This window comes from Astyanax mexicanus, chromosome 5 (assembly GCF_023375975.1).
Source record: "Astyanax mexicanus isolate ESR-SI-001 chromosome 5, AstMex3_surface, whole genome shotgun sequence".
Lineage (NCBI taxonomy): Eukaryota > Metazoa > Chordata > Actinopteri > Characiformes > Acestrorhamphidae > Astyanax > Astyanax mexicanus.
In genome coordinates, this window is record NC_064412.1 from 26,521,286 (window position 1) to 27,094,612 (window position 573,327).

A 573,327-nucleotide genomic window follows, 5' to 3' on the forward strand; every position below is an offset into this window, starting at 1 on the left:
AAATACATGTTTCTATCAAACACATGGCAGAAACTTAAGGCTAAACTCCGAGTGCGCCCCTGCTCCAACTTCATAAATGGTATGTCCCACTCCTAAAGGCGGGAAACGCCCCTATATTTGGGCTGATTGGTACATTTGAATCTGTTTGCGAGTGTCCTAAAGCTGTTGTAAGTAAGTGTTTCAATGATTAGCTTTCAAGTTAGAACCGAATAAAATATAAAGTGTGTGTTTTCTGTTTGTTTGTGAGTTGTTGTAATACTAAGGCTTTGGTTAGTGGTTAGTGTATTTTTTTCTTGTACAGTTTAAAGTTGTGGGAGTGCCTGTGCTTACTTACATTTGACTGCAAATACGTTTGTACTTTTGCTTTAGTGGAGGTCTGAAGAAAGGTCTTCTACGTTTACTGCAGTAATATTTTACTTAGGATATCCCCACGTTAACTGTGATGTTTGACCCATCAGACAATTAAAACATTTGGTCTTGGAATCTTTCCAGATGGGGATCAGGCCTAGTCTTGGGTTATAAACTATTCTAAATGTTAGTAAAATCTTGTTTAAGTGTAATACAAGTGAAGTGTGCTGTTCTACCACACAATTCTAGAAGTTTGAAAACCTCTTTAGACTCTAAGTTATTACAACAAATGGTTTTTTATATGCTGCCTGATGGCCAATATTGTTTTACCATACTTCTGAGAAGAGTTTAAGTCTAAAACCTGTTCTTAAAGTCGAATATTTACATAATGGACAAATATGTGCAGGACATAGTGCAACAGTAATAGTCCCTAAGGACAAGGTATGTTTACAAAAGATGACAAATGATCAAAAAAAAAGATTTACTGGCATCCTTGCCATTTCTTCACTTTACGTTTGTTTCTCCGGGTTTATTGCTTTAAATTCTCAAGAGTATACAACTATGTACGTTTCTAGTATTTCCAGGCCCATTGCTACAAGGCAAGCAAACCAATAAATTGCCTAAGGCCTCAAGCTGGTGTGAGGCCCCTCAGACGAGGACTGGTTTTGAATTAAATACAAGGACAAACTGAGAGCACAACTTTATATTCTGTGTTAATCAAAACAGGTCCAATTACACTCCATCTAAGGGGGGCTGCTCCCACTAGTTGCTGACAGTAGCCAGCTAGCAAGCCAGGTTTGTGATTCCTTCAGACCAGAATCAGAAAGCAAATTTATCCATTAAAACCCCAGAAAATAAAGAGAAAGGAATTGAAGAGAAGAAAAAAACAAGACAGTGGTAAGTGCTTATTTAAACTGTATAAATTATGCCAATGTGTACAAATGGTTTAATTTAACAGCATAATCAAAATACGTGAGTAGGCTAATGTTTGTTAGCTACCAGCCTTGCAGTCATAGCTTCTCTACTATGCTAGCTATTCTATGGTCATAGAATCTATCTACCAAATGGTAGAATAACCTTCAATAATTCAGAGCATCATATAACCAGACTGGAACATTCATGTCTAGTATTATACATGCACGTGAAATACAACACACTCTTTTCTCTCCCTCTCAGCTGTATCCTTCTAAAGATATACCCTGCCTCTGCTTAGGTCCAGCTATCAGTACAAGGTCCTCGCTTCAGTAGTTTTTCATTTTGTTTGGTGGCCGACGTGCGCTTTTACGCATTGCGCGTAAACTTGCGCGCTTTTACGCATTGAATGCACGCCTTTTTTACGCAGGCAATGCGTTTTTACGCACGGTACGGGCTTTTATGCAAGGCACGCACTTTTATGCGTCTGATGCGTTAAAATTACAGAAATTTACTGTACATATTTTAACAATGACTTCATGACATCAAATTACGTGTTTTTTGAAGTAAATGAATGTAATTTTACTGTCGTTCCAATCTTGAAATTTATCAATAAGTGGCAGATAAGTTATAGGGTTTTTAAAGTGAAAGAATCTTATTTAATCCTGTTCATGGGGTTCTACTACACTGAAGATTTCAGATTTAACACACCTGAGTTTTATATATGATAAATCACCATTGGTTGGTGATTTACTTACCAATCAACCAGCACATTGTACAGCAGACGACACATTAAACAACACACCTCAAAGCACCAACAACTGGTGAGGCACTATGAAGAGAGACCATTTCTCAGTGTAACCATCTGAAGTTAGCAGCTCAGTGACTGACTGGCTCGGACTGACAGGGCTGAAACAGGGCAATCAGCTGGCTGGCTCGGACTGACGCGATGCAGTTAAACATTTAAATTAAACAGCAACACCGCCTGTGAAAGCAAACTACCTCCCCTCTACCGCCGTTGTCTCAGTCCTCTTTTATGAATTGCATCTTTTTGCCGTGACATAGCACTCTGGCCAGATAACTGAAAGGGATTAAAATTAGTCCTAGACAAGCTTTAAATGAAAAATCTTCAATTACAGTGCAGTATAGTCCAGGACTAGGCTTAATCAACGTGCGGGAGACCAACCCCAGTGCTGCGCTGAGCCTTCATATAAAATTGCACACATTGTATCACCTTTGTGTCATAAATCTGAAACCAACAGTTTTATGTAGCGGAAAATGTCTTTACTTTATGGGTGTGCTGATGATGGGTGTGCTGATGACGCAGTCTAACAGTAGTGTTAGATGAGTGTTTTTATGAGTGATTTAAAAGTCTCACATTAATCTGAACTGACAGGGTCCAGATCAATTATCCATATTAATAACGAGGCTGCGAATATAGAGCCAAACGAATCTGGAGCTGCAAATATCAAACCAACTTCAGCCTTGTATATTAATGTAAATAAATAAACAATAAATATAAAATAAATTAAAACTCACCTGTGAAGTAGCCTCGTATTTGTTTTCCTCCATAGCTTTTGGGGTTTTAGTATAACCATTCTTTGGGCACGTTATACACTTCTACGCACAGCACGCGCTTTTACGCACGGCACATGTTTTTACACATGGCGCGCGTTTTTACGCACGGCGTGCGCTTTTACGCACGAAATGCATTTTTACGCACGGCGTGCGCTTTTACGCACAGAATGCGTTTTTTACGCACGGCAGAAATGCTCTTCCCATCTTTTTATTTTATACCACTTTGTTTAACTTGTGGATACATGCGTTTTCAGCACCAAGCAGCACTTCTAAACAGTCTTGTATTACCTAAGCTCTCCTAAACGCTTACATACATACATTGGTTTGACGGTGGATAATTACATTATTTGTTATATATGATAAAATATAACAAAAGACACATTAAACAACACATCTTACCAACTACTAGGGTGACACATTATGCAGAGAGGCAGTGTAGAAACCCAGCTCCTCCTTCTTCCCTGGCTTTATTAGTCCCAGCAGCTGAAATTAGTTGTAGCTCAGAGACTTAATGGCCCAGACTGAGTGTCGGGAGAAACGGGAGATAAATTGCGTCTATATATATATATATATATATATATATATATATATATATATATATATATATATATATATATATATATATATATAAAGGACACTTGGAGATGCCCAAAAGGACACTTGGAGATGCCTAAAAAGACACTTGGAGATGCCCAAAAGGACACTTGAAAACACCCAAAAGGGCACTAGTAGATGCCCAAAAGGAAACTTGGAGATGCCAAAAAGGACACTTGGGGATGCCTAAAAAGACACTTGGAGATGCCCAAAAGGACACTTGAAAACGCCCAAAAGGGCACTAGTAGATGCCCAAAATGACACTTGGAGATGCCCAAAAGGACACTTGGAGATTCCCAAAAGGACACTTGGAAATGGCCAAAAGGACACTTGGAGATGCCCAAAAGGACACTTGGAGATGCCCAAAGGGACACTTGGAGATGCCCAAAGGGACACTTGGACATGCCCAAAAGGACACTTGGACATGCCCAAAAGGACACTTGCAGATGCCCAAAATGACACTTGGTGATGCCCGAAAGGACACTTGGAGATGCCCAAAAGGAAACTTGGAGATGCCCAAAAGGACACTTGGAGATGCCCAAATTATACAAGGAGATGCCCAAAAGGACACTTGTAGATGCCCAAATTATACATGGAGATGCCCAAAAGGACACTTGGAGATGCCTAAGAAGACACTTAGAGATGCCCAAAAGGAGACTTGGAGATGCCCAAAACGACATGGATATGACTAAATTATACATGGAGATGCCCAAAAGGGCACTTGGAGATGCCCAAAATGGCACTTGGAGATGCCCAAAAGGACACTTGGCGATGCCCAAATAATACATGGAGATGCACAAATTATACATGGAGATGCCCAAAAGGACACTTGGAGATCCACAAAATGACACTTGGATATGCCCAAAAGGACACTTTGAGATCCACAAAATGACACTTGGAGATGCCCAAAAGAGGCTTGTAGATTCCAAAGACACTTGGAGATGCCCAAAAGGACACTTGGAAATCCACCAAAGGACACTTGCAGATGTCCAAAAGGAGACTTAGAGATGTCCAAAATGATACCTGGAGATACACCAAAAAACACTTGTAGATGCCCAAAGTGACACTTGGACATCCGCAAAATGACACCTGGAGATCCAACAAGGGAGATTTGGAGACCCACCAAAGGACACTTGAAAATGCCCAAAAATGACACGTGGAGATGCCCAGAAGGATACTTAGAGACACCCAAAAATAACACTTGGAGATGGCCAGAAGGACACTTGCAGATGCCCAAAGGGACACTTGAAGATCCACCAAAAGACACTTGGGGAGGCCCACAAGGACACGTGGAGATGGCCAAAAAGTTGTAGTTGCAGATCCACAAAATAATAAATATAGATATCAAATAAAGACACCCTAAATCAAGCACTGTGGTTTGTGGTTATTGGCTCATCTAAATATTACTAAAATAAGTCCCAAGGAGATGCCCAACATGGCATTTGGTGATGCCCAAAGGGACACACTACAATCCAGGGACACTGTTCAGAAAGGGTAGTCAGAATCTTGACCAAATCTTTACAGTTAGATCGGAAACAATCTTCGAAGTAGACTTTGGCATAGGCCCTGTCGTCAGCCTAGGTCTTGTAGCATCAGGTACTGTAAACTGCAAGCATAAACAATTATACAGAAATATCACAGTAAATAGCCTAATGGACTGCTTTTAAATCAGAATACTGATATAATCAGGTTATTATACTGCCATATAATACATATTCTGTATGACCCAATATGATACACTCTTATTAATAGTATTATTATTAAGTTGGCTTGGAAAAGCCAACTTCTTGTTCTTCGTAATCTTCTTATTAAGTTGGCTTGGAAAAGCCAACTTATTGTTCTTCGTAATCTTATTCTTATTATTATTATTCTATTCGCAAAATTTAATCACTATCTCCTCCTAGGGCTTTTGACGTAGAACCACGAAACTTTGCAGTATCGTAGGACCTATACCCGAATAGGTTGCTTGTGCTTTTTTAAGCGATACATCGTACGGTTTTCGTAAAAACTTCGTAAACGTACGCTTTTTTTTCCCATAGGAAATGAATGGGGGACAACTTTGAACGTTTGTGTAGGTAACAATTTTTGACATACAAAGACAAAAAACGGACGGTCTATAGAACTTACCGCGTTCTTTCCGAAAATTTTAACGTTTCGACGATACGTCGTACGGTTTTCGTACAAATGTCGTACGAAGTTTTCCCATAGAAATGAATGGGGGGCCCAGAGTTCCATCTCACACACGAGCAGCTCTGCGCACGGAACCCCTTCTCTCCCCTGCTCCTCCAGTACTGTGAGTGTATGGAGGAGCTGCTGTATGGAGCAGCTATCAGTCAAAAGTTTGGACACCCCGGCACCCCAGCCAGGGCTTAGCAACCACCTAATAACTGCTTAGCAACTGCCTTAGCAACCACCTGGAAAACGTTAGCAACTGCCTAGCAACCACTTAGCAACACCTTAGCAACCACCTGGAAAACGTTAGCAGCTGCCTAGCAACCACTTAGCAACTGCCTAGCAACCACTTGGAAAACGTTAGCAACTGCCTAGCAACCACTTAGCAACTGCCTAGCAACCACCTGGAAAACGTTAGCAACTGCCTAGCAACCACTTAGCAACCACCTGGAAAACGTTAGCAACTGCCTAGCAACCACTTAGCAACTGCCTAGCAACCACTTGGAAAACGTTAGCAACTGCCTAGCAACCACTTAGCAACTGCCTAGCAACCACCTGGAATACGTTAGCAACTGCCTAGCAACCACTTAGCAACCACCTGGAAAACGTTAGCAACTGCCTAGCAACCACTGAGCAACCACCTGGAAAATGTTAGCAACTGCCTAGCAACCACTTAGCAACTGCCTAGCAACCACCTGGAAAACGTTAGCAACTGCCTAGCAACCACTTAGCAACCACCTGGAAAACGTTAGCAACTGCCTAGCAACCACTTAGCAACTGCCTAGCAACCACTTGGAAAACGTTAGCAACTGCCTAACAACCACTTAGCAACTGCCTAGCAACCACCTGGAAAACGTTAGCAACTGCCTAGCAACCACTTAGCAACCACTTAGCAACCACCTGGAAAACGTTAGCAACTGCCTAGCAACCACTGAGCAACCACCTGGAAAATGTTAGCAACTGCTTAGCAACCACTTAGCAACTGCCTAGCAACCACCTGGAAAACGTTAGCAACTGCCTAGCAACCACTTAGCAACCACCTGGAAAACATTAGCAACTGCCTAGCAACCACTTAGCAACTGCCTAGCAACCACTTGGAAAACGTTAGCAACTGCCTAGCAACCACTTAGCAACTGCCTAGCAACCACCTGGAAAACGTTAGCAACTGCCTAGCAACCACTTAGCAACCACCTGGAAAACGTTAGCAACTGCCTAGCAACCACTTAGCAGCTGCCTAGCAACCACCTGGAATATGTTAGCAACTACCTAGCAACCACTTAGCAACTGCCTAGCAACCACTTGGAAAACGTTAGCAACTGCCTAGCAACCACTTAGCAACCACTTTAGAAATGATTGCAACTGCCTAGCAACCACTTAGCAACCACATGGAAAACGTTAGCAACTGCCTAGCAACCACTTTAGAAATTATAGCAACTGCCTAGCAACCACTTAGCAACACCTTAACAACCACTAGGAAAACGTTAGCAACTGCCTTGCAACCACTTAGCAACCACTTTAGAAATGATAGCAACTGCCTAGCAACCACATGGAAAACGTTAGCAACTGCCTAGCAACCACTTTAGAAACGATAGCAACTGCCTAGCAACCACTTAGCAACACCTTAGCAACCACCTGGAAAACGTTAGCAACTGCCTAGCAACCACTTAGCAACACCTTAGCAACCACCTGGAAAACGTTAGCAACTGCCTAGCAACCACTTAGCAACCACTTTAGAAATGATAGCAACTGCCTAGCAACCACCTAGCAACACCTTAGCAACCACCTAGCAACACCTTAGCAACCACCTAGCAACACCGTAGAAACCACCCCAGATACCATAGCAACACCTTAGCAACCGCATAGCAACACCTTAGCAACCACCTAGCAACATCTTAGCAACCACCCCGGATACCATAGCAACACCTTAGCAACCACCTAGCAACCACCTAGAAACACCTTAGCAACCACCCCAGATACCATAGCAACACCTTAGCAACCACCTAGCAACATCTTAGCAACCACCCCGGATACCATAGCAACACCTTAGCAACCACCTAGCAACCACCTAGAAACACCTTAGCAACCACCCCAGATACCATAGAAACACCTTAGCAACCACCTAGCAACATCTTAGCAACCACCCCGGATACCATAGCAACACCTTAGCAACCACCTAGCAACACCCTAGCAACCACCTAGCGACACCTTAGCAACCACCCCGGATACCATAGCAACACCCTAGCAACCACGTAGCAACACCCTAGCAACCACCTAGCGACACCTTAGCAACCACCCCAGATACCATAGCAACACCTTAGCAACAACCTAGCAACACCCTAGCAACCACCTAGCAACACCTTAGCAACTACCTGGTATATGTTAGCAATTGCCTAGCAACCAGTTAGCAATAGCTTAACAACCACCTGGAAAACATTAGCAACTGCCTAGCAACAGCTTAGCAACCTTTTCAGAAATGATAGCAACTGCCTAGCAACACATTAGCAATCAAAAGTTTAACCAAAAGTTTTACGATTTCAGCATTTAAACAAGCGTTTTTAGATTTCAGTGTTTAATCAAACGTTTTTAGATTTCAGCGTTTAACCAAACGTTTTTAGATTTCAGCGTTTAATCAAACGTTTTTAGATTTCAGCGTTTAACTAAATGTTTTTAGATTTCAGCGTTTAACCAAACGTTTTTAGATTTCAGCGTTTAATCAAACGTTTTTAGATTTCAGCGTTTAATCAAACGTTTTTAGATTTCAGCGTTTAACCAAATGTTTTTAGATTTCAGCGTTTAACCAAACGTTTTTAGATTTCAGCGTTTTTGGCATTTAGCGTTTCGCCAAAAGTTAACAGCATATCAATGACTCTTCACACTCTTCAGACGGAAAAAGCTTAGCAACCATTTTAACTTTTTAACGTTGTTAGCGTTCTTTTCCAAGCCAACTTAAAGTTCGTTCACGAACTTTACCTTTTCTAGTTATTATTAAGTTGGCTTGGAAAAGCCAACTTCTTGTTCTTCGTAATCTTCTTATTATTATTAAGTTGGCTTGGAAAAGCCAACTTACTGTTCTTCGTAATCTTCTTATTATTATTATTATTATTATTATTATTCCGCGCTCAAATTTCTATACGCATCTCCTCCTAGGGCTTTTGACGTAGAATCACGAAATTTTGCAGTATCGTAGGACCTATACCCGAATAGGTTGCTTGTGCTTTTTTAAGCGATACATCGTACGGTTTTCGTAAAAACTTCGTAAACGTACGCTTTTTTTTCCCATAGGAAATGAATGGGGGACAACTTTGAACGTTTGTGTAGGTAACAATTTTTGACATACAAAGACAAAAATCGGACGGTCTATAGAACTTACCGCGTTCTTTCCGAAAATTTTAACGTTTCGACGATATGTCGTACGGTTTTCGTACAAATGTCGTACGAAGTTTTCCCATTGAAATGAATGGGGGGCCCAGAGTTCCATCTCACACACGAGCAGCTCTGCGCACGGAACCCCTTCTCTCCCCTGCTCCTCCAGTACTGTGAGTGTATGGAGGAGCTGCTGTATGGAGCAGTTATCAGTCAAAAGTTTGGACACCCCGGCACCACAGCCAGGGCTTAGCAACCACCTAATAACTGCTTAGCAACCACCTTAGCAACCACCTGGAAAACCTTAGCAACTGCCTAGCAACCACTTAGCAACACCTTAGCAACCACCTGGAAAACGTTAGCAACTGCCTAGCAACCACTTAGCAACTGCCTAGCAACCACTTGGAAAACGTTAGCAACTGCCTAGCAACCACTTAGCAACTGCCTAGCAACCACCTGGAAAACGTTAGCAACTGCCTAGCAACCACTTAGCAACCACCGGGAAAACGTTAGCAACTGCCTAGCAACCACTTAGCAACTGCCTAGCAACCACTTGGAAAACGTTAGCAACTGCCTAGCAACCACTTAGCAAATGCCTAGCAACCACCTGGAAAACGTTAGCAACTGCCTAGCAACCACTTAGCAACCACCTGGAAAACGTTAGCAACTGCCTAGCAACCACTGAGCAACCACCTGGAAAACATTAGCAACTGCCTAGCAACCACTTAGCAACTGCCTAGCAACCACCTGGAAAACGTTAGCAACTGCCTAGCAACCACTTAGCAACCACCTGGAAAACGTTAGCAACTGCCTAGCAACCACTTAGCAACTGCCTAGCAACCACTTGGAAAACGTTAGCAACTGCCTAGCAACCACTTAGCAACTGCCTAGCAACCACCTGGAAAACGTTAGCAACTGCCTAGCAACCACTTAGCAACCACCTGGATAACGTTAGCAACTGCCTAGCAACCGCTTAGCAACTGCCTAGCAACCACTTGGAAAACGTTAGCAACTGCCTAGCAACCACTTAGCAACTGCCTAGCAACCACCTGGAATACGTTAGCAACTGCCTAGCAACCACTTAGCAACCACCTGGAAATCGTTAGCAACTGCCTAGCAACCACTGAGCAACCACCTGGAAAACGTTAGCAACTGCCTAGCAACCACTTAGCAACTGCCTAGCAACCACCTGGAATACGTTAGCAACTGCCTAGCAACCACTTAGCAACCACCTGGAAAACGTTAGCAACTGCCTAGCAACAACTTAGCAACTGCCTAGCAACCACCTGGAAAATGTTAGCAACTGCCTAGCAACCACTTAGCAACCACCTGGAAAACGTTAGCAACTGCCTAGCAACCACTTAGCAACTGCCTAGCAACCACTTGGAAAACGTTAGCAACTGCCTAGCAACCACTTAGCAACCACCTGGAAAACGTTAGCAACTGCCTAGCAACCACTTAGCAACTGCCTAGCAACCACTTGGAAAACGTTAGCAACTGCCTAGCAACCACTTAGCAACTGCCTAGCAACCACCTGGAATACGTTAGCAATTGCCTAGCAACCACTTAGCAACCACCTGGAAAACGTTAGCAACTGCCTAGCAACCACTGAGCAACCACCTGGAAAACGTTAGCAACTGCCTAGCAACCACTTAGCAACTGCCTAGCAACCACCTGGAATACGTTAGCAACTGCCTAGCAACCACTTAGCAACCACCTGGAAAACGTTAGCAACTGCCTAGCAACAACTTAGCAACTGCCTAGCAACCACCTGGAAAACGTTAGCAACTGCCTAGCAACCACTTAGCAACCACCTGGAAAACGTTAGCAACTGCCTAGCAACCACTTGGCAACTGCCTAGCAACCACTTGGAAAACGTTAGCAACTGCCTAGCAACCACTTAGCAACTGCCTAGCAACCACCTGGAAAACGTTAGCAACTGCATAGCAACCACTTAGCAACCACCTGGGAAACGTTAGCAACTGCCTAGCAACCACTCAGCAACACCTTAACAACCACTAGGAAAACGTTAGCAACTGCCTAGCAACCACTTAGCAACCACTTTAGAAATGATAGCAACTGCCTAGCAACCACCTAGCAACACCTTAGCAACCACCCCGGATACCATAGCAACACCTTAGCAACCACCTAGCAACAAGTTATCAACCACCTAGCAACCACCTAGCAACATCTTAGCAACCACCCCGCATACCATAGCAACAACCTAGCAACCACCTAGCAACACCTTAGCAACCACCTGTAATATGTTAGCAACTGCCTAGCAACCAGTTAGCAACAGCTTAGCAACCACCTGGAAAACATTAGCAACTGCCTAGCAACAGCTTAGCAACCACTTCTGAAATGATAGCAACTGCCTAGCATCAAATTGGCAATCAAAAGATTAACCAAAAGTTTTACGATTTCAGCATTTAAACAAACGTTTTTAGATTTCAGCGTTTAACTAAACGTCTTTAGATTTCAGCGTTTAACCAAACGTTTTTAGATTTCAGCGTTTAACCAAACGTTTTTAGATTTCAGCGTTTAACCAAACGTTTTTAGATTTCAGCGTTTAACCAAACATTTTTAGATTTCGGCGTTTTTGTTATTTAGCGTTTAGCCAAAAGTTAACAGCATATCCACGACTCTTCACACTCTTCAGACAGAAACAGCTTAGCAACCATTTTAACTTTTTAACGTTATTAGTGTTCTTTTCCAAGCCAACTTAAAGTTCGTTCACGAACTTTGCCTTTTCTAGTTATTATTATTATTCCGCGCTCAAAATTTAATCACTATCTCCTCCTAGGGCTTTTGACGTAGAACCACGAAATTTTGCAGTATCGTAGGACCTATACCCGAATAGGTTGCTTGTGCTTTTTTAAGCGATACATCGTACGGTTTTCGTAAAAACTTCGTAAACGTACGCTTTTTTTTCCCATAGGAAATGAATGGGGGACAACTTTGAACGACTGTGTAGGTAACAATTTTTGACATACAAAGACAAAAATCGGACGGTCTATAGAACTTACCGTGTTCTTTCCGAAAATTTTAACGTTTTGACGATATGTCGTACGGTTTTCGTACAAATGTCGTACGAAGTTTTCCCATAGAAATGAATGGGGGGCCCAGAGTTCTAACTCACACACGAGCAGCTCTGCGCACGGAACCCCTTCTCTCCCCTGCTCCTCCAGTACTGTGAGTGTATGGAGGAGCTGCTGTATGGAGCAGCTATCAGTCAAAAGTTTGGACACCCCGGCACCCCAGCCAGGGCTTAGCAACCACCTAATAACTGCTTAGCAACCACCTTAGCAACCATCTGGAAAACGTTAGCAACTGCCTAGCAACCACTTAGCAACACCTTAGCAACCACCTGGAAAACGTTAGCAACTGCCTAGCAACCACTGAGCAACCACCTGGAAAACGTTAGCAACTGCCTAGCAACCACTTAGCAACTGCCTAGCAACCACCTGGAATACGTTAGCAACTGCCTAGCAACCACTTAGCAACCACCTGGAAAACGTTAGCAACTGCCTAGCAACAACTTAGCAACTGCCTAGCAACCACCTGGAAAATGTTAGCAACTGCCTAGCAACCACTTAGCAACCACCTGGAAAACGTTAGCAACTGCCTAGCAACCACTTAGCAACTGCCTAGCAACCACTTGGAAAACGTTAGCAACTGCCTAGCAACCACTTAGCAACTGCCTAGCAACCACCTGGAAAACGTTAGCAACTGCCTAGCAACCACTTAGCAACCACCTGGAAAACGTTAGCAACTGCCTAGCAACCACTTAGCAACTGCCTAGCAACCACTTGGAAAACGTTAGCAACTGCCTAGCAACCACTTAGCAACTGCCTAGCAACCACCTGGAATACGTTAGCAACTGCCTAGCAACCACTTAGCAACCACCTGGAAAACGTTAGCAACTGCCTAGCAACCACTGAGCAACCACCTGGAAAATGTTAGCAACTGCCTAGCAACCACTCAGCAACTGCCTAGCAACCACCTGGAATACGTTAGCAACTGCCTAGCAACCACTTAGCAACCACCTGGAAAACGGTAGCAACTGCCTAGCAACAACTTAGCAACTGCCTAGCAACCACCTGGAAAACGTTAGCAACTGCCTAGCAACCACTTAGCAACCACCTGGAAAACGTTAGCAACTGCCTAGCAACCACTTAGCAACTGCCTAGCAACCACTTGGAAAACGTTAGCAACTGCCTAGCAACCACTTAGCAACTGCCTAGCAACCACCTGGAAAACGTTAGCAACTGCCTAGCAACCACTTAGCAACCACCTCGAAAACGTTAGCAACTGCCTAGCAACCACTTAGCTGCTGCCTAGCAACCACCTGGAATATGTTAGCAACTACCTAGCAACCACTTAGCAACCACCTGGAAAATGTTAGCAACTGCCTAGCAACCACTTAGCAACTGCCTAGCAACCACTTGGAAAACGTTAGCAACTGCATAGCAACCACTTAGCAACTGCCTAGCAACCACCTGGAAAACGTTAGCAACTGCCTAGCAACCACTTAGCAACCACCTGGAAAACGTTAGCAACTGCCTAGCAACCACTTAGCAACCACTTTAGAAACGAAAGCAACTGCCTAGCAACCACTTAGCAACACCTTAACAACCATTGGGAAAACGTTAGCAACTGCCTAGCAACCACTTCAGAAATGATAGCAACTGCCTAGCAACCACTTAGCAACACCTTAACAACCACTAGGAAAACGATAGCAACTGCCTAGCAACCACTTAGCAACCACTTTAGAAATTATAGCAACTGCCTAGCAACCACTTAGCAACACCTTAACAACCACTAGGAAAACGATAGCAACTGCCTAGCAACCACTTAGCAACCACTTTAGAAATGATAGCAACAACCTAGCAACACCCTAGCAACCACCTAGCAACACCTTAGCAACCACCTGTTATATGTTAGCAATTGCCTAGCAACCAGTTAGCAACAGCTTAGCAACCACCTGGAAAACATTAGCAATTGCCTAGCAACAGCTTAGCAACCTTTTCAGAAATGATAGCAACCGCCTAGCAACACATTAGCAATCAAAAGTTTAACCAAAAGTTTTACGATTTCAGCATTTAAACAAGCGTTTTTAGATTTCAGCGTTTAACCAAACGTTTTTAGATGTCAGCGTTTAATCAAACGTTTTTAGATTTCAGCGTTTAACCAAATGTTTTTAGATTTCAGCGTTTAACCAAATGTTTTTAGATGTCAGCGTTTTTAGCATTTAGCGTTAACAGCATATCAATGACTCTTCACACTCTTCAGACGGAAAAAGCTTAGCAACCATTTTAACTTTTTAACGTTATTAGTGTTCTTTTCCAAGCCAAATTAAAGTTCGTTCACGAACTTTACCTTTTCTAGTTATTATTATTAAGTTGGCTTGGAAAAGCCAACTTCTTGTTCTTCGTAATCTTCTTATTATTAAGTTGGCTTGGAAAAGCCAACTTATTGTTCTTCGTAATCTTATTAAGTTGGCTTGGAAAAGCCAACTTATTGTTCTTCGTAATCTTATTCTTATTATTATTATTCTATTCGCAAAATTTAATCACTATCTCCTCCTAGGGCTTTTGACGTAGAACCACGAAACTTTGCAGTATCGTAGGACCTATACCCGAATAGGTTGCTTGTGCTTTTTTAAGCGATACATCGTACGGTTTTCGTAAAAACTTCGTAAACGTACGCATTTTTTTCCCATAGGAATGAATGGGGCCAAATTTTAAATGTCCGTAACCGCCACAATTTTTGAGATACGAACACCAAATTCGGCGAGCTTATAGATCTTATCGAGATCTTTAAATGAATAGCAGGTTGCGAAGTGATACAACGTACGGTTTTCGTACAATTGTCGTACGAAGTTTTCCCATAGAAATGAATGGGGGGCCCAGAGTTCCATCTCACACACGAGCAGCTCTGCGCACGGAACCCCTTCTCTCCCCTGCTCCTCCAGTACTGTGAGTGTATGGAGGAGCTGCTGTATGGAGCAGCTATCAGTCAAAAGTTTGGACACCCCGGCACCCCAGCCAGGTTTTAGCAACCACCTATTAACTGCTTAGCAACCACTTAGCAACACCTTAGCAACCACCTGGAAAACATTAGCAACTGCCTAGCAACCACTTAGCAACAACTTAGCAACCACTTTAGAAATTATAGCAACTGCCTAGCAACCAGTTAGCAACCACTTAGCAAACACCTGGAAAACGTTAGCAACTGCCTAGCAACCACTTAGCAACTGCCTAGCAACCACTTGGAAAACGTTAGCAACTGCCTAGCAACCACTTAGCAACTGCCTAGCAACCACCTGGAATACGTTAGCAACTGCCTAGCAACCACTTAGCAACCACCTGGAAAACATTAGCAACTGCCTAGCAACCACTGAGCAACCACCTGGAAAACGTTAGCAACTGCCTAGCAACCACTTAGCAACTGCCTAGCAACCACCTGGAATACGTTAGCAACTGCCTAGCAACCACTTAGCAACCACCTGGAAAACGTTAGCAACTGCCTAGCAACAACTTAGCAACTGCCTAGCAACCACCTGGAAAACGTTAGCAACTGCCTAGCAACCACTTAGCAACCACCTGGAAAACGTTAGCAACTGCCTAGCAACCACTTAGCAACCACCTGGAAAACGTTAGCAACTGCCTAGCAACCACTTAGCAGCTGCCTAGCAACCACCTGGAATATGTTAGCAACTACCTAGCAACCACTTAGCAACCACCTGGAAAATGTTAGCAACTGCCTAGCAACCACTTAGCAACTGCCTAGCAACCACCTGGAATACGTTAGCAACTGCCTAGCAACCACTTAGCAACCACCTGGAAAACGTTAGCAACTGCCTAGCAACCACTTAGCAACTGCCTAGCAACCACCTGGAAAACGTTAGCAACTGCCTAGCAACCACTTAGCAACCACAAGGAAAACGTTAGCAACTGCCTAGCAACCACTTAGCAGCTGCCTAGCAACCACCTGGAATATGTTAGCAACTACCTAGCAACCACATAGCAACCACCTGGAAAATGTTAGCAACTGCCTAGCAACCACTTAGCAACTGCCTAGCAACCACTTGGAAAACGTTAGCAATGGCCTAGCAACCACTTAGCAACTGCCTAGCAACCACCTGGAAAACGTTAGCAACTGCCTAGCAACCACTTAGCAACCACCTGGAAAACGTTAGCAACTGCCTACCAACCACTTAGCAACCACCTGGAAAACGTTAGCAACTGCCTAGCAACCACTTAGCAACTGCCTAGCAACCACCTGGAATACGTTAGCAACTGCCTAGCAACCACTTAGCAACCACCTGGAAAACGTTAGCAACTGCCTAGCAACCACTTAGCAACTGCCTAGCAACCACCTGGAATATGTTAGCAACTGCCTAGCAACCACTTAGCAACCACCTGGAAAACGTTAGCAACTGCCTAGCAACCACTAAGCAACTGCCTAGCAACCACTTGGAAAACGTTAGCAACTGCCTAGCAACCACTTAGCAACTGCCTAGCAACCACCTGGAAAACATTAGCAATTGCCTAGCAACAGCTTAGCAGCTTTTTCAGAAATAATAGCAACCGCCTAGCAACACATTAGCAATCAAAAGTTTAACCAAAAGTTTTACGATTTCAGCATTTAAACAAGCGTTTTTAGATTTCAGCGTTTAACCAAACGTTTTTAGATTTCAGCGTTTAATCAAACGTTTTTAGATTTCAGCGTTTAACCAAATGTTTTTAGATTTCAGCGTTTAACCAAACGTTTTTAGATTTCAGCGTTTAATCAAACAATTTTAGATTTCAGCGTTTAACCAAATGTTTTTAGATTTCAGCGTTTAAACAAAAGTTTTTAGATTTCAGCGTTTAATCAAACATTTTTAGATTTCAGCGTTTAACCAAATGTTTTTAGATTTCAGCGTTTTTAGCATTTAGCGTTAACAGCAAATCAATGAGTCTTCACACTCTTCAGACGGAAAAAGCTTAGCAACCATTTTAACTTTTTAACGTTATTAGCGTTCTTTTCCAAGCCAACTTAAAGTTCGTTCACGAACTTTACCTTTTCTAGTTCTTATTATTATTATTCTATTCGCAAAATTTAATCACTATCTCCTCCTAGGGCTTTTGACGTAGAACCACGAAACTTTGCAGTATCGTAGGACCTATACCCGAATAGGTTGCTTGTGCTTTTTTAAGCGATACATCGTACGGTTTTCGTAAAAACTTCGTAAACGTACGCATTTTTTTCCCATAGGAATGAATGGGGCCAAATTTTAAATGTCCGTAACCGCCACAATTTTTGAGATACGAACACCAAATTCGGCGAGCTTATAGATCTTATCGAGATCTTTAAATGAATAGCAGGTTGCGAAGTGATACAACGTACGGTTTTCGTACAATTGTCGTACGAAGTTTTCCCATAGAAATGAATGGGGGGCCCAGAGTTCCATCTCACACACGAGCAGCTCTGCGCACGGAACCCCTTCTCTCCCCTGCTCCTCCAGTACTGTGAGTGTATGGAGGAGCTGCTGTATGGAGCAGCTATCAGTCAAAAGTTTGGACACCCCGGCACCCCAGCCAGGTTTTAGCAACCACCTATTAACTGCTTAGCAACCACTTAGCAACACCTTAGCAACCACCTGGAAAACATTAGCAACTGCCTAGCAACCACTTAGCAACAACTTAGCAACCACTTTAGAAATTATAGCAACTGCCTAGCAACCAGTTAGCAACCACTTAGCAAACACCTGGAAAACGTTAGCAACTGCCTAGCAACCACTTAGCAACTGCCTAGCAACCACTTGGAAAACGTTAGCAACTGCCTAGCAACCACTTAGCAACTGCCTAGCAACCACCTGGAATACGTTAGCAACTGCCTAGCAACCACTTAGCAACCACCTGGAAAACATTAGCAACTGCCTAGCAACCACTGAGCAACCACCTGGAAAACGTTAGCAACTGCCTAGCAACCACTTAGCAACTGCCTAGCAACCACCTGGAATACGTTAGCAACTGCCTAGCAACCACTTAGCAACCACCTGGAAAACGTTAGCAACTGCCTAGCAACAACTTAGCAACTGCCTAGCAACCACCTGGAAAACGTTAGCAACTGCCTAGCAACCACTTAGCAACCACCTGGAAAACGTTAGCAACTGCCTAGCAACCACTTAGCAACCACCTGGAAAACGTTAGCAACTGCCTAGCAACCACTTAGCAGCTGCCTAGCAACCACCTGGAATATGTTAGCAACTACCTAGCAACCACTTAGCAACCACCTGGAAAATGTTAGCAACTGCCTAGCAACCACTTAGCAACTGCCTAGCAACCACCTGGAATACGTTAGCAACTGCCTAGCAACCACTTAGCAACCACCTGGAAAACGTTAGCAACTGCCTAGCAACCACTTAGCAACTGCCTAGCAACCACCTGGAAAACGTTAGCAACTGCCTAGCAACCACTTAGCAACCACAAGGAAAACGTTAGCAACTGCCTAGCAACCACTTAGCAGCTGCCTAGCAACCACCTGGAATATGTTAGCAACTACCTAGCAACCACATAGCAACCACCTGGAAAATGTTAGCAACTGCCTAGCAACCACTTAGCAACTGCCTAGCAACCACTTGGAAAACGTTAGCAATGGCCTAGCAACCACTTAGCAACTGCCTAGCAACCACCTGGAAAACGTTAGCAACTGCCTAGCAACCACTTAGCAACCACCTGGAAAACGTTAGCAACTGCCTACCAACCACTTAGCAACCACCTGGAAAACGTTAGCAACTGCCTAGCAACCACTTAGCAACTGCCTAGCAACCACCTGGAATACGTTAGCAACTGCCTAGCAACCACTTAGCAACCACCTGGAAAACGTTAGCAACTGCCTAGCAACCACTTAGCAACTGCCTAGCAACCACCTGGAATATGTTAGCAACTGCCTAGCAACCACTTAGCAACCACCTGGAAAACGTTAGCAACTGCCTAGCAACCACTAAGCAACTGCCTAGCAACCACTTGGAAAACGTTAGCAACTGCCTAGCAACCACTTAGCAACTGCCTAGCAACCACCTGGAAAACATTAGCAATTGCCTAGCAACAGCTTAGCAGCTTTTTCAGAAATAATAGCAACCGCCTAGCAACACATTAGCAATCAAAAGTTTAACCAAAAGTTTTACGATTTCAGCATTTAAACAAGCGTTTTTAGATTTCAGCGTTTAACCAAACGTTTTTAGATTTCAGCGTTTAATCAAACGTTTTTAGATTTCAGCGTTTAACCAAATGTTTTTAGATTTCAGCGTTTAACCAAACGTTTTTAGATTTCAGCGTTTAATCAAACAATTTTAGATTTCAGCGTTTAACCAAATGTTTTTAGATTTCAGCGTTTAAACAAAAGTTTTTAGATTTCAGCGTTTAATCAAACATTTTTAGATTTCAGCGTTTAACCAAATGTTTTTAGATTTCAGCGTTTTTAGCATTTAGCGTTAACAGCAAATCAATGAGTCTTCACACTCTTCAGACGGAAAAAGCTTAGCAACCATTTTAACTTTTTAACGTTATTAGCGTTCTTTTCCAAGCCAACTTAAAGTTCGTTCACGAACTTTACCTTTTCTAGTTATTATTATTATTATTCCGCGCTCAAAATTTAATCACTATCTCCTCCTAGGGCTTTTGACGTAGAACCACGAAACTTTGCAGTATCGTAGTACCTATACCCGAATAGGTTGCTTGTGCTTTTTTAAGCGATACATCGTACGGTTTTCGTAAAAACTTCGTAAACGTACGCTTTTTTTTCCCATAGGAAATGAATGGGGGACAACTTTGAACGTTTGTGTAGGTAACAATTTTTGACATACAAAGACAAAAATCGGACGGTCTATAGAACTTACCGCGTTCTTTCCGAAAATTTTAACGTTTTGACGATACGTCGTACGGTTTTCGTACAAATGTCGTACGAAGTTTTCCCATAGAAATGAATGGGGGGCCCAGAGTTCCATCTCACACACGAGCAGCTCTGCGCACGGAACCCCTTCTCTCCCCTGCTCCTCCAGTACTGTGAGTGTATGGAGGAGCTGCTGTATGGAGCAGCTATCAGTCAAAAGTTTGGACACCCCGGCACCCCAGCCAGGGCTTAGCAACCACCTAATAACTGCTTAGCAACCACCTTAGCAACCACCTGGAAAACGTTAGCAACTGCCTAGCAACCACTTAGCAACACCTTAGCAACCACCTGGAAAACGTTAGCAACTGCCTAGCAACCACTTAGCAACCACTAGGAAAACGTTAGCAACTGCCTAGCAACCACTTAGCAACCACTTTAGAAATGATAGCAACTGCCTAGCAACCAGTTAGCAACCACTTAGCAACCACCTGGAAAACGTTAGCAAATGCCTAGCAACCACTTAGCAACACCTTAACAACCACTAGGAAAACGTTAGCAACTGCCTAGCAACCACTTAGCAACCACCTTAGAATCGATAGCAACTGCCTAGCAAGCACTTAGCAACACCTTAACAACCACTAGGAAAATGTTAGCAACTGCCTAGCAACCACTTTAGAAATGATAGCAACAGCCTAGCAACCACTTAGCAACACCTTAGCAACCACTAGGAAAACGTTAGCAACTGCCTAGCAACCACTTAGCAACACCTTAGCAACCACCTGGAAAACGTTAGCAACTGCCTAGTAACCACTTAGCAACCACTAGGAAAACGTTAGCAACTGCCTAGCAACCACTTAGCAACCACTTTAGAAATGATAGCAACTGCCTAGCAACCAGTTAGCAACCACTTAGCAACCACCTGGAAAATGTTAGCAAATGCCTAGCAACCACTTAGCAACACCTTAACAACCACTAGGAAAACGTTAGCAACTGCCTAGCAACCACTTAGCAACCACCTTAGAATCGATAGCAACTGCCTAGCAAGCACTTAGCAACACCTTAACAACCACTAGGAAAATGTTAGCAACTGCCTAGCAACCACTTTAGAAATGATAGCAACAGCCTAGCAACCACTTAGCAACACCTTAGCAACCACTAGGAAAACGTTAGCAACTGCCTAGCAACCACTTAGCAACCACTTTAGAAATTAAAGCAACTGCCTAGCAACCAGTTAGCAACCACTTAGCAACCACTAGGAAAACGTTAGCAACTGCCTAGCAACCACTTAGCAACCACCTTCGAAACGATAGCAACTGCCTAGCAACCATTTAGCAACACCTTAACAACCACTAGGAAAATGTTAGCAACTGCCTAGCAACCACTTAGCAACCACTTTAGAAATGATAGCAACAGCCTAGCAACCACTTAGCAACACCTTAGCAACCACTAGGAAAATGTTAGCAACTGCCTAGCAACCACTTAGCAACCAATTTAGAAATGATAGCAACTGCCTAGCAACCACTAAGCAACACCTTAGCAACCACTAGGAAAACGTTAGCAACTGCCTACCAACCACTTAGCAACCACTTTAGAAACACCTTAGCAACCGCATAGCAACACCTAAGCAACCACATAGCAACCACCTAGCAACACCTTAGCAACCACCCCAGATACCATAGCAACACCTTAGCAACCACATAGCAACACCTTAGCAACCACCTAGCAACACCTTAGCAACCACCCTGTATATCATAGCAACACCCTAGCAACCACCTAGCAACACCTTAGCAACCACCCCAGGTACCATAGCAACACCATGGCAACCGCATAGCAACACCTTAGCAACCACCTAGCAACCACCTAGCAACACCTTAGCAACCATACCTGATACCATAGCAACACCTTAGCAACCGCATAGCAACACCTTAGCAACCACCTAGCAACACCTTAGCAACCACCCCAGACACCATAGCAACACCTTAGCAACCACCTAGCAACACCCTAGCAACCACCTAGCAACCACCTAGCAACACCTTAGCAACCACCCCGGATACCATAGCAACACCTTAGCAACCACCTAGCAACATCTTAGCAACCACCCCAGATACCATAGCAACACCTTAGCAACAACCTAGCAACACCCTAGCAACCACCTAGCAACCACCTGGTATATGTTAGCAATTGCCTAGCAACAGCTTAGCAACCACTTCAGAAATGATAGCAACTGCCTAGCAACACATTAGCAATCAAAAGTACAACCAAAAGTTTTTCGATTTCAGCATTTAAACAAGCGTTTTTAGATTTCAGCGTTTAACCAAACGTTTTTAGATTTCAGCGTTTAACCAAACGTTTTTTGATTTCAGCGTTTAACCAAACGTTTTTAGATTTCAGTGTTTAATCAAACGTTTTTAGATTTCAGCGTTTAATCAAACGTTTTTAGATTTCAGCGTTTAATCAAATGTTTTTAGATTTCAGCGTTTAACCAAATGTTTTTAGATTTCAGCGTTTAACCAAATGTTTTTAGATTTCAGTGTTTTTGGCATTTAGCGTTTAGCCAAAAGTTAACAGCATATCAACGACTCTTCACACTCTTCAGACAGAAACAGCTTAGCAACCATTTTAACTTTTTAACGTTATTAGTGTTCTTTTCCAAGCCAACTTAAAGTTCGTTCACGAACTTTACCTTTTCTAGTTAAGTTGGCTTGGAAAAGCCAACTTATTGTTCTTCGTAATCTTCTTCTTATTATTATTATTATTATTATTATTCCGCGCTTTTTTTGTTGTACGCATCTCCTCCTACAGCTTTTGACGTAGAATCACGAAATTTTACAGTATCGTAGTACCTATAGCGGTTCAGGTTGCTTGTGCTTTTTGAAGCGATATATCGTACGGTTTTCGTAAAAACTTCGTAAACGTACGCATTTTTTTCCCATAGGAATGAATGGGGCCAAATTTTAAACGTCCGTAACTGCCACAATTTTTGAGATACAAACACCAAATTCGGCGAGCTTATAGATCTTATCGAGATCTTTAAATTAATAGTAGGTTGCGAAATGATACGACGTACGGTTTTCGTACAATTGTCGTACGAAGTTTTCCCATAGAAATGAATGGGGGGCCCAGAGTTCCATCTCACACACGAGCAGCTCTGCGCACGGAACCCCTTCTCTCCCCTGCTCCTCCAGTACTGTGAGTGTATGGAGGAGCTGCTGTATGGAGCAGCTATCAGTCAAAAGTTTGGACACCCCGGCACCCCAGCCAGGGCTTAGCAACCACCTAATAACTGCTTAGCAACCACCTTAGCAACCACCTGGAAAACGTTAGCAACTGCCTAGCAACCACTTAGCAACACCTTAGCAACCACCTGGAAAACGTTAGCAACTGCCTAGCAACCACTGAGCAACCACCTGGAAAACGTTAGCAACTGCCTAGCAACCACTTAGCAACTGCCTAGCAACCACCTGGAATACGTTAGCAACTGCCTAGCAACCACTTAGCAACCACCTGGAAAACGTTAGCAACTGCCTAGCAACAACTTAGCAACTGCCTAGCAACCACCTGGAAAATGTTAGCAACTGCCTAGCAACCACTTAGCAACCACCTGGAAAATGTTAGCAACTGCCTAGCAACCACTTAGCAACTGCCTAGCAACCACTTGGAAAACGTTAGCAACTGCCTAGCAACCACTTAGCAACTGCCTAGCAACCACCTGGAAAACGTTAGCAACTGCCTAGCAACCACTTAGCAACCACCTGGAAAACGTTAGCAACTGCCTAGCAACCACTTAGCAACTGCCTAGCAACCACTTGGAAAACGTTAGCAACTGCCTAGCAACCACTTAGCAACTGCCTAGCAACCACCTGGAATACGTTAGCAACTGCCTAGCAACCACTTAGCAACCACCTGGAAAACATTAGCAACTGCCTAGCAACCACTGAGCAACCACCTGGAAAACGTTAGCAACTGCCTAGCAACCACTTAGCAACTGCCTAGCAACCACCTGGAATACGTTAGCAACTGCCTAGCAACCACTTAGCAACCACCTGGAAAACGTTAGCAACTGCCTAGCAACAACTTAGCAACTGCCTAGCAACCACCTGGAAAACGTTAGCAACTGCCTAGCAACCACTTAGCAACCACCTGGAAAACGTTAGCAACTGCCTAGCAACCACTTAGCAACTGCCTAGCAACCACTTGGAAAACGTTAGCAACTGCCTAGCAACCACTTAGCAACTGCCTAGCAACCACCTGGAAAACGTTAGCAACTGCCTAGCAACCACTTAGCAACCACCTGGAAAACGTTAGCAACTGCCTAGCAACCACTTAGCAGCTGCCTAGCAACCACCTGGAATATGTTAGCAACTACCTAGCAACCACTTAGCAACCACCTGGAAAATGTTAGCAACTGCCTAGCAACCACTTAGCAACTGCCTAGCAACCACTTGGAAAACGTTAGCAACTGCCTAGCAACCACTTAGCAACTGCCTAGCAACCACCTGGAAAACGTTAGCAACTGCCTAGCAACCACTTAGCAACCACCTGGAAAACGTTAGCAACTGCCTAGCAACCACTTAGCAACTACTTTAGAAATGAAAGCAACTGCCTAGCAACCACTTAGCAACACCTTAACAACCATTGGGAAAACGTTAGCAACTGCCTAGCAACCACTTTAGAAATGATAGCAACTGCCTAGCAACCACTTAGCAACACCTTAACAACCACTAGGAAAACGATAGCAACTGCCTAGCAACCACTTAGCAACCACTTTAGAAATGATAGCAACTGCCTAGCAACCACTTAGCAACACCTTAACAACCACTAGGAAAACGATAGCAACTGCATAGCAACCACTTAGCAACCACTTTAGAAATGATAGCAACAACCTAGCAACACCCTAGCAACCACCTAGCAACACCTTAGCAACCACCTGTTATATGTTAGCAATTGCCTAGCAACCAGTTAGCAACAGCTTAGCAACCACCTGGAAAACATTAGCAATTGCCTAGCAACAGCTTAGCAACCTTTTTAGAAATGATAGCAACTGCCTAGCAACACATTAGCAATCAAAAGTTTAACCAAAAGTTTTACGATTTCAGCATTTAAACCAGCGTTTTTAGATTTCAGCGTTTAACCAAACGTTTTTAGATTTCAGCGTTTAACCAAACGTTTTTAGATTTCAGCATTTAATCAAACGTTTTTAGATTTCAGCGTTTAACCAAATGTTTTTAGATTTCATCTTTTAACCAAACGTTTTTAGATTTCAGCGTTTAATCAAACATTTTTAGATTTCAGCGTTTACCAAATGTTTTTAGATTTCAGCGTTTAACCAAATGTTTTTAGATTTCAGCGTTTTTAGCATTTAGCGTTAACAGCATATCAATGACTCTTCACACTCTTCAGACGGAAAAAGTTTAGCAACCATTTTAACTTTTTAACGTTATTAGCGTTCTTTTCCAAGCCAACTTAAAGTTCGTTCACGAACTTTACCTTTTCTAGTTATTATTATTATTCCGCGCTCAAAATTTAATCACTATCTCCTCCTAGGGCTTTTGACGTAGAACCACGAAACTTTGCAGTATCGTAGGACCTATACCCGAATAGGTTGCTTGTGCTTTTTTAAGCGATACATCGTACGGTTTTCGTAAAAACTTCGTAAACGTACGCATTTTTTTCCCATAGGAATGAATGGGGCGAAATTTTAAACGTCCGTAACCGCCACAATTTTTGACATACAAATACAAAAATCGGACGGTCTATAGACCTTACCACGTTCTTTCCGAAAATTTTAACGTTTCGACGATACGTCGTACGGTTTTCGTACAAATGTCGTACGAAGTTTTCCCATTGAAATGAATGGGGGGCCCAGAGTTCCATCTCACACACGAGCAGCTCTGCGCACGGAACCCCTTCTCTCCCCTGCTCCTCCAGTACTGTGAGTGTATGGAGGAGCTGCTGTATGGAGCAGCTATCAGTCAAAAGTTTGGACACCCCGGCACCCCAGCCAGGGCTTAGCAACCACCTAATAACTGCTTAGCAACCACCTTAGCAACCACCTGGAAAACGTTAGCAACTGCCTAGCAACCACTTAGCAACACCTTAGCAACCACCTGGAAAACGTTAGCAACTGCCTAGCAACCACTTAGCAACCACCTGGAAAACGTTAGCAACTGCCTAGCAACCACTTAGCAACTGCCTAGCAACCACCTGGAATACGTTAGCAACTGCCTAGCAACCACTTAGCAACCACCTGGAAAACGTTAGCAACTGCCTAGCAACAACTTAGCAACTGCCTAGCAACCACCTGGAAAATGTTAGCAACTGCCTAGCAACCACTTAGCAACCACCTGGAAAACGTTAGCAACTGCCTAGCAACCACTTAGCAACTGCCTAGCAACCACTTGGAAAACGTTAGCAACTGCCTAGCAACCACTTAGCAACTGCCTAGCAACCACCTGGAAAACGTTAGCAACTGCCTAGCAACCACTAAGCAACCACCTGGAAAACGTTAGCAACTGCCTAGCAACCACTTAGCAACTGCCTAGCAACCACCTGGAAAACGTTAGCAACTGCCTAGCAACCACTAAGCAACCACCTGGAAAACGTTAGCAACTGCCTAGCAACCACTTAGCAACTGCCTAGCAACCACTTGGAAAACGTTAGCAACTGCCTAGCAACCACTTAGCAACTGCCTAGCAACCACCTGGAATACGTTAGCAACTGCCTAGCAACCACTTAGCAACTGCCTAGCAACCACTTGGAAAACGTTAGCAACTGCCTAGCAACCACTTAGCAACTGCCTAGCAACCACCTGGAATACGTTAGCAACTGCCTAGCAACCACTTAGCAACCACCTGGAAAACGTTAGCAACTGCCTAGCAACCACTTAGCAACTGCCTAGCAACCACCTGGAATATGTTAGCAACTGCCTAGCAACCACTTAGCAACCACCTGGAAAATGTTAGCAACTGCCTAGCAACCACTTAGCAACTGCCTAGCAACCACTTGGAAAACGTTAGCAACTGCCTAGCAACCACTTAGCAACTGCCTAGCAACCATCTGGAAAACGTTAGCAACTGCCTAGCAACCACTTAGCAACCACCTGGAAAACGTTAGCAACTGCATACCAACCACTTAGCAACCACCTGGAAAACGTTAGCAACTGCCTAGCAACCACTTAGCAACTGCCTAGCAACCACCTGGAATACGTTAGCAACTGCCTAGCAACCACCTAGCAACTGCCTAGCAACCACCTGGAATATGTTAGCAACTGCCTAGCAACCACTTAGCAACCACCTGGAAAACGTTAGCAACTGCCTAGCAACCACTAAGCAACTGCCTAGCAACCACTTGGAAAACGTTAGCAACTGCCTAGCAACCACTTAGCAACTGCCTAGCAACAACCTGTTATATGTTAGCAATTGCCTAGCAACCAGTTAGCAACAGCTTAGCAACCACCTGTAAAACATTAGCAATTGCCTAGCAACAGCTTAGCAACCTTTTCAGAAATAATAGCAACCGCCTAGCAACACATTAGCAATCAAAAGTTTAACCAAAAGTTTTACGATTTCAGCATTTAAACAAGCGTTTTTAGATTTCAGCGTTTAACCAAACGTTTTTAGATTTCAGCGTTTAATCAAACGTTTTTAGATTTCAGCGTTTAACCAAATGTTTTTAGATTTCAGCGTTTAACCAAACGTTTTTAGATTTCAGCGTTTAATCAAACATTTTTAGATTTCAGCGTTTAACCAAATATTTTTAGATTTCAGCGTTTAACCAAACGTTTTTAGATTTCAGCGTTTAATCAAACATTTTTAGATTTCAGCGTTTAACCAAATGTTTTTAGGTTTCAGCGCTTTTAGCATTTAGCGTTAACAGCAAATCAATGACTCTTCACACTCTTCAGACGGAAAAAGCTTAGCAACCATTTTAACTTTTTAACGTTATTAGCGTTCTTTTCCAAGCCAACTTAAAGTTCGTTCACGAACTTTACCTTTTCTAGTTATTATTATTATTATTATTATACCTACAGTATTTCTTAGTTTGTGTCTCTTTGTCAGCGCGCCTCCCAGAGTCTCCACAGGATGGCGCTGTCCACTGCTGCAGAGGTCCAGTCTGAGTGCTTCCGTGTGCGCGCTTGAGTATATGTATGCGCGCACGCACGTGTGTGTGTGTCTGTATGTGTGTGTGTGCGCGCGTGCGTATGTGTGGATCTGCCTCCCGTCTCCCCAAACTTCCCTCCAGAAGCCCCCTCAGTCCCGCGCTGCTCTCCTTCAGGTCCGGTGCGCGCGAGGAGACTCCAAAAAGACTCCACACACCCTCTGTCACACACAGTCGCTCGCTTGCTCACTCGCCCGCGCGCACGCTCGCTTTCTCTGTCTCTCTTTCTTTCTCTCTCCCTCAGTTGCGCGCGCGCACACACACACACACATACAAACACAGACACACACACACAAACCCTCCGCCCCGCGCGCACTCACTCACACACACACACACACACACACCATTCACACGCCGATGAGGACCGCGTCGCTCGCGCTCCTGGCCCTGGCTGGGCTGTGTTTGGCTGCGGCTGTGGCTCGCGCTGGCGCGCAGGGCTCTAGCCCTGACCCGTGTTATGACGAGCACGGGGCCGCGCGCCGCTGCATCCCGGACTTCGTGAACGCGGCGTTCGGCAAGGAGGTGCGCGCCTCGAGCACGTGCGGTCTGAAGGGTCCCAGCCGCTACTGCGCGCAAGACAAGGGCGAGGAGGGCGCGCGCACCTGCCACACGTGCGACGCCTCGGACCCCAAGCGCGCGCACCCGGGCTCGTACCTGACCGACCTCAACAACCCGCACAACCTGACTTGCTGGCAGTCGGAGACCGGGGTTCAGGCGCTGCAGGGTAACGTCACTCTCACCCTCTCACTGGGCAAGAAATTCGAGGTGACCTACGTCAGTGTCCAGTTCTGCTCCAAGCGGCCCGACTCCATGGCCATCTTCAAGTCCATGGACTACGGCAAGACCTGGGTCCCGTTCCAGTTCTACTCCACGCAGTGCCGCAAGGTGTTCAACAGACCAAACCGGGCAGCCATCACCAAGCAGAACGAGCAGGAGGCCGTGTGCACGGATGCCCACGCAGATGGGCGCCCGCTGTCTGGTGGCTTGGTGGCCTTCAGCACCCTGGACGGACGCCCCTCGGCCCACGACTTCGACAACTCTCCGGTACTGCAGGACTGGGTCACGGCCACTGATGTCAGGGTGACCTTCAGCCGCTTAACTGCCCCCGGAGAGCCGGACGAGGATGAGGACTCCCTTTTCTACGCCGTGTCTGACCTGCAGGTGGGAGGCCGCTGCAAGTGCAACGGGCACGCGTCACGCTGCGTGAAGGAGCGCGACACTGGAGGACTGGTGTGTGACTGCAAGCACAATACAGCCGGACCTGAGTGTGACCGCTGCAAACCCTTCCATTACGACAGGCCGTGGCAGCGGGCCACTGCTAGGGAGGCACACGAGTGTGTGGGTGAGTAACAGAAGCCGAGTAACCGTCACCGTACAGCAGGATACTGGTCAAACACTGAGACACACATAGGCACACAAGTCACTCAGCAGGACACTATACATACCTGTACAAGCTGGTCAACAGTGGGACACACAGAGCCTCACCGTGCACTCAGGATGTTATACATGGTGATCAAGCATAAAGATGTGATAGATGCTGGTCAGGGAGCAGGACACACATAGGCACATCATAGTAATTTGGCAGGACACAGTACATGATAATAGGTTAAGAAACAAAACCTGCTGCTCAATCAGAAATGCATATATATATATATATATATATTACACAATACCCAACTTTACATGCAGGCCAGTGGACAGGACACATGCTCATTGATCACACAGCAGCACTAGTCAATCACCAGGACTCATTCAGCAAATACACATATGCGCACATCTGACATCAGACATCTATACCTGCTGGTCACTCAGCAGAGCTTATTAGTTTGAAGGTAGAAAAGTGCAGGCATTTGTGTGTTTGGTGGTGTGTTATGTTGCATTAGTTAGCTGTCTTGAGAGTGTGTTTAAATGTGTGTGTGTGTGTGTGTGTGTGTAAGCAGTGTGTTTCTTTGCGCTAAATCTTTTGTGACTCAAATAGCTTTAAATATACAACATTTATATTTGTTATTTTCAACTGTGTTTAAAACATTTAGGTGATCAGAATATTTTAAAACTATTCACCATTTATCAAAATCATTTTTAGAATATTAAACCTAAATGAACATATATCATTGTAGTTTATAGTGGAATAAAATCATACCATAAACAATCATTATTAACGGTATTAATAGTAGTAGTAATAATAATAATAATAATAATACAAATAAAATAAAACTTAAAATAGTGAACTTAACCTTGAAAATATGGGTAAATGTAAATAAAAACACAATGAACCTGTGTCTTAAAAAGAATAATAAACCAGACAGTTTACTTTTGCCATGTGGCAAGATAATACACTAGTTCTCCTTTATTAAATTGAATAAAGGTATTTTAGATACTGGTTAATTTTTACCAGTGAGGTTGTAGCCCAATCAGAAAACACGTAGTTCCATAATTATAATGAATTAATTAATTCTTATAATTCTTATTAATAATAATAACAACAATAATACTAATAATTTTACTAATAAAGCAATATGTTCCTCACTCTGGCCAAAATAAGAGTAACATCTGAAATGCTCTTTAGTGTTGCATTTGTTGAAAAAAGTTTTTTTTTTATAAACAATGCATAAATTCTATCCTTTCAGCTGAATAATTTAAGGAACATCAGAGAGATCAGAGAGAGCTAAACCTGTCTGTGCATAATATATAGAGATTATAAAACAGGGGTTTGATTATATTTAATAGACATAATAAAATGTAAATAAACCCTGAAATTAACATGTCTATAAGTTAATGACCAGTTTGATAAAAATCTGTTCAGACTGGACTAAACTGGAGTGTTTTGTGCTGTGAGGACTAACCTCATTAACTTATTTTATATTTTATCTCATTATAGTAGAATGGTAAACCAGACTGAACTACATATACAACAATTAGTGACGTAAATTATAACGTGAATTATGATATTATGATATTATGAATTATGATATAATATACTATAATATACTATATATATATATATGTAATGTAATACATACTGTATGTAGTATTAGTGTAACAAAGAGTGAGGAAGAGGAAGAATGAGAATTAGAGAGATGTTCCATATGATGATTCTGAGCTGTAAATGTAAATGAAGGAGATTTTGCTCTATTTCTCTCTCTTTCTCTCCCTCTCTCACATTGATTTATGCTGAAGTGAAGTGCTTCACACTTTTAAATGTCCAGCCTTAACTCTTGTCACACCGAAAGAGAAAGAAAGACATAGAGTCAAAAAAACAACTAATAAGAAATTAGAAGAATTAAGAAAGGAACGATGAAAAGAGAAGAACAAAGGCAAAATAATGAGACATAGAGGAGAGAGAGAGTGAATGACGTATAATTAGAGAGAGAGAGAGTGGACACTAAGGCTGCTGACCTGCACTTAAGTTGATTGGATGGTGCACTGATATTGATCTCTATAATATCCAGTGTGAACGACACTGAATGCAGCAGGCAGGAGAGTACTGACCACACACACACTCACAAAGCACAAAGAACTGTCCTGTGTGGTGCATAGTGTGTGTGTGAATAAGAATTAATGTGCTGAGTCATTATAAAAAAGATAATTTATTGTTTTAACTTAAAAGGGAGTCGGTGTGAGATGAGCACATTTAGAGCAGGGGTTTGATGAGAAACTGTGCTTCATTATACAGACACTAACTTACTCATATTTCTTTTTAATGGTGCTGAACCAGGCGTCAACATGAATAAAAACAGAAATTAAGCAAATATTTTATTTACTATCCAAACCCATCAGTAACGTACACCTGTCTTCTACATTTTATATACAATACAAAAAAACATGGAAAATAGTCAAATCTGAACGGATATACAGCTCTGGAAAAAAAAAACATTTAATGATTATGTTTTTCCTTGATTTTACCAAATTAAAAAACTCAGGAATTTAATCAAGAGGAAGATGGATGATCACAAGCCATCAAACCAAGCTGAACTGCTTGAATGTTGCACCCTGAGTGGCATAAAGTTATCCAAAAACAGTGTGTAAGACTGGTGGAGGGGAACATGCCAAAATGCATGAAAACTTTGATTAAAAAACAAGGGTTATTTCACCAAATATTGATTTCTGAACTTTTAAAACTTTATGAATATGAACTTGTTTTCTTTGCATTATTTGAGGTTTGAAAGTTTTCTTTTTTTGTTATTTTAGCCTTTTCTTATTTTCTGCAAAAAATGCTCTAAATGACATTTTTTTTATTTGGAAATAGGGAGAAATGTTGTCTGTAGTTTATAGAATAAAACAACAATGTTCATTTTACTCAAACATATACCTATAAATAGCAAAATCAGAGAAACTGATTCGGAAACTGAAGTGGTCTCTTCATTTCATCCAGAGCTGTATTTTTTTTGGAATATATATTTTTTAACAATATGTGATTTTTAAACTTGTTTTATACCTAAAATCTACTTTAAAAGCTGGTAAAACAGTGTGTCAGGCATCAGGCAGTGTATTTGGTGTATTTATGTGAGGTTTAGGTTTAAGCATCTGTTACTGGACACATTTTTTTTCTGAAACCTAAACCCACTCTGAATCATGCACTTCACATCCTAACTGATTAATTAATTGTACAGAAAAATGGATTTCTGACTGCCTTTAAATGTAAAATTTATTATTGGTAAATTAATTAATGCATGCCAGATTATTGTTTTTGCATCTTCAGTGATCTGTAAACATTAAGTTAGGTTACAAATCAGCTTTACTACAGTACTGAAGTGCAGAGGAAGTGTGTTAGACTCTGTTTGGATCTTTTGGTGTAAAATAAAACACTGCAGCTCCAGAGAAGTGATCCACAGTAAAGCAGCCCAGGAGCTGAATTAACCTAGAGCAGGTTTTATGATAATTTTTAAAAAATCATTTTTAAGCATATTAAGAAAGCCATCAGTGCTTAAAGAACACTACCCCTACTGGAAATTTATTTGGTAAAAATGTATTAGTCCAGTTTAACTAGATAAAGGACAGAACAATTTGAATAAAATTCTCATACTCAGTATAGGATAGTATATATATTTTTTAATTGTAGTTTAAAGGATCTATCACTATTGATTCATTTTAAAAGTGATTATATGTAACGAGATACATATTTTACCATATCACCCAGGTCTATATCAGCCTAAACCCAGAAAAGAGAAAAGGGGAGAAATATGTTGTGTTTAAACAGTTCAATCAATAACAAGTGTAAGAACAAGAAACAATGTTTAAACATTAAGGGCGAAGAACATATAGGGGTAATGACACCAAATTCTGGACAGGAGAGTTGGGCTGTCATGTTAGAAGAATAATTTAGATTCAGATCATACTCTCGGACAGATTCCGAGGATATAATCAAGACACACAAACCTTTACACACAGGACGCCAATGTGTTACTTTTATTTTAAACATCATTTCAGCAGATAAGAAGGCAGTTAAACTGTTAGGTACACATCATTTTTTATTATTATATTATTAAACATTATATAATACTTTCTGTGGTTTTAACATATCTTTCAGCTTAGCAGAGACAAACTGAGTGAGACAAACAACAAAAAAAACTTTACCTTATTTTGGGGTGTCGGGGTCAGTTTAGGTAATTAAGCAATTTAGTGCATGAGCTTCCCTATAAAGGGTCTAGACACGCCTGTGGACTACACTAGTGTGCTCAATAAGAGCTGTCAGAAATATTAATATATTGACCCATATTGATTCTGAAATATTTGAAATGATACAAAATATTAATTTCTACACTATTGATTCTGTTTGTCTGCATCAGAGTTGCTTCAGCTGCACGTTAGATTTCCCCGCTTTTATTTTTCTTTAACAGTAGCAGTATTGATAGATCCTGAGCTTTATTTATCCTTTATGGTGCCCAGTTGTGGATGTCTGAGATGATCAGCTAGAAATTATTAATGCAGTTAAATTCTTTTTTAATTTCCTTTTAAATAACAGCTGAAGGTTTATTAAAAAGAATGATGACTGTGCCTATTTATTATACATGTGAAAGAGCGGGCAATTGAGCGAGCGAATGATTCTGTTTCTGAGTCCTTTCTGAACTCTGTGAAGGTCCTAAATGATTATTTTTTTTATTATATATATATATATATATATATATATATATATATATATATATATTATATTTTTTATATAAATAGAAATTTTGTTAAAATATATCTATATATATATATATATATATATATATATATATTAACAAAATTTCTATTTACGTAGTATATATATATATATATATATATATATATATATTATATTTTTTATATAAATAGAAATTTTGTTAATATATATATATATATATATATATATATATATATATATATATATATATTAACAAAATTTCTATTTACGTAGTATATATATATACATATATATATATATATATATATATATATATATATATATATATATGTATATATATATATACTACGTAAATAGAAATTTTGTTAAAAGGTGCAGGAAAGTGCAGTATTTAAGATGTGGATCATTATTCATTATTCATTTTCACTGTACCAACATTTATTTATACAATAGGTGTGCAAACATTTGCACATACCTGTAAATGCACACAGGTGTAGTTTCTATGAAATCTGTTTTTATAGTTTTATTTTGGAATCACGGTCATCATGCAGTGTTTATAATTGACAGTTTTATAAATTGACGTGCTGATTATCACTTACAGCCAGAAACGCCCTAGAACACGAGCCTAGGTATGCTTTCACTCTTAGCCTTTACTAAACACGGCACTTTATTTTTTGTGGATCAGAAGTTCTTATAGCTAAACCTGGCTCTCTGAGTGAGAGGCCCCTACATCTAGACCCATTCCTGTGATTGGGGGACAAGAACTGGCCCTGTGTAAGAAACTATTATAGCTAATTCTTTCCCTGTTAATAAGATGTCTTTATTGTTGGAACTTGGCCTAGGATTTTGTCTTTTAAAGCTAGAACCGACCCTGTGATTGAGGGGCCTGGTAGCCTGATGTGATCCTGTGATCCAGAGGCCCTTTAGAGCTTAAACTCTGTGATTGAGTGTTAAAGTGTGTGAGGTTTCTGCCGCAGGTGAAACCTAACTGATATCTCCTAAATATAAAGTATGAATGATGTAACCAGTAATTGAAGTACATTTCATCGCCCCGCAGGCAGTGTGTGTGTGTGTGTGTATGTTCACACTTTAAACACACTGGTTTGTGCCGCTAAGGGCCGATGTGCTGAATAAAAGAGCTGCTGAGGTAACTGAGGATGAATCTTTCAGCCGTGTTTTTTAGATGGGATCGGCTGTTGATGTTTTGAGTTTTCAGCAGATCAGATCTGACACGCCGTCAGTAATCAGCAATTACCTCTGATTAGGACGAGGTTTAATTACAGGCAGCCAGAAGACTCAGCTCCGTAAATAAACAGCACAAATATTTTATTACTGACAGTACTTCCAGACTGCAGAACTTTATTGGCAATAAATCAGAATGCAATGATGATTTGTATCACTTTAATGTTTAGAGGAACCTGAAGAAGAATGTGTTTAAAGTATTAATACTACTTTTGTCTTGCATTTTAATTCACCTCTGAATCAGTTTGTCTGATTTTGCTATTTATAGGTAAATGTTTGAGTAAAATGAACAGTGTTGTTTTATTCCATAAACTTCGGACAACATTTCTCCCAAATTCCAAATAAAAATATAGTCATATAGTCATTCACCGCATGTGACAAAAACAGTTATAATTCATTTCTACGCCAGTGTTTCCTTGTGCACTGTGCACTTTACACTGATATGTAAATTACCTCTGTTCTGATCAGCTTCCCTCTGTTGTGCCTTATACATTAAAAAGATACACAGCCAATACAGGCTTTTGGACATTTATGTATGTCCATCTGTTAGCCGGTTATTATAATTGGTTCAGCCTACAGGAGTATAGCCCCACCCATTCAGCCTACAGTGGTGTAGTCTCACCCATTCAACCGACACCAGTTTGACCTCATCCTCACGTATTCAATCTATGGCAGTTTAGCCCCACTCATTCTGTCCTTTCAGTTTACAACCATTTAAACCCACTATTTTGATTATATCTCTAGCAGTTTAGCTCCACCTGTTCAGCCTATAGTTTGGACTCTACCTCACCTACTCGGACTACGGCAGTTTAACCCTGTCTATTCTGTTCGTTCATCTTACAGCACTTTAAAACCACCTATGTAAACAACAGTTGTTTAGTCCTGCCCATTCTGACCAGCAGTTTAACTCCACCCATTCAGCCTAGAACAGAATAATCTTATACTGTTATAAGTTATAAGGAGTGTTTTAGCTGTTTTTTAATACAATACAAGTGTAGCCAGTCAGGACAGAGCTTGTTAACATACAGTTCTGGAAAAAAAATAAGAGACCACTTCAGTTTCTGAATCAGTTTGTCTGATTTTGCTATTTATAGGTATATGTTTGAGTAAAATGAACAGTGTTGTTTTATTCCATAAACTACGGACAACATTTCTCCCAAATTAAAAAAATATATATTTTCATTTAGAGCATTTATTTACAGAAAATGAGAAATAACATGCTGAAATAACAAAAAAGGTGCAGAGCTTTCAGACCTCAAATAATGCAGTATTCATAAAGTTGGTTTGATAGCTTGTGATCATCCACCTTCCTCTTGATTATATTGTATATATTATATACAAATTTGGTAAAATCAAAGAAATTCCTATTTTTTAAGTGGTCTCCTATTTTTTTCCAGAGCTGCATATCCATTTTTAAGGCTCAGTGGTTTTTTATAGAATAGATTGGAGCTCTGGATGGTTGAAAAAATGTCTAAAAGGCCCTGTTTGCTGCCTTTTTCAATATTAACTTATGGTGCTTAAAAAATAATATGATAATGTGTGTATGATTATTAGGGGACAATAATTGCTGGTTATCTGGTGCTTTTATATTGTTAACATTTCTAAGAGTCCTAATTTCAGACAGAAAGCTGTGCTTAACATTTACCTAAAGCAGAAGAGCAAGTAGTAATAGTCAAATAAAAGAAAAAATATCATTTAAAAGATTTAATTAATGTATGTAATTACCATTGTCTTTCTAAAACTGATGGGAGAACATTAAGAGTGTTGAACCTTGCACCAGCATCTTCATGAGCAGGTGTGTCCAGACTTCTGACTGGTGCTGTGTGCTCCATACAGACCCTAGTGAGTGGAAACAGGAGCATGGTAGTGATGTTGGAGCTGCTTTGGGTCCAGACTGGGCTGGAAATCTGCAGTCTTTCAGGTTTCTGCTGCTGCTGGTTAATGTTTGATCCGTCATGCTGGGTTTATGGAACATCCTCAAAAGAACCGATGGAGTGATCTTCCCGCCAGGCTAATAAAAGTGAGACAGAGTGAGAGAATGAAAATGGATGTTTTTGCACTTTGCTCTACACAAATGACCCTTACAGGTTCAGCGGTCACTTTACCAATCCAAATGACCACATTTCCCAGCATGCTTCTGGTAATTATTGTGTTTTGATTTGTTTAGTGAACTGCAGAGACCATTATAAATATGTACCTGTAGGTGTCTGTAATGAAGTGGCCATTCACTGGAAACACAAAGAAGGTTTTTTTTTTTATTAAATGTCCATTGAGTTGCAGCACAATGCAGGGTGTTTCTAATGAAACAGAAAGTGAGGGAAATAGAGGTGAGTGTGTCTATTAAAGTGGCAAGTGATTGTAATCACGAGAAAGATGTTCCTGGTAAATAAAATAATTAGTATATGATATAATAATAAGCGTTGATACAGTAAAATATACAAAACGCTGTAGATATAGTTTTCAGCTGGAACATTTTGGAGGTCATATGATTTTGAGCAGGCCCAGACCTCCAGGGGAGATGAGTGCTGGCGGAGGGCCCGTGCTAGGCTTACATTGAATATATGTGAGTTTGTGTGTGTGTGTGTGTGCGCATGTGTGTGTGTGTGTTGGGGGGGGGGGGGTGTTCTAGAATTATCAGAGCTCTCTGCTGCAAACTCAACTTGATGTCTGCCAGACTACAGCACCAACCATCTGCAGCTGGTTTAACACACACACACACACACACACCTTGAGCTGGAATGTGTTGAAATATGATAATGCCTCTCCTCTTTTTGTGCGAATGGTCAGTGTGTTTGTGTTTTAAACGATAGCCGCTCTCTGCCCCGCTGATGGAAGTGTTTGGTGTTTTTTGCAGGCAGATCTGCCACAAGTCACATTCTCCTCCTCGGCTGCTGATCTGAGATCAGATTTCTGTAATAATAATTATTTATGTTATACATGCAATGGCACATCTCAAATCAAGTAGTATTATCATCAGATTAGAATCTGCTTTTCCCATAAACCCCCTCTGCTTTTTTAAATAAAGTACAGAATGAGATGAGACAGAGTTCACTTAGGGAGCTGAGTTGAGATGAAGCTGGATTGAGAAAGAGCTTAAATAAGATTGAGATGAGAAAGATAAGTTGGAAAAATGGGATGGAGATGAGCCAAGTAAAGACAAAGCTGAGTTAAAACGGAACTGAGCTTAGCTAAGGTGCTAAGTTGAAATTTGAGATTAAATTTGAGACAAAGATGCATTGAGAAGAAGCTGAGATGAATTCGCAGCTAATCTGAGACAGAACTAAACTGAGACATAACTCTCAGAAATTTTGGACATAAGTTGACATGGAGTAGAACTGCATACCTGAGCTGAGTTCAGAAAGAGTTCCGACTGAAATGAGTTAAGGCAGAACTGAGTTATGGAGCTAAATTGAGATGGACTTGATTTGAGACAGAACTGAGCTGAGAAGCCACAGCAGTGAGACAGAGCTATGAAGGTGTGAAGTACTTTATAAAGTTGAGTTGAGACGAAGCTTAAAGAGTTTGATGCTTAACTGAAAGGAAGCTGAGTCACAGAATTTAGACAAAGCTGAGCTAAGTTAAGGCTGAGTTGCAGGTGTTGAGATGGAGTTGAGTTGCGGAGCTGAGTTAAGACCGGGCTGTGTTGCGGAGCTGAGCCGTTGAGCCGAGTTGAGAAGTTGCAGCCGCCTGTCTCTGGCTCCCCTGAGCGCTGCTTTCATTTCTGAGGTTCTGATGTTGTAACGCTGGTTTTATTCATAATGTGAGCCAGATTCTTTTTACAAGCCCACAGACCTTGACCTTGGATTTGAAATGGAGAGTTGAGGATGAGTCATTTTGCATGAAAAAGAGGTGGAGAATAATGCTCTTCGTATTTCGTCCTCTCCCTTCTCTCCTCCCTTTGCCTGTTTGGCTTTATTCTTTCCTTGCTGGTTCACGGTCATTGTCTAAAATGTTTAGTGCTTTTTAGTCTTAAATTGAAATCAAATGACTCTTCATGATACATTTTTGGGAAGTTGTTCATAAGTGTAGGTTGAATCTGCGGCTTTAGTTGCTCCTGCTTCGAGAAGACCTTCCGCAGTACGTGTTCAATAACTTAACAATAAATACCAACAGCCAGTAATTGCCTTGTCAGCCATCAGCTTTGATGGGATGAGAGTCTGATCTGTGTTTGGCACTGTAAGCAACTCGGTGTGTAATGGCTTTCCTGTGTTGATACCTGCCTGTGTCTGCTTGTCTGCTGGAGCCTCGGGGCTCAGAAACATAAACAGCAGCGATGAGCCGAGTGAGCTGATGGTGCTCGGAGTGACTCGCTGAAAGCTTGTGCTGCTGGTGCCATGCTGTATTTTGGCACTGCAGTTGGTGAGAGAGAAGGCTGATGTGAGAAATCACTGAGACAAGTTCTTACCTCACCTTCAGGTGAGCTCTGGCTAAGATCTTTATCGTTTCAAATCTAATTTCTTTCTTCTCCTCTTTTGCCAATATTTCCTTGTCATCATGCATGCTTTCTCTTCACTCCTTTTCTGTGTATTTCTCTTGTTTTCTTATCTGTTATTTTTTCTTATCTTTTAAATTTTCTTTTCTCTCATTGTTTTCTCTTGTCTTATCTTATCTTCTCCTTATTTCTCTGTCTTCTTGTCTGTTCCTTCTTTTATCTTATCTGTATGTTTTCTTCTTCTTCTTCTTCTTCTTCTTCTTCTTCTTTTTCTTAGGCAAGTTCTTCCTCCATTTGAATCCTTAATAGGTTCTTCATCTACATTTTCTTTAATATTGATGTCTTTCTTTTTCTTTTACATTTCCCTCTTCTCTTTTCTCATATACCCCCTTTTTTCTTAAAAAAACTCCACTTGTTAGGGACTGCATGCTATCCATCAGCCCATGTTATAATTCTAGTAGAAAGTAGAGTGGGATGAATTCTGGAAAGAGTGGAGTAAGAGGTGTAGAAACCTGCCTGCACTGATATCTCCAACTGACTGAGGATGAATCTCCACTGTATATTTTCCACACACTTCTGCAGAGGAATGAAGTGAATGTAATTAGAGCCAGCAGTCGAACGCTGCTGCAGAACAACTTCAGAGCTGGAAACTAACGCTTGTGGTCTCTGGCTCTAGTTTCTAACATTCAGCGTTTACAGATACACTTACTAATAACCTTCTTATATTTTCTCTTCTTTTCTATCATTCTCTCCATTTTTCTTCTTGTCTTTTTCTTTTCCTATGTCTCTTTTTCTCTAAAGACTTGAGCCAATCTGCGATCTATTATGTAACTAATAGTGAAGTATGTAATCATCTAATTACATGAAAGTAGTTATGTAACAGAAATGTACAGCAGAAATTACAGTAATAATGTTATACCGTATTTTTCGGACTATAAGGCGCACCGTATTATAAGACGCACTATCAAAGAACGCCTATTTTCTGCTATTTTTCCATACATAGGGTGCATCGCATTATAAGGCGCGTTAAGTGACACTAGAAAGGGTGCCTATATCAAAGTGAACAGGGGTGGCGCCATGTTTCCCTTCCCCCACCGGGGGTGGTCGCTTGCCGGTGGAGCGTCTCCGTATACAAATCTAGCTCTTTCAAAGTCAAACGAGTGCTGGATATTAATCTACACAGATTCCTCTCCTGAAAACTGTTTATTTGGGTGAGTAACGTGCTTCAGTTTATTTACAGTAAGCTTAGATTTCCAGATGTCCACTAAGGCTTGCTGCACCAGCGTTAGCATAGCTATTCGCTAGCACGCTAGCTAGTCACCTAAACTAGTAAAGTTAACCCAAACTTAAACGACAGCGTTACACTGAGTAATCCTGCGTGTTCTGGTAAGACAGTGAGATATTAGCTAGCGATTCGTCCCCCGTAGCTTGTTTTAACACGGTAAACAAGCAGATTACAGGCTGATAAAACTCACCTCTGAGAGAGTTAGCGCTTAGCATCTAGCTAATGCTAGCCAGGCAAAGCAGCACAGACTTACAGGCCGATAACTCACCTCTGAACGGTGAACGCTTAGCGATTAGCATCTAACTCTAATAATACTGCTCCAGCAGTATTAAAAGTGCTAAATTTAGAAAATACTGATCTCTGAACAGTGAAAAAGCTAGCTAGCTAAGCGGTTAGCATCTAGCTAATGCTATTGCTGCTCCAGCCTCGGAGCGGCACGGCTCTGCACGGAGTGTGTGTTTACTGCTCCTTACACCTGACGGGTAAAATTTAGATAATACTGATCTCTGAACAGTGAATAAGCTAGCTAATACTATTTGCTGCTCCAGCCTCGGAGCTGCACGGCTCTGGACTCTGTATAGCACTGAAACTCTGTATAACGCTGCACGGAGTGTGTGTTTACTGCTCCTTACAACCTGACGAGTAAAATTTAGATAATACTGATCTCAGTGAATAAGCTAGCTAGCTTAGCGGTTAGCATCTAGCTAATGCTATTGCTGCTCAGCCTCGGAGCTGCACGGCTCTGGACTCTGTATAGCACTGAAACTCTCTATAACGCTGCACGGAGTGTGTGTTTACTGCTCCTTACAACCTGACGAGTAAAATCCATACAAAAGGCGCACCGTATTATAAGACGCACTGTCAATTTTTGTGAAAATTAAAAGTTTTTGAGTGCGCCTTATAGTCCGAAAAATACGGTACATCTAAAAGGGCCTCCTCCAGACCACCAGCATCAAGCATGATCACATCACCCCAGAGACGATATTACCCTGATTATTAACTGATAGAAAATTACATCTGTTTAACAGAACATTACTGTCAACCCTCGACATCTACCCCACGTGCAATATGACCCATATGCAGCTCCCTTTCCTGCTAAAGCTGTGACTTCTGCAGGAAGGGAAATACAACTCTATATAATTGCAATATAGTGAAAAATACACAGACAGAAAGTGACAAAATGCAGATAAGAGAAGATTCAGAAGGATTGTAAGAAGAAAAGTAGAAATAGGTGCAAGACATAAAGAAAAAGTAGAAAAAGGTGAATAGGTAAATAAAGAGACAAGGAAAATGAGAACAAGTTGGATGAGTAAATAAAGAGAGAAGGAAAAGAAGAAAAAGGTGTACGAGTATATGAAGAGGCAGGAGGCAAAGTAGAATTAGAGGCAGCAAAGGTAGCGGAAAGGGCGTAATTGAAGAGGCAGAGGGAAAGGTAGAAAGGGATAAAAGAGAAAATGAAGAGGCAGAAGGAGAATTAGAAGAAAGGTAGAAGAGAAAATGAAGAGCAGAAGAAAAAGTATAAAAAGGTGAAAGAGTAAATAAAGACCTAGACAAATATGCATACAAAAAGATGGGAGGATAAATGAAGAGGTAGGAAGAGAAGTGTAAGTAGAGGCAGATGGAGAAGTAGAAGAAAAGGTGGAAGAATAAATGAAGAGGCAGAAGGAAAAGTAAAAAAGGTGGAGGAGTAAATGAAGAGGAAGAAGAAGTAAAAGTAGGTGCAGAAGGAGAGGTAGAAAAATTGTTAGAACAGTAAATGAAGAGACAGAATGAGAAGTAAAAATAAAGGCAGAAGGAGAAGTTAAAGAAGTTCTATTGACTAGAGAAGGAGAAAAACAGACCAGGTGGAAGAATAAATGAAGAGGCAGATGGAGAAGTAGAACAGCAGGTGAAGGAATAAATAACAAGGTTGAGGGAGAGAGGGAGTAAAAGAAGAAAGCGATGGAGTGAAAGCATGGTTGTGCGAAAGGATCTGAAAGCTGGTTGACGCCCTTTGGTCAGACTCCGTATTTGTGGTGAAAAGCAAACAAGGAGCTTCGTGCCTCATTTAAAGCCAATTTGTCTTCATTTACTGGAGCTTGAACTGCCTCAGCTGCGGTGTTTCAGCTCAGTGGTTTGGAGCTGTGTGGGTGCGTGCAGGAGTCACACCAACACACTTCACTCAATTCAGCCACTCTATCACAATAAAGTAGAAGAACCCGACTCCATCTGCTGCAGCGCCGGGCCTGCTTTAGTCTGAGTTCATACAGGACTGACTCCTGAAGTTTAAACCTGTCTGAGTTCCTCCTGCACTCGCCGCGTACAGTGAAGTTCTGGATTAGCTCCAGCGGCGGTTATTAGCTGGGGAGCGGTAATTGGTTTATGATTAATAAAACACTGCTCAGTCTGTGGGGAAATTAACGTTATTAAAGGGAAACCTTTAGGTCAGCTCTATTAGCCAGAGCTGACCCCACTTAAAACATCTATACCAAGAGAGGAGGTCAACCTGCACCCCCAAACCACTACACAAACACACACAAACACACACTTACAAACTTGTTATATACCTTCTTGTGTAATTGATGCAGAGCTTTCAGATCTCAAACAATGCAAAAAAACAAGTTAATATTCATAAAGTTTTAAGAGTTCAGAAATCAGTATTTGGTATAATAACACTGGTTTTTGATCACAGTTCTCATGCATCTTGGCATGTTCTCTTCCACCAGTCTTACACACTGCTTTTGGATAACTTTATGCAGCTTTATGCAGCTTTTTCCATCCATAAGATGTTTCTGAAAGTAACATTATTGGACAGCAACACAATATTTGAATTAAAAACCATCTTGGAAAAAAAGTAAATGTATAGAATGTATATTGTTTACTGTATGAGTCTGTAACTATCCTGAAGAGAAGGTGTTATGGAATGTGGTGGTCTAAAAGGAAATCAGAGGAACGTCATACAGGAGTTGGAGCCCCGCCTCTTTCAAGCAGTCGTATGTTTATCCACCAGAGCGAGTTCTGTTTCCACGGGCCGGGCCAGCGGAGATACAGTATCTGCTTTCCATAGCGATGGGTGGGAAACACAGCGGGCTCGGGGCTTCAATAACAATCGGCGGGAGGAGGACGGCCCGGCTGGTGTTTAGCTTAACGACCGGGAGCGGAGAGAGCGGCTCGGAAATTACACAGTGCTTTATTACAGTTTTATTAGGGCTTTATTAGCAGGGGTCCTTTGGGCCGTGAACCGTTCGCTCAGGACAAATAAAGCAGCAGATATGCTGTGATTAGCTTAGCGCAGATCGACATCCTGTGGAGAGTGTGTCTAATGCGTTTGCAAATTGTGCCGTAATGAAATGTAACACTTTTAATAACAGGGAGAAAAGGGCCAGGCCTCGGCGAACTGTGTTAAATGGTCAGTATGGTCATTATGGAGTGTTTTATTTGTGAGCTGAGGCCTCTTATCCTGTTCGGGAATGTAATAAACCATCATCGGCGGCGTGTATTTGACGGTGTTTCCTCGGGTTTGGGCTTTGAAGTGGGATTATCTCACCTCGTGCAGCTTTATCTACGACAGGGGGCTGATAGGGCGTATCTGGAGAGATGAACTTTGACCCATAGCTTTGTTTGGGCTAGAGAAACAGTAGTGAAGGAGAACACTGATCTCTCTCTCTTTCTCTATCTCTCTCTCTGCATAACATCACCACCTGAAATTGATTTCGAGCTGAAATTAGATTTCATGGTTTGTAAATAGGGTTTTTTTTTTACAGCCACATTAGACCACTCAGCTGGAGTGAACATCATTGATGATCTGATTCCGATGGCACCTGTCAAGGTGTGGATATATTAGGCTGCAAGTGTAAAAACAAACTATGATGACTAGACAGCTCAGAGAGAACATCTCCAAAACATCGACAGGTCTTGTGGGGTGTTCCCAATATGCAGTGGTTCATATCTACTGAAAGTGCTCTGCTTGGCGACAAGGTCATGTGCACCCAAAGCTCATTGATGCTTGTGGAGTCTTGTGCAGTCTATGCACCATGGCATCAGAGCTGTTTTGGAGACTGTTGCACTGTTGTGCAGATGTGAATGTGTTGTAAGAATGCAGCTAGATTTTTACTGTCTATACCTGTTCTCAAAAACAACTCTATATTAATACAGTGTGTAAATATGATCTTCAGTGTTTCTGCACAGCGTTTAACCTTCTTTTCAAGGCCATCCTCCCTACGGGTGGCCCTGAGGGACATTAAACTCTCATTATCTCCTGTCAGGCCATAATTACCTTCTAACGACATTAAACCGAGTCTCAGTTCAGTGGCCCGTGCCATGGTCCCTCAGAGCGCTGTGCTGTTGTACAGTCTGCGATGGAGCTTGTGAAAGCCGCTTGTGGTCCAGAAGGCCCAATTTAGGTTTGATAATGACTCTCTGCAGGTGATTTTGTTGCAGTCAGGGTCAGGGAGACTCTCCTCTATACACAGATCAGGCTTTCTCAAATCCCTCTTTCTTTATTAAAGTGTAACATGTAATTTACTCATTCATCATTTTTCATGTTGTTCCTGTTGAGTTTCTTTACTGGTTACTTTATTAGAACCCCTACCTTAAGTTCCACTCACTGGTCAATTTTTTAGCAACATCTACCTTAAACTTCCCTCATTGACCACTTTATTAAAAACACCATATTTAAATTTTACTCACTGGACACTTTATTAGAAACGCCTCCCTTGACATTTCAACCACTGATCACTTTATTAGAAACCCCTCCCTTGAGCTTCTATTCACTGGCCACTTAACAAAAACACCTACATTGAATTTCCTTCACTGACCACTTTATTAGAAATACCTACCTTGAGTTTGTACTTATTGACCCTTTATTAGAAACAAACTCCAGTTTAAGACTGAATAATCATCTTTGTCACTAAACATCTCTTTGCTTATCAGCTGAATTTGGGTCAGTGGGGAAAATCTGGATTTGGAAAAACATTTTCTCCCAAACTATTGCTTTAATCTCATCAGTCTGAAAATGGCGGTATGTAGTGGTTGGTATCCTCCTGGGTTTTCAAAAATGAAAAATGCAGAGGAGTGTTGAGGGTGGGTTGGCGGGCAGGGGTTGGTGAGTGGGGTAACGGGCACTGTGGTGGATGTGGTTATGGAATTCATACAGCAACAATACTCAGGATTCATCATGGTCTCAGGCAAACAATCCTACTGCTGAATTCTATTCAACTTTAAACTCTCTGTGTTGTTATTTTTGGGTCATATGGTTTCCCCAAACAAAGTAATTGCATGCACTCTGGCTAATGTCACCCTGCAATTTCCCACAATTCACCACTGCTCAGCATACTTGAGCAATACTTTCAGGAAAAGCCATCCAGTTGTGGTATTCCTGCAGTTTGGATGGCAGCATTGGACTTTAGGGCAAATCTTTCATAAGCTCCCAATCCCACATCACACTAAAGTAAATACCTCTTACTTTAGACCCAGAACATACACTGCCTGGGCATTTTATTAGAAACACCTACCCTAAGGAGGTGGATCTATAGTCCCTGACCTCACAGCAGTAGCTTTAATAGACCGCATTTGTGGGTCTGCTGTCCATCCAAGAACAGTTCTGTGGTCAGAAACTGGCCATTATTGAAAAGTTGGAGGTTGACTAAAACACACTCTGTATTTAAAGTAAGGACAGGGTTTCTGATAAAGTGAGTACAGGGTGTATTAACGCAGTTTTCACACTTGTAGTTCATTTACCTCGCCTGGATCAGTTGATGAGGTTTGTTTACTTGAAACGATTTCCCCCTCGTTTTGGTTTGGTTTCACAAAGGTGCAAACCTAAACGCACCAAAATACCCACCAATACAAACCATGCAAGCCCCCATTCTTCTCTGATTGGTCAGAGTTGTCTGGCATGTGAGCTAGAAAGTAAATATAGCAAGAAGATTCTGTGTTCCAAACCAATTTGATTTAATACTGAACGCAGAAACTATTGTTGTGTGAAAACAGCTTAGCGTGAAGCAGCTTCTTCATAGCGGTTGTAATCATCTGAGTAATATATATGAGATTATTGCTGCACCTGAACAGCTGTTTAGCTCAAACCTGGGATGTATATTTGACAGTTGGGTCAGATCACATTCTTACCACACACAAACACTGTAGAGTGACCTCCTCTCACGGGTCTTGGTACAGTGGTTTTTGTCCAAACCCAAGTGTGTTAACTGTTTTCACACCTGCCGAAACAAACTGCACCAAGAGTACAAATGAACCAGGGTCTGTTTAAACCAGACCAAATAGTGCTGGTGTGAAACCGCCCCTAAACTTCGGTTGAAATGACTTTGGGTCAACAATAAAAGACAAGCCAATATTGACCTGGGGTTCAGATTTACTGCTTGAGGCACATTTTTAACTTACTGTGGGATGAAGGACTGTGGCACGACCCACCCAAAGGCCTGAGAGTGTTTTTTTAGCAGGACAAGTCTGAGGTCAGTTGAAATTCTTATCTGACAGTGCAGAATACTGTTATTCTTCTTCAAAACATCAGTGAGAGAAGATATTACTTTATCACCAGTTCTGCTTTTAACCATAGACTGTATATAAAGATGGACGCCGTGTCGCCGTTCAAATTCATTCAATGAAAATGAAGCCAAAATCTTCCTCCATTTTGGCGATTCGGAGACCAGAGTCTGCGCAGAAGAGACCAGAGGAGGGAGAAAGGCTGTGGAGAGCTCCTACTCATTTAAATAACCCCGCCCCTGAGGGCTGCCTCGCGGTCACAGACTGCAGAGCGGGGCGGAGCGGAGCTGACGGTCTGTTATTGGTCCCGCCCATAAGCAGCCCTTTTACCATAACCACACCTTTTTTGAATAGAGCCGAATAACGTTTTAAAAACCGAATTCTGTGGGGATATAAAAATTTGACAATATAAGCAGAGGTTACACTAGCTGTTACATTTAAATAATGGAGGTAGAATTACAGTATATTAGAAAAAAACGTGATTGAAAGTTTTCTGTTTTGCCATTGAAACCTATGGGGATGGGTGGAGTTACACAGCTTTCTGCAGCCGAACAGCAGGGGGCGCCCGACCTGAGGTGGCTTCACTTTTAAGAGATGATGCTCTGTCCAGCTATATACAGTCTATGCTTTTAACTGACTGGTAACTGAATTTTTTTCTCAACATGAAAAAATCTTATAACTGTGAGGAAACACAATTAAATCTGGTTCAGCTCACTTAAAGTAGAAATGTTCACCTACACAAATCAAATTACTTAACAGTAATGTGTTTACTCACAGCATTACACCATCTTCAAAATTGCTGATGGTATGATCCTATATGTGTGCAAAAGTGGATGCTGTTTCATTCAGCCAACCTAATGCCACACTCAACATCAGAGTAAGTAGTAATTTGATTATACAGCCTTTAGCACCGAGGCCAGGCAAGCACAATATGATATAAATTACAAAACAACACACAAGGGTAGGTAGTCTGGGGAAAAACTACACACTGATGGTCAGTGAAGGGGAGGGGGGCACACCCAGTATGCAAATAGATGGTGCCAATGAAAGAGCTGTGAGATTTAATCAAGATTACACTGCCCAAACATAAGGCATGTCAATTCATCACCCTCTCAAGCTCTAAGCTGTCAGTGGCCAATAAAATTAGTTGCAGGCATGGCTATACCAGATCCTACCTTGTTTGTGGAAGTTTGCAAATACATATAATTACAAGAAATTATAATGAAGTAACACTTATTTTGGCGGTTAAAACACTATGCATTTATATTTGGTTGTGAGACATAACAGTATAATATATTTATGTCATACCAACATTTTTCTTTATGTGAGGTCAGTGTAGTGTAGTGTAGTGATGATCATTCATCTCCTAATTTCTCTTTTCTGCGTTTAAGGTGATGTTGTTATGTTGGTTCAGCTCCTGTACAGCTTTACTGTAGATCACCAAAATATCAAAACTAAAGGTTTTCTGTATTTCTATAGTTCTTTAGGTAAAATTGTCTTAAATGTTAAACTCTGTTTACTATGTTGGCATAGTTAAGTAAATTAAACAAATTAATATGAAAAAACTGTCTTGCCTCTTCTAGAAAAAAAAATCCAGCTAATTGAAACAGAGCTGTACAATTGGCCAATTTCAAACTTCAAAAGTGTTACATAATATTAGTAAAATGCAACAGCCACTTGATTGTGAAGATGTTGTTGATACTGAAGAGCAGCTCATCACCTCCAGGCTTTGATAGCTAAGGGGATACAGGTTGCTCTGAGAGCCAGGCCTTGTTACCGCAATGTTTGAAAGTGTCCACGGAGCAACACAGCACAACTTAAAAGTCTAGAACAATAAAAGAGGATCAGCAGCAATCAAACAGCTAATGCTATTCCCTTAAAACCATAGTCTTTTACATATCTTTTCTCCGGCATCCACAAACAAGTTCTTCTTCTCTGGTTGTTTGTGTGAGCTACTTAAGCTACATTGCTTTTACTGCAGACATTATTTCACTTTGCTGAAGGCTGGGGTCAGAACATTGTACACATCTAAAACCAAGTAAAAGGAGCCTGAGTGCTGCAAGTGAGCAGTGTACTCACCGTCCAGCCTGCTGCTGTCCTCAGCGTCCCCTTCCTCACCCCAAAGTCTGAAGACTGAAGTAATTTACACGCTCCATAAATTGAACAGTAAAGTCAGCAGCAGTGAAGTGGAGCACTAAAGCAGGGTGGAGACCAGTTGAAGTCCAGCAAGGTCAGAAAATTCAGCAGGTTACACACTAATGACCAGCAGCCACCACAGAAACACCTCTACTACTGAGCAGAGGGAAGAAAAGACAATAAATCAGATTCAACCAGTTTCCCCCCTTACCCCCAATTAGTGTGACCACCCATCCCTTATAGCAGTGGTGTTCAAACTGTGGGTCACGACCTACTGGTGGGTCACAGTGTGCGGACGAAGGGGCTGCAGTATTGTGTTATGATTTGTTTTGTTGTTGTCAACTGAGGGGAGCTCAGATCGTGTTTTAAACCTGTCAAGGGAGCCACTCTGAATAGGAGTGTGTTAGCCTGTGCTAAATCATCACATAGTTAACTCTCCTCAAACCGCATGGAGATGTGAAGTAATCTGTAATGAATTTGCTTACATGCCTTCTAACACTGTATGACTCAATAGGCTTATTAATAACATAAACTGAGTAATAAAGAAGTGCTGACAGCAGTTTGTAGCAGTGTTGTTGTTAGCACATGCTAATTTGAAGCACATAAGCTTCCATGGCTAAAACTAAAGGAGTAGATATAGTTTCTCTAATTGACTACATTGTAACACTTTTAGTTTTTTTCCCAATAAATCAAAAATCATTTACACTGGAATAGCCAGTTTGCTATATTATAAACTTCACTGTGTCAACTATTAAAAAACAATGTGTTTAATAGTTTTATTAAATATGTACAGGTTGTAAAATGGATTTAGATATTGTAACTTCTCTGTTACAACCGTCCCAATCTACATATCTGTCTAAAATATGAATAATTAATCAATCGTATACTCAAAATAGAAATGATTATTTATCAATTACATTATTGTGACCGAATTATTTGTAGTATATATAAAATATATATATATATTTTTATTTATTTATATTTTATTTATTATATATGTTTTTATTATAAGTAGCCAGATCTTTTTAAAAATATTTATATTAGGTTTAGGTTTAAATCTGGTAAATTTAGTGAGCAGCTTATTTATTTTATTTTTATTGTGGGCAAATGACTGTAAATATTTTAAGGTTAAAATCCTGATGTAACATTAATGACTGTGAAGAGTTAAATGGCTGAAACAGAGCTGTAGAAGCAAGTAATACACTTTTTAAAGGAGCTAGTTTTATCTCCAGCACAAACCCAGCTCTTCGGCATTCTGTAAAGAATGTTAGATTAATAAACACAGATTCACACACTGTCCTGTGAGGCTCTAAGGATGTTTAATGTATGTTACTTAGGGACTTCATTAGTAAAAATGACTGAGAAAGTGTGTAAGGAATCTTAAATTTATTTTAAAAGGTCTATGACACAAACATTACTATAGACTCTTTTGGATTAAAAGGATATAATTGCATTATTACTACACAGTAAATTTGTGATAAATCAGCACTGTTTGTGTTAAATTTTACACTCTCAGTGTTAATTTAACACTAATAATATTGATTTAACACTGGTGGATTTACTGTGTAGACTTTTACATTATCCTTATTTTGCTGGCATAATATAATCAATAATAAAATGGCAATAATATTGTTTATCATAGTTTTTAGACAATATATTGTCCAAACAAAAATTGTTACTGTGAAAGGCCTAGTGTGTAATTTGTAAAATGCTAAATAACACTGCATAACAAAGCAAATGCTATCCTGCTGTCTGTCCATATTAGTGTGTTTATATAATATTCTGAAAGCGGTGTTGTTTTAATGAACCTTATGATCTGTTTGGGTTATAAAACAGATGGTTACGGGCACTGGACAGAATTTGCAGAAAAAAATCTAGGCTTCTAAAGCTCAATAAGAACCGCAAATGATCCCCAAACTCCCTCTATCTCCATGCTGGGCCAGTTTGGATTTACTGGACTGAACACTGTACCCCAGCGGTCATTTCCCGTAAGCGATTCACACACCCTGCCAGAATTATTCAGGGCCGAGTTCTCTTCTGCAAATACCTCAGCAGGTGACGGCTGTGTTTTAACGGGCCAGAGAGAGAACGCTGCCTAAGATAACAGTAGAGAACCCAGTGACGGACCTGCAGTCCTCAGGAACACTGAGGAAAAAATATAACCATGCAAATAATCCCCAGATCCGGATTGGGTGGAAATGGATCCTTCAGCACTAAGTCATTCCAGCACTTTTACAGCCAGCCTGGACTTTCCTATCAGCTTTGTAACACACTGTATGCTTCACTATAACAGCAATTGAGTTCTTTAATCAGAATCAGCTGTGAAATTCTTCAGTATGTAAAACTGGAAACTCCCAAGCATTACTAAACTACTTTATGTTAGATGAACATTTGTGGTCACTTTATACATTAAAATGTTTTTATTTTTTATTTAAATGAACTTAAAATAATTGAGTCTGAGTGTAAGTTCTGTTTTGGATGCCTTTCCATTGGCTCATGGCACAATCTATTTGCAAACTAGGTCCGTTAGTCAGTTACTCTAACCGTCAGTGTATAGTCATTCTCCCCAGGCTACCTTAGGTAACTTGTAGTTCATTTTGTCACATTCTCGTCCGGTTTTGCGTCTTTCTGGTCTGTCCCTGTGTTTATTTACCCTCCTCTGCACATGCCCTGTGTTTAACCCGTGTCTCCGCCCCTGCTGCTCACCTATTCGTTGTAGCTCTGCCCCCTTGTTACCTGGGCCCAGGTGCTTCCCATTTCCTGTCCTTTTCTGTGTGTAAAAATGGTTCTCCTTGTTCCTGTGTTCCTCGTCTGTGGTTGTACGTCTAACGTCAGTCAGGTTATGTGATACTCGAGTCCTCATGTACTCCATTTTTCTTTAGTTTTGGTTCCTTGTTTGTTTGTTTATTGTCTATTTTCAATAAATACTCGCAACTATGTCCTCACTCTGCGTCTCCTTCCTGCCTCCCACCTGACAAATATATAATGATTAACTGCCGGGCCTCCATGATGTAGCCTGTTAAAGCAAGTTATTATTTGCTATTTACTCTTCTTGGTTCAGTCGACAACATTCAGTGTCCTCAAATACTTATTTTAGATTTGCTTCTGAACTGTAATCAAACAAACAAATACTTTTGTATCTCATTTTTTTCATGTAGCAATTGATACCATTTGTTAAATAAATTTGCAATTTTAGTATAATAACTTTATAAGAAAGTTTAAGTTACTTTGACTCATTCAGTATCTACTATAAATTCTATATATAATACTATAACTTCTGTATATATAATTAATTGATCGGTACCTACAATGCAAGAATGTATTAATGTAAATGTAAGTTGAATAGAAGCTTGGTTCTGAGGAGGAGGAAGGTTATGTAAGTTTTGACGTGTCTGCTTGAAATTGTGATCTGACAGTCATCTCTAGATGTCTAGCAGAAACGTAAACACTGCAGCAGAGAAACATGATGAGTCCTGAAGACGTTCCTGAGCCCGAGGGCTATGACACGCCCTCCACTCATCACACACTCATCAGTCTGTCAGAGATGTAGAACGCACAACTTCGGCGACTAATTTGATGAGATAATGTGTATATAGAGGTTTAGGGGTGTAATCATAAGCCACAGACGCTTCATTTAGTCTGAGGGTCTGTCACATCAAGTGTGTGTTAAACACATTTTTATCTACAGGATTCTGATTAAATGCTTAAAAAGTGTTTCTATCTTAAATCTTTAGAGTGAAACAGATACATATCATCAAAATGTATACATTATTTTTTTGGTATCTTAAAATGTATCCAGTTACTGTTTGTGTTGTAGGATTTCAGATATCATTGAATATTAAGAATTTAGAGTACTAAGTATTTATTTTTTGAGTATTATTTTTTTGTCATGCAAAAATCTGATGTAATACAATTGTTTTTTTTTTATTGAATCAGAATTTTATGTTGAATGGACCAATAGAAATGCTCTTATTAAATTGACTTTCATTAATAATTAAGAAGTTTCCAGCAACTGTATTTGTTAATTTATTAAAAAAAAAATTATTCAATTATTGCCCTTTATCTGCTTCTTAGAGTGCAGAGTGAGTTGTAAAACCACACTTTCTGACACCTTCCATGCTAAGAGGCCCTTTTTTTTTACACATTGTGTGTTTGAAAGTCTGTGACATCATAGCTGAATACACACTTTTACTAAGCGCACCAATTAGCCCGGTACTGCACGAACAATCACCTCCCCCCCGCCACCTCAGAGTGGGGGTATTTCTGGGGGAGGTAATAGGGTGTGGGGGTTGGGTGTGTGTGATCGGGTAGTTGACCACCCCTAATGGTCATTAAAGAGGCGCTAATGTGGGAAATTGGAGGCCATTACCTCTGCTTTGTTGCTCTGCTTATAAAACCCTGCAGGAGGAAAAGCAGATTAACCTCCAGAGCTTCACTCCTCACCCACCAGCAAGAGTCAGTGAGAGAGAGGGAGCACAAGGGCTGATTTATTAATTCACTGTGTAATTAGGTAGGAAATTATGTCATTATTTTTTAATTGTATGGCAAAACCAGCATACCTCTTTTTTCCTAATGTTTTTTATTTTGGTAAACTGAAATCTGACCCCTCTGTTACTGATCTGTGGTTTGTTACTTGTGCAGAACTGCCCCGATTTAAAGCTGGATGTTTCTTCTCTTCTTTAGTAGAGAATTTTGTATTCTCTCTTTCTTTTCCTTTCTCTCACACTCACTTTCTAAATCAGTTTCTCTGATTTTGCTATTTATAGGTATATGTTTGAGTAAAATGAACGTTGTTGTTTTATTCTATAAACTACAGACAACATTTCTCCCAAATTCCAAATAAAAATATTGTCATTTAAAGAGCTTTCAGACCTCAAATAATGCAAAGAAAACAAGTTCATATTCGTAAAGTTTCAGAAAGAGTTCAGAAAGCAGTATTTGGTGGATAATCCTGATTTTTAATCACAGTTTTCATGCATCTTGTCATGTTTTCCACCAGTCTTACACACTACTTTTGAATAAAATTTATGCCACTCCTGGTGCAAAAATTCAAGCAGTTCAGCTTGGTTTGATGGACTATGATCAATTATCTTCCTCTTGATTATATTCCAGAGGTTTTCAATTTGGTCAAATCAAAGAAGCTTAATTTTTAACTAGTCTCTTATTTTTTTTCCAGAGCTGTATAATAATAATAATCTACCATATTCACCATACACAATACTTATCCTGATACACAACATCACAGTAAAATGTCATCAATACAGTCAGATCCTTAAAAACAATAGTATTTACATTTTATTTTAAATAGATGTTGTTTATATACATTGATATTATTCAAAATGTTCTGTATTTATGATAAGGATAATGATAAGGATATCCTTGATACGCTTTATAAAAGTATGTTGTTGATACAATAAGAAAATATATCATTATATAATCAGTTATTATTGTATCTCTTTATACATCAAATCAAATAAATGTAATATTTTAAGGTTATCAAACAATTGTCATAGTTTAATATTATAAAATATGTAAGATTTAATCATGCAGCAGATTTTGGCTTTATCCTTCTTGAGAGCAGGCCGGAGTGAGACGTTGCATTGAGGCATATTTTTGTGTAGTCAGTAGTGATTAATGATTCTCCACCCCTTGTTTTTTATGGTCATACATCCTAATTGCATTGTTTGATGTTGATCACGCTTTATGTGTGGTTCAGTAAATGAATTGCACAATTTGTGCCTTTTAACAATTTATTTGTTTATAAGTAATTGATCACTTTACTTTTATGAAATTTATTGCAGTTTTTTAAATAATTTTTGTAGTTATACTTGAACATATTATTTATTAATTTTAGTTTTTTTATTCTAAAACTGAGCTCAGTATGAATGTAATTTGTAATGTTATTGTTGTGTTATATGTACATTTTAGTACTGAATGTAACTGTGTGTGTGTGTGTGTGTGGATACAGTCTTGGTGACGTTGTGTTTGACAGGCTCACATTTGTCTCCAATTAGCCATTAGCCTGTTTGAGTTAGGCTTGTGTGAGTGTGTTACAGGTGTTTGTCTGAATGGAAACCAAACCCAGAGCATGCTGGGAGGAAAAATATGAGGCGAGGCCGAGTTTCAGAGAAAGCCAGTTCTTCAGATGCACCTTCTTAACCCTCACACTCAGCTCAGACCCTCATTAAAGCTCTAATTCAACCATAAATCTTTTCAGAATTTCAGAAACCACATGAGCAAATCAGTTAGAGATAAAGGAAGACTTCCACAGAGTACGAGGTTATTTGCAGAAAAATGTATTTGTTGTGATACTGTATCTATTTTCAAAAACACGGTATACATTTTCAATTACTTTATTTTTTCGCACCCTAAGGCACACTTAACATCCTTTAATTTTCCTAAAAACTTCAGTGCACACTGCACCTTATGATCCAGTGCGTGTTATGTATGAATTCTACCAGTCAGGTTGTAAGGAGCAGCAAAAAGCTACTCCGCTGAAGTACAGCGTTATACAGAAGTTTCAGTTTAGTATTGGCATTAGCCTCTAACCGCACTAAGCGATACCTTTTTTGCCGTTAAGAGGTGAGTATTATCGGCCTGTAGCCTGCTGCTAACCCCGGCTAGCACTGCTAGAGCAGCATTAGCACTACTCAGTAACTAAAGCTTTTTTTTCACCCCTGCCTTTTGAACAATCTGTCTACGCCACTGCTAACAAACATTGGATTTAGTTTGTCACCAGTCTCATCTTACAACTAGGTCCAAGGTCACCGACACCATTGCTGAGTTTGTTTTGTAGAGATATAAAGCTTGTCTTTGAGCTCTGAGCTAGAAGAATCATTTCTCACATTCAATTATTTAATGAAACTTGTTTGTAAGAGAGGTAACTGTAAGTGGAAAGAACCTTTACACTCGATGTAAACCAGAGACGCTATAAGTGAGGAAGACCACACATCGTTTGAAATATGAATGGGAGCACTTTAGCAGAAACAGCCAATCAGCTTGCTGGTTGTGCAGGGAGTGGGGGAGGGTCAGGGAAAATATCCCTGTGATGAGGAGACCTGTGCAAGCGCAATTGCCATAACATGCTGAGAAATCATATTGTTATGCATTAGTATAGCCAAATGTTATTTTAGCAGATTTAGTCTGCGATGTTAAATATGTTTCTGTACCATCAGTTTTCAGTATTTCCGTCTGTTCCTATTTAAAGAATTAGGTGGCTGGTCTGTGTGTTTGAAAGATGGCTGCATAGTGAACAGACTTTCCTATAATGTCTTTGTTGCCTTTACATTATTTTCTCCTACAAACCTGAGTCTTTATTTCCTAATTTGAAAGTGGATCTTCTATAGCATGGATTAAAGAGCTAATTGTGACATTGTAATTGTTGTGTGTGCAGCTGTGGTCTGTGGATCTGTGTGGTTCTCTGGTGTAATGTAGAGTATCACCATTTAATACCAATAGGGTGAATTGGAGCTAGCTAGCCATCCAACATCTGTACCTCACATCACTCACTTGCTCTGAATACAGTCAAATCCATCTAATCTAAAGCCTGTTTTGAAGAGTAGAGGCTATAAAGGGTAAATTAAAGGGAAATAAACTCTCAGCTAAATACACTTTACTTCAGAAGGAATGTTGGAGGGGCTGAATGTTGCAGGTGTCTTAATACTTTTGGACAAATAACGTGATTTTTTGGTGGTGTGTCCTTCAGTGAGAAGGTGAAACTGATCTCTGTTCCCTGGCCGACATCCTCGGCCTGATCAAAGCCTCAGTCTGTCGCTCCTTCCTGACTCCCTCTTTCTCCGTTCTTTAGTTTCTTTCGGGTGGGGGGTTGTTTTGGAGGTCACGCCCCCTCCAAGCAGCAGGACACAGGGTGCGGTGCTCTATGTACATGTGTGGAACTGTGTAGAAAGCTCTGTATTTTAGAATCACAGTGCTCACAGTGGTGCTCAGCTCACTGATTTCTTTAATTGACCACCAGCAAGACGAGTCCGCATCCCTGAAGGTGTGTTTATACTACACCTGTATGTGCATCCTGTCTGAGCTCACAGTTCAAACATCAGTCTGACTGGGTTCATGATCAGAAGATGTTTAGATTTGATCGTCCAACTGATGTACTGTAGAGTTCGGTATGAACTGTGATCAGTGTATATGTGTGTGTGTTTCTGTGTGTGTTGCTTGTCTACTCACAATATTTTTGTGTCTTAATTGAGCTAGAAACTTTTTGGTAAAAGTTGTTTCCATTTGGTAATTGAAGAAAAATTCAAATGTGTCCGATTTTTGCAAGATTAATAATTAAATAAATGTCTTGATATTTTATTTTGCTTAAAACCAATATCACAATTCTCACTAATAATCAAACATATTAGTTTAGATATTCATTTAGCTTCATTTATTAAACTCCTACCCAATTGAAAGTAGAGCATGGCAACTCATTGCTGCAAATATAAACAGCTATTACACACATATAAATAAATAAACAATAACACATTATTACTAAAGGGCTTTATAAAGTGTTATTTAATTATAGAGCCAGTGGCTAACACTTTTCCCTTTTTTACTCCAAAGTAAATACTGTAATGATTATGGAATACGCAAAAATTCCTAGTGGACACAGTATAATTTATAGTAGATACTAAACAGGTTACATTGGACACTGAATAATTCATAGTATATACTGAACTGTTCATAATGGACACTGAATAATTCATAGTATATACTGAACTGTTCATAATGGACACTGAATAATTCATAGTATATACTGAACTGTTCATAATGGACACTAAATAAGTCAGTAAGTACTTACTGTATGATTGAGATAGGATACTGTATAATTCCTAATTGATACAGAATAATGCATAGTAGATACTAAATAATTCATAGTACATATTGAAAAATTCATAATGGATACAGAACAATTATAGTAGATACTAAATCATTCATAATAGATACTGAACAATTCATAATAGATATAGAATAATTAATTGTAGATACTAAATCATTCTTAATAGATACAGAATACTGAATGCTGGGCAGTTCATAGTAGTAATTGTATAAGTATTAATGAACAATGAACAAATTCAAGCTGGGCACTGAATAATTCAATAATAATAGTTAATACTGAATATGATACAAATATGAACTATTGATTGCATTGGTATGTGTAGTAAGATGATATTAAATACATAAAAACTAGTGACGCAGATACATACAGATGTGGAAAGAATTGAAACTACACAGCCACTGTTACTGTAGCTTTAAGAGTTTAAGCAGGAAAAGGTCTCTGAAAGACTAAAAGACCAGATCAGAGAACAAGAACATGCACCAATTCACAAACAGCCAAACAGAACCCAGCGCTGTTTACAAACAGGCCTGAAACAGTAACAGAGCCCAGGTGAACACTGGGACGACACCGATCAGATAAAAGAGCCAGAACACAATCCCATGACCAGCGTCTGTGTCCCACTCTGCTCTCAGCCTCTGTTCTCCTGCCAGGAGGAAACACACACTTATCACAGTGACGAAAAATGAGGAACACTCACCGTCTGTCTGAAAATTCTCAGACAGAAACAAAAATCATTCTATAAAGTAGTTTATTCTCTTAATTAAGCTTCACTCTTAAACAAAACATAACTTTTGAGACATGGTAGGTTTCATCTTTGAAACTGACCACTTTATTAGAAACAACTATCTTGTGCTTCCACTCACTGGAAACTTTATTTGACACATCTTCAATGGTCACTTAGAAACACCTACCTCATAGCTCCTTTAAACAGGTCAGGACCAAAGCATTTAAATGTGTCATTAGGAGCGTTCCTTCCCATGGTATTCGGGCTTTCCCAAAGCAATTTCACTCTGGCACTGTCCGCAACAACAAACACAGCACAGTCAGAGAAAAAGAGAAAGAAAGAGAGAGTGAGAGAGACAGATGAACAAAGACTTTACATTGCGCCAATAAATGCCGAAAACCTGAAAACAAACAGTGGAAACAGGATGCAATTATAGCTGCTGTTATGAAATTTGGAACAATATCAGCACTGCATCCAGGAGATGACGGACGTGAAGTGTGTAGAGGAGCAGGAGAGCGGCGGGTGATCTCAGACAGGGCCGACAAAAGCCCCCCTTCTGCTGTTATTATGGGATTGTAAAAGTGAGATGTTGATTGTTTTGTGAAAAACAGCAATTTATCCAGAGCGATGATTTATTTCTGAAAGCCGGCATTCCTTAGTGTGTGAATCACTCAGCATCCGTGTGGTCCCGACACACTCTTAACACACTCGCCGTCATAAACACAGCGCCGCAACTGTCTCCAAGCAGTGTCTCAACATCGTGTTGGCGTGGCAGAAGGCCAGAGCTCGGAGACGCAGGGTAAACCAGCAATTAATTCACTCAGACTGCAACATTCCAGGTTCAAGTCCTGCTCAAGATCTGATTTTACCAGTTTACACCCCCTACAATCAATCATCCATTCCAGGCATGCTTCATCAATTAAACTGCTCTTACTTTTCTAAATTCTCTGCAAAACTGAACAGTTAAGATATAAACAAGTCGTTTGTGGTTTGGTGTGAAATGCTTTGTTCTGTAAAAATATACATAGAAGTCAGAATTCTTCCCAGCGGTGATAAATACAACCAGACATAAACATCTGCATCTCTAAAAGCTCCCTTACAAAACGTTTTTACACCAAATGATCATGAATAGTACTAGGCCTGTCAAGATAATTGCGTTATCGACTTATTGTACACTAAATGGACATGACCTCAATAAAACTGGGTAATCATGGTATTGTCTATTTTGTATATTTGTATGTTTTTTTCACATATAAAACAGTGAACAGTATTTAAGCCAGTCCTGCAATGACCGATGCTTCAATAACTTTGACTCCATACACACATTATCGACTGCAGTAGGTAAAGAAAAAAGTACACTACAGTTTATTTCCCATTCTATGATAAAATAAACTTTGTTGTCTATAAAAGGATATAATTGTTTTGCAATGTTATTCTGTTATCATTATATCAGTTGTATTTTTTGGTGTTAAAATTACAATAATATGGTTTACTGCAATAATTTCTGGGATGATATAACCTCCATAAAAAAAAAATATTACTCTGACAGGCCTGATAAATACACTGCTTGTGTTTTTGAGAAGTTTTTTTTAGAAGTTTTGAGAAGATTTCAGGTCTAAAAGTTTGAATCATTAAAGTGGTGTAAAAATACATGCAGCAGGGTGTTGTAAGGCAAAAAAATATTCCCCAAAAAATAAGGAGTGAGAAGGATTGAGAATGAAACTTAAAAGTATTAAATGAATAGAGTCAGACACGTCACAGGTGATGAAGCATACATGGGAGGGGGCAGGGTGGTCATGTGATGACTAAGTGAATTGTAGCTTTAAGCTGTGTGGAGTGTTTATTATTCCTAACTTCAGCTAAACTGCAACATTTAACATTTCTTTATCTTTATCAGTGACAGGAGCTGCCCTAAGATAGAGAACTGATAACACACTCTCTCTCTCTCATACATACACATATGCACATATGTATTAACTATATGGAAGCTTCTGTATGTAACAATATATATTGTAAAATATAAAATTATATTCTGAATATGTAAAATGAGAACAGTAAGAAAAAACACGCTTTTAACTATTGCACATATTGCAAAGACAATGCTAAACCTTAATTTATTTGTTTCTCTCTTTAGTGTCAGAAAAATATATATGTTTAAAATTTTTATATTATTTTATATGAGTGATCTATTCACACAACACCAGGACACACTGTATAACACACTGTATGCCAACAGCACAACCCACCAATTAGTCTTCATTCAATACTGTCATGCACACACACACACACACACACACTCACGCACACACACACACACACACACACACACACTGTACATAGCTGGCAGACAAAACTAAAGAGGCGAGAAAGACAAAACTCATCTGGGTCAGTTTTTCCTTAAGCCTCCCCCTCTTATCTCTCTCTCTGTCTCACACACACACACACACATAGACGGACACACACTGTGTCTGTAATATCTCCTAAGTGGATGTATGTGAGAACAGCTTGTTTAACCCTTTTTCATGATGAGGGCTTTCAGTCCTGCTGAGTGATTATGTGTGTGTGTGTGTGTGATTGTGTGTGTGCACACGGCATTTCTGTGGTCTGGAAGAGCCCCCATAACTCTGAACTTTTCATACACTTCAAACAGTGTGTGTCATTCTCTTCCCAACAATACAATCACACACATATCATCACAGAGTAGATACAGTGATACACTGACACACACACACACACACACACACACACAGAAAGCATGCGGGAACATTGTGTGTGTGTGTGTGGGTCTGTTATTATCTACAAAGGATGTTATTTATTCTGGATATACATTTTTTTAGACATTCATTCTGGATATTAATTTAATTAGACATTCATGTTGAATATTAATACAGTATTTTGAGTATTAATGGTATAAGAACTTCATTCCGAAAAGGTTGGTATTTGAATGTCATTCCTAATTCAAAATAGTAACATTATTTAAACGTCAATCTAAATATTAAAGTTATTAGACCTTTGTTCTTAATATTATTATTTTTTTAATTCTTTGTTATTAAAAATTCTAATATTGTTATTTTAGTATGTTATTATTAGTTATCGATTACTAGTGTATGTGTGTGTATGTGTGTGTGTGTATGCATGCATGTGCTGGAGACACAGATGTGGTCTCGTTAGTGTGTGTATCAGAGGTGTTAGTGATGAGTGTGTGGTATTACTGATATGTATAGCCGGAGGGTGTGAGTGGATCAGTGTGAGATCTGGAGCAGACAGGTTAGTTCCTCTGCAGCTCCTCAGCCTCATTAACAGCTCCGGCTCTCAGTGCTGGAAAACCCATCCTGAGCTCCAGCAGGATTAGATCCCTCAGCCCTTCTTACTGTTCGTGTATTAAAAAAATAATAATCAAAAAGATTCAATTGTTATCCATTAAACCAAGCTGAACTGCTCGAATTCTTGCAGCAGCAGTGGCATAAAGTTATCCAAAAGCAGTGTGTAAGACTGTTGGCGGAGAAGATGCATGAAAACTGTATTATGTAAAATGTATTATTATTAGTAGGAGTATTTTTTAATTATTATTGTTTTTATTATTATATATATATATATATATATATATATATATATATATTTTTTTTTTTACAATATTGCAATATTGCCCATCCCTATTTAGAGTGGTTACTGTTTTAGTGGTACATTTTCCATTATTTTCAGTTATAATTTTTACAAGCATGAGAGAAATTGTCCTTTTTATATCCTAAATAAATGTATATAGATATAAAGCTACATAACGTAAAATTATTAGCAGATGTAGCAGAGAAATTAACAGAGAAAGACAGCCAGAGTTTTAGCTTAGCAGACATACGCTAGTGGTCAGTTACCTCAGCTTGCTAATGTTAAGCTAGCTTTTTTCAGTGTGTATCTTTTAAATGGTAAAGTTTGAGTCTGTGAAGATGTAATAACTGATAACAAGCACGAGAAGTAGTGTTGAAAGCCTTCTTTCCTTCAGTTTATTTGTGTAGACTCAACTTGCCAAAATTGGGTCATTGCTGCTGTTCTGAGGTAATTCTCTGCTAGATACATTGCTAAAGCTAACTGTAATGGGAGAGAGAAACTAGCTAGTAAGAATATCATTACCAAAATAACCCAGGTTAAATCTTAATAGAGTTTGTTATCTTGTAACATTTAGTTAATTATGTAGCTAGTCAGTTTTGTGTAAGAGTAATGTTATTAGCTACATATTAGCGTTTGAGTGTGTGCCTAGCTGTATCGCTAGCAGGCTAGCGTGTGTTGGTGCACTAGCTCACCTAGCTAGCTTTGGGAAAGTTTGGCACTTCTTTTACTCTTGCCAGATTTTATGGTTCTTTTCATGCTAAAATATTAAATTTTATGATTTTTAAAAGGTTTACAAATTGAAACAACAAATAACATTTATTTACAACCCGTTTTACATTTTTGAGAATTATACAAAACATTTGTGAGAAAAAAACAATGTCTTTACTGTACAGTGTTTTATTATTTTATTTGTTGTGGTAGGGCTGTTATGAAAGCCATTTTTGTGTGGACAGTATATTGTCCCATAAATACCTATTAAAAAAACAATATTATTTTCATTTTGAGACCATTTTATGCCACTGGTTTAATGATCATTTCTTCGTTTTTTAACTGTAATAACCTTTTAATTGTTAAGAATATTCTGACATTAAGACTGACATTACAGTTTTTATTTTTTTTATAAAATAATATTTTTATATAATATTTTTATTATTGTTATTCCAAAAAACAAATAAATATGAACAAAACTGAAACCACAGTCTTTAAAGTGAACATTAAATGCAATATATTATCGTGACAGGCCCATATCTTTTAAAAATCAAATCAAATCTAATTAAAATTGCTGTTTATTGCTGATATACTATAATATGTAATTATTGTGACAGTCCTAGTTTGTAATTTGAAAAGAAATGATATTTAAACAAGTCTAGTATTTGCTGTGATAAAAATACTGCAGTCTATTACAGTATTTTGTAGTTATTTGGATTAAATGTACAGTATGCATTCTGTAAAAGTTACTAACATTTACTTTAGTCTGTACAGAAAACAGTATACAAGCCCTGTTTAAATGTATGCACACTTAAAAAAAGAAAACAACACATATATACATATATATGTCTTTGTATGATTTTTTTACATTGTTAATTTAATATTGAAGAAATTAAAGCTGTGCATGAACAGAATTGAGCAGAATTAGGTTTTAAACAAAAGAATATGTTAAATACCTTTGATTTTAACGTAGAAGTGGCCACATTTAGCTTTAATCACAGATTTGCACACTTTTGGTATTTTCTTAGTGGCTTCATGAGGTCGAGTCATATGGAATAGTTTTCTCAGCATCTTTAAGTAGTTCCTGAAGGTGCTGAAAAATACTTGACTGCTTTTCCATATGTTACAGGCCTTTTTTATTTTATTGTATCTGCACATGTTGATACTGCACACACCGATACTGCATACACCATGTTTAACAGTGCCTCTCTCTCTCTTGCTTTCTTTTTCTGCAGCCTGTAACTGTAACTTGCACGCCCGCCGCTGCCGCTTTAACATGGAGCTCTACAAGCTGTCAGGGAGGAAGAGCGGAGGAGTCTGCCTCAACTGCCGCCACAACACTGCGGGACGCCACTGCCATTACTGCAAAGAGGGCTACTATAGAGATCTGTCCAAACCCATTTCCCACAGAAAAGCCTGTAAAGGTACGGAGGTGCGGGCGGGGCATGGCAGGGTGGGGGGAAGTGGGCGCTCCTCTTTTGTTTGATTGTACTGCTTATTACTACATATTAGCTTTCTCAGAGGGTTCGAGACCGTATTCTAAGCGTTTACAGAAACACTAAATTATATCCACAGCAGAGTGTTGTGTCTGGGTACATGTTTATTGAAAGGTACTTGCAAAGTATAACTGTTGAAACTCCAAGATTACAACTGCAGTAGGAGAATTTTAGTGTGAGTCAGTGTAAAAAGATATTATTGCATTTAGCATTCCTACTGATCATTAAATTCTGACACAGTATATAGAACATTCTTATTTGTTTTACATTATATTAAAAAATAACATTGTTAAAATATGAATAAATATACTTAAAAATATCAGAAATGTTGTTCTAATAGCAATGGTAGAGACTTCATAATACATGCATACGTGTTCAATAATTTATGAAGCACTGCTTAAGAGCATTATTCTGTGAGTATGTTTGTGTTATGAAGTCCCTGTGTAGGTAGCCTTCAAATTATTTGCTGCAAGAGAAATTTGCTCAGAGATCCGAAAGACTGCACAAAAAAGTGCCTTTGGTCTTTCTTTTCTATTGATTTGACACATAAAATAACTAATAAACTAAATGGTAGTAATGTGGCTTTGTTTGTGCTCAACACTTAACGTATCGCCCTTGCCTATGTCTCCCAAAATGGGAAGAAATGTTCTGTTTGTGTTAGGTTGACCCCTAGGATGTCAGACTTAGTGCTGTTGTTAGTGTTATTATTATACAGTATATAGGTAATAATCAGCATATTGATATATAATGAAAATAATAATTTGGTGCAAATAAAATAGTTAAACAGAGGTTTACCTCACATACAGCTTTCTTATTTATTTATTCTCGAAAGAGAGACATTTTTCATGAACTTACATTAATTAGCTCTTTCATGTTTAACTCTTTGTTTAACAAAAATGTTTTGGTAAATAGTTTATTAGCATATCTTTCCTTTAACCAAACAAAATGAGTAATAATGAAATAATAACTGCAATAAATTACTTAAGCGATATAAGTGAGAAATGTAAAGGTCAAAACTGAAAAGAGGGAGTGGAAGGGAAAGAATACAGTGAGAAATAAAAGGGTCATTAAATAATACTTCTTTTACTACTACTAATAATATAATTAAGAACAACAACAAGATAAAGAATTATGGAACTTGATGATGTAAAACTACACAGTATAACTGCCTTAAAAACATTTTAAGGCAGTTATACTGTGAAAATCTCATACTGTGGCAACCTTTTATACAAGTCATCAGGGATGAATATGTTTAAAAACTTGTTGAACAATTTCTGTTCGTTTGTCATGAAAGCTTTTTGTAATGTAAACTGCAGCTGGGGGTTTTTAGATGGACAGTGTGGTTATGATAGCATAACCTGCTTACACACTTGTAGACCTATTATGCAGTAAAAAGAGAAGCCTGACCCTCTAGTAGAAGCACTGAGCACTAATACTGCTGAGAGTCAGAGATAAAGTATTAAAAACGCTTCTTACTCCATCCAGCGTCTCCCTGCACTGGAGCTGAAGTGTGTTAGACTCTGTGCTTATCTCTGTCTGGAAGTTAAACCACTGCAGCTCCAGACTGAGAAGAGAAATCTACAGTAAAACATCATCAACCTAAACCCAGAGCAGACAGTCAGTAGATAAAGTTAAAACTAGATACTGAATTTGATCAGTATCTTTCCACACTGCTGTGTTAACCCTTCACCAGTCACTCAGGGGGCAAACCTGGATTCCAGGGCAGTTTGGATTTGGGGGTGGGGGTGATGTGGTTCTAAGACTGAGTTATTTGGATTTATTGGGGGTTAAGGGGGAGAGAGGCTGATGGGACAAGGCAAACAAACAGAGGAGCGGAGGAGGTGTGAGGAGAACTGAATAACAGAGCAGATGAGTGAGAGAGAAGAGACATGAGGGGGAAGAGAGAGTGTTTGAGGACAGAGAGATGAGAGAAAGAGAAATAAAGAATGAGAGGGAAAATATAAATAGAAAAGGGGGAGTGTAAGAGAAAGAAAGAAAAAAGAAAGGGGAACTGTGTGGAATTGAAATGGGATAGAGGGGAAGATAGAGAAGGAAGAAGTTTGCACAAGAGAGAGAAAAGGGGAAATAAACAAAATAGATAAAATAGTCTGAGGGAGACAGAAAACTGAAAAAAGAACAGAAGTAGCATAAGTAAAAAGAGAATGAAAAAATAAGTGTGAGTAATTGGAAAAAAAAATGAGAGACAGAAAATGAAGAATGAAAGAGAAAGAAAGAGAGAGACCCTGAAGGTCCGTGGGGTCCGGCATCTCCGAGCGCTGTGAAACTCATCAGCCCTCTTTTGAAAACTGAAGACCCCTGTTGGCCAAACAGATAAATAGATAAATAAATCAGTCCATCCATCAGCGCAGGCAGATCAGCGGAGGGGGGTGTTTTTCCTAGGTGGGAGAGGCGGGGTGGGGGGTGGTTAGGGGCGGTTAAATCTGAAGACACAGTGTTTATTTTCCCGCACTGCTCCCCCCACCCCACACTCTTCTGTCAGCTCCTCCTTAAGCTTTACCTCAACACACTTCACACACCTCAGCCTTACATGCACACACACACACACACACACAATACCTCAGAGTAGAGTGTACAGCAGTACTGATTCTGTACTTTACTAAAAAAAAAACTGCAAAAAATATTTGAATCAACCATTTCTCTTCCTTCTTTATACTCTCTTGGCATACAAAAATGAACATGTCTATTTTAAACCTCTCTAACTGTCACTGTTCACATACTTCCATGTGTCCTTAACATTGGCATGCATGTTAATGGTACCATAAACAGTTCCATCTGTATTTGTATGCTTTCAGAGATCATGCACATAAAAATATGAATGGGTTGAACATAGAATACAGACATATACGACTGTCACTATATCGTACCAGTAATTATTGCAATAAACAATATTATTGTCATTTTAAGACCATTAAATACCACTGACATAATAATAAAAATAGCATAGCATACCAAAGCAGTTATACCCTCTTAAAGACAACAACATTTGTAGTTAATCATAGTTTGGAAAATATGTACTTTTTTCTTCACCAACTGCAGTAGCATTGGTCATTGATCTTTGCATGACTGGCTAAAATACTGTTTACTTTTATATATGTGAACAAACATACAAATAAACATGATAGACATTGTGCACAAATAAGCTAATATAAATCTAGTGTAACAGTGTGTTATAGCATACTAGCATATCATTGTTGAGAATGTGACAGCTTGATATGCAGTGGTACAGTGTATAATATAGAGCTAGACTGTTATATAGTGTTATGGACTGTTAAAGATTGTCATATATTGTTACAGACAGTTTTATGGTGTTATAGTGTTGCATCATGTTGTTTAGTGTTACAGAGTGTTATATAGTGTTACAGTATGTTAAGTGTTACAGAGGGATATGTAGTGTTACTGCGTATTATACAGCTCTGGAAAAAAATAAAAGATCACTTAAAAATTATGAGTTTTTTATTTTATTTTACCCAATTGAAAACCTCTGGAGTATAATCAAGAGGAAGACGGATGATCACAAGCCATCAAACCAAGCTGATCTGCTTGAATTTTTGCACCAGGAGTGGCATTAATTAATTCAAAAGCAGTGTGTAAGACTGGTGGAGGAGAACATGCAAAGATGCATGAAAACTATGTTTAAAAAAACAAATATTGATTGATAAAACTTCATGTATATGAACTTGTTTTATTTGTATTATTTGAGGTCTGAAAGCTCTACATCTTTTTTGTTATTTCAGCTATTTCTCATTTTCTGCAAATAAATGCTCTAAATGGCAATATTTTTATTTCAAATTTGGGAGATATGTTGTCTGTAGTTTATAGGATAAAACAACAATGTTCACTTCACGCAAACATACCTATAAATAGCAAAATCATAGAAACTGATTCAGAAATTGAAGTGGTCTCTTAATTTGCGCTGTATAGTGTTACACCATGTTGTTTAGTGATATATGGTGATACAGCTTGTTATATAGTGTAACTGGAGGCTGTTATATAATTATACAGAGTTCTATACACTTTTACAGTGCTATATAGTGTTACAGCATGACATGGAGTGCAACAGAGTATTTGTGTTACAATGTTAAATAGTGTTGTATAGTATTACAGAATGTTCCAACATGTTAAAAAGTGTTACATAGTTTTAGAAGTGTTATAGTGTGCTGCTTTGCCTTGCAATCCACGTTATCGCCATCAGTGTTCAGATTTACAGACAGATTAACGAGTGTGTGCACAACCAGTGTGTGGAGAGGAATTACAAACATGCATAACCAACATCTCTACTCTGCTGCAGTCCAAACTGACACCAACCTACCTCTCTCTCTCTCTCTCTCTCTCTCTCAATTCTCCTGTCTGTCTGGAATGCAAACACACATTCATCATCTGCCCGTGAGCCCTCATGCCGCGTCTCAACGCACGGCGGGAACGTCTTCTCTTCTCTTTTTGTTATTCCATGTTTCTGAGGTGTAAGACTTGATTCTTTCAGTGTCTCATTCCTCTCCTACGGGGGGCCTGGGGGGATCTGCTGCTCCAAATGAGCCGTTTCAACTGCTGTGTTTCATTCACACCCACATGGCCCTTAAGACACACACACACACACACAGAGGTTTCAGAAGAAGTGGAACTGGAAAGTTGTGTTAACTGTGTTCATCACGCACAGAGAAGATCAGATATGTTAGGTAAACACTTCTGCAGGTATGTGGAGTTCTGCTTACCTGTCTGGCATGGTGAGGCTGAGGTGGGATCACAGTTGTAAAACACAGAGCCGATGCCTGAGCAGTGGTGCACCTTTACTGGAAGGGGAGGGACATATAAAGTATGTTTATATAAAGTAGGAAAACACAAGGCAGATTCATCTGGAAGCTCGTTTTCACCACATAAAGCAGAACCAAATGCCTTCAGCTCCCAACATCTGTGGGTTAAATCAAATTCAAATCAGTACCAATCGAACTTTATATACAGTAAAGCTAGCAGTAAAATGCTTCAATAAATTGGAATACGTTTATGTACTATAACTTATATTAAAATGCTGTCATTATTGAGATAATATTTACTATAATGGCAAAAGTATTTGCTCATGCTTCCAAATCATTGAATTCAGGTTACAATCACTTTCCTGCCTAAAAGTGTATAAAACCAAGCACCTAGACATGCAGACTGTTTCTACAAACATTAGTGAAAAAACTAAGGAGTGAATTTAATGAATTCCAGCGTGGTACTGTGATAGGATGCAGCACCTGTGCAGCAAGTCCAGTTGTGACTTTTCCTCACTGCTGAATTGTCCACAGTCAACTGTCAGTCATATTATAACAAGTGGAAGTGACTGGGAACAAAAGCAACTTGCTCTGTCGATGCAAAATAACAAAACAGAGTTAGTAAATGCTGAGGAGTATTAGTGTATATAATAAGATGAATTGAAACATTATATAAAAAAGTAATAAGAGTATAAGTTGTTACTTTGTGTCCAGTTCAATACAAGAGAACCTAAATTTTCATACCAAATCTGTCATAGCTGATCATCTACATCTTGATTGTTTGCTAAGAGAAGCAGAGAGAATTCTCCTTCACAGTTTAAAGAAATTCCCACACCTCAACCAGGATTCCTACTTTGCAGGCAAGATGTGTGTGTGAGGGAATCGTATCATGCCTGCAGGCAGTGTCTCTTAACTCTAAACTCCTGCTCCTATGAGGGATTCCTCTCCTGCAGATTCCTCACGTTTTTCTGTTTCCGAACGCCTGGGAAAATCCTCTCTGGCCTTGGCCTGGATCCTTCAAGAAGAACAGGTCTTCATTAGCTCTTTCCTAGCAAAGCATCTATACCAAATTTAGGAAAGCAGTTGGGGACCATTGGCTTCTCGTTTCTGAGTTTAATTGCAGCGGTAAAAATAAATCAATATAAAAAAAATCACTTTATCCAAATGATACACATGTGAAAAAACTGTTCCACACTCAAAATCTTCTGTAATCTCTAAGAGCGATCTGGCAGGTGCACTCATACATGAATGTAGGAGCTGAGCACCTAGCTGCCCTTTTCTTTTGTGCTTGTATATCGTCGCTGTCCAATGAAAACCACTTATCTCCATTTTTGTCGATTTTTAGTTTACTACATAGACAAATGTATTTGTCTACACAGACAAACTGTCCCTTACACTGTGCCAAAATTTCTTGATGAACGGACCAATAGAAACTCTTCGAAATTACCTGAAATAAACTCTTTTTACTATGACTTCCATTGAAAGTTTACAAGATTTTTTCTCTCTCCTGTAAAGTTGCTGTTTTGGAGATAAGTGTTTTTTATTGGATAGCGACGATATGTATATTTAGAGAAGCACCCAAAAATAAAATAAAACATCTAAGCCAAACCGGACTACAAATCTCACAAACCTTTGTGTGCGCCAGAATTTACACTGAAATTTGAGATGCTGCTGCTTTGGCCCTTTTTTGGCCCTTGTGCTCTTCCGTTGTGACAGATAGCAGTTCATGTTAGCATATTGTAGCATGTCAGTGTTAGCTAATTCTAGTCTGGATCACTTTACCTATCTCAAACACTCGCTGCAGTGATAACCCAGCTGCAAGTGAGATTCAAGGCAGCACTCAAATATTTAAATGACTTATAAATTGCCCATCCCTACTAGTGGTTGTGAAAAATGACCTAGCTAAGGTAAGTTATCTCAGCTGAAACTCAGTGCTTACCAGTTCAGGAGATCTATCTTAAAGTTTTTTAGCAATTTTCACTGTGTCTTTGCTCATGGAGTTCACGAAACAAAACAAAAACAACAAAATAAAACCCACCTAATGCCAAACCACCTCCCCCTCCTACCAAACCCATCACCACCAGAATGTGATAAATCATTACTGCACATTTGGCCCTAAATTGCTTGTAAATAAATAAATTACAGCATAATAAACACCCTGTATGTTAATTCTGTGTCAGTTATTGAATGATTTACTGTAATGGTGAATAATAAGCTGAAATGTGTGTAATGAATCTGCATTAATGAGGAATTGTATGAATTGTAATTGAAGGCGTGAGAAGTTCCTGCCAGGCATTTACTTTTATTCCTACACAGCAATGCAAATTTTCTCGGCAACATAAGGAAACACTTCTGCGTTTTTTCTGGGCTATATGAAGAACATATACTCTATACAAAAATGCTCAGGTTGTGTAACGGCTTTGCAGATTGATGCCGTCATCCCTCATAAACTCCACTGTAAACACGCTCAGAGAGGCTCAGAGAGGTGCATCTTGTTCTTGTCTTGGTGGGCTGCACTCATTATGCTGAACTGGGGGAAAGTTGGCCTGTTAGCCTAGAAGCACGAACCACTTTAAAACTGATTGGATTGGGTAAATGAGGCGTTCTGTTTGAACGCAGCTGAAGTCACGCTGAAATCACTGAGGTGTGGGGCCGTCCTGTAAAGTGTTCTCTGTGCTGGTGTGGGTTTGGATTTGGGTTGGGGTGGGCTGCAAAAACTCCTCAGCATGCCCTTTGATAAGAAACTCATGTCTATAATGGAAAACTATGTTATGTCTGAAGGTGGAGTTTTCAGGCCGCTAAAGAGAATGACTTCATTTTCTGATTGGATCCCATGCTAGTTAGGCTAATCACCTCTCTCGTTAGAGCCTCTGGTTTCCATGAACACATAGCACAAATAGACAAATAGAAGGTTCACCTCCAGCAGGCCCTTTGGGTTTACAGTATCCGACAAAGTCAAAAGCTATGGCAAAAGCTAAAGCGCCTTAATCTGCTTTGATGTGACCAAGTGTGACCGCGTGAGTCACCGCGTTTAAATCATTACCTGATGATCCTTCTCATGTTAAACACGTATCCAGCCACTAATAACATCTTCCAGAGATGTTGTTTTACATGATCTCAGTTTTATTATTGAATTAAAGTGTGAAAGCAATGGTTCAGCCAAAAGAATAAAGTCCCACACCTCCTCCAACCCCTTACACCACTAGAGAAGACATGTTTGGAGCTACAAAGCAATTTTAGCAATGGAGGCAAATATGTGCTAATTAGCATGTTAATTGCTCCACATGGTTTAAGGACAGTGTATGATCATACAACTAAATCAATACTGATGAGTTGCTTAGTTTTTAAAGGGCATCATGTCTCAAGTCAGACATAATTAAACATGAATGGAGATGCGAGTCAGTTGACATGCAACAGAAGTTTAACACATTAATCAGTCATTTAAGTCCAACATTTAGCTTTCGTAAAAGTTGAGTCATGAGTCATTTAAGAGAGAGTTTAAGTCTCATCAACGCAGTCATGCAACCAGAGTCTGAATCAAGTCATGAGTCAGTCATGCAACTAGAGTCTGAGTCAAGTCATGAGTCAGTCAAGCTACTAGAGTCTGAGACAAGTCATTAGTCAGTCATGCAACTAGAGTCTGAGTCAAGTCATGAGTCAATCATGCAACTAGAGTCTGAGTCAAGTCACGAGTCAGTCATGCAACCAGAGTCTGAGTCAGGTCATGAGTCAGTCATGCAACTAGAGTCTAATCAAGTCACGAGTCAATCATGCAACTAGAGTCTAAGTCAAGTCACAAGTCAGTCATGCAACTAGAGTCTAAGTCAAGTCACGAATCAGTCATGCAACTAGAGTCTAAGTCAAGTCATGAGTCAGTCATGCAACTAGAGTCTAAGTCAAGTCATGAGTCAGTCATGCAACTAGAGTCTAATCAAGTCACGAGTCAATTATGCAACTAGAGTCTAAGTCAAGTCACGAATCAGTCATGCAACTCAATTCTGAGTCAAGTCATGAGTCAGTCATGCAACTAGAGTCTGAATCAAGTCACAAATCAGTTGTGCAACTAAATTTTGAGTCAAATCGCTTGTCAGTCATGCCACTGGAGTCTGAGTCAGGTCATGAGTCAGTAATGCAACCAGAGTCTAAGTGAAATCAACATCAAGTCAGTCAACATACAACTCATCTTACATCATTCAACTGGAGTCTGAGTCAAGTCGCTAGTTGAGTCACAAAGTAAACAGTTAACAGACATATTAGTTGAGTTTTGAGTCAGCCATGCTACTGGAGTCAGAGCGGAGTAATGAGATAACCATGCAACTAATGTTATTTGTTGCAAATTTAGTCTGAGCCATCAGGAGACATTTAAACATGAGTCTGTATCAAGCTGTGAGTCAGTGATGCAACTTGAGTCTTTAGTCATTGAGTCAAGTCATTATCTTGCACAACACTAAAATGTGTTGTGAGTGAATAACTCACTCCAAGCAGCTTATCACAGTGGAAACTATCAGAGCTGAAAATGGCTTTGCAATGTATTTTGCAACCAAACTCTGTTCTTTCAGCGTCGGCTGTTTCTCTAAACAAGAGCTCCTCTTTGGAGAACTTCCACAAAGCCAAATAAAAACAGACGCTGGTCTTTAACTGGAATCTAGTTAAGAGCTGACAGAACGATGGAGAGAGGCTGCTATCTCTCTCTCTCTCTTTCTGAGGGCCACTCGGAGCAAACTCTAATTACTACAATACCCAGCACCAGCGGCTCTGGCTCGACCCCAGCAGCACACAAATTATCCCTCTGGCTCACGCCGTGCTGCTTTAATGGGAGAGAGAGGAGTTCAGACTTCAAACAACAGCTTTATGGTAAACGATTGGCAGAGTTGGAAACTTCTCACATTGTGCAATGTGCTGGGATGAAGCTGCTGCATGAGGCCTGTGCTGAAACTGATTATAAATCTGTTAAATCAATCACTAGCTAACTGCTTAATTTTTTCTGTGTTCACCAGTGCTTAAAGTGGGCCGGTACTTACCAGAACACAGTACTGTCATAGCTACATTTTACTTTTGCATGCAATGGGACTTTTTCTACATAAGGCACGGTGGCTTAGTGGTTAGCACGTTTGCCTCCCAGCACTGGGGTCTTGCGTTCAAGTCCCTACCTGGGTGGAGTTTTTATATTCTCCTCGTGTCTGCATGGGTTTCCTCCGGACTCTCTGTTTGTCTACTACAGTCCACACACATGAAGATCAGGTAAATTGAATACTCTAAATTCCCCACAACATCATGATACTCTAAAAAATTGTCTTTGTAAGTGTGTGTATGACTGTGAGCCCAGATATGAATTGGAACTCTGTCCTAGGTCAGCTCCTCAGTGCCTGAAGCAGTCCTCCTTGTGGACGGTTGTTTCTGGTTGAAAGTAACCTGTGCGAGATTGGATTCTGCTTCTCGCCGGTGTGTTTGGGGTGCTGAGTGTAAATGTATATAAGTGTAACTTCATGAGCTTCCAGTAATCTTTTCTACTCTCTCGATATCAGATAAGATCTGAACAATTCATAATTTAATGAAAGTCAGTGTAAAAGATTTAATTTCAGGTCATTTTGGAGCATTATTATGTGGCCATTTGTCAAATAATTATTAATACAATGCAACATATAGCTGCCATGTTTAAATGATAAAGTGAACTAAAATTCAGCAAAATTTGAAGTCTGTGTTTTTCCTCAAAGAGCAACGACATATACTACAAGATCTCAGATATAGAGACATGTTGATCAGTTGTGGTATTGAGAAGGAGGGGTTTAATCAGCTACATTTAATGTTTTAATAATTCCCACACAGAATGCAGAAGCAAGCAGTGATGTAAAATCAAATAAGATGCTCTCATTGCTGACACCAAACCTTACAGCTAGTAAGGTCTAGTCTTGTCCCTGTAGAGAACTACTGCCAATAGAATAGCACATAGCAGATAGACTTAAACATATTGGTGCCATGCCAATGTGTATAATTGTCTTTCCAGGAATTCTGGAGCTCCATCCAATAATTTTGGATGGGATAAGTTGGGGGGTTGGTGTGGGGTGATGAACATCCAACTTCTTGGCCTCAATATTGTTCTTGTCTGTAAATACAAGGTAAGCCTAGCTGGCAAAAGCAAGATTCACTCTTTAAAAAAGTATAATGTATAAACAATATCATGAGCATGTGTCCCAATAGTAAAAATAGTAACGCTAAAATAGTAAAATAGTGTGGTGTGGAAGAGGAAGGAAGACCCGTGAGACTCATGCTGAATGCTCAACAGCTCCTTTATTGAACCGGCTTGCCACTCACTTACAGTCTTTAGCAAGACTAGGAGAGCTAAAAACCATTACCCCACAGAGCTAAAACAGCCCAAAGGCCACCAACCCAGCTGTGTGTCTCCCAGATGGCAGATCCAGAGTGGTGCCCACCCTCTCTGCATAACCCCTCCCAAGGGAGATGCCCCACCCCTGTCATCCTCGCACACAGGAGAATAGGGGTGGGCAATATTATATCGTATACAATATATCGTGAAACAGAAATATCATGATATTAAAAATCCATATCGTGATAATAGGGATGGTTTGTCTTAAAAGTAGTCCATTATTAACTGTGAAGCTTTAAGTGTATTTATTGTATATTTGTTTAGTTTATATGCATGAAAATATTCTGCAATATTTTTTGCTGCATTATATTATTTTATGCTATATTATTTATTTTGCCACATTATGATTATACTGGTATACTATTATACTATATTCCTGAAATTAATGATTTATTCTTCTGTTTTCCTATATTGCCAAGTATATCGTTATCGCAAAAATACCCTTAAATATCGTGATATTATTTTAGAGCCATATCGCCCACCCCTACAGGAGAACAGAACCATGCCTACAGGCAGCCACACACAACCCAGAGCCGCCACAATAGTACTAAAATTGTACCGCTAATGCTAAGAACTGATAGTCACCTTGCTCTAAAATCACAGTGATAGGGGGTGACTGGGGGAATTCAGCATATAAATAAAGGAAGTGCCTGCACTTTACTTCAAGCACTGCCCTGAGCCAACATCTCCTTGTTTTGACTTTTTTTAACATAAGCAGCTCAGGAGCGCTCGACCTCCGCTCTGTATGGGAGGAGTGAGACCTTTACACAAGGTCAGAGCTTCATAGCTACAGGTCAGTAATAGTATCCAGAGGAACGCAGAGCTAAGCAGACTTTAGTGACAAAACACTTTTACATTTTGCTGAATCATTTATTGTAATCGTAGTTCATAAAAAACACAATGAGAAACAAGTTAGAAAGTGAAGATTCTAGGATTTTATAAAACTAGTATTAAGCAGTGATACCTTTTTAAAAAAGAATCTCTTAATCTACTGAGTAAAGGTTTAGGGAAAGAGTTAGCATCGAACATGGCAAAGCTCAGACACAGAACCCTTAATAAGGAAAAAGAATGCTACCCTAGTGTGCTACCCCAGTGTGGATCTTAAAGACTAAGATTAAATTTTCAAAAGAAGAACAAGACGAGTTGGGAGGAGTAATAGAGTGAGAGTTAGTTATAGGATTGAATCAATATTGCAACAGGAATAAAAGGTAAACCTACCTTACACTGAATAAAACAGCTTATACTTAAAAAAAATACACATTAACCCTTACCCAAGGGACAAAAACTTTTTATTAAAATAATGTGGAATCAGTGGAGGACAATTGGTAATAAATGCGAGTGAGTGTGTTAAATGGCTATTGGAGTCCATTTTTCTTTCTATAAAACTCTAATAGTGGTGGGTAATTACCTAGTTTTGGTTAAGGGACCTTACTGAAGCTAAATGATTACCTGTTAAGCAGAAAAATAGCCAACTCACGCTATTGCTGCTGACAGAGCTGTCAGTGCTTTAACCAATAATAGCGACAAAATGTGATCCTTAATAATCATTTCAGTTATTTTTATTTTATATTTTTATTTTATTTGTAAATGTTAGTAAAAATAAGTCAATGTTCTTTGAGTATCCTGAAAAGCGCTATAAAAATAAAATGTATTATTATTATTATTATTATTATTATTATTATTATTATTATTATTATTAATGTTCAGTGATGTTTAGTGTGTTTTAGATACATCTGTAAAACATCTGTAGAAATGAAAGGGTTAGACGTCTTCTGTTGGGATGTAGGACTTCATCTGGAGTACTTCCTCTTCCCTGCAGTATAAGTGACTGAGTTTAAGAGGAAGATGGGCAACATAGTGCAGCTGAGAGTGAGAGATCTGTATCTCCCTCCAGTTCTCCTGAGAAGCTCCACCAATTCAGTGCTAAGTGGAACGCCACTTCACCCACTTCTCTCTATCTGCACTCATCCATCCTGAGCTGTGTAGATCTTCCTCACCCTGTGCTCCAACAGAGGCTGATCCTGGAGTAAAAGTAAAAACGTACCTTTTCAAACAAACATCTCGAGTAGAAGTACTAAAGCAGGAGCTTTAAAAACTTCTGAAGTACTGAGTAATGTCTGGCACTGCAGTAGAGCTTCTGTTTCTGCACCTGAAGTGTTTAGGCAAACAAATTAATATAAATTAATAATTCTCGAAAAGACAAAAAAACAAGCAATTTAACTATTCTTAAAACTAAAAACTAAGGTGAAAAGTAAAAAAAGTATATAAGCAAAAACTAAAGTAAACCCCCAAACCTCTAGGAGTTTAATCTGCTGTAGATTTTTGGAGGGTCTGAACTGGAGCAGGTCCCCAGTGGGCCGTTAGAAGCCGTGAGTGAAAGCAGAAGGAGACTGAAGGAGAATTTACTGACTGATGAGATCGGGGGCTAATTACTACATGAGCTTTAGCACCCTCTCCACCGGTCTGCAGCAGATAAGGAAGAACAAAGTGTTTCCACTTGTGTGGAGATAAGAGGGAAACCGTATCTCAGCGTCTCACACAGATAACGGGTAGAGGGAGGAAAGCTGTCTTGCTGTACCTTCCCTAAACTGCTGGACCTCAGAGCAAATTCAGACAGAGGGCTTGAAGGCACAAATTTGATTTTTATGTGATAAAAACTAAAAAAGTGTTAACTAACATAATTACATACATCTGTCAATACACATCAAATCAGACTATTCAACATGCTGTGATCAATTTGCCTAAAAGCTACTAATTGACCAATGTGTAATGCCACAACCTATAGGACTAATCACAGTTTGTAGGAGGTTTTAGAACTTTGTGCAAAATCTAGTACTAATAGAATTTCACTGCCCTCTAAACCAGGGGTGTTAAACTCATTTCAGATAACATGCTGCATTAAACTCAGTCAAGTGCATGTGTGCAGGACCATTTTTTATTCATTCTTACAGAATTTTATTCCACCATATATATATATATATATATAGAGGTTTAGATGTCTGGTTGCATTCACCAGCTCTTTTAACAGTTCTGACTCGCTCTGAAACCCACTCTGAGTGATTTTGTTCCCATGCAGAAATAGATGGAATTCCTTTCTCACACATCACAACTTCATCATGACAGGGTTAAACTGAGCATCTGAAGGAATCTCGTGCTGTGTTTTTCGCCGAGCAGCTTTCACCCATTTGTTTAAGATCAATCAGCGTTGATCTGTTTTATGGTTCTGTACAGGCGTTCATGGAACATTTGTGGTCTATTGCAGAATGTAGCCAATTTAGGTTTAATCGCCTCTTGGCTTTGATGACTACGAGGCGACAACTGACAGGATGCAGAACAGCGGAGAGCTTGACTATCACAGGCTTATGAGGACTAGACACCAGCCGTTAGAGGTCTAGACATATTTCTGAGCACCCAGTTTACGCTCCATCGTTAGTTCTGTATCATTACACAGTTAGTCATGTCATTAATTATGTAGATGTTCTGTACCATTGGGTTGGAGGCGGCAAAGCAAGACTCTTGGCTCACCAGTCTCTTTCCTTTTCTACTCATGAACACTAACGTGGTCCAGACCGAACTTTCCACTGAGACTTCTAAGGGTTAAGTGTGGCACAGTGTGGTGCAGTACCTGATTCAGGGCCCACTCTGTTCATTTAATCAGCCAAAAACAGGCCTGGATTGGTTTCAAAGCTGCCTTATTTGATTCGGGGGGAAAAAAACAATATTGAATATTTGCGGAATAACTTTTATGTAACCACCCACCACGGAGAAGCACAAAGCCAAAGCTGACTTGAAAGAGGCTTCCAGTACAAAGGCAGTAGAGAGTGTGAGGAGAGGAGCGTGGAGCATGTGGCGGAGAGCAGACCTCCCATACAGAGCGGAAACACGACACACTCTGCTGGCGTCTGCACAAAGGTCTGAGCAGAAAAAAAATCAAACAGCTAATCATGATCATTACGGTGGGAATATCCTGTTTTTGCAGAACATGTGCTCTGAAGCAGGGTTCTCCGTTCTCTGTCTATAGTTCTGCGGAAAAAATCTGAATCAATACTGTCTGATAACGTATACAAAATGATGCTGGAACTCTTTGGGACTTTGAGGCTCGTCCACATGTATCTACATTTGTCTGAAAACACATTTATTTCCTTGCAGTTTTCCCAAAAAGTCAGTTAGTCCACACAAAGAAGGCAAAACTGATTTTAGAAGAACAATAAAGATGGGTTTTGAAGCATTAAGTTGGTAAGATGGAGTGAAAAAAACACAATCTGATCTGACCTGTCAAGGCCTGGACTCCACAAGACCTCTAAAGATGTCCTGCGGTATTTGGCTCCAAGACGCTAGCAAGAGATCATGTAAGCTTTGTTGCAAAGTGTGAGGTGAGGCCTCCTCGAACATCAGTGAGCTCTGGGTGCTTCCTTTGGAACCTTTCTGTTACATAATGAGCACTGCATACCAGGAGCATCTCATAAGACCTATCTAAAGTTTTGTAGATGTTCTGACACAGTTGTGTAGCCATATCAGTCTGTCTCTTCTCCTGCTGCCTAATATATCCATCTCTTAACAGGTGCCACAGGAATCAGATTATGACCTACCAGTGGTTTTACTGTTATGGCTGAGTAATGGGGGATAATGAGGACTATTTTACCCACTCAGAGAGAGAGAGAGAGAGACTGCATGATTTAGGTTTCAGGTCTGGTCGATAATATATATATTTTTAAATGAACAATTCATCAACCATTTTTTCCCTTTGAGTAAATCTGTTTTCCTATTATTATTGTAGTTTTACATTTACTGCTAAAATTAAGTCTAAATAAAGCAAATTCAAGTTTTATAATGTAAAAAACTGTACAAATTGAGAGTTGAGAAATGGTTGATATAAAGGTTATTCGTTGGAAGGGCTCAATTCACTCAATTCTTAGATTCATATACTCTCAATATACTGTTTTTCCTCAATATAACGAACACAAGTTAAAAGTATACTAATATAGCATTGACTCAAACTTCAAAACTAACTTTTTACAATATACATTTTTTTCTTTTGAGTGGTTGTACAGGGTCTTTAGTTATCAATCATCAATCACCTTGGATAGATAAATGCATTTACACCATTATAATGTGACTGATTGTTTTTATAGTAGATACTAAACAATAGTAAAGTAAATAGTACAGTAATAACAGCACTAAGTCATGCCAATGGGGTCCAGGGGTCAATGTTTGTGTTGATGTTTTCATTTCAATTCTAATTCCAATGCTGAAATAATAAAGCTGTTCTTCCCCATGTAATGTTGTAGCCACAAGCTATTGTTATCCACAGGTTGCCACACTAACCACGAGCTACTATGCTGTCTATGGACCAATCTTTGGTGACATTTGGTCCACATACTGCACTGAATAAAAAAACTGAACTTTATTGTTACTGTATTTGAACAGTACATTCAAACACATTATGAATGAAAGATGTTGATTAATGTGAATTGTTTTTGTTAGCTAATTAAAGTCGCATCAAATGTCAAACTCAGAATGACCCTTAAACATAAGAACAATAATAATACCAACAATATACTGTAATATTTACGATTATATTAGTCATTCAAATAATGAATAATAGTGTATTATAGTCAAAGTAAAAAAAACTTCTAAAGCACCTAATCACTAGCTCTGACCTAACCTTTATATGGGTTTTTGATATGACCCATGTTCAGGCAGTATAACATTGTTAGCTGGAAAATACTGGAATAAACAAAAACATTCCTTATTCACCAAAGTTCTTTCTGCAGGGGGCGCCTTTCACAATCACCAACCCTCACTTTACAGTGCATTAAATCTCTTTTGCATGTCTCTGCAGAGCGTCCTAAAGGAGAAGAATAAAGACGAGTGTGAAAGTTTTTGTGTTTGCATGCTCACAAGAACACCACTGCTGCCCTGCCACAAGCACAAACACACACACTGTCCTGCTCTGATACCCCATGTACCAACGTCCACTCTCCCTATAGCCCCCTCACCAAGCTCCAGCCCTCCCACTACAGCTCACGTGTGCTTTTTGTATGTACTGTGTGTGTGTGTGTGTGTGTGAGTGTGTGTGTTTCTTTACACGTGTGTTCTCTCTCTTACCTCTTGTCTCCTGTTCCTCGCAGCCTGTGATTGCCATCCCGTGGGCGCCGCGGGCAAAACCTGTAACCAAACCACAGGCCAGTGCCCATGTAAAGACGGTGTGACCGGTATCACATGCAACCGCTGTGCTAAGGGCTACCAGCAGAGCCGCTCGCCCATTGCCCCCTGCATAAGTACGTGGACCTCCTCTCAACCACCTTAAAAAAACTAGGAGAAACACAGCTTCCCAAAACTGGTCCTGGAGTACACCTGCCCTGCAGGTTCTAGTGTTCTATACTTTCAGAAAAGCTCAGGAAACCAAAAAACAGTTGCCTTTAACTGGTTAAAGGGTAAAAGGTTCTGGAAAGTAGCAAAATGAGCGGTTTTGAGAACTTTTTTATGACAAATATTTAGAATTAAGCCTCCCAGGGTTCATGCTCACCCAACAAACACTACAAGAATCTTAAAAAAATATTTTTTTCATCATTTTAAAGATGACCGTTAGATTGTTGGTTTTGCAAGAGAACACTGTATGAAGAAACATCTCTGCTCTGATTTAAGTTCCTAAACTGTTCCTGGTTTGGACATTCCAAGAACCACCGTCAACTGGGGTAGAACCTTTACATTATGTTTGGTTTAATCTTATTTACAAAAACAGTTCTCAAACTCAACCCATTATTAGCCCTTTTCCACCAAAATAACCCTTGTTCTAGATCTTGTTCCATTCAGGCTGATTCAGAAAACCAGCTGGCATTTGCACCAGTTTTATTGGAAGCAGAAATACCTCGCCTTTTATCTCCCCCGTTATATTAGAAAATTATTGCATGAATGTTGGTGGATGGAGCTAAATGGCTGAAACTCTCATTAAAAATAGTAACTATTCACTTAGCTAGGATATTCCTTTCATTTTTAAATGTATTCCACACAAAAAAAACAAAGAAAATGTACCTCCCACCTTTCATATTTCCATTTTTAGGCAGTACAGATGCTAGCATGTTTAAAAGGCTTAAATTTGGATTTTAAAAGCTTTAAAATTATATTGACAGTGCTTAAGCATTTGACGATGTTCTGTGTTGAGGAAATAAGTATTATTTTCAACATAAAAAATATCAAACATTTATAAACTATGTTTTTTTCTTAATTGTTCCATGTGAACCCATTCATTTTAGACTCACTTAAGAGCAGAACTCAATTTCTGAAGTAGTTATTCTTCTCTCTTGAGATTCTTCAGTTGGTCCTTGCTCCTAAACAAGTAGACTTTTCGGTTTCTATAACCGATTTATGTTGGTGGAAACATAACAGTAGAACAGTTCGAAATAAGGGGCTTGGACTAGACTAAATTCCTGTCCAAACCCATAGAGATAAAGCAGGTGTGGCCACTCAAGTCCTGTAGATTTACCAACCTGCAGCCTGTAGGTAGTATAGGCCTTCAAGGGTGTCTGACTATTAGAGCCAAGTGTGTTAGATTTGAACATTTCAAGATTTCAATGAAATTCCAAAGAACCTTTATTTCTAACCAACTAGCTAACTAACCAACTTTTCCTGAGCTTAAAAGCAAAGAAACATCACTGAACTGTGCGAGGCACGGGTGCTCTAGGATCAGATTTGGGAACCACTGGTTTTGGAAATTTTCAAGTAATGCAGTGTTCTCAGGAAAGGCTAAGGACCAAAACAGCAGATTCAGTTTCATGTGGATCGAGTTAAAAGACTGATCACAATCCTCATTAAGGTTTGATTACTGGGTTGCCGCCTAAGTAATACCTTAAGCGCAGAGCCAGAGCAGAATGCCAATCATCCACCATAATTGTCCAACATTTCCAAAGTAATGTAACTGGTATGGCAATAAACTCAGCCAGGATTTGATAGGAGCAACTGCCCTGGATTTCATCTTGAAACTAAACATTTTTAATTTGTGCGTTTGTCAATGAAAAAACTCTTGGAAAATGAGAGACACGAGTCACTCTGGAGACCCTCCTGGCAGGGTGCATAGTGGACTAAATTAAATCTATAAACTCACTGGAATATGATAGGTTTGATTTTCCTGGGAAAGTCGCATGCACGGATGTGTGAAACTTGGAAAGTGCGACGTCCTTGTAATTTAATTGGAAGTATTTGGTTTCGTTTATAATTGCAAAGTAATCTGTGTTTGTTTTATTAGGCCAAATTAATTTAATCCCCCATGAAAAATTTGGAAAACAAGCCATTTTGGAATCAAGCTCGTGTCAACGCTACATCCAGCTAGCATGCAATATGCTTTCCCCTAAATATGGAAACTCAGCAGTCAAGAGAGAATCTGGTTGCTTAAGGAAATCATCACAGAGTAATGGGCTTTCCTAGCTGAAATACCACTGTTTAATCAGCTTTGTTTTTAAAACATTTTATGAATATAATATGGGACCATAATAAGGACCAGACCATCAAATTTCATTCTTTGGCAAAGGCACCCTGGTCTCTAACGACCTTCCTTACATCCAGGCTTTTTGCTGAGTCATTGCCTAACATGTTTATGAGACCTATTTGAGCACAGATGGACGATGAAGATGATTGACTTCGATAAGCACCGCTTTGACAGAAGACTTGATTCTTTCTTTCTTTCTTCCATCCTGGACCTTTTCTCTCTCCATGCACGCCCACCAGCTCCACAAAGCACCTGCTCACTCCTTTAAAAAGCACCTTCTTTATAGCAAACAGCTTCCTCTCTCAATGTTCAGTCTTGTTTCGGGCCTTTGTTTTGTCTGTTATCTTTACTTCCCCCACATTTCTTGGCAAATTCTGTGCCAACATGTTTTTAAACAAGTTGTACCACCATTGTTATTTATCTCATTTTGGAGACGATACTGCCCCATGCATGCCTATTGTAAGTGTGACTTCCTTTCAGTGTGAACAAACTGACCGATGAAAAGAGGGACGAAAGAATCAAGTCTCTTCAACTTAAGCAAATGAAGCTGTTCCTCAATGTTTAATCCGAGTCCCAATTTTAATTTGTTCAGCGATGCAAAGTTTAGTGTAAAAGAATTAAATATGCTCTGAGCACGTAATACTTTGAGTCCAGACACAGATTAAGCCTATGCCTAGACTAGACATAACTTCTTATGAATCCTATTTAAAATGAATTATATGCATGCTTATGGGCTTATCATATATGACATTTTTGACTGCACTGCAATAATGTAATATAGAACACATATATACTATATCATGCCAGGTCATTACAGGTTTTTACATGAAATTGTGTATTGCATTAAAAAAGCTGACATTATTAACATTATTAACAGTTTATACAGGCTGTATAAGATAATATGTATGCTTATATAGGAAAACATGATTGTTACCAAGTTTATGTGTTGTTTATGGTGAAACCATTATGTTTTTGCTAACTCTTTGTTCTTTGTTGGAAACAGAAATTCCAGTTGCACCTCCAACGACCACGGCGAGCAGCCCGGAGGAACCAGCAGGTGGGCACGTTTGTTTGTGTTTTACACCACAGCAGTTCGGTTAATGAGGAAAATCAAATTAGCATTCAGTGTTGACAGCACTGTATATTTCATAGACCCTAAATCAGTATGCATCCCTTTCCCCATTCCACCATCCATTCATTTATCCATCCATCCACATGTGGCTTCACGGAAACCCATTTCGGAGCCTTCTTCGTCTTTCGCTTCGCTACGGTTCATAAATTTTGAATCAATTAGCTATGGCCTGGAGCTCTTACTGCTTTAATCTTTAACTCCGACTCCAATTAATTGGTCTAAGTGTCTCACAGTGGGGTGTTGAAGTGCTGCAGCACTGGGCCTTGTTCCTGTTGATTTGTTGATTTTATTATTTCCTCATTTCATGATCCCACCAGTGGGATTCGACTAATCTGAAAGAGGAACGGCTGAGCATTTTTTGGAAAATATCTTCTTCCCTAGATTAGCTCCCTTGACGAGCCTCCTCTCCCAGTGCGCTCGACACCACAGCGAAACATCTTAGAATGAATTTCCAATGTTTGCCAAATTTCACTCCTCATCATTAGATATTAAAGCAGAGTCTGCTGGGGCGAGCGACACGTTTGCACAGCTGTGTCAATCCACACTTATCAGACGGTCATTTTACTTATTTATCAGATGCATATTCTGCTTTTTCTTGGTTTTAAAAAAAGAATCATGGCCTCAGCTGGGAGCGAGTGAACATGTTTTGGTTCTTGTCCGTGTGGAAAGACGTTTTTGTTGAAGAAACATTCGTCATTCTCACGGACGGTGGAATCCTGGCGTGCGAGAAATTGCTGCAGCTGTTGGCGGAGCATTGCAGGTTTCTAATGCTTCACTGACAGATAAGATTGACAGCAGAGCTGCTGGGACTCTCTTTTTCTCTCTCCTACCCCCAACAGCCCCCTCTCTCCCCTAAATCTTCCTTTCCTCCTGAGCAAAACCCTCAAACCTACCTCTGTCTACTTTTCACATATGTTTCCCTCTCATGTGTTCAATTTGTTTTCAAAGTTTTTTCTTAATTTTTTCATTGCCATGATTTTGTTATTGTCACTAATAAAGTGGCAGTTCTGTGTTGTGAAACTTTTCTCCCTAGAGTAAAATAAATTTCAGATTGGGCAAGCCACTCAAAAAATAATTTAAGTGTTTAAAGCCCAGCATATGACTACAGACATCATTGGGAAACATTCCTTGGTTTGGAATATAATGCTTCAATCAAAGTCCAGTCCTGCACAAGCATTCTCGCTTTTTGCTTTTTAGAATTTCACACTGACTGGAGCATTATGACTGTAAAGCTGGTATTATTACTATTAATAAGGTGACAGTTATGTACTGTCATTTATTTAATGCACGATTACTGTCCATGAGTTGCTTGGACAAAAAGTTGTTACAAACTAAGCTCTAAGAATTTAAGGTAACACTTTACAATAAGGGTACATTAATTAACATTATTTTGTATTATTATAATTATATTTGCACTACATAAGACATTATTGAGCATTATAACATTTTTAACTAATGCCTTAATTCATATTTACAGGATTATTAAGCATTTATGTTTATTAATACTTTAACTAGTTTCAGTTAATCAGTAGTACATCAGTAGTTACTTAACCATTTTTATTTATTTAACCATATGTTTATTTCTGGTGTAAGTCTTGTTAATTATGACCGTTATTGTTAATTATTGCAGAGTTGAACATTTTGAAAAAAAAAACACTTTTCACAAATTATTTCCAGCAGAAGTGGAAAAACAAGCATAGGAAACATTTAAAAAAGCATCCTTGGGTGGGACTATGATGCTTGAATTGGAATCTGATTCTTTTATTGCAGTAATCAAACTTGAACAGTGTGAAATAACTTTACGACTGGAACGGCGGGTCCAGTCACACATGCATTCTTTGTGAAAAGTGACGCATTCTGAAGAGCTGATTGAGCTTAGCGGACGGGAACCCTGACTCGCAGCCCTCAGAATGTTTAACCCATCTGGGTCGAGGGCAGCTGTCCATGGAAACTCCAGCATTCCAAATCAAGCCGAGAGAAAGGTGGCGTGCACACACATACACATACGCACACACCCACGCATATTTGAGTGGCCCCGTCAAAACGGGGTCCTCGGACCACCCAAGCTCCCTGCTATGAGAATGCATACATTATCCCATCTCTCAGACTAGCACACCTCATGACGGAACAGAGTGAAGAACATGATCTCATCCAACATGATGATTGCAAACAGATGTGCCGTTCTTATCAGGGCATCTCTCCACCCCGTCCTTCCTTCACCACCGCCGACACAGCGAGAGATGGCAGAGGACAAAGAGACAAAAAGACAAAGAGACAGAGAGATAGAGAGTGAGGGAGCTTAGAAACTTTGAAACAGGTGTCTGGATTAGTTTTACCTGGGGTGTAATCGCTGACACGATCTGTGATTGTATGAATCAGTATCAATCAGCTGTGTGTGTAGTTTTTACATCCTTAGAGTAATACTTTTAATCAAGTGTAGTTTAAAGTCTGGGAGTAATTATATAGATCCAGTATGAATCTAACCTGTGTTAGGTTTTTATAATCTGTAAGCAAAACTTTAAATCCAGTGTGTTGTTTTTACAGTCTAATAGCATTAATTGTGGAGTGGTTTTATACCACTATGAATATGTAGTGTGTTGTGTTAACAGTTTAGCAGTAATAATTGTGGAGTGTTTTAAATGAGTATGACTCTGCAGTGTGTAGGTTTACATTCTAAAAGTAGTAATAATTCACAGTTGGAAAAGAGGCGGTAGTTGGCTTCACATGTGTCGGAGGAGGCATGTGCTAGTCTGTATCCTCTTGGTCTTGGGGCATTGCTAGTGATAGGGGGAATAAATCTAACTGGGTGGGATAATTGCCATTGATAAACTAAGGGTTAAAAATGGGATAAAAATGGAAGATTAAAAATAGTAATTAGTCTGGAGTGATTTTAACTCATTATGGGTAGTATGTGTTTGGAGAAGTCTAGTATTAATCAATCCAGATAATTTGATTGCTAAATTGGGGAAGGAGAGGGAAAAAATTAACTCTCGGCCACACAGTGGAAAAAAAGCACAGTGAATACCCCCAACTGCTCAGCTTAGACAAAGCACATTGTGAAGTGAGATCATCCTTGGAGCCAGAACTCTTGAAGCATTAAGTATAAACATAAAGGATATGTTGCTGATTATTGGCAACTAATTTGCTTTTCTATTATATTCTCTATTTTTTTTTTTTACATAAAACAAGAAGTCCTAAGCCTGCTCCATCAGTAGAGAAAGAGAACCAGAACAGTATTGTACTCAGGTTCCATCATGAATACAGAAAGCTCACAGGTAATTTATGGTTTCTTTACCCACGTCTCACAGTCTAAAGCAGCTGAGGACGAGCCAGGTGTTTTGTGTACTGTAAAGAAGATCATCCAGCCTTGTTCTCCTGCCATTAGAATGGTGCCTTCACGCCCTGCACAAAAACAAAGCCCTGAAGCAAGAGCTGCAGGCACTGTCTGCTGTGTTTCTCAAACTGTCAGGATGCAACAGACCTCTGCTCCTCAAACTGTGAAAAGAAAAGGGAGAGAAAGAGTGAGGGGAGGGACGACAAGCCTCCGGTTTTGGAGACGATCCAGCACTCCATTGAGAGTGTACTCCAGCAGGAGTCTAGGGCTCCGGCTATAATCTAATTACATGCTTTATTTGCAGCAATTTGTTTCTCAATCAGTCTCATTGTGTGGAGAAACAGCCTTCCCCCTGTGCGCTCTTTCACACCTCGTTGTTACAGTTCTCGAATCAGCGCTGGGGGTGAAGCACAATGCCTATTGCGCTGCAGGCCCAATGGAAACAGACCTGGGGTCAGCCTGACATTCCTTAGGGCTCAGTACAATGTCTGTTTTTCTCTGGCCAATGAAAGGCCCCACAGGGAAGATTGTCCATACTTTTCTATAGCTGGGGAAATGCTGAATCACACAGACTCACTGGGCCGAAAGCTTGTTCTGCACTCGATCTCAGTATGCACGACTTTGCTTGGAGACTGGCGAGACCAGAGAATGCGTCCACCAATGGCTCTCACAACAGGGGTCTTCCACAGTCAGCTTGTAGCTGGTGCCTTGCTCTCTCATTCTAGCATTGTCAAACAAGCCTTACCTCCATGCTCTAACACCCATCCACTCTCTTGTTCCCTCTCCACTGCTGCCAGCAGGACCTGACTCAATCTCGCAAAGCTCTTCAGCCTTTCCTTTCACTCAAAAGGAGGAAAGAAAAGCATCCATTAAGGCAACACCTCCTTCTGAGAGAGCGTTGTGACAGTAGCTTGAGCTAAACCCGCTTCAAGAGGCATCACAATTGGTACACATGTCCAGCCGGTGGGGGACTTCAAGCTTCTCAATGGGAATCTCTGAGTACTCTTTGCATCTTGCGGACTTGCTAGTGAGAAATGAGCACTATCAAAGGATAGCCTCATGATGCCATTTAACAGGTTTATTGGAAAACAAAAGCGGCTTCATTGATAACCTTCATTTACATGGAAATGAGCCTGCCACTATATGGACTCAATTTCGCTTAGGTTGTCGTTTCTTTGCCATTTGCAAATGTACTCTACTCGTGGTCCCTGCAGATTTGGGGTTTGTGGGGCACCCTACAACCCCCTCCCTTTAGATTGTGCATGTTCTTCAGCCCCCATCCCCCTACATGGAGCTACTTCTTTTCTCTGGCATATTTTTCTCATACTGCTGTTGTCCAGGCAACTTCTTTCAAATAGGGAGAAAAGGGTCCCTTAAAGAAAAGTGAAAAGCAGGCATGGGGTAAGGATCGCCAAAAAACAATGAAGTTTGTTCATATGCAGGCGAGCTGAAAGGACCTCCAACCCCTTAGCAAAGAGTGCCGCCCCATCTCCCCTTCATCCATCTACTAACAGAGAGACCACATCAGTGTGTGAGGTGGAGGAAATGCTGCAAACAATGTCAGAATAAACTGAAGTTGTTTCAAATGTTGTAACAGTGCTTTGATTCAATTCCTTTGGGGTGTTGACGCATACTTTGCTCATCAGCCACATTCACTGGGTGCTGGTTGATTAGGATTCATTGAAAGTTCTTAAGCCGTCTTTATTTAAAAAAAAAACTCCTAAGAGACCTTTTGTGATTTCTGTGAGCTGAAGCATTGTCTGTTGAAGCATTGCCTTGTCTAGACTTGAGGAGGTTATCTTGCAGGACCCAATACAGGTATTAGGAGAAAAAGACACATATCTATTTGTCTTCGGCTCTTTTGTGAGGTATTTATTTTTGGCTTTTTTTAGCACTTCACAGGCCACTAATTTTCCCCTGACCTCCCATTGTGCTGCGCCGACCCCCAACCTACATTGCCACCTCCCTGGGTGCTGAACCAATAAATGCCAAAGGTTGAAATGGCCCAAGGGGTCGGGAAAGAGGAGGGGCCTCAGGGTCGAACAGACGCAAGGGTTGAGATGACGAGGTGGTGGTGGTGATGGTGGGGGTCGACCTGTGGGCCTTCCTCAGCCCTATGGTGGTACTTTGACAGTGGAGAGGGGGGCAAAGAATTAGCATTGCGCTACAAAAAAAGCATTGGGTGGCTTGAATGCTCTTGGCCCCAGAGGTCTCCCATCAGAGCAAGGGAGGGTCCAGACATCCAGAAAGCAGAAAGAGCAGGACCTTTTGTCTGTTGCTTTTCTATAGGACTGAAGGCTCGCTCTCTGCTCAATAGCCCACAAGCCTCTATTAGAGCCACTCAACTGAAGGGGGGCAGATGGGTGCAGCGTGAAGCATGGGCTCCCAAGATAGACGAGCTGTTGGGAGAAGTGTCTCGCTCTCTGTCACACTCTGTCTTTTCTTTTCTTTCTTTCTTCAGCAGAATGCATTTTAATTCGCCTATTCTCTTGCCCTGTCTCACTCCCTCTCTTTCTCTCTCTCTCTCTCTCTTTTTTATATCACCCTAAATACAGACTGCGACTCCTACTGCAAGGCATCCAAAGGAAAGCTGAAGATCAACATGAAGAAGTACTGTAAGAAAGATTATGGTAAGTTGTAAAGTTGGCACAACGCATACACAGACAGACACAGACAGAGTCCGGATGGCTAAAACCTCTGTCCCCTTTGCTACATCTATATTCCTCATCAGAAGCTGTAGCCTCGAAGTCTTTAGTTCCCCAGGGCACCCTCAGCCTCGCTCCATTGTAGTGATGGCTTACTCAGGGCTTTCAAGAAGAAAGTCAAAGGATCAAACAGGAGGAAAGGCCATCAGTGAAGGGCTTAGGGGAGGCTGTGGCGCTGACGGACAGCCCAGCAGGTATTTAAGTCCAAAGCGGATCAAGTCAAGGCAGTGTGACGGACAGAGGGGAGCGAAGTGCTTGGGTAGATCCTCATTAAGGGAAGAGCCAGTCCCACAGCAGCATTCCTGAGGCCAGCAGGCATTCTCTTGTCCCTGAATGGAGCAGATGTGCAGCCCCTCTCTCCCTCTGAGGTGAGGCTGTTTCATCAGTCAAGCAAGACACAGAGGAACCTAAAGAGCTTAGCGGCTCTTAATGACAACCAGGCCATTCTTACAGCATGTTGATTCATCGTATTGGTATAGTCAGTTATTCGCATGATCGCTATAGACACATAAGGAAACCAGCTCAAATAATAAAGATAGAAAATGACTCAGAATAGCTGCAATTTTCCTGGCATGTTAAATAAACCACTGAAGGCCTGGTGGAAGGCCTAAGCCATAGCATACTATGACATTGTACTTAGTATTATTGTTCTTCTAATAATTATTTTTTCATTTAACCTAGCACTTGACTTAATTAACATGATATCACGTTTTGAGGCCATCGAAGAAACATTTCCTTATCTCTATCAGACAAAAAGTCCTCAAACCAGCAGTGTCCCAAGCACAGGGAGACACAGGGAGAGATTAGATGAGTTCTCCTGAAGGCCTGGCACGTGCCTTGCCTACAGTAACAGGGACCCCATCAGGAGAAAAGCAGCAGGTCCACCCCACTCCTACAGGTTCGTCTCTGCATGGGTTCCTCCTCATCTCTCTAAAAGCTGGACAGTAGGGGGGGAATACATTACCTTCAGCCCATTTACTCATTTAATATGGCCCCCGCAGGGTCAGCCTACAGTGCCTCTCAATTATGAATTGTTGGCACTTTCCCCACCGCCCTACTGTGGATGATCCCGGACGAGCCCCCCTTTTCTAAACACTAAACCTAATCCACTTTCCCTCAGCCTCCTGCTTCATCAGGGGGCTTTGTTCACTAACAGCACGGGGGAACCCAAATGCAGTGGGCACTGAACAACAGGAATAAGTCGGCTGAGGGTTATCTCTGCATTTATTTGACATTTACATGTATTAGCAATGATGGTTCGCTTATGACATTCCATATTTAACATTATTATTATTTATATTATTCACACGCCTGTATTTGTGAGTTTTTGTGAATTTAGTGCTTAACCCTTTCAAACCCTGCGTCCATTACAATACGGACGAAAATATCAATATCAAATATAAAATAAAAATGTTAAACACAGGCTTCCAAAACGTATATATACAGCTCTGGAGAAAAATAAGAGGCCACTTAATGATGTTATTTTTCCATGATTTCAACAAATTAAAAACCTCTGAAATACAATCAAGTGGAACATGGATGATCACAAGCCATTAAACCAAGCAGAACTCCTTGAATTTTTGCATCAGGAGTAGCATAAAGTTCTCCAAAAGCAGTGTGTAAGACTGGTGGAGAAGAACATGCCAGGGTTATTGTACCAATTATTGATTTCTGAACTCTATTTATTCTATTTTTGAATAATAACTTGTTTTATTTGCATTTTTTGAGGTCTGAAAGCTCTGCATCGTTTTTTTATATTTCAGCCATTTCTTATTTTCTGCAAATAAATTCTTTAAATTACTTTATTTGAAATTTGGTAAAAATAAGGCCCGTAGGTAAACAAAATAAAACATAAAAGGTCAATTTTAATAGCAAAACCGGAACTGATTCAAAAACTGTAGTGGTTTTAGGCAACAAAGAAAAAAATTACAAACATACATACAGTACAATGTAACAAGGATTAAACATTCTTAATTAAGTATGTTATATCCTGTGAGTCAAGCTGAAGAACAAAGTGTAGTTCCAGATATCTCCTGGATGCCCTCAGCCAGCAGTTGATATGATGAGAACTAGAAATAGCTATTAAACTCGGATGAGGGTAGATTAGAAGTTTTACGTAAAACAGTGCTGTAAAAGCACTGCTTTTTGTAAAATTGCTATTTGTATTGTAATGCTAGTCACAGATAAGACACATATTCTTTACTAAAATTCCCACAGGTGACTAAAACATTTGCACAATACTGTATTAGTTAATTGGATTTAACTGGATTTTATATTATGGACTTAGCTTCTCATTTTGTGTGCATTACAGGTAGAAAACAGCATTTTTATATTTTCTCATCACTGGAACATAACTCAGGACTGAAAGTAATGTTCAAGTTATTAAGGAGAGGAATTATAACCGTACAGTCTAATGTTTATAGGTAGGTAGTGGCTAGCGGTTAGCATATGTTTGCATAGGGGCACCAGAGCAGACTGGGCCACAGCTGCAGCTCCTCAATTAACACCACAGTTCAGTCAGGAGAGCAGTGAGATTATCACTGCACTGACAAATGGCGTCAGAGGAAATCCTAACAAAAGTGACGCGTGAATGTATTCAGTTTGATCAACTGCAGTGTAAAGTTTTAGTTACGAGTTCACAGCATCTCTAATTGCCCCATTTTCTGTCTGGCCTTTTGTGAGAAGAGCCACTAAATCTCGCAAAGTTTGCTCAACTGTATCAACACAAATGAAATTGATAAAGAGGAGTAAAAATGTGCATGTGTTGAAGCTGCCATCACTCTTGAATGAGAGTTGTTAGTGGCAGAGAGCCATGTGAGGAGCTACGAAATGAATAATACCTCCCTGAGGGTCCAGTATGAAACACACTTCTTCTTCCAGGGCCTGTGATTGTTTTTGGCTAACACAGTGGTTCTCAAACATTTTAGACCACGTAAGAAGGCAAAGTACGTGATAAAAGTAATTCACAGGAACATATGCAATGCAATCCAGGGGTGAATGATATGAACAAATAATATGTAAATATGCAATAACTGTGTTGGATATTCTGATGTGAATGTGAAACACAATAAATGTATGCTATTGAAATTCAATTTCAAATTCCAATAGAAATGCTCCAAAAATATTTTATTTGTAAGTTTTCAGAAAATGTACATTTTCAGAAAATGTTTTACATATGTTTTTTTCTGACAGTGAAAAATTGTCATTGTCACCAAAGAAACCAGGCAAATTTTAAGACCCAGAGATTTGGAAATTTGCTTGTTAAATGTTAAAATGTTAAAATGTTTTTGATCAATTAAAAACATATATTTGGTGATGTATTACCTTGGGGTTCTTCACGTACCACTATTAGCACACAGACCTCAATTTGAGAAGCACTGAGCTCACACATCCTCACACAAGTTCTTTTCTGTAGTGATACACTCCTACAAACCTTTCTATGTTTTTTTGTCGTAGAAAAACAAAGAGAGCACAAATCAAGAAATCGAACCTGTGTTTGGTAGAAATGTAGAACAGGTATTTTTTTTATCATGGTGACCATAGGGACCAAGGGCCAAAAACTATTTAATAAATAAATATATAAAAAAGTAGATTTTTAAAAATGTAGAGCTTTGGGTGATTTTCTTGTTGGCCAAATCAAACATCCTGAAAATCATTTTTTTTTTCTGCCATGTGACTGTTTACTTCCAACTTAACTCAGTGAGAGTTTTGGTTGATAGAAATCAATAGAAATACATATAGAAATGTAACTGTTGTGCTTTACTCTGCAACAAGATAAGAACCCATTCAGAAGTTTTTAGGTAAAGCCTCTATAATTAAATAATTCTTAAAATGTCATCTGTTTGACCTCACAGCCGTACAGGTGCACATCCTGAAGTCGGACAAGGCTGGAGAGTGGTGGAAGTTCACGGTCAACATCATCTCCGTCTACAAGCAGGGCGAGAGCCGAATCCGCCGAGGCGACCAGCTGCTGTGGGTGAGGGCTAAAGACGTGGCCTGTAAATGCCCCAAAATCAAAACGGGCAAGAAATACCTTCTGCTGGGTAACGACGAGGATTCCCCCGGCCAGAGCGGCGTGGTGGCGGATAAGGGCAGTCTGGTCATTCAGTGGAGAGACACATGGGCCCGAAGATTGCGAAAGTTTCAGCAGCGCGAGAAGAAAGGCAAATGCAAGAAGGCATAGGGAGGAGTGTCGGGGTCAAAGAGATTACCATCCAGAACTGGACACAGAAACAGAGGAGCCACGGGGAAGAAGAGAGGGAGTGGGGGATGATGAACGAGGGATGAGGGACTGAGCGCTGCTGCTTTGGGCCGAGGGTTAAAGAGAAAGAGCGTTTCTGTGAACGGGAGCTGTTGTGAAGGTGCTCAGCCTGCAGGTTTTATTTGTTAGTCAGTGCAGTACATCTCCATTTTGATAAAAAAAAGAATAAATAACGATAAGAAACACAATTTATAGACTATCAAACAAGACCTGAGGAGAGCTCTCAGAAATACAGATTTTTTTAAAATGTATTACAACATACATATCATTCTTTAGGATTTATAAAAAGCTCAAAATTGATCAGACAGGAATTCTGTTCCAGTCTTTCAGTGTTAGATAATGTTCCACATCCAAAAAGTGTTTTTGTTCATTATCCACATTTTAAAAGGTATAATCTAAAAAAAAAAAAAAAAAAAAAAAAAAAACAGATTAAAAAATATGCATAATCTGCCAAAAGACTGAATGTTCTGTAGCGGCAGCTGTGCTAAACAGTATTCCACATCCCACCATCACCCAATATTCCTTTTAAATGTGGAAAACAGTGTAAAAATGTACAGTATAAAATGCATGTTCATTATCTTGTTTATTAACTGGTGATTCCATACGATCTGAGAAACTGGTGCTGCTGTATAAAACAAAACACAATCTAGCTATTTGAATGTCTTTTGTTGGATGGTCAGAAAAAAAAAGAATGAACGATATCTGAGGTTTAGCTCAAATGACGTTTACAAGAATAACATTGTAAAATGTTGTATTTTATTTAGTTTAAATTTCATTTAATGCTAAAAACATCATTTCCATTGAATATTGGAATCTTTTTATTTGACGACACCCACAGAGTGCTCAGTTTTAAAACCAGGTCATCCCACACAATGCCTGTTTGGTGCTGTGGAGGTTTTATATGGTGGGATTTCCATAATTAAGAGATGTTTAGGCAATAAGTTCCCTGTAGTCGAGCATGAAATGAGCAATATTTTGAAATTAGTTAGCGTATCATTATTGGGCTAATTGATTGTTTAATAAAAAGGTAATAATGTAACTATTGAGGCCAATTTATTCAACCAGCTGATCAAATATTGTAATTATTTTTTTTTATTTGCCCAGCAAGTATTACAGAACAATACATTATTTTTATGAATTTTAGTTTTTCAAATATATAAAGTAACAAAACCATCCCAAATTGCCATTATTATATTTTTGAATTATACCATTTTAATTTAATAATCCTTTTTTATATTCATAAAAACAAGACTGAAATAAATGATTTTTCAGCTCCTCTTTTTATATTGTTTTACCCAATAAAAATAGACAAATCAGAAAAGTCAACACACAACAGCCTTTTAAATCTTGAATGTAATAACAAATAGAAAAATGGCAGTTCCAGCAGTGTGTGCCTGTTTAGAGTAGGTTTTCGTCTTAATTACATGTATTTAGAACATCTGATCATCTTTAACCCGAGTTTAATCCACCAGTGAGGATATATTTGGGGTGAGAAGTGCCGACCCAGTTCATGTTTAGAGCTCAAAATCAAACATTTTCTGGGAAAAACGAGAGAAAAAAGCTCAATTGCCTTGTTTTATCCTTAGCTAATCCTCCACAAAGCCCGCGCAGCATCAGCACTGGAGCTTCTACAGAGCTTCATTCCAGCAGATCCTATTTCACACACTGGGCGTCTGTGTGTGTATGTGTGGTTTGTGTGTGTGAGAAGGTGCTGTGTTTATTCTGAACGACGGAGAATGCATGAATGATCACTGCAGTTTTTGCTCTGTGTTCATTCTTTCTAAATGTACATAGCGGCCGTTCAGCTCCAGCGTATTATATTGTGCTGTTTGACCTTCATATATTTATACATACGCTGCATTTACACCCTACCTTTTACATAATACTCCTCATCCCAGACACCTGTAAATGTACTCATTTATTCTGGCACTCCGTTTATAAATCAGTCCACTCTTTATTTCTATATTCATTACTCATATGATGTAAATTTAATTTCTTTTTTAAAGCGACATCAAACAAAACACTGCTTTTTTTTGTTCATACTATGAATTGTAAATTTAATAAGTCTGCAATATTGTTTTACGATGTGTACTAATATATTACGGTTATTATATATGGAAATATTTAATGACACAGGACATTGTGGGTTTTGTCTTTGTTTTTTGTTGTTTTTTTTTTTTTGTTTTACAGTCTGTGGTCGTTTAGATTGTTGTGATTAAACCAGAGAGGAAAAGTAACTACTGAACGCCAATCTGGTCAGATCTAAATTAAGCATTCAGCTGAAATTAAAGCTTCTATTTCACTACTGTTAGCATCATTCACTATCAGATCACTATTATGTGCTTCAATCATCACTGGTTTACACTTTTATTTGATTTGGTTGGATTAAACACACTCTCAGTATGAGGGGATTTAATAAAAACTCCCAACTGTGAATAAGAACCACTGATATGTCGTCAAATTTATTTCATTCACACACACGTTTTTATATACTACACCTCTGTTGTTTATTTAGCCAGTTTACATTATTAGGGAAATGTGGTATATAAGTGTCTTAATATCAGTAAATAAATATTGTGTAAAAAGATTTATTTGTACAAACACACACATACACACACACACACACACATACAACAAATCAACCCCACCTTGGTGTGCCTCATGTAACAGTTTGAGAACCACTGGACTAACACATCCTCATGCTAGTTTTTCTCTGAAGTGAAGCACTCCTACAGACCTCAGCTTTCTATATTTTTTTGTCATAGAAAAAAACTAAGCAAACACAAACCAAGAAATAAAACCAGTGTTTGGTAGAAATGTAGAACAGGGTTTTACCTCACACACACACACACACACTCAACCCCAACACAATTTGGGACTCTTATATAAGTATAAAGTTTCTTATACTTATTTTATCCAGACACTATTAAGAAGCCTAAATATTGAAATATTTTTTCTCAGCCACTTTATTTATTTATTAATAAACATCTACTTCTGGATGAGGTGAAGAAACTAAATGATGTGATTTCAGGTGATGTCAACAGGTGATTCTAAATGTGATTTGATCTACATGTTTGTCCATTTTTAGTTTAATAATTACACCATTTGAACACAAAGGATGTCTCTTACAGTGTTTTAGAATGTATTGATGTATGGATCATAAGAAATTCTCCAAAATTACCTAAAATTAACTCTTTTCATATCGTAGCTATCCAATGAAAAAGTAGTATCTCCATTTTTGCTAATTTTTAGTTTACTACATCATTTGAAGAAAAAAAAACTGTCAGTGTCACAATTTCTTGCTGAACAGACCAATAGAAATGAACCTGAAATGAACTCTTTTTACATTGACTTCCACTGAAAGTTCATAAGATTTTTTTCTCTCTCCTGTAGAGTTAGTGATTTGGAGATACATGGTTTTCATTATACAGAGACGAAAAGCAGTATATATTAAAAGCTGAGTAATTATCGAAAGGGATGGGCAGTAAGTCTTCAGTTTGTAAACAAATGCGCAAGAAAATTATTGAAATGTTAAAAAAAGGTTGGAAGGGATTTGCATATTTTTCCCTCTGCAGTCCATCATCAGTCAACATCTTTCCAGAGACCTCCATCCATTTTTCAGAAAATAAGAAAAATGCAAAACAGAGGCATGTCTGTGGAGGAGTGTACAGATGCTGCTCTCTAAAGAGAGGGTGTGGAGAATTAAAAAAAGCAAGAAAACTCTTACACACCTTTATATGCATTCACAGCAAAAAAGGGAAATGTTAATAACACCTGATAAACTTTAGCATTTGGTGTCACCAGTCCCAAAAAATATTTTTAGTATTGTAAGAGGAGGAATGGCAACATTTTAAAGTTGTACATTTTCTGTACCGTCTCAACTTTACTTGGAATGTGCTGCAGACCTGAAATTCAGAAATGGATATTTGCAGCATTTAGTCAGCTGTTTGTTTATGTGTATATATACATCTCTGAAAAAAAGAGACCACTTAAAGGTTTCTTCGATTTGACCAAATTAAAAACGTCTGGAATATAATCAAGAGGAAGATGGATGATCACAACCATCAAACCAAACTGAACTACTTGAAGTTTTGCACCAGGAGTGGCATAAAGTTATCCAAAAGCAGTGTGTAAGACTGATGGAGGAGAACATGCCAAATCCAGGGTTATTCCAACAAATATTGATTTCTGAACTCTTAAAACTTTATGAATATGAACGTGTTTTCTTTGCATTATTTGAGGTCTGAAAGCTCTGCATCTTTTTGTTATTTCAGCCATTTCTCATTTTCTGTAAATAAATGCTCTAAATGATAATATTTTTATTTGGAGTTTGGGAGAAATGTTGTTTGTAGTTTATAGAATAAAACGACAATGTTCATTTTACTCAAACATAAACCTATAAATAGCAAAATCAGAGAAACTGATTCAGAAACTGAAGTGGTCTCTTTTTTTTAAAACCTGTAAATACAATTTGAGTGCTTGAGAAACAGGAAGAGAGAGAGAAAAAGAAATGTTGAGTTTTTTTTTTATTATAATACACAGAAAACAAAAAGCATGTTGTTAAATGTAAATGTACATTTATTAGAAACTGGGAGTGAGCATCAGACTGATCCCCACTGATCACAGGAAAGAGCCATGACAGCAAATCTAATCATTGTTTAGTTATTTGGTTGATTTGGGTTATATGTAACAACAGCTGATATTTCAACTGACTATAGAAAATAATCACAGAAGTAGTTTGAGTAATGTGCGAAAAATGTGCAGGTTTACATAAAAGAGAAATGAAAAAATAAATCCGTGTTTGAAAGATAAATGGTGTGAAATTCAGGTTTTTCATAGAGAAACTTATCAACTATTTCAAATTTCTCTACAGTGGTGACGAATGAAAACAGATTACAACAGAAATATAGCCGTTTTATGGTTTACCATACAAACAGACCACTGAACCTACACATCTTCTGGAGTTTTAGATGGAATGCTGCTGACGGTAGAATAGGAATACTGCGTGTTTCCTTTCTCTGATTCATAATATGTGGTTTTAAATGCAACTTTTAGGTCAAATACATTCTTAAAAAAACACTAAGGTAATTCAGGGCTTCAGGCATCACACAGTGCATTTACTGTTAATTTGTGTAATAAAAAAATGTTATGTGAGGAGCTTTTAGAGGATCAGACATCTGGTTACATTCACCCACACTGTGTAGAATTCTGTAAGGTTCTCTAAAACAGAGAATTTCACACCAAACCATCCATGAATAAATAGATTGAACATTTTGATAGAACACTGGAATTCTACTTCAGGTCTTTTATCCAGAGAAGCACTTGTTTAAAGTGCTTTATTCACAGTTACAGTGTAGCAATTACCCACACAGACCTGCATATGATTCATTCAGAATGAACTAAATGATATAAAAAAATGTTTAATGTTTCTCAAACAGCGTTTTGTTTTCCCAAAAACATGAAGAGCAGATTCTCTCAGGAAGAAATAACAGGATTCCAGGTACCGGATTTTTCATTCTTCATTACATTTTTGAAACAGTAGTACCCCTTACAATATAAAATGTGTGTGTGTGTGTGTGTGTGTGTGTGTGTGTGGTCAGTTCAGTGCAGCCCCATCTATACATTAGATCTAAAACAGTCTGTGTTCAGAAACTCATCCTGACGCCTCCTTCACTTCATTATGTCGGCCACGACGCCACCACGATAATAGCAATGAGCAGCAGCACGATCACCACCATCATACCTGTTCAAAACACACACACACAAACATAAATACATAAAAAACACACTGTGTTACACTGTGTACAATAGATGAGGCAGTGTATTCATAGCCATTCAGTGTAATAACGTTCAGTAAAACAGCTTTTAGACGTTTAAACATCTGAATCCATTCCTCATCTTTCTAAACAATTCAGACTGGATAGATTTTTCTAGAATAAAACATTTCAGCATCCTAAACCCACTCTGAATAACTGTTTACATATTAACTGTTTATTTATGCAGACATACAGTACCAGTCGAGTTTGGACACTTCTCATCTCATTTAATGTGTTTTTTTTTATTCATTACTTTGAAAATTTAATATTGAAGACATTAAAGCTATACAGGAACATATGCAGAATCGTTTTTGATTCTTCTATGAAGTCACATTCAGCTCTGAGGACAGAGGAGAAAATTACAATCCTCCCTTACTGTAGCCCAGAACTTTACAAACTCTTCTTACTGTAGCTTAGAATTTTACAAACATTTCTTACTGTAGCCCAGAACTTTACAAACATTTCTTACTGTAGCCCAGAACTTTACAAACGTTCTTACTGTAGCCCAGAACTTTACAAACTCTTCTTACTGTAGCTTAGAATTTTACAAACTTTTCTTACTGTAGCCCAAAACTTTACAAACTCTTCTTACTGCAGCCCAGAACTTTACAAACTTTCCTTGCTGTAGTCCAGAACTTTACAAAACCCTCTTACTGCAGCCCAGAACTTTATAAACACCATTACTGTAGCCCAGAACTTTATATACCTGTTACTATAGCCCAAAACTTTTCAAAACCCTCTTACTGTAGCCCAGAACATTAAAAATCTCCCCTACTGTAGCCCAAAACTTTACAAACCTCTATTACTTTAGCCCAGAACTTTACAAACCTCTATTACTTTAGCCCAGAACTTTACAAACCTCTATTACTTTAGCCCAGAACTTTACAAACCTCTATTACTTTAGCCCAGAACTTTACAAACCTCTATTACTTTAGCCCAGAACTTTACAAACCTCTATTACTTTAGCCCAGAACTTTACAAACCTCTATTACTTTAGACCAGAACTTTACAAAACTCCCTTATTGTAGCCCCAAACTTACTTTACAGACCTCCCTTATTCTAGCTCTGATTTTTTAAAAGTTGTCTTACTGTAGCCCAGAACTTTACAAACTCTTCTTACTGTGGCTCAGAACTTTACAAACTCTTCTTACTGTGGCTCAGAACTTTACAAACTCTTCTTACTGTGGCTCAGAACTTTACAAACTCTCCTTTAGATGTAGGTGTAAGACACGTGAAAAATAAAGTGATTCTGATTCTGATAACAGTGCCAATTTTTCTTTTAAACAGACATCAGGTCAGATAGTAATTCTCCATGGTGATGTTGGTACTGAAAGAATAGCACAGTGGAAGGAGCAGCGTCTCGGAAAAGTGTTCCAGCTCATGGTTGAAGAGCAGAACCCTGAGCTGAGCTCAAAAACGACAGACAGAAACCCGCCTTTCTGAGCAGCATCTGCCTCTCATTTATTCAGCCGCTGGTCAGATTCAGTAAAATACTCCTGGCGTCACCCAGAGTCTGCAGCTGTTTCACATCCAGAGAGAGAGAGAGAGAGAGAAAACGAGGGGTACGAGTAAGAGAAAAAAGAAAAAGGGGGAAAAAGAAGAGAGCAAAGAAAAGATGAAGAGAATGAAGAAGGAAAGGAGTGAGGAAGAAAGAGAGGATGGGCAAGGAAAAAGAGGAAAGAGAAATGAGAGAAGAGAGAGAGAGTGAGGGACATACACAGAGAGAACAAAGAAAAAAAAGACAGAAGTTAGAAAAAGTGAGAAAGACAGGGAGAGAGGAATTCCTGGAAGGTGTGAGGGGGAGGATGCCTCATGTCCTGTGAGTCACACACACAAATGATTCATAACACTCTTGATTTACAGGGTGTGTGTGTGTGTGTGTGTTATCTCACTGATAACACACACACACACACAAAGTGTGGCTGTTTAAGATCTAAACTGTACAAAATCTGTGTTTTGTGTATCTCTCTGTGCATCTCTCTGTGCATCTCTTGCTCTGTATCTCTCTGTGTGTCTCCCTGTGTATCTCTCTGTGTATCTCTCTATGAATCTCTGTGTATCTCTCTATGAATCTCTCTGTGTATCTCTTTCTGTGCCTCTTGCTCTGTATCTCTCTGAGTATCTCTCTGAGTATCTCTCTGTGTATCTCTCTGTGTATCTCTCTGTGTATCTCTCTGTAAATTTCTTTGTGTATCTTGCCATGTATCTCTTTCTGTCCCTCTTGCTCTGTATCTGTGTATCTCTCTGTGTATCTCTCTGTGCATCTCTCTGTGTATCTCTTGCTCTGTAGCTCTTTGTGTATCTCTCTGTGCATCTCTCTGTGCATCTCTTGCTCTGTATCACTCTGTGTGTCTCTCTGTGTGTCTCTCTGTGTGTCTCTCTGTGTGTCTCTCTGTGTATCTCTCTGTCTATCTCTTTTTTTCCTGAACGTTTTGCTCTGTTATCTCTCTGTGTATCTCTCTGTGTATCTCTCTGTGTATCTCTCTGTGTATCTCTCGCTCTGTAGCTCTTTGTGTATCTCTGTGTGCATCTCTGTGTGCATCTCTCTGTGCATCTCTTGCTCTGTATCTCTCTGTGTATCTCTCTGTGTATCTCTCTGTGTATCTCTCTGTGTATCTCTCTGTGTATCTCTTTTTTTCCTGAACGTTTTGCTGTTATCTCTCTATGAATCTCTCTGTGTATCTCTCTATGAATCTCTCTGTGTATCTCTCTGTGTATCTCTCTGTGTATCTCTCTGTGTATCTCTCTGTAAATTTCTTTGTGTATCTTGCCCTGTATCTCTTTCTGTCCCTCTTGCTCTGTATCTGTGTATCTCTCTGTGTATCTCTCTGTGTATCTCTCTGTGTATCTCTCTGTGTATCTCTTTCTGTGCCTCTTGCTCTGTATCTCTCTGTGTATCTCTGTGTATCTCTCTGTGTATCTCTCTGTAAATTTCTTTGTGTATCTTGCCCTGTATCTCTTTCTGTCCCTCTTGCTCTGTATCTGTGTATCTCTCTGTGTATCTCTCTGTGTATCTCTCTGTGTATCTCTCTGTGTATCTCTCTGTGTATCTCTCGCTCTGTAGCTCTCTGTGCATCTCTCTGTGCATCTCTCTGTGCATCTCTCTGTGCATCTCTCTGTGCATCTCTTGCTCTGTGTCTCTCTGTGTGTCTCTCTGTGTGTCTCTCTGTGTGTCTCTCTGTGTTTTCCTGAACGTTTTGCTCTGTTATCTCTCTGTGTATCTCTCTGTGTATCTCTCTGTGTATCTCTCTGTGTATCTCTCTGTGTATCTCTCTGTGAATTTATTTGTGTATCTTGCCCTGTATCTCTTTCTGTCCCTCTTGCTCTGTATCTGTGTATCTCTCTGTGAATTTATTTGTGTATCTTGCCCTGTATCTCTTTCTGTCCCTCTTGCTCTGTATCTGTGTATCTCTCTGTGTATCTCTTTCTGTATCTCTTGCTTTGTATCTCTCTGTGTATTTCTCCGTGTATCTCGCCCTGTATCTGTGTGTGTATGTTTGTGTGGTTCTATCACTGATCTCTATCTGTTTAGCTAGAAGTAATCAAACAATCAGATTTCCTTCTGATAACAGACACCTACTTAGCTCTCACTGATAACACACACACACACACACACACACACACATTCATAGAGATACACTCTGTGTGTGTGTGTGTGTGTATCTCTGAGTATTTCTCTGTGTATTTCTGTGTATCTCGCCCTGTATCTCTCTGTTTAGCTCTCATTCTGTATCTCTGTGTATCTCTGTTTAGCTCTCATTCTGTATCTCTGTGTATCTCTCTTTGCATCTCTCTGTATCTCTCTCTCACTCTGTATCTCTCTCTGTATCTCTCTCACTCTGTATCTCTCTCTCACTCTGTATCTCTCTCTGTATCTCTCTCACTCTGTATCTCTCTCTCTCTGTATCTCTCTCTCTCTGTATCTCTCTCTCTTTCTCTGTATCTCTCTCACTCTGTATCTCTCTCTGTATCTCTCTCGCTCTGTATCTCTCTCGCTCTGTATCTCTCTCGCTCTGTATCTCTCTCGCTCTGTATCTCTCTCGCTCTGTATCTCTCTCGCTCTGTATCGCTCTCGCTCTGTATCTCTCTCTCTCTGTATCTCTCTCGCTCTGTATCTCTCTCGCTCTGTATCTCTCTCTCTCTGTATCTCTCTCGCTCTGTATCTCTCTCGCTCTGTATCTCTCTCGCTCTGTATCTCTCTCGCTCTGTATCTCTCTCTCTCTGTATCTCTCTCCCTCTGTATCTCTCTCTCTCTGTATCTAAATTTGCTGCCAGACTATTAGTTTTAGGGTTTGAGGAAGTCAGAACTCGAGGGCAGTCTGAGACTGAATGGAAAACTGACTTTAAAGAACTGGAAACTGGCTGAACTTAAGCTGAAATGACATCAAACATCAGAGAGTTACCTGATGAAAGAAACATGTGAAGTATGAGGGCATGTCAGATAAAAGCCTATTAAAATGAGACTGGAAACATGACATCAGTGAAGTTAAACACTGCTAAGAATCAGTATCATGAGAGACTTATGATCAATAACCCTGATATCAAAATCTGCCAGCTTTATAAAGGAGACACAATAGCCCTATCCGGACGAGATTAGTTTTTCAGGGGGTAATGGGGTAATTTTCTCTTTTATGGAGGGGTCCTCTGTGATTTTATTCCTGTCCAGAATGATCAGGTATGTGTTTTTCTCAGACATCCTCTGAGAAAATTACAGGCTGAAATACCTACTGTTTTTCTCTGAATTCCGTGATCATAAGGTCATTTCATTCCCGCCCGGACTCACATCTCTGAGTTTCTTCTGCTCGCATTTATAAAAATAGTTATTTGTCCACTGCCCTTCACCATAGTTACACTTTGGGAGTGCGTTTCCACGTAAACACAGATCCATGTAAACACAACAGCAAGTGGAAATGGAGGAGCTACTGAACACCATGTCAGATGATCGAGAAAGCCTAAAAACTCACTGGTCTTCTTGTTTTTTACTTCACTGAGTAGAAGTGTGAAATATTTTTCACAGACGTCCCCCTGAGAAATGGTATTTAGTAAGGCAAATGATGACTCAAACTCAAAGACCCATTTTATTCCATTTGTAAGGTCCTTTGCCTCCTAAAAATGTTCTTTATGGGCAAAGAGAACCTCTTAAATACTTTTTATATACTTATGCTCATACTAAGACAAAGATGGAGTCAACCACAATCATCATAATTATGTTAGACACAGATGGAATTTGGTCTTGAGTCTTTGACCCAACCTTGCATTGAACTCATACACACACTAGTGAGCACACACTCAGTGGTATAGTGAACACATCTCCGTAAAGTAATAACTTGGAAGCCTGGGTCTAAAATCCACAGTCCCACCATTAATGAGCCAGTGGTCTAACCGCTCAGCCACCACAACAAATATAAGCATTATGCTGAGATTAGTTTAACTTCTTGCAATAAAACACTGAGAACAAACTAATAAGGTACTGATAACAGAAGAGCAGGGTATACAAATTGAAGGAAAATCTGGATTCCTGGTCTCACAAAAGCTCAGGTGGAGCTTCAGGACAGCAAGTTTCCAACACAAAAGCAGCACCACACAGTGTGAGTGCACATTCACTAGAGAGTGAGAGAGAGAAAAAGAGAGAGGGTGAAAGAGTAAAAGAGCGAGTGAAAGAGAGAGAGATAGAGAGAGAGAGGCGCTAAACGATTTGTGGCATGTTATATTTACAATTCTTTCTTTCTGCAAAACAAAGACAGGTGTCAAACAAAGTCAGGCAGACGGCACTGAAGCGAGGGAGCGAGAGCACGAGTGGCAGCTGAAAGAGAAGAAAAAAAAACAACAGAGGTGGAGAACAGAGAGAAAAAGAGCAGAGGAATGTTTCCATTCATCAAACAATCCACCCACCCCCCCACCCCCCAAAACACACAGAATACAGGAGAATGGTGCAAGTGGTAAGTGTTACATGAGAGGAAGAGAAAAAAAGAATAGAGACAAAAAAGAACAGAAATAAGAAAGCACAAGAAACAAAATTAAAAATATTAAAAGACAAAGAGAAACTAGAAAAAAGGAGAGAAAGAAAGTAAGAAGGAAACAAATAAAGAAGCAGGAACAGGACAAAAAAGAATGAAAGAAATGAAAAAAAAAAAAAAAGCTGCCGGCTCACATGGAAAATTCTATCGTACAGCTGATTAAAATTGTTAATATTTATATATTCAAAACTAATTCATACAAGATATCAAAGATACCGTATTTTAATATCCCATCAACTTGATTTAATTCCAGAAAATAATCTGTATGGGTTTAATTTTGTATATATATATATATATATATATATATATATATATATATATATATATATATATAAATAAACATATGTAGTATATATAAACATATTTAGTATCTATATATATATATATATATATATATATATATATATATATATATATATATATATATACATACATATGTAGTATATGTATAATATACAGTATATTTATTATATATATATATATATATATTTTTTTTTTTGTATTTAAATATTAAACATGCTGTGTTTTTGGTGTTATAAATAAATACTAATACTTTAACAATAAACTTTAGTTAGGTTTTCATCGTAATGTAGATATCAGATATCACTACTTCTATTAATTACAACTTACTGTGCTGTCCATTGTAGGTAGTAATAAATTCTGTTAGTGTGTGTGTGTTGCGAGTGTGTGTGTGTGTGTGTGTGTGTGTGTGTGTGTGTGTGTGTGTTATTAGTGTGCTGGCTGTGCTGGAGTGGGTAACTCACCACAGGATGCAGATTTGGTCTCCACCAGTTTAACCCTTCGTGTTTCGTTGCGGATGCGGCTGTCTGTCTTGTCCACCAGCTGAGTGATGTCATCGATGATCTCTAGAGGGGAAAACAAATACAGGAATACATGTTAGTTTACAGCCATTATCACTGTTATTTATGGAGCTGTGACCAAAAAGATGAGCATTAAAAGGATCTGGACCACCTCTCTTTTCACACTCCTGATCCACTGCCCTGAATTAATATTTTTTTTAATCCACTAATTCAGTTGGTTCCATAGGTTATTTCAGCATTGCCACCACAATGTAGGGATGTGCAATTCCATGTATAATAACTTTATGCCATATATATATATATATATATATATATATATATATATATATATATATATATATATATTATAGGAAAATTGTGCGGCCCAAGTTCATATGCCAGAAAGCCTTGTTTTTACATCACTACTCATCAGCACATCAGAAAGGACCTCAGAAATCCTTTCATCAGTGGCAGCTGAGCTTTAAAAAAGTGTGAGTGGAACCTCTGAGGTTGTGGCTGTGTCCCAAACTGCACACTATGATGCTAAACAGCAGAAGCAGAAGCATCACCTCACAGGTTAAAACTTCTGCTCACAGATTCTGGGCCGATACAATACATAGTTCCAAAAAAAAAAAAAAGACATGCAGATCCAGACACAGGGTCAGCGAGTGGTGTATGGAGTGTTTGGGCTAAGAGCTACGTGCTAAATGGTTTCCCACTCTACACTGTCCCACGATTCCTGCGTATGTGTGTGAGAAGCTGATGGGGATGCAGCACAGCTGCTCTGTTGGCCCTCAAAAGCCCTCCAAGTTTATTTTAAATGCTCTTAAGCTGGAATATGCCGCCAAACCCACAGTGCACCAGCATAAACACACACTTACACACAAAAGTAAAGTGTATATGCACTGCAAGTGTGGTACTGACACAAACACTGCAAACACACACACACACACACATTACCGCTACATTACGAAAATACTGTAAAGATATGGAGACACAAGAGTGCACCAAGACAATTAGCTGATATTTACATAGTTTTGTATAGGCATCATCATCATCATCATCATCATGGTTGTGTCTAAGTCCCAGAACAATTACATCCAGCTGAGGTCCTCCAACGCTCTGCAAAGTCAGTCGGCTTTCAGGCCAAAACCAGGGCCAAGACCAGGTGAGATCCAGGACCAAAAACAAGGGCCAAATACAGACTTGCCTCAAAGTAATCCCAAAAGCAATCTCATCTTAACCCCAACAGTAAACATTTGGCCTAAACCAGATCAGAAACTAGCACTAACCTCAGGAAACCCAGAGAAAATCCCGAGCTTTCCAATATTCAACCTAGAACCAAGCCCACTGCAAATCCAGGATTAAACCCAAAACTAAATCACATGATACATCCACGACCAGACCAAAGATTCAACAAAGAATCAAACACAGAGTAAAGGAACACAGAGAAACCAGAGCCAACACCCAGCATCTAATTCACGAACAAAGTTAAGGCAAATCCAGAGTTGAACCCAATGGAGATCCCAGGGCTGATTCCATGGAAAGTCCAGGGTTGAATTTATGGAAAAAAACAGGATGGGACCCAGGGCCAAACAGGGAAACAAGTAATAAACCCATAAAAAAAAAATCCAGAAAGTAACCCAGGTCAATTTAGGGCAAATCTAGGACTGAAACCAAGGCAAATGTTGAGGTATACCCACAGCCAAATCCAATAATTGACAAAAGTTTTTTTATTTATTATAAATGTGAATTGTAAATTATGAAACTGTGAATCAAATATTAACCCAGGACCCAGGAGGAAAAAAAACATTAGGCCTATTCATCCCAAAATTCAAACCCAAAACCAAACCCAGGGCAAATCCAGCATTACAACCAAAACTAAAATACGGAAAATAATTACCAAATACTAAATAAACGGAAGAGTCAAACTCAGAGCAAATACAAAGTTAAACCAGATCAAATTCATCACCAAAGTCAGAGCAGATCAAGGGCTGAGCCCAGGTCTTAACTTCAACCCAGGCAAATCCAAGGCTAAATGCAACAAAAATCCAGAATCATCGATGCAAATGCAGGGTTGAATCTATGAAAAAAAAAAAAAAAACAGGGTGGAACCCAGGGCAAAATTTAGATAAATAAAAATCCAGTAACAAACCCTTGAAAAATCCACAATCCAAGAGTAAATTCCAGGTATATTCTGGGCAATCTAGGGTTTAATCTGGGGTTGAAAGCAAGGTTATAGTTAATCCATGGCCAATCCAACAATTTACTATAATTTTTAAGTAACTACTGATTATATCTGTGGATCCAGGATTAACCCAATCCAACAGTCATATCCAGAGCTAACCCAGGAACGAATTCAAAACCAAAGGAATAAAACCTAGAGTAAATTCAGTATTAAATTAAACTCTAAAAATCTCAAACAGAGATTTTTTAGTGTAGTATGAACACTGAAAACTTTCAAATGTAATCCTGACAGTGTTAATTCAAAATTTTTGTCCACAAATTAACTAAGGGCCAAATTCAAAACCAAACTAATCCATTCCTCTCATTTCTGCTCTCATGCACCAGTATTGTACCTGCATACAATGGGTAGATATGTTAAACGGTGGAGAAAAGGACGAGGTGCAAGGTGGTCCACATCAGTCCATCAGTCTGAGCAGTGTCCTGTGGGATGGGGAGTATGTGACCAGAGCCTTAAACAGGGTGGAAGCATGAGCTGCTGGAACACAGCTGCTGCTCCAGACCCAAACTGACAATTACAGTCATAAATCACCCACAGCATCATCCACAGAGAGAGAGAGCAGGGATGGACACAAACGGACACACACACATACACACACACACACACACTACTGCAGTTCCTGTCCGGCTCCCAAACAACGTCTAGCGGCAGTGAGTCACCGAGGTGCGGGGAGAAGAGGATCTGTTTGCTATAAAACCAGGAAAGTTATCAGAACACCTCTCACGCCACTTCTTCAACAGGAAACAGCCGAGATGCCAGAAACAACAGTGGTGCTCCCTGTGGTGCAGAGAGAGAGAGAGAGAGAGAGAGAGAGAGAGAGAGAGAGGGAGAAAGAGTCACAAAGGAAGAAATAAACAACGAAAGCAGGCTACATTCACACTCTCAAACAGCTGTTTCAGAAGCAGCTGCAGCCAAGATACCGCAGAATCTTCATGATCTGGCCTTCACAAGTTCCATGACCTTAACCAGTTTTATCACAGATCAGTGAATCAGCCACAGCGGTTTTAATGTTCCCATTACTCAAGTAAATTTACAAAGCTTGTTAGATGTCTTCTAGGCTGACCCAGTAGTCCAGCTGCCCTCATTCATATCTACTTGACGATTAAAGACCTGGACGATTTTAAAACCTTTCCTGATTTAAGAACTGTTGCTAGGCAGATCTAGTAGAGAATACTGGAAAGGCTTTGGATGGTACCAACCAACCCAGAAACCACGTTTTCCTCCACTAAAGTCAGAATTTAATTGGTTATCAACTCTAAATTGGGCTTGGATATTGTTCAATGTTCAAGAAAGTGTTTGTATTCCACTAATTGCAGTGCAGGGCCACACAAAGTAAGTTTTTCCAACCATCTTAGTGTTTGGCTCCGTCATCTGATAGTAAGAGATTCAGCCCATGATGATGCCCCAGCCAACTGTCAGTCACCAGGAGTTCCACAGAGCATAACTGTCCTCTGCTTTCTCTAGATGCAGACCTTGTAGACTGTCCAGGAAAGGCTTGGGGTGGTGCCAGCCAACCCAGAAACTGCATTTTCCCCTCCACTGAAGTCAGAATTTGATTGGTTATCAACTCTAAATTGGGGTTGGACATTATTCAATGTGGAATAAAGTCCTTGTATTCCGCTAATTGCAGTGCAGGGGCACACAAAGACGCTTAAGTTCTGCAACCATCTAAGTGTTGGATCCATCATCTGAATGTTACAGGTTCATCCCCTGATGATGCCACAGCCAACTGTCAGCTACCAGGAGTTCCATAGAGCTTAATTGTCCTTTGCTTTCTCTGTATACAAATACCTTTTAGAGTGTCCAGGAAAGGCTTGGGGTGATGCCCACAAACCCAGAAACCACATTTTCCCCTCCACTGAAGTCAGAATTTGATTGGTTATGGACTCTAAATTGAGGTTGGATATTGTTTAATGTTGAACAAAGTGCTTGCATTCCACTGATTGCAGTGCAGGGGCACACAAAGACCCTTGAGTGTTCCAACCATCTAAGTGTTGGCTTTATTATCTGAAGGGTACAGGTTCAGCCCCTGATGATGCCACAGCCAACTGTCAGTCACCAGGAGTTCCACAGAGCTTAACTGTCCTCTGCTTTCTCTGGATGCATAGACCTAGTAGAGTGTCCAGGAAAGGCTTTGCCTGGTGCCAGCCAACCCAGAAACCACATGTTCCCCTCCACTGAAGTCAGAATTTGATTGGTTAACAACTCTAAATTGGGGTTGGATATTGTTCCACTAATTGCATGGCCACGCAAAGGCCTCTAAGTTTTGCAACCATCTAAGTGTTGGCTTTGTCATCTGAGTGGTCAGTGACCAGCAGTCCAAGAGAGACAAGCCTGGGACATACATTTTATTCAGCTAAAAATGGCACAAATAAGCAATATTGATCTTTGTTGGTATGTCTCCTGGGTTGGTATGATAAATTGTTAAATAATCAATAACATTTATTTTCATTTTCATCTACATTTATTTTAAAAACCAAGCCATTAAAATACATTGTCAGCTATTTAATTAATGCAATGGCACAAAAAGCTTGTCCAGTTTTGGTTTTAGCCAAAAAATTTAGTGCATCACTGTCTAGATGGCCCCGCCTCTCCTACATCTCTCAGAATGGGCAATGCTAGCCAGCATGGAGGTCTGGTAGTTGACATAACAGGATTAGAAGTTAGTGTTGTCTTAGAGGGGGGTTGAGTTAAAGCCTGCAACACCACTGTAGCATTACTTGGGATGAGGAGTTCCAGATAAAGGAGGGAGTAGGAATGGCTAAATTAAGAGAACCAACAGATAAAACGAAACATGTAAAAAAACAGAAAATGCTCTTAAGTGTCCAAATCATATCTATAACTTTGTGTGTAAATTCTTTCAACCAAGGTACTTCAGTGAGTCATAGAGCAAAGGAAGTCCTTTATTAGCAGTGAATGTCAATCAATTACCACAGATTAGCTGATACATGTGTGCACAGTCTGTGTTTGTATCTGGAAGTGTGAGAGTGTGTGTGTGTGTGTGTGTGTGTTCCAGGTGTTGCTGTCCCTCTGCTTTTGGCAGGGATTTCCTGTCTGGTGTGTCCCACAGGAAGTGGATCTGCCACGCAAAATCCATCATACTAACAAATTGTGCGCCTTCCACCAGCACTGCCACTGCAGCTGTTCCTGCCACAGCCACGGCTGGCCCACACATGCTGGTGTTTGTGTGTGTGTGTGGATGCTCACCACAGCAGGCATTAACACATCCACACAGCCTCTCTGTCAACAGCACAGCAGGGCACAGCCTCAGCTTCAGGACGAAGAGTGACGTTTCAGAGACTGAAGCTCTGCTGCAGCTGCATCAGCTCTGCATGGACATTTCAATCACTCAGAGTCATTAATGACAAGCGGCTGTTAAATGATTCCAGTATGAATCTGCAGTGTGCACAATCTGTCAGTAATAATTTAAACCAGTATGAATTGGCAGTGTGTTCATAATATGCCTGCAATAATTCAAAACAGTATGAATGTGACAGTGATATCTTTTCCAAAAAAATTCTCTGTTTCCTGTTTCACCTGCCATTAATAATTTAAACCAGTATGAATTGGCAGTGTGTGTTCATAATATGCCTGCAATAATCCAAAACAGTATGAATCTGACAGTTACAGTTTAACTAGAAATCTAGATCTAGAATCTGCAGTGTTTCCTGTTTATCGCCTGACACTAATAAGTTGAATCCACTACTAATCTGCAATTTTCCTGTTTAGAACCTGACTTTTATCATTTAACCAGTATCAATCTGACCATTATAATTTTACCCAGGACTAATCTGCAGTGTTTCCTGTTTATGACTAGACATTAATACTTTAAACCTCAAAACATGCCAGCAATAATCCAAACTAGTATGAATCTGACAGTTATATTTTCTCCAAAAAGAAACTGCAGTGTTTCCTGTTTATCACCTGACATTAATCATTTAACCAGTATGAATGTGACCATTCTACATTTACCCACAAAGAATTTGCAGTGTTTCCTGTTTAGCAGATGACATTAATAATTTAAACCAGTATAAATGACACTTGTCATTTTATTTAAAAAAATAATTCCACATTAATTTGAAATGTGTGTTTTTAGTTCTCAATTTTTATCCAGTTTGACTTAGTTTTGTGTTCAGTGTGTTGTGAGAGTGTTGTGAGTGTGTTGTAAGTGTGGTGAGTGTGTTGAGTGTTGTGAGAGTGTTGTGAGCGTGTGTTGTGAGAGTGTTGTGAGAGTGTGTTGTGAGAGTGTTGTGAGAGTGTTGAGTGTTGTGAGAGTGTGTTGTGAGTGTGTGTTGTGAGTGTGTGGAGAGAGTGTTGTGAGTGTGTGTTGTGAGTGTGTGTTGTGAGTGTGTGTTGTGAGTGTGTTGTGAGTGTGTTGTGAGTGTTGTTAGTGTGTTATGAGTGAGAGTGTTGTAAGAGTGTTGTAAGAGTGTTGTTAGTGTGTTGTGAGAGTGTTGTTAGTGTGTTCTGCAGAGCCGCTGTGTTTGGGGCTGTAATACTGAGTGAACTCCAGTACAGAACGGATCAGGTTAAAATGTTTCCTATTTTCCAGCCTGCAAAAGCAGCAGAGCTGCTGTAGAGCTGTAGATCAGGTTCGCTAATATCAACAACAGTCTCATCAGGAGCGCCTGGTTTATCAAACTGTGAATATTTATAGTATTTAATTTATAGCTAAACTATCGCTTTAACCACAGAGCCTCGTCCTCATCCCATCAGGCCTGAGAAAGGCCAGGAGTGCAGGCAGGAAACGTGTGTGTGAAGTGCTGCGTGTGGAGTGTAAATCTGCACTTTTTCACACTGCGAAGGCCAGCAGAACATCAGCTAAACATCTGACTCATCTGGAGCGTCAGGAATGCACTCTTTTCAGGTGGTGTGTGTGTGCGTGTTTAAGTGTGAGTTTAGTGTGTGCACTTTGTTCGCGCTGGTATTAGAACGGGTCCTTTAGGGGGCGACAGAGAGATCAGACTGTGCCAGTAAACAAAGAAACACACACACACACACACACACACACACACACACTCTTACTGGAACTGCACTTGGCGCACAGTGTGAGCTGTTGTGTGTTGGGATAAGTCAGGCAATTACTGCATATAAGAGGTTTGGGATCTTTCTGTCTCCTCTCTCTGTTAGCTGTCGCGCTTCAGCTAAACAAGCTCTCACAACCTGCAGATTAAAACACGGCACTGCACCGCGCCGACAGACTTTACTGCTTTATAAACGGGCCCTGGGCTGTAAGAGGCCGGCTGAGATCCAGCCAATCACACAAACACACAGACACACACAGAAACACTGTGTAGAGAAATGGAGCAGCGATGTTTGTTAATATTTTATCGTTTCTGTCAAACTTGCACAAATGTCTCAGAGCTGGAGAGCAGCACAGTAAGCTACACATCCACACAGAGAACCATCACCATTACAGCAGCACTCATTAAACTTATAACACACCTGACACAGGAAAATCTCCAGCACTTTCACTGAAATAAGGTACTGGTGTTTTCCACTGCACCACACCAAGCAAAACATAGTTTAAGCATGGGCATATACATAGCAAAACTGCCAGAAGAACATGGTTAGTGATACATATCTGTGAAAAAGTTTTGCTCCCTACAGATTTCTTACGTATTTTTTTTTAGGATTATCAAACACATTTTAATATCAGACAAACATAATCTGATTAAATGGTGTGCTTTGGGTCATTGTCCTGGTGCAGAACCCAAGTACACCTGAGCTTAAGGTCACAAACTGATGGCAGCACATTCTCCTTCAGGACTTTCTTGTAGAAAGCAGAATTCATAATTCCATCAATTACAGCAAGTTGTTCAGGTCCTGAACAAGCAAAGCATTCCCAGACCATTACACTACCACCACCATGTTTTACGTTCAGTAAGATGTTCTTTTTTTTATTATGTGTTAGCTTTATGCCAGATGTAACAGGACACACACTCTCAAAAATGTCCACTTTTGTCTTGTCAGTCTTTGGGATCATCAAGATGATTGTAGGTAAATGGGACTTTGTGTTGTGTTTGGTCAGCAGTGGTTTCTCAGACAATTTTCACCCAGTCTCTTTCTTATTACTAAACCATTAACACTGACTTTAACTGAGGCAAGTGAGACCTGTAGTTCTTTAAATGTTTTTCTGGTTTCTATTGGGAGTTGTCCATGCCCTTTTGGAGTAAAATTTGTCAGCCGGACAATCCTGAGAAGATTCACCAGTGTTCTATGTTTCCTCCATTTCTGAACAGTAGCTCTCACTGTGGATCCCAAAGCTTTAAAATGACATTTAATGTGACCAGACCAACAGATGTCAAGGACTGTTTCGTCATTCGTTCTTAAATTTATTCAGATTGGGGTATAATATGTTGTTTTTGAGATCTTTTAGCTGCTTCATGTTGTCAGACAGGTTCTATTTAAGTAATTTCTTGATTCAACAGGTCTGGCAGTAATTGGGTATGGTTGTGTCTAGTAGTGAAATTGAACTCAGCTTTCTAAAAAATGTGGTAAATCACAGTTAATTCATGTTACAAACATAACATGATGGTACTTATAAGATGAGAGATATAGATACAGAATATAGGTACTCATTAAGAACAAACAGAACTTATAGGATGGGAGGTCTAGAACATGGCGGAACATGATGGAACACAATGGAACAGAATTGGTCGTGGTGGAGAACGGTGTTGCAGAAGTTGGCTGTGAGAGTAAATCAGGAGGAGACGGCTGAGCAGCGAAGCTTCATCTTGCTGTCAGACGTTACTAATGACGAGGCGGGGAAACGACACCTCCAGAACTAATGTGTCCAGGAGTGCCGAGGGCAGCGAGGCGCGGAGCAGAACTAAAGCAGCGTCCGGATGTGAAAATAACGAGGAAAGAGATTAACAGCTTGGTCAAGGTCCAAGTTTCCGTGCAAAAAGCAGGGTGAAATAAAGCTCACAGAAAGCCAGCAATTAGTCTACGATGATGACAGTGATTCCTCTTCATCAGCTCAGAAACTGGAAGTACATTTCACATATGATGAAGCTAATCGTTTCTTGAGTGAAGTGATCTGGATGTTAAGGGACAGTCTGGAAAAACATGAGTTTGACACAGTTCTCCACAACGATATCACATCGCTAAGTACAATAACGAACAAACACACGAAAAGTAAATGATCCTCACTGAAACTAACGTTTACTTACATACAGAATTTTGCTGTAACATTTACTTCTGATAAAGTATCAGAAGGCATCATTCACTCCTCTGTCTACACATATATATATATATATATATATATATATATATATATATATATATATATATATATATATGCACACTAACCTGTAAAACTGTCTGTTTATAATTCACTCAGGTTTCTCTGACAACCAGTTAGCCTATTATTTTCGAAAAAGCCCATGTTCTATCTCCCAGGTGTGTTTTATCTCTAAATGCCCAGTCGAACAGTTTTGTTTGTCTCAGCTTGTCCAAAAAATGTGTTTTTTAGTGGTGGCTTAAATCATAATTTAAATTTCCCAACAGTAGGAGAAGATTAGGAGCAAGAAACAATAATTCTTCATAGTACATCTTTGTGCTCATTAGTATAGCGGTTCATTCGGTATACCACGCAGGGAACTAGAACCTGTATGCATTTCTCTCATACCGCCATACCGCTAGAGGGCGCTGCGGAGCGCTGTGCGGAACAGAACCACTAGAGAAGCACATGCAGCCCTGTGGAGTTAAATGCTGGGCTGCGTCCGAAATCGCGTACTTAAGCAGTACGTACTGGATTGGGGTGAGTACGCACTGCTCGTCGAGCAAAGCAGTACGCTTTTTCAGTACGCCAGACCGCAGTACGCACGCAGCCTCGGACGCACTACATCCACCATCTTACCTCTGACGCCCTTTCACCTCTCACCCCTCCTAACCAGCGGCACACTTTACAGAGCTTTACCCTAATTAATTTCATTAAAATCCCCTCATTAATCAGCTCTTATTAATAAATAAACCCCCAAACTGTCCTATTTAATAAACACTGACTGTAAATAAAACTTAAAATTAATATTTCCTCAAATATGAAATATTTAATAATAAATATGAACAGACTGTTTAATATTCATGAAGTATATTAATAATACTTGCTTATGCAACAAAACAATTATCAAAAAGTTTCAAAGATAAATACCAAAATGTTAATTAATTCCTGCCTTTCCATTTCACCAGAATTTCCTTTTCTAGCATAAATATTTAAACACATGATTCTTATTGTTATACATTATCTTTTACTGACTGCATTAAACATAAAGGCAACATATATGCAGTACTGATGTAAATCAAATATGCTAGAACCAGTCAGTTTCGGGAAAACTGGGGATCATATTTGGCAATAAAATGTAAATTAAAAAAATATTTTAGTTATTTTATTTAATAATTTTCCCTCACTTGCATATTTACACAAATACATTTCCCACAAAATACAAGAATGACAAGTCTTTAAAGTAGCTTTATTTATTTTTTTTATTCGTTGTTCATTTTTCTCCCTCTCTTCATCTTCATCCTCTCGAGTAGGAAGGATAGTTGAATCTGAAACACACACAGATTAAAACAGTTTAGCTTGGTCATTAAACAAATATAATATAAATTCTGAACAACATAAAAGTCTAACCATCCTGGCTGGTTAGCTAGCTATTTAATAAAACTAAATAAAATGGTCAGATTTGGGTTATAATTTATTAATGTGATTTTTGGCAACCAGTCTGTCTGTCTGTTGAAAAGCCTCTCTGATATCAGCAGCCTTTTTTCTCAGATGAGTTTATACAGACTGATCAGTATTAAGTTAAAACTGCCCCAGCACCTCAGAACTGCAGCAGTATACAGGGCTGTAGTGAGTTAGTAAACGCTGGTGCTGCAGAACAGAAGATTAATAAAGAGTTGTGATAAGTTTAATAACTCTAGCTAAGCTAACTGATCTCAGTAGCACAGGGCTAACGCTGCTCAGTAAAGCAGTTCAGATACGAAAATAAAGATATTCTGTCTGCAACAGCATTAATAACAAACCCACACCCCTATAACTCGCTAATTTAACTTAAACTAACCCTCATAAATCTCTCATTTACAGCCTGATATCACAAACAACCAAAACAGTTTATATATCTGAATCTCCTCACCTCATAAACTTCTCTCTCTCTCCACTCCTCTCCTCCGCCGCTCCGCAGCTCACTGACGGGTCACTCAGCTCAGCGCGGCTCCCGGTGGATTGTGGGAAATATTAGCGGGTGAAGTGTGCTGGGCTTGTATACTTAAAAATGTCTCCCGGTGCATTACGTCATCCGGGAACTTTTCGCGTACTCAAACTCGCCTACTGCGCATTCGGACACACTACCCGATCTCGCATACTGCTTTTGCATACTGTTTAGTATGGAAGTACGCGATTTCGGACGCAGCCCTGGTCTAGTGCTGTCCTGCCTCAGAACACCACCTGCTGCCGTTTCTACTGTCTGAGTGTTTTCCCCTAGTAAATTAGAGCAGTAAATACAGCCCTTTTAAATATAGTAATACTGTAGCTTGAAGGATGATTTAAATGTATTATTTGACTGGAGAAAAAAGGGAATTGTAGCTGATTTAAAACACTATAATGCCTCTAATGGCTTCAGGAATAACATATAGTAAATTTATATTGAACTTGAGTCTTACTTGTGCAATAGAGCTTTTGAGAAATATCTTTTGAATACTAAAACATTGAGTATTTTATGTCCATTTATAGTGTTTATTTTTAATATTTTGTAAAGGAAGTTGTGTTAAAGTTGTTGGCGTATCCCTTTTTAAGGTTTATTGTTAATATTCTTCAGCTGTTATTGCTTAATCATATATTGTTTAATTTTGTGGGACAAAGTAACCCTATACTAACAAAAGCCATAATTTAAATCATTAGTGTTTCATATTATATGAACTCCTAACAGTACAGTAACTCACAAACCTATATTAAAGCCCAGTCTTGCAAAAAATAATAATACAAAATATATATTCAAAATACTGTGATATGAATTTTTGGCCATACCGTCCAGCACTAATACATCTGTGAAAACATGGTGTGGTAAATTCTAAAGAATAATGTGAGGTAAAAAAAAATTGCCAAAAGATATGAATTATAACTGTTTTCAAACATAAAACCTCACTTTAACACCAGAGCTCAGGAAAACATAGAATATGGACCATTTACGGGTGTCCATTATTCACTGGGATAATTAGGCCTTATTTACTGTTCTTATATCATCATTAAGGATCATATTTTTTGTAGTAACTCAGGATGCATAATCAGATAATAAGGAAATATGCTGAGTTAAAAGCTCTTGTCAATAGAGCTTCAGCCAGTATTGTTTAATTTGAACTGTGCAGAAATCTGTGTGGGTTTTATCTCACCTCCTTTTCCCTAGTCCCAGTTCCACGCCCCGGGTAGCCAGGTATATAAAACAGCACGGAAACACAGTAAGCTGCAGCCATGGAAACCGGTGAGCTGGCTATTTTTCTGCTGAACAGGCAACTAGGGCTTTACGATATTGGAAATATTTTACATTATATATTTTATAATATGTTCTTTTTTCAACTATTATATCGCAATACTAAACAATGCAGGGCCCATGGCGTCACCAGCCCTGACCCCACCCGCGCACTGTCTCGCGTCCGGACTGATCAAGAGTCAGCGCCAAGCTATCAAAACCAAGTGGAAAACGGCTGTTTAAAAGGTAAACAAGAGCGTTTTTCTGGGATTAAAAGCATGATATTTTCTGACAGACACAGAGACAACATTGTGTATCTACGTCTTGTGTCAAATATCAAAACATTGCAAGATGATGTGTTTGATTTAATTGCCTTAAGTGACATTCCACGTCCTGCAATGTGGCTATTGCGAATGCGCACATCGCGATGATGATGCTTAAATGATATATCGTGCAGCTCTACTGGTAACCATTGAGCTTCAGTAAGGTTGCTAACCAGAACTGGATTTTTTTTTCTTTTCTTTAAAGAGTTAACGGTGTAACGGTAACTGTGAACAATCCTGTAGCGTAAAAAGATCAGGAATCTGATATCGAGTTTTTGTTTGGGCTTTTATCAAGAAGATACTGGATAGTGAAAGTTGTCTATTGTTTTTGGATCTCAATCTCACTTTTGGCTTAGTTCACCCTGTAATAGAAAGAGATATGCAGCAGTTTGTGAGTCCCCTGCACATAACAGAACAGAACAGAACAGAGTCTCTCCATCAGGTCTGATCTAAATCTGGTCAGAACAGAGCGGATCCGGCTGTGGACAGGCTGAGGTAGTGGAAAATCCGTCCGTCACGGAGATCCCCTCATGTGAGGAATGAGACATGACTGACAACATCTTACTGCTCACATGGGTGAGAGACACAGACAAAGACAAGAAGAGAAATAGAGAGAGACGAGCAGAGCATCTGTCCCTCAGACCAGAGCGAGAGCTCGGACTAGAGATTAACGGCGGCTGGGTGAAGAAGCTCAGCTCTAGGAGTGATTTATAGCTGCAGGAGGGAGAGATTCGCTTCTAAAGGTGAGACTTCAAAGCCAAATCCCACATGCAGCTCTCGCCACGCTGACCACCGCAGGGCATTCTGGGTAATGGAGTGGGACGAGGACGGCAGTAGATCCAGAGAAGGTCAAAAGTTACATGGCCCAAAACGCACCAAGACAGGCCTGCATGCATGGCCAATGGGATGACAGGATTAAGCTGAAGTGCACTGTCAAAAGTTTGGGTATACTTGAAAACTATGTATATTCCATTTGAGAGGTGTGTAAACCTGTGAGAAGCTTTTTAAAAAATCTCCACTTGTTGTAAAGCTTCTCTACCTACTTCACACTTTTATGGCACCAAAAGTGGTTCTTCCATTGCTTTTCTCTAAAAGAAAAGCGAGTAACAGAGCTCTGTAATTTGTCACACAAGGTTTGGGACATTGCATGGCAGACATTTATTCTGCTAAAGTGATCATAATGTCCAGAACATACTGGAGAAATCCACAAACCTCTCTCAGATCTGAACAAACCAACAAAGACCTTTCATCCTTCACTACCGAAACAATGCTCAGGGTGATCGTTTCCAAAACATGTGTTCCAGATTTCAGCCTGAACGAGCGTGATGCTGGCTACACGCTCACACATGATTGATACTTTGTGATGCAATAAATCCATGACTCAGAAACTCATAAAACATCATATAAAAGAAAACTATTTTTCTGTTAGACAGAAGAGGATCCAGACCAGAGAAGCCAGGATTCAAGAACATTCGGATAAAACAAGGGAGAGGGGAAAAACCAAACACACACACACACACACACAGGATGTTGATGGTGTACGGTTGCCAGGTTCATGTCCAGGTGCTGCTGAACAATACGGATCTAATTAGGATAGGGGCGGCAGGCATGCTGCAGAGAATCAGTGACCATGACAGAAGCTGGCAACCCGCTAACACACCTTGATGTCTTCCTCACACTACAGACAGTAGGTTAGCAGAGGATGTGGAGATCCTTCATCATCATCATAACCATCAATGTCATCTTCATTATCACACTGCTGACTCGGAAGGAGGCACCACTTTCACAGAATCACCTGCAACAACCATAGTCAATTTTCCCACAGCTAATAGAAACAAACGCCTAAACAAACTTTTCTAATTGAAACTAACTGATCCTTTGCTAATGCAGAGTAATCCTAAACTAAATCACTTAAACCTACTTATTCCAAGCTAACTCTGGTACTGCCAGTCTAAACTAAACTAACCCGCAATAACCAAAACTAACCATACCTAATCCAGATTAACCTTAAATACGCAAAACTAACCATACCCAATCCAGATTAACCCTATCTACAGAAAACTAACCATACCTAATCCAGATTTACCCTAAATACAGAAAACAAACCATACCTAATCCAGATTTACCCTAAATACAGAAAACTAACCGTACCTAATCCAGATTTACCCTAAATACACAAAACTGACTATACCTAATCCAGATTAACCTCAAATACACAAAACTAACCATACCCAATCCAGATTAACCGTATCTACAGAAACTAACCATACCTAATCCAGATTTACCTTAAATACAGACAACTAACCATATCTAATCTAGATTAATGTGAAAAACAGAAAACTAACCATACTTTATCCAGATTAACCCTAGCTACTATAAACTAACCATATGTAAAGCAGATCAACCCTATCTTCAGAAAACTAATTATATTTAATATGGATTAAATCTAGGTATGGCAAACTAACCATATCTAATCCAGATTAACCCTAGCTAAAGTAAACTAAATATATGTAACTAAAATGAATCCTAGTTAACACAACCTAACCATATCTAAATCAGGATTAAACCTAGCTATGCCAAACTAACCATATCTAATCCAGATTATCCCTATCTATTATAAACTAATAATATCTAATCGAAATTAACCCTAGCTGTGGAAAACTAACCATTTCTACATTTATCCCAGCTACAGCAAACTAACAATATCTAATCCAAATTATCACTAATTCTAGATAATCCAAACCAACCAAAGTAATAATAACAACTTTATCCTATACCAAATTTAAACAATCACAAAATAACTCTAAATAAGTAACCTTAGTTAACCCAAACTAACTGAATTAACCTCAAATAACCAAACCAAATCGATACTAACAATCCTAAGTTTGCCTTGTCTTGAAACTAACATCCAAGTCTTCATCATTTCTTCTTCTTCCCCACAGAACCGAGGAGAAGTGTGCGAATTGGCCTGCCTGCAGAAATGGCTGCAATAATAATCCAACTGTGTGATAAAATAGACTAAACTGTGTGTTTTTGTTTTTAAAACAGATCCCATATTTCACACTCAGAAGGGGCGCTGACGACATGGAGCCTATGGGAAGATGCTGAGCGGGTTCAGGTCCATTAGAAGCTCTGCTGGACTGATGTGACTGTGTGTGTGGGTTTGTGTGTGGTGTATAGAATAATCCTCACGTTAGGGGGTCTTCGTAATTGGCCATGACGTCTTCATTTGGAAAACATAACTAAGAATAAAGCCAAAAGCTAAACAGCATCAATCTCTAAAAGAGCTGCTATTTAACTGATAGCATGTGTTTTATTATGAGAGACAATATGGGCAATCTCTCTCTTTCTCTCTCCTTCTCCTTCTCTCTTTCTCTCTCTCTCAACCCCACACACACACAGACACACACACACATATTACATTACATTACATTACATTACATTTGGCAGACGCTTTTGTCCAAAGCGACTTACAATAGTCAAGTACAATGTAAAATAAGTTTAAAGGTAAAACATCTTTGGATAGGGATAAAAGGAGGTCAAAGGGGAATAATAGGATAGAGGAATGAAGGAGGGGAAGAAGGAAATGAGGTATACAGGTATACATATACAATGTGTTTTCATTATTTTACTATCCTAGAGCTCAAAACCTAGAGCTAAGCTACAACAAAGTACTGCATTTAATAGGTTTTAATACTGAGCAGCTCCTGATGGTTCTCTGCTGTGTTTTTTTATGGTAAATAGCCACAGGTTGTTCTAGATTCTGGTTACTGCTCGTACTGAAAAGCACTACGAGGGCTAACTCCAGCCTTTAACATGCTAATGCTAATGCTACAGCCGTGTGCCGATGTGTAAAGAAGCGGCTGGTTTTTTAACCTAAAGCTCTTCCCTCTTCATGGTCCGATCTGTCCGGCCGCGCTCCTGTTTGTTTGCAGATTCTGCGCCACAGGGCAGGAGATAAAGGATCAAACAGTCGTCAGGACAACAGCACTCCTTTCTGAATCACATCAAACACACCACACACTCTTGCTCACACTCGGCGCTTGTGTCAGTGAGGTGGTTGGCTGCTGTTACAGTACTGCTTTAGAGAGTAGGTTTAAACAGCTGTGCATGCATCCGTGCGCCGCGCACACACACACACACACACACACACACACACACACACACACACACACACACACACACACACACACACACACACAGAGTGTACTGAACATACAGGATGAAAGTGACTGAAGCTGAGCTCATCAGGGTCTTTGTAGTGGCCGCTGGTGAACATCAAACAGGATCAATCATGAGAGAAAAGACAAACGATTTGTTTACATGACAATTACCTTATTTTATATATACTACGTGATCTGTCCATCCATCCATCCATCTACCACTTGACCTATCTGTTTATCTATCTGTCCATCTATTCCCCTGTCTACATCTATTTATTTCTCAATTCTGTTTTTTCTCTCTTTCCTTCTACCCTCTTTCTCAATTCTTTCATCTCTCTCACCATCCCTCTCTCTCTCCATCCCTCTAGCTCCATCCCTCTCTCTCCATCCCTTTCTCCATCCCTCTCTCTCACCATCCCTCTCACCCCATCTCTCTCTCTCCATCTCTCTCTCTGTCCATCCCTCTCGCCATCTCTCTCTCTTCATCCCACTCTCTTTATCCCTCTCGCCACCTCTCTCTCCATCCCACTCTCTCCATCCCTCTCGCCATCTCTCTCTTTGTCCATCCCTCTCGCCATCTTTCTCTCTACATCCCTCTCTCCATCCCTCTCGCCATCTCTCCTCTCTCCATCCCTCTCTCTCTCTCTCTCCATCCCTCTCGCCATCTCTCTCTCCATCTCTGTCTCTCTATCCCTCTCGCTATCCCTCTCTCTCTATTTCCATCTCTCTCTTCATCACTGCAGAATGAAATCCGCAGAAAATGAACCCCTCAAACCATACACACCTCGTCAGCACCCTAAGTGTATGTGTGTGTGTGTGTGTGTGTGTGTGTGTGTGTGTGTCTTTAAAATGGCCGCTGGTCAACATCAAACAGGATCAATTACGAGAGACAAATTACTTGTTTACATCACAATTACCTTATTTCATATTTATGTAGTTATCTATCTAATGATTTGTGTCTATTCACCTAACTGTCTGTCTGTCTGTCTGTCTATCTTTCTATCTATCTATCTCTTTCTTGCTTTCTATTCATTAATTTCTCAACTCTGTTTTCTCTCTTTCCAGCTAACTTGTCCTGCCATCTCCCTCTTTCTCCCTCCCTCTTTCTTTTTTTAGAATCGAAGTGGTGGAAAATGGACAGCTCCAGACAAACTCGCAAACCATACACACCTCGCCAGCACTCTGAGTGTATGTGTGTGTGTGTGTACAGCGGTTACATTAATGCAACGAGTTTCTACTGCAGAGGAGCTGCAGTGAAGTGTTCTATAGCTTCCATTACTTCTTAACTACATTTGCCTTGTAGCTCCAGAAGAAATCTACAGAGGCACCAAACATGTTTTGGGCGATAAACTATATTAAACATATATTAGATATGGCTTTAGGGTGAAAATGGGCTGTGGGGAGATTCTGGCAAATTCATACTGTATCTGGGCAATCACTCTGTCCACAATAACAGACAAGCTCTCCAAACCCACACAGTTAACAAGTTAGTGTAGTTTCTGCTCTCATTTTATATTCATATAGGAGAGGAAATGTCAGCAGAAGAAAGATGAGAAGAGGAGAAGAGAAGAGAAGAGAAGAGAAGAGAAAAAAGAGAAGAGAAGAATGGCAAACTAAAGAGAACTACAGAGAAAAGAGACAAATAAAAACACAAAATGAAAAGAGAAGAGAAAAATAGATAAAAAAGATACAAGATAAGATAGAAGAAGAAGAGTAAAAGAAAAGAGAAGAGTAGAGAAGATAAGATAAGAGAGAAATAAGTAAAAAAAAAAGGACAGGGGAAGATACAATAGAAATTATGAGAAGAGAAAAAGATACAAAAAGAGAAGAAAAGTCAGGAGAAAATAGAAGAGAATATATGAGAAAGGGAGAAGAGAAGCAGATAAGTAAGGTATGAGAGGACAGTAGAAAAGAAAAGAAAAGAAAAGGTGTGTGAGACTAGACCATTGTGTGATTAGACTAGGCCAGAGAACATCACTATTAACATTTGAGAACCTTTTATCTCACACAGATTAGCATGATTACCCAGCAATCACCATTTATCTGAAGATTTAGAACAATTACCCAACACTCCCAAATCTCTGTACCATAAAACAATAAAAAACACTGTTCAAAACCCTTCACACCTCCATCACTATCCATCATTAGTCTATTTTACACATTCCCTCCATCTTTATTTAACAACAGCATCTGGATACAATCAGAACAAAATGAGGAGAGAGGAGAAAAGACAAGAGCAGAAGAAAAAGTGAAGAATAAAAAACAGCAGAGAAAAGAGAAAAGACAGAGAAAACACAAAGAGAAAAACACAAAAATAAGAAGAGGGAACAGACAAAAGATTCTACAAGAGAGTAAAAGAAAAAAGTTAAGAGAAAAAATAAAATAAGAGCAGTTTCCTGAAGAGACAGAAAGAGAAGAATCTAGAAGAGACAAAAAAAGAAAAGTAGAGAATAGACAAAAAGAAAACAGAAAAAAGCAAAACGTTAAGAGTTGAGAGAAGAGACTAAAAGAGAAGAAAATTAAGATGAGAGACAGAGAAGAGAAAGAGAAAAGACACAAAACAAGAAATTTAAGAAGAGAGAATACTAACAGAGAGAATAAAATAAAGAGAAGAGTAGAATATATATAATATAAATGACAAATAGAACAAAAAGAGACAAAAAGAGTGAAGAGAAACAAAGAAAAAAGAAAATTAAAAAGAAGACAAAGAGAAGAGAAGAGAAAAGAAGAGAACAGAAAAGAAGAGAAGAGAAGAGAAACAGATAAGCAGGTGGAGGTATTCAGAGATCAGTAATACATGGGTTCATCTACACACTGATACTCTCTGTTATCTAGAACACAGACTACAGTACAGATTACGTTCAGACACAGAGAGTCTGACTGAGTGAATCTGAGATCTGATCTGTCGTCTGTTTCAGCAAACTGGAGCAAATTAGCAGAGTTTATTCACTCACACACACACACACACACACACACACACACACACACACACACACACACACACACACAATTAAACTTTCTTTTCTGCCTCTCAAGTCAATCTGTCCACGTCTGTCTGAACATGCGGAGAACAGAAGAATGTGAGAGGAGCGAGAATTTACACTCGTCTTTCCTCACTCACACACTCTCACACTTTACTGAGCTGCAGATGATCGCTGGGCAGCACTGGGGAATTCCTGCTACACACACACACACACACACACACACACAGTTATGTCAAAAGATTTGGAAACACAATTTTATATCATAAAATATGAGCAGAAGGAAATCGGGAAAAAGAAATGAAAAAAGATCTAGGAAAACAAAAAAGGGGGAAGAAAACAGAAGACACACAAGAGGATAAAATGGAAGAGAGAAAAAAAAGACAAGACAGGAGGGAAAGAAGAACGACAGAGAAAGGTATGGAGAAGAAGAGAAAAGGAGAAAAGAGATGAAGTAAAGAGAGTAGAAGATAAAAGTGAAAAAGGGAGAGAAAAACATAAATAGTGAAAATAGGAGAAGAGAGGAGAAAAGAGATGCAGTCAAGAGAAGACAAAAAGGAAAGGAAAAAGAGAGGGAGGAAAAAGAAGAAGAGAGAGGGGAAAGAGAAGAAGAGAGGGGGAAGGGGAAGAAGAGAGGGCAGAAAGGAGAAATACAGAGAGTGAAAGAAGAAAAGAGGGGGCAAGGAGAAGAAGAGAGAGGGAGAGAGGAGAATATAGGGGGAATGGAGAACAAGAGAGGGGGGAAGAAGAAGAGAGGAGATAAGAAGAATAGAGGGGGAAAGGAGAAATAGAGAGGGTGAAAGAAGAAGAGAGTGGGAAAAGAGAAGAAGAGAGGGGGGAAAGAGAGGAAGAAGGAGAGAAAGGAGAAGAGAGGGGGAATAGAGAACCAGAGAGGTGGAATGGAGAACAAGAGAGAAGGGAAAGGATAAAAAGAGAGGGGGAGAAAGGAGAAGAAGAGAGAGGGAAAGGAGCAGAGAGGGGGAATGGAGAACAAGAGAGGGAGGAAGAAGAAAAGAGGAGATAAGAAGAAGAGAGAGGGAAAGGAGAAACAGAGATGTTGAAAGAAGAAGAGAGGGGGAAAGGAGAAGAGAGAGAGAGAAAGGAGAGGAGGAAAAAAGAAAAAGAGAGGAGGGAATGGAGAAGAAAAGAGGATGGAAAGGTGAAGAAGAATGGGGGAAGGAGAACAGAAGATGTTATTCTTGTATCTGCTGTAACTGTAGATTAACTCTGATTTATAAAACAGAAGTAAAAGAATCAGACGATAATCTATTACACTGCTGAGGAACGAGGCATTGCACTAAACTGACAACATTCTCAAACAAACTCAATAAACTGCAGTGTGAAACCAAATGAACCGAACCAAACTGATACAATGTACTGAACACACATGATTCGGTTCAGACTTTGCTCTGGACTTTCAGGTGTGAAAGTGCACAGCACTAGTCCTGTATAATGGAAGAAATAGCCATGTTTTTGCGTTGGGCCATATGGGTTAATGTAGTTATTTAATCTGCAGTGCTGTCAGAGCACAGTGGTCCTCTACAGTCACTTGTTCATGTGTTCTTGTGCATGAACTGTCTGTGTGTAAAAAATGTGTGGAGAAAGTGGGAGTGTGTGATCTGACAGGACCTCCATGGAGTTTTACACAGAAAAGCTACAGCGAGAAAATTCAAAGTAAAAAAAATGATAATAAAAAGTGTAAAGGACAGTGTGTCCCCAAAGTATTGATGCATAGTGCACGCACACACACACACACACACACACACTCCAGATGTGCTGAGCCAAATCAAAGTCTCTGTGGCCTACAGCCTGCAGTGTGCTTTATGGGCTCTATAAAAATCCAGAGAGAGTAAAAGAGCAATGTGAAATCTGTGGACTCCCCAAACCCCCCCTCCGGACCCCCGCTGCGGTCCCGCAGCTTCAGCGGCGAACCCACAGCCCAGGACCCTCGGCTCTGAGCTAATATTTACGCTTCCTGGCGTGTGAGTGAGCTCAGAAGAAACGTACGACTCAATTACACTCATAAGTGTGATGAAAGACAAAAATAAAATAACAGCTTAAAGGAAAAGATTTTGATTGATCAATGACCCTGGATTCAGCCCATCAGGCAGGACAGCATATGTTTGTTATCTGACGTCTTCTGCAGGCTTGGCCCACATTACAGGATAATTTGGGTGATTTTGAGGCAGATTTTCTTTTTTTTTGGCAATTGCAAAAAGTCACAGGTTGAGGTAAACAATGATCTTCCTAGATTATAATGTAGTGTATGGGGTATACATATACAATATACATATACAATACCTTTAGCTATTTGTGTTCAAGGTATATGTACAACATACAGTATAGGTAAAATGTTCGGACACACCTTAGATTTAGTAGTTTTTATTATTTTACAATGTTCTGCATTGTAGATTAATACTGAAGGCAAAGTATAAAGAAATAAACAAATGGAATTATTTAATGAACCAAAAAGTGTTAAACAAACCAGAATATGATTTATATTTACATCCTGGCATTTTAATTTCAGTCAGCTTTGTGAGGTAGAGTCACTTTGAATGATCAGATTTCAGTTAACAGCTGTGCTGAACTTGTCAAGAGTTAACTACAACATCGGTTGTGGAGTTGTGGAGATGTAGAGTTGGTATACAGTGAATAGCTCTATTTGAGTAATGTTCTAATCCATATTTTATGGCAGGAACTACTCAACTAAGTATAGAAGAAAAATACTTTAAGAAATGAAGATCAATCAATCTGAAAAATATCAAAGTATCAAGAACCATCAGAAACATTATGATGAAACTGGCCCTCATCGGGACCACCCAAGTAATGGAAGACCAAGAGATACCTCTTTGCACTTTTGATTTTTTTTTATATATTTTTTTTTATTGTTATTTATAACTTACAACACTGAATAAGAATATATGTCCAAAGTTTTGACTGGTACTGTATACAGTAGCTATATTTGTATGTGTTTTGCAGTGTGTATAAGCCCTGTTGGATTTTTTTTCATTCATACACTTTTCTTTTTCTTAGCTTTCCTGGCACTCAAAACTAGCATAGCAATGGTTTTGCTGTCATTTGACATGTTTGTTTAGATTGAGTTTACGAGAAACTCCCCCCACAACATAAATCCTGAGGAACAAAGTTATCTTACAAGCTGGAATACATTGTTGTTTTGTTTTGGAGGTGATAATGTGGCATGATACTAAGTCTGACTACTGTAAAAATGATTATCATAGTATAGATCTAATTTTGTTGTATATTTTCTGACTCATTTGTTCTGCCCTCAGCACTGCAAATTTCCCTGCTGTGGGATTAATAAAGGCTTATTTTATCCTAAAAATATGTTTCTGAAAGTCAACAATGTTCGTTTCATGGAATGCCTCTCTGTTACCAACCAGTCTCAGGCTTTGTGATGTAGTGACTGCCATGTGTGCGTTACAGCGTGTGAAGCCCCTGTGCAGCATCGATGTTTGTTCGTTTCTCTGCAAGAAGTATGCCTGACCTTTACCCAGTAAGAATTGCTCACAGTGATAGGAAATAGAACCAGATGTCTGACACTCTAAAACCACCCTCCCAGAATGTTATTACACCAAATGTGGAATGCGGAATAAAGTTTTAAGCGCATTTTGAATCTAAAAATGATTTAATAACATTTAATAACACATTATTAAATAGAGGAGTATATGCTGACATTTCACCCTGCAAAAACAGGACAGTTCAGTGTGGTTCAGGGAGGTAGCTCCTTTATCATCTGCATTTATTTATGCACAGCCTTTTTTTAATTTGGTGGGGTTTTACTGTACGAAACCTAATTTTGTTCAGTTCTCATTTTGCAATAGTGTTTAAAGAAAAAAAAATGGGGAACTTTCAAAATGTAACACATAGAATGAGATAAGGACTGTAGACAAAATACCTAAACCCTCAATCTGCTTTAGTTTTATGGTTTGTAATTCGTCCAGATCAGTAAACCTGAAGTTCTCTGTGTGTGCCTGAAAGGGTTAAACCAATAAAAACAAGACATAGACCATAGTAAGCACACTTGTGCTGGAAGCACAGATGGAATTAGCATCCACTTTTACCCTATCCATGCAGTGAACACACACGTACACACCAGTGAAAGCACACACAAACAGTGGCATACAGTGAAACAGTGAGTGCACATGCCCGAAGCAGTGGGCAGCCATCACTGCAGTGTCCAAGGAGCCCTATTCAAGAGCCAAAACCAAAACCAAACCCCCAAAATTGGTTATAAATCACAGCTGAAGATTGAACAACTAGTTAAAAAACTGAAATCTGTTCAGAGACAGTTCTACCAATCACTCCTTCACAGAGAACCGGTCTCAGTCTATACGACTGCAGAGTGTGGAGGTTCAGTGTTGCTGTGGCGTTTCTGCACAGCTCCTCAAGCAGGTCTAGATCCACATGAAGGTTTGTTTCTCTTCCCGGCCAAATGATCTCACTTTAACACAAATATTGGCTGAGTCGCGTCTCTTAATAAAACCACACGTCTGGAGACAGAGCTGCGCATCGCTGCCGAGTCGGAGCGGGGGAAGACGACGGCGGTCGAAGGTCACGCAGGACAGGTTTGAAATCGTAGAGGGTTTCCTTTCAGATGGAAACTCACATCATTTCAAAGAGAAAAAAAGGAAAGAAAGAGAGCGGCACTGAGAAATTACGGAAAATATAAAGCAAGCTGAACTATCTTTTAACTCAAGTTATTATTTTTATTCAAACTCTCTCCAACTTTACAGCTACTCCTCTGACATTTGTGTGAGAGAAAAATTCAGCTTTGTAATGCTAGCATATTGTTTGTCAGTAGAATGAAGTTGAAGTTGGTGTTTAAATGATGAGATATGATGACAATAATATGCAGAATTTGTAATGGAGAAAAAAATACAGAACCAAGCCTAATCCTTGCAATAGAAAATGAACCTCTAAATAATCAAATACCAAAAATTGTGATGAAAAAAAAGAAAAAATGCTCCCTGTGAGCAGCTGCCGCCACTCAAGTGGTGGCAGAAAATAATGCTCTGCAAATTATTAAAGGGTGAAATTTGTGAAAGCAAACAGAAAAATGTCTAATCAGGACTGTTCTCTCAGATTCAGCTCATCTAACTCTCTCACTGGACAGGTCTCCACTAGTAGAACTGAAGACCACCAGATTAACCACCAACACAAACCAACCTAACCTATCATGCTTTACAGTAGACAGGACCTGATGTATCCCAAAGCATCACTCTATTCCTTCTGGAGGTTCTAGGTAGACTGAGCATCATTGTGAGCTTAATAAATTCCAACCAATTCTTTCTGGACGTTCCAGATACATGTCTTAAAAAAAAATCTAGTTAGGCTATGAGTGTGCGCAATATTAAACATTAGTCCTCTAGCACTGTTCTTGCCATAGAGCCATAGAACATTACTGAAGGTAAATCAATCCAAAAAATGTTAAGTCGAAAGGCCATCAAAATGTAATGATGAAACTGGCTCTCATCAGGACCACCCCAGGAAAGGAAGACCAAAAGTTACCTCTGTAGCAAAGGATAAGTTCATCAGAGTTACCAGCCTCAGAAACGTAAGCTAACAGCACTTTAACACATGATTTTTTATGTGTTTCTTCAGTGTCTGGATGGCAGTATTAATTTACACTGTAGGTAAAAAAATAAAAATGAAAAACACTGAATGAGACAGTGTGTGTGTGTGTCTAAAAGAAAGAGAGAGAGAGGGGGAGAGGGAGAGAGAGAGAAAGAACGTAAGAGAGTAAGTGAGTACTGTGTGTGGCACATTTTACACCCTATCAGTGCCAGCTACACACTTACTACCATGTAGTGACCCGTGTGTAACTGTATTTACCCTACCGAAAAAAAGCTTTTACAGGCCTGAGTGTCACCAACAGGGTCGTTTCACCCTCTGCTCACACTTACTCACTCACACACACACACTGACGTCAGCCTCCAGAACATGAGAAACTTCCACACCAATAAACTCTGGCCGTGTTGACATTAGAAACAAGAAAAGCTGCGGTGAGGTCGATACAAGCTATTTTGTTATACACTCAGGACTAATTTCAGCAGTGTTGTGTTTGGAGAGCTGAGCTGGTGTGATTTGCGCCGTGTGGTCGGGCTGATAGCATAAATAGCTCGTTTTATAAAGCATATTTCAGTGATTTCACAGGGACGTCATGAATCATCCGTCAGAAATGTCTCTCAAACACATCACTCATCTGATTTCATAATTTTTTAAAAATAATAAGATGCTAATATAACAGATAAACGTTGTGTATCTTACTAACTTACTACTATTGGGTTAATGGTACCACTTTAAAATAAGGCTCTTTTATGAAGGGTTCATAAATAGTCTATAGTCCTATCCGGATGGGATTAGTTTCTCCAGGGGTACTGGAGTAATTTTCTCTTTTATGAGGGGGGGCCTAGGTGATTTTATTCCCGTCTGGATTGACCATGTATGTGTTTTTCTCAGACGTCCTCTGAGAAAATTACAGGCTGAATTACCTACAGTTTTTCACTGAACTCTGTGGTACTCCGGAAATTTAATCCCAAGTTTCATCACCTCGTGTTTAATAAAAAAGCTTAATATTTTTTTTTTCATCAATTAGCATTAACATATCTGATAAGATTCCAATATGGAAAGTCAGTTTAGTTATTAAATGTTATTAGATGTTAACATTCACCACATTATGATTATTAAATAAATTATTAATCTGGGTAGTTAAAGTTAATAACAGATATGTTAATGACTGCTAAATAATAGATAAGATAAGCATCCAGAAAGATCTGATGTTTAACAGTATAAATGAATGTGGAATTGCTTTTTGGCAAACAACAGGCCACTGTTGCGCTTCTTTGTATGTGTTATAACTACTTATTAATGGTTTATAAAGTATTTACAACATAATTAATAACATTAATAAAGTCCTTTATAAACAGTTTTAAACCTTTATGAAAGAGTCTTATTTAAAAGTGGTACCGGGTTAACTAACTAACTAACTAACAATAATAGGTAGGATTTATTTATATATGCAAGCTATATAGGATAACTATAACAGTAATTGAACTATAGTAGGAACTATCCTTAGGAATATATGTTAAATAAATACATTACAGAAGGCTCCACATAAATTAATGTCATACACGAGCAATGCAACCACTGTCAGTTCTATTTAAATTGAAGACACACAGGGATAATAAGTGCTGGTTTGGAAAATCTGTGTGACTTATTATAGAGTTTGCTCTACTTCAGAATATGAATGGAACTCATACAGAACGGATTTTACTACAGCTCTTTATATATACAGAAGGTCTGAAAGCAACAGCAGTCTAACTATAGCAGTGACTCCACATTCTCCATTGTGGGCAGCAAGAATCTACCCTGACCTCCGACTCCCGACCCCTCTCTCCAGCCGTTTACCTAAAAAGGAGAGACGTACCGTCCTTCACTTCCTCCCGAACCTGGAGCTTAATCTGCTTACAGGCAAACACTGCTGCCCAAACTGCACCGGCAAGGGCAAAAACAAGGGAAAAGAGCCCTGCAGAGGGTAAAAGGGTCACACAAGGCCTGTCAGATGAAGGAAAAATCAACTTTTCTTTTTTTAAAACTCAAATTCAATCCATTTTCCTCTCTTTTTTTTTTCCCAAGGCATTAAACTATCCCATTACATAGCTGACCGCGCCACTCAATCCAGAGCAGTAATGGAGCATCCAGCACGAGCATCGCATCTCCGCATGCTCCAGGACCCAATGGAGGTGCTTTATTTCTGCTAGAAAAAAAATGTGTTTGTTCTCAAATACTGTGTACAAGTATCCGGCTCTAATAATAGCAAACAAAGCACGAATCCTGAGACATCAAACAGGTGTCCAGAGAACACAATCATTAATAACGTGATTCTCACCGATGTGACTCTCAAAATTCACTTGATTTTTAATGAAGGTGATCGGAAAAAGACCAGCATTTATGATGTAACTATATAAATGTGGGGACAAATGGACTCCTGGTCAGGAGATAAGAGCATCTAGCTGATGTGCAAGGAGAGATGTAGGCCAGAGAGGGACCAGTGGATTTAGATGTTTCTCACCATTCTGCTCGTCCAATTCGTTGCCAATCTCCTCACCCATCCGCTTTTGTCTGCTGATCACTGCGGACAGAGCATCCAGACCAGCATCCTGAGCTAGAGAGAGAGAGAGAGAGAAAGAGAGAGAAAAAGAAATTATACAAAATATTATTAATATTATTCACTGAATACTGTTAGAAAAAAGAACAAAAGGAAGGAAAGATTAAGAGAAAAATATAACATATCAAGAATTTAAGAAAGAAATGAAGAAAATAGAATGAACAACAGAAACAAACAAACAACCAAGAAAAGAAGACAGAAAGAAATAATAAAAAAGAAGAAATAATGAAAGAAAACAAAATATAAAAGAATTTTCTGTTGTTTACCATCAATGACGCGTTGCTGCTGTTGTTTGATCTCTCCAAACGTCAGGCCTTTCGTCTCTTCTGATTCGTTCACCAGCCAGGGGTTGACCGACCCCGCTCCGCCTGTCCCCGCCCCAAATCCACCTGACATCAAACTAGACCTGCAAGAATGAGATCGTGATGTCAGACATGTGTAATGTACTAAAGACTCAAAGTTTATTGTAAAATATACTACAAGTACTAAAAGTTCAGTACTAATCATCTACTAATAATCTAGATGAAATGTACAAAGCATGTGGGTACCGTCAAGGAGTTTCCAACAAATTGTCCACTAACAGGCTAGATAAAATAAAAGGTACAAAAACTGAAATGTGGCCACTACTATTTTGGAAGAGATGGTCAAAATGTGCAGGTACAAGATAGGGGTGGGCGATACGGCCCTAAAATAATATCACGATATTTCACGGTATTATCGCGATAAAGATACTCTTGGCGATATGACAAAGAAAAATAAAAAATACACTACTGCAACAAAACAAAACAGCACACCCCTAACTTAGATGTCATGATACTAATACTAATAATGCACTCCAAATATCTCCATATATCCAGGATTAAAGTAAAATAAATGATACTGGACAAATATAATCTGTCTCTAGTAGATATTTAATAGGAAATGAGAACAGTGCGAATTTTTCTTTTGCTTAAAACAGCAAAAAAGTAGAACCCTTATGTGATAATTAGGGGAGGGTGATATGGAATGATATTTCAGGGTATGATATCGTTCACGATATTCAAAAATGTTGGCGATATTATCGCGTACGATATGATATGGCACACCCGTAGTACATGAACAGAGTTAACAATAAACTGACCAATAATAGTCTGGATGAAATGTCAAAATGTGCAGGTACAAGAACAGAGTTTCCAATAAAGTGGCCACTAATAGTTTGGATGAAATGATCGACGAGTGCAGGTACAAGATCAAAGCATCCAATAAATTGGCCACTAACAGTCTGGAGGAAATTTATGAAGAGTGCGGGTACTAGTAAGGAGTTTTCAATAAACGGGCCACTAATATTTGGGATGAAATTTCCAATCAGTGCAGGTACAAGAACAGAGTTTCCAATAAAGTCGCCACTAACATTCTGGATGAAATTTCCAATCAGTGCAGGTACAAGAAAAAAAGTTTCCATGTACAAAGTGTGCATGTACAAGAACAAACACTAACAGGCTAGATGAAATATTTAAGAGTGCAGAAAGGAGTTTCCAATAAACTGGCCACTAATAGCCTGGAAGAAATGTGCAAAGAGTGCAGGTACAAAAACAAAGTTTACAAAAAAGTGGCCACTACTAGTTTAAAAGAAAATTGGCAGATACAATAAAGAAGTTTCCAATAAAGTGGCCTCTAATCCAGCCTGTACAGTGTTTAAGTTGTACACTGAGACAATACAGGACTCTCTCTCTCTCTCTCTCTCTCTCTCTCTGGCTGCGGTAGTGGACAGTATCCTCAGTAAGAGCGGTCAGAAATCTGTCTGACATGTTTGGAAACTGTCCGCTCTCCACTTCCTCCAGCACTCTCCGCAGTGTGAGGATTAACGTTTATCCAATTCCCCTCCTGCCGCGCTCACACACACACACACCCCCGGCTCACACTCTCGCCCCATGGCCCGCCGGTCCGCCAATTACCGCTCCGCGCATTATGATCAAACTGAAAGGAGAGGATATTGGGGGTATGAGGGTCGCGGGGTCACGGAGTCTCGGGGGAAGGAGCCTCACAGAGCGGCGGCCACGTCACTTTGTGTCTGATTAGCGGCTAATCTTCCCCCAAAAGTTTAGCGAATACGATAATCCCCTCAGCCCGACAGGAAAGGTGGAATGGCTTTGGTTTGTGAAGCACATCGAACCCCCAACACACACACACCTATATACACACACACACATACACACAGACCACACAGACACAAACCAACACACACTCATTCTTAATCAAACAACTGCGTTTCATTAGCCGCCATTAGCACCAGCTAACTGCGGCCCACCAGCGAGATACGTATGGAATCTGGAAAAACTTGAAAGGTCCCCCTTTTATTGTGCATCGGAGTGGTTTATGTGTGATCCTAGTGTAAGAGAAATTTCACCCAGTTTTCTGAATTATCTTACACTTATTTTTTTAAACAGTTAAACAGGTAAGATGTGAACAGAGCCGTTTAAAGCAGGTTTGGTGTGAAATGCTCCATTCCAGAAAAACATACCTATTTAAAATAGGGCTGGGCAAATTTCGTGGAAAGAAAATATCAAATATGAGTGATTCTGGATTATGATTTAGAGTTATACTTCTTAGATAACTTATTTTTGTTTTTGTTAAACAAACAATAACATTTAAAACTATGCACAAGCTACAATTTCCTTTACATTCAATTTCAAAATTATTATTTAGTTTTTTTTAACAAAATAGTAAGCAGCCTCAGCTTTATATGCAGTTTTTATATTAATTAAAAATAAGTAAGTAAAAATAATATAATAATAATAATAATATAATATTATTGATTTCAGTTAAGGAAAAATGTAAAATATAAAAAATAACTGCCACAAAAAAAAGAGTTCTTTACAAGTTTCTGACAGCTTCTATATGTAGATGTATGAGATCTTGATTATTCCTTATTGAAAATCACATTAAAACATCAATTCAATTAATCAAATGAATTTGATTTACCTCCAAGCCCTAATTTGGAATCGTTTACAGCTGTGGTGAATATATCTAGACATCCTGAACTAGAGTTTAGATTATCTGGCCAAGCCTGACCACGAAAAACATTTCAATGCCATTTTTAATTTTTGGTATTAAGCTATGGTGTAATAATCACAATATAATAGTAATAAGCACAAGTTAATCCTATAATCATGCAGCACTGTCCTGCACAGTGTGTACACTCGTCTGCACTAAACTGTGGAGTTCCATTCTTAATAACATTCTTTTTTTTTTTTAATAATACAGCTCTGAAAATAAAAAAAAAATTAAGAGACCACTTCAGTTTGTCTGATTTTGCTATTTATAGGTATATGTTTAAAGGAAATCTATAAACTATAGACCACATTTCTCCCAAATGACAATAGTTTTCATTGTAATTAGGGAGAAATGTGGTCTGAAAATGAGAAATGGCTGAAATAACAAAAGAGATGCAGAGCTTTCAGACCTCAAATAATGTAAAGAAAACAAATTTATATTCATACAGTTTTAGGAGTTCAGAAATCAATATTTGATGGAATAACCCTGTTTTTTTTTTTCTTCACAGTTTTCATGCATCTTGGCATGTTCTCCTCCACCAGTCTTACACACTGCTTTTGGATAACTTTATGCCTCTCATGGTGCAAAAAACACAAGCAGTTCAGCTTGGTTTGATGGCTTGTGATCCTCCATCTTCCTTTTGATTATATTCCAGAGGTTTTTTCAATTTGGTAAAATCAAAGAAATTAATCATTTTGAAGTGGTCTCATTGTTTTTTCAGAGCTGTAGGCCTGTGCTTCTCCCAGGTTGCACTGTTTATTAACATCATTCTGAAGAGATTTCGCACATTCAAACATGTTGGAATTGTAGTTAAAAAGGTCAGTTTTAAAGCTTTGCTCACTAAACACTGTTTAAAATAGGGCTTAAATCAGGCTCGGGCTCAGAATGATGAATGAATGTTTATGGGGAGCCGGGGTCGGTCTTAAACAGGCTCAGGAGTCGAGCTGGATTTTTTAGGCTCTGATCCGAACCCCAAAAATCTCCCTCAAATAAAAATATTACACCAAAACGTTTACGAATACACTGCCTGACGCTTGACACACTGGTTTACCATAGGTAAGAGCAGATTTTAGGTTTAAATTATTTTTTAAATTTATATTTTATTAAAACGGTGGAGGCACATGCAGCAGGGTGTTTGTTTGAGAGAGAAAAAAAAGGATTAAAAAGAAACTCATTTCACCCATCATCCCATCATCAACATTCCATACGCAATTCATAATACACACATGTAGGTTCACTAATGGGTTTGGATAGTAAATAAATGCTATATTTGTGTTATTAGTCATGGTGCCTCACACCTAGTTCCATTCTCCACCACTGTAAAGAAATCTTGAGTCGGCGAGATTCTCTACAATGAAGCACAATTTCACACCAAACCACAGTTTGAATGCGTTCTCACACAACCTCCTCAAACATTTAATTATGCAGAGATTTATTTCTTTTTTTTAAATCAGTAAAGTTATGCTGTAAAAACAAAAAAAAAAGATACTATACATTAATGTTTAGGTTTTACTATATAGCGATATAATCACCAAAAAAACAAAACGTATATTCTAACATTTTTAAACCAACTACAGATTAGAATGATCACTAAAACACTAAAACAACACTTAAAAAAGTCAAAATAACTATTAAAACATTGTTAAACAATAACTCAGATAATACTGTCACATAATTAAATGTAATTAGCACAATATTTGATCGCTATTATCGGACAGTGCAATAATGAGCTAATAATCAGTAGCTCCCTCCCAGTCCTTCAATTTGTACACAGTAAAAAATATATAAAAATATAAGAAAAAAAAAATAATAATGGATGATCTCTTGTGCCAGAAATAATTGTGATAAACTTTATTATTGTAATTTTAAGAGCATTTAATGCATTTAATGCACTCTACATTGCTGTACTTTAAATTAATATTAGTTTGGGAGACTAAATATTTTTTCACTCCTCATGCCACAGTCCACTCTGTGTGTCTGTAGGCACCATTATTTATTTTCTGGTCACTGTGCGACTTGTTAAAATAAAGGTTTAATTATATGTAGATAAACATGCATCAAAAATAATGAAGTGTGCTTTTATTGTATGCGACATTGATAATGCAATTATCAAGACAGGCTTAAAAACTTGGGTTAAATCAACACTGAGAGTTAAAATAACACTGAGAGTGCAATATTTTGACACTCATGTGTTGATTTAACAATATGAGTGTTGATTTGATGCTGGAAATTTACTGTGCACATTAATTGTGTATAAACTTTCAGACGTTGAATCTCTGTTTATCAAACCTGCTGCAAAATTCATCATTAACATTATAATAAAAAAAAAACATACACCTATCTCAGCTAAAATGATAACATATTAAACTGTATACTGTATCTATAGTCTGCACAGACACACTGCTCAGCATCTACACACTGTACACACTGGAATACGTAGCTGATTGTATTGTGTGCATTTTTACCGCGAGGGCTCGGGGTCAGTGCCGTCCCGGCTGAACGTGGAGCACAGCTGCTTCTCTCTCGTCACCAGATCATCCACCAGGTTCTGCCTCCTGTCCGCCTCCGACTGCATGCTGGACAATTCATTAAGGAACTGTAACAGTTTACATTAAATACTAATTTTACTGTTTACTCTGTTTTATATGAGTTTTTGTTTTAAAGCTGGTTTAAAAACATTAACTCCCTCCCAAATACACACACACGGATAATCAGAATAATAATACTGAAAATACAGCTCTGGAAAAATTAAGAGACCACTTTCATTTCTGAATCAGTTTCTCTGGTTTTGCTATTTTTAGATATATGTTTAAGTAAAATGAACATTGTTGTTTTATTCTATGAACTACAGACAACATTTCTCCCAAATTCCTCCACTAGTCTTACACTTTTGATTACTTTCTGTTTACATTACGTATTTATTTTAGTTTTGATTAGATTAGTTTACAGTAAATTAGATTATGATAATCAGCTGTTTTTTATTATTAATAGTTTATATTTTGTATTATTAATAGTTTATAATTTTGTATTACATATGCTAAACTTTTTATATTAGATTTCACTGGTTGACTGGTTTCCTAATAATAATAATAATAATAATAACAAGTTGTTACACAGTAGTTGATTTAAATTTGTTTATTTTTGTTACTGCTTTATATCATTCATTCTTAACATGTACTGCAAGTTACAAACTTAAACTTACTTACAAGCTTGGACTCACTTTAAAAATATTAATAATTTGTAATTTTATGTGCAATAATAATAATATTTTTTTCAGTCTCACCAGTTATGCTACTGTGCTGCTCCGTGTTGACCAGAGGAGGATGGGATCCCTCTAAATCTTGGTTCATTTCATGAATTTTTTTTCTTTCTTCCTCAAAGTAGGTTCAGACCTGAATATCTATGAATCTGCTTTCTGGCAGTGTTTTTAATGAATAAGCAATTTAAATTCATTTTCATTAAATTAAATAGAATTAGCTACCTACCTACACTAGACAACAGATCATTTGTATCCTCTTTTTATCACTGCAATTATAAAATGCACAGTATAAGATAATATACATATAAATATATATAAATATATATAATATATTTACATTAATATACACTACGTATTAGTAGTAGTGATAATCATTCATATCTTATTTATTATTAGTTAAGTGAAAACTATGTTTCCAAACAATAAGATACAGTAAAATATATTCACAAACTTTTGACACGTTGATGCACATAGTCCAGTTTATTACACTCCACTGCCCTCTACAGGCAAGCAGTGTGAGGTACAGCGGTGCTGATATACAGCTCTGGAAATATAAGAGACCACCTCAGTTTCTGAAACAGTTTCTCTGATTTTGCGATTTATAGGTTTATGTTTGAGTAAAATTAACATTGTTGTTTTATTCTATAAACTACAGACAACATTTCTCCCAAGTTCCAAATAATAATATTGTCATTTAAAGCTGAGAAAATTGCTGAAATAACAAATCAATATATTTCAGAAATCAATATATGGTGGAATAACCCTGGTTTTTAATCACAGTTTTAATGCATCTTGGCATGTCCTCCTCCACTCCTGGTGCAAAAATACAAGCAGTTCAGCTTGGTTTGATGGCTTGTGATAATCCATCTTCCTCTAGATTATATTCAGTTAGGTTAAATCAACTAAATTCATCATTTTTAAGTGGTCTTTCGTTTTTTCCAGAGCTGTATCTGTGTTAGGTAGAATCAAACTGTCCCCTCTCTCTACTCACACATTTTCAATACTGCTGAATTGACCACCGACACACTTTATTAATATATGATCTGTTTTTTGTTTAATGGAAACTACATGACTTTCAATACATGTACAGTGCTTTATAGAGTTTGAATGCAGTCTGTGTGTGTGTGTTTATGTGTGTGTTTGAGGAACAGGACTGAGATTCCATCCATTACAGAAACACAATTAGCCAATAAAAGTGATTCATCACCCCTCCTGCTTTTCCAATCACTGCTGCCACAGTTTTAGCAAAACAAGGGATGAATATCCAACACAAACCCCATCCACGATTTACCCCAACCAGCCTGGAATTTGGTCATGTGTGCTGGAAAAACTGAATTCCAGTCCTGGACACAAAAACGTCCAGAGCATTACCACATGTCTGTGTATCTGGAAGGACACGTAGAGTGTTCATGAGCTTTTTAAATTAATGCATTTATAAATCCTTATTCCGAAAGATTCCAAGGCTTTGTCATCCTGATGTAATTTTACACGCACCTGATGCTTCATGGAATAAGTCTTTAGAGTTTTAGCTGTTTTTGTAGGTTTGTGTTATACTTGTGTAGATGTAATTCAGGCCTATAAAGGCAGTTTTTTTGTAACGTCTCAACAGAATAACAAATATGGAAATTGCTGGAACATTTTGCAAATAATAGAACCATTTTTGCTATTTATATTGATATTGATATGTTATTAGAAGAAGCATCAAAAAAGGTGTATAAAAGGCAGTATAAAAGTGTTTAGATATATATACAGCCCTGGAAAAAGTAAGAGACCACTTAAAAATGAGGATTTTTATTTTATTTTTACCAACAAGAGGAAGACGGATTATCACAAGCCATCAAACCAAACTGAACAGCTTGAAACTCCTAAAACTTTATAAATATAAGAATTTGTTTTCTTTGTATTTCTTTGCATTTGAGGTCTGAAAGCTCTGTATATTTATTTTTTATATTTCAGACATTTCTCATTTTCTGCAAATAAATGTTCTAAATGACAATTTTTTACATTTGGAATTTGGGAGAAATGTTGTCTTTAGTTTATAGAATAAAACAACAATGCTCATTTTACTTAAACATAAACCTATAAATAGCAAAATCAGATAGAAACTGATTCAAACCCTGAAGTGGTCTCTTATTTTTTCCCCAGATCTGTATATTTGGGAGTGTATAAGGTGCATACAGGTGTATAATAGCACATATTAGAGTTTATAAGCATGTATAAGTGCTTATTAAAGTGAATAAATGTGTAGGAGTTTATAAATATGTATAAAATTGTATAAGCATGTATAAAAAAACATTTAGAAATTTATAAGCATGTACAATGGCTTATAAAAGTATTTCTACTCCTTGAACAGTTTCACATTTTGTCACCTTATAATCACAAATTTAATTTTATTTCGTTGAGATTTTAAGTGATAAGCCAACACAAAATAGCACATAATTGTGAAGTGGAACTCCAAAACACTGGCAGCTGTAATTGCAGTGAAAGATAGGTCTACTAATAACTTTGCATGTCACACTTTTATTATTTTTATTTGAATAAAAATTTGAAAATCATGTATCATTTTCACTCCACTTCACAATCATGTGCTACATTGTGTCTGTCTATCACTTAAATTCTCAATAAAATACATTTAAGCTTGCGGTTGTAAGGTGACAAACTGTGAAAAAGTACAAGGGGTATGAATACTGTATAACATTTTATAAGCATGTATAAGAGTGTATAATAATTTATAGGAGTTTGGAAGAGTGGTGAAAGGATACATGCGGCGCTGTGATGAGGCTCGAACCAGTGTCTCCCTCAGTTGTAAGATGTTCTGTTTCAGCTTCTGCAGCGACGCTCTTAGAGTCATGTTGAGCTGCACAGAAAAAGCATTAACTTAAATTAACCATACGTTAATAACTTTAACTTATATTCATCAGATATAACTACTACCAGTAATATTGGGTAGGACTGTGCACTATGCACTCTACATTCACTGTACAGTATTTTTATAGCCATTTGTATTTTCTTTTTATCATATTGTCCTAGAAATAATTGGATTAAAAAAAATCACTGTCAATGTAAGACCACATTTATGTAATTTATACAATAATGTTATAACATTAAAGCGCTTCTAAAGAGCAGTGTTCTTTTCATTATCAAACATTATTATTATACAAATTTCCAAAAAAATTTAAATGATAGTTATTACAGTTAAAGTTGACATTCATGTTAATTACGGTAACCATTAGCCTGTCAGCCTTAGCCTGACTATGAAGAAATATTCTACAGACCAAATCAGAAAGTTTGTGCACATGCCTCGACTACTGCAATGCCCTGCTAAATGGCCTCCCGGCCTGTGTAGTAAAACCACTCCAAATGATCCAGAATGCAGCAGCACGTCTGGTCTTCAACCAGCCAAAACGGGCACATGTCACCCCGCTGCTCATTGAGCTCCATTGGCTACCAGTTGATGCTCGCATCAAATTCAAAGCTCTTACAATCGCCTACAAGGTGATGACAGAACCGCTCCTTCCTACCTGCACTTGCTCCTGAAGGCTTACGTCACCTCCCGGTCGCTGCGCTCCTCCAACGAATGTCACCTCGCTTTACCAAACAAACATTCACACAAAGTAATCCAGACTGTTCTCATACAGAGTTCCCCAATGGTGGAACAAACTACCTTCTACTACCAGATCAGGAGAATCTCTCACTATCTTTAAGAGACTCCTGAAGACAGAGCTTCCTCTTCAAAGAGCACTTACTCTCCTAACACCTCTAACACACTAACTACTTCTAACCTCATTTCCTTCTTCCCCTCCTTCACTTCTCTATCCCATTATTTCCCTTTGACCTCCTTTAAGCCCCTATCTAAAGATGTTTTACCTTTAAACTTCTATTACTTTGTACTTGACTATTGTAAGTCGCTTTGGACAAAAGCGTCTGCTAAATGTAATTTAATGTAATGTAATGTAATTTAATGTAACATACTGGCTGGCTTCCAGTTTGCATTTAGCAGCTACTTCTCTCTGTCTCAGTTTCTTTATTATGTTATTATCTACTCTATAAATTAGTGAAAATGTTCTGTATTACACTCTGTTGATGAGCGTGACTGGTAAAGTCCTGTTGTATTAGTTTATAGCTCTCATGAGTTCAATGGTTTTTGTGAGGAAACTCTGATTTGTCTAATTCTAATCAATTCTAACATTATTTTGAGGTCATTTCTTTACCTTGGCAGGGTTCCCACCGGTTCTCTGCAGTCTGTTCCGCTCATGGATGTTCTCTGCGATTTCTTGGGCCAGTCGGCAAGTGGCATCATAATTCTGCAACCTGATGAAATAGTGGTTCAAAACAATAGCACTGTTTTCTACACAAAGTAGAACGAGATCAATTAAACAGTTAAATAAAAAAAAACTATTAACAATATTTAATTATACACCTAACCTACAAGTTCTCCTCTACTCCTTTCCTGATGAGTGCCATTTTAATCATTACATTTTTGACGATCTTTGTGACTGCACTTGAGGATATTTTCAAAGTTTTTGGATTGACAGACCTTAAGAAATAAAAATTAAAACATTACATTACATTATATTACTGTGTGGTTAGCTGTACTGACAATTTGACAACTTGAATAAAACGGGCAAATAAAAAGCACACTAAACCTGAATGTGCTTGTCTCAAACATGCTAGGTAGTTACGTAAGTTATCTCTCTGGCTACAGTTATGAAGCTAGATAATTCTAAAAATGCAGTGGAGTTTCCTCTATAGTTTCTGTTTTAGTTCAGTAAAGAAAGCTCGCTGGATTAAAAAGATCCATAAACAGAAACTGTTCTGTTTTTGAGCAAGAAATATCTGGTCGGAGTGTTGAACACGTTCAGAGTTTACGTTATATGGTGTGGTTTGTATGGTAGTGTCTGCACTGCGGTGTTATTAACGCTAATTATCAGCAGACAGTCTGAGTTTAAACTGCAGGACTGCATCATGAGACTGGGATCAGCTGACTGAGAGCTTCTCCCTCTAAACACCAGGACAAAAATCTCTCACACTGATTTGCCGTCTTTACACACCAGTAACCCCAGAGCCCGGATAAGTACAGGTCTCAGGACAGTACGCAGTAAGAAGTTCTCCAGCAGCTTTAGCTATATGTTAATGATTTTAGTTATCTGGTTAGCTGACCTGAGCTAACTCTCTCTACAGCTCGAGCTGCTGCTGATACAGATAACTTATATAGCGCTGTATAAGGAGAACTAAGCGAGGCTGAAGCTCAGACTTACCACAGGTCCTGAGCCATGTTTCATCTGAACTGCGCTGAATTAACCCAGAGTTTTACTGAAAACTCAAAAGCAGAAAAAATCTAACACGAAAATCAAAACAAAGCTACAGCGATCAGCTGCTTCCTGTTTCACTCTGCGACTGAGTACAGAGCGCTGTAAGGGACAAACTGCACTCGGTATTGGAAACGCGAAGCTAATGTTTTTTTATTTACACGGACATTTCTGCACATTTTCTAAAATGTCACCCTTTTAAATTAATTTCAGAGAGGTATATCTCCTCTGGTATAGCTCCATATAAAAAGTAATAATAAATAAATAAATATAAAGAAAATAAATGTTACCTGTGGTTAAATCGCCTACATCCTCAGGTAAAATATCAACATTTCAAAATAGCTTTCCAGGAGGACAGCTAGTTTCACGGAACTTATTTCAGGGCTCGTCCCCATTTGTTAAGTTATATAAATACTAAATAAGTACTCTAATATAAGATTTACATCCTAGTAATAAAGGCTACAATATATAAATACTTCATAGTTGTTTAGTTTTCGTATAAAAGTCTATAAAGCTAGCTAGAAATGCTCTACAATTGTCTTCTGTCTTTTCAATCAGTATTTTACTGTTTTCTAGTTGTTTCTACTGCTCCCCTGTCTCATAAACTATTCTCTTAATCCATTACCTCTGTAAATTAATTACATTATTTTACATTTATCAAACCTTCACTATCATGCTAAATGTTTTATAACCTTTTAGGAGAAACAAAAACCTTGTTGCTACCAACTTTGAATGGAAGTTAATGTAATTAAAATACTACATACTAAAATACATTTTATACAATTTAAGTCATTTTGGAGCATTTTTATACAGCACAAAGAAAAATGACTAAATTCACATTATGAAGAAATGTGTATTAACAAAAACAATATTGTAATCAAACCTTTCCTAAATTCACATCCGCACATTTAACCCTAAGTTTATTGTATACAGTTGTACAGTTAATATTTTTTAAAAAGGGTTAATCTTTTTTAAAAGCCCAGCAGAAACTTATCCAATCTGTTGTTTTTTTTTGTCTGTGGTGTTTAGTCAGCCAAATTGTTGACACAGTCAGCTTGTTGATTTTTAAATATTATATTCACAGCCATGTCATATTAATGTGTAAAGTTCCACAGGACCAGTATATTGGACTATTTCATGCTTCTGTATTATAAATGTAATACTTATACTACTCTAATACAAGAAAACACATAATATGTTATAAAGGCACATCAAGGGACCACTTTTAGATGGAGTCCAAGGACATGGTTAACATAATTTTTTCCATGGGTATAAAAAAATACAAACAAATTTTATTTTCTTAAATGAATTGTAATGATAACTAACTTGAGACAATATCTCAGATAATCCTTCCCCAAAAGCAGGAAAACCCTTGACATTTTCCTGTCACGTCCTTTCTAGTAAAAATAATATATATATATATATACATTTTACACTTATTTACTTATTTTACCAAATTAGGAGAATAATCCAAATACAAAATTTATAATGAAATAAAAAGGTTTTAACTTATACCAAACATAAGAATGTAAACAATGATAATAAGTTCTCAATTAATAAACCTCATTAATGATAATTTCTTAATCAATGATAATCATAAAAAGTAGAATGTCTTCAATGCCGAACCAAGATATTCACAGGTTAGACCTTTCTAAAGTATCCAGGCTTTATACAATACAATGTATTAATCAAAGTTGATATCATATGAAGATTTTTAAACTTTTTTTGTCATCTGACAAAACGTGATTTATGTGACTGACACTAAGTAACATGACTGGAAGACATCATAAAGCCCCACATTTAAGGCCAAAAGCTGTCTATATTTTGTTTCAAGAATAAAAACACGTGTTGGAATAAGAAGTCATGTGAGATGCTGTACATTTGTTTGCTTGCTTGTTTATTTGTTTGTTTTTTGTAAGTGCAATACCTCACAAATATGTTGCAGTGTTATTTTTTTTGTAATGTTGATTGTGGAAACATAACTTCAGACATTATAGAGGAGAATATTTATATTAATATTTATATTAATATTAATATGACTTCTTTGGCATAGAAAGATATTACTCTCTAATATTAGTTTCATAAGCTCATGTAGGTTATTCTAAATTCTCCTTTAAACTTCTCTAAACTCTGTAACTCTTTTTCTAAAGCTGTCAGACTCTTCCACATTTATCTAAACTCTTCTAACTCACTCTAGAGTCTTCTAAACTCTTGCAAACCTTTCTGTTCTTTATGTAAGTAGTGCTATAACAGCCATGCTTCAGGTTTCCCCAGGTAGTGAATTTACTCGTTTTGGTCTGGTGGATTTGGAGCGAGGGAACGATGCAGGTGCCGCTCCTCTGGCTGGCTGTCGGAGACTTCGCTCCTGTTCCCTTTTTGTTCCTGAGGGTTCTGGAAGGATTGACTTAAACTTCAGCAGACCCAGGTCCAGATCCTTCTACATGTGTGAACCTGATGACAGCAGTGAGTCCAGGTCTGAAGGGACCAGTACTGGAAGATCTTTCTCCCTGCAGACAGACTTGGAGAAGAAAGATGACAGCCACACCAAACTGGCACCCAAGAGATCCAAGGCATGCACACATAAACACCTCAAAAAAGACCACACAGGTAAGAGTGACTTCATTTGAAAACAGTATTTATGCAGTATTCAATTTAAAGTGTGTAATGGGGGAAGGATTGGGGTGTAGGTTGGTTTATCATTACATTCTTTGTTAATGAGGTTTTTTAGATATTTTGTTAACTAGATTTACAGCAACAATACATTATGGCAAGGTTTTCAGAGACTGTACTGATTACTCTTCATAATATTATTTTTGTTTTGCTTTTTGTTGTGGTGATTCATGTACACTAAGTCTACGTTCACATTACAAGCCACATTCCTCAAATCCGATTTTTTGTCTATCTTGACGCTTTACATTCACAAGTGTAAGTGATCTGTATCTGTGTGTAATGTGAACAAATCTGTCCCAGAAACATCTAACATGCACACACTGATACTTTTAAAACATTGCCTTCTTCATCAACAACAAAAATGTCATATTTGAGAGACGACTTGTACCTTTATAGAGGTGAAATGGATGTGTTAGCAGCTCATATGTGGAGCATCTTTTGCTCGAGTGGAGAGCAAACAACTAGTCTGAAGTACATGCTCAGCTCGAGGCGGTGAAAAAAGGCCAGGCGGTTTGCTTTTGCTGGCACAAGAAATATGAGAGGGTATAAGAGAGAAGCACGTAGTACATGCGTAAAAGCAAAAAGACGCATGAATTCTGATTTGACAGTTCACATTCATGTCTCATATCAATGGATCGAATTCGTATCTAATTTAGGACCACGTATGGAAATGGCTCAACTCTGATTTGAAAAAGTCAGATTTGGCACATTCACACAGCCATGAAAAAATTAGATCTGAGCCACATTCAGCAAAAAATCAGATTTGAGTAACTTCAGCCTGGTAATGTAAACATTCCCATTCCAGTTTCCCAGGTTTAGGCATAGTCAAAGACTATATTTTTCTGTAAACTGAAAATCTCCTATTAAAATACTGGGCAATCATAAACTAAATTTTATTTTAGATTTTATATTTAATGCCTGTTGATATCGCCTGCCCCTCTTGTCAGACCAAGTGTGGGAACTCTGTGCAAAGGTGACCATATAATGACCATATTTTGGTCAATACACTATAATTCTGAATTAATTTTTCAGCTCATGTAAAGCACCCTGTAATAAACGTCAGTCAGTGTTAAAAATGCCAAAATAATGTATTTTGGACTATTGGAAATGTTTCTACAAATCATGTGACCATTATTATATTGTTACTGTACATACTCAATCAGCCAAATGCTTTCCATATGGTAAAATAAGAAAGGCAGATTGGCCTGGCCAAAGAAACACCAGAAATGGAATACTGAAACAGTGGAGGTGTTTTAAATGAGTGCTAATATAGATACAACTGAACTTGGCCAATGAAGTGATTCGAAGTGTACTCTCTGCACAGGACTCATGGATTGGTAGGTAGGTAATTAGGTAGGTATGTAGGTAGGCAGAGGTATGTAGGTAGATCCCAGAGGCAAATTCTGGATATATTCATGTATGATTTATGTATGGTAATGATCAACATCTTAAGGGCAAAAAATACTCATTAGCAGAGGTTGTTCTTATAGGGAGCAAAGGCAGTCCGAATGTTTCTGCTGACCATCTCAGAGCCGGACAGCTGGGAGATCAACTCAAATATCAAGAAAGATATCAGAAAGGCAGAGAAGAATGGTGAGAACAGTCAAGGACAATGCACAGACCAAAAGCACACCTCAGGCGACTCTGTTTGTGGCGTGCTTGGAGAAAAACGGCTTCTTTCACATCACTCTCCCATACAGAGGCATGCAGGTAGTATCAATGTAGTCAGGTAGTATCAATGTTCTCTTCCAAGTAATGTCAACTTACTTTTCTCATGTAGTATTGAGTTGTGCATTTAATTGATAATTAATTATTTTAGATTTCTATCTTTGAAGTGTATTAAGAATAATCAAGGGTGGGTTACAGTCAGGAGCTCAGCTTCTGTCTGCTTATCCATCCATCCCCAAAAGAAAAAAAACAACAACACAAAACTTGTTAATTTAGCTGCTCCATCAAAACCTGTCAAAGAAGCATAACACCTGAAGTCCAACATCTTGGAGTTCATCTTGAAATTAAATTGTGTCACTATGTCTCAAGTGCGTGTTTTTTTAACACAAATGTGTATGGAACCTTTACTTCCCACAGATACCAGCCTTTTTAAACTGACTTTCAGGCAAAAAATGAACATAATTGGTCTTATTCTCAATGCCACTTTTAAAGATTTCCACCAGACATTTTACACTTAAATGTAGAGGCCTATTGTAAGATAATGACTTGACTCTTAACTAATAAATGGCAACATATGCATTTTCATGGTTGAATTTCTTAAAACCCCTTGAAGTAGGACTGGGAGATTTAAAAAGTTAGCTTAAAGTTACACTAGAGCTGGGCGATATGGGAAAAAATCTTATCACGATATAGTTTTCCATATCAGTCGATATCGATATGTATCACGATATAAATCAAATCACTTTGTGTCACACTTAAAGGTTTGTTTTTATTAGTGAGAGAATAAGGGAGTGATGGAAGTTTTATCACAATATTTTTTTCTGTATCTCCATAATTATTAGGGCTGGCCCGAATAGCATTTTTTGAGCTCCGGATATTTGGCAGTAATTGGTAGCGAATATTCCAATATTAGTTTTTAAAAAAAACAAATTAATCATGAACGCGAGCCAGAACCCGAGCTTGAACGTCAGCCTGACTCAGGCGCTGCATGAACTCGGGCTTTTTTCCAATTTTTTCCAATTTTCCATGACTGAAAAAAAAACTTGGGCTATAAGCTCAATATTAAATATTTCGTTTGTTTAGAAATTATTTTATATTCTTAAACCATGTTAAATTATATTAGATTAGTAGGGCTGGCCCGAATAGCGTTTTTTGAGCTCAGAATATTGGGCACTGATTGGCAGCCAATATTGGAATATTTGTTTTTAAAAAGACGGATTAAAAACTGATTAAAGTAAAACAAAAATTGCAACTCGGCCCCTTTAATTCACCACAAAGTTTTCCAAGACCCAGCCGGAAAAAAAAAGATTTCCCACCTTTTCCTCAGCTGGGTCGGGCTCAAAAAATGATTTGTGATAGGCTGTTTTTTGGTTTGTTTGTTTAAGCACTTAGGCTTTTGTACTGCTGCAGTGCAATATTTAGATTTTATATTCTGAAATTCGTTAGGTTTTATTTCTTTTAGCATTTTGAACTTTTTTTCCAATTTCAAATTTATTTTTTTCTGTTCGTTATGTTCTATCGGTCCTTGCGTTTTTTGTAGTTGAAGTTGAATTTAATATTGAAGTTCAATATTTCTAATTTATATTTTGAAATTCGTTAGATTATATTTATTATTGTATTTTGAGCTCACTTTAGTTGGTTATTTTCCAAATTCATATCTATTTTTCTGTTATTATTAAATGTTATTAGCTTATTAGCTTAGCTTGTCATTTAGCATACAGAACTTCTCACGGATTTTTAATGAATGTTGATTTATTAATTTAAAAGCTGTACCTTATTAAAAGTATTTTAAGCCAGACAGACACTGTGTGATTTTTTAATGAGTTTATCTGCACTTTTAAATGGTTTGTCCTGTAGGAAACGCACACGATTTGTATGCTGACACTGTTGTCTGACTGAGGAGCTGCTTTCCGTCAAATGCAGCCTGTAGGCAGGAAAAAATCCAGCCAGAACCGACCATATCATGAGCCAGTTTTAAAGCCAGTAATTTAGTAGAGCATTAAACTACAAATCTGAGATGTACCTGCTGTACTTCTTAATCTCTACGAGGCTGAAGTTGGTTTGATATTCGCAGCTCCAGATTCGTTTGGCTCGATATTCGCAGCCTCGTATTCCCCGGCTGAAGTTGGTTTGATATTCGCAGCTGCCGCTTCACTGAACCACCGTGAACTAAAGGGAGCGTTCACAAACACCCGCTGTTTATATTAAACACCTCACAGATCAACACTGAAGGAGATAGAATGAAGAAAAGCAGTACAGCTGTTAATGAACAATGTAAATATACAATATATTATTAAATATAAATTTATATACACGACCTTTCATCAATTATTTTCTCCAGTTTTACTTACAACATGAATTTGCTGTTCTAGTGTAATTCATTCATTTCCTGAGTAAAAAATATCTGAAATAGAGATTTAGCCTCCTACTTTCAAGAAAACCTGGCATTATCCTGTCCGGAGCTAATTGTATATTGTAAAATATTTATTTTAACTACTGAATTTATAATGATATATTATAATAAATAATAAAAATATATATTTAATACAATTATATTTTAAAAGCCATTGCGCTCAAAAAATATGAGGCAGATGTTCAAGTGTGATTTTGAAGAACTTTTTCATGTTGGGCCAGAACAAATACACATGATCTGAAGAGTACTAGTCTTCTACTTTAAGAAAAACCTGGAATTAGCCTGGCCCGAGCTGATTTTATACTTTAAAATGAACTGGCAACATAGCATACCAATCCATAATGCACAATTTTTTTTATGTACAGCTGATGTTCTAGTGTGATTTTGAAGGACTTTTTCATCTTGGGCCAGACCAAATACACATGATCTGAAGAGTACTAGTCTTCTACTTTAAGGAAAACCTGGAATTAGCCTGGCCCAAGCTGATTTTATACTTTAAAATTAACTGGCAACATAGCATACCAATGCATAATGCACAATTTTTTTTTATGTAAAGCTGATGTTCTAGTGTAATTTTGAAGGACTTTTTCATCTTGGGCCAGACCAAATACACATGATCTGAAGAGTACTAGTCTTCTACTTTAAGAAAAACCTGGAAATAGCCTGGCCCAAGCTGATTTTATACTTTAAAATGAACTGGCAACATGGAATACCGATCCATAAAGCACAATTTTTTTATGTAAAGCTGATGTTCCAGTGTGATTTTGAAGGACTTTTTCATATTGTGCCAGACCAAATACACATGATCTGAAGAGTACTAGTCTTCTACTTTAAGGAAAACCTGGAATTAGCCTGGCCCGAGCTGATTTTATACTTTAAAATGAACTGGCAACATGGCCTACCGATCCATAATGCACAAAAAAATTGAATATAAAGCTGATGTTCAAGTGTGATTTTGAAGGACTTTTTAATCTTGGGCCAGACCAAATAGACATGATCTAAAGAGTACTAGTCTTCTACTTTAAGAAAAATCTGGAATTAGCCTGGCCCAAGCTGATTTTATACTTTAAAATGAATTGGCAACATTGTATAACGAGCCATTTTGCACAAAAAAGCCACTGTTCCAGTACAATTTTGAAGAATTTTTTAATCTTGGGCCAGAACAAATACACATGATCTGAAGAGAACTAGTCTTCTACTTTAAGGAAAACCTGGAAATAGCCTGGCCCGAGCTGATTTTATACTTTAAAATGAACTAGCAATATGGAATACCGATCCATAATGCACAATTTTTCTTTATGTAAAGCTGATGTTCCAGTGTGATTTTGAAGGGCTTTTTCATCTTGGGCCAGACCAAATACACATGATCTGAAGAGTACTAGTCTTCTACTTTAAGGAAAACCTGGAATTAGCCTGGCCCGAGCTGATTTTATACTTTAAAATGAACTGGCAACATAGCATGCCGATCCATAATGCACAATTTTTTTATGTAAAGCAGATGTTCTAGTGTGATTTTGAAAGACTTTTTTAATCTTGGGCCAGACCAAATAGACATGATCTAAAGAGTACTAGTCTTCTACTTTAAGAAAAACCTGGAATTAGCCTGGCCCGAGCTGATTTTATACTTTAAAATGAACTGGCAACATGGTATAACGACCCATAATGCACAATTTTTTTATGTAAAGCTGATGTTCTAGTGTGATTTTGAAGGACTTTTTAATCTTGGGCCAGACCAAATACACATGATCTAAAGAGTACTAGTCTTCTACTTTAAGGAAAACCTGGAAATAGCTTGGCCCAAGCTGATTTTATACTTTAAAATTAACTGGCAACATGGAATACCGATCCATAATGCACAATTTTTTTATGTAAAGCTGATGTTCCAGTGTGATTTTGAAGGACTTTTTCATATTGTGCCAGACCAAATACACATAATCTAAAGAGTACTAGTCTTCTACTTTAGGGAAAGCCTGGAATTAGCCTGGCCCAAGCTGATTTTATACTTTAAAATTAACTGGCAACATGGCATACCAATCCATAAGGCACAAAAAAGTTTAATTTAAAGCTGATGTTCTAGTGTGATTTTGAAGGACTTTTTAATCTTGGGCCAGACCAAATACACATGATCTGAAGAGTACTAGTCTTCTACTTTAAGAAAAACCTGGAATTAGCCTGGCCCGAGCTGATTTTATACTTTAAAATGAACTGGCAACATGGAATACCGATCCATAAAGCACAATTTTTTTATGTAAAGCTGATGTTCCAGTGTGATTTTGAAGGACTTTTTCATCTTGGGCCAGAACAAATAGACATGATCTAAAGAGTACTAGTCTTCTACTTTAAGAAAAATCTGGAATTAGCCTGGCCCAAGCTGATTTTATACTTTAAAATGAATTGGCAACATTGTATAACGAGCCATTTTGCACAAAAAAGCCACTGTTCCAGTACAATTTTGAAGAATTTTTTAATCTTGGGCCAGAACAAATACACATGATCTGAAGAGAACTAGTCTTCTACTTTAAGGAAAACCTGGAAATAGCCTGGCCCGAGCTGATTTTATACTTTAAAATGAACTGGCAATATGGAATACCGATCCATAATGCACAATTTTTCTTTATGTAAAGCTGATGTTCCAGTGTGATTTTGAAGGGCTTTTTCATCTTGGGCCAGACCAAATACACATGATCTGAAGAGTACTAGTCTTCTACTTTAAGGAAAACCTGGAATTAGCCTGGCCCGAGCTGATTTTATACTTTAAAATGAACTGGCAACATAGCATACCGATCCATAATGCACAATTTTTCTTTATGTAAAGCTGATGTTCCAGTGTGATTTTGAAGGGCTTTTTCATCTTGGGCCAGACCAAATACACATGATCTGAAGAGTACTAGTCTTCTACTTTAAGGAAATTTTGGGATTTGCCTGGCCCAAGCTGATTTTATACTTTAAAATGAACTGGCAACATGTAATAACGATCCATAATGCACAAAGAAATTGAATATAAAGCTGATGTTCTAGTGTGATTTTGAAGGACTTTTTAATCTTGGGCCAGACCAAATACACATGATCTGAAGAGAACTAGTCTTCTACTTTAAGGAAAACCTGGAATTAGCCTGGCCCGAGCTGATTTTATACTTTAAAATGAACTGGCAACATAGCATGCCGATCCATAATGCACATTTTTTTTTATGTAAAGCAGATGTTCTAGTGTGATTTTGAAAGACTTTTTTAATCTTGGGCCAGACCAAATAGACATGATCTAAAGAGTACTAGTCTTCTACTTTAAGAAAAACCTGGAATTAGCCTGGCCCGAGCTGATTTTATACTTTAAAATGAACTGGCAACATGGTATAACGACCCATAATGCACAATTTTTTTATGTAAAGCTGATGTTCCAGTGTGATTTTGAAGGACTTTTTCATATTGTGCCAGACCAAATACACATGATCTGAAGAGTACTAGTCTTCTACTTTAGGGAAAGCCTGGAATTAGCCTGGCCCAAGCTGATTTTATACTTTAAAATTAACTGGCAACATGGCATACCAATCCATAAGGCACAAAAAAGTTTAATTTAAAGCTGATGTTCTAGTGTGATTTTGAAGGACTTTTTAATCTTGGGCCAGACCAAATACACATGATCTGAAGAGTACTAGTCTTCTACTTTAAGAAAAACCTGGAATTAGCCTGGCCCGAGCTGATTTTATACTTTAAAATGAACTGGCAACATAGAATACCGATCCATAAAGCACAATTTTTTTATGTAAAGCTGATGTTCCAGTGTGATTTTGAAGGACTTTTTCATCTTGGGCCAGAACAAATACACATGATCTGAAGAGTACTAGTCTTCTTCTTTAAGGAAAACCTGGAATTAGCCTGGCCCGAGCTGATTTTATACTTTAAAATGAACTGGCAACATGGCCTACCGATCCATAATGCACAAAAAAATTGAATATAAAGCTGATGTTCAAGTGTGATTTTGAAGGACTTTTTAATCTTGGGCCAGACCAAATAGACATGATCTAAAGAGTACTAGTCTTCTACTTTAAGAAAAATCTGGAATTAGCCTGGCCCAAGCTGATTTTATACTTTAAAATGAATTGGCAACATTGTATAACGAGCCATTTTGCACAAAAAAGCCACTGTTCCAGTACAATTTTGAAGAATTTTTTAATCTTGGGCCAGAACAAATACACATGATCTGAAGAGAACTAGTCTTCTACTTTAAGGAAAATCTGGAAATAGCCTGGCCCGAGCTGATTTTATACTTTAAAATGAACTGGCAATATGGAATACCGATCCATAATGCACAATTTTTCTTTATGTAAAGCTGATGTTCCAGTGTGATTTTGAAGGGCTTTTTCATCTTGGGCCAGACCAAATACACATGATCTGAAGAGTACTAGTCTTCTACTTTAAGGAAATTTTGGGATTTGCCTGGCCAGAGCTGATTTTAGACTGCACAATTAATTGGCAACATGGCAGCACAAAAAAAATATTATTTAAAGCTGATATTCCAGTATGATTTTGGACTTTTTTTTTCAGACCAAATACACATCAGATGAAGAGTTCTGGTATTCTCAAAATCAATGCTTTATACTCATTATTTCTGTGCAAAATGGCTTTCATGTCATGTTGACAATTCATTTTAAAGGATAAAATCAGCTCGGGCCAGGCTAATTCCAAGTTTTCCTTAAAGTAGAAGACTAGTTCTCTTCAGATCATGTGTATTTGTTCTGGCCCAAGATTAAAAAATTCTTCAAACTTGTACTGGAACAGTGGCTTTTTTGTGCAAAATGGCTCGTTATACCATGTTGCCAGTTCATTTTAAAGTATAAAATCAGCTCGGGCCAGGCTATTTCCAGGCTTTCCTTAAAGTAGAAGACTAGTACTCTTTAGATCATGTGTATTTGGTCTGGCCCAAGATGAAAAAGTCCTTCAAAAATCACACTAGAACATCAGCTTTACATAAAAAATTGTGCTTCATGGATCGGTATTCCATGTTGCCAGTTCATTTTAAAGTATAAAATCAGCTTGGGCCAGGCAATTTCCAGGCTTTCCTTAAAGTAGAAGACTAGTACTCTTTAGATCATGTGTATTTGGTCTGGCCCAAGATGAAAAAGTCTTTCAAAATCACACTAGAACATCAGCTTTACATAAAAAAATGTGCATTATGGGTCGTTATACCATGTTGCCAGTTCATTTTAAAGTATAAAATCAGCTTGGGCCAGGCTATTTCCAGGTTTTCCTTAAAGTAGAAGACTAGTACTCTTTAGATCATGTGTATTTGTTCTGGCCCAAGATTAAAAAGTCCTTCAAAATCACACTAGAACATCAGCTTTATATTCAATTTTTTTGTGCATTATGGATCGGTATTCCATGTTGCCAGTTCATTTTAAAGTATAAAATCAGCTTGGGCCAGGCAATTTCCAGGCTTTCCTTAAAGTAGAAGACTAGTACTCTTTAGATCATGTGTATTTGTTCTGGCCCAAGATTAAAAAGTCCTTCAAAATCACACTAGAACATCAGCTTTATATTCAATTTTTTTGTGCATTATGGATCGGTAGGCCATGTTGCCAGTTAATTTTAAAGTATAAAATCAGCTTGGGCCAGGCTAATTCCAGGCTTTCCCTAAAGTAGAAGACTAGTACTCTTTAGATCATGTCTATTTGGTCTGGCCCAATATGAAAAAGTCCTTCAAAATCACACTGGAACATCCGCTTTACATAAAAAAAATTGTGCATTATGGATCGGTATGCTATGTTGCCAGTTCATTTTAAAGTATAAAATCAGCTCGGGCCAGGCTAATTCCAGGTTTTCCTTAAAGTAGAAGACTAGTTCTCTTCAGATCATGTGTATTTGTTCTGGCCCAAGATTAAAAAGTCCTTCAAAATCACACTAGAACATCAGCTTTATATTCAATTTCTTTGTGCATTATGGATCGTTATTACATGTTGCCAGTTCATTTTAAAGTATAAAATCAGCTTGGGCCAGGCTAATTCCAGGTTTTTCTTAAAGTAGAAGACTAGTACTCTTCAGATCATGTGTATTTGGTCTGGCCCAAGATTAAAAAGTCCTTCAAAATCACACTAGAACATCAGCTTTAAATTAAACTTTTTTCTGCCTTATGGATCGGTATGCCATGTTGCCAGTTAATTTTAAAGTATAAAATCAGCTTGGGCCAGGCTAATTCCAGGCTTTCCCTAAAGTAGAAGACTAGTACTCTTTAGATCATGTGTATTTGGTCTGGCCCAATATGAAAAAGTCCTTCAAAATCACACTGGAACATCAGCTTTACATAAAAAAATTGTGCATTATGGATCGGTATTCCATGTTGCCAGTTCATTTTAAAGTATAAAATCAGCTTGGGCCAGGCTAATTCCAGGTTTTCCTTAAAGTAGAAGACTAGTACTCTTTAGATCATGTGTATTTGGTCTGGCCCAAGATTAAAAAGTCCTTCAAAATCACACTAGAACATCAGCTTTATATTCAATTTTTTTGTGCATTATGGATCGGTAGGCCATGTTGCCAGTTAATTTTAAAGTATAAATTCAGCTTGGGCCAGGCTAATTCCAGGTTTTCCTTAAAGTAGAAGACTAGTAATCTTTAGATCATGTGTATTTGGTCTGGCCCAAGATGAAAAAGTCCTTCAAAATCACCCTTGAACATCAGCTTTACATAAAAAAATTGTGCTTTATGGATCGGTATTCCATGTTGCCAGTTCATTTTAAAGTATAAAATCAGCTTGGGCCAAGCTATTTCCAGGTTTTCCTTAAAGTAGAAGACTAGTACTCTTTAGATCATGTGTATTTGGTCTGGCCCAAGATTAAAAAGTCCTTCAAAATCACACTAGAACATCAGCTTTATATTCAATTTTTTTGTGCATTATGGATCGGTAGGCCATGTTGCCAGTTAATTTTAAAGTATAAAATCAGCTTGGGCCAGGCTAATTCCAGGTTTTCCTTAAAGTAGAAGACTAGTACTCTTCAGATCATGTGTATTTGTTCTGGCCCAACATGAAAAAGTTCTTCAAAATCACACTTGAACATCTGCCTCATATTTTTTGAGCGCAATGGCTTTTAAAATATAATTGTATTAAATATATATTTTTATTATTTATTATAATATATCATTATAAATTCAGTAGTTAAAATAAATATTTTACAATATACAATTAGCTCCGGACAGGATAATGCCAGGTTTTCTTGAAAGTAGGAGGCTAAATCTCTATTTCAGATATTTTTTACTCAGGAAATGAATGAATTACACTAGAACAGCAAATTCATGTTGTAAGTAAAACTGGAGAAAATAATTGATGAAAGGTCGTGTATATAAATTTATATTTAATAATATATTGTATATTTACATTGTTCATTAACAGCTGTACTGCTTTTCTTCATTCTATCTCCTTCAGTGTTGATCTGTGAGGTGTTTAATATAAACAGCGGGTGTTTGTGAACGCTCCCTTTAGTTCACGGTGGTTCAGTGAAGCGGCAGCTGCGAATATCAAACCAACTTCAGCCGGGGAATACGAGGCTGCGAATATCGAGCCAAACGAATCTGGAGCTGCGAATATCAAACCAACTTCAGCCTCGTTTAATCTCTGCCCCCAAAACGGTCCATTAACTTGCTTGACAGACGCGTCAAATCCCCCGCGAGCACGCGCGGCGCACAGCGCACCGATTAATTCATGCGTTGAGCTTTAAACGCGCAGCTGAGCTGTAATTGGGGAAATATCACAAAAATCACAGTGTGATTTGTTACATTAAAAAAAAGACCATTTTCTTCCGCCTAATCTGAGAGGAAAGCGGTGTTCTCGACCGGCCCGAGTTCATGCAGCGCCTGAGTCAGGCTGGCGTTCAAGCTCGGGTTCGGGCTCGCGTTCAGGCAGATAATCTAAATGATAAATGATTTTGTGTTTTTGCACTTGGGCCATAAGCTCAATATTAAAAAGTTCGTTTGTTTAGAAATTATTTTATATCCTTAAACCATGTTAAATTATATTAGATTAGAGGAAAGTCATTTAGACATCATTCTTAAGGTGTTTTTGTCCTGTTACCGCTCCGCAAAAAAAACTCTTCCTTTAATCCGCGCCCCACATACACATTTTTGCAGCACCTGCCCCGAGGTCCTAATATAAATTGAATTAATTACATTTAGTGCTTAAAATTTACTTAAAATTTATTTAAAACGTGCTGAACAGTGCGGCCGTTTATTCCCAAAGTCCAAACACTATGGTTGTTTGCGTGTGTCGGGCCATACTCCACTATTCTTTAGGGTTTTTTGTTGCATGCATGAGAATAACTATTACAATTTTCTTAACTATTTATTAATTTGCTCCAGCGTCTTCTGGATTGATTACACGTTGTGTTTTCGTTGTTTGCCGCGCCACTTAGACGGAAATGGAAATGAATGTTTATCGAATTCTATTGCACAGGCTTATCATCGTCATCGAGGGAAAAATTATCGCGAAACAAATCGATATCGTTATATCGCCCAGCACTAAGTTACACTACAGCTCTCATAACCAGGTAAAGTTAGCTTAAAGTTACACTACAGTCCTCATAACCAGGTAAAGTTAGCTTAAAGTTACACTACAGTCCTCATAACCAGGTAAAGTTAGCTTAAAGTTACACTACAGTCCTCATAACCAGGTAAAGTTAGCTTCAAATTACACTACCCAGATAGCAAAGGAACATTGAATAAAAAAAAATTGGGTTTTTTTTGGTCAGTTTTGGTTGATGACCACAAATCAACTATAATTCAACATTGTTATTGGGTTTAGGTCTTACCTGTTATTTAACATTGGGAAGAAGACATGGAATCAACATTGTTTTTGTGTTAAAGTCTGAACTGTTGTTCAACATTGAAAAGAAGACATGGAATCAACATTATTATTGGTTACAATCTACAGTGCAACCCATAATGATCATTTACCTAACTAAATACAAAGTATTAACCAAATAAAAAAAATGCTTTGTATATTTATTTATAAGCATTCTGATCCCATTTACAGTACAGTCACTTGGTGTTACAACATTTTTACACCTGCTACTGTAGTACTTCATACAAAATATTCCTTGTACATTTATTTATTTTTTTGCAGTAATAAACTGTATTTGACAATGATATATGTAAAATTACAGAAAAGCATCCAAATAGTTTTTTTTTAAATTGTCAGCTAAAAACTGTTAAAAACAGGTAACTCACATTATTACAGGAAAATACTGTAAAATTTACTGGGAATACCAGTGAGCTTGTTGACATACGGCAGATAACTGTAATGCCTCTCTTGATTGAAGATCAGACAGGATTTTTATAAATAACAGACAAATCCAAGATAAGAAGGGCACTTTATATAATTAACCATATGTAATGAGTTAAAAAGAATACAAAAATAATTGAAAAGAACTACATAAAACAATATGAATTCTTACAAAGTTATTAAAATGATATTATCCTTTAGTGAACAAAATAGACTCTCGTTATGTTTTATACTCCTGTTGGAAGTTGGTTGATGTGATGTAACAGTAAAAAGGAAATTATTTCTTTGTGCTTTTATTTTGAACTAGGGCTGAACGATTTTGGAAAATAATCTAATTGCAATTTTTTATCTATAAATTGCGATTGCGATTTAAAATGCAATTTTTTTTGTCTTCAAGTATTTTTCAACAACAGAAGCAATAAATCAATCTGTTTAATAATAAACAATGTCAGATTTATTTAAAGCACAGATAACAATAAAGCAAAAAAACTATGCTTTTCCTTTTCACCATTTGTTTTTTTTTATATAGAAAAATAAATACATAAATAGCTTTTCCTTTTCACCATTTTTTTTAATTAGGAAAAACAATAGATTGTTAACTTACTTTAACTTACTGCTCTCCAGCTAGTAACATCATGAAAAATTAAAGTGCAAAAAACATAAAGAGAATCTGCTTTAACCAACTCGTTATTTTCTGTATTTGAAGATGCAGCACTGGTCGTTGGCATTTTAGCCTTGCAAATACCACACGAGGCTTTGTGGTGTTTTTTTAAATGCTGAAAAAGGTTTGTAGTGTTACCTCGCGTCGTAGCAACAGTAGCAAGGCACGTTTAACACAGTACCTGACGTTGAGCAGCGTCTTTTTTAAAGCCAAAGTAATTCTACACAACTGATGTGTTCTGTCGAGCCTGAAGCCATTGTGCAACAAGGGCGTTTTCACACCTGTAGTTCGTTTCTAATGAGTTCGTTTACTTGGAGCGTTTTCTCGCTCTGTTCGGTCTGGTTTCCCATAGGCATAAATGTAAACGCACCAAAATGCGCATCAATAAACCACGCGAGCAGCCTGTGTCCTCTGATTGGTCAGAGCTGTCTGACACGGGAGTACATTAAATATAAATATACGAAAAGGGTAAATACAGCGAGAAGATTTTGTGTTCCAGCGCAAATATCTGTGCTTTAACACTGAACGCTGAAACACTGCACTTTCAAACACAGTGTTTCTGCGTGCAGCGCAGATTTATACATAATAAACAGAGCAGTGAATGCAGCGCGTGCATGGACACAGTGTTTGTTCACAGCTGTGGTAATTAGCGTTATCTGGCTAATATATTAGTTTAAACTATGCTTGCTTTATCAGCAGTTTAGCTCAAATAAATGGCTTATATTTAATAGGTGGATCCGATCGAGACCGGATCACGTTCTCACCACAAGCGAACCACTCCAGAGTTCGTTTGGTACCTAGAGGAGGTGGTCTCGGTCCGGTTCTTTTGATCCGCACCCGAGTGCGATTACTGTTTTTACACCTGCTCAATCGAACCGCACTAAAGTTACAAACGGACCAGAGTTCGTTTTAACCGGACCAAATAGTGCTGGTGTGAAAACGCCCTAAAGTGCGCTGTGTTGACTTCACTTCTCCACCTCCCTGCCTTCTGCTCGGGTATGCTCCGCTCGTCCTCGGCTTGGCTCGCTCCCAAGTCACGTGACCAGTCAAATCGCAGCCAGTGCGGTTAGAGAATCGCGTTTTAAAATATCGCGAGATTATCGCAAATGCAATTAATCATTCAGCCCTATTTTGAATACCAATTCCCTGCACCAACAAGGCAACTGCGTGTTTTTTTTTATTATTAATTATCCCTCCGCGCCCCCCGTAGCTCCGGAGGAGCTAGAGTGTGCAGCGCAGGAGGTAAGCAGAGCTGAGGAGCTCCGTAAAAAATGCTGGTTTAAGCAAATATAAGTATTTTTGAGAAAAGTTCCTGTCAAAATAACGTGTTATATCAGTTCTATTCACACTTCTGTGCATTTTTAGCGGGTATTGAAGTATATTTTGCCCAATAATTAATTATTTCTTCTCTGGTTGGGTTTTCAGCTCTGAGGTACAGCCGTTTTGGCGCCAAAACACTAACGTTACATGCTAGAGAATGAGCCTGAAAACGTAGTTGTCCTTAGTACCAGGTTTTATAGATGTATATGCAGTTGCAGACGCTTAATAATCGGCTGGGATTATTTTTGTTGTATGTGCAGATATGTTGTGGTTCGGTTTATTTAATTAATGTAAATGTTCTGTCCTGTTAAAAAAAATCTCTATCTCTAAAAAGAAAAAGAAATAAACGAGAGATAAGGAAGAAAACTTACTCTATACGATCAAATGTAACTGAGACTAAGCTGCAGATTTTATTTATTTATTTTTTTTATTTCATTTATTTTTTACGCAGCAATGTGTGTATTCAGAGATTCTTCATACTCTATGTGTATGAAAAGCCCTCCAGAGGAGCTTGAATGCAGCGCAGGAGATCTATATGCAGTTGCAGACGCTTAATAATTAGCTGGGAATTTTTGTTGTGTATGTGCGGAGTAATACGAGGCTGAAGTTGGTTTGATATTCGCAACTCCAGATTCGTTTGGCTCGATTTTCTTCGTTTTCATTCGTTTTGGCCTCGAATTTCCCGGCTGAAGTTGGTTTGATATTCGTAGCTCACACAAACCCCGCTGCTGCGCAGATCATGTTAAACACCTCATACACTAATACTGAAGCAGATAGAATGAAGAAAAGCAGTACATCTGTTTATTAACAATGTAAATATACAGTATGTTATTAAGAGCTAATTTTATACTTTTTAATATTTTGTTTTATTATTTAATATATAATTAATAATGTAATATATAATAAGTAATTATTTAATACAGTGTATTTTAAAAGCCATTGCACACAAAAGGCAGATGATCCAGTGTTATTTTAAGGGATTTTTTAAAATCTTGAGCCAGAACAAATACCCATCCGATAAAGATTTCTAGTCTCCTACTTTAAGGAAAACCTGGAATAAGCCTGGCCCGAGCTGATTTTATACTTTAAAATTAATTGGCAACATGCCATATGAGCCATTTTGCACAAAAAAAAATGAATATAAACCCAGTGATTTCAGTGTGATTTTGAAGGATTTTTTAATATTGGGCCAGAACAAATACCCATCATATGAAGAGTTATTGTTCTACTTTAAGGAAACCCTGGACGGAAACACAGATGTGCCACCTCAACAACAGTCAGCTGCGCAACCATGACTGGCAATCCTGGTGCAACACTTGGACGGTGAGTGACGCAACTTCTGGCTTGCGTACCTGCTGGCTGTTTGTTTAACGCGTCTCTGTTGTTGGTCTTTGTTTTAGTCGTTTCTTATGTTTTATACTATTTATTATCTTTAAACCGTCTTTATAACCTTCCTATGCCTATAAAATCACTCAGGTGGTTATTCATTTTGTGTTATTACTCCATTTTAGCTGCTGTTTTTTTTTTGCTTATTTCGAGGTAATGGTGACTGTGGAGGACTGCACTCTCGTGACACTCAGCGAGGAGCTCACCCGACTGGATCGGCGGATCCAGCGACTGCACGAGTATGGAGTCAAAAAAGGGTCATAAAGATTTTGAGTTTGTAAAACAGAAGTCACAAATGTACTGAAACTTGTAACTGCGTTTAAACAACTGCATGCACGAAAATCCAAATCCACAAATTAACTGGAATGTGCAAACTTGAAACAGAAAGTAATATTAATAATAATTCAAATGTACAAATGTGAAAAAATTATTTTAATTATATATAAATATATATTTTTTAATTTGTAAATCCAATCTCTTGAATGTGTGAATCAGTACTGCTCAAATGGCTTAAGCTGGATCAGACCAAAAATCACATGGAATTTGTGAGGTTGTAAATGTGACAGTGGGTGTTTTTCACTGTGGAGCTAAAAATCCTCTCATTCATCTTCTCTGCTGCGTGTGCGAAGCTCTAGCTGCAGTTGCGAATTTTGACCCTGTTTTGACGCCTGATTGATGGACCAATAGGAAAGCTTTATCCGGACCAATCAGATTACGGGGTTTGTTTAACCAATCAGAACAATGGATGGGTCTCTGCAGCTCGGAGTACTGGGTGTGTCGAAAGGTGTGGGCGTGTCGAAAGTGTGGCCGCCATTTTGGGGTCGGCCACCATGCGCCCCCCAGTGGATCAATTTACACTGAGGAAGGAGTTTAATAAAACAATAATATTCATAACTCTACCAATTTTTACCCGATTTACACACGGTTTGGTTTGTTACAAACAGCAGAGATGTAGTAATGACACAGGACACTGTCACACATTACAAATACGTGCTTTCATGCTGAAATACTTTACATTATGTTCTAATAATATGAATTAATTTTATATTACACACACACACACACACACACACACATATATATATATATATATATATATATAAATTAATTAATTAATTTATGTACTTATTAATATGCTATACCATATGTCTGTCTTTGATAAAGAGCATAATATAAAGTATGAAAGCACATATTTGTAATGTGTGACAGCGTCCTGTATCATTACTACATCTCTGCTGTTTGTAACAAACCAAACCGTGTGTAAATCGGGTAAAAATTGGTAGAGTTATGAATATTATTGTTTTATTAAACTCCTTCCTCAGTGTAAATTGATCCACTGGGGGGCGCATGGTGGCCGACTCCAAAATGGCGGCCACACTTTCGACACGCCCACACCTTTCGACACACCCAGTACTCCGAGCTGCAGAGACCCACCCAGTGTTCTGATTGGTTAAACAAACCCCGTAATCTGATTGGTCCGGATAAAGCTTTCCTATTGGTCCATCAATCAGGCATCAAAACAGGGTCAAAATTCGCAACTGCAGCTAGAGCTTCGCACACGCAGCAGAGAAGATGAATGAGAGGATTTTTAGCTCCACAGTGAAAAACACCCACTGTCACATTTACAACCTCACAAATTCCATGTGATTTTTGGTCTGATCCAGCTTAAGCCATTTGAGCAGTACTGATTCACACATTCAAGAGATTGGATTTACAAATTAAAAAATATATATTTATATATAATTAAAATATTTTTTCACATTTGTACATTTGAATTATTATTAATATTACTTTCTGTTTCAAGTTTGCACATTCCAGTTAATTTGTGGATTTGGATTTTCGTGCATGCAGTTGTTTAAACGCAGTTACAAGTTTCAGTACATTTGTGACTTCTGTTTTACAAACTCAAAATCTTTATGACCCTTTTTTGACTCCATACACGAGAGTCTTCAGGATTTGCAAAAATATAAATATATTATTAATAATATTTTCAGCGCATCATTTAAGCTTGCTGGTTACTGGGAAGTGTTTGATGGTTCAGCTATCAGAGAGCTGTATGGTTCGCTGACTGGAACCATCAACAGTATAGACATCAGCCAAGAGGGGGAGCACTTTGTCAATGGTAAGAAATTAAGGACTCCGTCTGGATCTGGGCAAATTTACATATTAACATGAGAGAAGACAGATGAGGAACAAGTCTCATATGTGCTTTCTTAATCACTGCCTTCTTATCTGTACTGGAAAAACACCCTACACACCCTACTGTCTACGACTAATTACTTCAACACTTTCTATAGTTTTTGTATTTATATATTTATGTATATATTTTTAAGTCTCAGTTTAGAATTTTATAGTTTAGAGTATTTTATCCCTCAGTGTGCTCTTGTATTGTAATACACTTATTGTTTATCTATCTATCTATCTATCTATCTATCTATCTATCTATCTATCTATCTATCTATCTATCTATCTATCTATCTATCTATATCAACAATGCAGCATCTTCATGCCACTGGGACAAGGCTGAAAAAAGCATTCAAGGAGTTGGCAGAAGGTGGAGAAAAGAAGCTGATTAAGGTGTGGCATTATACTGATCGTGATGTCACTCATGTGGGCATTGGCCATGGCAGCAGCATCAGCAGCATTTGAATCTGTGACAATAATAAAATCATCATCAGCACCAGCACAGATGGAGCCATACTGCGCTGGAGATACCCTCACCCTACATAACACTCTTCTCATAACTCACTCCTCATACTACTGTCACGCCCTCGCTCTGTTTCCCTGTGTTTCTGCTTTCCCAGTGTGTTTCCCCTGTAATTTTCCATCACATGTCTGTAATTTGTAGCTCCGCCCCTTGTTACCTGTCTCCCCAGGTGTTCATTGTTACCTGTTAGTAGTGCTGGGCGATATAACGATATCGATTTGTTTCGCGATAATTTTTCCCTCGATGACGATGATAAGCCTGTGCAATAGAATTCGATAAACATTCATTTCCATTTCCGTCTAAGTGGCGCGGCAAACAACGAAAACACAACGTGTAATCAATCCAGAAGACGCTGGAGCAAATTAATAAATAGTTAAGAAAATTGTAATAGTTATTCTCATGCATGCAACAAAAAACCCTAAAGAATAGTGGAGTATGGCCCGACACACGCAAACAACCATAGTGTTTGGACTTTGGGAATAAACGGCCGCACTGTTCAGCACGTTTTAAATAAATTTTAAGTAAATTTTAAGCACTAAATGTAATTAATTCAATTTATATTAGGACCTCGGGGCAGGTGCTGCAAAAATGTGTATGTGGGGCGCGGATTAAAGGAAGAGTTTTTTTTGCGGAGCGGTAACAGGACAAAAACACCTTAAGAATGATGTCTAAATGACTTTCCTCTAATCTAATATAATTTAACATGGTTTAAGGATATAAAATAATTTCTAAACAAACGAACTTTTTAATATTGAGCTTATGGCCCAAGTGCAAAAACACAAAATCATTTATCATTTAGATTATCTGCCTGAACGCGAGCCCGAACCCGAGCTTGAACGCCAGCCTGACTCAGGCGCTGCATGAACTCGGGCCGGTCGAGAACACCGCTTTCCTCTCAGATTAGGCGGAAGAAAATGGTCTTTTTTTTAATGTAACAAATCACACTGTGATTTTTGTGATATTTCCCCAATTACAGCTCAGCTGCGCGTTTAAAGCTCAACGCATGAATTAATCGGTGCGCTGTGCGCCGCGCGTGCTCGCGGGGGATTTGACGCGTCTGTCAAGCAAGTTAATGGACCGTTTTGGGGGCAGAGATTAAGAAGTACAGCAGGTACATCTCAGATTTGTAGTTTAATGCTCTACTAAATTACTGGCTTTAAAACTGGCTCATGATATGGTCGGTTCTGGCTGGATTTTTTCCTGCCTACAGGCTGCATTTGACGGAAAGCAGCTCCTCAGTCAGACAACAGTGTCAGCATACAAATCGTGTGCGTTTCCTACAGGACAAACCATTTAAAAGTGCAGATAAACTCATTAAAAAATCACACAGTGTCTGTCTGGCTTAAAATACTTTTAATAAGGTACAGCTTTTAAATTAATAAATCAACATTCATTAAAAATCCGTGAGAAGTTCTGTATGCTAAATGACAAGCTAAGCTAATAAGCTAATAACATTTAATAATAACAGAAAAATAGATATGAATTTGGAAAATAACCAACTAAAGTGAGCTCAAAATACAATAATAAATATAATCTAACGAATTTCAAAATATAAATTAGAAATATTGAACTTCAATATTAAATTCAACTTCAACTACAAAAAACGCAAGGACCGATAGAACATAACGAACAGAAAAAAATAAATTTGAAATTGGAAAAAAAGTTCAAAATGCTAAAAGAAATAAAACCTAACGAATTTCAGAATATAAAATCTAAATATTGCACTGCAGCAGTACAAAAGCCTAAGTGCTTAAACAAACAAACCAAAAAACAGCCTATCACAAATCATTTTTTGAGCCCGACCCAGCTGAGGAAAAGGTGGGAAATCTTTTTTTTTCCGGCTGGGTCTTGGAAAACTTTGTGGTGAATTAAAGGGGCCGAGTTGCAATTTTTGTTTTACTTTAATCAGTTTTTAATCCGTCTTTTTAAAAACAAATATTCCAATATTGGCTGCCAATCAGTGCCCAATATTCTGAGCTCAAAAAACGCTATTCGGGCCAGCCCTACTAATCTAATATAATTTAACATGGTTTAAGAATATAAAATAATTTCTAAACAAACGAAATATTTAATATTGAGCTTATAGCCCAAGTTTTTTTTTCAGTCATGGAAAATTGGAAAAAATTGGAAAAAAGCCCGAGTTCATGCAGCGCCTGAGTCAGGCTGACGTTCAAGCTCGGGTTCTGGCTCGCGTTCATGATTAATTTGTTTTTTTTAAAAACTAATATTGGAATATTCGCTACCAATTACTGCCAAATATCCGGAGCTCAAAAAATGCTATTCGGGCCAGCCCTAATAATTATGGAGATACAGAAAAAAATATTGTGATAAAACTTCCATCACTCCCTTATTCTCTCACTAATAAAAACAAACCTTTAAGTGTGACACAAAGTGATTTGATTTATATCGTGATACATATCGATATCGACTGATATGGAAAACTATATCGTGATAAGATTTTTTCCCATATCGCCCAGCTCTACCTGTTAGTATATATAGTACCCTTTAGTCTATGTTTGCTGTCGGTCTTTGCACCTTCCTCCGTTGTCTGTCTATCCACGTTAGCTCTTGTTATTTTCACGTTCCTTAGTTCTTCTTTTAGTATTTATTCTCTGTTTACCTTTGTTTATTTCTCGTTTGTTTCCTTGTATATTTCCCTAGTCCTGTTTAGTATTTATTTGTCTAATCTAGTTCCTCGTTGTTTTCCCTGTTTGCTTGTTTACTTATTTTCTGGTTAATTCCGTTTTTGTTTATTTATTTGTTATTTAATAAATCTGTTTGTCTTACCTGCATTCACGTCATAAAATGTATAAATCAGAGTTCCTGTTTTATGTGGTTATTGCTGACATTTTGTAGGTTGCTCTGTTACATTATAATAATCATGATGTTAATGAGTACAATAATTAAATACTAATTACTTATGTACATATTGTGAATATAGTATGTACTTTCCTTTTAATTGTTTTATTTGGATCCTCATTAGCTGCTATTTGATCATAAAGGCCCACTGGATATTTTAGATAAATAGTGTTCTTTATGAGTCCTACAAGTTTTGTGTTAAACCTATCTTCAACCTTCAGCCACTTTAGCTCCTTATGCATTTTATTTATGTTTGTTCTGTATGGAGACCATAAAGCCATTCTTGCTGCCTTATTCTGCATTATCTGTAATTTTGTTAAAGGTTTTTTTGCTGCATTTAACCACACTGTTGCACAGTAATCTAGGTTGGATTAAACTAAGGGTTGTATGACTATTTAATTTTTTTTTTTTTGTAAAAAAAAAATTGTGCGCATCTTCTTATTACTGATAAAATTCTTCCCATTTTTGTTACAATGTTCTCAATTTGTTTTCCCCATGATAATTTATTGTCTATTATAACTCATAATAATTTTCAATAACTTGTTCAATTGTTTCTCCATGTATTTTTAAATTTAACTCTGTTTCTCCAACTGATTTATGCCCAATTATAATGGTTTTTGTTTTTGGTATCTTTAGTATTAGTTGATTGTCACTGATCTACCTTGTTAATCACTTTAGTTCTTTATTCAACCTATTATAAAGATCATTAACTGTGGCAGCTGATGCATAAAGAGTAGTATAATCTGCATACCTACTCAGTCCTCAGTGTTAGTATTTTAGGTTTTATTAGGGTTTTTAATCATCTGTTTCTTTTCCTTATTTTAGGTTTTAAGTTAGGGGTTTGGATCAATATCTAAGGTAAGTATTATTATAGTTATCAGAATTAAGGTAGGTATTATTACAGGTTAACAGATTAAGGTAAGTATAATTAGAGAATTAAGGTAAGTATTTTTCTATTTTACAGGTTAAGCGGTAAGTATGGTATTTGTATTATTATAGAATATAATATACACAGGTTTCAGGTTCAGATTTCTTTTCCCAACAAAATATATGATTCTCAATGTTTCACAAAACCCATATAACCAAACAATTAACCAAAATAACCAAATAACAAAAATAAAGGATTTAACAGTAAATATTCACTAAAATTCAACCCAACAAAATATTCAATTCAATAAAAGAAATATACCAAAGGTGTGTGGAGTTCAACCAAATAAAAGTCCCTTGTAAAAGTTTCAGCGCTTCCAGTAACCTTTAGAGGTTAGAGAACTTCAGTCCGTTATGTGTTTAGCGCAGGTGTAACTCACTCAGAGTAGTGGAAAAAAAACAATCCAACCTCAAAATTATGGAATACTCAGATTCAATGCTTGGGTACGAAGTTCCGTGGACCGTGGCTCGCCAGCTCGGGTCCCACTCGACTGGACTCTCGCAACCAGACGGCAGGTCAGTAAGGTTCATCCCAGAAAAACTGGCCTATTTATATGAAACAGGGCTTTTAGTGCTCAATCGGGACTTTCTCTCACATTAAACAAATATTTACAGTAGCCTTTTAGGTTCTTCTGTCTCTGGTTACACATCTAACATCCCAAACTTAGCGTTAATACATCACAGCACAGCAGTATTAAACATTACAGTATTTCAGCTTTAACATGTCAGAAAAAGGGGTACAATTGAAAAGGATTTGCTTAACCCAAGTATTAGTTTAGCTAAGCAGTTATACCTTCAGCTATGCACGTAAAACCAACCAAAACACCAGCTTTAAAAGAGTAGAACTCACCAAATCCGATCCGGAATTCTTTTATTTTTTTGTTAGTCTGGGATCCGCGTCAAGAACTCCCCGCTCGGGTGACGAAACTATTTACAGCAAAGAATCGGCTCCTTGCGGTGATGACGAAGCGATCCGCGGCGATGACTAAGCGATTCGCGGTAAAGACTCGGCTCACCGCGGCGTGGTTAAAATAGTGGCGTGATGGGTGGTTCTATTACCACCTGCTGTTTCAGGGTTTCTACTGGATAAAATTGGCGCGATAGGGTTGTCCTATTACCACCGCTGGTCAGATTTAAAGAAATAGTTGCCTTATTTTTTTAAATAATTATTTTCTGAAATAATTATTTAGTTCTTTATTCTTATTTCAGTTCACAGAGAATTCCTATTAATTATATTTTTAGTTATTTAATATTTTATTTTTATTTTCTTATTTTCATCTTATTAGTTAGGACTTAATAATCTATAATAATTACTAGGGGTAATTTATCTAAAGGGTGTCAGCTTTAGTAACCTGGATTACATATGGTTTGTGTTTTTTCTCCTAAATCTCTTGTAATTTAACTATGCATAACCATAACCAGTCATATTAAGACTATGGTGTGTGGTTTTTCTCCTACATCTCTTGTAATTTAACTATGCATAACCATAACCAGTCATATTAAGACTATGCTTGAAGTGCAAACAGAGACAGAACATTTTTTTAATACAGTACAGAGCTAAGGGTTTAGTACAACTGCCTATGAATTATTTATTTATTTAATAAAATTATTTATTTTTAATATTATTATTATAATAATACATATTTTTATTATTTATTAATATTTGTTTTTTGTTTTATTGAATTCAATTAAATCATGTTTCACTATTAAAATAATTTAATATTTACATATGCAACCTTCATCAATAGCAAATCAGGCTGTACTTTAAAGCATAATATGCTTGTTAATATGCTTGTTATGATCTCCATTTCTCCACCTTCTTCCGGGGTAGGAGAGGAGGAGTAGGAAAGGACAAAACCAATATTCGGTCTAAATTCCCGTTTCTGTTTTCGTGTGTTCAAACCAAACAAAAGAACGAAAAAACGAGCCGTTTTTTCATTTCTTCAGCTCTCTATTCAGTTCAAGAATCAAACTGTCAAAATGTACACGGACCTTTACCCTGTGGGGCTTGAGGCAGGATCTCTCTGGGGTCACAATATTCATATTCTATGGAGTGAATTTTGTGCCAAAAGTTTTACGTAAAAAAATAAAATCCACAATCAGAATTTTAAGAATCAAAAGTAAAACATGTATGTTGCAAATTCAAAAGAGATAAAATATATATCAAATATATATATTTAAATATACTTGGTTATTTTATTATTCTTTGCACTTATTTGAAAATTATTTTAGTTTGGATTTTGCCAGTCTTTGCTTTCATTTTTCAATTTTTTTGGATTTTCTGTGGATTTTTGTGGATTTTGCTGCTAAAGACTTTTGCTTCTGGAATCTCTCCTTTGCTTCTGCTTCATTTTTTTGGTTCTGATTTTTGGCACACTTTTCACGGGTGGGCGGGGCTTAGAAGAAAGCGTTCCCCTTTAATCTCTATTGGTCACCTACCCTGAACCCTCGTCTGAGACAGACCACGCCCACCCCGCCAGCTTCAAGCGCTCTTCCAAACATGGCGGGGCGAACGGGGTTCAGCTCACAGCAGCACCAGCAGGTACTTTTCCAATTAAATTTCATACAGACGTTATGTTAAATGTTATATTTCTTTTTTAAGTAAGTGTTTAACTCTAATAAGATGCTCATGTTAGCGGGGTGTGCTAAATATCCATGCTTAAATTATACTAGTTAGTTAGTGAACACTAACCTACCTAGTCAGTGAGTTAGCTAGTTTACCTAGGTCATCTGGTCAGTGAGTTAGTGGGTTAGCTATAGGGCTGGGGCGACACGTCAACATAATCGACGTCATCGATTACAAAAATACATCGATTTGCATAACGTGCGTCGGCGCGTCGTAAACATGGCGGCGCCTGTGGAGAGCATTAGAGGTTAGATCGGGCCCAAAAATTCCAACTGGCTGTTTTCGGGCTGTTTTAATGAGCGAAATATGATCAGAATTATGTTAATTAACACGGTAACATAGAAGCATAGAACTATTATTTAATTCAAATGATTTTTAAGAACAGCTAAACACAGTTCTGCAAGTCAAACGCGGAGGAGTTCACGTGCGAGAGACACAGAGAGAGAGAGAGAGAGAGAGAGAGAGAGAGACACAGAGAGAGAGAGAGATTTGCTTGTTCTGGTGAGAGCTACTCACAGGTGAAGGTTCTCTTTGATCTCCTCGTGCTCATATTCTAGTCCCATTCATAATTCTGCAGCTCCCTCAGTGTTTTCTGCCGTATTTTGCGGCTAGCGCGAGCGCTTACAACTGACACCGCGGACCGCGAGGTGCCGCCGCGTTTGTGCCGAATCCGACTCTCTGCTGAATCTGACTCCCGCTTCGCGGACAGAATCGGCACAACACCCCCGCTGTAGAACTGCGGTAGTGAAAACAGCGCTTATAAATAAATTAGTTTAGTTTCACTTTCAGTTTTCGTTATTTTTTTAAAAAATAAAAATATAATTAAAAAACAGACGCCTACATCTCGGACTATTTTCTGGAGCCCGGGTCATGTCTGGTTCGGGCAGAGAATCTAAGCTCTAGAGAGCATGGACTCCGGAGAGCAATCTCCAGCTACAAAAAAACGCCAGCGGGCATCTAAAGTTTGGGAGCATTTCACGCAAAGGGCAACAATGTGGTCCTCTGCCATAGGTGCAAAAGGAGCACTTGAAGCGCAAACATCCAGGAGCACTATGTCAACAGGGTCACACAGTAAGTTAACGTTTACATCAGGGTCTCCGCGGGTGTCCTTAAAAAGACTTAAGGCTGTCTACCAAAGGTTTTAAACCTGCCACAGGCAGAAATTATACATTTTTGGTTTATATTTGTGCATGGCATTTCGCAGTTTCCAGAAACAGTAGCATTATTCATAAGTTCAGGTGTTTAGCTAAGCTAGCTGCCTTAAGTTATTTTAGCTAGCGCCGTCGGCGCTGCGGTGTCACACCGTTTTCTGTCACCGTCGGAATTTTGTGACCAGTGCTCACGGTTATGAGCGTTCATTGGCAAAACGGAAGCTTTCTATACCTACACCTTACCCTCAGCCCTAAACTGAACCGTTTTGGCCAGTCGGGGTAAACATTAGAAACGAACACGTTTCGAATCGGCCAGTGCACCGGTCTGCTGAGAACTACTTGCCAGTGGTCACAAAATCTAGCGGTCACAGAAAACAGTGCAACACACGGTTGTGGTGTATGGGAGCTTATCCATTTTTAGCGTTATAGATCTAAACAACGTGCTGTACATGTAAGTGATTATAAGTGTGGGGTTTGGTTTAGTAGGCTTGTGTTGTTGTTGTTGTCGTTGTTATTATATATAAATATAGTAATTTATCGTTTGCTTTAAAACGTAAAATAATTATTTAAATATGTTTCTCAATGAATAGATTAGTCGACTAATCGAAAAAAATAATCGTTAGAATAATCGTTTAAAAAATAATCGTTAGGGACAGCCCTAGTTAGCTAAGCTAGTTAGGTTACCTAGTCAGTGAGTTAGCTAGTTAACCTTAACCAGCACTTACTTGGCTTTACCCTGGGGCATAATAACTAGCTTAGCTAACCCACTAGCTCACTGACTAGGTAACCTAACTAGCTTAGCTAACCCACTAACTCACTGACCAGATGACCTAGGTTAAGTAGCTAGCTAACTCACTGACCAGATGACCTAGGTTAAGTAGCTAGCTAACTCGCTGACCAGATAACCTAGGTTAACTAGCTAACTCACTGACTAGGTAACCTAACTAGCTTAGCTAACCCACTAACTCACTGACCAGATGACCTAGGTTAAGTAGCTAGGTAACTCACTGACCAGATAACCTAGGTTAACTAGCTAACTCACTGACTAGGTAACCTAACTAGCTTAGCTAACCCACTAACTCACTGACCAGATGACCTAGGTAAACTAGCTAACTCACTGACTAGGTAGGTTAGTGTTCACTAACTAACTAGTACAATTTAAGCATGGATATTTAGCACACCCCGCTAACATGAGCATCTTAATAGAGTTAAACACTTACTTAAAAAAGAAATATAACATTAAACATAACGTCTGTATGAAATTTAATTGGAAAAGTACCTGCTGGTGCTGCTGTGAGCTGAACCCCGTTCGCTCCGCCATGTTTGGAAGAGCGCTTGAAGCTGGCGGGGTGGGCGTGGTCTGTCTCAGACGAGGGTTCAGGGTAGGTGACCAATAGAGATTAAAGGGGAACGCCTTCTTCTAAGCCCCGCCCACCCGTGAAAAGTGTGCCAAAAACATAGACTGTATATAAAGATGGACGCCGTGTCGCCGTTCCCATTCATTCAATGAAAATGAAGCCAAAATCTTCCGCCATTTTGGCGATCCTGCCACCTGATTCTGCGCAGTAGAGTCCAGAGGAGGGAGAAAGACTGTGGAGAGCAGCCTACTCATTTGAATAACCCCGCCCCTGAGGGCTGCCTCGCAGTCACAGGCTGCAGAGCGAAGCGGAGCGGAGCTGACGGTCTGTTATTGGTCCCGCCCATAACCAGCCCTTTTACCATAACCACACCTTTTTTGAATAGAGCTGAATAACGTTTTAAAAAACGAACTCTGTGAGAATATAAAAATTTGACAATATAAGCAGAGGTTATACTAGCTGCTGCATTTAAATAATGGAGGTAGAATTACAGCATATTAGAAAAAAACGTGATTAAAAGTTGTCTGTTTTGCCATTGAAATCTATGGGGATGGGTGGAGTTACACAGCTTTCTGCAGCCGAACAGCAGGGGGCGCCCGACCTGTGGTGGCTTCACTTTTGAGAGACGATGCTCTGTCCAGCTATATACAGTCTATGGCCAAAAATCAGAACCAAAAAAATGAAGCAGAAGCAAAGGAGAGATTCCAGAAGCAAAAGTCTTTAGCAGCAAAATCCACAGAAAATCCAAAAAAATCCAAAAATGAAAGCAAAGACTGGCAAAATCCAAACTAAAATAATTTTCAAATAAGTGCAAAGAATAATAAAATAACCAAGTATATTTAAATATATATATATATTTGATATATATTTTTTCTCTTTTGAATTTGCAACATACATGTTTTACTTTTGATTCTTAAAATTTTGATTGTGGATTTTATTTTTTTACGTAAAACTTTTGGCACAAAATTCACTCCATAATATTCAATATTCAGCTCGGAAAATTGGGCTGGATAGTTTGCTTTAAATGAGATCTTAGCTTAGTTGCCACTGTTTTGAAACAAGTCAACATACCGACTGATTCGCGTTGATGGTTCTCCTTGCTCATTTGGCTTAAAGCCAAAATACTCCCACACCGTAAGTCCATCCGGACTTCAAAAAAAAACTTCTAAACGCTCTCTAAAGCGGTTTAGTTAAGAGAAAGTCTTCCATACGTTCGAAAGCACACGTTTGCTCCGCTGTGTGTGTGTGTGTGTGTGTGCGCGCGCGCGTGTGTAGACGCCGTCACTGATGATCTCCGCCTGCCACTACACTCATTTTCTAACCGACAGATGTCGCTGTCGGAGAGATTCTTTGAAAGTCGGCGAGAGAGTCGAACAGCGCGACTCGTTTTCATGTAAACAAACTCATGCGCCAAATGGCTGTTATTGACGTCGGCAAAAATTATCGCGGTTAAAAAAATTATTGTACGACAAGTCGATAACATAGTTATCGCGACAGGCCTACATGCATCTGATGCTACATGGAATAAGTCTTTAGAAATGTTTGTGTTGGTTTGTGTCATAAAATTGTAGGTGTAGATGTAATTCAGGCCTAAAAATGCAGTCCTTTAGTAACGTCTCAACAGAATAATAAATATGGAAATTGCTGGGACATTTTGCAAATAATAGAACAATTTCTTTGTGCTATACTGAACCAAGTTCTTTGAAGAAGCATGAGGCATATATATATATATATATATATATATATATATATATATATATATATATATATATATATATATATATATATATATATATATATACAGGTCTGGAAATAAGAGACCACTTAAAAAAGAGTTTCTTTAATTTTACTAAATTGAGAACCTCTGGAATATAATAAAGAGAAAGAAGGATGATCACAAACCAAGCTGAACTGCTTGAATTTTTGCACCAGGAGTGGCATAAAGTTATCCAAAAGCAGTGTGTAAGATTGGTGGAGGAGAACATGCCAAGATGCATAAAACTGTGATGCATTAGAGGGGGCGCCAAATGAAAGCCCCAAATAAATTTCCTCTCCGGAGAAACAGCCAATCAGCTTGCTGGTTTGCGGAGCGCGGTGGGAAAGTAATGACCCCCCCAACATATCCCCAATCCCCACCAAAAAAATCCCTGTCAATGTAAGACCACATTCATGTCATTTATTCAAACAATGTTATAACATTAAAGCACAACTGCACTTTTCTAAAGAGTAGTGTTATTTTCATTATCAAACATTGTTATTATACACATTTCCTAAAAATTTAAATGATACATTTTACACTTATTTACAAATATTCACCAAATTAGGAGAATAATCCAAATGAAAAATTCATAATAAAATAAAATTGTTTTAGCTCAACAAGGTTTTAACATAATAATGTTAATAATGACAATAAGTTCTCAATTAATAAACCTCATTAATGATAATTTCTTAATAAATGATAATCATAAAAAGTAGAAAGTCTTTACTTTCAAACCAAGATATTCACAAGTTATACCTTTCTAAAGTATCCAGGCTTTATACAATACAATGTATAAATCAAAGTTGATATCATATGAAGATTTTTAAACTTTTTTTGTCATCTGACAAAATGTGATTTATGTGACTGACACTAAGTAACATGACTGGAAGACATCATGCCCCATATTTAAGGCCAAAAGCTGTCTATCTTTTGTTTCAAGAATAAACACACATGTTTTGATGATCACAAAGGTCAAATTTCTCAGAAACAAAACACATAAACACCAGTGTTGGAATAAAAAGTCATGTGAGATGCTGTACATTTGTTTGCTTGCTTGTTTATTTGTTTGTTTTTTTGTAAGTGCAATACCTCACAAATATGTTGCAGTGTTATTTTTTTGTAATATTGATTGTGGAAACATAACTTCAGACATTATATATATAAACAATATTTATATTAATATTAATAAGACTTCTTTGCCAAAGAAAGATACATTTTGGTTCTGTAAAGAACCCTGTTTGTGAAAGTGAGTGTGAAGAATCCTCCATCAAGAGTGGTTATTTAGTGGCATCACTCAAAGAACCTTTTGTTTTTTGTGATTTTTTAGTGTAGGACAAACTAAAGCAAAACCTATAAGTTGTTTATGAGCTGACATACATTATGGTTAATGGATCACTGCAACCAAAATAATATTTGATAAGAAGCCGGTCTGTGTAGATGCTTAGTAATGTTCAGTTTAAGGACTTATAAACTGTGTAAAGAGTGTAGAGTGAATAATTTAGAATTTAGAATATCTTATGGAATTGACATCATTCTTCTTGTCTCTAAGGGGATTTTCCCTCATAAGTCTCGTGTGTCAGTCAATCCTTTGTGTTTCTTCCATAAACACAGGTAACGATATTTGGTGGTTAATAGGAAAGTGTGGAATTTTCCAGGAGGTGCTTTAACCTGTTACGCAAGTCATCTGCATAAGCCTCCTGACCTCTGTAGACTCATATATAACCTGCATTCAGCCTGACGGTTTAAACAGTCCTGACGAAACATTCTAACCCTGTCCTTATTTCATTTGAATTCTTCTTAAAACATTCTAAACTTTTCCACACTCTTGCTGCAGAAGTCTCTTACTCTCTAATATTAGTTTCATAAGCTCATGTAGGTTATTCTAAATTCTCCTTTAAACTTCTCTAAACTCTGTAACTCTTTTTCTAAAGCTGTCAGACTCTTCCACATTTATCTAAACTCTTCTAACTCACTCTAGAGTCTTCTAAACTCTTGCAAACCTTTCTGTTCTTTATGTAAGTAGTGCTATAACAGCCATGCTTCAGGTTTCCCCAGGTAGTGAATTTACTCGTTTTGGTCAGGTGGATTTGGAGCGAGGGAACGATGCAGGTGCCGCTCCTCTGGCTGGCTGTCGGAGACTTCGCTCCTGTTCCCTTTTTGTTCCTGAGGGTTCTGGAAGGATTGACTTAAACTTCAGCAGACCCAGGTCCAGATCCTTCTACATGTGTGAACCTGATGATAGCAGTGAGTCCAGGTCTGAAGGGACCAGTACTGGAAGATCTTTCTCCCTGCAGACAGACTTGGAGAAGAAAGATGACAGCCACACCAAACTGGCACCCAAGAGATCCAAGGCATGCACACATAAATACCTCAAAAAAGACCACACAGGTAAGAGTGACTTCATTAAAAAGTGATAGATATTTTGCTAACCAGATTTACAGCTAACCAGATTGACTGAACTGACTACCCTTGCTAAAATTACTTTAGTGTTGCTTTTTGCTGTGGTGAAATGGATGCGTTAGCAGCTCATATGTGCTCGAGTGGAGAGCAAACAGCACGGCTGAAGTACATGCTCAGGTTGAAGAGGTGGAAAAAGACCAGGCTTCTTGCTTTTGCTGTTTTTGCAGCTATAAAAGTATAAAAATCCGATTTGGCAAATTCACACAGCCATGAAAAAAATCAGACCTGAGTCACATTGAGCAAAAAATTTGAGATTTGAGTCACTTCAGCCTGGTAATGTGAACTTACCTTAAGTGGCAATTTCACAAACAGGATTTAGGCATAGTATTTTCCTTTTAAACTGAAAATCTTCCTTTAAAATACCGGGCAGTCATTAACTAGATTTAATTTCTGTAAACTGGCTTACATGCAATATTTATTGCCTGCTGATACTGCCTGCCCCTACTTGTCAAACCAAGGATGGGAACTCATATTGACCAGGTCCATGTCTTATTAAGGTGTTAACAAGAATCAATTTCTGGGTAGTGGACAGCATGCGGCTGCACGTGAAGGTCAGGGCCGTGTTGAGAATGGACCACCACCCCAGTCATAACTTAGCAAAGGTGGCCATATAATGGTTGCTTTTAATTGATGGGATTTATAGATAGAGGGTTGATAACTTTTGCTGGTGCTTATAAGGAACCACTGTATAACTGTAAACCATAAAGATAAGATAAGAAATATGAATAAGAAATAAGGATAAGAAATATGCCTACATTTATATCAAAATACATTTATGAATTTTGGTCAATACACTATAATTCTGAATACATTTTCCAGTTCATGTAATGTGCCCTGAAATAAACGTCAGCCAGTGCCAAGATGCCAAAATAAAGTATTTGGACTATTGGAAATGTTTCGACAATTCATCTAACCATTATTAAATAGTTAATATACTCAATAGTAATGTACTAAATCAGCCAAAAGCTTTCCATATGGTAAAATAAGAAAGGCAGATTGGCCTGGCCAAAGAAACACCACAAATGAAACACTGAACCAGTGGCGGTGTTTTAAAACCTGTGACTGATAGTATAGATACAACTGAACTTGGCCAATGAAGTGAATCGAAGTGTACTCGCTGCACAGGACTCATGGATAGGTAAGTAGGTGGGTAGGTTGTTAGGTAGGTATGTATGTAGGTAGATACTTTATTGATCCCAATATACTGGATATATTCATGTATGATTTATGTATGGTAATGATCAACACCTTAAGGGCAAAAAATACTCATTAGCAGAGATTGTTCTTGTCTTAGGGAGCAAAGGCAGTCCAAATGTTCCAATGCTGACCATCTCAGAGCCGGACAGCTGGGAGATCAACTCCTCCTCTGGAATGAAGTACGGTCAGTATGTGGATTGGGAAAAGATTGATCCAGAGTCTGCCGTCCGTTACAAGAAAATCCTCTCCACCGACCATTCAGGCCTAAAAGAGATGGCTCGCTCTGGATTCTGGACCATGCCACACACACTTCGGGCCAAAGCCTACCACCACATCATCCAGCGCATTGAATGCCTGCCCAATGTAGTGGACACTGACACCTACAAGGACCTTTCAGAGCGACTGTTTGAGGAACATAATACAAGCACCCATCCTTTTCCCAAGTTTATGGCAGATGGGGAGATTCCAAGGTACTGCCTGAACAAAGCAGGCCTGAACTCGGTGAGGAAGATCCTGCTGTGCCTCAGTCATCACTTCCCTGAAATGACATTTTGCCCAATCCTGCCAGCCCTGGTGTCTCTCTTACTTCACTACAGTGAAGATGAGCCCCAGTGCTTCCACAGCATCTGCTCTTTGGTGTCCTACACAGACCCAGAGAAGCGTTACATTGACCAGACCTTCCTCACCACTCATGCTTCCTGCATGACATTTGGGGACCTGGCTAACAAATACTGCAGGGGCATCCGCAAGTTGATTGCCAGCTCCCATCAGAGTCTGTTTGAGTTCTACTCTGACTGGATCATGTGGATCTTTGCTGATCTGCCTTTCAGCTATGCCATCTGGGTGCTGGACGTCTACCTGATCGAAGGATACAAAGTCCTGTACCGGGTTGCGCTAGCACTTCTCAGCCTCTACAAGGTCTCTGTAAGTTCAAGAGTGGCCCATGTGGATGACTTTAAGCAGGATATGAAAAGGTTTGTGGAGAATGTGTCCCGCCACAGCAGCATTGATGCCCTTCTTGAGAGAGCCTTTAGCATCCAGCTGCCCACTCGCAGGGAGCTCAACTTTCTCTACAATGCCAACAAGCAGGCACTAATTCAGAGGGGGATCCAGAACCAAAGGTGAGGTACTTTTCTTGCAGTTGGGCATGAGTTTATTTACTTGGCTTCGCTAAAATACATTGTATCAGTCAACTTGGATCATGCTGGTCAAAACCATCAAAACCATCATCAGCTACTGCCCTGCTTGGCCTGCTTGTTGGTAGACCAGCTTTGATGGTTTTGCTGGTCTTCTTGGTGGATTAAGCTCATCCAAGCCAGTTAACCAGCATAAAAAGTAGGATCAAGCTAGCTGATCTAGCTGTTTCTATGTTGCTTACAGGTTCTTGAAGAATTGTCCCAAATTGCAGAAGGACAATTGCACATCTTCCCCTTGGAACTTTGTTCCAAGTGATAGGATTACAATAGAAAACATAGCGTTGGGGTACAAATTAGAAATGGGACTGAGCCTTTAACTGACAAAGACTAGTTTAGACTGTCTGAACCCAACTTCCACGATGTTCTTAGCTGGTCTAATGAAAATCATTGGTATAGCCAAGTTTTCAGGACTTTCCACTGGACGTCCTTCATGTGTTTTGTCCTTGCAGTTCTTATCAAAGTGTGGAGTTGGGGGGATTCTGCTCCAGTGTTGTCTCCATGACAGAGATGAGAGTGGTGTGGGCCTGGATCCCGGAACGCTTCGCTCTCTTCAGCCCGGTACGGCTTTTCAGCACCAATGACCATGGCCGAAGCTTGACCTCGTAAGACATACATTAACATTTAGTGCACATATTTAAACTCCCTGCCCTCAGAAAGAGCCTTCTGCTCTAAAAGTGTTTTGTTATTTGTTAATGTCTAGAATGGTTCCTTTAGGGCTAAAACTGGACAATTACTTGATCAATGATCTTTAAACAGTCATTGAATCAATCTCTTACATCCTGCCACAATAGGGAGCAGTGCAGCAATATTTTTTGTCTTGTGTACAAGACCTCAATGCTGAAACAAGAGTCGTAAGGTCTAAAATATTCCTAACATGAATTTAAGAGCTTAGATTGTATTACTTTTTCAGCTTTTACAATTTAGCTATAAAGGACAGGTTATAATTATGCTGCATTCCATTTGAACTTAGATGTACACATTTTTCCATTCCATGTGAGGTCGGATTTTCTATTTGGAAAGTCAGAAAAAACATTCCAACAACGAGCACAAGATTCAAGATGGCAGCACTGTACATCAAGTAGTAAAACCAGTAATAATATACAGTTTATTAGCACAATAGCAATCTATTGAAATCAGTTTCACACACAGTACTGTCCAACCTCCATGTTTCCATGTTGTTTAGATGTGCAAAATACCGCACAAACTCTTGTTGTCCAATGGTCTCAATAGAAATGCTAACCTCGAACAATGCTAACAATGATAACTGATATTTAAATGTTTGCCTGAAACACAGCAAACTTGGGGGTGATGCTATCTCTAGCTACGACATCTGACACCCAAGGTAAATGCAGCATTAAAACAGAATATGTTACAATTATATTTCCTTACTGGGTGTACTAAAGACATACCATTCAGGGTTCCACACTAATGACACCATATGTTCCCCTTAAAAATACTATTTAGTACAGTTTTCTGTTCAGAGTGAAGGAATACAATTGCAATAGGTTAGACAAAGCTGGCATGGCAAGTGTGTGTTTTATGTGTCAACATGTTTACAGGTGTTGCAGCATGCTGCCCTTCTCAACACAGAAATTCTCAGAAAGATCTGGATTAAGATAGGGTGATGAATTTACAGATAAACATCAGAATTTGCTTAATGGGGCATTTAGGCCAACCATTAGGCCAATCATTCTAAATGTTAGCATAGTCACTTGTGACTACTACATACAGATGTAAAGTTAGGATTCCTACATCCACATTTTCATCTTGAATTGTGTTGGTGAGGCTCTCCTGACTTTCCTAGTAAGAAATCTAACCTGTTAGAGCGTCACTCTCAACATTTCCTACCTGGAGCTCAAAAGAAACTTAGTATAACAGCCCCTTTCAGTGGCGATTGCTGCAAGTGGCGAAGACTGCAAGGGAAGCTCAGCTTCCCCTAAAATGTAAAAAAAAATAAGTAATTAAATATATACTGTTGTGTGTACATGTCACTGATTAAATATGCGCTACAACGCTCTGAACTTCAGAATCAGCTTCTTATCACTGGTAACGCCGCGGCTTTCCTCTTACTCATTCCCGCAGCTTCACAGCGCTGCTTTAAACAGTGCGGACGCTGAGCGTCCACAGACTTCAATAGCGGAGCAAAGCGCGCGGCGAAACGAGACGAGTCATTGGATAAACGCTGGGCTGGTCTGAGGCGGAGTCCCTTTTTGATTGACAGCTGAATGAGCGAATTAGCAATCTTTGGGTATAAACATACGCGCTGGGAGCATTTTAATTCTGTTCTGAGTTGAACCGGAGACTTTCCTAATCCTTATAGCTGCATTTTATTTATCAAAAACTTCTATCACACTTTCTGACTTCTATCACTCTTTTCCATCGCAGTTTCTGTCCAGTGGATTTTGCGTAATGTTTTTTTAATGATCATTTTATGTTTATTCATGTCATAGCGTCTTTTTAATGTAATTGTTCAATGTAAAGAATGGGTACCTTTTTGTTGTGTAGTGAAAACTTGAAAATAATGCCTTTTGTTTACAAAAAAAACATCTCAGGGATAGTAGAATTTACGTATAAATAAAACGACATATGTTAAGATGTAGGCCGAAATTGAGCTTCCCCTCCTTGAAAGACCAGCATCCGCCACTGCCTTGTATCTACTCCAAAGTCTGTATATGTTTAGGCTCCTCTCACCTTCAGGGTAAATTTAGAGTAGAGAATTTTAATTCATAAATTAGAGATTTGAACACACTACTACAGTGCCACTGTATTAGGAGTGTTGCATATTTACAACATATACATTTTTTTTTTACTCTTGTGTCTTACTTAGTCTTCCTTTTTTTAAAGGTTGTATTCTCATGTGGAGGGTTGTGAACCAACTGTACTGCTGCTGAAAACAGTGGATGAGGAGGCAGGTATCACATTAACATCACAGCATCAGAAATTCTGTACAGTTTTTGATGATAAATGATAAACTTTTGTTCTGTTGATGATGAAAAAAAAACACTTGGAGAAAAAGTAATGTCAAAATGAATGTCTATATCTGTTTATCTTGGCAGATCTGTGGTGCGTTCTTATCTTCAGACTGGGCTCTGCGGAATCATGATGGAAATAGCCTTTACTTCTTTGGAACTGAGGAGTGCTTCGTTTTCACTGTACATAAATCTCCATCTATCTGTCTGTCTGTCTGTCTGTCTGACTATCTGTCCGTCCAGCCACCCACCCACTTTCACTGACAAAATACCAACTGACCTACATGCCTATACTCATTTAAAAAAAAGATACGGTTAGGCATAGATGCATTAGATATATTTGGGCATGGAGGGATACATGTTGCAGCTCGGCCTGTAGATCCCGCACAAATAGGTTACTGATGCTGGCGCCCCAGCTGGTCCCATAATTACTCAATCTGTAAAGCTGTTTTGTGATAATGAAGTTGTTGTAAAAACTTGATATAAACATGTTTGAATTTAATTAAATTGAATAGGAACTAATTGCTGAGCTGTTAGTGATCCAGGTATCACTACTGGGGGTGACTGACTGTCACATGCAATGACTCCCAAGGTCATCACCAGTGGTTGGGGCAGTTTGTTGCTCCGTAGCAAAGGCAGGACTAAAGCAATCACCATGAGGCATCCATATTTAAACTCACTCAACCACTGATTCCAAAGAGAATCCGGATTTGGACATTTGTTGGTAGAGATGATACAGTTCCATAAACATCCTGCAACATTCATGACACTACCTGCCTGATGGACGGCCTTGATGGCGAGCAATTTGTCCAAACAACCATCCTGCTTCTCTTAGTGCTTGAGATATACCCCCTCTCAAAATCTGTCAACAAGACAAAAGGTATTTAAGGGGCATCATAAAATCATGTTTAGCAGTCAATGATCTTACACCAAGAGGCACACTACCTAAAATAGCCTATGAGAGTATTTTTATATGGAATTTTTAATATATTTCTATTTATCTATGTATCTGTCTGTCTAACTATTTGCAGTACTCTATCTGTCTATGATGTTTCAGCTGAGACCAGGGATGGAACGTTATCAGAGACCTGTGCTGCACATCTCCGGCATGTCTGGAACAAGTGAATCACCACGAGAAAGCTTCAGTTTCTTCAACTCATCTTCATCCACATGCAGATTTACCCACTCTGCCAGGACCAATCAGGATCCAAATTACCTGTCTGTCCCTTACAGCTCACCTCAGCCACACCCGCCCACAGCAAGGTTCATGGCTGGAAACAACGAGATGCTTATGATAGGTGAGCTTATGCATATCATAACGCTAACATCACTTTATTATTGTTTACCCTTGGTTACTAAGACCTTTCTAAAAGGAATGTGTTAGAAGAAGGAATGTCTATAATTTGGAAAACAGAGACACTGGCCTTGGGAGATTCTCATTTCAATATTTAAAATGTAAAAGTAATAGTGAACTCCAATGCATGATGTTCCTTAATGTTTTCTAAAGAGGCACATTCCTAAAGACATAGGATTTCCTGTCTGTGGTAAAGATGATGTTCAATGTCAGAATCATCACAATCTAAGAATCCTTAAAAAAGAGCCAGGTTTAAGTGTGCAGGCATTGAAATTTAAGAACTTATGCTTTTTTTATTGTTATTGAATGTCTTTCTGCATGACCAAATGTGAAAGCAAAGCAAACCCAGACTGTAAGAATCAGTGGTATTTAGAATTATATACTTAAGCATTAGAACACGAGAGGGAGTGTGTTATCACGAATAACATCACCGTGATGTTATTCGTGATAACACACAAGCTTGAGTGTTCTATTGCTTTTATACAACAGTTTTTTTTTTTACAAAATGAATAAAGAAAATAAATCAAAGAACTTCAGAAAGATGCTTTAATATGGACTGTGTCTTCCGTCAAAAAGTAGTTCCACAACAACTGTAACAGAACTGAAACTTAACTAATGCCGTATGGTTCATACAGACTAACACCACAAAAGTTAGCTTGAAAGCAAAATTGGGAATAAGTGAAGATGGTAACGTTAGGACCGTGAATAACGCTAATACTCTCCTCTCCTGCTCTGTGGAATCGTCTTCAGGTGAACGCTGCACCTTTTTTGAGCATTTCTGCCTGTTTTGCTGGGTGGTGTTGGTTGGCATGCCAGCTGGACTGTGGTTAGGTTAGCGTAGCTTGCTTTAGCTCAGCATTAACTTAGCTTAGCCTAGCCTGGCTGGTTAAGTTACCATTCTGGCTGTCAGACGGCATTAGCCGAGCGATTTTCCTTCCCTTTTTTCCACAAAAGACGAGTCAGCGCTGCGGGCGAGCTTGCCGTTGTTGAGCGCTAGCCTGTGCTAAGCTAATGCTGCTGCTGGTGCCGGTGGAGGTGATGATTCAAAACTGTACTGTGTATATACACCGTTACTCGGCAACGCGTCGGTGGATTGATACAAGTTTAGTGGGAGAAGGCCGTGATGTTATCACAAATATCAGCACGGCTAGAACATTTCTCAACCAATCAGATTTTGAGGTCGGAACTAACTGTTGTATAACATATTATATCAGAGGGTAAATTGGAGTCATATTAATATTAGTGATGTCAATTGCTTAGAAAATAATAATATTTACATGATGTGTCACGTTCTTATCCTGAGCCGTGTTTTTTTCTTGTCCATCTCTGTGTTTCTATCTTCTCCTGTGCCTGTCTACTTTTCTAGTCATGTGCTTTCTTACATATGGCTCTATGTTCTCCTCCCTTGTCTTCAGTGCTTCCAACTGTGCTTATTTGTAACTCCGCCCCCCTCGTTAACTGTACCCAGGTGTTTCCTGTCTACTTCTGTATATATAGACCCTTTGTTTCTGTGTTCCATTGTCAGTTTTTGTATGTATTTAACGTCAGTTAGGTTGTGTTTCTTTGTTTTTTTTTGTTTTCAGTGTAAGTGTACTCTGTATTTTCCTATGTTATATTAGTTTGGTTTTATTGTTTATTGTTTGTCCTCGTCTCCCTGCTTCGCAAGCCTGACATGCTGGTATTTCCAAACAGGCTAAAGCCTTTTTCACCTCATACAGTCGTTTCAGTGCTTTTTAAATTAAAATCTTTTAATGTGCAACACATAAAAAAGCATGAATTACAAGAGGAAACTGGTACCTACTTGGTACAATGTTTCATTTGTGCTCAAAAAACGTAACTGTTGCATTTTTGCAGCTCTAGTAAAAATGGATCGGATTATTGCTCTGCTTAATCCAGACCAAGGGAACCAGACTACTAAGTATAAACACTCTTAGACACTGTGTGTGACAAGTCGAATGCAATTATTCATACAATAAAACGATAAATCTTCAGAACAGAGAAAGGGAGAAAAGATATGGAGATTTGGATTTACTGTGTTTACCTCTCTCTCACACTATATCAACAGTCACATTACTGTGAAACACACTGTGTGTGTTTACGGTGTAAACAGATATACATCAGCCTGCCACTGACCTTAATGTGTGTTCTTTCTCTCATTCTCTCTCTCTCTCTCACTCTCTCTCTCTCTCTCTCTCAGGTGGAGAAGGGGGTCATGCTCTATCTCTGTTTGCTGATCTTTTTGAGGGTCATTCTGAACAGTGTGACACATTTGAGAGTCCGGTTCTCTGTCGAGGCAGATTCAGGATCCACAGTCTGGAAGTGTGGGGCATTCAGCACACAATGACCCTTCCTCCACACACACACACTGTACCAAACACACTAAGACACCCGCAGTCACAGGCTTAGACCCACACACACAGTGTCCGCAGAAAGTTCTCTTAGTTGACTGAACGTCAGTTTATGGTGGTGTTAATTTATTCTGAACGTGGTTTATGGAGTCTAAAGGTAATGTGTAACTCTGTAAAAGGTCACACTTGGATGGAAAAGTGGATGGAGCAGTGGAGGGAACGTTGATACTGGCTGACCTGAAAAACCTGTTTGTGTTCCACTCTGTTCTAAATAAATAGAATGTTTAAGTATTAATTTTATACCACTGTATTATATACAGAAACAACAAATAAAGGATCTTACCTGTATTATTCTAATCTGATCTGATCTTTTCTTTAAGGTTTCACACATATTTGTGTACACATACCATATTTTTGGCACTATAAGGGAGGCGGTTACTGGTATAGATCGCTAGATTGTGCTTCTTTCACGTGTCATTCAGTTCCATAGAGCTACTGAGGGATTATATTTACTCATGTAACTTTTACATTTAAAATGGTAAAAATGTGCCGTGTATAAATGTGCACAAAGTAACTTTAAAATACATTTTATGATTAAGCATAGTGTCTGTGTTGACCTAATTGCAAAAGTAAGATATAAAATTAAAAACTACTTAGAACACTGAAAACGTGTTACCTGTTCCCTCTCTCTAACTATAAACTTGAAATATTATTAAAATCCTCCAGAGATGTAATTTTTGCATTGTGCATTGTTGTGAAGGAAATTTCTGTCTATAACAACTTTGTATAATACGGAGCCCGGGGAAGGGGGGCCGTGGTTAAAAAAATAAAATAAATCGAGTGAAAGATTTTGTGCTCAAGATTTCTTTCATTCGAGCGAACGATTTCTGTAATTCGAGCGAACAATTTGTATGCGCACGTGTGACAATTGTCTATGAATGGCCAGTGTTGGGAAGTAACGGATTACATGTAACGGCGTTACGTAATCAGATTACAAATTATAAGTAACTGTAATCCGTTACAGTTACTGCTTCAATAAATGGTAATCAGATTACAGTTACTCTGCTAAAATTAAAGGATTACATTGCGGTACTTTCCTATTTTTGCTCTTCCAATCCAACACCGACAAAACGCAAATAACATTTTGCGGTGAATCGCTCTGATATGACAGGGAACTGTCTGCCCCTCCTCCCGTCTCGCTGCACACACACACACACAGGGAGGAGGGGCAGACAGCGGCTCCGCACACACAACGAGACGAAATTAATTGACATTTTGGTCAACGAATAAAAACGAGACGAAAATGTTTGGCAGGGACGAAATCCAATCAGAACTGATTTAGTTCTGTGAAAGGTAGTGACCAGTTAGGAAGAGATCCAATCACTGCTACTTTAGCGAAGGTGGAGAGGCGGGACAAGCGGGGTAGTCATCCAATCAGTACCTGTGCTGCGCGCTCAGTTACAAACCCGGGAATTAACCTGTCGATACTTACGGAGCTCGACTGGAAGTTAACTCGACAGTGTTCAGCAAGGAGAGAGTGAGAGGGGCGATATATTTCTCCTTTGACGTCGCAAAAAACAAGATAACGTGTAAACCGTGTGGAGCGACTCCATCTCCGGTAAAAACACCACTAATCTTTCAGCTTCTGCAGAGCAGAGTCCCACAGATCTCCATGCAGAGATCCGCGTTTTAATGCTGATGTTATTTCATGAGCTGATGTGTTTAACTCAGCAGTGCACTAAAACACAGAACTGATACAGAACCCTAACTCATTAAGATCAGATCATCTGTTTAGTCTCACAGTGGGAAAGATATAGCTAGTGTTAAAGCAGGAACAGGTCAGAAAGAAACTCAATAATATATCCAAAATAAAACAATAAAATAAGTGAATCTCTGAACCCAAAAGTCTGTGTAAAGTTCCTTACAGCACTTTCTCATAAGTTTCTCACTTTAACTCATGAAGTCTCTCAGTACATCCTGAGAGCATCTCTACAGGACAGTGTGTGAAGGTTTGTTTTTGATCTCATTTATAGACTGTAGCTCCAGTAGGTGTGCTGGGTTAGTGCTGGAGATAAAACTAGATCATTTAAAAGCTGTTTTTGCATCTACAGCTCTGTTTAAACTATAATTTAACTATTCAGTTGTTTTATGACCTGATTTCTAGAGCAAAATTTTAAATGTAAAATATATATAGTCACACACCTATAATAATAATAATAATAATAATAATAATAATAATAATAATAATAATATACATTAAATCATATATAAATATATTTCACATTCAAACATTAACAATATTACTCAATTGGTTATTAAACGTTTCATTTCGTATAAGTGTATAGTTAATAAATCAAGGGAACTGATGAAAAAGCATTTACATTTACACCCTTTACATTTTAGTCGACTAAATTTACTGTAATTTTAGTAGACTATATTCTTATGACATTAAGTTGACTAAAACTAAGTCGACTAAATTACTGAATTGTGACTAAAACTAAATGCTATTTTCGTCACAAAACTATGACTAAGACTAAATCAAAATTTGTTGTCAAAATTAACACTGGTGGCAAACCTGCAAGTAGATAGCTTACAGTTGTTGTTACATTGTTTGGTTTTAAATTGTTTTATCATCAATTTATAGAAGTGTTTCATAAAATTGTTTGATGAAATGGTTTCATAAGTATTTTTATAGGGTGATTGAAAAGGCTGTTTTATTTGTTTATCTATTTGTTAACTGGAAAGAAAAATAAAAGGATAATATGCAATATGTGGTTGCTACATTCATTCAGGCTTAAAAAAATGACAATATTGTAAGTAATCCAAAGTAATCAGATTACGTTACTCACTTGAAGTAATGTAACTGATTACGTTACAAATTACATTTTGAGTGATGTAATCAGTAATCTGTAAGGGATTACATTTTAAAAGTAACCTTCCCAACACTGTGAATGGCTTATATAAGAGCTGCTTTAAATCAAAATAGCCGGTCTAAAATCTATAAATACAATGTTTCAGATGTTTAGTAAATGGGCAGTTCATATAATAATTTGGATCAATTTGATCATTTATTCCAATATGTTTCCTTAAAATGTTTTTTTAGATGTGACAAAATTTAATTGTAAGATTAAAAACACTAAAAACAGTCAAACTGTTTATACGTCTAATTTGTATGTCTAATCTAAATTACACTTGTATGCAAATTATATGTAAATGAAATCATTTGAACATACATTTTTTAGTAAAATGTACACAGAATAAAACGTGCAGGGTTAATTACCACACAATGTGATAGAGGCCAGTTTTCCTCATAGGGAAAAAACGCTCAGACACGGAAGCCATATGTGGACTACAGAATGATGCACGACTTCAGTGGTCTATGACATATTCTAGTGCTGGGCGGTATTCCGGTTCATTGGGTATACCGCGTGGGGAACTAGAACCGGTATGGTTCTCTTACACTGCCACCGCTAGAAGGTCCTGCGGAGCGCCGTGCGGAACAGAACCGTCAGAGAAGAACCCGCTGTGTGGAGGCAAACGCTGGTATAACTCCGTCCTGCCGAGAAACCAGAACACCTCCTGCTAGTGTTTCTACTGTATGAGTGTTTTTATCACAGTAAAATAGAGCAGGAACTACAACGCTTTTAAATATATTAATACTGTAGCTTTAGATTGTCTGAACTGTAGATTATCTGAATGTATTTGTTAACTGGAGAAAGACGGGAATTGTAGCTGATTTAAATACTGTAATGCCTCTATAGCACATGTGTCAAACACAAGGCCCGCGGGCCAAATGTGGCCCGCCACGTCTTTTTATGTGGCCCGCGAGAGCTTGTAAAATCTTAGTGTCTATAATAAATAGGTCAGAAGCGTTCTTTGACCAAAAAATACATTTCCCACAATGCTTGTCGATTGTATTACCCGCAAAGTTACGGCTTACTGCCACTACACGGCAGTGTAGTCATTGATGTGGAAACCCTGCCGGAGGGAAGGTGTAACTTCGCGGTTTATCCCATAATATCCAGAAAAAGAAAAGTTGATGCAGACGGACGGCTGTGCTTCAAGGCGAAAGACCGGTATGCATTTTGTGTTACTGACCAAAATAAACGCTTTTTAGAAGAGATATAAATTATGTGTAAATATTTATAAGACAATAGCTGATAAAATCTGTTTTAATGAGGTTAATAAACATCACTGTGACATCGCTAGTCGCAGTTTCACCTCAGCAAAGGACGAGGAGGTGAATCACTTATCTAACCAGCCTTTACTGATTTCTTCAACAGTCTAACCTTGCAGCCGTGGTGTGTCCACTAAACTCCGTAGTTATAAACATCCTGAGGTTAGCAGCGCGCTAACTGACCTGTTTATAATGTAATCCGAGCAGTGCCTCCGTGTCGGCTGTTCTAACCTGCTGCTGTTAGCTGCTTGGGCTGAAATATGAACTGTAGAGAGCTGTATTATCCGGTTAGTGGGGTTATTTTATTTCATACACAGAAGAACTTAAAATTTTAAAAACGCTCCAGACTGGCTCAGCTGAGTCCTGTAGCCCGTGGCTGGGCTGTAGCTCTGACTCAGTAAAGACTGTGGGCTTGTGCTGCTGCAGCTCCCACTAGTGGTTGGATGAGGAAATGCTAAATCTGTCACAGCTCACAATTTTTGATTTTATATTTATTAAGCCTCTTTTCAGTATCAAACGTTTTGATCAAAGTTAATATAACTTGTATTTTATGTCATTTCTATTCACTTGTATAGTTTGGTTCTTGATTGATGGAGTTTTTGGATTTCATAACAGGATTTATGTTAATAGAGCAACAAGCAAACATTTTTTCCATGCAACTGTAATATTTGATTGAATAAATAATATATTGAGAGTTATTTAACATTAAGGAGTAATTACATTCATTTACATATATTAAATTTGGTTACATTTTCTTATATTTATAAGTTACATCTGGCCCTCGGAGGACAGCCAATATGCCAATGTGGCCCTCGGCCAAAATGAGTTTGACACCCCTGCTCTATAGGCTTCAGGAATAACATTAGTAAATTGATATTACACCTGTATCTAACTTGTGCAACAGAAAGTTTGAGAAATATCTCTTTGAATACTTAAACATTGATTGTTTAAAGTTTGTTTATAGTGTTTATGGAACTAATCTTTTTTTTTTTTTAAAGGAGCCGTGTTAATTTTTTTGCATATCTATTTTAAGGTCTATTGTTTACATTCTTTAGCTGTTTTTCTGGTAATGAAGTCCAATTTCTTCATAAATTGTGTAATTTTGTGGGACAAAGTAAACCCAATATTAATCAAAGCCTTCATTTAAAGCCTTAGTGTTTTATATTATTAAATGTCTTAATCCATCTGTCACTCACTACAGCACCTTGCTGTGACCATGCTGGACCATGTTCAGCCTTACTCACAAGGTAACTCCTCACAACTTACATAGGTGTGTGCATTCTCACGCTGTCTCCTGAACTGTCCCTACATACTTATTAGAAACAGTAAAAAACAGTACAAACGAATCTTGCCATGTTTGACAAACATCCATTATTTACAAATCATATTAATATAAATGCCATTTTTTAATGCACTTGCGTTGTAAAGATCATTTGGCTCAAGCAACAAAAAGCTATTGTATTCAATTGTTATTAACCGAGCTTACAAGCCAAATGTTTTCGGACATCTCCATGTGATGCAATTAACCACACCTGTAGAGGAAGTTGCAAACATTACCCAGACATTGTACTAAGGGCTAGCAGGATAAAATCAGGTTAATGATCTGTACAACTGATACAGACATTTGCATTCACACATACAGCTCCTCTGACTAATATTCAGGAAGAGTTCAGGGTTACACTCTCAGGAAAAAAGGTACTGTACAGGAACATTTTGCTAATCAAAAGTACAACCTGATCCTTCAGGTCCAAATGTGTACCTTACAATGAGGTGAAAACAACTGCAAAGTCATACAGTACATCACAAGATGATCAGGGATTGGATCCAAGCACAAGGCAGGTAATAAATGTACACACAATACCTCTTTGAGAGGGATTGTTTCAAGCAGGGCTTTTAAACAATAACCTTGTCAGTGCTGGGCAAACCCTCTAGCACTGCACCAATAGTTTATTGGCTGGGTCATGGCCTATTCTGTTGGACAACAGCTCTCAGATTAACATTTTAAAATAAAGACAATACATAATGTCCGTTGTAATGGATGCAGGGCCTGGACATTGGGCCGCGCTCACTGGGGGTTCTGTATTGTGTATTTTCTATGTTTAATGTTTTGCCTGATTCTTTGTCCTGTGATTACGTTTCTGTAAAGCTGCTTTGTGCCAACACCAGTTGTAAAAGGCGATATACAAATAAATTTGATTTGATTTGATTGTAATGGGTCAAAACAAATAATTATACAGTATTATTAAGTTACTTTATTTTAAAATCACACTTAGATAAATGGCTAATTTTGATCCATGTGTGTGAATTTGATATAGTAATATAAATATTATGTAACTAGTTTTGTTCAAAAAGTATTAAAGTAACATATAAAATAAAATAATTAAAACATATTTATCAATATTAATCAAAAACAAGATATCTAGAGGGTGCGTGCATATGTTGGGTTAATATTATAATAAATACAGACAATATTCATACAAAAATAGTAATTAAAACATCTCCAAAGCCCTACTCACTACTAGTATACTAATCTGTATAGCGCAATACTAATAAACCTATGACAATTTAAATTTAAATACAATAAATAGTTCTCTGTTGCTGTGTTTTCTCGGAACTGGGCGGAGTTTCTACTTTTCACCAATCAGAAAGCAGAATCACCCAAGAGCGACGCGCGGGTGTCACTACTGTAGCCTAGCAACGGCCCCAAACATTACGACTTATACGGAGAGCTGCGCAGCATTTGTGTTTATATGAGCTTCAGTAATAGTATAGATTATTATTGATATTTATTACATTTACTGGGCTGGTTTCTGGTACTGAAGAGTGAGTGAGATGGCTGGAGAGGAGCAGCAGGTTTCAAAGCTGGAGCTGGAAGCGGTTATTGGGTTTAATGGTAAGAAAATAAAAACGAACTTTCACTATTCTTCAGACTCACACTATAGTGGATTCTGAAAATATAAACCTACTTATTTTAATTCATAGTAAAGCCAAAAGAGTTTTTTTTTTTTTTTTACCAATTACTGATAAATAACAAATTGGACATCTCTTCATAACTACATTTAATGTAGTAAATCCGTTTTCTTTTTAATTACATCCACACGTAGGTTAGCTACCACCAATTTACCACCAATGAATGTAATCTCAATGAATTACATTATGCTTAATGAAAGTAGCTAGTTAACCTAATATATGTTTTAGCAGAGTTATGTTCTAAAATACAGTGAAGTTTCATCTTATCACTATGGAAGCCTTTTTCCACCACTTGGGGAAAAAATAAGGGTCCTCCACTAAGTCATAACTACAAGATGGTAAGTCATAATTACGAGATGGTAAGTCATAATTATGAGATGGTAAGTCATAATTATGAGATATAAGACATAATAATGAGATGCTAAGTCATAATTACGAGATGGTAAGTCATAATTATGGGACATTAAGTCATAATTACAAGATGTTAACTCATAATTACGATATGCTAAGTCATAATTATGAGATTGTAAGTCATAATTATTAGATAATAGTCGTGAATAAGAGATAATATCCCTGACAATTATCATCAATCTCATAATTATGACATACCATCTTTTAATTCTGACTTACTATCTCATAATTATGACTTACTATCTCATAATAATGTCTTAGTGTCTCGTAAGTATGACTTAGCACCTCATAATTATGACTTACCATCTCATAGTTATGACTTACCATCTTATAATTCTGACTTACTATCTAATAATTACGACTTACCATCTGATAATTATGACTTGGCATATCATTATTATGACTTAATATAGCATAATTATGACCTACTATCTCATAATTATGACTAACGTCTCTTAATTATGACTTAGCATCTTATAAGTATGACTTAGTGGGGGCCCATTTATTTTTTGTAGGTGTCGGAAATGGGCTTCCATACATCAGTGAACAATACTACCTACAATAGTTGGTATACTCCAGTAGCCATCACTATGAGGTATAGAAAATTATATGTAATGAATGTACTGTATTCATGTGTGTATAAATGTGTAAGTAATTGTTATGGAGTGTTTCTTATAGAGTACACTGTTTCTGATCATTCTTGAACTTGTATGTCAACTGTAAAGTGTTACCAGCAGCTATTACAGGTAGAAACTAATGTGAGTAAATGTTTTTATTATCTGATGTTTTTGTCCACTCAGGTCACGTGTTATCAGGTCTTCAGTCCCATCCAGACAGAGAGCATGTGATCTACCCGCTGGGCTGCACACTGATTATCAAAAACCTGAACAGTGGAAAGCAGAGCTTCCTTCATGGGCACACCAACAATGTCTCCTGCCTGACTGTGTCCAAGAGTGGACGATACATTGCATCTGGACAGGTCACTTTTATGGGCTTTAAGGTAAATGCAACAATACACTTTGGCCAGATCTTTGGTAACTTGTTCAATGCGTAACAAAATTCTTTTCTTATCTCTAAATTTAGCCTGCTATAAAGACAACAGCATTCAATTCTATTCTATTTACTAGTTAAATTCTATTCTATTCACAAAGAAATTAAATTTAAACAAAACAAAATGTTCGGCTGTTTTTTAATGAAAGTTTGTATTCAAATATCCACTACTGTTAGAGATTGCTTGTGTTAAATTGTATTTTTTATTTCAATTTTTATTAGCAACACAATGACTGAAAAAATAACCCTTGTAATTACAAAATATGCAGTATTTCTGAGGTTTGATACTGTGATTGTTCCAAATGCTGACATTATCTGCTCCCCAGGCTGATGTGATAGTCTGGGATTATTCCAAAAGGGAAATCTACGCCCAGCTCATACTCCATAAAGTCAAAGTGGAGGCACTGGCCTTCTCCCCAAATGAGAAGTTCCTGGTGACTCTGGGCGGACAGGATGATGGCAGGTAGAGTTTGAAAGTTAATAGTTAATTTGAAAGTGTTTAGTGTTATGCTGATTTACAGTACCTGTATTTCTATGATGTTCACACGTTGCTGGTGTATTTTCAGTATTGTAGTGTGGGATGTGGAGAAGAAGGAAGCTATCTGTGGAAGCCCTGCATCAACTGACATGGCAGGACACTGCCTGACTGTGGCTTTCTCTAGCCACAGTGACAACATCTTCATATCGGCTGGAAAGTAAGGCCTGGATCAGTGTCTTATTAGCCATTAGCCAGATTTGGTCTGTGTTATGTGTAATACTGGTGATGCTGTAAGTAGAAGTTAGGGGAATATACATTATTATTACCACCATTAATCACCATCATTACTTATATTAATCTAACCATATGTTACTGTGGCATCTGAGCATCACACCAGATTTATGTGGGGGTACATGGACATTTTATTAATAACTAATAAATTGAGTTTGTTTCCTCCTAAGGTTTTTTTCTCTCAATTTTTTTTATTTCTAATTTTTATCTCCCCAATTACCCAACCCACTCATTAGACTCCCCCTATCTCACTAGTGATGCCCCAACATTAGGAGGGTGAAGACTAGCACACCCCTCCTATGACACATGTGAGGTCAGCCACCATCTCTTATAAAACTGCTGCTAATATAGCATTGCCAAGTAGCATTACAGTGCGCTCAGAGGAAAGCACAGCGGCTCGTTTCCGATACATCAGCTCACAGATGCCTTGTGCTGTGGTAAGAGAGCACCATCTACCCACCCAGAGGGAGCAAGGCCAATTGTGCTCTCTCAGGGCTCCGGTAGCCGATGGCAAGCTACATGAACATAATTCGAAGCGGCGATCTCCTAATCATAGGGGCAGCGCTTAGCCCGCTAATTTTTCTTTGTCACTCTTGTTTTTGGGTTGCTCACCGGTGTTTTTATGATTGTATTGTTTATGTTGATCTTTTTTCATAGTGCTGGATTTTTTGAAAAGCTGCTTTGCGGCATAAGTTGTAAAAAAATCACCAGTACAAATATAGTAGATTTTATTTGAAAGAATTTGTAATCCTCCTGTTGTTCCCTGCAGTAATACTCTCAGAGTGTGGGAGCTGGACCATACCAACAGGAAAATTCACCCCACTCAGTGCCAGACTGGAAAACTAAAGCGCATCATTAAGTGCATTGAGGTGAGCAGAAAAAAACTTGACACCACAAAAAAGTCGTTTCTGGTCTTTTATTGTAGTTTAACAATTGTAGAAAAATTTACAGTGCAATTAAGGGACTCAACTTAAAAACTATAGGCTCTATCTTACACCCTGTGTAAGGTGCATTTCAATGCTCATTGCTATCTTACACCCACCCAAACAGTCTATTACACGCCTTGCATCTGCACTGTTTCAATAGGGAGTTACAAACATATAAATGCTGATGGGCATGGTGGTCTGGATGTTAAGTGTGTTCAGGTCAATTTCTGGCATATTGCTATCTTGGCAAAATTAACTTAGACAACAGTTAACAGTGAGTCATTCATTGATATCTTGGCAACGAGGTGTGTTGTGCACACTTAACGTATGAAGATCCTGCTTTTTTACACACACATAGATGCACAGCAGTGCACAAACCCAACATTTACATTAACAATAAACAGAATACAAAGTATAAAATTGCTGTTCCCATAAATGACCTGTTTGGGCAACGTTACAGCATGAATAAGCAGGTCAGTTTCCTCTGCTGAGAAGTGTTGGACAAGTACAGGTAGCTGCGGCATTAAAATACAAATCCAGCAAAGTTAGAGCACCCCTGGCCTTTAAAGGGGACATGAAACATTTCAGTTTGTACAAGTTTTCTAAGGGATTAAATATAATGAAATTTATTTGGGGGGGAATTTTTAATATAAAATGTTTACACACTAAATTATAATATATTTATGTTTGCTACGTTTGAGCTAGGGCGCCGCCATGTTGCCCGTGCAGCGCTGGTGACGTCACGAGGTTGGTTGGTTTAAGATCCCAGGCATACGGTGGCCGAGAAAGCCCAACGCAGTGCAAATTGAAAAGCGCTGCAAAAGCACAAAACACATCCATCAAAATTACAATACAGGCGCAGCAAATAGAAAAACGCGCTGCAAATAGAAAAACGCGCTGCAAATAGAACCACAACACAACGGAAGTGAGTCACAACACAACGGAATTTTCCCGGGGGACCTTAAAAGATACTGTACCAGCTAAGCTGCGTCTTCAGTAACGTCTCGGACTTCACTATGTGTACAAAGGACAATAAGTGGCAAACAAGGCGTTTTGTGAAGCAGAACTTTTAATAATATGCACACAACCGTGGTAATCACAGGTAATAAACATAACTTACTTTTCAGAAGCTTGTTTGCCACTTATTGTCCTTTGTATACAGCTGGTACAGCATCTTTTAAGGTCCCCCGGGAAAATTCCGTTGTGTTGTGACTCACTTCCGTTGTGTTGTGGTTCTATTTGCAGCGCGTTTTTCTATTTGCAGCGCGTTTTTCTATTTGCAGCGCGTTTTTCTATTTGCTGCGCCTGTGTTGTAATTTTGATGGATGTGTTTTGTGCTTTTGCAGCGCTTTTCAATTTGCACTGCGTTGGGCTTTCTCGGCCACCGTACAGGCATATAGCTAGAGGAAAAGAGCTTATTGTTTGTGGAGATTATGGATGAAGATGAAGCTGAACTAGGCTAACATGGAGCATTTGCTCAGAGATCTTTCCTCTATAAACCTGAGCAGAACTTTTCAGATGCTTTTCTGAGAGCAAGTGGGAGTGTTTATTTTCTCTCTACGTGGAGCCGTGCAGAAACCCTGCAGCCTGTCAACAGCAGGTACCACCATCCAGTTAACCAGCTATTTTATAAGTTATACATATAGCTATTTAACATGTAAAGTCCAGAGTTCATTAAGACTGAATAAAACGAACATGATTTAAGTGGATATTGAAACACCAAGGCACTGTTTGGTTGATAAACCGATCAGTTTAAAAGTTAGAATGCTTACTGGGTACTTAGCTTCATCTAGTTAGTGTTAGCTAGTTAGCTAGCGTTGGCTAGCTATAATAAGATAGCTAGCCAAGTAGCTAGCGCTAGCCATGTTATCTTTAAATTGTCATTTTATCTAGACTTTCGGTAACGGTACCTCTCGCTGCTCTGCTGGGTGGGCGCGTTGTTCTCGTTCCGTGTGGCTACAGCTGCTGCTCTCATAGTAACGTTACCATCAGTCAGACGGTCTGTACATTTCAGCTGATCAGAGGAAAAATAAAAAACGGAGGAAAAAAGCCTCGGACTGCAGCTTATTTATCCAGCGCTAATGCTCCTGACTCAAACCCCTCTCCTTCACATAGTCCTGGTCTAGAAAGTGCTCGCCACTAACCCCTAGCATTGCAGCTAACCGGAGGATTCTCACGCGTCAGCGCTGCGAGCCCCCGCTGAAGGTATGAAAGTGAAAGTAAATATTTCTCATTCCTCACGCTATTAAATTTCACTACTCCCAGTATTACTACACACAGGGACAATACAAAAGTGCCCCCCCCCCCCCCCCCCCCCCCCGCTCTGCATTGAGTTTTGGTTTGGATTTTATTATCTATTGAGGATCTAAATTACGGTATTCTCATAGATTATAGTAGTGAGGCGTTCGGGAATCAACCTCGTGACGTCACTTTCAGCGCTGGGACAAGATGGCGCTGCCCTTACTTAAAAAAATGACATTTAGATTGCTTATTTTAATTCCGCTTCACTGACAACTTTTAAACTTATAACATTTGTTAGAGTGAAAATACATCTTGTGAATTATACTAAATACTTGAAGTGTTTCATGTCCCCTATAAAGGGAATGGCAAGTGACACTCTGATTGATTTTTTTCACATCATGTCCAAATCACAACCATGAGCTGTACAAGGTGTACTTACATATCCTAAATCAAGCTGCGAGGTGCTCCCCTATAGATCGCTAATATACAGTAGTTCCCTATGTGTTCAAGTGACAGCATACAGTAGAGTAGTGCTCTTTTGTGTTTGTGTTTACAGATCCCAGAGGATGATAGTTTCTTTTACTGTGGCACAACCAGTGGAGATATACTGAAAGTGAATCTGAAGAGCCGGCTAATGAACAGCTGTGGGCCGGTCAAGCAAAAATTCAGTAAGGTGGGTCAAAATAGTCTGGTGGGTCCCACTAAACTGTAAACCCAGACTGATAATTACTGAGTAGGAGTGTGTTTAAGTGTGTATGACGTGGTCTGTGTGTGTGTGCAGGGCGTGAACACTCTAAAGATGCTGAGGACGGGGGATTTGTTAGTGGGTTCGGGAGACGGAGCATTCAGCCTTTGCTCTTCAACCAACTTTAAAATCATTAAGTAAGTCAGAGAATGTGTTTTAATGCAGGGTTTGTGTTTGTTTGTGTGTGTGAATTCATGAATAAATGCAGCAATACTGAAGGTGTTTATTGTTGTGTTTGAGGCGTGTGGAGCTGGAGGGAGCTGTAACGTCCGTGGCTCTGCGAGGTGAAGGTCAGCAGATGTTTGTGGGCACCAACGCCGCTCAGATCTACCGCTTCGGATACACTGATTTCAAACCTGAGCTCATCTCCACCAGCCACAGCAGTGCAGTTAGTGATACGGCCTTTCCTTAGTAAGTGAAGATAGAGTAGAGATAATGTGGAGAACTGTGGCTGCACAAGCCACCAAGACCCCTAGAGGGAGACATGAGCACTCTCTGGCCTATTTTAAAGCTCTCTATGTGTGTATCTCTCTCTCTCTCTCCCTCCCTCTCAGCGGCTGTTCCGAGCTGTTTGCCACCTGTTCTCAGGATGATATCCGGGTCTGGCGCACTGACTCCTGTAAGGAGGTCCTGCGGATTAAAGTGCCCAACATGACCTGCAATGCTCTGGGCATCACGCGGGACGGCCACAGCATCTACAGCGGTGAGCATTACAGACTTCTAAGACATTTATGTTTCAACCAACCATTGCATTAATGTTATTAGATGTGGTTCACATCATGGACATGATGTTTCGAAATTATGGTGATATTCAAGCCATACCACTCACTCCCCCACAATGTTTCTATGTTTTCTTTACGTCAAGAAATTACATGTATCATTCTTACGGCATGCAGCTTGGCTCTGCCCATTCATGCTGAATTTGTAAGGCAAGACTAAGGCCCAATCCCATTTCACCCCTTGGCCCTACCTCTTAACCCTACCCCTCTGTTTTGTGTGTGCACGCCAAGGGATAGGGGTAGGTGTGTCACGATTCTTCTTAGGCTGGAGCTGTAGGGAGACGGGATAGGGCCTGTTAGCCCTTCAAACGTAGATTTTATAGCCCAATCCCATTTCACCCCTTGGGCTTTCGCCCTACCACTTACCCCTACACCTACCCCTTCATTTAGACTGTAACCCCTTCTCTTGGTACAGAGTTACAAAGGGAAGGGGTCAAATCCTCCACCTCCACCTTGGGACAACTCTTTAAGCACCTGATACATCATCAGGAGCGCTAAAGTTTAGTAACCAAGCTACTGGTTAACTAGTTAACTTTAGGGTTATCTTATGTCTTCAGAAAGGGGGGAGATGATGCAGAAATTAATTAATAAAATGGGATTGGGCCTTCAGAGGCACATTTCAAACCAAGGAGTATGAGAATCACTGCTAAGATGGCAACATAAGTGACCAAATAAACGACAAATGTAAGTGTTTTTTGCTTGTTTAAAGTGACAATTAGCACTATATTACCATAGATCACTATGTAGTTTCAATGTTTTATGGCTAAATCCTTTATAAAAAGCATAAAGATTGCTAGTTTGTCTCAGTAGATAGCTAGCTAGCTAACTTTCTGGTGCAACAAATGGAAGCTAATCAAAGCTGGATGAATGGACAAGAATAATTCATTTCTGCACCACCTGCCCCCTTTCTGAAGACATACAATAAAGCCCTAAAATTAACAAGGTAACCAGCAGCTAGGTTACTGAACTTTAGTGCTCCTGATGATGTATCAGGTGCTTACAGGGTTGTCCCAATTCTTGGGGGGAGGATTGCCCATATATATGTATACCTACACAGATGACCATGGTGGTCTGGAAGTGAGGTGTGTTCAGATAAAATTTAAAACTGTTGGCATTATTGCTATCTTGGTAATGGAAAACACAGGTGCACCACTGAGTGAATACAACCTAGACAACAGTCACCCGTCAGATGTTCATTGCTACCTTGGCAATGCAGGTGCCCATGTAAGCTAAACACCCGTACACCCCCGCTTGCCTCTCTGGTGGAGTCCAAAATGAACATTTGTTCTAACCATTGTTAGAATTAATATGTGTGTGCGTGTTTCTGTGGTGTGTGTGTGCTACAGCGTGGAATGACGGGAAAATCCGAATGTTTACCCCTGAGAGCGGCCGCCTGAAGCTGATCATTCACAACGCCCACAGCCTGGGAGTGACTGCTATAGCCAGTGGCAAGGACAGCAATAGGCTCATCAGCGGAGGAGGAGAGGGGCAGGTCAGCTAAAGGATCTCTTTGATATTAAATTCACATTTAATTTGAATTTAATAGATGTTTGTGTGTCAGTTATTTAGAACCACTTTAGGACTATAGACGCAGAACTTACTGCGGACTAATACAGGGAAGTGCCTGTCATAATGCCTCTCTTATCTGTACTGTACTCTGTGTGTGTGTGTGTGTACAGGTGCGTGTATGGGAGATCATGCAGGACTCCTACAGGCTGGTGGCCAGCATGAAGGAACACAAAGCTTCAGTGAACGCCATCAAGATCAAAAGTAATGGTCAGGAGTGTGTGACGGCCAGTTCAGATGGAGCATGCATCATCTGGGACCTTGTGTGAGCACACACACATACACACACACACACACAAACACATACACACTTAATAAATACAAAACATTGCAGTTGTCCTATTACTCCTACTCTTATGTGTGGGTGATTATAAAGTGGGTCCAGAGTTGTGTTGAGTTCACTGCATTATTCATATGGTTATAATAGTAAAGAATCAGCCACAAAGGGAAGCAATAATCCAGTATATAATACTCTTTCAGTAGAAGTTAAACATGGTAATAATATTATAATAAAATGATTTTCATAGAGTTTCTGCTCATCTCTTTGTCTCTCTCTCTCTCTCTTTGTCTTTCTCACTTTTGTCTTTCTCCTTCTCCCTCTTCTTTCTCTGTCACTCTTTTCTCTCTATCTCTGAATCTTTCTCTTTCATTCGCTCTCTCTGTCTTCTTCGCTCTCTCTCATCTCCCTTTCTCTCTCTTTTTTTATCTTTCTCATTCTTCCTTTTGTCTGACTGTCTCTATCTCTCTTCTCTCTCCTTGTGTCTCTTTCTATTTCTGTCTCTCTCTGTCTGCCCTTTACTCTTTCTTGTTCTATGTCCTTCTCTTTGTCTCTCTTACTTTTGTCTTTCTCCTTCATTCACTCTCTCTGTCTACCTCTCTCTCTCGCTCTCTCTCACTGTCTACCTCTCTCCTTCCTCTCGCTTTTGTATTTCGCCTTCTCCCTTTTGTCTGTCTGTCTCTATCTTTCTTCTGTCTCCTTTTGTTTCTTTCTTTGTCTATTTCTGTCTCTTTGTGTCTGCCCCTCTCTGTCTATCTCTCTTTTCCTCTCTCTCTTCTCTCTCTCTCTCTCTTTCTCTTTTCTCTCTCTCTCTCTTTCTCTCTGCAGCCGGTTTGTTAGGAACCAGATGGTTCTAGCTAACACACAATTCCAGACAGTCTGCTACCATCCTGAAGAATACCAGATCATCACGAGTGGCACAGACAGGAAGGTACTGACCACCTCACTGTGTGTGTGTGTGTGTGTGTGTGTGTGAGAGGCAGAAGAAGGCATAGTGAGAGAGTGAGTCAGAGACAGTAAAACACAAGTACAGTGTGTGTGTGTGTGTGTGATGCTCTCCTGTGGATGTGATGTTTTCATGCTTTTTTTGCCAGAAAGCCCATCTGCTCCCACCACAGCTTATTATCCTGCTATTGTCTCCCTTTTACACACTCTCCCTCCCTCTCTCTCTCCATCCCTCTCTCTCCATCCCTTTCTCTCTTCATCCCTCCCTCTCTCCATCCCTCTCTCTGTATTTGACTGGTATTCAGATTGGTTACTGGGAGGTGTTTGATGGTTCAGCTATCAGAGAGCTGTATGGTTCTCTGACTGGAGCCATCAACAGCATGGACATCAGCCAGGAGGGGGAGCACTTTGTCACCGGTAAGTAATAAGGACTTTGCCAAGATCTAGGCAAATTTACATATTAACATAAATGACTGGAATTTACAAATTCTGCTCTGCTGATTCAAAACTCACTCTTCGAATATCAATATCATATTAATATTTTATTTTATTTCTGATTCTCAGGTGGAGATGAGAAGCTGATTAAGGTGTGGCATTATACTGATGGTGATGTCACTCACGTGGGCGTTGGCCATAGCAGCAGCATCAGCAGCATTCGGATCTGTCCCAATAGCAAAGTGATCATCAGCACCAGCACAGACGGAGCCATACTGCGCTGGAGATACCCTCACTCCACATAACACTCTTCTCATAACTCACTCCTCATACTACATTTCTCAAACACGCTTATCATAACACACATCTCATAACACACTTCACAACCGATGGACTAAATATATTTATATTTTGTGAGAATGACCATGTTTATATAATACACAACATTTACAAATGTGCTATCATCTTTCATCACTCTCTGCTTTTCTTCTCTTATCAGTAACTAATAAAGTGTATAAATCAGAGTGCCTGTGTTATGTGGTTATTGCTAACAGTTTTTAGGTTGCTCTGTTACATTATAATAATCATGATGTTAATGAGTACAGTTACAGTAAAAAAAAATACTAATTACTTATATAAATACTGTAAATACACAAATGCGTGTGGACATTCCTTTTAATGAATGCAATCAACTACATTGAGCTGCACCCAACTGTTGACACAGATGAGCAAATGTACACATCGCATGCTTAGTCCTTGTGAAGAGGTACTGTCAATAGAATAGGACTCACTGGAGCAGATAAGCATAAACTCTTTCAGTACTTTTGGGATTATTTGGGCAGTTAGGGATTAGATGCAGTAAATCCAAAATGTGAGATAAATTCTTTTTAATACCCTTGCTACAGAAATAATAAATGATTTACATGTAGCTATTACTGTAATCCAAAAAAGACAATGTGCCCTGTTGGTTGTGTTCACAATGGGAAAAAAATATCAGAGTGACTAAGATTTTACTGTAGTAAAGTTTTCCACTGTAACCATGAGAATGACTCATCAGCAAAAGTGACTGTTCACTAAACACCACTGTTAAAGAGCCAGTTTTGGTAATTTGCTAAGATGAGTTGGTCAATAGATTTAGCAACTTTTGAGAAGCATGCATAAACTGCTGTCTGTTCCTGATTTATGTTCACTTTATTCCCGTTTTTGAGAGAATTCTATGAAATTCTAACAATAGACAATAGAATGTTAATGGAATTATTTACTACAACATTTAAGGAATTACTTAATGGGCCATATTAGGAGTTATAATGATTTACCTTAAGAAAGCTTTTAGATAAGACTTTTGGTATTGGTTTTTGTATTGCAACACACTTATCTTTGTTCAGTGCAATTTAAAAAAACTTTTCACTTAAGGTGTTTTACGCAACCGGGCACAGATGAGAGTTGTAAACTCACCTGAGCAGGTAAAGTCCTCCTGTCCTCCAGCAGAGGGCGCGTGGAGAACAGCAGCCAGCAGCCAATAGAAACGAAAGTGAGAGGAGAGGAGAACAGAGCAGAGAGAAAACACGACAGTCCAGAGAGCTGCGCGCGGGTCAGACGAGTACAGCAGGTGTTCTTACGTTCACACACTCTCACACACATTTACACCCACCTTCAAACCTGCGGCGTATTTAGAGGTTTAGAGTGGTATTAGCTGAGGGGCAGGAGAGCGCGCCACCACCAGAGGCAGAGAGAGAGAGAAATAGAGAGAGAGCGAGGAGCTGCTGTAATGCAGGATTTCTCCACATAGGATCAGCTCGGATGAGGAAGAGAGTGTTGTGCTGAACTTCTCCTGCCTGGGCCATTGTTGTCTCAGTCACGTGGTCTCGGTGACTGGCAGGCACCTGGCCGTACCTGTGTGTGTGTGGTTCAAGTGAGAGGTGCAGGTGGGTCAGCGCGCGCTCGCTGATCATGGAGGAGAGGGAAAGTCCAGAACCCGGGAAAAACTCCACGCGCGCCAGAAGGAAACCCAAGCGCGCGAAGGAGAAGAAGCGCAAAGCGCGCAGACTCTTCCGAGGCAAGTCTTTCAGATCCGTCAGCAGGTTTATGAGCAGGGTCTTCAAGAATCTGGGGGGCTTCGGGACGCAGCCCGGGGACGGTCAAAAGAAGCAGGAGAAGGGACAGATTGAGAAGCAGGAGGAGGAGGAAGGGGAAGAGGAAGAAGAGGAGGATGACGGAGGGTTTGGAGAAAGCGCCAAGCGCGCGCTGGGACGCACCAACGAGCTCACGCTGAAACGGGGCAGCACGCGCTCCTGCCCCCCCGCGCTGAGCTGGGCGAGCGGAGAGAAGCCCCCCGGAGTTCAGGGGCTGAGGAACCACGGGAACACGTGTTTTATGAACGCCGTGGTGCAGTGCCTCAGCAACACCGACCTGCTGGCGGAGCACCTGGGCCTGGGCCAGTACAAGAGCGAGCTGCGGGACCGGCCGGCGGGCGGAGGCGCGTGGAGGGAGGCGGGGCAGAAGAGCCAGCGGGGTCAATCGGGTCAGGGGGCTCAGGGGGAGGTCACGGAGCAACTGGCCCTGCTGATCAGAGCTCTCTGGACCCAACAGTACACCCCCCAGCTCTCAGTGGACTTCAAGGTGGGTTGATTGAGATATTTAGTGTCCACTGAGAATTATACTGTATCCATACTTAAACTGGGGGCCACAGTAAAGCCCCGCTGTCACTGTAATGTAAATATTAGCAGCTTCAACTCAGAAAATTAAGTTCAAATACTTCCTTAAAGTTATTTACTTTATTTACTTCAACATATGACTTCTGACGACTTTCTAAGTTGTGTCAACTTCTTGTAGAATTACATTGATCTAAAACCGTATTTTAATTATGGCGAATAAGTTTTCACAAAGCTTGCAATATTTAGATTTGTTTTACCCCAGGTATGGAGGGGGATGAATGGCTGCAGTAGCACAGAATTGCTGCACTATGACATGTTCAGTTGACTGTTTCAAAACATTACCGCTATATGGTATTACTTGGGACAGGGATTTGTCCTGTGTTTATGTGGCTGCAATGCCATATTTTTTACTTTAAAATGTTTGAAAACACAAAGTTCAGTTCAGTTCTGTTTACAGACTAAGTGAACACTGCACACACATTTAAATCCGTCAATCAGTCTTATAACAATCAGTCTGACAATTAAAATATGTTTAGCGCAACATCTCAGAGGAATTCACTTAGCTAACAGGATAGCTGATGTAGCTAACACCCTGATCACAACAGAAGAGAGACACTCAAGTCTGTTTGAATAAAACTCCACGTATAAACATTTAGACTTTATTTAGATTTAGAGAATGATAGAGTGGTTGGACCGGCATAATGCGGAAAGAAAGGTTTGGATTCTTTAGGTCATTTGTTAAGCTAGCCTCTAGTACACATAGACAGAGTATCAGACATCTCAGTTCAGCTGTTTTTGACTGACTAACCTGATTATTGATGGTAAATACTTGTGACTGGAAGAGTGATGATAGTTATCTTAGATAGTTAAGTATATTGTGTTAGATAAAACACTAACAAGCTAACAGGCTAACAGTTAACACACACAGTCTGTGTTCCAGCTAAATGAGGCTCAAATCTCAAGTCCAGAAGATAAAGCTATAAACTTGCTCACACAGTGAGTGACTGATCTGAGGAGTGTTTTGAGGCAGATGTTGCACTTCTGTCTATGTCCATGTTTATTGGCTTTGCCTTTGATTTTTTTTACTGTTCTGTTTATTGAGATAGCAAGATGGAAAGAAGTTGCAGAGATTGATTACATACATGGATATTGTACAATAACTCCCATTAGTAACCTAACCCACACTAAAATCATCCAAACTTTAGCTTTGATTAAACAGAGCACATTATTAAACTTACAACTACAGCGGACCTGTGTTTTGTCCCCTTTCATTTCTAGAGAGCGGCTCAAATTTAGTGAACTCGCACAGAGCCCCCATCCTGTGGCCATCTGAAACATACAGTAATTAATGAGTTATTATGGCCTGTATTAGCTAGACACAGAGCAGACATTTTGCGCCAGACATGTTATTCAGACACGTCATATTTACGAAATACTGTCTTCGTTTGGAGATACCCTTAAAATGTTTTAATACCGTGCTATACAATATGACTGTTATACCCCCCTTTTATGAACTACTCAGTTTCCACTGTGTATTGCTCATTACACCTCAGTTAGTCCTGACCCTGCAATGTGATTGGCTGAGAGGCGTTTTATGAGTGCCATTATCAGCCGGTAATGCACTGTACCCGAAGCTCTCCATGTACTACTCTGCCACATACAGGTAACCTAGCAACGATGCAGGGCTTACCAGCCAAATAGTGCAGCTACAAACCGAGCAGCAATGGAACTATTTTAATTCGCAGAGTGTTTATAATAACCAAACAGATCTTATTTTCTCATCCTTTTTAACTCAAAATCTTTCAATAAACAGTGATAATGAAACTGTTATAATTGCAATAATACACTCAAGGTATTACACGTAATATTACACTCCCTCTTTATTATTGCTTAAGGATCCACTTTGACTCATTCAGTACACAGGAAATTTGGCAGTGTTAAATCAACACTGTTAGTGTTAAATCAACCCTTATTAGTTTACACTTTACACTCTCAGTGTTAATTTAACACTAACAATGTTGATTTAACACTGCCAAATTTCCTGTGTAATCACTATAAAATATTCAGTGTCTACTATGAATTGTTTAGAATCTATAAATCACTCCGTATCTGCTATGAGGTGTTCAGTGTACCCTATGAATCACTCAGTATTCACTTTGAGTTAATCATTTTCCCATATGAAAATATTCAGTATCAACAACAAATGATTCATTCAGTTTACATCATGTATTGTTCAGCGTCTACTGTATTCACTATGAATTGTTCAGTCATTTTGTATTTAGTATTGAAGTGTTTACTATTCTCTATGAATTTACATACACACACATTTCACTGTGGGTCCAGGAAATAGTAATGTAGGAGTAGTGTGTGTGTCTGTGTGTTTGAGTGTGTGTGTAAGTGTGTGTATGAGGAGAGGTTGTGTGTATGAGGAGAGGAGTGTGGTGTGGTGTAGAGCTCAGTGTGTAGCAGGTTATTATGAAGCTCATAAACACACCTTTGTACAGGTGGCATTTCCGTGTTTAGTGTGGGAATGCAGGTGGGTGGACCCTCGCAGGTGTCACAGGTGAGTTACCTGTGCAGAGCTGCTGCAGTGGTTTCGATGTGGCTGTGCGCTATATGTTATTGTCACAAAGCTTTATAAAGCATTTCTGTGCTAAAGTGGGTTAAAGGCAACGAGAGAAGGAACAAAGAGCAATGAAAGAGAAATAGAATAAAAGACACAGGGAGAGAAAGTCAGGATTTGCTCTCATAGAGAGAGAGAGAGAGAGAGAGAGAGAGAAAAAGAGAGAGAGAGAGAGGACAGTTATGCTCTGTCGAACACTGATGGATGACTGTGGCATCATCTGGGATTCCACCTGCAACCTTCTAAAGACAAAGTCAACACTTAGACAGCTGTGCCTCTGAGAAGCTGGGCGCTGGTTATAAAGAATTAATGGGGACAAACTCACACATGCATACACACTCACACATGGACACACACAAACACACTGTAAATGGATCACTCGTGAGTTGTTGGGTCAGGCAAGGTTAGCAGAAAGTAGCACTTTGTGTGTTTTCCTCAATGGCTTGCAAACACATTTTACATTTATACACCATATTGTGATGCTGAGAGGAAGCTTACTCTGTAGGTGTGTGTGTGCCCATTTGTGTATGCGTATGTGTATGTGTTTGTGTGTGTGTGTGTGTGTGTGTGTATGTATGTATGTATGTGTGTGATTCCTCTGCAAGGAACCAGACCCTCTTGGTTTTGGCTGACACACACCACCTTGAACACTCTGTGTGCTCTACTCCCACACTGTGATCTATATTTGTGTGTCTGTTGGTGTATGTGTGCATGTGTGTGTGTGTTACACTGCCTCAGCCTTCTGTCTGTCTTAAGGGAAAAGTGAATAGTCAGAAAACAGCAATTTCTGATCACTGGTGACTATTAGCTTTCATTCATTGTGTTCAATAGTATTGTATACGGCTAAGCTGATCCTTACAAACATTGCAAGAACTTAAATTAGAGATGTTCTGATCAATTTCAGACGTTTTTTAATAGAGCATCAGCTTTCATTTTGGTTTGTAGTCCGATCAAGTTCCGATCCTTTGTTTTTATCGCTGTGTTCTAGCAGAGCCTGCATCAGTGGGGAGCATTCTTTGAAGGTAACAGCTGAATAGTTTAGAGTGTGCATTGTGAAACTGTTTTACAGTGGAACATGAGAACTTATCGTGTGCTGAGTTGTTTTTGAACAAGAATGAATTTGGATGCATTCACAGCTGAAAGTCATTGTACAGATTTGGTCCAGTTAGATTTGGTTTCACGCCCTTATTATCTATATTAACTGCACCTCCCTATGCCTGATATTGATTAGTTTGTAGAAGGGCATGCGTAGGACATCAGTGTGTTGTCTATTACCTTTCCAGGTGTTGTGCTGAATGCTACCACTACAAGAATCCAACTCAGATACAGGTAGATACAGAGAACAGAGTGACCAGTGTACTCTGTTGCACCCATACTGCTGTAGGATGTGCATTAATGCGAAGGGGAGTCAGATTCAGCCCAACATTGTTTCATTTTCACCTTCTGCTGTTTGATGGGTGGCAAAACCCTGTCTCAGGTTACTGTAAATGGTGCACAAGTCTGTACGATCAAAAAAAAGTGTGTTCACACTGCAAACAAACCGGACCATGGTTCAGTTAATCTAGGCCGAGGAAAAATAAGTCTTTTGGTCTGGTCCATGATCATGATCGTGATGGCCACTTTTCATACATGCTATTTCAATTTGGACCAAACTGACCAATAAGTTTGAGTTTAGCAGCTACATAAACATGGTCAGAGTAAAGAGAAGGTTAAAAGTCAAAAGATGTGTCACACAGGCCAGACTAAGGACAGACAATTGCAGATAAAAATGACAAAGTTTATTATTAATGCGACTAGTCTTACAAAAGTTGTAAGGGACAGGCATGTTCAGTAACAAATTGGCAGCAATTGTAAACAACATACCAGAGAGTATTCAGGCAAGGCAAGGTCATACATGGTACATTCAACAAAAACAAGGGAAAGAAGGCAATAGAGGAGTCAAAATACAAAAAGGTCAGCAGCAGGTAATCCATAGAATGGGCAAGGCAAAAGACATTAAACAGAGATACAGAAAAGGGTGGGTAACAAAAAGGCAAGGCAAGGCAAGGCAAGTTTATTTATATAGCACCTTTCATACACAACGGTCATTCAAAGTGCTTTACAAATTAGAAAATACACAGAGAAATCAAATAAATAAAAAAAAACATGTAAAAGATTAACAGTAAAAATGGAAATAAAAACTAAAATAAGAATAAAGCATGATTGATTAAAACATGATTAAAACAAAGAGAATTAAATTAAAAACATGTAAAAGAACAACAAGGAATTAATAAGAATAAAGCATGAATAAAACATAATATAAAAGTGCCGTTACAGAATAAAAGTGTGTGGAGCTGCAGTGTTTTAAGCTGAGCTGAAAGCCTGATCAAACATGTAGGTTTTCAGTCTGGATTTAAACATGTTTAGTGTTGGAGCTCTTCTAATGCTCTCTGTTAACTGGTTCCATTTAAGAGCAGCGTAGTAGCTAAACGCTGCCTCTCCATGTTTAGTTTTTACTATAGGCGGCTCTAACTGACCAGTTCCTGATGATCTGAGAGTTCTGCTCGGCTCATACTGCCGGAGAACATCAGATAAATATTCTGGTCCTGCACCATTAACACATTTATAGACCAGTAACAGTACCTTAAAGTCTATTCTGTAACATACTGGTATCCAGTGCAGGGATTTAAGGATGGGGGTGATGTGCTCCCTTCTTTTACTTCTAGTCAAAACTCTGGCTGCTGCATTCTGAATCAGCTGAAGCTGTTTGATGGTCTTTTTTGGGAGTCCAGTTAGGAGTCCATTACAGTAATCAATCCTACTAGAAATAAAGGCGTGGATGAGTTTCTCCAGATCTGATTTAGACAGAAAATCTCTAATCTTATTTATGTTCTTGAGGTGATAAAATGCTGATTTGGTGACTGCTTTGACATGACTGTTAAAAGTGAGATCAGAGTCCATTTGTACACCAAGATTACGCACTAGTTCTTTAGATTTCAGGCTTTTTGAATCCAGATAGGTAGCTAGTCTGTGCCTCTCATTACTATTCCCAAATAAAATAATCTCTGTTTTATCTTTATTTAATTGCAGAAAGTTATGTCCCATCCATTTATTTATCTGCTCAAGGCATTTACACAGTGAGTCAATGGGACCATAGTTGTTTGGGCAGAGGGCCATGTAGATCTGAGTGTCATCTGCAGAGCTGTGGTAAGATATCCTATAGTCACGCATGATTTCCCCCAGAGGAATCATATATAAATTAAATAAGAGTGGCCCAAGAATTGAACCCTGGGGTACACCACAGGTCACTGGCACAGTCTCAGAAACATTATTTTCCATTTCCACAAAGTATTTCCTTCCTTGAAGGTATGAACTGAACCATTTTAGGACAGTTCCAGAAATTCCAAACCGGTTCTCAAGTCTATCTATGAGAATGTTGTGGTCAATGGTGTCAAAAGCAGCACTGAGATCAAGCAGTAGTAGAATAGACATTTTTCCTGAGTCTGTGTTTAAGCGAATGTCATTGATAACCTTAATAAGCGCAGTCTCAGTACTATGATTGGGCCGGAAACCTGACTGAAATTGGTCTAGACAGTTATTTATGGACAGGAAGTGCATAACTTGCTTGAAGACAATTTTTTCAATTATTTTTCCAATGAATGGTAGATTAGAGATTGGTCTGTAATTGTTCAATAAGTTTGTATCTAACTTTTTCTTTTTTAAGAGAGGCTTCACAACGGCTGTTTTTAATGCATTTGGGAAAACACCTGACATGAGTGAGGTATTTACAATTTGAAGAATGTCTTCTGATATTGAGTAAAAAACATTCTTTAAAAACTTGGTTGGTAATGTATCAAGACTGCAAGTGGATGATCTGAGGTGACTCACTGTATCAATTAAAACTTCTTCATTGATAGTGCTAAACTGGCACATGTTGACTATGATGCTTTTGCATGGTTTTGGAGAGCACATGGGCTCCTTGGTGGATAGAGATGTACTGATGGCTTGTCTGATATTGTGGATTTTAGTATTAAAAAATTTAGCAAACTCATTACATCTCTCAGTTGAAACTAGCTCAGGGGTCATATATATAGGTGAGTTAGTTAGTCTGTCAACCACAGTGAAAAGAACTTTGCTATTGTTAATATTATTGTTAATAATGCTGGAGAAGTAGGTTTGTCTACATGTGCACATTATTTTATTGTAATCACGCAATCTATCTTTAAAAATTTCTTTGTGAATGTGAAGCTTGGTTTTACGCCATCTGCGCTCAGCCTTTCTGCATTCTCTCTTTTGGAGCTGAACTGCAGCATCATTTCTCCATGGTGCTTTCTGCTTGCATGGCATGGTTTTAACTCTAACTGGTGCAATCTCATCTAAAACTCTAGCAGTTTTTGAGTTAAAACTATCCAGCAGAGTATCTACAGAGTCTGATGGTTTGCATGGTGCAGAGCACACTTTGCTCACAAAAAGTTCAGCTGTCATGTCATTTATCTGCCTTTTCTTGTACCTAATCTGTCTGGCTTCACTGTGTATTGAAGTCCACATTTCAAAGAAGACACAGTAGTGATCTGACAGTGCAACATCCTTAATAGAGGCTGATATGTTGAGACCCTTCGAAATAACCAAATCCAGGGTGTGACCATGACAGTGTGTGCTTCCAGTCACATGCTGAGAGAGTTCAAAAGAGTGAAATACATCATAGAGTTCTCTGGCATAATTATCCTTGGAATTATCAATATGAATGTTAAAATCACCAGCAATAATAAAATGATCAAATTCAGTAGAAATAAAAGACAGCATATCTGTAAAATCATCAATAAAATCAGCATTGTACCTTGGAGGCCTGTAGACAATTATTAGTAATATTCTTGGTGTCCCTTTTAAAACTGCACCTAAATATTCAAAAGATGTGAAATCACCAAGTGATAAATGCTTGCATTGGAATGTATCATCAAACAGCATAGCTACACCTCCACCTTTCTTGCCGGTACGTGAGACATTTAAAAAGTTAAAGTTTGGTGGAGCCGACTCAATTAATACACTTTCAGCACTACAAGAATTTAACCATGTCTCTGTTAAAAACAGAAAATCAAGCCCATAATTTGTAATAAAATCATTAATTAGATAGGACTTGTTTGTAAGAGATCTGATATTTAGAAGAGCTAACTTAATAACCTGTGCATTTTGTTCCAAAGACTGTGGGTTACAATTTATATACTGCAAGTTGGATATATTCACATTATGTGACCTATACTCTCTGTTCTTTCTGCTTCTGATAAGAACTGGAATGGGGGAGATAACTGGCACACAGGGTCTGTACTTGTTTTGAAAACATGTACTGACAAAAAAGACAAAAACAATAGAACACATTGTAGAAGAGCTAGGAAAACTAGATTCAATACTCGCCACTTGAACAAGGCAAACTGAGGGGATTTATACAATTAGTAGCTCGGAGAGCGGGAACGCTGTAGCCTTATGTGATCATTGGAGTGAGAGAATTCCGGTGTGGGTGCATGCTGGGAAGTGGAGTCTTTAGTGAACAGTTCAAAGTCTGGAGCAGGCAGGCTGATAGCATCAGGACTGACAAGATGCAGTTGATTAGCCAGGACATGTCTGATATTTGACATGTGCTTCTTTAATTTACTAGGCTTTTGCTAGGCTAACATTGCTAATACTGGACTGTCACCAATCTTAAATTGAATGGATGGAGCTGGTAGTTAAACAGACCAACACTGTCTGCTGCTTAAAATGTCTTTCAAGCTGAATATTGTGAACAAATAAAGTCAATTGCGATACTTGAGTCAAAGAGTCAATTCCAATATGTGTCGACTCTTATGGAACACATCACTGTTAAGAACACTCTTACCCTTAAAAAAAAAATCACACAAACAAACAGCTGCTTGTGTCATAATGCCTTATTCTGGTAGGGACTTTGATTTAGATGATTTACCTATTATTTTTTGGGTTTAAAGGGAATAGACTCAGTAGCCTGTGACCTACAGGGTGGTCTTCAAGCAGGTCTGCAGGTTCCATGGATGAGTTTTAAGATCATTTTAGAGCTCTCATCTCCTCTCCTTTGGGCTGCTATCAGACAAAAGTCCAGAAGCTTCATATTTATAAATAGACTCCTGTGGGATGAGGTTTCAGTGGAAGCATCCGTCCTTTTCAGAGAACATCTCGTATCTCACCAGTGCAAGAACAGACAGGTCTTTAGGAAGTCTCAAACTAGTGTGAGGAAGAATTGCTTTAATTTGCATTGACCTGAATGTTTTTAGTAGGTGGTAACAGTTTTGATGACTGGCTAAAACAGCTTTACTTTGTAGTGCTCTGACATGAAAAAAGTCATGGCATAATAATCGATCATAATGTGTTTGAGAATGCCTAAATGCCCACTCCTGTATGTAAGTTGAGAGGTTGAACATTAGCCAGTGTGCTCATGGCAATCAGATGTGATTTTTTTAGGGCTTTAAGCGAGGTACGATAGTTGGTTCCAGATGGAATGTCCCTTGATCCACAGTATCATGACATTATCACCCATAGTGGACAGCACAGAGGGTGGTAATGATCATTACTGGAAGCTTCTGGCTGGACGTGTCCATCCAAAGCACTCTTAAGCATCAATTAGACATGTCAAAAGACATAAGACATTATATTAGACTTTCATCTTTCCATTTTATCTCGATAAGCATAATATTTGAGTCCAGTGCTGTTTTAAGGCCAATTTATACTTCTGCACCAAACCTATGCCATAGCCTACTCGCATCCAGTGAGAGTGCGCTATGCTGCGGAGGACATTTATACTTCTGCGTGCGTGTATCAGCTGCTCTGCGTTGCTCAGCAGTTTAACCTGCAAAGGTAGGTACATGTGAGTGGGAATTCATGGCCCGGAACATCCAATCACAGCTGCCACTGACCCTGTTGTGTAGTTACATTTTCAGAGAGGTGCACGCCAAGCTACGGCATAGACTATGACGTAGGGTACGTGGCGACGTGTCGGCTACATCGTAGGTTTGACGCAGAAGTATAAATTGGCCTTTAGTCTGCTTGTGTCTTTAAGTGATGCTCTTGTTTGTTCCCATCTCTAGAACGCTGTATCCAAACATGGTTCCCAGTTCAAAGGGAATTTCCAGCACGATGCTCTGGAGTTCCTCCTGTGGCTCCTGGACCGAGTGCATGAGGACACCAACCAGGACTCATCCAGCACCTCCAACAACATAAATGACACCATTAGCAATGGTTCCAGTAACAGCAGCAAGGTCAAGGCAACTAGCAAGGTAAAGCATTTCAGAGAAACGTTATTGTCATAACCAGACCTTATTTTTCACATCAGTAGTTTGTTCTGCAAAGATGGCATGAGTTCATAACTGTAGTAATTATTTGAGTAATGAATCAGGTTAAACTGCAGCTGAAGAGCCGCTTAGCCCTCATCATGAGGAACACATGTGATAGTTGGGCCAGATCGAGGTTGGATCCTTTTCTCACTACAAACAAATCACTCTGGAGTTTGTTTGGGATTGGGCTGAGACCACCTCTTGTTGTGACTGAGATTGATTTGGACTGCATGTGAGTGTGAATACTGTTTTCACATGTGCCGAAACGTACCACACCAAGGGTGCAAACAAAACATTTTAACAAGTGCATTTTAACCAGGCTAAATAGTGCTGGTGTGAAAACCCTTCAAATGAGCTTGGGGTGTAGTAAAACAAGACAACTTGTTGATGAACTTTTTAGTCCACCTCTGTTCACCCCAAACTTTCTGAAATGCAGAAAGAAATCACTATTTATAGACCATTATTAAGCTCAAAGTAGATCCACACTTCATTGGTTGATTTCTGAGGACCCTATCATTTAAAACGAGGCACTGAGAACTTTAAAAGTGCACAGGTAGATTAATTAAAACATTGTTTATACAAACAGTACCTTTTTGGGTGCCATCATCTTGAAAGTTGACTGACGAGTCACTGAGAGGTAAAACCTTTTTAACTTAAGTTTATGCCATTTGTTGTTTGGTTGTTTGGTGGTTGTCATGTAGACAGTCACCAAATATTTTCAGCAACAGCTGGAATTCATGCATTTCCATGATTTTTTGCAATCTGTTTACAAACCCTATCCTACCTATTTGTTTATGCTTGTCAGTTAACTTCTTTCAGTTAATTGTTTGTATGGGCAATGCTATGCCCCTATCGCTTACATTGTAAGTCTGTTGGTAGAATCAGCTCAAAGTCCTGTAATTCAGAATGTTTTGGGCGCACAAGTATAAACACACACAGCAGCATAGGGCACTCTCACAGGCTACATTTAAAGGCTAACACATTAAAGAATCTGCTGTTAACAAACAGTTGCAAAAAAGGTATGTGAACCCTTTGGGATTGCTTGGGATTTCTGCATAAACTGGTCATTAAATGTGTTTTGATCTTTATATAAGTCAGAACAATAGACAGACACAGTCTGCTTGATCTAATACCACACAAAGCTTCAACAGAAGAAAATACGCCTTCGAGTCCTGACCTCATCCCAATTGAGATGCTGTGGCATGACCTCAAGAGAGTGTTTCACACCAGATATCCCAAGAATATTGCTGAACTGAAACTGTTTTGTGAAGAGGAATGATCCAAAATTCCTTCTGACTGTTGTGCAGGTCTGATCTGCAACTACAAGAAACGTTTGGTTGAGGTTTTTGCTGCCAAATGAAGGTCAACCAGTTAAATTAAATTAAATCCAAAGGTTCACATACTTTTTAGACCCTGCACTGTGAATGTTAACACGTTGTGTTAAGGCAAACATATAATTTTTTGTGTGGTATTAGTTTAAGCAGACTGTGTTTGTCTATTGTTGTGACTTAGATGAAGATCAGAACACATTTAATGATTAATTTATGGAGAAATCCAAGTAATCCCAAAGGGTTCACATACTTTTTCTTGGAACTGTATTAGGACCCTTTCATAGGTCTTAAAAGAGACACTGCCTTGACAATCAGAGCTTTTTGGGCAGCGTAAGAGAGACCTACACAATATTAGGCAAATAAGTGTGTTATGCTAAATACGATACTTATTATAATTGTGACTTAAATTACATCTTTAGTTTGCTTTTCCAACTGTATCAAGGATGTTGTCAGTTCTTCTAAAACTCTGAGCAGCTGCCGGTTTCATGAAAGAGCAGAACTGGTTCTGTTGAACTGGGTTTAGTCCAGTGTGTGTAATCAATCGGGTATGAGGCTGCTGGAATGCATAGTTTTTAAAGTGCAGGAAGTTCTAGAACGTAAATGCGCACACAGTCATAAGCATTTTGAAATAGCTAAGAAACCTGCTTTACTGGATCCATGCATATACACTCACACACTCAGACACACGAGTACACACACACCCACGCCTGCTGAACCGAACCAGCAGGTTTTCAGTGTAGTATTGAAGTAACCTGAAGCTTCCTCCAGATAAAGAGACACATTGGGTTGTAGTTTAATGACACATGATCCTGCTGCTCTGCTGAAACTGTTCTGACATTTCATTCACTTTTATTTCCTTTCTGTACTGGAGTAGAGAGGAGAGCTTTGTTGGTTTTAGGGAAAGGGAATCATTAAAAGCTTTATAAAGACTTGCATTTTGCATAATGTACTGTAAATGTACAGATTGAATAGTGTTTTATTTGTTGGAGTAAACTATTTTTTTATTTTTGCATATCAGTTTAATTAAAATTGAATTGAGCCTCAATTTACATAAAATAACATAACTTCTTATTGAAACTGACTAAATGTTGTGTAAGATGTTTAGTCTATGTCCTCTCTTCCAATTTGGTTGCTGTTTATTCTCATCTCTGTAATTTGAACCATATTTGTTTAAAACAAATATCTCAACCACATACAGGGCTATAGTAAAAAAAAATCTAAACACAGCCAGGGACCAGTTTTTATTTCATTTTTAAATTCCATTTTATTATATGAACTGAACTGTCTATTGTTCACAATGAACCTTGAAATCCTATATATTATTATTACATCGATTATTTAAAATTTAAATTGTATCAATTTAATTCTTTATGTACTTACAGTGTGTAGAGCAGTCCGTGAGGGGGAGCTTAAAATGTGATTTGTATCTAAGTACAAAAAGTATTGCACTTTCCAACTGTAATACTGCTTTAAGTCTTGGGATGCATCTGAACTGCATACTAATTGCTAATACTAAGTAGTTTTTGAGTATTAATGCTTGATAAACAACCAGTACCATAATTAGGATGGACACTATTAAAAGTTAATATGTAGATATATAGCAGATAACCATGTAAGGTTACAGAGGAATTTACAGTTAAGAATTTGAATACCAACAAAAAAAACGTTTTAGTTAATACTCCTTTGTTTTATTTTGGACTTCAGCTTCAGCTCATTTTAAAAAGGTCAAAAGGTCAATCTGAAAAAAATTAATTGGTGAACTGGTTGAAGGCTCGATCATTAATCATAACATATGGATACTTTTTGACAAATTCTAACTCAATCTTCTCAGAAGTGAGATGTGTGAAATGGATGTCTTACAACTAGCGCATAACAGCTAATATAATTATTTCGAATTCCATCTGAGAATTATTTATTTGTTTATTTTAATACACATATTTTAAAGAATTTTCTATTATTAGTATTTAAGAAATAGGGAATTATGCATAATTTCTATGTGTATCATTTATAAATGTCGTTGTTAATTGTATTCAGGACAGGGTGACTCTGTGCTCTGTTCAGTCACCTCTCTGTGGTTTAGCGGTGATGAGGACTGGGCTTTCTGCCCTCTGCGCAGCCGAGCAGCGGGGAAATCAGTCCCAACTGCTTATTCGGGGTAATTTGGTCTGTGTGTGTGTGTGTGTGGGAAGGTGCCCATCAAAGCAGTATTGATGTTGATGAAGTGTGTGTGTGTGTGTGTGTGTGTGTGTGTGTGCGCGCAAGTGCGTGCGTGTGTGTGTGAAGGGTATATGTCTAAAGCGCTGCTGACCCCTCAGTCACTTAGGACATTTATTTGTCTGTGTGTGTGTGTGTTTTTGTCTATATATCTGTGTTTGTAAATCTGTGTGTGTTTGTTTGTGTGTATATGTGTGTTTATGTTTATATATCTGTGTCTGTGTATCTGTGTGTGTGTTTGTGTCTATATGTCTGTGTTTGTGAATTTGTGTGTGTGCTTGTGTCTATTTGTCTGTGTTTGTGAATCTGTGTGTGTGTTTGTGTCCATATGTCTGTGTTTGTAAATATGTGTGTGTGTTTGTGTGTATGTGTGTGTTTATGTTTATATATCTGTGTCTGTGTATCTGTGTGTGTGTTTGTGTCTATATGTCTGTGTTTGTGAATTTGTGTGTGTGCTTGTGTCTATTTGTCTGTCTGTGTTTGTGAGTCTGTATGTGTTTGTGTCTACATGTCTGATTGTGAATCTATGTGTGTGTTTGTGTCTATATTTCTGTGTTGTGTGTGTGATTGTGTCTATATGTTTATGTTTCTGAGTCTGTGTTTGTGTCTGTATATCTTTGTTTGTGTGTGTGTGTTTGTGTCTATATGTCTGTTTGTGAGTCTGTGTGTGTTTGTGTCTATATGTTTGTGTGTCTGTGTGTGTTTGTGTCTATATGTTTGTAAGTTTCTGTGTGTTTGTGTCTATATGTTTGTGAGTCTCTGTGTGTTTGTGTCTATATGTCTGTTTGTGAGTCTGTGAGTGTTTGTGACTATATGTCTGTTTGTGAGTCTGTGTGTGTTTGTGTCTATATGTTTGTAAGTCTCTGTGTGTTTGTGTCTATATGTTTGTGAGTCTGTGTGTGTTTGTGTCTATATGTTTGTGAGTCTGTGTGTGTTTGTGTCTATATGTTTGTAAGTCTCTGTGTGTTTGTGTCTATATGTTTGTGAGTCTGTGTGTGTTTGTGTCTATATGTTTGTGAGTCTGTGTGTGTTTGTGTCTATATGTTTGTGTGTCTGTGTGTGTTTGTGTCTATATGTTTGTGTGTCTGTGTGTGTTTGTGTCTATTTGTTTGTAAGTTTCTGTGTGTTTGTGTCTATATGTCTGTTTGTGAGTCTGTGAGTGTTTGTGTCTATATGTCTGTTTGTGAGTCTGTGTGTGTGTGTGTGTGTTTGAGCAGAATTCACCACTGACTGTTCAGCTTTTCATTCACAGCATGTTTTCTTCTATTATGGGATGCTGCAGATGGCTAAATCATGGAGCAGTCTCAGACACACATGCACACACACACACACACACTCACTCAAACACACAAATACAAAGACACACACACACATATGCACACCAAAATTAAAATTGGGCCAAAAGCCAAATATATAACATGTTATTTACATGTTTATCAGTTTTCATTAAATATGCCACTTTTTTCGGGAGCAGCATCCCGAGTCATTTTTTATTATAAATTATTTGGTCTTTACACATGTTTAGCCAAATGTTGCCAAATATTTGATGCATTCCTAATATCAGTTGTCACAAAAATCACAAAAATAATAATAATAATAATAATGTCTGAGGTTGTAATTAAAGATGAGTGTACATCGTCTTAATTGCATGATGTGGAGAGGAACCACCTACTACATTGGCAGGAAAGGGCCAGTGATATGGGAGAATATGTAGGACTGAAACACCGTACTTCTCATAGTGAACACTATACCGCACAATCCGATTAGAGCACAGGCGACATTTCTCAAATGTTTTACATTCCACACCAGTGAGAGAGAAAGAGGGAGAGAAAGAGAGAGAGAGAGAGACGGGTGGGGTGGAGGTGAAATAAGACAAAGTGAACAGGTCCTTTCTGACCTTTCTGTCTGACATTGCCAGGAAATCATTGTGGTGGAAACACACACACACACAACACACTCAAAGAGCACTGCGATCTCAGACAGATTGCTTTTTTACTGTCAGTGTTTGTCCTGTTTGGTTAACTGTCTGATCCGTCTCCTTCCAGGTGAACCAAATTATGCAGAGGAAAGAAACATGACAGGGGAGTTCCTCTTACTGATCACGTGATGCTGAATGGAATCTGACTGTAGAACCGAAAGCTTCCTCACAAATGATTATGTATACTTTTGGCTCTATCATACACCCTATGCAAGGCGCGTTGCAATGCTTGTTGCTACCTTACACCCCGCCAACAGTCTATTTTCACACCTTGCGTGTGCGCCGTTAAAATAGCAACAGAGCTTACGAATATAGCTATGTATAGTATTGCTATCTTGGCAGTGGAAAACACATGTGTGCTACTGACTGATTAAAACCCTAAAAACAGTCAACTGTCAAACGCCCATTCCTATCTTGGCAACACAGGTGTGCCGCGTACAGCCTCGCTCATTTTACACACACACACACACACACACACACACACACACACACACACACACACACACACACACACAGGCATGCTGCAGTGCACAAACCCAATCTTTACATTAACAATAAACAGAATACAAAATAAAATAACATTTCCGTTCCCTTAAATAATCTGCTCATGCACCTTCGCAGCGTCAATTTCCTCTGCTGAGAAGTGCAGAAGTGCTGCACCGTTAAAATACCAATTTGCCAGAGTGAGATCGCACTTGGCTCTTAAAGGGAATGCCAAGCAACACACTCATTTGTTTATTTCACATTATGCTCAAAAGAGATTTAACACATGCCTTTTCTGCATTCCGAGCCACTTTCGAGGCATACCTATTGTGTCCTCATGATACCAAACACACTGACAAGTGCACAGTTGACAGCTTGCATATAGATTGCTAAAACATTGCTAATTGTCTTTAAAACATGATTTTAAAATCACGTCATTAAAATTGTAAAGGGATACATGTATCACAGTCATGTCTGGCAAAAAAATGTAAAAAAAAGCTAATTTTTTCAGGTTAAACACAAGTTTAGTTTATCATCAACGTACTGTATAAAACTCAGAAGACACATGTAGGTCAACAAATGTAGTAAATAAAATGGCTATGTGTTGTTGTCATATAAACACCATCTACAGTAAACACCTTAACCTGAATGTGTTCATCTCGAACACTGATTTTTTTAATAAATACTTTACATCAAACCCTGTAACACGGCCATTTTCTTTAAAATCCTGCTGCTCCGGCTAGTGAATTGGGACGTGGCCTTGAAAAAACACCTTTATAAGGAGATAGGGAGCCTAAGAATGGGCGAACTGGAAAAATGAGAACTGGCAGAAACGAAAGTCACGCCAAGTGCGACAGAGAGACGGGAGGAATGTAAACAAAATCTGGCCAGAGAGGCATTTTTTATTATTATTATTATTATATATATTTTTCATCATAGTGCAAACAACTTTACAGGATATTGCACTGAATCATAACAAGGTAAAAATCGGTCCTGACCTCGGCCTGTCGAAATTTTCTCTAACTGGACCATACTGAATTCTAATTAAATACCCCTGCTATATAATGTGACCAGAAAAAATAATAATTGCCTAAAGCAAGGTGATAACGTCAAGTTAGCCAGCTGATTATTTTGCGCAGTGCAAGTTGACTATTTTCTGTAACGTGTGACATCGCTATTTTCCAAACTACACTGAAGATAATATCTCAGTACCAATTCGAGTGCTTTTAAACCCTCTAAACAATCTCTTTTACCTTTGTTTGTTTTAAAGTTATCATTTCCTTAATTTGGTTATTCTTTAATTTCTCACTCAAACAAGGACAAAATCCTTCAAATTGGGAATGTGAAGAATGCATCTCATCATGTTATGTTGTAGTTTTCCTCAGCCGTCTCTAACTACAGCTCAGAGCACCTGCCTGTTTCTCGCTTTACTGAACGGGTCATTATTCTCCAAATCCCCCCAAACAAAGGGCCTAAGTTTCACATTCCCTCGGTATCTGTCAGACCCGTTCGGCTGGGCTGGGGGGCAGCAATCCCGTAGGAAATAGCTCTCTCTCTCCCTCTCTCTCTTTCTCCCTTTCTCTCGGTCTCTTTCTCTCTCTCTCTTTCCCGAAGAGTGCCACAGGCCACAGCTTTCTAAGCACATTGCTGAGAGTCACAGTAAATGAATAATTAATTACGAGGAAAGAGCAAGCCAGAGAGAAAGTGAGTGACAGAGAGAGAGAGAGAAAGAGAGAGAGACAGAGAGAAAACATCAAGTACTCAAGTCACAAATCGTTGTTATCAATCAGCTGAGCCAGCTAACTCTGTTTGTGTATTTGATCCGGGAGCCTAGACACAAATGCGCTCATGGGCTCGGCCACCAAGGTAGATTTTTCTGGGCTGAAAACACAAGAAATGTCTTACAATGTCACAACATGATCCTAACACTGCCGCCCTGTGGTGACTCAAAAATAAAAACTCTAAACAGTCTAAACAGTGTAAACTCATATAAATCACTTTACACACATTACAATAACGGTATATTAATTAACAACAACATAGAGTATCAACTAATTATTAATGAACACTATTGAAGGCATTATTAATCATGTATAACTAATGTTCTTAAGCATTATAATTAATAATGTTTAATAATGTCTTAACTAGTGACTTAACTAGGGCTGTAAGAATTCTGGGCCAATGCTGATATCACACATGCACTGCCTTTGCCAAGCCAAGCCAATATACACAAACCTTTTCCTTTTCAAGCATACAATATATACGCAAGCAGGTATTGATTTGAAATATTGGCCATGAAAAAAGCATTTATCAACTGAAATCAATATAATTCTGATTATCATGCATCATTTAACAATTTAACAGTGTTTATTCATGTTGTAATTATTTTTTTTACCCTTATTGTACAATGTAATCTACACTGCTGTGCCATCAGGGAAGAAAAAATCCATTGATGAAATAACCTGGTCTATATTCAGTATATTCAGGTAGTCAGCTGACCTCATTTTTTTAGCACATACTGTTGCTGAACCTAGACCTGACCAACTGCAGCATCAACCCCAGATCATTTACTTAAATTAAATCCAGGTGGCAACTTTTGTTTTGTCCAGGCAGTGTATAAATGCAATCAGTAATGTAGAAACCATTCATTGTCAGCAACACTCTTAACAACCTGCATCATAAACACTGTAACACTATTTATTATCAGAAATGTAACTTTCTTTCAGCAGTGTAACGCTTAGCACTGTCAGCACTGTAACACCCTCATCATCCTACATGATCAGACCTGTAACACCCTTCACACTCATAAAAAATCCTGGGAAGAGCACTATAAGATTCTTCACCAGTGGTGGTTTCTTCATTAGTGAGATCGGGCGACACCATACCAAAGGGCAAGAAGAAGGAAAATGCAGAGATCCCTCCTATCACAGAAGTTCAGAAATGTATTAAATTAAAGTTGTATTACAATATCAAACCAGTGTTAACAAGTTGTGACAGCCGGTCCTGCCTCTAAGTATTATAGACCCTCAGCCCTACAGTAACATCACTTTTTGTCCGATATCAATCGTTTTGAAAAACTCCTTAGATCGCTCTCATTGACTCGCATGTTAAATCCTGTATATAGCGGATTAGTCCACAAATAAGTACGTAACTTGTTGGAGGTATATATTTATATTGCTGTGTAGGTCTTATCTGGAGTAATACTACATGATGTGATCAGAAAAAATAATCATTGTTTAAAGCAGGGTGATAATGTCACGTTAGCCTGCTGATTATTTTGCACAGTTCAATTTGACTGTTGCCTACTTAGATATTTAGATAGCCTTTGAGTGAGAGTGACAGTAAAAGAGAAAGAAACAGAGAGTGAGCAGACAGCTGACATACTGAGTAAGAGAGAGAGGTACAGAGAGAGAAAGTGAGATGTAGTAGTGAATTGAGAGAAGGGGAGAGAAAGAGTGATATGTAGTAAAAGAGAGTGAAGAGAGGGTGGGTTTTTCCTGTGACCTGGCCGTGCCCTAGGGGTTTTAGAGAGTAAGCCGGGGTTGAATGGGCTGAATTACTGGACGCTGTTGGGTTGAAAGGATTGGTGTGAGTCAGCAGCGCTGTAATGCAGGGCTAGCATTTCATCCCTCACTCCACTCCATCCGCCTCCTCACCCCCTACAGCCGCTCTGTTTCTGTTGACCTGTACTTTTTTTTGGCTGCGTTTGGCTGCAGGGGGCGCTCTTGGGCACAGAGAGGGGCTTTTACTGTGGGGTGGTTTGTGGGATTTCTGAGAGATTAAACGCTGTTAGTGTTGATTACACTCTAATGCTGTTTTTAGGCCGGACTCCCAACTTCATCTATTTACGATGTTCAAACCAGACATAAACAAGGACATGGAGGCTGTGAAACACTGCTTGTCATGCATTAACAGTCTGCTCACATCTGTGGGATTTAGTGTCTCTTGATTTTTGTGTTTTTGAGAAAAAGAGAAAGAGAGAGAGAAGGAAATACACAAGAGAGAGAAAGAGAGAGAGAGAACCCTCTCTAGTGTTTTCTGAGGTCCAGCTTTAAGTGCCTTTTGACCCATTTCTTCAGAAGGTGAAGCAACGTTCAACTCAGTTCCAGCACAGATTAAGTGATCTGTTTACTGTTCTCTTCTGCTCTTTTTTTCTCTCTCTCTTTTTCACTCACTCGCTCTCAGGCCAATGTAGCTCCATCCACAAATGTGTTTTTTTGTTCTGTCGGACAAGCTTTTCACAACCCTGGTCAAAAATCCTATTCAGCACTAATAAGAGACTGTAGCTCCACCTCAGTGTATATCACAATATCTACATTTAGAGTGTTATTAATATATATATATATATATATATATATATATATATATATATATATATATATATATATATATAAAACTTCAGTTTCTGAATCAGTTTCTCTGATTTTGCTATTTATAGGTATATGTTTGAGTAAAATAAACATTGTTGTTTTATTCTGTAAACTACGGACAATATTTCTCCCAAATTCCATATAAACATATTGTCATTTAGAGCATTTATTTGCAGAAAATGAGAAATGGTCGAAATAAAAACAAGAAGCAGAGCTTTCATACCTCAAATAATGCAAAGAAAACAAGTTCATATTCATAAAGTTTTAACAGTTCAGAAATCTATATTTGGTGGAATATCCCTGGTTTTTAATCACAGTTTTCATGCATCTTGGCATGTTCTCCTCCACCAGTCTTACACACTGCTTTTGGATAACTTTATGCCACTCCTGGTGCAAAATTTCAAGCAGTTCAGCTCAGGTTTGATAGTTTGTGATCATCCATCTTCCTCTTGATTATATTCCAGAGGCTTGTAATTTGGTAAAATCAAAGAAAATCATCATTTTTAAGTGGTCTCTTATTTGTATGTTCACCCTAATGAGAGACTGTAGCTCCACCTCAGTGTATATCGCAATTCCTAGATTCAGTGTGTTGTTACAGTGGCTTGCAAAAGTATTTATACCCCTTGAGATTTTCCACATGTTGTCACCTTATAACCGCAAACTTTAATGTATTTTATTGAGATTTTAAGTGATAGACCATCACAAAGAAGCACATGATTGTGATGTGAAATGAAAATTATTTATGGTTTTCGAAATGTAATTAAATAAAAATCTGAAAAGTGTGACATGCAAAAGTATTCGGCCCCACTGTTTCAGTATTTAGTAGGTGTTTGGTGTATGTCTCTCCCAGCTTTGCGCATCTAGACTCAGATTTTTGCAAAACAGCTCAAGCTCAGCCAGGTTGGATGGAGAGCGTCTGTGACCTGCAGTTTTTATGACTTGTTACAGAAGCTCAATGGGACTTAGGTCAGGAATTTGACTGATCCACTCTAGCACATGAATAATCTTTGATCTAAACCATTCCACTGTAGCTCTGGCTGTATGTTTAGGGTCAGTCTTGCTGGTAGATAAATCTCCTTTCTAGTGCCATATCTTGGTAGGTTTGCAGTTGTAGAATAGTTTTTCCATTTTAAATTATGGATTAAACAGTGTTCTCCTTGGTATGCTAAAGCTTGGGATATGTTTTTATAACTTAACCCTGCTTTAGAAGTCTCCACAACGTTATCTCTGACCTGTCTGGTGAGTTCCTTGGTCTTCATGATGCTGTTTGTTCACTAATATTCTCTAACAAACCACTGAGACCTTCATTACACATGGCTGGACTATCATTATTAACACTTTTAAGTGACTTCTGAAGGCAATTGGGGCTTTTGCACATTACACTTTTTAGATTTTTCTTTGATTCAATTTTTTTTAGGCCCGCCACAACCCTTCCTCTTCGGAGGACTATTTAAGACTTTATTGTTATTAGTTATTTATTAAGGAAAGTCAGGGACAATAGAAAACTTGAAACTCAAGAACAAAAATTAAGAGGAAGATAAAAGGAAGGGAAAAAACTATAAAAAAAAGGAAATAGACAAGGATGGGAAAGAAGAGAAAGATTAAATGTTGGTAGAGAGTGATTTAGTAATTAATGGGAGAGACATAATTCCTAAATAATAATATCCTAAATAAATAATAATGTTGCTTTGATATGTATTTTTGTAGGAAACTTTTGGAAAAGCATGTATCATTTTCATTCCACATTATAATTATGTACTACTTTTTGTTGGTATATCAATAAAAATATTATTCAAATACATTTAAATTTGTGGTTGTAAGTTAGCAAAACTGAAAAAACTTCAAGGGGTGTCTAATGAGAGACTTTGGCTCCGTCAAGTTGTCTTTTGTGAAACCCCTTTTGGTATCTGCTGACAACTACACACTGGACAATGTCTACCAGAATAGAGATTATTTGACCCCCTTTTCTCACCATCACACGTTGGCTCTTGTCAGAGTGACTCAAATTCTTATGCTTATCCATATTACCGGCTTTTAACACATTCACTTGAAGAACTCACTGTTTACTTACTGCCTAATGCAGTATATCTTGTTCTATCTTGTTTTAAATAGTGTGCTTAGGTGCCTAAAACCTTTGCGTATATTTCTGCATTAATAAAATAGTATTAATTTTCAATTCTATTTACTTTGCCAGTAACGGTGTTGACATCATATTTTTAATTCATGTGAAAATGATGTAAACATCCCAGTTGAGTCAATACAGTGCATTACTTTAAACACGTATGATCTTTCAAAGTGACATATTTGTTATTTTCTGTAATAAAGCGGAGCAGAGCAGGGAATCTCCAGGCATGAAAAACGAATTCAGAAAGTTTATATTCGTCTAAAACTAAGAAAACCAGGCCAAAATAGACAAACTCTAAACTTTAAACTCCAAGCAGGGCTTCAGAGCTGCTGGCGCTGGTGAATATTTAATGGTTCTGCTGTTTTTGTGTCAGACTCTCGCTCTGCGGGGTTTTCTATGAATGGGAGACTAAGTCCTTTTTAGGGAATAGTAGCGATTTATATTTAGCTCTGGTGGAAACCGATAGTTGTTGTCTTAAGTGCAACTTCTGGAACAGCCTTTGTTCTGCGTTGTCACGCAAGGCCGTGGTTTTTCTTCCTCCTCTATCTCTTCATCATCATCAACCAATTTTTCCACTCTTCCTGCTCCTCAGGCTTTAGCTTAGTTTGATGTTTATTCGCTGCACAGATCCAGTCAGGCATTAATACTGTAGCTTTGGCCTTACAGCCTCCAAAGCTCTCTTTAGTGTGCAGTGCACAAATTTTGGGTGGCAGGTGTTTACAAAGCCTATAAGCCAACATATCTACATTTTTTACATATTTATTTTTTTCTGGTCCCTGCTTGTAGCATTTGAGCAGGTTTACAGTATTTACTACAAACAGCTAGCATCAATTTTCTATTTAAATAGCTGCACATTTGACACTTTGCTTGGACAAACCAGATTCTCACAGAAGTAAAACCAGCAAACAGGTTTAATGTTGGAGGGGCAACATCCAAAAGAGTAGTTAAAAAGCCAGGTCAGGTCAAAGCACTCTAGTCTTTCCCACACTCAGCTCTGCCTGCAATCTCCAGCCTCCAGACTACGATACCCAGAATGCACCTCATATTGACATCACTCCCTCACACGATCACATGACACATGACGCTCATCACCAGAATATTGACTATACCTGTTACACTACACCTTCACTTCAATCATGCGTCCCCAATTATTGTTGATTCTCCACTTTACAAAGCATTTATTTCCTGCCTGTGTTAGTTCTCTTGTTCTGACCTATACCTTTAATACCTTTTGAGTCTGATTTTTGCCTGCCTGCTGATATTGCCTTGCCTGTGTATGACCCTTGTACTGTTTCTCGTTTATAGTATGTTTTCTCTCTTTTGCTGCTGTTTACTATTGTTAACCCTGCTCTTTTTGACTACCCTTTGTCCACCTGCTTTATTTAATAAAGTATCTTATTTGCTTATGCACATGTCTAAGTCCTGTCCAGTCATGACACAAGCAGAAAATCCAGCAATCACTGCAAAGGGCAAAAGTTCAAAAGAGTAAATTTCAAAAACAGAAAAATTTGACTCTTAGTATGCTTACACAAATATTACAGCAATACCTCACAAAGAGCAAGTGCAAACAAACAGGCCTTAAATACACACAGAGGGAATCAGGCACAGGTGAAGGGAATCACTAATTAGTCACAGGTGCAGGTAATTATAATTCAGGTGACAATGAGCATGGGAACTGTAAATGGTTGGTTGAAGAGGAGCATGTGACTGTGCTGTGAGAGTGTAAAAGATTTCTGGGTAATACAGTCCATAATGTCAGAAGAAGAAATACGTTGTGACAATATTTTCCAGCCTCTATTTGTCATTTATGTACAAATAGAACACATTATTGCTCCCCTGCAAATAGATATACATGAATGTTTTAATACTATATTTAACACTTTTACATAACATTTTTTTAGAACATTTCAGTATTTTTGCATTTGAAATATATTTGACAATTCCATAACAAACATGAATAGAAAAAAAAAAAAAATCCAGCAGTAAAACAAGTAGTGCTGTAATTAAGTGTGCTGCTCTGTGTTTGTAGTGTATCTTGGTCTCTTGGAAACACTTGCACAGTATGAACCTTATTCACACTTGTTATCAGTTTACCGCACACACACCCTGATTACTCTGTTGGTTAGTAATGTGAGAATGTGTGAAATCTGAGCTGTGTGTTTTTGTATGTGTCCTGCAGGGTCACGCAGAGTCTTCATCCGGTCCAGACCTGCAGCAGGCCAGAACCAGACACAGCTTCGTCCAGGAACACTTCCAGGCCCAGTACAGGTCAGGAACTCGACACACACCACCTAGATGCCAACACCCTCCAGCTGAATCACATGGCGGATCTGTATTTACATTCAGTGTTGAAGCTCAGGTAGTGTAGTGTAGTGATAGAAATGGCTCATCTGATTGGCTCATCTGATTAAAATGAAGTGGGATGGCACTCCTGAACATGTACCAGATATGTTAAATATTAGAGCTGTCAAATTAACACTGATCAATCGCCTTCCTTGGTGCCCTTTGACCCGGCACCACAGTTCCAGTCAATCTAACATGATGGAGGTGACAGAAATGGTCCATGTCGATGTTCTGACTTTCATAAGTGAAGACCAGAGTAATGTTCAGGCATTACATGCATATCATATAATAGAGAAGAACTTAGTAATATAATTTTTATATAAAAAATCTGAGATTAAATAATCTCAGAATATAATATTAGACAACATTGAGCCGAGGTGGGTCCTCTATAAGCAACGTTTAGCCTGGAGTCCCTATTACTCTAGTTACTCACTAGTTAAACGGTTGCCTTTCCTTGGAGCACTTTTGTTAGGTCCTCACCGCTGCATATTTTGGATGTTTTGGAAATCTTCCAGTTCTGTAAGGATCCCAATCAGCTTGGTTCTTGTCAAAATGACTATATACGTATATTATACATGCCCATTTTCCTGTTTTAACACATAAACTAAAAAAAAATACTGTTTACCTACCTCCTAATACATCCACCCCTGGTAGGTTTTATTTGAGTTTCCTACTATTATAACCGCTATAGATGACAGTAGTTCAGTAAGGCAGTGTGGGACCGCCCTGGTCCTACTGGCATCACCCTTGGAAATCTTTGGTTCCTGTGTTAGCATGCTGCATTATACGTTATTAATGACTGTTCAGCTACTGTCATGATAAGCTTTTAGTATAACACCAGCATATTTAACACCTTATTTTATTTAATACAGGGATTTTACTGTGTATATCTCTGAGCGAGTCAGTTTACAGTTTAATACCACCACAGCAGATGGGTTTATTTATAACCTAAATCAGGGTTATAGCAACTCCATCAACATGGCAGGAAATATCTGTTAGTCTGTGTAAATAGGATTAAGTGTGTTTCTTCAGCCTGATAGGCTTAACCAACAGCTGTGTGCGTGCGCGCGTGTGTGTGTGTGCCTGTGTGTGTGTGCGTGTGTGAGGACAAATAAATCTTTGCGCTGTACTTTCATACATGTGCTGCGATAATGTTTGTTTTGGTAGTAAATGCATCCACTCACAGTACCTTGTGCTTTCGCTCACTGGCCACTTTATTGGAAACACCCTACCTGTTCGTGCTTCCACTGACTGGTCACTTTATTAGAAACGTTTTACCTGTTTGTGCTTTCACTCATTGTCCACTTTATTAGAAACACCCTACCTGTTCGTGCTTCCACTGACTGGCCACTTTATTAGAAACACCTACCTTGTGCTTCCACTCACTTGCCACTTTATTAGAAACACTGTACCTTGTGCTTTCACACACTGGCCACTTTATTAGAAACACTCTACCTTTTGTGCTTTCACTCACTGGCCACTTTATTAGAAACACTGTACCTTGTGCTTCCACTCACTGGCCAATTTATAAGAAACAATTACCTTTTTTGCTTTCACTCACTGGCCACTTTATTAGAAACACCCTACCTGTTTGTGCTTCCACTCACTGGTCACTTTATCAGAAAAAAATTCTACCTTATGCTTTCACTCACTGGCCACTTTATTAGAAACACTGGACCTTGTGCTTCCACTCCCTGGCCACTTTATTAGAAACACCCTACTTTTTTATGCTTTCATTCACTGGCCAGTGAAGTGTGTGAGAAAGCACTGAGAGCAGCGCTGGACTGTATTATCTGTGTATGACATATTTATGAGCTGTTATAATTGCACTGTTACTGTCTGTCCTCACTCTGTTAGTGCTCACATCACTGCCACTTGTGCGGTGTGTGTGTTTCTGTGTGTGTGTGTCTGGATGTGTTTTTTTGTCAGATGTACAGCCTTTAGTAGAATATAAAATAAGTAGTAAATATTGTTGCTATGGATAGACACTGTTTAGGGTGTTGTATGTATGTATGTATGTGTGAGTGATAGGGAGTTTCAGTTCAGGCTTTATGTTTTGTGTGTGTGTGAGGAATGATGGGGTGTTTCAGGTTTATACAAGTACATTAGCAACACTTAACCAGCCCAGCAACCACCTGTTATAACATATCAACATATGTTGATAAAGAAAGATGACAAGTATAATTTGACTGTTTAGCCTTGCTTTAGCCTAGCTATAGTTTTCTGGTATCTGACTAATGTTAGCATTAGCATTAGCTGCATGAGACAACGTTAGTACTACAACACTTAAATAATTTCGTAATTCAGAGCATCCAGTGATGTTCGGGATATTCGGATTCTTTTTTGAAAACCTGATTCATTTCTGCCTTTTAAAAGGAACATTAGATCGAGAGATTAGATTGCCAAATATGTGCGTAAACAACATGGCGGCGACAACAAAATAATGACACAATTTTAGTAGTCTGAAGGTACATTACTATACTATAGTGCATGTGCCCCCAATCAATCCTCTATTTCTTCTGTTCCTTCACCTCTTCTTCCTTTTCTAGCACTTATTTATTCCTGTTCTTTTATTTCTGTTCCTCTGCTGAAATATTTAGACAGAAAAGGCTTTATGACTCTCCACCTGTGTAAATATGAAAGCATCCCCATTAGCACTGCTTTCTACCTTCTACCTATTTCTCTCTCTCTTTCACTCTCTCTGTCTCTCTGACTCTCTCTCTCACATTCTCTCACTCCAGTTCTGCAGGTGTGTTAGTGGTTCTGATCTAAATGCATTTTCACTGTTCTACTACTCAATAATAAAGAACAGCTTCAGAAAGAGAGAGAGAGGTAGAGAGAGAGAGAAAGAGAAAAAGAGAGGAAAAAAGAGAGAGAGAGGGGGATGTCCTGGGTGAGGTGTGTGGTAGAGTGGTTTGTTTCTCGCTGGCTGATGGTGTATTTAGGAAAGAATTAAAATCAGATTTATATAATTTCACATTTTATTCAGTTAGATACAGATGTGGATTTAATACAGCAAGAGGGTCTGATTTAAAAATCTGAAAATCTTTTTTTATTTACCTGCAGAGAAGGAACAACAGTTAGTTAAGCCTTCTGAGGTGGAAAGTGTAGATTATACACATGTAACCTGGGGTTACAGACGAGATAGTCTCTGCATTGTGCTTTTACTAGATTTTAATCTGAAATTTATACTGAAATAAATTATCTCTGAGTAGGTGGGCACCTCTTTTCTCCTCTCCCCTCCTCTTTCTCTGTCTTACAACATGTACAAAAAGGGTAGTCAGCTAATAAACTGATAAAAGGATAATAGATGAACAACTTAGATAGCATTTTATAGGCAGTTAAGGCTCAAACTAGCATAACTAGCTGAACTAGCATAGCTATTGTTGTAGAAAAGAAAATGAAAGGTGGGCTACCCCCACCTCTCGTCCGGGGTACAACTCCCCTACGTGTTCGTTTGATAGTGAGTTGTAGACAGGTGGAGTGAAGTTGAAAGCAAACCAAGTATTTATTACTGAATTCAGGAGAACCAATACATACAAGACAGTTAACAGCCGTCCCAGTAGAAGTTCTGACCCCCTCTGATCTGACTCCATGTTTTATACCCCAAATGACGTGAAACCTGCTGATGAGGCGTTGCTAACGATTAGCTCATGTTAATATGCATAATTTCACGTGTTAGTACTCAAGTTTCACGTGTCTGACCGGACCACTAATGTTTGACCTTGACTGTGTTCTTCCAGAATGGAACATCGTGGCACTATCTGTGTGTGTGCGTCACCCCCCGCTTTGAAGCAGCGTTTTTTAGGGAGGCACTCACTCACCAAAAGGCCGCTTTGATCTAAGAGCCTCTTCTGTAGCAATTTAGCCCGTACCGAGCGTACCAGTCGAAATCATACAGAGTGTACCAGCCGATGATTGATGGCCGTTAGTCAGAAACATGCAGTGAACGAAATGCTTCAAGCATGAGCTACGCAATAGTCACACAATAGATTTCATATGTTATATGTTAATGTGTTAGTAACGCGTGGTTAGTCCGCCATATAATAAATCCTATGTGTTAGTAAATGCCTTATGTATCATGTGGGTTAATTTGTCATAATAGATGTGTTAGTCACATGCCTGATCAAACAATGTTTATCTATATGTGTAAATAATATATATTGTGAGTATTGGTTAATCTTCTATATAAATGCGTGTAAAATACACTGTGAGTAATAAAAATGATCAAATGTAAGGTGAGTATTGGTTAATGCATATAAAATACAAGGTTTCACACAGTGATTATGTAATTATAGATACTAAGATAAGTAATCATAATTGAAAGATATTTGTCAATACACTCAAGGTAAAATAAACAGTTACTCTTCACTATAAAGCCACTTAGCCTAACTGTGCTACACCAACTTTAAAACATCTATAAAATAAAAACTCTGCATAGGATATGTTGGGAACACTTTTCTTCCATCCACTCCGATAGTTTGTATGAAAGCATATGAATAATTAGCTAGTTAGCCTGTGTGCTAGTATAGAAAATGCAGTGTATCTTTAGCAGTGCACAATATATGAATACATATGAAACATACATTTTATATCGAGACAAACAACATAGACAAACTTTTAACTATTTTAACGAGGGGTGGGCGATATGGCACTAAAATAATATCACAATATTACATGGTATTTTGAGATAACGATATGACAAAATATTATTGCGTACGGTATGATATGGCATACCCCCTAATTCTAACAATAAAACGTGGGTATATTTCAACTCTTTTACATAAAGTCCAGTCAGAATATTATGACCTTTCTTGTTTGTTCATTCACTGTCCATCTTATCAGCTCCTCTGTCCACAGAGAGGCATTTTGAAGATCTACTGTATAAAAATAGACTGTTGTTCATTTATTTTGTTAATTTTCTTTCACCTTTGTTTTTAATGGGCTGGAATATGTGTTGTTCTGGTGTGAGGGAATCAGCTTTTAAACACCTCAGAGTCACTGCTGAACTGAGAATATTCCACCAGACAGATTGGACAGTATGGATCTTGTGTTGTTTGTCTCATTTTCAATTTGTAATTTGTTGTTGTTGTTCTTATTTTTAGGTCATCTTTGACCTGTCCACATTGCTTTAAACAGAGTAATACCTTTGACCCTTTCCTTTGCATTTCCCTTCCTATACCACTGCGACAGACCAGGTAAGGCTGTGTGTGTCTGTGTATGTGTGTGTGTGTGTGTGTGTGTTTGTGTGTATGTGTCTGCTACTTTGTTAAACTGCTTTGTAAAATCAAGAATATTAATTTACATATTGTACATAAATGTCCAATATTTGTTCCATTATAAGCTGGCATTACTTGTTAGCTATATTAGCTGTGTGGCTCCAATGCTAACTAATGTACATAAGCTGGCTTTGCTGGTAACACCTTCCAGAGGAGTAAAGTAACAAAAAGTACAAATACTATTTTACCTTACTTAAGTATACATTTCTGGAGTAGTTATTTTTAAGAAGACTTTTTACTTCTACTCCTTACATTTAAAAAATAGCCGCATTATCACACCATCAGCGATTAGCAATCCATCACACCTGCACATCACACTGCAGCAAGAACATAACAGATGTATATAGTCTATAAAAAGATGATCCATGGCAGAGACTTAAGAGAACTCCAGCCAAATGTCCCAACTAAGTTTCTTTAATCTATTTGCATTCATTTAATTCATTTATTGTCAGTGGTCATGTATGCAGCTGAAACAGGGAGCCTATGCACCCCATGTTTTTCTAAATTAACATTTTAATTGTAATTAACATTATATTATGTATATTATATTATACAAAAATGTGTTTTAGGGAGAGGGTAGTACACTATAGGATTCTGTGGTGCGGCCTGTGCTTTTGTCCTTAATGTAATTTTTTCTATTTACATTACTTTTACTTTTATATTTTAAGTAATTTTGAAACCTGTACTTTTACACTTTTACTTGAATTAAAAGCTTAAATTGATAGTTCAACTTCTTCAACTCCAGGTATCTATACTTCTGCATGAGTAATGAATGTGAATACTTTTACACCTTTGCACTTTTCTTACCATAATGGTACATTAATTAACAGTACTTACGACAGAATGTCTCAATTAATTATTAAATGACACAAGTTAAGACTTTATTAATCATAATGTTTACAACATTCTTAAGCATGAATATTTAGGAATTATTAAAAAATTGTGAACTACTGTAATTAACAATTAATTGAGACATTACTGAACCCGTTTACTTAACAATGTTTATTACTGTCATAAGTACTGTTATCTGTTCAGTATATTAGGCTTGTGGCTCCAGTGCTAATTGATGTACATAAGCTGGCTTTTTTCTTTGCCTTTACTTTGGTTTTAGTGTATGTGTGTATTTAAGTGTGTGTGTTTGTGTGTGTGTTTGTATAGGGCTCTGAACATAATCCTGGTGTTCAGCAGTAAGTCTCAGCGGTTTGTTCGTGTGGGTCTGGCTGTGCCTCTGCTGGGATCAGTACACACACTCAGAGCACTACTTGCCCAGGAAGGCAACACCAGCCCAGAACAGGTACAACACACACACACACACACACACACACACACTAAAGGGTTTACGAGACCAGTGACCTGCAGTTAACACAATGCTAACTGCTGCACAGAAACTGCCATTAATTGTCAGTTATTTTCGCCCAACTGAGTTGGCCAGTTTATTAGGTTATTGGGAGTTTATTAGAAACCCCTACCTTGATTTATCTCTGTGTAATGAGGATTTGGATTGGAGCTTAATTTGGAGCAACATCTTTAACTCTTCAAAAAGTTTTGCTCACCAGCTGATACATTATAAAGTGGTTCTCAAATTCTATATCACTCCCTACCGTGCATTTCAGATGAAAAAACTAACTGCTGACAATTTATGTCATAGTTGTTCTCTTAGGGTTGTAGGCACTTATATGCATGTTTTCTGGCAGTGCCCCCCAGTGTTCAAATTTTGGAATGAGGTGTTCTCTCTATTATCCACTTTGTTAGAGCAGGACTTCCCTCTCTCCCCTGCACTATTTTTCCTTGGCAATGACTCCACTCTTAATTTGCGTATTTCTCAAAGGAAAATAATAATGGCTGCTGTTATAAAATCTATATTAAAATTCCGTCTGGAGGAGAAAATTCTTTTAAAACATACTTGGAGAGGGCCACTGCCAGATTATATGTACATTTTTTTGTAAAAAGGAAAAAAGCTAAAAATATATTCACAAAAAAAAAAACCCTACCTTTATCAGAGTTGCAAAGCTAAAAATATATTCACAAAAAAAAGAAACCCTACCTTGATCAGAGTTGCAATTCATTAAAAAAGTAGCTCATGAAAGTTCAGTACTGGCTTTCAGTATTCTCAGTACTCAGTTAAGTACTCTCTCTCTCTTTCTCTCTTTCTCTTTGTCTTTCAGGTAATTCTGGTGGAACTGTACTCCAATGGGTTCCAGCGTTCCTTCTCCAATGATGACGACATGACCAGCATCTCCGAAAGTGACGTCATCTATGCTTTCCAGGCTCCACCCTCCTTCTCCAGAGGCAGCTCCTCACGATGCTCAGGTAACCCGAAAAGCTGCTTACATAATCATTTCTCACATCATGATAATTCTAATGTTTAAAGATGTTCCAGTCTTTGGGATTTAAAAAGCCTCCATGTAGATTAAACCTGTTATAAAATAAAAAAATATGATTAAAACTGTTGTTAAAATTATTCACTTTAATTCTCATAACAGCAAGAAGGAGCCTGTTATGAGAATCTGTTGATATAGATTACAACCACAGTGATAATAAATGTACAATATGAGTATTATAATATGCTCAGGTAGTTAGAGGGTGTCACAATAGCTAGAGGAACAGTGGAATTACGCTTTAGCAATAGCCAAAAGCCAACACAAATAGATAAGAGTGTTGTTGTACTACATTTCTGAGGGAAAACTGACACCAGAACTTCCTTATACAGATAAAAATCTCGGTTGTGAGGCTCCAGTGAAGCGGATATGTCAGATGCTTTGTGAGAAATGCATGTCAAATGCAATATTAGCCCAAGAGCTACCATAAGAGCCTCAAAAACACTCGACACCTCTGCTTTATTGGGGATGCATAACTGAGGTTTTAAATTTTGCGCCTTTAACCACAGATGCAGCTCTTCCTTGGGAGGTGATAGATGTACAGCTCTGGGAAAAAATAAAAGACTTAAAAATGATGAGTTTATTAGATATTACAAAATTGAAAACCTCTATAATATGACCAAGAGGAAGATGTGTGACAAAGCCATCAAACCAAGCTGAACTACTTGATTTTTTGCACCAGGAGTGGCATAAAGTTATCCAAAAGCAGTGTGTAAGACTGGAGGAGGAGAACATGGCAAAATGCATGAGAAATATGATATGAATTTGAACTTGTTTTCTTTGCATTATTTGAGATCTGAAAGCTCTGAATCTTTTTTGTTATTTCAGCCATTTCTGATTTTCTGCAAATAAATGCTCTAAATGACTATATTTGCGAAATTAAGCCAGAGAGAAGAGAGTGCTGTCTCCTACAACCCAACACCCCCACTCCCCCCCCACCCCCCTAACACCAGACTCTTGGAAACTGGAAAAACTTGTACAAGAAGAGGTCTGGCTGACCCACATGGCAACAATGTGTTTAGCTCAGCTTAAGGCTGAACTAAGATTTAAAGGTCTGACAGGTGAAGTGCTGTAAAACTTTTGACTTTTAAGTGTATATAGATATTGAATTAATGCAAAATCCTAGCATGTGGGAATAATGCTTAGCCTTTGAGTACAGTTTTTCAGTGTAGTTAATTTAAGGTAAGAAAACTGTACAGTGTCTTCAACATCACACTTTACAGTGTACACAAACACAGCTCTAAGCTCCAGAGTACACACAACAGACAAACAAACCATCCCTCTCTCTCTCTCCCTCTCTCTCTCTACAGTACAGAAGGAGAGTTAATTATGTATAAAGTGCTCATAGGGGTTATAAAATATTAAAGCAGTTGATGGATCCTGATCTCTGGTAGTGAAAGATCTTTATTATAGCTCTTTATTATTTCACAGTAAAAATAATGATCCTGGGTCAAACAGCTAGATGTGCTAATGTGCACCAATGGCTAACATGTTGTTTGCATTTGAGAACACTGTATTTTTGAACATGCTGTGGTTAAATGTCTATATACCTGTCTGCAGTAGCATACTGAACACCTGACGTGGTCTATAAGTTCTAAAAATTTCAGAACACAATCTATCTACAATCTATAAAAGCACATTAAAGCCTGGACCATGTCTATACTTAAGTCTGTGGGTCATTCATTATCAGAAACCACATAAACAGGCCTTTTTTCCTACATTTTAAAGGAATACTGAAGTCATCCAGACTATAAAGGAAAACACATGGAATCATGTAGTTAACATTAAATGTGTTAAACAGACCATAATACTCTGTAAAGCATTTAGGTGACTCTTATCTGGGGTGCTGTTAACTTGTAGTTTCTGAGGCTAGTAACTCTAATTTACTTCCAGTGCAACAGAGGTAACTCTTGCTCTTCCTTTTTCGGGGCAGTCTTGATGAGAGCCAGTTTCATTATGTTTTTGAAGGTCTTTGTAAATACACTTGAGGATACTTTCAAAGTTCTTGAAATTGTTCGGATTGACTGACCTTCATTTCTTAAAGTATTTTTTTCTTTACTTAGTTGAGTAGTTCTTGCCATAATATAGATTAGAACATTACTCAAATAGGACTATTCACTCTATACCAACTCCACCTCTTCACAACTTTACAACTGATGCTCTCAAACACATGAAGATGGCAAGAAATTCAACTCGTGACAAGTTCAGCTCTGCTGTTAACTGGAAGCCATTCCAGGTGACTGTACCTCATAAAGCTAAATTAGAAAATTTCAAGATGGCTTAGAGTGTCCAGCGGGCTAAGCGCTGCCACTATGATTGGGAGACTGTCAGTTTGAATCCTGTTCATGTAGCTGGCCATCAGCTGCCGGAGCCCTGAGAGAGGCTACTGGTTACTCTGCAACGCTGCATCAGCTGCAGTTCGAAAGGAGGCCATAGCTGACTTCATTTGTATCGGAGGAGGCTAGGGCTAGTCTTTACGCTCCTGGTGTTGAGGCATCACTAGTAATAGGGGGAGTCCTAATGAGTGGGTTGGGTAATGGCCTAGTAAAATTGGGGACAAAATAGGATAAAAAAGCGTTAATCTAAGCAAAAGGTGCTACTTTGTATCTAAAATATAAAACATATTCTGGTTTGTTTAACTCTTTTCTAGTTGCTAAATAATTCTGTAGGTTTTTAATAGTTTGAATGACTTCAGTATTAATCTACAATTCACAAATCTACAATCTACAAATGCAATTAATTACCAACAATTAAACAAATTAATGCTATCAATGACAAGGAATTACACAAAATAATGCAATTATCCATGAGCAGGAATATTGATAACAGGAAAAGTTAATAACGTGTAATCAGGTAAGGGTCAGTCTGGTTGTTCGGGGCAGCAGCTGTAGCTCCTCTTTAACGGCTGACCTCCGTCTGAAACCTGCTGTCTCTTTGCCCATCTGCGGCATAGTGGCATGCTGGGTATTTTTAGAGTAACATTATTGATAGAGGTTCAGGGTTCAAGTAAACTCCATAACTCTCTCAGCTTTGAGAATGAATATACCCAGAATGCATTTCTGCAGGGGAGGAACACACCTGCTGTGTCTGCTGGCTTTCTGAATGTGTGCTCTGGTCTCTGGCAGTGTGAACTGGTTTTACTTCACTTCTGGGGACTTAGACCTCAGACCTGTTAGCACAGTAAATTATATTCAGAAAACACTTTTGATCCTATGTGTGTGTGCGTGTGTGTGTGTAAGAGAGAGAGTGTGTAAATAGTAATACATTTTTACACTATTGTGTATGCACACACATATACCCTCACACACACCATGCTAAAAACTATACTTTTTTAAGGACATACTGTACATACACACAGATATGTATAGAGAGTTTCACACATATAGTACGTGTGTGTGTGTGTGTGTGTGTGTGTGTGTGACGTATTGCTCCGTCAGTTATTAATCTCTCAGCAGGACCAAACGGCCACCTTTGCCTGAAATCTGAGATCATCACTTGGTGTCTGTTGTCAAGGAAACACACATTGCCCCTCTGTGTCCCACTCTCTCTCACACAGACATACCAAACACACACACACACACACACACACAAAAGAAGCAGAATGTCAGACAGTCTGGAGCTTTAGACCATCGATTCGCCAAAAACTGTGTCACGGAATTCATTTATTTTTTTTGCACTTTATTTAACTAATATAATAATGAATAATAATAAAGGTCACATTCATTTTAAGCTACAAACAGAAATTAATAAATACTATCAAAAATATAGGTATTTTCACACAGTGTGACCACACCCGTAATATCCTACAGTTTCTTTCACAGAAAGCTTTGATAAATTCTAAGCACTGGTCTACCTATTTTACACTGCAGTGTGAACAACATTAAATACACATTCAAATAGTACAAGAATTGTAAGTTATTTTATCTGTACTGTGCCTCATTCAGAAAGCAGCTTTAACACTTGCTAACAGCAAACTTCATGAGAAAAATAAAGAGATTTTACCTACAATGATTATTTGTGAACCTTGCTTAATTAAAATTGTACAGTATTGTTTTTTTTTTTTTTTTTTAAACATTGCAAATAAATGTAAGTAAATTTAATGTGACTTAAATTTGTGACCCAGTAATCTTTGCTCATTAAATGAAAATATTTTACCTAGTATGAGATAAATATTAGGTGATGGTCAGTAGTAGGGCTGCACGACATTGGTAAAATTTGACATTGCATTTTTTAATGGGGATATATAACGCAATACTAAACAATGCAGGACTTGTGACAGCACCAGCCAAGTATCACCAGCATCAGCCAAGCATTCAAAACCTGAGGAAAACAGCAAAACAATAATAATTAAGCATTTAACTGGCCTTTTAAATGGTAAATAACAGCGTTTTTCTGGGATTAAAAGCGTGATTCCGGCTGTAACTGGAAATATCTGCGCAAAACTGCGCGGAACTGAGGTGCACAGCTTTGGACAGGCTGCCTGCTGCTGCTAACAAGCACATGTCCAACCATGTGGAGGCCATGCGGTTACATCCCCCGCCCCCCCCCCCCCCCCCCCCCCCCCCCGCCTCCTCGTGCTGCCCCTCCCCCTTGCCCTTCTCAGCAGCAGCAGCAGACACAGATATGGCGCTGCTCACTCAAAACACTGTGCATCTATTTCTTGTGTCAAGAATAAAACAAATTCAACATGATTTGTTTGTTTTTATTGCCTTAGGTGACATTGCATGTTCCGAAATGTGACCGCGATGATGATGCTTAAATGATATATTGTGCTGCCCTAGTCAGTAGGTAATGTCCGTCACCTGGAGATCATCATGAGCAATGCACTCGGGGTGTTCACCAGGGAGAGGCATGGGTGAGAAAAAATAAGTGGGCAAATTAGTTCAAATTTTGGTCTTAGAAGCCTAGTAGATTGGTAATAATGATATTTTAAGTTGTGTTTTATTGTGTGTCACATTTTCTGCATAAATAAAGCCGCCTAGAGTTGCTCTTAAGCTGTGCCCATATTGTCTCTGTGTTGTGGTGATGGTTGGGTCACGGTGGCCACGTCCCTTTCCCCAATAGACGTGCCACATTAGATATTCATCCACGTGTTGTCTATGCTGTGTCCGTTGCTCTAATCTTCACTTTCTTTGTCGCTCTCTTTTTCTTGTAGGGCTCCATCACTCTCTCCCCTCCTCTCCATACAACCCAGGACCTGAAGGACAAAGGTCGCTGGCCTCGGGCACTTTATCATCAGAGTTTCTGAACCAGAGTGCATCCTCCAAAATTCTCCTCCTCATCTGTAACACGGCAGGGAGCGGACAGCAGGCGGCCAGGTCACTGTTTACAGTGTTATACTCTCATACATCACAATCTCATACACTCACAATGCAGTTGTACACAGTTTTCCACTCACCTCAGGTGGAAGTATTGAAATAGATAATGAAAATGATATTGAATATATAGGTAATGAACAGAGGGTCATTAGTGAGTAATGACCAGATGGTAATCTCTAAAATAGATTAGGATCAGAGAGTAATTAGCGTAATCCCTGAGGTTTTCTTTATACTTGATAAGAACCATATGATAAATCTGACAGGGCTATAATGTAACATCTAAAATAGATAGTGATTTAAAGGTAATCTCTAAAATTGATAATGACCAGAAAGTAAACTGAAATTAATAATGACCAGATGTTTATATCTAAAATAGATAACAATCAGAGGGTAATCTCTGAAATGGATAATGACCAGGAGGTAAACTAAAATTGATAATGAACAAATGTTTATATGTAAAATAGATAATAACCAAAGGGTAATCTCTGAAATTAATAATGACCAGAAAGTAAACTGAATTTGACAATAAACAGATGTTTATATCTATATAGATAGATAGATAGATAGATACTTTATTGATCCCAGAGGGGAAATTTTGGAATATTTTATATCTTATATCTTGAATAGAAAATGACCGGGGGTAATCTTTGAAATGGGTAATGACCAAAAAGTAAACTGAAATGAATAATAAACAGATATTTCTATCTAAAATAGATAATGACCAGAGGGTAATTTAGGCTGTTACCAAAAAAAGGAAACAACCAGAGGATGTTGTCAGAGCATCTCTAAATGTGGTAATAGATAATCGTTAAGCTCTACATCAGTGTTTCCCACATTTCTTTATCAGATACAGTCTTGGAGGTGTGTGTTCATTATTACACAAATGTACCGTAATATAAGAATAAAGAAAGATCAAAAAATAAACAACAGTTATAACAGTTAACAGTCTTGTTAAAACTTCTCTTTGACAGCTGGCATGCGTTTCCTCTGACAGTCCCAAAGCTCCCGTTATTCAGGAAACTCTTTACTGGAAGAGTTTCTTGGATGGGAACACATAACAGTTTTCCCTGAAGCAGCTGGAAATGCCAGCATGGCATTTAAATACTTGAAGAGGGAAGAGTGGGAGAGCAGGAAGGAGAGCGTTAGAGAGAAGAGAGAGAGAGAGAGCATTAAACCTGTATTACTTTAATATTTCCGCTGTTCACACGAACACTGAAAGATCAGAGGGATGAATCAGGTTAGACCTCAGATGTTTATGTGTGTGATTAGATCAGGGTTCTTTGGTTAAGAGGATATGAGGGAAAATCCAAATATCAATCAAAAACATCAATCTCTCTCTTTCTATCTCTCTTTCTCTCTTATTCTTCTAGGTTTGGTCCTCCGATGCTGGTGTGTGAGGAGAGGAGTTTGTCGTGGGCGGAGCTTCAACAGAGCATTCTCAGCAAACTTTTCTATTTAATGCTTAACGGTACACAAGGGCAGGTAATACACATACTAATACACACACACAAATACCCAGAGGTATACAATCAACCAGTACAATTAAAAACAGTAGTTATCATTCATTACAGTATGGAAGACTGATTTCTGATCAATTATAAAATGTGTATTACTTTATTATTTATGAATAACCATTAGTAAGCATAATTTAACCATTTCTAATCTACATAAGGCTTGCTGTAGGCTAAATTGGTAGTTATATATATATATTTATATATATATATATATATATATATATATATATATATATATATATATATATATTTTTTTTTTTTTTTTTTTTTTTTTTTTTAAGTAGCCTTTCTTGTATGTTTTACTGTGTGCATGTAAATGGAATGAAAAAAATGTGGTATAATACCTGCTCTGGTCCTCAATAAGCCCACCACCCCCCATCCTTCTACTGGTGAAAAGCAGAGCCAACCTTTCCCTTTAAGCCTCCAGAATGCGGTCGACTTCTCAAACAAAAGCTTCTCATTCTCATGTGCTGGTTAAATTTTTATATTAGCTGCTTAATTTATTTCTCTTTATGCTCCAGTGCTGTTCCATTTTCTCCAGCGACAGCCTGATTTTCTCCCTCAGCCTGATTCTCCACAATACGCTGAACTTCAGACTGCAGCAGAAGAAAGGGAAGGGGTGCTGCTTTTACACGGCTGTCTGCACCGCAGATACAAACAATGAGCTTTAGAACAGAGGCTGCACTTAACTAAGCTCCGTCCACACGCTTCTAATGTTTCAGTTTCTCTCTCTGTCTTTGTTTTGCAAATTATTCTTGATTCTTTTATTGCAAAGCACCCTTGATTTTGTGTAACATAATACACACTAGGGCTGCACGATATGTTGTTTAAGCATCGTCATTGCAATGTGCGCATATGCAATCGTCACATCGCAGGACGTGCAATGTCACTTAAGGCAATTAAATCAAACACGTCATGTTGCAATATTTTGATTCATGACACAAGGAGTAGATACACAGCGCTGTCTCTGTGTCTGTGTGAGTGGCAGGCTGCTGTAGCCATTTAACTTAGCTTAAAATCCAACTGATGCGACATTAGTGCTGTAGGCAGAATAATTGGAGCTAATCTTCTCTAGTTGGAATGGGCATGATGGACCTGTATCTGTGTTTAAACACAAGCTGGAGAGCCTGTCCCATCCCATGCACCCCTCTCTGACAGCACAGAGCAGCTCCTTCAGTGTCAAGCTGCTGCATGGAGGTGTATGAAGGAAAGATACCGCAGGTCCTTCCTTCCGAATGCTGTCAGACCGTATAACAGACGTTAAACTACTTTAGATTAAATGGGTGTAGCTAAACTGCTTTTAGACTTAATGGGTTGGACTAAACTGCTTTATAATAAATGAGAGGGACTAAACTGCTGTAGGCTGAATGGGTTAGGCCTAACTGCTTTATATAAAATAAGTGGAGCTAAACAGATTTATATAAAAAAAATGGGTCAGTCTAAACTGCTTTATATTAAATGGGTGGAGCTAAACTAAAATTTATTAAATGGGTGGAGCTAAACTGCTCTATATTAAATGGGTGGAGCTAAACTGCTCTATATTAAATGGTTGGAGTTAAACTGCTTTAGACTGAATGTGAGGGGCTAAAGTTCTGTAGGTTAAATGGGTGGAAATAGACTGCTTTAGATTAAATGGGTTGGGCTAAACTGCTGAAGGTTAAATGGGTGGAGCTAAACTGCTTTTAGACTTAATGGGTTGGACTAAACTGCTTAATATTAAATAGGTTAGGTAAACTGCTTCATATTAAATGAGAGTGACTAAACTCAGGGTTTGTTTGGTCATAAAAATCCTGGAAAAGTCATGGAATTTAAAAATAGCAATGTCCAGGCCTGGATAAGTTTTTAAAAAAATGAAATTTGGTCTATAATCCTTTTGTCTCTTCATTTTCATTTATTGCTAAGAAAAGTTATTTTGAGCTAACAAATACATCATCTCAGCTAATTCAGTAATTTAGCCTTACACAATGGAGCTCTCAGGATCTGACACACATTTTATTATTTAAGATTTTGTGTCAACATTTAATCTGATTAATTTTAGGACTACTATAATCAATTTTGTTATAATTAGGGTTCAAGCACCGAAGGTGCGTAGAACCCTATTGTTTTTGCTAAGATTTTTCTTCTTCTTCTTCTTCTTCTTATTAGGGTTCAAGCACCGAAGGTGCGTAGAACCCTATTGTTTTTGCTAAGATTTTTCTTATTATTATTATTATTATTCTTTTTCTCCTGAAAAAACAGTTGTGCAGCCTAAACCGTAAGTCATAGAGAAATGAAACTTGGTAGGTAGATGTAGGATCAGTGCATCTCGGTGGACAACAAAAATGGCACCGATTGGTCACGTGGTGGCGCTATAAACAAGGAAATTCATTTTTCACAATTTTCTCAATAACTCAAAAACCATAAGACCTACATTCAAAATTCTTTTTTTGGTGGATTCCTTGGGTCAATACCAACAACTTTCCAATTTGGACCATGCACTTCCGTCTATATAGATTTTTTGCTAATTTGCATAATATGCAAAACCTACTTTTGCAAACTAGTCCTAGGAATTTTGACCAATCCTGGCATGTTTGGTATCAAAACACTCGTGAGAGCATGCGCTTCAATATTCATTAAGAAAAAAGTGAAATATGTAAACAATATGGCCGCCATATGCAAATTAGTCCTTCCGGATATATGCCCCATTCACTTCAAGAGGTAAATTTGGAGCACTGTTTCTCAGCAACCGTGCAACCTAGCAAGTTGAAACTTTGCATGCAGAATCTATCATACAGCCTCTAAAGGATGTTCAAAGGGCAACTTAATCAATCAACATGGCTGAACACCATCAGCCAATAAGCATTCAGCAGACATTTTGGCAGGCTGAATGTTGCCCAATCTGGATGATATTTGGCAGTTATGTTCAGGTGGAGACACTGTACTGACCTGCAAAGTGCTGAAACAATCCGCCCACTGGGGGGCGCTGTTCCAAAAAAACGAGTATATGTCAATCATGCTGTACTATTTTGACATCTAATTGTTTTTGCCATATTTAGTACAGTGGCTCTGACAAATTTCTCAATACAACTATGTTTAAAAAGTGCTTTGTTCATTCATAATTGCTAATTGTTTGAAAATAGCTATATTGAAACTACTCTCTGGATATTTGGCCTATCACCTCCATTTCAGTCTTGCTGCACACTGTAGAGTCTCTAGGTAAATGTTCATTAAAAACATTTGTGAAAATTTCACATACAATACTCTCCAGGCATCAAGCAATCTGTGCGTCCTTGGAATTTCTAACCTAAATTGCTGTAACTCTGCAGTATTTGCTGTAATCTCACAATGTTAAAGACCTCTGTACAATATCACTCTGATGAAGCGCCATTTAATACAGAACTAGATTAAGAATAACTTGACATTACATGCCATATCAGAACATTCACTCCTTTGTGCCTCTTCTCAACATTAATAACAGGTGAAAGACTTTTGATCATTTCTAAATGTGACAGAATGTCTCCAATTGTGTTAGACCTTCTTACACATCACCATCCTATGCTCTAGTAGGCACCATTGTGCTAGTTGGTGCTTGATGAAGCGCCATTTAATTCAGAACTAGATTTATAATAACTTCGTAATTACATGTCATATGAGAACATTCACTCCTTTGTGTTAATTCAAACTTGTTTGGTCAAACATTTCAGCTTGTTCTGCAAAGGTTCAAAGGTCAATCTGAATACCACTTTGTGAACATTCTGGTTGAAGCCACCTGATCAATACCAATAACATGTAGACACCTTTTGACTAGTTCTAACTCACTTAATGAATATCCTACAAAGTTCACTAGATTTACATTTGAATTTAAGCACTGATCAGGTTGAAAGGCCTCTGCTCAACATTAATAACAGGTGAAAAACTTGATAATTTCTAAATGTGACAGGGCATCTCCAATCATATTAGACCTTCTTACACATCACCATTCAATGCTCCAGTAGGCACCATTGTGCAAGTTGGTGCTTGAACCCGATGATTGCCGCTTGCGGCTATATTTATTATTATTATTATTTTTCTCCTGAAAAAACAGTTGTGCAGCCTAAACCGTAAGTCATAGAGAAATGAAACTTGGTAGGTAGATGTAGGATCAGTGCATCTCGGTGGACAATGGCACCGATTGGTCACGTGGTGGCGCTATAAACAAGGAAATTCATTTTTCACAATTTTCTCAATAACTCAAAAACCATAAGACCTACATTCAAAATTCTTTTTTTTGATGGATTCCTTGGGTCAATACCAACAACTTTCCAATTTGGACCATGCACTTCCGGCTATATAGATTTTTTGCTAATTTGCATAATATGCAAAACCTACTTTTGCAAACTAGTCCTAGGAATTTTGACCAATCCTGGCATGTTTGGTATCAAAACACTCGTGAAAGCATGCGCTTCAATATTCATTAAGAAAAAGTTGAAATATGTAAACAATATGGCCGCCATATGCAAATTAGTCCTTCCGGATATATGCCCCATTCACTTCAAGAGGTAAATTTGGAGCACTGTTTCTCAGCAACCGTGCAACCTAGCAAGTTGAAACTTTGCATGCAGAATCTATCATACAGCCTCTAAAGGATGTTCAAAGGGCAACTTAATCAATCAACATGGCTGAACACCATCAGCCAATCAGCATTCAGCAAACATTTTGGCAGGCTGAATGTTGCCCAATCTGGATGATATTTGGCAGTTATGTTCAGGTGGAGACACTGTAGTGACCTGCAAAGTGCTGAAACAATCCGCCCACTGGGGGGCGCTGTTCCAAAAAAACGAGTATATGTCAATCATGCTGTACTATTTTGACATCTAATTGTTTTTGCCATATTTAGTACAGTGGCTCTGACAAATTTCTCAATACAACTATGTTTAAAAAGTGCTTTGTTCATTCATAATTGCTAATTGTTTGAAAATAGCTATATTGAAACTACTCTCTGGATATTTGGCCTATCACCTCCATTTCAGTCTTGCTGCACACTGTAGAATCTCTAGGTAAATGTTCATTAAAAACATTTGTGAAAATTTCACATACAATACTCTCCAGGCATCAAGCAATCTGTGCGTCCTTGGAATTTCTAACCTAAATTGCTGTAACTCTGCAGTATTTGCTGTAATCTCACAATGTTAAAGACCTCTGTACAATATCACTCTGATGAAGCGCCATTTAATACAGAACTAGATTAAGAATAACTTGACATTACATGTCATATCAGAACATTCACTCCTTTGTGCCTCTTCTCAACATTAATAACAGGTGAAAGACTTTTGATCAGTTCTAAATGTGACAGAATGTCTCCAATTGTGTTAGACCTTCTTACACATCACCATCCTATGCTCTAGTAGGCACCATTGTGCTAGTTGGTCCTTGATGAAGCGCCATTTAATTCAGAACTAGACTTATAATAACTTCGTAATTACATGTCACATCAGAACATTCACTCCTTTGTGTTAATTTAAACTTGTTTGGTCAAACATTTCAGCTTGTTCTGCAAAGGTTCAAAGGTCAATCTGAATACAACTTTGTGAACATTCTGGTTGAAGCCACCTGATCAATACCAATAACATGTAGACACCTTTTGACTAGTTCTAACTCACTTAATGAATATCCTACAAAGTTCACTAGATTTACATGTGAATTTAAGCACTGATCAGGTTGAAAGGCCTCTGCTCAACATTAATAACAGGTGAAAAACTTGATAATTTCTAAATGTGACAGGGCATCTCCAATCATATTAGACCTTCTTACACATCACCATTCAATGCTCCAGTAGGCACCATTGTTGGTGCTTGAACCCGATGATTGCCGCTTGCGGCTATATTTATTATTATAATTTTAGTTTATTTTTGGTTTTATTGTCCATGTCTGCTCTGATGTTTCGAAAATCATATGGTCATGAAAATGTGCCTTAAAGGAATGAAAAAGTCTTTACAAAATCATGGAAATGTATTGGTTAAAAAGTATTTAAACCCTGTAAACTTCTGTAGACTCAATGGTTGGAGATAAACTGCTATCTGCTAAATGGGAGTGGATAAACAAGGTTTAGTATTGATGGATATTCTCTGTGAGAATCCTGTGGTACAAACAATACAGTGTTTATATTTATTTTTCCCTTTCCATTAATAGTTAATATAGTACGCAATGATATTTAACAGATTCACAGTCCAGTCCAGTAGTAATGTCTTCTGCGCCTACTGTATACCACACGAAGAATTGGGTGTGTCATTTCATTTCAGTGCATAAATATCGTAAAATATAATTGGTTGTTATATAAGATGTAACATCAATAGCTCAGGGCACTGGTTCTGTGTTTGTGTGTGTGTGTTATTTTACATGTATGTTTAAATATTAGTGGGTAAGTGTATTACATTTATATAAGCAGCCAGTATGTTCCACTTATCTTGTGTTGTATTTTGTTTGTGTCTCTCCAGAATGCGAGTGCGTTATTTCGGATCCGAGTGGTGGGTGGATCCACCTCCTGCAGTTATCTCTCGCCTCAGGACAGCCGGCCGCTTTCGCATCCAGCAGTGGACCGGTGAGTTAGAGCTTTAACAACATCAAGCACGAGCTTATTATACAATTATTAATCTTACAGGCTGCATATTCTTACAATTTTCCCAACCAGTCAACAAAAAATATTATTTAATCTAAACATATCCCATCAAATTAAACAATTTAAATGCAGATAAGCTCTGTTTTGATTGGTTACATTGTGACTTAATGTAATCTGGGTTGAAGCACTCTATAATCTGTATCCATTATGAATTATTCTGTATTTGATATTAGTTAGTTATATCCACTTTGATTTATTCAATATCCACTGTGAATTGTTCTGAATCAGACATTAATTATTCAGTATTTACTTTGTATTATTTGGTCTCCACTATCAATTGTTCAGGATCTTTTATGAACTATTTGGTTCTTAGTGTTACATTGTACCCACTATGTGTTTTTGCTGTCTTATGAACTATTGAGGATATACTAGGAATTATTTAGTAAGTGATATGTAAATTGTGATATCAAAGTACGGTATGCGCTGTGTAGTAATTAGTGTTAGATTAGATCCACTTTTTAGTAGTTTTTGGATTAATCAAGTCTGGAGCCTGTTTTGCGCTGAGCTCAAATTTAGCTTAGTATAATATTCGCTTTATTTTTTTTGAGCTGTCACATGATTTTCAAATGCCTGACAAACATCCTCCTGCCTTCATTTAACTGTACAGTTTCATTGTATGATTATGCACAGCCAGTCTAACTGGCACCCTATGCAAATAAGATGTCCGTCTCCTTCCAACTCTGTGGTTTTCCAGTTCAGTAGACAAAAACAACTGGCTTAAATTTGATGGATATCCTCCCCCGAACTGAATGATTGATTTCATAACTGTAGCTCTGTTTGTTCTAATAGTGGTTAGGTATTCATATTTTCTGTAGAAGCTTTTGACTGTACTGACAAAGCTGAATCAGTTTGAATTTGTTTCATTATTATTTCAGCAGTGTCACCACAGCACTCTTATTACTGCACGGAGAAACCTACTGTGTTATTTATTTCAGCGAAATTATTAACAGCTCGGTGAATCCATGTCTGACAAAGTCATTACACATCCGACACTGCTGGCTCATCTGAGCTGAGAAAATGAGCTTTAAACTGATACCTAGTGTTTGAATTACAGTTGTGCTGGTGCCCAGTTTAACTCATTGTCTCATTGGGCTCATTGTCTAAGAGAGCTCTGTGCTGAGGCCCAATTTTTAAATGAGCTCTGTACTGGAGCTCAATGTTTAAATAAGCTCTGTGCTGGGACTTACCGTATTTTTCGGGCTATTAAGGCGCACTTAAAATACTTATTTTTTCCCAAAAATCGTCATTGCGCCTTATAATGCAGTGCGCCTTGTGTATGGATTTTGCTTGTGTTTACTGACCTCGATTTTTATGTGGTACACGGCGCTCTGTTGTGCAGAATTCCTCACCCACGCCAGAAAAAGATCCCCCTCTTGGGCTAGCGCGCGGTTACCTTTGACTGCCGTACTGCCTCTCGGCTGTGGTTCAGGGTAGCTAGTTTCCACTGTAGCTCCGTGGCCAGAACAAGGTGCCGGTAAACTTTCCTTTCCACCCGTTCTGGGGTAATAGCACAAACTGTTTCTTTTTAGCGCCCACTTCTAAGTAAAGTTAACCTCTTAACACGCGCTGGCCCACCGGCGGGCCAGAAATATTTAATATTTCATAACTGGCTGTGTTTCTGAATAGTTATGAACAGTTACAGGTTCAATATAGACATCCAATATACCATTTTAAAGCTTAGAATCTCTGCTTTTGAGCTATTTAGCCTATTTAGCGGAATATCCTTTCAGAAAATAAACATTTAGGGCGAAATATGCCTTGGTTATGATTTTAATAATTCATAACTCTCATATTTGCGTTTATCGTTCGTCCATATTTCATCGAATGCGGTCATGTCATACACCATTCGAACCGTCTGGCTCTCCGGATTCCAGAACTGTGCTTTTACTGTAGGATGTATGTTTCATGAATTAGAGCTGCGTCAGAGCGCATGTTTCCAGTAATAAAAGGCTCTCCTTTTGTCCTGGGGTAACCTCCGGTCACTGCCGCCACCCCCCGAACACACACCCGCGCTCAGCCACAGGTCCTACCTTCAAAACGCGTCCAGACTAAAGAGAATCCATCAATCCAGTCTCCTGTAATCCACAGTTATATCCAAACAGCGCTGGAAATCACTTCATCCAGAAATGAAACTTATCCAATCTTTATCTCTGTTTTAAAACCGTTTTATTCACCGAATTCGGCACAACACGCTATTATAGTCAGAAGCCTCGCGGAGTAATGCGGTACTTGCTGTGCTTCAACATAATATTATGGTCTGTCGGAGCGTTGCGGCTACCGTTGTCAGGAGCCTCGCGGAGTAATACGTACTTGCTGTGCTTCAACATAATATTATGGTCTGTCGGAGCGTTGCGGCTACCGTTGTCAGGAGCGTTGCGGAGTAATACGTACTTGCTGTGCTTGTTGATTTATTGCTCAGAGATGTTGTTATTTTTCACAGATATTGTGAAGGATTTATTGCTCAGAGTTATTGTTACTGATATAAATAAAGTTTCATTTAGTGCGCCTTATAATCCAGTGCGCCTTGTGTATGGACTAACACTAAAAATAGACCGTTCACCTATCGTGCGCCTTATAATACGGTGCGCCTTATAGTCCGAAAAATACGGTAGTTTTTAACTGTGTCGTGTCCTAGTTAAATTAGCTCTATGCTGGGGCCCAATGTGTAATTGAGCTTTAAGTTGTGGCCCAGTGTATAATTAGGTTCTGTGCTGGGCTTCAGTTTTTAAATGAGCTCTGCACTGTGTTGGGACTTAGTGTTTAAATTAACTCTGTGCTGGGACTTAGTGTTTAGAGAACTTGGTGCTGGGGCTCAGTGTTTAAATAAACTATGTTCCGAGGCTCAGTATCTAAATGAGCTCTGTGCTGATTCGGCTTAGTGTCTTAATGAGCTCTGTGCTGGGGCTTAGTATAAAAATGAGCTCTGTGCTGAGGCTCAGTATCTTGTTGAGCTCAGTTCTGGGTCTCAGTGTTAAAATGAGCTCTGTACTGGGGATAAGTGTCTAAATGAGCTCTGTGCTGGGGCTCAGTGTCTAAATGAGCTCTGTGCTGGGGCTCAGTATCTAAATGAGCTCTGTACTGGGATTAGTGTCTAAATGAGCTCTGTGCTTGGGCTTAGTATCGAAATGAGCTTTGTGCTGGGGTTCAGTATTTAAATGAGCTCTGTGCTGAGGCTCAGTGTTCAAATGAGCTCTGTGCTAAAGCTCAGTGTTTAAATGAGCTCTGTACTGGGGATTAGTGTCTAAATGAGCTCTGTGCTTGGGATCAGTATCTAAATGAGCTATGTGCTGGTTTTCAGTATTTAAATGAGCTCTGTGCTTGGGCTCAGTATTTAAATGAGCTCTGTGCTTGGGTTCAGTGTTTAAATGAGCTCTGTGCTGGGGCTCAGTATCTAAATGACCCCAGTGCTGAGGCTCAGTGTTTAAATGAGCTCAGTGTTTAAATAAGCACTGTGCTAAAGCTCAGTGTTTAAATGAGCTCTGTGCTGAAGCTCAGTGTTTAAATGAGCTCTGTTCTAAAGCTCAGTGTTTAATTGTGCTCTGTTCTGAGGCTCAGTGTTTAATTGAGCTCTGTGCTCGGGCTCAGTGTTTAAATGAGCTCTGTTCTAAAGCTCAGTGTTTAATTGAGCTCTGTTCTGAGGCTCAGTGTTTAATTGAGCTCTGTGCTCAGGCTCAGTGTTTTAATAAGCTCTGATCTGAGGCTCAGTGTTTTAATGAGCTCTGCTCTGAGGCTCAGTGTTTTATTAAGCTCTGTTCTGAGGCTCAGTGTTTAATTGAGCTCTGTGCTCGGGCTCAGTGTTTAAATGAGCTCTGTTCTGAGGCTCAGTGTTTTATTGAGCTCTGTTCTGAGGCTCAGTGTTTAATTGAGCTCTGTGCTCGGGCTCAGTGTTTTAATGAGCTCTGTTCTGAGGCTCAGTGTTTAATTGTGCTCTGTGCTCGGGCTCAGTGTTTAATTGAGCTCTGTGCTCGGGCTCAGTGTTTTATTGAGCTCTGTTTTGAGGCTCAGTGTTTAATTGTGCTCTGTGCTCGGGCTCAGTGTTTAATTGAGCTCTGTGCTCGGGCTCAGTGTTTAATTCAACTCTGTGCAGGTTCTTAGTGTGGGAAGTCTGTGCTGAGGCTCAGTGTTAATCATTTCTACGGTAAAGCCCAAGTGTTTTAACAAGATATAAGCAGGGGCTCATCGTCTGAAGGAAATCTGTACTGTAGCCTAGTGTTTTAATAACATGACTTCAGTGTGGTGAATGTGTTTCTGATATTGCCCTGTGTTTTGTTCTCCAGACCCCAATGTAGCTTCAGTTTGCATTCCTCCCATTAGATACGGGGGGCTTTTTTGTATTATAAAAAAAACGTGTGTGTATGCAGAGCTGTTGTATACTGAAGCTTTCAGTTGCAGCATTCCTGGCATTCTTTGTTCTCTCTGGTTGCAGACGAAACACAATGCTGATGAGAACAGGTTATGAGTACAGATCCCTGAATTGTTGTTGTAGTTGTTGTTATTGTTTTTATTATTGTTTTTATTAAATCTAATATAAAGGCTATTTTTACGTTTCAGTGGGTGGAGGGGATGTTTGTTGCTCAGGCAGATTCTAGTTCCATTCCTCTCTCTGTCTTCTCTTTCTCGATTGGCAGCGGTTTTGTAAGTGAGATCGGTTTCGGGAATTATCTTCCACACTGCTAGTCTAAACAAGTTCCCAGGTGTTCAGCCAGCTGTTGATTAGCGTTTTACTTTTTTTTTTTTAGAGATGTTTTATTTTCAAAACTGTGCACAACTACACATTTAAGACTAACACATCCAGAAAGGGGCTCATTATAGAGAAACTTAACATACTTTTTTTTAAACAGTGGTGGTGAATAGAACCAACTGTCGTTCACCATTACTACAACTAGGAATTCACTGATTCCCAGAGGTGTCAAGTAGCTAAGAAAAAATACTCTGTTACCTTACTGAAGTAGAAATTTTGGTTATCTGTGCTTTACTGGAATAATTATTTTTCAGTCGTCTTTTTACTTTTTTTCCTTCTAAAACTTTATGATTAAACTGGCACTCAGCAGCAGGACCGCAACGGAAGGAAGAGCAAGAGTTATCCCTGATGCACAGGATAAGTTAATCGGAGTTACCAGCCATAAAAACCGCCTCAAAGCACCTAAATGCTTCACGGAGTATTTTGTTTTTTTTAACACTTTTAATTTACTACATAATTCCTTACGTGATCCTTCATAGTCTGGAAGACAGTATTAGTTTACAATGTAAGAAGTTTTATAACTTAAATTTTAAATAATTTTAATAATATAAGATTTAAAAAGACATGTTTTATACTAAAAATCTTATCTAAACTCTGGTATAAGAGTATGTCAGACACTGAACAGTGTGTAATCATTTGGTGTAATAACTTTTTGTCAGGGAGCTTTTAGAGATTCAGATTGTATCCACCACCACTGTCACCAATTCTGACTGGATGTTCCTTTATTACAGAGCGTTTCACACTTAACTAGGGCTGCAGCTATCGATTCTTTTTGTAATCGGGTACTCTACTGAAAAATTGATTCGATTAATCGAGTAATCGGATAAAACATTTTTTTGTTAAAGAGCAATTAAAAAGGAATTTTACTCAATAATGAATGACCAATTGGTTTCCTTTTTTAGATAAGTTATATTTTTAAATTCACAACATTTCCAAATTGCAAATACAAATAAATAAAACACAATCAATAAATAAATACCACAATAAAAAAAAATAAAAAAATTACATTACTTTCACATTTGGATTTCTTGTAAATAACAAATATAGGGTATAAATCAATAAAAAAGGCATAAACATCGTCTTTGTGTAGACACTAGTGGTAATCAATATTTTACCCAATAAATAAGAGACACACTTCCTTATATGAACAACAGTGTTCATACTTTTTTGTCTCACTGGCCAAATGTACTCTTAGATGAAGAAATCAAGCATTTAGTTTCCAGCCAAAGTAACTTCAGTTTAGCTAACTTTTAACATTTTTATTGTTTATATTCTGAACTCCACAGCGCTGTGTTTACTGTTTACATAAAGCCTGTATGAACTCTGTTCTAATAAACTAACCACACATTATAGACAGTGCTTCTATTAATTCACACTCCAAAGCGCTGTCGTTTTGTTATTAATTCACATTAATGTTAATCTCATTGATTTATTATAAGTTATATTTACCTGCTCTCTCGGCGTCCTCGCGTCTCGGGTGTCCTCGGCTCAGATGGTGCAGCATTAAAACGCGCTGTTTTGGCACTGCACCGAGTACAGGTCACAGTTCGAACATAAAATGCTTTTATTCCTTTAAAATCGCTGTTTTCTCTCGCCACTTCCATTTTTGCCGCTGCTCAAACCTCCGTCTCCTTGTTCCCGGGCAGGGTGACGTAACCCTGAGGGCGTTGTCAAAATAAAAGTCGCGAAAATACCGCGCGCTGAGTTTATTAATTAAATAAACGATTACTCGAGGCACAGAAAATTAATCGATCAATTTTGTGAATCGAGTTACTCGATTAACTCGAGTAATCGTTTCACCCCTACACTTAACCCACTCTGAACTGTTTATGTACGAAATTCTGCAGAGGGTTTTTATTTATATAAAGCTTCTGCTTTTTGTAATGATGATATAATGATTAAAACATTCAATGAAAAAGTAAATTACCACATTAAATCTTTATTTAGCAGGGTCATTTCCTTGCCCTGTTCCGTTTCTTTCCCTTCTGTGCTTGTGTTGCTCTCTGTGTTTGTTTACCTTTTTTTCTGAGTGCCTGTGTCATTCCCCAAATGCGGTCCTGTGTGTTCTTCCCATGTCTCCGCATTAAGTGTTTTCACCTGTTTCATTGGTAGCTCCGCCCTCCTTGTTACCTGTGCCCATGTGTTTCCTGTCCTTTTCCCTGTGTATATACAGGTTATTTTGTCTTAGTTTCTCATATGTTTATTATCTGTAAGTTGCATGTGTTTTCCTATGTACTCCATGTTTCTTTGTTTATTTCTGGTTGTTTGTTTGTTTTCTTGTTTTTTTATTTTTTAAATAAAAATTCTCACATTTGCTCTCCACGTCCTCTCTTTGCTACACAACTGTGACAAGAGGAGAAACAAAATCTCACACGTGTAAATATTTGTGTTTGTGAGAGGAACACTGATAAATAAACAAATCAAAAGGTGACACACCTTTCTCTGCTTGTTGTGATGTCAGAAGCACTTTTCATTTATCAAACCTGTCAGGTGTTTATATTAATTTTGTGTCAATAAAGATCCAATCTCAGCTTTTAAACAAATGAATCAGATCCTCATTTGTGTGAACAGATGATCTTAAATCCACATTTGAAGCTCTGTGTTTAAGATTAGTACAGTATATGGAAAGCATGAGCACACAGCTGCTTTCTCTTTGCTTTGTTTTGCTCATGTTATTGTGATCTACTGTTCATGCAACCAGGTGACACGCTTTGTTCAGTAAGTGCATCACTGATCCTACAGTGACACCTGCTGGACAGATACAGAACACACACTTTGTGAGTCTAGTCTGTGTGATTGTTGACTGATTTATAATTGCAACTCTGCAGGTAAATGGTTAAAGAACTCAGCCTCTAGATCTTATTAGGGTCTGTTATCTAGAATGTGTACTGAATTACAGATCTTACATACCGTACGTGAGTTATGATTTTAACAATAATGCATTTCCAGAGAGTGAAAAGTCTGATTTTTTTTCCTCTTACAGAGCTTTGAAGCTGTGTGGTCCTGGAGGTCCCCCACATGTGAAGCTTGTGATTGAATGGGAAACAAAAGTCAAAGAATGGTGAGCTACAGTGAGTGTTTTTTTTACTAACGCTCCCTGTCTTACATTTATATGATTTTGTAAGTTCACCCCTTTACAAGTAACAGTTCATATTTTTGTGGTAGGTTTAAGTTAACAGAGACAGAATATAACAAAAGTCCAGAAAAAACATGATTTAACCAACAGTTAACAGTTCGTTAAATGTCCTTGGCCTGTATACAGGCTACAGGTGTAGGTAACACAAAACCTTTTATATCTGCAGTAAAATAAGTTATTCACATTCTTAAAAGTTTAAGAGCGTTGGAGACTCCTGAATAACACTTGGAGAAGCTGCATTTTACTCTTAATACACTTAATAATTTCAGATCAGTTTTGAGAGGAATCAGCCACAAATTCTGCATGATTAAAAATAGACATAAATACTAAAAAAAATGTAAAGAAACAAAAGGTTTGGAGGACAATGAAATGATTCATTTTTGTTTAGGAAAATATTGATTTTAAAATGTGAAAAGTTCAGGTGCCAGTTTTATGGTTTTTATTCATTACATTTTGACAGTTGCAGATTTATTTAAATATTTTTATTACAATTAGCCCTCTGTTTAAAGTTTGCCTTTGAATAATCTCAGTTTGACCCCATGTACCCCTAACACTTACCCGTACCGCTCCAGTGTAACAAGAATTGGAGCATCCTACCATAGACATGCACATGCAAAACAGAAGGGTAGGGCTAAGTGGTAGGGCCAAGGGATGAAATGGGATCTCACCTGTAATGATGATTCTGAGGAAGGTGAGGTGTCAGCCTAGAACTAAACAGGAGGAGTTTGTTAATGATGTCAAGGGAGCTGGAAGCACAGTCAACAATCCTAAGCATTAATAAACACAGTTTGCTGTAATGCATTAAAATCCTGCAGTGCCTGCAAAGTCCCTCTGCTGAAGTTTTATTTATGACCTTTAATTAATGTTTTTGTTCTGGATTTCTGTTTATATTGTCTCTGTCTTTTACAAAAAAATAGACTGTTCATATCTTTGTAAACGGGTAAACTTACAAGATCAGCCGGGGATCAAATAATTATACCAAATTAAGTATACCTGTATCCTGACAACAAATTAAAAGTGTGTGTTTGTGTGTGTAGTTTGTTCGGCAGTATTCAGGAGGAGTGTGTAAAGGATGCTGAAAGTGTTCGTGAGCAGCAGCAGAATCACCTGCAGCAGCACAGCTGTACACTGGATGAGTGTTTTCAGCTCTACACCAAAGAGGAGCAGGTATGCACACACACACACACACACACACACACACACCTTAAGGCCAATCTCATTCAGTAAAACTGCTTTACAACCAAAAAATAAACAAGAAACAAATGCACTGAATAATACCTATTTAATTAAACATAAAAATAAAAATATTTATAGTAATACTAATGCAATTTTAATTTACTAGAAGATAAATAAAAATGAAGATCAAATAAATTCTCTTAAAGACAGAGTTAGATAATCTCTACATTTTTATTGTTGAGAATAAAGGTATAAGAAATAAAAAAAAATGATAAAAATCCTCATGGGATACAAAACTGAACTGAACTGTGTAATTCCCCGGAAGAGCAATGAAGACAGCTGTCCGTCATCTTCAGCTGAAAGGTGCTCTCTGCTTCTGTGATGAATTTGTTGTTGAGAACGACACACCTGAAGGGCGCCCAGCTCGAGTAGATCTTGCTGAAGGTCAGTTTGCTGGACAGCTGCACCAATTTGTCCTCACCCTCTGTTATCTCCAGTGTGGCCCTCTTCGTCCAGTTGGTGTTCAAGTCGTCAAACCAATGTATGGATCCTGCTGGATAACCACCGCTAGCGTTGCAATAAAGATCAGCACTGCCACCCTCCTGAATCACTTCAGGCCAGGAGCTCATGGTCGGCTCAGTGTAGTTTGCTAAATAAAATAAAAAAGAAATACATATTCAATATCAGTGCAAAATAAACAAGCACAAGAAGGTGGATAAAATAATGAAAATTCATATAGGTAATTTAATTCCAAACACTTTTTATAGAGGAAAATGAACAGGACAGACTGGGTTAGCAAAGGCTGATAAACTGTTCTGCAACAGCAGAACAACAGAATGATTGGTCACAGCTAATGATGATGAATGATGAAGACAGTAGTTTTGGTAATTGTTAATGATTAGTTACTGTCACACAAAAATCATATCTTGAAAACTGTATATTTGTAGTACAATAAAAAACCTTTGTAATTATCAATGGAAGTTACATTGCTTTTAGAAATAGATTTAATCCTAAATTATATTTAAAAAAGCATTTCTATTGATCCATTATCAGTTCTGACAATATAAAGAACAGTGGTCATTTTTACTTAATATCAAAAAAAAAAATAAAAGGTAAAGCAATGTTTCTGTGTGTCAGTATTATACAGCTCTGGAAAAAATAAAAGACCACTTGATGATGCAATGATGAGTTTCTTTGATTTCATCAAATTGAAAACCTCTGGAATATAATCAAGTGAAAGATGGGTGATCACAAGCCATCAAACTAAGCTGAACTGCTTGAATTTTTGCACCAGGAGTGGCATAAAGTTATCCAAAGGCAGTGTGTAAGACTGGTGGTGGAGAACATGCCAAGATGCATGAAAATTGTGATTTAAAACCAGGGTAATTCCACCAAATATTGATCAAACATATACCTATAAATAGCAAAATCAGAGAAACTGATTCAGAAACATCTTATTTTTTTCCAGAGCTGTATATGTTTAACTTCTATACATGTCTCCAGTCACTGTGCTGTTGGTGAGCTAAAACCTACTGTAGGTCTTTCTGCCCTTTCTTAATTAGGACCCTCGAAAAGAGAGAGACATGCAGTAGCATGCAAAAGTTCTCCAAAGGACATACAGTTAAAATTACAGTTAAAGTTGGAATGTTTATTTTAAGCAGGATTAGTATATTTTTTTGGTTTTGTACTATTTTGGAGTGACAAAACCGACCATGCAAAAATGGAGGCACATCAAGAGATTTTTTTATTACTTTTTCTTAAGATCTCAGATCATAATTAGCTTGTTGAAGCTAAGTAATGCAAAAGCCCATGCCTTTGATGAGCTTTTTAGCCTGGTTACCAAGTTTTATTTTGTGGAGCAATGCACTATGTTCTGCCTCTGTGACTCTTTGCTTACAATTAGAATAAACATGTGACGAAATAAAAGGATATTTTTACCTGTGATGCTGATGCTGAATGATCCGTCTTCAATAACACCACGATTGGTTACAATCATGTATCTGTAATTCCCTTCATCAGTGACAGCAGCGCTGGCGAGCTCTAGAGACGGAGTGTTTTCTGATGGAAGTTTAAATCGAAGATCTCCAGTTTTAATGTTGTTTTTTAATGAAAACACTGGATTTTCTGGATCACTCTTGAATATATACACTAAATCAATATTAATTTCTTTAATAGAAGATATGAAAGAGCAGTGGATCTTCATGATCTGCCCAACAACTCCAACTGCAGGCTGGCATTCCACTCTGAACAGCATTCCTAGATTAGAAGAATACTTATGTTCATTGTAAAAAAAATCTTTTTTTTTTCCTCTAAAAACAAAAAAAAGCTGTTAGAAAAGTTGTTTGATTAAAACTGTAAATGTCACCAACACATTTCCTAGAACATTAAACTAAACAACACTAAACTAAACTACTACTAAACGTACAGAAAATTTATGAAAAAAACAGTACCTTTCCATCAGCATGGGTGACATATTTTCCGTTTCTTACATTTATTTTCTTCTATTTTTTGCATTTACATACTGGATTTTGACAGTTATATATCCACATAACAGCAGTATTTATTTGTAAAAATTACAGAAAATCCTCCTATTTTTTTGCAACCAAACATTTTATTTCAGTTAGTTTCCTTATAATCCACAGTTAAAAGCTGGTAAAATACAAGTAATTTATTTATTCCACTTATACAGAAACTTGTATTGTAAAAAACAAATAGTACCATAACTTACCACAGGTTTCAGAACATAGGGATAAAAATAGAACAGCAAGAGACAGAAGAACAGCTGAAGCCATGTTCGCCTGAGAGAGAAGTTTAGAAGCATTAGGGTAAAATAAAGGGAGTAAAATACTTCAGAATTTATAACTGTTTTAAAGACAAAAAATATACATGTCTCAAACACTAGTTTTTATGGTTTTAGTTTAGTTTGATTTGAATAATAACATAAAACAACAGTATTTGATGCTTACAGGTAGAAAACAGATCTTGAGGTTTATTAAAAAGCTGGCGATCCAAAACAAAGACCTATGTCATAGTCATAGAAGTCAAGTATTTTATTGTTCAAAGTATCAAAAGAAAAGAATACAGGCAAGAAATAAAATGAGAATCAGAAAGAGACTGTGCTGCATCTCCTCTTACATACCTTGAAAAGGTTGTGACCACGCCTATACATGAAGTAATTACACCTGTCTTTAGCTGACTGTTTGTGCAAGATATAACCAAAAATGCAACAGATTTTAAGCCCCTCCACTGGGTTCGAGAGTTTGTACACCCCCCTCTGCATCTGATGCATCTACCTCAAAAAACAGGAACTGAATCTTGCACATACCGGGAAAATAAAGACAGAAATAACAAAGTAGGATTCTGTAAATCAGAATGGACCATTACGTAGACCTCATCTGTTTCCAGGCAGAGAATCTTTTCTTCACAGATCAGGCCTTACACAGTGGTACACTTAAGGCACGTGGATTGAGCATATAATTACATTGTGCTGTATGCAAGTGAACATATTCATTTATGACATATATAACATATATATTCATCTAACTAGGATGTGAGGCACCATATATTTACCCAGGTTGTTATAAACATACTGTGGGTACGGAAAGTATTCAGAAAAGTTTTGACCCTTTTTTCATTGCAGCCATTTGCTAAAATCAAAAAAGTTAATCTTATGTCTTATAAATGTACACTCAGCCCCCCATCTTGTCAGAAACAGAAATGTAGAACTTTTTGCAAATTAATTAAATAAGAAAAACTGGAGGGGCTCCGATTGGGTCCAGCGGGTGCTGCCACTATGATCAGGTGATTGCCGATTCGAATCCTGTTCATCTGGTCTTGCTGTCTCTGGGTGGGTAGATGGCGCTCTCTCCCCACATCACTCCAAAGGGTGATGTTGATCAGCACAAGGCATCTGTGAGCTGATGTATCGGAACCGTGTCGCTGCGCTTTCCTCCAAGTGCGCTGTGATGCTATGTCAACAGCGGTTCAAAATGATGTGGTGTCTGACTTAACATGTATCAGAGGAAGCATGTGCTAGCCTTAACCCTCCTGGTGTTGGGGCATCACTAGTGATAGGGGCAGTCCTAATAAATGGGTTGGGTAATTGGCCGTGTAAATTGGGGACAAAATAGAAAAAAAAAAAAAGACAAAAAAAGTTGGGGTGCTGAGTGTACATTAATGAGAAATAAAATTAACTTTTTAATTTTAACAAATGGCTCTAATGAAACAAAGAGTGAAACATTTAAAGGGGTCTGAATTCTTTCTGTACTCACTGTACACTCACATCAGGGATCAGGAGTCAAACACATAGGAAGTACTCTAGTATAATGTAAAACACATAAGCAAGTAATATAATGGCTAACAAATAATAAAATGAAGGGAAAACAATTAATCAGGAAATAAAGTAATACTGATTAGGTAATCATTAAAAAAAGTAGTAAACTGTTAAAATTTCCACACATATAGCCAGTAAAATCTGAAGAGACAGGAGCAGAGAACAGAATAAGCTTAATTGTTGTTTTAATCTTCACATTTGTAAAATATTTTGACAGTTATTTTTTTAGAACCCATCAAAGGGATTCTACTACATTTCAACACTCAAAATGTTTTTTTTAACAGTAACTGTATTGATTGAACAGTGGCTAATTGCTGTGTACAGTGTTTTTGTTTATTTTATTTATTGTTTATAATGTAGATTGATATTAAAAACATCAAAACAATTAGGGAACACATGGAATTATGTAGTAAACAAAACAGGTTTGTCAAAGTAAATATTTAGGTATTTTATTAATCATCATTGTCTACTTAAGCTTTGCTTGCTTTACTACCCTTACCCTTTAACAAGCATTTTTTTCTCTATAATGTTTTTTTCTCTTTTCTAACATTGTTTAAATAGACCACAGAAATTCAACTAAAATACTGAAAAGTATTTTGTGAAGTGCCCTGAAACTGTAAGTTCAAGGAAGTGCTTGACATATTAAAAAGTCCTCGTAACACACATTATTTGAGTTATAATAGTTAATGACATTACTGCACAAATAAAAAACATTAAAGAACAATTAGATGTAGTAATTGATATAGCATGTTAGTACTTACAGATGTAAGCTCTTTGGGCTGACTTGAAAGAGTGTGGAGGTCAAAACTCACAGGCCAGACCAAAACGTGTGAAACTCTAGCCACTGCTCTGTGCATTTAGTGTTTTTTATGCTCTGATGCATCAGAGGCGAGAAATGATGGTACAACAGGAAACATGAGCTACACTGTGGTTAGAGAGACAATATGCATAAACATTCACATCATACATTTCATATTTTCCTGTACAAAACATTAGAGTATGCTCATTATGTGATGAAACACAAGTGATTAAATGCAAGTCATGGAAAGAGCTACACTACATTAAACTAACACAGATAACATGTAATGAAAGCTAATATACCACCTTTTATCCATGTACAAACTGGACATAATTCAGATTGTCAGGAATTATCCCTTAATATTTGGCCATTTAATCCTGGTTCATGCAACTTCACCATCAGCAAACAGAGCCTAAGAGAACATAATTTACCATGCTTTATCAAAGGTGGATAGATGCAGAGTATTAGAAATGTTGGCTAAAATATTAGGCCTGGGTTATATTGATGAAACAAATTGGGTAATAAATATATACATTATAGATATATATATATAAAATTGTACTGTATAATTCCAGTAATTGAACTATTTTGCCATTATTTGGCACGTTGTGCACAATATTGCACTGTAAATAAGTTTACTTCAAATTAACAGTAAAATGCTGGGAGCAGATATGTAAATATGATGTATAATGTTGAAGAATGATCTACTGTCAATCATATTACTCTTACTTTATTTTAAGTATTAACTGAATTACCCAGGGAATAGATTTACTATTCCAAGGAAAATATTTACTCTTTGCGTAATGTTAAATTTTACCCTATATTTTTAGTGTGTCTCAGTGTCATGTTCAGGCAGGATTCAAGCAAATGTGGATGCATAAAAACATACAAAGGGTGGTTAGAGCAAGCAGGGTCAATACCAAAAAATAGCAGCCAACAGGGAATGACATACCATAAACGAGAGACAGTCCAGGGTCAAAACACAGGCAAACAGCAACGTAGGGCAGAGTTGAGTTACACGGAAAAAATTGTCATAAACAAGAAAACAAAACAGAGCGAGGAACCAAACAATACTCAGCAGTGAGAGAGTGAACTGAAGGGTTTATATACAGGGGGAAACAGGTGAGGCTAATTACACTGATTACTTCCTGAAAGTGCTGGAGTCATGTGATCATGTGAGCAAGTGTAGTTAATGTGTACGAGTGGAGTAAACTTTACCTAAAGAAAGTCAGAGCAAATTGTGGCTACAAATTTATTGAGCAGACTTTGTTGTGTATAGTTACACAGCAATTTATATTTTATATTTGATTAAAACAGTACTTTACAGTTAGAATTTCCCTGTAAACATCAGTTTGTTACAGTGTGAGGCTTAATCAATGTTTGAGAATCTGTGTCAATAAGTATTTAAGAAATTGTCTCTCATTCAAACCTCACATGAACACTGAGGTTCTGTTTAGACATTTAGACAATGGTTAGACAGACATTAAAGGCTGTAATCTGTGTGTTTTTGTGTGTTCAGTTGGCTCCAGATGACGCATGGAAGTGTCCTCACTGTAAGCAGCTGCAGCAGGGCATGCTGAAGCTCAGTCTGTGGACCCTGCCGGACATCCTGATCCTGCACCTGAAGCGGTTCCGCCAGGTCGCTGACCGCAGGAATAAGCTCTCCACCCTAATCAGGTTCCCCCAGAACGGACTGGACATGGCGCCCCACGTGGCCAAGCGCAGTCAGAGCAGCCGAAACCCCGCCCCCTGCCCTCCAACCTGGACACACGGAGACTCCGATTTTCTGTATGACCTTTATGCTGTGTGTAATCACCACGGGGGGATGCACGGCGGACACTATACAGGTACCACCACCACACAGTCTTTATTACAATACACTCACAGGACTTACAGGACAGAAGTGTAGAATTTAGCTGGCAGTATTTTACTGTTATTTTACAGTGTCATTAATGTATAATATACTGAAGTGAACTGTTTTTTCTAGAATGAAATTTGTTGGGCTAATTGCTGGCTTACACTGTTAAAAATCTATAAAAAAAATCTATAAAATATCTCTACGGTATTTGAGCCAATTTATGTAATTTACGCTCATTTTAATTTCACTTCACACAATCACTATGCAAATAAATGATGCCAGGAGCCAATAGGAAATATGGGCTTTTTGTGTTATGTTGTAAGAAATGTTATAATGTACTAAAAAAATAACAAAACTCTAATAATTTAAAACATTTTTAAAATGAAAACTACATGTATTAACATGTAATTAACTGTTTTTAAAAGAAAAAATATAAGATACAAAATGTTCTGCACACTAACAGTGTCCCTTACTAGGCAGCTCATCTTCCTCCATCCAGTGCTATTTGCTTATTAGTTAGAGCTGCACTTTACTGTGCATTTACAGTTCATGTACTCCAAAAACTTAGATTTGTTATGGTTGTCTAGTTTTTATATCAGTTTTCAAACATGTAAAATTTGTGGTTGATTCCTGTTACTGATCTCATATTTATTAGCCCCTTAATATGCCTTGTTCCATATATGGTCTATAGGTGTAGATAATACAAAGCTATTTTTTTCTGCAGTGAAATAACTTATTTACATTCTAAAAATTGGAGGGCTTTGAAATCTCCTACAGGACACTTGGGCTGGACGCTGCCTTTTGGCTCTCTACTACACTTAATAATTCCAGATCAGTTACAGGAATCAACCCAAATTCTGCATGTTTAAAAATAGATGTAAAAACTTGATAAACATATTGACATCTTGCAGGCCATGAGCTATTGATTTTAAAATTAAGTTCAGGAAAGAGTCAATTTTATGATTATATTCATTATATTTTGACATTAGCAGATTTACTTAAAATTTTGCTTTTTAGTGATGTTCCTTATCAAACATGAAAGCTTTTTATGTAATGCTTAAATAGAAATCCTCAAGATTTAGGGGTGTAAGGTCAGGCAGACAGTTGACAAAAATCCTGGCCTGTTAAGTCGAGTAGAGAGTGGACAGGCAGCTTCTCCAAGTGTCCTGTAGGAGTCTCTAAAGCAGGGGTCTCAAACTCATTTTTGCCGAGGGCCACATTGGCATATTGGCTGTCCTCTGAGGGCCAGATGTAACTTATAAATATAAGAAAATGTAACCAGATGTAATATAAAATGAATATAATTACTCCTTAATGTTAAATAACTCTCAATATACTATTTATTCAATCAAATATTACAGTTGCATGGAAAAATGGTTGCTTGTTGCTCTATTAACATAAATCCTTTTAATTTATAAGTTATATTAACTTTGATCAAAACGTTTGATACTGAAATAAGGCTTAATAAATATAAAATCAAAAATTGTGAGCTGTGACAGATTTAGCATTTCCTCAGATTTAGCAGTTCCTCATCCAACCACTAGTCGGAGCTGCAGCTGCAGCACCACAAGCCCGCAGTCTTTGCTTAGTCAGAGCTGCAGCCCAGCCACGGGCTACAGGGCTCAGCTGAGCCAGTCTGGAGCGTTTTTAAAAATTTGTAAGTTCTTCTGTGTATGAAATAAAATAACCCCACTAACCGGATAATACAGCTCTCTACAGTTCATCTTTCAGCCCAAGCAGCTAACAGCAGCAGTTTAGAGCAGCGTCACGGAGTCACTGCTCGGATTACATTATAAACAGGTCAGTTAGCGCGCTGCTAACCTCAGGATGTTTATAACTACGGAGTTTAGTGGACACACCACGGCTGCAAGGTTAGACTGTTGAAGGCTACTGAAGACTACTAAAGCAGGCAACGCAGCGTAAGCAAAAAAAAAAAAAAAAAAAAAAAACACACACACACACCAAAATACAAGTTAAGATAAAATATGAAAACGAACATAATAAAGCATAAATAATTAAATTGAATTGCGGGCCAGATGTATGTTTATTTTGTTAACCCGTGAGGGGCCGTATGAAACCGCGTCGCGGGCCGCATGTGGCCCGCGGGCCGCTACTTTGAGACCCCTGCTCTAAAGCCTTCAAAGTTTTCAGAATGTAAATAACTTATTTTACTGCAGAGAAAAAGGGTAAAACACGGTTTCTCCTTTTTTCAGTGTGCCTCCACACACTGGCCACTTTATTTTAATCCCATTTACAGTGCTTTCAGACACTGGCCACTTTATAGAATAATATTAGTTTTTAGCTAATGCTACGGCTGCACAGTGGCTCAGAACTGCAGCTGACTCAAACTGGTGTGACACCAGCGAACTCTGATCAAATTTAACTGCATACTACAGCCCAGCTGATTCAGCTAACTAAATACCTTCGCTGAGGAGAGCTGGGAGTATTACAACATAAAAACACTAAAACAAGAAGCACAGCTTTACTCTAGAACCAGGTTTAAATGCTGTAGCTTTACTCATGTAGCTGAGATGAGTGCTTCTAGCATGTTTACTTAAAGGTGGCTGTTCTACATACTACTCTATCGGTATGAGTTCTAACCGTACTGGTCCAACACCCTGGTTATACTGAGAGACCAGCTAGACCTTCAAACCTAAATGACATAAAATGCTGTGCTGGTCAAGAGCTACTTATCCACCCGGCCTTTTGGGGTTTTACAGCAGGTCAGTAATGTGGGTTACAGTGCAGTGGTTCATTTTATGAAGTGTCAGATTAGGTTCATTATGCAATTAAATAAAGTTTGGTGTTCTGTTGTTTTAGAACGTAAGCTGCGTTGAGCCTTTCCCTTATAATAGGTTCAGTGGGAAGAAACCTCACTTTATGCCTTTTTATGTTAAGTGTTCTAATCTATCTTAGTTAGCACTGCGGTTTTGGAGTATCGTGTGCTGCTTGTTTTAGTGTTTTCCTGCTGTAACACACCCAGCTCACTTTAGCAAAGGCTTGTTAGTTGATTATTTGGATCAGGTGTGCTGTAATTAATATAACGTAATTAATATAAACCATTCACTATACATGAACAGTAACCAGAACCAGGTAAAAAATATACACATAAAAGATTTAGTTTTTGAAAAGCCATTCATTCAGGAAATATAGAAATTCAGTTTAGACACGGAACCCCAAATATAGGCACAAACAACATGGTGTTGACTACAAAATGACAACATGACTTCAGTGGTCTATTAACCCATCCTTTCTTATGATTCTACTCACTGGCCACTTTAAGTTGTTAGGGGTTTTAATAAAGTGGTAACCCTTAGTGCTGGATCATGTGGATTTGTGCTATAGACCCAATCATTGTAAAAGTATGGTTTATGGTTTACTAGAGTTTAGTTTCTGAAAGAAACAGAAAATGCCCTGTTAATTACAGTCAAAGAAATTATGGAGTATGAATAATAATGAGCTGCAAGCCCACAGAATACACAGAACTAAAAGGTTTAAAAGAAGCTGCAGCTTTGCAAAGTGCTGATTTGTGTGGCAGATGCTCTGTGAATGCTTAATGAGCAGGTGGCAGTGGGCATTTGTCACGGTGGGGCAGAGTGTGTATTACTCTATTACATTAATGGAACTGTGAACTCTAGTTAATGAGAGGCAGTAAATTGCAGGTCTTAGTTGCAGGGTGTGCTCAGTGAACAGGTTTTACATTCCTACTGCAAAGTTTTATTGATATTTATAGCTGTTAGAATGTTTAGATTACAACATTTTAGCTCAACCCTTTTTAGCTAAGATAATTTAAGCCACACCTACAGAAGTTCAGTCCCACTCAGCCTACAGCAGTTTAGTCCCTCCCAAGTCTGCTTTCTGAATTAGACGCAGTACAGGACAGCCAATCAGAACAGAGGTAACTGTGTCTATGTGTACATTTGTGTGTGTGTCTAGCGTACTGCAGGAACTCAGTGGATGGCCAGTGGTACAGTTATGATGACAGCAGTGTGGATCTGGTGCCGGATGAGGAGCTGTGTACGCGAGGAGCATATATCCTGTTCTACCAGCGCAGAAACGCCATCCCACCGTGGTCCGCTAACAGCTCCGTCAGGGGTCAGAGCATCATTCTTCACATTTTTGTTGGTTCTAAGTTTAACAGGAACATTCAGAGCTTGATCAAATGAGGAAAACATGGAACAGTGGTGAATCTTCTTAGGAATGTGCAGCCTACTGAAATTACTCCAAAAGGGCATGGACAACTCATCCAGAAGGTCAAAATAGTCAAAGTCTGATTGAGATGCTGTGGCATGATCTTAAACAGGCAGTTCATGTTTGAAAACAATTGAATTAAAACAAGTTTGAAATGTGAACTGTGAAAGACTCATTGACTCATTATCGCAAAAGCTTGATTGCAGTTGTTGCTGCTAAGGGTGGCAGAACCAAGTTAATAGGTTTATAGGGAAAATACTTTTTCACACAGGGCCATGTTGGTTCGGATTGATTTTTGTGTAAATAAATAAAAACTGTTTTTTATATTTACTAAGGTTTGTAGAATGTAAGTATGATAAAAAAGCAAAAACAGAAGAAACCACTGTACATGAATTTGGAATGATGACAGTTCTGCACTGCAGAGGCTCACAGCACTTCTGTGTTAAAATTATGCAGCTGCTGTGGGGCTGTTGTCAGTGCTGTGGATCAGTGTGTGTGGTCTGAAACACACTTTTTTTGGGCTGTTCACTGCATTTTTAAGATATTCTTCTTCTTTTTTTTTTAAAGAAATTTTGAGACTTAAATTTAAGCCCTAAGTCACATACCTGATCGCACTGGCTGTCTAATTGTGAAACCCAGTTATGAGGTTTAATTAGTTTGATCTTTATTATTGTATAAATTTATCATTGTCCTTAATATTCGCAGGTTCAACAAGTTCGTCAGTGTCAGAACACTGGCTGATGCGTCTGAACGGAGACAGTAAGAGGGGCAGTATGGTCTCCCGCTCCTCCACCACCTGTCCCTCCATCCCTGACTCTCCTGACTCGCCTATATTCAAGGATGAAGCCCTGAAGCATGAAAAGGGTAAGCTGGCCTTATTTTAAAGCCCGGAAGTTTGTTGAAAAGTGTGCAAAGTGCAAAGTTGATGAGTTGAAAAGTGTTTGAAATTGCAGTGACATTTTCTACGTTAAAATGTTTGCATCTTGCCAAGCACATTATCCTTATTTAAACTTCACTTTAAGGCTTGGTTTAATGGAGCTTCATTACTGATGTAGATAATGCGTCTCACATTAATGTGAGTGACATTTCCAGATATGAGCAAGGCTCCACACTACAGCCTTTCTTTACTGTTATTTTACTTAAAGATCAGCTCTTGTCTATACATTGTAACAAACTGATGTTATGTTGCAGCAGTGGATGCTAAGAGATTAGCTGCTTAGTGAAGCATGAAAGAGCTGTTGTGTCTAAATTGTGGTACCTTCTCTTATTTTTGTTTAAAAACAGTTTATCACTTGTTTGTAAAGAGGTAAAAGTTCCTTATTTTTTCCTGAGTGCTTATCTACGTCTTAGTACCGTTCACAAAAGTTCTTCTTGCCTATTGGCTCCTGACATCATTCGTTTTGCATAAAGGCTGTGTCTCCCCAACCCTCACTCAAAATCAGTGCATAATCTTGCCTACCATGGATACCTTCTTTTGGGCAATCAGTTATATTCGATGTACTATTTGTTGGCCTGGCCACAGTGTTGTAGGACTTAAGAGCAAGTTACCATTTCCTTTACTGCAAAGTGTGACTTCCTGCTGGCTAAGAAATGCAACCCAGTAACAATGCGGTGCTGGAATAATTTTCCTAGATAATGGAAACAGAGACTTTTTAAGACATTTATTCCATATTAAGCTAAACGAACACAAGCTTCCCTTCCCTGAACAAGCAATGGTTAGTCATAATGATTGACTAATAAAACTTATGATGTAGATGAAGACTTGTCTACTGTCAGCTGATTACTGTAATTATACAAGATTTTTTTACAGTGTAATCATTGCCCAGTGAGTGTCTAGAATAGTGATGTCTTTTATTTACTGTCCCTGTTTTTCTCCCTCTTTTAGTTTCATTAGGAGGTTTTGAGACGAGGCCTTTTATTCGAGGGCTGCAGGGACGCAGCGTAAGCATGAAAAGCCCCACCAAACCAAAGGAACATACAAGCAAATTGTTTCCACTTAGATGGTCTTTCGGCTCCAAAGACAAACGCAAACCTACTGCCACTGCTGCTTCTACTGCCCCTGCTGCCCCTTCTGCCACTGCTGCTCCTCCTGCCCCTGCTGTCACTACTGCCACTACTTCCTCTAGTGCCCCAGTGCAGCTGGTGGAGTACCTGGAGTCGGGCAGGAGACCCCGATGCACCAACGACCCCATCGCTACTCTGGTAGGCACATCTTCCATCAAGGAGACCCCACAAGGTCAGAAAACCCCAGAAGGTCAGAAGGGTCTCCACGACTCCCCACGGGTGGCTGAGGGTCAGCAGCGGCCAGGGCAGAGAACCGGACAGAAGGAGGATGGCACCTTGACGAGAAGAAGCAGTAGAAGGTCTAAACAGGATCCAGCAAGAGCCTCAAACCCACAAAAGCAGCGGAACTCCAGCTTGGGCTACCCAGCTTCAGGAGGGTCACTCTTGCGGAAAAGCAAGACAGCAGTGGACACGCTCCTGGTGGATGAGATTGAAGGCAGCAGGGTAGATGACACTAAGGTTCCTGATGGCATCATGGCCTTCCTGAGAGGTGGGTTTCTAAAGAAGGACCCCCGGCGAAGATCTTGTGAAGCTGAGCTCACAGAAGATGGCGTTCCTGGGGAGCGAAGCACATCCCGACTCTCGCTGCCCTCCAGAAGCCACACCATGAATACAAGCAGAACAACCAACGGCATCAAAGCACAGCTGGGAGATGAGTTGGCCAATGGCAGAGCGGTGGATATCAAACGCTCACAAAGTTCTTCCAGCATCCCTCGCAGGACTGGAGGGAACCCACAGAGAGCGATGTCACTGCAGAGGAACGGAGCCCCTGGGGTCCAGAGGAACTCCGGTGGAGAAAAGTACTCCCATGGGTCACTGCAGAGAACACAAACCCGTCACAGTAGCAGCTCCACACTGGGCCGAAGAAGAGCCGTGCCTGAATCCAGCTTCTGACACAGGACCCAAACACAGGGACTCTAAACGTAGCTGGGTTTGCACCAAGAATCTTACCGGTTGAAGGGCCTGTTGATTGAAGGTTTTCTCAAGGGAAAGGTTGCTTGAGGTAAAAGGCTTTTTGCTGATAGACAGGTATCATTTATCTCTACCCATCACTGCAGAGATGGCTGAGAGTGCTGGTGGTCTGTTATCTCTGGTAGCAGGGTAAAGCTCTGTAAAAGATGCAGTGGCTTCAATAATAAGGAGACTGAAACAACTTAACAGTAACAAAGATCGATTTATATTCAGCACACAGGTCTTCGCCCAGTTAAAGGGTTATTTGGGTTGCTAGAAAACCTTGTCTTGTCTTTTAAATGGTTGTATGTAATACTAAAAAAGAAATACTAGAAAGCTTCACATAGATTTTTACATTTAGCACCAAAACAGAATTCGCAAAATGTTGCTGCTATTTAAAGATGGGAACATCTAATTGCAGTACCAGTAATGCTAAACTTCCACCAGAATACGAAACACAAGGTGCAGCATCACTACTGAGGAAATACATCCAAAAGCCTCATAAGAACTGGCAGCTTTCCAGAGCAGCAGACACAGCTGTGTTTACCTCTTTTTCCCCCAATTACCAGAAAACTCAAAGGTGTTCGGAATATAAGTGGGGTTATTTTTTTCAGTTTCCAGAAGTGTACCATGCCCAGTGGGCATAAATAATAGAGCAAACTTTCTATTTATGTAAACCAAACTGTTCAAACTGGAGATGGAAGGTTTTAGTTTTTAGTAGAGCGGAGAAAACAAAGCGCTGATCGTTGTAGGTGACAGAAATCACAGCTGTAGCTAAAATAAGTTGTGATAGTGATGTATAAACACCTGCCATTCTGTCGATCAACGCAGAACAGAACTCTGAGTATATTGTGAATATCTCTTTCTGTGACGGTGCAGTTCATATCAAAGTCCCTCTCACTAAATGAGACGAAACTGTTTAGCACAGGAAGCAGACATGTATCAGCAGTGCTGGGTAGTCATGGACCTCAAGTAATCTGGGTTAGACGCACAGTTACCATTTAGAATTACGGTACAATTATATTGAAGAATGATTTTTTATTATTTTTTTATTTTACAAAAAGCTTTCTGTCCTGCGATGTGACTATTGCACATGTGCACATTGTGCTGATGATGCTTAAACGATATATTGCGCAGCCTTACGTGTGGCCACGAAAGTGATTGGAACCTGAGTTCAATGATTTTGATGAGTGAAGATTTTTGAGTATATAGTATATGTCTAAATATCACTCTAGTGATAGTGATTACAACTTTAAGAGAGTGTCTTAATGCAACATCTAAGTTGGAAACTCATATTTAACGTAATTTTGACACTACCTGTACAAGAATGCAGCATAAATCCTGTTTGGGAATTTAAAAAATAAATAGTAATTAAACTATTTAAACTCACTCCTACAGAGATACAGAGAGAGTGTCAGCATTGTAAAAAAAATATTAAGTAATGGTTTTTGAATTGTTATGGAGAATAGAACGATTAAAAGATTAACAATTGGTCTAAAATGAAAGAACTAAACATTTGACCAACAGCTGTAAATAAAAGAAAATTAAGGGAGTGTTCCAGCCTATTGTGAAACACATTTAAAGTTAGTTCTAGGCTGGAATGCCTTTTTGTTTGTTTGTTTGTTTTTAAACCATTAATGTTCGCTTACCACAATCCCCAGCATGTTTTAGAATGTCATTAGTAACCCCCCAGCTGAGAAGCTGAACCAGTCCTAACTGCTAGCCAAGTCACGGAGTGATAAGATAATAAGCAAAGGCGAGCTAGCCAGCTCTCTTCTCAGCTGTTAAATGACAGGCTCCTCTTGTTCATGTTCAGACACACTGTTCAATTTAAGAATACCTGAGGAGTGCAGTATGTGGGAAATACAAAAATACAGTATGACTCACTATTGTACAAAAAATCCTGAGACCATTTTTGGGCCCATTTTGGAGAAAAGGAGCTAAACTGTATCTAGGTATCCAGGTATCTAGGTAGCAATTTCTCTATCTTTATCTTGTTGACAGCCACATCTGATGAGTCATCTCTTATCATTCACATCACCTGTTCTTCCCACTGTGATTATGATTTGAAGTTGGTCAGCAGAATCATACATCTGCCCGGAGTTATTCTACAGCCCAGCAGTAGTGTTATCTATCTGCATTAACCCTCGAAAACACCACCAAAGAGCAGGTTGTATTTATTACCATTTTTTTTACCAGTTTTTAAACCTACAGCACTACACAATAGCATGATATATTGTTTAAGCACCGTCATTGCGATGTGCGCATGTGCAATATTCCCATCGCGGGATGTGCGATGTCACTTAAGGCAATAAAAACAAACACGTCACGTTGCATTGTTTTGATTCTTGACACAAGAAGTAGATACACAGCGTTCTGAGTGAGCAGCGCCGTCTCTGCCTGCTGCTGAGAAGGGCAAGCGGGAGGGGTAGCGCGAGGGGGAGGGGTAGCGGGCGTAAACACAAGGTAACCGCATGGCCTCCACATCGGTGGACACGTGATGCAGCGCAGACAGCATGTCCAAAGCTGTGCACCTCAGTTTCACACAGTTTTGCGCAGATATTTCCATTTACAGCCAGAATCACGCTTTTAATCCCAGGAAAACGCTCTTATTTACCTTTGAAAAGGCGGTTTAAATGCTTGATTATTGTTGTTTTGCTGTTTTCCTCGAGTTTTGGGTGCTCAGCTGACTCTAAAGTGCTAAATCAGCTCCCGTTCGGTCTCTGTCGTGAGATGTTGTTTAATATTGTGATATATATCACCCAAAAAGAAAAAAATGCGTTGTCAAATTTTTCCAATATCATGCAGCCCTACTACACAATATGGAAGTAGAGTCGGTAGATTTACAACAGAGTTAGCAAAACAAAACTTAGCTCACAGGGCATTTACAGGGCATTTATTCATACTAGAGACCACCGCAAAAAATAAAGAAAAACATTTAAGGAATATGGGACTAATCAGTTCACTTTTATTTAATGTAATTCTTAATTCTTAACCTGATTGCTTAAGTTATCTACCCAGCACTGTGTGTTACTCTTCATTCCTCATGATATTGTCTGATGCTCGTAGCTTTAATCCATAAATGTTTAAATGCCACCAGGTTAATTTATTTTTTTAGTGTTGTATTTGCACAGTTCTATAGCTGCTAGATGTGCACAGTGTGACAGTTGGTTTTGTAGAGATGTGTGTGGAACCGGTGTAACAGGAAATGATTTTTAAAAAAGTTAGCGTGTGTGTGTTTGTGTGTGTGTGTGTGTGTGTGTGTTTGGGTAGACGTATCCAAGCTGTTGTACCCAGAAGGTAAAGTCCTGTGTGTTGCTATGTGGACGGAGAAAAGATGTGTGCCCAGTTTAGAAAAGCAATAATCACATATCCCTTTCTAATACAAGCTACAATGTAAGCCATGTATTTGCTAATCAGATTACCTGCTTTAATGTAATCACCTACATTAACTCTGAATGCAATAATGTTTTAAAGAGAAAAAAAGATGCCAAGAAATGAAGTAAATCTGTATTTCAGTGATGTTGTTTTATGTCATGTACAACAGAGTGGCCTTATTATTTTCTGGATTAGCCACCAGCATGCTTGTTTTTTTAAGGAAATGCTCAGTCAGATCATGCTAATGGTGCTAAGAGTGAGTAAAGCCCTAGCTAGCATTAAAACTGCAGTCACAATTACCCAAGTCAGGCTGAATGGGCCAAAAATGATTCACTTGAATGAAAAAATGGAGTTGAACTTGGTAACCCACAAGCATATAATTTAAGTGGAAACTAAGCTCCGCAGTCAGATTACTACTGTTTACTAGCTAGATAACTAGCTAACAAGCTAGTTGCTCCCAGTTGCATACTACACACTCATACTATAAGGTATATATTGTACACTAATCCTAATTGCAGTGCAATCGCTAATAGAATTCCAGATGTGAGTAGCTTCTACCATACTGTTTTGCATTGCATTATGAGATAATAGTGTCAATTATAATCAAACTCAAAAACTGACTCTTTTAAACTGATTGTGTTGTGGATATTTATGCACACTCTACTAAATTTTATCCATGGAGGTCGCCAATACTTAAATCTGAAATCACTTTTTTAATTATTAGTTTGGACCCCCTCATTAAACAGTATGAAGCCCTGTTGAATTTCTCCGTTCTTTACATAAAGTTTTAGAGGCAATCCAAAACAGCTTAGTTTTATTTGTACAATAGTTTTTGTGCTCACATACAGCTGTGGGAAAAATAAGTGACCACTTTTTGACCACAGTTTTTCTAATTTTGCTATTTATAGGTATGTGTTTGAGTAAAATGTTTTATTCTATAAACTTACTATAATATAAACTTTCTCCCAAATTCCAAATAAAATATTGTTATTTAGAGCAATTATTTACAGAAAATCAGAAATGGCAAAAATAACAAAAAAGATTCAGAGCTTTCAGACCTCAAATAATGCAAAGAAAACAAATTCATATTCATAAAGTTTTAAGTTCAGTTTAAGTTTGAGTTCAGAAATCAATATTTGGTGGAATAACCCTGGTTTTTAATCGCTTGTTCTTCTCCATCAGTCTTACACACTGCTTTTGGATAACTTTATGCCACTCCTGGTGTAAATTCAAGCAGTTAGGTTAGCATTTTGGTTTGATAGCTTGTGATCATCCATCTTCCTCTTTATTATATTCCAGAGGTTTTCAATTTGGTAAAATCAAAGAAACTCCTAATTTTTAAGTGGTCCCTTTTTTTTCCAGAGCTGTACTATAATTCACTTATTTCTGTTTATATATATATGAGATGTTAAAGATTGGTTGTGATTATGATGATGTAAATACATGGACAGTGTTTCTGGAGAGCTGCACAGAGCTAGAGCTGCTGACAGGGGAGCTGTTTCTGACAATAAAATAGTTGTTGAATTAAGTCACTTTTGTAGGTAAAATGAGGTGTTTGTTAAAAATACACCAGAAAGAAGGAAATAGCATCTAAATAATTCAAAATAACTGTGCATGCCATTGGGATGCGCTCTAATTTGTTCCCTTACATCACATTACATCATGCTTATTGTTAGCATTTGGCTGTTAGCCATATTAATATGACTTTTATTATTTTTATTATTATTATTACAGTCTATGCAATCATCTTTAAAAATGCCAATGAATATATGTTTTGCCTCTTTATGATTTCTGATTAATCCTGTAACAAGACTTGATGCCTTTTGTACTTGCTGCAGAGATGTTTTCACCAGAGTGTGGACATTTTCTGGTCAAAACCAATTTTAAGGTATTTTAAAATGTTATTGTAATACTGTTTTACTGTTATAGAAATAAACAAAAGGAAATCCATATTGGGCTGTCAAATGATAATTGCCCAAACCTTTAGTCCCCTTTAGTTAAAGAAAGTGCTGTTTATAAAAAAAAAGTAAAAGGATAAAGAAATGTATTCTTAGAAAAAAATTGAAAGGATTTCATTTTTATTTAAAGATTACACAGAACAAAATCACAGTATATCTTGTCACCAAACTATTTCAAAATGCCATTTAAAAAGGTAAATTGGGTGATGTGTGGATAAATGCATGGGTTGTAAGATCTGCCAGTGTTTTGTACTCACTGCTGTAATGGTCAGGTTCTATGTGTTTTTAACTGGAAAACTTAATTTGTCTTAATTTGAGGCCTATGCTGATGACGAGTCACGACTCTCTTTGAAATGATGTTGTGCATAATAGCAGCGTTTGGCCGTGGATCTATCACCACACATCAAATAGCATAGCATTATTAGCTAAAATATCACAAAAGAGCAACACAGATACTGTTATACTAGTTAGCCTAGCGTATGTAGCTGTTTGTCAGGAAACAAATGAATGGAATGGAAGGGCATTTGTTTTTCTTTTCTTAATGTTTTGCAGCCTACACTGAATCACAAGTACCTTTATCGATGTTTACCAAATGAAGCACTTGTTTCACGAGTACGTATGAAGGAGTTATTTTTGTTTTGTTGGATTTGGTTCTTTTATATGCAACTTTTATATATTTTTAATGTCTTTGTAAATATATATGAGAAGATTTTATAGTAAAAAAATAGTCTATGAATCTGTAAACAGAGGCCGATATCCAGATCAGTCACAGCTGTATATTAGTGTTTCTCAGTGCTGCTCGTCTCAGTGAATTTATTCTGCTCTAACATTGCGGTTCAGCCTGATGAAATACATTAATCATAATTATTAATGTGAGCTGAATCCAGTATATTCTGAGCAGTAAAACACTGAAATGTGGTGTTTAGGACTGATAAACACTCTGTACCTGTTGCACAGTGTTTCACATTCTGCTAATGAGATGATTATGTAATATATAAGTTGGTGAAGACCTTCAGTGTCTGAATTCTTTTATTTTTGTAAGTCTCTATTAAAGAAACACATTGATAACCACGATCAGCTCTGCGTCTCCTTATTTTAATTATTACTATTACTATTATTATTCAAGATATTTGCACAATATATCCCTGGAGTGAAGCCTATTAAAGTGCCATGAACAAAGGGCAAAAATATTGTTTAAATAATTTGCAGAAAATGAGAAATGGTCAAAATAATGAAAAAGGTACAGTGCTATCAAACCTTAAATAATGCAAAGAAGACAAGTTCATATTCATTTAGAAACAACATTTTGACATGCTCTCCACAAGTCTTTCACACTGCTTTTGGGTGATCATGTTTCACTGATGATCTGGGGATGCTTCAGCAAGGCTGGAATTGGGCAGGTTCATCTTTGTGAATGACACATGAATCGAGCTGCACACAAGGTTATCCTGGAAGAAAACTCCCCCCAAGTCTGAGGGGGGGAAATGCAGGACAATGCTCAGTTCCACAAGGCTAAATGAATTAAGGTTTGGATAAGGGACCACCAGATCAAGACTGTGTCATGGCCAGCAACATCTCCAGCCCTGAACCCTATTGGAAACCTATGGAATATAATCAAGAGGAAAATGGATAATCACAGGCCAACAAACCAAGCTGAACTGCACGAATGTTTGAGCCAGGAGTGGCATAATGTCACTCAAAGGCAGTGTGAGAGACTGGTAGAGAACATGGTGAAGGGTTATTCTACAAATTATTGATTTTGTTCTCTTTTCATGTACTTTCATGTTCCTGGTTGTCCTAATTTCATTAGTTGCATCTACATTCAAATACCAATAAGACCAGCTGGTTTACATAAAGATGTTACTCTGTAAGGTAAGGCATATTACAATACATTTAAGTTAAGGTAACTTGCACTTTAAATTTTGGGCTGTATATTAAAGCATTACCCTTATTTTTTTATTAAGTATAACCATAAACCCTAGGGTTTTTTGTGAGAATTTGGGGGCCATAAGCAACAGGCTCTTTTTTTATTATTAAATAATTAACACTGACTTTAACTGAGGAAAGTGAGACCTAAAGTTTTTTAGATGTTATTCTAGGTTCTTTTGGGACCTCTTGGATGCGTGCTCCATGCCCTTTTGGAGCAATTTTGGTAGGTCTGTCAATCTTGGGAACATTCACCAGTGTTTCATTATTTTCTCCATTTGTGAATAATAGCTCTCACTGTGGTCCGCTGGAGTGGGGCAATTACTTTTTCACAAAGGTCCAGATTGTTTTGGATTTTTTTTTCATATTTATAAATAAAACAATCATTTAAAAATGTATTTAATCAGGTTATCTGTGTCTGATATCAAAGTTTGTTTGATAATCTGAAAAATGTAACAATAACATAAAAAAAAAGAAATCTGTAAGGGGCAAATATGTTTTTATGGCACTGTATTAGGCAGCAAGTGAAGAAACTTTCTGTATGTTAGAGTTGATGTGTTTAAGCATGAAAAAATGTACTATTAGAAGAATCAGAGACACTTTGAACCAGTTTTTGATGGGGTTTGACATCTGGGTCAAAACATCTCCAAAACATCAGGAATGTATTGTAAAGTGTTTCTCAATATGCGTAGTGAACATCAACCCACATAGTGAACATAGTGGAAGACCTAACATTTGAAAGCAAATGTCAAATGTGAACAGCTTCTTCTGCCAGCAGCACGCAGGCGTTTGAAGAGCATGCAAAGAGAAAAGTCTGTATCCTGCTTCTGAAAGGAAACAAGTTATTAAAGCGAGTAAAAAAAATACTAATCTATGTAAAAATACAGGTATTAACACTGAGGTGAAAATGAAGAAAGTGCTGTTGAGTAGAGCTGGAGATGAAGATGATCTCTTAAATGTTCTAATATGGACAAAAAGGAGGGGGATGGGGGTCATTTTCTTATTACAAAAAATTGGGGCAGGCAACTGAAGCACCTTTTCATCAGAAGTGTGTAAAAAGCTGCAGTGAACAGCACTCACATCCCCTTACCTTCTGTTCTGACTCATTTCTCAATTACATCACTCGTATACTTCCTGTTCCATTTAGCTTTTCTTCAAGATGACTTACCCCTGCTGATGGCCACTCACAAGAACTGTCTCTTGTGCCTCAACATGGTGGCCACTTTATTAGAAACACTTACTTTGTGCTTCCATTCACTGGCCACTTTATTACAAACACGACTGTGTGATTTATGTCACTGGCCACTTTATAAGAAACACCCTACTTTCTGCTTCCACTCATTGACCACTTTATTAGAAACATCTACCCTTTGCTTCCACTCACTGCCCACTTTATTAGAAACACTTTACCCTGTGTTTTTTCATCACTGGCCACTTTATTAGAAACACTAACTTTGTGCTTCCACTCACTGGTCACTTTATTAGAAACACCCTATCTTTTGCTTCCAATCACTGGCCAATTTATTAGAAACACACTAGCTTTTTGTGCTTCCATATGCTGGCCATTTTATTAGAAACACCCTACCTTTCGCTTTCACTCACTGGTCACTTTAGTAGAAACACTATACCTTGTGTTTTCACTCACTGGCCACGTTATTAGAAACACCCTACCTTATTGTGCTTCCACACATTGGCCACTTTATTAGAAACATGTACCCTTTGCTTTCACTCACTGGCCACTTTATTAGAAACACTTTACCCTGTGTTTTTTTTTTGTCACTGGACACTTTATTAGAAACACCCTATCTTGTGCCTCCACTAACTGGCCACTTTATTAGAAACACCCTACTTTTTGCTCTCTGTCACTGGCCACTTTATTAGAAACACCCTATCTTGCGCTTCCACACACTGGCCACTTTATTAGAAACACCCTACTTTTTGCTCTCTGTCACTGGCCACTTTATTAGAAACACCCTATCTTGTGCCTCCATTAACTGGCCACTTTATTAGAAACACACTACATTTTTGTGCTTCCACTCACTGGCCACTTTATTTGAAACACCCTTCCTTGTGCTTTCACTCACTGGCCAATTTATTAGAAACACCCTATCTTGTGCTTCCACACACTGGCCACTTTATTAGAAACATCCTACTTTTTGCTCTCTGTCACTGGCCACTTTATTAGAAACACCCTTCCTTGTGCTTTCACTCAGTGTCCACTTTATTAGAAACACTCTACCTTTGTGTGCTTCCACTCACTGGCCACTTTATTAGAAACATCTACCCTTTGCTTCCACTTACTGGCCACTTTATTAGAAACACTTTACCCTGTGTTTTTTCATCACTGGCCACTTTATTAGAAACACTAACTTTGTGCTTCCACTCACTGGTCACTTTATTAGAAACACCCTATCTTTTGCTTCCAATCACTGGCCAACTTATTAGAAACACACTAGCTTTTTGTGCTTCCATATGCTGGCCATTTTATTAGAAACACCCTACCTTATGCTTTCACTCACTGGTCACTTTATTAGAAACACCCTACCTTATTGTGCTTCCACACATTGGCCACTTTATTAGAAACATGTACCCTTTGCTTTCACTCACTGCCCACTTTATTAGAAACACTTTACCCTGTGTTTTTTTTGTCACTAGCCACTTTATTAGAAACACCCTATCTTGTGCCTCCACTAACTGGCCACTTTATTAGAAACACCCTACTTTTTGCTCTCTGTCACTGGCCACTTTATTAGAAACACCCTATCTTGCGCTTCCACACAATGGCCACTTTATTAGAAACACCCTACTTTTTGCTCTCTGTCACTGGCCACTTTATTAGAAACACCCTATCTTGTGCCTCCATTAACTGGCCACTTTATTAGAAACACACTACATTTTTGTGCTTCCACTCACTGGCCAATTTATTAGAAACACCCTATCTTGTGCTTCCACACTCTGGCCACTTTATTAGAAACATCCCCACTTTTTGCTCTCTGTCACTGGCCACTTTATTAGAAACACCCTTCCTTGTGCTTTCACTCAGTGGCCACTTTATTAGAAACACTCTACCTTTTTGTGCTTCCACTCAGTGGCCACTTTATTAGAAACACCCTTCCTTGTGCTTTCACTCAGTGGCCACTTTATTAGAAACACTCTACCTTTTTGTGCTTTCACTCACTGGCCACTTTATTAGAAACACCCTTCCTTGTGCTTTTACTCACTGGCCACTTTATTAGAACCCCCTACCTTTTTGTGCGTTCACTCAATGGCCACTTTATTAGAAACACCTACCAATTTTATACAAGTGTAAATGTAGGGTCACCTCAAGCCACACCACACCAAAAAGGCAGCACATAATTTTGAACGTTATGAATCTCATTTACAGATAAATAATAATAAATAAATCATAATAATATATTCTGTAAAAGCAGCACCAGCTCCTGCCAGCCCTGCAGGTGTTTGATCACAGCATTACAGCAGATGGTCTGCTGTCACACATCACCATTATAAGCTTTAGAAATAAACAGAAGTTATTATTATTTATGTGTGTATATGTGGGTTTTATGTAGCCGCACACAGAGAGAGTCCATTAGGGAATAATGATGAGGAAAACGCAACATTTTCAAAGCATCTACATCAATAACACACAAACAGCTTTTCATCCCTCCGTTTTTACAGAAGTTAATAAAAAGCTGTGTATGAATGAGTTTGTCTTGTGCGCATGTTCACCGAAGGGCAGAGGCATAAAAATAAAAAGTAAAAAATAAAATTGAATGAAATGAAGCAGAAATAATCCACTGGGGCACCTTTCTGTTAGAAGGACATTCATCCCATTTTCACTATTGGAGAGAGCACCTTAGGACACACTCACTTTCATAGGTTGCATAGAGGGAACTTCTTTTGTAAAACCTATACCTTTATCACCTTTTCATAATTTATCACAATAAGTGGCATCATTGTGGGCATGTAATCACTTGTGAAACCCATAGGAAGTGCAGCTAGTTGGGCACATTGTCTCTTTTCAAACATGGAAGCACCATGTTTGATCTTATCGCTAGTTTACAGTTTTTTCCGTCTTTGAAGTATTCTTTGGTAGAAGAACTGACCACTGTACTCTGTATACATTAGGGGTGGGACAATATATAGATATTGCGATATATCATATTGATTTCTTTTGCGATACAATATCAATACATGACATCAAATATCGTTTTTTTTATGGAAACATAGAGCCAAGGGCTCAGCCATTTCTCTTCATCAACCACTGATTTACTGCTTCACTTCCATAGACTAAGAAAAGGGCATCCTGTCAAGTGGAATCATCGTAAAGTCACAAAATCACATCTGTTTCTCTGTGCTATATCGAGTTAAAAGGTTATTGAGCCTATTTATAGACATTTTTTTTAAAAAGAGAGAATTTGTATGCTGTACACTGCCATGCCACATGTGCCGTGGTTGCTTGTCTGTTTGCACAGACAGTTCTAACCATGATCAAAATCCCCCACTGCACTGTGTGCTAGACTAGTGCTGTCTGTATCATGATGTGCATTAGCTAACTAATGTTACTGAAAAATAGAAGATATTATAAGATAGGTGATGTCCCACTCCTGATATGTCCCCTGTGTATGGCCAGCCAATCAGCTATGGATATGTGGATACTGGATTATTTTTCCAAAGAAAAGAGCCGGTTCCGGTTCAGATGAGAGAGTAAGGTGAAAATACATGATGGGACTTCATTGCCCAGTGTGAGGAGATGCTCTGAAATCTCCATATATGTAAATGTATCTGCTAATTAAAGTGGCAGTCTGTATTATTCTGTTTCTAAACTGAAAGCAAAAGCATTTCTGAGTGGAGAAAGCACAAAATATTGTGTTTAATGGTACCAGTGTGCTGGAACGCCCATCCCTGCTAAGCCTAATATATTCATCTAAAAACTGGGGTGTCGGGTCGCTTTTCTGGCCACGTCACGCGTCTTTCCGTACTAATATCACACGTACAGCAATAGAGACTTCCGAAGGGGAAACTCAGATCTCAGGAGTTCATTCACTCATAGTAAGAACAAAGTGTGTAGTTCAAGTGAAGTTTCTGACTAAGTGCGCTCTCTCTCTCTCTCTCTCTGACTGAACATAACCTGGAATCAGATTCATCCGTTTTGAAAGGAGACCGCATCACACTCGCTCAGTTTAAAATGAACCTTCTTCATGCTCGGTGCAATTACCTATTCTTACCAGAGAGGGCCCTAAATCCCAAAACTTAGGGACATCAGCTTTAAAGTTACAGAATAATAGAAGATATGACTATACACGTGATTTCCCACTGCTGATACATTCTGTGTGTGTGTTTGTGTGTGTGTGTGTGTGTGTGTGTGTGTGTGTGTTGCCAGCCAGTCTTTAATGGATATTGGAAAATAATAATGGACATGGAGATTTATGTTCAGGTGAAAGAATCAGGTTGAAAAAAGAAATAATAGTATTTCATTGCTCAAAGTGCAGTGAGCAGAAAAATTCATATTGAGTTTTATTCGCACTTCTAGCTTTTTAAATGAGAACAGATAATGAATGCAGCTGTGGGAGGTATATTTCATAAAAAATAAGCAAATATGTGCACTCTTCTTCTTATCTGCGGAAAAGATGTTTAAATGAAAAAAAAAAACACACCTGTCCCCAGTGCATCTTAGTTTGTGTTTCTGATTTGAATATAAATTATCATACTACTTGGGGGAAGAAGGTGTGGCTGGATTGGCTGGGTGCTCAGCCTAAAACCACCTAAACCTCTGATCCTGGAATCGTCCCTGTGTTTTAACATTAGTAAAACATATTGTTTCATCTTTTCAGTTCTTCTTTAAGTTTACTGATTTTTGACCTGTGTTTATAGTTTATTTATTCATATTTTGAAATTATGGAAATTCCATGATGCAGTGCGAGCAATGTTTCTGATTCCTGGTTTGATGAAATGATGTAATGAAATGAAGCCTGCCTCACTCCTGCAATTAGCTGAGCTGAACAGAAGCCACATGTGACGTGTGACTGTGTGTGAAATCACTCCACGCTCTTTTCTGATCCCCCCTGTAGGAATGAAAACCTTCCCGACGACACCCTCTCTCACCTGGAGACCAAGAACCCCTGGAATGCTGTGAGATATGAACATTCTGGCAATATCCCAGAAATGCCAAATTCCACTTTGATTCCGTTCTAGCAGGAGCCGAGATGATGCTTCTTTGTTGCCATGAGACAGGCAGTTGCCATGGCAAAAAAACACTTTTCTGTGTTGCATTTTCGAACCCAAAATGCTAATCACAGGGGTTCAGTTCCTTCAACTTCAGTTCCAAAATCTCAAATAGATTTTGAAGAATAAGTTTTGAGTATTTTCACATTATACTGCCTTATATGACGTACCACTGGCTGGAGTGATCTGAATGGAGATAAACATGGCTCTACTAAACGACGGTGATGCTGACTTCAGAAATGTATTACCTCAAATGGAGCTTCATCAGCTCATTTCATAGGAGTTCAATGGAGCTTTATCACCCAAACACATATGATAGACATTCAATTAAGCTTCATCACTAATCTCATTGAAGATAAATTAAGCTTCATCAATCAAACTCAACTCATAGAGGTTCTATGAAGCTTCATCACCCTAAAACATCTCATAGGTGTTCAGTAGAGCTTTATCACTCTAACTTATCTCAAAGGCGATAAATGAAGAAATAAATGAGGCTTTATCACTCCAACTCAACTCATAGGAGATAAATGAAGCTTCATTACTCTAACTCAACTCATAGGAAATAAATGAAGATTCTTTACTCTGACTTATTAAATAGGAGATAAATGAAGCTGCATCACCAACTCAACTCATAGGAGATAAATTAAGTTTCATCACTTCAACTCAACTCATAGGAGATAAATGAAGCTGAATCACCAACTCAACTCATAGGAGATAAATGAAGCTGAATCACTTTAACTTAACTTATAGGTGATAAATGAAGCTGCATCACTAACTTAACTCATAGGAGATAAAGAAAGCTTTATCAGTTTAACTCATTTCAAAGGAGCTTTATCACTCCAATTCAACTCAGTATATAAATTAAGCTTCATCACTCTAATTCAACTCATAGGAGATTCACTGGAGTTCCATTACTTTGAGATAAGCAGGAGTTCCCCCTAATTTTAGCACAATTCGTCACAATTAGAGAAGCACGGGCACTCAGGGAAAGCTGATTAAGAGTCTAAGAGGAACAGCCTAAAAAACAGCAGCTGATAAAACACTGAAGTTCTACACTGTATCAATTTACTACACATTCAATTTGCCTAGAAAATGTGTGGCTGCCTTATTTTTTAAGTAATGAGTAAACTAAACTTTAAACTTTAAGTTATTTTACCTATTTTTTGTTATATTATTGTTTGCACAATGTATACATGATCACAAATGCTCCTCTAAGGGTGCTTTCACACCTGCCTCGTTTGGTCCGGACTTTCAGACTTTTCAGTTTGGTCAGAACCAAAGTACCACGGTCCGGACAAAAAGGACCAGATTTTGGTCCGACCGAGAGAGGTGATCCCGGTCCGGATCTTCTGAACCATAGTCCGGTTTGCATGCAGTGTGAAAGTGCTTTTTTGGATGGTTCGAACTTTCAGACCAATTACAGGAAGCTGAGCAGGCGTTCCTCAACAACAGCAGCAGATAAAGAAAAATAACCAACTACTGATGATTAAAGGATGTAGGATTATCACTGAAAAGGTCTTTGGTGTGCTCCCTAAACTGCAGTGTGAAAACAAAAATAAGCAGACCTAATATATACAATGTAGCAAACACATGAACCTTGGTTCGGACCACGGTCCGGACTTTCAGGTGTGAAAGCTCCCTACGTCAAAGTAGTTGAGTAATGTTTGGACAGATTTTTTTTTTTTTTTTTTTACATAAAACAGATTTATTTATTTGAGTTTAAACTCATTGTGGGTTTACAGTGTATATGGATGAATTATTATTTATTTGTATTTTCACACATTTCAAATCATATGCTTTACCACACACATATAAATTAAAACAATACATAAGGCATAGTAAAATAAATTAACTATTAACAATTACCTACAGCAATACAGCAACTTTTCGCATTACATATAATTTTAGTCTAATGAAAACTAACATTACATCACACACCTAATGCAAGTGGGTTTTATTAAAATATGAAATATTTTAGTATATATTTGAGTTTGAATATTTCAATTGCCTCACCACAATTTATCACTGGCAACAGAAACAATATATATATATATATATATATATACACACACAGTGGTGTGAAAAAAGTGGTGTGATTTGCCCCCTTACGGATTTTGTTTTTGCATTATTGTCATATTTACATTTTTCAGATTACGAAATAAACTTTAATATGAGACAAATATAATGAGTCAAAAAACACTGCTGACAAAAAAAAACAGCCCATCTCACATTTACCAAAAAACATCTTAATGATCCCCAGGACTTTGGAAAAAAGTATTCTTTTGACTGCTGTGACAAAAGTGGAGCTTTTCGGAAGGTGTGTGTCCTGTTACATCTGGCGTAAAACTAAGAAAATTTCAGAAACAGAACATCATACTGAACGTAAAACATAGTTGTGGTAGTGTGATGGTGTGGGGCTGCTTCAGGGTCTGGACAACTTGCTGTAATAAATGGAACCAGGAATTCTGCTGTTTACCAGACAATTCTAAAGTATAAATTCTGTTCTGTTCATGACCTCAAGCTCAGGTGTACTTGGGTTCTGCAGCAGGACAATGATCCAAAACACAAACAGGTCCACCTCTGAATGGCTTAAAAAACAAAATTAAGAGTTTGGAGTGGTCTAGTCGAAGTCTGATTAAGATGATGTGGCATGATCTTAAACAGGCCATTCATGCTCCACAAACATGTGAAAGAAGCAATGACAATTATCGGTAAAGCTTAAGTGCAGTTATTTCTTCCACGGGTGACACAACCAAGTTATTAGGTTTAGGGGGCAAATACTTTTTACACATAAAAAAGTGCTTTTTATGTATATATTTTATATATATATTTTTTTTTCTATTTTTTCCCATTTTCTCCCCATTTTTTTTATATTTACTCGGGTTATCTTTGTCTGATATTAAAGTTAGTTTGAAAATCAAAAAAAATATCTGTATGACAAAAAAGAAAACTGCAGTGGGGCAAAAACTTTTTCACAACACTCTATACATCTATACAATGTAAAATTACATATTTATACACACCATTTATATACAGTGTACTATAGAAATGGCACAGTACCTTTTATGTATATACCATATGTGTGTAGTATTATTTAACTCACTGTTAATAATTATTCACTTCTCATCTGTGCTTGCAAAGCACATTGATGTGTTTTCCTGCTGATTCTTTTACCTTTGTGTGCCCTTTGATGTTCAGTTCTTCTGCCTCTTCTAATCTGTATCATATGTCTGGAAAGGTTCAACTAAAAGCAGTTTAAAATGGCCTCTGTGGTCTGTGTTTCTATACAAGGGTCATTTTATCTTTCATTTACAATTACATCTCCCTCCCTACTGAGCTTTGGTTCAACCCAACTCTAGTAAATCATGTGACCCTGATAGTCAGTGTGTTAGAATTTAGTATATTCACACAGAAGAAGAAAGTGTTGGGAGTGCAATGCAGTTTGGGAGGAAGATGATGGTTAATTGGAACAATAAAGTGAACAAGACTACACATTTTAATCAGGGATGGGTCAGACGACCCATAAATGAACTAAGATTAATTACCATTTTTGGAAAGCTGAGACGTGCACGCACTAAACAGAGGGGTAGGGCTAGGTAATTGGGGGCCAAAGGGGTGAAATGAGATTTGGCCAAAATGTCCGATCTATCTGAAACACACTTGCTTGGTCTTGCTTGAATTCTAATCATTCATGTTGCCTTGCCATGAGTGCACTGGCCTGGGTCCAGTCTGTCTCATAAGATAACATCTCACAACTTATACAAGTTTGGGCATTCCTTAGCTGTCCCCTGAAGTAACACTTTATTATTAATTTCCATACTGCTATACCATAACTTTGGCATGTCAGCTTTTTTTTTTTAAGATTTTAGGTCTACATATCATTCAAATGATGGAGGGATGTATGCAAGGTACAATGTGTCAAAAAAGTAGTCCCTACATAAAACATATTTGATGAATTCCTTAGTTTTTTGGATGAAAATCCAAGTCAAGATTGTAATGTGATGAAGCTCCAAATCACTATTCAGTGTCTTCTGAGTGCGAGTGCCTCCGTCCATCTGGAGCAAGATTCAGCGTGACACTGCCCTCTGTGGTGCTGGGGTTGACTCGAAACCGCTTGTGCACGGGCTGGACGGCCACGATGAGCTGCCTCTTGAAGTTGTCGCTGAGCAGAATGTAGAGGAAGGGGCTAATACAGCTGTTAGCGTAGCCCATGCTAATGGCTATGTTGTAGGTGTAGTAGAAGGTTGGGCTGGGCTGCCGGATGCCCAGATGAACCAGCTGCAGGATGTAGTAAGGAGCCCAGCAGGTGAAGAAGGCCGAGCAGATGGCCACAGCCATGCGGGTCACCTTCTTGGTGCGCACCTGAAGGCTCCTGGGTGGCAGCGGGGCGATGTTGGTGGACATGTGCTGCAGGATCTTGAAGAAAACCAAGCAGATGATGGCGAGCGGCAAGGCGAACACTAGCACGAATTGGTAGAGCGTAAACCAGTAGATGTCGATGGAAGGGTTTGGAAGCAGGAGGGCGCAACCAACCCGTCCACCTGGTAGAGGCATGAGTCTCGTGTACAGAAATAGCGGTGTTACGGAGATGACCGAGAGAAGCCACACTATCACAACCATCGCCACAGCGACCCGTGGTGTCCGGATGTGATTGAAGCGGATTGGGTGCACCGTAGCAACGTAGCGGTCCAGAGTCATCACCGTCAGGATGTAGGTGCTGACTGTCTGACTGTTGGAGTCCAGAGTGGTGATGACCGTGCACAGGATGCTTCCGAAGCACCAGGAGCCCTCTCCCAGCAGCTGGTGGATTAGTAAAGGCATCCCCAGGAGGAAGAGAAGGTCCACTATAGAGAGGCTGAAGATGAAGATGTCTGGGACAGTCTGCTTGGCACTGCACTTGGTCCTCTTCATGATGGTGTACATGACGAGGCAGTTGCCCACAATGCCCAAGAAGCAGATGATACCAAAGATACTGGGTAAGAGGATGACATCATACTGTGTTGTCTTGTTATCTGCACAAAAAAACACATGGCACAGCACAGTCAACACAGGGAACATGCACACCCTTAACCAGACTAGAGCAGCCTTCATTATTAACATCTTTGCGTGACCGTGATTAGCAATGAGATAAGCACTTCTTGATTAAATGACAGCTTTGCACATCTTAAATGGATTTTCTCAGTCAGCTTTATGAGGTAGAGTTACTTGGAATGGATCTTAGTTAACAGCTGTGCTAAATCTGTCTAGAGGTGATTACTTGAATTTCTCTCTCTCTTAATGTGTTTGAGAGCCTCAGTTGTAAAGTTGGTGTACAGTGAATAGCCCTATTTGAGTAATGTTCTAATCCATATTATGGCAAGAACTACCTGACTAAGAAAAAAAATAATACTTTAAAAAATGAAGGTCAGTCAATGAAAAAAAAATTCAAGAACTTTCGAGAGATGATCCTCAGGTGCAGTCGCAAACACCATCAAAAACATTTTGGTAAAACTGTCTTTCGTCAGGATGGCCCAGGAAAGAAAGACCAAGAGTTACTCCTTTTGCACAGGATTAGGTGTTTAAACTGTAGACTGGTACTGTATGGCATCATGCCTGTTTTAATGTAGTGCCACCTGAGGGCCCGAAGATCAAGAGCATTTAATATTGGGAAATGGGGGAAATGGTAAAATGTCTTTTGTTTAACACCTGATATGTGTTCTATGTTCCACTGTAAATAAAATTGGGGTCTAGACTATCTGCAAATTCTTACATTCTGTTTTTATTTACACATATATTCATTTTTTCCAACTTTTTTGGAATTGAGATTAAATACATTTTTAAAATGGGTTAATTTTCTCAACCTTAAGTTAAAATTGTGTAGATGTGTAGACCATTATACTGACTAGACTAAACAGTCTTTTTAAGTAATTATGGTCATTTTTAGTCTTTTTGTTATTTGGTTTGCAAGATTAACTCATATTAAATATACTTTAGTTATTGCTACATCAATATGTTTTTTATATATAAAGTGTAGTTTGTTTTTTTAGAAAATGTTTAAAATTGGTTGATTTATTCATTTGTTCATCTTACCGCCGCAACAGATGTCCAGAAAGCTGCCCTCAGTGTTCTTTTCTCTAGGGAGGATGTGCATAATGATATTAAAGTGTTACTCTGGAAAAGCTGCAGAGCCAGATACGGTTTAGCAGCAAATTCTGTAGAGTTTGGAGGCGTTTGGTCACCCCCACACTCAACACAGTTTATTCATTTTTTAAAATGTAATTCAGCTCCTTTTTTATGGGAGGCTTATACTTTTGGTCCTTTCTGAAAGGCCTGGTCCGCCTACATACCAACAACGTTCATAAGCAAGAGTTTAAACCAATCAGCCATAACGTTAAAACCACTGGCAGATTAGGTGCAGAACACTGATGTTCAAGTGGAAAGCTGATGCATTGGAAAGAAAGACAAATGGACAAACAATAGTCTGAGACACTGTGCTAAACTGTGAAGGCTACAATCCAAAAATGTTAACAATATTATGTGTATTTATTATATTTAAAATGATCAGAATCTTTGCATGTATATTTTTAAACATCACATGATGCATAACGTTAGAGCAAATACATTGACACACGGTAAAAACAATCTGAGGCACATTCTACCCATATCATATGCACAGAATATAATAGTTTTATGCTTTAACAGATGTTTGACTTACATAATTTATATTGGCTCCTGGAATTAAATACTTGCATACTAGGCATGTATTGCAGTATGTAAGAGCAAGTAATCAATTTATTTACTGCAAAGTGTGAGAGACAACAATTGTAATTAGTGATGATGTTAACTGGCAGAAGAAAAACTGTGCTATTTTGTCCTGTATAAAAGACTGAAAATATGAAAATACTGCCTTTAAGAGTGAGAATTGAAACTGGGATGTTTTAGTAATGCAAATTTAAGATATAATAAAAAATACCATACATGTATTTCTCATTTAAAGTCCAGACTAGGAATGAACACAGAAGGAATCATGTAGTACATTTAAAAGTGTTTAACAAATCAAAATACACTGTGGTGGCTCTTATCTGGGGTGCTGTTAAAATGTAGTTTCTGAGGCTGGTAACTCTGATGGACTTACCCTGTGCAACAGAAGAAACTATTGGTCTTCCTTTCCTGAAGGCAGTCCTAATGAGAGCCAGTTTTACATTTTTTTTTTTTGATTGACTGACCTTCATTTCTTAAAGCCATTTCTTAACTTAGTTGAGTAGTTGTGATAATATTGATAAGAACATTACTCAAATAGAGCTATTCACTGTATACTAACTGTATTCACTGTATAATTACCTCTTCACAACTTTACAACTCACAACTGATTCTCATAAACACATTAAGAGGGAGAGAAATTCAAGTAATGAACTCTTGACAAGTTTAGCACAGCTGTTAACTGAAAGCCATTCAAGGTGATTCTACCTCATAAAGCTGACTGAGAAAATCCAGTCAATATTGCAAAGCGGTCATCTAAGCAAGAGGTGCTACTTTAAAGGACCTAAAATCTGATACACTTTTTTGTTTAACACTTTTTGTTCACTAAATAACTTCATATTCTCCTTCATAGTTTGAAAGAGTTTAGTATTAATCTACAATGCAAATAAAAAAATTATTATGAAAAAACACTGAATTTAACACAATATGTTTTCAGTGTTGGTGAATGGGTCAGAACATGTCCAAAAAATCAGACAGGTTCATCAAAGCTCAATTCTCACTGATGCTCACACAGAATCTGCAGCTAACATATTGGTGCCATATATGAGAAAAAGGTCTTGTGGATTTCATGCCTCGACAGTTTTAGAGGTTTTAGAAGAGAACCCAGTTCTAATATTAAATATACAGTTCTGATTCCAGCTTTAAGTTTGTTTAGTTTGTTGTTTTGTGACTCATAAATGTCAGCATGCAAATTCCATTCACTTTCTTCTCTCAGATGTGTTCGGAACTCACCTGTAAGCTGTGCAGAGAAGTTGAAGGTGAGCACAGATGAGTTGTCTAGCGACCCATTAAAGAAATCCATGGACAATTTTGGAAAATTAAATCCAAGCTGCTGGAATCTCTCAATGAAGCAGTTCTGAATTGTCCACAGAGAGCATCGCCATGAGCTCCAGGTGTTCTTCTGAGAGCTGGAACTGAGTTATTCATGAATTCACAGTAAAACACAAAACACAGTGTGAATGTTGGGGCGTCTGTGCCTGAGCGGCTCCAGGTACAGAGTGAGAGAGCTGAGCTGCGGCTGCGCAGACCCGCTCAGTCTGAGGATCATTACAGCTACAGGCTGCTCAGACTCACATACACACACACCGGCCCTGATCACTGATCACACAGCGCTGCTGCCACCTACCGGCGCGCAGAGCAACTGCAGCCCTGCAGTTCACTTCTTTATATTCACACCACAACGAAAAAACTTGACTTACTTAAAAATGAAAACGAGCTACTCGTTACTTTCAGATAAACACTGCAGGTATTTTTTTTTAAACGTGCAGTTTGTGGACTACAAATGAAGCGCCATTAACGTTTTTTGGAATTCGGAATATTTGGAATAACCCTGTTTTTTAATCACAGTTTTCTTGCATCTTTTCTCCTCCGCCAGTCTTACACGCTACTTTTGGATAACTTTATGCCACTCCTGGTGCAAAAATTCAAGCAGTTCAGCTTGGTTTGATGGCTTGTAATTCATTATATTCCAGTGTTTTTAATTTGGTAAAATCTAACTTTTTGGTGGCCATCTGCAGCAATGCTGGCAGCATTCAAGCATCTATTTGATCAAGCGAACCTCAACCTCAGAACACCAAATTTAACAGGCCTGCTCCCTATTCACACCTGAGACCTTGTAACACTACCAATGTGATACCATGGAGGGAAAATGGCTAATTGAGCACAGACAGACAGACAGATAGATAGCTAGATAGAATTTGACCGTTCACATTCATATCTTATGTCCACAGATCGGATACGTATCCGATTTAGGACCGCACATGACTTAAAGTGACTCAAATCTCATTTTAAAAAATCGGATTTGGCACGTTTACACAACCATGAAAAAATCTAATGTGAGCCACACTGAGCGAAAAATCTGGATTGAATCACTTCAGCCTGGTAGTGTGAACGTAGCCTAAGACACTCTGCCTTCATGGCTCCCCCCCTTTTGAGCCACAGTCGGTGGTTCTGCGGATGGCTCTCTTCCTTCTTTCTTTGTCGATTCCTCAGGCAGAATAGTCTATTCTATTCTATTCTATTCTATTCTATTCTATTCTATTCTATAGAACAGACATCCTAACATCTATATCGGATTATAAATATGTATTGATATCAATATAAATATTCTATTGAACAGTCAAATCATTCTGATGGATTCTATCAGTTCTATCGGATTCTAATAATTATATTGATCAATCCGAGCACTCTATTGGCCCGAATATTAAATTGAAGGGGGTGGGGTGGGGGCGGAGTCTCTGGTCCCGGCTCGTGCTCGCTGGATCAGTAGCGCGCGCTGCTCTCCGGGCTGCTCTCTCTCTGCGCTGCTGCTCTCCGCCTCTCCCAGCACATCCACGGAGACGGAAACGGAAATAAGGCGACTCTCTTTCTGCCTCTCCTGACGGATTTTTTTTCACGGAGCAGAGAAAGTGAAGAAAAAGAAAAACAGACTGTTAAACAGGTTAATGCTCCTCAGAGCGGCGGACAGGAGAGCTTTAAAGGGGCGAGTCGCGCGGACAAAGACTGAGATAAACACTGGGTGAGTGCTGCCGTTAACAGTTCCAGAGAAGAGGAGGAGATGGAGAACATCCTTATTATATGATTAACACCATTAAGTACACTGTTTCTGGGGCTGTACTGCCAAAAAGCTGTGTTTTATTGTATATTGAGGGCTTTGAGACATTGCGCATTGCGTATAATGATTCATACCATGGTTGTATGACTTCAGTCTGACTGAATCCAGCCTTAAAACTCCCCGTTTTCCAGCTGCCTCTTCTAATTTCCCGTTCCACCTTAAATTGTGCAACAGTTTCATTCTGGAAACAGAGGCGTTACTCCTGTAACTGCTTCACCATTTAAGGTGGAACGGGTAATTTAAGATTCGAAAAGGCAGTTACAACCGCCTGTAGATAATGTTATATCAGTAACTGTTACTTAATATATGATCTCTTTAACTCTCTAACACTCAAATAGGTTAAATATATTCGCGTGTTTTAACACGTTTTGAGAACCCAAATTTACAGTTAGCTAAACACTTCTGCTTAACCGCTTTATAAACGATACTTAAAAACTTCAATGCTTAAAAGCCTCGTTTGTATATCACTAAACATTTAAAAAACTTTAAAAGACAGAAAATCACAAAAACCAATACAGCACATCTAGGTTAGTACTACTTACCTAAAAGGCAGGAATTATGGCTAAAATAAAGCTAATAAATTATTTTTTACACCAACTATTGTTGTGACGTCACAAAAAGCTGTGAATTTGCTCACTTTTGCCAATTTAGCACTTTAATTCTTAGCAGTGTGTTCTGTTTTTATAGGACGTATTAAAGGATGTATTTAATGACATTAGCCAGCACGTTTACACACATATGTCAACTAAACATTGTGTGATTAAGATAGGTTGGACATGTCTTCGTTGTCCAATGAAAACCAAGTATCTCCATTTTTTGGTCTATTTTTTGTTTACTTTATTATTTGAACAAAGACACTGTCTCTTACACTGTGTAAAATATATTGATGAATTGACCAATAGAATTATAATTATCCTAAATTATAAATATAAAACATATTCTCTTTTTACATTGACTTCCACTGAAAAAAAATCTCTCCTGTAAAGTGGCTGTTTTGGAGATAAATGTTTTTCATTGGACAGTGGTGATATGGATTATGATTGTTTTAAGATTATGATTTGTTACCCCAAACAAATAGAAAAAATAGTAAACATGGGGAAATGTATCATTTAAGAAAGATGCAGGGAGGGGCCCTATAAGTGGCTATAATTGATGAAATTATAGTGGTAGTAAGTAGGGGTGAGGCAGTATATCAATATCATGATATATTGTACCGTTTTTATCATATCTTATCGTATATTTATAAATATCAATATTTTTTATTAAAAAAATTGGCACTCTAAACTCCCTAAGACTCACCCCCCAATCCCGCCTGAACCAATAAATACATAATTGCTGGTATTAGCTTACTTAGGAGTATTGTATCCTCTTTAGTAACACAGATGCTGTGAAGTGTCGCAGAGAATCGTCTTGTAATATATTGATTATAGTAGAATTATAGAATTGTGATATCATCGTTATTGTGTGATGCCCTATTTTTCCTACCCATGGTTTTAAGTATTCTGATAAGAATCTATTCCATTTAATCCATTCAGTATCGTTTTAATATTGCACACTTTAAAAGTACTTTTAGTATCAATGTCAGTCTATTCTTTCATCAACCAACATTTCCTCAACAATATACGTCATTAGCAGGAAATATTCATATTAGTATTCACCACAATCAGTGTTGTTATACACTGCCAGGTGTGGCCTGCTGGGATAAGTAGTTTAGGTGATGTTTATTCAGATGAAAGAGAATTACAGCTCTTTAAACAGAAGATCTTTGAGGCTTCTCCATCCAGCCCACCACTAATAGAAATGCAGGAGTGGGAAGCAGTTGGCTGGCAGTTTGCATACGTTCCCCATCTGCTTCTGTCCCACTTTGGCACAGTTATCTCTAAGCTCTATCCCACTGCAGCTGATCATGGCTCCCGGAGGATGTTCTTATGTGTGGTCTGTTTGTACAACAACTAATTTCACCCTTGTGATTGTGCAGTTGTGCAGAGACAGCATCGTGGGAAGCTGCGCAGCCTTTGTCATGGAGGCCGTCGCCAAGTACGACTTTAACGCCACTGCGGATGATGAGCTGAGTTTCAGACGTGGAGAGACGCTGAAGGTTGGTGGACCATGTGTACACACTGCTGTTAATCAACATGTCATGTGGTATTTGCTGATGTTTGCTGTGGTGAATCCCATTTAACCTCTTAAAGGGCCCTTATAATAAATGGTAAGCTGTCCAAGTGTTGGCGCTGCCATCCTGGTGATGCCACCATAGCCATTGTCTGGGTGTTCCAGGGAGCATGAATGTCTCTCTTTATCTCTGTGTAGCGGCTCAGTGGTTTAATACCTGGTGCTAATTGAGATGTTGAAATATTTTTTAATTGGGCGCCAGTTATTAAATTAATTTAATTAGATTAATTAATTAATTAATTAATCAAATTAATTAATAACACAAGACATCTCAGGGTGTGGTTTCTACAGGTGACAGAAATTTTCATAACCAAGTTATCCAGAAAAACACACTGAAATGACAGGTTTTGTAAAATAAAAGTATTTATTAAATCACACAGATATGAGTAAATAATTCATTAAAAAGTCATAAATGTAGCCATTAGCTATCAAATCATAGTGTAGAATGATAAATGAGAAATAAAAGAACAAACACGTTATAATGCTGATATGAAAGGAATAAAGATTAATATAACTATTAAGTGAGTATTTCTAAATAAGGGTCTAAGGCATTTTAAGTCTACGAAACCAATTCTTATTTCCAACCAAGCCACTCAAAATGAGTCATCTATACTAAAGACGCTCTATTAAAGACCCGACCAATCCATGACCAACAGACACCATCTGCCGAAAGATTAAACCCAGCTCTGCCTTACTCTGAGTTGTTGAAGTGAGCCTTGGTGACGTCCGCCTGGGTTGGTCGTCTGCTGCTTCACCCCGAAAAAGGATCACGTGAGCCTGTCTGCAGGGTGGGTGGACTTCCTGTGTCAGCACGGAGCCCCATTAGAACCCACAGGGTAAATCCCTTCGCTCTCAGGTGGCTTGCTGGTGGCCTCCGGACCGCAGGTTTCTGGGTTGGATCTGGCGGATCTCCTTTTCAGCTGTACTTTAGCTAAACTTAGATGGAATAATGCTTGGCTTCGTAGATTGTAAAATAACCTTAGATATTTTAACTAGGATAGCTAATATTAATATACTTGAAGATTAAATGCACTAGTCTAAGAAAACTAACTTAAGATGACTAAACTAACAGTCTATCCTTTCTCCATCTCTGGCTCCCTAACCTCTCTCCTCTAACTGTTTTCCTCAACTCATCTTCTCCCACTCCTTCTCTAACTCCAACTGCTTCTCCTCCAACTCCTCCGAACTGAACTGGAAACTCTAAACTGGAAACTCCAACTGGCAACTGAACTGTGTCTGCCCAGTTTAAACTATTAGTCTCTGTGGCCTGTTTGGCCCTTGAGCTCCGATTGGCTCTGTGGCCCAAGTGTCTGTGTTTTGATTGGTCTAGGAGCAATTTCAAACTTTGGTGGGGACTCACAAAGGGTCATAAAACCCCCCCTCGCTCACATGGTCAGCATGCTTCAGAATTTTTCTAATAGATCAAACCAAAAGAAAACTCAATTAAACAGTGGATCAAAATACATTTTTCAGCATATCAGTTTGTGAGGATAAATTCAGAAAAAAACAATCTTACAATTGAATCACAATAAATGTAATATATATATATATTGCCCACAAACATGTAATATTCAAGATAATCTTAGAAATACAACGATGGATGGTACTCTGTCAGAAAGAGATCAAGAGTCATGTTATTATTTAAACCCAATTAAATCACTTAAAAGATAATACATGGTTAAACCACTGATAACCAAATAAAGCTATATTATCAAATGCTAATTAAACCTTGTTGATTCAGACTTGAACGTGTAGGAGAATTTAATCAGGACACATCCAAACACATATACCATATACCAGACACATATACCATTATTTAGTAAACATTCTATAAAACACCTTTTTTATATAGTCAATATATATGTATTTTAAGCAAAATCTTCTTAGTGAGAAATTCCTCCCCTCTGCTGTGTTTAGATAAGCGGCTGTCGTCGGAATTTACGACCGTGGGGGAAGTTGGTGAAGTTGGTGTTGGGAATGTAATTTCCAAGCTAAGAGCATTCATTTTAACTTCATGAATCTTATTTCTAAGTGGTTGCAGAAAGCACAAACCCCTAAATTGGTATAATATATTTGGTGAATTTACAATTTCCAAGGCATTCATTAAGTTTTGAACCCTCTCTCAAGTCCCGTAGTCCCGTCCTTGTCCTGGTGATTGTGCTGTTGGCAAAACCACAATTGTGCACAGTTCCAGATGTTTAAACATTAACGGTCCTAAATCCAGATTTACGACTGACAGCGTCTGAAGGAATGTCAAAAAAGAATTTAAAAATGTTTACCCTGACTTGCATTTAGGGTTCTCGAGCGAGGCTGAGTGAAGAAATAGTCAGGAAATGTCATTTTGAAATTTAAGGCTGTTTGAAAAAGATAACTCCAAGGCTTTTAGAGTGTTCTGGGGGTTGAAGTTCCTTATAGACCATAAAGTGGGGGTAGTATGTGTGTGTGTGTATGTGTGTGTGTGTGTGTGTGTCCAAGCGATGCAGGAATCCTCTGTTTAATCCACTACATTCCCCCCCCATCGATCGATGGGCCACTGGACGTTGGGTCATCGGTCGATGTCAACGTGGATTTCTGTAGACAGAGCATGTTAGGGTACATCTTTCATGCAATTGGTGTCCTGTTGGTCATGCTTTCTTAAGACAAACTACTACAAGGTCGCTGACAGAGTTTTTGGTCTAATGGATATACAATTTCTCTGATGATCAGTTTTTTTTTTTTTTGTTGTAGCTATTGGCTTTTGGTTCTGAATAGAATAGTTAATTTAATGTGATAGTGTGGCAACAAGCATATGAAAGGGTCACAAATAGTTTGCTAGCTATTTGTTCCTTTATAACTTTATCAAGACAACCTACCCATAAGGTATGCTTCAATAATTAGCCACTACTTAGTCAACAATTGAGAACAATATAGCGGAGCAAACGTAGTCAGAAGGGAAACAAAATATGTTTTGGGCACCTGAAGAGAAGAGAAAAAAAAAATAAAAATTGGCACCCCCCCTTCTCCATGTATTTATTATACTGCTATGCTAATGGTTTGAAATGGTGATTCAAACACTAGGTTTAACAAAATATCCAATTTGTTGTGAGTTATGCTACTTGGATAGGTGAGTTCCAGACAGTGAATGTGTGGTACGTTCTCAATTTAACAATTGCGTCAGGTCAGAATATGGTGGACAATGAACACTCAGTGTGTCTAGGTATTTAGCCCAGTATTATGATTTAACCTAGGGCATTATTGGTCCCGACTTGTCCCATGGGGCTTTTGCATAGTTTAATTGGGTTACAGTGAACTTGTTTGAGAATCGGTTTAATAAAACACTGACGATGCGGGATTTGGTTCCAGATGCGAGGCAGTTTGTCTGCCCCTGCATGAGGACCAAACCAATGAGACCTGAGCTCGCGAATTGTTTTGCCAGTGCTGTGCTGGGACCTCACCAGTAGCTTGTCAGCAGTGTAGCACAATGGTTGGTAGCCAAGCGTGCTTTTTCCCAGCTTTGGGTGTTTCCGCAGTTCACCGCTAGAACGGTGAGATATACCAACACCTGAGAAAGTGTGGTTCAGCGAAAAAGTTGTGGCCTGAGCCATTTCAATAGGGTCTGGGGGACGTCCCCTCCATCTGGCAAATGCACCTGCCACGGTGATGAGATGTTTGTTCCTTCGAACAAATTTCATGAGTCTTTCGACCCAATCCATTTGTGGAATTGGCCATACACCACACAGATCTTCTGAAGATTGGGGCTGAAAACACACTAGCCTTTTTCCAACAAGTGGCAGATATGTCAATTGTGGGAATGCTCGGTGTGTTTTCCCCATCATTTTGTGGTCCCCCCATGGGTGATCGAGGGCCTGGGCTAGGCTCTCCCCCCCATGGCTCTGAGGCACCACGAATGAAGATGAAGTGTGTGTATCTGGGGCATAAACAAACAGGCCCTTGAGCATCCTGAAAGACGCACAGTAAGTGGCAAGTGGATCAAGGTGAAATGCCAGTGTTCTGAAAGAAGTGTTGTCACATGCACCAATTGTCATGTTAACTTTCCATTTGATCTGAGCATTCCGAAAAGCACATCCATCTGTGTAGATGGTGGGAATGTTTTTACATTCATAAGAATCCAAAGGACTGTGTTTGTCTGGAACCACTGGTGCAGGAACAAGAAGAGAACAATCCTTTTGGTGCACGAACAGAGGATCACAGTTAGTCCGTGGCAAGGAACCTGCAGGTGGTCTGTGAACAGCTGACTTGTCAGCCCATGGAACAAAGATTTCACCGTTGACCGTTGTGTTAAGAGTGAATGACTTTCCAGCTTTTGGGTTGTACTCATCTACAGCCGTAGAGGGAGTCAATGCCCATGAACAGGTGTTTTGTTTTAGAATCATGGTAGGGGATTCTGAGGATGGTGGTTTCAGAACCCTGACAGTGAGCTTCTCATTGATTCCCGTGGAATTTGAAGGTTCAATGAGCTTGTGTGGCTCAATGTTGCTAGCAACATGATAGCATTGAACTCTATCCTGTGCCTTAGGACAGGGCAGGGGTTCGCAAACCTGTGCCCAGATTCTACGATGCTGAAAGTCAATCAATGGTTTGAACCGGTCAAGGAGGTCTTTGCCAAAGAGCAATGGGACGTTCTCCAATGGAGAAATGTGAATTGGATGGGTGAGGCTCATTGGACCGATGGCAACGTGCACCAGGGCTGCAGAATGCAGAGTGATACCAGTGTGCGAATATGGTTGAAGGTGAAGAGCACACTTTTTCAGAGGTATCTCTTTGTTGTTTCGGCGGGCTGTCGCCCTCACCTGGTCAAAAAGTGAATTTGACATTAAAGAAATGTCTGACCCCGTGTCCAAAAGAGCATCATACCCGAACACATCTTCCAGCCAGGTGGCTAGGTAGAATTTTGGTGTTGAACCTTTCTTGGTTAAGAAACCCAAGAATTGTTTAGGTGGTGGATCCTCCAGGCTGAGGGAAGGAGCTTCCTCAGTGTGGTTGTCTTCAGCGTCTGGCTGTACAACCAAGGCTGCATTGGAGTGGATGGATTTCGCACCCCCCCAAGCAGGTTGATCTGGAGCATGGACAATTGGCAAGAATTCAGATTCAGCATTGTCCTGCTTGCGTATTTCGTTACGAAATTGTCTGAGCAGACTGCCGTCTTTAGTGCTCAGGTTAGTTGGATATGTCTCATCCTTGTGCCCTTTAGGTGGACACCAACGTTTGTGGTGCTTTGGGCTCTTTCTCCTGAGCGGAGATTGAAGTTTGCTGGAGCTCTGTGCTCGAGCATGGTGCTGTGAGTGTTTGCCATTCCAACTGCGTTTTATCCTACCTTTCCTTCGATAGGAGGGCTTTTGGTCACTTTGCTGGGCCCAATGTAGGGACGAGCGACGCCAAGAGTGGAACACTCTCTGGTTTTTGTGGTTTAACTGGGTCTTAGGTGGCATTGGAGCCTTGTGTGCCCCTTTTTGCTTGACGTGGGAGGACTGCTCATTAATTATCAGGATGTCATTTGACTCTGATTTTTTATTAATGTTTTGTTGGAACTTAGCAAATCCTCTGAGAGCCAAATCACGCAGCTGCCGGCTTGTTAGCGTACGAGGGCAGGCTGCGACTCCAAAAGAGTGACTGGTGGAGGGATGGAGGTTTCTCACGAACAATGTTTTGAAAACTTCCTCTTCCTCCATTCCAGGCTCATTTCTATAGCCGAAATAAGCTAGCCTGAGGCGGTGATAGTACTGTAGGGGTGTTTCCTGGCGGCTCTGCTTAATTGCAAGAGCTGCAGCAAGGCCGGTTTGAACAAGGTGGTTGGAGAACTCATTCTCCAAAGCCTTGCAAAGAGCAGGATAATCTCTCTTAACCTGGGGTGGTTGGCGCTCAATGAAACGTCCAACTTCCCGACTAGAGGACACCTTAATGAGGTAGATTTTATCATCTACCGTGGCCTTGGGGAAACGGCGTAAGAAGAAGTCAATGTCGCGAAGATACTGGTGGACATCATTAGAACCGTCCGGTTCTGGTTCAAAGCGTGGGATGTTACGCGCAATTTTGTCCAAATCTCTATCAGAGGGTGCTTGAGGTTGCACAGAGGTCCCATGTGGCTGGGAGCGCTGAGTGAACCTTGGTTCTACTGGCGCTTCAGCACCTTTAAGGGAGACTAGAGGGATTGTATTTGTGGATGGTTGTTGCTTAGGATCCGGAACCCCAGGGGTTCCTGATTTACCAGCTGGATTGATGGGGGAGTCTCCCTCCATCATCAGCTCAAATGTTAACTCTGTTTGGTCTCGAGTTAATTTGACTGCATTGTTAGCATGTGCTAATTCAGTTTGTAGCTCAACCTGTCTTGCAATAGCATGTTTTAGTTTTTCCTGTGACTGAGCTGCAAGTTGGGTAGCTATGTTGGCTTCCTTTTGAAGCAGCTGCACTTCGGTTTTGAGGTCTCTTTGGTTAATTTCAGACTGTACAGTTTTGTTCTCTAGGTCTGCAACTCTATCATTTAAAGTCACAATCTCTGCTTGGAGATTTTGAATGGTTTTGGAGGAAGCAGCAAGTTGATCCTGTGACAACAGCAGTTGTTTCCACAGTATTAGGGAAATCGGATCCACTTGTTGCTTGCCCTCAAGGATTTTAGATACACACTCATTGAGGCTTTTGGCAATTAGTGCATGGAGACCCCCACTGTCCATTTGTTGGACTGGGACGGTAAGTCCTGGGGGTAAACCAGCTGTAAGCTCTAAAAGAGCTTTTTCAGTGACACACATTTTGATTTACGTAAAGCACGTGGAATCAAACAATTTTGATGACAAACAAGTTTATTTTATGTTCGAATCAATTAGCATTGTGCCTTTTCTAAGAAGAAAATCTGTTAAAAGTGGGCGACCTAAGGTTACAATTAGTAGATTAATTTTAAAAGAATAGTTAGATTTGTTGTCAGTGATGCTAGTGAACAGTTTAATAACTGTAGGGCACTATACACAATGTCTAAATCTAAATATGGGTATAGTTATTAACTATGTACAGGATGGGAGAATTTAACTATGTATTAAGCACAGGTGTGCTGGGTATATGGTTGAGTAACTGATAACTGGATAGGTTTTTTTTTTTTTTTTTTTTTTTTTTTTTTTTTTTTTTTTTAATGGTTAATTAATTAATTAATTTCAATCAGTTATTAATAATTGATCTTAATCGATCAATAATTAAGCTTAATTTATTTGAAGATGGTTGAATTAAATTGAAAATAATTAATTAACAAAAATTTAATTAACTTTACTTAATCAAATTGATTAAAATGACCAGTTAATTATTTTATGTTGTGATTAGTTACTCAATGGAGATAGCTATTTAGCTTGGTTCAATGTAACATAAAGAGTAATGTTTGAGAGAGCAGACCTGAAACTTAAATTTAACTATTTAATATTAACCGATTAAATGAATGCAGTTATTTGTTTACTTATTTACAAACCATTTAACCCCACCACAATGCAAATTCCCTTTATTAACTTAACAAAAAGTTTGTTTGAAATTGGCACCCTCTGGCGACAGAAACTCTAAATGCACTCTACAGGATGATAGCAATTACACAAGTACAACACCAGGTGGCGACACAGCTATGTGGCTAAGTGGCTCCCTCTGGTGGTCAAACAAATGAGATGCACCTTTCTGCACTGTATGCAGTTACCCAAATCAAACACCAGATGGCGATGTGGCAGTGTACCCCCCCCTAGTGGTGAGGGGTAGTAAAACACCCTTTGAGTTTGAGTGTAAATAGTCAGGCTGTCCACCAGATGGTGGCAGAGGCCGACTGGTGGGAGTGGTCACGCCCACTGATGATGCCACGTTAAGGACCGCCCCTTGGGTCTGGGACCTAGTCAGCAGATTTGACTGACTCAGTCGACTGTGAATAGCAGAGGAGAAGGACACGGCTGTCCGAAAGTTTAACACAGCAGCAACACACTGACTTCACAAGATGAGCAAAGAGGATTTACATGGCGTGGTTAGTTTAATCACGCACACAATAAACTTCCTGCCACTCAGGGTGGTGTTACGTAAAAGTTAGCTACTCTTTTACGCACGTGGAAGTGTCCAGTACTGCAGGATTTTACGGATTTCGCGCAAAAACCGGCAGTTTTAACTGGAGCGCGGAGTCGATGAGCCGGAGATCCGCGACTCAAAGCTGCGCGAAGGCCTTATCAGATCAACACTGGCAAAATATGTCTATTTTACCGGAAACAGTTCGAACTTTATGTAAGTACACACGTATATACACGTATATACACCCGGGTTTAAGGTTGCCCACACACGGCGGTGTGTCAACCAAGCTTATTTTACAAATAAGAGTAATGTTTTCAAGAGCGCTCACGTACCACGCACACAACTGTACACGTTATACAGACACACAGGGGACCGTGCGGGCGACGCACACACAGCGGGGGACTGTGCGCGTGACACAGACAGGGGACTGTCCAGTCCTGAATTGTAAACAAAAACACGTGTGTTTCTAACACGCTGGGTTTATGCAGTTAACTCCAGCTAGGCCAGCTAGCCAGCAGCTAACGCATTTAATAATAACAACAAAATACACTTTATTCTGCAACTTACAGCGCTATTTTCTGGAACTGGTTATGAAATGTGTATATATTCTGGTCTCGCGGCGGAGAACCAATAAGAATATAATCCTGCCCCACGTTGGGCGCCAAATTATGTAGCGGCTCAGTGGTTTAATACCTGGTGCTAATTGAGATGTTGAAATATTTTTTAATTGGGCGCCAGTTATTAAATTAATTTAATTAGATTAATTAATTAATTAATTAATCAAATTAATTAATAACACAAGACATCTCAGGGTGTGGTTTCTACAGGTGACAGAAATTTTCATAACCAAGTTATCCAGAAAAACACACTGAAATGACAGGTTTTGTAAAATAAAAGTATTTATTAAATCACACAGATATGAGTAAATAATTCATTAAAAAGTCGTAAATGTAGCCATTAGCTATCAAATCATAGTGTAGAATGATAAATGAGAAATAAAAGAACAAACACGTTATAATGCTGATATGAAAGGAATAAAGATTAATATAACTATTAAGTGAGTATTTCTAAATAAGGGTCTAAGGCATTTTAAGTCTACGAAACCAATTCTTATTTCCAACCAAGCCACTCAAAATGAGTCATCTATACTAAAGACGCTCTATTAAAGACCCGACCAAACCATGACCAACAGACACCATCTGCCGAAAGATTAAACCCAGCTCTGCCTTACTCTGAGTTGTTGAAGTGAGCCTTGGTGACGTCCGCCTGGGTTGGTCGTCTGCTGCTTCACCCCGAAAAAGGATCACGTGAGCCTGTCTGCAGGGTGGGTGGACTTCCTGTGTCAGCACGGAGCCCCATTAGAACCCACAGGGTAAATCCCTTCGCTCTCAGGTGGCTTGCTGGTGGCCTCCGGACCGCAGGTTTCTGGGTTGGATCTGGCGGATCTCCTTTTCAGCTGTACTTTAGCTAAACTTAGATGGAATAATGCTTGGCTTCGTAGATTGTAAAATAACCTTAGATATTTTAACTAGGATAGCTAATATTAATATACTTGAAGATTAAATGCACTAGTCTAAGAAAACTAACTTAAGATGACTAAACTAACAGTCTATCCTTTCTCCATCTCTGGCTCCCTAACCTCTCTCCTCTAACTGTTTTCCTCAACTCATCTTCTCCCACTCCTTCTCTAACTCCAACTGCTTCTCCTCCAACTCCTCCGAACTGAACTGGAAACTCTAAACTGGAAACTCCAACTGGCAACTGAACTGTGTCTGCCCAGTTTAAACTATTAGTCTCTGTGGCCTGTTTGGCCCTTGAGCTCCGATTGGCTCTGTGGCCCAAGTGTCTGTGTTTTGATTGGTCTAGGAGCAATTTCAAACTTTGGTGGGGACTCACAAAGGGTCATAAAACCCCCCCTCGCTCACATGGTCAGCATGCTTCAGAATTTTTCTAATAGATCAAACCAAAAGAAAACTCAATTAAACAGTGGATCAAAATACATTTTTCAGCATATCAGTTTGTGAGGATAAATTCAGAAAAAAACAATCTTACAATTGAATCACAATAAATGTAATATATATATATATTGCCCACAAACATGTAATATTCAAGATAATCTTAGAAATACAACGATGGATGGTACTCTGTCAGAAAGAGATCAAGAGTCATGTTATTATTTAAACCCAATTAAATCACTTAAAAGATAATACATGGTTAAACCACTGATAACCAAATAAAGCTATATTATCAAATGCTAATTAAACCTTGTTGATTCAGACTTGAACGTGTAGGAGAATTTAATCAGGACACATCCAAACACATATACCATATACCAGACACATATACCATTATTTAGTAAACATTCTATAAAACACCTTTTTTATATAGTCAATATATATGTATTTTAAGCAAAATCTTCTTAGTGAGAAATTCCTCCCCTCTGCTGTGTTTAGATAAGCGGCTGTCGTCGGAATTTACGACCGTGGGGGAAGTTGGTGAAGTTGGTGTTGGGAATGTAATTTCCAAGCTAAGAGCATTCATTTTAACTTCATGAATCTTATTTCTAAGTGGTTGCAGAAAGCACAAACCCCTAAATTGGTATAATATATTTGGTGAATTTACAATTTCCAAGGCATTCATTAAGTTTTGAACCCTCTCTCAAGTCCCGTAGTCCCGTCCTTGTCCTGGTGATTGTGCTGTTGGCAAAACCACAATTGTGCACAGTTCCAGATGTTTAAACATTAACGGTCCTAAATCCAGATTTACGACTGACAGCGTCTGAAGGAATGTCAAAAAAGAATTTAAAAATGTTTACCCTGACTTGCATTTAGGGTTCTCGAGCGAGGCTGAGTGAAGAAATAGTCAGGAAATGTCATTTTGAAATTTAAGGCTGTTTGAAAAAGATAACTCCAAGGCTTTTAGAGTGTTCTGGGGGTTGAAGTTCCTTATAGACCATAAAGTGGGGGTAGTATGTGTGTGTGTGTATGTGTGTGTGTGTGTGTGTGTCCAAGCGATGCAGGAATCCTCTGTTTAATCCACTACATCTGGGTGGGTGGATGGATTCGTTCTAGCTCATCCTCTGTCTCCCAGAGTGGATGATCATAGCCTGCTTGGGTGTCGGTTAGCTATGTAAAATAATTAGCTAGCTAGTTCCCTAGCGTTCTCTTCCAAGTGTATTGAGCACCAGTAGTGTTGCTTTAAGTTCAGTTTCAAAATGTACCATTCACTTCCCAATAGAACTGGGTGATATTTCAAACATGTTATAAAATTATATTTAAGGCATTTTAATGATGCACAATAGTTATCACAGTGTTTTGACACAAAACCAAAATGCATCAACAGTGACAGATTCTTAACAACTCGTATTCAAATACTCTTTCATGCATAATATTTAGAGTTTCATGTGACTTCATAATCAGTTTTTAATCCCAAATACCCTCATTTATAGGGGCTGTGAGTTTTACAGTTTGCTCTGCTAAACCCGTAAATAAGCCCCCAGTGTAGCTATAGCAATTAAATAGCCAGGTGGCTAGCTGTTAAAAAAAAGATATGCTTTCTGTGAAGTCTCTATTGGTAAAGTGTGTGCTATCTTGTTAGCTGTAGTTACTGCTTTATTACTGAATAAAATGTGGTGGCACTAATCAATTGAATAGGGTAACCTGTGGTGAAGAATATTGGTTTTCAAATTCTGTAAAACTGACACCAATAAATACAAAAGTCCTGGTATTTGCTGATTTAGGAGTATTTTATCCTCTTTAGTCATACACATTGTCTTTCTAATATTGTGATATAATCATTATCATGGACTACATATCATTATAAAAATCGTATAATAATAATAATTCCGTCCCTTAATATGGATATGACTTAACCAGTGTTTAAACAAATATTCCTCACATTATATTTCTTTAAACTAAAGCAAGCACAATCTCAGTGTCTTTCTTTGGTCATAAAAATTCATAAAAATTGGTGCACTTCCCCTTTAAAGCAGCTAACAGTAATCCATTAAAATATGCCTGAATCTGCCCTGATCCTGATCCCTAGAATTGTACCAGTACATTTTTAACTCGTTTTGGAGCAGATTCTGCAGGAATAAACAGAAACTCAATAGGTTTTTAAACATGGTGGTGAGGCTCCAGTTTGCTGTAGAATCTCTGAAATCTCTGAAGAAAGTCTGTGATGCTTTCTGCTCTAATCCAGAAGAACGTTGCTCAAGCAGCCCTGCAGTTATGTGGTTGCTGTGATGCTCCTGAACCAAATCCACCTCCCGACTACCCCCTCCCTCTCCTCCCCACCCCGCCTTGTTTGGCTGGGACTCCCCATGCTGCTGAGAAGGGCTTCAGGAACGCCTGCCATCTTCTTCCACTCCTAATTGAATTTAGACCGCGGAGAGCCATGCTGCTATTCAAGCCCTCCAGGCCTCTCTCTCTCTCCCCCACTCACTCTTTCCCCCAAACCGCTGAGCTTCAAAGCATTTCGTCTTTCTCAATGTTCCAGACCACTTTTAATCATTAATCTCCATAAGAACGCTCAGCGCTAGCCCCATGCCAGCCACAACACCCTCAAACACCATCAAACACTTCTACTCTGAGAACTCCAGAGCTGCCCTCCTCCGCTGCTGTTGTTTTAGTACGGGCGCCAAAATCAAAGCATGAGATTTGTCTGTGTTTAGTTCCACAGGAAGGAAAGACGAAGACCATGCAGTGAAGTAGTGATGAATTGGGGTGTCCATCAGCAGACTGAGCTATGGAACCACCTCTGATGCTGTGCATCATGTTGTCGTTGGTCCATTTTGTCCTTGCTTGTACACTATGGGCGTTTTTTCCACTTATCTTGAATAGATGAGTCTGTACCCAGGAGTGATTCTAGGCTTGTTTGAGGGAAGGCTCATTATAGTTGGGTTTTTTTCCACACACAGGAAATCCATCCGAATTTCGATTGATTGTGCAATTCCATGCTTTACTTTTCTGCATGTAGTTTCTCAAAAGCTTTTCCCTCTGACGGAGCTCCTCCAAACAAGTATAGAGTCTCAAATGAGGATTTTTATCCATGCAAGGCCAGCACAAGATGAGCGGTTATGCTGTCAGTAAATACGCTCACTCCACGAGCTGAGCTTATTACAGTGTCCTCCCTCCAGTCCTCTCACAGTGTGAGTTTATTAGGCATTAGGAATTATCATACTGATGGAAAGGGAAGTAACGCGATAAGTGGAAGCACTCATGCTATAAATAAAAGTCAGAACAACTCCACAAGCGGACCCAGAGCTGGATAGCTTCCACACCTGTCACGGTTCGCACCAGAGTAAAATAAAAGCAACCCCTAGACCACAGATTTCAGGAGAAACTGAGGTCTTCTGGACCAGTCCTGGGCTCGAAGCAGCTTTCACACTTAAACAAACGTGCCGAACCTACAGAGCAAGCTCTCCCAGCTCCAGAAAAAAGGCTAGTGTAAAAAGGCCCTTAATGGAAAGTACAAAAGTATTGGAGACCCGTGCTCATCTGTTGTTTCTTCTGAAATCCGAAGGGTTAAAAATTGTGGCACTGCAAAAAACAAAACCTTAGCAAGTGAAATGATCTAATTTTAAGGCAATACATGTAATTTTTTTTGTCTGATAAGAATTTTTGCTTAATTTTAGTAATGATCTTAACCAGCAATTTTTACCTTATTTTAAGTAATTTGAATTTTTGCTTTATGTAAATCTTCACTTTTTTTACATGCTTATTTTAAGAAATCTTTCAAAAAAGGGCTTACACCCTTGCAGTTTTGTTTTGCTAAACATATATGTCTTAATTTACATATATTTTGTTTCATTAGATTAGAATAATCTCAAGTCCAATAAACAATTTTTACCTTTTTTTAGAAGCATGACGGTGAGGATTCAATTGTATTGAGAGACATGCAGTTAGTGAGGTTGTGAGGAATGTTGGATGATCACCACCCCACCTCATTTAACCCCAATTTCCCAACTCATCCATATAGTAATGTATGGTTATCTTTTTAGAGAAAAGAGCTCTACACCTCAATGCTGGGGGCCATTATAACCTTCTTCCTATGGCTGGATGATATGGCCAAAATTATATCATAATATATTTCCTGATTTTGGTTGGTACAATATAACTCACATATCAATATGAGCATATGTTTTCAAATAACAGGACACTGCCAAGAATGCCCAGAAAATATGTGTATATGCATTTCTACAGGCACCTGTTTCAATTGCAGGGGGTACAGCTTTAAGTTGTTGAATAAATGTTTTGGAATGGGTATCTACAAACATTTAAAAAATAAGTAGTCATAAAATAAACGAGTTGTCCCCCTGTCACAGGGGGACGTAGGGCCCTCGCACAACAGCGCAAATCGTACCGGGCCAAACCGAGAAACCGGTAAAAGTAATTTTAAGGTCTTATTGAGTGTGCCAATTTTCAAGAGTTTTCTATCCTGTTAAACACGTGAAATATCCATTTAAAATACAGGTGGCGCTTTAGCGCTGTTAAAATACATGTATTTGAAATTCTAATTCTACATCAAACAACAGCCTTAGATAAGCAGGCCGGTCAAATTTTGTGAGTTTTTCTCCGTTATAACCTCCTCAAAACACCTGGCATTACCTAGGTTTTGACCTCCTGTTTTGATGTGGCATCTCACAAATTCAACCATCTGCCATTTCGTCCTCGTTTGAGATATCGACTATTCCTTCACAATTTATCATCAGATATGTTCAATGTTTATTTTTACCAAATACCAAGAGAATTCAACAAATTTGCTAGGAGTAGTTTGACAATGTACACAAAAAATGTGTGTAAAATGCAGATATTTCAAAATGGGCGACTTCCTGTTGGGCGGAGTCAGTCCTACCAATGCTGAAAATGTGTGTAATGATGTCTTTTGTGTTTTTGCCAAGTTTCATGAATTTTCAAAAATCTGTTTTCTGACCGTGTCATGGTTTCACTTTGGTTTAGTGTTGCGTCTCTAGTGAATCAATTGCTCGCCATTGGGTCACCGTTTTACCGATCAACTAATCCTTTGGCAGTTATCATCAAATATGTCTGTTGTTCATTTACAGCGAAATAAGAGGTAATCTGACAAAGACTTTAGGAGCAGTTTAAATGAGTTTGTGAAAAATGTGTAAAAATATTACAAATTCCAATATGGCCGACTTCCTGTTGGGCGGAGCTAATACAAGCCAATTGCAAATATGTGCAGGGTCATACTATCTACACTCCTACCAAAATTTGAGAAGATTAGACAAATTTTGACACATCCATAGCTAATTTATTAAATGAACAAATTAGGGGGCGCTGTAGAGTCCGCTAGCTATACATGAAAAAATTGTCAAAATATTTGTAAAGTGTTTTTAGGTCTTATGCAATCTGTCAATTTTCAAGGGGTTTTGAGCATTCCCGTAATGTCAAATATGCATTGAAACCTAGGTGGCGCTATAGAGCCAATGAAATACGTATATATGAAATTTTAATTTCAGATCAAACTACTGCTTAAATCAAGCAGGCCTGTAAATTTTCGAGAGTTTTCAACCTTTTTAACCTCCTCAAACACCTACTAACACCAGAATGTATTCACTTCCTGTTTTAACGGGGCATCTCAAGCAATTCAACTGTCCGCCATTTCGTCCTCGTTTAAGATATCGACTATTCCTTCGCAATTTACAATCAGGTATGTTAGCAGTTTATTACAGACAAATATCAAGAGTATTCAACAAATTCCCTAGGAGGAGTTCGACAAAGTATGCAAAAAATGTGTGTAAAACACACTTTTTTCAAAATGGCCGACTTCCTGTTGGGCGGAGTCAGTCTTACCAATACTAAAAACATGTGTAATGATGTCTCTTGTGTTTTTGCCAAGTTTCATGAATTTTCAATCATCTGTGTTATGACCATGTCATGGTTTCACTTTTGTTTAGTGTTGCTTCTCCATTAAATTAATTGCCTGCCATTACGTCATCATTTCAGCTATCGACTATTCCTTCGCAATTTATCACCACGTATGTCTGGAGCCTACCCACGCCCAATTTAGAGATAATCTGACAAAGACTCTAGGAGGAGTTTGAATGAGTTCGTGAAAAATGTATAAAAATTCCACAAATTTCAAAATGGCCGACTTCCTGTTGGGCGGAGCTAATACCAGCCAATGGGTAATATGTGCGGGATGATACTCTCTATGTTGTTGCCAAAAATCTAGAATATTGGAGAAATTTTGAGACAGCTACAGCTAATTTAATGGCCTAAATAAAATAGGGGGCGCTGTAGAGTCATCTAGCTACACATGAGAAAAACGACAAAATATTTCTAAATCATTTCAAAGACTTATTGAATCTGCCAATTATCAAGAGGCTGAGAGCTTTTTACAAATGTGATATAAAATAGGTGGCGCTAGAGAGCTGATGAAACACGAATTTACGAAATTCCAATTGAAGGTCAAAGTTTGGCCTAAGCCAAATAGCTCTGTAAAATTTTAGGAGTTTTCAAACATCTTAACCCCTCCAAAACCCAGCGGGAAACTTTTTATTTTGCAACTTCCTGTCAAAATGGCCGACTTCCTGTTGGGCGGAGTCAAATAAATCAAATTGATCCTTGTTCTTTATGAGGAGGTCAATGAGCGTACCAAAGTTGGTGTACATTGGACAAACTTCATCCCAGCCACTGCCTACGTTTGGGGGCGCTATAGAGCTCCTGAACCACGCCTAAGTCCAGCCTCTATGGAACTTTAAAATTTTCGCCAAGCTTGAGGCCTGTGCCAAAATGCGTGAGTTTTCGAGTATCGGAAATGCCTCAAAAATGGACGCAAAGAGGCAGAATAATAATAATAACGAGTTGTCCCCCTGTCACAGGGGGACGTAGGGCCCTCGCACAACAGCGCAAATCGTACCGGGCCAAACCGAGAAACCGGTAAAAGTAATTTTGAGGTCTTATTGAGTGTGCCAATTTTCAAGAGTTTTCTATCCTGTTAAACATGTGAAATATCCATTTAAAATACAGGTGGCGCTATGGCGCTGTTAAAATACATGTATTTGAAATTCTAATTCTAAATCAAACAACAGCCTTAGATAAGCAGGCCGGTCAAATTTTGTGAGTTTTTCTCCGTTATAACCTCCTCAAAACACCTGGCATTACCTAGGTTTTCACCTCCTGTTTTGATGTGGGATCTCAAAAATTCAACCATCTGCCATTTCGTCCTCGTTTGAGATATCGACTATTCCTTCACAATTTGTCATCAGATATGTTCAATGTTTATTTTTACCAAATACCAAGAGAATTCATCAAATTTGCTAGGAGTAGTTTGACAATGTACACAAAAAATGTGTGTAAAATGCAGATATTTCAAAATGGCCGACTTCCTGTTGGGCGGAGTCAGTCCTACCAATGCTGAAAATGTGTGTAATGATGTCTTTTGTGTTTTTGCCAAGTTTCATGAATTTTCAATAATCTGTTTTCTGACCGTGTCATGGTTTCACTTTGGTTTAGTGTTGCGTCTCTAGTGACTCAATTGCTCGCCATTGGGTCACCGTTTTACCGATCAACTAATCCTTTGGCAATTATCATCAAATATGTCTGTTGTTCATTTACAGCGAAATAAGAGGTAATCTGACAAAGACTTTAGGAGCAGTTTAAATTAGTTTGTGAAAAATTTGTAAAAATATTACAAATTCCAATATGGCCGACTTCCTGTTGGGCGGAGCTAATACAAGCCAATTGCAAATATGTGCAGGGTCATACTATCTACGATCCTACCAAAATTTGAGAAGATTAGACAAATTTTGACACATCCACAGCTAATTTATTAAACGAACGAATTAGGGGGCGCTGTAGAGTCTGCTAGCTATACATGAAAAAATTGTCAAAATATTTGGAAAGTGTTTTTAGGTCTTATGCAATCTGTCAATTTTCAAGAGGTTTTGAGCATTCCCGTAATGTCAAATATGCATTGAAACCTAGGTGGCGCTACAGAGCCAATGAAATACGTATACAAGAAATTTTAATTTCAGATGAAAGTACTGCTTAATTCAAGCAGGCCTGTAAATTTTCGAGAGTTTTCAACCTTTTTAACCTCCTCAAACACCTACTAACACCAGAATGTATTCACTTCCTGTTTTAATGGGGCATCTCAAGCAGTTCAACTGTCCGCCATTTCGTCCTCGTTTAAGATATCGACTATTCCTTCGCAATTTATCATCACGGATGGTAGTAGTTTTTTGCTGACAAATATCAAGAGTATTCAACAAATTCCCTAGGAGGAGTTCGACAAAGTATGCAAAAAATGTGTGTAAAATGCACATATTTCAAAATGGCCGACTTCCTGTTGGGCGGAGTCAATAATTCCAATACTAAAAACGTGTCTTATGATGTCTCTTGTGTTTTTACCAAGTTTCATGATTTTTCAACCATCTGTTTTATGACCGTGTCATGGTTTCACTTTAGTCTAGTGTTGCGTCTCCATTAAATTAAATGTCCGCCATTACGTCATCGTTTCAGCTATCGACTATTCCTTCGCAATTTATCGCCATGTATGTCTGGAGCCTATCCACACCAAATTTAGAGGTAATATGACAAAGACTCTAGGAGGAGTTTGAATGAGTTCGTGAAAAATGTGTAAAAATTCCACAAATTTCAAAATGGCCGACTTCCTGTTGGGCAGAGCTAGTACAAGCCAATGGGTAATATGTGCGGGATGATAGTTTCTATGTTGTTGCCAAAAATCGAGAATATTGGAGAAATTTTGAGACAGCTACAGCTAATTTAATGGCCTAAACAAAATAGGGGGCGCTGTAGAGTCCTCTAGCTACACATGAGAAAAACGACAAAATATTCCTAAATCATTTCAAAGACTTATTGAATCTGCCAATTATCAAGAGGCTGAGAGCTTTTCATAAATATGATATAAAATAGGTGGCGCTAGAGAGCTGATGAAAGACGAATTTACGAAATTCCAACTTACGGTCAAAGTATGGCCTAAGCCAAATAGCTCTGTAAAATTTTAGGAGTTTTCAAACATCCTAACCCCTCCGAAACCCAGCGGGAAACTTTTTATTTTGCAACTTCCTGTCAAAATGGCCGACTTCCTGTTGGGCGGAGTCAAATAAAACCTAGTGATTCTTGTTGTTTATGAGGAGGTCAATGAGCGTACCAAAGTTGGTGCACGTTGGACAAACTTCATCCCGGCCACTGCCGACGTTTGGGGGCGCTATAGAGCTCCTGAACAACGCCAAAGTCCAGCCTCTATGGAAATTTACAATTTTCGCCGAGCTTGAGGTCTGTGCCAAAATGCGTGAGTTTTCGAGTATCGGAAATGCCTCAAAAATGGACGCAAAGAGGCAGAATAATAATAATAATAATAATAATAATAATAATAAACGGACCAAAAACAATAGGGCTTTGCACCTCCGGTGCAGGCTTCGCCTGCGCCTTCGGTGCTCGGGCCCTAACGAGTTGTCCCCCTGTCACAGGGGGACGTAGGGCCCTCGCACAACAGCGCAAATCGTACCGGGCCAAACCGAGAAACCGGTAAAAGTAATTTTGAGGTCTTATTGAGTGTGCCAATGTTCAAGAGTTTTCTATCCTGTTAAACATGTGAAATATCCATTTAAAATACAGGTGGCGCTATGGCGCTGTTAAAATACATGTATTTGAAATTCTAATTCTACATCAAACAACAGCCTTAGATAAGCAGGCTGGTCAAATTTTGTGAGTTTTTCTCCGTTATAACCTCCTCAAAACACCTGGCATTACCTAGGTTTTCACCTCCTGTTTTGATGTGGGATCTCAAAAATTCAACCATCTGCCATTTCGTCCTCGTTTGAGATATCGACTATTCCTTCACAATTTATCATCAGATATGTTCAATGTTTATTTTTACCAAATACCAAGAGAATTCATCAAATTTGCTAGGAGTAGTTTGACAATGTACACAAAAAATGTGTGTAAAATGCAGATATTTCAAAATGGCCGACTTCCTGTTGGGCGGAGTCAGTCCTACCAATGCTGAAAATGTGTGTAATGATGTCTTTTGTGTTTTTGCCAAGTTTCATGAATTTTCAATAATCTGTTTTCTGACCATGTCATGGTTTCACTTTGGTTTAGTGTTGCGTCTCTAGTGACTCAATTGCTCGCCATTGGGTCACCGTTTTACCGATCAACTAATCCTTTGGCAATTATCATCAAATATGTCTGTTGTTCATTTACAGCGAAATAAGAGGTAATCTGACAAAGACTTTAGGAGCAGTTTAAATTAGTTTGTGAAAAATTTGTAAAAATATTACAAATTCCAATATGTCCGACTTCCTGTTGGGCGGAGCTAATACAAGCCAATTGCAAATATGTGCAGGGTCATACTATCTACGATCCTACCAAAATTTGAGAAGATTAGACAAATTTTGACACATCCACAGCTAATTTATTAAACAAACGAATTAGGGGGCGCTGTAGAGTCTGCTAGCTCTACATGAAAAAATTGTCAAAATATTTGTAAAGTGTTTTTAGGTCTTATGCAATCTGTCAATTTTCAAGAGGTTTTGAATATTCCCGTAATGTCAAATATGCATTGAAACCTAGGTGGCGCTATAGAGCCAATGAAATACGTATACAAGAAATTTTAATTTCAGATGAAAGTACTGCTTAATTCAAGCAGGCCTGTAAATTTTCGAGAGTTTTCAACCTTTTTAACCTCCTCAAACACCTACTAACACCAGAATGTATTCACTTCCTGTTTTAATGGGGCATCTCAAGCAGTTCAACTGTCTGCCATTTCGTCCTCGTTTAAGATATCGACTATTCCTTCGCAATTTATCATCACGGATGGTAGTAGTTTTTTGCTGACAAATATCAAGAGTATTCAACAAATTCCCTAGGAGGAGTTCGACAAAGTATGCAAAAAATGTGTGTAAAATGCACATATTTCAAAATGGCCAACTTCCTGTTGGGCGGAGTCAATCATTCCAATACTAAAAACGTGTCTTATGATGTCTCTTGTGTTTTTACCAAGTTTCATGATTTTTCAATCATCTGTTTTATGACCGTGTCATGGTTTCACTTTGGTCTAGTGTTGCGTCTCCATTAAATTAATTGTCCGCCATTACGTCATCGTTTCAGCTATCGACTATTCCTTCGCAATTTATCACCATGTATGTCTGGAGCCTATCCACGCCCAATTTAGAGATAATCTGACAAAGACTCTAGGAGGAGTTTGAATGAGTTGGTGAAAAATGTGTAAAAATTCCACAAATTTCAAAATGGCCGACTTCCTGTTGGGCGGAGCTAATACCAGCCAATGGGTAATATGTGCGGGATGATACTTTCTATGTTGTTGCCAAAAATCGAGAATATTGGAGAAATTTTGAGACAGCTACAGCTAATTTAATGGCCTAAACAAAATAGGGGGCGCTGTAGAGTCCTCTAGCTACACATGAGAAAAACGACAAAATATTCCTAAATCATTTCAAAGACTTATTGAATCTGCCAATTATCAAGAGGCTGAGAGCTTTTCATAAATATGATATAAAATAGGTGGCGCTAGAGAGCTGATGAAAGACGAATTTACGAAATTCCAACTTACGGTCAAAGTATGGCCTAAGCCAAATAGCTCTGTAAAATTTTAGGAGTTTTCAAACATCCTAACCCCTCCGAAACCCAGCGGGAAACTTTTTATTTTGCAACTTCCTGTCAAAATGGCCGACTTCCTGTTGGGCGGAGTCAAATAAAACCTAGTGATTCTTGTTGTTTATGAGGAGGTCAATGAGCGTACCAAAGTTGGTGCACGTTGGACAAACTTCATCCCGGCCACTGCCGACGTTTGGGGGCGCTATAGAGCTCCTGAACAACGCCAAAGTCCAGCCTCTATGGAACTTTAAAATTTTCGCCGAGCTTGAGGTCTGTGCCAAAATGCGTGAGTTTTCGAGTATCGGAAATGCCTCAAAAATGGACGCAAAGAGGCAGAATAATAATAATAACGAGTTGTCCCCCTGTCACAGGGGGACGTAGGGCCCTCGCACAACAGCGCAAATCGTACCGGGCCAAACCGAGAAACCGGTGAAAGTAATTTTGAGGTCTTATTCAGTGTGGTAATTTTCAAGAGTTTTCTATCCTGCCAAAAATGTGAAATACCCATTTAAAATACAGGTGGCGCTATAGAGCTGTTAAAACACATATATTTGAAATTCTAATTCTAGATCAAACAACAGCCTCAGATAAGCAGGCCGGTCAAAGTTTGTGAGCTTTTCTCTCTTATAACGTCCTCAAAACTCCTAGCATTACCCATGTGTCAACCTCCAGTTTTGATGTGGCATCTCAAACATTCAACTGTCCGCCATTCCCTCCTCATTTAAGATATCGACTATTTCTTCACAATTTATCATCAGATATGTTCAATGTTTATTTTTACCAAATACCAAGAGAATTCAACAAAATTTCTAGGAGTAGTTTGACAACATACGCAAAAAATGTATGTAAAATTCAGATATTTCAAAATGGCCGACTTCCTGTTGGGCGGAGTCAGTCCTACCAATACTAAAAACGTGTCTAATGATGTCTCTTGTGTTTTTGCCAAGTTTCATGAATTTGTAATCATCTGTGTTCTGACTGTGTCATGGTTTCACTTTGGTTTAGTGTTGCGTCTCTAGTCAATCAATTGCTCGCCATTATGTCACCGTTTTAGCGATAAACTATTCCTTTGGCAATTTTCATCAACTGTGTCTGATGTTCATTCTCAGCTAATTTAGAGGTAATCTGACAAAGACTTTAGGAGCAGTTTAAATGAGTTTGTGAAAAAAAGTGTAAAAATATTACAAAATCCAATATGGCCGACTTCCTGTTGGGCGGAGCTAATACAAACCAATTGCAAATATGTGCAGAGTCATAGCATCTACGCTCCTACCAAAATTTGAGAAGATTAGACCAATTTTGACACATCCACAGCTAATTTATTAACCGTACAAATTAGGGGGCGCTGTAGAGTCAGCTAGCTACACATGAAAAAATTATCACAATATTTGTAAATTGTTTTTAGGTGTTATGCAATCTGACAATTTTCAAGAGTTTTTGAGCATTCCCGTAATGTCAAATATGCATTGAAACCTAGGTGGCGCTACAGAGCCAATGAAATACGTATATATGAAATTTCAATTTTTGATCCAAGTACCACTTAAATCAAGCAGGCCTGTAAAGTTTCGAGAGTTTTCAACCTTTTTAACCTCCTCAAACACCTACCAACACCAGAATGTATTCACTTCCTGTTTTAATGGGGTATCTCCAGCAACTCAACTGTCCGCCATTTCGTCCTCGTTTAAGATATTAACTATTCCTTCGCAATTTATCATCTCGGATGGTAGTAGTTTTTTGCTGACAAATATCAAGAGTATTCTACGAATTCCCTAGGAGGAGTTTGACAAAGTATGCAAAAAATGTGTGTAAAATGCACTTTTTTCAAAATGGCCGACTTCCTGTTGGGCGGAGTCAGTCTTACCAATACTAAAAACGTGTCTTATGATGTCTCTTGTGTTTTTGCCAAGTTTCATGAATTTTCAATCATGTGTGTTCTGACCGTGTCATGGTTTCACTTTGGTCTAGTGTTGCGTCTCCATTAAATTAATTGCGTCACCGTTTTAGCGATCAACTATTCCTTTGGCAATTTTCATCAACTGTGTCTGATGTTCATTCTCAGCTAATTTAGAGGTAATGTGACAAAGACTTTAGGAGCAGTTTAAATGAGTTTGTGAAAAAAAGTGTAAAAAAATTACAAAATACAATATGGCCGACTTCCTGTTGGGCGGAGCTAATACAAACCAATTGCAAATATGTGCAGAGTCATAGTATCTACGCTCCTACCAAAATTTGAGAAGATTAGACAAATTGTGACACATCCACAGCTAATTTATTAAACGAATGAATTAGGGGGCGCTATAGAGTCCGCTAGCTACACATGAAAAAATTATCACAATATTTGTAAAGTGTTTTTAGATCTTATGGAATCTGACAATTTTCAAGAGTTTTTGAGCATTTCCGTAATGTCAAATATGCATTGAAACCTAGGTGGCGCTATAGAGCCAATGAAATATGTATATATGAAATTTCAATTTTTAATCAAAGGACCGCTTAAATCAAGCAGGCCTGTAAAGTTTCGAGAGTTTACAACCTGTTTAACCTCCTCAAACACCTACCAACACCAGAATGTATTTACTTCCTATTTTAATGGGGTATCTCCAGCAATTCAACTGTCCGCCATTTCGTCCTCGTTTAAGATATCGACTATTCCTTCGCAATTTATCATCACGGATGGTAGTACTTTATTGCTGACAAATATCAAGAGTATTCAACAAATTCCCTAGGAGGAGTTCGACAAAGTATGCAAAAAATGTGTGTAAAATGCACGTTTTTCAAAATGGCCAACTTCCTGTTGGGCGGAGTCAATCATATCAACACTGAAAATGTGTGTAATGATGTCTTTTATGTTTTTGCCAAGTTTCATGAATTTCCAAGCAGCTGTATTCTGACCATGCTAATGTTTCTATTTGGTTTAGTGTTGTGTCTCCATTAAATCAATTGCCCGCCATTACGTCATCGTTTCAGCTATCGACTATTCCTTCGCAATTTAGCACCACGTATGTCTGGAGACTATCCACAGACCATTTAGTTGTAATCTGACAAAGACTCTAGGAGGAGTTCGAATGAGTATGTGAAAAATGTTTAAAAATTTAACATTTTTCAAAATGGCCGACTTCCTGTTGGGCGGAGCTAATACATGCCTTGGGTATTATGTGTGGCATCATAATATCTATGTTTCTACCAAAAATTTTGAACATTGGGGAAAATTTGAGACAGCTACCGCTAATTTATTAGCCTAAACCAAATAGGGGGCGCTGTAGAGTCATTTAGCACCACATTAGAAAAATGATTACATTTCTCGAAATCATTTAAAGGCATTATTGGGTCTGCTAATTTAGAAGAGGCTAAGAGCTTTCTATAAATGTCATATAAAATAGGTGGCGCTAGAGAGCTGATAAATTATGAATATGAAAAATTCCAATTTTACATCAAAGTACAGCCTATGCCCAATAGGCCTGTGAAATTTTATGAGTTTTCGAACATTGTAACCCACCCAAAACACCACGGGAAACTTTTTATTTTGCGACTTCCTGCCAAAATGGCCGACTTCCTGTTAAGCGGAGTCAAATAAATCCAAGTGATTCTTGATCGGTATAATGAGGTCAATGAGCGTACCAAAGTTGGTGCACATTGAACAAACTTTATCCCGGCCACTGGCAACGTTTGGGGGCGCTATAGAGCTCCTGATCCACGCCCAAACCTGTGAACAATGTAATTTTAAATTTTTCACCGGCTTTGAAGTCTGTGCCAAAATGCAAGAGTTTTCGAGTATCAGAAAGGCCTCAAAAATGGGCGCGAAGTTTAAAAATAAAAATAATAATAAACATTCCAAAAACAATAGGGCTTTGCACCTCCGGTGCAGGCTTCGCCTGCGCCTTCGGTGCTCGGGCCCTAATAATAACGAGTTGTCCCCCTGTCACAGGGGGACGTAGGGCCCTCGCACAACAGCGCAAATCGTACCGGGCCAAACCGAGAAACCGGTAAAAGGAATTTTGAGGTCTTATTGAGTGTGCCAATTTTCAAGAGTTTTCTATCCTGTTAAACATGTGAAATATCCATTTAAAATACAGGTGGCGCTATGGCGCTGTTAAAATACATGTATTTGAAATTCTAATTCTGCATCAAACAACAGCCTTAGATAAGCAGGCTGGTCAAATTTTGTGAGTTTTTCTCCGTTATAACCTCCTCAAAACACCTGGCATTACCTAGGTTTTCACCTCCTGTTTTGATGTGGGATCTCAAAAATTCAACCATCTGCCATTTCGTCCTCGTTTGAGATATCGACTATTCCTTCACAATTTATCATCAGATATGTTCAATGTTTATTTTTACCAAATACCAAGAGAATTCATCAAATTTGCTAGGAGTAGTTTGACAATGTACACAAAAAATGTGTGTAAAATGCAGATATTTCAAAATGGCCGACTTCCTGTTGGGCGGAGTCAGTCCTACCAATGCTGAAAATGTGTGTAATGATGTCTTTTGTGTTTTTGCCAAGTTTCATCAATTTTCAATAATCTGTTTTCTGACCGTGTCATGGTTTCACTTTGGTTTAGTGTTGCGTCTCTAGTGACTCAATTGCTCGCCATTGGGTCACCGTTTTACCGATCAACTAATCCTTTGGCAATTATCATCAAATATGTCTGTTGTTCATTTACAGCGAAATAAGAGGTAATCTGACAAAGACTTTAGGAGCAGTTTAAATTAGTTTGTGAAAAATGTGTAAAAATATTACAAATTCCAATATGGCCGACTTCCTGTTGGGCGGAGCTAATACAAGCCAATTGCAAATATGTGCAGGGTCATACTATCTACGATCCTACCAAAATTTGAGAAGATTAGACAAATTTTGACACATCCACAGCTAATTTATTAAACAAACGAATTAGGGGGCGCTGTAGAGTCTGCTAGCTATACATGAAAAAATTGTCAAAATATTTGTAAAGTGTTTTTAGGTCTTATGCAATCTTTCAATTTTCAAGAGGTTTTGAGCATTCCCATAATGTCAAATATGCATTGAAACCTAGGTGGCGCTATAGAGCCAATGAAATACGTATACAAGAAATTTTAATTTCAGATGAAAGTACTGCTTAATTCAAGCAGGCCTGTAAATTTTCGAGAGTTTTCAACCTTTTTAACCTCCTCAAACACCTACTAACACCAGAATGTATTCACTTCCTGTTTTAATGGGGCATCTCAAGCAGTTCAACTGTCCGCCATTTCGTCCTCGTTTAAGATATCGACTATTCCTTCGCAATTTATCATCACGGATGGTAGTAGTTTTTTGCTGACAAATATCAAGAGTATTCAACAAATTCCCTAGGAGGAGTTCGACAAAGTATGCAAAAAATGTGTGTAAAATGCACATATTTCAAAATGGCCGACTTCCTGTTGGGCGGAGTCAATCATTCCAATACTAAAAACGTGTCTTATGATGTCTCTTGTGTTTTTACCAAGTTTCATGATTTTTCAATCATCTGTTTTATGACCGTGTCATGGTTTCACTTTGGTCTAGTGTTGCGTCTCCCTTAAATTAATTGTCCGCCATTACGTCATCGTTTCAGCTATCGACTATTCCTTCGCAATTTATCACCATGTATGTCTGGAGCCTATCCACACCAAATTTAGAGGTAATATGACAAAGACTCTAGGAGGAGTTTGAATGAGTTGGTGAAAAATGTGTAAAAATTCCACAAATTTCAAAATGGCCGACTTCCTGTTGGGCAGAGCTAGTACAAGCCAATGGGTAATATGTGCAGGATGATAGTTTCTATGTTGTTGCCAAAAATCGAGAATATTGGAGAAATTTTGAGACAGCTACAGCTAATTTAATGGCCTAAACAAAATAGGGGGCGCTGTAGAGTCCTCTAGCTACACATGAGAAAAACGACAAAATATTCCTAAATCATTTCAAAGACTTATTGAATCTGCCAATTATCAAGAGGCTGAGAGCTTTTCATAAATATGATATAAAATAGGTGGCGCTAGAGAGCTGATGAAAGACGAATTTACGAAAATCCAACTTACGGTCAAAGTATGGCCTAAGCCAAATAGCTCTGTAAAATTTTAGGAGTTTTCAAACATCCTAACCCCTCCGAAACCCAGCGGGAAACTTTTTATTTTGCAACTTCCTGTCAAAATGGCCGACTTCCTGTTGGGCGGAGTCAAATAAAACCTAGTGATTCTTGTTGTTTATGAGGAGGTCAATGAGCATACCAAAGTTGGTGCACGTTGGACAAACTTCATCCCGGCCACTGCCGACGTTTGGGGGCGCTATAGAGCTCCTGAACAACGCCAAAGTCCAGCCTCTATGGAACTTTAAAATTTTCGCCGAGCTTGAGGTCTGTGCCAAAATGCGTGAGTTTTCGAGTATCGGAAATGCCTCAAAAATGGACGCAAAGAGGCAGAATAATAATAATAATAACGAGTTGTCCCCCTGTAACAGGGGGACGTAGGGCCCTCGCACAACAGCGCAAATCGTACCGGGCCAAACCGAGAAACCGGTGAAAGTAATTTTGAGGTCTTATTAAGTGAGGTAATTTTCAAGAGTTTTCTATAATGCCAAAAATGTGAAATACCCATTTAAAATACAGGTGGTGCTATAGAGCTGTTAAAACACATATATTTGAAATTCTAATTCTAGATCAAACAACAGCCTCAGATAAGCAGGCCGGTCAAAGTTTGTGAGCTTTTCTCTCTTATAACGTCCTCAAAACTCCTAGCATTACCTATGTGTCAACCTCCAGTTTTGATGTGGCATCTCAAACATTCAACCGTCCGCCATTCCCTCCTCGTTTAAGATATCGACTATTTCTTCACAATTTATCATCAGATATGTTCAATGTTTATATTTACCAAATACCAAGAGAATTCAACAAAATTTCTAGGAGTAGTTTGACAACATACGCAAAAAATGTATGCAAAATTCAGATATTTCAAAATGGCCGACTTCCTGTTGGGCGTAGTCAGTCCTACCAATACTGAAAACGTGTTTAATGATGTCTCTTGTGTTTTTGCCAAGTTTCATGAATTTTTAATCATCTGTGTTCTGACCGTGTCATGGTTTCACTTTGGTTTAGTGTTGCGTCTCTAGTCAATCAATTGCTCGCCATTACGTCACCGTTTTAGCGATCAACTATTCCTTTGGCAATTTTCATCAACTGTGTCTGATGTTCATTCTCAGCTAATTAAGAGGTAATCTGACAAAGACTTTAGGAGCAGTTTAAATGAGTTTGTGAAAAATGTGTAAAAATATTACAAATTCCAATATGGCCGACTTCCTGTTGGGCGGAGCTAATACAAGCCAATTGCAAATATGTGCAGGGTCATACTGTCTACACTCCTACCAAAATTTGAGAAGATTAGACAAATTTTGACACATCCACAGCTAATTTATTAAATGAACAAATTAGGGGGCGCTGTAGAGTCCGCTAGCTATACATGAAAAAATTGTCAAAATATTTGTAAAGTGTTTTTAGGTCTTATGCAATCTGTCAATTTTCAAGAGGTTTTGAGCATTCCCGTAATGTCAAATATGCATTGAAACCTAGGTGGCGCAATAGAGCCAATGAAATACGTATATATGAAATGTTAATTTCAGATCAAACTACTGCTTAAATCAAGCAGGCCTGTAAATTTTCGAGAGTTTTCAACCTTTTTAACCTCCTCAAACACCTACTAACACCAGAATGTATTCACTTCCTGTTTTAACGGGGCATCTCAAGCAATTCAACTGTCCGCCATTTCGTCCTCGTTTAAGATATCGACTATTCCTTCGCAATTTATCATCAGGTGTGTTAGTAGTTTATTACTGAAAAATATCAAGAGTATTCAATAAATTCCCTAGGAGGAGTTCGACAAAGTATGCAAAAAATGTGTGTAAAATGCACTTATTTCAAAATGGCCGACTTCCTGTTGAGCGGATTCAGTCTTACCAATACTAAAAACGTGTCTTATGATGTCTCTTGTGTTTTTGCCAAGTTTCATGAATTTTCAATCATCTGTGTTATGACCGTGTCATGGTTTCACTTTTGTTTAGTGTTGCGTCTCCATTAAATTAATTGCCTGCCATTACATCATCGTTTCAGCTATCGACTATTCCTTCGCAATTTATCACCATGTATGTCTGGAGCCTACCCACACCCAATTTAGAGATAATCTGACAAAGACTCTAGGAGGAGTTTGAATGAGTTCGTGAAAAATGTGTAAAAATTCCACAAATTTCAAAATGGCCGACTTCCTGTTGGGCGGAGCTAATACCAGCCAATGGGTAATATGTGCGGGATGATACTCTCTATGTTGTTGCCAAAAATCGAGAATATTGGAGAAATTTTGAGACAGCTACAGCTAATTTAATTGCCTAAATAAAATAGGGGGCGCTGTAGAGTCATCTAGCTACACATGAGAAAAACGACAAAATATTTCTAAATCATTTCAAAGACTTATTGAATCTGCCAATTATCAAGAGGCTGAGAGCTTTTTATAAATGTGATATAAAATAGGTGGCGCTAGAGAGCTGATGAAACACGAATTTACGAAATTCCAACTTAAGGTCAAAGTTTGGCCTAAGCCAAATAGCTCTGTAAAATTTTAGGAGTTTTCAAACATCTTAACCCCTCCGAAACCCAGCGGGAAACTTTTTATTTCGCAACTTCCTGTCAAAATGGCCGACTTCCTGTTGGGCGGAGTCAAATAAAACCAAGTGATTCTTGTTGTTTATGAGGAGGTCAATGAGCGTACCAAAGTTGGTGCACGTTGGACAAACTTCATCTCGGCCAATGCCGATGTTTGGGGGCGCTATAGAGCTCCTGAACCACGCCAAAGTCCAGCCTCTATGGAACTTTACAATTTTCGCCGAGTTTGAGGCCTGTGCCAAAATGCGTGAGTTTTCGAGTATCGGAAATGCCTCAAAAATGGACGCAAAGAGGCAGAATAATAATAATAATAATAATAATAATAATAATAATAATAATAATAATAAACGGACCAAAAACAATAGGGCTTTGCACCTCCGGTGCAGGCTTCGCCTGCGCCTTCGGTGCTCGGGCCCTAATAACGAGTTGTCCCCCTGTCACAGGGGGACGTAGGGCCCTCGCACAACAGCGCAAATCGTACCGGGCCAAACCGAGAAACCGGTAAAAGTAATTTTAAGGTCTTATTGAGTGTGCCAATTTTCAAGAGTTTTCTATCCTGTTAAACATGTGAAATATCCATTTAAAATACAGGTGGCGCTATAGCGCTGTTAAAATACATGTATTTGAAATTCTAATTCTACATCAAACAACAGCCTTAGATAAGCAGGCCAGTCAAATTTTGTGAGTTTTTCTTCGTTATAACCTCCTCAAAACACCTAGCATTACCTAGGTTTTCACCTCCTGTTTTGATGTGGCATCTCACAAATTCAACCATCTGCCATTTCGTCCTCGTTTGAGATATCGATTATTCCTTCACAATTTATCATCAGATATGTTCAATGTTTATTTTTACCAAATATCAAGAGAATTCAACAAAATTTGCTAGGAGTAGTTTGACAACATACGCAAAAAAATGTGTGTAAAATGCAGATATTTCAAAATGGCCGACTTCCTGTTGGGCGGAGTCAGTCCTACCAATGCTGAAAATGTGTGTAATGATGTCTTTTGTGTTTTTGCCAAGTTTCATGAATTTTCAATAATCTGTTTTCTGACCGTGTCATGGTTTCACATTGGTTTAGTGTTGCGTCTCTAGTGAATCAATTGCTCGCCATTGGGTCACCGTTTTACCGATCAACTAATCCTTTGGCAGTTATAATCAAATATGTCTGTTGTTCATTTACAGCGAAATAAGAGGTAATCTGACAAAGACTTTAGGAGCAGTTTAAATGAGTTTGTGAAAAATGTGTAAAAATATTACAAATTCCAATATGGCCGACTTCCTGTGGGGCAGAGCTAATACAAGCCAATTGCAAATATGTGCAGGGTCATACTATCTACGATCCTACCAAAATTTGAGAAGATTAGACAAATTTTGACACATCCACAGCTAATTTATTAAACGAACCAATTAGGGGGCGCTGTAGAGTCCGCTAGCTATACATGAAAAAATTGTCAAAATATTTGTAAAGTGTTTTTAGGTCTTATGCAATCTGTCAATTTTCAAGAGGTTTTGAGCATTCCCGTAATGTCAAATATGCATTGAAACCTAGGTGGCGCTATAGAGCCAATGAAATACGTATATATGAAATTTTAATTTCAGATCAAAGTACTGCTTAAATCAAGGAGGCCTGTACATTTTTGAGAGTTTTTAACCTTTTTAACCTCCTCAAACACCTACTAACACCAGAATGTATTCACTTCCTGTTTTAACGGGGCATCTCAAGCAATTCAACTGTCCGCCATTTCGTCCTCGTTTAAGATATCGACTATTCCTTCGCAATTTATCATCAGGTGTGTTAGTAGTTTATTACTGACAAATATCAAGAGTATTCAACAAATTCCCTAGGAGGAGTTCGACAAAGTATGCAAAAAATGTGTGTAAAATGCACATATTTCAAAATGGCCGACTTCCTGTTGGGCGGAGTCAATCATTCCAATACTAAAAACGTGTCTTATGATGTCTCTTGTGTTTTTACCAAGTTTCATGATTTTTCAATAATCTGTTTTATGACTGTGTCATGGTTTCACTTTGGTCTAGTGTTGCGTCTCCATTAAATTAATTGTCCGCCATTACGTCATCGTTTCAGCTATCGACTATTCCTTCGCAATTTATCACCATGTATGTCTGGAGCCTATCCACACCAAATTTAGAGGTAATATGACAAAGACTCTAGGAGGAGTTTGAATGAGTTCGTGAAAAATGTGTAAAAATTCCACAAATTTCAAAATGGCCGACTTCCTGTTGGGCGGAGCTAGTACAAGCCAAAGGGTAATATGTGCGGGATGATAGTTTCTATGTTGTTGCCAAAAATCGAGAATATTGGAGAAATTTTGAGACAGCTACAGCTAATTTAATGGCCTAAACAAAATAGGGGGCGCTGTAGAGTCCTCTAGCTACACATGAGAAAAACGACAAAATATTCCTAAATCATTTCAAAGACTTATTGAATCTGCCAATTATCAAGAGGCTGAGAGCTTTTCATAAATATGATATAAAATAGGTGGCGCTAGAGAGCTGATGAAAGACGAATTTACGAAATTCCAACTTACGGTCAAAGTATGGCCTAAGCCAAATAGCTCTGTAAAATTTTAGGAGTTTTCAAACATCCTAACCCCTCCGAAACCCAGCGGGAAACTTTTTATTTTGCAACTTCCTGTCAAAATGGCCGACTTCCTGTTGGGCGGAGTCAAATAAAACCTAGTGATTCTTGTTGTTTATGAGGAGGTCAATGAGCGTACCAAAGTTGGTGCACGTTGGACAAACTTCATCCCGGCCACTGCCGACGTTTGGGGGCGCTATAGAGCTCCTGAACAACGCCAAAGTCCAGCCTCTATGGAACTTTAAAATTTTCGCCGAGCTTGAGGTCTGTGCCAAAATGCGTGAGTTTTCGAGTATCGGAAATGCCTCAAAAATGGACGCAAAGAGGCAGAATAATAATAATAATAATAATAATAATAATAATAATAATAACGAGTTGTCCCCCTGTCACAGGGGGACGTAGGGCCCTCGCACAACAGCGCAAATCGTACCGGGCCAAACCGAGAAACCGGTAAAAGTAATTTTAAGGTCTTATTGAGTGTGCCAATTTTCAAGAGTTTTCTATCCTGTTAAACATGTGAAATATCCATTTAAAATACAGGTGGCGCTATGGCGCTGTTAAAATACATGTATTTTAAATTCTAATTCTACATCAAACAACAGCCTCAGATAAGCAGGCTGGTCAAATTTTGTGAGTTTTTCTCCGTTATAACCTCCTCAAAACACCTGGCATTACCTAGGTTTTGACCTCCTGTTTTGATGTGGCATCTCACAAATTCAACCATCTGCCATTTCGTCCTCGTTTGAGATATCGACTATTCCTTCACAACTTATCATCAGATATGTTTAATGTTTATTTTTACCAAATACCAAGAGAATTCATCAAATTTGCTAGGAGTAGTTTGACAATGTACACAAAAAATGTGTGTAAAATGCAGCTATTTCAAAATGGCCGACTTCCTGTTGGGCGGAGTCAGTCCTACCAATGCTGAAAATGTGTGTAATGATGTCTTTTGTGTTTTTGCCAAGTTTCATGAATTTTCAATAATCTGTTTTCTGACCGTGTCATGGTTTCACTTTGGTTTAGTGTTGCGCCTCTAGTGACTCAATTGCTCGCGATTGGGTCACCGTTTTACCGATCAACTAATCCTTTGGAAATTATCATCAAATATGTCTGTTGTTCATTTACAGCGAAATAAGAGGTAATCTGAGAAAGACTTTAGGAGCAGTTTAAATGAGTTTGTGAAAAATGTGTAAAAATATTACAAATTCCAATATGGCCGACTTCCTGTGGGGCGGAGCTAATACAAGCCAATTGCAAATATGTGCAGGGTCATACTATCTACGATCCTACCAAAAGTTGAGAAGATTAGACAAATTTTGACACATCCACAGCTAATTTATTAAACGAACCAATTAGGGGGCGCTGTAGAGTCCGCTAGCAATACATGAAAAAATTGTCAAAATATTTGTAAAGTGTTTTTAGGTCTTATGCAATCTTTCAATTTTCAAGAGGTTTTGAGCATTCCCGTAATGTCAAATATGCATTGAAACCTAGGTGGCGCTATAGAGCCAATGAAATACGTATATATGAAATTTTAATTTCAGATCAAAGTAATGCTTAAATCAAGCAGGCCTGTAAATTTTTGAGAGTTTTCATCCTTTTTAACCTCCTCAAACACCTACCAACACCAGAATGTATTCACTTCCTGTTTTAACGGGGCATCTCAAGCAATTCAACTGTCCGCCATTTCGTCCTCGTTTAAGATATCGACTATTCCTTCGCAATTTATCATCAGGTGTGTTAGTAGTTTATTACTGACAAATATCAAGAGTATTCAACAAATTCCCTAGGAGGAGTTCGACAAAGTATGCAAAAAATGTGTGTAAAATGCACATATTTCAAAATGGCCGACTTCCTGTTGGGCGGAGTCAATCATTCCAATACTAAAAACATGTCTTATGATGTCCCTTGTGTTTTTACCAAGTTTCATGATTTTTCAATAATCTGTTTTATGACTGTGTCATGGTTTCACTTTGGTCTAGTGTTGCAACTCCATTAAATTAATTGCCTGCCATTACGTCATCGTTTCAGCTATCGACTATTCCTTCGCAATTTATCACCATGTATGTCTGGGGACTATCCACTGACAATTTAGAGGTAATCTGACAAAGACTCTAGGAGGAGTTCGAATGAGTTTGTGAAAAATATGTAAAAATTCCACAAATTCCAAAATGGCCGACTTCCTGTTGGGCGGAGCTAATGCATTCCGATTGCTAATATGTGCAGAATCATATTGTCTATGTTTCTGTCAAAAATCGAGAATATCTGAGAATTTTTGAGAAGGCCACGGCTAATTTATTAGCCGAACCAAATAGGGGGCGCTGTAGAGTCATCTAGCTACACACGACAAAAATGACAATATATATCTAAGTCACTTCGAGGCCTTATTGAATCTGCCAATTATCAAGAGGCTGAGCGCTTTCCAAAAATGTCATACGAAATAGGTGGCGCTAGAGAGCTGATGAAACACGAATATACAAAATTTTAATTTACGGTGAAAGTTTGGCCTAAGCCAAATAGCTCTGTAAAATTTTAGGAGTTTTCAAACATCCTAACCACTCCGAAACCCAGCGGGAAACTTTTTATTTTGCAACTTCCTGTCAAAATGGCCGACTTCCTGTTGGGCGGAGTCAAATAAAACCAAGTGATTCTTGTTCTTTATGAAGAGGTCAATGAGTGTACCAAAGTTGGTGCACATTGGACAAACTTCATCCCAGCCAATGCTGACGTTTGGGGGCGCTATGGAGCTCCTGAACCACGCCCATGTCAATGCTCTATGGAACTTTTACATTTTCACCAAGTTTGAGGCCTGTGCCAAAATGCGTGAGTTTTCCCATATCAGAAATGCTTCAAAAATGAGCGAAAGGGTCAAGAAGCGTAATAATAATAATAATAATAAACGGACCAAAAACAATAGGGCTTTGCACCTCCGGTGCAGGCTTCGCCTGCGCCTTCGGTGCTCGGGCCCTAATAATAATAAACGGACCAAAAACAATAGGGCTTTGCACCTCCGGTGCAGGCTTCGCCTGCGCCTTCGGTGCTCGGGCCCTAATAACGAGTTGTCCCCCTGTCACAGGGGGACGTAGGGCCCTCGCACAACAGCGCAAATCGTACCGGGCCAAACCGAGAAACCTGTAAAAGTAATTTTAAGGTCTTATTGAGTGTGCCAATTTTCAAGAGTTTTCTATCCTGTTAAACATGTGAAATATCCATTTAAAATACAGGTGGCGCTATAGCGCTGTTAAAATACATGTATTTGAAATTCTAATTCTACATCAAACAACAGCCTTAGATAAGCAGGCCGGTCAAATTTTGTGAGTTTTTCTTCGTTATAACCTCCTCAAAACACCTAGCATTACCTAGGTTTTCACCTCCTGTTTTGATGTGGCATCTCACAAATTCAACCATCTGCCATTTCGTCCTCGTTTGAGATATCGACTATTCCTTCACAATTTATCATCAGATATGTTCAATGTTTATTTTGACCAAATATCAAGAGAATTCAACAAAATTTGCTAGGAGTAGTTTGACAACATACGCAAAAAAAATTGTAAAATGCAGATATTTCAAAATGGCCGACTTCCTGTTGGGCGGAGTCAGTCCTACCAATGCTGAAAATGTGTGTAATGATGTCTTTTGTGTTTTTGCCAAGTTTCATGAATTTTCAATAATCTGTTTTCTGACCGTGTCATGGTTTCACATTGGTTTAGTGTTGCGTCTCTAGTGAATCAATTGCTCGCCATTGGGTCACCGTTTTACCGATCAACTAATCCTTTGGCAGTTATCATCAAATATGTCTGTTGTTCATTTACAGCGAAATAAGAGGTAATCTGACAAAGACTTTAGGAGCAGTTTAAATGAGTTTGTGAAAAATGTGTAAAAATATTACAAATTCCAATATGGCCGACTTCCTGTGGGGCGGAGCTAATACAAGCCAATTGCAAATATGTGCAGGGTCATACTATCTACGATCCTACCAAAATTTGAGAAGATTAGACAAATTTTGACACATCCAAAGCTAATTTATTAAACGAACAAATTAGGGGGCGCTGTAGAGTCCGCTAGCTATAAATGAAAAAATTGTCAAAATATTTGTAAAGTGTTTTTAGGTCTTATGCAATCTGTCAATTTTCAAGAGGTTTTGAGCATTCCCGTAATGTCAAATATGCATTGAAACCTAGGTGGCGCTATAGAGCCAATGAAATACGTATATATGAAATTTTAATTTCAGATCAAAGTACTGCTTAAATCAAGCAGGCCTGTAAATTTTTGAGAGTTTTTAACCTTTTTAACCTCCTCAAACACCTACTAACACCAGAATGTATTCACTTCCTGTTTTAACGGGGCATCTCAAGCAATTCAACTGTCCGCCATTTCGTCCTCATTTAAGATATCGACTATTCCTTCGCAATTTATCATCAGGTGTGTTAGTAGTTTATTACTGACAAATATCAAGAGTATTCAACAAATTCCCTAGGAGGAGTTCGACAAAGTATGCAAAAAATGTGTGTAAAATGCACATATTTCAAAATGGCCGACTTCCTGTTGGGCGGAGTCAATCATTCCAATACTAAAAACGTGTCTTATGATGTCTCTTGTGTTTTTACCAAGTTTCATGATTTTTCAATAATCTGTTTTATGACTGTGTCATGGTTTCACTTTGGTCTAGTGTTGCGTCTCCATTAAATTAATTGCCTGCCATTACGTCATCGTTTCAGCTATCGACTATTCCTTCGCAATTTATCACCATGTATGTCTGGGGACTATCCACTGACAATTTAGAGGTAATCTGACAAAGACTCTAGGAGGAGTTCGAATGAGTTTGTGAAAAATATGTAAAAATTCCACAAATTCCAAAATGGCCGACTTCCTGTTGGGCGGAGCTAATGCATTCCGATTGCTAATATGTGCAGAATCATATTGTCTATGTTTCTGTCAAAAATCGAGAATATCTGAGAATTTTTGAGGATGCCACGGCTAATTTATTAGCCGAACCAAATAGGGGGCGCTGTAGAGTCATCTAGCTACACACGACAAAAATGACAATATATATCTAAGTCACTTCGAGAACTTATTGAATCTGCCAATTATCAAGAGGCTGAGCGCTTTCCAAAAATGTCATACGAAATAGGTGGCGCTAGAGAGCTGATGAAACACGAATATACAAAATTTTAATTTACGGTGAAAGTTTGGCCTAAGCCAAATAGCTCTGTAAAATTTTAGGAGTTTTCAAACATCCTAACCACTCCGAAACCCAGCGGGAAACTTTTTATTTTGCAACTTCCTGTCAAAATGGCCGACTTCCTGTTGGGCGGAGTCAAATAAAACCAAGTGATTCTTGTTCTTTATGAAGAGGTCAATAAGTGTACCAAAGTTGGTGCACATTGGACAAACTTCATCCCAGCCAATGCCGACGTTTGGGGGCGCTATGGAGCTCCTGAACCACGCCCATGTCAATGCTCTATGGAACTTTTACATTTTCACCAAGTTTGAGGCCTGTGCCAAAATACGTGAGTTTTCCCATATCAGAAATGCCTCAAAAATGAGCGAAAGGGTCAAGAAGCGTAATAATAATAATAATAATAATAATAATAATAATAATAATAAACGGACCAAAAACAATAGGGCTTTGCACCTCCGGTGCAGGCTTCGCCTGCGCCTTCGGTGCTCGGGCCCTAATAATAAACGGACCAAAAACAATAGGGCTTTGCACCTCCGGTGCAGGCTTCGCCTGCGCCTTCGGTGCTCGGGCCCTAATAATAATAATAATAATAATAATAATAATAATAACGAGTTGTCCCCCTGTCACAGGGGGACGTAGGGCCCTCGCACAACAGCGCAAATCGTACTGGGCCAAACCGAGAAACCGGTGAAAGTAATTTTGAGGTCTTATTAAGTGTGGTAATTTTCAAGAGTTTTCTATCCTGCCAAAAATGTGAAATACCCATTTAAAATACAGGTGGCGCTATAGAGCTGTTAAAACACATATATTTGAAATTCTAATTCTAGATCAAACAACAGCCTCAGATAAGCAGGCCGGTCAAAGTTTGTGAGCTTTTCTCTCTTATAACGTCCTCAAAACTCCTAGCATTACCTATGTGTCAACCTCCAGTTTTGATGTGGCATCTCAAACATTCAACCGTCCGCCATTCCCTCCTCGTTTAAGATATCGACTATTTCTTCACAATTTATCATCAGATATGTTCAATGTTTATATTTACCAAATACCAAGAGAATTCAAAAAAATTTCTAGGAGTAGTTTGACAACATACGCAAAAAATGTATGCAAAATTCAGATATTTCAAAATGGCCGACTTCCTGTTGGGCGGAGTCAGTCCTACCAATACTGAAAACGTGTCTAATGATGTCTCTTGTGTTTTTGCCAAGTTTCATGAATTTTTAATCATCTGTGTTCTGACTGTGTCATGGTTTCACTTTGGTTTAGTGTTGCTTCTCTATTCAATCAATTGCTCGCCATTACGTCACCGTTTTAGCGATCAACTATTCCTTTGGCAATTTTCATCAACTGTGTCTGATGTTCATTCTCAGCTAATTTAGAGGTAATCTGACAAAGACTTTAGGAGCAGTTTAAATGAGTTTGTGAAAAAAAGTGTAAAAAAATTACAAAATCCAATATGGCCGACTTCCTGTTGGGCGGAGCTAATACAAACCATTGCAAATATGTGCAGAGTCATAGTATCTACGCTCCTACCAAAATTTGAGAAGATTAGACAAATTGTGAAACATCCACAGCTAATTTATTAAACGAATGAATTAGGGGGCGCTATAGAGTCCGCTAGCTACACATGAAAAAATTATCACAATATTTGTAAAGTGTTTTTAGATCTTATGGAATCTGACAATTTTCAAGAGTTTTTGAGCATTTCCGTAATGTCAAATATGCATTGAAACCTAGGTGGCGCTATAGAGCCAATGAAATATGTATATATGAAATTTCAATTTTTAATCAAAGGACCGCTTAAATCAAGCAGGCCTGTAAAGTTTCGAGAGTTTTCAACCTGTGTAACCTCCTCAAACACCTACCAACACCAGAATGTATTTACTTCCTATTTTAATGGGGTATCTCCAGCAATTCAACTGTCCGCCATTTCATCCCCGTTTAAGATATCGACTATTCCTTCGCAATTTATCATCACGGATGGTAGTAGTTTATTGCTGACAAATATCAAGAGTATTCAACAAATTCCCTAGGAGGAGTTCGACAAAGTATGCAAAAAATGTGTGTAAAATGCACGTTTTTCAAAATGGCCGACTTCCTGTTGGGCGGAGTCAATCATATCAACACTGAAAATGTGTGTAATGATGTCTTTTATGTTTTTGCCAAGTTTCATGAATTTCCAAGCAGCTGTATTCTGACCATGCTAATGTTTCTATTTGGTTTAGTGTTGTGTCTCCATTAAATCAATTGCCCGCCATTACGTCATCGTTTCAGCTATCGACTATTCCTTCGCAATTTAGCACCATGTATGTCTGGAGACTATCCACATACCATTTAGTTGTAATCTGACAAAGACTCTAGGAGGAGTTCGAATGAGTATGTGAAAAATGTTTAAAAAATTAACATTTTTCAATATGGCCGACTTCCTGTTGGGCAGAGCTAATACATGCCAACGGGTATTATGTGTGGCATCGTAATATCTATGTTTCTACCAAAAATTTTGAACATTGGGGAAAATTTGAGACAGCTACCGCTAATTTATTAGCCTAAACCAAATAGGGGGCGCTGTAGAGTCATTTAGCACCACATTAGAAAAATGATTACATTTCTCGAAATCATTTAAAGGCATTATTGGGTCTGCTAATTTAGAAGAGGCTAAGAGCTTTCTATAAATGTCATATAAAATAGGTGGCGCTAGAGAGCTGATAAATTATGAATATGAAAAATTCCAATTTTACATCAAAGTACATCCTATGCCCAATAGGCCTGTGAAATTTTATGAGTTTTCGAACATCGTAACCCACCCAAAACACCACGGGAAACTTTTTATTTTGCGACTTCCTGCCAAAATGGCTGACTTCCTGTTAGGCGGAGTCAAATAAATCCAAGTGATTCTTGATCAGTATAATGAGGTCAATGAGCGTACCAAAGTTGGTGCACATTGGACAAACTTTATCCCGGCCACTGGCAACGTTTGGGGGCGCTATAGAGCTCCTGATCCACGTCCAAACCTGTGAACAATGTAATTTAAAATTTTTCACCAGCTTTGACGTCTGTGCCAAAATGCAAGAGTTTTCGAGTATCGGAAAGGCCTCAAAAATGGGCGCGAAGTTTGTAAATAAAAATAATAATAAACGGACCAAAAACAATAGGGCTTTGCACCTCCGGTGCAGGCTTCGCCTGCGCCTTCGGTGCTCGGGCCCTAATAAACGGACCAAAAACAATAGGGCTTTGCACCTCCGGTGCAGGCTTCGCCTGCGCCTTCGGTGCTCGGGCCCTAATTATTAGGTTTGATAACAATAGGACAAGCCAAAGGAGACTTAAAAAGAGGATCAGCCAGGTCAGAACAAACCCAGAGCAAACAATACAACATAGATACACATAGTCAAAATGGAAGCACAGAGAAACAGATAAGGGACAAAACTAGTAAGAAATCCAAAACACAAGCAACCCACTATTCGAAAACATTACAGGCATAACATACTAATCCATATGTAGTGCAGGATCAATTCAATCCCTTACAAAGTAATTTATAAACAGGGGTATATTTACATGTAAACTTGTGAAAAACAGTTTCTGGTTGGCTGATGGAGATCCTATGGTAGTCATGTGGATGCCTGTGGGTTTTTGGAATACAGAGTCCAGTAAGTTGTTACAAGGAACAGCAAGCATTGCTTCAGACTGCCACCATAGATTAGATGTTTGCCATATCTATATTGTATCCAGCCAGAAACGACATTTGGAATATCAGATTCAAAGCACTTTGGTTGTAGTTTGAAATGTGATTACAGTCAGATAAAGCACAGCAGTGCCAATATTACATGTTATAGCACTTCCTCTTGTGTATTATTGCTTAATTATACATGTACAGATTTGTCTCAGCACGCCATACAGATACATTTGTGATGTTTAAACATGCAAATCGATCTGATCTGATCATGAACTCATGATTCTACAGTGTTGGGGAACTTGTAGGAACGCTAGCTGATTTATGCTTTTTTTTATATATAAAAAAAAATGATGCTCAGAGTTTCATTCCCGACATGAAACACAGCTGTGTTTGTTGTTGGTATTTGTACTTGTTCAACAGACTGCTGGTGTTAATAACACACCAACAACATGCAATTAAAACCAATTATATTGTCTAAGCCAATTAGCTGTGCAGGTTTTTGAACACAACACAGAATATTTAAATGCTAACTATAAGTATATTAGTTCATTAGTTGATACCATATCCAAGTCCAATTTCAGTCAAAGACTTGTTCCAGACGCTGCTTGCTTCTTTTTTATTTTTAAAGTTTCAGAACTTCTCTGAGGTTCTAGAAGGAGCAGCAGATTCAAACACGCTTGCTCAAGGCTGCGAGCTGGATTCGATTATTCTGAGAATGAAAAGCTGAACTGCAGTGGGTCTAAAATTAGCCGCTGAAAGGAAAGGATCAGAAACCGGAGCTCTGCGCCGGCAGAAACCAGTAATAACAGCAATAATGGCTCTCCATCTTCTCATACTTGTCATTACAAATCACTCCACATGATATACAGACATTTTTTTCCCAAATCTAACAGAAGAGCCAGTTTATTCCTGTTGTTTTGCTCTATAAGTGGCACATCTGAGCTTTAGGAGAGCTGGTAGAAAGTGTTTTTTGTGTTTTTTTGTCTGTGATGTTCTCTTACTCCCACTGTTCACATTCAGATTCAGGCTTGTTTTTACCAACTATTTGAGATTAACTTATTTAGAGTGGGGATTTGATGTAAAATAAGTTTTTTTTATTTTGGAGGGTTGCCTTTCAGGTTGATCTCCCAAACATCATTACTGTTCAGGCAGGACTTAATGCCACATTTACCCTTTCAGGAAAACTTGGTAATGTGTCATCATGCAGGGCTTCTTTAATGTGCTGTACATCATCTCTCAAGTTGAAATGTACTTTACTTTTTTAAAATCAACCCTATTAAATATTGCGTGAAACTCCAATGACCAGCAGTGAAAGTTTGAATGTGGGTTTCTGTGCAGAACTGCACTGTGGAGCTCAAATTGGAAACATAACCAATATGAGCTGCTTATCTAGATCTAAAACTGCCACTTTTTGACCTTGGATTCTCTATATGTAGTGGTTAAATAGATCTTCACTGTTTGCTGTTTTGTGTGCATAGTGGTGTCAGCTAGATTTGTTATGTTTCTCAGGTAATAGACAATCTTATCTGTGAAGTAAATGTTTATTTGCTCAGTAAAACACTACAAGCATTACAATAAATACAAACAGCAATTTTTCAAAAAGCAGTGATTTTACAGCCCTGTTTTCTCATCTGAGTTTAATAGAGTTATTGCTAGTTCTCATCATTTCAACAACTGGTTTGATACATTTGGTAAATTAGGTGAATCAGGTAAATTTGGTAAATCCAGCATATATACATGCTGGCTGAGGGCATCCAGGAGAAATCTGGAACTACACTTTGTTCTTCAGCTTGGCTCACAGGATATTCACAGAATTCCTTGTTATGCTTTACTGTATGTGTGTTTATTTGCATCTGTTCAATTCACATGTGGTGCTTTTTCTGGTAAAAACACTCATATTCCTGAGATAAATGGATTAGTGTAATTTGCTTTGCTGCCTAAAACTTTTGCACAGTACTGTATATCCCCGTCAAATAAGCAAAACTATAGGCCTTATCAACTATAAATAACTTAGTTACAATATAAGCTACAAAAGCCCTTCAGACAGAATAAGGAAAATATTGTATGTAGTGGACAAGAGCACAATTCGCAATAACACATAATTTTACATTTTTAAATACTGTTTACTCTAGACGTAATGGATTAAGCTCTCCCTAAAACATTTTCTAAAGCTCTTATGATGTCATTAGCGACCCAGGAACAATAATATTAGCCAATAGTATCATGTTTCACCCCACTCTCTCTCTTTCTTATTATGAAGAGTAGATGGTCCTCTGTCTGTCAGACTCTCTCTGACACAGACTTTACTCAGAGGTGAAGTGTGTTTTAATGCAGTGCGATAGTGAGAGTGTGTATGATTCACTGTTTACAGGAGTGTATCACAATATGGTATTTTGCCTGTATTGTTTAGCCTTATTCATTTACTTGGAGGTAGAGAGGCCGGGCGAGAAAGATAGAGAGACAAAGAGGGCGGGGGACAGGAAGTTGGGGGTAGCTGGGAGTGTGGGCTAATGTTTACACTTCTCTCCGCTCTGTGGTGAAGACGGGAGAAGAACACTAGCAGTTCCTAATCCACTGTGTCTATGTTTGTCTGTATGTAAGAGAACAGAATGCTAATAAGAAAGCCTGGTGTGTCTGCACAGCTTCTTGGATACATGGTCCAAAGGGTCAAGCAGAGCTCGGACACAGCTCTCAGCTTCCCACACACACAGGCTCTGAGTCTGACTGATTAGCCATATTGAGGACTGGAGAACCATACTTTAGCTGCTGTGGAGAATACGGCAATATCCACATGTCCCATCAATCCATTTTTTTCCCATTTTATGTTTTTCATTTTTAAACAATTTTCCCACCAATTTGGAAGAAACTCCGGTTATTAATAACAAACCCGCAACACAAGGAGGGTGAAGAATAGAAAATCTCTGATCTGGTACATGTAAAATCAGCGTTCTCCAAGAAAAACACTTCAACCCAGCTATAATAAATCAGCTAAAAGACGCCTGTGCTGACCAGCGTCAAATTAGAAGTGATGTGGAATAAGAAGGCCATAAACCCACCCAGAGAGATGAAGTTCAGTTGTACTCTCTCAGGCTCTGGCTGCTGCTGGGATTCCCACCGGTTATCCTAGAATCTTAATGACTGCGTATTACAGACTTAGTGACAACTAAGTATAACTTGCACACTTTGGCGCACCTCTCTCTCTTAATTTTTGAGAAAAAAATCAATCTACACAGAGATGAAAAGGCTTGCATGAGCATGCTAGGCTTATATTAGCCAATAATACCCTATTTTAAATCACAAATGTAGTGCTATATACACTATATTGCCAAAAGTATTCGGTCACCCATCTAAATCCTTTATTTCAGGATCCAGTCACTTCCATTTCCACAAGTCTATAACACTAAGCACCTAGGCATGCAGGTGCTTAATGTTTCTACAAACGTTAGTGATAGAATGGGTTGCTCCAGCATGGTACCATGATAAGATGCCAGCTGTGCAGCAAGTTCTGTCCTGAAATTTCCTCACTACCAAACATTCCACAGTCTACTGTCAGTGACATTATAATAAAGTGAAAGTGACTTATTTTCATGCCAAGATTGGTGACAGGCAGTGGTTTATGTTATATTATTTGAAACCCCAACAATGACAGTTTATTAACATTTCATTTTAACAAATCACATTTTATTGCCTTGCTTACAGTTGTCACAATATTGAATCGTAATACAGATCGTGTCACCGGGTCCAGGTCACCAGCTACTATTATATTCATGTCAAGGGATTCAAGGGACTCTGACATTCTTCTGCTCAGCAGAAGTGCATTCTAACACACACTCCAGATGTGGAACAGTGCGTGTTTCCCTGGGAAATGCCTTTGGTTGTAAATCAGGTCTTCTCTAATTATAGCACTGCTTACTGCATCATGCCTGCTCTCTGGAGGGCTGGTGAGGATGCTCCTCCTGTGGGTGTTGCTTTGAAGGAGTTGCTCTTCTTTAAAATCTCTGGAGTACACAAGGCTGCGCTCGCTGCCCGGGGAGCAGAGGGTATTTGTGAAATAGTGGAGTGGTGTTGTGTGCCCCACTTTTCCAAAACCTTGTGGAATTGGAATTGGGATTTGGGAATTGGAGTTTCCTACATCAAAGTCTGTCGCAGCAGAGGCCCACAGCTGAACCAGCTCTGTAATAGGGAGCATTTCACCTTCAAACGCTTCTCGTGCTTCCAACTTGCGAAGCCACACACACTCAGAGAGGTGCCTTTGTTGTAATTTTAGATTTGGGACTACTGTGTCTGGTTCTGCTAGAGGTTCCTCTGATACGTGACACACTTAGAGAAGAGGCTGTGAGGATATCGCTTAAACTCTTAAACAATTTAATTTCTTTTCTTTAATATGTTTGAGTTATAAATGCTCAGCTGCACTTTAAATAAATTACCATCAATATATTCATTTATTGATTGACTGAAAGATTGATTGGTCTCTGAGGGTGTGTTTATGTTTCCTAGTTTTTTGTGTTGCATTTGAGATGTCTTTTCTTCTCTTTATAGATGCTTTGGCTCACGCTGTAGACCCGTTTCTATTATTTTGATTTGTACAATACCAAATTTGCAAAAGTATCACAGTATTATGTTTTGCAATAGTATCAAGTCTAGCAAATGCACTATAAATTGTGACTCGTGCTCTCATTTGGTGAAAAAAAAAACTAACCACACAATTTGCTGTGATTAATTGTAGTTAATCACATTTTTTTTCCAAAAGGTTTAAAATTAGATTGTTAAATTTAAACTTAAAGAATCAATGTGAGATCATAATTAAAAATGGTCTAAGAGTACATCACTGAGTACATCATCCGTCATGACAGGCCTGCTGCTCACTGTCTTCAGACGTTTTCTCTGGAAAGCTTTCCTCTGTAGAAAGGAGGAGTGCTGGGTGTGTTTTCTGTAGATGAGTCATACGAGGTTGGTCATCCCCCCCTCCCCAAGAGTGACACAGAAACAAAGATGCAGTGATAATGTAAGGTCACTCCTGCATTTTCCTGTACAGTCTGATTTAGTAACAATCAGCTCACATTTTGCTGATCAGGGACCACAGGCACCTATTATGTGCTGCTATTACTAGAGATACCTAATGTTGGGGATATAGGCACAGGTCCAGTTTGGGAATTTGTGTATGTACTGGATCAGATTAGAGGGTAAGGCTTTGATTAGATTAAACTAAAGATCTGCCAGAAGTAAGAGGATGAGAGCAGACATCAGGAGTAGATAGCGGTAGATTGGAACAGATTGGACGACTAGGACCAGCTTGAGTGAGGTATATTGAAGCAGGTTGGGTGATTGGTACATGTGTGAGGGGACATTAGGGCAGACTGGGGGAGAAGGACCAGGGTAGAACGTTTGTTATATTGAGGCAGATTGGAACCTTGGGTAGAACAGTAGGGTTTATTAGAGCATATTGACGATGCATGTTCAGGTTGGATGGGTATGGTTTATACTGAGGTAGATTGGAACAGTACGTCCTTCTTGGAGATTTATGGTATGTTGGGGGCAGATTGGGAAGGTAGGGTGGGGCAGATTGAAGAAGGAGGTTCGCGTTTAAAAGGTAAGGTAAGGTAAGGTAAGGCACATTGGAGGGGTAGGTTTAGGCTGAAGTGGTAGGTTTGGGCAGATTGGAGGGGTAGGTTCAGGTTTAAGAGGTAAGGTAAGGCAGATTGGAGGATTAGACTGAGGTAGGTCTAGGTTAAAGAGCTATGATATATTGGGGCAGATTATTACAGTAGGTGCAGGTTGAAGGTATAACATATATTGGGACCTGAGGGTCAGGATCTGAGGAGCAGGACCCTGTCGCAGGGGTGTGTAATGGTACGTTAGAATTTGGGTATGGTATGTTTAGAAAGGGTTGTTTAAACAGGCTAAATGGAGTGGAAGACCCTGGTATAATATATTGCTGTAAATTGGAAAAGTAGGTTCAGGTTATAAGGGTTAGACAGTGATGACTAAGCGATTGTGATGATGATGATGATGATGATGATGATGATGATGATGGCATTTTACAGTTGATGACTTCTGAGATCTCATATCTGCCGAACAATATGAGGTCCTAGAGGTTGCAGACAGAAAAATGGCATCATCATCATCACAATCTCTTAGTCATCACTGTCTAACATGAAGGTGTAGGGGTTAGATTCAGCAGGTTGCAGGGTAGGAACAGGAGCAGGTTTGAACAGGATAGATAACACCCACAGTGTTAAAAGCCATCAGCGGAACTGTGATTTCACTATTTATCATCAGCACTATTATGTAAAAGATGAGTTAACAACTGTATTTCAGAGGGCACCTAAACTCCTTTTAAGTAATGCTCATTAAGAACTTGTTCTGCTGATGATGATATCACTACCTTATAACATCAGGACAGATCCCTGCTTAGAGCAATCTCATCAAACTCACCCGAGTCCTGTTACAGTGATCCCTTAAGCTTGTGTTAAATTGATCTTTGTGTCTTCAGGCATCCACAGCAAACTCTGTTTCCCAGCTGCCTTCAGATTACTGTGTGCACTGCTTCATAAATAAACACTGCTCTATAAAACTCAGCAAAATATCTGAACTTACACACAGAGACTCAGCGCTCAGAGAGTTCAGCTTATTCTGGATGCCCTAATGTAACATTGAGTAATAGTTGTGTAATTATGGATAAAGGGTTCCTTATCCAGATTGGGTTTCAATGATTTGTTTATTTTCCCAGTCTTTAAAACTCTCTTTTTCTCTCACTTTTCCCGTTTTTTTTTTTAATCTTTTTTCTGTTTTCTTCTTCTCTCAAATTTCGTCATAATGCATTATACTTTGACAAGTCTAAAAATACAGTGTTCTAAAGCATTTTCCTTTCCCACCTTTCTCTCATCTTTTTCATTTCCTGCTCGTTTCTTGTCTCCATGTTTCTCTTTTTTGCTCTTTTCCTACCTTATTCTAGATCTCTCTTTTTCTCTGCCATCTTTACTTTTTGCTCTCTTTTATTCCCACTCTTTTTCTCTCTCTCTTCCTTTCTCTCTGTCTATCTCTCTCTATATCAATCTCTTGCTGCTTTCCTCTGGTATCTCTCTTTGTCTCTGCCACCTTCACTTTTTGCTCTCTCTCTCTCTCTCTCTCTCTCTCTCTCTCTCTCTCTGTCTCTCCCTTTCCCTCTCTCTTTCTTTTCCTCTCTCTCTCCTTTTCTCTCTATTTTCCAATGTATCCTTTTTTCTTGGTCTCTTTTTCAATGTTTTCCTCATTTTCTGTGCGTTTTACCCCCCTCTCTTTTTCTCACTCTCTTTGTTCTAATGACCTATATATACTAGAAGGTTTTAGAGAGAGAGAGAATCATAGAGACTAATAGTCTCTCTCTCTTTCTCTCGCTCTGGTGGGGGTTGAGAAGCTGCTGTAGCAGAGAGATTTTTTTCTGGAACAGATGAAATTGGGACAGATTTTTCACTCCTCTCTCACACACACACACACACACACACACTGTGACAGATATGGGGGAAATGTGCTTATGCTAATTTGGGACAACATATGGCTAATTTCCTGTTGGACACTGTAGATACTCTTCAGTAAACAGTGTATGTATTCCACACACACTCGCAGCCACACACACACATATTTTATTCATTTGCATTTTTCATTTCCTGTAACATACCTGCACACTACTGATTTAGGGATATTTCTGCACTCAGTGGATTTTTATATAAACTCTAAGCAAATGTTTGTGGACACCCCTTCTAATAAATGTATTCAGTGACTTAAAGCTGCAAGCTCTGCTGAATGATGGTCCAGCCTATATTTCTTGGATGGATTTTGAGTTGGGAAGTGTGAGATAAGGTGGGGTGGTGACCCACCAGCGTCCTAACCTCATTTATGGGCAATCAGATTCTCACAGCAGTCCTCCAAAATCTAGTAAAAACCATTCGCTAGACAACAGATACAGCAGAATAAAGATTTTAAGATCCTTGATTTTAGATGAACTGAGTGTAAAATGAATAGGTTTCCCAATGTATTGCCTATATTAATTGTTCTTTGTAGCCACTTTATTTCAAACAAAGCTAAGTTTGTGAGGTAAGTGAGAGCTGATTTAATGTGTGTTTGGATTGCCCACTCAGACCCAGAGGAGCAGCAAGAAACTTTCAAAACTGATCTGTCTTAGATTAGCACTGTCACTCTCACATGTTTAGTGAGTGTGTAGTGGGTATAGTGCTGGATGATATGGCCAAAATTTATAGCACGATATATTCCTTAATTTCGGTCGATAAGATCTATTTCGATATCGATATAAAATACTTTGAAGGCCTCAGAAAAACTGCTAAGAATCTCTGCAATGAACCTCCTCTTTAAAAAACGATATAATACTTTAGTCCGCTCCAGCAGACATTTTAGATGCGTGCCTGTGTGATTACGTCATCACGCACTGACGTAGCCCGGCTACGGAGGCTGATTGTGTTCAGCTCTGCAGTGAGCTGACGGCAGTAAAAAAAAAAAAAAACACCTGTCCTTGACAGATTCTGTAAATAATACAAATTGATATACCACAAAAATAATATCACCGTTATTGAAACATTTCTTATTGCGATAAATACTGATATTGAATTATTGTTCAGATTTCTATGATTTGTTAGCCACATTATTAATCTCGTAGCTCCGGTTCAAACTAAAGAGGCCAAATTGGACTTAAAATGTTCTGCAGTTTGAATGTCCCTGAACTGCTCCTCCAAATATGGTGTGTGAGTTTCCCGCAGGCTGGCAGCACTCAGAGCTACAGATGGCACCTTTGTGGGTATGGTGTTGTACATTTTCAGCCACACTGAGTTCAGAAGCTCCAAAGTAAGTTTAAATGTATAAGTATTAGAATATTTAATAATAATAGTTAACAGGGGTTGAAAAAAGGTGCTCTTTGCTACTTGAAAGTAAAATAGTGCTAAAAACAGCGATGTTGGAGTAATTCCAGTTTTAGGTTGAATGTTCAAATAATATCTGTCCTTTCTGGTTTTTTTTAAGTTCTGTTTTAAAAACTTGCTTCTAAAGCTTTTACAGTTTTCTTAAGGCAAAACGTAACCAGACCAATGTTCTGTGAATGCAGTTCTAATACTCAGGTGACTGGTGTCTGGGTGGTGACATGTGACTTTGAATGTGAGGGAGTGAGTGTGTGATGTCAGAGCAAGAAACAAGAAGACAACAAGAGTTAGACAACATTCTAATAGGCTAACATAAATCTGCTGCTATTACTATTATTATTAATTAGGTTATGTTGGCTTAAGCCCTATCCAGATGGGATTAGTTTCTCAGGGGGTCCTGGGGTAATTTTCTCTTTTATAGGGGGTCCTCAGTTATTTAATTTCCGTATGGAATGACTATTTATGTGTTTTTCTCAGACGTCCTCTAAGAAAATGACGTGCAGAATTACCTACTGTTTTTCGCCAAACTCCGTGGTCCTCCGGTACACTTTGTCCCGTCCAGATCCACATGTCTGAGTTTTCTTCACCTTGCGCTTAATAAAAATTGCTATTTGTCCACTGCCTCACACGGCAATTACAGTTTGGGAGCACGTTTTCATGGAGAACCGCGTAAACACAACAGCAAGTGAAAATGGAGGAGCTACTGATTTCAATGTCATGTGATAGGGCTTTAAATTCATACTTCAATCAATTTTATATACAGGCTTTCTTTTATAGTCTTTAGTATGATCTGATTCTGTGCTGGCCCTCAGTGTTGTTTAAGTGGTGACCACACCCACCGTCCACCCAGAATACAGTATTGTGATGGGATTGATCACAGTAATGATAACATTTGGTCTTGGTATTGAACAGCCCTGTGTCTTAAACACATTCAGAGAAAGAAAAGCCTCTTTTGGGCCCAGATCTGCAGCACACACGTCTCTGCAGCCCGTCAGCTGAACATTAGTTTGGTTTGGGCATGTTTTCCAGCATGTTTCTGGCTGGGCTGAAGGCAGGCTTATGTATACAGGATGTTGTGTGTGGGTTAAAGCTGAAATGAGGGATATTTCCTGTGTGATATTTATAGAATGGATCCTTTGGTTTCAGCACCGCGGCAAACACTGCTGCCTCTAAACACGCAGAATTGCGAGAGGGAGGGGCTAAACCATTGGTCACTAACATGGAGAACTCTAAATAAACATACATGAGGAAAAAATATTGTATTGAATTTTGCTAAACAAAGCATCATTTCATTTTAACATTGTGAAATGAAGTTGCTATGCAACACAGAGTGACTCAGCTTACAATACATGCCAGGTGGCTCTACTTCACTTTTCATATACTGGCTTTTACCTTCATCTTCATCTTGATATCTGTGTATTTAACATCTCTTTAACAAATATATTACTACTCCAATTCCATAAAAGTATGAAGTATGCTGAAGGATGCAAAGCCTTCCCTTTTTGAGACATTGGCTGAATGGGAGCATGCAGTATGCTGTGCAAGACCTCTCTATCCAAGAACTGTGTAATGCTACATAACCAGAGTCACATTTGTGTCTTTACTGCCTTAGTTCACATGCTTCTTTCACTTCAAGTACTGCTTCTGTATCTCTTAGCTTGTCAACAAATGCATGTGTACAGCTTCCCATGAGTTGGTGAGATTGAACTTTGAATTTGTCTTTACAATGGTGCATTACTCTCTCCACTTGTAGGAGAAAAAGCAATTATAACATCACCATTTTCCAGTTTTATTTATGTTTTTCTGAGTGAGACGTAAACTCCACCAACTCCTACTCTCTTCTGTCCTTCAGGTATTAAATGAAGAATGTGATCAGAACTGGTACAAAGCAGAGCTGAATGGAAAAGAAGGATTCATCCCTAAAAACTACATTGAAATGAAACCGCATCCGTAAGTACCAGCTTCACAACGCACCTCAGTGAGTGAACAAATACAATATATTATACTTGAGTGTCAATGGTAAATAAAATATCACTACAGAATAACATGACACTTGGGGCCTTCTTTTGTCCACATACACTCACACACACACACACACACACACACACACACACACACACACACACACACACACACACACACACACACACATACACACAGGTGGTTTTATGGGAAGATACCACGGGCAAAAGCAGAGGAGATGCTGAATAAACAGAGGCATGATGGGGCGTTTCTTATCAGAGAGAGTGAGAGTGCACCGGGGGATTTCTCCTTGTCTGTCAAGTATGTCTGTTCTACTCTTTTCTATTAAATTTGAATCTGTTTTAGGTATGCTTTCCTTGTCTTTTCTGTTCTGCTCTATTTTTGCTGGCTTTCATATCTTTTATTTTGCATTACTTTTATTTTATCTATTTAATTTAATCTTATCCTGTTTTATTTTGCACTGCTGTACTCTAACCAGTTCTATTTTGCTTTATTCTTCCCTATATTTTCTATTATGTTCTGTTCTATACTGTTGGCCTCTACTCTGTTCTGTTTTGCTGTCTTTTGGTCTGTTGTTATTGTACTTTACTCTGTGTTGTTTGATTTGACTCATTTTGATTTGTAGTTCTGCTCTGTTCTCTTCAGTTTTTTTCTGTATTTTTTCTGTTTTTATTCTATTCTCCTTTCTACATATTGTACCGTATTTTTCGGACTATAAGGCGCACTTAAAAACTTTTAATTTTCACAAAAATTGACAGTGCGTCTTATAATACGGTGCGCCTTTTGTATGGATTTTACCCCTCAGGTTGTAAGGAGCAGTAAACACACACTCCGTGCAGCGTTATAGAGAGTTTCAGTGCTATACAGAGTCCAGAGCCGTGCAGCTCCGAGGCTGGAGCAGCAATAGCATTAGCTAGCTTATTCACTGTTCAGAGATCAGTATTATCTAAATTATCTAAAGTAAACACACACTCCGTGCAGAGCCGTGCAGCTCCGTGGCTGGAGCAGCAATAGCATTAGCTAGATGCTAACCGCTAAGCTAGCTAGCTTTTTCACTGCTTCAGAGATCAGTATTATCTAAATTTAGTACTTTTAATACTGCTGGAGCAGTATTATTAGAGTTAGATGCTAATCGCTAAGCGTTCCCTGTTCAGAGGTGAGTTATCGGCCTGTAAGTCTGTGCTGCTTTGCCTGGCTAGCATTAGCTAGATGCTAAGCGCTAACTCTCTCAGAGGTGAGTTTTATCAGCCTGTAATCTGCTTGTTTACCGTGTTAAAACAAGCTACGGGGGACGAATCGCTAGCTAATATCTCACTGTCTTACCAGAACACGCAGGATTACTCAGTGTAACGCTGTCGTTTAAGTTTGGGTTAACTTTACTAGTTTAGGGGACTAGCTAGCGTGCTAGCGGATAGCTATGCTAACGCTGGTGCAGCAAGCCTTAGTGGAAATCTGGAAATCTAAGCTTACTGTAAATAAACTGAAGCACTTTACTCACCCAAATAAACAGTTTTCAGGAGAGGAATCTGTGTAGATTAATATCCAGCACTCGTTTGACTTTGAAAGAGCTAGATTTCTATACTGAGACGCTCCACCGGCAAGACACCCACCCCCCCCCCGCCATGGCGCCACCCCTGTTCACTTTGATATAGGCACCCTTTCTAGTGTCACTTAATGCGCCTTATAATGCGATGCGCCCTATGTATGGAAAAATACCAAAAAATAGGCGTTCTTTGATGGTGCGTCTTATAATACGGTGCGCCTTATAGTCCGAAAAATACGGTACTCTATTCAGTACACTCGTATGTGATGTTGTACTAATCTGTTTGTGCAGAATTATGGATGTGTGTTAATGTGAACAGTTAAACTGGGTCAACACTTGTTCTCCTGCTGTGCAGCCAAAAGGGTTTTTACAGTAACTACAGAATTACTGTGAAAATCTGCTCACTGTTCTGAACCATTAAATTTAAAATGTTTTCCTGATCCTAGATTTGGGAACGACGTGCAGCACTTTAAAGTCCTGCGGGACGGCGCAGGGAAGTACTTCCTGTGGGTGGTGAAGTTTAACTCTCTGAACTCTCTGGTGGACTACCACCGCTCCACCTCAGTCTCCAGAAACCAGCCCATCTTCCTGAGAGACATTGAGCAGGTGCCACAGGTGAGCCATGAATCTGCACACTAGTATGGTCATTTAATCAGATTTTTAGTCAAATTCACAATATCGATTATAACTATTAATAATGTAAAAATGATGATGATAAAGACCATTCTCATTTTGAAGAGAGTAGTAGATATTTTGAGCTAGTTTGGAGAACAAAGCCTGGTTCCAGATTTTTACTGGATGCCTTCACCAGATCACCTGATTTAACATCATTAAGCACTGTTTTACTGATTTAACTAACCTGGGGGTGATTTAATAAGAACTATACATAAAACTAGACTAACATCAGCTGTGGAGATGGGTTAAATAACACAGTGATGTAAAACCTCTACTTTTATACAAATTCTAATATAAAAAAAATATAATGTTTTACTGAGTAAATAAACAATTTGTCACTGTCACACAAATATGTCCTATCTCCAAAACTCTAACTTCACATAAGATATATTTTATATATTTAAGAATTTATACATAGGTTAGTTTTTATATTATGTCTGGCCAGATAACTGTTTCACTTTAAAACTAGTCTTTAATACTATTGGTCTTCGTGGATGATACATTTTTCCAGAAATAAATGCAATAGACAGTATCGTTTTAAGAATTTTAGAGAAAATTGTATGCCAATAATATAATGCTAATATATAATAGTATATATATAATTCATTAAAATAGCATATTAAAGTAATTGCACCCTTTTTTAAGAGTAAATAACATACATGGGAAACATGTTTAAGTAATCTCATTGAATGCAACAAATAAATTTAAATCACTATTTTTAAAGACACACTCCTTACTAAGTAAGCACAGTGGAGGATAGCAGGTTTAGATGTTTTTGGGGGGATGTCCATGTATCGTTTGATAAGTTGATAATGTAGCTATCACGACCAGCCTATAATGCTTTATAATAATATAGATATATTGTGATTGACTGCATTGTAATACAGTATGATACAGTATGAATGAGTCATACAGTCTTTTGGTGTTTGATGGAATCATATGGAGATTGATACAGTGTTAATACAATTATATTGCATGGTGTGTGTGTGTCTGCAGCATTCCACGTATGTGCAGGCTTTGTTCGACTTCGACCCGCAGGAGGAGGGCGAGCTAGGTTTCAGACGTGGAGATTTCGTCCAGGTGCTGGACAACTCTGACCCCAATTGGTGGAAGGGGGCATGCCATGGCCAGACCGGAATGTTCCCTCGCAACTACGTCACTCCCGTCACTCAAAACATGTAACTGCTGGCTGACGGAGCCGAAAAAAATACAGAAAAAAATCACAAACAAAAACACACAAACTGGAACTGTCTGTTAAAGTGAGCGGGGGGCTCCCAGCCGGGTTGCCATGGAGACAGAGACCATGCAGGGGAGTCGGGGAAGAATAGGCTGACTGACGGCTCAGAGTGCCGATTGGCTGAGAGAAGCAGAACTGAGCTGCACTGTTGGTTGGCAGTGTGGCGCAGCTGATTGGCTGGAAGGTTGTGGACCTGCTGGTGAGATGCTGTGTAAGGTGAGGAAGCTCTGGCAGTGAACCTGAACACCTTGGACTGTGCTGCTCCTCTACATGCCAGACTGTGACTCCTTCTCAGCCAGCCAAACTGAATTACAAAGAACAGAAGAGAACATGTACAGAAACATGACTGAAATAATATTAATAATAATAATAACAGCAAAAATAATAATAATGGCGACTCTACAGAGCGTCAAGCATGTGAATGCCCGGAAAAGGGTTTCACACTGACATTCTGAACGACCCACATTCTGTATCATTTTTAAAAGCATATTTTACATGTGCTTGCGATCATGTGTTCTTATACACTATGTTTCCAAATGTTTGTGGGCATCCCTTCTAATGAATGCATTCGGTTGCATACTACAAGTCGAGCTCACAGATGTGCACTTGCACACACTCACAACATTTTGATTCCCTGTAGAGTAGTATAGCCAGAGAGAGAGAAAGCTGTGGAGCTGTGAAGCAGTGAAACTGTGTTCTCTGGAATGATGAAGCTCCATCCATAGGTTTGGATGGGATGGGATGTGTTGGGGAAGAGTCGGGGTTGTGATTGATCATCCAACACCTGGACTTCTGATTTTGTCACTGAATGCAATCAAATCCTCACAGGAATACGTACTCCAAAATCTAGTAGGAAACCTTCCCTGCTCCAACAAAAACATGATAATTTTTAATACCCTTGATTTTTTAAGAAAGAATGAATGAACAGTTGTCTTAATACTTTTGTCCATATTATGTATGTTCCTCTCAGTAATGCTGTCCCTGTTTTGTGTGAGTGCATTTGGGGTTATGAGTAATAATAATGTTGTTATTACTGTGCTGTATTACTCATAATATCAGAGATCATATCATTTTCAATTCAGCATGTGTAAATCTCTTAATCCTCATATCATAATATTCAATGATGTCATAGAGCCAGTGGTGTCATAGGGCTGGTTCACTCCAACGTGAGGTTAAGGAATACACTGTGTACTTCAAGTGAAAATAAATGACTGAATACAATCTTCTTAAAGCTACTTCTGCAGAAGGAGCCAGTGCTGACCAGACACACACTGACCACTGATCTGTCAGAGAGGATGTCTTGCAGTGTGAATCTGATTGGTTTAAAGCTCCAGTTGTGATGACCTGAGTAATGTTTGCTGATATATATATTATATTTTCACATATACTCTTAAAATGGAAAGTGCTACAATTGGTTCTTTGAGCAATACAATAAAACAACCACTTCTGGCTCCATAAAGAACAATGGGCCTGTCTGATGCTGTTTTCACACTGTATCCGCTGTGCTTTTCACTCAAGTCCGAACAAGCAGCTCTTAACATCACTTGCAGTAAACACTGCACTGTAGCTGCCAGTTGGGCATAAAAGTGAAAGGAGCTCTCCATCCTCTTGAGACTCCCTTCTTAAAGGGACATTACGTTTCTGCTTCTGTGCATCATGATAGTCAATTTTTTAAATCGTTGACCTCGTTTGGCCTCATATATCACACTGCCCGTACCATCTAGTGGTCACATAACACTCAATTGATTACAAACAAGATGGCGGGAATCCCGGGCAAAAGTTTCTACAGCCAGTACAGAAACATGGGCCAGGTAAAAATTCTAATGCAATTTTATGTTTAAGAATAGTCTATTTACTAGGCAAAAAAATAATGTAAATGTTAAAATAAATTACTGTACACATATGAGAACATTGTTTTTTGCAAAAAAAAAACAAAAAACAAATGTGTTGTAAAGCACAGCAGTGAATTTTCTGCATCCAGTGTGAAAACTGTATTCACCAAACGTACTTTAAAAATTATTTTTACTAAAATCCAAAGTTTTAGACTCATTCACTCATGTTCTCTTAATTGGATTTTTTCAGTTTAGAATAGATTATTTTAGGACAGGAGTCCATGTGGTTTTAAAGCATCTCATGAACCTGACATACTTTTTATTAGATCTTTATTTAAAAACTATTTAAGGAACATATTTAAGATGGTATTGCTAAATGAAGCCCCAAATTTGTAAAGAAGAAACTAGGAAATCAGTATCAGGATAACTCTCACTTAAACCATTTCAGGATTTGGTCTGAGTTGTGTTTGAGCCGCATGGTTATGCAGTGTAAATTCATTCATCTCCCCAGGAGAACTCCTCCCAGTACCACAAAACACCAGTTATAAGCAAATGGAGTGAATTTGCTCATTTCAGCCCACACTTTAATCAGATTTCAGACTTTCCTCTGTAAACCTTAATTATTTTTACGCAAAAATCCTATCTCTGTAAGGAAACAAAAAAAATGGATCTTTTTGTATAGCGTCGCTCTAAACCTACACCTTTTGTAGCATTTTTTTATTTTTAAGGGTGTACAGTTCTAAACACTAAAACAAATGAATTAAAATATGTATACATCTCAGCATGAAATACCTGTAAACACACCACCCGGCTGAACAGTCCAGCTAAGCAAGCAAGCTAGCTACACTGGTTGACTAGCTACACTGGTTGTGTTTGTCATTATGACCAGCTTGACTTACCTAGCTATATCTAGCTAGCTATAAACATGGACTGAAGTAGCTAACTACATTAGCACAGCTCAAAACAGTAGCAGCCAAATAAAAGTCTGAATGATGTTTGTGCTTTTCTTTTTTTAAAACTGTTTCTTTAACATTAAAGAGGTTACATGTAGCTTAGCTCTTGGTCTTAAACCATGATTTCAGACGTTAAACCAGCAAATTTGCATATTAGCTGCTAGCTAACGGGTATTTTTGCATTCAGTTCTCAGCTCTGTGCCTTTCCACCTCTGGAGTTTCCTCTGTAAGGAAAATACTATATTAAAGTGCTGGTTGATAATGATTTATGTAATGGTGTTAACAGTTTTATTTTTAGTCTTTTCAATTAATGGGTCAGTATCAACATAATGTGCCATTTGTGACGACAGCATAGTTGTTTAAATTTCATACGAACACTGTGTAAAAATACAGTTATCAATATTTACTCTGAATGAACAAATTCTGACAAATATAGATCAATGTTAAACTTGATTTTACAGTTCTTTTTGTACATTTTATACAGTTCATACATTGCTTTGGTGGGGAATTAAATGTTTTAATTATTCAATTAACCATTTTCATAAAAAGAGTTATTTATCAAGATAGTTAAACATTTCATACCATTCGCTGTTCACCCTGTTATCTTAGGATAAATTCCCTTTTAATAAAGGAACATGTGACCTCAGTAACATCACAACTATAATAATATTAATATTAATATTAATATTAATAGTAAGTTCACTTAATAGTTTTCATATTGGCTGCATATTTTAAAAAGTTTGCAACTCTGATTCAACCACTCTTTTATTCCCCACCCTGTCATGCAGCTTGTCATAACAAGGTGAACAAAAGCATGCACAAAAAAAGTAATTAAGCTCGGAAATATGAAGTCATACACATATGATAAATAGTAAAAAGTAAGTCATTTTTATTTTGAGGAACAAAAGGCACAGTATTTTGATAATGACCCACATACTGAGAAAAATAATAATGATGAAAAAGTCTAGCTCCATTACAGGTTAGAGTGGTGAGCAGGGGACATGGACCAGGATGTTATTTGTTAATATTATTTTGCCCCACCCACCAGTGCATGTTAACATCTTCAAATGTCAGAAGATGTTTACACATAGATGGAGGGCTTTGGATGAAATAGTATGATGAATCATGTTTAATAACAAGATAAACAGTGTTCTGTATCACTGTATCACAGAAAGCCAGCATTCATATCACTACATGGGCCCTTAGGTTGTGTGCAAAAGTTTGGGCATCTCTGTTCAAATGACGCATGTTTTGGATGTTTTAAGTGTTAAAAAGCAAACAAATTCTCTTCACTGAACTTGTTTGACAATTTTCTGGACATTTTAAATCTCTTCTTGTATGTATTTTTATGTTTACTGATTTAAACATATAAAAAATGTGCCATAATCTTTGCCATTCTATGTTTTATTTTTTCCATGTTTCTTTGTTGTTATTTGTGTTTTACAATGCGACTCTGTAAAAGATGTGACCACAATATCAACTATACCTTAAAATCAACCATAGCATTAAATCCACTGGCTAATATTGATGATCTTCCAGTGGCACCTGTCCAGAGGTAGATATACAGTATTAGGCAGCAAGTGAAGAAACAGTCAGTACTTGAGGTTGATGTGCTGAAAGCATACGTTGTAGTGGCTAGAGGACTGCATCAGAACATCTCTAAAACATCAGGCAGGTCCTGTGAGGTGTTCCCGGGTGCAGTGGTATGTACCTATTAAAGGGCTCTGTTAAAGGACACAGATGTGAAGACAGGGCCATGGGTGCTCAAGGACTTGGACAAGGGGAATCTACACAATTTTAAGCATAAGCACTTAAGACCTCTGCCTTTCAGTAAATTATTTCACAGATTTCTGTCTTTTAGCTAAATATATGAGCTCTTTTTAATGACTTTTTAATCATATAAAACAACAGCTAATGATTGGTTAGTGATGTGCTACAGCCTTTTAGTTCTGGCACCACCGGTTCAGACACCGCCAGTGTCTGAGCCTTAAAACTAGCCAGTGGAGTGTGCTGTGTTGCTCTTTATACCATGAATGGCAATGTCTGTCATTTCTAATGACATAAAAGAGCTTTCACATCCTCAGTATGTCTCTGCTCTCACATTACTAAGCCATTTTTCAAACTGTGACTGCAGCTAATTGGATCTATGAACAAGGCCAAGGCCTATAGAGCCCATATCCTTTCTTGTGTTCTAATTTATTCCCTGAGCTCCAATTATAGCGTCTGCATGGGATTTTTAACCAAAATACCCAAAATTCATTCTAATCCGACCTCTCTCTCATCTCATAAAACAGTGGTTCTCAAGGCAGTTCTCTGTAAACCATAGACAGTAGTTCAGTAGTTCATAGTTCAGTTAATTTTGAGCAAAACACAAGATTACAATGCCAATTTAATTCTTTGTCGGTTCTTGATGAACTGTTGCCTTTTTCTTTACTGTTGTTGTTGCTGAATGAAACAAATATATTTGTAAAATGTGCCCATAGAGTGAATAGTTAAACAGGATCAGTATTTTTACATTGTTTATATTTTTAAAAATGTAAGATTTTTTTTTTCATAGTCCTGCATACTCATAAAGGTCCTGCATATGACCTGCATGCAATTTCCTCACTCCTTACACAACTGTACAATATATATTTGTTTTATACCTGTAGTATTTGAATAATTTATAGGTGTTACTAAATAATACATCTTTAGGCTAACCACTTGGATGCCCAGATCCCACCAGCAGGTCCTGGCTTCTATTCCTCACTCATTTAACTTTATTATAACTGCCAGTTTGGGATGCATTTCCATGTAATGATGGTATGTCATATAACAATGCAGTATAACTCATTCATGGGATTTATAACTGAAGAAAAGCTATAAATCTCTGGGCTTCATTGAATTAAGGCTCCTGCAAGGGTGTCCTAAGGTCAGTCTAGAGGACTTGTTATACTTTAGCTCTTCAGTTCGGAGTGTTTTTAATTGAATAAGGTATTATGTAACAGACTGACAAAGGAAAGGGTCACTTCTCTGAATTAGCTCATTGTGTGTCTTGTTTTGAAGCCGTGTTTTAACTTTAGAGCGCTTCGCGCCTCACTCTTGCCAATCATATTTGATTTGGGGAGGGATTTTACAATGTTCTGATGTTTTTTTTTTCTGTGAATTAAAAAGAAGAACAAAATGCTCTTGTCTGCTTTTATATATTTGCTGTTATTGTTACACTGGTCATGTAGAAACATATGACTGTCGACTTTGCTAGACTCTTATGAGATTATGAGTCATATCAAAGCTCCCTTTATGTAATTAATTTCAAAACAAGTTCTAAGTTTCCCAGTGTTAGGATAAAATGAAAACAAAAAAAACCTAATAACTGAATACAATCTTAAGCTTTATCACAGCTTCTGTTGTTTTTAGGAGAATCTTTTTCAGCGTTCTTAGAGATATCTACAGGTTTTTTTTTCCTCAAGCATATCCTTTATCTGTTAAACATGGTGGTGGGGCTGCTCTGACCCCTGCTGATAGATTTCTTCTCACCTCATGCCCAAGAACAAAATCATACTACAGCATGTGTTAAACATGGTGCTGGAGGTGTTATAAAATCCACAGCAGTTTGCTTGAATGCTTTGTACACTGTAACGAATTCCTGGATATTTTTTTACATAAAATCATACAGCAAATAAATGTTTATCGATGTTTAAAAAAAAAAAAATTGCAATTTTTTTACTGCAAAATGTGACTTCCGCTGGCTCAGAACAGCAACGCAGGATATTTGCTTACATCTTTTCAGCAATAATTTTATTTGTTAGTGTCAGTGTAAAGGTAGCTATAATTTTATGGTAATATTTTAGTAATATTTTATAAACTATAAGTATTTTATTGTCATCTAATAGTTACAGCATTAAAATGTATTATTTTTTGCCAAAACCTACTCTAAAAAGGCTTTAATACTCTATAATTAAGTTACAGTAAAAAAGTATTTTCATTATAGAGTAATATAATATGCTGTAATAAAAAATGCTGTCATTTTAAATGCTGTACAATCTTTCATTTACATTTTTATTTTGCCATTAGCTTAATAAAGTTTACATGATTTTTACAGTGTACATGTTTGCACAGAAAGTGACATATACCGTTACTGTCCTCTCCTCACTCTTTAATAGTCTAAGTGATTTAAAGACATTCCTAAATTGTTTTCCTTCACCCTGAGTGGACTGAGAATAAGACAGAAATAGATAAATACTAAGAGAAGAAAGTAATTAATCAACCTGAAGCGCTGCTCATGTTAATAGATTGTTATCTGCCGCCCCCTAGTGACAGGTCCTTATACTGCCCATAGCCTAGGTGGTAAAGGTTTTGAAAATAGCTTTTACACTGCCTGGTCAAAAACAAGTTTTCGCTTGGATTTAAATAAGCAAATGATGTTGGGTTGATGCAGTTGGTCAGGTCTAGGTTCAGCAACAGTATGTGCTGAAAGAATGAGGTCAGCTGACTATCTGAATATACTGAATATAGACCAGGTTATTCCATCAATGGATTTTTTCTTCCCTGATAGCATTCCAAGGTAAGAACGTCAGGATTCATCTGTTTTTTTTTTTTGAAAGAGGGATTCAGGGAGCATGAAATCATAATTTTTACTCATGGACGCAAGTTTTGACCGCTGTACAGTTTTTAATAGTGATTGTAGTATATATATATATATATATATATATATATATATATATATATATATATATATATATATATATATATATATATATAAATGCAAAACAAGTGCGCATCGGCTAAGCCCCCTAGAATTGCGGCCTAAAGCCTGCTTATTTGGACGCTCCCAACACCCCCGCTACATACCGCGCATGCGCTAACTGGTTTGTAGGTGGAAGGAGAACCCCAGCGTGGGAAACTGAAGTGTTTGTTTCGCGTTTTTAAAGCAGTTATAAGTGAGTAACTACATCATTTATAACGTCTTGTAGTTCTATTAATTGTAACCTCCATACTTAGACGCTGTGTGTTGTGAATTTGTTGTGTTTTGGGTCTGTATGTGATTATTTTGGTGGGTAAGTTACAGCTAGCCTGTTAGCTGGAGTTGTGCTCAAACAGCTAAATGTAAACAGTGTGCTTTAAACCGCATTACAGAAAATTATCTTGAACTTTTTCATTTTTCTTTTTTTTTCTCTTTATCCTAAGCTTCTTATTGATATTATTTTTCCTGTCCACATTAAAAGGTGCGACAGTTAGCTAACCTAACTTAGCTAACACACTGTAGGTTTGCCCACATCCTGGCGCCTGAGAATGGAGCCAACTGTAGCTAGCTCTATAGAAAGCATTTTTTATTTATTTATACTACTTACCATTTACTTTATTTTGGTGTTTTTTTCTCTTTTGTATTGGTTGTATTTTTCTGTAGAATCTCCTGTCTTCTCCCACAGCTCCAAAAAGTTCTTTCACACCAACCATGGACAACATATGGGAAGAATGTAAGGTCCAGGCTTTTGACACAGAAACTCAGAACTTAGTCAAAGCAGCATTCAAAGGTACGACTGACTAAAAAAAATCATATTGAATTGACTTTATTTCTTCAACTCATGAATCAAATATCATTTAATCTCAGCCTGATTCTAAAATGCCGGCTTTGTCCACTTTCTCCTACTTCCTTATTCAGACCCTACTGCAGTGGACTTGGGAAAACTGTCTGAAACCATTGTGGACCAGGCACTGAAGGACAGGTCATTGTGCAGAGATGCAGGCCATGTTTGCTCTGCTTTAGTGCAGGTAAGTATTTTTACAACCGTCACCCTTCAAAGCACTGGTGAACACATACTGTGTTTTTTTTTTTTTTTTTTTACTATAAGGCACACCTAAAATTCTTTAATTTTCCAGTCACCAGTGCAACTCATAGTGCAAATAAATTCACATTAATGTTGGGATTTTACCAGAATTGCCAGATAATAATGCTAATAAAAATGTTTAGCTTATAATAAGATTTGATTGTTAATTGAAATAAACATTTGGCTTTTTTATTGGACTTGCTGACAACACTAAATATATGTGTAGACACAATTTCCATTTTCTGTGTTCTTAAAATATGAGTATCCTATAAATAAAGTGCGGTGGGTTAGGGCTGGTTTCTGAGACAGATTTAGCTATCAGTCTGAACAAAAAGGTCAGATAAATTTATTTACTAATGTAAACTGATAAAACGATTAGATGTCACTGTGTTTACTGTGTTGTGAGGAACCTGACCAATCATAGATTTATTTCAGTGGGTCCAGAATGATGCAGCTAGCTCAGAAGTGCAGACTGATATGTTTTAATGTATTTTAACTAGTTGTGTCATTCGATTTAAAAATATCACATAAATTGTGATTAATTGCATTTCTTCTTCTTAAGACATAAGTTTTGATAGTGTGTAAAAATGTAAATAAAACAAAATGTATGCAAATTAAATTATATTGATATTGGTGGGTCAATCTCTAATTACAACAATATTTTTTAAACACTCTCTTAAAATCATGGGGAAAAAAATAATGGTGGTATTTTTGAGTGGGAGAGAAGAATAATTGTGTAGTATTGTGTGAGTGGCAAACTACAGGCTTTTTGAGTAATTGAGTGATACCTTCTGAACACAGCAGCAGTGAGTTCCAAAAAAATGTAAACAAGGCCCCGTAAACATGGTTAATTTTAAAGTAAAAAACATGTTAAAATTTCAAGATTAATCATGTTAATGTTGACAGCGCAAATATTTTTTTGCAGAATGGCATTTCAACCATGTTGTGTATGAAGTCCAAGGATGCTCTGATGTAATGCTAAACATATGCTAAACCTGCTGGTCCTAACTTAACCACTGTTTACAGATGGAGGCAAAACACGGCAACACGAGTGTGTTCCGGCGGAACCTGCTGACTCGGCTCCAGAAAGAGTTCACAGCGAGGGAAGAAACACGCAAGCGGTCTGTGCAGGAATGGGTGTGCGTCGTCTGCTTCATCTGTAACATATTTGATCATCTTAAAGTAAGTGTTTATAATAAATGTGTTTATTTAGTGTGTGTGATTTGTTGCATAAATGTACATTCTAACAGTATAAAAACAAATTTTGACCACCTATGTTGGTCCTTTTATTATCAAATAGTCGCCCATATAAAAGCAAAGAACAGCAGATAACTAACAAAAATAAGCAATGGTACTGTGAAAGGGATGATATTTTGATAATCTGATTAACCATGTGCTTCATGTTCAGGTAAACAACGCCCCTATGGCTGCTCTGGTGGATCCAGTGTACGACTGTTTGTTCAGGTTGTCTCAGCCGGATGCTCTGGTGAATGAGGAGGAGGTGAGTTCTTCTAAATCAGCTTTGTTTACATACTTAATTGTACACACTGTACACTTTCTCTTCCAAGCACACTCCTGTGTGTTAAATAATGTCTGTCGCTTTAGCTCAGGACTAAAATATTTGCTTATTTGTAGCATGCTAGATCAGGATTGTTTAGTAGTTCTGTGTTTTAAAACAGTCTAAATGAATCAGGCTAAACTAACCTAACTTTAATCTCTGCTGCTTGTAATAAACTGTGCAACAGTGTCCATGACACATTTATTAAGACTGGCTTCTCCAACATGGTTTAAGCCTACAGTCTCTCTAAGAAGATGCATATATTACTAAAGATAGCTTAAATCATTACATATAAGTTTGGTTTGCAGTCACTGTTTTCACTGAGGAAAAAAAAGAATTTAGAAATCAGGTTTCATTCAGTCCCATTGCCACAGGTGTAAAAAAAGCATAATATACAGACCTTTTTAAATAATAGGTAATTCTAAAGAGTTCATTAAATTTGAGTGTGATGCTGTAGTAGGATGCCACTCGTAAAATGTATTCCTTCCTAGATATTTCCTCTGCGGGTGGTACTATTGGCCACATACAGTTACAGTTATGCTAAGGATCATACTGCAGAAAAGTTGCCTCTGCTATTAAAAAAATAGCAGTTCCAGACTTGCTGTTAAAACTACAATCCATATTAACTTATGTGAATTCAGAATGTGCAGGTGTCCAAATTGTTCATGAAGTATACTTTCAATTAAACAGGGTGTCTGTGTGTTTGACAGGTGGACTGTCTGGCTCTACAGCTGCACCGAGTGGGTGAACAGCTGGAAAAGCTGAACAGCCAACGCATGGACCAGCTGTTCTACCTGCTGCGAGATGGCTTCCTGCTGCAGGACTGCCTGAGCTCCATGACCCGCCTGCTTCTGCTGGAGGTTCTGGAGTATCGGGCCAGCGGTTGGACACTGAGTGCAGCGGCCCAGCGCTACTACTACAGCGAGGTGGTGGACTGAAGCAGCAGGAGCCAAGATAACCCTGTGGGTCAGTACGTTACTGGCTCTAGAGTTCAGCCAGGTGTTCCGGTACTGTTGCAGACCGGTTGGAGAGAGTTTACAGGGGATTTGGGAAGTCTGAGCTCAGTACAGTTGAGACAGCTGCCTCCGTGTCTGGGCTCACTGTTTGTAGCTCTGCTCATGTATGTGTGTCTGTGTTTGGTTATACAGTGTTCAATGTTGAAGATGGTTCTAAATGGTTCTGTTGTTTCAATTATAAGAAGTAAGTTTGGGTGTGAAGCCGTTGAGAAACACAGCCTGATATGATCAGGTGAATACAAAATACCAAATATTTGGTTGCATGTTTAGTGGGTACTTATGGAAGCCCACCCCAAAAAGAGTATTTTTTTCTTGGTCTTATTTCTTGGTTTGATTTCCAAATTTTGTATGTCAAGTTTTAAATGGTATCTGTAAGTAATGACATGTTTTCCCCTTTTCAAATTTTATCAAGACACGATTGGATATTTCTTTTTGTTGTTGTAAGTTTAAGATTTGGAAAACAATCATAACAAAAGCAAATATTTTTATATTTTGAGAAACTAAGTCATTATTTTGTCATTGCAATTCCATATTATGAAAAAATTGTTTATTTTGAAAGTTTTAAGACATTTTAATGCAAGTCAATATCTTTAAAAGATTGTTTTAACATTATATTTAACCTGTTTAAATTGTGATAAAGTAACTCATTCTATTTTCAATCTTTTGCTGTGTCAAAAGAATGACTTAGTATCTCTAAAAATTTCCCATTCTATGAGAAAATTATAATGCTGACTTGTTTTATTTGAATAAAGTGACAGCTAAGTAAGCCTAATCCATTATGGTCTTCCATACTTACTCTGACTCTTTACCACTGGTGCTTTAAAAACTTTGTGAATTATATATTTTTGTTTATATTTGTATCCATTTTCTTACATTTCAGTACATAAATTGTGTAAGAGGATCAGTCTGGTCTGATGGCACTGTTTGACAGTTTTCAGTTTAATTGTATAAAACCCTGTTTTACTGTTTTTGTCTTGACAATAAAGGTTTGTATTCTTTGAGTAAAGTTTATAATAAAGATACTTTTTATATACTAATTGTGTGTTGAATAAACGTGGCGTTTGTTGTTAAATATAATATTTAAACCCAGTTTGGTTAAACTGGTCTGTGGCTGTTTTAATGAAGTGGGAGAACATGGCGGATCCGGAAGGAGAGTCATTAGAATCATGGCTCAGTGAGTAACTTTCAGAATAAGCAGATTTTAATGTTGGTTTTAATGTTTTATCGCATTTATAATGGATGTGGCGGTTCGTTCGCATGTTTTGCTGATTTGTCGTTGAGTGTGGGATTTAGAGCCCGTTAAATGGGTCGTAGCTTTGTGGACGCTATAGTGGCTAATAGAAGCGGCTAGCTGTATGAGGTTAGCAGGTTCGCTAAAGCTAGCTGTGTTTACATTAAAGTTTAAAGGCCAAATAAAGTAAATACGGCCCCTGTGTGTTAAATTTCCGCTCCATTTAATCGAGAACCTTCCAGTAAGTTCTCCAGAAGGGTTCAGTTCCCTCTGTGTTGTGGGTTTAATGTTAAATAGTTAGCTGGCTGCCTGCACTAACTAGCTTTGTTTAGCTAAAGTAGTTAGCATGGTTGGCTAGTTAACATAGCTATCCCTAGTTCTCACAGCTGTTTGCAAACCACTTTTTATTTTTTTTTTTAAACTACATATTTCGTCGTTTTATTCGTTTTTAAGGTGTAACGTTACCGAAACGTGGCAGAATTATATATTTTATGTTGTCTATGCAGACAAAGCCACAAACCCTTCCAACAGACAAGAAGACTGGGAATATATCATAGGATTCTGTGACCAAATCAATAAAGAACTTGAAGGGTAAGCCTGTGTTTAGAATTCACTCTTACGTGTGTTTTAGAGTTTTTATTTTACTCTGCAAAATATTAATAACTCTATACTATGTTTCTGCTCTCAGCCCTCAGATATCAGTGAGATTACTAGCACATAAAATCCATTCCCCTCAAGAATGGGAGGCACTACAAGCTCTGACTGTGAGTTGCTGCTGTTAATATATGTTTTGTTTTTATGTAACTAGTAAGGTTGGGCAACTAATTAAATGTATGTAGCTGTCTAATTCAGTGTATTTCTTTTTTTTTATTCTGTAGGTTTTAGAAGCCTGCATGAAGAACTGTGGGAGAAGGTTCCATAATGAAGTTGGAAAATTTAGGTTTTTAAATGAATTAATCAAAGTAGTATCACCAAAGGTGAGATTCAGTCCTTCTGAATTGTTGGCTGTATGTTTAATTCCGAAAAAAATTAAAATAACACTAATTTGTATGTTTTTATTATGTTTTTCTACAGTATTTAGGAGACAGGGTGTCGGAGATAGTGAAAAAGAAAGTCATAGAGATGCTGTTTAGTTGGTCGGTTGCTCTGCCCGATGAGACAAAGATCGCTGAAGCTTACCAAATGCTAAAGAGGCAAGGTAGCTATTACAGCACTACACAACCTGATCCATGTGACTGTTTCAGAAACTTCCAAAGCTACTATATTTTGTGCTAAATGCAGTTCTTATACTCCTTCAGGCATTGTGACGACCGATCCAGAAGTCCCTGCAGATAAGACTCTGATTCCCTCTCCACCTGACAGGCCACTGAATCCTGTCTTTGAAAATGAGGAGAAGAGTAAAGTAAGAAAACAGTTATTTTTATTTTCCTGCACATATACATATATTTAATCATAATTCTCATATTGTAAATAAAAACTTTATAGTTATTACTACAAAAAAATTTTTTTTCTTGGAGCCTCAGATTATTATTATTATAACTATAATGCAGGACACCATCTTTTTTCCCATGTAGCGTCTCGCAGAACTTCTGAAAAGCAAGAAACCAGAAGATCTACAGGAGGCTAACCGCCTTATAAAGAACATGGTGAAGGAGGTAATCTGAGTTTTTTTTTTATCATTTAATCACCTCTGATCTCCCCCCATGATTAAAAAATAATGCATTTTTGCAGATGCTCCCCAAAAAAAACTGTTTGGCAATAACTTTGGAGTAGTTTACCACTACTGGTGTTTTATGTCGAATCCAACCAAAATATTTTATATATGTTTTTAGGTCCCAGGTTAGCATTGTTAGTGATCCTGTCAGATAACAATGCGTTGTACAGTGTTTTGTACATACAAAAACCTTGTGGATGTGTTTCAGGACGAAACAAGAGCACAAAAAAATGCCCAGCGCACCAGCACTTTAATGGAGGTGAACAACAGCGTGAAACTACTGAATGAAATGCTGCAGCACTTCAACAAAGAGCAATCTACCCAAGAGGACAAAGAGCTTCTTAAGGTATATAATCAGTTTATATTAATCATTTATATATGGGAATGTTCGAATAAGCAAAATATATATTGGATTTTAATGTTAGCTGATATTAATGGTTTAAACCTTCAAATACATTCTCTTTCTGAAATGTCCTAGATTTTAAAGCTAGCTGTTTTGCTGGTTGCCATTTATATTCACATTTATTTTCAAACTGTGGCTTTCTCAAATGTAAAATAGTTGTTTGTTTTGTATAGGTAGTGGTTGGAGTAATTAGGATTTTTTTTTCTTTGTAGGATCTGCATGATGACTGTGATAAACTGAGGACAACAGTGTTTAAGCTGGCCACAGAAACTGAGGATGACGACAGTAGTTTAGGTAAAAAAAAATAAAATAAATGTGATTTATTTTAAAACAAATCCACAACTTGCTCATTTTATAATTTTCTTTTTTGGAAATCCATATATTGGGCTTACACTCACTGACCACTTTGTTAGTAACCACACCCTCGTGTGTCCATTCACTGGACCCTTTATAAGAATTGCTTAATAAACTGACCACTGATGAAGGGTTAGATAATAACAACACTAATGATGCTTTAACAGATGAGCTACAGTCTCTAAATGTAGCTGTGTTTTTAATATTGTGGCAATTTTCCCCCCTGGTTTCCAGGTGAAATCCTGCAGGCGAGTGATGATTTGTCACGTGTTATTAATTCCTATAAGAACATAGTGGAAGGACATTCTCTCAGAGCTGACACGTCTGCATCTCCAGCATCAGAACGTAAATATAATAGTTCACGATTAATTTCCTCACATCTGCTCTTTTGTTTTTTCCTAAGTTAAGTTATAGCTTTAATGAACACATTTTTATTGTCTTACACTTTATTTGTTTATGTTTTTAGGCACCAATAATGGAAGTGCGTCAGAGATTTTAATAGACCTGGCTGGTTTGGACCTTCAAACTCCTTCACCTCAGCATCCTCCTCTTCCTCCGGCTCATATCCCACCAATTCCAGATGACCTCTTTACATCTCCACCAGCCTTTGAACCTCTACGTCCCTGCCCAAACTCTTCTTCTGCTCAAGCAGTCTTTCAAATCAGTGTGAAAGACAATCCTACCCGTCCAATTACGAATGAGAATCCAAGCAGTCTGTCTCTCCTTGATGAAGAACTGATCTCTTTAGGTGAATTTTATGATTTTGTAATTACAGAAATTCATGTGGACATTTGTGTGTCTGTGCTGACAGTGACATTTTGATACTATTAATTATGCATTATATGTAGGACTCAGTGATCCAGTCACAATACAGAGCTCTCAGAAACAGCAGAAGGAAGATGAACTTAACATCCAGTGGACGTCCTTACAGGTACTGATACATGCACGTTAGATGACACGATTTAGTTTGATCACATTGCCTTTTTTTGAAGATGCTTCAGTGTACCAATGACAACACAACAAATGCTTTTTTTATTTTTTGAATTAGTTACTATCTGAGGCATTTCTTCAAGATTCTGAGTGCATACACTACTATTTACTGAAGATTTAGCATTAACTGGCAGTTAAATATAATTTAATTCTTTTTACCTTTATAACACAGTGAACATGTACTAAAATAACTTAATTAATAAGTCTTATACATCAGTTGTTATCAGACACGCAACTTAATTTGTTGAGATGCATTCAACTAGTTCAATCCATTGTAAAGTTTCATTGTCATGTAAAGATTTGTGTCCAAACTGAGCAAAATGGAACATTTGGCTAAATATTTACAATTAAATAACTTCTATCTTTTATCAGGTTCCTAATCCTGTCATGGATCTGCTTGGTACTTCTTCTCCATTAGACCTCCTCCAGCATGCAGCTCCAGCTTCAACTGAACCTACCTCAGCTAAAGACTCCATTCATGCCCCACAGCCTCTTGGAGCAGCAGCTTCATTCCCTTTTCCTGTTTCGGCCTCGTCTGTGTCCAGCTCATTTCAGGACCTCGCCCTTCTGGACCTGGGAAAGCTTAGCAGGTGGATTATTGTTTCATAAGCCGTTAGAAAAAGTTTTTTTCCAGTCTTAGGTATAAGATTTGAACAGCTGTAATATATATACTGCAAATATTATACTGCAAACTAAAGCTATAGTCACAAAATGCAATATTGTATGTACATTTGAAGAATTTTACAGAATGTTTCTTTGTGGTAGTTTTTTGTGGTAATGTTCTTTGGCATTGTTTTACTACACTTGGCATTGGTCTCAAAATGTTGGTGTCGTAAAAAAACAGTAGTAATAAACAATTTTGTTATAGTTTTTGAGGAAGTAACTGCAGTCACCAAATACTGTTTCTTTTTTTCTGACTTCAGTGGCAGCAGTGGACTGAAGATTGGTCAGTCAGCACCTTTACCCAGTGGAGTCAGCAACAGTCCTGGTGTACCATCCTCTACACAGCCCCAAAATTCAGTTTTCCCTCCAGACAGCACTCTCCTCCACCCTGTTTCTCCCCCTCTGCTGGGCAGGCAAGGAACTGCACCCACACAGCCTGACCCCTCCTTGACCAACGTCTTTGTGCCACTGGACTCCATCAAACCCAGTGAGTCTTGAAAATCTTGAAAATTCTTTTTAACTTTATACTATTAAGATTAACTTAAATAGTAAAGAGCTTGTTCATGTGATGCCAACTCTGCCATTTTTAAGTGATCTTTAATGTGTGCTCAGAGGGATTCCAGTCATGTAGCTAAACAACACAGATCAGAACAGTTATGAAAGCTTTTTTTTTTTTTGAACAGAAGTACTTTTATTGCATAAGTGGCATATACTGTTAATAGTACAAGATCACTGTAATACAGATTTAAGCCACAGACTGTATTTTCAGTACAATGAAATAGAACAGTTGTACATAAACAAAAGAAAAAAAAAAAAGAAAAAAAAACATCTTTGCGGGCAGACATCTTATAAAACCTGTGCTCTACAGTTCGGAAAGATAAAAAAAAATTAGTAATAATAATTACTCATACTAACATCTGTCTAGTACTTTCTATATAGTATATTACTGTCCAGTACATATATACATATACACATCAAAGCGCATTTGCACATCTGTACACAGATACTCCTATCTACAAACACATAAATGCTCATACCCATACATACATGTATCCTTTAACACAATCTAACAGGCTATTCTGTCAGCTCTAGGTATGTAATCAGTGGCTTCCACCTTTTCCTAAATAAATCAATGTTTAAGTTTAACTTTGCTGTTATTTTCTCCATGTTATAAACCTATGAAAGCATTTTTAAGGGTGTTTTCACACCAGCACTATTTGGTCCTGTTAAAACGGGCTCTGGTTCATTTGTACCCTGGATGCGGTGTGAAAATCATATTCATACTCTGGTCCAGACCAAAACAACCTCACCAAGACCCACAAACGGAGGTGGTCTCGGTCCAGTTCCAAACAAACTCCGAAACGAATTCACACTTGTGGTGAGCCGTTCACGAGCAGACCCACCTATTAAGTATACTCTTCATGTGTGTGCTAAAAAGCTGGTCATGCGCAGGTTAATTTGATATATTACCCAGACAATTACCACAGCTATGAACAAACACCATCTCTGCTGTTGCTCCATGTTGCTCTAGCGTTAAGTTCTCACAGCTGCATGTACTACGTGGACATCTGCACTGCACATCTGATTAAAAACACTGTAAGTTGAAAATGCAGTTGAAAATTTTCTGTGTTGTGTTAAAGCAGCTTCACACTGCACCAATATACAAACTGGTCTGGAACACAGAACATTCTATATATATATATATATATATATATATATATATATATATATATATATATATATATATATATATAATTAGTTTCTTGTATCTTGTAACTTGTGCAATAAAACTTTTGCTAAATATCTCTTTGAATACTTAAACATTGAGTATTTTAGGTTTGTTTATAGTTTTTATGGACCTATCTATTAAAATATTTACTTTTGTAAAGGAAGCAAAAATTTAATTTAAATTTATTAGCGTATCTATTTTTAAGGTCTTTTTTACATTCTTTAGCTATGTTTCTGATAATAAAGTCTGATTTCTTAATATATTGTGTAATTTTGTGGGACAAAGTAAACCCGATAAAATAAATAAAAATAGAAATACCGTGATATACCATGAAACCATCAGAATCTTGAAATATACAGTGATATGCATTTTTGGACATACCTCCCAGCACTGCTATAAGGATAGAAAAATAACTGAATGTGTTAATACATTATTTAAAGAGTTTAATATAGAAAACTGAGTGTAAAGAGGTTTAAAAAAAAACTAAACGTTGTTGTGTATTAGGTGGAATGGTATATAAGGTGTTTAAAGAGCAACATCAATGTTCCTCAGGTAAAGAAAGCCCTGTGACGGCCTATGATAAAGACGGTGTGTGTGTCCTGCTGCACTTTGCATCTGAATGCCCTCCTGGACGGCCTGATGTGTTGGTCATGGTGGTGTCCATGCTAAACACGGCTCCTCTATCTGTGAAAAATCTGACACTACAGGCAGCTGTTCCAAAGGTAAGAGTCTAAATTTCAGAGTCTGTCATCAGTCATTTAATGTTATATTGAAGTATATGTTGAAGTGTATTTCTATCACCAGCTCTGTCTCTCTACTGGTACTGTAAACATCACTGAAATGCACCACTTAATTGCCTAATTACGCCACAGTAGAAGTTTTCTAAATTTAAAAGCGTGCTAAACAAGGACCACCTGCTTATTTATGCATTTATCAAAAGCATTATACATATTTTAAAAGTAGCAGAGCATTTGACACTATGGGTTATAATGGATATTTTTATATAATGAACAAACTTTTTAATATCATTTTCTGTGTTCTTGAAAAATGTTCAGATCTCGATTTGTTTAGAAAATATATTGTTCCTTCTCTGTGGTTAATCAAATATTACTTTGTATTCAAAACAAGATATTAAAGTAATCCAAATGCTTTCCCTTAATTACTTTTGCAAATCATTTAAGTAATTTAATTAGTAATCAGTCATTTAATTTAATAACAACTGTGAACAGGATGTGTGTGTGTGTGTTAAGCTCAACTGTGATCATTTAGTCCTTCTGCTTGTGTTTGTGTGATTAACAGTCTATGAGAGTGAAGCTGCAGCCACCGTCAAGCACTGAGCTGGCCCCCTTCAACCCAATACTGCCCCCTAGTGCCATCACCCAAGTAATGCTGCTAGCAAACCCAATGAAGGTAAATGTAGATCTATCAGATATTTCAACTGCAAAACATCCACTTTCCCTGTGAGAAAAAGCAAACACAACTCAACTTAATACATCATAACTTTTTATTACAAACTTCATATCTCTGTACCTTATATGAAAAATACACGTTAACCCTTTATGGCATGATTTTTCTCCTTAGTCTTTTGTGTATATATTAAAAAAATATTTACTATTTTGACTTTTGATAATAAACTGATCATTTAAATCAGATGTTTTAGAGCAAGGAAGCATCCAAAATGTGCTGGAGAAAAACCTTGTATACTTGCATAATGTTGCTCAAAAGCAATAGATAAAAAAACACTGTTTTACAAAAATATAGTTGGAATATAAACAACCAAATTTACATATTTTGCAAATATACATGTTTGTTTATGACCCACTTTGACACCTCATTGTATTGGATGTAGATATGCCTTGTAAACATTATACTAAAAAGAAATACAAATTAACTAAAAAATATGGCAACACTATGCCATAGAGGGTTAACAAAGCATTCAGTTAATTATGTTTTATTCCATTTAATTTTTCGGACAGTTGCTTTTGAATCAATTCTTTAAATCTACAATATATCCTGCCAAAATCATTTATTTATGTATTTATAATTGAACATTTGAATGTAATTATTATTTTATTCATCTAGGCATTCCATCTTGTGGATCAAAAAAATGCTTGAGATGCTGCTTTATATTAAAATGAATAAAAGACTAATTTTACACATGACCTGCAGTGTCCCTTATTAAGTGTTACACAGTTTAGAATAAAAACAAAGATAAATGGGTAATAATCAAATTAGATTTTACTAACACATTATATTAATACACATGTAATCCATTTTGTGCCTTTAGGAGAAAGTGCGGATGAGGTACAAGCTGACGTTTGTGCTCGGAGATCGGCAGTGCACGGAGACGGGGGAGGTGGATGCATTTCCGCCGGTGGAAAAATGGGGCAGACTGTAACTTGCCTATTACAGCATAGGTTCTCAGTTCTGCTTCCAAAGAGTTTGCTTAATTCTGACCTGACTCACCCAGAGCTTCAGAAGAGCTGGATAAGTTCAACTAGCATTGGAAATAAACTGTAAAGTAATCTATATCAGCAGAATATACTTGTTATATTCCTGCACTAAACTCTGTTTAAAGACAAACTCCAGAATTTGCTGCATCTATAGCACACATTTGATTAACGAAACTTGCTTATAATAGAAGCTAAGTGCTAGTCTGCTCCACACTGGAAGTATAGGAATACAGGATCCAGATCTATTCCCAAAGTGTTCTACTATTCATATTGATGTGACAGAATCTGAGAAAATGCCACTCAAAACTCAACTACACTGATATAAACTTACAAACATTTTACTTACTTATAGAGGTCTATCATATTTGCAGTTTCATTTAAAAAAAATCATCTTTACATGAAGAATTGTTAAAAATACATAATGTGCATAAACAATTATTCACAGCATTCAGCAGCTGCTTATTAACATCTATTATAAGTGAATTTCCAGTCCGCAGCTGTTTGGTTTTGAAGTAACTGACTGGCTGTGATAATGGCTTGTGTGCTACAGACAGAGCAGATGGAGACTAGGTAAATACTGGAGAACTTTTTTAAAACTTTGAACAGTTGAAGCTTTCTATAGAGGGGACAGCTGGAGCTCAGTGTTTCCTGCTAAACGAGCCCAAAGCCAAGAACATTTATTAGATCAGATGTGTTTGAAAGTGCACAACTATCTCACCAGCATAAACCATTAGTTTGGAATTCTACTGATTACAATCCTCTGCATTATTTAGTATTTTGGGTGATCTTATTCAGAGTGAGGTTTGGTGTGAAATTGTGCTTCATTGTAGAGAAATGTATTGATTTATCACAACTGTAAAGAACTCCAATGAAGTCAAAAATTGTAACAGCAACCTGGCATTAATCACCATGATACAATGTAAATATACAACACCATTTTATTTACATCTAAAGTCTTATGGGTTTTATATGGCATGTTGGTGATGGTAAAATGGTGGCGAATATGACTATTTTTACAATTATTTTTTTTTGGAAACGTTTTTTTGGTTCAATGCCTTGGATATATGCCTCCACCATTGTAATGAAATGTGATTTTGAAAATAGATTGAAGATACAAAGCCATCTAAAAACAATTTAAAATAGTGTATCAAGCACCAGACAGTGCTCAAACCATCAGTTTTAGTAACATTTTAGATCCATTCACCACCACTGTGAAAACAATTATAAATTAGTATGTTTCTCTACAATTGATCATTTTACACCAGTTCCAGCTTCAATAACTCTGGTCTCAATCTGGTCTGATTATAACTGTGTATTTATGACGATAGTTGGAATTTTCTTTAAATGTTATTAGCATTAGTTCTGTCGTCTGTGAACATCTAAAATAACTGAAACTACTGAAGCTGAGTTTGTTACAGATGAATTTGCTGCCTCTTTCCTCAAATCTGAATTAAATGATACATTTGCAGGTGTCGATTCCATTAATTACAGAATTATATCTGGCCATAAAATTTTGTATTAGTGTGTTATCTTTATTTGCTTTAAATATTGTTTACAGTTTGATGGCTTCCGGTGTTTCTCTGTATTTATTTGTTTATTGTTCATTTACATGCGTGCTCTGGGATTTATCAAAGATTATTATTTATACTGTCAAATTATATTTTAATAGAGTTATTGCAGTATACTAGTGCCTGTTTGGGCATATTTTTTTCTTTTTTTGGACTAGTTCCAACAGTTGTGATGTCATACAGTATTAACAGCATTTGTCAGCTGTAGTTTGTGATGTGGGTTCACTAAAGAGCTCTGCAGACCTTTCAGAGGGTGACTGGTATTTTGAATTTTAAGATCATCAAATTGATGATATGTAAAACTAACACTATACATCTAGGTGTTTTAATGAAAACGGTCAATAAAAACTCTTTTGGATATTGCTGTGGGGTGTGTTTCTTTTTCATTAGTTGTTTTTTTTTTTGGATTGTGAGACTGTACCCATACTTCCTTTGCCCTTTTAATGTGGTACAGTAACCATGCTTTCACTGTTGTCTTTTAATTTGGTTAGGTTATGATACAGTAATCATGCTTTCATTATAATACAGTTTATACTGAGTTACATTATGCTACAGTAACCACACTTTCACTATGAAACAGGGTCTGCTCTAATTAAGTAAAATTTCGATATATTTTTTATACTTTCACAATGAAACAATTTCCTCTCTTTTAATTGAGTTAGATTGTAGAACGGTGCGTACACTTTCTTAACTACAGTACAGGTTCTGCTCTTTCAATTGAGTTAGATTATAATACATACTTCCACTTTAATACAGTTTTTTTCTGTTTTAATTAAGTTAGATTGTGATACAGGACCCATAATTTTACTATAGTACAGTGTATTTTCTTTTAATATAGTTAAATTGAGATTGAAGTTCACTATGTTACAGTTTCTGCTCTTTTAATTGAGATAGCTTGAGATACAGTACCCATAATTTCACTTTGTTACAGTTTTTTTTCTTTGAATTAAGTTAAATTGAGATACAATATCCATACTTTCACTTTGTTACAGTTTGTGCTATTTTAATTGAGTTTGATTGAGATACAGTACCCATACTTTAATTTTGTTACAGTTTCTGCTCTTTTAATTGAGTTAAATTAAGATACAATATCACTTTGTTACAGTTTCTGGTCGTTTTATTGAATTAGATTGTGTTACAGTACCTATGCATACAATCTGTGCACCTAATCTTTGTGGAACTCGGCTTCTGGCAAGTTTTTCGGTATATCTCAAATGACCCCTTGTTCCCTATGTAGTGCACGTCATATGTAGTGAAACTATAGCTTCTTTATCCTGAACGTAGCATTATTTGTCCAACAACTAACCATCTGACACTGTACATTTTAATACATGGCTGTACTGAACATTTAGGGTACTACTTAGCAGCAAAAGTATTACTTTCCTCAGTCATTAGTGCACTATATAGGGATCATGGATCCATTTGAGATGTACCCTTTCTCTGGCTCGGGTTTTTGTTTTGCGCTCTGGAGTAGCGTAGCGTGATGAGGTCAGTTCCTGCGCCAGGTTGAGTGGAGAGCAGCTGCAGTAACTATGGCAGACGAGAAACCCAAGGTGAGAAATGAGAGAAAAACGACCCAAATCCATTTATATCTGCTGTAAGTCAGACTGTACATGTTTATTCTGAACTCCAAGTTCAGTCTGAGGGTGAAATACCCAATTAAAGCTGCGCGTTTCTCCTTATTGTGCTGTTTAGGCTGTTAGCTGCGATGCTAACAGTGCTGGGCCGGCTAAGCTACCTTCTTACATTTCGCAGATAATTTCGATAATAATAAATTAGTGTATAAATAACTATATATGTAATAATGGGAACAAATATATGTTATTTTTATAAGTGTGGAGGTTTGTGTGTGTATATTAGAGTTTAAAGTCCGACTCGAGGTGTTTTAGTGCATTGTTAGGCTCTGTATGGTCTACAGGAGGAGCTGCGCGGGGGATCGGTTGATAATCGGTTTGGCGATATTGAGACTTTCGATTCTCTCGATCCACAATAAAAAAAGACACTCAGTTAATATTAATAATATAAATGTTTTATCATTGCATATGAACATCGTGATTTGATTTGATACCAGTTAAAGTATTTCAAAATTATGTCCTAGAGTATTGAAAAATTATAATTCACTACCAGAGTCTGTAGTATTCAGTCTTTTTGAAACAATATACCTGCATGTTCACCAAATAGTTTACTGATTAAATGTCTAAATTAGGGCTTCAGCGATTAGTCGATATAATAAACAATGTTGATTATTTAAATTTGTTGACTACAAATGTCAATGTCAAATAATTGTTATTTTGTAACAGTCCTGCATTACACAAAGTGCTTGGGACAGAAGAGCAATGGGGGAAAAATGGCTCAATCACACATTTTACGCTCAACTTAGTCTGTCTCCAAAAGTGCCCAAACACATTACATATATTATCACTAATGTCAGTACTTTCCACATTTAAACATCTAGACATTTAAATGACTTTTAAATCTCATGTTTAGCTGTTTGTATTGTTTTTAGAGATGGAGGACATGGCAAAAATAACCCTTGACTAAATGACTAATCAAAAAAATAATTATCAGATTAGTCGACAACCAAAATAATCATTAGTTGCAGCCTAAATTAGTCGAAATTAGATATAGCATATGTACACTATTAAAGTATCCCTCTCTTGATTAACCGGCAAATGTATACATTAAATGTCAAATCAGTAAATGCATTCACTTTCGTCCTCTTGCATTCAGTTCAGTAAGTGAGGCCCAAGCTATGTATGTGATTTAAAAAAAAGGGAAAAATATATTGATGTTTAAAAATAATAAGTATTAATGTAAACATTTTGTATTCAACATTGAATATAAAAAACAAAGGACTAGACATATTTATTAGACAGCAAATTTAATGAACAACCACAGTATATTTTGTTAGCTATACAGTAGATTCTGAAATCCTCCTGTTTCCCCTACTTTGTTGACATACTTAAACATGTCATGATTTATAATGTACTATATATACTGTACTGGCCAGGTAGGGCTGGGCGATATTCTTCAAAAATATAAGTGATTTCTCAGTTACAATTTTTACTTTAAAGTCCTCTGGCAACTTCTGTATGCAAAGCTGTACAATCTCACTTATTCTATTTCCAATTAATCAAATTAATTCGATTAACCTCCCAGCCCTATATCCCAGCAGTATTGTGATAAATTTTCTTGTTGTATCAACAGTATGCTTTAATATGCATATTAAGGATATCATCAGTGTTTAAAGTACTCAGACACAACTATGGTATATATACCATAATAGAGAATTCTGTTATATTTAATCATATGCAGCAAACATTAAGTAAAAACCCTGTGCTATGCACCAAAGAGTATTTAAATAGCAGAATCTGCCACTGCTAATGCATTTTGTCTGCATATTTTGCATTGTGAAAATCTCTTTAATTATCAGGATATAATATTTTTACCACATCAACAAGTAGTGCATGATTACGTAGACCAAGGATGATGGCTATTCTGGGCATATCAGAATTTGATGTAGTCCCTTAACAAAGTACATTGCATTTTTAAAAACTATTGTGTGTAAACACCCATTATCGTTATTTTCTCTGGTTTTCTCCCAAGGAAATGACTATTTTTTTTTATCTGTAACTTTTTTCAGGAAGGCGTGAAGACTGAAAATAATGAACACATTAACCTGAAAGTGGCCGGACAGGACGGCTCTGTGGTCCAGTTCAAAATCAAGAGGCACACCCCACTCAGCAAACTGATGAAGGCATATTGCGAACGACAGGTAAAAACATTTACTGTATATTTACATCTGTTCATTTAATCAACCTCTTCATTCAGAGGCAAATGTATAGAAGTAGTCAAATTAATACAGATCAGTACATTTAATACAATGCATCACCTAGCCCACCGCCCACCATAGTGCTGTATTTAAAGAAAACAGGTTTTTAAACTATTAACACCTTCGTATCTTTGGCAAAGTAATAAAATAGAAAATTTTCTTTGAAGGATGATTCTTTGAAGCTGAATGTCTCTTTCTTTTTAAGAAATTCAGCATTGTTTAGGGTGGTATCTAAACCCAGTCATGTTTACAGGTTACATATTTAGCATTTAAAAACACCTCTCAAACTTCCTGAAAGACCTTTCTATTAAGAAATGTTAGTGTTCTCTTTAAATGAGATAAAATAATTTGTTTCCTGAAACTAGAGCATTATTGGAAGGTAGTGCTACCTGCACATCCAGAGTTTTGGGAAATAAAACCTTGTCTCCTATCTATTTAGATTAGACCAGGAAATAACCAGATTACCAGTTATAATGTTCACTGTGGACCAGTTCAGTCTGTGGATATTTATTCTCTGTGCTGTGGTTAATTTAAAAAATGTAAACATTACAACTGTTTATATGTTATTAGTTTAGGAAGACTTTGATTTGGACAGGAATCAGACTAAATTATTAGTAATTGATGCAGACATCCTGCCTCCCAAAGGTTTCACTTAATTGTTCTTGTAAATATGATGTATGGCTGTTTGATATGACCAAAACTTGATATCCTGACATAGGCCATTTCTTATCCTGACAAATGATATACATGACAATAATGCACATTCTGTAAAATAAAAAAATAAAAAACACATCCAAAACTTATTTCTTAAGTTGAATTGCAAATATGTTCTCATATTTTTTATATTTATCCTTGTTTTTGTTTAAACAGGGGCTTACAATGAGGCAGATCCGCTTCCGGTTTGATGGACAGCCTATCAATGAGACAGACACACCTGCTCAGGTATGATCAGCTCCTTGTTGTATGATTAGACTAGGGGTGGGGGAAATTTGATTCTTAGATGCATCTCGATCTGGCTGTGGACGATTCTGAATTGATTCACAAATGCCAGATTCAGACCTGCCAGCTTGTACGAAAGGGGCACGCATTTTGACCTCCTAGTACAATTACGTATAAAGTGCCTAAAGATTCCCACTCCTACTTTATACAATTACTATAAATATGCTTTTCTGATGTTGATGGGCCACACTGGTACTGTTTTTTTTTTTTTTTTTTTTTTTTCAAAAAGTTGTTTTACTGAATTCATTTTTGCAGCCATAAACCACACACTTACTTCCAACAGAAACTTTCAGAGTATTAGTACTCTAATACTATTTTACACTAGAGTTTCCAGTGTCTCAGCAAATCACTTATATTAATTAAACACTAATAAAGATAGGAGAGGTGGTTGTACATCTGGATGACTTTACATGTACTTTCTAATTCACTAGTACTTTTAATAGTGAATGGAATTTCTGTGTTTTCTGAGCCTACCATTTTGACCTCAAAGAGGCACTGGCATTAACAAGCATGAGCTAACTAACATGCTGATTTTTGAAAGGTTGTTACTCAGGTCACAGGATGAATTATATGCTTCAGTTCATGTGACTGTTTTGTTCTTTGTTTTTGCAGTTGGAAATGGAAGATGAAGACACAATTGACGTATTTCAGCAGCAGACGGGCGGTGCGATGTAAAGCAGCAGCTACCTCCTTCTTCCCCTTGCTCCCACTCTCTTCCTGTCCCTCCATCCCTCCACTTCCTGCGCGCCTGTATGTTCTTGCAAGCTAACCTTCATGCCAAAACAACACAGACTGAAAAGCCAAGTCTCAGATACAAATGGACAGTGTTTTATCCTCACCTCTTTTATCTTGCGCTCTCTCGCTTTCTCTTTTCAGTCTTATTATTATATGAAGAGTTAAGTCATCATACATTTCAGAGCTTTGTGGACCTGCGACCAAGAATAACGCCGTTGATCAGGGTGTTCTGTATTGTTATTTTTGTTTTTCAGGTAGTACAAAAGAATGGTCAAGGTTAAATCACCTTTCTTTTGTTTTATTCAAAATGGTTGGCTTTTGTATATCTTTTATATATGTTGTAGTTCTCTTTTGTACCCAGTCAGTTTTATTCAGTCACATTTATGATGTGTTGAAGTAGTTTTGTGTTAGAATAAAACAATTGTATAAAATGACCCAAACCATGGTTGGATTCTTGTTTCTCAAATTGTGTTCAGGTATCAGATTTGCACTTGATTATCTTTTTAAAGTATTATTTAGTATTGTCTTTCTGTAATCAAAATTATGCCTGTATTAGAAACTTGAATTTGAACTGTTAATCCTGGCCCCAAAATTAATGCTTCCAGGTAGTGATTCTCAGTTTAAATCATTTACACAATGTAAATCAATCCCTGAAAACTAATTTAGAGTTTAGCTGTTAAAGTTAATAGTATCAGCAGTATTTATTTCAGTGCAAACTGAAATAAATGCATAATAAAAGATGCATTCATTTTCACTGTTGGAATTAATATGCATATACAACTGTGTACATATACAAGTATTTTTTGTTTGTAGTGTAAAGCTGTAGCTTCCATTATTTATCATTTACTTTATTGTAATCAGCTGTATTGTAGGGAGAAGCAGTGCAGATAAATCATATTCTTGATCCACTATACTTAAATGTAAGAACTCCAAAAGATTCAGAACATTAATGTAATACTGCTCCTGGCTTATACAGCCATATGATTTCTTTGTTTCTTTAGCCACCAAAATTCATGTTCTTGATTAGGGCAGCACTCTCCTCTATTTGTTGTTTTTCATCCTTTGTTCCACTTATTTACTCCTATAAACTTTTAACAACAATCATTCTGCATTTCCATTAGGAAATGGTCTTCTCTAGCTTCTGTCAGTGGGTGGTGTAAATGTAATATTACAAATATGAACCAATAATATGTCTGTTAATAATTTTACCCAACGCGGAGGTCCTCTCTGACAAGGTGTTCACAAATACAGTTGTGTGAAGAAGCCTGAAGCTTTAAGTGTAAATAAGCCTCATCCTCCATATAGAACACCCACAGAATCTCATTGCCTTGAAGCCTTTTAGACAAATATGTTAACAGGCTCTGCTTTGATTGGCTACCCTGTATTGAGCTACTACAACCCGAAGGTGTGAATATATTAAAATGAGTGTTTGTAAAAATAAAAACAAGTGAAAAATCATATGCTGTCCAAATTAGTTGCTCCTCTTAGAAACTTGTTTTGAAACACTTTAATGGCAAAAGGAAGGAGCATTTAACGAAATGTGCCCTTTAATAAGAGGTTAGTTACTCTAAATGTACTCTATTCAATTTAACCCTAAATGAGCGTTTATGATGCTTGTGTTTTTAAATGTTAAATAATAAAATGATGATTCAGGATAAAAGAGCAAACGTGAAGCAGGGTATTGAGGCGTGCCCGTATGTAACGGATTCCGGTCCAGCCAATCAGAACGACTGCTCATGCCGCGCCGGCCAATGAAAGATCGCGAAAGAAACGCACTAGCCAATCAGCGCAGGCAAATAGCCGGGTCTGTGCAGGTGGAGTTTGAGCGCTAACGTTAGCATGAGGCTCTAAAACTGCACAGCGCTGTTGGTTTCTATTTGAACAAAAATCCGCTTTATATCAGGAACCCGTTTAAAGTTTACGCTTTAAAAATGACTACCACCACCACCTACAAGGGCATGGACCCGGACGCGAAGAGCAGCTCCAGGTAAAAACGGGAGAAAAGGAGAAGAAAGAGAAGAAAGGAAGCTAAAAAAAGACGGGTTTGAAATTAAGGTGGCAACTTGTCTTTGATTGTCCGCTCCACCTTAAATGGTGCAGCAGTTGCATTCTGGCGTCTCGGGCGCTAGACTGTGAATGCTGCACAGTTTAAGGTGGAACGGGGAAGTTTAAAAACGATATAGCCGAAGCTTCGTGCCAAAAAAACACAGTCAATTTAGTACACGTTATATTAAATTATTTAGAATTGGGTGTGTGTAGTTTTTAAGTTTTTTTATTCGGAATTAAAATCGTTTAAAACGTTAAAATCGTGAATTATCTAGTAAGGTTAGCTTGTTAGGTTAACCCTAGCTGTATTCTTCTGCTGGAAGGAGGCACATGGAGACTGAACCACAATTCGAGATGCTGTTCAGCGGGTTTAGCTAATCAAACGTGCCGTATTTTACTAAACGACCACAGATACTCTGTTTATATTTAACAGAAATAGCGTTAACAGGTCTTGGTTACCCTTTCTTTGATTGTGTACTTTAATAATCTTAGTGATTAGCTGCCCACGTTTCCCTTTGTTGTCCATTGGCTGCCGCTGGTGCTGTATCAGTAGCTAATACTGCAGTATTGTCTGCCCATCTAACCTAAGCTGTCCGTTTACAGCTAGCTAGCTAACTAACTAGCTACATTGGGCAGCCTGTTAATCTTCCATGTAGTAAAAAATCCCAGGTCTCGCGCTATATTGAAGTGAGTGTATTAGCCAGCGGTACTGCAGTGCTGGAAACGGTGGGTTTGAATGACTGGGTGGGGTTCAGCCTCTGTCTGTCGCAGGCTGGGCTTAAAAACCAGCCTCTGTCAGTCTGTCAGCTTTTCTTTAAGCCTATATTGGAAAAGACATTCAAGGCACCGTTTAACCAAAACGCTTAGATCTTTTCAGAGTAGTGGTGAAATTCAGAGATCTGTATTTCACCTGCTAGTCATGCATGCCCTTTACATGGCTTCTACATTACAGTGCACTCCATAAGCACTGTCATGTTTGCCTCCCTGAGGGAGGATATGATGTTGCATGTAGATGTGCAGCATGATAGTTTGCTTATTCGTTATGTAAAACAGCTTTTTATCCATGCTTACTTTCACTTTTCGTGCAGTGTAGTAAAAGCCAGTTCCTAGTTTATTGGATATGGAAGCCCAACAAGTCATAATTATGACTTACTAAGTCATAAGTATGAGATGGTAAGTCTGGGGGTATTATCTCATAATAATGAATTAAAATCTCATAATTGACTAAATATCTCTATAATTATGACTTAGTGGAAAACCCTTTTTCTTCCAGTATAGTCAAAGCCAGTTCCCATATTGAATATGGAAGCCCAATAAGTCATAATTATGAGATACTAAGTCATAAGTATAAGATGTTAAGTCTGGAGGTATTATCTCATAGTTTACTTAGTATCTCCATAATTATGACTTTGTGCAGGACCCCTTTTCTTCCAGTATAGTCAAAGCCAGTTCCCAGTCCATTGGATATGGAAGTCCATTTCTGCCACTCAGAAAAAAAATAAAAAAACCCTTCACTAAATCATAAATATAAGATGCTAGTTCATGACTGAGTTGCCAGGCCCTGGGTATGAGATACTAATTCTGGGGTTATTGTCTTATAACCATGGCTTAGCTTCTCAAAATCATGGCTTAGCGTCTCACAATCATGTTTTAGTATCTTAAATTCAATACATTACATTTGTCAGGTGCATTTGTCCAAAATGACTTACAATAATGATGTACATTTAGCAATAGAGAGTGTAAAAGTTCATGGTAAAAACATTTTTAGACAGGGCCTGAAGGAAGCCTAAGGGGAATAGTCGGATAGAGGAGGAAATGTTGGGAAGAAGGAAATTAGGTTAGAAGTAGTTCGTTTTTTAGGGGTGTTAGGAAAGTAAGTGCTCTTTGAGAGACTCAGTCTTCAGGAGTTTCATAAAAGTAGCGAGTACCTTGTAGACAATTGTAACTTACCAGTTCATAATTGTGACTTGGTGGAGAACATTTTTTTTCCAAGGTGGCAGAAACGGGCTTCGATAAGTGGGACCACTATGTTGGAAAAGGGTATTTTACAAAGCCTTGACATTCTCACATCACCACATTAACTGTAATTTCTCACATCACCTGAGGAATATTTTAATATGAACAGTTGTAAAAACAAAAAAAAGAGAAAAAAAAGATTGGGATATCCTCCTTTTGTTAAATGAGCATTTGTTGTTCATTGGAGATCTTTGAGCTGTCCTTCTCAATCCCAGGCTTTCGTAGACCCTGAATAGTACACTACTCAAGCTCCAAAAAAGCTCTCTTTAATGAGAGAGTTAAGTAGATGAACAGAACAATGAAAACATTTTGTTTGTAAACCCCTAGATCTCTCTTACAGAGAGTCTAATCTATAATGTTGCCCAAGTATTCTACTGTTCTTGGTTTAGCAATGAAATTTTACTGAGTAGGCCCATGTTTGAGGGTTGTGAAGGGGTGTTTTGCTGTAATATGTAATAGTTTGATACATTGTCCAGTGTGTTTCCCAAAGTAATACATGGCTCTTACCAAGTTGGGTGGGGTAATAGTGTTAAGGAGGGGCGGGTGGAGTGTTGGGATTTTAAAGAGTGTGCTTAAACTATTTTTAAAATAAATCTCTTTATTATATTCTACCTATTCCACAGTCATTTTATTTTGAATCTGAATGTTGTCTGACCTGATCCGCAGCACCAAGTTTAGAATCTAAACCCTCATCTGTAGACATGTTTTTTTAAAGATAGCACAATGTGATATCAGAGGCTTGGGAATCTTGAGTGATTGATTAGCAAAATTGAAAATGTTGCAAGTTCAATATTTTGGTATCTAAAACAAATGTAACCAAAATTATTTTAACCTGTTTGTTGGGAAATAATTTCTCTACACTGAATTTCTGTGCATTTCTACTGCAGAGTGTTGCGTCCACCGGGCGGCGGCTCAAACATCAGCTTCGGTTCCGAGGAGGAGAAACCTGCTGTCCGCAAAGACAAAATGGCTTCTAGTATCTTCGCTGAGCCGGATGATCCTCATGCTCATCGAAGGAACAACCCACCAGGTATGTAAACACAGGAAGCAGGTGCTGCACGATACTCGCTGCACTGGAACTGAAACTAAAGACACTTTCAAATTTCAGACAGTAGCTGCAATACTGTGCGCTGAACCCTGAATTGGGTTCAATTGTTTCCCCAGGCCAGATCAGTTTGCGGAAACTGCTGGTTATGAGTTTGCACCCATAACCACACCTCTGCCACGCTACTGCACTACCGTGAATATTGACGTGAAACCTGTGACGAAAACTCATGTGACTAAGAAAAAAAAATGTAGTCTAGTTGTAGTTTTATGCACCTATACTCTCCCCTTTCTTCTCACTGCCCCTCCTCCTTCTTAAAACAAGGCCAGGAATCAAAACTGTTTTCTGATGTTGAGACAGATACTGGTCTACAGATGCTGCAACAACACCACACACCAAAACACTGGTTGCAGACGTGACATAGTTTTGAAAACCCTGTCTATTATCAGTAGATGACTCTTGGCATCAGCAGTAGGTACAAAACAACCACAGTTGGCCAGCATTGTGCAGAGCAGAAATCAATGGCAGACTGCTGGTGATGTGAAAGCAGTGTAAAGTGCAGGTTGCAGGTGGCATACTCTTATGCTTAGTGTACACTACTACACTTTAAATATCTAATATACACCTCTTACAGCACCACATTTATCCCCTGTAACTTTTTACTGAATCATGCACAATAGGGAGCACTGTAGCATCAGATATTGGTGCTTGTGTGCTGTGATCAATGGCCCAAAACTGAGGCTCAAAGACAAACTTCTGCAAAACCCATAGTAAAGCACAGCCTTTAAGTATGTTTCTGCGATTTATACCATACTGCTGTTTACAGTTTGTTCATGTTCGTTTGGCCAATGTTGGTTTATCCTGAAGCTGACCTCACAGCCTGTAAATTGTATTATTTATATTGTTCTTGCACTGTATTGATGCAAAAATAAATGATGTTATACATTAATTACATATAGTATTATAATTAAATAATTATAATTAATATTAATATATTTAAATAGGCTAATTTTAAATAGGCTATTGTTTTAAATAAAAATATTATTTTATTATTATTATTATTTTATCTCCACTTTCAGGTGCATGGTTGGTATGATACCTAAAATATTGGTAAGCTGTAACACTAAAGTATTGTTTAGCCACTGCATAATGCCATACATAGTAAAAAAAAAAAAAAAACTGAGCCATGTACTGTTTTGATCACAAGACAGTTATTTACAATACTCCAATGCATCTGTGTTACTGAGAAGGATAAAATACTCCTAAATAAACAAATACCAGGAATCATGGATTTGCTGCAGTCCATTTCACAAAATTGAATGACCAATATTCTTTACCGCAGGTTTTCCTGTTCATTTCATTAGCATCACCACGTGGAGTAAAGAAGCATAGGGAGCCTATATTTTAGAGAGCCTACCTTTAAATAAAAATAGCGATATTTAACACCACGTATCGATAATTAATCACAAATGGCAATAATAAATATACCGCAATATTGATATTTTGTCCGAACCCTTATTGACATGATTACCTTATCATAATATTGCCTCCACTATGCAGCTTACTACTTGTGCAATTTAATTCCAAAAAAAGCATGTCTGGGTCATTTGTTTCACTACTATCAAACAAACCGATATGAGCTTTTTTACATTATATCCCCTGTGTAGGTTGCAGTAGTGGTACAGTGGATCTGATGAGTTGTGCAATTACAGGTACAGTGGAGACTGCTCTGTTTACAAAGTCTGCCTGGCAGGAGTATTTTCCAGTCAAACCAGTTGTTAATGTTCCATTAACATTAGATTACATTAAACCGAAAGTTGAGAAAGTTCTGCCCTGAAGGAAAGTCGAGCCTTATTACAGAGCCGGTTTGCTCACTTTACCAGGACGTGTTTACAGAGTTGTAGCAGTCGTGATCAGGTTCACTGTGAGTGCATTTCCTCAGCGCTGCAGCAGTGTGAGTCTCCATTGTTTTCACACACTTGGCCTCTCTGCAGCAGGGGCAAGAAATTTTCTTTTCTCATAAAGAAATATTTGTGTAACATTTGGCTGCTGATTTTTAAGGAGTAAAAACACACACAGCTTTAGCAATGTTAAAGGGGACACTGTCAATTTTTGAACACTATTCAGAGTGGGGTTTAGGTGTAAAACTGCTGCACTATAGAGAGACTTACCATCTTAGGTTTGTTTTTAGTGGTGGTGACTAGAACTAGAGGTCAATTGCAAAGAATGCAACACAAATATAGACATTTTATTCACTATCCAAACCCACCTGTGAACCTACATGGTTGTTTTGAGTTTTATATGGAATGCTGGTCATAGTAAAGTAAGTAAGTTTTCTTTTATGCCACACAACCACCCCCTGCATGTGTATCTCCAACATTTAAATGCTATATGACTTTATAAAACATGGTTTCTTAGAGAAACCATCAGATTGTGTGTTTATAACCATTACTATAATAACTTTCTGTTCAGGGACTTATAGATGTTTAGATGTCTGGATTAATTCATTATCACTTAATAATTCTAATCACCTGATCATCATGAATACAGAATACAAAAGAAAAATGAAATGGTGTAAAACTGGCTGCCTCTGTATGTTGCTCCAGTGTTTTATAAGATCTGTCTCACTAAAACATTTAAGTATAAATTTCACATTTATACATTATACAAAAAGAAAACAAAAAAAAGTTTATTCCTTTAATCCAGCAGCTGCTTGTTGGCTAATATTTTGATAAGTTAGTTGTAGGTCTCCAGGTTTTGCATTATTTAAAAATACCCTGGAGCTAGGGCTGCACATTTTTAGGCATTAGGCAAAATTTATAGAGGGACCAGGTGTTTTCAAACACTTGAATGTAATTTTGGAGATCTTGCACAGTATATTTAAGTATCAAAAATAAATGTTTTTTTCCTAGTTCTACATAAAGCATACATTTTAAATATGATTTTGCTTTCATTTTTTATCTTGTAGATTATAGATTATTTATTATTCATCTTATAGATTTTTTTTGTAGCTAAAGTCTTTTGCTTCTGAAATATTAGCTGCAGATTTTGCATTTTTCAGTCAAAGTTTTGGCACAAAACAAAAAAAAAGAAACAACTCAAAACTTGCCAATTTTACATGCATTTTAATGGACATAAACAAAATACTATTAAACCCACACAGCATGTAAGAAAATCCAGCATTTTATTTATTTTTAAAAACCTTTTTACTTTTTCATGCTGGACATTCCTAGTGTTTGGACATTATATTGCATCCACCTACAGTCTGATCATCGCTCTTGGGTAAAGGACAGATGAGTGACTAGACTTCAGGGGCACTTCAGGGGCCAATCAGAGCTCAGCTGGGGCCAATGCGCCTGTGGTCCTGCCCCTAGAACTGAGTGATTTTTAGGAAATGTATTGCAATATTAAACAGTACAAGAATCTTCACCAGATTTCTTCAGAAGCCTATAATTCAACATGCCATACTCTTAGTAATGCCTTCAATTTACTGTTAGAGTAAAATCAGTGGTATTGGGCAAATATCTGCCTCTGATAGATGTCATGGGAAATAAGTATAATCCAAATTTTCCTTTTGTGTCAAGTTTTTTTTATTTTTATGAAGCATGTGTGTGCAAACATTGCGATGGCAGTGTTGAAACTACTTATTGTGCAGCCCTAAGTGGAACTACTATCTGTTGAAATCAGCTGTACCATACACATGCAGCCAGTAGAGATTAGCTTGTTGTTGAAGTGTGTCTATCAGGATGGTATTTATCATTTATATGACTTATAAAACATAATAAACTTCAGACTTTGAATTCCTATGATAGATTTGCTGAAACAGCTGCTGCTGTTATCTTGCTCAGCATGAGATTAACTATTACACTGTGATGGTTTGAACATTAATCAAGTCTGAGACCCAAACTAAGACATGATTATAGGCCTGTATAACTCTGCATGGAAAAAAAAAAAGTTATTCTTTAACTCGCTGAGTAGTGTGTGAACTAGGGCTGGGCGATATGACTAACAGCTTATATCTCAATATGCTTAAGAGAAGTATGGCCTTTATGATGAAAACCAAGTATAAGAGTGAAGTATCACTGCTTATTTGTAACACCAAAACACTGCATGTTAAAAATATAAAGAGTACTTATCTGTCTGTGTGTCGAAATAGCATACATGTATGTGTATGCATGCTGCTCCTTTAACTGTGATGTTTCTGCAAGATAAATTGCACAAGACTCTACTCTGTTGACCATTTCCAACCAAACCATTTTCACACACGGAAGATGCATGTTCTTTTCAGGAGTTTAGAGTACTATAAGGGGGTTGTTTTAATGCATTTGGGGCCCCAAAGAAAAACAGAATTATTGTAGGTTATTCCTGTCCCCCATTTGGTAGGAAGTGTCACAGTAAATTAGTTGGCATAACAAAAGCTATGCCAGGCAGGTAGCTAACAAGCACTGATGCTTGCCTACCAGCTCTAAATTCCTCTTTTCTTGTCTTTTGCTTTCTTTTTTTGGTTTCATGATTGCTGAGGTTTCATATTTAGCTGGCTGCAGGAATTTATCATTCCTGCAGCCAGCTAAATATGAAACCTCAGCAATCATGTAATCATCAAGCAAACCTGTCTGGCTGGCTACTAATGGGATAGGGGTCATTGTACTTTTCTGCATTGACATCACAGAATTTAAAGGGGTGCTCATACAGTTTCTTCTTGCATTCAATTCATAACCAGTCTTTTCCTGTGGGCCCCTGGCCAGCTTTAGGCAATTGATTGGTTTGCTTGCCTTGTTGCAACGAGCCTGTCTACGTTTTATCTTGTATGATTTTTAGATGGATGTATGGATATTTTACGATATATTTCCCAGCTCTAGCATGAACACCAAGTTCCTTTTTTTTGTTTCTAAAGGCTTTTGTTTGTAAGATGAATAATGTTAGTGCCCAGACTGTAATGCCTACATGAAGCGTAGGGCGTGCATATAATTGTATGGAGAAAGACAAAACCGTTTGTGTTGTTTTCTTTGTGTGTTTGTATGTAGGTGGGAAGCCTACAGGTGTGCTTTGTGGAGAGTCTTCGGCGCCACTCAGGAGGTGTGCACCTCAAGCTGGCAATCAAAACAACTCCCCACTGGATGAGCCTTCGTCTGCGGTGAGACAGGAAAAGCTTGTACACACACACTTGCACATGTTAATTCCCCCTGAAATTTCCTGTTGCTCACATAATGCTCTTTTTGTTTACAGAATGGTGATGATAACATAGTGAATGCTGGTGAGTACCTCTATTATTATATATTATTAGCAGACATCTTAACAGATAAGTGTTTTGATGGAAGCAACATTATGTACCTTCAAACATCATCTTCAGGGTTGTGTCGATGGTACACTGACTGTAAGAGGGTATGTAGTGTCTCTAATTTCTAAGTCGTGCCTTGTTACCTCAGGGTAAAGGGTTGGAAACATGCACACATGTATAAGCTGTAAGGTGTTAACTTGTATCAACAAAACGCCCCACATGCATATCCGGCAGGTCAGCACAGTGTTCTTTTAATTTCACAGCTTATAACAAGTCATATGATGTGATGCTAGTTCCTATCCGGTGACATGTTGCTGTTAGTGTGTGGTTATACATTTTACAGATTGTTTCAGTATTTACAAAACCTAGCTAGTTTCCTTATACAATTCTGGGTGGACCACTTTAAAATGATGAGTTTCTTTGATTTTACCAAATTGAAAACTAGAGGAAGGAGTCAAAAGGACGATGGATGATCACAAGCCATCAAATCAACTAGAATCAGCTTGAATTTTTGCACCAGAAGTGGCATAAAGTTATCCAAAAGCAGTGTGTAAGACTACTGGAGGAGAACATGCCAAGATGCATGAAAACTGTGATTAAAACCAGGGTTATTTCACCAAATATTGATTTCTGAACTCTTAAAACTTTCTAAATGACAATATTTTAATTTGGAATTTGGGAGAAATTATGTCTGTAGTTTGTAGAACAAAAACAATGTTCATTTTACTCAAACATATACCTGTAAAAAGCAAAATCAGAGAAACTGATTCATAAATTAAAGTAGTCTCTTAATTTTTTCCAGAGCTGTTTATTACACGCAGTACAAATCAAACGTTTGGATACACTTTGAACTTTGCACATCTTGGCATTTTCCCAGTCAACTTTATGAGGTAGTCACCAGCAACAGCTTTCAGTTCACAGCTCTGCCTTATCAAGAGTTAATCACTAGAATTTATTTTCCTCTTAATGTGTTTTAGACAATCAGTTGTAACGTTGTGAAGAGGTAGAGTTGGTATACAGTGAATAGTCCTATTTAAGTAATATTTTAATCTATATTATGGCAAGAACTACTCAGCTAAGTAAAAAAAAAAAATAACTTGAAATGAAGAAATGATGATCAGTCAATCCCACGAATTTTAAGAACTTTGAAATTATCCTCAAGTGAAGTTGTAAAGACCATCAACAACGTTATGATGAAACTGGCTCTCATCAGGACTGTCCAGGAAAGGAAGAGCAAGATTTACCTCTGTTGCACAGGATAAGTTCATCAGAGTTGCCAGCCTCAGAAACCACAAGTTAACAGCACCCAAGAAAAGAGCCCACCTAAACACTTTACAAGTATTTTGGTTTAACACTTTTTTTTTTTTTTTTTTTTTTTTTTTTTTTTCCTCCTTTACTACATGATTTCTATGTGTTCCTTCTTAATCTCCAAACTTTTGACTGGTAATGTATACATGTTTTATATGATGAGAATCAGACACATCTTCTTATTTTTTCCTTTTCCTACAAAGTAAAAATTTGCGTGGGTTTTTCCCTATAGTTTGTGTAGAAGAGAAAATGTTTACTTTGTGAAGTTTTTTATTTATTTAACCTTTTTTATATGCCTTCAGTATTGGTAGAAATCTTGCTTGCTGTATTTTGTAGGTTAAAAGTCTTTGGTCACTTTTTATTTTCACACACTTCCTCATTCCACTAAATGGCAGCCAGGGGGCGCACTGTTTAAAAGCTTTTCTCAGTCCTGAGGGGGCTTTTTCTTTAGTGAATTAAAGTATATGAAATCTGAAGCTTGTGCAGCTGCAGGACTTGTTAGGGTAGTGTGTAGGCGGAAGCTGATGAAACCTGGCACCGTTTCTGTGGGAACAGTTGTATGTAACCGTAGTACAATTCTGCTGTAAACATTCCCGCATGCCTTGTTCGTACTGAATTGACTAAAGCTTCAGGTGCACCTTTGATGAAAGGACATGTTGAGAGAAAAAAGGGGCTTCTTATCAAGCCAAGGAATTGCATCCTTTATATATTGTGGGTTCCGGTCAAAGGTTCTGTATCTTTTGATGGAGCTTTGTGTTTTTGGAACACCTTCTCTGTTTTGTTGTTGTTCTGTTCTCTGTTTGGGTTTGGATCCTAAAACCACACAAATGTTTAGTCTTCACACAATCAATTTTCAATCTCGCTCTACCTCTAAGTATTTAACCACACTGTGCCTTTGGGACTGATGCACACACAGAACATTGACATGCCAAATGTCATGACGCAGAAACTAATATTGTGTAGGGCTGCAACGATTAGTTGATTATAATTAACAATGTCGATTATAAAAAATTCCAAAATGTTCATCATCGACTAATGGTTAGCTTGTAGCACTACACAAAGTACTATGCAAAGAAAAACAATGAAGGAAGAGTAATATGCTCACTCACTTTACACAGTTTACACTCAACTCGGCCTGCAACACCAAAAGTGCCCAAACACAACAAATTACATGTTTCCTCACTAAACAGCAGCACTTTTCATTTTTAAACGTCAATGTTCTGGACTTTTGAACAGCATTTAATTTCCATGTTCAGCGGTTTCTATAGTTTAAAAGTGATAGAGAAAGCTCCCAGCAACCAGAGATGAAGAATATAGCATAAATAAATGAAAAAATAATCATCAGATTAGTCGACTGCCAAAATTATTATTAGTTGCAGCCCTAATATTGTGTTCAATGACTTTTGTTGGAATTAACGTATGCAGTGATGTTGGGTTGCTGTGCCACGGTGCTTTACTGCCATGGCTTTGGTTGGCTGACTATCCCACGTTAGGAGGTAGCAACTGTACTAGTACTAATGTGTGTAAAACCATAGATCCATCTAATCATTTCTTAAATTGGTTGACAACTATTTTAATAATAATCAGTTTTACTCAATTTAATTGATTTAGTTGTTTCAGCCCTTATAAAAATGTTTTTGTATTGGTGTGAGAGTGAAATTTACTAGAGATTCCTTATTCCATGGAATTGTTGAACCCTGGTGGACACGGGAAGGCGTGATTTCTGTGGGGGTGGTGGTCTCAGGCTGACCACTGACCTTTTTAATTTACAATGAAACTGTTTGTTTTCTTCCCTCCTCAGCAGAGAGCACAGATGATGCAGAGGCCGGTCCAGAGCAGGCGGAACCGGCCGGACCACCGGGAGAAAGACCTCCGGCAGGAGCCCCATCAGGCCGCAGGAATCCTCCAGGAGGAAAGTCCTCCCTCATCCTGGGCTGAACAGTGTCCTCCTCCAGTGCCCAGCATCCAGAGCCATGTTCACAAAGTATCTCTCAGCACTGTTCCTGGGTCAGCTTTGCCTTTGCAGTCCACCATGACCAAACCCAGTACTGTCTGGGAGGTGGATTCTGATCCCAGTTTGTTCTTCTTATGCAGATACTTTGTAAATACAGGCCTAAATCCTGTTTGCCAACAATGTTCTCTTGTTTCATGTTTGTTTGTTTTTCTTTTTATATCACCATGAAAGTATTCTTTGCTGCATTTGTGCAAGTCTGAGCAAATCCTCACCTTCCAAAGTCATCTCTCTCCCTCTCCCTCCCTGGTGTGGTTTAGTGGGAGCGATGGTGGTCTGAACTGAAGATAATAAGATGAAGCCTGATGGTTGTGGGATAAATGTGTTTACTTTTCACGGAGAACTTGGTTCTTCATTGAGAATCTGAGTCCTCTGCTGAGTTTTATCTGAAGTTGTATGCTGTATGTGAGTTGAGGGCACACGGCAGATGGTGCAGTTTAAGCTGTCTTGGTCCCGGAAGCCGGCAGTGGAAGGAGTGTGAGGATTATTATTATTGTTCTGTCTTTCTGTGTAAATGGATAAAATGTTTGTGGTATGAATTTCTAAGTACAATAAACTATTGTTATGAAGCTGGTGCATGTTGTGTCTCACAGTCTAAAATTCAGTTTTCAATTAAATGGACTCTAAGTCTTCTAATGAGGAATAGGCCTTTCACTCCAAGTCACTAATAATTTCAACATTACTGTACCAGGTTGAAACAAATCTGTCTGGCTATGAGGTATGATGTACTCCCATGCAGAAAAGAAATAAATGTGAAATGTATGCATTATACATGTTTTTGAAAATAGCCAAAAAAAATGTTTTTTTTTTCTTTAATATTGTGTGGTTGTTAAATAAAGATACACTTCCTAGCCAAAAAAGGCCATACACATATCAGGGAAGGAAAACAAATCCATTAATGGAATAAACTGTGTCTTGTCACATGATTGTTAAAAGGCGAAATCCAGCTCTTGTCGAATTGCCCACCTAAAAAAAGACTGTTTATACACACAGTACCTTGCAGTAGTTCTCAAAGCACCGGCATCTTCAAATTCACGAATGAATAGGGAGGATAGGGGAACCGATTGCAATATAAATTCTGTGTAAATTCATGAATATAATAGAGAGATTTTCAGCAACCGCTGGAATGCACAAATTTACACACACTTGCGGTTTTGGGGGCGGGGCCGCGGGGTCCTTGAACCCAGCTGACCCAATCTGATTGGTCCCCAGAAGTACCCAGGCTTGTCACTCTTCTGTCTTTTGCCCAGAGCGATGATCTTATTATAGGTGGATGCAATTCCATTCCCAAATAATAAGCCAAATAGCAAAGTCTATTATTTACAATTGACTATTTATTTACAATGTAATATTAACAGTATTTGTGAAAAAGTAATTTAAAAAAATGAATAAAACAGTGGATTTTGTCTGTGTACTTTAATAATGCATGGAAAATTGATAAGGAGATTTCTATGAAGTTAATTTTTTACACAACCGTTTTAAAAATGCAGATTATATGCAAAAAAGCAAACGAGAGTCCAGGCGCAAAAGAAGACTTAGAAAAAGGTGCTTTACACTAGCTATTATTCACATATCACCAGGGGACTCCACTCAATCCTGTTGCTAGAACTTTTTCGTGTTACTGGCACTCAATCCTGTTACTGGCATTCACTCCTGGGACTCTTTATGTTATAAGTAACAGGACTGTAAGTAACATTAGTGGATTTTAGCAAAGAATTATTCATTTTATTCATGTTTTAATTACATATATTACTTTTGCAATTAGGTCAAGATACGTTTCATTTTGTGTTCATTTTGTGTGCACATTTATACGTGTAGTTTCCTGGGCACAGAAATTGCACCCATTCGGTGGAATATGCCTTAGTTAAATCCATGTGGTGGCCTTTTTTGGGCAAGCAGTGTATATTTTACATGAAGTGTAGCTATTTTATATAAAGAGAAACACATGTACGTTTGGGCTTTATAAGACCCTTTACTAGTCCCCTAAGTCATTTTGAGTGCTGCAATAATCAGATAATAACAGGGAAAGTCCAGCAGCAGCAGTAACAGCAGGTTCTGGACCGCGGTCACGCCATCTGCACTTAGAAAACGCTCGGTCGCGCTATCCACACCGAAAACTGGAGTGCGCGTCTAAACCGTGTTTTACTGTAGCAGCGTGCACAGCGCACCCGGAGGAGCGGAGACTGGCGCTTCTCGTGCAGAGACTTAAAATGGAACAGAAACGAGTTTTACACCTAAATAAACATGATTTAACGAGGTCTAATCCACAAATATACACCAGAGAGACCACTTCTTATCTGTAGAACAGTGTAACGTTTTGAAAAGGTTTGGAGTGTTATTAAATAAGCAAATCAAATTGTTATAAAATCACAGCCCTAAATTCTTAAAGATCTTATTCTCATGTATCCCAGATATATGTTTGAAGTGATATTACTGTATCATTTTTGAGTAATTGAATACCAAAACTATCTATTCGGTTTTGTATAAAAGGGATTTTGGAGTGCTATAAAACCAAAAAAATCTAATTCTTCTTAAATCAGAACATGAAATCCTTAAATAATACCTTCCATACTATTAATGTCATGCATGTATACTGATTGTACAGTATCATTTTGGAGTAAATGAATACCAAACTTAGGAAAAATGTATATTTGGTTGTGCATAAACCAGATTTCGGAGTCCTATAAAACATGCAAATCAAATTGTTATCCAATGAAACCAAGAAAGTCTTGACAATCTCATTGCATACTATTAATGACATGAGTAACAAATGATATTACTGTATCATTCTGGAGTAATTGAAGACCAAACTTAGGAAAAATGTCTATTCGGTTGTGCATAGACCACATTTCAGAGTCCTATAAAACCAGCAAATCAAATTGTTATCCAATGGCACTAACAAAGTCTTGAAGAACACATTCTATACCATTAATGACATGAGTAACAAGTGATATTAGTGTATAATTTTGGAATAATTGAATACCAAACTGAGGAAAAATGTCTATTCGGTTGTGCATAAACCAGATTTCAGAGTCCTATAGAACCAGTAAATCAAATTGTTATCCAATGCCACTAATAAGGTCTTGAAAAACACATTCTATACTATTAATGTTATGGGTATCAAGTCATATTACTGTATAATTGAATACCAAACATAGGAAAAATGTCTATTCGTTTGTGCATAAACCAAATCCTATAAAACCAGCAAATCAAATTGTTGTCTAATAAAACCAAAACAGTCTTGAAGAAAATATTCCAATCTACCAAGAACATTAGTCACAAGTGATATTACTGTGTCACTTTTGAGTAATTGGATAGCAAATTTAGAAAAAAAATGCCTGTTCAGTTGTGCATAAACCAGATTTTGGAGTCCTATAAACCATCAAATCAAATTGTTATCCAATGGAACCAAGTCCTTCTTGATAAACACATTCCATACTAGTTTTATAGGACCCCGAAATCTGGTTTATTCACAACCGAATAGACATTTGGTATCCAATTAATCCAAAATTATACAGTAATATCACTTGTTAAATATTAAAAAAATATTTAACACGCGAAAAATGTCTATTCGGTTGTGCATAAACCAGATTTTAAGGTCCCATAAAACCAGCAAATTAAATTGTTATCCAATGCCACCAAGACATTCTTGAAAATCACATTCCATACTATCGTTGACATGAGTAACAAATTATATTACTGTATCATTCTGGAGTAATTGAATACCAAACTTAGGAAAAATGTCTATTCGATTGTGCATAATTTTTTAGAGTCCTAAAAAAACAGTAAATCAAATTGTTATCAAATGCCACCAAGACAGCCTTAAAGAACACATTCCATACTAGTAAGGACATGAATAACAAAGGATATTACTGTATCATTTTGGAGTAATTGGATACCAAGCTTAGGAAAAATGTCTATTTTCTTTTGCATAAACCAGATTTTAAGGTCCTATAAAACCTGCAAATCAAATTGTTATCCAATGCTACCAAGACTACCTTAAGAAACACATTCCTTACTATTAATGACGTGAGTAACAAATTATATTACTGTATCATTTTGGATTAATTGGATACCAAATTTAGGAATAAATGTCTATTCGGTTGTGCAAAAACCTGATTTCGGAGTCCTACAAAACCAGCAAATCAAATTGTTATCCAATGCCACCAAGACTGTCTTGAAGAACACATGTCATACTATTAATGACATGAGTGAAAAGTCATATTACTGTATTATTTTGGAGTAATAGAATACCAAACTTAGGAAAAATGTCTATTCAGTTGTGATAAACCACATTTTGGAGTCCTATAAAACCAGCAAATCCAATTGTTATCCAATGCAACTAATAACGTCTTGAAAACCACATTCTATACTATTATTGACATGAGTATCAAGTGATATTACTTTATCATTTTGGAGTAATTGAATACCAAACTTAGAAAAAATGTTTATTCGATTGTTCATAAACCAGATTTCGGAGTCCTATAAAACCAGCAAATCAAATTGTTATCCAATGCGACTAAGACACTCTTGAAGAACACATTACATACTATTAGTGACGTGAGTAACAAAGGATGTTACTTTATCATTTTGGAGTAATTGGATACCAAACTTAGGAAAAAATTATATTTGGTTGTGCATAAACTAGATTTGGGAGTCCTATAAAACCAGCAAATCAAATTGTTATCCAATGCCACCAATACAGCCTTAAATAACACATTCCATGTTATTAATGACATGAGTAACAAAGAGTATTACTGTATCATTTTGGAGTAATTGGATACCAAACATAGGAAAAATGTATATTTGGTTGTTCATAAACCAGATTTCGGAGTCCTATAAAACCAGCAAGTCAAATTGTTATTCAATGCCACTGAGACAGCCTTAAAGGAGACATTCCATACTATGCATACCATGAGTATCAAGTGATTTTACTGTATCATTTTGGAGTAATTGGATACCAAACATAGGAAAAATGTATATTCGGTTGTGCATAAACCAGATTTCAGAGTCCTATAAAACCGGCAAATCCAAATGTTATCCAATACCACCAAGACAGCCTTAAAGAACACATTCCATGTTATTAATGACATGAGTATCAAATAACATTACTGTATCATTTTGGAGTAATTGGATACCAAACATAGAAAAAAATTCTATTTGGTTGTGCATAAACCAGATTTGGGAGTCCCATAAAACCAGCAAATCAAATTGTTATTCAATGCCTTTGAGACAGTCTTGAAGAACACATTCTATACTATTATTGACATGAGTATCAAGTGATATTACTGTATCATTTTGGATTAATTGGATACCAAACTTAGAATAAATGTCTATTCGGTTGTGCATAAACCAGATTTTAAGGTCCCATAAAACCAGCAAATCAAATTTTTATCCAATTCCACTGAGACAGTCTTGCAGAACACATTCCATACTATTATTGACATGAGTAACAAGTGATATTACTGTATAATTTTGGATTAATTGGATACCAAATGTCTATTCTATATGACACAGTAATATCACTTGTGACTAATGTTCTTGGTAGATTGGAATATTTTCTTCAAGACTGTTTTGGTTTTATTAGACAACAATTTGATTTGCTGGTTTTATAGGATTTGGTTTATGCACAAACGAATAGACATTTTTCCTATGTTCGGTATTCAATTATTCCAAAATTAAACAGTTATATCACTTGTTATACATTTTTCCAAGTTTGGTATCCAATTAATCTAAAATGATACAGTAATATCATTTGTTACTCATGTCAATAATAGTATGAAATGTGCTTTTCAAGACTTTATTAGTGACATTGGATAACAATTTGATTTGCTGGTTTTATAGGACTCCGAAATCAGGTTTTTGCACAACCGAATATACATTTTTCCTAAGTTTGGTATCCAATTACTCCACAATGATACAGTAAAATCACTTGATACTCTTGTCAATAATAGTATAGCATGTGTTCTTCAAGACTTTGTTAGTGTCATTGGATAACAATTTGATTTGCTGGTTTTATAGGACTCTGAAATGTGGTTTATGCACAACCGAATAGACATTTTTTTCCATGTTTGGTATCCAATTACTCCAAAATGATACAGTAAAATCACTTGATACTCATGTCAATAATAGTATAGAATGTGCTTTTCAAGACTTTATCAGTGGCATTGGATAACAATTTGATTTAATGGTTTGTAGGACTCTGAAATCTGGTTTATACAGAAGTGAATCAACATTTTTCGTATGTTTGATAATTAATTACTCCAAAATGGCAAAGTAAAATCACTTGATACTTATGTTTTTAATAGTATAGAATATGTTTTTCAAGACTTTATTAGTGGCATTGGATAACAATTTCATTTGCTGGTTTTATAGGACTCTGAAATGTGGTTTATGCAAAAGTGAATCAACATTTTTCGTATGTTTGATATTTAATTACTCCAAAATGGTACAGTAAAATCACTTGTTACTCATGTCATTAATAGTATGGAATGTGTTTTTCAAGACTGTCTAGGTGGCATTGGATAACAATTTGATTTGCTGGTTTTATGCGACCTTAAAATCTGGTTTATACACAACTGAATAGACATTTTTTCTAAGTTTGGTATCCAATTAATCCAAAATTATACAGTAATATCACTTATTACTCATGTTAATAATAGAATGGAATGTGTTCTTCAAGACAGTCTCGGTAGCATTTGATAACAATTTAATTTGCTGGTTTTACAGGACTCCAAAATCAGGTTTTTGCGCAACCAAATAGACATTTTTCCTAAGCTTCGTATTCAATTACTCCAAAATGATACAGTAATATCCTTTGTTACTCATGTCATTAATAGTATGGAATGTGTTCTTCAAGAATGTCTTAGTGGCATTGGATAACAATTTGATTTGCTTGTTTTATAGGACTCTGAAATCTGATTTATGCAAAAGTAAATTAACATTTTTTGTATGTTTGATATTTAATTACTCCAAAATGGTACAGTAAAATCACTTGATATATATGTTATTAATAGTATAGAATGTGTTTTCCAAGACTTTGTTAGTGCCATTGGATAACAATTTGATTTGCTGGTTTTATAGGACTCTGAAATCTGGTTTATGCACAACCGAATAGACATTTTTCCAAGTTTGGTATCCAATTAATCCAAAATGATACAGTAATATCACTTGTTACTCATGTCATTAATAGAATGGAATGTTTTCTTCAAGACTTTCTTGGTTTCATTGGATAACAATTTGATTTGCTGGTTTTATAGGACTCTGAAATGTGGTCTATGCACAACCGAATAGACATTTTTCCTAAGTTTGGTCTTCAATTACTCCAGAATGATACAGTAATATCATTTGTTACTCATGTCATTAATAGTATGCAATGAGATTGTCAAGACTTTCTTGGTTTCATTGGATAACAATTTGATTTGCATGTTTTATAGGACTCCGAAATCTGGTTTATGCACAACCGAATATACATTTTTCCTAAGTTTGGTATTCATTTACTCCAAAATGATACTGTACAATCAGTATACATGCATGACATTAATAGTATGGAAGGTATTATTTAAGGATTTCATGTTCTGATTTAAGAAGAATTAGATTTTTTTGGTTTTATAGCACTCCAAAATCCCTTTTATACAAAACCGAATAGATAGTTTTGGTATTCAATTACTCAAAAATGATACAGTAATATCACTTCAAACATATATCTGGGATACATGAGAATAAGATCTTTAAGAATTTAGGGCTGTGATTTTATAACAATTTGATTTGCTTATTTAATAACACTCCAAACCTTTTCAAAACGTTACACTGTTCTACAGATAAGAAGTGGTCTCTCTGGTGTATATTTGTGGATTAGACCTCGTTAAATCATGTTTATTTAGGTGTAAAACTCGTTTCTGTTCCATTTTAAGTCTCTGCACGAGAAGCGCCAGTCTCCGCTCCTCCGGGTGCGCTGTGCACGCTGCTACAGTAAAACACGGTTTAGACGCGCACTCCAGTTTTCGGTGTGGATAGCGCGACCGAGCGTTTTCTAAGTGCAGATGGCGTGACCGCGGTAGGTCTGGAGGAGGAGGGGTAAAATAAGTCATACTGAAACCGAAAGCTTAAACTCGTCTTCTATTCGCGTTGGTGCCTCAGCCTCTTCACACACTCTCTCCGCTCACCCTGAAGAGCTTGTTACTGTGAGTACTGATATTTCTGCATGAGTTCGCTCACTGCTTTGTTTTTTTCAGCGTGTTTAATCGTCATTGAACTCGTGTACGTGTTCAGTGCCTGCTAATAAAATCAGCTCCGCGCTGGCTCGCTCCGTATGGGAGAAACAGAGCGAGCTAAAGCCAGTAGCTAGCGTTAGTTAAATGTAACCTAATACAGTTTAGACGGCTAGTTAGCTAGCTAGGCTAGTGAACTACAGTAATGTTCGAGTAGTTGATTTTAATCGAGTTTAGTAATATTATGCGCGAGGCAGCGAAATAAGGAAATAACCATTCTTCCGTCTATCTATAAATACTGATTCGAATTTTCCATTCCACCTTAAATGGCTACGTCCTACAGGCAGCTTTTATGATTGAACAATCCGAGAACAGGAAGCCAAACCATTTTAAAATAGAAAACGTATCTTAAACAAATATAATCCACATTTATCTCAAAACAGACTTATAATCACGCTTATTATCAACAGAACGGTGGTAGAAAAGAACTTAATTAACGCCGTTTATTGGTGGCACTGCATCGTTTAATTTTTATGTAAAAACGATTAAAAAAAACTTTGAAAACTTATTCAACGTTGCCTAAATGATTTGAATATGGTCAGTCATTAAATCAACGTTTAATTAAAGGCTTAAATGTTTGTGACTCTTCTAAACTCAATGCTTTCAGGTGAAAGCTGCTCCCCATAATTTGATATTATTATTATTATTATTATTATTATTATTATTATTATTATTATTATTATTATTATTATGTAAAATAATAATAATAAAAATAACGACATTAAAAATTATAACAACAATAATAACAATACTATTATTATTGTTATTATTGTTTACAACAATAATACGACAATAAAAAATCCTAAAAAATACTATTATTATTATTACTTTTTTTTTACTTATGTAGCAGACTTTATTATGTTTTTTAAATACACTTTATTAAAAAAAACTAATGTGGGGAGTTGACAATGCTTTTTGTCACCTTGGGGTTGTTTCGGGAGTACAGAGCGCCTGTGAGCACGGGAGATTATTCTGAGTGAGTTCTGAGTAAGTTTTAATGAGTTAAGTTGTTAAAGTGGACTGTTTTGCACTGTTGTGTGTGTTGTTCCTCCCTACTTCCTCAAAGTAACACCGCTCGGTTACATTAGTTTATTTGTTAGTTTGTTTGTTTATTTCCCCGCCACCCTCCCCTCCCCAACCCTTCTTCGAAGCACCAGTAAAACTTTATTAGTGTTAATACAGAGTAACTAGTAACTGTAGAAGGATATATATCAGAGGGAAAAAACACAAACAAAACAAAACCAAAAAAACAATCAAGTGTATAATGGTTTGTACCCTCCACACAGGCACACACACACATTTATGTATATAGATAGTTACACAGGATTCGACTAAAGGGATATGAAACTGATTAGTAATAATGAAGTCATTAGCATTTTTTAGAGTGAAGCACTGAGTGAGTCAGTTTATACAGGGCCTAAATGGGTAAAATACTAAACACAAACATTAAAAAAAAAAAAAATCTTCTAATTTGTGCAATTGAGGTAATCTCAATCTATCATCAGGATTATTTGTGTACCACAAATGTACATGTTCAACAGATTGAGAAACAACAAGTTATTAGGTATGGTGTAGATAACATTATTGTTCAGTGATAAATAAAGTTACCCCAGTTTTCTCCTCAATCAGAATGTATTAGTATTGTAATGTCGTAGATCTACCAAGACATATTTTAACAATCTAAAACTGCACACATCTGAATGCTGATACTTCTTCTGCCCTAGTGTCATATACAAATACTTACTGTATCATATTTTTTGACTTAATGAGTTGAAACAATGTCCTAGTATCTGGTATGAGTGTGATGGATCAGTCCAGAGAGTGTCATGTTAATGTTAAATGAATGTCTAGTTAAATAAAATAATCAGCAAAGAGTCCTGCTCTTCTTTCTGAGTGATTAGTGTGTATGTTCTCTATATGTTCTCACAGAAGCCTGTTTACTTTAGTCTTGATTTTACTCAGCAGTCCACAGTTTACTGTAGAGTACTTTCACTTTGTTTTAAATTCTTCAGCCTTCATGAGGTGTTTATAGAAGCCTGGTGCAGATGTGTAATGAAATTTAATGAACAAATCTTCAAAACTTATATGTTTACAGGTGAGAAAAATAAACATAAGAAATGTAGACTGAACATTAAAAAATTGTTTTTAACATTTATTTGTGGTAATTGTTTTGTATTATGCATAACATGACACTGATTGTGGTGCCAACACTTTTGCACACAACTTTCTATTGCGACATGCAATTCAAACCAAAAGTGACATTGGCAATAAAACATCAGGCTACAAAATTAAACCCTTAATTTATGAAGTATTCATTTTTTAAATATAAATTTTTGTTAATATTATACTATATTATAACTATTGATAATATACCGTGATAACAGTAATTTCTTACATATTCAGTAGAGCCAAAAAAAAATCGATCAATTTTTGTCCATTTTGTAAACAACAACTTTTCAAGACTCTATAAAATATTTTTTAGATATTTACATTAATATTAATTCTGTTTTAATAGTGTATTCTTAATTTATTATTATTTTGCTAAATTCAACGTTTTGTCCTATCGCACCAAAAATTTCTTTATCTTAGAAATATCCTGAAATACTTTGATATTATTTTTTAACCACATTGCCCACCCCTATACCTATATATATATATATATATATATATATATATATATATATATATATATATATATATATATATATATATATATTTAATGGGAAATTTGACTATTTTTATCATTACACAATCTATTGTGTATGTTTGTGTTCCAGAACATTACTTGCTTGGCTTCAAATCATCTTATTATGTGTATTTGACCTTTGTGTTGTTCCTATTGGGCAATCATTATAATGATGCACACACATGACTTTCTTGTTTTTTTATTGTCTCAATAAATTGTTGTGCTGTGTAAAGGAAAAAAATAGAAACTGTTTTTTAAGTTCCCACTTTATCAATTTATGTAACTATTAGCATCTTCACCATATTACCTTTTTAATATTATAAAGGCCTAATACCAGCCTGTATGCTGACGGTGTTTATAGCGTTAAAACTGATGTGCTGAAGACCGAAACCAAAAAGCCTGTGTGAAATTCTGATTCCAGCTCTCAGCTTATCACATAGAAATTAGTTAAACTGAATTTACCACAGCTGTTGACCTCAGGTCAAGTTACAGGTTAGAGGAATAATTGACTGTCATGCATTTTTTTTTGCTGTTGTTTGAATTGTAGGTAGTAATGCTGCGAGTCTCATTAAAGCAGTCATACACACTGTACTGTCTAACCTCTATCTATGGACATGATTGCATTGGGGTTAAGATGCACAAACTGCTGTGTAATGCTTTATCAACTGACATTGCACAGCAATGCTAACCTGGAGCAATTCTAAGAACGATAGCTGTTTAACTGAAATGCAGCAAACTTGGGTGTGACCTCATTTGCTGGTCCAACATCTGAGATAAATGGAATGCAGCATTAAACAGCCTCCTGTGACAGCAGTCAAGATCTGGTCAGGGTAGTTGGAGGATGTAGGAGTCTTCATATGTTAAAGCATGCACACACACACACACACACACATAAAAGAAATGCGTTGGGTGGTGAAAACTTATTCTGAAACTTAACGAAACAATGATCTAATTGTGCTTCTTCTCTTTTCCTGTGTGTCCCATCTGTGTCCTTCCCCGTCGGGTATTTGCAGATGTGATTGTGGGAAATGTCCCAGAATACAAAAAAAAGGAGAAAGACAAACAGCAGAAATGAACCAAATGTTAGTGACTCTCTGTCGGCCTAAATCAAACAGCAGTGTGACAAGACTAGACCATTTAAAGCTAATTTATCATTTAAAATGATACATTAACACATTTAAACTTGAAACAAAGCTTGAGACAAAGCTACTTGAACCACTTATTACCATTACTTAAAAATAGACTAGACTACTTTAACCATTTATTACTATTTCTTAATAATATTCTAGCCTATTTTAACCATTTATTACTGATACTCAATAATATACCAGACTACTTTAACCATTTATTACTGATACTAAATAATATACCAGACTACTTTAACCATTTATTACTGATACTCAATAATATACCAGACTACTTTAACTATTTATTACTGATACTAAATAATATACCAGACTACTTTAACCATTTATTACTGATACTAAATAATATACCAGACTACTTTAACCATTTATTACTGATACTAAATAATATACCAGACTACTTTAACTATATATGACTGATACTCAATAATATACCAGACTACTTTAACTATTTATTACTGATACTAAATAATATACCAGACTACTTTAACCATGTATTCCTTTTTGTAGCAATAGACTAGATTGCTCTATATAACCACTAGTAAAGGCTAAATGTAGTCTGTTCTATTACTGAGTAACTTCAAAGAAAATAATTATATGTTTCTTAAATCAGCAGCACATTGTTCAATAATAGACTGGACTATGTTGTTTGGTGGATAGCCTTCTGGATTTCAAAGTGATGTGGTCAGCTCTGAAAGTAGTTTTGAATGCAAATACATTTCATGTGATCTAATGCCTTTTTTTAACTTCTCTTCTAGGAACATGGCTTCACATAGTCTCCTGTTCCTTGCTGTGGTGTTTTCATTCATATGTTCTGGAGCACTGGAAGAAAGTAAGTTGTTTTTTTTCTTATCACTGAATCATTTAATGTTTTTTCTCTTACAATACACCTAACTTTGTGCTGTCTTGTATTTGCTCATCCAACAGAGCTGATCAGAGTGGAATGCCAGCCTGCAGTTGGAGTTGTTGGACAGACCATGAAGATCCACTGCTCTTTCATATCTTCTTTTAAAGAAATTAATATTGATTTAGTGTATATATTCAAGAGTGATCCAGAAAATCCAGTGTTTTCACTAAAAAACATCATTAAAACTGGAGATCTTCGATTTAACCTTCCATCAGAAAACAATCCGTCTCTAGAGCTCGCCAGCGCTGCTGTCGCTGATGAAGGGAATTACAGATACATGATTGTAACCAATCGTGGTGTTATTGAAGACGGATCATTCAGGATCGGCGTCACATGTAAGAATTTGAATTTATTTCTTTTTATTCTTATTTAGGACACATTAGCAAGATTGAGGGGTTTGGGGTTTAACATGCAACGATGGTTGACTTGGTGTTGACTTCCTTCCAGCTCGAATCCCTGCAGCCCTCGTTATTGATGCATATATGTTTACTTAGTGCAATACTCAGTACATGAAATGCAAATGTTAATACATAATTATTAATAAATATTATTAATTGTGTGAGTCATCATTCATTCCATGACTGGTAGTTCATATTTTAGGTCACAACAATACAGTCAAATAATTAAGGATGTAACTAAAGTAAAATAAAACAATAAGTATCTGTTCAAATGATATGTAGTTGATACATTTATTTATTTATTAAAAATGTGTGTATAATAGTATTATATAACTAGTTTATATACATGACTTTACTATACAACATGTTTTAGTAATGTGTAATATGACAGTTGCTATATGATGAGCTGACCAGTAGAAATGCTCTAAAAGTACTGAAATTAAATCCTAGATTTAAAGATAAGCTTTTTCGGAGGCTCTACACATTTGACATTTTATTTTTTCACCATAGTGGTGGAAGTTTCTATCTTCCATTTGTAATAGCACTTATTTTATAATGGGATGTTTTACTGTTATCGTTTCTGTTCAGCCAAATATAGCCAACCAACCACCAACTCCATGCCAGATGTGATTCAGGATGGTGGCAACGCTGATCTTTATTGCAATGCTAGCGGTTGTTATCCAGCAGGATCCATTCAGTGGTTTGACAGCACCAACACTGACTGGACGAAGAGTGCCACACTGGAGATCACAGAGGGTGAAGACAAACTGGTGCAACTGTCCAGCAAACTGACCTTCAGCAAGATCGACTCGAGCTGGGCGCCCTTCAGGTGTGTTGTTCTCAACAACAAATTCGTCAAAGAAGGAGAGATTGAATTTCAACCCAAAATAAAAGGTAATTATCCCAGTTTATTTTTTTTAACAATAGAATCTGTATTGCATGCTAGATTTCCTGAAGTGTATTAGTGTGTGGATGATATGAGTATTATAAAGCATTATTGAGCATTCGCTATGCTTCTTGTGGTGTACTACAGTGTTCAAAAAATAATAAGGATACTTATTAGGATTTTTTCTTAATGTGTTGGCGGTAACTCTGTACAAAAAAGTAAAGTATTAGAGTAATCAGATTTTTTTCTGTAACTCAGTAATATGAAACATTGCAGTTAAATATTTTGTAATCACATTAGAGTTACTAACTTAATTAATAATGACTTGTTTTGCATTCACGTTTTTTCTATTAAAATAATTTGTGCATTTACTAACACATAGACACAGCTTCCTGATTTACCGGTCAGGTGACTGACTGACACGTGCAGCACAAGCAAGGTGTGGCTACAATAGTAAGAGGATGAAGCTGTTTTCATAAATAGAGATATTTTCATTGTTTTGTATTTGCTGAACATGGAGACAAAAACATTATGTTAAGTTATGTCCAAGCCAAAAGCACCTTTCAGCTGCTGCAAACGTAACAAGCAGTTTGTTGAAGCATTTAATCAGGGTTTTACAGAAAGATAACAACAAAAAAGTTGCAAAAGAGGACTGTAAAATAATAGTAATTTACTGTGGAAAAATATTACAACATATTACTGTATATTAAGAACTGTAATTTACTGTAAACTAATCACATAGTATTATATAGTTTTATATAGTTTTAGACAAGGTTTGGCATAAATAAATACATTAAAATAATGTTATTAATCTTTATAAGAACCATATGTATTTGGTTGTCAATTAAGCACTGTAACTTATAGCTAGATACACTGTAAACACACAGCAAAAACTGACAGCACAAACACTGGGAAGTTATTGCATTGTCAGTCTGAGCCAGCAGTAAGTCATGCAGCAACTTGCTCTTATAACCTACAACAATGTGAACAAAGTAACAAAAATTTGTTTCTTCATGTGTATTGAGTAGATTATATATGTTACTTTTTACAGTCTATAATTGGGTAAAACTTTGGAAGCTTCTTCATGTGGTACATTTGATGTGTTTTTGCCTGGTGTTTAATCTCACAAAAAAGCAGTATATTGCTGGGAAAAGTCTTAAATATAAACACATGTTTTTTCCGCAAATGTTACTGTTGTGTATATATAGGTGGCAGCTGTGGTTTTTATAGGTAATCTCAAGATGCAATGTGTTCTACAGTTTTACAGCAAAACATCATTACAGTGTAAATCTAAACGTGTGGCTAAACACCCTCTACTGAAGAAGAGATTGCCCCAGTATATGCCCCAGGCAAACAGGCTAAACTGGATTTTCATGCAGCAACAGGACTCTTAAGAGTCAAGGAAAATTAAGAGACTTGTTAAAAGAGATATAGTGGAGGAAATGCTCCCTCTCTCTACTGCCTATCTTTTTTTGTACTTTTGAGATTTGTATGTAGATTTAATTGTATGTAGATTTAATAACTAATGAGTAATCAGTAATGGATTACCTTTTGGAATAATTTTCCCAGATGTTGATTAGATCTCTTGCCGTGGGCTGTGTTTATGCAATAAAGTGAAAGCATGGGCAGCTCAGATTACAATCGGATAAACAAAACAGGAAAATCATATCCTTATTTAATATGAAATTCAGAGCTCTAAAGCCTAGTCTTTACCACATGAACCAGCGTTCAGTTACTGTGCTGACTCCGCTGCTCGTGTAGGCTTAGTCCTATAGATCACATTTGCTAATGTTTGTATTATAAGTTCCTTTTCCACTGTAGAAGCACTTTTAATGCAGCAAGGGATATGTTTTAACACTGCTATTACAGACTTAATACTGACCTGTTAAAATAATCCAGCAAGGAGGCTACTATTGTGCAGTTTTACTTTTGTTTTTTTTAGGTAATTAAGACAGAGTTGTAATTATACTATCAGTGTCCTTGCACTGGTGCCAGAAAGGTGTAATTTTGCTAGAAACCATTTAGTACTTGCTCTTTTTGAAATGCAATAGGTCACTCCAAATTGCTTACACATGCTGCATGTGAAACTATTCTTCTACCCCCATTGCCTGCAGTAGCCAATAAAAGAAAAAAGACAGAAAAACAAGCGAATAAGAAAAACCTCCGGACTTACTTTAACTTGTTAATTAGGATTCATGGCCTTACCCATATTGGCTTGCAGCCACCCTCAGCAGAACTGTGGAGGGAGCATGACAGTGCTGTTAGCCTATCAGAGGTGATACGTTTGTATGGCATGAATATTCATGAGTTAGAGCCAAAATCCTGCCTTTGTCCAAAACAGGGCGCCGAGTGGTATAGCGGGCTTAGCACTGCTACTATAATCAAGCCATCAGCTGCCAGAGCCCTGAGAGAGCAAATATACAAAAAAGAGACCATTTAAATATGATGATTTTCTTTGATTTTACCAAATTGAAAACCTCTGGAATATAATCAAGAGTAAAACTGCTGGAGGAGAACATGCCAAGATGCATGAAAATTGTGATTTAAAACCAGGGTTATTACACCAAATATTGAGTTCTGAATTGTTTAAACTTTATGAATATGAACTTTTTTTTTGCATTATTTGAGGTCTGAAAGCAATGCATCTTTTTTGTTTTTTCAGCCATGTCTCATTTTCTGTAAATAAAAGCTCTAAATGACAATATTTTTATTTGGGATTTGTGAGGAATGTTGTCCATAGTTTATAGAATAAAACAACAATGTTTATTTTACTCAAATATATACCTATAAATAGCAAAATCTGAGAGAAACTGATTCAGATTTTTTTTTCCAGAGCTGTATTTATTCATTATTTCAATACCAAATGGATTTATTTATGTATATATTTGTATTCTATTTTCATTTCTTTGAAATATATATATTTGTCCTTTGTTTCTTCCAGAGGGCAAACCAAATGAAATCAAGTTTGACTTTGAAAAACTGACGAGTACAAACGTTGTTGCTCCTGTGGTCGTCATTGGCTCTCTGCTCGTTGGGCTCCTGCTTTTAATCGTGCTACGTGGACAATGCAATCGTCGTAAGTATCTGCAGCAGGTTCAACAAAAAGAGATTTACACATGTCTGCATCATAAAATTGACAGCAGAGACAGCAGAGTTACATATTTGCTAAAACATTATGGAGCAGTGGGACTATTCTGGTATAACATGTATAATGAACCAATAATAAGATGAAGTGCTGTTGTCTATTGAGCTGCTGAAACTGCATCTGCTGTGTGAGTAGAATGAACATGAAAAATAATAGCAGTACAGTTTAGAGTGCACTGGGGTGTCTGGATGTCTTTTGCTAAGACTGCTGTCAGAATTCGCTTTGGATAATACAGTCTCAAAAAGCTTCAGTCTGCAGACGAGGGTCAGATCTGATGCCCATATTTGAAACTTTGCTAAAAATAGGATTATCCTGGCCAGAAATGATTTATAATTTCTGGCCGATTGTATTCCCAAGAGTTGTATCCATGTTTAGCTGTAGGAAACAGAGGAAGTGACCCTTAGGATGATTTAAGCGATCTTTATAGGCCACTGGCTATAGGCGTCATTCTTTATTCCTTTATTCTTTATGCCCATATTTGGTGTTTAGTGTCTAAACTGAATTTCTTAATGTGCAGAATGAATGTCCTTGAAACTTGCCTCTATCACATTCTGTGGTAAATAAATATGTTTATTCTATGTACATTTTACTCTTGAACTGCACTGGATTCTCTGAATTACAAGATCATTTAAGAGTCATAATAGGAATAATACTACAATTGGGCTAATGCTACCCCGCACAGAACTGACGTCACAGCGGGGTGGAACAGGACGTGAGCAAACTCTCTGTAATGTAACATTCGATCTTCCCATTGAGAAATTCAGCTAGTTCAGACTACAAAATGATGACATAACTGCTGTTATCTATTTGTTCTTGATTTTAGGGTCTAATTGAAGTAGTGAGAGGCACCACAGTGCTGTGCCCTTAGCGTGATGTAAATCATTATGATCTCAACAATGACGTTACCTGTCTAGAGTCTTTGTGTGAACTGGGCCAAGGGCAGAGGTTTAAGTGTATCTGTTGAAACTTGCCATCAAGTCTAATTCAGAATTAACAACAGTAGCGCTGATGTCAAAACACTCCTCAGTTAAATGCTGTTGTCTAGTCGTGGTGAACAGGAAGGCTGTGTGACTGATCACACATAAAAACGGTAAATGGTAAAACATTTTGGGATAAAGTGTTTGGCAGAGCACCAACTTGGCTCCGGAAGCCTGAGAAAGTGGAACAGAAAATAACTGCAGTATTGAGTTAGCCGTCTGCTCTTTCTGTGCCCTTTTAAAAATAATCTGTACAAAAGAATTCAACATTAAATCACAATTAGGAACATTTGATTCCCTCGTTAAACTGCCGGTGAATGTTACAGTATATAACATCTTTTGTTATAGAACATGAATTCTTAAATTGTTGCACATTTCAAACATGGAATTGTAGCTTAAATATTCAATCAAAACTAAATCAGCACAAAAGTGACCATGTAAAACAAGCTGGCACTTTATTTTGATTGGACCTTTATAATCCAATAATAAACAATCATCAGATTTTAGTAACTTATCAACAACATGTCAGTGATACAACATCACCTAAACATTCAGTAGATCATTAATAAGCTTTTTAGTGGAGACTTATACTGAATATAGTAGTTTTATTAATTTTATTTAGTGTCTAAATACATAACCTGAGAAATCACTGATAACAGCATGTAACAGCTCTAATAAAGACCATCTGGACTCTTAACTAGACTTGCTGCTGATACTAGCCTGGAACTGCATTGAACTGGATTAGTGATGAAATTTAAGGGGCCAGATTTAGGTCTTGGATTTAGATTCAAGTTATAACTAGGTTTTGGATTGAGGTTAAATTTAGTATTACAGCCAATGTAATGGTAAGGGTTAGGATTAGAATTAGGGCCAGGATTAGGTTTAGGATTTGGACTGAGGTTAAGGTTAGGTTTATGTTTTGGGAAAGTGGATGCAGCGTATTAGTGAAAGTAGCAAATTCAGTCAACATGTATCTTATATATTTACAATATTTACCCTAAATATATTCAGATGCTTCACTACTTCTTCTCTACTGATATGTTGTTGATGTGTTACTGATACTCTGTTAGGTATTTATTAAACACCTACAAAAGACCAATCGAAATAAAGTGTTACCACACAGCTTCTGTGTTTGTGCAGACCTGCTCTGATCTACAGCAGCTGAAAACTGGAATAATTGAGGGTATTTGAGGGAGCTCATGTTGGCAGTGAAATCATATGTTTTGCAGGGCTGTGTAACAGCTGCAGAATATTAGTCTGTTTATAATGGTATTACGTGTGTTCATGCTTGTGAAAGTGCTGAACACCATTAGAATAAATACCAATAAACAAAAAATAAGTTCATTTGGCTCTTTTTCTCACTGTAGGTCCACCAGCTCACCTGATTTATTTTAATGATTTACGGTTTATTGAAAGGCTCATTTATTGTTGGATAGAAAACTATATAACTTTTATATACCTATAAACGGATATATCAGAAAATCTTTTTATAGACAAATTTGTATAGACAAGTAAATACAGGAACAATAACAACACCCTACTAACCACCAGAGAGATTACTATAGAAACCCCTTCAACCAGGTCTTAAGCAATAGTATGCTACTGTTTGATCTGTATAACTCCTGAATCACTTAATCGCTCCTTATTTTATTCAATATTTAATTGATTTCAATCTATTTTAAATCTTATTCTATTATTTTTTTTAACAAATTAATGCTTCTATTTGAGTAAACAGTTTAAGAATAGTTGCTACTGTACGCATTACAATGATGCAACTGATTACAACTGTAATTCTCAATAATTTGTCATTTGTAGTGTTGAATGCATGTGGTTGTACTTAAGGCTATTCATACAGACTCTAATAATAGTTACACTCCTCAAATTTATAAATTTCTATTACAGATATTTTGTGTATTGTTACAGATTGTTATAGATTTTTATTCATTCATTCCATTTTTGTTTAATTGTTTTAACAACAGAGAGCAGAAGACCTTCTACTATTCCCTTTCTGAGTATGTTCTTACATAAATATAAATTTATATTTAAGTAACTGTGGTGTTGGACTTCTGGTTTGGGTTGGGTTCTGAGTTCTAACATTTCTAACACCTAACACTATTCACCATCACTGAGCCATGATACCGGATCCCAGAGGGCAAATATTTTGAGGGATTGGAGACAATAATAGCAGTGTTGTGTGTTTTGGCAATGGGATTGTGCAGTATGGCTTGATAACACGGTGTCATGGATTTGGGACGTGCATACATTATCTCACAATCTCACTCATTTCCAGTCCTTGTTTACTTTCTGATTTTGGTCCAACTTTCTATCCACCATCCAGAGGAAATTCCCGCACTGTGGACGGAAGTGAAAGTGGAACCAATCCTGATTGCTCTAAAATCTGATAAAATGTTAAATCAAAGCAAATCCTATCAGAATGTTAACAGACTTTTTGTTTTGTTTTACTTCAGGTCATTCTTCTGATCTAACATATGCTGCCCCTGAGGAACCTGATGTGGAAAAAGGTATTTCCCATGTTTTTGCTACTCTCTGTGCAGAGAGCTGTTCTGACAGGCTACGACATGTATAGTCTGATAGCTCTGAATTACACGTTATTGTGCCATCAAACCTGGCAGAACCCCTTGCAGCTTTTTGCCGCGATTTGTTTACTTTATTACAAAGGTACGATAAAAAACACCAGCAGCTGCACCGCAGGGCTGGATGAAGAGATTAGGCTATATATCACATTCAAAGCGTCTGTAGCACAGTAGCATGTTATAACATGAACTATCTCTTATTATTTAATTAGCGTGAGAAACTAAACAACTTTCAGGTTCAGACAAATACAGAAGATCTTTCATCCCACATATATTACTGCCAGAGATTAGAACGTAAACACTCATAATTTAAACCCACTACTGATTAGTATTAGGTTAAAAGGGACAACAGCATTATCACTTTTGTAAGATTATTCTTGCTTGTATTTAAATAGAAATATAAAACATGGACACCTGTAGAAATGCACTTAACACTGTAGAAATTAAAAAAGAATAAAATAGTAAAAAAAAGAGTTTTACCATATAATTTAATTCCTTGACTACAAGATTTATGTGGTGTGTCCACCTCTCCATAGCAGTACCTGAATATGATCTAGTGTAGTGGAGTGAAGTTCCTCTTTTTAAACTTGAAAGTATCCATCATGTGATGAAGTATAGTTCAATATCCTCAATCTCTGCTTTTGATGGTTGACCAGGTTTTAATGTCTGTGTTTCACAGCCTTGTGTTCAGTGAAGCCGAAAGGAGAAGCTACTCAATTGAAAACACAAAGACCAGAAGACTGAAGAAGTTCATCAGATTCAGCAGTTTCTGAGCTGAAGAAACGCTTCTACTTTGTGCCATTGAGCTTCTCTTTTCTAACTGTCACTTCCTCACTCCTTCTTCACCAAGGATATATCCTTCATTCACATATGTGTGGTGGGATGTGACTCATGAATTGGTGGTCTGAAGTTTTTGGCCATTTAAGCTCATTTAATCAAAGCAAAAGTAAAACTAATACAGGCAAAAATGTGGAAAGCCCCAGTGAGTGCTGTGCAGTGTTAAATGTAGTGAAAATCACAGGCACTGAACAGTAAATAGTGAAAAACTGCGTCCCCTCTATAATGAAAGTGAATTCACATTATGAAGGAAAATTTCTCCGATTTATTACTATTATCTGCATAATTAAGCATTTAACAAAAGTGCCCATGGTGATGTATATGTCACAGACCCTTTAAAATATATGTAAAGTTTCTTACAGCTCTGTCTCAGTCAGTTTAACTCACTAAGTTCCTAGGTGACATCTGCTGAACATCCTGAGAGCATCACTACAGGACAGTGTGTGAATCTCTGATTGTTCATCTGACCTTATGTATGGAATGTAGGGGTGCTGGGTGTTTTTGTTTCTACAGTTTTTCTACAGGAAAAAAATAAGAGACCACTCCAGTTTCTGAATCAGTTTCTCTAAATTTGCTATTTATAGGTATATGTTTCAGTAAAATGAACATTGTTGTTTTATCCTAACTAAGGACAACATTTCTACCAAATTCCAAATAAAAATATCGTCATTTAAAGCATTTATTACAGAAAATGAGAAATGTTTGAAATAACAAAAAAGATGCTAAGCTTTCAGACCTCAAATAATTCAAAGAGAGTTTAAAAATCAATATTTGGTGGAATAACCCTGGATTTTAATCACAGTTTACACGCATGTTGGCATGTTCTCCTTCACCAGTCTTACACGCTGCTTTTGGATAACTTTATGCCACTCCTGGTGCAATTCAGCTTGATTTGATGACTTCATTGATAATCATCATTCATCTTCCTCTTGATTTTATTCCAGAGGTTTTCAATTTGGTAAAATAAAAGAAACTCTTCATTTTTAAGTGGTCTTTGTACAGCAGGTGCCCATCATAAAAAAAAGTGAGCTACACTCTAAATTTATCTAATTGTGAATTCTGAATATTTCTCAATATTTAGAAATGGGTCCGGGCTTTTATAGGTTAAGATATGAACAGATGATAATGATTCACAGTGGATTTGGTGTGAAACATACTCAGTCAGGATTGTTCACAGAGGTGATTAATGGATCCCTGAAATTAAGTAAAATCTCTCTTCCACAAAGTTATTATACCACTTGATTAGCTTACCACTCAAAGTTTAGAGAGGATTTGGTATTTAAAGACATTTACATATAATTAAATAATAGGGATACAGGCAGGAGTCCCCAAATAAAACGTTTTTTTTGTTGTTGTTTTTTTTTTTAGAATTACTGCTGTTTACTCTTATGAATAACTTCAACAAATCATATACACATGTAGGTTCACTGGAGGGTATGGATAGCAAATAATTTTGCTAGATTTGTGCTGTGTTTTTATCAATGTAAAGAAATTTGATGTAAGTGAATTTTTTTCTATTTTGATTTCACACCAAACCCAACTCTTAATGTATTTATTGCCAACACATATTTCTTTAAAAATGTTGAATTCACCTTTAAATAAGACAGGACGCTAAATGTTTAACTCATGGGGTCAAAGAACTACAAACAGAATACTATTATGATTATGGTCTTCTACCTATCTATCCACCACATGCCAACCTGTACATTTTGTTGTGGCTGTTCATGTTTTAATGAGTAGTTTGTGTACAAGTAGTGTTTTGTGATTATGACTGTTACTTTACATACATATGTAAATCATTTTTCAGTTATGTTAATGTCAGATTGTGTCGATTACTGAACTGTAACTAATGATGCACTGTAGGTGTGACTGGCTGTTTGTGCATAATCTTTAAAACCTAGAAAACTATTTGGTGCCAGTACTAACTTTACAATTTAAGATTTAATACTGAACATTGGAAACACTGAACATAGGAAAAGAGGCAATCTATACAGTGGAAGACGGGTGATGGCAATCTCAAAAGTCAGATGAGCTGGAACGCAGAAGTGTCACGTAATCAAGCACGTCCGGAAGCTTGGGTGCAGGTGGATTCTAGGAAATGGGAATCTTTAGTTTGTGAACAAGAGTCCATGACAGGCAGACAGACAACATCAGGACTGACAGATAGACTGGCAGAACAGTAGATTTACTTATTTAAACAAAGTGGTGAGATTAGGCATGTTTGTGTCTGAAGTTTGCTTCTTTCCATTTACAATGCTAAACAAGTAAAGCTTTTACACTACTGACATGCCAATAAATGTATATGTTAGCATAAATAGCATGACACTGACCGCACACTAACGTTAGCTAACTTCCTACCAATTAAAACATTGGAAGCCAGTATTATCAATAGATATGTCTGTGATTAATATCTTTATAAAATTTTATGTTAGCGGCAGGCCGTCTAAGAGAATGGAACAATTTTACACTGCGTAATGATTATTGACAATCAGATCTTTTTTCTATACTCTTTATCTTAAAATCTATTAGTAAACAATCAATACAGACTTTAGATACAACAGCTGTCATGACATGGTCATGGACAGAAAAGTAAAGCTAGCTAGGACTAACCCTAGGACTAACTAGAACTAACTTAGCAATTAGCATGCTAGAAAGTAGGGCTGTAAGAAAAAAAAAATTAACATTATCGTGATAGGAGTTTACACAATAAACACATTAGCTACACACACATACTACATTAGCTTTGTAGCTCCAGAACTTCAGAACAGAAAAAAACTAATTTCAGACACCAAACGTGCCTCATTTTTATTTTCTTAAAGATTTAGATTAAAAGCAGGTTCTTGTTAAAGAAAGACACATGGGCTAGTACCCCCTATCATTAGTAATGCTTTAGACTTTAGTGCAGGTCTTGCTGTATTAAGCTGTAACCTGTGTTTTGTGTAATATTAAGACTTCCACATTAGGTTAAAGGAACAGGAAAAATCTGACAGATTAATACAAAGCATTTATAGCAAGTTCACACAAAGTTTTCACAAAGTAAAGTAAACTGTTTCTGCCTTGTGGCATCTTTTTTACTGTACAAATTGACTGTATAGCAACTTTCATAACACTGTGATTAATATAAATACTGTAAATAACAAATACACTTTGTTGTAATAGTACTTTTTGGCAGTTCATCTTAGCTTAACATTGGAACATCTGTTAATTTCCCTTTTAATTGGACCCACATTTGTAAGGAAGATCTATTGGTGGGATGAGCAGCAGAGCTCAGTATGTGGGTTGCACCCATGAAAAAAATACCAAATTTTCCCTGCAAGTCTTAAACAGTTTATTCTGCTATTGACTCCTTCAGGGTTTGACGATCTTCTTTGAACACCCACTTCATATCCTGTCTCTGAAATCCCCTGTTTTATAGAACTTGGCCTTCAGTGTAAAGATACTGGTACTAGGGCTCACTCCAAATAATGCCTGTTACGTTCCCAATTAAAAGTTGTTATGGTCTTGGGAAAATTAGGAAGTAAACAAAAATAAAAATTGTTGGAAAAAAGGGACTGGAAGCAGAGATTCAGATGAAACATTTAACCAGGGATTTTACTGGTTGGTTTACAAAAAAATACAAAAGTGTACAATTAAGAACTAAACTAAATGCCTAAGGTGGACTGTGGACGGTGCGAACGAAAAGAAAATAATAAAAGTGTGCTAAACTACGTAACCCAAAAACTAAACTAAACCAAAAATACAGCAGTGGCACCCGCCCCTTACCTGGTGTGTTTAGACTGTGATGAATAATGTGAAGGGCCCAACTTATCTGTCCACCAAAGTGCAACAGAGTGGAGTGGTGAGGGGTGAAAGACAGAAAAAAAACACTTTCTACGTGCAGATGCGCGTTACAATGCCACAACTCGATTTTGTAAAACACCAGCTTGAAGTTGCCCTGTTGCACAGGCCCTAACCAGATCAGTCAAACGTAGCATGTTGATTCTTGGAGCAGACACCCACTGACTACTGTAGCAGAGCTCACGTTCACAGATGCTCCTAATCAGGTGCCAATCAGGGGGACAATACGCTCAAAACAAGTGTCAGTAGAAAAGGCAGAATAAGCTGTTGGGCACTGGCAGAGAGGATTTGGCTTATTTTTTATGGGTGACAAACACATACTCAGCTCTACTGCTAATCCCAAAAATGTGAATTCCAAAAAAAATCACATGCAAGTTATTTCACAGTGTCAGGTCTTTAGTCTGTCTGCTCCTCATGTCTGTGTTATTCTCATGTCTGTTATTCTCACGTGACCCGGCTTCTCTGTGTTTCTCCCCTGGTGTTTTTCCACTCACCTGTGTCCATTTGTAGCTCCGCCCCTCATTAGTCAGTCCCCAGGTGTTACCTGTTCTCTTTCCCGCATTGTGTGTGTAGTTAAGCGTCTCTGTCATTAGTGTTTTGGTCGGATCTTCTGTAACGCTGTGCGTTTATACGTCTGTCACGGCTGTGTTAAATCCCGTCTGTTAGTTAGTCTCCTGTTTCTGAGTTTCTGTTTGGTTTATGTTTTGTTTTCTGTTGTATAATAAATGATTCTTGCATTAGCGTCCGCTCTCCTCGTCCCGTCCTTCACACACAGCGTTACACACAGGAACACATTAGACACAAGGTGACCTTCACAAATGGTAGAGCAAGCTGCAAACTAGCATGCTAGAATGTTTGTGTGCATTAGTATGTCTGTATGTCTGTAATTTACTGTCTCTACATACATGCACTGCAAAAAAAATAATCTTAGCTTGTGAAATGATCTAATTTCAAGGCAATAAATCTTATTCTTTACTCTGACAAGAATTTTTGTTTTAAATTCAGCATTGTAAGTGTAAGATTATTTTACTTATTTTAGGAATAATGATCTTATTCAGTCTTACTTAGAATTTCCACCTTATTTTAAGTAATTTGAACTTAAAATAAGCACTAAAAGTCACCAGTTAAGTTTTTCTAATTCTTGTGTTCAAATTTAAGCCACAAAATACGTAATTTTTGCTTGATTTGAGTTTTACTTCACTCATTTTGGGACTGTGTAATTGCTTATTTTTTTTAATCTTACTAGGAAAAATTTGCTCACCGTATTGGCAGATTTTTTTGCTTAATTTAGGCATTTATGTCTCAATTTACATTTATTTGGTCTAGTTTTTGCCAATGGCATTTTTTTGCAGTGTGACATCCCCTTAAACCCTTTGTTTATTGTTCAGCTGTATTAATCCTACTGCAGAAACATTTGTTAATCACTTGATAGCCAATTGATGTAGCCTATCCTCTAGAGTTCCACAGGGCTTTATTCTAAGTATAAGTTCCTTGAAAATGTTTTTTTTTTTTCAGTTTGAAACTGGCGTGACAATAAATAATTTGTTTTTTGAGAGTAAAGAGTGTCTTACATACAGAGTCAAAACAGGTTCAGCACTAAACACAGGTCATCTGCTGTACCAAATTGGTACCACCATGATAGAATAAAGTAAAGTATACTAGAACTCATATAAAGGCTAAAGATTAGTAAAGATCAGATAAAACAGATGCAGGCTGTTGTCTGAAAGTGAATAGAGTATAAAACTAAACATGCCGAACTTTAGTTTCCTGTTAAAAGCAGGTTCTCCCAGTTCAGTAAACACTCTCACCAGCTGAAAGATGATCTCCTCATTGCATCATTTTCATAGATCATCACTGATATGATCTGGGACAGAGTGCAACCAGAAAGGGCCTCACTCACAATCAGAAGCATGAAGTGAGTTTCTGGGTGATTGATCTGAGCATGACTGAGATAAAAAATGTATATTATATGGAAACTCAGAATAGTGTGAATGACTGTTGGAAAATCAGGAAATGAAAATATAGCAATGATTAAAATGCTAAAATCAATAGATATTAAAGAATATATAAAAATGCTCTGGTAAAATTATATAAATCGATCAACAACAGATCAACAGATTCACAACCAAAATAGAGAGAGCAATGTGAGGAAGTGAGAGAGTCCCCTCAGGCATCCTCTCTCCTAACCTAACACACACTTCACCAAAGCCTTTATACCTTTATGCAAACATTGAATTTAAATCAACCTTATTCAAATTAACAATGTCTCATTGCTTATTTTAAGCCATTTGACCTCAAACATAAGAATGTTACAAATAATAATGAATGGAAACATTTTGTAATGATTAATAATGTCTTAACTACTTAATAATTAGTCTCCTTCTTCATACTTGTGCATATTAATACTTTTAATTAATGTACCCATATTGTAGATTTTAAATGTTACCTAAAATCCTGATGTAACATAAATGACCCATGACATTGTGTCCCAAAAATTGTATCAGAATTATGTATAACAAGTAAATATATTTCATTAAACTAATCCAAACACTCCTACATTCTGTAAATAAGATCGGATAAACACAAATTCACAAACATTCACATATTGTCCTGAAATGCTCTGAGGATGTTCAGTATGAGACACTTTTTAAAGTGAAGGTCAGAGTGCTGTATAAGGAACTATTTACACTTTATAAATGGTCTGTGACACATATGTCACCATGCCTTTTTTGGGTTACACTCTTTTTTAGGTGAATTCACCATCCCTATGAATGTTTATTAAAACATATCACTACTTAATATTAATGATTAAGCAGAAAAGCAAAATCTTAAAATGTCTGAGGAGTTAAATGAGGAGAAACGAATGGTTAAAAAATGGTCCTTTGGTCTGTATACGAACAGTTACAGAACAGGTACGCACTGTCTCAATAGTTTCAATGTTTTATGGCCTTTTTCTTAATAAGGTTAAATAAGGTAGTAGTTTGTCCAAGTAGCTAGTTAATTAATTTCATACCTTGATTCCTAGGAATTATTAAGAAATAGACGATTAATTGATTAATTTCAGCACCACCTTCCTTCCTTTTTAAAGGACATACTGCAGGGTAATTTACCACAGCATAACTTTGATAAAACTCCAATGTGAGAAATCCCAGAAAATAAAAAGATGACCAAGGAGTCAAAGTTTAGAATTTAAAATATATTAAAGTTTACTGGAAAAAATGATTCAGCATTACAGATATATAAATGTAGCATCAATTAAGAGATACGTTAAAAAATAGTAAAAGCTGACCCATCAATGGGTCAATAAATAGTGTAATTATATCTCAATAGCTCAACACATTAACAACCCAGAGAGAGAGAGAGAGAGAGAGAGAGAGAGAGAGAGAGAGAGAGAGAGAGAGAGAGAGAGAGAGAGAGAGAGAGAAAGACTTTATCAAAGCAGTTATACATTAATGAAAATTACATGTAAATCAATAGGATCCAATATAATTGGATATATTCTATCAATATGTCTACATCATTAGTGTCCAGTTAACAGCTTGTTGTCCAGCTCTGATGACGTGATCAGCTCCAGCCTGTCTGAGAAACAAGTTCTTATCATGGTGTTGTTCAGCTCTGTGTCCTTCATAAACATAGTAAACAGTGCTTGTGTTTCACGCAAGAATCAAGCAATGCTTAATAGTGTCCTAACGTCTCTGAGAAGATAAAACAGAAGATAGGAGTGGATGGAAAGATCTTCTGGCCTGTGTACGACTTCACGCTGTGTAGAACAGGCATGTGCTGTCTAAGGAGAGGTTATATATACACATATAAAACAATTAAAAATAAGAGTGTAAAGGTGTGTCATCTTCCATTACACCCTTCAATGCAATACCCTAAGGTTAACTAGTTCATCGCTTTGCTGCTATATACATCTCTGGACAAAATTAAGAGACCACTTTAGTTTCTGAATTAGTTTCTCTGATTTTACTATTTATAGGTATATGTTTGAGTAAAATAAACATTGTTGTTTTATTCTATAAACTATGGACAACATTTCTCCCAAATTCCCAATACAAATATTGTCATTTAGGCATTTATTTGCAGAAAATGAAAAATGGCTGAAATAAAAAAGATACAGAGCTTTCAGACAAGTTCATATTATTAAAGAGTTCAGAAATCAATATTTGGTGGAATAACACTGTTTTTTAATCGCAGTTTTCATGCATATTTGCATGTTCTCCTCCACCATGTCTTTTTTGGTAAAATCAAAGAAACTTATCATTTTTAAGTGGTCTCTTATTTTTATTCAGAGCTGTATCTGTATTGGGTGCTAGAAGAATAGTAAGGGGAAAATTTCACCACTTTCCCTTTTAACTCTGTTTCAAGGGAAAGTGTTACACTCGAAAACAAGGGGTAGGTGTAGAAAAGAGAAATGAGATTTAGCGGTAGGTTGAGACAAGCAACAATGTAACAATGGAAGACAAGCAGCCTTCCAGTACCTAAAGTTCTCTATGTCTTGCTTTAAGTAAAGAAGAAATTTTCACTTTTAAAACAGCTTAGATTTATCTCTAGGAAGAAAGGCTTTTGCATTTAACGTTTCATGTATGTAGTGAATTTCACTGACTGCAAGCAGACTTGTTTTTTTATCACACATTGCTCATATGTGGCACTAATCTATGGTCAATCGTTTCCTCATTTCTTTTCCTTTTTTTCTGATAAACAATCACAGAGCAGTAGGCAGAGTGTAGTACAGGACCCCATTGTCTTTGTATTTTGACAGTAATTTGAATGAATGCCCAACAATGTGGTAGAAAGGTTAAACCAGTCCAGTCAGAATGAAACCAAAAGTAAACAGAAGTCAAACCAGTGTGTGATCCTAGAGTGCTTGTTGTCCTTTAACTTGACTTTGGCATGAATGTAGACATGAACCAGCTTGCCACCAAAGACAAAACACAGACAAACTGAAGCACAGTCCAATTCCTTTATTGTTTTTTAGGTTTTGGTTGAATGAAAAATGCTTCTGATTAAAGAAAACTGCAAACTTGATCATGTGCCTCCTTGAAAATTAAGATTAAACTTTAAATCCACCTTAAATCTAGTTAATTTATCTTCTATTGTCTAGTATGAGATTTTTGTTAGACTAAGACAACACAAGTCAGTCTATTTCTAGATATGTCTGTTTTATTCATTTTCTCTTCTGAAATTGTAATTGCATAAGCAGAGAACTTTATTTATTACAATACACAATATACAAACATAAAATTTAATTTAACACAGACGGTAAGATAGCTAGCTAGCTCAGCTAACACTACTATCCTAGCCATGTACAGCTTGTATCCGTAATTTGGAGAAACAGCCAGTCTGTGAAGTGATAAATAATGCTGTATGCTTTATGTCAGTTAATTTATGTAGAGTAAACAAATCTTACACAAAAGGTAGCTGTTAGCTCCTCCTTAGCTATAGCTCTATAGCTGTAGCCGGGGTTCAGCTCCACCTGTGGGCGGTCCTGAGCTGAAGTGGGCGAGGCCATGTAGTCACTGGTTGACGTAGACACACTAACAGGAATTTATTTTATTAGCTACTGCAAACAGTTTCATATGCAGCATGCATATACAACTCAGAGAGACCAATATTATTATATAAAAAAACAAGAAATAGTGGGTTTTAGCAGAATGAGACCTTTAATAAATAAACTAAATTTATTTAGTTAATAAATAAATAGACTCATTGTTCAGTATTTTCACTAATTCAGACAAACCCAAAAACCTTTCTCATTTGTTATAGTCAAATATTCAGTGTATCTCTAGTAAAAAAAAAAAATATATATATATATGCGAAAATGTGCATTTGCATATTACTATACTACTGGTAATAATGCAATGTAACAAATGTGATTTGTATGTGTTTGAGTAAAAAAGTACAGAATGTTCAGATCTGTATGTTCAGGTGAGAATTTATTTCTTTGTCACTCTTATTTGAGGATTGGTTGTGCAAGCAGGTTGTGTCACCCTCCTGACTCAGCTGAGCCATCCTGTAGCTTCTTGTACATTATATGGAAGTATCGATGTGGTTGTCCAACCAGCACATGAGCAATTCACTTAGTCAGACTTCTCGACTATTTTCTGCCTGTAGAATTCACAAGCTGACCACATTCAGCTGTCTTCTCATGATCTAACCAGAACTTGTGACAATGAATTTGTTAATCCAGCTCAGAAACATGTTTTTACAAGTATATGACAAATCAAAATGCTTTGGGCTCTTTTATGGCTCAATTTTTGCCTCAATTTTTTAAATTATGTTTAATAAAAACCTGACCTAATTATACTTGAAACGTTTCATATTACTTCATATTATTTTGTTTCTAAACTGAAAGCAGAAACATTTCTGACGGGAGAAGTGACAAAATATTGTGTTTAATGGTACCAGTGTGCTGGAACGACCATCCCTGCTAAGCCAAATATATATTTATTCTAAAAACTGGGGTGTCGGACGCTTTTCGCGGGAATCCTTCTGGCCACGTCACGTATCTTTACGTACTTATGTCACACGTACAGCCTCTAACAGAAGATCTGGCTCAGTTTTACTGAACGCGAGCGGCTGGTGGAGCAATGGAGACTTCAGAAGGGGAATGTAGTTGAAGAATGACTGAACACAATCTGGAATTTATCTGAATCTGCTCTGAAAGGAGTCCGCATCACACCCGCCCAGTTTAAAATGATTCTTCCGCATGCTCGGTGCAATTACCCATTCTCACCAGAAAGGGCCCTAAATCCCAAAATGTATGGACATCAGCTTTAAAACCCATAGTAAATAAGATTAATTAAATGCTACAGAGTCCACAGAGAAAAATACTTTTTTCTTACAACCTACAACATAGAGGTCAGACTATTTACCTAAGGTAGCCTGGGGTAATCACTACACACTGATGGCCAAAAGCCAACAGACAAAAAAAGCAGTAAATTTATTAGACTAAACTCAGTTCATTTAAGTTGATTTAACTCAAAGATCTCTGTTTGAATGTATATGTGGCCACAAATGTTCACCTAAATAAAAATAATTTATAATATTATTCCAAATAATATTATTTGGAAATATCTAATTTTACAGACTTCATTTAAACTAATCAATTTTTGGTTTACAGTGATGCAGCTTAATTAATATAATAGTTCTGTGTTCTCTATTATTGTCTGTTCATTTCTGTAGCACAACATTTAAAGTAACAACTCTCCATGTTTCTCATGGATTAGCTTCTGAGCTTGTTGAAGTAAAACATCTGCACAATGTGATAAAAACAAGCCACCCATCAAAACCACATTTAGTAGGAAACGGCTTTATTTATTGTAGCAAGAGTTTCGACACACGACTAAACTTGCTGTTCAGACAAGATCCGACTTACTCAATATATGAGGCATAAAGATATATAAACACTTACAAACTGACATAATCACAGATAGGGATTAAGCCTAGCCGCAGACAAAATTTTCCTATTAAAGGAAATCTCCATTCAAAATGGTGCTTAATCCAAGACTAGGACTAATCCCACTGTGGCGTCTGGGAAATAACCCCTATATGTTTTAAAGACTGCATACATAATATTACTGTTTGAGATCAAAATGGGCTTTACATCTAAACCAGAGCCCCCAACTCTAATATTACAGTCATTCAGCTATTGCAGGGGTGGCCAAACTTTCAGATACAAAGAGCCAAAAAAAAGTATTACACGTTATGAATTTACACAAATATGTGCAAACAAATATCAGTACTACAGCAACCACAACTGATTACTGATTATTTTTAAATGTCTTTTCTTCCCTGACTGAGTTTAGACAATAGATAATGAAATCTGTCCTCAAGGCTGCGTAGGCACTTGCATTTGACACAGATGGGAAATGTTTTAGTTCTCCCTTTTTAAGATGAGTTTTAAACAACTTGAGTTTGTAAACAAATGCAAATGCTGACTGCACAATTCCCCTGGATATCAAGGATCAGTCTGTCCAAGTGATGCAGCATGTCCACCAGAAAAGCCAGATCTAAAATCCACTGTGGATCAAAGAGCTCAGGATAGTCTTTGTATTTATCTTTCAGGAACAACTTTACTTTGTTCAAAAGTAAAAAAAAAAATAGATATCACCCTGCTTCTCGAAAGTCACCTTACGTTGCAGTGAAGTGGCAAATCACTGGGAAGGTTTTCACCAAGGTCTGCAATGAGACTTTTGAACTGTCTGTAATTAAGGGCATGGGTGCAAATAAAATAAAATACAATTTTCCAGTATGCTTTTCATGATGTAGTCCAAGTTTAGTTTTTTAGACACCAGCTGCTCTTGGTGGATGATGCAGACCAAAATTCTGGAAAGTGGTCATCAGACTTGCACAGCCCAACAAAATCAATTACAGACCCCATCATAGATGGTGCTCCATCTGTGGCTATGTCTGTGAGTTTTGATCATGGCAAAGTTGCTTTTTCAACAACGGTAATCAGTGTGTCTTTCTTGTTGATACCACAATCCTTTCTTTTAGCAGCACAATATCAAGCAGCTCATCTTTTATTGTACAGTTGGCAGGTTGGCCACCCCTGAACTAGGTAGGTGGGTGAATTAGCCTGGGGCAGAAGAACAGCTGGGTGTGATGTTCAGGTGAGCAGTGGGTTTGTGTAAAACAGCCTGGGGGCAGAAGAACAGCTGGGTGTGGTGTTCAGGTGAGCAGTGGGTTTGTGTAAAAGAGCCTGGGGGCAGAAGAACAGCTGGATGTGGTGTTCAGGTGAGGGATGGGTTTGTGTAAAACAGCCTGGGGGCAGAAGAACAGCTGGGTGTGGTGTTCAGTTGAGGGATGGGTTTGTGTAAAGCAGCCTGGGGGCAGAAGGACAGCTGGGTGTGGTGTTCAGGTGAGGGATGGGTTTGTGTAAAGCAGCCTGGGGGCAGAAGGACAGCTGGATGTGGTGTTCAGGTGAGCAGTGGGTTTGATTAAAGCAGCCTGGTGGCAGAAGTACAGCTGGGTGTGGTGTTCAGGTGAGCAGTGGGTCTGTGTAAAGCAGCCTGGGGGCAGAAGAACAGCTGGATGTGGTGTTCAGGTGAGAAGTGGGTTTGTGTAAAGCAGCCTGGTGGCAGAAGAACAGCTGTATGTAGTGTTTAAATGAAAAGGGGATTCATGAGCAGACTGGGGGCTCAATAGCTGCTGTAGCTTTGAGGAGAGTAGAGAGTTAGTGAAAGTGAAAGCTCTGTTAGCTGAAGGGGGGAGTTTCTGTGTTTAGTTGCCTGGCGCTGTCTTTCATTCTCAGATGACCGGCTCCTCTCTGTGAGTACTGAACTATTCTCATATTTCTCTTTAGTTTTTATGCTTTCTGTCTTTGGTTCTTTGCTCTGATGGTCGCAGCTCTGCAGGCTGAGGGCAGGGGGTTAAATAAAGCACAGCAGATGGTGGATGTTGATAGATATGAGATCATATATGAGTAAGACGGGTTATTTACTCTACAATCACTTAAATACTAAAAGAACAGTTGATTCAGCTACACTCTTCAGTTAATTGAGTGAGTTTTTCAGATGATACAATGGGACAGTGGTCACATGTTTGGCTCCTGTGTTTTTTGCTGTTCTGTATTACTGTTCTAGTTACAGCAGGACCTCCTGCAGTGAATGTCTAAGGTCAACTATGGTTATATAAGCTGTGCTGCAGCAGCTGAAGGCATGCATACAGTTAAATGTAGATAAAAAGGCTCAATGCTACACAGGAAATTTGGCAATGTTAAATCAACACTGTAAGTGTTGAATCAACACTTATTAGTGTTAAACTTTACACTCTCAGTGTTAATTTAGCACTAAAAGTGTTGATTTAACACTGGCAAATTTTCTGTGTATATCTAACATAGCAATTTGGATATATCTGTTTCATGTTTTTTTACAGACTTAACATAAAGCTGTGTAGTGAATTTTAGAAATAAAATCCTAAAGTTTAAGGAAAATATCAGTAAAAAAAAACTTATCTGAGTTTTTTTTATGCTTTAAATAATAAAGGCTAATCTCAGCTCCATGACACCCTTAATTATTAATTAGCAAAACAAAACTGTTGAAATGCTAATTAGACAAGTATAAAACATCGTTTATTAAGAGAGGATAATGATGGATACATTGCGATAAAATACTTGGTTATTTTCTGTTGCCTTTCAGGAGTGGTATGTGTTTGTTTTTATAGACTAAAGTAACTTACACTACGTTCTAAACTACACCCATTTACCAAAGTAATAAAGATCTGGATGAGTTTTGAGAGACAAGTTGAGACACAATCAGTTTTGAATGCATCTGTTAACAGAGATGAGACTGGTCACAGTCTAAATCTAGTGTTTGTTATCAAAGTAAGCCTAGCATTTACTTTTGTAAACCTGTCTACAGTGTACAGGTAGGACCTCACAAGACCTGCCTGATGTTTTGGAGATGTTCTGAGCCAGACATCTTTCATCACAATCTGTTTTTTTTTTTTTGTCAGAGTGTCTCAGATTGTTGTGTTAGTCAACTGTTCCATCTTTAAAAGAAAAATCAGGTGTGAAATGTTCTTTGTGTGTAGTGAAACATTTTAGCCAGTTCTCCCAATAGGCTAACAATGCTAGTGATAGGAGTATAGCGTTGCCCATGCAAACAGATCACTATTTTTACACCATTAACAAGCTAAAAGTAGCTTCCATTTCTACCACTTCAGACCCTAGCATTTAAAATAAGGCTGAGAAAATTGTGAAAGTGCATGCAGAGGTGGTTTATTTTACCACTGTTACTTTGAGTTAGATCTGTGGGCAGACAAAATGTATAATAATTATATAATTTAATAATAAACCCACCCCTTGATGGGTGCCAATGGAACCAAACAGTCAATGTTATTGTTTTGAACTGCTCATTGTTTTAATGTTATAGATGATCCCGCAGGTCCTTAAAAAGTCTTAAAATGTCTATATAATTCTAATCTTTGAAATTAACGTCTTAAATTGTCTAAAATTTACTGTAAATTTGCTGTTGGTATTAATTTTTTTTTAAATGGTGCGTTTAATGCTGGTGGGAAAACACAGTGGCTCATTATAAACGTCTAATTCGGGGAGAGAACTAAGGTTAGCAGAGAGCTAGCTAACATCAGTGGCCAGTTAGCGAACATATTAACTTTAGCTGTGTGCTAGCTAACATACTAATTTTAGCTAGCTAAAGCGGGCTAGCTAACATTACCAGGGATAGAACTAATGTTAGCGGAAAGCTAGCTAACATTAGCGTTGAGTTAGCTAACGCACTAGCATTAGCAGCAAGCTAACTAACGTTAGCGACAAGTCACCTAACATACTTATTTTAACTAGCTTAAACAAGCTAGCTAACGTTACCAGGGATAAGTAAGGTTAGCAGAGAGCTAGCTAACATTAGCGGCAAGTAAGCTAACATACTAACATCTAGTATTATAAATTTAGCTAAGGTTACCGGGGAGAGAACTGAAAAAATTATGACTACATTTTTGGGCCTTAAATTATATTCATTGAGGTCTTGGTGCAAGAACCATGTGATTGTGAAATATTGGGGTCTGTTGTTAATTTAAAATCGGAACTTAATTATATAAATCTATTTGGCAGCATTTTTGGAATATAAAATATAGGGCTAATATTAATGATAAAACTAATGATTGTTTTGATTGTCGACTAATCTGATGATAATTTTTTTGATTAGTCGGTTAGTCAGCAATTATTTCTGCCATGTCTTCCATCTCTTAAAAATATAGAAACACAAACAAAGACATCTAAATGGCTGGATGTTTATATGTGGAAAGTACTGATATTTAGTGATTAATAGTGATTTAGTAAAAAAAAGGAAAAAGGAAAAAAATCTTCCCTGTCAACTTTTGGTGTTTTTTCGCCAAGTAATCACCCTAAGAAACAAACTACCCATGCTTTTGCTGTTTCTAGACTTAAACCTCTGAGCATCATTTTCCACTGGTTGTCATTGCAGTGCATCTGAAATATGTAGTGTTTGAATTAATAGTTTAGTTAACTGCAAATAGCTAAACAAAAAAAATATAAAAAAGGAAAATAATATGACATGGATTGAAAGTATATTAAAGGACTTTACTCATCTCAGGTAAACTATTTAAAGAGTAAAAAAATGATATTTACAAAACAGTAAAAAAGTGAAGTAAAGCTTGATATGAACCCAATAATCTCAAGTGCAAGTAAACAAGAACAGAAAGAACAGTGTGAACTGTGGTCAGCCCTGACTGTAGACTAAGAAAGAGGAAGAGCTCAAAAGACTGTTGTGGTCAATGAAACTGCCTGTGTACGTGTGAATACCAGAAAGGGAACATGTCTCTTAAAGCTTAATATTAATATAAATAAAATAAAACATTTGTCAAATGACATATATTGTTAGTTTTGGTTAGTTGTTCAAAAGTGAACCTTACTTTTGCAAACACCACATTTATTTTTTCATTATTTTTCATCATTGTATTACATTTGGAGAAACTATATCATAAAATGTGCAGATATGTGTAGCTGTTTTAAAATGTACATCAGCAGCTGTTGACGAATTTAATGATGGATATCCAAACGTTTGTTTGCAGCAGTGTCAGAATTGGCAGTGCGACAAGGATAAACGTCTTGCACAACAGACCATCCTGAAAGAAGGTATTACAATAAAGGAAGTCCAGAAATCAAGACTTAATCCCTTTCTGGGAAAACAGCTTGTAACTGTAATGTCTTACTGTCATCACTGTCTCTTCCCTCTTCTAGAAAAGCATGGCTGCTCTGCTTGTCCTGCTCACTGCGCTGATTTTCGTCTCTGTGGGAAATGCTGATAACAGTGAGTTGAACAATCAATATTTACTCTGACTGATAAACCCTGTTGTCCTGAACACTTTCAGGGCCAGATCTACACTTACAAAATAACACAGACTGCAGCCAGATATTATTAATTATAGACAAATGTATTCCTAGTTAAACGTCAAGTGTAAGTGTTGTACATTGTAATTGTAAATCCACAGATTGAGCACAACATTATGACAATCTCTCTGTTTCCACACTCATTATTCATGTTTGCTCCACTGTGACCACTTCAGTTTCTGAATCAGTTTCTCTGATTTAGCTATTTATAGGTTTATGTTTGAGAAAAAAATGAACATTGTTGTTTTATTCTATAAACAACAGACAACATTTCTCCCAAATTACAAATATAAATATTGTTATTGTTAGGGCATGTATTTGCAGGAAATGAGAAATGGCTAAAATAAAAAATAAAAAATAGACCCTTAAATAATGCAAAGAAAACAAGTTCATATTCATAAAGTTTTAAGAGTGGAATAACCCTGTTTTTTAAATCACAGTTTTCAAACATCTTGGCATGTTCTCCTTCCCCAGTCTTACACACCGCTTTTGGATAACTTTATGCCACTCCTGGTGCAAAAAAACAAGCAGTTCAGCTGGGTTTGATGGCTTGTGATCGTCCATCTTAAGTTATCCCCTTAATTATATTACAGAGGTTTTCAATTTGGGAAAATCAAAGAAACTCATCATTTTTAAGTGGTCTCTTTTTTCCAGAGCTGTAGATCCTGTAGTTATATAATTACAGACTGTATTACGTTTGTTTCTCTGCATACTTTATTATCATCCTTTCACCCTGACCTCCAATGGTCAGGACCCCACAAGACCACCACAGAGCAGATGGCATTTGGTTGGTGGGTCATTCTTCTCAGCACTGCAGTGACACTAACATGGTGGTGTGTTAGTGTGTGTTGTGTGAGTGCATCAGACACAGCAGTGCTTCTGTGTTCCCTCACTGTCTACTTCTACATAGCTGCTCCACCTTGTAGACAGAAGCTCATCTGTTGCTGCACAGTTTGTGCTGGGCTGTCATAGCTGGACAGGGCTCAGAAATGTGCAGCTGTGGTTTAAATACTTTATTAAAGGAAGCAGGATACAAAGGGGTTGTCAAAACAAGTAGGGTCAGTAACGTTATCCCTGAATCTAATCGTTTTAATAACCGTACATCCTTTTTTTTCCCATATATATATAACCTATATATATAAAACCTAATAGGCAACATAAAATGAATGCAGGTAATTTTTGACCATGTTGTGCATTAAATGGAGTGTGCATAGTTGCGCATCAAATGGTTAATAATTAATAAAAGATTTGAAACACCCCATTAAGATCAGTCCTGTGTACATTTCCCAGGAAATTCTGTGGATTTTCTGAACTATGAGCTAATTAAAGGGGTGGGTAAAGCTGGGTGGATGGTTGTGGAATTTTCTTTAGTGGCTTTTTAGCATTTTAGTTTGGTGTGCAGCAGTCTTAGCTTAGCATCTCCTAAATGACCTTATATTTAATAAATCCAGAAGTGGGCTAAATGTATGTGCATGGAAACGTGTTCACCACCGAGTGAGATGTGATGAAGTCAAAGAAATGTGTTATACAAAGCAAAACAAAATAATACAGACGTGCAAAAGTAACGTTCCTCTTTTTGTTGTGTTCCTATATTTGTTGTCTTCCTCTTTTTGCTGCTTTCCTCTGTTTGCTGTAAAGGAAGATTCATGCAGGAAGATGCATCCATTTATCCATCTGACCCTACAGTCATGTTGATGTGCTGATTCTTTGTTATAAATACCCCACTCATGACAGATTAATTGTTGTTGGAGTTGCTGTTCTGGCACATTTCTGATGGGGTTGTGTGTTTGCCCTGTGTGTTGTTTCAGGGATCCTTGACCTGAAATGTGCGCCGGCTTATGGAGAGGTTGGGAAAACAACAAAAATCTCCTGCTCTTTCAAATCTACTTCTGTGGATCAGGACATTAATATTAATGCAGTGTCTGTACTGAAGCGGGGCCAAGAAAATCCAGTGTTTTCATTTTCGAACAAGATCGGAACTGAAGACTCTCGATTTAAACTTCCCTCTGTAAACAATCCTTCTCTGGAGCTCGTCAACACTACTGTCTCTGATGAAGGTGAATATAATTACCAGATTGTAACCAGCCGTGGCATGGTGACTGACAGATCATTCAGGATCGGCGTCACAGGTAAGCCCCTATTAAGAGTCAACATAATGATATAATGTTTGTACAACGTTTGATGGGACTATACATCATATTGCTACCGTTTAATGAAAAACATAAACTGAAATTTTTGCACTATAAGGTGCACCGTATTATAAGGCACAGTAAAAATAAACGTCCATTTTCTGGTCTACTTTCATACATAAGGCACACCGGATTATAAGGCACTAGTAAGGAACAGGCGTGTTCCTATGTTTTCCTTAATAATAATTAAGCAGGTCTCGCTGATGGGTGGTTGTAAAACTGAGCTAAGTTAAGTAAACAAAACTGTTTAAAAACAAATTGTCTTTTAAAGTCAAACAAGCACTGGATGTTAATCTACACAGATTTCTGTCCTTAAAACTGTTTTTTTGGGTGAGTAAAGCACTTCTGTTTATTTACAGTAAGCTTAGATTTCCTGCCGATAATACTCTTAACGGCAGAATAGCTAGTGCTTAGCGCGGTTAAAGGGTAATGCTAATGCTGCTCTAGCAGTGTTAGCCAGGGTTAGCAGCAGGCTACAGGCCAATAATATTCACCTCTGAACGGTGAAGGAGCTAGAACTTAGCACGGTTAGTAGTGGCTAATGCTAATACTGCTGGAGAACTAAACTGAAACTCCTGTATAACTCTGCACTTCAGCAGCTTCAGTGGTTTTACTGCTCCTTAAGACCTGACTGGTAAAATTCATACATAACGATTTTTGGGAAAATTAAAGGATTAAGTGCGCCTTGTAGTGCAATAAATTTGGTGTCTACAAAAAAAAAAAAAAAACTTTACAGGAGAGAGACAAAACCTTCATAACTTTTAAATGAAGGCAGTTTAAAAAGAGCCAGGGTTCATTTTATTTAGACCCTCCACTTTAACATAAAGATGCGAGCTAAAGAAAGCCTTTTAAGGCTGAAAACAACAGCTACTCCAGAAGAATACAAGGAAAACAAGCTAAAAGCTAAAAAACGGCTGTGGGTCATTACGTTGCTATTTACCAGACCAAAATGACAGAAACATCTTAACAGAACTTCTACTCTAAGTAAGAGTAAGGAGAAAAATAACCTACTATTCTTTTAATCAGTGACTCACATACTTACTTTGTGTCGTTCAACAACATGAATACTTCTTAAAGCATTCAATGGAGTTTATTGTCCTGTATTACGCTTTGCACAGAAACTAAGCATTAAAAATGAATGCAAAGTGGTTCTACATGCAGATCACTGGCATAGTTAGCATTTCAAGAAATTGCCAGTTCACATAAACAGCATGAGATATTAATTATGAGAAATGCTGCGCACTTTAGCTCTACACTGTAGAATCAGTGAAGAATGCATCTCTTTGGAAAACTAAGGTCATATTCTGCTCCTCTGTTCATTTTGACCTTTGGAAGTGCACTTTCACTCTCGACTTCTACAGAGAAAGTCAAGCACTTCATGAGGTTTGGGTGCTTCAGCAGGCCAATACACAGAAGTACACACTGTCGCACAGAGTACGCCATGCTTTCGTTTGGCTCAACAGTAACAGCTTTTTATTGTTTTCACTGTCCAATGAATGATGAATTCCCGCCTGTTTGAATCTCTTTGTCCTTTGTGTTTCTCTTGTACACATTCTTAACCCCAGAGCCCCCAGTGGTAATATTTAAAAGACAGATGGCCTAAACTGAGCTCATTACCACCTGACTGGATCTTTGCAATGGGGCCACAATCCCATGGTCAGAAAGTCCCAACCCACAACATTTTTTCTGTTTCATGAATTAAAACAAACAGAAATATAAAACAAAGTCCATTTGTGAACATCCTTATTCAGAAATACTGACGCCCCATTTTAATGATCTATATGCGAGCTGCCAAATGCACACTGCGTGACTTGATTTAGAACAGTGTGTCAGTGTTTCTTTGCTATCGTAACAACAGAAAAAGTACACCAAAATCATCTACTAATTCTCTTAATTAATAATAGGCGTGTTTTGGATGTAAAGTGAAATAAACCACCCAGCATGTTACTTACAATTTCCTTTAAGAGTCAGGTGTGCTCTGACTTTGGCTGATTAGTATTTATTTATTTATTTATTTATTATTTCTATCCTATTTTCTCCCGAATTTACATGGCCAATTACCCAACCCACTCATTAGGACTCCCCCTGTCACTAGTGATGTCCCAACACCAGGAAGGTGAAGTCTCACACACTCTTCCTCCGACACATGTGAAGTCATCCACCGCCTCTTTTCGAGCTGCTGCTGATGCAGCATTGCCCAGTAGCATCACAGCGCACTCGGAGGAAAGCACAGCGACTCAGTTCCGATACATCAGCTCACAGACGCCTTGTGCTGGGTAGAGAGCGCCATCTACTCACCCAGAGAGAGCAAGGCCAATTGTGCTTACTCAGGGCTCCGGTAGCTACATGATGGCAAGCTACATGAACAGGATTCTGATCATGATCTCCTGATCATAGGGGCAGTGCTTAGCCTGCATTTCTCAGAAGAGGAAACAGACCTGCTTGTTCACACTGTGAAGGTGTACAAGCAGTTCATTTACGAAAACGTCAATGTTATTTTATTTTGTATTCTGTTTATTGTTGATGCAAAAGTTTTATAAAAGGTTTGTGCACTGCCGTGTGTCGGTGTGTGTAACAAGCGGAACTATATGCGCTTTGGGCGCGTGCAGTGAGCCTGTGTTGCCAAGATAGCAATGAACATCTGACTGTTGCCTCTAGTCTAGGTTGAATTCAGTCAGTGGAGCACCTGTGTTTTCTGTTCCTAAGATAGCAATACACCAGAAATGTACGTGAACACACCTCGCACATCATCGTAAATATATTCCAACGCTCTGTTGCTATTTAAACAACACAGTCCCAAGGTGTGAAAATAGACATTGGCAGGGTGTAAGATAGCAATGAGCATCGCAACATGCCTTGCACAGGGTGTAAGATAGGATAAGCCCTGAATATTTAATATTTATGACTTTGCTTGTATTGCAGAACCAACTTCTTTTGATTCTGTTTAGAGGATTGTTTAATGGACAGGTCTTTATAAAAGATGTGAATGTGAACATGACCTTTAAAAGAATCCTTATACAAAGTAACAGTTCTGTGCCAAAAGAGTGCACACTCTTCCTGCTCCCAGCAATTCAAGTCTTTTCTAGAGTAAAGGTCAAACAGCACCCAGGACCAGCACTGAGAACCACTGTTAAATTGCACAATACAGCAGCTAAATTGCACAGTATGGTCTTTAAACAGATACACGTATTGTTTTGTGCTTTTTTTCTCTACTCAGCCAAGTACCATGAACCAACTACCATCTCCTGGCCAGAAAAGATTGAGGAGGGTGGTAGTGTTGATCTTTATTGCAATGCTAGTGGTGGTTATCCAGCAGGATCCATTCAGTGGTTTGACAACACAAACACCGACTGGACGAAGAGTGCCACACTGAAGACCACAGAGGGTGAAGACAAACTGGTGCAGCTGTCCAGCAAACTGACTTTCAAAAAGATCGACTTGAACTGGGTGCCCTTCAGGTGTGTCGTCCTCAACAGCAAATTTGTCAAAGAAAGAGAGAGCACCTTCCATCTAAAGTTTACAGGTAATGGTGAAGGACAGGATGCCTGTCTTTTAAAAAGTTCAACTAGGAATTTTCTCTGACAAGCTTGTTTGACAGACTTTTCAGAAACAAAATCACATTCAGTCCTAATGAGAGATTGTAACCAACCTCTGAGGCCGTCACGGAGCAGCTCTATTTGTACTGAGATTAGATTACACACATGTGGATTACACACAGTGATTAGCAGTCATCAGGCAACTTCTGGATTCTCTCAGAGAAAATTAATACTTTTGCACACCTACTTTTCAGGTTTTTATTTGTAAAAAATGTTTTGAATCATGCATTATTTTCTCATTCATTATATTATGTCTACTTCACAATTGTATACCGCTTTGTGATAGTCTTACACATTAAATTCTAATGAAATACATTTATGTTTGTGGTTGCAATGTGACAAAATATGCAAGCCACTGTACCTACATTTAGAGTGTGTTATTATTAGTTAATATTCACCCCAATAAGAAACTGTAGCTTGTTTCTACATCTATTATCCATTATTTTTAGCTATGCTGATCATATTGGATCACTTTGTAGTTCTATTATTATAGACTGTAGTCCTTTATCTGTTTCTCTGCATACTTTAATATCCTCCTTTCACTCTGATATTCATAGTCCCCATCCTGTGGGCATCATCCTGTAACAGCAGTGAAGCTGGAGTTTTTAAACACTGTGACTCACTCTTCTTTCTATTAAACACTCCAACCTAGCTGCTCCACCTTGTAGAGGTAAAGAAACAGAGACTGTTTGTTTTAGTATTTTCTAGTCCTACATTACTGGTTACAGAATGCTGTCCACAGGATGTTGTTAGTGGACTATTCTCAGCCTTATTAATATATATATTCACCATAATAAGACTGTAGTTCTGCCTGTATGTCACAATGCCTACATTTAAAGTGTGATAATAATAAGTTATTTCATGTTGCCAGGTGTTGACAAAGGTTCTTCAGTCACTGTTAGTGTTGTTTTGATGGTCACTGGCATCATCGTCGTGGCAGTTCTAATGGGGCTCCTGTTCCGGAGAAGACGCATTCAGCGTAAGTATCATCAGCACTCAGAAAGTATGACTGTCACAAGGCCTTCCCTGATACCACATAAAAAGGAAGATGCAACCACAGATGATGAGCTAGTCCCAAAAAGAAGTGTTGCAATTCTGCGGCGTAGAAGAGCAATAGACTTTTGACCCCATTTAGGGGAATGTGCACAGCTGCCTCACATCTAGCTGAAACTTCTGCCATATCTTTCATCAATACACATCTGGAGACAAGTAGTGTGCATGGCATAAACGATAGTTTGTGGCTTTGTAGTAATGCAAGAGTGTTCAGGGACCTCCACTGAAGCTGGAGTAAACAGTGAGGAGAAAAAAGTGTGAAAGAACATTTGAAAGGCTTTTCCTGCAGAGCCAAATACTTTAGAAATGGCTTTACAAACGTTTCCACACTGATAGATTTCAGTTACTTTCTTTTTCATTTGTTCATGAATGTCTTTGGATATTGGCATGATGTCTAGCTTTTGAGTGTCTTTTGGTCTACTTATTATTTTTTACCTTCACTTAAAAATGCCAGATTTACTTGTGTTGCCTTTGACTAATATTTACATTTGTTTTATAATCTGAAAGATTTCAGTGTGTCAAACGTTTAAAAAAAAAAAAAAAAACACTTTTTACAACACTGATTATATAAATTTGTCATAATTGCTGTGATAACGATATATAAGCTGACGTTTTTGAGTACTCTAATCACAAATATTTTCTAGGTTGTTGTAGGTGGAGTATGCATTAGCATGTTTTTTCAATAAAGCTCTCAGTTAAACTCAACACATTAAAGCATTTTTAAAAATTATATATTTTAATTATGATTAATCACAGAATATTGTTGTGGTTCATCAATTCAGTTTTTAAGTGACTGACACTGCTAATATAAAAAAAAATTAACACATATTATTTTATTTATGTTTTAATACCCATAATTAAAAACTGAAGAAATCTGGTAGGTCACAGGGTTTATACACATATGCATAGATTTTGCATTTCAAGAAAAAAGCATTAAATATATTATTTCCATTAAAAAAATAAAGTAATTATTTTCCTTGTAGAGGCGCAGGATAATGAAATATATGTTAACAAAATAAAAGCATTGTTTATTATTGTTATCATCTAAATTACAGGAATTATCAAGATACTGTTTTTCTCAATATCACACACCCCTCCATCTGTAACATCCAATTGAAACCAAAGTGTACAAGATTACACAGCAAACAGCTAAAACACAGGGCCCTTCTATCCGAGCTGGAGAAAAAAGATAAAGTAGTGAAACGGCTAAAAAAAAACTGTGGCTGTTTAAAAACAGTAAAGACTTAAACACATTTTCAGCTAATTCAGCTTCTTGAGGGTGGTGTTTCAGAAAGGTTTAAGCTTTTAAACGCTTAAATGGTGCATGGTCCTTTGAAGTATATTTTAAGAATGTTTTATAGGGAACATAGAGTGCTTTTATTCATTAAAGAACTCCTTGTTAGTACTAAGAAACTGTTCCCAGTTTTGACCAGCCCACACTTCCTTGTCAGGTTTCAGTATTGCCACCAGAAATCTGACAAAAGAAACAGATAACTAAAAACCTCATAGCCATTCTGAAAGTAGCTCTGATTTCTAGATCAGTTTCTAGAAGAAGTGGAAAGCTGGAACAGATTTCTAATGGACTCCATGATTAACATCAATATTTAGCTTCAGCAGGATAAGTGGTCAGATATCTAATAGACACATATAGAGAACTGGAATCTAGGGCACTTAAGAGGAGTGCTGTAGTTATCAGTGAAAAGTAAATAAAGGCCAGCATTGGTGGAGGAATATTTGGCAGGAGGCTGACATATTATCCTACAGCCTATTTTTACTCTATTGTTTGTTACTTTGTTTAGTTTGTAATCCTGGAAGCTAATGACTAAAGTGAATGTGTGCCAACTATAAAATATTATTGGTCAACTGAGGAAGGCAGGAAAGGCCAGTGAGCAGGAAAACTACTAGAGCAGTCTGAAAACTGCAGCTGTTATGGAAATCCATAGTGATTTTATTGTGTTTTAATAATGTTTTCACCCACACAATTTTTTCATGTGATTTTTATTGTGTTGCTGCTGTCTGAGTTGGATGAGTCTTTGGGGAGCTTCAGGGCGCTTATTGATGTCATTAATGTTATGGTTGATTCCCTGCTCCTATCTATGTTTTTTTCAAGAGGCATGCGTTCGGGTGATTTTTATCCGGCGTTAGTGATCGAGAGTATCATATTTTATGGGTGTAATTTACCTGATGTTGTCTGTTTAAATCAGGCGCTCACATGTCCCAGTGATGGAAGGACCAAAGACCAAGTTCCCAGCAGCATTAATTTTTTTGTTAAGGATTATCTAATTTTCCAATCATTTTTTTCTGCTTTCTTATAGGGTCCTCCATGGTACCTTTTTATTTTATATGATATTGTATGTTGTAAAATTAAAGAAGGGTCCCAAAACTTGTCATACAGTGTATACCCAACATTAGTGATAGTGTTACTCATTTTAACGTTAGTGTTGTAGGGTTAAGTAACTTAGGAAACTTCAGGCTGTTAAATGCTACAAAAATGGTTCTACAAAACAGAGTTACAGTGAATATCTTTGGCAGTGGTTCAACCATGACAACTCAAAGAACTCTCTGGATGCATAGATTTAAACTAAATTGGTCTTTGTCTAGTAAATGCTTTCTTTTTATGATGATTATGGTTCTTTAAGAAACCTATTTTTTTAAACATTCCACTACTAGTACAAGGAAAATAACCTGTTTTCAGTGAGTAGGCTATGTACACCTTTAAAAAAAAAAAAAGAAGATGATGTTACGTTTTTTTTAGTAATTACCCATTTTGAGCATCAAGAGTCTGAAATGCTCCTTTGCTTGGTTTGCTTTGCTTAGTAAATCTAGGTTGTATGTGTCTGTATTATGTCACTTTTATCACTTTTTTATTTGTGCACGCTCATTTTACCAACAGAAGGCCGAAGACCTTCAGCTCAACCTATTCTGAGTATGTTCCACAAATATGTTCTTTTTTTGGTGTTTTGGTAACTGTGGTTTTGGGCTGGATGATTACTGTATCATTACTGAAATGTTTGCTGAATTCTTCAGTATTCCTGTATTTCTGTCTGTCTCGCTGCTCTCCTTCTTCTTGGTGTAAAGAGTGTGGAGGTCAGTTTTGGTTATGGTTGGGTGTGTTCATATTGACGTTGCCACACTAAAAGTACTGCATGCATTGTTTTCTGAGGTCGAAGGAAATTACATAGGGATCTTTGTTTACTGAGGCAGGGTTGTCACCAGGCCTGTTGCAACAAGGCGAGCAAACCAATCAATTCCCTAAACAATGACTGGTTGTGAATTAAATGCAACAACAAACAGTGAGCGTGCAATTTTTTATTCTGCGACTGTCAGTGCAGGAGAGTACAATAACACTGTTATCAGAATCTGCCTCAAGGGTGCCCCTCCCACTATTTGCTGAAAGTAGTCAGCCAGAGAGGTTCGTGATTCCTGCAGTCGGCAAAATATGAAACTTCAGCAATCATGAAAGCAGAAAAGAAAGGAGAGAAAGGAAGAGGACGAAAAAAAAAACTAGACAGGGTACCTGAATATAATTTACACTGGATAAATTTGGCCTGCGTCTATTGTAAATATGGGGTAATTTAGCAGCAGGAAGACTATCAACAAATATACGGTTAATATGTGGTTATGTTATGTTAGCTACCTGCCTGTCAGTCAATGCTAGTAATGAACTAGAACAGCTAGTGCAACAAGTCAGTCAAACGGGATGATAATATGTCTAAACAGGGCGTATTATCACGTTTAATAACATGACACTGCAATTGCCGAGCGTTCTTAACTTCAGAGCTGAAATTTCGAAGGTGGCATAGCTTCTCTGCTATGCTAGCTATTCTGCAGTGATTATCTACAAAAAGGGGGGTAAGAATAACCTACAATAATCCAATACAATACGATACATTACAATAATACATTTTTTTTGGTGCCCCTAAATGTCATAAAACGAAACATTTGAGTGCATAATGAACTCTAACAGTCACTAAACAGACCAGCTAATTTATATAAACACAAGTAATTTCTTACAATTTCTACACAGTTAACAACAGAACAGCTTTCCAATCTAAACACTTCAGAAAAAAGAGTGTCCTAGTACTTTTGGTTAGGTAATGTCTGAAATTGGAATGAGGGCAGCAAGCCAAAATAATGCACGACATTGTAAATCCCCCTTTTCTGCTTCTATTTTCTCTTGCCTTTCCGCTAACAGACACCCTGCATATTTTTACTTCGGACTTTCCAGGATGGAGTGTGGAAGTGAAAGTGAAAATATTGCTTTCCTCTATAGATGTTCTAAAACCTAAGCAGATTTTAGACCTTTCACTTTTTTATTCTTTATATATTTTATTATAGGAGCTTCTGCAGTGCGTACTACTCTAAATACGGATGAGGAAGATGATGAGAATGAGGATGGGAATGAGGCTAAAGCAGGTATATTTCCTGGTAAACTGAAAATGTTCTTGTGCTTAAGTGAAGGCCCTATTCTTTATGTTTCCTTATTTCTTTATTTTTTTTCTTCTTAACAGAGGGGCAGATTGGAGAATGTTTCAGAAAAGCAACTACTGAACAGGACACATAAGTGATTCGACAAGAACTAATTGGAAGAAGTAAAGACATTTTCAAAGGGATATTCCAGGATTTGTCTGCATAATCAGGTTTTTTTTTGCAGTGTCTGTCAAGGATGGTGACTTAATGTGGATAATAATGTGATTCTTTGAACAACGCAAAAAAATATCTTAAATTTTTTTTTTCAATGTGCTGATGCTGAACCTTCTAATCTTAACTGGGGGGTTCTGTTCAGCTGCTGAGCATTGGCTGCTTTCGCTTTACCAGCCTGAAGTGACTTAAATCTGTTTCCATATTAGGTTAAGGTGTGACCATGTGACCTTTACCAGAATGATCAGATGAAAATTCACATAATGATCAGATAATTTGAGTATTTGTACTCCCTAGGTAGTGCACTAGATAGGCCATGAAAATTGTGGCTTTGAGACCTTTGAACTGTGAATAATTAATGGCTAAAAATGTGCCAAATGCACAAAGCTCTGCACCACGCTAGTTAACCTGTATGATTGGTCAGTTTGACCAGCTTTACCAAACTAGTCAACCAGACTACTAGCTTGATAATCAGCTTGGTCAAGCCAATCACACTGATAGACCAGCAAATTCATTGTAAATTTCTCCAATATCAATAAGCTATGTGCTAAATGCTTTTTTTTTTTTTTTTTTACTTTAGTTACAAGATTTTAAACCATCTGGACCAACATAGGGCACCTTAAACCCTATCCGGACGGGATTAGTTTCTCTGGGGACGTCTGTGAAAAATATGTCACACTTCTACTCAGTAATAAAACACTGCAATTGAAAAAGAAAACAGGAGAACCATTGGGTTTTTAGTCTTTCTCGGTCACATGACATCATGTTCAGTAGCTCCTCCATTTATAATGTTGTGTTTACATGGATCTCCTTGGAAACACATGCCCAAAGTGTAATTAGGGTACGTGGCAGTGGAAAAATAGGTAAATAGCTATTTTATAAAACGCGAGGTGATGAAACTCAGGAATAAAATTACCGGAGGACCTCAGAGTAATTTTTTTGAGGATGTCAGAAAACAACGCATAAATGTGAAAATTACCCCAGAACCCCCTGAGAAACTAATCCCATCCAGATAGGGCTTCTCACTGTCTAAAAACACCAGCTGCAAGCAGCAGCTGGGTGATTCAGCAAGGCTTCTTATAAAAGATTGCATGTCTGTGATCATTTATGCCTTCAGGAAATATCTCATTCCATAAGATGGACGTTACTGGTCTGGAACGTGCGGGAGATGACAATGATAATGATAGTCTTTCTTTATGACATGACTGATTTAATCTTTGTTTGAAAAGCCTTGTGCAAAGTGAAATTAAAACTTTACTAAGAGCTTGTGTGGAAAGTCCCAGAGACTAACCACCTGACATTGTACACTCACAGCTAAAGATGAGCTCAGAGCAGAGGCGTTCACTCAGATTCTGTGAGAAAATAAGTAACAAAATTAAGAATCTGATATTGGTTCACATGATTACAGGGGTGCTACTCCAACTCGGAGGTTCAAAGGTTAAACCAGTTCTAGTACTTGTGATTTCTTCCCCAGTACTGCCCTCTAGTGTTCATATAGTTAGTACACCGCCTCTTAATGAATGAAAGTGAAAGCCCATGTTCAATACAAGCAATAGAGCAGAGTTTGTGTTATAGTCCTTTGGGCTTTACTTACTTACTTACTGTCACTTTCACTTTAGCTGCTTAGATATTTTTATGTAATTAAATTTCCAAACACTTTTTTTATCATTTAACAATGTTATATAACAGTTGAACACAGTAAAGAGATAATAATTCTATTTATATCACTGGCAAACGTTTGCAAGTAAACGTATGCACGAATGTTTCTGTCATTTGGGATTTTTACCACAATGTGAACACTCCGTTTGTTGTTAAATAAAGTGTATTGTGTTAAAATTTCAGGATAAATAGGAAAATAGAAACCCTTACAAAATCACTTGTAAGAATCAGGCTACATTGACTCCTGTGTATTGCTTACTATAATAAAGACATCTATTTTTTTTCTGATAAAGATAATAATGAGAATTCGCTTTACAAAATTTACAAAAAATGTTGGAAATATGCAAAGTAATCCCTGTATTATATTAGCCCAAACAGTTTCAGCTTCAGCCAAAACAATTACCATTTGTTTTATCTATTACATCAACCCCAGATCATCTAGTGGTGCCTCAGAATTGGAAGGCAAATCCCATGCAGCCAACAGAGAAAGTGGATCTGAGAAATTCAGATTATTAGAAACAAAAATAAGCTATCTCTCTCTCCCAGTTGTTGCATTTGCATATACAGAATATATCTATATTGTCTATCTATAGCTATATTTGTATCACATCTCTGTCTAACATTTCCATGAGAACCTTTATTTTAATCCTTAAAATATATATATATATATATATATATATATATATATATATATATATATATATATATATATATATATATATATATATATATACACACCAAATATTTCAGGTGTGCTTAAACTGGGCCTTTTTAGGGATGAACACAAGCTTAATATCGAATCACCTAAATAATTTCTTGTTATGACACACTGTGTTTAAGAAAAGAATGTAGAATGTAATTCACACTATCTTTTCTATCTTTAATTTGCCTTTCATTTATACTGCAATACCACACTCCAATAACTTGCATTCACCACAGCTCTTTAATAAAGGGCTCCTAAAGAGTTAATAAACACGTAAATAAAGGTAATGACAACGGAACTGGTTGCATGCCTAGTTAAATGGCTTGTCTTAAAGCTGGTTCTTTATTAAACTGTATATTGTCTATTGTATAATTTATATTGTTCTGCTATTGTAAACTCAAAGAACCTTTTTTGGGAGAGTATATTTCAAGGTACATATAAATAATCTATTCTTTAAAACTTAATAATCTTCTTTAATAATCTTCTTTAAAACTTACAAGCTACAAAAATATATTTTATCCACTGTAGAACTTTTTAAGCAGGGTTTAAGATGGACTAAGCACCGATGAGGTGCCTGGTTTTGACTTTTAAGAAGTGTTAGTGGAAATTTAACACAAAACAGTGTTGATTTACCCCTGGAAAACTTTAAAATTCACTCCACTTTCAGGGTTCGGTCAACTTAAAGTTTTTTTAAAAAGTTCTCTTCTAAAGTAAATGACAACTAACTCTATTTTATCAAATTCAGCAGCTAAATTTTTCTAATGGGTTAGGGTTAATGAGTTCACTGGAAAACTGACTTATTTTCACTCTTTTATGGCTGTTTGTAATTGTTGCTACTACTGAATTTATTTTCTTGGGAGTTGTGAATGTTTTACCTTTACTTTACTTTCAATATTTACATTTCTACTTTTGTATTAAATATTGTAAAAAAAATAAATAAATAAAGTTAACATTCCTTTTTAGCATTGGTGCTTTCATTTAATCAACTTCCTTCCAATGTTGTGTTCTTAAAATCACCAGCAGTAGTTACCGCTCTGCATTAGAGCTTTAGAACTGTTTCAAGTACTTTAACCTACAGTTTTATGTTTCACTTACTAATGGCAGGATGAATTATAAATGTTTGTTTACCTGAAAGTTAACACAGAAAGGGTACCAAAACGGAAATGATACAAAACACATAAATCTGCATAAACTCAATTCAATTCAGTTCAAAATTATGTGCATAGCGTTTTTACAACAAATGTTGTAACAAACCAGATTTTTAAAAGATAATAGTTCCCAAGTCTCGGTTGAGAAAGCACAAAGGCAACAGTGGCACATTAACGTCATTTTAAACACTCTTTAAAGGGTAAATCCAGTGTGAAATGGTAATGATAAAAAGTACAAACATTTCGTCTGCAATCTTGAAATTAAGGCATGATAGGTCAACTGATGAGCACAAACTTATAGGTTGAATATGGAAACAGATGCAATTATATTCATTAAATGGAGATGCCATATTCATGCATTTCCAGTTAATCAAATTTGCTATCTGTTCCTCTATGCTTAAGCAACTCTATGCCCCTGTCACTAGCATTGTAAGCCTGTTGGGAGTATTGGCTAAAGGCTCTGTATTTCGGAATGCTGTGGGTAAATGGAGGTGTGCTATTTGACAAAAGTTTGTACTCATTATCATGTTTTACTACAATCATACTCCATTTCACACCGGCTTTTTCCTTTAAACAAGTTCTTAATGACCAACATTAACATGACAATGTGGGACAATGGAGCTCACTGGTGTGTGTGTGTTTTATTGTACAGAACTATAAAAAATTACATTTAAATTAAATGAATCAGATCCATTATTTAAAAAATGATGCTTTGCTTTTTAGTCTAATCTGAATTATTGTGTTCTCATATCAGTTATAAGAGACTTTGTGCACCAGATGTGATTCTTACCTTTTGACGTTCCTTTTTTTAATGCACACATGAGCCAGAATGACTTTTACATATAGTAGTGAAGTAAAAAGTATTTGTCTGTGGAATGCAGGGATATAAGAAGTCATGCGAAATGAAAATATTGAATAAATTCTAAAAGAACAGTAACATATTACTTCTTTACCGTCCACCACTTATTTTAATACACACCTCCTGGGGAGTGTTGCAATACCTACAATGTTATTTAAATGCAGGTATGTATTTATATCTTTCACAAGAGTGCCCTCTGCTGGTGGATATTACAAATAACGTCTATATAGCACAGAATCTTAAAGATAAATGACACGGCAGTAATAGGGGACTGTGGGATTTAATGGCCTTCTTAGACTGGTTAAATAAATAAAGATATTAGATAAAATTTAGGTTATGCCTCTTACGATCGACTATAGTTATATAAAGATCTGACCTTCTGAAAAGCCTGTGACTTCACCTTTGGCAAGTCTTTTGAGCTGTCTTACACATTGAATGCGGTAGGTGAAAAAATAATCCATAGGATTCAATTGTTTTTAGAGCGGTAGAGCGGTGCGTCGTTGAGAGATGATGCTCTGTCCAGCTATACGCAGTCTATGGTTCTTACACACACGGTATGCCGCGCTGCATTCCGTTGTGCTGCCGCTCTGCTGGACGCTGGCCAGTTGTGTTTGCGTTTCACTGCCGCTGAGTTTTGTAAAACCCGTGCCCTTTGTGACCGGTGTTTTGTGGTTTTGAGTGGCTACAGCGTCTGTAGATGTGTGTCTGTTTCTCACCGTCAGAATAAAGCTTTGATTTTTCTTTTTCTACTTTTATCTCTATATGAGTGTAGGAAAGTAATGTACAGCTGAGGATGTTCACTAATGGTTAATATTAGTCTCTCTTCTGTGTTTATAGTTGTTTGAACTACAGTTTTTAGCTGGTCGCGAGAGATCACAGCATGCATTTTCTGCCGCGAAGTCAAAGTTGAACCATGTTGAACTTTGACCGCGGTGAGAGGTAGAGGCGTGGTTATGGGTGGGGAGACGCACCGCTTTCTGCACAGTTCCAACTGCAGCGCCAAAGCGCTCTACCGCTGGAGAAACAATTGAATCCTATGGCCGCGGTACGCGGATCCTCATAGGATTCAATTGTTTCTAGAGCGGTAGAGCGGAAAACGGTGCGTCTCCCCACCCATAACTACGCCTATGCCGCTCTCCGCGGTCAAAGTTTAACATGGATGGAGTGACTAATATTAACCATAGTGAATCTCCCCAGCTGTACATCACTTACCTACACTCAGAGGTAACAGAGAGAAGACCAGAATCAGAGCTCTATTCTGATGGTGAGAGACAGATACAGAGGCTGTAGCCACTCAAAACTACAAAACACTGCTTGCAGAGGTGACCTGTTTTAGAAAACCCCACCTATAATCAGCATGAGACGCTCAGCGTAAGCAGCAGCACAAAGTAACCACACCTAACCAGCGGCCCTGCAGCGCGGCAAACCGCGTGCAGTGTGTAAATAGATTTAGGGCCCTATCAGTTAACATTTTTTTTCATGCCTTGAAACTGTCAAATGTCAGACGTCCATTCCTATCTTGGCTATGCAGTTGTGCCGTGCATACTCAGCATGTGTACACTCCCGCACTGCTTAGAAACTCAGAAGCGCTCTGCCAAACTCAGAGCTCACCTGGTTCTTAAAGGAAATTGCAGGTGACAATCTGATTTGTTGTTATTTTACTTTATGCCCAAAACACACCTGTGATTAATTAGGATAATTAGTGCATGCTCTTTGTGTGTTTTGAGTCATGCAAGACATATGTTTTGCATCTTACAATGAAAAACACAAGGACATGCCCTAAATCAAGAAGCACAGTACGAATGGACAGCTTGCCCATAGATCGCAAAAAAGGCCACTGAGGTTAAAGGTCACATTCCTAAAGGGACAGGGCTCTCCTAAGATAATAAGGTGGAGAGGGAATTCTCTGACATGTTTAAATAGCTTGATATTTTCATGAAAGCAGCTAAATTAATAATTAAAATGTCTAAGTTACACTGCAAACATGGCAAAAACCCCACCCTCACATCAAAAGACGTGTATAAAATCTACAAAATGTACTTAAAGAGCAACATTCATCTATATTTGTAATAATGTATTGACACAGTGTTCATATGATATTATAAAGAAGACATAGGCCTGTAATGATAACATTTTCAGGACAATATATTGTCTCAGAAATTATTGCAATAAAGAATAATATTGTCATTTTAAAGCACTATAGAAAATGCTTTATTCCTGCTTTTGAGCTCTTTAAGACAATGTGCCACAGTAATAATTTACTAGCATATTAATACCATTACACCATTTCACAGTGAAACTAACTTTATTATTAAGAATGGCACTATATATTAAAATACCTTTAAAAACAAATAAAGTAACAACAAATAGATTAAAAAAATATTTACATTAATTCATTTTTTTAAACTCTGGACAGAACACAAAGGCACTTGCAGATTCCTTTTTCTGATCATATATGTGTATGCTATAAACCACAAATTAGCTCAAAAACACAAGTTTCCATATGATCAAAGACAGATGGTTCAGCAGGACAGAGCTTTTGCTATAAATTTATTATTTTATGTAACTGTCAGAAAAATTCCAAACAAGAAACACCAGTATGTTAACCGTGTGGGGCTTGAGGCAGGGGGTAACAATATTCATTAATATCAATATTCGGTGCTACTGCATGCAGCGCTCACAAATTTTATTTGCTCACGTGTAAAATATAGGTGTGCTATTTATTGAAATCATCTCTAATATATATTCTGAATTTCTCTGATATAACAGCTCAATTCTTCAGGTAAAAGGTGCTTCCTCCTTTAAACAGCTATAATATGTATTTGTATCAGACTAAAAAACAAAATTTGACCAGGGTTAAGAAACTGCTTTAAACTTCCAACATTACCCAGTGTTGTCCTCAATTTTAGCTATCCTCTACATCCGGCAATCCTAAATTAATGAACACAATTTGAAAATGAAATAGTTATAGCTGATCAGGCACATTAGGGCAAGTTAAACATTACATTTTCTCACTATTCTCAAACCATGACTACTTATCTATCTAATTCCAAATTAAGCACGCATTAGAAATATGCTGCATTTTATTAAACACACAGTGGGTTTGATCTGTGTGTTTTGATCCGTGTCTTTTTTAACAGCTCCAGAAACAATGTGAGCACAGTTTACATGGTTATCTTCCGTAACCTTCTTTTTAAAAAAATGCGCCGTATATCCATATTAGTTGTATTATCCATATATTCATATTATCCACAAATTGCAGAGAGAACAGAACCAATTCAGGCGCTGTCCCTGTTTCAGGCTTTACGGTCACGTAAATTACAGTCACTGGTTTATACTGATTACAACACACCTGATCCAACTAATCAACTATCTGCCCTCGCTGAGGCGAGCTGCGTGATACAGCAGGAAAACTAGCATTACAGTGTTACTCCAAAACCACAGAGCTAACGCAACTGACTGAAGAACAGTCTAAAACACTTAAAAATGCTTAACTGTGAGTTTTCTTTCCACTGAAGCCTGTTATAAGGACGCATCTTAACGTGGATTAATGTACAAAAACAACGAGAAACAAACACCAAACATATTATTTTTTCACTGCATAATAAACTTAATCAAAATCTATAAACAAATCACTATAACCCACATTACTGACCCGCTGTAAAATCCAGAAAGGTGGGAAGTAAACAGTCTGGATGAGGAGCTCCAGTAACGGTAAATGATGCATTTTGAGTTTGCTGGTGTAGCTGGTCTGTCTGTATATCCAGGGTGATGTAGTATGGCGTCACATCAATGTCAAAAGTCGAGGGCGCAAAAATACCAGGTGAAAAAAATTAACCAGCGTGTTTTAAGATTTTGCGTGTGTAAATGAACTTCTCGTGAGCACAAATGTGAAACTTGCGAGCAAAAAAAAAGGAAATCGTGTGCACGCCTAAAGAAAATGTTGCTCTTGAGCTTCATTGGGTGCTTCATCGGGTGCTTTTTTTCCTCGCGCGCTGTATGAATTAGCTGCAGCAGCAGTGTGTGCTCGACTGAGTGTTTTTGCGCTCAAGTTTTGAAAGGGGTGGTTTTGACAGTTTGGGGGCGGGGTCAGGATCGCCTCCCTCAGCGAACGCTATTGGCTGATATCTTCAGGGTTCGTGATGCCCAGAGAGCCGTTTGCTCTAGGCGCTAACCCGGCAGAGCTGGTCACTACAGGCAAGAGCCCGGGAAGACAGAGCAGGTCGCTCCGGGCAATAAACCCGGGCAGACAGAGGATGTGGATGTTAGCATAGCCAGCTAGCTAACTGTCCTTCCGTCCTTCTTTCCCCGCCCTCCTCCGGCCCTTCACGAACCCGTGAGATATCAGCCAATAGTGTTCGCTGAGGAAGGTGTCCCCGGCCCCGCCCCCGCCCCCAAACTGTCAAAACCAACCCTTTCAAAACTTGAGCACAGAACACTCAGTCGCACCCGAGAGGAGAAAAATTAAGCTAATGTGTCGCTAATCAGTCATTTAGTGTTGAAGTCTCAACATCTGAAGGACCAATCAGAAGTGGCAACAGGATTTCATCAGTTAAATAGACCAGAAGTCGTGTATGGCTTCTAAGCGTTTTTTCCCTATAAGGAAAATTAAATGGCTATTATGGATGTCGGCAGAAATGATCGTGGTTAAAAAAATAATCGTACAATAAGTCGCTTATGTAAGTATCGCGACAGACCTAAGAAGAAACTATGCTCATTTCACAAAAGGCATAATATATCGATATTGTCTCATGATAGAGCTTTTTTACTGTTTACTGCAAAACAGTGCTTTAATGATGTAAGTGCTATAAAGCATGAGAGGTGCTAGGACTTCTCACATCAGAGCTGAGCAAGTGCGACAGACATCTGAAGCGCTTTGGTTTTTTAACGGATGGAAAAAAAGCATGTCATCAAGTTTCTCATCAGTTTCCTGTCAGTATATAGTCAGTGTGTGTCAGTATGTGTGTCAGTAGAGATGGCGCCTTCTGTTCTGCACACACTCTTCCTGTTCTGTCTCTGTGGCGGCTCCAGCTCAGGTGAATCTTCTTTAGGTGAGTTTACAAGGTTTTAGTGGACATTAGAGCTGGAACCAAATTTATATGGTATATATTATTAATCATTCCTATACTGTTACTAGTACATTATATATATATACATATATATATATATATATATATATATATATATGTATATATATATATATGTATATATTATATATAAATATAGGTCCATGAACACTTCCTGTGATCAATAATAGCTCAGTACTACAAAGTATTATAATAATGATAAAATATCTTCAAACACACTGACATTACTACACTACAACCACTGGACCACTAGAGAAAAAACAGCTGTAATTAAATGTAATTAAAACATGTGACATTCCATTTTTACTGTTTACTCTTTAGATTATAGGCATGTAAATGTGCTTTGTTTAAATGTATGCTGAAACACTACACCAGCAGGTTGTTTACTTCTGTGTATTATAATGACACATACCTGCTGCATAAGTAACATTTCTTGCAGTGAAGGTTATTTTATTTTTAACTCTTTAACAGCAAATCAAAAATAAATTCTTATATTTAATTTGAAATAAATTTTTAATTTTTGAGAATTTATTTCTGTCCATTCCTTCAGTTATGATGGTTTTCAATGCAGTTGGTAAAAAAGTAGTTAAAATACAAAAAAAAAAAAAAATCACAAACAACAAAAAATTGAGGGGTGTCATGAAAATTTTTTTTGAAAAAATGTACAAAACAAAACCTTTACAAGAAAAGACTATAGAGTGTTAGTGCATTTATCACATGTCAGATTCATATTATGTAACAAAGTGAAAAAAGCAGAAAGACTAGGGTTTTTGCACAACAGCAAAAGTGAAACATACTCAATAGTAAAAACCAATAGTTCTGCAAAAAGCACCTATTAAAAAACATCTAGACACATTCTACTAAGAACTTAAAGCCTTAACCCAAAAGAACCCATGGTGACGTTATGTGTCACTAAAAAGCTGTGTAAAGTTCCTTAGAAGGCTGTATTTTCCTTTACTCATGAAGCCCCTAAGAGAAATATACTAAACATCCTGAGAGCAACACTACAGGACAGTGTGTGAATCTATGTTTGTTCATCTGAGCGTATTTACAGAATATTTGAGTGATGAAGATAAAAGTAGCTCATTTTAAAATGTAGTTTTAGTTTAGCTTCTACAGTTCAGTTTTTTTTACCATTTAAACATTCAAATGCTTAAATGAAATGTTTACGTTTTATAAAAATAGTTCTTTCTAGAACAAAATGTTAATAATAGTTGTTACATCAGTATTTTTACCTTAAAATATTTACAGTTATTTTTCATGCAATAAGAAACACTGAATTTCTGATTTAATTTTGAAATTGGTATCAGTATACAGAAATGGGTCCAGGACCTTATGGGTTAATTATTCAGCAACTATTTAACTTTTTTTTTTATCAATAAGTTCAGTGTAAAGTGCTATTTGGACGTAATAAGACACAATTAATTTAGTTTGTCCTTTTATGTTCTCAGTGACCACCAATAAGTTTTATAACGAATGTATCCAGTTATGGTTAAACCTTAAGGTTAAATCATAGGCTGTAGTACATTCTCCTCCACAAACATAGACTAGACAGTCTAGAATAGTTTTACTGATAAATCAAGTCACTGAAGTGCCAAGATTCACACTACAGCTGCAGCGCTTACTCTCCATCCGTCAGTTTCACAGTTTACTGTGGTTTATCAATAATGCCTATCTAAAAAAACCCTTGTAATAGCATCTTATAGTTTGGGCTGCCCTAATTTAAAGTGCACACATTGATGGTATAGATTTTATCGCACAGTGTGTAAAATCTCCAGTAAAAAGCACTGACTTTTTGTAATGCTAGTAATGCTGAGTTTGGTATGGAGGTGTATGAAGCCCCCCAGCCTTGCACTGTGAGGTTCTCTGAAGTTAAGCTGGAGCTCCATGCAATACCTGAAGTATGAGCTGAAGTGTCAGAACTAATCATCCAACATTACTATCTCACCTTACTGATGCTCTCACATTCAAGGCTGAATGCAGTCAAATCATCCTCACAGCAATGTCCTAACATCTAGTGTAAGTCTGTTAAAGAGAACCTGTGAATAACACACTTGATTTTACAGGAGCAGACTGTACACAAACCTTCTTCCACCAAAATACTGTAAAATATTTATTATCTGCATTCTTAAAACATATACTTTCAGACTCGACATGTTGATCTTAGGATTATGTGCTCACGACTGCTTCAGATCATCTCATTCTGTGGTTAAGTTATTTTTTACTACATGTCTAAAATACTTTAAAACATTGTCTTAACTGATTTAAAGTGTTCATCTGAAAATACAACTTCAAATCACAAAAAAGTTGGGACAGTATGGATAATTAAAAAATTATATAATGTGTTTCATACATTTACTTTGACTATAAACCCAATATAGATATTTTACATTTGTTAATATAGATCAATTCCTGCATTTTAGGCCTGCAAAAAATCCCACAATGGGACAGTAAAGAATTTTCCACTGTGGCCGTTCATTCTCACGTCATTTAAAATATATGTTGGCCTGGGGTTACCAAGGATGACTTTGTAATGTGTGCAGTGTGTGATATTGCGCTGTCAAATACATGGATATGTATATTTAAATGTACTGTAGTTCTGCAATAATGCTGCATCGCAGAAATTTAAGGACACAACCCCATATATTGCAGACCCAGTCTTTTGGCATTGTTGCTGATAAAAGTCGGGATATTCCTTTTATCTTTAGTTTGAAGATAATGGAGTTTATTTCTTTCTTCTGGAATACTGATTTGTCTGACCACAATACATGTTTCCACTAAGCGATGGTCCATCCATGGTCCCGATGCCTCCAAGCCCACAGAAGTCAGTGCCACTTCTGGACATGGGTAACATCTGGCTTCTGGAATTTTTGAATGTAACTCTGTATTTTAGTGCTTCACAAAGGATTACCAAAGTGATCCCCTGCTTGTGTGGTTTGATCAGCTGTTCTTGAATGACAGTTCTTGATGATGTGTCATCTGAGGAATTGGAGATCACGGGTGTTTAGCTTAGGCTTGTACTCTTGCTCTTTACACACTGAAATGTCATCACTGAATGGTTCTTTCTTTAAGGAATAATGTCTCAGCCTTTTGTAGATACTGATTTTGCACCTAATTATAAACTCCTGTTGACATCACCTGCTTGAAATCACATCATTATTTAGTCTCAATTCTTTTGGAATGTGTTGCAGGCCTGGAATGCAGGGATAGTTGAAAATTAACTAGAAAAGTACATTTATTGATATGCTATGTTGTTTCTAAGTGGTTGCTAGGTGGTTGCTTAGGTGTTGCTATGGTAGCCATGGTGGGTGCTATATTGTCTCTAAGGTGTTGCTAGGTGTTTGCTAAGTAATGTATTTGCATAAATCTGATTACGATGTGTTTGAAACACATGGCGTGGCTATGGATGCTAGGTTGCTCTGGATTTCGGGGTGTCTAAACTTTTGACCTGTAGCTGCTTTATCCAATAGCTTCTCCATACACACACAGTACCGGAGAGCAGGGGACAACTTAATAAATGATCAGAACAAAAAGTTAATTAGACAAAAAATAAAATACAATGGCTTCATACTCCCTGCTATCAAGTAAACATTAAAGGAAAAGTAAGAAACACTGTGATTTTTTCTTTACTGCCCCATCTTAATTTTTAATCTGATTGAAGGTTGTAAAACAGAAGTTAAAGGCGTTAACTTCTGTAAATCATTTTGCTTAAAAAGAACAAGAACAGAATTTCAGTGAACTAATTTGTTCTATGCAAAGTAATGATGAACATCATTCAGGAGAAGGAAAATCAAATACACCCACACAACATTGTTTTCTGGTTAAAGGGGAACTCCACCAATTGTTGCCAGTTTTCTGAACAACGCTGAACACATTCAGGTACAGTTTGATGTGAAACTGTGGTTCATTGTAGAGAAACTGACGGATTCTGATTTTTTTTTTTACAGCAGTGATGAATGGAAAGGAAAATATAGCCCTTTTATTTACTATCCAAATAGCACCAGTGAAACTATACAAGTCTTAGGAGTTTTATATACATATTTTATCAAAGTAAACCATGCCATACCATACTGTATGTATTCTTTCACTACTTTAATGATATGCAATTGTAATTTGCTTAAAATCATCTTTTAGACCTAAAATCTTCTTAGAACTCTGGTAAAACAGTGCGTCAGACATCAAACTGAATCCATAATTATTTGGTGTAATTACTCTCTTTAAGGGAGTTTATAGAGGTTCAGCCATTTATAGGTTTTAACAATGTTACTGGTGTTTATGGTAGTGTGTATTTGCCATGGATTGTATACATCATTGTTAAGGATAGGTTGAGAGTGGGGGAGTAGGGCAATCACACAAAAATATCTGGACAAGAGAAGCTCTGTGGTCAGAAACCTACTCCTATTGAATGCCTAGGTATGCAATAGGATGACTAGCACACTGTGCATTTAACAGTCCATAAGAAAAGTGTGGAGATTAATATCATCTCAAAATTTAAATCTGGTGGATTTCCCCTTTAAGCAGACACTGAAGTGAAGCAGGTGTTTGTGTTTTCCTTCTCCGGAAAGATATTTATCACTACCTTTCTTGAAACAAATAGGTTTACTGAAATCCTCCCCATAATCTTCTTAAATCACACTGAACTGCTGTGTACTATCTTCAAATGAACACTTTATTATTATTATTATTTTTAATTTTCAGTAATTTTAAGTTATTTGAATAATATAAAATAAGGGACTATTACTTGATTCAAGACTTACTTCAAGCACAGCTTATTTTAAGAAATCTAAGAGAACTAAGTTTACTATTGGCAGAGTTTCTTTCCAATTGCTTAAACACAATTTTGTAAACGAGTCTGTTTTTTTCAAAAGACCAAAGCAATGCAACCAGAACTACATTATAAAAAAATTGTTTTTTCAAAATCAAACGTTTGCACCAAAAAGCTTCAAACTTCATTCATATTGCCACATTTACGTCAAAGCAACTATACAAGGTTTTGCCCAATGAAAAGCACTCTTGCCTTTAGTAAGCTTTGCCATAATACTTAAATAATTAAAATTGTAGAAAATTCTTCAGATTGTTCACAGGCACAGAAATATTAGCATATACGCACACATGCTGCTGTTTTTTTATTTTTCTCCAAACAAGTCAGTGCAACATATTTACAGATACAATTACAGTCTAAATGTTCGGAAGACAGAGGAGAGGATAAAACAGCTGAAGTTTAGCAGAACTCTCTCTCCAGTACAGCTTACATTCTCTGACCGAACCTGATCCGACCCGAGGCCTGACCCAAACTCAGGGTCAGGCTCAAGAAAGTAGTCTGTGATGGCTTCTTTTTTTGATGCTATTTTTATTTTATATAAAGCTATGGAGTGATAATCAGAATATAGCAAAGTAATAAATCAAACAGAGCACACTCCACTTGTCTGTATCACGCACTTGACTTGCAGCCTTATTACAGTCTTCTGTGTTTTTGCACATAGACTATAAGCTCAATATAAAAAAGTGTTTGTTTAGAATTTATTTATATTCTTAAACCATGTTAAATTATATTTAATTTATTCAGACATCATTCTTTTAGCCTAATTTACCGATGTTTAGGCCTGTGGATGATTGTTTGTATTGTTTATGTTTTAATCTTTCAGAGATCTGTTCTTAATAAATATATATTTTTAAATAATAGCTCTTCTTCAGTGTCGCAATGTTAATTATTATCATTCTAAACAGATTTCGCTCATTCAAACAGCCCAAAAATGTTTTTTAAAAGCTCCAGTTGGGCTCGGGCAGAATGTGCATGGGCTCGGGCCGGGTCGGACTGGATATTTTGGGCCCGATCTAAACTCTATTGTCCAGCCTCTCGCATTGTCTGCTCATGGTTGGTGACATGATCAGCTAAGGTTTCTCTAATTTCGTTTGAAAGTTGTTTAACGTCTTCTTTGACAATTAACTCCTCTACCAGCTCTATTCCTACCTCTCACTCTTCCTAACCGTCTCGTGTTTTTGTGAAAAGGTTATCACCTGGGGTCTTTTTATAGTGCTTACTTCCTGACTAAAATTATAATGATGAACCATTGAAGTGTTATGTTATTCTGAATGGCAGTGTTTTAATACAGAAACAGTTAAAAAGTGGCGTTTTAAAATGCAAAATGTGTATAAAGCAGAAAATTTGTCGATTTAAATTTATATTGTGCATTTAATTCTGACTGCCAAACTCTATGCATCACTTTGCATCTAGCTCTCCACCATTAAAGTGGAGGTGAATAAATTTCTATACTTTCTAATACTAACATCTACACACTTTTCTTTATTCTCTTCTCCATTAGACAACAAGCCTGTGACAGTCCATGTTGGGCAGAAGGCTACGATCTACTGCAGCCCTCAGAAGATGCCACAGGATGGAGTGTACATGCATAGACAGTTGTTCAAGGAAGAGAAAATGTTATACTTTTACAAAGATGGTACTTTAACCCCCGAACCGCTCTTCGAGAAACGATTAGAATCAAACAAAAACTTAAACGAGTTCTCAGTGACCATCATAAACGCGACAGTGTCGGACACTGGGGCTTACTGGTGTGTGTTCAATAACGAGGATCACAACACTGTCAGCAAACAGAAGACTCTGTTACAGGTGATAGGTAAGCTGCACTGCTTCTACATTTTACCTCTATCTTCTATTTATATTTTAGTATTTGATGGATGAACCAACATAATCAGTGTAAAATTGTTAGCTTTCTGGAGCTTGGAACGACTTCTGTTGCTCCCAGATTTGTGAATAAAATATGATGCAGTAGTCTAGACCAGAAGTTCTGAAGCTTTCTCCTGATTAATTTTTGAATACAATCCAAATCGCACTGAGAGTAAATATAAAAATGAAATATATTAATATAAGGTTTGTCTCAAAGCAAAAAAAAAAACCTGTATTTATTAACACATTTAAAGGTGATTAAAAAATATGCCAACATGTTGTGGCCTACTCTGGCCTTCATCAGGACACAAAACGGCATTTTCAACAAAAGAAACAATGGGCATATTTATTAGATGAGCATGAGCTCTTCTCCAGAGCTTCCATTGCTGGGCTGAAAAACTCTGAAGTGCTGAAACAGTCTCCAGAATTTGAAGATTGCACTCCTTATTTCTGCATTTTTGGCCTTCTTTGCAAGAACCTCAAAATAGGTCCAAAATAGGCCTCCAGTTTGGCCAATGGTCTCATTAAAACCAGACTGGACGTCCCAACTGTACTATACTTTGTTTAATGTTCAGAGTGATGGTATGCATCATGTGTTCCCATGAGGACACCTTTGAGAACCATAGATCTAGAAGCTGTATGACTAAAGAGTACTCTTATAATGCAGGCCTTGTGTTTTTACCACAGTATTGGGCATACCTTAGAATGTTAATGCTGCACTAGACCATCAGAGAACTGATCTTCTATTACATTACCTTATAAGGCTGAACCTGAGCTCGATAGTTCACTTCCTCTTAATTCCTGCTTAATTAGTGACTGTGGGTAATGTGTTGATGATTTATATTCACCATTGTCAGTGGTTAGTTTCTAAATGCAGAGCTGCACTTGTTCAAGTATTTTTAGGTAGAAGACCCACTATCAACCTAGCAGTGACACTGATGTGCCTGATACACTCATACATTATATGAACAAATGTACTGGGGCACAGGAGCTTTTAAGACATTCCAATCTAAATATATCAGCATTAAGGTCCCCCCTTATTTTTGCAACACCATTTGCGTATGACACCACAGAGAAAGCAGAAATTCTTTTAAAATAAACTTTGATTTTGAAAGTGCGTTGAAATCTGCACCCCCGCCATGAAAAGCACCCCTTTATTTTTCCTTATTTCTTACGAGTCAGCGTCGCTTAGAAATATTTCTTGGGTATTTCTATTTTCTAGGTAAAGTTAAAGCCAATAAAACATGGGTGTGCGCTCCCGAGAGTGGGTGCTTTTTCTGACGCGGGTGCTGGATTCGGGACAACACAATAAATTGCAACAATAACAATTGTTGTCTTGTTCTGCTAACAGCCTGGGAGGGGTTGGGTTATTTAACCTTTATAGTAACTGTAATGCAATGTAAGTACACAACAGAATTTACATGCCAATATATAATAATAATAATAATAATAATAATAATAACAACCAAATCTAGTAGCTATATTATTTTAAATATTAGCTGATAACTGATCAGTTTTTTGTTATGTGTATTTGCCATATGCATATAATTTAGACTTGTCAAACCCCATGTCAAACCCGCTCTTACGCCTGCAACACTAATAGGTTTGGAACAGTTAGAGCAATTATTAAAATAGCAATGTGTTGGTAACTGCACTATGCACTCTTCAGCACTCAAAAATCCCACTATTTAATGACTATGTGTTGTTGTGATTCCTTAATGCTTTCTACACATTTCAATAATAGCACCCACAGCTGATGGTAAAATATCTAGGAGGAAAAAGGTTTCACCAGCGCACTCGGTTCCATCTTATTGCAGTACCACGCTGGAGTTCAGTGAGCTCTTTAGGATCCCCAATCTTTCACCAATGTTTGTAAAGGCAGACTGCGCAGCTAGGTGTTTGGCAACTGAATAAAATGCCTGAATTCAATGGCTAAGTGGTGTGTTCCAATACTTTTGTCCATTTAAAATACTAGCACTCACAACAATCAACACTAGTGTCAGTTTCACTGCTGTCCTGAGAACAGACCACCACCACAATAATATCTGGTTTACAGAATATGATATGTTATAAGTTATTTAAATTAGAAATGGTAAAACATATTTATTTTGTTATTATTGATGATTTTTTCATAAACATTACTGTACATGTGAAGTAAAGTCTAACTATTTTAAAGCCAACAATATTAGAATAAATCTAAATAAATACAGTAAATAAGATATTCATTATGATTGTTGTTATATTTAAAATGTGTCAGCATAACCATTTTCTACTGCCCTCCAGGGGGAACCCACAACCTTCAATAAAGATTTTTTTCCACAGATCTTAAATAAAGAAAATGGTTATATATACAGTACACACATGACAACTCTAATGACCACTGGACGGCTCTTTTTCTGATTAAAATGATTTTTAAAGGATTCCATTATTGGTCAATATAATGTTTAGTACTGTATAGAACCCTTTCTGCTTAAAATGCAGTATTTTCATTCCCATTCAGTACCCACGCTCCAAGCAAAAGTGTTCTATATTGTCCTGGGACCATCCAGAAAATACCAATCTAAAGAATTTGTTAAAAGGTTACTTAAAATAAACAAAAAAACACTGATGTTCTCTATTTTAGCTCCTTTACTCCAGCTAACCTGAACAGTGTGTTTTCCTCCACAGGTAAACAAAAGGAATGTTCAACAGAGGCTCCCAATCTGTCTCTGATCATCGTGTGTGTTGCAGTCGCCTTCTTTATGCTTTTTATCACCGTCATCCTGCTGTGGACCATACCAAAGGTCTGTATACCTCTTTCTCTGTGTCATGTACACCATGTACACACACACACACACACATAAATATGATGCTTTAATTAACACCACCCTTTTGGTCAAAACACCAGAAGCTATCTGTGTTATCTCTGACAAAGACAAACATCAAGTGACATCAGAACACATAGCCTGTATTCAGCCAGATATTTCTCACACACACACACACACACACACACACACACACACACACACACACACACACTTTTGAATACATCTGTTTGGAGAGTGCACACAACAGCAGGTCCTTCTACATATACTGACCCCTGACTAAAAGCTACTAAATAATTCATATTGGATTCGTAGTGAATAATTTAGAGTAGTTACTAAATAATTTCTAGTGGCTAGTGAACAATTCATAGTGGATATGAATTAATTAATAGTGGATGCTTAATAACTCAGAGCATATGCTAAATAATTCATTGAGGATGATGAATATTATTTTTATTGAAAAATAATAAATACTAACGTTATTAATTACTGAACAATTCCTAGTAGATGCTGAATGCTTCCTAGTGGATATGGAATAATTAATTGCAGATTCTGCATACTTTCTAGTGGATACTGAATAATTAGAGTAGAGTAGATTTTGAATAATTCTTAGTGGATACTGGATAATTCATAGTGAGTACTGAATAATTCATAGTGGATACTGAATAATTTAGAGTAGATTCTGAATAATTCTTAGTAGAAACGGAATAATTCATAGTGAGTATTGAATAATTCATAGTGGATACTAAATAATTCAGAGAAGATTTTAAATAATCCCTAGTAGATTCTGAATAAGTCTTAGCAGTTATTGAATAATTCTTAGTGGATACTGAATAATTCATAAGGGGTACTGAAGAATTCATAGTGAGTACAGAAATATGTTTTTCATTATGTATGTCACGATATTTCACTTTTTGGTTAAATATTGGAAAGGAACAAAATTTACTGCTGGCTGATGGAGCTTCTGGGAACAAGGCTCTGTGTACGAAGGCAGGATGCTTTAGTCAGTGTCACAGATTAAGATCAGTTGATTTGCTGTCTGATTCTTTTACGGGTGGTTGAGTCACACTCTGAGATTCACAAACACCAGCCATGACAAGAACATCAGAGATGTGGTTCAGGTTCTCAGCACTGAAGGAAAGCCCTGTGATGTGTTAGTATCTAGAGAATAGAAACTGTCAGATATTTTTGGATGTAGAAAATAGCCCGGGACCGGCCCAGAGCCTGGAAAACATTTGTGTATGAACATCTCCCAGGCTCTCTTAAAATCCTTTTAGATTAATATATGTAAACACTGCCTATAACTTCAGTGTGAGTGGGCGGGACTGAACTCAACTAAAACAGTCTGAAACAAGAGCACAAGTTTACAATTTAGATTAAAGACCACCACAAAATTAACTAAAAAACTGAAATGAGACCTTTAATTAGATTTTAAACATTTTTAAACATAAAGTGATGTTCAGAAGAGGTTCTGTGTCTCTAAAGTGTTCTGAAACTGAGCGCAGTGTTTCTCCGAGCTTTGGGGAAATCCTGACTATGTTTTGAAGCGGAGTGTACGAATGTTTTTGAGTCTAAATGTCTGCATGTGTGTGTGTGTGTGTGTCTGTGTGTATGTTTTTCCACAGCTAAAGCACTGCTGTGAGCGTGGAAAATTCACTCCCCACCAGCAGCCTGACGGAGTGTATGAGGACATGCGCGGACGCCAGACAGGGAACACACTCATCAACCCTGCGTATCAGACCAGCCAACACATGCGCACCACATATGCTCACTAAAGCCACACACACCTTCACCACTGTACACACCAGATACCAAACCAGCTCAACACACACCACTGTGAACCCCAACAATCAGTGCACAAACGTTTGTGCTCCCCTGCTGTAAGTGTAAAATAGCCACATCCTTTACACTGACACACTTTCATACACATCCACTTTTATTTCCTGATGGTAGATAGGTTTTTCTTACAAAAATGAAATATTTGATTACAGGATATTTTTTAAAATATGTTTTATTTGTTTCAAACTTTTAATGGAAATACAGTGGCTTGTAAAAGTTTTCATACCTATTAAATTTATTCACATTTTTGTAACATTATGTATTTTATCAAGATTTTAAATTATAGACCAACACAATATATCACACAAATCATACATGGTTATCTAAATAGTGTGACGTGCAAAGGTAATCAGCCCTTTTTTTTTATCTGAACACCTAAATAAAATCCAGTGCAAAAAATCTAGCTGTCTGTAATTTAGTCAAAGTACAAACACACCTGTTCTGTGAAGGCCTCAGTGGTTTGTTAGAGGACACTGGTGAACACACAACATCATGAAGACCAAGAAGACAGATCGAGCAAGGAGAGCACTGGTCAGAGAAGCAGCCAAGTGGCCCATGGTCACTCTGGAGGAGCTGCAGAAATCCACAGATTAGGTGGGGAATCGGTCCACGGGACAACTTTAAGTTGTGCACTTCACAAATTGCCCTTTATGGAAGAGTGGCAAGAAGAAAACCATTGTTGAAAGTAAGACATAAAAAATAGTGTTTGCAGTTTGCCACAAGCCATGTAGGGGAGACAAAGGGGAGCAAACATGCAAGAAGGTGCTGTGGTCAGATGGAAGCAAAGTTAAACATTTTGGCCTAAATGCAAAGTGCTATGTGTGGCAAAAAAGTAACACTGCTCATCCCCCTAAACACAATATCCACACTGTGAAACATGGTGGTGGCAGAACCATGCTGTGGGGATGCTTTTCTTCAACAGGGACAGGAAAACTGGTCAGAGTTGATGGAAAGATGGATGGAGCTAAATACAAGGCAATCCTGGAAGAAAACCTTTGGGAGGCTGCAAAAGACTTGAGACTGGTAAGGAGATTCACCTTCCAGCAAGACAATGACCCTAAACACACAACCAGAGCTACAAAGCTAAATTACAAAGAGTTTCTGTGGCCAGACATTAAAAATTGCTGTTCACACATACTCTATATACAACCTGTCTGAGCTTAAGCTGTTTAGCAAAGAAGAATGAGCAAAAATCTCAGTCTGTAGATGCACTGGTAGAGACATACTCCAATAGAAAATGCAGCTGTAATTGTAGCAAAAGGTGTCTGTACAAGTATTGATACGAGGGGCTGAAAAATGTTCTGATCTACTTAACAATGATGTGTACTTTGTGTTGGTCTATCACCTAAAATCTCAATAAAATTAGGTTTGTGGTTATAAGGGGAATGTGAAAACATTCATAGGGTATGAATACTTTTGCAAGCCACTGTTAGTCTAATAAGTGGGTAAAATTCCCTATTCACATTTACTGTAGAGAATTTATTTACACACAATTGCAAAAAGGGGATTTTTTTAGCTAGCCATTTCTGATGTCTGTTAGCTGACAAAACAGAATTAGCAGTTAGCTAGCTAGCGTTCTCCTCCAAGTATTTTCAGCTTCAGTGGTGCTGCATTAGCGTGGTCTGTATGTTTATACTGCTTTTATAAGCTTGAACAGAGGATGAGAGTGTGAAGGAAGGAAAAGACTGAAATGTAGCAAAACCCGTCGGCTATGTTTACTGCCTCTTAACAGAGCTTAGCATAGTAGCTAACAAAGGCAAAAGCTAACATAGATGTGCAGAGTCTTGTAATATATACATATATATACACATGTGTATATGGTAGCTATTTTAACAGCTAATAGTTTTAAACTGGTTAGATGTTTTATATAATAATACATTAACAACTGGCTAACTGTTGAGTTTATAATTGATTGTTTCTTATTTTTTAAGTTTTAAAGTGCTTTCCATTTTAAAAGATTGTCTCTGCCTTTATTTTTTTTTATGATTTATAATCTCTCAATTTTTAAAGCAGATGATTTTTTTTATAACCATTTTGCTAGTTTAGTTAGAAATGTTCTGATAAAGTTATTGTTTATTATCATTCATTATCACCTGTGATAAATATGTATAGGCCTGTCACAAAAACATTTTTTGTGAACGATATAGCATCCCAGAAATTATTGTGATAAGCAATATTATTTTCATTTTAAGACAATAAACAGATAAATAAATAAAGAAATAAATACCACTGACATAATGATAATTAAATAGTATATCAAAACATTCATACCCTTTTAAAGACAACACAATTTTAATTAATCAAAGATTAGGAAATATGTACTTTTTTCTTCACCTACTGCAGTCGACACTGTATGTATGAAGTCATCAGTCATTGAGGGACTAGCCAAAATACTGTTCACTGTTATATATGTGAACAAACAAATAAAACACAATAGACAATATCACAATTATTAACTATTATTGAGGTCATGTCCATTTATTGAACGATAAGTCGATAATGTAATTATTGTGAAAGACCATACACATAGTGTTACAGAAATCTGTATAATATATATCACTGTAATTGTACAGTGTTACTGTAGTGGAGTTACTGTAAACCTGAAAGACCGGACTGTCACAAACTGTGTAATATTTATGTAGAAATCATAGGCACATGTAATGAAGGACATGGACTGATGTTTTTCCCACTTTCCACTGAGACACTTTATTTTTCTTTATAAAATTGAACTATACATTTCTATGTCATTTATATTACAAAACATATTGCCACTGTCAGAGTGAATGCACATATCTCAACAAAGCTGACTTTCCAGAGGAAAACAAAAGCCTTTTTTACCTTGTAATGGAAGTGAGTATGAAGAAAAGCTTACAGTTCAGTTTACTGAGTTACTGAAGTAATATAGGGCATATTTTTTTGTTATCAAATTTTTTTTTGTGTGATGATAACTTTTTATATATTCAATATATGTGTAATGTGTAATAATATATTCTCAGTGTATTAGTTTTGCAAAATGTTTTCTTTAGCTGAAATGAATGTACTGTATTAAATTGGAACTGCCTCTTAGTACAAACACACTGTAAATTGCTTTAAGTGTTCAGATCATTATAATCTAAATAATAATTGCAATGAACTTACTCTAGTTTTGTAGACGTCTGTAAAAAATCCGAAACCTGAACTGAAACCAATAAAAAGGGTTGTATCTTTGGTACTGAACATGGGTTCTTTGACACCAGCAAAACACGTATTCATGCTGAATAGAACATTTTCATTTATCTATGTAAAGAACCATTTAACTTCACAAATAACCATTTAAGTAAATAAATCTTGAAGAATTTATTTGAGTTAACAAAATCGAACACATGCAGACATGCAGAATATATGATGCTATGCACAACCACTTTTAGAACAAATTCTATATTAGTACCACCAACAAAACATTTCCTATCAATGCCTGTCAAGAACCACTGAACCATCTACACGTTTTTTTTCAAGCTGTTATATTTATATTTAGAACCACTGTCTTTACTAAAGCAACCACTAAAAGACCTTTTGTAAGAGAGTTATTACCAGCAACATTCAACTCATTATTTTTAAAGCATACAGAATATTAAATTTAATTTAAACACTTAAAATATTTTACAGTGAAAATAGAGTGAAAACAAATTCTGCAATACATGTAATATATGATATATGAAGTTTTGCACTGGTTTGTTTGATATTGAATCTTAAATAAAAAAAAAAAAATAAAGTCTTGGCTTTGTTATGATGTGATTGATGCACACAGTTGTGAATGAACATACACAACATGGACAAAAGTATTGGGACACCTGCTCATCTATTTCTTCGTCTGAAATCGGGGGAATTAAAAATAATGCATCCTGCTTTTGTTAGAACAACTGCCTGTACTGTCTTTTGAGTGGACAAGACAAGAGAACCACATTCACCATACTTGTGCTGGAAGCACAGATGGATTGTGGCCTCTGTCCTTAACACCTTCTGTGCTGTGAACACACACATACACACTGGTGAGAACACACACACATGGTAACATATAGAAAGCAAGTGAAGATCTGATTGCCTTGCACAACAAAAGTGTTAATGAGGTTAGGGTGTTGGATGATCACCACCTCGCCTCACACGATCTCCCCAACTCATCACAAAAGTATTGGACGGTGGGCCATCGTTTCAGAGAGCACAGTTTCACTGCTCCACAGCTCAACGCTGGGTAAATGGTTATCTGCTCTAGAGAATTATGTTTTATTGGCAGTACTTTTGAACAGGGACTAGACAAGCTGTGTGTGTGTGTGCGCATTTGCACATCTATGTCAACAATGGGTTCAAGTTAAATTAGCTGAAGGCATTCACTAGAAGAGGTGTTCACAAACATTTGGACAAGATGGTTTTATTCACTGGTAACCCTGTGACCCTGGTTTAGTGAAGTACTGTATAAAAATGGATTACAGTGAGCACAGAGTGTGAGAAATGAAGTTCTGATGCTCAAACTGATAAAAAAAAGGCTGCACTCGACTCAATGTGCTTAACATGACTTTTGTGGTGGTTTCATTTCCTCTTTTTTGTTTTGTTTTTTGTCTCTGTGAAAGTGAAATAATCACAGGGCAGACATAAAAGCTGTAGAGGTAAAACAAACAGCTTCTTTGGGTTAATTTGGCTCGGTATAGTTCTAAAGAAACTTAACAAATTGTTAGTATAGTTCACAGTGTTGGGGTAAATGGATCCAGACACCTTAACATCTATACCCAGCTAACAGAGAACATTGTAAGAACTTTTAGCAATGTTTTAAAAAGGTTCCAGGAAGGGTTGCCTGTAGAATTACAGAAATAATGTTCCAGGAGCATATTTCAGCTCTCTATCACAAAGAAATTATGGAATGGACACTAATTGTTAAATGCCCTAAAGTTTACTTACCCAGCAGCTAGGTTGCTGCTGGTAGCGTTTCACTGCTACATACTATTTTTAGAGGAAGGATTTCACCCCTTCTCTATGTAACTCTGTCCCAAAGGGAAGGGTACTCTCAAAAACAAGGGTTAAGGCAACAAAAGACGAATGGGATTGGGCCTTTTTGTTTAAAATAGCCCATATTTACTATTAAATATATATATTTTATTTATTATCTCAATAATAACAATAATTTAACACTCTGGCTCAGCTCCTGCTTAGAGATACTGTGAAAGTAACAGGACTGAGTTTTTAGCATAAAATTAGCAAAAACATGAAAAATAGCTAAATTGTGGCTATGCTAATAGCATGAGGACACTGAGCACATTTTAGTGATTTTCCCAAAAGCGTATTAAAAAAAAAATAGCATCTGAGAATTATTTAGGTAACAGAGTGTTGAGATTGACCTCCTCAGTCATAGTGACAATAAGATAAAATATACAGAAAAACAAATGAGAGAACTTAATTTTGATCTTTCCATGATTTTCAGAAGAACCAACTGATGTAACTTCCTGTTGTAGATGTGACTTGTAGAATGTTCCAGATTTTTCACATGTGGTAATGTATTACAGTAACAGTATCATGGAAAAACATTTTTAAAGCATAGAAGGGATTTGGACTTGCCCAACAATGCAAAAAAATACATCTCTAAAGGATTTTAATAATGATATTTCATGGTAAAGTTATAGTTAGAAAGTGAGGACAGGTAACAAATGCTATTTTCTTAGTGTTCTAAATAACAATATGCTTAATAATAAAAGTATTGCAAAGTTATTTTGTGTACACATTTATACATGTAATTTTCTGGGGACAGAAATAGCACATATTCTGCAGAATATGCCTTTTACAGTCTGACAGTAATAATTGTGGAGAGATCTGATCTGTGCCTTCAAATCTGAGCACCACCATTTTTCCAGGGCCATTTCCACACTCAGGGTTGCCAAGTATAGACAATAGCACACAAACAGTGTGCTGAAGCCAGGGAAACATGCAAGCCGGGTATTTTACTGCGGAACAGGTAATCACTGAGCTTCAGTACGGTTTGCTAACCATAGCTGGGTAATTTATCCCCACCACTAGCGTAGTAGAGACTGACATTTTAGATAATGAAACATTTTTATTTACTGATCAGCTACAGGGTAAGACTCATCGTCTCTTTTCACTATGTGTCAGTCTGGCAATCTGTGTGAACTTTTCATCTGAGGAGAAGTGGGTGAGGCTGAAAACTATATCCAGTGTTTGCAAATTGGACTCCTGTAGCCATTTAACACACTCACTCGAATTTATAATAATAATTGTGGTTGATTTTTTTTTTCAATATGAATCTATAGTGTGTGTAGTAGTGTGCGATTTTACTGGCGATAGTTGCTGTGGTGATGAATCTGCAGTTTAAACAGCATACCTGTAGTGTTTTACTATTGACAAATGCAGTTTACATTTGTTTCTGTTATACAAAAGTCCTACCTTCCTTACAGTAAAACAGATTTTAATGATAACTACACAGATATTTAAACGAAGCTTATGAGAAATGTTTTAATGCTATCTGTATTTGCTGTGCTGTTCTCAGTAAGACACTGTTATTTGCAGACATCACACCTTTTTTTTTGTATACATTTACTGAAAATGTTGCTCAAATTATTAGAACACTTTTGACCAAAATGACCATTCAGACCCATAGAGGCCAATGTATGTTTAGCCCCTTTGTGGTGTGAAAAGTGCAATACTGACGCGGTTTTAATCTATCTTCAAGAGGGTACAAGTGGTTAGCTTTGCTGCTTTTGAATTCACAGCTTGTTTGTTTTTTCCGTTTATACAAACGTGGTCCAGGTTACGTAGCCCAACACTTAGGCCCAAGCGCAGTGTGGTTTTGCTCTCAACATCCTGTTTTTTTTTTTTTGTTTGTTTTTTTTTAAGATGTCTCAGATTGTGCGAGCTATTTGTATGGGGTGTTTGTGTGGTTTGCAACTTCTAGTCTGCACTGAGAAGCTAGATGCCACACTGGACCAAGCAGCTAATGGAGCCATAATAATTTCTAATTTTATTTTTGTCAGGTACATCATTCACAGGCAAACAGGTTTCACTTTCAGGCCCAACTTATCTTTTCTACTGAACATGTTTACATTTACTGGCAGATAATTTTTATATTTAAAAAGCACTGTACTTTGCATTTAACCAATAAAATGCACACTCAGCTAATCACACTAATCTCTTTTACAAAAATGGCTTTTCTACTCTACTCAATTACCCCCTTGTAGCACTTTTATTATTGGGATTGTTCTGTCAATGGAGTTAAACATTTTCAACTGACAAATGACCAGCATATAAGTATTAAAAATGTTTTGCAATGGCCAAGACCCAAAAACTGGTACTTGTTGCACAATTATTGGAATTACTAATTTAAATAGCCTGTCTGTTAACCTGATACACTAAACTATAAGCTCATTCTCTGTTTTACATTAATTTAGCAATTCTTTAATACACTTTTTGCCAAGCACTAAACAGTTTCTTGCATTACATACAGCAATACAATCTCAACACCTTGTGATTGTTTTTGAATAAACGCTCTCCTGCAAACTCCACATTCATGTACTATTTACCCAAACCCACTGTAGCTTTTAGCAACAGAGAAGTAATGATTTAGAAGAGCATGAGAAAAGGTGGCGGCAACATCACAGTGTGTGCTGCCATTATGCCAATCATCCAAGCTATCTTTCATCAGCTTTATCGACATTAAGTTTTAATTCATATTATACAGGATCTCTCCCACAGGAATCATTTGTTATTTAATTCTAATTAAATAGAAAATAACAGTGTAACTGAAAATCCCTGTAGATAAGGCTTTTGTCCCATCTCATCCACATATTCTGCCACTGGGATTACAATATTAAATGTTGAAGGAAATGTAGAAATGCATTTATATAGCTTGGCAAATGGCTTTAAAAAGCTTGGATATTGTTAATTTTCAAAGTAGCCTAATAAAAAGATAGAAAATAAGTCTTATCTTAAAGAATTGTAATACACCAGTTCACTGTAAAACTACTCATCTGAGTAACTAATTACTCATTAGGTGTTTTTACAGGAGCATGTAAAGCTTTTAGTTTCTTGTTTACATTCCCCTTACACCTTAAGCATTTCCATTCCACCTTAACAGTTTCCCTGTATTAAAACAAAATTTCTCTGCTTAAAACACAGTTTCCCTTTTTAGACTGTAATAGATGAGAATGAGTTTTACACATTTCTGCTTAAGGTGTGCAGAGACACAAACAGTCCATATAAAACAGAACGTGGATTCCCATTTAAAAAAAGCGCCAAAAAATAGTATCTTCAGCCACAGCAGCATTTAAGGCGGAATGGTTAATTAGCAGCATTTAAGGTGGCATAGCAAATTCGAGTTATTTATGTCATGAAAAGTGTGTTTAAATTGCATATTTAAGAAAGCTAGGTAGATAACAGCTACTTACACGTGATGCTGTAGCTTGAGCTGCTTGCGTACCTTAACTTGGACGCAAGCCACCTGACCCATGATGAACCAGGCAGGTAAAGGAGAGGAATCAATATGGAATGGTATGATCCACTTTAGGGGTGTTGTAAATCGTATCATAATATTCTTCCAGGCATAGATACTGCATTGTTTTTGTAGTATTTAACACTAAATGTAAGAAGTATATTTAAATGTACCCCCCAAACTATTGTTTTTATCCCTTTAGGTGGGGTTGAACTTTAAATTGGGGGAGGTCTGACCCCAATCCCCCTCCGTAATTCGTACACTGCCACTGCAAACATCCCCCCCTTCCCCAACACACGGCCCACAATCAACAGCGGGAGGAACCACGGCTGTCCATTTTTGTTATCTAGGACACACACATATATATATACACGTCAGCCAATATATAAATAACCAACTATTGTTCAGCACCTCCAAGCTCCTTCAAGACGCTGAGAAAACTATTCTAGGTGAATCTACCTCATGAAGTCACTGAGAAAATACCATGAGTGTGCAAACCGGTTATCAAAGTTAAATGTGTCTACTTAGAAGAACCTAAATGATAAAACATTATTTAACCCTTTGTTTCCAAAATCATTTCAATTGTTTCTGTACAGCCATAATGTATTTAATATTAAAATTATAATGTAAAAGAAAAAAAAAAAAAAACACACTGCATGAGAAGTATCCAAACTTTAGACTGGTACTGTGTGTGTTACACTATGCACAGCATCTATACTAAAATGCTTGTGCTTATAATAGCCTGTTTATTTGTGATAGTATAAAAGCCCTGAAAACTGAAACGTCAGTTTAATCAGTTTATAGCTGGTTTGTAGAGAAAGTTGTTCATAGAGTTTGGATTTAATTTGAATTAAATAGCATTCTGGCAAGGGTTTAAAGAACTTTGGGTAAAGTGTTCACTTAATCCAGAAGTGTAAGACATTTAGAATTTGTTTGTGTGGTTTGGGCAGCTGTGTGCTAAGTTTAGACAACATAAGAGAGTTGTGGGATCAATAACATAGCATATTTTAATAAAAACAAATAAAAACAGGTAAAATGGACAAGGAAATGGTAAGAGCTTTATTTACAACAGAGATATTGGACACAAGTGACATTTTAAAATTGCTGCACATTGGGGGAGTCAAACTGGAAAGCACCAAAGAAAAGTAACAGAACAAAACACATACCCACTCTGAGTTATAAAAGAGCTAGCTAGAACATACACCAAACAAAAACTAAATACAACAGCCAAAATACACTGGATGGCACTGCCCTCCAGAGTACAGGCCTGCATGGTGTAAAATGTACAGGTGCACCTTTCTTACCTGCCTGAAACCCGAGGTGGGACAAACAAATCTCTTATCAAACAAAGTTAGACAATATATGTAAAATAGCTTTAAATAAATGCACATACCCAAAACACTCATTAAAACTAAATAAAAGAACAAGCTGGTAAAACACCTAACAGATTTAAAACCAAACTTGTAACAACAGCCCCCTCTCTGGCAGCCATTTTGGATTCCTACATTTAAAAGGTTGGTTCCTCCCCAATACCCCAGCCAGGCCTCCTATTTGTTAGTAGGTGGAGTCAAAAAACAAACAAGGTGCTTGTAGGTAACGCTTTCATTAAGATACCAAGAATATTTGTGCTGGAAAACAGAACTATAGTACTACAAGCATTCATTGAACCCTGATGGAACCATCTATAAAAGGTTTTCCTTTTTAATACCATTCAGAGACTAATTTAAGACCGTTTCTTTTGTATCTACTTAGTTCAGTCTGCCCTCAAATCAGACTGTCCGGTTCACAGCTGTAGAGAGATCAGTTTTGATACTGGATCAAAATAAGGTTTAACATAAATTTTACAGCAAACTGGATACAGCAGTTAGGCCTATAAATATTTGGACAGTGACACATCTATATAAATTGGGTTTTGCATTCCATGACACTGGACCTGAAATGAAACAAATGAGATGTTATTCATAGATTCTTTGATGGTAAGTGAAATCTGATGTTATCTTACATTCTAAGAATATTTTCAAAGGCAAAGGTGTTGGAAGGTGTGACCTTGTATGTAATTAATAGTAAAAACATTCTGCTTTCATTTTGAGATTACTGGTGAATGGTTGCATGTAGGTGGCTGAAACTTGTTTGAAGGAAGTCACAGTAGTAATAAGAAATGGTAGTCTTGTTAGTTGGACGGTATGTTAAGAATATTTTATGTTTTTAAGCATTTTATTTTACATAGTCAGAACAGTCCCGCTTTGTCCAAAAGTAATTGGACAAATAAACTTTATCCTGGTTCAGGGTAAAGTTTCTGAAATGAGGAGGCTTTGAAAAAAAAATAGTTGTAATTCTTAAACGATTTAAAGAATTTAATAAACGATTTTGTAGAACAATTAAACTGATGAGTGTAGAGTGTTATATCCCTGAGGGGAAGTGTGTTTTTTGACATTAAAGCAGATGATTACTTTTTTTGGCCACAAGCTACACAGAAACATCTGTAACTTCTTGTAAGTGAGCTCATCAGTCAGTGCTGAAGGTCAGCGGTTTGATGTGTTCAGAACACTGAGGTCGCATCAGAACATCACAGGTGCCCTGAGCGACCTTTTCTTAAACACGCTCTTCACCAGTCATCTTCAGTTTTTAAAACTGTCCAACAGGGGTCTGCAGACAGATCAAATGGTAGCAAAACCTGCACACACATGCACACACACACACACAAATGCAAGACAAAAAACCCACTGTGGGTAAAAATGTCACGAAGCCTGTTTTTCATCTGTAACATGGGTCTCGATGTGGTGAAGCCTGTTCTGTTGTTCAGAAGTTCAAAATGTGTCCAGAGCCCTGACTTCTATTTTTACTTGTTATATTAAAGTTGAGACGAAGATTTTAAACATTAAAAAAAATTATCTGCTACATTTACTCTTTTTTTACAACTGCTATAAAGCGTTCACCAGTACTTTAGATACTTTTTTCTAAACTTCAAATACAGCAACACAACTACCTCAATATAAATTAACCAAATAGTTCATTTCCTGTGTAATGGAATGTGTTCACTGAAATGATTCTTAATCAGTGACGGTTATTAGTAATTTATTTTTGTTCCTTACAATGATAATGTGTGCTCAGTGACTAAACTTTCCATCTCTCAGTCTGCCTATCTGAATAGCAGTGTGTGTGTGCTGAAGAACCACACCTGCATAAAAGCTAAAACCTAACTACACCTTGTGCTGGAATAACTATTACTTTTCCCTTATTTAGACATTTTTTCTCTCCCTCTCTCTCTCTCTCTTTCTCTCTCTCTCTCTCTCTCTCTCTCTCTCTCTTTCTCTTGTACATTTAAATGTGTGTATAAGTTTTAATAGATTAACACCTACTATTGTTAAAGAAGAAGTTGTTTTATACTGTATCTAATGTTTGGAACATTATTAGGTAGTTCATTTGCTCATGCTGTAGACAAGCATTTAAAAAAGAAAAAGATAGATCCAGAATTGTTAGTGGCTAATTTTGTTTGTTCATAAAATTTTATATTATTGACTTTTTTACTGTATTTAATTTACTTTATCTTATCAAATTTAATCTTACTTTTTGACTTACATTTTTACTTATATAAAGTACCTATCATTGCTAACTGATTTTCTCAATAATTTTTACTTCCTTCCTTTACCATACTTATTCTATTTACTTGCTTACTGTAAATACTTTCGCTCTTCTATTGTTTAAGAAACCACTGACAAGTGTTGATGTGCTGCATGTGCTCAAATAGTGTACTCTCATTCTTTCACCTTTTCATTCATGAACTACGTAAGAAAAGCTTTTGAGATGAGAGTGAAAAGGCTGAACTTCCTCTGTGAGCGTAGTTGTGGCCAACATCAGAAACAGAGTAGAAGTAGGTCACTCAGGATTTACTGAAGTACGACTGTAGGAATTCAGATTTGAGAGAACATACTGTTTTTTAAGTAGTAACAGTATTACACTTCTACTCTGTCTGTCAGTGAGAACAGGAGTCCACTTTCTCCTCAGTTCTGTTTTAGTCTTTGTTATGACATGAAATTTCATTTTGCTCTCTTTTATTTTTCTTCTCCCCCTTTTTGTGTTTGCTCTCTTTCTCGCCTATCTCTGTAAGGGAGGAGGACCCAGCTAATTGATCCTGGTCATGCTATAAAAGGCTGGCGGTTGTGGAGTTCGGGGCAACACCATTCCTTTTCTGCCACCACCACCACATTGTTGTGTCACACCTTAGCCCTTGTCTGTCTTGTTTTCTTCCTTTCTATTTGTTCTTCCTGTTCCTGTCTTCCTGTCTCTGTCTTTTTCCTATAGCTACTTTAGAACATGGAACTGTACAAGCAAGTGTGTGTTCCTTATGCAAAATGTGAACGTGTTGGCAGGTCTGGCATTCTTATACATGACGTTTTTGCTACAATGTTTTCCATAATAAATAATTTTGGATTATATTTCTGTGGTATTGTTTTTTGTTTAGGCATGAAATGAGTGTGAGGGCATTGTCTAGCTTGTGTTACTGGTGGTATGGCTTTTCAGGCTGTAATAGTGATTACCATTAATCTCTTAATTTCTCTTTTCTGGGTTTAAGTTGATTGTGTTGTTCCGGGTTAGCTTCATCACGTCTACCCATGATCACACTAAGGGTGCATCCCGTAAACTAATTACAAATACTAAGTTGTTTTTGAGTATGTAGTATAGACAAAATTGAAAATACTCAAATACTCAATACTCAAATACTTGTATCCCACAATGCAATGCAAAATAGAAAAAGAGGGTTGCTACTCACATCTGGAACAATACTAGAAAAAAATGACAGATAACAATGCAGACGCAGCAGCAATGTGGCTGCAGAACTTGCAGTGGGCATATGTTGGCCTAGCAATGATTTATCACTTCCTGTTAGCACAAAACTAACAGTAACAGTTTTTTACAACTGCTAAAAAGCTTTGGATTCTTTTTCTAAACTTTAAATACAGCAACACGTCTGTCTTATACAATTACCCAAATAGTTAATTTCTTACAATCCCTCCAAATAATAAAAGCAACTGACATTACAGAAACAGAATTACTGTTATTATGACTTTTTATATCATTTTACTTGAGTGTCAAATTTGTGCCATTTTGGCGACATATTGTCTACAAGTGACTGAAATTTGATCAGGAGATCGCTGGTTCGAATGTTCATGCAGCTTGCCATCTGCTGCTGGAGCTCCAAGAGAGCACAACTGGCCTTGCTCTCTCTGGGGGAATATATGGTGCTCTCTCTACACACATCACTCAAGTGTGATGTTGCTCAGCACAAGGCCTCTGTGAGCTAATGTATCAAATCTGAGACGCTGCGCTTTCCTCCGAGCGCACTGGTAGTCAGTAATGGTGCATTAGCAGCAGGTCAAAAAGAGATGGTGGCTGACTTCACATGTGTCTAGTGATGCCTCAACACAAGGAGGCTATCAGCTGAATGGGTGCAATAATTGGAAAAACAGGATAAAAAAAACTATAGAGTAGACAAAAAAATAGTTTGTGAAAATTAATCACTAAATAACAATTGAAGGGACATAAATGTTGCAAAACTGTTGCAAAAAAGTATTATAAACTTGAGTAGCCTTATTCCCATATGTGCAACACAAATATAATACTTACATTCCTTATCCTGATCCAACTATTTATTCCTCTTATCCTGACCCAGCTGTTCCTCTCTCTTGTCCTGGTTTAACTAAACATTTTCTTTATCCTGACCTAACTATTCTTCTCGCTTATCCGGCATGATGTAGGCAAACAATTGTAAATAAGATTCAGAATTGTGTTAGTGGGTAATCTTGTTTGTTTATAAAATGTAAGCATGTAAAAAAACATTCTCCTACACCACCTACACAAGTCATCTCACAGGAACGCGTGGCACACACTCAAACCTGTACAATGTAGGCTAGATGTGGCCTCCACACATCATATACATAATCTATTTGGCCAGTGGTTTTTCACCACAAGTAAAGCTTGCCTGCTTTTGCAGTCGGCAAGCTAGCATGGTAGGAAGTTTGTTGTCTATGTTTCCGATGTGCCTTCTGAGATATTCTTGAAAGCTTGAGCCAGAAAAAATATCAGTGCAGTGAATAAGTAGTGAATAATAAACCCTACTTTAGTTCATTATTCTTAATCCTTGTTCAGAAACTAGTGTGTATTACCTAGTGTGTAAACCATTTGGTTTAGCAATATATCTTGTGGATTTCCACAGAGGTCTACTGTATGGCCTCTAAAACGGGTGTTAATATTTATAGGACCAAAGTTAACATATGATAGTGATAAACTGATGTTCTAACAGGTTGACGTAATCTTAATAATCCATACAGGCTCTGTATGCCCTGATTTGAAATGAAACAAATAAGATGCAGTTGAAGTGTACACTTTCAGGTTTAATTCAACGAGTTGAACAGTGCAGTAATTCTTCTACAAAGCCCTATCATTTCAGGGGCTCAAAAGTAATTGGAAAAATTAACTTTACCAGTAACAAACTGTGTACAAAATTTGTATTACTTTGTTGAGAATCATTTGCAGGCAATGACTGCCTGAAGTCTATAACCAGTGGAAATCACCACACACTGGGTTTCCTCCTTTATGATGCTTTGCCAGCCCTTTACTGCAGCTGTCTTCAGTTGTTGCTGGTTTGTGGGTCTTTCTGCCTTTAGTTTTGTCCTAAATTATTTAAATACTGCTCAATCCTGTTGAAATCTGGAAATTGACTTGGATACTATAGAAAACTTAAATTCTTTGCCCCCCAAAAATATTTTGCACTATGTTTCGGATCAATGTCAATCTGTACTATTAAGCGCCATCCAATCAACCATGCTGCGTTTGGTTAAATCTGAGCAGAAAGTATAAATATAGCCCATATATATATATACACACTAGCTAATGTTATATTTGTTTAATATCTTTGTTTATCCCTTGAATTAAACCTGAATGTATACACTTCAACTTTATCCCATTTGTTTCATTTCAGATCCAGTGTAATGGCATTCAAAGCCCAAATTAGGAAGATTGTTTCAATGTCCAACTGTATAATGATAAGTATGTACAATTTAATAGTTTTTAGTCTTTAATATTTAAGTGCATGCAGACGATTAAAGACATCTGGTGTACCTTAGGATGATTGAAATATACCTAGTGGTACACAAGGTTTAAGAACCCTTGCTGTTGATTAGTCCTCTCATTCTGGGCTTATCCAAACAGAAAATATAGTATTGGATTTTAGGTATCTGCTTGGCTGATGTTTAATTTTATGTTTGCCTATAATTACATACAATTTCTATGTGATTTTTCTGGTAGCAAAAATTGTTCTGGATTCTCAGTAGTTGAGTTTGGTTTCATTGGGACCAGCATGCGGTGTAGTACCACAAGTCCACCACTAGAGGACAGACAGACTCTATTGATGAGCAGCTGTTTGCAGTCTGAATCACTCCTCCATCATTTGCACTTAGAACCCCTGTTTACAAAAGTGTAAAACAATTATAAAATCATTAATGGTTTGAAATATTAATTACTGTACATGATTTAACTTTTTATTCACTGTACATTTTGACATGATGACCTCTCATCAGTAATCCCAGGCCTCTGTGATGAGCAAACATATGGACAAAAGTATTGGGACACCTTCTTATTTATTGTTTTCCCCAAATCAATGGTATTAAACAGAGTTTATCCTGCTTCTGTTGGAGCAACTGTCTCTACTGTCTAAAAAAGGCCTTTTAACAAATTTTGGAATGTTACTATGGGGATTTGATTGCATTCAGCAGCAAGCGTGTCAATGAGGTCAGGATGTGGGATGATCACCACACAACCTTATAAGAAACTCATTGCGAACGTATTGTATAGAGCACCAACATGTTACCACAATGTTACCATAGACTGGCGTAGACCGGAATGGAAAGAAAAAGCACAGTAATACATTTTTTACATTAATAGCACACAAGTATATGGAGAAATTATAGCAGCAAATTTTGAGTAAGTACAGATATTATACAACTTAACAACAATTCATCCACTAATAAAAGGCTCAGATAAAGCAATTACACAAGACAGATATTGGCAGTAGCAAGCTCTTAATATGCTACTCAATACCAAGAATATAGGTCAGATCAAACAAAGTGATTATAAAAAGTTATATTAAAAAGGTGTGTACAATGTAATCAAGTGATAATATGAACTGCAGTTTCATTTTGGTATCATTTTATACTCAAATACTAAAAATATTGATCAGAACAATGAAGTGTGCATGTTTTCTGTTGTTGCATTCCTGTTTAATAACCTAGATTAAGTGGATTTTTAAGACAATGCGACAATTGACAGCAGAAATGTTTTTCTATATTTATTATTTTTTCTGTATTTAAAATGTTTTTCTTTTTACACACACACACACACACACACACACATATATATATATATATATATATATATATATATATATATATATATATATATATATATATATATATATATATATATCCATTACATCAAGGTCAGTTTTCTTTGACTTTGTTCTTCCCTTTCTTTTTCTGTTTTTAGTAACTTTAGAAATAAGCAAGAGGAAAACTGAGCAGGCAACTCTGACTATGATCTGGGTACAGCTTGGTGATGATTGTGAACTGGTAAAACAGTTACCAGGTCTTGTTAGTTTTCCATTTCGTCAAGAAAGTGTTTAAGATTTAAGATTAATATAACATTACTATATAAAATAAAACAACAATAGCCCACAAGTTTATTTGTGGTTGGGTGTAAAAAAAACATTTAGAGGCTGTAGTTCCTGATCTATTGATGTCCATGAGTTCCGTGTGGTTGGGAGAAATGTTTCATTACTACAGTCTGTGGTGAATAGTGTTATACTCTATGGCAGTGGATTTAAACTAGTGTGATACTGCCCCCAGTGGGCTGCACTGGTACTGTTAGGAGGTTCTTGTCAGCCTTCTTTTTGCAAACCAAATTATTTGCAAAAATTAATATAATTTTTAGATATAGCTCATTGATTGGTCACAAGACTGACAAAGCTAGTTGGTGGAGGAGCAAAAAAATGCACAAAAACACATTGGCATATATAAATGAATAAATATATTAGTTAATTAATATATTAATTAATCTCTAATAATTTAATGTTAACATGCATGCTTAAGCAATGTGACATAATTAAGTGTGGTTATGCTAGCTAGCAGTAAAAGCTGTTGGCAATAAGAAGAAGTCCAAATTTACAACTCCATTTAAAACATTCAAGTCTGATACAAAAAAATAGCTAAGTACATAATAACATCACTTTACTACGTAACTTTAATTATCTAGTGCTAGGTAGTGCATTCCTTTTAGTCACAAGCCAAGATTTTTGCCACAGTAATGAAAAGGTAAATTAGTTAACCCTTTAAAAATCATATTTAGTGAAACTCAATTATTAGTTGATACACTGCCTGGCCAAAAAAAAGTCGCCATCTGGATTTAAGTAAGTAAATGATGTGGGTTTGCTGCAGTTGGTCAGGTCTAGGTTCAGCAACAGTATGTGCTGAAAGAATGAGGTCAGCTGACTCCCTGAATATACTGAATATAGACCAGCTTATTCCATTAATAGATTTTTTCTTCCCTGATGGCACGGGCAAATTCCAAGATGACAACAAAAGGATTCATGAGGCTGGAATTTTAAAGAGCGGTTCAGGGTTCATTTTCACACATGATTTGGTCACCACAGAGTCTAGACCTTAAGCCTATTGAGCATCTTTGGGATGTCTTCAGGGGCGTAGCGGCAAATTCTGGGCCCTGTACACTCTCAATGTCACAAGGAACGTGAGCAAAAAAAAAATCTGCATTTTCATGGGCCCCTCTCCTTACTCAGGCCCTGGGTAGTCAGGTCCACTTTTCCCCCACTACCACGATGTGCTGAAGAAGGCTTTGTGCAGCGGTCAGACTCCACCATTATCAATGCAAGATGAATGCAACTTGAATGTGAATGCAACACTGGATTGAAATAAATCTTGTGACATTACAGAAGCTTATTGTAACAATGCCACAGTGACCCTTTTTTTTTGGCCAGGCAGTGTATATCTAGACTACAAACATTTTAGGCACTATGCTAGGAAACGTATGGTCTTTTTACCCCAGGGGGCAGCAGATTAACAGCCTGTCTTATAAACCAATAACTGCCAGAGTGAGTTTGTGTCACATGATTTTTTTTTTTTGTTATACAAATGGGTACAGTGATAAATTGAAACAGGAAACAACCAGTAACAGCAACAAATACAGTGAACTGTAAAAAATGTGCTTTGAAAGTAACTAGCAGTAATTGACAAGTAGCTTACTGTGGAATAAAATCACAGTAATTAATCGGCAGTAATTGACAAGTAACTTACTGTGAAAAAAAAATAGTCAGTAACTGGCAGTAGTGGTAAATGGTAATTTACTGTGAACCACATGCCAATCACAGTAACTAACTGGCAGAAACTTAACACTTAGTTATCTTACATACATGTAAGGTCATTGATGTACACATTAGAAACATTAGACTCCTTTCTTCCACATACTGCTGTTGATACAGGGCAGCCTGTGAGATCATTTACATATACCACTCTTAAAGGCATTGTAGCAAAAAGAGACAGGGTTATTTAAGCGTAAATTAGGCAGTGGTTTTAGATAACGGCCTGATAAGCAAATACTTAATAGAAAACACATTCATATGTCGTGGATGTATTTCAGATTGTGTTTGCTGTCTCTCTCTCTTTCTCTCTCTCTGTCTCTTACACTCACACACTCACTCACTCACTCTGTTACTCACGCGCCTCCAGGTGTTTCCATTAATAGTCTGCTTGTATTTGTCCGGAACGCACGTGCGGTAAAAAGCAGAGAGAGAGAGAGAGAGAGAGAGAGAGAGAGAGAGATAGCGAGGGAGAATCAAAAAGACCCAGATAGTCATCTGGCTCCCCCGCGCGGGCTGACATCACCAGGTCACCGCTGCACAGCGCGCGCATCACACACGCACACAGAGCGCGCGCTATTTTCGACCGTTGGTTTACTGTGAGCGCGTGGAGCATCACCACAGCGCGAGGATGAAGAAGACCAGCTCGCAGCAGGGTAAGAGATAATAATAATAATAATAATAATAATAATAATAATAATAATAATAATAATAATAATAATAATAATAATAATAATAATAATAATAATAATAATGATGTTTCTTTTGTTGTTAAAAATAAGCAAATTAATAATATATCTATTTGTACATTTAGATTGTGATTCTATATTCTATTATATATTATATTATATAAATTTACAGAATGTTCTGATTAACTTCAAATGACCGTTGACTATAGGTTTATTTGGGTTTATTTTAATGTTATATAGAGTTAATTACAAACATCCACTCACTGAGCACTGATTTTGTTTATTTGGGTTTATTCTAATGTTATATAGAGTTTATTACAGGTAGACACTCAGTGGTCATTGACTTCATGTTTATGTGTTTTTTTCTGATGTTATTAGTATTATTTACAAGTACACATGCTCGCTGACCACTGACATGTTTAATTGAGTGTATTCTAATGTTTTATAAAGTTACTGATAAACACTGACCACTGACTTTATGTTTGTTTCAGTTTATTCTAATGTTATATAGTGTTTAACAGATAAACACACTCACTCATCACTGACTGTTCTAATGTTATATAAACTGAATTACAGGTAGACTAATTCACTGACTTAATATTTATTTGGGTTTATTCTAATGTTATATAGAGTTTTATAGATAGACACACTTACTGATTACTGACTTTATGTTTAATTGGGCTCACAGGTGGACAGTTGGGTTGGTGTGTCAGGACTCTTAGAACACTGTTCCCTTAGTAGGAATATAATGAGTGTTGTTTGACCCCTTAAATGACCTTTCATTAGGCGCTTGTTTTTTATAATCTGGCTAATGCAGGCTGTGTCCTGCAGGCCTCGGCCACCAGCTGCTTATATAAGAGTGACCTTAAACACTTCTAATTCCAGCTCTGTACTGAATAATCTACACATATCAGCCCAGACCTCGACTGAGTCACAGTGAGGACCTGAACACCGGCCACTGCTGCCTGCAGCCATCATAAAGCCACCCAAAAGGCTAATGCATTCATGCAGTGTTTGAAGCAGCTGTGGTCATTTTAGACTTATTTGAGGTCACTGGTTTTGTGTGGAGGTCAGTTTATGAATGTGGTTGGATGAGGCTGGATTAGCAGCTTAATGGAATGGTCTATACTGGATTCAGGTGCAGACAAAAGTGTGTAACACTGATAAAAGCGAGAACTTGGGGAACATTTAGGAGTTCTCTAATTTAGAACTGTAGAGGAACCCTAAGAGGGTGTTCTGATGAACCTTCAAGAAAAGATTTTTAGACAAAAAAAAAGTTTCCGAGCTCTGAGTGGTCCAGTGGGTTAAGTGCTGCCAAATAGGAGATTGCTGGTTCTAATCCTGTTCATGTAGCTTGCCATTGGCTACCAAAGCCTGAGCGAGCACAATTGGCCTTGCTCTACCTGGGTGGGTAGATGGCGCTGCCTCTCCACATCACTCCAAAGGGTGATGTTGCTCAGCACAAAGCATCTGTGAGCTGATGTATCAGAAACTAGTCGCTACTCAGCAATGCTGCATCAGCAGCAATTTGAAAAGAGGCAGTAGCTGGCTTCACACGTATCGAAGGAGGCATGTGCTAGTCTTCACCATGTTGGGGCATTAGTAGTGATAGGGGGAGTCCTAATGAGTGAGTTGGCCAATTGGCCATGTAAATTGGGGAGAAAATGTGGAAATAAATTAGGAATAAAATAATTTAAAAAAGGAAAAAAGTTTCCTCTAAGTTCCTTGAAGCACAGTGAAGCATCTGGGAAGCAAGTTATATTGTTGCGTAACTATGACACTATAGTTCAAAGGTAAAAGACAAAAAGCACAGTGAGAAACTAGTGTAGCTTCTCCTTTGCAAGTTTGTGTGCGTCGTCATGGTAATGTAAACAAACTGTATTAGCCTGTTCACCAGTGATAGACAGCTGTTAGTCACACACATTCATTAGTATAGTATGACCATGCCCACACCGATATAGGTCTAAAGAGTGTGGGTGATTTTTGAGGAGTGTTTTACCATGTTTCAGTGGAGTTCCATGGAATTGAAGAAACCCTGTGGAGAAGGTAAACAAAGAACTCCGCTATTGGCTGTTATAACTAGCAAGCAATTAAAGCAATATGTGTTTTCAATAAAGTGGCCAGTAAGCTTTGTATCCTACCAAAAATCAACATGGTTGATCTGACAACACTGCAATAGTACTGAGCTGTACTGCTGCTAAAGCTTTGTACAAACTTTCTCCCAAATATTATGCAAATATGCAACAGTAAGATAATATCTAGCGCTCAATTGATGGTATTGGTTTCTTTGCAGAACGGAATTCCTCCCTGTTTTATAAATAATGGCCTCTTTGTTCTGATATTGATGTTATTTTTCCCAGTAGCTATCTGAACTACTCTGCATGCTTGATCTGCAGCCATTTAAAGCATTCAGCACTGAGTGAAAGTCTGTGTGTCAGTGTGTGTATGTGTGTGTGTGTGTGTGTGTGTGTGGATATCACATATTTCCTGGAGATCACTTGAAAAATGTTCAGTTATTGGAAAGGAAAATAAAATATCCAACAGAATTTTAACAGAAACAAAAATTGGCCAAAAGTAGAACGCCCTACCTTTTTCACTGGCCACTTTATTAGAAACGGTTCACTGATGAACTTCAAATGGACTATTGTTTCTAACCATACACCAGTAAGGTGGAAAATTAGATGGCAAATTGAAGTATTTTATAATGAACACGTTTTCCAACATGTCCACTGGCAGAGATCACTTTTTAAAAGGCCAGATGCCTTTTAAAAAGGATTTTTAAAATATGCTAATCATAGCTATTATATAATAAAGAGCTTTACAAATCTTACAGAAGGATTTACTGCACACACTTACACATATAAAGCATGCCTATCTCCCCCTGCTTCAGCTGGAGCTCAGGAGCTCAGTAACCAGATACAGTATTCGAGAGGTATTAGAAAATGAAAATGAGCTGAAGTTAAATCAGGGGAAAGTGTTTTGGGTGTAATTTATTTTATACTTCCTACAGTATTACTGGGAAAGGAGCTACTAAATCTGCATAGTTACTTTTAACAGTTAAGAAACTAGAAAATTTGCATTTTTCTTTTTTTATTTTTAAATGTGGTTTTGTGTATGTGTGTGTGTGTGTGTGTGTGTCCGGGGAGCCATTGGGGTAAAAACATTGGGACGTTTGTAGTTGAAGCAGTGACTCATGCTCTGAGTTTGTCCCTGTTTTTTGCTCCGGGATGCTGTTGCCCTTGTTTGGTTTGGATTATACATGTACATACAACCTTGAAGCAATAGCCCTAAATTTGCTACATCTTTAATGTTGTCACTCTGCTAAGTCATGCTTGCCACTTTTTTTAGTTTAACAGTAGTTTTAAGGCAAATCAGCCAAACATGTGACAGCAGTTTATTGCACAAATTTAGATACAGTCCAGCAGGTAATGTTCACATCAACCAGCTGCATGAGGAAAATTGTGAGCTCAGTCTGTGGCGATTCTAGAGTTTGATATGGCACAAAGTAAAAATGAGCCCAGGCTTTATAGAAAAATAGCCTGATCTGAATTTCATCCTCAGCTGGTTTCATTAACTGATTGTGTCCGTTAATCAGTGTCCGTTCTTCCCAGTCACAAGATCTGAAGACAATAGAACACATTTATGATATGGTGGAACTGGGGGTGTGCCATATTGTATCGAACGCAATAATATTGCCAACATTTTTTAATATTGTGAACAATATTATACCTTTAAATATCGTTCCATATCACCCACCTCTAAACATCACATCAGGGTACTACTTTTTTGCTGTTTTTAGCAAAAGAAAAATTCACACTGTTCTAATTATATCTGTCTAGTATCATTCATTGTACTATAATCCTAGATATATGGAGATATTTGCATAATAGGCACATAATTAGTATCATTGACATTCTGGATCATTGACTTATGATAAAATTCTTGTTTTTTTATATCAGTTAGGGGTGTGCAATAACCCCTATATTGTATGCAATAACAAAATTACATTTCATTTTGTTGCAATAGTGTATTCTTCAAATAATATTTCTAATTAAGTGTTTTGTCATATCGCCAAGAGTATCATTATCACAAAAATACCAAGAAATATCGTGATATTATTTTAGGGCCATATCTCACACCCCTAAGTGGAACCCAATATTAATGTAGTGTTCTTAAAACAGTGCATATATGGGTGTGCCAATTTTCTTGACAGCTGTTAAGCAATGGATACTCAAATTTGACAAAGATATAAATAGGATTAAGTATTCCTCCTTATGGAGTAAAAATGAACCTAAGATGTTTAAATGTTTAAAGCTGATTAAACAGTTACTGCCCTCTTCATCAGTTCAGGAAATGCAGAGGAAGTAGAAACTCCTTAAATCTGGTTTGTGACCCGTATCCGTGTCTGATCTGCTGAGGGACGCTGCAGCTGATGACAATCAATTACTCTCTTTATTTCTCTCCACAATGAGTTCCTCAGTACTACATTCCAGCAGAACTTCCTCATCCTGCATCGGCGCTTCGGACCAGAGCATTCACAAACACAACACACCACACTGACCCTCTGAAAATCCAGCCATTCCTTCAGCCCTTTTCTAAGTTCAGGGAAATGTGTTGAAATGATCGTCTGTGGTAACCTACTGTTACACTACCGATAACAGAGATAGAGACGAGTCTGAAAAACACTGGACTTCTGCTTTAAGTCATGTCATGTGACTACCACATGACTTATTAAACCTTAGGGGTTACTAATCAGTACATGTAAAGCAATGTGAACTAGCTGAGTTGTTCCTAATTCATACTATCCGGGAAAATGTTTTTTTTTTTGCTGGATCTTAGTAAGCAGTTATGAAAACACCCCTTCATATTTTACTAGCTTCTTTTAAATCTGACACAGTTTTTATTCATTTGTAGATTTTAACAAAGGAGGTTATTTTAATCTTGTGTCCAGCAGGAAATGATTCATTGCTCTTTTCCAACACATGATTCAGATGAGCAAGATTAGCTCTGAGGGCTAAAGTATGACTCAGTCTTCAGCCCTGAGATCCAGATTCCTCAACTCTAATAAAATCCTAAAGAACTCTGAGCCAGCTAGTCTTAAACAGAGATCTATAATCTTGAACCCTTGCGACATTTCTTTTGTGTCAGTGTTTGGGCAAAATGCCCTGAAAGTTTGAGCTACCTAGCTGTTAGGAAAGCTAGCAAGGACCTGGTCTGGCTGACCCACATGGCAACACTTTTTAGCTCAGCTTAACATTGGACTCGTTGAACAAGTTTCAGTTTCAGCAGTAATGAGAAAACTAAGGGTACTCACACTAAGCATGGTTTGGTTAAAAAAAAAAAAAAGTTTTTCCCCCTCCCCACTCCCCCACTGGCCTGCACTCACACTGAGTTTAAACAGTCTGTGCCCAAGCACACTTATGCCACTCACTGCTCAGTTGGCTTGCTGGTGTTGTGCCGAATTCAGCACCCCTGCCATGAAAAGCACCCTCTCTTGGGAGCGCATCTTCTTTATGAAGGCGTGCCAAAAATATATGCCAAGTCACGTTTACAAACATACTGATATAGCTAGCGCTTCCGAAAGATGGTGCTTTTCCTCACAGGGTGCTGAATTCGACACCGCCATGTCTTTTTACAGAAACATTGCATCACTGACATCATCTTGTTCTGTGCTTGGGCACACATTGCGAGCGCTTTTCCACCTACGTGGAACTGGCACCGTTTTGGTACGTGGTTCGAACCAGTTCACCGCATTTCCTCCAACTAAAGCAGGATCTGGAACCAGGAACGTTTGTTCGCACCAGGAACTGAAGAACACTAGGTTGTTCAGCATCAATCATGACCACCGCTTTTGAAAAGTTTGATGGTTCCACTAACTAGTGGAAACGCGGGCTGGTTCGCTAAAAGGCACCATGTTTCTTATAAACCCAAATGGAACTGGTTTAAGAAACAGAGTTATTTTGATGGAAAATGCATGCGTACTATGCTCGAGTCCAAGCGAACCATCCTCTGGCCCACCATTTCAAGTGTATTATTCCTGGGCACACTAGTCAAATGAGCTGTGCTTTGGGAGGTTTCCGTGCCTGGGCATTGTACGGATTGCCTAGTGTGAGTACACCTATAGAGGTCTGACAGGTAAAATACAGTAGTCATTGCTAACATAGCAAAATAATGTTCTGAAACTTTAACCTGGTATGGTAAGTGGAAAAATGTCAGAATCACAGAGACACTGTAACAAGCAGCAAGCTGTGATGGCAAGATGACTAGGTCAGAACATTTCCAAATTGTGGGGGGTGTTTCCAGCATATAGGGGTCATTACCTACCAAAAGTGTTCCAGGGATAAGGCAGGAATAAGCAGCAAACTTTCAACATGGTCAAGGAGCTGCTAGTTTCTTGATGCCAAATACCGCAGGAGACCTTTAGAGTTGTTGTGGAGTGCATGAGTGCACGCTGTTCTGGCATCATAAGCAGGTGGTTTTAATATTATGGCTGAATGGTGTATACCAAGTGTCTTCCACTATAAGAAGCTGCTACTGTTCTATATAACATAAAGCATCTACACGCTCTAATGCTAATGATGACATCATGCTTTACTGGTTCACAGTTATAGTTATAGTTCAGTTATAAATAGCTGTGGTGAGCTGTATGGATCACGGGTGATGTCACGTGAAGCAGTTCATGTGTACAGATGGGCTAAAACAGGCCATGTACTTACTGTGTGTGTGTGTGTGTGTGTGTGTGTGTGTGTGTGTGCTGGGAGTCATTAGGCATGAATGCTTTGCCAGGCTTCATTTAAACACTGCTGATGATGCCAGATGCTTGTTAAGGGAAGGGTCCTGGGGCGTTATGCCTAATTTCAACATGGCCGCCCTGCCACTGCGAGTGAGGGGCATTTTCTCTTGTCCTCTCCTCTCTCATCCTCTCACTTACTCATCAGAGTTGCCATCCCGTGAACATTGAGACAGAAACAAATACAAACAAACTTCCAGGCATGTGCACCGAAACAGTGCTACACTGAATTTTCTAAATATAAATGTGAATATTATTATTATTATTATTTAAATTGTACATATGAAATCAGCACAATGTGTTCATTGATAGTAAGAGGGCAATAACTGTGTTGATGTGATGTACTTTATCGTGATGATCGAGGGCAGATGGGGGACCTTGTCACTAAACAATAACATTCCAAGTGACAAAAAGATCCATCCACTGGTTTTCTGTGAAATAGTTAAAAGAATTTGGTGTCAGGAATCATATGCTCTATGAACTGTGTGGATAAAGGATAAAGGATGGCCTCTTTATTGTGATTTCACAATAAGGAAACCTGCATAGAGCCACCCTGGTGTCACCCCTAACCTGTCAACCCCCACCAGAGCCCCACCCACTAGATCAGTTGAAGAAACTGCATATTACTCTGAGAACCACAGATAGAACACAGCAGGATTAGCCAATAGACTTCTTCTGATGGAGGGATCTGTGGAAAGTCAGGTCCATGACAATTCAGCATATGAGGGAGATGTAGGCACATTTAAATAATGAGTTTTGTGCTTCTATCGCAGTTGAGCATGTGTTTAGCCATTAGCACTAGCTAAAACAAACTTGTAGTAGCATGGTGTGGCTTGGTCAGAAACAGCTTATTTGCATAAAAGTGACAGAGCCATGAAAGGCACATTCTGAAAGGGACTGAAACTTGCAAGAATAGAGCTGGTAAGATCTCTTTATGTTAGTGATTTTGTGCAAAGAACTTCATGAACATGTTCATAAACATAAACGTATTCTAACTTGTGTAAAAAGAGGTATAATATGTCCTCTGTAATGAAAGTGAGAATAAACAGTATTTTGCCTTTAAGCCATATTGGAATTATATTTCTTTTGTAAATAAACACAAGTTTTATTACTGTCACACAATTAGTTGTCTAAAAAAGTCAGTTTTACCTCAGAATGAAAAAATATTGTTAAAACTTTCAGGGGAAGTCGGTAAAAAAGATTTTATTGGTCCAGTCATTATCAACGTAGAGACACAATGTAAAGAATTTGTGCCAGATTTAAGGTAGTGAAAAGTTTCTTGTGACAGCAATATTATTATAGTGTGCTTATTTACACCACTCATTTAGTGTTATTCAGCAACCAACAATTTATATAAGTAATTATTAATCATATATATATATATATATATATATATATATATATATATATATATATATATATATTTTTATGTTCGAAGCAAGTGCATTCAGCAGCACTCATTTCAGTGTTAATGCAGGCTGAGTTAATATATTCATCTGAAATTAGAGCTGTCAGAATGTTAATCACTCTCTCGCTCCTTCTTCCTAATCTGTTCTGCTAATTGCAGATTTACAGCGGCACTTGTACATTGACTGTGAGTCCTCTGTACGGTGGCCGAGAAAGCCCAGCGCAGTGCAAATAGAAAAGCGCTGCAAAAGCACAAAACACATCCATCAAAATTACAACACAGGCGCAACAAATAGAAAAACGCGCTGCAAAAAGAAAAACGCGCTGCAAATAGAACCACAACACAACGGAAGTGAGTCACAACACAACGGAATTTTCCCGGGGGACCTTAAAAGATGCTGTACCAGCTGTATACAAAGGACAATAAGTGGCAAACAAGCTTCTGAAAAGTAAGTTATGTTTATTACCTGTGATTACCACGGTTGTGTGAATATTATTAAAAGTTCTGCTTCACAAAACGCCTTGTTTGCCACTTATTGTCCTTTGTACACATAGTGAAGTCCGAGACGTTACTGAAGACGCAGCTTAGCTGGTACAGTATCTTTTAAGGTCCCCCGGGAAAATTCCGTTGTGTTGTGACTCACTTCCGTTGTGTTGTGGTTCTATTTGCAGCGCGTTTTTCTATTTGCAGCGCGTTTTTCTATTTGTTGCGCCTGTGTTGTAATTTTGATGGATGTGTTTTGTGCTTTTGCAGCGCTTTTCAATTTGCACTGCGTTGGGCTTTCTCGGCCACCGTACCTCTGCCATTTCTAAATATGTGAGGAATCTAATCAACATCTGAGAAACCTTCATTCAACTTAATCATAATTATTTGCATTTAAAAAAAAATTGAAAATGCTGGAATATTCCTTGAATATCTGAAGAATTGAAGAATTGAAGAATTTTCCCAGTGCTTCTACTGTTGTATTTTTTTCTCAGTTTCGTAGATCTATTATTTTAAATTATATTTTATTTATTCATTCATTCACTTACTGGCCTGGCCTCATTTATCACTGTAATCTGTTAACTCCATTTCATTACTGTAGGTCAGAGACAGATGAGACAGTGAAATGAATATTGACTCTTTCCCACTGCAGTCAGTCTGTAATCTCTTACAATAGCTTTTAAATATCCAAATTCATATCAGGTCATGAGCATCACCGTTCCTCTAAACCTAAACATAATCCTTTAGGGAATGACTGGAAAAGAAGGAAGTAAAAATAAGAAGAAAAAAGTCTGCAGATTGCCCGCCCAATTAATAGTTGCGTAAGTGCAGGTCAGGCCACGTATAGCATTTTTACTCCGTTACTCTCACTGAGCTCATATTCAGAGCTGCAGACGAGGCCAGAGCACGAGAGCAGTGCCAAACTCCACATGAGCGGATATTACCACACTACTGCTGCATCTGGGGCTGGAGTGTGTGTGTGTGTGTGTGTGTGTGTGTGTGTGTGTCTGCTGGTTTTACAGGATTGCACAGACCACATATTCAGACATCAGGACTTTGGCATGATGATTAAAGAGAGGAAACACACACACACACACACACACACTCAACTGCTGCATTACTGTGGTGTGGAAAGAGGCTTTGGCATCTGCTGTTTGGTGCACAGTGAGGAACCGAACCCTATACAGTTACTGTTTCAGATACGTAAACCCTAGAGAGAAAATCTCAGCACCTTCTAGGAAACAAATAAAATACAACACAGTTCTTTTACAGTGAGTGTTTAATCGATATAGCAATTGCAGCTATTGTAAAAACACAAGTAAGTGATTTGTCCAGAAACTAATTAAGTTACATCAGAAAACAGCAAAAAGATAGTTGTTCAATCAGATTTTTTTCTTATCATCATATTAATGATCAACATAATTAGAAAGAAAAAGCAACATATAATCAATTATATTATGATTCTCATTATGAACTCAGGGATTATGATACGTAATAAGTCAGTAACAGGTTACTGAATGTTTCATTGTAGGTAAAAAATTCATAGTGGATACAGAATAATTCATATGCAACACTGAGTTACTCCTAGTGCTTACAGAATATTTCATAGCAGATGCTAAATCATTCTCGTATTTATTAAAAGCTTCATAACTGTACAGAATTAATAGCGAACTAATTGCATATTCTGAACATATCATAGTGGATGCTTGATCATTAATACTAATATCCTTTCCCTTCCAATAATAATTAATTGTGGATATTGAAGAAATCATAGTAGATACTTGATCATTACTAATAATATCCCTTCCTTACAATAATAATTCACTATGAATACTGAATAATTCATAGTGGATACTGAATAATTAATTATTGAGAATAATTTCAATAGTAGTTATTGAAATTGTGCAGAATTAATAGTAAATGCGTAGACACTAAACAAATCATGATATTTATTGTAGATACAAAAAAAAAATGCATAGCAGATGTAAGTAATTCATAGTAGATATTAATGAATTCATAGTGGATCTTGAATGAGGCTGCATCTTATGGAGTTAATGCTTTGTAAACCTCACTGGTTAATGAACTGCATCCTGCCAATGTCATGAGTCATGACCCAGCAATTAGAATCAGCCCAGTATGTTTCTGCAGTAGGGGGCAAGCCTGACTGGAGGGAATTCCCTCCTTCTGCTGACCGACTGGGCTGCCTGTGGGCTGTAAACTCCACCTCATGCCAGAGAGTTCACTTCTGAGAAACAGTGAGGCAATGCAAACAAACTGCTCTGTTGATGAAGAGCAATCTGGACATGCTCTGATGTAAGCAGTATGGCAAATGCCAAGCAGCTCCAACCCCTGCATGTTACTGGACCTTTATTTGTACTTAGTAGAATTGTCAAGCGATTTGAACAACTGATAAAGCATCAGATGGATTTACTTCTCCTACTCTCGGTAGTTCAGTAACATTAGCATGATACTGCATTAAATTAAAAAGCCCTAGCAATCTGGTCAGCCATAATATAAAAACTGTATGCCAAAAAAGCTGTGACCCATAGAGCCATGAACTACATAACATCTCTGAATGTGTCCTGAGGTTTCTGATTCCATTAGGTGTCCATTTCTGTTCACCGGTTGTCCTTCTTTGGAGCATCTATGGTAGGTTCTGACCATTGCATGCCAGTAACACCCCAGAAGACCTTAATGTTCTGTCTTATGTTTAAGTTATCAAAATGCCTCTTTCTTCAATTGCTGCCTAATTGCTGCTGGTGCTACTGGAACCAGTTCATCAATGTTATTCACTTCCCCCTGCCAGTGGTTGGTTTTAATGTTGTGGCTGACTGGTTGGATGTGTGTAAATGGTAGGGGTGGGTGATATGGCCCTAAAATAATATCACAATATTTCATGGTATTTCCACGATATCGATACTTTTGGCGATATGACTAAACACTGAATTAAAAAAAAAATTAAATAAATGATTGTATTATTGCATACGATAGCATATGACACACCCCTAACTGAGAATTAAAAAGAAATACAAGAATTTTATCAGATTTGTAACAGAATTCAATAATCCAGAATGTCATGATTTTAATAATGCAATCCAAATATCTCCATATATCCAGGATTAAAGTAAAACGAATAATACTGGACAGATAGGATCTGTCTCTAGGAAATTTATTTTGTGTAAATTCCTTTTTTGCTAAAAACAGCAACCCTGTGATAATTAGGGGTGGGTTTTATGGCACGATATTTCAGGGTACAATATTGTTGACGATACTATTGTGTGCGATACGGTATGATACACCCCTAGTAAATGGGATGTTTGCCTGAACTGTCTCTTTAAGAACCTGTGCTGAGGTCCAGTCAGACGCAGATGGCAGATGAGTTAGACTCTCAGCAGTCAGTTTCTTACACATGATCTCAGGTTAGGGGTGTTTTTAAAGGAGTTAAATTTGGCACTGCGGTTTGTAGAGCAGGTAATAGCACCACGTCTACAGGAAAGAGCAAGCGTGAGAGGAAAAAATAATTACGAGCCTTATCGCTCACCCTCTTTACAGCTCTCACATCTTCTTTTTCATCTGAGGTCTTGTGACCAGTGGATACGACAACATAATCTTACACAATGAAATAGCTAATTTTAACCCCTAATCTACACTTAAAAAAATAAAAAAATTCTATATTGTCATGATAAGTACGATATTGACATATTGGGCAATATATGAAAATCTTACATATTTGTTGATATGAGAATGAATTCCACCACTATTTTAGCCAATTTTGCAGTTACCAATGTTTTTGGCGTGAAGCTTTGACATACAGTGTTGCCAAAAAATTATACATGTCAGGTGCAGCCAAAACTTTTATCTAAAACTGTATTTATCCAAAACTGGATATTCCTGCTGAAAATGCCAATTAAAATCCTTCCTATTAAAGGCCAAAGCATGTGGTCACAGGAAGTCATAATGTTAAGTTGTTAGTGTTACTCAAATCAATACTAGGGGTGACAGATTATTGTATGGGACAGCTCTGCAGATCATCAGACCAACAGACATCTAAAAACATCCAGCTTCTCTTAATTGTGCGATGGCATGCCCTCAAAGTCTCTTAAAGTCTGTCAAGAAGGCAGAATATATTAGTGTCGTAGAGGAATTTGATTTAATGAAAAAATGGCTGGAATTAATACCTGCAGCCACACTGGCCCTTTGTGGACAAGACTGGACACCCTGATATAGAAGCTTCTATTTAAACAGAGAGAAAGTATGTGCTTAGTGCAGCACTAACAGGCATGATGTCATGGTTTTGGTCGCCTCAGGACCCCATTCCTTCTCCCCTCCTGCTTCTACCATGAAATGTGTGTAATGGATTTGTGATGCGTATGTGTGTGTGGCGTGCTCATAAATGCATTAAGGAAGGCCATCACTTATTCTATTTTTAACTTCTTTTCTTTCACACACTCTCCCCCATATTTATTCTGTTGTATGTGTGTGTGTGTGTGTGTGTAATTCTTACACAACTCACATCACCCTCAGCATTATGTCTGAGTCAGACTGGAGCTCATAGGTCAGTTTCCAAAGTGACCATGTCCATTAATGTGTGGAGGCCAATCGCTCTAGGGCACGTTTGTATGTGTGTGTGTGTATGTGTTGTGTGCGCATGGGTGCACTTGCTCACGTGTCTGAGTATGACCCATCTGCTTTGATTTTAAAAAAATATATATATATAATATATTTATATACTGTGTGTGTGTTTGCAAGCTATTCATTCATGTGAGAAGTATCTGCCTGGATACAAGTCTGGGGGGACCCAAGGGCCTATTGTGTGCCTTATGTGTGTGAAAATGAATGTGTCATTTTGAAGTTGTGTGTGTGTTTGTGTGTTCACACCCCTTCAGTCTTTTCCTCCAAGTACAAACCCTGAGCTGACGCTAAGCTAATGCTGGGCTAACAGGGTTATTTTCAGCCAGATGGGTCACATGACCACTCTCACAATACAGCCACAGTGGCAGAGGAAGAGGGGGAACAGCGGAGGAGGAAAAAACTACAGGATGTCCGTATGATTTGCACACGGCCATGCAGTTACACTGAGAGAGAGAGAGAGAGAGAGAGAGAGAGAGTTGCTCTGAGGTGCTCTGTCAGAAGAAATAGACTTGTATAGCTGAAGCAAACAGAAAAGTCTAGAAGAGACAGAAAGAACAAATAAAAAGAAAGGAAATAAAAAGAAAGGAAGTAAAAACATAAAAAATACATTCATAAAGAAGTGATAGAAGGGGAGTTTAAAAGAATGAGGGAGAAAGAAGTATAAAAGAGAGACCAGAAAGAGAGGAACACTGAGGGAAAGGGAGAAGGACAGGAAGAGAGAGGTAAAGTTTCTATGGGAGGAGGAAAGTTATAGTCTGATATTAGCTGAAGGAGAGAGAGACAGAGAGGGAGTAAGTCAGAGAGAAAGAAGGAGGAGTGTGTGAGTGGTCAGAAAGGGGAAGTGTGAGTGTGTGTGTTGGGGTGGAGAGCAGCAGTGTGAGTGTATGTGAGTTTGTGGGTCAGTAATGCAGTAATGGAGCGGGACAGAATCAGCGGTGAGTCGGAACTCTCTCTATGAACTGAGCTTCTCATCTCTTCTCCACTTCTCTCAGTTCTCCCTTCGCTTTCCTCCAGCTGTTGCTTGGCTCACACTCACCTCTCATTCAGCTTTCTCTCACACCACACAACACAGCTTTACTGCAGGTCACTTTTCCACAGTGCTGACCGAGCAGTGGACCTCAGGGTGCTTATTGTCTTCTGTGGGTGCTTTCTAAGCTGTCTGGGGCTGATTGGGTCTGGCTGCTGAGTTAACTACTGTAGATGTGAGCAGCTGGTTTGTGGTCAGTTCTGTGGTTGGTATTGGGCTCTTTTAAGGATTTTTTTGTGCATTAACGGGAGGTGGATGGTCTGATATGAAATAAGCTGATGTTTGAGGAACAGAAACCTAAAAATCTGATTTTAAAGGAACTTTAGTTCTGTGTTTTTGACAGTTTAGCCATTTTTACTGCACTTCCTCTCAGCTCTGTATCAGTGTATATGTGTGAACTTGGGTGAGTACATGGGTTATTAGAGTACATATGAAGTACAGATTTTCACTACTCATCAACTTTCCAGCTCTTTTTCTTGTTTAACTTGCAACATTTCACTCTTATTTTATTTTCCTAAGCTCTGCTATTTATGTCCTGGCATCTGATTAGTCCCTTAAAATTTAACAACTTTTTATTTTACTCTGCTTTTAAGACTGATAATTAAATACATTCAGTTCTAATTGGTTGTCATGTTTTGTTCTTGATCATAAAGCAGTCTTGGCTATTACACTGTTTATAACTTCAGTGGATGGGGCTAAACAGGTGTAGGTTTTTATGACATCACAAAAACAATTCTTGTCACACAAGTAAAATGTATTGTTTTCTGTGATCATGGACCCTTTAATACAAATAGATATCCTGCTGTGTATTTTTGCTGTTAATATATAACCTCATTAAACTTTACCAGAGATTTGTGTGTGTGGATATATGTGTGTGTGTGTGTAGCACTGAATTTAGATACACTCATGTACATGGAAACTTAAGACAAAGACAGAAATACACACTGGTGTGTGCTGTCTAAAAGTTCACGTGCTAGGAGTTAGTCAGACGTGGATACTCTAATGATTGGTTGGTGTGTGAAACAGAAATGTATCCATATGTGTGAATTATATTTTAATGTGTGTGTGCGTATGTGTGTGTATAGCTCAGCTGTCTGTAAATAGTGTGTCAGTGCGGCCAGTCTGAGCAGCTGCGGTGGGCGGGGCTCAAATCTTTGGGGGTCCATCAGCCTCCATACAGCCAACAGCTGTTTCACGGCACTCAGGCAATGTGAAACACACACAACACATACACACACACACACACACACACACACACCCTGTCTGGAATTGCAGGCCACATATTCCACAGTCCACCATCCAGAGTCCACTGTAAACCTTAGGGCACCTGAAGGAATGTTTCCAGGTGTCTCAGGAACGTTCTTAGGTTCCGGGGTTCCTGGAGGAACCCTTAACAGTCTACAAACTCTACAGGAACATCTAACTACCCCACTGGGTTCCATCAAGCACAACCCCTCAACAGTTGGGTCATGAGGGACCCTTTTTCTTTTCAGCAAGGCCAAGACATAAAGGCATAACAAGCATTACTTTCATGAACATCAGATGCTCCTTTTCTGGGGTTCCTCAAAGTTGTATTTCATTCCAAAAGGTGAAATTTACTTCTGAATTTACTTCTAATTTACAATTAGAAGGCAGTGTAGTGAAGGAGGTCTCAAATGAAAAGGAAACAGTATATCCTGACATTGCTATCCTAAAGTTATCAACAGCTCACTACTAGATATGAGTGTTTAGCTGTGTTATTGTTACCTGTTAGCGTTTTTACCTATAACACCAAGAAGAATAGATAAACCAAACTTTCATGCAGACATGACTGGATGTCTTGCTGCCTCAGAATCCTGCCTATACCTTTTTAGTCCTGCAGTTCTAGAATTTGACACAAGGGGGCAGAGTAGGTTGTTATAATATCTTTATGTAGTTGGTTTATGGTATATTAAGATGTGATAGGTGAAAGCAGTGTGTGTGTGTGTGTGTGTCAGTCAGAATAAGGAGAGGTTTCCTTTTGATTAGTTTTCAGCTCTTTAGCAGAGGAAGCTGCGGGCCGAGTTACTTCCTGCTGTTGGTGTGTATCTGGTTGCTGTGGTGATTCACACTGCATGTGTTCTGAAGGTGATTTGGTGGAGCGGATCCAGAGTGATTCGGGCCTTTAGCTCACCCCTGCTGTTTCTCTTGGCTCTGTTTCTGCAACGCTAATGTCCTGTACTGTCAGCACTCAGCAGTATTTCACTAATAGTGACACCCACTGATTACTCCTGCATGTGTCTCTCACACTCCGGCCTGAACTGACCCGAACTGATCCCTGTTCACTGTAAAGACCCCATTCACTGTTTATAAACAAAGAGCTTCAGGACAAATCCAGGTGGATACTGGTTAACTGGAATGAGCGGTGCTAAGTATTACAAACTCTGACTCTCTAGTTTATCCCATCACTTTTAATCTCTCCCTGTTTCCCTCTTTGTCACCAACAGAGGTGTCAAGTAATGCAGTACAAATTCTTCATTACCTTAATTATAAACATATATCATTCTGACACCCTATTGGTTTTTAACGAGTAACACCACACCTGCACACGTCATGTCACACACCAGCAAGGGCATAGCAGGTATAAGTAGTGTAGTATGAAGATAATCCTTCGCAGAGACTTAAGAGAACACAAGCTCTTGAAATGTCCCAACTAAGCTTCTTTAATATATTTGCATTGTACAAAAAATGCATTTATTTCCATTGGTACATACACAGCTGATATCAGTAGCCTAGTACATAATAAATTTTATGTTAAACATAAAGATAAACATTATGGCTTTTAGAAAAATGTGTTTTTGGAAGGGGAGTAGTGCATTATAGTCCCCTGTGGTGCCGTCTAAGCTTTTGTCCTTTTTCCCTTTACATTACTTTTACTTTTATACCTAAAGTATTTCGTTTTTTAACCAGTGCTTTTACACTTTTACTAAAGTAAAAAGCTTGAGTTGATACTTAAACTTCTACAAAAGTATTTTAAACCCTGGTATCTATACTTCTACATGAATAAAGAACAGAAATGCTTTTGATGCCAATCACCCTCTTACAGCATAACTGTCATCTACCAAAAGAACATACAGTTGACTCCCAAGTGATGCCACTGTCTAGACTTGAGTCCTATCATCAGATCACTGGTTCTATCCCAGGTCATGCAACAGCCACCCTGTGCTCTGTAAGAGCACAAGTGTCCTTTATCTCTCTACCTGTGAGGGTAGGATGGTCCTCCCTCTCTTTTCATTACTCAGTGTAGGTGATGCTAGCCAACACAGATGTCCCTTAGCTGATGTAAAAGTACTAGAAGTCAGTGTTGTTCCCCAAGCATGTTTCAGCGGGCATTACATTCCTCGGTCTGCAGTGCCACTTGTGTACCGGGAATATGTCATTACCACCCACATTGGACAGTGCAGTGGATGATCGTGACCAGTGCCTTGTGGCAAAAAATTACCATACAATCACACAAGTGTCCCTAGCAAAAATGACTACCTCAATTAATGTAGGAGGTGCCACAGGGCAGCATACTTTAGCTTCCATAGTTTCTGTCCCGTGGCATCCTATGGCATGGTGTGAGAAGAACTGGAACAGTATCGTTTTAGCTAGACATACTAGACATGTGTCCAATATCTCTGAGGCCAATTTTAAAGTCTTAATTGTTGAGTTGATTAGTTTGATCAGGGATGGTGTGTGTTTGTGGGTGTTTACTTAAGCTGAATGTTCCCACAGTCAGGTCAGTTCAGTACAACATCCACTGAAGTAGCGTATGGGATATCCTCTATGAGTCATATTCCTTACACACACACACACACACACACTCACACTCACACACACACATACACTAACACACACACACACACACACACACACACACACATCAGGTTCACACACAAACAATCTGGTTCACTGCCTGTTTATGTTTTCTCTTGTACTATAGCAATTTACAAACAACATAATTACATATAAATATAGACAATATTCAATACACAGTTCACATAGTATATAATAAATATGCTTATTTAACTATATAAGGTACACAATTAAGAAGAAAATGTACATATTGCAACAGTTTTGTACATCAGGCATTTTGGTTTACAATGTAATGAATGTGAAGAATGATGTAATAACAAGGATGACTTTGCAAGGACCCCCCCCCCCCCCCTCCCCCAACCAAGAAAAAAAAACAGGATGCAAAATAATGATGTGAACAATCTCAACAACCAATAGGAGAACTATTATATTTTATGTGACTGTTTACAAATGAAAATGAAAAAAACACAGGTATCCCTTTAAAGTCGTTATATTTAAAGTTATTTTATTTTGCACTACTTTGTCTTATTGTGCAGTGTATTTGTGATACAAACAAGTTTAATACATACACATATTTCAAGAATGATGTTCTTTATTGCACTAATTATATCTAAAACAAGGGCAAATGTAAAGCAATGAAACTGTGATTCTTTGCCATACACGGTTGTAACAAAAAAAGGGAAAAAGAAGCTTATAGGCAGAGTTGACAAAAATATATTCTATTAAAAATATCATGAGCTAAGAAACTTTTCTTGTGTCAGAGAGGGTGTCAGACTTTAGTCTGTTTAAAGTCGTGTAGTTTATGGACAGCATTAATAAATGCACACCCGTTTAAATGGTTGAGATGTACAGGCTGGGTGTTTGTGGGACGTGTGTAAGTGCTGCTGGTAAATGAAGGTGAACTGCTGTGGTTGTTCACGCTGTGTCCTCGCGCTCACTTACTCTCATTTAAAAATTCAGAAATCAACAGAAGCCCAACGGCCGTTTGTCTGAGAAGAACAGCCTACTCCCGGTGAGCTATCTAGCGTATTTTAACGTATTTTCACGTATTTTCACTCAAATATTTTACTTTTTCTTGCTGACAGACTTAATAAGACTTTATTAGTTAGTAGTAAGTAAATAATAACGACTAGCGCTAGCGAATCATTTTAAATAAGTAATTTTAAATTACTTAGCGTTACCTAACTTAACTAACTAGGTCAGTTGGCTAGTTAGCGTTAGCATAGCTTGTGTTCGTCTTTAAGCCTTTGCAGAGTGGTGCGTTGGTAATTAATTATTTGCGGTGGTCAAAACATATGGAGAGTGGTGAGTGAACTGTTTATATTAGTTTTCTTTTTGGGCAAGTAAACGTAACAAGTTAGTTAGCCAGCCCTAGGTAGGCTATACCTATTACTAACTAGCTAGTTAACCTAGGTTAGATAACTAAGTTTGGTTACTATCACATTTCAGGTGTTTTTCAGTAACGTTACTTTCAGACAGGCTTTTTGCCCACTGAAGAATTAGAAATATGGAAGTCCTTTCCTCTTGTGGTGTTGAATATGTAATAATTCTAAAATAACATTAAAAATGATCAACGTTACTACGATAATATGGTGAAATAAATTTAAATTAAAATATCTAAAAAATTATAATATAAAAAAAAAAATCGAAAATCATTATTTTTGATGTCACAAGTTCGTGTACAAAGTGCAAAATTTGGAAAATCATTGTTATTCACATTAATAATCATTTTCATTCGACATGGGATCAAAATACAAAAAAAATGTAAATCATAATTAGATACATAATTAGATACATAATTAGAGATGATACATACGTTTGTGTGTAGGAGATGTGACATATACCATGTCCTTTCACCTGTTCTGTATGTGTTTACAGTCATAATTTAATATTTTTTATGTAATCATATAATGCAGAGTTGACTAATATTAATTAAATTTCCCTTGCTATTGTATATTATTTATAGTGTTTGCGCTATTTTATAGTGTTCCAACAGGCACCTGAATGCAGTAAATTTGTGTTTTTTAGTCAACCTTCCAATGAGCCATTAAACACATGAACTAAAGTGACTGATATATATTATTGATGTAAGAATGTTTCTGTTAATGTATCACTGCAATATTACAAACATATGCAACACATCATCAGCTATGTACACGTGCCAATTGCAATACTTAACCATGTATAAAGAGATACCAGTCAATTTATTTAATATCATGTATCAAATATCAAAGCTTTTTAAGAAGTGGTCTGTGATTGTGTAGTACTTGAGAGACTAGGATTAACACAGGTGTTTCTAGTTTTAGGCAGCCATTCAGGTCTTTAGAGACATGCAGAACTACAAGAACCCTAGTGTGAGTTTCACCCAGTTTCTGACCCACTGGTGGCCCCTGACCAGATTCTTAGCTTAAGACTCTCTCTCTCTCTTCACTCTCTCTTGTTTCTCCACACTCTGGCAGAAAGAGCTCTAAACTCTTTGCTCAGTGAAAAAGATCTAAATCACATCTAGACTGAATCTGTGGGTTCACTGGGGTTATTCAACTCCATCCAGCTTCAGTAGCAGCGTGCGTCATAGACCCCATCATTCACTGCCATTTAACTTCACAGGACTATTTTAACTGTGGCTCTGTTAGGAACTATGTGAGCTGCAATGATCACCAGAGTGCTGGGTGAACTCCCAAGAGAAAGATGGCAGAGTAATAGCTGAAGGAAATGGAATAGGACTTGCTTTTTTCCACCGGTTGTTTTTGTTAACAGTCATTCAACCCTTGGCCATGACATACTGATAATTAGCAGTAGGGCTGAAGGCCTTGGCGTACTTCTTGGCTCGAATGGCAGTGTGTTTCCAGCTCTATTTCAACACTGTCGTATTGGTGTTTAGTGCAGCTCTTTGATGAAGTTTTCTGTGTGGATAAGAGTGGTGTAGTTTGGTGAGATCAGAAAGCACTGGGGAAAAACAGGGTTCAAATGTGATGCGTGCCATTCTATTATGTCAGCAGCAGACTAGTGTAGGTGTGAAGATCTACAACTTTTTTTTAAGTTTTATGTGATTTTTATATTACATGTAGCTGTAGTAATTCTCTGGGTAATAAATCAGGTAACCTGCACTTTAACAACCTTTTACCTCAAGCAGAAGCAGTATATTTGATAGTGGGATCAGATTAAGGCCAGATTAAGTTCTCAATTTTTTTGGGACCATATCCAGACCACCACCTCTCACTGTTATCGGTGCAGTTGTTTTGGTACAATACCTAAGTGCAATAACAAATCACAACAAGAGTGCATATGAACCAGAGTCCATTTAAACATGACCAAATAGTGCTGGTGTAAAGAACCACTCAGAAGAAGTTTTCCATTTATTTGAAGATCCTTTCAGCAGGGCAAACAACCATTTTAGCAGAGATAAAAGAGAGCTATTAGAGCTTTGACCAGCTTAGACATTCAGACAAAACGTATTGGCTTATTAACATTAACATTTTTCTTTTATTTTCCCTTTTTATTATGCGATATAACAGTATATTCTGCGTATGTGTGTGTGTGGTCTATGTTTTTCGAACTATTCGCTATCTTCAGAGAGAAGTGTTGGAGAGCCACGTCCTGTGTTTCAGTTAGCAGAGCTGTGTTTGAAGTGGTCTTGGAAGTAAGTGCAGCACCATAAGCCAGTTCAGACTCGGTGAGGGGGAGCTCGGCTGGGCTGGGGCCAAACTAAACAAAGCCGAGGGGCAGCCTGAGCTCCGTTAGGCTCTACAGCATCAGCGGACTGAAAGTGTAACAGCTCCTCTGCTGCAGAGGGACACTTATACACAGAGAGCACCGAGAGTTGAACTGAGGATCAGGTCTGAATGTAGGGCATACTTCAACTCTTCAACCTGAACTGTGTGTGTTGGAGGAAGAGCTTTAGAGCCTTTTTATGCTGTACCTGTGTGTGCGTGTTTGCCCTTTAAGTGAATGTGAGTTTATATTGTTGATTGTGTAAAATTAAATGTTTTTTTCTGGGAGCGTTTAAAATGACCACAGCTGTTTAAAGAAACATGTACAGTTTATTCATGCACAGCTGACCTATACTGATAAAATTCATTTTTACTCTGTAACAAGCGACCAAATGTATGACAGTTTTCTTAACGATAGAAAGAATTATCATTATGTATTGTATTGACCGATGTTCAGACAAAATATACATTTGACCGATATTCCTATAATTCAGCAGATCCTACAATCTAATGAGCTTATATTATTCAGTTACAGATTACAGCAGCTCTGTTCAAGGCTCACTGTAGGTAGGAGCTTCTATGGGGTTGTGATGAAACACAATTTTGCTAGCATCCAGCATTATAAGAGCATCAGTACTGATGTTGAAATACTAGTTCTTCCCTTTTAGCTCATCCTAGATCACTCCATTATGCAAGAGAACCCCACAGCTCAGACATTTAGGCACATTTAAGTGCCATGTGCTCACAGTTGCTCTAGAGTGTCTTGGTCTTTGGTGAGTGCTTTTCTACGAATATTTTACAGGCAGTGTGTGAACACATGTACTCTGAATTACAGTTAATTTTTATAGGGGTATTGTTCATATACAGAACCATATCAACTTAGGGTGCTTGTACAATACCTAGTTTGGTCAGACTACTGGGACTTTTCACTTTGGTCCAAAACAAAATAACATGACTTAAATTATCAGACCAATTTTAGGGTGTCTAGGCAGGCTGTATTCATTCATTCATTCATTCATTCATAACATTGGTAACTACTGTAACCCTATCTGGAGATATGTAATGTATTTAAAGCGAATGCATATATGATATAGCAGCCAGCAGTAACTTGCACATTGCCAGGAAGAAAGGAGGAGAGGGAGACAGAGAGAAAGAGTGAGAGAGTGGGGGTTAGAGGGAGGAGAAAAAGAACGCTACTTATTTAAGAAGAGTCAGAGTTCGTGTGAGTGTGTGATGGAATCTGCAGTCATTTTCTTTCTGTGACCAGAGGCTTCAAATTTGGAACTAGTTTTGTTTTTAGTTGAGTTAGTTATAGTAAGTCTGCTTCAGCACAGAGCAGCAGAATGTCAGACTTTACTGAGAACACACTCTCAGAGAGGATCAGTTTCCAAGGTTGGTCTTTTTTCATTTCTGGATCGTTCACTGTAGCAAATATAAAGGTTTTAAATTACAGCTAATAGTAAGTAAACAGATCATTACAGTATGTTAACTGAGTTTAGAAATATCTCTGTTTTAAGACAGCTGAAGGTGGTTTTGTACACTGGAAAAAAATTGGATGATAGAATAAGTTTTAATGATCTATAAAGCACAATATACAAAAACTTTTACATATAATGAAATAATCAGAAAAAGTGAAGTAAAAAATGCACTTTTTTAGCAAGTGTATTAAAATCATTTACTGCTAACTATTATTTGGGTTGGTGGAATTATCCTTGTAAAATATTATTGACAAAAACTTTTAAAATGGTTCTAAAGTAAAGGTTGAAAAAATATTGTGTACAATTAAGAATGTTTTGAAATGCAGCTTTGCTAGGCTACTGCTACTAACAAGCCAATGGACAAAGATTGTCTCCAATCTTGATCTCCAATCAAACAAAAAATAAACATTTGTCTCTCATCCCATCACTCTAAAATCATCCAGATCTTTATTATTTAGTCTATTAACACAAACAAACCTCTCTACAAAGCTAAACAGGAGACTAATTGGAACCACATTCACCTCAGCACAGTGTGTTGGTATCAGTCCTTCCAATGTTCCACAGGTTGAAGGTGGAATGATACTGCAGAGTGGAGTATAATAAGGAGAAAAATGTAGCTCCAGTTTTGTATGAAATAATTCGATTACAAAATTTTAAAGAGTCTGTTAGTACTTGTTTACTAAAACGACTTTTAGGTTGGTGTTTACAGAAACTTTGTAACACTGTTCAAGCTCTACACTGGGTATTGTGGGTGTGTGGAAGGACTGGAGTATATTAGAGCATCGACAGTATAACTGTATCTAAGTCAGTGTAGTCTGGTACTGATTTTCTGTGTGTGTGAGAGTGTTAGAGGGCAGATGTTGTGCTCAGTGAAGTGTATCTATAGGAAATCTCTCATTCAGACACACAGAGGCTCTAAAAGGGGGTAAAACGCCACATCTGGATCTCACACACTCCTCCGCTAACCTTCACTCGTTTTCACCTCGTTTCTCAACTTTCCCACATCCTTGTGTGGAAATGGCAGAAGTCCTTTCTTTTTCATCTGCTGCAGCTCTTGACCTTTCTCTCTTAATCTCCTGCTAGTTTTCTCCTCTACTATTCACTAACTCTGATCCAGCTCAGTGTTTTTCGTATGTGTCTGCACATTCATCATCATTAACGTTGGACCATTTGGAGATATTTCTTGTCACAATGTGAAATGACAGTTGTTCTTTAGAGTATGTCATGAGTCGACCATAGAATTTTTTTTTTTACCTAGTTCTTTTCGCACTTTTCCAAGGGAAGTTACTGTTGTGTAAAAACAAGATTGTAAAATTTCTAATGTCAGTAATGTTATTGTTTTAATTTTAAGATTTTGCTGCTCTAGTTGTGTGTATGACAAATTAGAATAATATACATATGGAGGATCTGCTGTAGCGCTTTCTGTGGGTTTTTTACAGCTGTGCACTTTGGTTTCTTGAGCTCCTGTTACATACATCATCAGGCTGTCTTATGGTCTACTCGGTTCTCTCTGATGGGAAAGAAAATTTCATAGAAATGTGTTTTGTGATACCAGTTAAATAAGTGTATGTGTGTTTGTGCGTGTGTGTCAAAACATATACAATCCATTCCATGCATGTCATATAATAGGGATGTACCCATTCTGATCATGAGATCCGAAATCAGGGCTGATCATGTAATTTTCAATGGCTTGGCATTGGGTGGAAAAGATCCACATCACTGATGTATCAAAAATCAAATGTTATGTCCATGCTGTAAAACACTAAATTATAGGGCATTAATCAATAACAAAGGCATAAACATTGGCTTTATGTTGTGCATCTTAGCTTCTAAACAGCAGAGACTTTGCCAGTTCTGCCAGTGTTGGATAAGCGTGCTGCATTCTTTTCCCACCAAGTCAGTGGATTCTCCTTCTTGGACAGGGGATGTTCTCCAAAATACATTAAGACCTGTGGAACAATTGTGACAACAAAAGTATTAAAAATGTTTCCTTTTTTGTATATTTACTTTTTACACTACTCAGATCTAATTAATTGACGTTACTAAGACAAAATTCAAGGATTCAAGGAGATTTTATGGTACATGAGGTGGAATGAAATTGTGATCTCACTGTCCAGTTTACACCCAAGAGCTGTTGTTAAAATAGATATGTAGATAAAATAAGATAACAAAATAAAAGAATACAATAAAAATAGAATAGAATTACGGTCAGTACAAGATAAAGTGTCTCAGTGCGGTTTAAAGTGACAGTGTTTGTAAACAGTAATTTGTCCTAAATGACAATACAGTAAGTTCATGACTGTGTATTCCGGCCAAAGTAACTTTAGCTCAGCTAACTTTAACATGTATTTATTGTTTATCTTCTGAACTCCACAGCGATGTGTTTACTGATTACATAAAACCTGTATTATGTCTAGAACATGTCTCTGTTTTAATAAATCAACCACACACATTAGACAGTATTCCTAATAAGCAGTACTACACAGGGCTGTCGTTATGTTATTAAGGTACATTAATGTTAATCTCATTGAATTGTTATAAATTAAATTTACCTGCTCTCCGCTCCATCGCTCCAAAAACTTCCGCCTCCTCCATCAGCTTTCTGTGCGTGGGTGACGTAACGCTAAGCGCGCTGTTTCACATTAAAACTAGTCAGTGCTAAAAATCCATGCTCCGCGCTTTAAAAATTAGTTAAACTATTCCTCGGGGCACAAAAAATTACTCGATTAGTTTTTTATCGAGTAATTCAAATTACTTGAGTAATCGTTTCACCCCTACGTTAGAGTATAACATATAACATATAATGCATTTTAACATTTTTTTTTAACTGAGTTGTCACAGTGTACTTGGAGAATTGTGATGAGGTATTTCTGTTTGATATTTTAGTTTTGAAACATTATGTTTATTTAAGCAAAGGTGCATATTTAAATGGAAATCATTTATATGGCTATTTAGTATGTGTGTATTTTGCTAAAAAAAATTATATGGTTGTTTTAATATTTGGTTAAAAATCTATTTAAAAAAAGGGACAACTTGGCCGTGCTCTTTGTTTTTTTGTTTTTTATTTACTGCAGTGTCAAAATATCAGAGCAGGACTTGGTATCGGCAAATACTTAAAATCAAATGACACTTAAAATCAAATGACTCTGACTCGGAGGCAAAAAAAATGTGATCGGAACATCCTTATCATCTAACAATCACATTTTGGAGAAAGTGAGCTAAATTAATAACATCATATTTACTGTTTACTTTCATTCTCTTGCACAAATATATGCAAAATTGGCAAATGTAAAATCTGCGTTTGGTGTAATGTACATCAGTGCTGATACTCTCTGGAGGGAATTGCTATATTTTTCCATATCATCCACCCAGAATGTGTGGGCGGTTGTCTAGCTCTGTAGTGATCTAACCATTGCCCACTAGGGATCTCCTCATTTTCACAGACTGAAGGTCTAGCCATCGTGGCGACTCCTGCCAGCTGATGTCCAGCCTTTCTTTAAGTGTAGATGCTGATAGACAAGCTTTTGGTCAGTTTTAAAGGCCTGAGGGCTAATGAATTCCCTCCAGGTCTGAACGACACCCAGCCAGACTGTGCTGTTCCAACTCCTGTCAGGTTCAAGCCAAATAATCAGCATTTTTTTTCAGAGTACAACTTTACAGATGTAGAAGATGTTATTATTTTATAGTTCAGGGCTATAAACAATGGACATGTATACATTTCAATACAGGGATATTAGAAATTATCTTTTTGACCTTCGATATTTTACTTAGTCACCTATTAACTACCTCTGTATCCCTTAGAATTTCCCTTTATATCTACTGTAACTAAAACATGTGATTATTAGTTTTGATGAAATAAGAATAGTAACTGTCTGAAAAGTACAGATTGTAAATATATAGGCAAAAATGTAGTGGAGATATTTTATTAAATTATAAAAAAAACTAAATTAAATAATTGTCATGTGTTTATGATCATTTGATTCAAAGGTTACTGTTACTGCTTTTATTTTCACACATTTCACACATCAAAATCACTCAACTGCTTCTCAGCCTGAGCATATTAATGTTTTGGTAATATTTAGATGCAATTACACATTTTATTCATTTTCACCCACCTGTCACATTTTAATCATGTAAATTTAGAGTGGCTGTTTATACACTATAGTCAGAAAAGCACACAGTGACATATTGTAGTATAATTTATTATAATTCCATTCATCTTTGGTCTATTCATCCTGAATATTTACACAAAGTAGAGTGACAGGATTTTGAAAGTGATGATTCACTGCAGTGTCAGTTAAGATCACCTTGACGTAGTTAGAGATGTTAGCACTCAGAATTCTTGGCCAAGGTCTCTGGCCTCTGAGCAGGAACATATTCACTCATTCTTCAGTATTTGAACTTATTATGGGTTGTTCTTCGCACTTTGAACAATGCTGGCTGCTCCTGTGTGGCCTGGGGTCAACTCGGAGGCTGTTACTGTCAGCTCCAGTGATGAAGAGACTGGGTGGTGCGGTTGCTTTATGTACTGAAGTGCAAGTATGGAAATGTGTGTGGCGTAAATGTTCAAATACCAACGTTTCATTTACAGTCTTTTCTCACTGGTTTAGCACGTTGGCTTTCATCCTGAATCTAGATCACATGGGAACTCTGTGGCACAGTAAGGCACTCAAATGTTCATTTTAGTTTTTATTGTGTTGTAAAATGTCTGTAATGAAGTGAAATTGGCTTTAATGTCATTTCTAAGAGCTGGCACTGTGGGAAAAGAGCAGAAAAGTAATCTGTTATTTGCCAGTGGACAATATACTTTACAATTTAAATAACTGCTGGTTACTAAAACTGCAGTGATCAATTGACATAGTTGATTAGAAAAACAATGGTATTTATTTACATTTAATCATTTACTGTTTTCTTAACATTTAACAGTGAATACCAAGCCCATATATAAAGTACATTTACAGACGTTCTGCCTGATGATATTTTGGTGTTATTGTGATAATACAGATTTTCTTGCCTGTTGTTGATATTGCCAACAGTATTTTTTTATTATAAATAGCATAATCAGTTATTTTTAATCAATAAACTGTTCAAGTTTAAGTAATACAGTATTTGAATCCCATTGTAAGGTTGGCATCAATTAGTCTCATTGAACAAACCTTTTAAGCTTCTTTGTTAGTGGTCATTTGTAGTCACAGAGTGCCATTGGATTTTAGTGAAATAAAAATCATAACAATCATGTAATACACAAGAGCACATGTAGAGGGCAGTATGATGATGTTATGATGGAAAATGTAGAAATTAGTAAGTTAATTGAATAATAGGTTCATAGATAGTTAATAGATTCATTGACATGGGCCAGTTTTGTCCCAAGAAGTTGAGACATGCCTTGCAAAGAAGAGCGAGTGGTCAGGAGTATGTATGAAGGAGTGTGTGTAGAGCAGCTGCCCAAAATAAAATCTTTTACCATAGATTTCAGGGATATGGTCCATGACTGACTTTCTGATGTCCCCATAAACAGCTGCTGGAGTGATTTCACACTGGGGAGTTCATGCAGAGAAAGAGCTATTGTTACAGTTAAACACAAGCAGCCAAGTGTAGACATCTAAACACATGTACGCACATATGCAGACTTACACACAGCAATATGAACCCTTTCAAACCTTGGGGAGGGTGATCCATTTATCTTGTGCCACTCTGTGTAAGGCATGTAAAGCATTAAACCCTTTCAGACTATGTGTACATTACAACATACTTTTTTATGTTATATATAACACTGGCTGAGACCTGTGGTCCACTAGAACAGACCATTAACCAGTCAATGGAAAAACTTTATAGAACAATGAAACAATAGCTTAGCCCCACCCACCACACTGGTAAAAAAAAAAAGGTGACCTAGGGGGCATGGCAGCATTAGAGTGAATGCGGCAAATTAAGAGCTCTTTTTTTTTTTTTTTACAGATTTTGTGATCAGTTTATAGTGATAATATATAGTATTTATGATATACAGATTTTATAGTTTTTAAATCAGTTTTTAAAAAGGTCTGTTATAGGTCAAATATAAATAAAATGTTAAACACAGACTGCAACCAATGCAGTTGACATTTAAAAAGCAATCCAATACTTAAGTAAATATTTAAGAATTTTCTTTTATGTGCATTATGCACTTGTAATTCATGCATATGTAATTCAGGTCTGGAGTTTAATTTAAAAGGATTTAAATGCCCCTCACCCTATCCTTCAGAGTAGTGTGTTAAACAGTTGCAGGACATTGTTAACAGCTAAATTGGGAAGACATTGTGAGGAACTCTCTGTGTAAGGGGGGATTTTTGAAAAATAAATGTTTGCAAATCAAGTTTTTATACATTTAAGTAGTTGTAAAATTAATTTTTTAACCAATCAGGTTTTGTAGGTGGAGCTAAGCCCTATTTCAGTATTATAAAATACCACTAAAAATCACACCTAAGCTCATCTATGAAACATGGTCAGATCCTGAAGGCATGTGCGCACACACACACACACATACACAAATATCATTTCCTTTTGAGAGAGTGTCTCTGAGTAGCCCATGAGGGACAGTTATGACACAACCAATGAGAATCCCACTGGGGACAACTATGTACGTTCACATGCAAACACGCACACACATCCACATACTGCTCATAGGCTTCCATGTGTTGTGTAAGATGTTGTGACCATAAGGAGAGAAACCTTTGCCTGTTTTGAGGGTTAAGCGAAATACAGCTGTTTTGCTTCTACAAGAAGAAAATTAGGGCAGTTGTATAGGGACTTAGTATTGCTGCTCACCGCTGCTATCAGAAAAGAAAGGATGATATTATGTTTTGCTAAAACAAGGTAAAGTACTGGAGATACCATCTTTTCTTCGCACGTTGGTCACGCTGTGGTTTCTGTCCCCCAGCACTGAAGAGGTCGTTTGAGGTCGAGGACGTGGATTCCTCTTCACATTCTTCTTCTCCTCACATCCGTCGCACACCCTCAAACCCTCAGCAGCGCAGTGCCATCTCTCCGTCCAGCAGCCGTCACTACGAGTTCGGCTCCAATGGCACCAAGCTCCCCGATACCTCCAAACCCAAAGCGCGGACCCCTGAGCCTGTGTCACGTCGCTCTGAGCTCTCCATAGACATCTCATCCAACAACAACGGCAAAACCATTGATGGATCTCCCAGGTATTAATGTCTAATTTGTTGTACTCTTGTTATACTGTTGTATTGATGAGTCTGTAAATGTTTTATAATGTTGTATTGTCTGTATTTTAGCACTGTGCAAGAAGTTCTTCCAGTGGCATTTTGTATTTTTACCATTAACATGTTTTGTTAAATACCATGCAAATTTTTACATGCTCAATATGAATTAGATTTATAATTCTTGTATTGATTGATTATAATTTAATTGGATTATCTGACCTGCATGCATCTGCTGCTATTTACGGCGAAACTTTATACAAAACTTTTTAACATTGCTTTCAGCAATTGAGAACTTTCAGCCACAAGGGAAGCATGATTAGTTCAGCCAATCCAGTTTATCTTAAAAAAAAAAAAAAAAGCAGATTATATCCCTTAAACTCTCGTTTGGCACCGGGCATAGTGATCTTAAGCACATATGTTTACAACTGCTCCAGAGCATCCTGTCCTATAAGCAGTTCTTTTCTATTTACATTAAACTATTTGTGTGTAATGCCAGTGTTGGCTGTGGGGGTGCATTAAAGCTAATAAGATGGGATGTCCACAAATATTGGAAAAAGTGTCTATTTTTAAGTGCTCTTTAAATGTACATGTAATGTAACATGTAACATGTAACCCATCTCCCTCAGTGCTGGCATCGCTCGTTTTGGCCTAAAGAGGCCTGATGCTCTGGGCCACGGCAAAATACCAGAAGCACAGAAGCACTCTGTCACGTTCAGCAAGACGCTGGAGACCATAGCCACGATTGCCAGGACACCCTCTGCTGTAGTCCCGCACGCCAGCTCCAAACTCCCAGAGACTACGTTTAGGAGGAACGAGCCGCCCAGCCCGGGAGACGGTTCACGCCGGCCAGAGATCAGCATTACCAAGGCAGCCAGTCAGGATAATCATCACCATACACCTGTCACAACAAGGTGTGCATCACCAAATCACGCCGGAAGAAAGTCGCCCTGCACCGACGGGCACAGTAAGTGTAATTTTTTTATGTCTCACCGGTGTTTTAGTTCATTTGCATAATGTTGTTTTAAATTCTAAAAATTTACCAACTACCAAGTTAATTACTATTTATTCTACCTACTGCAGTTACTCTAATTTGACCACTTGATGAATTTAGAAGATAACAATTCAGTCTGATAGCAGCATGCTGTCTTGACCGCTTGACCACTCTGCCAATACAGAAGGCAGCAACCATAAACACAAAAGTATTTTGCCTAGACCTGTGTTTGACCTCATAATAGTAATACATGTATATACAGTACACTTGCTCAAACTTTCCATGTCATTATAATAGTGTGCCCTGTATTTAACCAGAACATTTTAGCAGAGGTGAGGTCTAGTTTAATACTATAGATACACTGCTAATGGCTGTTTATTAGAGGTGTGCCAAAAAATCGATTCACATAAGAATCTTGATTCTCATTTACTACGATTCAGAATCGATTTAAAATGTCCCAAAATCGATTCTGAGGGGCGGGTTTTGGACTGATTTTGGGCTGGGTATTTTTGTTGGACCTGGCAACCCGCTTGTCCCTTCAAACCGAGGTCTTCCAGACCCACACAGAGCGTAGTAGGTGTTTGAGAATCACCGGTAAGATGGCAGAACAAGCACTATATTACCTTAGATTAACGTGTAGTTTTAATGTTTTATGGCAGAATGCTTCATAACAAGCATAAAAAAGATCGCTAGTAGTTAGTTTCAGTAACTGTTAGCTAGCTAACAAGCTAACTTTCCAGTTCCACCTTAAATAACGCTACAGGTGGCTGCGGGCTGCAGCATTTAAGGCGGAACGGAAAAATAACAATAAGCTAATCAGAGCTCATTTCAGCTCCTCATCACAGAGGAATTAAGGAATGGACAATATGAATTAATTTCTCCACCTCCTGCCCCCTTTCTGAAGAAATACAACGACCTTAAATTAACTAGTTAATCAGCAGCTGCTCCTGAACTTTAGCGCTCCACTGCTATCATCACATCAGCCCAGCAGCGTCACCTACACACCACCGCTAGTAGCCTGGTAATAAAGCAGTGTTATTTATTATTTATTTATTGTTCATTAACGTCATTGTGATATCCCAGTGATTCCTCTGTCACTGAGGACCCACATTCCTGCACATTTTATTGTTTTTGTAACACATTACTTGCTCCAGGACCAGTGTATATTATGGAGGGTTTTTTTTTCAATAAGATTCATAAGCCAGAAGCAGAAATTTTTATAATTCAAATCGTTTTGAATCAAAAATCGATTTTGAATCGAATCGTGGCCCCCAAAATCGGAATCGAATCGAATCGTGAGATAGTAATCGATTCCCACCCCTACTGTTTATATCTGGTGGTTTAAACATACAGCTTCTCTGCTGTTTATTTGAAGAAGTCTAATTGTTGGGTATTTGTACTTCGTACTTTCTGGTTTGCTGGGAGGAGCATTCATTATTTCTGCTCTGTTTTACTTAAGTGTGAAGAGTGTGTAGCTAAATGGCGACCATGAGTTCATGAAAAAAAAGGTTCATGAAAACAGGTGTGGAACCTACAATCATTCGGTAAAGTTGGGGTTATGAGATGATGTGGTGTGTGATGCAGTTCTGGCTGAGGTGAAGGTCGTGTGTGAGTCATGAGGAAGGGCCTCCTGGAGAGGAGGAGAGAGCTCTCTCTGACCGGGTGTTATTTTGGTCTAAATGACATCATGAAAGAGTTTATTCAGTGTTAAGAAAAGCTTGCGTGCCTCCAGCAACAGAATTAGGGGTTAGGGTAGAGAGTTTTTCTGTGTCTCTGCCTCTTCATACCAAAAAGTAACTAATCTAAAAAAAAAGAAGCTCTTTTCACTGCTCTTGCTGTTATTGTTTAGTTTTATATATCAGAGCTGTGTTGCTTATATTACAGTAAGTCATGCTTATATCACGTCCTGGGTACAAACGGTTTTGGCTGCTTTGTTGTGGGGCCTGTGTACACTGTGGTTCAGCATCACAGTTTTGGTGGGTTAAACCAAACAGACTCTAGGTCTTGGACACAAAAAAATGGTCTAATTGTTATTGATCTGTGTCTCAAGTCAACTGGCCCGTCTCCAGTCTTTGGAGCTGTTGTGAGTTGAGAGGTGTTTGGGTGTTTTTAGTCTGTGTGTGGTAGTAGTATGTCTCACAGTTGGATCTGATTAAAAATCCCGATGAGCCTATCACACATACACATGAACACACATACACACACAAAAAACACCTAATGAATTGTAAACAGGTGTTTACACTACATGAAGAACATGGCCAAACACACAGAGGCACCAGCACATCAGTGTGAGCAGATGGAGGCTCTTGAAGTGTCATGGACACAAGCCAAAGGAATTCCTGTAAACACACACACACATGGCCACATACTCATTTGTGTCATTCCTGCAAATGCCAAGAAGAATGAATAATGGAGGGAAAATAGAGAGCGACCAAGAATGATGTAATGTGTATGTGTGTGTGTGTGTGTGTGTGTGTGTGTGTGCGCGTGTGCATACGTGCCTTTTGAGAAACTTCACTGATCTCTAAAAAAGGTTTAATTTGTGTTATCACATTAATTATGACCACAGTAAGACAAGTTTAGTCACACTCGCTGATTAACAACCCTGCAGAGCCACTTTGTTCTTCAGAAGGTTGCAATTTTTTACTCTTTCTTGAAGTGCAAGTTAATGCTGATTCACAATTAAACTTCCATGTTAAGTGCATGACAGAACATACATTGGTCAACTGAGGACAATCAGGACGCTCTCTTTACCTCTCTCCTTTCTTGCGTGCGTTCTCTCTATCACTCACTCGCATTAAAAGATAATTTCCAGGATATTCTATAATTTTGTGGGCATCAGGGAGCCCCTATTTAAATATGATTGATGGGATCTTGAAATTGGAGGGGGGGGGGTGTTATTAACAATATCAATAAATAATAAATAAAACAGTACAGAACAATGACAGTAGAAACCACTATTAACCACTTTTAATAGTATGGGTGTTGCTGTAAAACTCTTTCAGCATCTACACTGTTTAAATAGTGAAGTGCCTGCAGGACTGTTTCTTATTAAGACCACTCTACTGAAATTAGGCCTGACCCGCCCTGGGGGCAACATGCTGACCCACCACAACCAAAGAGTGTGTGTCAGCATGTGGAGGAGATACTGGGAATAGGAACACTGGAGCAAAAACAGCTCACTATTAACTTAAATCAGCGATATAGACTGTTCTCCATCTGTAATAAGTTCCTATTTTAGTAATATAAATTGATACATTTGACAAGTGTAACAAAAAGTTAGCAAACTGCCAAACACAATTTAATAATTGTTTGCCCAAATTACATTTTTGTGTGTACAGGCTTGATAGTTTAAATTGCACTCTTTATTCTTCTGTATTTTTATATAGGCAATAGACAGTTTCCAGGTCATTGTTTTTCTGTTGTATTATAAAGTATGTATCTGCCTGCTGTGCGTACAGTGGATTTAACTGTGTATTTTGGCTTACTAAAGTTACTTTTGGATCTACTGTGGTTTTGTATAGATCCACTATGTTTATGAAAGAACCCTTAAAGAACCTTTCTGTTTTAATGCTTCTGTACAAAAACATTGTGGATGTGAGAAATTGCATCAAGGATGTTTCCCCTCACAGTGAGCCTAAGAGTCAGAGTAGCCTACTTCCTGTCCGGTTTATTTTTTTGACAGGAAATGACCTCACAGGCACACACACCAGCAGCAGGGTTTCCTTCCTGTCAGCTGTCCGATTAATGGTTTCCTGTCTTTCTGACGTTCCGTGGTTTCATACTCAGAGAACAGACGATAACACACACACAGTGCCTGGTTAAAGATATACTTGCTATTTGGCCTGTGTTGTGAACGTAACTGTTCACATACTTGCCTGTGTGCTACGCGTGTTACTGGGGACTTCCACTAGAGGGCAGCTCAGATTTCGGATTTGTTTTTATTTCAATTTCCACTTTCCACATAGACTTTTAAAGCAATGCTGATCTTTCACCAGCTGTTCTAACAAGCAAATTTGTTGTGGTGCAGCTGCTCCTCAAAACATTTTGGCAGATTGATGCTGCTAAGTGCTTTACTGCCCCTAACGGTTTTGTGTTTACGGCGCCGTTGTACGCCTGTGTAGTTAATTCCTGAAGGATGTGCACAACCTGCACTCTAAACATATGCAGGGTACACAAGGCAGAACAGGTTGATAGGTGATCAGATACTTATTTCATTGCACAAGACCCAACCGGTGATTAAATAATTAAATAATTAATTAATTAATTAATTATTAAATTAATTACTTAAAAATCACATTGTTACTTAACAATGTGATTTTCAGAATTTTTTTTGATTCTGTCTCTCACAATTAAGGGTACTTATGATAAACATTACAGAGTGCTCCATTCTTTGTAGGTGGAAAAATGTACAAAATGAACAGCGTATCAAATACTTATTTTACTGTGGGTTCAATTCAGAAACTTATAACAGAATATAACAGAACTAAATTAAACGTAAATTAAAAGCAAACGTCACTGTTTACAAATCAGAGCCCCCCTGTTCCCTGGCCAACAGTTGGTCAGGGTTTAATTTGAAAATAAAACGAATTAGAAATCAAATAGAATTTGGCAAGATCAATACACCATGGAGGATAGGAAGGACTGAAATCCGGTTTCATGATTGCCAATACCAGCAGACCCAACACACTAATTTAAGCTGAATTTCCTTTCTCCAAATCTGGGTTTACTCTGAATCTGACTTTAATACTGATACTTAGTCAGTCTGTGTCTGTACCGGTTGGGTTATGTGCAGACATTTTGTGGCAGGGGACAGTAAATTCATCGGCAACATTTATATTGTTGTCATATGGATTGTTAATGTGTAACTAGTTATTGCAGACACCCAGTGTAAACTAGGACCACATAATTTTTAAAAAATTGCAAATACTTGGCGAGCATTTTTTTTCCAGTTCAGGAGACGATTTAAGTTAAGGTTTGTTTGTTTTATATTTACTTGTTGCTCCTGCACCTTCCTTTCCTGTCTACCCACAATTCAGAGCTTTATCGGCTCCCTAAGGAGTGATATTTTCCCTCTCTGAGTTTATTACACATTACATTATTCTTTGTTATCAGTTAGATGTTCTCCTAAACAATTAAAGGCAAATTAAAGCTTACTGGTTCTCTAAACATCCTCCTTCCTCCTCCTGATAAATCTCCCTTGTCCTCTCCTTTCAGGTCTTTAAAACAGCTTCAATATGGTATAAAAATAAATTCTGTGCAGTTTACTGAAATTAAGGTAATTGTGGTCGCTTTCACATGAATCAGATACCTACAAATAACACAGTTGGTATATTTAAATTAGTAGTGTCAACCGATTTTAAAAAATGATCAAATTAATCATAATAGGATTCTGTAATTAATAACAATTAATCACACATTTTCTTCCTGATACTAATCTTTAGATAATGGGTATTTAAATTGTAATGAAAGAAACAGTATTAGAAACACTTACATTTGTATTATTGGTGACAATACATTACAAAATAATTGTATTAATCACAACCATATTTTTAAATGCTCGTACTTAACTGTATTTTTGGAAAGGGGACAAAATAATACTGTAGTTGGCAGCTGGCAGATCCTTTTTTTTTTACTGTATTACTATCTCAGGGTAGTTTTGGTGCTTTTCAAACTAGAATATTGTAATGTACTAATGTACTGTGAGTTACTAAATTTAACTGAGAGTTTTAATAGAGAAAATAAACACTAGTGTAGCTCCATATTCCACCTTGTGGTGGAAAAATAATGACAGGAAGAAAGAAATATTCAGAGTCTCTGAGTCTTGATCAGAATGAGTAACAAGATTTATTGAGAAGCCACACGTAATGAATACAGAGTGAACTCCTGCCTTGCAAGAGGTGCCAAGCTCTCTTTATACCTTTTAGATCCTCCCATCCCTTACTTCCCAATTATGGGCACAGTGCCACCATTGTGACACGTCAACTTCTTCTGACATGTGATATGACATAATCCCTTAGTGAGCATATCAGGCTGGTTCTCAAAACATTGCAAGCAGAAAGGAAGATGACCCTGGCGCCAGAATTTGTAGAACAACTGTGACGTGCATTCCTTAACACATACACATAGCCAGATAGAGAAAACTCTTACTCAGCATTTCAAAAAAAGCTCACTGAGGGTAGAATGGTCACAGTACACATTATCATCGCATAGAACAAAAAGTAATATCATTAATAGTCGTCATTGTTTATGAATCATCACACGTCATTGATTATGAATCATTTCAATAAACACCTTCCATCACACTCCCCCCTTTGATTCTGAATCAATAATGAAATTTTCTTTTTACAGCTAATTTTCTTTACCTTCATTAAACAAACGGTCTAGCCCAAATGCAGTATCTAACTCTATTGTATCTACTGTAACTTGCAGGAACTGGCCTTTCTTCTGCATATGGCGGAACAAAAATTAATAGATATATATATTAGAAAAGAGTAAAAGTACATCAACAAATAAAATCTCGATAGGTCAACACATTCGCGCGAGAGAGAGAGAGAGAGAGAGAGAGAGAGAGAGAGAGAGAGAGAGAGAGAGAGAGAGAGAGAGAAAAATAAACTAAAGCCAGTCGAGGGCCAGAGAGAATTCCTCATACTTCATCCAAGCAGTTATACATTTTGCAAATGACATGTGATTGTACAGAACTTATCAATATGATTACGTCAGCAGAGTCCAGTTAACAGCATGTTGTCCAGTTTTAATGACGTGATTAGCTCCAGCCTGTCTGAGCAACAGATTCTTATCATGATGTTGTCCTTCATGAACACAGCAGACAGTCCTTAAGTGTCCTAAAGTCTGTGAGAAGATGAGACAGAGGAAAAGAGTGGATGTAAAGATCTTCTGGCTATCTGAGGAGAGGTTTCCAGCACTTCACTCAGATAACTTGTTGTCTCCTAGTTCATATGCACTGGTCCCAGAACAGCAGAACAGCAGTGAAGCTTCTCTGCCACTCAGGGTCACATTCTCCTCACAGCTCTCACTGTTGATGAAAACACTCTGACCTTCCTGATTCCTGAAAAAAGTAAAAAAAAAACAACCTCCAAAGCCTTGTCATAGTGACAGTTAAAAAGAGAGCAGAGATCATAAGGTTATTAAGTGAATTATAATGTGAACAGTAAAAATAATAACTGTATATATAAATGTATAAAACATTTAAGAATAAGAGTGTGAAGGTGTGGTTATCTCCAACCATACCCTTCACTCCCCCCTTCTAGACCAAATGGAATCATCCAAGATTCCATGATGGTCTACATAACGCCTAAGAAGCCCCGGGAGTAATGACAAGTGTCCGCATACAGAGTATGAGAACAAGTGTTTCTTCATCTCAGCTGTGGACATGCTGGGGCCTATTGCACACCAGTCCCCACGCCGGACTCTCCCTGCCTCGTCATGCCCACCATGGATCTGAGAAGATTCATAAACAAATTTTACTACATTAACTTTCTCTTTTTTTTTTTTTTCCAGAATTACAACATGAAGTTTAAAAGTGTTAAAATCAAGTCAATGTTTTTCAACATTGTCACTGTTTTCGCTCTAGACTATAGAATACATAGTCTCAACATTTATTTATCAAATGCCTTCATATTTTCTTTTAACCTTTCACATTGTCTAATTTAATCTTCAACCACAATAATGTATATATTTTTTATACATTAATTAGACATTTTCTTACACTAGATGCTGAGAAGCTGATCTACACCTTTGTTTTGATTAGAGTATTGTAATGCATTATTCTCTGGATTACAATTATTATTCTCTACAATTTACAAATTACATTGTGGTCAAAATGCTGCAGCTACAGTTCTAACTCACACACATAAAAAAGAGAGAAGATTATTTAGATTGGATTTTAATATTCATTTAGTGTAAAAAGTGTAAAAATCTCTTAACTGCTTAGCAGCTAAGTATATATCAGGACTCCTGACAGATCGACAATTCCAGCTCATTTGTTGAGAACATTTAGCGTTGCATTCTGTATTTATGCACCAAAGATTTGTAACTCTCTATCAGTTTATATCCATCAGGGATCACCCAGTTCTTCCTTTGAAGCACATCTAAAACTTATTTGTGCACTTCAGATTAATCTTAGTTTTATTTATTTTAAAATAGTTTGTTATGTGCCAAAATTCTTAATGCCAATCTGTAGACAAACAATCCTCAACTTTACACATACTCAGAAATCCTTAAAGCATTGTTCAGAATATTTAGTCTGATTAGTGCTGTTATTTGAGGGCGAACACACAAAGAGCATAAAACACCCCCTTTTTATTTTAGTTATTAAGTAGAGAGTTCAGTTCTTCCAAAGCACTGATGAGTATGATGCAGTCAGTGCATTTCCTCTATATCCTTCGTAAACTTATTTTCCATCTGTTAACTTGAGTCTAAAAACATTTGGCTGATGTTAGAATTTAAATGTGTGTGGAGTTGTGTCCACAAGCTGTTGTAGGCATGGTCCACCTAAGTTTAGACTAACTAGTTCCTATGACAGTGATTTTGAAGCTATGAGCTGCAGTGGTCCTGTTTGAAGTTATTGGCCTAATATTTATTTTCCTTGTTCAGTTCCAATATATATTTTGCGAACTGTGCTACCTGTAAATTAATTGCAAAAAATAAAAACATATTTAAGTTTCACTTGTTTGGCATAGTTGCAAGACTGTTAGCTGGTGGTTTAGCAAGCTAGTTATTATTATATATATTGAATTAATTTAGCATTAATATTAATGCACATATAAGAGAAAGATTTCTATCTTACCCTATATATATATTTTTAAAAAACCTTTGGAGCAAGCAAAGCTCTTTTTGTAGTTGATAGTCTACATTGATGTATTAATAAGATTTTAAATGGTTGATTTTTATTTAAGCCAGCATGCTTGGTTACTTTAGCTAGTTACAACTACATCTGAGTTTATATGTATTAATTTTGTCAAAAGCCAGTAAACAACTTCCCTTACATAAGCCTTAATGGAGATGATTGTTATTAAAAATGTTTTATACAAATCATAGTCATTAGGCAACATAAATTACATAATGTAAACCTAAAAAAAAAAAAACTTTCCAGTGAAAATTGAGGGCCAATGTGTGATAGGCCTTTAATGTATTAATCTGCCCAGCAACCATGTTTGGCTACTGTTTACAATGAAATTAAAGATTTTTCCCTGAACTAGATATTATTTTTAATTCATCAAAGTTTTTGATGAGAAACACTATTTAAAAGAGAAACCAAAAAAGCTAAAACCTCCCTTTTTTTTTTTTTCTTAAAAAGAAAGGTAAAACAGTCATAATTTGAGTCACCACCAGATTTAAAGTTTAACCAAACATTTTCTACATGAGGCATAAACATCAAAAATTAAATAAAATCACTCCTTTTAATGGAAAAAAGTAAACAGGCATAAAAATAAAAAATCTGGTCTCACGTCTCTGTTGCTGGCTCAGGCTGAGGGGTGAATCCACTGGGCTGATTGGCTGCTGGGGGTGGGTGGTGTTGATGGTTGAGCAGGTGCTGTCTGAAGCGGTCTCTGATCGCTCAGTTCTTCCAGATCTGAAACCAGTTTCCTGGACCAGTGCTGTAACATTTCAATCACAGCAGGTCCGGTGAAGACGCAGTCCAGCCATCGACCGACAGCTGGACCAAACACAGTCTCTCATCTGAGACTCTCCTAATGAAGTGCTCTGGTTCAGATGATGTTCACAGTACTGTTGCAGAGGACCCTGTCTCTGAGGGTCAAAACTCCTGTGATGAGCACCACCCCCGCCTTCTCAAACACCCAGAAAACAGCACTGAGCAACAATCAGTCAAAAGAGAAAAAATCCCTCCAAAAAAAAACTTTAAAAGAAAAAAATAATAATAAAAAAGAAATCCTGAAAGGAATTCTAACATGGTTAAAAATTGTTTAGCCTCATGAAATAACTAAAACAAAAATTATTTCCAGCCAAACGATGCTTGATATTTCTAAACTGTATAAACATTAACATTATATTGTTGTGCTCTGATGGGGACTCAAAATATAGCCAAGAATATGCAAGCAAGTTCTTCATTGCGAGAAATAGAAAACATATGGAAAGCAAAACAAAAAGCTCCATTTTTTTTTTTTTTTTTTTTTTTTTTAAACATCTGATGTCTCCTTGTTTAAAAGTCAGAAAGAGAGACCCAATTCACTGCAGCTCGTAATAGATACAATATTAAGTTTGTCAAATTAAAGCTTTCCAAAGAAAGTAAGATCTTTCCTTACTGGTTTCTAAAATCTACCATCCTCATTAAGAGAATCAAAAGATCCGCATAGACTGAGATACATGAGAACCACTAGAGAAATTAGATATGTGTATTCTTTAAATCTCATTCAGCTGAGACTGAGCTGAAATCAGTCTCAATAAAAAAGAATAATAATAGAAAAGGCCTAAACCACATGAAGACAGAAGCTGTGTTCAGAATGGCTCACTCATTAACTCTTTCACTATGTAGCATTTTCTATTTACTAAACGAATTATGGAACAACCAAACAATAAACCATGTTTGTCCTGCTCTGAGGACGTCTAATACAACAGCACTGCATTGCATTATAGTATATTTTGGAATTTCTAAATTTTGTGATGCATTAGGTTTTTCATAGTGAACTATATAGGGAACAGAATGTACTGCTGCGGTTTTAAACAGTACTGCAAAAATGGTTTTACACTATATAGTGCACTATTTCTGGAATAGGGAGCGATTCTGACACAGCCACACACACATTATATTCATCATTAGATTCGCTTACAGAATATCAGAGTTAGACAAATGTTAGAAACATACACACTTACACACACGCACAGACACACACACACACACACACACACACCAAATGTGATAGAAGATAGCAGAGAAGAGATGTTTTGTCTATCTCTCTCACTGCTTTATTCAACACACGCAGAAACACACACACACACATTGTATCAAAAGCCTGGAATCCTCATCTCTTTTCTGTTTCAATCAGGGTTGACTTTCACAATGTGGACATTTGTACATAACTCATCACTACTATTTAAACATGAAGCAGTCTCACATATTCACTAAACTGCCATCCTCAGAATTCTACAGCATTTTCCATAAACATAATGAAACATGTTACATTGAACAGTTCCAGCATGGCTCAATATTCTGCCCTACTTTAATATATGTATATTGGGTTAATATGCTAATGATTCCAAACCTTTGAACAACACTACATAAACACACACACACACAGACATACACATATAGTCTTGGCTCATTTGATTGAAAAGAGCTGCGTCATGAATTTTTGGATTAAATTTCAATTCTTTAGTTACTTGGGATCCCATTTTGTTCTCTCATTCGATTTTAATGACTCAGAGTAATTTAGCCCCAATAATCACGTCTCACCTTCCTTCTTCTAACCCTGCTTAATACACAATCAGTACCCTGTACTATTATAGTATTATTTATGCACTCCTCCCCACGGTCCCGGGACCTATTACTCTAATGACACGTCTATCAATAGAGGCCTCGCTATGACCAGGCTAGTCTTCTCTTTAACTTCAAAGATATATTTACATACATCAATAAAGGCCTCGCTATGACCAGGCTAGTCTTGTACACCGTCATGTAACTATACACTGTCCAGGGCGGAGTGCTGAAGGAAGGATGGAGGGGAGTAAATTAATTTAAGAACAATTGTTTACATTTAAAATTTCCTTAATGAGTAAATTAGTTAACCTGTCACTCACCACCAATGTTTGTCGATGAGGCCTGGATTTGCGAATGGGGGGGAGAGGCCGCACTTACCCCCGCGGTACTTGTCCTTTATTCTGTGGAATTTTCCCTTGCTTCTGGGGCCCAGCTGTTTTGCTGGAGAGCGTCCTCGGCAGGTGCTAGTCTCTCCCCCTCCGCCGCAAGACCATGCTCATCCTGTTCGTGACGCCAAATTGTGGTGGAAAAATAATGACAGGAAGAAAGAAATATTCAGAGTCTCTGAGTCTTGATCAGAATGAGTAACAAGATTTATTGAGAAGCCACACGTAATGAATACAGAGTGAACTCCTGCCTTGCAAGAGGTGCCAAGCTCTCTTTATACCTTTTAGATCCTCCCATCCCTTACTTCCCAATTATGGGCACAGTGCCACCATTGTGACACGTCAACTTCTTCTGACATGTGATATGACATAATCCCTTAGTGAGCATATCAGGCTGGTTCTCAAAACATTGCAAGCAGAAAGGAAGATGACCCTGGCGCCAGAATTTGTAGAACAACTGTGACGTGCATTCCTTAACACATACACATAGCCAGATAGAGAAAACTCTTACTCAGCATTTCAAAAAAAGCTCACTGAGGGTAGAATGGTCACAGTACACATTATCATCGCATAGAACAAAAAGTAATATCATTAATAGTCGTCATTGTTTATGAATCATCACACGTCATTGATTATGAATCATTTCAATAAACACCTTCCATCACAACCTTAAACAGCTTAAAAAGAGGAAACTTCTCATCAGCTGTTTGTGTGTGCATGACCACATGAGTCAATGAGAGAGAGAGAAAGAGAGCATAAACTTTAGTGTAAATAAAAGGCAATGTACCTTCTGAACTTTGTATGGATAACTGTTGCTGTTTTCTATTGTTAAAATTTTGTCACATTAATAATTTGCATAAAAAATACGCAAAATGCACTAAAATCAAGCTCACAAACATTTAAATACTTCAGACGCTTAATATCTGACAGTGTAAGTGCAGTGTTTGTTAGCAGTATTAGCTTAGTTTCTCCTATTGTAAACAATGAAACACATCACAAAGCAAAGATGTCTTGGCCTGGTATGACACCTGCACAGACAATGTATTAACAGTGAGTGGCGCTGTCATACAGGTGAAGCAGTATTGATGAAAGTGTGTTTGTGTGTCCTCCACACTCGTTCCTCTACTTGCACAGTCTCATCTGAGCTCAGTAACAGAATATAAACTATCGGCAGAATGGGTTTCGGAGCAATATATACTCACACACAATTTCAATTTATAAATATTATTTATCTTTATTTGTCTAAAATACTAGACAAAATGTCATATTCAGATTTGTTTCTTCTAGAGTATTTATTCACTTACTGTATTTACGTGTCATGTACCATGACTGTCAGCAATTTTAATAAATCAATCATTTGTTTAAGGCCAAACCTAGGATCTGTATATTTCCACTGATTGGTCTGTACAATGTTGTCAATGCTGTGCATTTGTCTTTCCAAGTGTTGTGCAGAATCAGCCTTCCTTTGCATCCACATGTGCATTAGGAAATTTCTGTTAATAAATATATGGATTAATCTACAGTTACGGTAGACAGAGGAGTTATGATCGTGCATGTTTTCACCCATACTGCTGTTTGACATTCATGTTGACAGGAGTGGGTTTTTTTCATAACACCAATTATTTTTCTTCTTCTGTTTTTGAGTAGAGGAACATTTTTTCCTGTAATTGGTCTAAAAGTTTGAACCATCTAGAAAAAATCTTACACACTATGAGCAAAACCAGTCTATGAGTTCGTTGGTCAGGACTGAGACTGACAAATTTTGCTCCCTTGTTCTCTGAGCGTTTTTCGCAGCACCAGTGTATATTATTATTATTATTATTATTATTATTATGATTTTATTCATATTGCCCACCCCTAATTTCTAGTTCATACAGTTCTGTTGTGTGTGTGTGTGTGTGAGAGAGAGAGAGAGAGAGAGAGACAGGGAGAGAGAGGTTTTTGTAGCATGTGTTGGGAGACTCTCCAGATCCGATTTCCGGAAACGTGCGTTTACTCTGTGCAGCAGGGGAAAGGTCAAAGGTCACACAAGTTTCCCACCACTATGGAGGACCTCGCTTTGCTCCTCTCTCTTCCTCTCCACCCTTCAGTTTACTTCTTCCCTCCTCTTTTCTCCACTCTCCTCTTCTGATCGTACACGTCTCAGACCACAATCAATAGTTTTACAGTTAACTCTTTTAACTCCAGTATTTATTTCATGGTCTAAATCAGAATATTATTGCACTTTAAATGTACTACTGTCACATCGCAGAAAGTGTATTGCCATATTTAGATGTATGGATGGATGTATGGATGGATGGATGCTTTATTGTAAGAGACACAATCTGAAATTTGTCTTGCATTAAACAGTAGTTCAATTAGAACACAGTACATTGACATCACAATGTATAAGACAGACATTATAAAGACAAAAAACATAATTCACTTGGATTTTGACACATTTGATAATTATGGATTAAGCTCATTGTTCCTTGTTTAACATTTGATTTAATTGATGCAGAAGTAAAAAAAAGACTTTGCACAGTATTGTATTATTTTACTTAAATGTTGGATGCAGTATTAATATCATGCCTTATTGGATAATTTACTTTGGGTGACATCTAATAAAAAAGTCCTGTATCTTTTTAAATTTCAATATATATTGCTGGACAGAAATATTGCAATGTAATTTATCCAAATTTTGCATGGCTTGACTGCCAAACCCCGTAAGACTCTGATGTAATGTGTTTTCAGTAATTATCATGCTGGTGTTGATTTGTCACTGGCAGGATGCAGGATGGTCCTTATTCATTTTATCCTTCATATCCGCCCCAACCAGAATACTGACTAATTCATGACCACATGTTCTGCTTTACAGACTAGGACCCCCCTGGAAGGCCTGTGTGGGTGCTTGTGTGTGTTAGAGAGAGAGGGAGAAAAAAGCTGTTTATAGTATACAGAACAGCGGAAAGAGCGGGACTAAGTCCTGTTTGGAGTTTTGAAGTGTGTGTGTGTGTGAGCATAGTTCTATTCTGGAAAGTTCTCGAGCTGTTCTTGATGCAGGCAACGGATCACAGGGAACCTTACATGGAGCTCCAGGAGGGGTCGGATTCTGAACTCTGGCGTGAGTAACTCTGCCATTTAGAAAATACAACAATGGAGAACAAAACTGGATTCAATTATGAGCACAATCTGGTACAGTTCCTGTACCAGAGAGACTTAGCTTTATTCTTCACCCCATTCTTTTCTTTCTCCTTTTCTTTATCTTTCTCTTTTTCTATATTTCTCCCTAATTCAGCGAAACACTGACGAAGGAAGGTGCCTGCCTGATGACCCCCGAGAAGAGCTTGCACTGAAGTTTGTGTTAAAGTTTGGATGAAGGGGATTGGTGTGGTCCTGCTCTTGTAATAATTTGTCTCATGAGTTTTTGTAGACGTCTGAGTACTTGGCAGTTGAGGCACGGACCATGAACATAGTTCGCTATGCTTCTGGATTCTTGTCGAGCCAGTATCAGATGGTAGTGGTTGCTGTGTTCTGCTCACGCAACTTATAATGTGATTTATTGTGTGTGATTGTGCTTAGGTAAGTGTGTTGTTGCCATAGTTAAAGGAAGTGAGCTTAGATTAAGGAGGGATTTTATGTGTTCATAGGTTATTTTTTGGTAGGTCTGTTACTTGGCAGTTGAGGCAATGGACCATGAACATAGTGTTAGGCTGTGCTTCTGGATTCTTGTCGAGCCAGTATCAGATTGTGGTGGTTTTGCTATTGTTGTTAGTTGAGTGAGTAGTAGATCCTGGCTGAGCCCTATGCATAACCCCAGCTGTTAGGTGCAGGATTTGTCAATTTCCTGTATTATATTACTTACCTCAGTCTATGTTTCTTTCTTTCTCTTCATTATGTGTCTTTGTCTTTCACTCACATGTTGTGTGTGAAAACCGTTTGAGATGTTTTGTAGCGGAAGGAAACTCTTCTCTTTGATCAGACAATTTTTTTTCTCTCTCACTCTCTCTGTCTGTCTCTTCCTCTTGCCTTCTGCTCCATTTCTTTCTCTCTGTTCTGTCTCTCTCTTATGACTGTACTTTGGACCAGTTTTAGAAATAATATCCTCTTGTCCTGTGAAATCTTCTGTATTGAAATATTAGAAGTAGCAAGAGCATTTTGAGTTTTTTGTGTGGCGACGTTCTCATAAGGCAAACCATTAAAAAGATGAATATAATAAGGTTGATGATATGATAACAGAGATGAATGTGAAGTTCTGGAAGTTATAGGGTTTTACAATCAGCGTAATTTAAATAAACACCAGTGCCCAACCACTGCCAAAACTACACTCTCACATTTTCAAAAACTTTTAATTTTTAATTATTAGTGTACATGTAAATATCCATGTCAGACTCTCATGTTTATTATATGTTGTGTTTAAACTTATGTAATTAATATACTGTGATCTAATACAGCATTTGAAAGTGTTTTCCTACAGTTTGATTTAAAAAATAGCGATATAATACCTTAAGAACAGTACTGCAATATATTGCAATATTTTGAATACTCTGCATTGTGATATATTTTGTATAGTCAAGTTCCTTCCAATACACAGCTCTCTCAATTTATCTACTTTAAATCATTCAGCATCTACTATGGCTTATTTTGCATTTATTATGAATTATTCAGTGTTTATGAACATGTGGAATGTATGCTGCCTTGCAAGTTACTGATGCTTTTTTGCGAATCTCTCTCTCTGTTTATGCTTGGGAGACTTTACACAAGTAAACTGTGTGTGACTCTACCAAGATTTTCTTCCTTTGAGCAGAGAAAGCGACTAATTGAGTTTAGAGAGTTTCTGTAATTTGGGTTGTTAGTTTGTGGTTTCTGAGAGGAAGAGGAAGAGTGTGTTAAACCCCTGAGGGCTTGTTCCCTTATAACTGCGTGCAATCGTGATAAGGAGGGCAGTTAAATGCAAATAAGTCTTTCAGTCTTTTTTCACTCTCCCTCTTTCTCTCCCTCTCTGTAAATAGTTTCTCTCCATCTCTCTGTCTTTCTGTGTCTTTCTGTTTTTTCGCTCTTTTTCTCTTAATAAAAAGCAGTAAAGATAATGTATGTGTTTCATGGCTGTCTGTCAAGTGAGGATTTCATACAGTTTTGCACTTTAATGATGAGTGACACGATAACGTGACTAGTTCAGGACTTTGGCCTGCAGTAAGACCTAACATGTGAATTTCTTTTAAACTACTGCTAACACATCACCACTGGTGCTTAACACATTCTCTTAAATCAGCTAACAGAAGCCCATGCTGAGTGAAGGGAGAGAGAGTACACTTACACTCTCTGAGATTCCTGGACATGGATGGCTGTGGCATCACTGGAGATCAAACCATTTTAAATATTAGTGTACATGTAAAGATCAGTGTCAGATTGTCAGGTTTATTATATGTTGTATTTAAACCCTGAACTATATTGATCAATGTTGTACTCTGTCTCAGGTCTCAGTGTTTTGATTGCATTCTCATATTATCTCAATTTTTACATAGAATGTTCCTAAATTTTGATTGCCGCAATATAAAAACATATGAAAAATATAAAAAAATATACATAAAATATCTTGTATCTGGTATCCTGAAATATATTGTATTGTTCCTTCCAATGCACAGCCTTCTCAATTTAGCTACTTTAAATTGTACAGTATCTTGTATAATTTATGAAGTATCTGTTATTAATTATTTAGTATCTACTATGACATTCTGTATTTATTATGTTTTATCAAGTATCTATAACCACGAGGAATATATGCTGCCTTGGAAATTACTGATGTTTTTGCAACCATGTAAACATTAGCTTATTAAACAACAATTCTCTACTCATGATCATATCACATGATATTTTAATACAAATGTAGATAATTTTAGATCTTAAGCTCTAACCCTTTGTATTTAATCCTTAAGCTTTTTGAAAGGAAGTAAAATTCAGTAAGCTTCTCTGATCTTATTAAATGTTTACCTGTGTGTGTAACCGTGTGTGCGTGCAGGTGGCTGGTTTGTGGGTTTTTCAGCAGAACTGTTTCACTCTCTTCCTGCTGTAGCTTCCTCTAACTTTAACACACACCACATCACAACTTCACTGCTCTAGCTTATTGACTGTCTACCACTGTGATCTTCTTTATATTTGTTTTACATTATATATGTAAAACATTTACATATATAATGTTTATTTGAGTAGTTAAAGGCTGCAAGTGTTTGTGATATGAAAGCCTTGACGTTATTGGTAATTTGATGACAGTAATGTAAAATTTGAGTGTTAAAATACAGTATGGTTAGTATAAACACCACACATCATGTTCTGACTAGTGTATTGTAAGTGTTGTTGACAGATAATTGTCATCGTCACAGTCTGTCCACAGCAGACTAGAGTTGAATTCTCTGTCTGGACAAGAGAATTTTGGACAATTCTGTGATAAATTCACTTTTTTTTCACAATTAAACGGATTTGTAATCAGAACAGAATAACAGACAATTCTACAATTCTAAATATTATTAATATTGCAGTTTTATAAAACAAGTAACAAAAACAACTGTTTGTAGTTTGTAGTTTAGGAGAATGTGAAAAAGCTAAAACACAAACACACACACAAACACAAAGCTCCTCAATAGACACACTTCTGCAGGCCTTCCATTGAGTGCCTCCTTGAATGGGGAATAGGCTCTGATTGGCTTCTCAGTGTCATGTGACCCAGAAAGAAGGCGTGGACTTGGGTGAGTAGCTGAGCCCAGCTGGTGTTGCAAACTGACTACAGAAAAGAGAGAGAGAGTGGGAGAGAGAGGTACACATACAGACAGAGACTGTTGAGGAAGGGTGAGTCATTTATCTGTTTTTAATGTTTTTCTCCTTTAAACTGAGTTTTATTTTTTCTGTGTTGGTTAAAAAAACCCTATAGTGTGTGTATGTGTGTGTTGTCTTAGGTATCCCAGCTGAGTAGAGGGGAGGGGGAGTTTGGCAGCAGTTTTTTGAGCCTTGTGTTCCAGCCCCCCTACTCTCACTCTCACATGCCTCACATGTACACCCTTTACTTTCCTTTCTTCCTCTGTCCTTTCATTTTTAACCTTTTATTTTCTCTATCTCTCTCACTCTCCTCTTCCATTTACCCTCCCCCACTACTCTTTCTCTGTCTTTTCCTTTATCTTCCTCTCTCTTTTTCATACACATGCACTCTCTTGCTTTCTTGCTTGCTCTTAATTTCATGTCCTCTCTTCCTTCCTTTCCTCTCTCTCTCTCTATCTCTCTCATGCACACACACACACACAGTCATTCTGTCTCACACTTGCACATACTCACACACACTTGTTCCCCCTCTCTGTCCCCCCACCCTACATACTCCAGTTTGTGTGTGCACTGAAACAGATGATGAGCTCCACTGGAGGGTTGTTTGACCTCCCCCTCGTCCCCTTTCTTTCTTTTGTCTGGCCTTTCTCTCTGTCACCACTTACCCCAGCACTGCAGGAGAGTTTCTTCTCTTTACTGTGGTTTGTGAAGCTGTTTGTGTAGGAAATCGTCTTCCAGTGCTTTAGTTTCTTAGCTTAGTTTAGTTTCAGTTGATGTTGGTCAGCATGAGTCACTTTTTTGGCCTGAAATCCTCTGTAACTTGTTTTGTATGGTAACTATTAAGTGCATGTGTGTGTGTGAGAGCAACTTTCAGGTGTATGACCATACTGCACGCTTGCATTTCTTATATTTGCTTTCATAAACAACTAGTTTTGCAGTGATGCTGAAACACGGACAACTATTTGCAGTCTAGGCTTTTTCCCCCAATGCTCATTGCATTTAGTTTTTCTGCTGATGCAGTTTGAACACTTTGGTAAGTCAGTAATGCCTCATTTATCTGCATTGTATCATTTGCATACAAAAGCAGAACCATTCTCACCTCATCCACTGTGTGAACAGTTACCACCTTTTCACTCTGTCCTGAATGGACCACTTCTAGGGCTGGGTGATAAAAGCCAGTGCTATTGTGGAAAATACAACATAATTTTAATAAACTTTAAAAAGTGTTGCTCTGCGGTTCTTAATAAACACAGTGGTGCTGTATAGAACCATGACAAATAACTATTTGGACGCCTACATTTTCTTTGCTTGAATTAAATGTTCTTTACATTGGTGAATGATTCCATAGAGAATTTTATTATTTTTTTCTAATGCTTTTTACATTCTCTCCGCAATTTACACAACCAATTACCCACTCATTAGGCCTCCCCTATTACTAGTGATGCCCCAACACCAGGAGGGTAAAGACTAGCACGTGCCTCCTCCGATACATGTGAAGTCAGCCACCGCCTCTTTTTGAACTGCTGCTGATGCAGCATTGCCAAGCAGCATCACAGCGCGCTCGGAGGAAAGCCCAGCGACTCGGTTTCGATACATCAGCTTACAGATGCCTCGTGCTGCAGACATCAACCTTTGGAGTGATGTAGAGAGAGTGCCATCTATCCACCCAGAGAGAGTCAATTGTGCTCTCTCAGGGCTCCAGTAGCTGATGGCAAACTACATGAACAGGATTTAAACCAGCGATAGCCCGCTGGACAACTTGGAGCCCCAGAAAAATTGTTTAATGTAGCACTATACAGAGTCTGAGAACTCATGTAGTACTATGTAAACCATTTTCTGCTCCCATCTGTGCCTAAACAATAGCACACATGCCCATTCCTACTAATCAATTAGGATCTGTCCCCTGCTGTATCCATCCATTGCAAAACGGATCATTTCTGGCTATTATAATATAAGTCCCCCTTTTGTCTTGTGTTTGTTTAAAAATGCTGGTCTGTATTTTATTAGCTACTGTCAGATGTGGGTAAATAGTCAGTTTCTATTAGAATCAGTTATAGGCCTGTGTGAGTGAGTAAGAGCAGGACAGATTGTGGTGGCTTTCAGATCTTCAGGAAGCTAGATCTTAAGTGCAGAGTTTTATCACATACACTACACTACAAGAAGTTAAAATGGAAAATGGTTTGACTTTAAAGTGTCAGTTGTTTTCATCTGCTCCAAAGATTACTTACTTGTTCCCTTCTACATTGCATAAACTCGTTAGAGCAGAGTACACATTCTTAAAATGCCTGCCCTGACTTAGGACTGCTCAAAGCGCCTTTCTATTAGTCTTATATTGCAGGAAGTATGGGGACATTTCTTAGACAGTTTGTGTGTTTTATTGGCTGAAAGATCTTTTGAAAGGGGTGAAAGCTTAGGCCTGTAACACTAAATTTATTCTCAGTCAGTGGTTTGGGTGATATTCCTTCAGTACAATGAGGAATGCTGGGTATAAGTAAGTCATTATAGCTGTAGGACAGACCGGTCCAGGTGACTGCCTCCCAGATGTTGTGCCTTACATGAGAGGTGCACTCAGGTGTGTTTTAACATAAACACTACCATCATGTTCAGAGTGTTCCTCTAAATACCATGAGCATGGCAGCTTTCTGTCAGCTCTGTTTCCTGGTGCTAATGGGAATTGCTTCTTTGTTTTGAGCTTGGAGCTACAGAGGAGTAAACTTTTGGATTGACTTGTGTGGGTCTAGAGGGGATTTTGTCCTTTTGAAGTTAGGGCTAATTTTTTTCCTGTGTAAAACCATTTCATTGACCTCCACAGATTTAATTTAAAATAGTCTGAGTGTACGAATGTTCAAAAGGCACAGCAGGCAAATATGACATGATGTTTGTTAGATGGTAGTTCAAGCTCTTCTGCAGTGCGGCTTTTACCTTTTAACTATCTGATGAGCTGCTACTAGTGTCTAGCTTTGCGCTGCCCAGTGTTTTATGGTTATTGATTAGCTTGTTCTGGTGTTTCAAATAAAAAAAAAAACAAAAAAAAAACTGATTTTGGATTGCTGGTGTATTATGGTGCTCAGTCAGCAGATGAACTTCATGACCTCGTTTGCTGAAACCTTGAGGCAGACTCTAGTTTGGTCTGTTGTCACTGTTTTTGCTAAACTAGAATTGATAATAATGTCATTATAATGGCAATGTAGTTACGTTACTGGGTGGTGAGTGGTGGCCACCTAACCAGTTTAATACTGAATGAGTATAATGACACTATGTAGTTAATAAAGCTTAATTATTGTATGAATTCTAATGTTTCCTAACATTGAATTGTTTGTGTCTATCTGTGTTTTACTTCCTACAGTGGCACTATTTTGTATATATTGAAAGATAATTTAAAGTGAGTTAAACATTGATGTTTCTGGCCCTTAAAACACTGCTTAATAAGATGCCAATGAAATGCAACACAATATTTCTTTCCAAACATCTGTAAACTCTTTGTGTTCTATTTTGAACATCTTCTTAAAGATCTCTGACACATATGACTGTGGCTGCTGGAGCTACGTAGATAATTATGCATGTCATCATGGTTATTTGGACAAATTACTAGTGCGGGGACAATGGATGGAATATTTCCTGTTCATCAGTGAAAGAAATCAGCAGTTTAAGGAATGATAGTTCTAGTAAGTAATACATCATCCTGTTGTTCTGTCACTGTTAATATGGAGTAGCAGCAGTGGATTTGGTTCTTAGTTTAAAAAGAGTTTTTCTTTACATTATACAGTTGGTGCAACTGAAATGTATATGTTCTAAATGCTTAGAACACAGTAAAGATCACTTGTTGATTGACTGATGCAGCCTTCTAGTCAATGATGTTGAATATGTTCCCATGCTTGCTCATGGACTATTGCTGCCCCTTTTAATAGAACACTTATAGAAAAAAGGTAGCAGAAAACACCAGATTCTTTTCACTGGACAGTGTGGATTTGTAGCTCACACATTAAACTGTGGGCAGGGCTTAATGAGGTGAAGCCAATGAGACCTCAGGTAAGGTAGGGTTAAGTCCTGTAGCCCAGCACTCTGCCTTTTGTGTCTTCTTTCCAGAAGTTTCTTTACAGAAGGAGCCCTCCCTCACCATCTGCTTTAGTAGCTTGTCGTGGCAAAGGTCACATTCTGTGGGGGGTTTAGAGTGGAAGGGGGTGACAGATGAAGTTGACTGGTAGCATTCCTCCTCTCCTCTTTTCTCCCTCAGTGATCTATCCATCACAAGCTCTGTTCTTATTTCAGTATGAATCAGTTGAGGTGTAGCAGACAAGCTAACAGCCAACATTCATGCTACGTTTACATTACAAGCCACGTTGCTCAAATCCGATTTTTTTTGCTCAGATCGGATTTGGCTATCATGATCACATCATATCATCACATTTACAAATGTATGTGACCTGTATCTGTGTGTAATGTGAACGAATCTGTGCCTGGAATGCCTCACATGCGCACATTGATGTGTGTATAAATGTCGCCTTCTTCACCAACAACAAAAAACATCAAATTTGAGAGACGATAAATGTATAAAGGTGAAATAGATGCGTTAGCAGCTCATACGTGGAGCATCTTTTCCTCGAGTGGAGAGCAAACAGCTGGTCAGAAGTACATGCTCAGGTCGAGGAGGAGAAAAAAGGCCAGGCGGTTTGCTTTTGCTGTTTTTGCAGCTATAGCTGCACAGCTGCACCAAGAGATGTGTTGTCGGATCGAGAGAGAAGCACGTAGCGCATGTGTAAAAGAAAAAAGATGCATTAATTCCGATTTGACCGTTCACATTCATATCACATGTCCATGGATCAGATACGTATCCGATTTAGGACCCCATATGAAAGTGACAGTCAAATCTGAGCCACACTGAGCAAAAAATCAGATTTGAGTCACTTGTAATGTTAATATATGGCCTGGTAATGTTAACATAGCCTTAGACATCTACATACAGTAAATGGATATACAGTACAGAAAGCCAAATCTGTTTAAAAGTGGGCATTTTTTCCTACATGAAATGTTCCCTATTCCCATTTGACGTCTAGCTATATGCTTTAATAAAGGGTTAATTAATTAATTAATTATTAATCTCAACTTATGTGTCGCAACTTTGTAAAAACAAAACACTCTAGGTTTAGTATGCTAGTACTTGCAGCTCCCAATGAACTGTGTTGTTGAACTGTTTTTGCTGTTATGAGCTTTTCCCAGACAGTGTGAGGTAAGTGAAAGCAAATATACACTAAGACCTTTAGATTTACTATAAGTACTGTGTACACATGCCGTGCTATCCACTCTTCTGCATCTGGAACTCGTACGATCCAGACAAGCTCATTATGAACCTCTGAGACTGGGTCCATCCTGCTGGACATCCTCTGTCAGGCCCTGAAATGCTCCATGTAATTCAAGCCTGCATATATCTGCTTAAGACTTTAAAACGCTTTAAAACATTTTATGACAGTTTCCTACTCTAGTGCGCTTGAGGAGTTGGGGAGCGTCAACTGCAGATTGTAATGAGTTCACAAAATATATCATTAATTGTACTTTTCAAACTTTCAAAAATAAATGATACTGGGTAGGAGTAAACTGATTATTTTTCTGGATGACACCAAACCAAACGAAAAAAGTGAAAAACATTTATCAATTTGAAGCATTTATTAATTTTGTCAATTTTTTTTTTTGCTATTGCATACCTTAAATAACCTTAATAATTTAGGATTTATTCACATCACATGTGGCTCGTGAGGTGGAACGAAATTGTATTCTCATGATCCAGTTACACCAAAAGAGCAATTGTTAAAATAGATAAATAATAAGATGAAATTAAATAAAATAAAATAGAATAGATATCAAGATAAATACACAAAATATAAAGTAGGAAAGTAGCAGCAACATGAAGACCAGAGTGAAAATTTGCTATAGCAGCATGGATAAGTGTGAATGAAGAGCAGTAACAAGATAAATTGTCTTAGTGTGTATAAAGTATCGTGTTGTTTTATATATGTAATTGATTTCTCATAGATTGGCTTCTCAAAGGTAACATCATTGGTATAAATTCAATAATCCTTTCATCCAATGTCTGCTGAATATGTGGTGCATCCCTAATTTGAGGCAAATCTGCCTCAGGAAAATGAGGGGGAAAACATTTAAAATACATGGCATTGCGCAAGATTTTGCATACCCTGTGGTGTGCCTATTGCATATGCACACATTGTGATAACAGTGCTGAAACAATATATTGTGCAGCAGTATTTCACAATACATGCATGAGAAGAGCAGCAATACTTCCTTGAATAACAGCAAACTTAAATTGCATTTCCTGCATCAACAGAGGGAGCTCTTCACGATGCATACTGTGCTTACATGACATTTTTTACCCGGAGGAAGTGAGGTAGAGGTCCACATTGAACATGCACATAACAAACTACTAGTTAGTCGAAAATCCTTTGAGATGATTAAACTTGTTAGTGATATGAACTTGGGTTAACTGGGTTTAACACAGTGCATTTTTTGTCTATATCATGCGCCCCCGTAAAGTTAGCTGACAGTAAATTTTCTTCTATACTAGTACCTAGTTTTTGTACCTAATCATCTTCATTTGTACAGTTGATCTGTGCGTCTTCTCTGGAACTGAATGTCTATTCCTGCAATAGGAGCTTCTTAAATCAGCCGAACTCGTTGCAAGGGCTGTCCGCAAACATTCGGACAAACTGTGTATATCTTCGGCTACAAGGTCAGCCTGTGGGTCAAATGCACCATGTTCCCTTAGCGTGGTCCAGTCTTACATCCCTGTGGTTCTCCGTTAAGGCGAGCAGAATTGCATGTTGTTCATGGCGAATAAATCATGTTCAGTCATTTTCCTGGCTCATCTGCAGCATTTTGGGTAATGAAAGGGGCTGGACCCACTTCAGAGTTGAGGCCTGTGTTGCCCCTCTTGAATTGTTGGGGTTTCTGGTGGAGGGGAAAGGGTTCCCTTCCTCTGCTGTGAAAAACAAGAACTGTGGAATATTGCATTTGGGTTGGCGCTCCTATGGCTGAGAATTTTTCAGATTTTACTGTGAGCATGACAGGACCACTCCTTTTGTGATTTTATGATGGCATTTGCTGATTTATGTAGACTTATGTATACAGAATATTATTATGATTATATAGTAATTATTTTTTGCCTTGAAAATGTATTGAAGCTCAGTGGGTCAATGTCCTTAATGAACTTTAAAATGTCATTAAAATATTTTTTGGACACCTAAGCTACTCTGATTTAACTGACCTGTTTTTGTGATACTACAGAAAACAACACCTACATTATATGGTTTTATGACCTCCCATTTCAAATGCATAAGCGTTAATATGGATTTGATCCCCCATTTGAAGCTCTGACAGCAGCCAGCAGACCGTTGATGACGTTTATGCACCTCCGTGCTTTGTGGCCTTCCTCTGTAACTTTACTTGGCCTGTCACTTCTTGGCTTGGCTAGGAGTTGCTGTGATTGCTGAGCACTTCCACTTTTCAGTAAAACCATTCACTGCTGATTGGTGAATATCTATAAGAGAAGACATTTCACCAAGAAAATACAAGAAAATTGAGGATATGGGCCTTTAAATCATGGTTCTAGATGAAGTTCTTTCTTTATGTTGCACTCAAATGAGAAAGGGTTATTCACAGAACCAGAGGTAAAGCATATTGTGTAAATTAGCCCAGTGGGGTAGTCAAAGGTTCCTTCAACAGCTTGACAACTCTCAGGGTCTCTGCTGATAACCCCATTAATTGGCAGAAAAAATATATTTAATCACATTCAGTGGGTTGGCTTAGCCTATTTTATTCCAGAAACTGGTTTGAGATGCCTTTGTTTGACTCAAAACGTCCTGTTGTATGAAACAGGAAAGAGAACCCAGGCACAGGTACAAACACTGATCCAAGATCAGTTTCTTAAAATTGCATAAGTAATTTTTTGTTGTCATTGTGCACTAAAACTTGTTTAACAGTGTTTTAAAAAATCACAGGAAGTTTTTGACAGTCATAGACCTTTTACTGTAAATTACTGTAAAGAAGGTGCACATCAAACATCATTTCAAACACTGGTTTCTGTAATCTCTTTAGCTGTTTGTGCAGTTTTCAAGCTGACTGTACTCTTTTCAGTACGAATTTCCTGCAGTTTGTGGTAAGCCGAGCACTTCCTGTCCTTCTGTCTGATTCTACATCAGATTCATCTTTCTCTTTATAGAAAATATAGAGAAATATAGAAATATGTAAGGAAATATATATATGAATACATTCAAATCACTGAGCCACCACTTCCCCTTTAATTAATGATTTAATTATTTTCAGTCATTATGCTATGAGGTGTAGCATCTTCAGTGGTTATGCTTTTTGGGACTTCCTGCCTCAGATGAATATGGGATCAGCAGACATCAAACCAGTGAGCTTCTGAAGTCAGAACCAAGACAGCTGCTTCAATCTGGATCTTAGTCATGTAATGATCTAACCCAAATAAATGAAGACCTGGACTTGCTTTTCGAGGCTTTTTAGAGCATTTTTTTTTATTTTTTATTGAGTTTAGTGACCGTCACACTCTAGTAAATGCTAGAAATCTTAGCCTAGCATCTTCAGTTGCACACGTAGCACACGTCAGCTCACAAAGCTGGGTTCAGAGATCAGTCACGATACTTTAATGTTTAACTGAACGCTTCCTTTCCACTGGTTATCTGGGGATTGTGTCTGTAGTTTTGCTCTCTGTGCACCTCTTTGCCGTCTGAACTCACAGTATGGGGTCTGAAACACTCTCTGGATAGGCTTTTTTTCTTTGATCGTGTTTAATCAGTCTCTGCGTTTCACATGACTTTAAAACAGGGTGAGTTTGGTGAACACGTCGGATGTTTGAGTATATATGTCAAAAGTTCACAAGCCACAAAATACAAGCCTTACAAATTTATATTAGGACGCAAGCCAATGTTACATACTCAAAGTATTTATTTGGAAAGTGTAGTCTGAAAAATATAGTATATAAATATATAAAATTACACACACTACATGGAAAAATGCAGGACTGGACAAGCTGTGTATATGCGTTTGCACTCGTTTCAGCAATCAGTGCAACTTTTTAAAATGGTTGAATGTATTCGCTAGAAGGGGTGTCTATAAATATTTGGTTATGTAATGTATGTCAAGCAAAGGTATGATTAGGGTAAGCAGATGGAAAACAACCGCAGTTTATGTGGCTGGAATGGTAGCTAAGTGGCAAGTGGGCACTAAACACACATATCGGCTTGTGTTGTCATAGACCTGATGAAGTTTACTGTGGTTGATTTTAGTAGACCTTCAGACACATTGCTGGATAATGGAAAGAAACATTTTGCTCACAAGTTAAGTTAAGAAGTCTGTTTGTATGCAAGCCAAACTCAAGCAAGTCAAACTCAGGATTGTCTTAGGAGTTTAAACTCAAGTTTTAATTTTGGTGGTCTCATTTTCTCTGTGTAAACAGTCAACACACTCTTGCTTGCTCTTCAGTCTTCCTTTTTCTGTCTCTTGTCACTTTATCGTGTGTGTGTGTGTGTGTGTGTGTGTTTGTGTGCTGTAGCAGATGGACACAGCAGGTGTTTGTGCCACATACCCAGAGGGGCATCAGGGTGGGCATGCGGTGTACGGCCGCAGTGCCAACTGCTCACCCCTAATTACAGTAGACATACACACACGTATGCATAGATGTGTGTATGTGTGGGTAACACACCCTGTGACCCTTTAGGGTTGTAACTAAAGACGACACAAGTTGATACTGACCTCATGCGTCTTCTGATATTTTAAATTAGTTGATGCTTTTAAAATAAGCTTCTACACTGGTCAAGAAGTACCTAGCCTTTTTAGAATAATTAATTTACAAAAGTCTTTTCAGTATACAAAATAGGTATTGGATCCATATCAGCAGAAATCATGTTCATTCAAATCTTTTTAATCTTTATTTAAAGTTTCTTGTAACAGAAAGAATCGGTGAGAGAATGTTTCTGTCACTCGCGAACGCACACACCGTCACACCGCTACCATGACATATTAATGGGCTGATGAAAGTGTGAAATACTGCCTGAGCTTTTGTGTGAACAGTAGTTACTGGTGTGACTCTGTTCAGTCCTGGCATCAAGAGTGGTGCGGTTCACCTCAGGCTGTCGTGTTGATTTCACGTTTGATTGTGTGCTTTAGTTTAAAATGTCAGAGGAATGTAGGGAACCGGAGAAGCGCCTGGTGAATCAGCCTTGACCAGGGTGGAAAATTCCACACAGCGTCTTTGATTGATTAAGATCAGCCAGAACAGTTGTATTGTGTTTAAGATTTAGCTGAGGGTTCAAACTAACTGAGAAACACCATCTGCATGCAGAGGCTTTGGCTTCAGCTGAAAGGTTTTCAACACTAATGAGAGACTGGCTTTTTCCAACATGCCTATTTTAATTATTTACAACACCAGGAACACAACACACAGTATTTGAACACAATGATATGTAGTAACTACTAAGCTTGTGGGCCTATGTACATTTTGGGCCAGAGCCTAGAAGAATGAATTAAATTAACACTTTGTCATCTAAACACTTCAAGAAGCTGTGATTGGTTTTAATGCTAACATCATATAAAGCTGTGATTTGTTAAATGGCTCATTTGCATATGGCAGTCTTGAACAGTTTTGCAAAGGCTAGTATCGCCATGATTAATATGTGGTGCAGCCTTAGGAAGAGTACCGTCTTATACGAAGAAATTATTGTGTGTGTCACTCAGTGTCACAGGAAGTGGTTTGCTGAGTGAAGGAAGTAAATACCATTTCCTGAATGCTGTGATACTGACAAAGCTTTTACACAACACACACACACAACTCCGAGCATCCTTCTTTGTTTTCACTCATTGTTGATTGTGTGTTTTAATGTTCCTCTGTAAAATACACATTTTTTGGTGCTAATTGTGATTCTGACTTGTTCTATTAAGTTTTATATTGGCCTTTCTCCATTGGAGTTAAATAAAAGGTGAGACAGGTAAAAGCACTTTGACACATGTGAACGAGTTAGAAGTTTAGAAGCTGCATCCCTGTTGCTATTTACTCTGGACTACCATTAAATCTAAAATTCAAGGTAGCTGCTATAGAATTATTTGGTTCAAAGTTCAGAGTGTGAAAAGACCTGCTCAAAAGTCCTGCACATAAACCCCCTATTTGAGAGACTCCGCACTCATGGTAAATCAGTTCTTTCTAAAAAAAAAAAAAACACTGACCATTTGTGCTATGCTCGTTTCATGATGCTCGGTTCTTGGACCCTAATGATTGTCACTTACAGGGGTTGGACAAGGAAACTGTCATTTTAGTGTGGGAGGTTTCATGGCTAAATTGAAGCAGCCTGGTCGACAATCCTCATAAAGGTTCAATTAGCAGCGTAAGTGCACAGTTTTGCTCAAAATATTACAAGGCACACAACATTATGAGTGACACACCAGAGTTCAAAAGAGGACAAATTGTTGGTGCACGTCTTGCTGGCGCATCTGTGACCAAGACAGCAAGTCTTTGTGATGTATCAAGAGCCACGGTATCCAGGGTAATGTCAGCGTACCACCAAGAAGGACGAACCACATCCAACAGGATTAACTGTGGACGCAAGAGGAAGCTGTCTGAAATGGATGTTCGGGTGCAAACCCTGATTTTATCCAAAAAACATAAAACCACGGCTGCCCAAATCACAGCAGAATTCAGTGTGCACCTCAATTCTCCTGTTTCCACCAGAACTGTCCGTCACCACAATAAATTATTGTGGTCTAGTTGGTGTTTTAGTTTCATTGTCCAACCCCTGTAGGATATGATATAATCTGCACAGAAATCAGTGTGTAACAACAGGTTGGACAGTCCACAGAAATCAACATGCTTTATATCAGGTTTTAGATTATTGCTATATTTGTAAGCATTAGTTGGTCAGATTTATTACTAACAGTGATAATTATCACAAATTATTATTATTATTATTATTATTTTTATTTATTTTTTTATTATTATTTTTCCCGTTAGAATGATAGCAAAGGTAAAACATTTAAAGTGCAAATTTGTCAAAAGAGTATAGTAATGCTGATGCTACACCTGGACCACACCTGCTATAGCACAGATGTGTAGGAGACGGTTGCTTCTTACTTTCAGTCCTGCATTATATTTTCATGCTACTAATTGTAGATTTTAAAATGACAGTTTTGTCTTAAAGAGCAAATAAACTTGAAAGTTATATGCACTGAAACATATGCATTAAGACTGCATCTTAAAGTATATCCACATTCACCATAGTCACCATAAAATACTATCTCTTTTTCTGCTTAAAAACACTGACATGGAATGACTAAAACAATTGCATTATCCCACAGTTTCTTCACCTGTTTTAGTGAAACTATGAGGCACTCAGAATTCACATATGTGGTCTGACATTGTTAAAGATTCCTCTGGATATTTTTGTCATATCAATCATATAAATTGCTTCTATGTCTGTTCATTCTTTGCAAATAATTGCTCAATGCACTCCGACTCAGAGACACGTCTATTTAAATGTGTTTGCAGGTAAGAACAGGTTGTCCATGTTTAGCAAGATTGAACATCAGGAGCCAAATTCCCCACTGGCCTATGACTCCGCCCCTCACATATCTGATATAATTTATGATTTGAGTCGTTATGGTTTGCGCGCAAGATCAGTCTGAGCCGCTGAGTGACGTTAAATAGTAATTAATGAGCTTAGTTTGTACATGTTTGTGTTGCGCTGCATACTGCAGCTGTGTGTGTGTGTGTGTGTGTGTGTGTGTTCTATTTTCTTTCTGCTTGGTGTCTAGACATCCGTTGAAGAGGAAGCCACATGCTGTCGTAGAAATAAAATTTGTCACTACCCACTTTTTTTTCCACTAGCTGTCTGAAAGCTCATCTAAATTAGAGTAAACATTTTCTTTCTCTCTCTGTCCCACTTCCACTATCTCTCCAGTATCTCCCTCACAACTGACAACAGCTCTCACTTTGCCTGCGTCTTGTCATGGTTTAAAAATAGCCTGATATTACTGCCAAGTGCACAGATGAGCCTCTGCTGACCCTATATGAAAATAGTGGTATAGGAAAAATTCAGTGTGCTAAAGTATTGCAATTATTTGTTAGACATTATACATTTGTACTCTGTCCCACTGTTCTCTGTTCCCATTTTTCAAAAACTGCACTTAAACAATTACAATCTGTTGCCTTGGTGATATATTAAATCATAATCACTGTATCAAGATAAAAATACCTTTACCAAGTTCTTGCCAATAAATAGCACAGTAAAAGAAAGCAAAAACAAAAACCTGACAGCTCATTAGTTTACTTTGATCATCCTTACGTTGCTGCAAACTTTGGGCTGTACAGAAATGGTGGCATTACCTGATGATCCTTTTGTCTTTAAACTACACGTACAGCTGTTTTAAGCAGTAACTGTTTCTAGATCAGTTATGCTGAATTAATTTTGTGTTATTTGGAAACATAATACTGACTGTCCTGTCTTGTCTGCTCACATCATCAGAGTCAGAGGTCATCACCAGTTTCTACGGTAACATGGCAGACACAGCGAAGACTACACATCCCCAGCCAGCTGGGCGGCCTGAGAAGGGGGCGGAGTTTGGCTACGTGGGAATAGATGCCATCCTTGAGCAGATGAGGCGGAAGGCCATGAAACAGGGCTTTGAGCTCAACATCATGGTGGTAGGTGAGTCATAGTCCCACTGCAATCCACTACACACCATGTATTAGAAGTGTCATGTTTTTGGCCACTCATGCTGCCGCGCTGTTCATCAACGCTGATTTTTGGCCGATTAGCTACCTAGAACAGCTATTTACATACATAAGGCACACCAGATTATAAAGCGCATTTAAAGAGACACTATAAGGAAATTCTAACTCTGCAGGTTTCGTCGCTGGGTGGTGGTGCGGGGTAGCTAGGTAAATTTAGTAAACAAGCTATAATAAAAAAAGACTTTCTTTTAAAGTCAAACCTGTGCTGGATGTTAATCTAGGAGCAGGCTACAGTCTGATAATACTCCGCTCTGAATGAGGGAATAGCGAGTCTGCCAGGCCTAACATCTTCCTCCCAAACATACAGAAGTACCAGCATTAAAAAAAAAAATCTTAATCTTAATTATGATTTATCCCAGAATTGCTGTTGTGACATTTTTTATTTAGATTATTTAAGAATAGATGCATAAAAAAATGAGCAAAATCTAAAAAAAATAGTTTTCATATTTGGAAATTGCATAATTACTCTGCAAAGGTCTGACTAATTAATAATAAGTAATTCATTTTTTATCCTGCATGTGTCTGCAGATTAATGTAGAGTAATGCACTGTAAAGGTAACTTCTGAAATACATTTTGTGAGTGTGCATGTGTTCACACAGTGTTGTTCTGCGCTGTAGGAGGTAAAGATGCATTTCTGTTTGTGTTTGTTTTTCTTGGCAGCGGTTGAGCTCCAGCAGTGCTAACTTGTGGCCACTTGTAGATGTTCAGTAAAATCAACCTCTACTAGGCCTGACTAGATTTTATGGTAAAGTGTGTTAGCTTGTGTCCTCTCTGCTGTTTGTGAGAGTGAGTGTGTTGCAAAGCATGGGCAGCACAGTATCTCTGTAGCTTTGCTGTCTGTCTGCATTATGATATGAAGGTCCTTTACTGCTAATATTAGCACGTTTTTCTAAAACATTATTCTGCTATATTGTTAGATTAAGAATTAAGTGATTGGCAGATTTGACTTGGACAGACAGTGTGAAGGACCTGTATCAACAGTTTTTCTGATGTAGTCTTTCACGCTGTTTAATCAAGGGATACACAAACATCTGTAATTTCTGTTTTAACGCAAGTTAAAAATGCTTTAGCTATCCTCACATGTGCTACGCCACATCCTGGGAAAGTTCTAGACCTTCATGCACGTCACATCTTGGCACAGCACGTTCCGATTGGAAATACATTGTCAGTCAGTCTGCTGTTTACCCTGTCTAACCCAAACTCAACCAGAGCAAATGTTGAACGTGTAAATGAGCCATGCGGTGAATCAGACTTATTCCCTCCAGTCCATCACTCCAGAAAACAGCTCTATCAGCCCAACAGGTGACTGGTCTATATAAGTAAAAGATGATCCAATCCGTGTCCCCAAAATCAGGATCCTTATAATATCCTTATATATCTGGGTTATAAAAATATTTTTCCATTAGAAAAAAAAAACTAAACAGTTTTTATGACAGTTATTTAGTAAACGCAGAATCAAAGAAACAACAAAGAACCAAGTTGATGCCTCATTCATATAAAAGGAAAGTTTCTGGTATATTGTTCTATATATTACCTACAGTTCCATGTAGCAGGGGATTCGCTGTTGTGTCAGGAAGGGCTTTTTTGATACTGCAATAGTTTTTGTTTTGTTTTTTGTGTTTATTAACTATATTGGAACAAAACTGAAAGTAGTGGACCATATTTATGAAATCTACATGTAAGAGGAGGAATTTAAGAGGACAGAGCAATTGGTCATTCAAAGAATACTTCAACTTGGTTTTACAAGCATTTTTTTTTTGGTTTGTAAGGTCTTTATTTTTTTTGAGAAAAAGAAATGTAGAGCTTTTTGTACAATATTAAATTCCCAACATCATCAAATCAGATTATTTTCACCATGTTTCTGATATGGTGATATGCTCTGATATGCTCCATACTTTTATGTTGTATGTAGGGGATTCTGTACAATAAAGTTGTATGTTTAACAAAGAGCCATTTTCTGCATGTGTGCAGATGCATACACAATGTGGCCAGAAGTTTGCGAACTCCTACTGCTTTTCCAGTGTAACTTTGAAAATCAGGTCTATTTAAAGTGTTTGATCCTCCTAGGTTGAAAGTTTGGAACTTTGGCTAAAACTGTATTTAACAACACTTGTTCAACTTTTGCTCAGACGCAAAGTTATTAATTATGACTACTTAATTGAATGCTTGAATAAATTCAGAAGACATTAACTGTGTGTTTGTCTGTGTTTGTGTGTGTGTGTGTGTGTACAGGTCAGAGCGGTCTGGGTAAATCCACTCTGATCAACACGCTGTTTAAGTCTAAAGTGAGCCGCCGGTCAGTGATGCCCAGCGATGAAGAGAGGATTCCCAAAACCATTGAGATCAAATCCGTCAGTCATGGTCAGTAAAACATAAAACATGCACAGTGTGAAATATGTTACTACCAGCTCTCACAAACACACTTTCCACACTGTCTGCCACACACCTGCCCCTGACTAATAACTCACATTCACCAGCATCTGTGCATCACAATAACCATGTGTGCTGTGTGCTGTGGTGCTGCAGATATTGAAGAGAAAGGAGTAAGGATGAAGTTAACAGTCATTGACACGCCAGGATTCGGAGATCAGATCAACAATGAGAACTGGTAACAGTCTACATTCCTGTTAATTAATTTTCTTTCTTTTAATTCAGGTTTACAGTTTTGCAGATTGTTTTTTATTGCGACTAGACACAGTCTTAATTGTGTGGGTGTGTTTGTTCTCTAGTTGGCAGCCCATAATGAAGTTCATTAATGAGCAGTATGAGCAATATCTGCAGGAGGAGATCAACATTAGCAGGAAGAAAAGAATCCCAGATTCACGCGTCCACTGCTGCATTTACTTCATACCACCTACTGGACACTGGTAAGATTTCCACAGTCTGACCATACCTCACCCCAAACACACATGCATGTGAACAAAGACAACATCATTTCCCCTATGTATTATGTAAAAGGACATTAAAAAGAGACGTCATAAGATAGCAGTATTTAAATTGACCATTAAGTAATACCTTGTGTATAAGTAGTGAGGTGTTATCTTGTGAGTAAGACTGAACACTAGTAAGCTTGCTTATGGCAAGGTGACCTGTATTTTAAGATTTGGAGCATGGCCTGTAAGTTGGTACCAGTTAACAGGATATTTAATTTCAGAACATTCCTCAATCCATAGTCATGTGTCATGATACCAGTGACTGCCCCATGTTTTTTTTTTTTATCTTAACATCATATCTTAATTTTTCATCTTAACATCATATACCCAAAATTCTCTTATTTTTTTAAATGTAACATTACTACACGATGAGTCAAAAGTCACAGGATACACTCACTATTTAGGCAACTAAAGGGAAATGACACACATCTGACACATTGAATATGTGAGAGGGGCCTATCTTTTAGACTATGTCCGTAACTTTGTCATCTTTAACGCTGTCATATTTTGTTTCTAAAATTAAAAGGGTGATCTGCGACTTCGGACTCATCTTGTAGTTTATGTAAAGTGTTTTGTTGTTTTTCTCCCCAAGGGTTAGACCTCTAGTACATACATACTCTTAAAATCCACTTCTGCGTTCTATTCATTTCACCTTTACTTAATACAAGCACGCGCGCACACACACAATGACACTTGCGTGGCACCTGTCTCAGCTGTTGCATGGTGTGTGTGTGTGCCAGTGCTTCAATAGTTGCTGGTTTCACCTTATCCCACATAACTGCATCTCAGACATTCACAGGCAGGTTTTGTATGTGTAACTCAGTCCAGTGCCTGACACAGCCTTCTTCACCTCCATAGCTCTTTCAACCAGCAGGCTACCAGCCGAACTTGGATTTTGGTTCCTGGGTCTGGTATATTTATCCTGACAGGAGTGAAAACAGGAAATGTCATTTCCCTGTAGCCAGCTGGAACACTCTTATACCACATCCCTAAAGCTATTAACAAGCAGTTCAAACAGTTGGGTTAGGGAATCAATTCTGTAATACAGGGAGTGTGGCACACGTTGTCAGCACTCCCAACATTCAAAGAATTCTTACAATTAACATTTTACAGTTAATTTTATAATTGATTGATTAGAATCTGAGTTCAGTAATTACGATTGATGAGCGGATACTTTTGGAAATATAGTGTATCAAATAAGTTTTTGTCTTTTTTGTGACATTAAAAGAGTGGAGCCGAGTAAACAGCAGGAGGTGCTGCTTTTTTGTGTATGCACAAAAGTATAAATATTCTTTACAGTGGCTTCGTCAACAATATTAGCCTCTTTATGGAAGTGTGTTCTAGGTAATAGTGAGTTTTGGACACAGTCCAGAGCAGTGTGGTGGCTCTGAGGCTGGAGTCTCCTTGATGAGAAGAAATTTTCCAACAACTCCAGCGAGTCTGAAATTTGGCCGGGGCTGGTACTTCACTGAGTTTTCTTTGCTTTAGGCTTGTGTCCTCTCCTCGGTTTGCCGTGGTTTCCTGGGGCTGAGAGGGTTCTGGAACTGTTCCTACCAAATGAAAGATCACCCTGTTTCCCTTTCCGCATCGTCAGTGCGACTGATCTCGCAGTTAGATCGTTCCGGCTTTTTAAACCAAGGGCTTCTGACCAGCTTCTTGCTCCTGAGGCCAGAGCCGTATATTTGTTCCGTCAGTTGACTTGCCTTAAGCCACGATGTGGATGTTTTATGTAAAAAACGATTATAAGTGTTGTGAATATTAAGTACCAAAAGTGGCGTGTAATTGTAGAGATATGTATTTAAGTCGTCAGTGGCTTCAGGGGCTGGTTTGAGTTTCTGGCTTTTTAGATTTATTACAGAGAAACTGCTCTCTACAAGCGTCAGCAGTTGGCTCACCTCTCACTGCCTTTAACCATTAGACGTCTGGAGCTGTATTCATTTTATATTCATTTAATTTGTATATTTATATTTTAATTTTTGCAGAATTTATACAGTATTATAGTGTCTCATGACTATTTAATGTTTCGTAAAACTCTACAGAACACCTCACTGACCTGCAGGATGTGTGTGTCAGGCCTCCTGCTTAAGCGTTCACAAGCGTTGAATTATCACCATAAAAAAGCACTGACCTGTCTCTGGAGAGATGATTAAGATCTATCCAATGGTTATAGGATGAGTTAAGAGTAACAACTACTTATTCAACATCAGTACCTAAAGGCCCTGTCCCACTGCGATTGCGTCTAAATATCCACTAAAGTACGTCCAAATTTATCAGAAAACACTGCGTCCACTGAGTGAACGCGCTGCGTCCAAAATATAGACAAATTTGGAAGTCGGTGTCCAACTTCAATTTAGAAGGAATATGGACGTAATTTGGACGCACTGCAAATTACGTCCAAATTACGTCCATATTCCTTCTAAATTGAAGTTGGACGCCGACTTCCAAATTTGTACGTCGACTTCCAACTATATATGGTTGTTTTTTCTAGTGAATCATCATTTCTTCTTGAGCTACAAGAGAGAGAAATCCGTATAACTGTTTGATCCAGCTGTTAAACTGTTATATTAATACCATTTTAACCTTTTTCGTTTCTATATTTTGAAATTCGTTAGATTATATTTTTGTCAACATTTTGGGTTTATTTTCGTTTGTTATTTTTCTAATAAAAATAGAAATTACATAATATATTTTCTTTTGTTATGCTGTGCAGGAACAGTAGCCTATGCCTATATCTAAAAGTAGCAATAGGCTGGGAAAAAAGCCAGAACATTGAACAAATGCCAGTATAATAACTAAAAACTAGCGGCTAGCAGACGCCTGCAGCATCATTGATTTCTAAGTATTTTTATGTTTTAATGTTTAAATGTGTTTTAAAGGGGTTTTTAAGCATCTGTAATGCAAAAAAAAAAAAAAAAATACTTCTGACGATTTTTTTTTTCCATGTTTGCAAAATTAATGTTTCTTTCATTGTTTCATAATCAACTCTTTTGGGAGCAGTTATAGGCCCTGAGAAGAGGCCTTTGGAATGCTTTGTTTAAAAAAATAATTCTTTTCAAGGCTGTAGGAAGAAAGCAGAAACATGCAAAGCATTGACATGTAAAAATCAAATATGCAAGTACATTTTAAAAACAGTTTCAATGTTCAAAATCGCTTGGCGGCGGCCGTCTTAGCGGAACCCTTCCTCTTGGCTGGCATCTTGGAAAGTGTGGAAAAGTGATGGACGGCAGAAAAATATTTTTATGGACGTCGACGTCCACCTGTACGTGCCGTCCAAATATCCACTAAAATACGTCCGTACTGCGTCTAAATATCCACTAAATTACGTCCATATTAGTCGCCGTCTATTCCGAAAATTTTGGGAGGTACCAAAACCACTTTTGCGTCTAAAGTGGACGGCAACGTCTAAACTACGTCCACTTGGACGGTGCCATCCAAATATCCACTAAACTACGTCCATATTGCGTCTAAATATCCACTAAATATCCACTAAACTGCGTCCACTGAAATTTGGACGTACTTTAGTGGATATTTAGACACAATCGCAGTGGGACAGGGCCTTAACCTAACAGTAGAAAAAAAAGAAAAGAGTCCTTTTTATTAGCCTTCATTTCTAAAAAAAAAAAAAAAAAAAAACTAAAGGACTGGGTGTCTAAGTATTTGACCATACAGTGTTCATGACACTAAACTCCACAGTGCCAGAGGAAGTGAGGAGCGAGCTGGTGTCTCCTTCCTTTTTTCTGGAGCTTCTGAGTGACCGCAGGACGGCACTGCGGACTAGACCGGCTTTCTAAACTGCCTTTTTCCAGGGTTCAACAGTTTCATTACATCACCAGACAGTATCGGTGGACCATCCAGAGTTTATTTTGATTTACAAGTGTCTGCAGGAAATGACAGAAACTAGCCCTGAAAATTTTGCACTTAAATTGATTCAGAAATGCTACAATTGCAGGGTAATTTGGGAATCATATTGAACATTGTACAACATGGCAACATTTATTTATTATAAATAAAATTATATTTTAGTTTAGTTAAGTTATGCAAAAATTTGTAAATAGTACAAAGTTATGTGAGGAGACGAACTGCTGGGAGTGCACTGTTGCAGCTTTGCTGCCCCCTGGTGTACGTCCCTATTCATACTGTGTTAAGCAAAAGTCATATTTAGTAACTACAAATTTCTCTATTTCTCTAAAAAATCTCTATTTAAGTAATTGTGTATTAATAATATGTTAAACGTTTTTGTTTGTGCTTTACAGTCTGCGACCGATTGATATTGAGTTCATGAGGCATCTGAGTAAAGTAGTGAACATTGTTCCAGTCATCGCAAAGGCAGACACACTCACTCTGGAGGAAAGAGACTTCTTCAAACAGAAGGTGATTTTGCACACGCACACACACACACACACACACGCACGCACACACACACAAGTTCTGAACTGAGTAGAGACCTCCAAATAAGTATTATTTAGTACTTTCCTCTCATTGATTTCAAGTTTTCATAATCAGAACTACAAAATATTGTGTGGATAGCAGTTAGGGCTGCAACGATTAGTCAATATAATCGACAATGTCGATTATAAAATGTTCATTGTCGACTAATCCTTAATTTGTAGCACTACACAAATTACTGTGGACAGAAACACAATGGGAGAAGGGTAATGGGCTCAATCAGACAGTTTAAAATCAACTCTGCCTGCGCCCAAACACATCGTTTCCTCACTAAATAGCAGCACTTTCAGGACATTTCTTCTGCTTTCAAATCTCATGTTTAGCTATTTCTATCATTTTTAACTAATAGAGAAATCTGGAAATTAGTTGCAGCCCTAATATCAGTTGACATGCACATAAACTACCAGAAAAAAAAAGGAAAAACAAGATAAAAAAATATGGTTTTAATTTTAGATTTGATTATGTATCCACATTCACAGACGTGCAGATCAACAATATCCGATCTGCATTGACCCACAAATTCCAGCTCAACACATCCTTGTTAATAAGCTAAATGTTCCATTTTACAGTAGTAACAGATTCAAAAATCATTATAAAAGTGAATGTCTGAGTCTGTGTGTGTGTGTGTGTGTACTCAGAAATGGGAGTGTGAACCCTATGATTTGAGTGTAAGCATGACTTCCTGAGCCTTTTGAAATGTTTGTGGTGAACAGCGCTGGTTTATTTGTCTGAAAGTTCGGCTTAGAACATCAAAGGCATGTAAGCAGAGCGGTTAAATAAACTCTGCAGGGTTGATCAGCCGGCATTTCTGAAGCCTGGTCATTCATTTGAGCCGCCCGTGAGCAGCGCTCTCTCTGTTCATATTTTCATCCTGCAGGAGTCAGCCAGTGGTTGATTTAAGAGGTTGTACAGTTTTAAATCTGTGGGTTACTGGGGCATCTCAGACATCGTAGTTTCTGGAACCTTTCTACCACTCCTTTTTCATAAGAGCGACTTTATGATGATGGATTGGTCGACTCTGTTCTTCACATGCTCAGCAGTGTGTTTTTTTATTTTGATCGACCACATTCCTTTCATTATCTTCCCATTGGGTTATTAGTGGAAGGTGAAACTGGTCAGACTGTTTTGGAGGGCTTTTTTCGTTTGACCACAGCTTCTGTCTGACAGTGTATTTTATTCATATTCATATGTGAAATCATTTGCATTTGCTCTATTTATTTAGACCTTTATTTTAACCCTGAATTTACAGAACTTGTTGTGTGTCTCTTATAGATAAGGGAGGATCTGCGAGTCAATGAGATTGAAGTTTACCCTCAAAAGGAGTTTGATGAGGATTCAGAGGATAGGATGATCAATGACAAAATCAGGGTGAGTTCAAAGCACCCACCTGCACACTCACATACACACGTGTTAATGTTTACAACCTACACAACAAAACTATTAATAATTAATAATAAAAAAAAAAATCTAAATCGTTAAACTAAAAATTTCAGTTGTGTTTTATTTTTAAAAAATTAAGTATATAATTATTGTTAATAATTGACAAACAAAAAAGGTGCAAGTATGAATCCATGTTCTTTACTGTTCCATTAGGAGATGATTCCATTTGCTGTGGTGGGCAGTGATCAGGAGTACCAGGTGAACGGGAAGAGGCTGCTGGGGAGAAAAACACGTTGGGGCACAGTGGAAGGTAACTTTACTTTTAAGAGTCCCTCACTGTAGTTTTACTCTGGTATTTTATACTATGTAACTGTAAGAAGGTTTCAACCTTATAGAGCCAATATAAGAGAAAAAGATCATTAAGGAAAGGAATGAGAGAAAGAGACATACTATATGTTTGAGCATTTATTGACAAACCTTCCAATAAATGCACTCTGCTCCTTTAAGTTGTAGTACTAATGCGCGCACACACACACACACACACACACACACACACACACAGATTGTCTAGTCACTGCCAATAGAAAATTTCTCAGTGGAGCAGGTAAACATGTACCTATTGGCCCATTGCCACGTGTGGGCTAGAAGGGTATAAAGCAAACTAGCATTGAGCTGTGGAGCAGTGGAGCAATTATTATTATTATTATTTTTTTAATATCATTGATTTCTGAAGAAAGTAAGTCTTTTGAATGTGATTTGTTCTGTTCACACAAAAGCCAGATTCATTTTTTGTTAAACCTAATGGTGTCCACTTCATTCGAACCCTTAACAGCGTAAATCATTAACAGGATAAATAATTCACAATTCTCTTTTTCTTTCTTGCTCCACCACAGATTAGTTAGACTCCTTTGTTTAATATGATCTAGGGTGTAAAGTAACTGCTGTGGTGTTTTAGTGAATCTTAAAGCAGAAAGGAGCCAGTATCTCTGTTATTGATGCTGTCTGTGGGACCACACTGTCACCTAGTGGACAAGTATAGTACAATCTCTATTCAGTTTGTGGCTTCAGATTAGCGGTAATGCACACCTTGCTCTCTAAACAGCAGACTGTGTTAAAATATTGTAATAATTTAAATATTACATTTCACAAACACAGCTTGTATAATTACCATGAAAAAGCACAGAGCCCAGAACATTTACCAGTAGTAATGTTAACCACTACTGGCTCAGGTCCAGATCAAAAACCTTGAGGGTACACAGAAAATGAAGGAAGGTGCACACATCAATACAATGTGTGCTCTGCACATAGTAAAATAAAGTATAAGTTCATGTCTTATGCAAATGCAAACCTTTTGGTATTAAATCAGACAGTCTTAACAAATTTTTGTAAGAACAGATTCATTATCTGGTCATTTTGGTGTACCTGTAAGTATTTAACATATGCTTTTCATATAAGTTCACATGTGTGGTGCAAATAATATGACCGGCCTGGCTTTCAATTGGTTGTCTTCACCAGCAAGGTGATTGGCTAAGTGGGTTCCTATCTGATTTGATGGTCAGGATAAAGTCACATTTACATTTACAATCCTTTTCAGATTTCTAGATTAATTCTAACTGATGTGGAGGCCTGCAGGTTAGCATATAAAGTGTGTGTGTGTGAGGCAGGAGTGTTTTGGGTACAGTGTAAACACATTTCTTACCCGAGTGCTTTATTTTCCAGTCGAGAACACGGCACACTGTGAGTTTGCCTACCTGAGGGATCTGCTCATCAGGTCAGTTCCGCATCATTTACCCACTTTATCACTATAAACTAAACCTAAACGTTACACTGAGTCTCTCTCTCTGTCTCTCTCTATCTCCCTCTCTCAGGACCCACATGCAGAACCTGAAAGATATCACCAGCAGTATTCATTATGAAGTTTACCGCGTACGCAGACTCAACGAAAACAACACACACCCCAGTGATCAGCCAAACGGCCACAGCAATGGAGTCCCCACTCACGAAGTCCTCTCTCATGAGATGTAGAAACCCATCTGTCCTCCTTCTCTTTTTCCTGCCATCCATCTATTATCCCATGTTTTTTCTCACTGTGGAAGTCTTTCTTTAGTGTTAAGTTTTAAAAGTATAAATCTTTATAAGTCTTTATAAGTCTTTATCCAAATCTGCAGTGGATTCCGTTTTGATCTGTTTACTCGTGAAATCTAAACCACACATCTGTTCTCTCTCAGTGTCTTTAATTGATCTTATATCTCTTTCGTTGCAGCTGTGCATTACTGAGACAGTAATAATCTAATTCAACTTGATGATTAAACTTGTGCTGGAGCACTTGTATAGTTTCTTTTTTAGGGTTGAAATGGATTTTTCTGTAAAGCTTGCAACAGCGGCTATAAATGAAAACATTAGCATCTGACTGGTTCAAACAGCATCATTCAGTCAGTTATGTACAGGTGTTTTTATGTTTTTATGCTTGGAACAGTGTTTTGTTTTCTGTGATTCTGTAATTAATGTATTTTTTTTACTTTTAGCATTGTTATTGCTGCCAAAGTCCTCTATTTCATGGTTATTTGGTGAAGTGATATACTTTTATTTTTGGTTTAATTGTTGAACTGTTTGGTTGTTTTAATGTAATGTGTTTTGCATTGGGAACTCAGATGAGAAGTAAAGACTGCGAATTCGGAGCAAAGCTCAAGGCAACTCAATCTAAACTGTTGTATCTGTTGTTAAGTGTTTTTAGTCCTAAATCAGTTGCTAACACCTTCCTCTTGCACCCTTCCTACAGATAATATAAAAAGGGATTAGCAGTGCGCTGTGAAAAAAAAAAAAAATATATATATATGATTTTATAGATTTTATAATTGTTCTTTAAACAGTTGATTCTATGAAGATTTAGTAGAAGGCTGATTTGGGACACAGCCCACACTCACCTGCACCTGACATTAAAGCTGCTTTACATGCTGCGAAACCTTAAGGTCATTGTGTGCTGCCATCTTACTAAAGAAACACTTAAAAAAAAAAAAAAAAAGCCCAAAAATGCTAATATTGTTGACAGCTAGCATTGAGCAATGCAGATATTACTAGCATCAACCAGCAGGCGTTACGTATTTGCTAACTGCCATGTAGGAATCCCCCTAATTGATAGCTGTGCTAACATTGCTAGCAGGAACCAGATAGCATTATGCAAATGTCACCCTACAAAAAATGCCATTTTAAAATGTCCCAAAATTGCTAATGTGTGCCGGAAACCATGTGGGTATATTTAAATGAGACCTACTTATTTAATTCTAAGAATATTAAAAGTGCTAGCACTATTAGCATTATGTAAATAGGACTGTATTCTCTACTGTCAAGGAATGCTAAAATTGCTGGTCCAGAAAATGCTTACATTGTTAGCATGTACCTGCTAGCATTACACGTGTTTTTAGACATTAGTGCTGGTATTTCTGTATTTTTGTCTCAGTGTTGCTGAACTAGTTCAATGTCTTCTGTTTCTCATTCACATGTTAATAAACCACATTGACGTGGAATTTAAGTGCCATGAGGGAGGGGCAGAGGCTCTGAGAGGACCCCAGAACCAAAAGAAAATTCTTCTTTCTAGAATCTTATTTTTGTGTGAGTGAGCGTGTGTATTTTTTTTATTTTTAAAATGAGAGTGTATATTTTCTGTTGTTAATGTTTCTGCTGCCATTATTCCAGCGTTCAGTGTTGTGTTTGCATTTGCCTCCTGTTTTAATCTCATATTACAGATTTCCGTTGTTGTCATTGTCAGTAATTTTACTGTGTTTGAGGACAGCGGTTGGCGCCATCTCTGCATTGATGTTAAACCAAATAAATGTCTTGTTGTAAATGAAGCAGTATGCTGAGTTCTGTACAAAAGGTCAATTGATTTGCACTGTTTAGATTCTGAAAGGTATTTCAGAAAGCAGAACAATAGTTGAATAGTCCTGAACTGTGGGCTTAAAGGGGACATGAAACACTTCAAGTATTTAGTATAATTCACAAGATGTATTTTCACTCTAACAAATTGTATAAGTTTAACAGTTGTCAGTGAAGCGGAATTAAAATAATAAGCAATCTAAATGTCATTTTTTTAAGTAAGGGCAGCGCCATCTTGTCCCAGCGCTGAAAGTGACGTCACGAGGTTGGTTCTCGCACGCCTCACTACTATAATCTATGAGAATACCGTAATTTAGATCCTCAATAGATCATAAAATCCAAACCAAAACTCAATGCAGATCGGGGGGGCACTTTTGTATTGTCCCTGTGTGTAGTAATACTGGGAGTAGTGAAATTTAATAGGGTGAGGAATGAGAAATATTCACTTTCACTTTCATACCTTCAGCGGGGGCTCGCAGCGCTGAAGCGTGAGAATCCTCAAGTTAGCTGTAATGCTAGGGGTTAGTGGCGAGCACTTTCTAGACCAGGACTATGTGAAGGAGAGGGGTTTGAGTCAGGAGCATTAGCGCCGGATAAATAAGCTGCAGTCCGAGGCTTTTTTCCTCCGTTTTTTATTTTTCCTCTGATCAGCTGGGATGTACAGACCTTCCGAATGTGTAACGTTACTATGAGAGCAGCAGCTGTACGAGCCAAACAACGCGCTCACCCAGCAGAGCAGCGAGAGGTACCGTTACCGAAAGTCTAGATAAAATGACAATTTAAAGAGAACATAGCTAGCGTTAGCTACTTAGCTAGCTATCTTATTATAGCTAGCCAACGCTAGCTAACTAGCCAACACTAACTAGATGAAGCTAAGTAACGTTACCCAGTAAGCCTTATAACTTCTAAACTGAACGGTTTATCAACCAAACAGCGCCTTGGTGTTTCAATATCCACTTAAATCATGTTCGTTTCATTCAGTCTTAATAGACTTTGGACTTTACATGTTAAATAGCTAAATGTATATAAAATAGCTGGTTAACTGGATGGTAGTACCTGCTGTGGTCGCGCTGCAGGGTTCTGCACGGCTCCACGTAGAGAGAGAATAAACACT

General features: G+C 37.9%; 15 protein-coding genes and 1 long non-coding RNA gene across 29 annotated transcripts; 13 read left to right on the forward strand and 3 right to left on the reverse strand.

Moving 5' to 3' along the window:
• Positions 1 to 28,029: 28,029 nt before the first annotated feature.
• Positions 28,030 to 98,563, forward strand: ntn1a (netrin 1a). 2 transcript variants are annotated; one of them, XM_007257186.4, is made up of 6 exons: positions 28,036 to 29,347; positions 64,790 to 64,978; positions 82,336 to 82,485; positions 85,693 to 85,746; positions 91,711 to 91,785; positions 95,715 to 98,563. In XM_007257186.4, the coding sequence occupies exons 1-6, from the start codon at positions 28,363 to 28,365 to the stop codon at positions 96,041 to 96,043; spliced, it is 1,782 nt and encodes a 593-aa protein (XP_007257248.2). In that variant the 5' UTR covers positions 28,036 to 28,362; the 3' UTR covers positions 96,044 to 98,563. The 2 variants fall into 2 exon arrangements, with proteins under 2 accessions (XP_022530923.1, XP_007257248.2); XM_022675202.2 differs by lacking the exon at positions 82,336 to 82,485 and having other exon boundaries at positions 28,030 to 29,347.
• On the reverse strand, positions 58,828 to 361,825 carry LOC125802252 (uncharacterized). Its single transcript, XR_007439278.1, has 3 exons — positions 361,714 to 361,825; positions 59,431 to 59,535; positions 58,828 to 59,162 (listed from the first exon to the last, which is right to left on the reverse strand). It is a non-coding gene; the product is annotated as an uncharacterized LOC125802252 (long non-coding RNA).
• On the reverse strand, positions 100,631 to 148,822 carry stx8 (syntaxin 8). 2 transcript variants are annotated; one of them, XM_022663293.2, is made up of 8 exons: positions 148,671 to 148,822; positions 147,624 to 147,723; positions 146,175 to 146,269; positions 142,619 to 142,729; positions 137,387 to 137,526; positions 137,025 to 137,117; positions 108,719 to 108,820; positions 100,631 to 101,864 (listed from the first exon to the last, which is right to left on the reverse strand). In XM_022663293.2, the coding sequence occupies exons 1-8, from the start codon at positions 148,685 to 148,687 to the stop codon at positions 101,800 to 101,802; spliced, it is 723 nt and encodes a 240-aa protein (XP_022519014.1). In that variant the 5' UTR covers positions 148,688 to 148,822; the 3' UTR covers positions 100,631 to 101,799. The 2 variants fall into 2 exon arrangements, with proteins under 2 accessions (XP_022519014.1, XP_049335614.1); XM_049479657.1 differs by lacking the exon at positions 148,671 to 148,822 and adding an exon at positions 147,842 to 147,891.
• On the forward strand, positions 150,779 to 193,369 carry LOC103047638 (TBC1 domain family member 24). Of its 2 annotated transcripts, none has more exons than XM_049479656.1 (7): positions 150,779 to 151,328; positions 185,243 to 186,266; positions 186,791 to 186,943; positions 189,186 to 189,249; positions 189,398 to 189,493; positions 190,368 to 190,608; positions 192,862 to 193,369. In XM_049479656.1, the coding sequence occupies exons 1-7, from the start codon at positions 150,977 to 150,979 to the stop codon at positions 193,068 to 193,070; spliced, it is 2,139 nt and encodes a 712-aa protein (XP_049335613.1). In that variant the 5' UTR covers positions 150,779 to 150,976; the 3' UTR covers positions 193,071 to 193,369. The 2 variants fall into 2 exon arrangements, with proteins under 2 accessions (XP_049335613.1, XP_007257200.3); XM_007257138.4 differs by lacking the exon at positions 150,779 to 151,328 and adding an exon at positions 182,694 to 183,876.
• cfap52 (cilia and flagella associated protein 52) lies at positions 199,887 to 210,827 on the forward strand. The gene is made up of 14 exons (XM_007257136.4): positions 199,887 to 200,082; positions 201,371 to 201,570; positions 201,947 to 202,083; positions 202,187 to 202,315; positions 203,159 to 203,258; positions 206,113 to 206,229; positions 206,338 to 206,438; positions 206,542 to 206,712; positions 206,856 to 207,004; positions 208,427 to 208,572; positions 208,760 to 208,911; positions 209,752 to 209,854; positions 210,174 to 210,285; positions 210,433 to 210,827. The coding sequence occupies exons 1-14, from the start codon at positions 200,022 to 200,024 to the stop codon at positions 210,606 to 210,608; spliced, it is 1,854 nt and encodes a 617-aa protein (XP_007257198.1). The 5' UTR covers positions 199,887 to 200,021; the 3' UTR covers positions 210,609 to 210,827.
• Positions 211,537 to 288,517, forward strand: usp43a (ubiquitin specific peptidase 43a). The gene is made up of 15 exons (XM_007257185.4): positions 211,537 to 212,922; positions 222,648 to 222,836; positions 237,574 to 237,662; positions 242,843 to 242,935; positions 244,175 to 244,310; positions 245,182 to 245,326; positions 250,550 to 250,712; positions 252,083 to 252,194; positions 258,679 to 258,782; positions 266,585 to 266,662; positions 267,775 to 267,904; positions 274,565 to 274,892; positions 278,840 to 278,998; positions 279,800 to 279,958; positions 280,980 to 288,517. Exons 1-15 carry the CDS (start codon positions 212,254 to 212,256, stop codon positions 282,050 to 282,052), a joined length of 3,627 nt encoding a protein of 1,208 aa, XP_007257247.3. The 5' UTR covers positions 211,537 to 212,253; the 3' UTR covers positions 282,053 to 288,517.
• Positions 297,408 to 303,894, reverse strand: mchr1a (melanin-concentrating hormone receptor 1a). Its single transcript, XM_007257184.3, has 2 exons — positions 303,568 to 303,894; positions 297,408 to 300,608 (listed from the first exon to the last, which is right to left on the reverse strand). The coding sequence occupies exons 1-2, from the start codon at positions 303,635 to 303,637 to the stop codon at positions 299,614 to 299,616; spliced, it is 1,065 nt and encodes a 354-aa protein (XP_007257246.3). The 5' UTR covers positions 303,638 to 303,894; the 3' UTR covers positions 297,408 to 299,613.
• On the forward strand, positions 305,107 to 364,979 carry grb2a (growth factor receptor-bound protein 2a). Its single transcript, XM_007257134.4, has 6 exons — positions 305,107 to 305,353; positions 307,428 to 307,547; positions 360,085 to 360,182; positions 360,393 to 360,515; positions 362,205 to 362,373; positions 363,430 to 364,979. Exons 2-6 carry the CDS (start codon positions 307,470 to 307,472, stop codon positions 363,613 to 363,615), a joined length of 654 nt encoding a protein of 217 aa, XP_007257196.1. The 5' UTR covers positions 305,107 to 305,353; positions 307,428 to 307,469; the 3' UTR covers positions 363,616 to 364,979.
• A 6,303-nt stretch (positions 364,980 to 371,282) lies between these two features.
• On the forward strand, positions 371,283 to 375,864 carry mif4gda (MIF4G domain containing a). 3 transcript variants are annotated; one of them, XM_007257131.4, is made up of 6 exons: positions 371,283 to 371,374; positions 371,842 to 371,968; positions 372,097 to 372,206; positions 373,289 to 373,444; positions 373,671 to 373,763; positions 374,531 to 375,864. In XM_007257131.4, the coding sequence occupies exons 2-6, from the start codon at positions 371,890 to 371,892 to the stop codon at positions 374,756 to 374,758; spliced, it is 666 nt and encodes a 221-aa protein (XP_007257193.1). In that variant the 5' UTR covers positions 371,283 to 371,374; positions 371,842 to 371,889; the 3' UTR covers positions 374,759 to 375,864. The 3 variants fall into 3 exon arrangements, with proteins under 3 accessions (XP_007257193.1, XP_007257194.1, XP_007257195.1); XM_007257132.4 differs by having other exon boundaries at positions 371,864 to 371,968; XM_007257133.4 differs by having other exon boundaries at positions 371,874 to 371,968.
• A 54-nt stretch (positions 375,865 to 375,918) lies between these two features.
• On the forward strand, positions 375,919 to 386,299 carry gga3a (golgi associated, gamma adaptin ear containing, ARF binding protein 3a). Its single transcript, XM_007257130.4, has 17 exons — positions 375,919 to 376,010; positions 376,574 to 376,658; positions 376,756 to 376,831; positions 376,946 to 377,044; positions 377,142 to 377,265; positions 377,366 to 377,469; positions 377,642 to 377,722; positions 377,990 to 378,127; positions 378,397 to 378,478; positions 378,773 to 378,883; positions 379,005 to 379,286; positions 379,387 to 379,469; positions 379,901 to 380,118; positions 380,452 to 380,678; positions 382,473 to 382,642; positions 383,220 to 383,330; positions 384,208 to 386,299. Exons 1-17 carry the CDS (start codon positions 375,956 to 375,958, stop codon positions 384,316 to 384,318), a joined length of 2,157 nt encoding a protein of 718 aa, XP_007257192.3. The 5' UTR covers positions 375,919 to 375,955; the 3' UTR covers positions 384,319 to 386,299.
• A 1,088-nt stretch (positions 386,300 to 387,387) lies between these two features.
• Positions 387,388 to 391,941, forward strand: sumo2a (small ubiquitin like modifier 2a). Its single transcript, XM_007257129.4, has 4 exons — positions 387,388 to 387,494; positions 389,585 to 389,716; positions 390,644 to 390,715; positions 391,385 to 391,941. The coding sequence occupies exons 1-4, from the start codon at positions 387,474 to 387,476 to the stop codon at positions 391,445 to 391,447; spliced, it is 288 nt and encodes a 95-aa protein (XP_007257191.1). The 5' UTR covers positions 387,388 to 387,473; the 3' UTR covers positions 391,448 to 391,941.
• Positions 391,942 to 393,308: 1,367 nt separating this feature from the next.
• jpt1a (Jupiter microtubule associated homolog 1a) lies at positions 393,309 to 405,780 on the forward strand. 2 transcript variants are annotated; one of them, XM_007257128.4, is made up of 5 exons: positions 393,309 to 393,494; positions 396,457 to 396,599; positions 401,639 to 401,748; positions 401,841 to 401,868; positions 405,005 to 405,780. In XM_007257128.4, the coding sequence occupies exons 1-5, from the start codon at positions 393,439 to 393,441 to the stop codon at positions 405,136 to 405,138; spliced, it is 471 nt and encodes a 156-aa protein (XP_007257190.2). In that variant the 5' UTR covers positions 393,309 to 393,438; the 3' UTR covers positions 405,139 to 405,780. The 2 variants fall into 2 exon arrangements, with proteins under 2 accessions (XP_007257190.2, XP_007257189.2); XM_007257127.4 differs by having other exon boundaries at positions 393,311 to 393,494; positions 405,002 to 405,780.
• A 7,487-nt stretch (positions 405,781 to 413,267) lies between these two features.
• Positions 413,268 to 431,635, forward strand: LOC103044187 (uncharacterized). Of its 2 annotated transcripts, XM_007257124.4 has the most exons (8): positions 413,268 to 413,394; positions 418,071 to 418,144; positions 418,240 to 418,554; positions 419,206 to 419,511; positions 422,445 to 422,579; positions 425,605 to 425,637; positions 426,094 to 426,147; positions 426,899 to 431,635. In XM_007257124.4, the coding sequence occupies exons 2-8, from the start codon at positions 418,075 to 418,077 to the stop codon at positions 426,961 to 426,963; spliced, it is 978 nt and encodes a 325-aa protein (XP_007257186.3). In that variant the 5' UTR covers positions 413,268 to 413,394; positions 418,071 to 418,074; the 3' UTR covers positions 426,964 to 431,635. The 2 variants fall into 2 exon arrangements, with proteins under 2 accessions (XP_007257186.3, XP_007257187.3); XM_007257125.4 differs by lacking the exon at positions 425,605 to 425,637.
• An 8,118-nt stretch (positions 431,636 to 439,753) lies between these two features.
• LOC103043666 (uncharacterized) lies at positions 439,754 to 455,821 on the forward strand. 3 transcript variants are annotated; one of them, XM_049479666.1, is made up of 9 exons: positions 439,754 to 440,166; positions 443,446 to 443,509; positions 443,615 to 443,684; positions 445,573 to 445,893; positions 449,171 to 449,476; positions 450,421 to 450,528; positions 453,496 to 453,528; positions 454,941 to 455,018; positions 455,114 to 455,821. In XM_049479666.1, exons 3-9 carry the CDS (start codon positions 443,621 to 443,623, stop codon positions 455,164 to 455,166), a joined length of 963 nt encoding a protein of 320 aa, XP_049335623.1. In that variant the 5' UTR covers positions 439,754 to 440,166; positions 443,446 to 443,509; positions 443,615 to 443,620; the 3' UTR covers positions 455,167 to 455,821. The 3 variants fall into 3 exon arrangements, with proteins under 3 accessions (XP_049335623.1, XP_049335624.1, XP_049335625.1); XM_049479667.1 differs by having other exon boundaries at positions 443,449 to 443,509; XM_049479668.1 differs by lacking the exon at positions 453,496 to 453,528 and having other exon boundaries at positions 439,761 to 440,166.
• An 8,764-nt stretch (positions 455,822 to 464,585) lies between these two features.
• On the forward strand, positions 464,586 to 479,778 carry LOC103043355 (uncharacterized). The gene is made up of 4 exons (XM_007257121.4): positions 464,586 to 464,663; positions 471,023 to 471,334; positions 474,052 to 474,167; positions 475,814 to 479,778. The coding sequence occupies exons 1-4, from the start codon at positions 464,588 to 464,590 to the stop codon at positions 475,961 to 475,963; spliced, it is 654 nt and encodes a 217-aa protein (XP_007257183.3). The 5' UTR covers positions 464,586 to 464,587; the 3' UTR covers positions 475,964 to 479,778.
• Positions 479,779 to 495,530: 15,752 nt separating this feature from the next.
• On the forward strand, positions 495,531 to 572,188 carry septin9b (septin 9b). Of its 5 annotated transcripts, none has more exons than XM_007257116.4 (12): positions 495,531 to 495,570; positions 525,864 to 526,131; positions 526,776 to 527,113; positions 559,312 to 559,494; positions 561,814 to 561,942; positions 562,108 to 562,189; positions 562,311 to 562,448; positions 566,768 to 566,885; positions 568,233 to 568,328; positions 568,554 to 568,650; positions 570,060 to 570,111; positions 570,209 to 572,188. In XM_007257116.4, exons 1-12 carry the CDS (start codon positions 495,546 to 495,548, stop codon positions 570,363 to 570,365), a joined length of 1,683 nt encoding a protein of 560 aa, XP_007257178.2. In that variant the 5' UTR covers positions 495,531 to 495,545; the 3' UTR covers positions 570,366 to 572,188. The 5 variants fall into 5 exon arrangements, with proteins under 5 accessions (XP_007257178.2, XP_007257179.2, XP_022519012.2 ...); XM_007257117.4 differs by lacking the exon at positions 495,531 to 495,570 and adding an exon at positions 509,753 to 509,851; XM_022663291.2 differs by lacking the exon at positions 495,531 to 495,570 and adding an exon at positions 514,932 to 515,064.
• Positions 572,189 to 573,327: the final 1,139 nt, after the last annotated feature.

Excerpts from the sequence above, each read along its gene's own strand:
- mif4gda (XM_007257131.4), top strand. The coding sequence starts at position 371,890 with ATGGACAACATATGGGAAGAATGTAAGGTCCAGGCTTTTGACACAGAA. Across the intron at positions 371,969-372,096 it reads AGTCAAAGCAGCATTCAAAG|ACCCTACTGCAGTGGACTTG; the intron begins GTACGACTGACT and ends TTCCTTATTCAG. Across the intron at positions 372,207-373,288 it reads TTTGCTCTGCTTTAGTGCAG|ATGGAGGCAAAACACGGCAA; the intron begins GTAAGTATTTTT and ends CACTGTTTACAG.
- LOC103043355 (XM_007257121.4), top strand. The coding sequence starts at position 464,588 with ATGGCGCCTTCTGTTCTGCACACACTCTTCCTGTTCTGTCTCTGTGGC. Across the intron at positions 464,664-471,022 it reads CTCAGGTGAATCTTCTTTAG|ACAACAAGCCTGTGACAGTC; the intron begins GTGAGTTTACAA and ends CTTCTCCATTAG. Across the intron at positions 474,168-475,813 it reads TGCTGTGGACCATACCAAAG|CTAAAGCACTGCTGTGAGCG; the intron begins GTCTGTATACCT and ends GTTTTTCCACAG.
- sumo2a (XM_007257129.4), top strand. The coding sequence starts at position 387,474 with ATGGCAGACGAGAAACCCAAG. Across the intron at positions 389,717-390,643 it reads AGGCATATTGCGAACGACAG|GGGCTTACAATGAGGCAGAT; the intron begins GTAAAAACATTT and ends TTGTTTAAACAG. Across the intron at positions 390,716-391,384 it reads AGACAGACACACCTGCTCAG|TTGGAAATGGAAGATGAAGA; the intron begins GTATGATCAGCT and ends TTGTTTTTGCAG.
- cfap52 (XM_007257136.4), top strand. The coding sequence starts at position 200,022 with ATGGCTGGAGAGGAGCAGCAGGTTTCAAAGCTGGAGCTGGAAGCGGTT. Across the intron at positions 201,571-201,946 it reads TCACTTTTATGGGCTTTAAG|GCTGATGTGATAGTCTGGGA; the intron begins GTAAATGCAACA and ends TCTGCTCCCCAG. Across the intron at positions 206,439-206,541 it reads ACCAACTTTAAAATCATTAA|GCGTGTGGAGCTGGAGGGAG; the intron begins GTAAGTCAGAGA and ends GTTGTGTTTGAG.
- LOC103044187 (XM_007257124.4), top strand. The coding sequence starts at position 418,075 with ATGGCTTCACATAGTCTCCTGTTCCTTGCTGTGGTGTTTTCATTCATA. Across the intron at positions 418,145-418,239 it reads TTCTGGAGCACTGGAAGAAA|AGCTGATCAGAGTGGAATGC; the intron begins GTAAGTTGTTTT and ends CTCATCCAACAG. Across the intron at positions 426,148-426,898 it reads GGAACCTGATGTGGAAAAAG|CCTTGTGTTCAGTGAAGCCG; the intron begins GTATTTCCCATG and ends TGTGTTTCACAG.
- LOC103047638 (XM_049479656.1), top strand. The coding sequence starts at position 150,977 with ATGCTTCAGGTTTCCCCAGGTAGTGAATTTACTCGTTTTGGTCTGGTG. Across the intron at positions 151,329-185,242 it reads CCTCAAAAAAGACCACACAG|GGAGCAAAGGCAGTCCAAAT; the intron begins GTAAGAGTGACT and ends TTCTTGTCTTAG. Across the intron at positions 186,267-186,790 it reads AGGGGGATCCAGAACCAAAG|TTCTTATCAAAGTGTGGAGT; the intron begins GTGAGGTACTTT and ends TTGTCCTTGCAG.
- ntn1a (XM_007257186.4), top strand. The coding sequence starts at position 28,363 with ATGAGGACCGCGTCGCTCGCGCTCCTGGCCCTGGCTGGGCTGTGTTTG. Across the intron at positions 82,486-85,692 it reads GCCCATTGCCCCCTGCATAA|AAATTCCAGTTGCACCTCCA; the intron begins GTACGTGGACCT and ends TGTTGGAAACAG. Across the intron at positions 91,786-95,714 it reads GTACTGTAAGAAAGATTATG|CCGTACAGGTGCACATCCTG; the intron begins GTAAGTTGTAAA and ends TTGACCTCACAG.
- jpt1a (XM_007257127.4), top strand. The coding sequence starts at position 393,439 with ATGACTACCACCACCACCTACAAGGGCATGGACCCGGACGCGAAGAGC. Across the intron at positions 393,495-396,456 it reads GACGCGAAGAGCAGCTCCAG|AGTGTTGCGTCCACCGGGCG; the intron begins GTAAAAACGGGA and ends TTTCTACTGCAG. Across the intron at positions 401,749-401,840 it reads TGGATGAGCCTTCGTCTGCG|AATGGTGATGATAACATAGT; the intron begins GTGAGACAGGAA and ends TTTTGTTTACAG.
- gga3a (XM_007257130.4), top strand. The coding sequence starts at position 375,956 with ATGAAGTGGGAGAACATGGCGGATCCGGAAGGAGAGTCATTAGAATCA. Across the intron at positions 378,128-378,396 it reads AGGACAAAGAGCTTCTTAAG|GATCTGCATGATGACTGTGA; the intron begins GTATATAATCAG and ends TTTTCTTTGTAG. Across the intron at positions 378,884-379,004 it reads TGCATCTCCAGCATCAGAAC|GCACCAATAATGGAAGTGCG; the intron begins GTAAATATAATA and ends TTATGTTTTTAG.
- mchr1a (XM_007257184.3), bottom strand. The coding sequence starts at position 303,637 with ATGGATTTCTTTAATGGGTCGCTAGACAACTCATCTGTGCTCACCTTC. Across the intron at positions 300,609-303,567 it reads CTTCTCTGCACAGCTTACAG|ATAACAAGACAACACAGTAT; the intron begins GTGAGTTCCGAA and ends TTTTTTGTGCAG.
- LOC103043666 (XM_049479666.1), top strand. The coding sequence starts at position 443,621 with ATGGCTGCTCTGCTTGTCCTGCTCACTGCGCTGATTTTCGTCTCTGTG. Across the intron at positions 443,685-445,572 it reads TGTGGGAAATGCTGATAACA|GGATCCTTGACCTGAAATGT; the intron begins GTGAGTTGAACA and ends GTGTTGTTTCAG. Across the intron at positions 453,529-454,940 it reads TTCAGCTCAACCTATTCTGA|GAGCTTCTGCAGTGCGTACT; the intron begins GTATGTTCCACA and ends ATTTTATTATAG.
- grb2a (XM_007257134.4), top strand. The coding sequence starts at position 307,470 with ATGGAGGCCGTCGCCAAGTACGACTTTAACGCCACTGCGGATGATGAG. Across the intron at positions 360,183-360,392 it reads ATTGAAATGAAACCGCATCC|GTGGTTTTATGGGAAGATAC; the intron begins GTAAGTACCAGC and ends ACATACACACAG. Across the intron at positions 362,374-363,429 it reads ACATTGAGCAGGTGCCACAG|CATTCCACGTATGTGCAGGC; the intron begins GTGAGCCATGAA and ends GTGTGTCTGCAG.
- usp43a (XM_007257185.4), top strand. The coding sequence starts at position 212,254 with ATGGAGGAGAGGGAAAGTCCAGAACCCGGGAAAAACTCCACGCGCGCC. Across the intron at positions 212,923-222,647 it reads AGCTCTCAGTGGACTTCAAG|AACGCTGTATCCAAACATGG; the intron begins GTGGGTTGATTG and ends TCCCATCTCTAG. Across the intron at positions 245,327-250,549 it reads CAGCTCCTCACGATGCTCAG|GGCTCCATCACTCTCTCCCC; the intron begins GTAACCCGAAAA and ends TTTTTCTTGTAG.
- stx8 (XM_049479657.1), bottom strand. The coding sequence starts at position 147,885 with ATGATTAAAATGGCACTCATCAGGAAAGGAGTAGAGGAGAACTT. Across the intron at positions 137,118-137,386 it reads GCAGCAACGCGTCATTGATG|CTCAGGATGCTGGTCTGGAT; the intron begins GTAAACAACAGA and ends CTCTCTCTCTAG. Across the intron at positions 108,821-137,024 it reads CGAATTGGACGAGCAGAATG|AGATCATCGATGACATCACT; the intron begins GTGAGAAACATC and ends TTTCCCCTCTAG.
- septin9b (XM_007257116.4), top strand. The coding sequence starts at position 495,546 with ATGAAGAAGACCAGCTCGCAGCAGG. Across the intron at positions 559,495-561,813 it reads GCTCAACATCATGGTGGTAG|GTCAGAGCGGTCTGGGTAAA; the intron begins GTGAGTCATAGT and ends GTGTGTGTACAG. Across the intron at positions 568,329-568,553 it reads TGATCAATGACAAAATCAGG|GAGATGATTCCATTTGCTGT; the intron begins GTGAGTTCAAAG and ends CTGTTCCATTAG.